This window comes from Bos javanicus, chromosome 1, assembly GCF_032452875.1.
Source record: "Bos javanicus breed banteng chromosome 1, ARS-OSU_banteng_1.0, whole genome shotgun sequence".
Lineage (NCBI taxonomy): Eukaryota > Metazoa > Chordata > Mammalia > Artiodactyla > Bovidae > Bos > Bos javanicus.
The window spans coordinates 54832015-55408730 of NC_083868.1; the positions used below are offsets into that span (position 1 = coordinate 54832015).

Here is a 576716-nt window from a genome sequence, read left to right on the forward strand (position 1 = left end):
AGATGAAGTCTTACACTGGACTGCCAGGAAAATCCCCTTGCCCATGTTTTCAAAATTTAAAAAAATCATGAAATTTATGTCTTCGAGCATCTGTATAAAAACTATTGCTAATATTTCAGGCTGACTTTTTGATGTTAACTTAATTTTTTTGGTCTATTTTTAAAATTTATAGCCTCTTTCAAGTAGGGTTCCAGGCTCTGTGACTTTTTTGTCTTAAGGAAAATTTGGGTGTAAAAAAACAGAAGTTTCATTTTCACCCAGATTTTTATTTTCTGACAGTCTAGTTCTGTGGTGAGATTATGCTAAGTGCTCTTGAGGGAGAGGAAAGTGAATGCCTCATGAAAGAGATGAAAGGGAAGTGAATAATTTTCCTCCTATTGAAATGAATATCCCATACCTTAGCATATAAGGCAGGGGGATTATTAGAAGGGTACCTCAAGGGTCACAGGAGAGATCCTCCTCACTGTCAGTGCTGTGGGTAGAGACACTAGACCTCAGAAAGGAATGCCATACAGATCCCAGGCTTGTAAAGATTCCTAATTCCTATTGTGGTACATAGAAGCAGCAGTCTAGAAGAAGGCTAGACCTAGAGGGACCATGTCGAATATGTCTAGGTAGTAACTACTGGGAGGATGCCAGTAACCAGGGAGGCCATTTCTTGCCATTGTGCTACCCAAGTCCCTCAAATGTCATCCCAATGTTGGGAGGACCCTCAGGAATGCTAAAATTTATACTGTCTTGGCAAAGCATGGGCAAGACATCAACATTAGGTACATTTATAAGAAATAAACAAATAGCACTGTTGTATTACTTTGCTAGGGCTGCCATAACAAAGTACCACAGACTGGGTGGCTTAAATAACAGAAAGGTATTTTATCACAGTTCTGAAGACTAAAAGTCTGAGATCAAGGAGACAGCAGGGCTGTTTTTTTCCTGAGGCCTCTCTCCTTAGCTTATAAATAACTGTCTTTTTCCAATGTCTTCACATGGTCTTCCCTCTATGTGTGTTTGTGTCCTAAGCGCCTCTTCTTGTAAGGACACTCGTCTTATTTGTTTAGGGCCCATCTGTATAACCTCATTTTACCTTAATTACCTCTTTAAATACCCCATCTCTAAATGCAGTCACAATGTGAGATACTAGGAATTAAGATTTCAATATAAAAATTTTGGCAGGGGGGTGAGGACACACAGTTCAACTCATAACAACTGAATGTGAAATGAGTATGAAATAAATTTCACACCCAAATGAGTGTGAAACTTTGTGAAATAAATTTCTCCATATGCTGATGTTACTAATAGTGATAATGTTACTGCTGTTGCTGCTAAGTCGCTTCAATCGTGTGTGACTCTGCAACCCCATGGACAGCAGCCCACCAGGCCCCTTAGTCCACAGGAGTCTCTAGGCAAGAATACTGGAGTGGGTTGGCAGTCCTTCTCCAGTCTGACTCTTTGGGACCCCATGAACTGTAGCCCACCAGACTCCTCTTGGCCATGCGATTTCCCAGGCAAGAATACTGGAGTGGGTTTCCATTTCCTTTCCCAATAATGTTACTAGTAATATAAATAATAATAGCAAACTTTCCCCATATAACTGCTTAAATGGGATTACACAATTTCTAAACACAGTACATGGTATATTTAACCCCTATAGTAGACTAATGTAAGGGATGTTTTTGATATTTCCATTTTATTAATGAGGAAGCTAAAGCATGAAACATTTTTATAACATAATCACTGTGCTATGCTGCTTCTCAATAACAAAAATAATATAATAATTATTAGGCACTGAAATCATAGCATAATTGATCCTCCAGTTGGGCCAGAGCAAGGATTTATGTTTATGATATCTTTCCCCATTTTATGGGCTTCCCTAGTGGCTCCGATGGTAAAGAATCTGTCTGCAATGCAGGAGACCTGGGTTTTATCCCTATGTTGAGAAAATCCCTTGGAGAAGGCAATGGCTACCCACTTCAGCATTTTTTCCTGAAGAATTCCATGGACAGAGGAGCCTGGGGAGCTACAGTCCATCGGGCCACAAATAGTTGGACACAACTGAGTGACCAGCACTTTCACTTTCCCCATTTTGTCCTTGGTTCATGACAAGGGCATGGATGTCTCTGTCTTGTCATTTAACACGAGTATCATTCAAATATGTCAAAACTGTCTGGCTAAGAACAATAGGTGTGGTGAAGCCCTTGGAATTATCTCCACTTTTATTTTATTTTTTTAATTTAATTTTATTTATTTTAATTAGAGACTAATTACTTTACAATATTGTATTGGCTTTGCCATACATCAACATGAATCCGCCAGGGGTGTACACGTGTTCCCAAGCCTGAAACCCCCTCCACTTTTATTTTAAAGTCTAGATATGTGGCTCTCTGTTGTCTGGTTCATAGTTTCAGTGAGTTCAGTTCAGTTCAGTCTTTCAGTCGTGTCTGATTCTTTGAGACCCCATGAATAGTAGCACACCAGGCCTCCCTGTCCATCACCAACTCCCAGAGTTTACTCAAACTCATATCCATCGAATCCGTGATGCCATCCAGCCATCTCATCCTCTGTCGTCCCCTTCTCCTCCTTCCCCAATCCCTCCCAGCATCAGAGTCTTTTCCAATGAGTCAACTCTTCGCATGAGGTGGCCAAAGTACTGGAGTTTCAGCTTTAGCATCAGTCCTTTCAATGAACACCCAGGACTGATCTCCTTCAGGATGGAATGGTTGGATCTTGTTGCAGTCCAAGGGACTCTCAAGAGTCTTCTCCAATACCACAGTTCAAAAGCATCAATTCTTCGGTGCTAAGCTTTCTTCACAGTCCAACTTTCACATCCATACATGACCACAGGAAAAACCATAGCCTTGACTAGACAGACATTTGTTGGCAAAGTAATGTCTCTGCTTTTTAATATGCCATGTAGGTTGGTCATAACTTCCCTTCCAAGGAGTAAGTGTCTTTTAATTTCATTGCTGCAGTCACCATCTGCAGTGATTTTTGAACCCCCCAAAATAAAGTCTGACACTGTTTCCACTGTTTCCCCATCCATTTCCCATGAAGTGATGGGAACAGATGCCATGATCTTCATTTTCTGAATGTTGAGCTTTAAGCCAACTTTTTCACTCTCCTCTTTCACTTTCATCAAGAGGCTTTTGAGTTCCTCTTCACTTTCTGCCGTAGGGTGGTGTCATCTGCATATCTGATGTTATTGATATTTCTCCCGGCAATCTTGATTCCAGCTTGTGCTTCTTCTAGCCCAGCATTTCTCATGATGTACTCTGCATATAAGTTAAATAAGCAGGGTTACAATATACAGCCTTGACATACTCCTTTTCCTATTTGGAACCAGTCTATTGTTCCATGTTCAGTTCTCTGTTGCTTCCTGACCTGCATATAGGTTTCTCAAGAGGCAGGTCAGGTGGTCTGGAATATGATGAAATACTATGATTCTCTAGTCTTAGTTTTCATTTAATGGGCCTATATTTGTGTAATAAAACATATCCCCTGTCCTTGCTCAATAATGATGTGACCTTATTCCTTTTGAAGTCTTTTAAAGTCTGATTCCTTGGCTTTTGGATACATTCTCCTTGCTCAGTTGGTTTGGATGTTTCTTATTCTCTTTAGGTTTGTGTTACTTTGTTGGCAATCCTGTGAAACAGAATCTACAAAAGATTTATTTCGAACTCATTTTTTCTCTAGTCAAAATAGGACAAAACTCCATCCTAGTCTTTGGCCTCTGAGGAGGAAGAGCTGGACTATGCCAGCTTATTTTAGAGCTTGGAACAAATCAAAGAACTGAGCATAATGGTGATGAACCTGAACAAGGCTGGTACTGAAAACTAAATTTGGCTACTCTCTGCTCAAAAAGGCCAATACTCAAGAGATATGGATTGGTGGAAAGGAAAACCTATTATTCAGGAGGCAGGCTATCTGGAAATATGGTGGACAACATCCTAAGATCATCTCCAGGTTGCTGGTTAGGAGACAAAGGTTTTAAAGGTTGAGAGGTAGGAGGCTGTAGGATGTATAAGCAGCTCATGCACAATTCTCAAACAAGTTGGCATCAAGGTCAAGTTGTGAGCATCACCATTTTCTGTTTTCAACCAGTTTGGAGTCACTGTGCTTGCTGTCAGTGGTTTTCATCTGATGAGGGTTTTCTTCCTGTAAAAACAACTTAGGAATGTTTGTTAGACCTTTGTCTTCATCTGTCAGAGAACTAGGAGTTTGCTTCATGACTGGCTAATAGTCTAAATTATTGCCAGTTTCCTGGCCCGTGTCCTTGAGGTTGGTATCTGGAATTAAGCAAGGTTAGTTCTTTCTTAGTCAATTAGTCATTGTCTAAAGTAGCTTTAAGGCATCCTCGGGTCAGCAGGAATGGAAAATACATGTTTCAAATTTTGTACTTCTCAAATTGGAGCAGGTTTTGCTCTTACTACAGTGAGTCATTTTGACCAAAGACCTAACCAAAGATGGTGTTGTCATCTTAACCGGAGATCTCATCATCTGAAAAGTGGAAAAAGCAATCAAAACATTCTTAATAGAGTTGGTTGTTATATGAAAACACTGTAAGGTATAAATAATAGGTAAATAGTATTTATTTCCATTATTATTATTATTTTTATTATTCTACTTCTTTGGTATAATCCAATGATTGCAGATAAGAGTCAGTGGATAGAAACTGGGACCAAAAAAGGTAATTATTTATTTGGAAAAATGACATTAAAAACATTTAACAAAAAAGCTTAGAGCAATTCCTCTCAATTCTGGCTGCATGGTAGAAGTGCTGGGAGGCTTCTAAGTAATAATGTCTAGCTCTAGTAATATCAATTAAATCAGCAGGCCTGGGAGTGAAGCCCAAGTATTAGTAGTTACTGAAAGTTTTTCAGTTGATTCTAACATAAATTTAGGTCTGGAAATGAATGAGCTTTAGGAAAAGATCAGGATTGGTCAACTACCACATGCATAGAAGTAAAACAGGATTAGTCAACTACTTGATGTAAAATTCCTGAATAGCAGTGGGGTGGCTCAGTTGGTAAAGAATCCGCCTGCAATGTGGGAAACCTGGGTTCAGTCCCTGGGTTAGGAAGATCCTCTGGAGAAGGGAATGGCAACCCACTCCAGTATTCTTGCCTGGAGAATCCCCATGAACACAGGAGGGCTGCAGTCCATGGGGTTGCAAAGAGTCAGACATGATTGAGCAACTAAGCACAAATAAGAAGTTAGTTTCTCTCAATTAAAAGAAGTCTGGAAGTAAGCAGTCCAGGGCTAGTGCGGTGGTTCTATGGTATTAATCAGGTACCTAGGATCATATATCCCTTTACTAGCATATGGGTTCATTCATAAGGCCACCTCATGTCAAGATTTATTAATTTATCTAGCCAGTATTTATTGGCATCTACCCTGTGACAGGAATTATTCTAGGATCTGGTTGCATTATACATAGTGTGGCTACAAGACATCTTGCCAAGTAGGTGACTTTTGAGTGTAAGACTAAAGAACAAACATCAAGGAGTAAGTCATGTAGATATCTGAAGCAAAAGTGTTCCAAGCAGAGGAAAGAAGCATCAAAGTCCCTACAGGAGGAATGAGCCTGATGTGTGTATTTGAGAAAAAGCAAAGAAGTGAATGTGGCTGAATGAGTGGAGGGTTAAGCAGAATGTGACAGAGATTGTGGATGGGATGACATATTGAATACATTTTATAAGCTTCTTTAAAGATTTTCAATGTAAGCTGAGGGCAGGAACAGGGACATTAAGTAGAAAAGTGACATGATACAATTTATGCTTTTGTTTCATCAAGATCACATCTTCTTGCTGTGTTAGAGAACAGATCCACTAATTAACCATGTGGAAGCAGGGAGATCCGTCAGAATTTTGTAACTGACAGGGTGAGAGATGATGGTGACTTTGACTAGGGTGGTAGTCATAAATTTGATAAGTAGATTGATTTCAGACTTAATGTGAAGATAGAGGCAGCATCATTTATTAACCTAAAGAGTGTGGCATGGGAGCAAAACACAGAAGTCAGTATGGCTACAAAGATTTCAGTCTGTTGAACTGGAATAATTAAGTTGCTCTTTACTAAGATGGAGAAGACTGAACAAGGAAAAGGTTTGGGTCAGAAATTTAGGAGTTTGGACATCTCAAGTTAAAATGCTGATTAGAAATTTGGTTCAGTTAGCTTCTCAGTTCCAATATATGTTCTTTGGTGTACAAGAAAAATTATCTAAGCATTTCTCCTTTAAAGTAAGATGACATGATCCTGTACATAGAAAACCCTAAAGACTCCACCAGAAAACTACTAGAGTTAATCAATGAATATAGTAAAGTTGCAGGATATAAAATCAACACACAGAAATCCCTTGCATTCCTATACACTAACAATGAGGAAACAGAAAGAGAAATTAAGGAAACAATTCCATTCACCATTGCAACGAAAAGAATAAAATACTTAGGAATATATCTATCTAAAGAAACAAAAGAACTATATATAGAAAACTATAAAACACTGGTGAAAGAAATCAAAGAGGACACTAATAGATGGAGAAATATACCATGTTCATGGATCGGAAGAATCAATATAGTGAAAATGAGTATACTACCAAAGCAATCTATAGATTCAATGCAATCCCTATCAAGCTACCAAAGGTATTTTTAACAGAACTAGAACAAATAATTTCACAATTTGTATGGAAATACAAAAAAACCTCAAATGGCCAAAACAATCTTGAGAAACAAGAATGGATCTGCAAGAATCAACCTGCCTGACTTCAGGCTCTACTAAAAAGCCACAGTCATCCAGACAGTATGGTACTGGCACAAAGACAAAAATATAAATCAATGGAACAAAATAGAAAGCCCAGAGATAAATCCACACACCTACGGACACCTTATCTTGACAAAGGAGGCAAGAATATACAATGGAGAAAAGACAATCTCTTTAACAACTTGTGCTGGGAAAGCTGGTCAACCACTTGTAAAAGAATGAAACTAGAACACTTTCTAACACCATACACAAAAATAAGCTCAAAAATGGATTAAAGATCTAAATGCAAGACCAGAAACTAAAAAATTCCTAGAGGAAAACATAGGCAAGACACTGTCCAACATAAATCACAGCAGGATCCTCTATGACCCACCTCCCAGAATATTGGAAATAAAAGCAAAAATACACAAATGGGACCTAATTAAAATTAAAAGCTTCTGCACAACAAAGGAAACTATAAGCAAGGTGAAAAGACAGCCTTCAGAATGGGAGAAAATAATAGCAAATGAAGCAACAGACAAACAACTAATCTCAAAAATATACAAGCAACTCCTACAGCTCAATTCCAGAAAAAGAAACCACCCAATCAAAAAGTAGACAAAGAACTAAATAGACATTTCTTTAAAGAAGACATACAGATGGCTAACAAACACATGAAAAGATGCTCAACATCACTCATTATCAGAGAAATGCAAATCAAAATCACAATGAGGTACCATTTCACACCAGTCAGAATGGCTGTGATCCAAAAGTCTACAAGCAATAAATGCTGGAAAGGGTGTGGAGAAAAGGGAACCCTCTTACACTGTTGGTGGGAATGCAAACTAGTACAGCCACTATGGAGAACAGTGTGGAAATTCCTTAAAAAACTGGAAGTAGAACTGCCATATGACCCAGCAAGCCCACTGCTGGGCATACACACTGAAGAAACCAGAATTGAAAGAGACACGTGTACTCCAATGTTCATCGCAGCACTGTTTATAATAGTCAGGATGTGGAAGCAACCTAGATGTCCATCAGCAGATGAATGGATAAGAAAGCAGTGGTACATATACACAATGGAGTATTACTCAGCCATTGAAAAGAATACATTTGAATCAGTTCTAGTGAGGTGGATGAAACTGGAGCCTATTATACAGAGTGAAGTAAATGAGAAAGAAAAACACCAATACAGTATATTAATGCATTTATATGAAATTTAGAAAGATGGTAATGATAGCCCTGTATGCAAGACAGCAAAAAAGACACAGATGTATAGAATAGTCTTTTGGACTCTGTAGGAGAGGGCAAGGGTGGGATGATTTGGGAGAATGGTATTGAAACATGTAAATTATCATATGTGAAACAAATCACCAGTCCAGGTTTGATGCATGATACAGGGTGCTCGGGGCTGGTGCACTGGGATGACCCAGAGGGATGAAATCAGGAGGGAGGTGGGAGGAGGATTCAGGATGGGGAACACATGTACACCCATGGCGGATTCATGTCAATGTATGGCAAAACCAATACAATATCATAAAGTAATTAGCCTCCAATTAATATAAATAAATTTATATTAAAGTTAAAATAAATTTATATTAAAAATTAAAAAAATTAAAAATAAATAAATAAAGCTAGTACATGTTAAACTTTCTTAGTAGAGGATGCTGGTGTGAACTTGCAGGAGAAAGAGGCTTTTCCTCTTGGCATTTCTGGTAGATACTGGACACATTTGGTGGAGACTGGATACAGGGTTGAGGACATCCAGTGTAACTGTTTCAGTCCTGGGGCCAAGATTTGGCCCTTATATGACATTCAGTTCAGTTCAGTTCAGTTCAGTCACTCAGTCATGTTCGACTCTTTGCGACCCCATGAACCACAGCACACCAGGCTTCTCTGACCATCACCAACTCCCAGAGTCCACCCAAATCCATGTCCATTGAGTTGGTGATGCTATCCAACCATCTCATCCTCTGTGGCCCCCTTCTCCTCCTGCCCTCAGTCTTTCCCAGCATCAGGGCCTTTTAAATGAGTCAGCTCTTCACATCAGGTGGCCAAAGTATTGCAGGTTCAGATTCAACATCAGTCCTACCAATGAACACCCAGGACTGATCTCCTTTAGGATGGACTGGTTGGATCTCCTTGCAGTCCAAGGGACTCTCAAGAGTCTTCTCCAACACCATGGTTCAAAACCATCAATTATTCGGCGCTCAGCTTTCTTCACAGTCCAACTCGAACATCCGTACATGCTGCTGCTGCTAAGTCGCTTCAGTCGTATCCGACTCTGTGCGACCCCATAGACGGCAGTCTACCAGGCTCCTCCGTCCCTGGGATTCTCCAGGCAAGAACACTGGAGTGGATTGCCATTTCCTCAAAAGTGAAAAGTGAAAGTGAAGTTGCTCAGTCGTGTCTGACTCTTAGCGACCCCATGGACTGCAGCCTACCAGGCTCCTCAGTCCATGGGATTTTCCAGGCAAGAGTACTGAAGTGAGTTGCCATTTTTGCCTTCTCTGATCCATACATGACCACTGGAAAAACCATAGCCTTGACTAGATGGACCTTTTTTGACAAAGTAATGTCTTGTTTTTTAATATACTGTCTAGGTTGGTCATAACTTTCCTTCCAAGGAGTAAGCGTCTTTTAATTTCATGGCTGCAATCACCATCTGATTGGATGCCCCCCAAAATAAAGTCTGCCACTGTTTCCACTGTTTCCCCATGTATTTGCAATGAAGTGATGGGACCAGATGCCGTGATCTTGGTTTTATGAATGTTGAGCTTGAAGCCAGTTTTTTCACTCTCCTTTTTCATTTTCTTTAGGCTCTTTAGTTCTTCTTCACTTTCTGCCATAAGGGTGGTGTCATCTGCATATCTGAGATTTTTGATATTTCTCCCAGAAATCTTGATTCCAGCCTGTGCTTCCTCTAGCCCAGCGTTTTTCATGATGTACTGTGCATATAATTTAAATAAGCAGGGTGACAATATAGAGCCTTGGTGTAGTCCTTTTCCTATTTGGAACCAGTCTGTTGTTCCATGTCCAGTTCTAACTGTTGCTTCTTGACCTGCATACAGGTTTCTCAAGAGGCAGATCAGGTGGTCTGGTATTCCCATCTCTTTCAGAATTTTCCACAGTTTATTGTGATCCACACAGTCAAAGGCTTTGGCATAGTCAATAAAATTACCTGTCTCCACTTCCAATAGTTGTTCTTCTGGGGTTTTATCTTGTTCCTCAATCTGTGACATATTCCTCTGCCATCTCATTTGGTCTAACTTTCTATGATTGTGTTTTCTGCAGGATTGTAGTTCTTTTTGCTTCTGTTGTCAGCCCTCTGGTGGATGAGGCTATCTAAGAGGCTTGTGCAAGCATTCTGGTGGGAGGGACTGGTTCATGCCCGCTTGTTGGTGGAGCTGGGCCTTGTCCCTCTGTTGAGAAGGGCCATGCTCAGGGAGACTTTAAGCAGCCTGTCTGCTGATGGGTGAGTCTCTGTTTCTGCTCTGTTGGTTTTTTGGCCTGAGGTGTCCCAGCACTGGAGCCTTCAGGCTGTTGAGTGGGGCTAGGTCTTGGTGAGGAAATGGCAGCCTGCAGGAGGGCTCATGCCAATGAGTGTCTTTGTGCCCAGAGCCATCCCCCTGCCTCTGCAGGAGACCCTCTAATACTAGCAGGCAGGCCTGGCCCAATCTTTTATAAGGTCACTGCTTTTTTTCCTGGGTGCTGGTGTGTGTGAGACCTTATGTATTCCCTCTAAGTGGAATTTCTGTTTCCCCCAGTCCTGTGATCAAACCTCCTCCTGTGGCCAGACCCTCAGGCTGGGAAGCCTGATGTGGGGCTTGAGACTTGAGCTCCTGTGGGAGAACTTCTGTGGTATAATTAATTTTCAGTTTGTGGGTCACCTACCGGGCAGGTATAGGATTTGATTTTATTGTGATTGTGCTCCTCCTACCATCTCATTGTGGCTTCTTTGTCTTTGTATGCAGGGAATCTTTTTTGGTAGGTTCCAGTTATTTTTTTGTTGTGATTGTTCAGCAGTTAGTTGTGATTTTGATGTCTTTTGTAAGAAGGGGTGAACTCATGTACTTCTATTCTGCCATCTTTCAACTTCCTCTCAATATCAAATAAACAAAGTAATGGAAGATAAGTTAGAAGACCTGAATAGCCATTTTTCCTAAGAGGACTACAGAGGTCCAACAGGCACATGAGAAGATGCTCAGTATTACTAATCATCAGGGAAATGCAAATCAGAACCACAAAAAGGTTGAATTTCACCCTTGTCAGAATGGCTGTCATCAAAAAGTCTACAAATAGCAAATGTTGGTGAGGATGTGGAGATAAGGGAATCCTTGTACACTGTTGGTGGGAATGTAAGTTGGTGCAGTTACTATGGAAAACAGCATGGAGGTTCCTCAACAAAACTAAAAATAGAACTACCATGTGATCCAAAAATTCCACTCCTGGGTATATAGCCAAAGAAATTGGAAACACTTCTTTGAAAAGATAACATACATCTCAGTGTTCGTAGGTGTATTACTTTTAATAGCCAAGATATGCAAGCAATATAAATGTCCTTTAGCAGATGAATGGATAAAGAAAATATGTTGTGTGCATCTGTGATGGGATATTCAGCCTTAAAAAAAAATGAAGTTTTGCCATTTGCAACAACGTGGGTAGACCTGGAGATATTATGCCTAGTGAAATAAGTTAGACAGAGAAAGACAAGCACTGTATCCCTTACGTGTGAAATCTTAAAAAAAAAAAAAAAAAAAACAAAGAAATGAGTATAACATAGCATTAAGACTCACAGATATAGGGAACAAACTAGTGGTTATCAGTGGGGAGAAGGAAGAGAAAAGGGACTAAACAGGGGTATGGGATTAAGAGATACACACTACTATATATAATATAAGATACAAAGACATATTGTACAGCACAGGGAATATAGCCTATGTTTTACAATAATTTTAGTTGGATTATAACCTATAAAAAGGATGGGGAGCATGGGTATACCTGTGGCGGATTCATTTTGATGTTTGGCAAAACTAATACAATATTGTAAAGTTTAAAAATAAAATAAAATTTAAAAAAATAAATAAAATATAGAATCAAAGAATTATTATGTAATATACCTGAAACTAATATAATATTGTAAATCAACTACACTTCAACTAAAAATATATAGGTAAATATCCTGTGACATTAAAAGCATGTCATAAAATTCAGAGACACGAAAATGCTAGTATTCCATTTTTTCAGATATCCAAAATATCAGAGGGATTAACATTTATTTGATAAATATTTCAATTTTATTTGATTTTTAACAGCAAATATCATGTACATAATAATTTTTTAGATAAATTAAAGCATGAAAAGTAACTAGAAAGAAATTCTGGAGCTGAAAATTACAATAAGTGAAATAAAAATTTCAGTAGATGGATTTATAAGCAGATTTGAACACCCAGATATATTGTAGAACTTGATGATAGGATGAACAATTGAAATAAGAAAATGAGGTATAAAGGGAAAAAAGATGGAAGAAAAATGAACAGAATCTGAAGGACCTTTGATACACCACCAAGCAGACCACAACATGTATGTTGTGGGAATCTCAGGAAGAAAAAGAGCATCAGGAAGAGAAAAATTGTCACCAAGTCACTAAATGAAAGGTATGAATATAAACATCCAGGGAATTCAGGAAATTTTTAGCAGGGTAGATTCAGAGACCTCTACTGAAACACATTATGATCAAACCAAAAATATAATCTTGAAAGCCACAGACTTGTTACATTCAAGTGGAAATCCCAATAAGATTATCAGTAGATTCTTACCAGAAACCTTGAAGATCAGATGGCAATGGACTGATATATTTAAATTGAAGAAGGATAAAAACTGTCAATCAAGGGTCTAGCAAAACTATCCCTTAAAAATGAGGGAAAAATTAAGACATTCCTAGATAAAGAAATGATCAGGGAATTATTACCACTAGACCTGCCCTACAAGAAATGCTAAAGGGAGAGCCTCAGTTTGAAATGAAAGGACTCTAGATGGTGGTAACTCAAAGTTGTATTAAAAAAAAAAAAATAAAAATCTTTGGTAAATGTATTCACATGGACAATTAAATATATAGTATCACTGTAATGTGATTTGAATACTTTTCATTTTCTATGTTATTTAAGAAACTAATGAATAAAAACTAATTATCTTACATGTTTGAGCACAGAGAGTGTGTAAAGATGTAGTTTGTGTCATCGGTAACAGAAAGCGGATAGGGAGAGAGGTGTATTGGAGCAGTGTTTTTGTCTATTATTGAATTTAAGCTGGTATAAACTCAAATTAGAATGCTATAACTTTAGGATGTTGAATATAACCCTCATGATAACTGTAAAGACAGAAAGTATGGTAATGGTTACCTCGGGCTGGGGCGAGTGGAAAAAGGAATTATTGTTTAATGGGTAGAGAGTTTCAATTTTGCAAGTTGAAACAAGTTCTGGAGTGGATGGGACTTATGATGGTTATACGACAGTGTGCTTGAGTGCTAAGTCGCTTCAGTCGTGTCTTACTCTCTGTGACCCAGTGGACTGTAGCCTGCCAGGCTCCCTCCTCTTTCCATAGGATTCTCCAGGCAAGAATACTGGAGTGGGTTGTCATTTCCTCTTCCAGGGGATCTTCCCAACCCAGGGATCAAACCCACATTTCTTATGTCTTCTGCATTGGCAGGCGGCTTCTTTACCACTAGCGCCATGTAGGAAGTCCCTTTTAAGTGTGAATTTACTTAATGCCATTGAACTGTACTTTCAAAAATGGTTAAAATGGTAAATTTTATGTTATGTATATTTTACCCACTTAAAAAAAAAACTAAAATAGAGTTGATAATCATGAATTTAAGATGAAAACATTCATTATAGTTTTGTGCCTTTTCTATACTCTGATTTATTTGTGTGGATGCAGGCACAAACTGAGTGAAGATTTGGATTTCTCAAGGTGGTAAGACAGTAAAATTATATGAGAAAGGGATCAAAGAGTTAAGAGTATACAACTTAAGAGTATACAACTTAGAGTTGTATACAAGAGTTAAGAGTATACAAGAGTAAATGACTGATTGTGGAGTATAAGCTGATCAGTAAAACTCTAGCCAAGCTGGTAACAGAAGGAAGTAGGCAACAACAAGGGGTCCTGACCCAAATGAGTCAACTTCCTTTAAACAATCTTCTTGGAAACCCCAAATACTTACATTTTAATGGCCAGATTTAGGCATGTGCTATACATAGCTGTAAGAGATTTTGGATTTTTTTTTTTTTTTTTTTTCATTCTGCAGAGGAGTGTGTCTGGCTAAGACCTTTACAGTTTACTAGGGAGGAAGGGAAGAGTGCGTGTAAAAAGCCACTAGACTCTTTTGTCACAGTATGAAATAGTGTCCTGCCTAATGAGTCTCTTTGGGAAAAAGGATTACAGAAGTTGATTTAGCTTGTGGGGAAAGGGATAGTCTCCTTTAATCAAAGCTAGGCACAAGGCCATTTAGGCAAAACATGTGAGTTATACAGCAGTATTTTTTTTTTGCTCATCCATTCATTCATTATCTTCTTCTCCTTCAGGCATATTTATCTTTCAAGTCATAAGCATCTTCATGTGCTTCTTATCTCTTTACTTACAGAAGTTTCTTTCAGGAAAAGATCTGATAAACTCAATTTCATTATAACTTAAATGACTGATAAAGTTTAGAGTCACTCATCTGAACAGTGTAAACATTTTTAAAGGGGATGGAACTTTAAGCTAAAAAGTATGACATCTTATTGGAGTGGGTCCCTAGCTTAGGAAGTAGGAATAGTTTAAGGGACACGAGGAGCTTCCTGTCGCCTCTGTAATGATGCCATTTTGGCCATTCTTTATCTGAATGCTCCTCTGAATATCACTGGCCTGAGATGCATGGTTCAGTCTTCAGACTGTCAGTCTGGCAACAGCTATTAAATTCAGTCTGAGACCAAATAAAAAGGAGCATTTTGCAATTGGATTGAATAAAGGTTAATGGCATAAAAGATTCAGAACTCACGATCAGATAGCCGTGGGACTCTCAGACTTCTCACAACTCAATCAGTGAATGCTGGGAAGTTGAGTTAACCTCATGGCACCCAGCAGAATTGACTTAGGATAAGTTTTTGCTTGTGACAGAAGCACATTTCCTTTTCTGCTCATTGAATAGCCAACTAGAATTGACTGTTAGTTTTCCACATGCCACCAAGAGATATTTTAGTTAGCACATCTGATAGACTACAGAATAGGAATGCTACTTAACATAAGTTTTATTGCAGCTCAGCACCTGCTCCAGCCAGCAGTTTTACTATCTAAGGGAGGCTGTGCTCAGATAATCATTATTCTTGTATCTTTGCATTTGTATTCTGCAGACCGCTGTGCAAGGTAAAATTGATAAATGGAGGCACTGATTGTGAGTGGCAGAAACCTGTAGCTGCAAGTTCTTTGCAAGCCTGGAACATTAGAGACTGGGAGGGGGAATTGTTTGTGTAATTGGAATTATTGTCTAGATACACCAACCTCTCCTTTCTGATTAAACCTCCTTCTTCCCCTTCTTCTCTCATCCATCTCTCTCTATATCTCTTCTCCATTAATTTTCAGCACGGTGTTTTACTTTAATAAGGGATAGGGGAAAATATGTAATAACCAGGGCAAAAACTGTTAGGCAGAAATCCAAATCCCTAATCAATAAGGTAAGTATTAGAATTGTAGAATTTCATGTATTAGGCACAGGAATAATATTTATTTAGTTAGACAGAACGGTTGTTAGAGTATTGAAATACCTCTTTACCAAATGGTATATGTATCTGCTGACCCAAGCCCTATGAACATATCCTTGTCACAAAGTCCCTTGGTGAATCCTAAGACTCTTAAGATTGCCTCTTTATCTATAAACTAGAGAGTTGGGCCTTGGCATGGTTGGGGGCCTGCAGGAAAGAGCTCCTGGTGTCTAGTTTGATTGTTCTAAACCCATGTCACATAAGTTGTTAACTGCCAGAATTTGTAACTGCTCTAATGCCCTCCAGAGACTCGAACAGGGAGGGCTGCTTTTGGGTAGGAAAAACAAAATGTATTGCTCCTATGTAATTCACTGGCTTTTTGTTCTTTGGTGCACAGCTAGGCATTTAGCTCTCTTGGGACTTTGGTGAGGAGACAAATCAGTATTCTCTCACTTCTCAAACTGTTTTTAGGTAGAGAACATTGACTATGAGTACATGAGATAAAGCAGAAGGACATGTTCAATTCATGAGTCAGGGATACCTGCAGATAATTTTGGGTGGCCTATTGTAACCCTTGCACCCTTTGCTTATTAATCTGTAAAGTGAACTTACTACAACATATCATTATTTGTAAGTGTCCTCTTGTTGAGAAGGTCCCAGGGGATTCTAGAAGGACTCAAAATTTACCTTTTGCACATTTTTTCCTCCAAAGTTCAGTATATTGTAAAAATGTATTCTCTCTATTTAGAGAGCTCCATGTCCTTTCAATCATAGTTAACAATGGTATTCTTGACAGAAACTGCATCCTCTGTCATGTTTATAATGTGCACTTCTTTGAAGCATTTGCATGTTTATGTAATTGGGTCTGTACAGATTAAAATAGCACTAGAGAGCCAATTTAAGCCCTGGGATAAGTGAGCCTGAACATTAGGGACATTCTGGCACACACACACACCCCTCGTAAATATGTTGTTAAGTTGCAAGTGGTTGTGATGGAATGTACCACTCAGGCACTTTACCCTCCTTAGTGCAGAAGTAAATTGTCAGGGCTCTCACACAGCTCCAACAGGATTCCAAGAGAGGGAATGGAAAAGACTTTCGGAAATCTGATAGTTGCCCCACTTGGTACCCTGAGATGCAAATAAACCAGTAAAAAATTCTAACATCTCTGCTGATTTTAGCCTTGTAGTCTAATTAAATACATACAGTTGTTTAGTTAAAGGAAATCAGAAAGACTTTGAGTATATTCAAAATAGGGTAGGATCAGAAACACAAGTCTGCTATAAACAGTTCATAGATAAGATACAATCAGTGATGGAAAATTGCTGAAGATTAGGCTCACAGTTGGAGAAGGCAATGGCAACCCACTCCAGTACTCTTGCCTGGAAAATCCCATGGACGGAGGAGCCTGGTAGGCTGCAGTCCTTGGGGTAGTGAAGAGTCGGACACGACTGAGTGACTTCACTTTCACTTTTCACTGTCATGCGTTGGAGAAGGAAATGGCAACCCACTCCAGTGTTCTTGCCTGGAGAATCCCAGGGACGGGGGAGCCTGGTGGGCTGCCGTCTATGGGGTCGCACAGAGTCAGACACGACTGAAGCAACTTAGCAGCAGCAGCAGCAGGCTCACAGTAATTAAATATCTATTTTTCTCAAAAATTCATATTGAGTAACAAGCATATTACCATGATATTATCATCTGTTCGAACAGTGGTTCTCAACTTTGTAGGGACAATCTTCTGGGGAGTCTTAAAATTTCTGACACCTTGGTCCTATCCAAAGAAATTCTGATTTATTTAGTCCAGAGTGGTCTGAGTATTAGTATGTTTACAATCTCCTTGGCAAACAAACGAACAGAAAAGGCTTTATTCGCCTTTATTGAGGTATAATTGACAAATAAAATTGGGATACAGTGTGTATAGTGTGATGATTTGACATATGTGAACACTGTGAAAGGATTCGCACAAAGTAATACATCCATCACCTCACATTGTTTTTGTTTGTTTCTTTATTTTTTGGTGAGAATGCTTAAGATTTTTCTCTTAGCAAATTTCAATTATACAATAACAGTATTATCAACTATAGTCACCATGCTATTTATCAGCTCCTCAGAACTTACTCATCTTAATAACTGACAACCTATAAACTATCAGTTTACCAACCTGTGCTTATTTCTCCCAGCCTCCATCCCCTGGCGATGACCATCCTACTGTCTTGTTTCTGTGAATTCATGTAAGTGATACCATGCAGTAATTTGTATTTCTCTGTCTGCTTTATTTCTCTTATTAAGAGCATAATAACCTTGAGGATCATTCATGCTGTGCAGTTTGGGTTGAGAACCACTGGGTGAGAACTACATTGAACCATTTAGTTCAGAATAAAAGGCTTTATCAACATGAAAGTTTTAAAAATATGTTATAAATATATGTATATTTTTATATTATATAACTGTATTATAAATATACATGTATTTTTCAAAGTATAAAGTGACTCAGAAGATAATCATTTAAAAATTTTAAGAAACATTTGAGTCCAGAGAATGAATTTTTGATGGAATATGTCTAGAAATATTTTCATAGCTTAGTTTAAAATTATAGTGCATAAAGTTTATAGAAATTCAGAACTGTGTATATTTTGGATTTCATAGTATCTTTAAGAAAGCAAAATTTCTGAGCGTGCACAGTTACTGATTTTAATGAGAAATGTTTTCCTGCAGGCACTTACTAAGAGGAAAGGTATTTCTGTGTACCTTTGCAACCAACTCCTTGAGTCCGTGAAATTCTCCAGTGGGTAGCCATTCCCTTCTCTGGGGATCTTCCCAACTCAGGGATCGAACCCAAGTCTCCCACATTGCAGGTGGATTCTTTATCATCTGAGCCACAAGGGAAGCCCAAAGATACTGTAGTCAGTAGCCTATCCCTTCTCCAGGGTTTCTTCCTGACCCAGGAATCGAACTGGGGTCTCCTGCATTGCAGGCAGATTCTTTACCAGCTGAGTTATCAGGGAAGCCCATATTTCTATGTAACAAAGTAATATTTGCTTCTCATTGAAGAGAGAGACAATAATGTAGATACATTGAAGATAATAGCAGATGAATGCTGATGAATGTTTGACTGATCTGATTATAGTTAATAAGAACAAGAGTTTTTCTGAGATTCAAGACGCTGCATATCAGAAGTGATGGTAATCATTTTGACACATCAAAAAGTCTGTAAGTTGAGTGAAGTTTATTGGAACTTTAAGGTCAAAGAAAGGCTTTGATGTAATTATTATTGCTTGGCTACTGGTATAAAAAAATAAAATCACTTCATTATGTAACTTAAAATGCTGTTGGTGGAGCCTATATAAAGTGTCCATTTAGAAAAGCATTATAAGACACTTTTTTTCCCCCAGAAATAAAAATAAAATAAAATAAATAAAATCAGCTTTATCACTGGTCTTTAACAATCTGAGAAGGAAAAATGTGAGTGTGTATGCATTTATTATCTTACTTTTTAAGTTTTAACAAAGTAATCATTTTTTACTGAAGTTAGTTGATGTATGATATATAAATTACAGATGTGAAATATAGTGATTGGTGATTTTAGAAGTTATACTTCATTTACAGTTATAAAATATTTTGTGTTCCCTGTGTTGTATAATACATCTTTGCTAGCTTATCTTAAACATAATAGCTTGAATGCTTATTAAATTTAAAAAAAATTTTATTTAAATATAGTTGACATATAGTAGGCTAGTTTCAGGTGTACTATGTAGTGTTACAATATTTATATTTATTATATGTATACATTTATATATCTTTTTGAGAAACCTCCATATTGTTTTATATAGTGACTAACCAGTTTACATCCCCTCCAATAGTGCACGAGAGTTTCCTTTTATCCACATGCCCATCGCCATCGTTATTTCTTGTCTTTTGATAACAGTCATTCTGACAGGTGTGAGGTATTTTCCTGATAATTAGTGATGATGTTCAATATTGAACATCTTTTTATGTCCCTATTGGCCATTTATGTCTTCTTTGGAAAAATATCTTAACAGAATCTTCTGTCCGTTTTTTAAATAAGGTTTTTTTGTTTTTTGATTTTGAGATGTACAATTTCTTTGTGCATTTTGGATGTTAACCTCTTATCAGATGCTTGCAAGTATCTTCTCTCATTAAGTACATCGCCTTTTCATTTTGTTGATGATCTCCTTCACTGTGCAGAAGCACATTCAGTTGAGGTAGTCCCACTTGTTTATATTTGGCTCTATGGTTGTAAATTAATTGACCATATAAGCACGGGTTTATTTCTGATTCTGTATTCTGTTTCATTGATCCGGGTATTTTTTTTTTTTTAGCCAGTACTTTACCATTTCAATTACTGTAGCTTCTTTGTAGTATAGCTGAAAATCTGGGCTCATGATTCCTCCAGTTTGGTTCCTCTTTCTTAAGATTTCTTTGACAATCCAGTGTCTTTTCTGTTTCTGTACAAATTTTAGAATTATTTGTTCTGGTTTTGTGAAAATGCCTCTGACATTCATTTTTTATTTTTAAAATTTATTTTTATTTGGAAGATAATTGCTTTACAATGTTGTTTGGTTTCTGCTATACAACAATGTGAATCAGCTCTAAGTATACATATATCCTCTCCCAATTGAGCCTCCATCTCCTGCCATCCCACTCCTCCAGGTTGTCACAAAGCATGGAGCTGAGTTCCCTGTGTTATACAATAGCCTCCCATTAGTGGTTTTACACATTTCAATTCTATTTACTCAATTCATCCCCCTTTTCCTTCTGTGTTCATCAGTAACATTTTTCTAGATTTCAAATATATGCATTAATATATGATATTTATTTTTCTGTTTGTGACTTACTTCACTCTGTGTAATAGGCTCTAGGCTCATCTGCCTCAGTTCAGCTAGCTCAAATTCATTCCTTTTAGTGGCTGAGTAATACTCCACTATATGTATATATATATATATATATATATATATATATATATATATATATATATATATATTACAACTTCTTTTTCCATTCATCTGTTAATGAAAATCTGGGTTGCTTCCATGTCCTGGGTATTGCAAATAGTGCTGCAATGAACATTGGGGTAAATGTGTCTTTTTGAATTACGGTTTTCTCAGGGTATATACCCAGGAGTGGGATTGTTGGATCATATGGTAGATCTCTTCCTCACTTTTAAAGGAATATCCATATTGTTCTCCGTAGTGGCTGTATTAATTTACATTCCCACCAACAGTGCAGGAGGACTCCTTTTTGTCCACATCCTCTTCAGCATTTATTGTTTTTAGATTTTTTTTTTTTTTTGATGATGGCTGTTCTGACTACTACAATGATACCTCATGGTAGTTTCCATTTACATTTCTCCACCCTTATGGCAGAAAGAGAAGAGGAACTAAAAAGCCTCTTGATGAAAGTGAAAGAGGAGAGTGAAAAAGTTGGCTTAAAGCTCAACATTCAGAAAACGAAGATCATGGCATCTGGTCCCATCACTTCATGGGAAATAGATGGGGAAACAGTGGAAACAGTGTCAGACTTTATTTTTGGGGGGCTCCAAAATCACTGCAGATGGTGACTGCAGCCATGAAATTAAAAGACGCTTACTTCTTGGAAGAAAAGTTATGACCAACCTAGATAGCATATTCAAAAGCAGAGACATTACTTTGCCAACAAAGGTCTGTCTAGTCAAGGCTATGGTTTCTCCAGTGGTCATGTATGGATGTGAAAGTTGGACTGTGAAGAAGGCTGAGTGCTGAAGAATTAATGCTTTTGAACTGTGGTGTTGGAGAAGACTCTTGAGAGTCCCTTGGACTGCAAGAAGATCCAACAAGTCCATCCTAAAGGAGATCAGCCCTGGGATTTCTTTGGAAGAATGATGCTAAAGCTGAAACTCCAGTACTTTGGCCACCTCATGGGAAGAGTTGACTCATTGGAAAATACTCTGATGCTGGGAGGGATTGGGGGCAAGGAGAGAAGGGGATGACAGAGGATGAGATGGCTGGATGGCATCACTAAATCGATAGATGTGAGTCTGAGTGAACTCCGGGAGTTGGTGATGGACAGGGAGGCCTGGTGTGCTGCACTTCATGGGGTCGCAAAGAGTTGGACATGACTGAGCAACTGAACTCAACTGAACTGAACTGAATAATGAGTGATGTTGAGCATCTTTTCATGTTTGTTGGCTATTTGTATGTCTTCTTTGGAGAAATGTCTGTTTAGGTCTTCTGTTCATTTTTTGAGTTTGTTTTTCTGATATCGAGCTGCATAAGCTGCATATGTGTTCTGGAAATTAATCCTTTGTCAGTTGCTTCATTTGCAGTTATTTTGAGTCCTTAGGTAGGTTTATTCCTAAATATTTTATTCTTCTTCCTGTGATGGCAAATGGTACTGTTTTGTTAATTTCCCTTTCTGATCTTTCATTGTCAGTTTATGGAAATGCAGCTGATTTCTGCCTATTAATTTTGTACCCTGATACATTACCTAATCCACTGATGACCTCTGGTAGTTTTCTGGCCCCATTTTATATTTTTTATGTCATATTTTATATCTCTTTATCATTTTAGTATTTGTAGATGATTTGACTACTCTTGTCTTTTAACCTTCCTTTACAGGTGATTTATTTGCTATATTTAGTATATATTTATCTTATAAGTGAGATTTCCTTCTTTCATGTTTTATTATTTCTAGTTATGGCCTTTTCTTTTTCATTTAAGGAAGTACCTCTAACATTTCCTGTAAAGCTACAGCTGCTGCTGCTAAGTTACGTCAGTCATGTCCGACTGTGCGACCCCATAGACGGCAGCCCACCAGGCTCCACCGTCTCTGGGATTCTCCAAGCAAGAATACTGGAGTGGGTTGCCATTTCCTTCTTCAACGCATGAAAGTGAAAAGTCAAAGTGAAGTCGCTCAGTCATGTCCGACACTCAGCGACCCCATGGACTGTGGCCTACCAGGCTCCTCTGTCCATGGGATTCTCCAGGCGAGAGTACTGGAGTGGGGTGCTATCGCCTTCTCCGGTCCTGTAAAGCTAGTGGTGATGAATTCCTTTGCTGCTGCTGCTGCTGCTAAGTCACTTCAGTCATGTCCCACTCTGTATGACCCCATAGACGGAAGCCCACCAGGCTCCCCGTCCCTGGGATTCTCCAGGCAAGAACACTGGAGTGGGTTGCCATTTCCTTCTCCAATGCATGAAAGTGAAAAGTGAAAGGGAAGTCGTTCAGTCGTGTCCGACTCTTAGCGAACCCGTGGACTACAGCCTACCAGGCTCCTCCATCTATGGGATTTTCCAGGCAAGAGTACTGGATTGGGGTGCCATTGCCTTCTCCGGATGAATTCCTTTAGCCTTTGCTTATCTAGGAAACTCTTTATCCCTCTTTCAATTCTGAATGATAGCCTTGTTGAGTAGAGTATTTTTGATTGTAAGTTTTTCCTTTCAGTACCTTGAATATATCATGTTAGTTCCTTCTGGTATGTAATGTTTCTGCTGCAAATCAGCTGATAATTTTAAGGGATTTCCTGTATACATAACTAGTTGTTTTTCTCCTGGTGCTTTTAAGAGTCTCACTTTTACTTTTGGGCTTTAAATTATAATGTGTTTTGGTATGGATCTCTTTGGATTCATTTTGTTTGGTACTAGGTGCTTGTATATCTGTTTTCTTTACCACGTTAAGGAAGTGTTCAGTTGTTATTTCTTCAAATATATTTTCCCTTTTTTCTCTCCTTCTCATTTTGGCACCCCAATAATGCAAATGTTTGTGCCTTTAGTGTTGTCTAAGATGTCTCTCAAATTCTCCTCATTTAAATGTTTTTCTTCTACTGTTTCAGTTGAGTAATTTTCAGCATCATGTCTTCTGCATTGTTGATCTGTTCTTCTGTATCCTCTAATTTGCTATTGATTCCCCACTTTCAGTGTATTTTTTATTTCAGTTATGTATTCTTCAGTTCTGAATTAAAAAAAAAAAAATTTTCTATCTCTTTGTCTAAATTCTCACTGACTTCACCCATTCTTTCCTCAGTTCAGTGGGTATCTTTGTGACTATTACTTTGAACCCTTTATCTGGTAAATTGTTCCCATGTTGTTTTTTGTTTTCCTGAAGTTCTGCCTTATTTTTTTTTTTTTAATTAGGAACATGTCCCTTTATCTCCTCATTTTGCTTGAATTTCAGTATGTTTTCTAGTGTATTAGGTAGATCAGCTCTGTCTCTCAGTCTTGAAAGAGTGATATAGCAGATATCCTGTGGGGCCCAGTGGTGTAATCCCCCTGTTTCCCAGAGCCTGGTGCTCCAGGGGTTTCCCTTGTGTGGACTACATGAGCCCTCCTATTGTGGCTGGGCTGTGATTGTTGTGGATGTGCTGGTGGGCAGGGTTGGCTCCTAGGTCAGCTGGCTGTGAGGCCCAGCAGCAACTGTTGTGGGTGCTTTAGTGTGTTGGGCTAACCCACTGGAAGGGCACCAGGGCTGGCCAGGGCTGCCTGCCTGGTGGGGTGGCCCGGGAGTCACTTTGAAGGAGTTCCAGTGTAGGTAAGTTGGGTGGGGCTGGTACTCAGGGGAACACAAGGGCAAGCTGCACCATCATGTTAGCTGTGTTGATGCAGAGTGACAGAAACAGCACCAGCCAGTGCCAGGTAAGTTAGGTAACAGAGTAAAAAATGGCACCTACCTTGTAACTTCACAACCTACCATTGAGTTTTGTTTTGAAATCCCAAGTAAATTGAATTTTGATAATTTCTTCATTTGGAGGAAATGACTGGTATGTGAGGAATTAGAAATTGTATAGTCTATTGTAGAAAATATATTTTTTTCTGAATGTAATTTCATATCAGTTGTGGAACATTCCACTCAATCTCTGCTTCTCCAGCACATGCTTTAAAATCAGTCAGTGAATCTTTTCATATGACCAACGTGCTTTTCAAGCTGCTGACTTTATGCTAGAACTCGGAGCAGGTGTGTTTGTATGTGACCCTTCAAGAGTAGGGTCTTGGTTTCCCACAGCCCTCCAGTTCTCCTGGTCATTGATTTCCAAAGCCAGACATCATGAGGGGTCATCTTCCCAATGAAGGTCCCATTGGCTGGGGAGCTAAACATACAGCTGGGACTCCAACATGCAGCTGGGACCCCTTGCTTCTCAATGAGATCCTTCATGGTTGTGATATATTTCATGCTTTGGGGCTGCTGCACCCTTGGTGTGAGTTCTGACTAGAGTGTGTCTCCTTCTTACTTATCCTGCTGTGGCCTTTTATTTGTATTCTTAGTCTTAGAAAATCAGTCTAGTCTTCAGATCATTCTCTGGGATAGTTGTTCTATGTGTTGTTGTAGTTTGGTGTGCCTGTGGGAGGAAGTAAGCTCAGGCTCTCCCTACTCTGCTATCTTGATCTGGTTTTCCAAAAATGTAAGCATTACATTTTTATTCTTCAATAAAGCAGTAAACTCCAAGGCTAAGAATTCCTGGATAGCCCTCATCTGCCAGGGATCTACTTCCATCATGGCATTGCTGAGGAAAAATTTTGTTAAGAGAAAACTCTGTACCAATTTGGGCTTCGCAGGTGGCTCAGTGGTAGAGTCTGCCACAATGCAGGAGGCGTGGGTTTGATCCCTGGGTCAGAAAGATCCCCAGTAGAAGGAAATGGCTACCCACTCCAGTATTCTTGCCTGGAGAATCTCATGAACAGAGGAGCTTGGCATGCAACAGTCCATGGGTTGCAAAGCGTGGGACACAACTTGGTGACTAACAATGACTGCATACGCCAGTTTACACTGCGCAGTAGCCTAATGTACTACCTTCATGTTGTCAACAGACATGTTTTAGAGCTAGAAATAGCATAATTTTTGAAAGTGCAATTCCTTAATACAAGAGGTTTTGATTTATGGGTAGTTTTGAAACAAAAATCTATTCATTTTACAAGTCTCAGTAAAGGGTGTTGCAAGGAATTTTTGTAAATCTGATGTTATTGTGTTTAAAGTGAATCTATAAAGACAAAGTGAATCTCTAAGGAATTCAGTTTTTTCTTCCTCAAAACAAATTCTACATTTTATTTCCTCAGCTTATGTGAGGGGTAATTTTATGTCAATGTGACTGGGCTAAGGGATGCCTAGATAGCTGGTAAACCGATATTTCTGGATGTGTCTGTGAGCATGTTTCTGGGAGAGATTAGGATTTGAATCCATAGACTGAATAAAGATTGTATCAATGCAGATGGGCATCATCTAATCCCCTGGGGTCCTGAATAGAGAAAAAGGAGGGAGGAGCAGTGAATTTGCTCACTTTGGTGCAGCTGAAACACCCATCTTCTTTTGCCCATAGACATCAGTACCCTGGCTCTTAGACCTTGGGACTTGGCCTGGGAATTCTAACATTGGTTCCTCTGGTTTCATAAGTCTTCAGACTCTGACTGAATTATAGCACTGTTTTCCTGGCTCTCCAGCTTGCAGATGGCAGATTGTGGGAATTCTTGGTCTCTGCAATCGAATTTTGATAGAAAATTTCCCTTTATATGTCTATGTATATCCTATTGGTTCTGTTTCTCTGGAGAACTCTAATATAACCAATACATGATAGGGAAATCAGGAACCTTGAATAGCATTTTGAATTTTCTCTTGGTTCTATGCTGACAGCATCTAAGACTTACTTACTGTAGGTGCTCAACAGAGATCTCTTTGAAGAAAGAGGAGGAGGAGGAGGGAGTAATGATTTATAGAAATAAAAAGGAAAAAGTTGTGATAATCAACAAGAGACCTTCAACAACCTATTACTATTCTTTTTTTTTTCTTTTACTGAGTTCCAGTCTTCACTATTCTTTACTGGATCATTGCTGAGACAAAGCAAGTGTTACTTTTCTGTTTCCTTCTACTTCTAAACACTACTTAACACTAATTTATTTTATTCCTTCCTGTAGTCTCCTGTGAGGATGTGTGTGTGTGTGTGTGGCTGCAGTGTGCACATTGCAATATCTTGGTTCCCTGACCAGGGATTGAATCCATGCCACCTGCAGTCCAAGTGCAGAGTCCTAACCATGGGACCATCAGGGGATTCCCTCATGTGAGGATTTTTAATCCTTCATTTCAGTTCAGTTCAGTTCAGTCGCTCAGTCCTGTCCGACTCTTTGCGACCCCATGAATCGCAGCACGCCAGGCCTCCCTGTCCATCACCAACTCCCAGAGTTCACTCAGACTCATGTCCATCAAGTCAGTGATGCCATCAGCCATCTCATCCTCTGTCGTCCTCTTCTCCTCCTGCCCCCAATCCATCCCAGCATCAGAGTCTTTTCCAGTCAGTCAACTCTTCGCATGAGGTGGCCAGAAAATACTGGAGTTTCAGCTTTAGCATCATTCCTTCCAAAGAAATCCCAGGGCTGATCTCCTTCAGAATGGACTGGTTTGATCTCCTTGCAGTCCAAGGGACTCTCAAGAGTCTTCTCCAACACCACAGTTCAAAAGCATCAATTCTTCAGCACTCAGCCTTCTTCACAGTCCAACTCTCACATCCATACATGACCACAGGAAAAACCATAGCCTTGACTAGACGGAACTTTGTTGGCAAAGTAATGTCTCTGCTTTTGAATATGCTATCTAGGTTGGTCATTACTTTCCTTTCAAGGAGTAAGTGTCTTTTAATTTCATGGCTGCAGTCACCATCTGCAGTGATTTTGGAACCCCAAAAAATAAAGTCTGACACCATTTCCAATTTTTCCCCATTTATTTCCCATGAAGTGATGGGACCGGATGCCATGATCTTCATTTTCTGAATGATGAACTTTAAGCCAACTTTTTCACTCTCCACTTTCACTTTCATCAAGAGGCTTTTTAGTTCCTCTTTACTTTCTGCCATAAGGGTGGTGTCATCTGCATATCTGAGGTTATTGATATTTCTCCTGGCAATCTTGATTCCAGCTTGTGTTTCTTCCAGTCCAGCGTTTCTCATGATGTACTCTGCATAGAAGTTAAATAAGCAGGGTGACAATATACAGCCTTGATGTACTCCTTTTCCTATTTGGAACCAGTCTGTTGTTCCACGTCCAGTTCTAACAGTTGCTTCCTGACCTGCATACAGATTTATCAAGAGGCAGATCAGGTGGGCTGGTATTCCCATCTCTTTCAGAATTTTCCACAGTTTATTGTGATCCACACAGTCAAAGGGTTTGGCATAGTCAATAAAGCAGAAATAGGTGTTTTTCTGGAACTCTCTTGCTTTTTCCGTGATCCAGCAGATGCTGGCAATTTGATCCCCAGTTCCTCTGCCTTTTCTAAAACCAGCTTGAACATCAGGAAGTTCACAGTTCACGTATTGCTGAAGCCTGTCTTGGAGAATTTTGAGCATTACTTTACTAGCGTGTGAGATGAGTGCAATTATGCAGTAGTTTGAGCGTTCTTTTGCATTGCCTTTCTTTGGGATACAATGTTAGAAGTTGGGCTTAGGAGAAAATCATGCGATAAGGATTTAAAGAATGTATCACAGAGTATGCAGGTGGCAAACACTCAGTAAATAGCTATTATTATTATTATCATATAGAATATCACCATAGTTTGATCCATATCTTATTTTATAGCCAAGGAAACTGAAGTCCTGTAAGGTTGCCCAAGGTAAAATCAAGAACTATTCTCAGAAGTAGAATCAAACATAGATTCTCTTGAAACTTTACCTATGCTTTCTAAAACATGTTCTAGCCTGTGACAGAGGTAATATTATGATTCTTATTAGATCCTATTTAGTACTCTTCTTTCTGGGCATACCCATTATATTTTTCAATATTCTTAGATTGGGAACATGGATTAACCTTTGGACAGTGGGATATGGTCAGAATTTATTTAAGTCAGTTTTCAGGACTTGTACTTAAAATACCCCATGTGATATCCCTGAGCTTCCTCTGCCATGACCTTAGACACCGTGTGTTTCAGATGGTTTAACTCTCTTATGGTAGGGGCCCAGATTCCTGAATAATAACTTAAAGGGGAGCCATTGAGAGGAACATCTTACATTTCACTGGTAACAAAAGAAAAATAGTTTGTTGTGTTAAACCACTAAGATTTCAGTATTTCATTGTTACTGTAGCATATCCTTTTCCAGCTAAGCCTGTGGTAAAATGTAGGCTTCAATGCAAAGTGTGTTTTTATCTACTCTACAAACCTCATTTGTCTTTTCTATTTTCAGTGGTAAAACAACCCATGACTAATTTTAATGATAAAGAACACTGATTAATTTGCTCCCTATCTCTTTATTTCTCTGTCTTTTTTTCATTTAAATTAGCTATAGATAAACTCTGATGTTGGGTAAATTTCTCATGGGCTGTCTGCCTCAGTTTCCTCAATATGAATTAGAAGTAATGATATTTCCCTACACAAGGCTGTCAGAAAGATGAATGTGTTGAAAATTATTAGAAAAGGAGTGTATAAGCGTAGAGCATTATGTTATTATTATGTTAGTCTTATAAGAATAGTGAAAGGTGGTCCTGTGCTATAAATCTGGAAAATGTTATAAAGGAGAGATTTATTATTTGTTCTGTATTTTTTTTTTTTTGTAGAATTGGAAAAATTGTTTTAGGTTACATAACTAATCTACTTATCTTAAAACTTGAAGGCATCTTAACATGTCTACATGAATATTTAAAATCCTTCAGGGCACAGATATTAAAATGTTATATGAGATAAAGTGATTGATATAAAGAAAAGCATGGTTGGCTTTTCATGCAGTTTCATATTGCTGTACAAATTTTCGGTTGTTTCCAGCCTCTGCATAAATGAAAAATAGTTACAATACCTAGGGGCTTAGTGAACCTTGTTAAAAAATAATGTGAATAATGGTTGATCTTACAAGGAGACCAGACTTTAAAAAATTTAATTCTTAATAGGCATATGTTACATTTTAAAGCAGTGTTAATATTTAACCATAATTAGTCTTTAAACTTAGATGATTATTATAAAGCATTCTTCATAGTCTTCTTGAGCCATAACTTAATTATGCAAGCTATATTTATTTTTAACTTTGAGATGCTCTTAAAGTGCCCTCAAGTATATTTAGTCCTCAAATATATTTCATCTATAATATATTTAATCACATTAGTCATGGTTAAAAATAGAGTAATAGAATCAACCACAAAATAATCATTCTCTTGCTTCTTACATCCACCTGATTTGTAGAGGAACTATCTTTCCTAAAATTCCACTTGAATGTTTGATAATCCTTACAGAGTGGCCAGTGTATGCTCCACAGACCCCTGTACTTCACAGTACCATGAAATTGGCCTTTGCTTCTCTTCACCACTGGCTCACTGGGTGACATGTCCTGTCTTTTGGTATACAAAGCAGGAACCTGGTACTGATAGCTGTGAGGTACCACCTGTTCTGGTACCGATGCCTGCCAACATGCTGTAAAGTTGTTAATGCATGATGCTTAAGCCAATGGTGTTTGAACCAGTGGTCTTTGTGATGTGAGCCTTGGCATGAAGAGGCTTCTACCAAATGCTGCTCAAAGTCTCATAATTGCACATGTTACACTACTGTGGGTGACAGCCAGGATCTCCACTTATGCTGATAATGCCTAATATTGAGGGTATCATTTTTACTACAGAGATTGTGGCACACAGCTCATTCACCACCTCCCCACTCCATTTTGCTCTAATTTCCATTACTGATAATTCAGGAATGAGTCATTAGGACAAGACCTGGGCAGAGAACAAACCTGATTGGTAATAACCATGCTCTTTTCAGAATCCCTTCTTCAGTCTAATTCTTACTCTTTTTTTAACCCCCATGGGACTGACCTAATTTTCCTCTTCCTTTTTGGAATTCATAGTTTAATATTCAACCCTCTTTATTTTTGGAGACCTTACAATGATGTGGATATGTAATGTGATTAGACAAATAGGAAATCAAATGTATTGATCTTGGTAAATATCTAAACCTCCTTCAGACCTTCTGCAAACTATATTGAAGAATGTTCATTAGCTTGAATCTCAAGTGGGGCTTCCCCCCTTTCACCCCATATATGTCTCTTGGGACATACACTTTCTTATAGAACTAGATGAGGGGTTGCTGGAGGAGTATATAAGTCAGGGAACATTTATTTTTTTGTGTGTTTTAAAAATGGGTTATGTGCTAACACAGGCTTCCCCAGTGGCTTAGCAGGTAAAGAACCCGCCTGCAATGTAGGAGACACAGGAGAAACCGTTTAGATCCCTGGAGTCAGAAAGATCCCCAGGAGAAGGAAACTGCAACCCACTCCAGTTTTCTTACCTGGAGAATCCCATGCACAGAAGGGCCTGGTGGGTTATAATCCAAAGGATCTCAAAGAGTCGGACATGACTGTGACTGAGCACACATGTGAAAACATATTTGAATGTTAATTACTCAGTAAATTAGGCAAGGCTGAAGGTATAGGAGAGAGACTAGGGAGCTGTTGGAATAAATTCCATGAAACCAGGGACTGCCTTCAGAAGAGCTCTGGACATAACCAGCCTTTGACAACAGAAGGGACTCTCGTGCCCACTGTCTTACATGAGGATAGTTGTACCGTCAGAGTGCTGCCTGTAATTTTTCTCTTCCATGTATGCTGAGCTCATTTCTACTCCTTCATCCAGATACTGTGCAGGAACACCCTTCCTTACACCTGCCCCTCTCCTATTTGATCCAGAAAAAGTGAAAGTTGCTAAGTCATGTCCGACTCTTTTGTGACCCCATGGACTGTAGCCCGGCAGGATCCTCTGTCCATGGAATTCTCCAGGCGAGAACACAGGAGTGGGTTGCCATTCCCTACTCCAGGAGATCTTCCCTACTCAGGGTTCAAAACCACATCTTTTGCATTGATAGGTGGATTCTTTACCACTAGTGCCACCCGGGAAGCCAGATTCACCTGATTTGTGTTCACCCAGCAGAGATGCTTTTACCATAGAGTTTCTCATAGTCTATTATAACTGCTGAAACTGTTTATTTCTAAGTTGCTCCTGTTAGTTTGTAAACTCCTTGAGAAGTGTCTCTAATTTATTTCTTTTTATTGTGCTGAAATATACGTAACATAAAATTTAGCCTTTTAACCATTTTTAACTGCTTAGTTATATGGCGTTAAGTGTATCACATTGTTGTGCTACTGTCGCCACCATCCATCTCCAGAACTTTTTAATCTTCTCCAGCTGAAACTCTGCACCCATTAAACACTAACCAGCAATTCTTCCCTCCCACATTCCCTGGCAGCCACCATCTAATTTATTTTTTTAGTGTCATGACAAATGCAGTACTTGTTTATTTAGTAAATGAATAAAGGTACTCATTAATTTTTGATAATCTTCCAGTGAAAATATGGACCAATGCCTTTAAATTTGGAATTGTTAGGTAGGTAGAATAGGGAAAAAGAGTCCAAAATGGTGGTGGCTAAAAGACAAGGAAGGTCCGAGGACCAGAGTGAAGACTTCAGGCAGAACAAACAGAACAAACAGCACTCCTGGCTAAGCCCAATTTGCATAGGGCAGGCCCAGGTGGAGGAAAAAACATAAAAGGAGGAGCCAAAGTGCTTTCTCTCGGACTCTCTCTCCCGCATGCATGCGTGTGTGCTCTCTCTCTCTTTCTCTCTCTCTCTCTTTCTCCCTCCCCACACACTCCTCCACTCTCTTCTCTTCGAGTCTTGGATTCTCCTGCTATCTTCTAAATAAAATGGAGCTGTAACACTGATTTGCCTAAGAGCTGTAACATGGTTTGTCCAAGACCTGAGAGCTGTGATGCACCGAGGGCTTTAATGTCCGTTGCTTCAAATCTTTGTTGTGATGAGACAAAGAACCGAGGAACATACACTCACGTGACAGAATGATTATCTTAACTCTACACTAGTCAAATGAAAAATATATCACAATTTATTCTAATCACATTGTGCCCTTATTTGATGAAAGAACATCATGGTTAAAAAAAAGGACTCTGAATATAAGTGAATGAAAGTCAAACTCCAAAGATGGATATGTGCAAAACATAGCATCTAGATTACAAAAAATATAAACACAAAGGGATTCAATTATCAGTAACCTTTACAAGTAAGTATAAGAACAAAAATAATCATTAGTTTCATAACAATGCCAAATAAATGACAATGTCAGCTATCATAATTATGGAATTAGGGCAAAGGAAAAGATTACACAAGTGAGCATTTTTGTTGTTACAGAAACATTGTTGTTCAATGACTGGGTTGCAGAAGATGCTTATAAGTAGCAGCTAAAAATAACAAGATTAAATCAAATTTTTGATTTTAATAAATAATTGGACTTTTGGGGGGAGATATAAGCAGTATTATTTCACAACTTTATAGTACTTTCTTCAAGCCTTATTTTGATAAACATATGAAGCTTGAAAGTTAGCTAAAGTATTTTCGAACTTGTTGCTTCTGATGGCATCTTATTGCAGTTAAAAAATAAAGCATGAGCTTCCTGAGTATCACAGGTGTATTTGCAATAATACATGAATGACAATAGGAAATCCTTCCAAAACAACAAACTCCTGTTGGCATTGTTAGAACTGGCTTCCTCTCTTATGCTATGCCTGAGGTAAAGATGTGCATATTGGCATTAAGGCTGCAGTAACAACTCAGCTTTTCTAGAATATAGGCTAATATCTTGAGTCACATAGAGACAAAAATAATCTAAAGCAAGGTGTCAGTTTTCAGTGATGAAACTCAGTCATGTGAAATTGGTGCATGTTCTCACTGATGAGACAAGAAAATCTGGTCAAAGAAGGTCAGAGTACTAGTGAGGAAAGAGAACATTCCTAACAAAATGATGCAAATATATAGTTTCAACCCGATTCCATTCAATTTCACTGAATTATTTTTTTTTCCAACTACAATTTTATTTTATTTTTAAACTTTACAGAATTGTATTTGTTTTGCCAAATATCAGAATGAATCCGCCACAGGTATACATGTGTTCCCCATCCTGAACCCTCCTCCCTCCTCCCTCCCCATACCATCCCTCTGGGTCATCCCAGTGCCCTAGCCCCAAGCATCCAGTATCGTGCATTGAACCTGGACTGGCAACTTGTTTCACACATGATATTTTACATGTTTCAATGCCATTCTCCCAAATCTTCCCACCCTCTCCCTCTCCCACAGAGTCCATAAGACTGTTCTATACATCAGTGTCTCTTTTGCTGTCTCGTACACAGGATTATTGTTACCATCTTTCTAAATTCCATATATATGCGTTAGTATACTGTATTGGTGTTTTTCTTTCTCATTTACTTCACTCTGTATAATAGGCTTCAGTTTCATCCACCTCATTAGAACTGCTTCAAATCTATTCTTTTTAATGGCTGAGTAATACTCCATTGTGTATATGTACCATAGCTTTCTTATCCATTCATCTGCTGATGGACATCTAGGTTGCTTCCATGTCCTAGCTATTATAAACAGTGCTGCGATGAACATTGGGGTACACGTATCTCTTTCCCTTCTGGTTTCCTCAGTGTGTATGCCCAGCAGTGGGATTGCTGGGTCATAAGGCAGTTCTATTTCCAGTTTTTTAAGAAATCTCCACACTGTTCTCCATAGTGGCTGTACTAGTTTGCATTCCCACCAACAGTGTAAGAGGGTTCCCTTTTCTCCACACCCTCTCCAGCATTTATTAGTTGTAGACTTTTGGATCACAGCCATTCTGACTGGTGTGAAATGGTACCTCCTAGTGGTTTTGATTTGCATTTCTCTGATAATGTCACTGAATTATTTTTATAATGCAAGATGATGCTTTAAAATATAGAAAGCCATGTAACTTTATACTATAAGACATTATTTAGATCATTTAATAGTTTTAAGTAATAGCCTAGAAGTAGCCGATAATGTTGAGAAGCTGGGTTTAAGATGTCAGGGGGGCATTTTAGTTCTGTTTACCAGCTGTGAGACTTAGGCTAAAATCTGTAACTTTTCTAAGTTTTAGTGCTCTTTTCTGTAAAATGAAGAGACTAAGCTAGATAATTGAAGAACCCTCTAAAGCTATAACATTTACAAACAGAACGGACATCAAACTGGTATTTCTTCCTTACATCAACTTCATCAGGGTTTGCAAGTACTGTCAGATGTACAATATTGAGCCTACTGAAATGCCTTGAAGTTGCCTGTTGTATATCTTCCAGATGATTTCTACTGTATGCATCTGGCCCATAAAATATTGAATTATCAGTTTTGATCAACAGGCTTAAGTTCATTAGATGGGCTCACATACTGAGACACATGGTAGAATTGGGATCTGTTTTTCTTGCTTCTAAGGAACAATTTATAATGAAAAGATTGAACATTTTTCTTCCAGAAGATAATGAAAATTGATTTCTTTACCCCAAATCAAGCTTTCACATTCCAAGAAAGGAACTCTGAAAAAAATTTGCTTTTAAAACTTGTAGTCTCTCTGATCCCTCAAGGGTAAAATGGTATAATGCCATTTAAGTGATGGAAAACAATGTACACTTCATTTTACTCTTTTGTGCAAGTAAATACTACTTCAGGGACCTTAAATTTTAAGCAAAAGTTTTATCTCCCAAGTTTTACCTTAGTAGCATTTACAATGATTGAATATAGGGTAGACTTTGTATTTGGGAAACCTTGCTGGGAGAAATATCAATAACCTCAGATATGCATATGCAGATGACCTTATGGCATATGCAGATGCCACCCTTATGGCAGAAAGTGAAGAAGAACTAAAGAGCCTCTTGATGAAAATAAAAGAGGAGGGTGAAAAAGTTGGCTTCAAGCTCAACATTCAGAAAACGAAGATCATGGCATCTGGTCCCATCACTTCATGGCAAATAGATGGGAAAATAGTGGAAACAGTGGACACTTTATGTTTTGGGGCTCCAAAATCACTGCAGATGGTGACTGCAGCCATGAAATTAAAAGATGCTTACTCCTTGAAAAGAAAGTTATGACCAACCTAGACAGCATATTAAAAAGCAAAGACATTACTTTGCCAACAAAGGTCTGTCTAGTCAAGGCTATGGTTTTTCCAGTGGTCATGTATGGATGTGAAAGTTGGACTATAAAGAAAGCTGAGCGCCGAAGAATAGATGCTTTTGAACTGTGGTGTTGGAGAAGACTCTTGAGAGTCCCTTGAGTTGCAAGGAAATCCAACCAGTCCATCCTAAAGGAGATCAGTCCTGAGTGTTCACTGGAAGGACTGATGTTGAAGCTGAAACCTCAGTACTTTGGCCACCTGATATGAAGAGCTGACTTATTTGAAAAGACTCTGATGCTGGGAAAGATTGAGGGTGGGAGGAGAAGGAGACGACAGAGGATGAGATGGCTGGATAGCATCACCAACTCAATGGGCATGAGTTTGGGTAAACTCTGGGAGTTGGTGATGGACAAGTAGGCCTGGCATGTTCTGGTCCATGGGGTTGCAAAGAGTCAGACACGACTGAGAGACTGAACTGAACTGAACTGAACATTTATAATGATTGAACATAGGGCAGACTTTGCATTTGGGAAACCTTGAGAAACTTACACAGGAGACCAAAGTTTTTAATTTTTAATTAAAATCCATCTTCTCTCTTTTTAAAATGATAGTTTTAAATTGTTTCCATTATGCCACTCATAATAAGTTTCTTATTTTGAAGATCTCTGTTTGAGTTAAATGGTAAAAAGTCTGGAGATGAATATGTATGCATTTTGTTTTTAGAAAGTCCTAACAGACTTCTCTTTTGCCTTCACTGTTGGAACATGTAAAACCAAATTTAGTGTCCATTTGAATTGCATTTATTGTCCCTTATCTCTATGATGTATAACTTAACTTTTCTAACCATATATGTAGTTTTTATCCTGTAAAAAATGGGATTTTCTTCCTTACTCTGTTTTGAAAACTTAAACTAGTCCTTGCTACATGACTTGCCAGATTGTCATTGTGATGAATGTTTCTGTCTTCCCCAAATTCATATGTTGAAACCCTACCATCCATCCCCAATGTGATGATTTCAGGAGGCAGGGACTTTAGGAGGTAATTAGAATTAGATGAGGTCATGCAGGCTCCATCCTATTAGTGAGGATAATATCTTTTTAAGAGTTAGAAAAGATCATCTTCTATGCCCTAGGTTCTGTGCGAAGTTCCAAGAATATCATATATAACAGATAAGAGACTTGGTCTTTAGGCTCTTGAAACTTAAGATCTAATAACGAGTCAGATATAAAATGTTCTTCAAAAATAAGACAGTGGAAACAAGTATTATGTTGTTGTTCAGTTGCTAAGTCATGTCCAACTCTTTTGTGACCCCATGGACTGTAGCCCACCTGGCTTCCCTAATGATGGGATTTTCCAGCCATGAATACTGGAGTGGGCTGCCATTTCCTTCTTAAGGACATCTTCCTGACCTAGGGATTGGACCCAGGTCTGCTGCATTGGCAGGAGAGTTCTTTACCACTGGACCACCAGGGAATCCCCAAGTATTATGAGGTTCAGTAATTAGTTTATAACTTTTTCTAGTTATTTTTCCCTTTTATCTACTAATCTATTTTTATTATACAAAAAGTAGAACTAATGTTAGGATTTGCCTAAATACAGCCCCTAAAAGCAAAATATCTGAGCAATGTGTAGTATTGCATTTATATTTAACCAAACATTTTACAAACAAGATAATATGGCTCCACTATGAACTAATCAGTGTAGAGTCTCTTGCTTGCTTTCTAAATTGAGTGATATTTACATGTAGAACAAATTAGCATATTAGCACACAAAACAGTTCTCCAAATGAAAGATTTGCTGCCTGGTTTAATCTGCTAAGTGGTTGTAAAACAAATGTTACCTTTAATGTTATAAATTAAAAAAAATTGCTTTTATTAACCTACCTTATGTTTATACAAACTAGAGATAATTGACTTCTATTTAAGAGATCATAAGGATTATAAAGATTATGCTGACACTCGTGTAAACTGTAATTATCACCTTTCATTAATGATAACATGAATTTATGTAAGTATATTTCTTTGCTAATTACCCATAATTGAGATAATAATCCATTGGATAGATGGATTTTTTTGTTCTTGTTGTTAAATCCCATACAGCCCCTCAATACATACTTTAAAATTTTATAGTATTAGCTCATTGGCTGATTTAGGTACTAACTACAGTAAGAACTGATTTTTCATTAAGCACTAGTCACTGCTTTCTGGAGTGAGGCAAATAGGAAGCAGAGCTGGGGATCCCAGTTCTTGGGGAAGACCATCTGTTCAGCTAAAAGGGTGAGATGGCCAGTAACTATTATGGAAAAGGCATGTGGATATGTGGATACATTCATAAGCTAGAGAACTAGCTAATCTAAGGGTGCGCAAGCTTATTAGAATTAACTTTTCTTTGAAACCCACAGTTGTATTATAAGCACTTCCTTTTCATTTGATACGTAAGTCACCTATAACTGCAATGTTGTCCATCTAAAGAAATCAGTTTTTAAAATATTTCTCCAGAAATTTCTCCAGTGTTATTTATTTATTTTTTTAATAAAAACATTCTTCCTCATAATAATCTAACCATGTACTGGCCAAGATAAAAATAAACAAATAAAGGTTTACAATGTGAAGGTGATAAGAATTAATAATGTAACCAATTTTCCCTTACCTCAGCTGGTGACTCATATAGATTTTCAATAGCAAAGGGAATATTGGAATGATCATAAGAGATTATACTAAACATTAAAGAGATAAATATAATCATGGATTTCTTAGAATTGATTGAGAGAATAAAATTGGCTAAATAAAGGCCAGTTATGATATTTTCAGATAATTTTGGAAAGCATGCCAGGTTTTGTGACTAGAAAATACAGAATGTCCTTAGGGTATTAATCTAGAGGGACTAAGTCAGGGCATGTAGATATGGCCCTGATGACAGATGATGGCAGAAAGTCTCCTGCCATCTCTACAGATTGCTGTCACTTTTTTAGTTTCTGTTGTTTGCTAGGTGGGTTATTGTTAATCCTCAGAACAATCTTTATGTTGAGAGGCTCCAGGAGATTAAGTTGCTCATGTAAATTCTCATATATAGGATATGGGGAACCTAAGATTTGGACTCCAACCAGTTTTCTCAATGCAAAGAACTAACTCATTGGAAAAGATCCTGATACTGGGAAAGATTGAAGGCGGGAGGTGAAGGAGATGACAGAGGATGAGATGGTTGGATGGCATCACTGAATTGATGGACATGAGTTTTAGCAAGCTTCAGGAGTTGGTGATGAACAGGGAAGCCTGGCGTACTGCAGTCCATGGGGTCGCAAAGAGTCAAACTCGACTGAGTGACTAAACTGAGCTGAACTGAATTTTCTCAAAATCCGAGCGTTCCTTTTACCATAATATGTAGTATGTTTTGATCTGTTCAACCAACTTCTGTCATTTCTTATGCGTATGTACTGGGCATTTGTAATTTTTTTGACTGAAGAGTAAATATTCAATCCCATACACCTAATATCCTGATCTCCTCTTGTGGTACACTTTTGTTTATAATCTTAGAGGGAAGCTCACTTCCTTCCATTCCTTGTCCTTGCAGGGATGAATAAAGAAGTCATACGTGACATAGGAACTTCCTAGTCTCTCTGTCCAAAGTGGGAGACAACAGCAAAATGGGGAAAAATTAATTCAAAAAGACTAAATCTTAAAAATTAGCGGACAATTTCTTTAAGCAAAAGTCACATTGAAATGCATCTAAAATTCCTTAGTACATTGTAAATGGCAGCAAGAAAACAACTGAATTCAGGGACTGTTCAGTATTAGGTTGACTAATTCCATTTCTAAGAGTCATAGCTAAAAGCAATGCGAAGGGAACTTTCTGAATGAACAGAATAAATGCATCAATATAATTTTTTAAAATAATTCAGGCTATTTTTCTAAAACTCAATTTGATATCTTATCTTCCTGCTTCCTGTCTTTCTGTTAGGCTCTTTACCATCCATTTAAATAGTATTATTACTCCTTTGGTAATGCATTTTTTCACAAATAAGTTATTTTCAGTAAATAAAAATCTAGACCTTTTTATATTATTGGCTGTATTTCCAGTATACATGTAATACTCCAAACAGTGGAGTCAAGGTGATGATTTTGGTTTGAATGAATGAATTTCAATGTGGGTTGCAGGGTGCTGACCAAGAAAAACTTGGAGAAACAGCTTCTTTCATGAAGAAGTAATGAACATCATATTACTTTGATGTCTGATTTTTATGTACAAAGAGATTTCAACATGACTTCATTTGATAACAGCTTCACAACTTGCAAAGGAAAGAGTTATTGAAAATCTTATCTCTGAGGAAAAAGATTTAAATGATTTCTCTCAGAATAAATCCTTTTGGGTATGAGTGGATGTCTGGAATTAAATCATTTAGTATTCTATTTATTTATTTATTTTTCTATACTTAACTCCAGAAAGCTGTCTCTGGAAGCTGTAAGTTTATGATAGCTCCCATAGTTTTCAAGGACAACTCTACACATGGAAATAACCTGTCAGCCAATACCAAAGTCTGATTGACTATATTCTTTGCAGCCGAAGATGGAGAAGCTCTATACAGTCAGCAAAAACAAGATGAGGAGACGACTCTGGCTCAGATCATGAATTCCTTATTGCCAAAATCACAATTAAATTGAAGAAAGTAGGGAAAACCACTGGGAAATTCAGTCAGTCAGTCAATTCAGTCGCTCAGTCATGTCCAACTCTTTGCAACCCCATGAACTGCAGCAGGCTTAGGCCTCCCTGTCCATCACCAACTCCCGGAGTTCACTCAAATTCACGTTCATCGAGCTGGTGATGCCATCAGCCATCTCATCCTCTGTCATCCCCTTTTCCTCCTGCCCCCAATCTCTCCCAGCATCAGAGTCTTTTCCAATGAGTCAACTCTTCGTGTGAGGTGGCCACAGTACTGGAGTTTCAGCTTTAGCATCATTCCTTCCAAAGAACACCCAGGGCTGATCTCCTTTAGAATGGACTGGGTGGATATCCTTGCAGTCCAAGGGAATTTCAGGGATGACCTAAATCAAATCCACTATGATTATACAGTGGAAGTGACAAAGAGATTCAAGGGATTAGATCTGATAGAGTGCCTGAAGAACTATGGACAGAGGTTCGTGACATTGTACAGGAGGCAATGATCAACACTATTCCCAACAAAAAGAAATGCAAAAAGGTAAAATGGTTGTCTGAAGAGGCCTTACAAAAAGCTGAGAAAAGAAGAGAAGCGAAAAAGGGAGAAAAGGAAAGATATACCCATCTGAATGTGGAGTTCCAAAGAATAGCAAGGAGAGATAAGAAAGTCTTCCTCAGTGATCAATGGAAAGAAATAGAATGGGAAAGACTACAAGTCTCTTTAAGAAAATTGGAGATGCCAAGGGACCATTTCATTCAAAGATGGGCACAATAAAGGACAGAACAGTATGGACCTAACAGAAGCAGAAGATATTAAGAAGAGGTGGCAAGAATACATGGAGTAACTATACAAAAAAGTTCTTGATAACTCAGATAACCATGATGGTGTGATCACTCACCTAGAGCCAGACATCTTGGAGTGCAAAGTCAAGTGGGCCTTACAAACAAAGCTAGTGGAGGTGATGGAATACCAGCTGAGTCATTTCAAATCCTAAAAGATGATGCTGTGAAAGTGCTGCACTCAATATGCCAGCAAATTTGGAAAACCCAGCAGTGGCCACAGGACTGGAAAAGGTCAGTTTTCATTCCAATCCCAAAGAAAGACAATGACAAAGAATGTTCAAACTGCTACACAGTTGCACTCATTTCACACACTAGTGAAGTAATGCTCAAAATTCTCCAAGCTAGGCTTCAACAGTACATGAACTGAGAACTTCCAGATGTACAATCTGGATTTAGAAAAAGGATAGGAGTCAGAGACCAAATTGCCAATATCTGTTGGATCATAGAAAAAGCAAGAGATCCAGGAAAAAATCTACTTCTGCTTCATTGACTATGCTAAAGGCTTTGATTGTGTGGATCACAACAAGCTGTGAAAAATTCTTAAAGAAGGAATACCAGATCACTGAACGGTCTCCTGAGAAACCTGTATGCAGATCAAGAAGCAACAGTTAGAATCATGGAACAACAAGACTGGTTCCAAATTGGGAAAGGAGAACTTCAAGGCTGTATATTTTCACCCTGCTTATTTAACCTATATGCACAGTATATCATGTGAAATGCTGGGCTGGGTGAAGCACAAGCTGGAATCAAGATTGCCGGGAGAAATATCAATAACCTCATATATGCAAATGGTTCCACTCTTATGGCAAAAAGGAAGAGGAACTAAAGAGCCTCTTGATGAAGGTGAAAGAGGAGAGTGAAAAAGATGACTTAAAACTCAGCATTCAAAAAATGAAGATCATGGCATCTGGTCCCATCAGTTCATGGCAAATGGATGGTGAAACAATGGAAAAAATGTCAGATGTTATTTTCTTGGGCTCCAAAATCACTGTAGATGGTGACTACAGCCACCAAATTAAAAGATGTTTGTTCCTTGGAAGAAAAGTTATGACAAACCTAGACAGTATTTTAAAAAGCACATATTACTTTTCTGACGAAGGTCCACATAGTCACAGCTATGGTTTTTTCCAGTTGTTGTGTATGGATGTGAGAATTCAACCATAAAGAAGGCTGAGCGCTGAAGAATTGATGCTTTTGAACTGTGGTGTTGGAGAAAACTCTTGAAAGTCCCTTGGCCTGCAAGAAGATCAAGCCAGTCAATCCTAAAGGAAATCAATCCTGGGTATTCATTGGAAGGACTGATGCTGAAGCTGAAGCTCCAATACTTTGGCCATATGATGCAAAGAACCTACTCATTAGAAAAGACGCTGATGCTGGGAAAGATTAAAGGCAGGAGGAGAAGGGGACAACAAAGGATGAAATGGTTGGATGGCGACACTGACTCAATGGACATGAGTTTGAGCAAGCTCCAGGAGATGGTGAAGGACAGGGAAGTCTAATATGCTGCAGTTCATGGGGTCACAAAATGTTGATCATGACTGAGAGACTGAACAACCACAACAAGGACTAGTTCTTTTTCTATATCTTATCTTTTTAGATCTAAAGATTTATAGTAAAGAAAAAGGGGGTTAGTATGAAATTCCTTAGAGTAAAATTGAGTGTGTTAAAAACTAGCTTTATTCAAGTTCCCATAGATTATAAACTAAGTACACTGGAACATATCCAGGGACATGAATGATGGTGCAAAAATTTCATGGTCTAAAGGTATTTATATCATACAGAGTCTGTTTTGAATAGAGTTTATATTCTACTGTTGTGTGGAAATTATATAAATCTTAATTATGTTGAATTGGTTCATGGTGTTTTTCAGGTCTACTGTGTCCTTCTACTGTTCTGTATATTCATTCTATTAATTTTTGAGTGTTTGATATTTAAACTCCAGCTAAGAATCTTAATTTATCTACTTGAAAAGTAATTGTAATATATAGTGGAGCTTACATAACTTTCTTCTATATTTTTGAGGTCTCCTATAAATGTGTTATCATACTTTCATAATTTTAAAAATAAAAGACAGGAAATTAACTAACTTTATTATGTAATAGCCATGTGTTCTTTTCCATGTTATTTATTTTTCTGTGTCTCAATTGTCTTACCTGCAAACTGGAGACAACACTACTTCTAATTCATAAGAAAATTCATTCACTAAATATTCATTGAGTGCATGTTTATTATGAGCTGTTAATACTGAATATGGAAGATAGAGAAGTGAAAAAAAAAGTTAAAAAATATCTGCTTCCATATAGCTCACATTCTACTGAATAACATCAGACACTTATTCAACACTTATGGAGTTTCAGACACTGTTCTAAATGTAATGTATGTATTTACCTAATGCTGCCAACTACACGATGGGACAGATACAATTGATATTTCTCTTACTTTACTCACAGATTCATTAAGTAGCTTGCTCTGATCGTACAGGATTAAAAGAATAAATGTAAAGTGTTCAGAGAAGTATCTGTCATAAGGAAACACTAGATAGATAAGTAAGTAAGCAGATTATTTAGATAGATAGATTAGATATTAGTTCCCATATACTGATCATCCATATATTTTTCTTCATCATAAATGTAATAATACTCAAATGCATAAATATTTAAAGTAAAAATAAGAGATTCATAAATATCTTCTCATACTGTTGAAGAGTTTGGCTTTTTAAAAAATTCATTAATTTTTTTTTTTTATTGAGGGATAATTTCTTTACAGATTTTTGTTGTTTTCTGTCAAACCTCAACATCAGTCAGAGATAGGTATACATATATTCCCTCCCTTTTGAACTTCCCTCCCATCTCCCTCCCCATCCCATCCCTATAGGTTGATTCAGAGCCCCTGTTTGAATTTCTTGAGCCATACAGCAAATTCCTGTTGGCTATCTATTTTACATATGGTAATGCAAGTTTCCATGTTGCTCTTTCCATATATCTCACCCTCTCCTCCCCTCTCCCCATGTCAACAAGCCTATTCTCCATGTCTGCTTCTCCATTGCTGCCCTGTAAATAGATTCTTCAGTACCATTTTTCTAGATTCTGTATATATGTGTTAGAATATGATATTTATCTTTCTGATTCACTTCACTTTGTATAATAGGTTCTAGGTTCATCCACCTCATTAGAACTGACTCAAAGGTGTTACTTTTTACAGATGAGTAGTATTCCCTTGTGTATATGTACCACACTTCTTTATCCATTCATCTGCCAATGGACATCTAGGTTGCTTCCATGTTCTAGCTACTGTAAATAGTGCTGCAATGAACAATGGGATATATGTGTCTCTTTCAATTTTGGTTTCCTCAGGGTATATGCCTAGGAGTGGGATTGCTGGATCATATGGTGGTTTTATTCCTAGTTTTTAAAGGAATCTCCATACCATCTTCCATAGTGGCTGTATCAATTTACCTTCCCACCAACAGTGCAAGAATGTTCCCTTTTCTCCACACCCTATCCAGAATTTATTGTTTGTAGACTTTTTGATGAAGGCCATTTTGACCAGTGTGAAGTGATATCTCATTGAGGTTTTGATTTACATTGCTCTAGATCTCTTCAAGAAAATTAGAGATACAAAGGGAACATTTCATGCAAAGATGGGATCAATAAAGGACAGAAATGGCATGGACCTAACAGAAGCAGAAGATATTAAGAAGAGGTGGCAAGAATACACAAAAAGAACTGTACAAAAAAGATCTTCATGACCCAGATAATCACGATGGTGTGATCACTGACCTAGAGCCAGACATAGTGGAATGTGAAGTCAAGTGGGCCTTGCATCACTATGAACAAAGCTAGTGGAGGTGATGGAATTCCAGTTGAGCTATTTCAAATCCTGAAAGATGATGCTGTGAAAGTGCTGCACTCAATATGCCAGCAATTTTGGAAAACTCAGCAGTGGCCACAGGACTGGAAAAAGTCAGTTTTCATTCCAATCCCAAAGAAAGGCAATGCCAAAGAATGCTCAAACTACCGCACAATTGCACTCATCTCACATGCTAGTAAAGTAATGCTGAAAATTCTCCAAGCCAGGCTTCAGCAATACGTGAACCGTGAAATTCCTGATGTTCAAGCTGGTTTTAGAAAAGGCAGAGGAACCAGAGATCAAATTGCCAACATCTGCTGGATCATGGAAAAAGCAACAGAGTTCCAGAAAAACATCTATTTCTGCTTTATTGACTATGCCAAAGCCTTTGACTGTGTGGATCACAATAAACTGTGGAAAATTCTGAAAGAGACGGGAATACCAGCCCACCTGATCTGCCTCTTGAGAAACCTGTATGCAGGTCAGAAGGCAACAGTTAGAACTGGACATGGAACAACAGACTGGTTCCAAATAGGAAAAGGAATATGTCAAGGCTATATATTGTCACCCTGCTTATTTGACTTACATGCAGTGTACATCATGAGAAATGCTGGACTGGAAGAAACACAAGCTGGAATCAAGATTGCCAGAAAAAATATCAATAACCTCAGATATGCAGATGACACCACCCTTATGGCAGAAAGTGAAGAGGAACTAAAAAGCCTCTTGATGAAAGTGAAAGTGGAGAGTGAAAAAGTTGGCTTAAAGCTCAACATTCAGAAAACGAAGATCATGGCATCCGGTTCCATCACTTCATGGGAAATAGATGGGGAAACAGTGGAAACAGTGTCAGACTTTATTTTTCTGGGCTCCAAAATCACTGCAGATGGTGACTGCAGCCATGAAATTAAAAGATGCTTACTCCTTGGAAGGAAAGTTATGACCAACCTAGATAGCATATTCAAAATCAGAGACATTACTTTGCCAACAAAGGTCCATCTAGTCAAGGCTATGGTTTTTCCTGTGGTCATGTATGGATGTGAGAGTTGGACTGTGAAGAAAGCTGAGCACTGAAGAATTGATGCTTCTGAACTGTGGTGTTGGAGAAGACTCTTGAAAGTCCCATGGACTGCAAGGAGATCCAACCAGTCCATTCTGAAGGAGATCAGCCCTGGGATTTCTTTGGAAGGAATGATGCTAAAGCTGAAACTCCAGTACTTTGGCCACCTCATGGGAAGAGTTGACTCATTGGAAAAGACTCTGATGCTGGGATGGATTGGGGGCAGGAGGAGAAGGGGACGACAGAAGATGAGATGGCTGGATGGCATCACTGACGCGATGGACGTGAGTCTGAGTAAACTCCGGGAGTTGGTGATGGACAGGGAGGCCTGGCGTGCTGTGGTTCATGGGGTCACACAGAGTCAGACATGACTGAGTGACTGAACGCATTTGAACTGAATAATGAGCAATGTTGAGTATCTTTTCACGTGTTTGTTAGCCATCTGTATGTGTTTTTTTGAGAAATGTCTGTTTAGGTCTTTTTCCCACCTTTTGATTGGGTTGTTTGTTTTTCTGGTACTGAGTTGTACGAACTGCTTGTATATTTTGGAAATTAATCCTTTGTCAGTTGTTTCATTTGTTATTATTTTCTCCCATTATGAGGGTTGTCTTTTCACCTTTCTTATAGTTTCCTTTGCTATGCAAAAGCTTTTAAGTTTAATCAGGTCCCAGGTGCTTCTGTTTTTATTTCCATTACTCTAGGAGGTGGGTCATAGAGGATCTTGCTTTGACTTATGTCATCGAGTGTTCTGCCTATGTTTTCCCATAAGAGTTTTATAGTTTCTGGTCTTACATTTAAGTCTTTAATCCATTTTGAGTTTATCTTTGTGTTTGGTGTTAGGAAGTGTTCTAAATTCATTCTTTTACATGTAGCTGTCCAGTTTTCCCAGGATCATTTATTGAAGAGGCTGTCTTTGTCTCATTGTATATTCGTGTCTCCTTTGTCAAAAATAAGGTACCCATAGGTGCATGGGTTTATTTCTAGGCTTTCTATTGTGTTCCATTGGTCTATATTTATGGTTTTGTGCCAGAACCATACTGTCTTGATGACTGTAGCTTTATAGTATAATCTGAAGTCAGGAAGGTTGCTTTATCCAGCTCCATTCTTCTTTCTCAAGACTGCTTTGGCTATTAAGAGTTTGGCTTATAATTTACTTGATGGACTTCTTTTCCTAAGACATATGTGAAATTAAGTCCCAAAATTTAATAAGCCAAAAAATTCTGATGGTAATCGGTGGTCATCTTGGAAACATCAAGTAATTTCCGAAATCAAAGAAAATCACTAGTAGGTAAGAAACGAATTGTAGAAGGCCCAATATAAAGAATTTCTAAGCAATTCCATAATTTGTATTTTTCATTCACCTTCTCATAAGGTCAATAACACAAAATATCTCTCTCTCTTTTTTTTGTAGTACAGAAAAAAAGATCTATTTTTGCCTAATTGGATTGACTGCCTACCAATTGCAAACTTTATATATAAGTAGTTATTTAGTGTCACAACATACTTCAGGCATACGCTCATTTTTATGCATGAGGAGTCACAATCATAACTTTCCTGGAACCAAAAGAAGAATTACTCTTTGCATCTTTTTACACATTTAAACTTAAATTGCTTGAAAACATAGCTTCAATCTTTATTTCCTTTCTTTCATTTTGTTTCAGCCCAACTGAAACATCATTTTATAGAAAGTATTTATCTGTTGTAATTATCAAGAAAATACTCCTGGTAATATGATTAACTAATAAAATTTCCTTCAGTCTTTCAAACACTAGTAGTATATCTCTATGTTTTAAGAAAGCTAAAGCTTATTGAAGGGCCATAAACAAAACTAAAGTGTGATCTTTCAAGGTGAGATAATACTTAATAGGTACCATATGGACCTATACAGAACTGTGTACAGATGTGAACTGTTATCTTCCAGATGTTTTCTAGTAAAGGAGAGAGAATAATCTTAGGCACCATGGGGTGTATATAATAAGGAATGTACAGAACAATCAGGGCAGAAGGAAAATTTAAGAACTTCTGTTAGTAGATTTTTTTTTTTAGTCTAAAATTGAGGACATAAAGGGCTTTGCTCACTTATATTAATAAAATTAAGAAATATTCTTATGGCAAAACTTGCATTGAAGATAAGCATAAGTAAAGATAAAATGGAGAAAAGGACATGTTTCCCATTTCAGTGTCCTCTTCATCAGTCACATTAAGAGGTAGAACAATAATTACCTAATCATATCTGTCATGAAGCTCTTTAAAAATGAAATTATGATAAAGACTATTTGAAGTGTGGATTCATATCACATCAGTACTGATGAACTTCACTCTCGTAGCATCTTGTGCTCTGAGGTGTTAACAGTATATATGATGTATCATATGTATCTAATAGTCACATAAACATGCGGGAAGAAGGCTTCTTCATATTTTTTTCCTGAACAATAAAAAATGTTTGGGGAACACATATCCTTTAGTATCCATGATGACAGTAACCATTTAACCTCTTTATTGAAGGGTGAATTTGTCAGAGGAAAGATACCATATACATTTGCAAACATATTTTCTTTGAGCCAGATCTAGTTCACAGATATGTTTCATGCAACTTGCTGCTGCTAAGTCACTTCAGTCGTGTCCGACTCTGTGCGACCCCATAGACGGCAGCCCACCAGGCTTCCCCATCCCTGGGATTCTCCAGGCAAGAACACTGGAGTGGGTTTCCATTTCCTTCTCCAATGCATGAAAGTGAAAAGTGAAAGTGAAGTCGCTCAGTCGTGTCTGACTCTTAGCGACCCCATGGACTGCAGCCTACTAGGCTCCTCCATCCATAGGATTTTCCAGGCAAGAGTACTGGAGTGGGGTGCCGTTGCCTTCTCCTCATGCAGCTTACATGATGTTATTTATTTAGTCAGTTTTTACCTAGTTTCTGACATTTAAAACCATGAGGTTTCACATTTTAAAAACACATTTTTTTTTTTTTTTCTCTCTTGTAAATCTCTGCCGATAATGTGCATGCTTTTCTACCTGGGACTCATCTTCCCTCTTTAGTCAAAGAATATTCTTTCAAATTTCCTACGGTTTCCTATACTCTCTGTGTATTCTCTCCAAACCAATTCAGTCATTCATGTTCCTGTTTGCGTTTGAGTCTGTGAACTATTTTATATGTGGTAGCTGTAGTGAAGAGAGGTCAAAAAGCTCTGTAGAGGTCAAAAAGCTCTTTACACTAAAGACTACAAAGTGAGGGGTGGAAAGCAGCTGTTGAACAGGAACTGTTCCTTCATTCCTCTCTCATCTTCCTGGGACACTGTGATTAGTTCTCTCAGTGGAATATGAATATAAGTAACATGTTCCAAAGAGTTCTTTTTTCAACTATTGAGGAGACCTTGGTACAGTGGTTACTTGGTACTATCTGGTACACCAGATAGTAAAATGGTGATCCCTGAAATACCATATGGAAAAACATCCTACCAACTGGCAACACACTTCTACTGTGGTAAGCTAGTAAAATTTGTGGGGCTATTCGTTGCAGCAGCAAGCTGTACAATGACTCAGTTCAGTTCAGTTCAGCTGCTCAGTCATGTCTGACTCTTTGCAACCTCGTGGACTGCAGCACAGCAGGCTTCTCTGTCTATCAACAAATCCCAGAGCTTACTCAAACTCATGTCCATCGAGTTGGTGATGCCATCCAACCACCTCATCCTCTGCCGTCCCATTCTCCTCCCACCTTCAATCTTTCCCAGCATCAGGGTCTTTTCAAATGAGTCAGTTCTTCGCATCAGGTGGCCAAAGTATTGGAGCTTCAGCTTCAGCATCAGTCCTTCCAATGAATATTCAGGACTGATTTCCTTTAGGATGGACTGGTTGAATCTCCTTGCAGTCCAAGGGACTCTCAAGAGTCTTCTCCAACATTACGGTTCAAAAGCATCAGTTCTTTGGTGCTCAGCTTTCTTTATAGTCCAACTCTCACATCCATACATGACTACTGGGAAAACCATAGCTTTGACTAGACGGACCTTTGTTGGCAAAGTAATGTCTCTGCTTTTTAATATGCTGTCTAGGTTTGTCATAGCTTTTCTTCCAAGGAGCAAATGTCTTTTAATTTCATGGCTGTGGTCACCATCTGCAGTGATTTGTACAATGACTAATACGCACTCATATTTATGAAATACTTATGTATCTCAACCAAATTAGAAAGCACTGTCACATTTACTGATAAATGTAATGGAGAAATAATGAAACTGAAATTAAGGCTGCAGATAACAATTTGTCCACATTTTTAAAAAAAGCTGAATTTGGGAGGAAAGTTTGCTCTTAAATCAGTTATATTTTTATTAAGATAAAACTAAATGATATTAGTACATATAAATAATAAACAGTGGCAGGTTAAATTGTGACCCTACTTCTCTCTCACATCAGAGTAAAAGATGAAAAAAATAGAAACTTAAGACCAAGTTTTAAATTTTGAAAGTAATAAAAAACTTCTATAACTGCAGTGTCAAAATCATTTCAACTTCTCCTACTCTTAGAGTTTACCCTCTTTTTGTTTTAAGCATCCATATTCACTGTACCCTATCAAATATAGAGGAGAAAGAATGTTTTGGTTTTTTTTTCCCCTAAGTTAAAAACATGTATTTTTCCGGGATAGGGCTTAAGAAAAATTCTAAGCAGGTCATTATTATTGAACATACATTATTCTAAAATAACATATGAGGTGAAGCTAAGACAAACAAACAAAAATCTCCTCTTGGATTGACCTGAAAGGGAAATAGATAGATTAGAATAGAACTCTTCCAACACATTCACTGTGTCTTGGCTGGGAGAGATAGCCTAGATCTTATGCAGGGGAGATTTGTGTATTGACTATTTTCAATATGGAATGTAATGTGTGTTCATTTCCGTGTATGTGTGTACATGTGTCTTGGGCTTGAACAGAGGGTTGGATATGAGGTCAGTCTGTGACTCCAGAGGCCAGAATAGAGTTGGTCAGTTTTGGAAAACAGACAGACCAAAGAGAAAAGTCAGACAAGGAGGAGAGAGAAACCTAGTGTGGGGCATTAAGGCAGGAATTGCTGCCAATCTTCTCATCTCATCATACATTTGCTTTTTAGGGGAGAGTCATTAGACTCTGAGGCAACTCTAGACCTGCAGGTGGGAGTTATGGAGTTCTGATCTCCCCAGTCAATGCATAAAAGGACACATAACTAAAGGAACACCACCATAAATCAATTCTGTGGCTCCTTTAACTTTCCTCATGGTGTCTCTGAGCCACTGATTTTTGTTTCTTTGAAGCATCAGTGATTTTCTACCTACAACAAGAACAGAGTAATTGTGTGGTCTAATATACTATACAGAACCCCAACAAGGAAAATTTCAGAGGAGCCCGGGATTAATAGAAAGTCATAGACTGAAACAAAATTTTTATTTAAGCCAGTAATTTATTACTTGTTCAAATTTTGTCTTTCTGAGCATAAAATTAGAATTTAAAAATTGCAAAATCCATAGCTCTTAGAGTAGTTGTACAAATTTGAAGTGGGTTTCCCTCTGGTTGAGCTGCACTTCAGCTAATCTCTGACATCCTTTGTACTCAGATAAGTCTGTATTTCTACATAGAACTCTATTTTGTTATAGAAGATGGATTAAATTATTTCAGTATTTTACTTGTAGCACACGAATTTGATGAGTTTAGAAGGGAATTTTTTTCAGATTTTAGTTTCCCAAACTTCACTACTTTTTTCTCCTCTTTTTTATTGCTAATTTGTTCACTAATTGAACAGATATTTGTTAACAGATATATATTATTCTAGGTATTGAAGATTCCAAAGATGAGTAAGATATAATAGCTAACCCCCAAGAACCTACAGGATTAAATCACCTGAGATTTATGAGTTAGGCTGTTTAGATGAAGCAAAACAGCAACAACAAAACAGTAGCAATTGACTTTATGAAGGTATTACTTGGATTTTAATGTGATTTTAATATTTCTTAAAATTGGGAAGGACTGTTAAAAATATCCCCAAAATAAGGCTTGAAAGTACCTTCCAACTGATGATTTCTTGTTAGCAAATGATGAGTCATTGATAAAAGTTAACATCTCAGGTTCCATTTGCGTGTCTGTGCTAAGTCGCTTCAGTTGTGGTATTCCCTAAATCATTAACTCTTCAGTCATATGATTTCAGAACATTTCTAGGAATGATGTAACCCTATTAATCCTGTTATATGGCAACATTGGAATTTCATGTGATTTATTCCACTTGTCTTCAACAGTACTCGAGGAAAGAGTCTACTGAAATGTTTTTGTTTGCTTGAAAATTTGAATATAATCTTAGAAGGAGTAATAAATGTAATCGTGACTACTAATTACTTTTTAAGAGTAAGGGCAAAGAGGAAGAGGTTGTATGTTCATAAAGGAAACATATTTAACATCCATCACAATAATAAGCCCAGGTACTTTGAAGGAGAATGTATTCATATACATCTTAATAAATGGATGACCATTAACAATAAAGAATAAACTATATTTGCATTAAAATTAGTTTTAAGAGAGTGATACTGGATGCTCAGGGCTGGTGCACTGGGATAACCCAGAGGGATGGTATAGGGAAGGAGGTGGGAGGGGGGGTTCAAGATGGGGAACACATGTACACCTGGGGAGGATTAATGTTAATGTATGGCAAAACCAATACAATATTGTAAAGTAAAAAAAAAAGAAAGAAAGAAAAAAGAAATATATGAACAAAATGAGAATATCAACAAAGAGAAATAAAGAGAAACTAGAAATTCTAAAAAAAAAAAAAAAGAGAGAGGGTGTAAAAGTGTATCACATAGTAATTTATATTAAAGGAAACAGTATATCATTAAAAATGTTAATCAAACCAAAATTTTATAGATTTTTTTTTACCCTCAGTTTGGATTTTATTTTTATAATATCACAAAATAAAGATCAGGAGCAATACATGATTGATTATACATATTTGTTCTAGTAATGCAGATTTTCCTTAGACACTTTGCAGAGTTGTAGTCACGAAGTGAGTAGAGAGAAACAAACTTAGACCAGCAGACATTGAAAATAGAATGTAGTGATTAAGGGATAGGCTCTGAAGTTACCCTGCCTGGATTCACATACCAGCTCTCCCACTTTCTAGCTGTGGAACTTTGGGCAAGAAGCATACCCTCTTTGTACTTCAGTTTCTTCATCTGTATTCCATCATACCTCATTGGTTTATTGTAAAATAAAGTGAGTTTGTTACTACTCCTACCATTACTACAACTACTACCACTACTACATTTGCCATAAGTATTCCTGTTACTGCTATAGAATAACCAATAAAGAGTTGAGTTTTGTATAAGTCGGCTAGGGCAGAAGTTGTTGAAGGGATGCTATATTTCTAAAGCAATAGAGTAAAGAGCCTTATGCAGTTAATGATTCAGGAATAGTGACGAGAAGATAAGAGTGATCAGCCATTCCAGAGGCTGTTATTTGGATGCTCTAGTTGATATTCTGCCAGGCTACTCAAAACCCAGTGGTGTTTTAGTTGTGGTTGGGGACTAAGTGTTTAACTATGGTTGTGAAAGAGTAGAAGTACTGAGATCACTGGCTGGTCTGCATCCAATTCTTTATCCAATGAGCTTGTTTACTGCAGAAACTTATTCTCTTCAGCTTTAAGATTAGGATGTTTTAAAGGATTCAAAAGCCTGTTTGAGTTTTAACGCTCAGAGTTCTTAAGACATACATGACTTGTCAAAGTCTATGTCATTTATTAGTGTTAGAACTCAAACCAAATGCAGAAAATATGTTGTAAATATATTCAAACAGTGTTAACCTTAATTCATTTTAATGTGATGATGTCTAAAACGACAAATAGGAATGTAAACAACAGACACCTGATAGTCATGAGATGATCTAGAGTTTAATAGCTTGGAGTTTTCCTTAGACTGTGTAGTGTTTCAAAGTTGGGGCACTGAATACAGAAGATTGCCTTGACTTGAAAGAAATGAAGCATCATTTCTTCTGGGTTCAGTAAACAGCTTTAAAAAGGAAAAACAAAATACCATTTTCATATCTATGTGCCTTACCCTCTAGGCTGTGAGAATCCAGAGAAAGTTTTTGCAGAACCTTACCATTAAGAAGATGTATGCCAAAAAATGAAGTATGCATTTGGATGGAAATCAGCATATTTCCAGGGAATTTAAGGCTGACAGAGATCAATTTGGAGTCAGGCTACCTAGTCAGGCTACAAGCTTCATAACAAGCATGCCAGTGTAGCTCAAACCTCAACAATTAAGAAATGATTAGGCGAAAATACCTTTTGAGTAGATTTTTGCATTGTTTTGAAACACTTAGTTGCTGCCTCTCCTTGTGAGAAGATTGTATTTTTCCCATTCTGTTGACAGGAGATTTGACCATGTGTCTTGCTTCCTTCAATAAGTGTGTGAGTAAAGTTATATCATTTTAGAGCAGAAGATTTGAAAGCCCTCACATGGTTCAAGTACAGCTTTTTTCTTTCCCTCTCCCAGGAGAATAACATGTCCTTGATAAAGATCCTTAGTAATGTGGGACCCAAATGGGGCAAAGCCAAACTGACCAGTAACCTAAATAAACATGATAAGGTGTAAATATTTTTGTTGCAAGTCACTGAGATTTCTGGATTGTCATTACTCCATAAGTTAGTATAGACTAGTTAATAATGTTCCTGCTTCCTTCAGCAAAAATAGTTTTACCTGGTTGCATTTGAATATATACTCTTGGTTACTTCATCTTATAGTGGGCAATGTCTGTGCCAATTTGAATTAGCTATTAAATTTTGCCTAAAATATCTCCATGTTCTCTAAATATAAACCTTTTATTGAATAGACAGAATAGGAAATAATACACTTTTTTCACCATAACCAAAAGTTATTAATAATAATATATAGTAGTAGTAATTTCTTTGGCATAATAATGGGTCTTAGAAATGGAAGAGCAATTTTACCTTTTTCTGAGAAAATTATCTTAAAAGTTAAAACTTGTTGGATGTTATGGAATTCATAATGATGCTTAGAATGAACTGACATGTAACTTGTGTTCTACCTGCAATGGCTCTTCCACCTCTTTTTGAGAAGAAAGATTGACATTCTGCATGACCTTTGAACACAAAGAGAAAACATTTCAGTTTATTGAGTGACAGCTGTAAATGGAATGGCTCAGCAAAAGTAAATTCAATTTCCTTTCTTTGGAAGTATAAATTATACAGATAGCCACAGTGTCTACAATTATGTTGGCTAATCTGTGATTCTGAGTTATTCTTTACACATTGCTTCCTCCTTGAGTCTGGGGTGTTATTTCAGAGGGACAGTTCCAGGGAGTAATGGATTATTTCTCAACAAGAAAGGCAACCAGAGACTTTGGAAGGAAAATGAGAGAAATTCAGTACTAGAAAACATGAGTGAACAAAGAGTTTGCTGTCACAGGTGCCTTTGAAGATAATTATATACCTTCCTGGCACCATCAATGGCACCCATTTATACTCTTTTTAGAGGAAGATAAAAAGAAGCAGTGAGCTATTATATCTATAGTTTCAACTTTACAATTTGACCTTTGGGGACTTTTTAGGTCTGTTTCATAGAGGAAGATGAAATGTACTGTTTATTGAAAAAAGAAGAAGAAAGCTGTGAGTATCCTGGATTACCACTGACACTGTTTCTAATCCCAAAACAATAGGGCATATTAGATTAGATTATGTTATGCTAGCGCTGAAATCTCATTTCTTATTCATACTACTACTATCACCTGCAGATCAGTAGAGGCTTCTATTCCACATAGTCACTCAGGTTCCCAAATTGTTGAGGGCTCTACTATCTACCTTCTAGCTATACTGTCTGGAAGACATGATGTATAAGTTTCTCAGTTAGCATAGCAGGAGGGGGAAAAAAAGCCGGCGAGTCTTTCACTAACAGTTAAAATGCTTTAGTTCAGAAGAGATGCCTAACACAAACTATTGGCCAGAACTAGTCACATGGCCTTGCCTAATTTCTGGGAGTTAGGGAAGTAGAATCATCCTCTCAGGTAAAGAATCTGCCTTCCATTGCAAGAGACACGGATTCAATCCTTGAGTTGGGAAGATCCCCTGAAACAGGAAATGGCAACCCACTCCTGTCCATGGGAAATTCCATGGACAGAGGAGCCTGGAGGGCTACAGTCCATGGGTTTGCAAAGAGTTGGACACAACTGAGCACACAACACAATTTGTCTAGCAGGACAAGAAAACTAGTTATGAATGAGCTTAAATACTGATGTGTTCAAGTATAAAAGTGAACAGACACCAATCTTAAAAAACCTACTGGGAACCTTACAATGAAAAGAAACAGCTATCAGATATATATATAAACAAGTATCATACCTCTGTAAGTAGAATATCAGAAAATCTGTGAGTCACAAGAGAATATTTCCTTTAGAAAATTGTCTTTACACCTGTTTCTTGAAAAATTGTCACCCATTCATTGTTTCATAACTGTATTGGTCAAAAAATATTTTAAATGTTGCTATTAAACCAGGGAACAGATTATGATCTTTTAGAAAATAGCATCCTATAACTGTAGTCAACCTTTTTAAACTGGAAGGAATTGTAATACTAACAATAAAAAGGATAGTTTCCCAATATATGGGTTTTGGCAGGTAAAGAATAAGGAGCAAGTTAGTGCCAGAGAAGTTTTTACTGAATAAAAGACAGTAACAGAGGTTGACAGAGACTAGTTGCATCAGACTAAGTAATTTGTTTTTCTCTTTCTGTCACGGTCACCAGACAAGAGCAGAGAGAGGACCTTCTTCAAAAATCTCAGCATCTTCTACCTGATCAAGGATGCTTGGTTGCATAGTCTACTAACAATGGGAAATAGTAGCCTAATGAGTTAGTTTAACTCATGCTTGCTGGTAAAAAAATTAGATCATGGATCTGGGCATCAGTAAATCTTAAAACCTCCCTCAAGTAGGTCTAAGTTAGAAGCTTGGCAGTGGAACCATTGCTGTAGGTGAAGCAGAGCTCATGTATTGTTTTATGTGCCATTCCATCTCCAGAGTCTAGTGTTATCCATAGCATACAGTAGTACCCAGTACATATTTGCTGACAAATGAATGTTGAATATATTTGAAAAAATATGTAAAATGTAAAACACTATATAGATAGTGCCAGCAAAGGCTTACAATGAGAAGTACAATTTTAAAAATGAACACGAATTAAAATAAATGTTAGTCAACCTCTCTTTCACATTGATTGGAAATACAGGTTTGTGGGGATAATAGCTATTAATTTCCAGTGATAAACACAATTAAGTAATTAAATGGAGGGTTGTTCTCCTTCTTTCTGAAAGGCCCTATGTGGCAGGTGTTAGCACTTAAGTAAGTGTGACCCACCATTAATTCAGATGTCTGAGTTTCCACAGAATGCAGTTACATCTGTCTTGAGAGAGCTATAATTAAACACCACATTATAAGAGGAATTAAATATAATGGCCACTGTGATAACATATTTGGTCCTCCTATGGCTTAACACTCATAATTTCTGGCCACTTGTCAATTTTGACTCTTTTTAAACATTTCTGACCAACACTTCTACTGTCTTAGTAAGAGAAACATAGAGAAAAAAAAATGTTGGGTGGATTCTTTCGTTGCAGGAGTCTTAAAAAATCATTTATCTCTGCTTTGAACCTATTCAAGATTTCTCTCTATGTTTCTCATAAAAGTCTTCCTTTTTCTTGTCTTCATTCTCTTTCCTACATTATATTTCCTACAAATAACAGTTCTGTTATTTCTTAAATCAGCCTCCGATCTGTCTCAGAGGCTTCATTATCTGTTTCATTTTAGGGTCTATGATTCCATAGATAGTGAGACAAATAATTTCTTAGCATAATAGAGAAGGCCTCTGAGGTTTTAACTTTAACCCATATTTTCAGACTTATGCTTCTTTTCATGTTAGGTCCATGAATCAAGACAAATTGGAAGTGGTCAAACAGGAGATGGCAAGAGTGAACATCGACATTTTAGGAATCAGTGAACTGAAATGGACTGGAATGGGTGAACTTAACTCAGATGACCATTATATCTATTACTGTGGGCAAGAATCCCTTAGAAGAAATGGAGTAGCCATCATAGTCAACAAAGAGTCTGAAATGCAGTACTTGGATGCAGTCTCAAAAATGACAGAATGATCTCTGTTCATTTCCAAGGCAAACAATTCATATCACAGTAATCCAAGTCTATGCTTGGACCAATAATGCTGAAGAAGCTGAAGTTGCATGGTTCTATGAAGACCTACAAGACCTTTTGACCTAACACCCCCAGAAGATGTTCTTTTCATTATATGGGACTGAAATGAAAAGTAGAAAGTCAAGAAATACCTGATTAATAGGCAAATTTGGCCTTGGAGTACAGAATGAAGCAGGACAAAGGCTAATAGAGTTTTGCCAAGAGAACACACTGGTCATAGCAAACACTCTCTTCCAACAACAAAAGAAAAGACCCTACACATGGACATCACCAGATAGTCAATACCAAAATCAGATTGACTATATTCTTTGCAGCCAAAGATGGAGAAGCTCTATACAATCAGCAAAAACAAGACTGGGAACTGACAGTGGCTCAGACCATTAACTCCTTATTGCCAAATTCAGAAAAAGTAAGGAAAACCACTAGACTATTCAGGTATGACCTAAATCAAATCCCTTATGATTATACAGTGGAAGTGACAAATACATTCAAGGGGTTATATTTGATAGACAGAGTACCTGAAGAACTATGGACAGAGGTTCATGACATTGTACAGGAGGCAGGGATCAAGACCATTTCTAAGAAAAGAAATTCAAAAAGGCAAAATGGTTGTCCAAGGAAGCCTTCCAAATAGCCGTGAAAAGAAGAGAAATTAAAAGCAATGTAGAGAAGGAAAGATATACCCATTTGAAAGTAGAGTTCCAAAGAATAGCAAGGAGAGAAGAGAAAGCCTTCCTCAATGATCAATGCAAAGAAATAGAGGAAAACAATAGAATGGGAAAGACTAGAGATCTCTTCAAGAAAATTAGAGATACCAGGGAATATTTCATGCATCAGATCAGATCAGTCGCTCAGTCATGTCCGACTCTTTGTGACCCCATGAATTGCAGGATGCCAGGCCTCCCTGTCCATCACCAACTCCCGGAGTTCACTGAGACTCACGTCCATCGAGGCAGTGATGCCATCCAGCCATCTCATCCTCTGTCGTCCCCTTCTCCTTCTGCCCCCAATCCCTCCCAGCATCAGAGTCTTTTCCAATGAGTCAACTCTTAGCATAGGTGGGCACAAAAAAGAACAGAAACAGCATGGACCTAACAGAAGCAGAAGATATTAAGAAGAGGTGGCAAGAATACACAGAAGAACTATACAAAAAAGGTCTTCATGACCCAGATAATCACGATGGTGTGATCACTCATCTTGAGCCAGACATCCTGGAATGTGAAGTCAAGTGGGCCTTAGGAAGTATCACTATGAACAAAGCTAGTGGAGGTGATAGAATTCCAGTTGAGTTATTTCAAATCCTACAAGATGATGCTATGGAACTGCTGCACTCAATATGCCAGAAAATTTGGAAGACTCAGCAGTGGCCACAGGATTGGAAAAGGTCAGTTACATTCCAATCCTAAAGAAAGGCAATGCCAAGGAATGCTCAAACTACTGCACAATTGCACTCATCTCACACGATGGCAAAGTAATGCTCAAAATTCTCCAAGCCAGGCTTCAACAGTACATGAAACGTTAACTTTTGGATGTTCAAACTGGATTTAGAAAAGGCAGAGGAACCACAGATCAAATTGCCAACATCTTCTGGATCATCAAAAAAGCAAGAGAGTTCCAGAGAAACATCTATTTCTGCTTTATTGACTATGCCAAAGCCTTTGACTATGTGGATCACAACAAACTGGAAAATTCTGAAAGAGATGGGAATACCAGACCACCTGACTTGCCTCTTGAGAAATCTGTATGTAAGTCAGGAAGCAACAGTTAGAACTGGACATGGAACAACAGACTGGTTCCAAATAGGAAAAGGAGTACGTCAAGGCTGTATATTGTCACCCTGCTTATTTAACTTCTATGCAGAGTACATCCTGAGAAATGCTGAGCTGGAGGAAGCACAAGCTGGAATCAGGATTGCCTGGAGAAATATCAATAACCTCATATATGCATATGACACCAACCTTATTGCAGAAAGCAAAGAACAACTAAAGAGCCTCTTGATGAAAGTTAAAGAGGAGAATGAAAAAGTTGGCCTTAAACTCAACATTCAGAAAACTAAGATCATGGCATCCAGTCCCAACACTTCATGGGAAATAGATGGGGAAACAGTGGAAACAGTGACAGACTTTATTTTCTTGGGTTCCAACATCACTGCAGAAGGTGACTGCAGCCATGAAATTAAAAGACACTTCCTCCTTTGAGGGAAAGTTATGACCAATATAGACAGCATATTAAAAAGCAGAGACATTACTTTGCCAACAAAGGTCTGTCTGGTCAAAGCTATGTTTTTCCTAGTAGTCATGTATGGATGTGAGAGTTGAACTATAAAGAAAGCTGAGAACCGAAGAATTGATGCTTTTGAACTGTGGTGTTGGAGAAGACTCTTGAGAGTCCCTTGGACAGCAAGGAGATCCAACCAGTCCCTCCTAAAGGAAATCAGTCCTGAATATTCATTAGAAGGACTGATGCTGAGGCTGAAACTCAAATACTTTGACCACCTGATGCTAAGCACTGACTCATTTGAAAAGACCCCGATGCTGAGAAAGATTGAAGGCTAGAGGAGAATGGAATGACAGAGGATGAGATGGTTGGGTGTCATCATTGACTCAATGGACATGAGTTTGAGTAAACTCCAGGAGTTGGTGATGGACAGGGATACCTGGCATGCAGTCCATGGGGTCAGAAAGAATTGGACATGACTGAGCAACTGAGCTGAAGTGAACTCTCGCTTCCAAACTTCTCTTTCCAAAATATGTCCTTAGTTACAAGTGGCATTTTGATTGTTTCCCAAATACATCATATATTTTTACACTCCACCAGTTAGGATATTTTCAGTAAATTTACTTAATTTTCTTAAAGAATATTTATTGTTTCACACAAAAAATCCCAAATAGAGAGAGAGAAATATTCCAGTATTACCTGGTTCAATGGTATGATCTAGTCATCGGAGATCTGGTTCTTTTCTTTTTCCTCTCTGTCATTTTCAGCTTGTTGTTTCCATTTTCTTCATGGTCACAAGTTGACTGAATCAGCTCCACAAGTTACATTTCCAAACAACCAAATCTTCAGGCCGTAAAAAGAAATTTTTCTTTTTTATGTAGCTTTTTTAGAGTGAGACTCAGAACTTTATTAGAAGTCTTCAGACATCTCTTCTTGTCCCATTGGCCAGAATTGTATCTCATGTCTTTCCCATCTATTGGTGAGAGAACAGTTGATTTAAATCAGTCATCATTCACCCACTGTGGTTGGGGAGAGACCTTATCTTCTTAGAAGGACTTGCTGGAGAAGACTGAACCAAACTGAGGTTTTCTTGATATAAGGTTGGAAAATAGCTGTTGAGTGTGGTACTGTGTCATTCATGAACACAACTTAACTTTTCTGCTTGTAGTGTTCTTTGCCTGTCCCCCCTCCTCTTCAGGTAAATTACAACTCAATCATCAATATGCTCTTCCAATGTCATATTCTCTGTGCAGCTTTATTCAGCTCCCTGTAGAAAATGTTATTTGCTTTTTTTTTTTTTTTTACTTCCAAAGCTGTTCTTACGTCTACTAAATCTTGTACCAAACTCTCTCTCTCTCTATATATAATATATATATGTATGTGTGTATATATGCATACATATATATGTATATACATATGTGTATATGTATACATATATGCATACATGTATGTATATGTATATACATATGTGTGTATGTACAGTATATATACATATGTATCAGTTCAGCTCAGTCACTTAGTCATATCCAACTATTTGTGATCCCATGGACTGCAGCATGCCTGGTTTCCCTGTCTATCACCAACTCCCAGAGCTTGCTCAAACTCATGTCCATCGAGTCAGTGAAGCCATTCAACCATCTCATCTTCTGTCATCCCCTTCTCCTCCCACCTTCAATCTTTCCCAGCATCAGGGTCTTTTCCAGTGAGTCAGTTCTTTGCATCAGATGGCCAAAGTATTGGAGCTTCAGCTTTAGCGTCTGTGCTTCCAATGAGTATTCAGGACTGATTTCCTTTAGGATTGACTGATTTGGTCTCCTTGCAGTCCAAGGGAATCTCAAGAGTTTGCTCCAACACCATGGTTCCAAAGCACCAATTCTTCGGTTCTCAGCTTTCTTTATAGTCCAACTCTCACATCCATACATGACTACTGGAAAAACCATAGCTTTGACTAGATGGACCTTCGGCAAAGTAATGTCTCTGCTTTTTATTACATTGTCTAGGTTTGTCATTACTTTTCTTCTGAGGAGCAAGTGTCTTAATTTCATGGCTTCAGTCACCATCTGCAGTGATTTTGGAGCCCAAGAAAATAAAGTCTGTCACTGTTTCTATTGTTTCCCTATCTATTTACCATTAAGTGACGGGACTAGATGCAATGATTTTTGCTTTTTTGAATGTTGAGTTTTAAGCCAGTTTTTACTCTCTTCTTTCACTTTCGTCAAGAGGCTCTTTAGTTCCACTTTGCTTTCTGCCATTAGAGTGGTGTCATTTGTGTAACTAAGGTTACTGATATTTCTCCCGGCACTCTTGATTCCCACTTGTGCTTCAACCAGCTCAGAATTTCATGATGTACTCTGTAAGTTAATTAAGCAGGGTGACAATATACACCCTTAACATACTCCTTTTCAAACTTGAAACCAGTCCGTTGTTCCATGTCTGGTTCTAGCTGTTGCTTTTTGACCTGCACACAGCTTTCTCAGAAGACAGATAAGGTGGTCTGGTATTCCCATCTCTTTCAGAATTTTCCAGTTTGTTGTGATCCACACAGTAAAAGGCTTTGGCATAGACAATAAAGCAGAAGTACATGTTTTTCTGGAGCTCTCTTTCTTTTTTGATGATCCAGCAGATGTTGGCATTTTGTCCTCTGGTTCCTCTGTCTTTTCTAAATCCAGCTTGTACATATGGAAGGTCTGAGTTCACATACTGTTGAAGCCTCACTTGGAGAATTTTGAGCATTACTTTGTTAGCATGTGAAATGAGTGCAATTGTGAGGTAATTTGAACATTTTTTGCCGTTGTCTTTCTTTGGGACTGGAATGAAAACTGACTTTTTCCAGTCCTTTGGTCACTGCTGAATTTTCCAAATTTGCTGGCATATTGAGTGGAGCACTTTTACAACATCATCTTTTAGGATTTGAAATAGCTCAGCTGGAATTCTATCACCTCAACTAACTTTGTTCATAGTGATGCTTCCTAAAGCCCACTTGATTTTGCATTCCAGGATGTCTGGCTCTAGGTGATTGATCACACTATCGTGATTATCTGGGTCATGAAGACCTTTTTTGTATAGTTCTTCTGTGTATTCTTGCCACCTCTTCTTAATATCTTCTACTTCTGTTAGGTCCATGCTGTTTCTGTTCTTTTTTGTGCCCACCTGTGCATGAGAAACCTATATGCAGGTCAGGAAGCAACACTTACAACTGGACATGGAACAATAGACTGGTTCCAAATAGGAAAAGGAGTATGTCAAGGCTGTATATTGTCACCCTGCTTATTTAACTTACATGCAGAGTACATCATGAGAAATGCTGGGCTGGAAGAAGCACAAGCTGGAATCAAGATTGCCGGGAGAAATATCAATAACCTCAGATATGCAGATGACACCACCCTTATGGCAGAAAGTGAAGAGGAACTAAAGAGCCTCTCGATGAAAGTGAAAGAGAAGAGTGAAAAGTTGGCTTAAAGCTCAACATTCAGAAAACGAAGATCATGGCATCTGGTCCCATCACTTCATGGCAAATAGATGGGGAAACAGTGTCAGACTTTATTTTTGTGGGCTCCAAAATCACTACAGATGGTGATTGCAGCCATGAAATTAAAAGACACTTACTCCTTGGAAGGAAAGTTATGACCAACCTAGATAGCATATTCAAAAGCAGAGACATTACTTTGCCAACAAAGGTTTGTCTATTCAAGGTTATGGTTTTTCCTGTGGTCATGTATGGATGTGAAAGTTGGACTGTGAAGAAAGCTGAGCGCCGAAGGATTGATGTTTTTGAACTGTGGTGTTGGAGAAGACTCTTGAGAGTCCCTTGGACTGCAAGGAGATCCAACCAGTCCATTCTGAAGGAGATCAGCCCTGGGATTTCTTTGGAAGGAATGATGCTAAAGCTGAAACTCCAGTACTTTGGCCACCTCATTCAAAGAGTTGACTGATTGGAAAAGACTCTGATGCTGGGAGGGATTGGGGGCAGGAGGAGAAGGGGACGACAGAGGATGAGATGGCTGGATGACATCACTGACTAGATGGACGTGAGTTTGTGTGAACTCCGGGAGTTGGTGATGGACAGGGAGGCCTGGCGTGCTGCAGTTCATGGGGTCACAAAGAGTAGGACATGACTGAGTGACTGAACTGAACTGAACTGATGCAATGAAATATTCCCTTGGTATCTCTAATTTTCTTGAAGAGATCTCTGGTCTTTCCCATTCTACTGTTTTTCTCTATTTTTTGCAGTGATCACTTCAGTGGGCTTTCTTATCTTTCCTTGCTATTCTATAGAGATCGGCATCAAATGGTATATCTTTCCTTTTATCCTTTGCCTTTCACTTCTCCTATTTTCTCAGGTATTTGCAAGGCCTCCTCAGACAATCATTTTGTCTTTTTGCATTTCTTTTTCTTGGGGATTTTCTTGGTCACTGCCTCGTGTACAATGTCACGGATCTCCCTTCATAGTTCTTCACATACTCTGTCTATCAAATCTAATTCCTTGAATCTATTTGTCACCTCCACCCTATAAGTGTAAGGGATTTGATTTAGGGGATATCTGAATGATCTAGTGGTTTTCCCTGCTTTCTTCAATTTAAGCCTCAATTTTGCAATAAGTAGTTCATCTGACAACTTTGTTAAATGGCAAGATCCTGGGAATTAAGGGTTTATTTACCACTGAATTCCTGGTACTCAAAACTGCCTGACATGGAGTAGATGCTGAGTAAACGTTTTCAAGATTGAATGATCAAAGTTAAACTATATCAGAATATCTCAAGAAATGCTTTTTTGCTAATGTGTGTGGTTTATAGAACTAATTCATAACAAGAACTATTTTTCTAAGGGTGGTTGCTCTCCTGATTTGTAGATGGACTGGAGATAATGGCTTTCCTTTCCAGGTGGCTCAGTGATAATCCACCTGCAAGCAGGAGATGCAAGTTCGATCCCTGGGTTAGGAAGACCCCCTGGAAAGGGAAATATCAACTAACTCCAATATTCTTGCCTGGGAAATCCCATGGACAGAGGAGCCTGGTGGGCTATAGTCCATGGAGTTGTAAAAGAGTCAGACATGACAGTGACTAAACAACAATAAAAAACAGTATTTTGTGAAAACCTTTTTGGTCACTTTAGGTCTTTAAAAACCAGACATACCTGGACATGCATATTCAAAGTGTACATTTTTAACACTGCCCTAGGCTCTTGGGACACAAAATAACACAGGTATAGACACTGTTCTCAGAGAGCCCAGGATCTCCTGGAGCATATAGGCTTTTATATAAGTAATTACAATTCAGTGCATATTTGGAGATGTACCTCTCAACCTAAAGTAGGAACTCTAAGGAAGGAAATAATGAGACAGATTATTCCCTAGGATTACCCGCTTGGATAGCCTCTTAGATTACCCCCTGTCCATAGTGGAGGTGATGCCTAACTTTGCTATGAGATGATATTAAGAATTTTTCCAGGTGAACCAGGGAAAGAAGGCATTCCAAAATGATACAGAAGAATATACAAAGATACAGAATCATGTAATTATATGCATAATTAAAAAGTGTAGGTAGTTCTGCAATCTTAGAAGGTATATTTTGAGAAGAACAACACCAGGAGAGGAAACTTTCAGAGAAATAAAAGGGTTGGATATGAATGGTGTTTTGTGTCATGAGAAAGATCTGGGGTTAACTCTGAAGGCTTTTACTGGGAGCTGGTTAGCTCATTATGCATTATTGCAAAGGGAATATGCCCTTTAACTAACAGATGCACTTTGAGCTCTCATTGGCTACATGGTGGTAAAGTCTTTTATTGGCAAATTAGAGAACCTCAGCAGACTAAATTGATATAAAATGATCTGCTTTCTGTTTTACTTTCAAAATAATAGGAAATTTGAAATGGATCTTCTCCCCGTGAGCATTTTTCATCCTCTTATTGTCACCTGGGGGATGTTAATGCTTTTGGACTGCTGCCTGCAGCTTTGGCCTTGCCCCCTAAGTGGATATTTGGTGATGGCAATGCACCCTCATAAAGATAGACTGCTGATTACATTTCCATTAAAAACCAGAATCATATCTGTCTGCTAATTTCCTTGCCAATAAGAGTTAGAGTTTTATTGTGGCAAGTTTGCTGTGGAGAACCACTTTTCTAGTTAAAGTGCAAAGAGATAGCATAAGAAATTTAAGACTATAGCCTTCATCAACAAATATCCTAAATAGAGTCTCTAAATATATATCTTTGTATGTGTGTGTGTCATGTGACATTCTTTGTGACAAGTTATATTATTGTCTGACCTTTCAGATTCTATTTTTTCACTGAAGGCACAACAGATGTATAGAGTGTAATTCCAGATGCCCATTCATCAAGCATCTATGAAACACTGATTATGTGCCATACATTGTGCTAGATGTCATGACTTGAATATGGCATAGCTGTTGCCCTCAAGAAGCTTTATAGTTCAATCCTACCTACCCTTGGGTATAAGGTGTTTTCATAGTAAATAAAAAAATTAAATTCTTATGAAAGAAAGAAAAGCTATTATAACACTGTGGTGTGCCAAAATAGATGGTAAATACAATTTTAGGATCCAGATTAGCATTTGTAGTAGATTAATTATAATAAAGTCTCTATACAATGATTTTTATATCATATTTTTTCTCTTTGATCACCATTTCTTATGGCCTAAATGTTTATTTCCTCATAAAATTTATATGTTGAAGCCCTAACTCCCAGTGTGATGTTATTTTGAATTTGGGACTTTGGGAGGTAATTAGGGTTTAATGAGGACATGAGATTGTGGCTTTCATAGTAGAATTAGCATGCTCAATGGAAGAGACACCAGAAAGCTGACTTTCCCACCTGCCTTCTATTTCTGTCATTGTCTCCAAGTGTATGTCCTGAAAAAGGTCTGTGAGCACATCTCAAGCAGGCAGCAGCCTACATGCCAGGGAGAGAGCTCTTACTAGAACAAATGCTGCTGGCAGCTGGTTTAGGATTTCTAGCCTCCAGAACTATGAAAAAGTACTTTTCCATTGTTTAAACCATTCAGTATAAGGTGGATGTTATGGCAGCCTTCCATATGTGACTTCCCTGGTGGCTCAGATGGTAAAGCATCTGCCTACAATGTGGGAGACCTGGGTTCGATCCCTGGATCAGGAAGATACCCTGGAAAAGGAAATGGCAACCCACTCCAGTATTCTTGTCTGGAAAATCCCATGGATGGAAGAGCCTTGTTGGCTACTGTCCATGGGGTTGCAAAGAGTCGGACACGACTAAGAGACTTCACTATCTATCTATCACTATGGCAGCCTAAGCTAATATCTACCATACTGTATTAGACACCATGCTTGGTACTTTCCTTTTATTTTTCCATAATGCTCACCATGACCCCGAGGCACTGATTATTGTCTTATTTTGTTGATATATAAACTGAGGCCAGGGGCTTAAATAATTTTCCTGGGATAACAAAACTAATAAGTGGCAAGTCAAGACTTGAGTTCATATCCATGTTATGTCCACTACCAAATGACATCACTTCATAGCACAGTTTCATTAATCTCTGTTCCTGTATAGTGAAAAGTACACTACTCAGATATTTGTATTCTAACCTCCTAAATCTCTACTTTTTTCCCACTCATAATTTAGAAATAATCACACAAACTCATTAGTTTTTGTTGCTAAAGATTCACAATGCTTGACACAGGCTTCCCTGGTGGTCCAGTGGTTAAGAATCTGCTTTGCAATGGAGGTGACATTGCTTCAATCCCTGGTCCAAGAAGATCCTATAAGCTACAGGGCAACTAAGTTTGTGAATCATAACTACTGAGCCCATGTGCCCAGAGCCTGTGCTCCTCAACAAGAGAAGCCACCACAATAAGAAACTCACGCACCACAACTAGAGAGAAGCCTGCCCGCAATAAGGGAGACTCAGAACAGCCATACATACATAAATACAAATTTTTTAAATACTTAACAATAGTGTATCATCTATGTACTGATTTCAGGAGACATAGAAGAAGAATTTTTTTTTCCCTCTGAGATCCAAGCATCATCTTCTTCAGTAACTATTTTATTTTGTAATGATGAAGAGAAGCAATATAACAGTTGTCTGACACAATATGATAGCACTTCATAATGTGATTTCTGAGATTCTTTAGTTCTGTTTTTATTTGTTTTGGAAATCATGTGTTGATGTGAATCAGTGGCAGGTAGGACTGTCAGATACATCATTTAGCAAATCATACAGGCATTCTTCTGCTTTGGATAGTTTATTTCCTTGTCAGCTCTAGCTTACCTTTGAAAATATGGAATACGTATAAATTTGGTAGTATTTTCTTTTCCAGTATGCTTTGAACTTGTGTATTTCTTTCACTGACTGAACTAATGTACAGTTATTCCTGAACCAGTGTCTTTTGAGGGAAGTCTGAATGTGTTCATGTTCCTATTTCATTGTTCTCTTTTTCCTTTGTAGGAAAACGTCTAAAAGAGTGGTTTATACTCACTGATTCTAAATTCTCTCCTCTCAAGCTTTTAAAACCTAACTTCCACCAAATTTGCTGCAAACTGCTCTTACCAAGATACCTTGTGACCTTTATATTGCTAAATCTAATGCTAATTCTCATTCATCTTGACCCATCAGCAGCATTTTACACAATTGATCATTCTTCTTTCTTGAAGCACTTCTTTTTTTCTTGGTTTCCAGGATTTTGCATTCATCTGGTTTTCTCTTTCTCTAGCCACTGCTTTGAGTGTATTTTGCTGATTTACCTTCATCTATGGGATTCCTATGTGTTGAAGTGTCTTTGGGATCGGTCTTTGGACCTCTTCCTTTTCCTGCATATTTTCCAACACTTAGTGATTTCACATAGTCTTGTGCCTATTTAAATCATCTATTTTATGTATCTCTTCCTGTATAACAAATCACCCCAACATTTAGTGGTTAAAAATAGTAATAATTGTTATCTCTCAGTCTCAGTTGAGTGGTTCTGGTTTGGGGTGTCTTATGAGATTACAGTCAGATGCCTTTTTGAAGGCTTTATTGGGGCTGGAGGTTTCACTTATCGGGTGGCTCATTTGCATGTCTGGTGAGTTGGCCCTACTATTGGACAGAGGCCTCAGTTGTTCTCCATTGATCTCTGTAGATAGAAAGTCATACACTTTGGTTTCCATTGCCTGTCATATTGAGCCAGTCCTGCTTCAAGATGGAAATAGATGCCATAAAGACGTAACTACCAGGAGATGAGGGTCATTAGGGGTCCTCTTTGAAGCTAAATACCATAGTCTACCTGTGCCCTGACTGATAGCCCTCTCATATACAAAATACATTCACTCTTCCCCAAATATACCGTCTACTTGCATCTTTTATGCCTCAAGTGCAGGCTGCCATCAAGTGTCGCCTCTGCTAAATCAAGTTCAGGTGTGAATGAGGTGACCCAGGTTAAGTTCATGGAGTGAAATTTCTCTTGATCCAAAGACCTGTGAGCTAAAGAGACAAGTTATCTGCACCCAACACACCCAATATACATTGATGGAAAAGACAGAAGATATGTGTCCCAAATGTTCCATTTCATAAAAGAAATAAATAGGAGGCTCACAGGAGCAACTTGTCTCAGGTAATTTGAAATCCTGCTCTTGTTAAAATGTGTTAAAGTGCATGTCTTTTGTCTGGAGAGTATTCATTTTTATGCTTAGCTCTGCTGTTTGAGATGTTGGTTCCATATTCGGAATCATTTTTTCTTTTCCATAATAAATGGTTTGTGTTTGAGTAGTTTTTCAGCCTGCTTCCAGCCCACAATATTTCAGAGTTCAAAATAATCTTTTTTATTGTATCCACTCCTGTTAGTCTGAGCTAGCCATGTTTTCACAAATGTAGGTCACTTAAAAAACTGTTTGGGTCTCCTGTGAATCATATTGAGGGTTCATTCAATTAGCAAACATCCACATTGATCAACCAATCTTGTTACAGTAGATCCTTCTTTACCTTGGCCTTCTTATAATGCTGTTATAGGAAAACACACCTTAGATTTCATAGAAGCCCCACTGTTTAATGAAGTGGGTCTGTGAGGCCTGCCTCTAAGATCCTTCAAGGCCTTACCTTTTTGTTGTTGTTGTTGTTTTAAGATACCACTTTGAATATTTCTGAGGTCTTGAAGGATTTTGTTGTCACACCCTTCATTTTCCACCAAAGTTTTCCTGACAGTGCTTTCTTTTCCTAGAAATTATATTCTAATTTATATCATTGTTTGCCACCAGAAGAAGCAGGATTTAGATACAGTTTTATTTTGAACTTTGGGCTTCCCTGGTGGCTCAGAGGTTAAAGCGTCTGCCTGGAATGCGGGAGACTGGGGTTTGATCCCTGGGTCAGGAAGATCCCCTGGAGAAGGAAAATGGCAACCCACTCCAGTACTCTTGCCTGGAAAATCCCTTGGAGGGAGGAGCCTGGTAGCCAACAGTCCATGGGGTTGCAAAGAGTCGGACACAACTGAACGACTTTTCTCTTTCTTTTTTCTCATTTTTTACTTTGAATGAGAAATAAAAGCCCTGGATAGTTTATATATTTAATCATTATTATTATTATTTTTTTTTGCTTAACTTCTTAATCTTCATTTTAACATAGGGAGAAAGAAGAAGCCAGGTGACACCACCAGTACTCTACCTAGAAATATCTTTATCTAAATAATGTTATTAAGTATATTTTGTATTTCCTATGTCATTAGAGGTGAACATGGCTAAATTTTCTGTCTATATAACAGCAGTCCCTCTTTTATCAAGCTTCCAATAATATTTCATCACTTTCCTTTGAGCCCTAGCTCACAATCTTTTTAGCGCTGTGGGGATTTACTGACATTTTTCTAGGCCACCTTGGAATCTCATTAATATTCCCCTGAGATTCTTCCAGCTTTTGTCTGTTTCTCAATCACAAACTGACCTTTTTAGGTTTTATTACCGTGGCATCCTAACTCTAGTACCAAAATTCATATTTCCACTTTGTAAAACAAATTACTCCAAAGCTAAATTGCTTGAATCTACAAAAATAATTGATCTTTTATATTTTGGGGGGAGGTGATTAATGAAGAGTGCTTCAGGTGCATAGTTCTAGCTCAGGATTTCTCATGAGGTTACTATCAGATACAGGCTGGAGCTGAAGGGTCTAATATCAAGGTGGCTTCTTCAAGCGGCTAGTGAGTTGATGCTGGCTATCTTCCAGAGGTCTTAGTTTCTCTCTCCATGAGCCTCTAACCAAGGCTGGTTGAATGTCTTCATGGAGGATGGCTTACCTTAGAGCAATTCAAGATGTCAGGATAGAAGCTGTAATGCCATTTTATGACATAACCAGAGGAATCGCATACTCTCATGTCTACTGCATTCTATTAGTCACACAGGGTTAACTCTGATTTAGTGTGGGAGTGTATACATAAGGGCTCATATACCAGAAAACATGCCATTGCAGGCCATCTTCATGGCTGGCTACACCACTGTCATCATACAGTGTCTTCCAAGTGTGTTTCTCCAGTTTGGACTTTTCACCTAAATCCAGCTGATTGATCAACATATCCACCTACATGTCTGACAGGCATCTCAACATACCACATAGAAAAGAGCATTTCATGTCTTCATTAATTGCCCTTCAATTCTGTGTCTCATCACCCAATTTCAGAAAATGATAACTGCATTCTTCTAGTTGCTCAGGCCAAGGTTACTGAAGTTTATATTAAGTATCAAGTTATCCTTGATTAATATTTTTTCTTTGTTCACACTCTGTATCAGAATTCTATATAGATAATCTGTGTACAGAAAACACTCTTTAACACATTTTATGGGCTTGCATTTCCTTAGAGAAAAGGACTTTTTAAGAATCCTAATGTACTTGTCCCAGAGCATACTGATTCTTAGCACAAGAGAGAGATGGTATAGCTCAAAGAAATTTGTAGAGACGGTGGTCTTCTAATGGAATGAATTGTAACTTGTTATAAAATATGCTCAAGTTTTAAAAAAAATTGTTACAACTTGGATTCAAAGAGACAGAGATCCTCAACATGGACAAAGGCAGAGAGCTGGTTCAGAATGAAAAGATATTCATTCATTGGTTATTTACTTTATTCTGGGAAAACTGAAGGGATTTTTTTATATATTCTCACTGGATTTCAGTCATGTGAAGTAGCTAATACTATTGTCTTGAATTTAGAAGTGAGAAAACAGAGGCTTAGAGAAATTAAATAATTCACCAATTTTTTTAATCATTGGCAAGTAGCAGAATTAAGAGTTAAACTCACATGTTCTGAAGCAAGTTTGACATTTTTTATGATGTGTCACTGAGTTCATATTTTGAGATCTATGAATAAAAACAAATGATACAAAAATATAGTTTGTCCTATTGAAACATAGTTACCATAAGGTCAAACCATATCCTCAAGCAGTGGACAATGGATCAAAAATTATATAAGGAAAATGGTGAGGAGGGCCTTGGAAAGTACAAGAGTGATGGGGGTGTGACATCAATAAAGAAAGACTAATTTGGTACAGTCAGGTCCAGGGCTGGTAGCTAGAGGAGACAAGAGTGCAATACAAACAGGAGTAAGACTAGAAGCAGAGTGACAAATACTCTTATAGGCTGTTGTTCTGGCTCAAGAGGTGGGATGCAGTAGAACTTTCAGATCTTGCTTGAAAGCTGAAAAAAGAACATTAGGAAAGGAAAGGGAGGGTTTTTTGACATTTGGTAAATTCTTTAGATTTTAGCATTTCTAAAAAAAAAATCTATGAATAAAGTATAAAATGCAAAAGACATCTCTTCCACATGTCACACTGAAAAGACTGTATTTTTTGTCCATGTTGGTAACAGTATGCAGTAGACAAAGATGTACACAGGATTGAAAAGTGATGCCTTCATTGTACAGGTCTGTTTTCTTTCAGTAGAGTGGCTTCCTTAATTGAGTGTACCTCAGTATCCCTTCCAAAAAGTAGTAGAGAAGATTGCATTTCAGCAACAGTCATAAGAAAAGCTCCTATCCTTCCTACCCAATATAAACAAGGAGAAAAAAAAAAGATAACAGCAAAAAGTTGAGGAGCCAAGTATAGTTAACTACAGATACTTTCATAGTCTGTACAAGCTAAGTACAGTGTTTGAGGAGGAGAGTTTCCTTGGGGAGCCAGGGAATTGATTTTGAGTGCTGGTACATTAATCCTACTTAGAAACACTTATCATTGTAAATAATTTAAAAAGTTTGATTTCAGGAGACAGTCTGTGCTAAAAGAAGTTCCAGGAAGAGAAACCAAACAAGATAATGGTCTCTATGGAATAATCTGAGGATGGAGAAGTAGAGAAATCATTCTGATACTATTGCTATTTTAAAAAAAAAAAGTGTCCCAGTCTCTCTAATTTAGAACTTCAGAAAAATGAATGAGGATATGCTCTTCAACAGACACTCATTGAACTGAACAGGGTGGAACTTCAATGGATACTTCAGTGGATACAGCAAGGAGGTAGAAGGGAGCATGAATGTAATTGCAGATGAGCCTCAAGGATAAGTGACCGATAAGCACAGAGGCTATAATAAAACAGAGAATAATAGAAAGTTAGGATGTATTTAATTGTGCACATCCTTTAGCACATCTACCACAAGTCCCTCAAGTAATAATTGGAAAAACCAGTTTATATAGCTAAGTGTAAACATGTACATTATTCTCACCATAAATGAAAAGGAAGTTAAAATTGATAAATAGCTCAGTTTTTTTAAATAAAGGAAATGCTGGATTATATTTTCCCCTGGAGTATAGTCTTTTACCTAGAGCCAGGTCGCTAGTGGAAAAGATTTGTGTACAGTTGGTGCATGTGGTCAAAAAAGGAATTGAGTTACAACAAAAGAATTATTAGAAGAGAAAATTAAGGAAAACTCAACATAGTTTTAAATAGCTCATCTTTTTATGTATTCATGGCATTTCTAAAGCCTGACCTTTTTATATACGAAACTACCTCCGTTAATTGTATGCTTGACAAAATGACCTCTTACTTGTAAGATCTTCAGCACCTGAAAAATCAACTGTGAAAGTTAATTCTCCTTAATCCTTTGTGTCATTATGGTGAAAGAGACAATCTGATGGAATCCCGGGTCCCAAGCTGTTAAAAGGAGGTAACAGTAAAACAGAAGTGAGGATATCTTGTTACCCAACTGCTAATTCTTCACCGATTTAGGGACTCTTAGATGACAATGTTAGGCCTTTTCTGACTTTTATATTCTCTAACATCTGATCTATGATGAATAATTGTTTATAAACCTCTAGTTTGGTGTGAATGAATCGTGAAAGTGAAGTCGCTCAGCCGTGTCCCGACTCTTCACGACCCCATGGACTGCAGCTTACCAGGCTCTTCCGTCCATGGGATTTTCCAGGCAAGAGTACTGGAGTGGGTTACCGTTTCCTTCTCCAGGAGATCTTCCCGACCCAGGGACTGAACCCGGGTCTCCCGTATTGTAGGCAGATGCTTTACCACCTGAGCCACCAGGGGAGTATCAGAATTTAACTTTTTTTTTTTTAACGTTTTCTCTAGAAAGGGATTGCTACTGTTTGTGATGCCTTGAATTGTATTTAGGCTTAGTAATAACAGTGAACATGTTCACATTAATTATTCTTTTCATTTGCTCATTTTAAACCGTAAAAAAGAATTATGTGAGATTCTAGATAGGAAGATATTTATTTTCAACTTGTAACACAACTTTGAGCAGTTGCAGTTGTTATCTGTATTTACAAACAAAAAAACAACAAAAAAAAAACCCAAACTGAATTGGGAGCAGTGTTATCTTGAACAGTTTTTTTAATCCAGATACTTCAGGTCAGAAAGTAAAGTAAGAATTCAAACTCATGGGTGTCTGACTTCAAATTGCTCTTTCTTTAAAAAATGCCACCTCCTGTGAGGACAGGAACATTCACATATTCAGTGGATGAAGATTTTTTTTAACAGTTGGGACTACTGTGAAATATACTCCCTGATGAGGCCTGTCATTCCCTCTGCATGACATTAAGTAGGTAGATGGGGAGGTGGAGAATATCTTGCATTATACTTAGTCTCTGTGGCTAAAGCTACAGTGCTCAGTGCTACAGTGACTCAGCAAGTGAAGAATCTGCCTGCAATGCAGGAGACACAGGAGACTCGGGTTCAATCCCTGGGTCGGGAAGATCCCCTGGAGAAGGAAATGGCAACCCTCTCTAGTATTTTTTCCTGGGAAATCCCACGTACACAGGAGCCTGGTGGGTTGTAGTCCATGGTATCACAAAGAGTTGGACACGACTGAACGGCTAACACTGTGGCTAAAGGGAGAGACCACTGACAGCACCTCAGAATAAGCTATTGAATGGGGAGCACTAGCCATATCTGGGCTTATTCAGCCTCTTTGTCCAGTCAAAGATTATAGTTTCTGGTTTTACTAAGTACCTATCTTCTGAATCTGGTCTGTACATGTGTGCTCAGTTGCTCAGTCATGTCTGATTCTTTGTGACCCTTTGGACTGTAGCCTGATAAGCTCCTCTGTCCATGAAATTTTCCAGGCAAAAATACTGGAGTGGGTTACTACTGTTTCTTCCTCCAAGGGATCTTTTTGACCCAGGCATCGAACCCGTGTCTCTTGTGTCTCCTGCACTGGCAGTACAGATCATAGTACAATGAAGAAAAGAAAGAAGACAACATCTAGACTTTTATAATGTTACTGATGTTTGACCCTTGGGTTTTACATGGTTTTATTTAATAGCTATCACTCAACACATTAGTGATCTTAAAGTGATTTCTGAGGCTATGGCTTTCTTAATACTTGAGTAAAATTATAACTTATTTTAAAATTATTCACAATATTCAGGGGTAATATTTATTTTAATATTTTTCTTATAAAACTTTTTTTCTTTTTTATTTATTTTAATTGGAGGCTAATTACTTTACAATATTGTGATGGTTTTTGCCATACATTCACATGAATCAGCCATGGGTGTACATGTGTTTGCCATCCTGACCCTCCCTCCACATCCCATCCCTCAGGGTCATCCAAGTGCACCGGCCCTGAGCACTCTGTCTCATGCATCAAACCTGGACTGGCAATCTATTTCACATATGATAATATACATGTTTCAATGCTATCCTCTCAAATCATCTCACCCTTGCCTTCTCCCACAGAGTCCAAAAGTCTGTTCTTTACATCTGTGTTTCTTTTGCTGTCTCTCATATAGGGTCATCGTCACAATCTTATATGCATTAATATACTGTATTGGTGTTTTTCTTTCTGAATTACTTTGCTCTGTATAATAGGCTCCAATTTCATCCACTTCATTAGCACTGATTCAAATGCATTCTTTTCAATAGCTGAGTAATATTCCGCTGTGTAAATGTACCACAGCTTTCTTATCCATTCGTCTGCCAATGGACATCTAGGTTGCTTCCATGTCCTGGCTATTGTAAACAGTGCTGTGATGAACATTGGGGTGCATGTATCTCTTTCAATTCTGGTTTCCTCAGTGTGTATGCCCAGCAGTGGGATTGCTGGGTCGTATAGCAGTTCTATTTCCAGTTTTGTTTTTTTTTTTTTTAAAGAATCTCCACACTGTTCTCCATAGTGCTGTACTAGTTTGCATTCCCACCAACAGTGTAAGAGGGTTCCTTTTTCTCCATGCCCTCTCCAGCATTTATTGTTTATAGACTTTTTGATAGCAACCATTCTGAACAGCATGAGATGGTACCTCATCGTAGTTTTGATTTGCATTTCTCTGATAATGAGTGATGTTGAGCATCTTTTCATGTGTTTGTTAGCCATCTGCATGTCTTCTTTGGAGAAATGTCTGTTTAGTTCTTTAGCCCATTTTTTGATTGAGTTATTTATTTTTCTGGAATTGAGCTGCAGGAGTTGCTTGCATATTTTTGAGATTAATTCTTTGTCAGTTGCTTCATTTGCTATTATTTTCTCCCATTCTGAAGGCTGTCTTTTCACCTTGCTCATAGTTTCCTTCGTTGTGCAAAAGATTTTAAGTTTAATTAGGTCCATTTTAGAGAAGACAATGGCACCCCATTCCAGTACTCTTGCCTGGAAAATCCCATGGACGGAGGAGCCTGGAAGGCTGCAGTCCATGGGGTCGCTGAGGTCGGACACGACTGAGCGAGTTCACTTTCACTTTTCACTTTCATGCATTGGAGAAGGAAATGGCAACCCACTCCAGTATTCTTGCCTGGAAAATCCCAGGGATGGAGGAGCCTGATGGGCTGCCGTCTATGGGGTTGCACAGAGTTGGACATGACTGAAGTGACTTAGTCGCAGCAGCAAGTCCGATTTGCTTATTTTTGCTTTTATTTCCATTACTCTGGAAGGTGGGTCATAGGGCATCCTGCTATGATTTACATCAGAGAGTGTTTTGCCTATGTTTTCCTCTAGGAGTTTTATAGTTGCTGGTCTTACATTTATATCTTTAATCCATTTTGAGTTTATTTTTGTGCATGGTGTTAGAAAGTGTTCTAATTTCATTCTTTTACAAGTGGTTGACCAGTTTTCCCAGCACCACTTGTTAAAGAGATTGCCTTTTCTCCATTGTATATTCTTGCCTCCTTTGTCAAAGATAAGGTGTCCATAGGTGCGTGGATTTATCTCTGGGCTTTCTATTTTGTTCCATTGATCTATATTTCTGTCTTTGTGCCAGTACCATACTGTCTTGATGACTGTTGCTTTGTAGTATAGCCTGAATTCAGGTAGGTTGATTTCTCCAATTCCATTCTCCTCTCTCAAGATTGCTTTGGCTATTTGAGGTTTTTTGTATTTCCATAAAAATTGTGAAAGCATTTGTTCTAATTCTCTGAAAAATACCATTGGTAGCTTGATAGGGATTGCATTGAACCTATAGATTGCTTTGGGTAATATATTCATTTCCACTATATTGATTCTTCCAATCCATAAGCATGGTATATTTCTCCATCTATTTGTGTCATCTTTGATTTCTTTCATCAGTGTTTTATAGTTTTCTATATATAGGTCTTTTTGTTTCTTTAGGTAGATTTATTTCTAAGTATTTTATTCTTTTCATTGCAATGGTGAATGGAATTGTTTCCTTAATTTCTCTTTCTGTTTTTTCATTGTTAGTGTATAGGAATGCAAGGGATTTCTGTGTGTTAATTTTTTATCCTGCAACTTTACTATATTCATTGATTAGCTCTAGTAATTTTTTGGTAGAGTCTTTAGAGTTTTCTATGTAGTAAAGTATCTGCCTACAATGCAGGAGACCCAGGTTCGATCCCTGGGTTGGGAAGATCCCCTGGAGAAGAAAATGGCAACCCACTCCAGTATTCTTGCCTGGAAAATCTCATGGATGGAGCAGCCTTGTTGGCTACCGTCCATGGGGTCGCAAAGAGTTGGACACGACTGAGCGACTTCACTATCTATCAATATAGTGGATCGTGTCATCTGCAAACAGTGAGAGTTTTACTTCTTCTTTTCCAATCTGGATTCCTTCTATTATTATTATTACTATTTTTTCTTCTTTGATTGCTGTAGCTAAAACTTCCAAAACTATGTTGAATAGTAGTGGTGAGAGTGGGCATTCTCATCTTGTTCCTGACTTTAGGGAAATGCTTTCAAATTTTCACCATTGAGGATAATGTTTGCTGGGGGTTTATCATATATGGCTTTTATTATGTTGAGGTATGTTCCTTTTATGCCTGCTTTCTGGAGGGTTTTTATCATAAATGGATGTTGAATTTTGTCAAAGGCTTTCTCTGCATCTATTGAGATAATCATATGGTTTTTATCTTTCAATTTGTTAATGTGGTGCATCACATTGATTCATTTACGGATATTGAAGAATCCTTACATCCCTGGGATAAAGCTCACTTGGTCATGATGTATGATCTTTTTAATAAGTCGTTGGATTCTGTTTGCTAGAATTTTGTCAAGGATTTTTGCATCTATGTTCATCTATGATACTGGCCTGTAGATTTCTTTTCTTTTCTTTTTTTTGGTGGCATCTTTGTCTGGTTTTGATATCAGGGTGATGGTGGCCTCATAGAATGAGTCTGGAAGTTTACCTTCCTATGCAATTTTCTGGAAGAGTTTGAGTAGGAGAGGTGTTAGCTCTTCTTTAAATTTTTTGTAGAATTCAGCTGTGAAGCCATCTGGTCCTGGGCTTTTGTTTGTTGGAAGGTTTCTGATTACAGTTTCAATTTCTGTGCTTGTGATGAGTTTGTTAAGATTTTCTATTTCTTCCTGGTTCAGTTTTAGAAAGTTATACTTTTCTAAGAATTTGTCCATTTCTTCCGGTTGTCCATTTTATTGGCATATAGTTGCTGATAGTAGTCTCTTATGATCCTTTGTATTTCTGTGTTGTCTGTTGTGATTTCTCCATTTTCATTTCTAATTTTGTTGATTTGATTCTTCTCCCTTTTTTTCTTGATGAGTCTGGCTAATGGTTTTTCTATTTTATTTATCTTCTCAAAGAACCAGTTTTTAGCTTTGTTGATTTTTGCTATGGTCTTCTTTGTTTCTTTTGCATTTATTTCTGCCTGCCCTAATTTTTATGACTTTTTTCCTTCTAATAACCCTGGGGTGCTTCATTTCTTCTTTTTCTAGTTGCTTTAGGTGTAGAGTTAGGTTATTTATTTGATTTCTCTCTTGTTTCTTGAGGTAGGCTTATATTTCTATGAACCTTCCCCTTAGCACTGCTTTTACTGAATCCCATAGGTTTTGGGTTGTCGTGTTTTCATTTTCATTAGTTTCTATGAATATTTTGATTTTTTAAAATTTCTTCTGTGATTTATTGGTTATTCAGAAGTGTGTTGTTTATCCTCCATATGTTTGTATTTTTAATAGGTTTTTTTTTTTTTTTTCTGTAGTTGACATCTAATCTTACTGCATTGTGATCAGAAAAGATGTTTGAGATGATTTCAATTTTTTGAATTTACCAAGGTGAGATTTATGGCCCAGGATGTGATCTATCCTGGAGAAAGTTGCATGTGCACTTGAGAAAAAGGTGAAATTCATTGTTTTCAGGTGAAATGTCCTATAGATATCAATTAGGTCTAACTGGTCCATTGTATCATTTAAAGTTTGTGTTTTCTTGCTAATTTTCTGTTTAGTTGATCTATCCTTAGGTGTGAGTGGGGTACAAAGTCTCCCATTATTATTGTGTTACTGTTAATTTCCCCTTTCATACTTGTTAGCATTTGCCTTACATATTGCAGTGCTCCTATGTTGAGAGCATATATATTTATAATTGTTATATCTTCTTCTTGGATGGATACTTTGATCATTATGTAATGTCCTACTTTGTCTCTTTTCAAGGCCTTTATTTCAAAGTCTATTTTATCTGATATGAGTACTGCTACTCCTGCTTTTTTTTGGTCTCCATTTGCATGAAATATCTTTTTCTAGCCCTTCACTTTCAGTCTGTATGTGTCCCTAGGTTTGAGGTGGGTCTCTTATAGACAGCATATATGGGGGTCTTGTGTTTGTATCCATTCAGCCAGTCTTTGTCTTTTCACTGGGGCATTCAACCCATTTACATTTAAGGTAATTATTGATAAGTATGATCTTGTTGCCATTTACTTTGATGTTTTGGGTTTGAGTTTGTACACCTTTTCTGTGTTTCCTGTCTAGAGAAGATCCTTTAGCATTTACTTAAGAGCTGGTTTGGTGGTGCTGAATTATCTCAGCTTTTGCTTATCTGTAAAGCTTTTGATTTCTCCTTCATATTTGAATGAGATCCCTGATGGGTACAGTAATCTGGGTTATAGATTTTCCTTTTTCATCACTTTAAGTATGTCCTGCCATTCCCTTCTGGCTTGAAGAGTTTCCATTGAAAGGTCTGCTGTTATCCTTATGAGGATCCCTTTGTGAGTTATTTGTTGTTTTTCCCTTGCTACTTTTAATATTTGTTCTTTGTGTTTGATCTTCATTAATTTGATTAATATGTGTCTTGGGGTGTTTCACCTTGAGTTTATCCTGTTTGGGACTCTCTGGGTTTCTTGGACTTGGGTGGCTATTTCCTTTCCCATTTTAGGGATGTTTTCATCTATTATCTCCTCAAGTATTTTCTCATGGCGTTTCTTTTTGTCTTCCTCTTTTGGGACTCCTATGATTCGAATGTTGGGGCATTTAACATTGTCCAAGAGGTCTCTGAGGTTGTTCTCATTTCTTTTAACTCCTTTTTCTTTTTCCCTCTCTGTCTCATTTGTTTCCACTATCCTGTCTTCCACCTCACTTATCCTATCTTCTGCCTCAGTTATTCTACTGTTGGTTCCCTCCAGAGTGCTTTTGATCTCAGTTATTGCATTATTCATTATTTTTTTAAATTTTATTTTATTTTTAAACTTTACATAATTGTATTAGTTTTGCCAAATATCAAAATGAATCTGCCACAGGTATACCTGTGTTCCCCATCCTGAACCCTCCTCCCTCATCCCTCCCCATACCATCCCTCTGGGTCATCCCAGTGCACTAGCCCCAAGCATCCAGTATCCTGCATCGAACCTGGACTGGCATCTCGTTTCATACATGATATTTTACATGTTTCAATGCCATTCTCCCAAATCTTCCCACCTTCTCCCTCTCCCACAGAGTCCATAAGACTGTTCTATACATCAGTGTCTCTTTTGCTGTCTCGTATACAGGGTTATTGTTACCATCTTTCTAAATTCCATATATATGCATTAGTATACTGTATTGGTGTTTTTCCTTCTGGCTTACCTCACTCTGTATAATAGGCTCCAGTTTCATCCACCTCATTAGAAATGATTCAAACGTATTCTTTTTAATGGCTGAGTAATACTCCATTGTGTATATGTACCACAGCTTTCTTATCCATTCATCTCCTGATGGACATCTAGGTTGCTTCCATGTCCTGGCTATTATAAACAGTGCTGCGATGAACATTGGGGTACACGTGTCTCTTTCAGTTCTGGTTTCCTCAGTGTGTATGCCCAGCAGTGGGATTGCTGGGTCATAAGGCAGTTCTATTTCCAGTTTTTTAAGGAATCTCCACACCGTTTTCCATAGTGGCTGTACTAGTTTGCATTCCCACCAACAGTATAAGAGGGTTCCCTTTTCTCCACACCCTCTCCAGCATTTATTATTTGTAGACTTTTGGATCGCAGCCTTTCTGACTGGTGCTAAATGGTACCTCATAGTGGTTTTGATTTGCATTTCTCTGATAATGAGTGATGTTGAGCATCTTTTCATGTGTTTGTTAGCCATCTGTATGTCTTCTTTGCAGAAATGTCTATTTAGTTCTTTGGCCCATTTTTTGATTGGGTCATTTATTTTTCTGGAGTTGAGCTGTAGGAGTTGCTTGTATATTTTTGAGATTTGTTGTTTGTCAGTTGCTTCATTTGCTATTATTTTCTCCCATTCTGAAGGCTGTCTTTTCACTTTGCTAATAGTTTCCTTTGATGTGCAGAAGCTTTTAAGGTTAATTAGGTCCCATTTGTTTATTTTTGCTTTTATTTCCAATATTCTGGGAGGTGGGTCGTAGAGGACCCTGCTGTGATGTATGTCAGAGAGTGTTTTGCCTATATTCTCCTCTAGGAGTTTTATAGTTTCTGGTCTTACGTTGAGATCTTTAGTCCATTTTGAGTTTATTTTTGTGTATGGTGTTAGAAACTGTTCTAGTTTCATTCTTTTACAAGTGGTTGACCAGTTTTCCCAGCACCACTTGTTAAAGAGATTGTCTTGAATCCATTGTATATTCTTGCCTCCTTTGTCAAAGATAAGGTGTCCATATGTGCGTGGATTTATCTCTGGGCTTTCTATTTTGTTCCATTGATCTATATTTCTGTCTTTGTGCCAGTACCATACTGTCTTGATAACTGTGGCTTTGTAGTAGAGCCTGAAGTCAGGCAGGTTGATTCCTCCAGTTCCATTCTTCTTTCTCAAGATCACTTTGGCTATTCGAGGTTTTTTGTATTTCCATACAAATTGTGAAATTATTTGTTCTAGCTCTGTGAAGAATACTGTTGGTAGCTTGATAGGGATTGCGTTGAATCTATAAATTGCTTTGGGTAGTATACTCATTTTCACTATATTGATTCTTCCGATCCATGAACATGGTATATTTCTCCATCTATTAGTGTCCTCTTTGATTTCTTTCACCAGTGTTTTATAGTTTTCTATATATAGGTCTTTAGTTTCTTTAGGTAGATATATTCCTAAGTATTTTTTTCTTTTCGTTGCAATGGTGAATGGAATTGTTTCCTTAATTTCTCTTTCTGTTTTCTCATTATTAGTGTATAGGAATGCAAGGGATTTCTCTGTGTTGATTTTATATCCTGCAACTTTACTATAGTCATTGATTAGCTCTAGTAATTTTCTGGTGGAGTCTTTAGGGTTTTCTATGTAGAGGATCATGTCATCTGCAAATAGTGAGAGTTTTACTTCTTCTTTTCCAATTTGGATTCCTTTTATTTCTTTTTCTGCTCTGATTGCTGTGGCCAAAACTTCCAAAACTATGTTGAATAGTAATGGTGAAAGTGGGCACCCTTGTCTTGTTCCTGACTTTAGAGGAAATGCTTTCAATTTTTCACCATTGAGGATAATGTTTGCTGCGGGTTTGTCATATATAGCTTTTATTATGTTGAGGTATGTTCCTTCTATTCCTGCTTTCTGGAGAGTTTTTATCATAAATGGGTGTTGAACTTTGTCAAAGGCTTTCTCTGCATCTATTGAGATAATCACATGGTTTTTATTTTTCAATTTGTTAATGTGGTGTATTACATTGATTGATCTGTGGATATTGAAGAATCCTTGCATCCCTGGGATAAAGCCCACTTGGTCATGGTGTATGATCTTTTTAATGTGTTGTTGGATTCTGATTGCTAGAATTTTGTTAAGGATTTTTGCATCTATGTTCATCAGTGATATTGGCCTCTAGTTTCCTTTTTTTGTGGGATCTTTGTCAGGTTTTGGTATTAGGGTGATGGTGGCCTCATAGAATGAGTTTGGAAGTTTACCTTCCTCTGCAATTTTCTGGAAGATGCATTATTCATTATTGATTGACTCTTTTTTATTTCTTCTATGTCCTTGTTAAACTTTTCTTGCCTCTTCTCATTCCTTGTCTCCAGACTATTTATCTATAACTCCAGTTTGTTTTCAAGATTTTGGATCTGTTTTACTATCACTATTCTGAATTCTTTTTCAGTTAGACTCCCTATCTTCTCCTCTTTGGTTTGGTGGGCTTTTATCATGTTCCTTTACCTGCTGAATATTTCTCTGCCTTTTCATCTTGTTTAGGTTGCTCTGTTTGGGGTGGCTTTTCTGTATACTGGAAGTTTGTGATTCCTCTTTATTGTGGAGGTTCTTCCCTGTGGGTGGTGTTGGATGAGTAGCTTGTCAAGATTTCCTGGTTAGGAAAGCTTGCATCAGTGTTCTGGTGGGTGGAGCTGGATCTCTTCTCTCTGGAGTGCAATGAAGTGTCTAGTAGTGAGTTTTGAGGTGTCTATGGGTTTGGTGTGACTTTTGACCTCCTGTATTTTTGTGCTCAGGATTATGTTCCTGCTTTATTGGAGAATTAGCTTGGTATGTCTTGCTCTGAAACTTGTTGGCTCTTTGGTGGAGCTTGGTTTCAGTATAGGTATGGAGGCTTTTGGATGAGGTCTTGTCGATTAATGTTCCCTGGAGCCAGGAGTTTTCTGGTGTTCTCAAGTTCTGGATTTAAGCCTCCTGCCTCTGGCTTTCAGTCTTATTCTTACAGTAACCTCAAGACTTCCCCATGCATACAGCACTGATGATAAAACATCTAGGTTAATGGTGAAAAGATTCTCTGCTGTGGGGATGCTCAGATAGGTTCACAGAATTACCTGGAGAAGAAAAGAGGGAGGTGGGAGATAGAGGTGACCAGGAGGAGAAGAGGGGGAATCAAAAGGGGAGAGAGCAATCTAGCCAGCAATAAATTCCCTATTTGCTCTCCACAGTCTGGAACACTCAGAGAGGTTCACGGAGTTCCATGGAGAAGAGGGAGGAAGGAGATAGAGGTGACCAGGAGGAGAGGAGGGGGAGTCAAAAGGAGAGAGACCAATCTAGCCTGTGATCAGTTCCCTAAGTGTTCTTCACAGCCCAGAACACCCAAAGAGATTCACAAAGTTAAGAAGAGAGGGGGAGGGAGGAGAAAGAGGTGACCTGGGGGAGAAAAAGGAGAGTCAAAAGGGAAGAGAGCAATCAAGCCAGTAATCACACTCCTAAGTAAAAATGGGTACTAAAGATTGGATTCTTAAAGGTACAGAATTGATAACAAATACCAAAAAGCAAAGATTAAAAATCTAGAATAGAGGTTAGACTTTCAAAAATAAAATATTAAAACAAAACAAACAAAATTACAAAGGTTATAAAAAATATGAAATTTGCTTTAAAAATAGGGTCTTTTTTTTTGCAAGGTAATAGTAGGTTTCAAAAATGAAAATTAAAGAAGTAATAAAGAACTTAAAAAAAATGGTAATAGTAAAATATATCTAGGAGTTTCTCTCGAGGTGTTGAGGGCAGTGTGGGGTCAGTTCAGCTTCAGATAGTTTCTTGTTCCAGCTTATATTTCTTCTCAAGGTCCATAGGCACCTTCCTGTAGTCAATGATGACTACAGGGTTTTAATCTGTTGCACCTGTCACTTCCAAAGCAGTTCCCTCATCTTTGTTTATTTTGGCTTCCTCTCTTTGCAAGTCTCTTCAGTATCTAACTTCCAGCCTGACACAAGGTGGGGAAAGTGGTCACTTATTTAGGCTCACTTGTTCAATTGTGCTGCAGGGAGGGAGGAACACTGCAAACAAATATCACTGGCATGTGTGGGGAGTGCTCGCAGTGTCTGGGCCACACTGGGTTTGCTCCCGCTCATGGCATGTGTTCTTTCCCGGTTGCTCAGGCTCCAGGTTGTTCTGCAGGGAAACTGTCTAAGGCAGGCCCTGGCTTGCGTGCACTTCCCAGGTCTATGCCGCTCAGGTTCAGGTTCTCAGGTACTCCATAAAGGTGTAGACTCAGTTGGACTTGTGTTTTGTGCCCTTCCCAGGTCCAAGCAGCTCAGGCCAGCAGATGCTGGCGAGTGCACTCTCCTCAGGTGCAGTGCATCTTATCACCTCCCTGGTCCTGGCCACTCAGTTTCCTAGGTGCACAATGGGAGTGTTGTCTCAGCTGTGCCGTGTGTCTCCTCTGGGGAGCTGATCTCTGGCTGTGACCCTCCTGGTGGATGTCAACCGTCCAGGATCCTAGGAAGACTTGGTTAGCAACTGGGAGCCTGCTCGCAGTTTGGTAGAGGATGCTGTCTCTGGGGCCGAGTTTGCCCCTTGCCTTCTGGCTCTGGCTGTCGCCCACCTGCCTCTGGTGGGAGGGGGAATGGGCTGGTCCGTTGCAAGCTAGCTCTCCTCTGGTATTCGCTCAGTCCTTTGTTCTGTGGGCAGGCAGGCAGTGCCTTAGTTTAGAGCTTTTCATGGGAAAGTTCTCTCTCTTGTTCATCTTTTTTTTTCCCCTCTCTCTGGTTATCCCACAGTTTTGGATAGCCCATCCTGGGCAGGGAGCTATCTCACGTTAGCTCCCTCAGATTGCCCTCAGGGCATTCAGGCCCAGTCCTTACCTTAAGCAATGCAGCCTGCACCTCCCTGTTCAGCCCCACTTGCTGGTGGCGGATGTGAGCCTCTGGGCTACATCTCCATTGGGAGTTGCAGTTAGGCGCATAATCTGTGGGTTTTATTTATTTATTTTTTTTTTCCTACCGGTTATGTTGCTCTCTGAGATTCCAAAACTCCTCACAGACCCACTGGTGAGAGGGTTTCCTGGTGTTTGGGAACTTCTCCTCTTTTACAACTCCCTCCCCAGGATGGGTCTCCATCCCTAACTCTTTTGTCTCTCTTTTTATCTTTTATATTTTGTCCTACCTCCTTTCAAGGACAATGGGCTGCCTTTCTGGGTGCCTGGTGTCCTCTGGCAGCACTCAGAAGTTGTTTTGTGGTATTTGCTCAGCATTCAGATGATCCTTAGATGAATTTGTGGGGGGAAAAGTGGTCTCTCCATCCTATTCATCCACCATCTTCAACCTTCCCCTCCCTTATAAAACTTTTGATTGGCTAAACAATCACACTATATATTGAATTAAATATCACAAAATCTAAAATCTAGTTGTCATATTCCTTCCCAGTATTCATCCCTAGCCAATTTCATTGTGTGAAGAAAACTACTCTTAACTTTTTTTATTTTAATTGCCCCTCAAATTTCAAATAAAAAATTCATTTGATATGATTTACTGACTTGTCAAATTAATATCATGTCTAATGCATCTCAGTTCATGGGGTTGCAAAAAGTCAGACATGACTGAATAACTGAGCTGAATACATCTCCACCATAGAAATAAGAACTTGTGCATACTCAACTTTCTTTCATATGTAATTCAACTTTCTTTCAATTCTTCATTTACCTTCAATTTTTGCTTGATATTATTACCATTTTTATGTTGCCAAACTTTATAGCATTTTATTCTGTTCTTTAACTATTAAGTCTTCATGCTGTGTTTAGTTTGATTCCAAATAATCAAAGGCTGAGGGGCAACATTTACATGTTTTTCTAAATATTTTATGCTGCAAAGTGAAGAATGTGAATTGACCCATAGAGAAGAAAATATGGTCCAAAGAAATTAAAATTAACATTTTAAAATGACCCTTCCAAATGTTAATGTCAAATAAATGTTTTAAAATTTTTCTGTCTGCAAGCCTTCTGGGTCAAATGTACATTGTAAATTTTCTGAGTTCTGGCATTATAAAACTAGAGTCTAAAACTGTATTGTCCTCACATTTTCTTGTTAGTTGGCAGGGTAGAGAGTGTGCTATTCCAACTATTTCTTAACAACAATTTGAAGACATTCTCTCAGAATGTTTCATTATAAGAAAATCTGTGTTAGTGGTATATGATTTTCACTTAAATGGTACAGAAGTATTTAGTGCACACCTCCACTTAGGTAGGTAAATTTTATTCCTCTGTTAGAAGTTTTCAAATGTTTTCTTTATCCTTCAAATTCACAGTTTTGTGTCTGGAAGTTGGACTTTTTTCCAACAAATTCTTCAGGTCTTTTCAATCTGAAACTTATTTAAAGTAGGGGGATATTCTATTGTATTCTGTTTGGACCCTGTCTCCATTGTTTGTGCTTTCTCCTTTGAAAATATTTTTGGAAGATTATCAGACTTTCTGGAGCCTTCATAATTTCATTCTCAATTTCTGTGTGTCTGTTTTACTTTATCATCTAACAATTGGTCTTTAAAATCGCTAACTTGATTTTCAACTATATTTCCTTTTCTGTCATTCACTGCAGATTTATGAACAGTCACAATGATTGCCTTGTTTTCTGATTGTTCTTTTGTTTGTCACCTGTTACAGTAATTTAAGATATTATTCAAAGTGATTAAACTTTGTCTACTGGGATCCTTTATTTTACATGTCCTATTTTACACTATTGATACTCTTTAAATATTTTGTGATGCAAATATATTATGATTCTTTATTATATGTGTATATATGTTTGAATAAATTTTTGAATTAAAAAGTATAATAGTTAGAATAAGTAGGTGTTTCCTCTGACTTTGGATAAGCATTTTCTAAACAGATCTTTCCCTTGAATAGACTTGGGGTATAGTTGCCTGTGTGAGTCAAGAGAGCATGTGGGCAAGATAACATCTGCATAAGATGTATGAAGGGAATTTATCTGAAGATAATTCAGGTGACTGTAATGTCAAAGGAGAAAAATGACCCAGGATAAATTATTTATTAGTGAGCCCATTGGGAACACATAGTATAGTGACCCTTGGATTTTCCCATATTCTTAAACAGAATATTTTCTAGTAATTTTACTTAACTTTTAAGTCCTTGTGTCTCTTCTCTGAACTTTTTTTCCATATTTATTTAAAATGAAACTCTGTTAATTAACATTTATCAAGATGGCTGTTCATTTTGCTGCTCCTTATTAATAGAGTGTTATTTTATATACTACATGAAGTTCTTATTGATATTTCAAACCTTCATTATGGGAAACAAGAAGGATAAAGCATAAAATAGAAATGATAGAGTATGACTGACAGTAATACATTCCCAGGAAAAGGAGTACCATCTCACAGTGACATGTTTCAGAGCTTGTTGGAAAGCATTTAAAAAAAGCTAAAGGAAGTTTAGAAACATATGAAATATAAATGAGGCAGAGTAATGCTTCCTGGATGGATAGACTGAAAAAAGTTCTTAATGGCAAATGAGAAAGCATGTTTAAAAGTTCTTGACACTTGTTTTTGTTCTTTCTAAATCTCTTGTAATGAATGAGTGCTATACAAATAAATGAGACAAGGTGATGTTTGTACTTCATAGGGAATGTCTGATGAAAAATCCTGATGAACTCTTTGGAAACATACTTCATATTTATCTAGGTGACTGATTTAAAAGCCAGTCTTCTGGTCAGTTCAGTGTCAGAATGTCAATGCATGCTTGAATAGAAGGGGATTTTTATTTATTTTCATTTTATTCTTTTTCCAAAAACAAATCACATATTTTCCCAGCTTATATTAATTTGTGATTAGGGTAAGTGATTTTCAGGTTAAAAAAGGAATAAAATCTGGATTTTAATATACGGGATGGGGTGAAAGTTATCTATTTTCTAAATTAGCTCAAATATTATTTTATTACTATTGTATTATTTTCCATTTTTATAGCCATGCTCTACTACAGAAGCAGCTATTTATCAAATAAAAAAATTATTTCACTATTAGAAAAACCAGCTGACACATCCTAAGAGCTCATGTTCTTAATAACAAATAGAAGTTACAACCTAAGGTAAGAATGTTAAACTATTGAACTGATATGAATTCACTTTGTATTCAAAGATCTAACATGTTGTTATGATGTTCTATAGCTCCTGATTCCCAAATGTGTAGATTTTCATTTTGCTTAAGGTCAATTATTTTTCATAGACTGGAGTTAGATAAAAATACAGAAAATTGCTGACCATTTATAATTAATATGTGTATGTGTGCGTGTATATATTTGTGTTTTTATGGGAAATATTTTGAGAGAGACCTGTCAGCCCTTGCTCAGTAGGTTCACTTTGTCCTTGGCATTTTACCTTGAAAGACACATGCTGGCATGCAAGGATGCAACATTTAGTCAATAGAGACTTGAATCTTTAACAGGCCTTATTACTGCTGTTCTGACTGAGTGAGTATATTGTAGAACTAAAACCGTGACTACAATATTTTTGCTATTATTGTTGGACTGTGATCTACCTATACCAGATTATAGATTATTCCAACTTTGGTCTAAGAGTCCAGTTATTTTATGATATTTATTCTAAGAAAAACAGGATGAAAAGTGTCATTAAAAATAAGAGAAATTTCATGCTCTTCCCTTGGCTGAAAGCTCTTCTCTGGTGGCTCAGATGGTAAAAGCCTCTGTCTACATTGTGGGAGACCTGGGTTTGATCCCTGGCTTGGGAAGATCTCCTGGAGAAGGAAATGGCAACTGACTCCAGTACTCTTGCCTGGAAAACCCCATGGACAGAGGAGCCTGATAGGCTACAGTCCATGAGGTCGCAAAGAGTCAACATGACTGAGGGACTTCACTCACTCACTCACTCCCTTGGCTGATGTCAACTGCAGTTAGATTGTGCCTGGAGAGGATGATATTTGCTTTGTGCACATCCTCAAAATTCAATATTAACAACTGAAATGAAATGACCCTAAGGAGCCAAACAATTCATATATTGTTGATCTTTTTGTTAACTTATCAGAGGAGTTTTGAATCAAAATTTTTGTGTGTGTGTGTGTAATAAAGTTTTATTAAAGTATAAAGGAGATAGAGAAAGCTTCTGACATAGGCATCAGAAGAGGGCAGAAAGAGTACCCACTTGCTAGTGTTAGCAATGAAGTTATATACTCTCCAATTAATCCAAAGAATGTCTGGAGGTTGTAAAGACCTCACCAGAGCTACTCCCATAATTTAACATTTTAAGATAACAGAATAAACCAGAAGGTTTAATCCAGAGACTGTCCTCAGGCAGGATACATCCTTGTAAAGACCAGGTCTACTCCCATAATTTACATTTTAAGATAACAGAATTAGCCAGAAGGTTTAACCCAGAGAGTGTCCTCAAGCAGGATACATTATTGTTATATAATCCTAAGGAATGTAGAGAAGGAAAAAAAGTTTGTCCTTTCTTCCTCCTTGAGAATTCCAGACCCCTCTCTCCTTGGGGACCCCTAGACTCCTTATCAACCTGCCTAGGATTTGACTCTTTCATTCCCCCCCTTTTCTTTTAGGAGAATTATGTTGCCTAGGGAAAAGGGGCGTCGTTCTTGTCCCATAACTGCTTCTGAGCTGATAAGGGGCGTTGTCCCTAAATTGGTGAGGCAACATATTCTCCTAATCCTCATATTGAGGATATCTGATCCTGGGGCCCCAAATAGTAGTTGGAGGAAACTACAGCAGTAGCAGGAGTTTGAGCAACAATTTGTAACTTAAAAGCTTTCATGTGGCTAGAAACAAATCCAGTTATACAGTTACAGAGGCAGGGAGCAAACAGCAAGAACAAAACAATCAGAATCAAAATTAAAAGTCACATTATGTCCATAGTTAAAATGCAAAGTGTTGCACCAGTCCATTTTAGGGTTGGTAGTTGTCATCAGATGAAGAAGAGGCATCACATGTGACTGTTGTCGAAGGTATTCACAGACTTGGAGAAAGTCTTTTCCTTGAACTGGAGATGTCCAAAATTCAGTAATCCCTATTATTCTTAATGGTCCTGTCTCCTGGAATATATCACATGCTATAGCAGTAGTTACCACGTGTGCAATACAGAAACTCAAGTTGGTTGTGGCTAACTGGCCTGTTTATACTAATAACCTCTGTGTGGACCTAGAGACTCTCTGTGGTGCCCAGTGAAGATTCCAAAGCTAACTTTTATTTAAAGATATAATAAATGAATTTGAAGTTGTTTTATTTGTCTTATGTAAACTGATTCCCTGTCTTTGAAATGTCCACATTTTATATTTGCACTGGCATACCCCAAATGTATGATTTAGGATAACTCCAAATACAAAATGCAATAGACCATTAGTTCCCGAAGAACTTGAGAAATATTGGTCATTCTCACATGGATTACTGCAAACTTCCATTAAAATATGGCACACAGACTTGGCTTGTGTCTGCTCTCCAACCTGTAAGTTTATCTGTACAATTCTAATCAGGACTCCAGGGCCTAGTCTTGGATTTTTAATGTTCTTGCTCAGTACCAGTGACTGTAATCATGATTGGGAAGTTAATGCATAATTATAAAAGTATTTTTTATTAAGTAATAGTCATTAGAAATGGCCGCTATGTGCAGTTTGAACCAAATATGTATGGAATGTAGGGGGCTTCCCAGGTGGCTCAGTGGTAAAGTATCTGTCTGCCAATGCAGGAGCTGTAAGAGATGTGAGTTCGATCCCTAGGTCGGGAAGATCTCCTGGAGGAGGAAATGGCAACCCACTCCAGTATTCTTGCTTGGGAAATCTCGTAGACAGAGGAGACTGGTGGGCTACAGTCCATGGGATTACAGAGTCAGATATGACTGAAGTGACTGCACACACATGCATGTATGGAAGATATTAATGGATGGTATGGATGTGTAACATTACAAAATTCACTTAGCTCATTTCAGTGTAGGAATATAGAGGACTTTATCTCTCCTAGTATCAGTAGGGACATAGATTCATGACACAACATCTTGAATCAAAGGTGTAGTTTTCAAGCCTGGGTAAAAGCCTTTTCATAAATTCTATTCATACTGTATTTACCAATGTCCTTAATTCAGGTGCACTTGAGTTTTAGTACCTTTAAGGAAGTTCATTCAGCTGCCCTGAAATTGAAAAAAGACGCCTACACATAAACATCATTAATATAGAAATTTAAATGAAATTTTTTGAAGAGAATGAGAGAGATTGCAGACTAGAAAGGCATACAGCCTTCTGCTAAGTATGTTATTTTACCTCCTTGATATGCATAGCTACTGAAGGTTACACAAAGGTTCATATAGAGAGACAAAAGAATATTCCTGTTGTGATATGCATGATATCAACAAGGTTAGCTATGAAAGCATATTGTATTTTTGAATACATATCACATATAGTGTGATACACTTACAAAATCAACAGAATAAACCAAATTGATACCATGTTTTTTTTTCAATAGAACACAGCATGTGTATATGCTGCTATATTTGAAAAATTATAAAAAAGAAAAGATTTGCCTGTTGCAAAGAAGGATAAATCATGACCACTACTTTGAATATCTCTATAGGAATAAAAAGTAATGAATTTCATAAAAATAATTTCATATTTTAAGTTTGAGAACTCTTATTCAAGAAAATACTAAAATTTGCATTCTCTTTACCTGGTACTGCATCAAAAGTCTATATAGCAGGGAAAAAATAAGATCTCACTAAAGGAATGAAGGAAAAGAAATCCAACGTGCTTTGCAACTGAAAGATAGGAGTTTTAACAAATGATATGACAAGAGATAAGAGATCCTTGAGGTATTATGGGTACAATTTCTAAAACATTATATAGAAAAGTTTTATTCTATGAGTCAAAGAAAAACACTGAAATAGAAGGAAATGTGGAAGCTGAAAAGGAGTGATAGAATTATTTAGTGTGTGTTTACAGAAAAAAGCAAAAACTAAAAATATTAGATTTTCTGTTTTGCCCAGAAAACATGACCAGATAAGTCAAAGGCTTAAGAAGAAAAAGAATGACTCAAAGGATGATTATTTTACATAATGTAGCAAAATAAAACACATTATGTAACTAAAGGCCATACATTTGTACCCTTGGCATATTTGCATAATGAAAAATATATTTAATGTTTGCATGACTGTTTAATTTGTTTTGGAGGAAGAGACAATCAGCTCCTAGTGGATGCATTCTAAGTTCCAGGAACTTTGGTGCTTCCAGTATTTAACATTTAAGCATCATGAAACTCCAAGAGGAAGCTATTTAATTTCCCTTTTTATGAAGGAGGCTTCCATGATTTGGAAACTTGCTCAGTTTTAGTCCCATCCTCCTCTACAGGGTCAGAATGTCATCAAAAACCCTGGTCACTCTGACTTGAAGATTGTTGTTCCTCCTATTCTACTATACTGACACCTTACATTTTCAAGCCTTATTTTTTTATGTTATCTCATTTGATTCTTATGAGAACTCTGTAAACTTGATTGAAAATAAACAGACATCCTCATTTTAGAAATGAAAGGCAGTGAAAGTCACAATAGAAAAACTGACAACCTACTTCTGTTTTGTGATGGAGGTGATTTTTTTTTTTTTTGATCTAAGTTTCAAATACTAGATGAATGTCTTTTCCCTTTTATGTTATGTTTCTAATGACACCAAGATGGATGATAAAATGCTTATAGAATAGTGATAAATGCCTCCTTTGGTGGAATGTCAGTGCTAGTACTTCTATATAAAGTTTCCTTCCCCAGCACCCAGACTATGCTGATTTGCTGTGTGCATGCCTATCTGTCTTTTTTGAAGGGCTGAGGAACTTTGAAGTGATGTACCCCATCATGTTTGATATTCTTTGTTCTGACAAGATACAAGACTGTGTGGACGTGAGATTAATGATTAGACCTCAAGACTTTGCCTTCTTGAAAGGCGTCTGTCACATGGATGTAGAAACAGAGGTTGTGTTCTCTATGTCTACCACAGCTCTTCAAGGCAAGATGTTCCAGGAACTGTCTATTGTCTGTTGTTCTAAGTAAGAAAATTGAGCCAGTAAACATTTTATCCTTTAAGTGTTCATTTGTAGTTTATCTCTTTTGTACATTTGGAATTTCCAACTTGGCAACTCACTTCTCTTTTCTTAATCTTAAAGTAATGATTGTTAAAAACAATGATTTGGCTTCTGTACTTGAAAAGAATGGTTTGGATGAAAAATAAAAATATTAAATTGCAGACTGTTTGGTCTTTACACTAAGGAGCATTAAATTAAAAGTACCTCTCTTTGGTACCCTCTCCCCTACCCCACCAAAAAAGAAAAAAAAAAAAAAAACTGTGCTGAAAACCATGCTTCTTTGGAATAGTTCCTTAGAGCTATCCTAGAGGCTGTCTCCTGGGCTATAATCTTCAGTTTGGCTTGAATACAACTCTCTTCTGTTCTTTATATAGATTGGTTATTGATTATTTCTGTCAGCATGTGTATTGCTTAATTTCATTCTTATAAAACCTTTATCAGGCATCATTATTATTTTTGCTTTTCAGGTGAAAAAAAGTGAGAACATAAAGAAGCTAAATAATTAGTCAAAAATCAAACAGCCATTAGATGGTAGTCCCCGGTTTAAACCCAGACAGTCTCCCTAGAGGCCACATGCTTAACCACTGTGTGTTACTCCCCTTCCAGGAAGGCCTTTTATCAGAGATTAATTTTTTATTAGTATATCAAAGGTCATTAGAAGAAAAATACCTGACTTTAAAAAATTAGCAAATATTGAAATATTAAAAGGTTATTTCCAATTTAAGCTCTAAAATATCCAAAGTGTGAATTTTCAAAAGGTATGGAAATGATGAACAATCTATTAGCAATTTTAAAGATTTTTTTGGTATTTCAAGTGAAATAAATAAAACAAAGTTATTCTGGGTGCCTAGGTCAAAACTAAGGTTTGGACTTGAAAGTGAAAGTGAAGATGCTCAGTCATGTCCAACTCTTCACAACCCCATGGACTGTAGCCTACCAGGCTCCTCCGTCTATGGGATTTTCCAGGCAAGAGTACTGGAGTGGGGTACCAGTGCCTTGTCCAGGAGATCTTCCCAACCCAGAGATTGAACCCAAGTCTCCTGCACTGTAGGCAGACGCTTTACCGTCTGAGCCACCAGGGAAGTAAAGGGCTTGTAAAGGGAAGTAAAGGTTTGGACTTAAATTAGCTTAATTGATTCTGTTTCAAAAGCTAGTATCTCTCACATGTTTCCCAAAGTCTAACTTTAATTCCAATCACCACTAAATTGTACATCCATTATTCTTTTACTCTGTCACTCATCAGTTATTAAATACCTACTAAGAGCCACCCTACTCCAGTACTCTTGCCTGGAAAATCCCATGGACGGAAGGCCTGGTGGGCTGTAGTCCATGAGGTCGCTAAGAGTCAGACACGACTGAGCGACTTCACTTTCACTTTCTAAGAGCCTTAAGTCTGTATTGATTCCCAGATGTGCAAAAGGTGAAAACCTACAGTCCCTGTGTTTAAGTAGTTAAATAACTTAATGAGAAAAATGAAAAATAGTTAAGTTCTGTGATAGAGGGGAGAGACCTCTGAGAGCAGTGGAAGCCAAGTTCAGGGCTGTTGAGAAGGTAGCACCAAAGCACCAGGGATGTTGGCTTTTTGTCAGATTAGGAAGGAATAGCATTCCAGGTGGTAGAAATAATGGTGATGAGGTTTGTCCTCAATTGTTTTCATAATGGGCTTTCATTTAGTTGAAACACGCTAAAAAACAAAAACCAAGAAACAAAAAACAGCAACAACAAAAAAAACTTGATCCTCACTGAAAGGTTTCTAGATAGCATAGAATCCTTTATTTTCAGACTTCCAAGTTTCCTTCTAGACCTGTTCCTTGACCAGGTTTCAAATACCGTGCTTTGTTATAATTTGCTTTTCTCCTTGATTTTAGGCTCTACCTTGCTAATTTAGACTTCCATTGTTTATTTAAGTTGCATTAAATTGTAAGTGATTTTTCCCTACCAGAACTGATGTTATTGACAAATGTATGGACACATGAGCTTAAGCTGCATGACTATTCCGTATAGTTATAATCTCAAAGTTGTTTATTTAGCTTGATCATTAACACAGAACGTCCAATCACACAAATGTTCTTCATTATATTATTCCTTTCACAGTGGTCAAAGTAACCTTGGTGAAGAATTTTCGTATCAAGCTGTAAACTGTTTCTATTATTCCTTTGCTACACACACATTTCTCTTTAATTTTACTGATATCTATCACAATAAACTGTGGGAAATTCTGAAAGAGATGGGAATACCAGACCACCTGACCTGCCTCTTGAGAAACCTATATGCAGGTCAAGAAGCAATAGTTAGAACTGGACATGGAACAACAGACTGTTCCAAATAGGAAAAGGAGTATGTCAAGGCTGTATATTGTCACCCTGCTTATTTAACTTATATGCAGAGTACATCATGAGAAATGCTGGGCTGGAAGAAGTACACTGCTACTGCTAAGTCGCTTCAGTCGTGTCCAACTCTGTGCGACCCCACAGATGGCAAACCTCCAGGCTCCCCCATCCCTGGGATTCTCCAGGCAAGAACATCAGAGTGGGTTGCCATTTTCTTCTCCAATGCATGAAAGTGAAAAGTCAAAGTGAAGTTGCTCAGTCGTGTCCAACTCTTAGCGACACCATGGACTATAGCCTACCAGGCTCCTCCGTCCATGGGATTTTCCAGGCAAGAGTACTGGAGTCGGGTGCCATTGCCTTCTCTGGGAAGAAGCACAAGCTGGAATCAAGATTGCCAGGAGGAATAACAATAACCTCAAATATGCAGATGACACCACCCTAATGGCAGAAAGTGAAGAACTAAAAAGCCTCTTGATGAAAGTGAAAGAGGAGAGTGAAAAAGTTGGCTTAAAGCTCAACATTCAGAAAACGAAGATCATGGCATCCAGTCCCATCACTTCATGTCAAATAGATGGGGAAACAGTGGAAACAGTGTCAGACTTTATTTTGGGGGGCTCTAAAATCACTGCAGATGGTGATTGCAGCCATGAAATTAAAAGACACTTACTCTTTGGGAGGAAAGTTATGACCAACCTGCTGCTAAGTTGCTTCAGTCATGTCCGACCCTGTGTGACCCCATAGATGGCAGCCCACCAGGCTCCTCCATCCCTGAGATTCTCCAGGCAAGAACACTGGAGTGGGTTGCCATTTCCTTCTCCAATGCATGAAAGTGGAAAGTGAAAGTGAAGCTGCTCAGTCGTGTCAGACTCTAAACGACCCCATGGACTGCAGCCTACCAGGCTCCTCCGTCCATGGGATTTTCCAGGCAAGAGTACTGGAGTACGGTGCCACTGCCTTCTCCAATGACCAACCTAGATAGCATATTAAAAAGCAGAAACATTACTTTGCCAACAAAGCTCCATCTAGTCAAGTCTATGGTTTTTCCAGTGGTCATGTATGGATATGAGAGTTGGACTGTGAAGAAAGCTGAGTGCCAAATAATTAATGCTTTTGAACTGTGGTGTTGGAGAAGACTCTTGAAAGTCCCTTGGACTGCAAGGAGATCCAACCAGTCCATTCTGAAGGAGATCAGTCCTGGGTGTTCATTGGAAGGACTGATGATGAGACTGAAACTCCAATACTTTGGCCACCTTATGTGAAGAGTTGACTCATTGGAAAAGACCCTGATGCTGGGAGGGATTGTGGGCAGGTGGAGAAGGGGACTACAGAGGATGAGACAGTTGGATGGCATCACCGACTGGATGGACATGAGTTGGGGTAAACTTCGGGAGTTGTTGATGGACAGGGAGGCCTGGCGTGCTGTGACTCATGGAGTCACAAAGAGTCGGACGCAACTGAATGACTGAATTGAACTGAGCTGAAGTTTCTTCTGATATTTGAAACTTAGCATATTGCTCAATTTCTCTTCATTGTATTAATTATCTGTTTTCCAAGCTGAATTACATTTTAAAGTCCTCTTTAGACTCTCTGTTAGAACCTTCTGGTCTTTTTTACTTTGTCTCATTTTCCCATTTTGTATCATTTCAAACCTTATTATATTTATTTAAAAACTGATCTAAAGAGAATTGAATTCCTGGAGTAAGGGGCAGTCTGATTCCCATACACCTCAAGAGATTCTGGCAAGGTGAAAATTTGAGAGTCATTAGCTCCGGTGTTGAGTTAAAGCCTAAGTGAAGAAGAAGAGAGAAGTTAAGAGTAAAGCAGTAGCCTCCGTGCATGCGTTCTCCACACCCCTCACACCCAGGCCAAACCTAAACAGGAAAGTAGAAAGGTGTCCTCTTCTGAGGTGGTTGTAGGACAGAAGCCCCTGTTTCCAGAGACTAGCTTTATCGAGCCTAATAATTTTGTAGTGAGTCTCTTAGAACTCCTTCCACTTACATCATAAGGAATGTTATCTTTAGTATTCTGTCAGACCATACAGTTCTATTGAACACTTCCTCAATTAGATTCTTCAAAACACTGTTCTGGGAAACGTCAATAGGGTATCATGAAAAGTTAACAAGTATTTAAGTAAATTTTTAAAATGCCAAATGCTGTATATCCCTTTGAATAGTCACTGTAACTTATTCCCATAGTGAAGAATGAGAAAAATTCCAGACCAGTGGTAGCTGTTTAACACTTTTAAGTTAAGATTTCCAAAATGTATATGATTAAGGAATCTTTCTGATATGGCACAACTTCCACCTTCTTGTGCGAAGGCATTCAGAAGTCTGGATCTAAGTGAATTACTAGTTTCCTCTTGGATCCAGCTCACTGAGTCTCATTATCTTTCACCTATTATTGGTATGGTGTTGAGTATGAAAAGTTTTATACTTAGAGACAGATGATCCTAAGGAGAAGCTGATTTTCCACACCCACCCAAAACTTGTCTTTTGGCACAACCCTGACATTGGCTGTGGCCCTGGTTGGCAGCTCATTTGTGTGCTGACCACATTGCATTCCAAGTTCCTGCCTGCCTTCTCCACATCCCTACTTCAGGACTGTTTGTGAAGTCTGGTAGGTCACTCACCCCAAACACAGGGCATTCTGAAAGTACTGAGGTAGAGAGCCTGGAAGGAGGCATTAAAATCTGAGCAGCAAATCTCAGCCAGTAACATGAAAGATGAACTCCTCAGACTCTCTCTTTTGGATAGATAATCCTGGGAGCAGACCACACCATTCTGCAGAGGTTCTTCATTGGGACTGAGTTCATTTGCATATGGTAGAACCAGCTCAGCAACTTACATTTTATTAGGTTACTTCCCATTCCTTTCTCACCTTCTGCTTCCTGAGATCATTTCCCCAATAAGCTGAATCCTCATCTCAGGGTCCTCTCTTTGGGGAAACCAAATTAAGACAAGCTTTTTTTTTCCTAAGTGGCAGAAATAGGAAACGGTTAGGTTGCCACCTGGAAGCATATGTGTTCCTGCTTCCCTGATTCTCATGAGTCCATGTCATATGCTTCGAGCTGATACTTTCCTGTGGGACAGCGTTATTTTAAGGTCATATAGTCAAGTGACCTCTTAGTTGTGTCATTTTGGCCTAAATCTTATCGTTCAGTTTTTGCTTTGTTCTTAATGGCATCTCCAATCTATAAAATAACAATAACAATATAAGTTATTATTTATAAAGCAATTGTGGCAAATAATGTACAGTATGCTTAAAAATCATTCCATCCTTACAACTTATGTAAATATTATTGTACTCATTTTACAGGTACAAAAAACCCTGATAACTAGAAAAGTTAAATAATTTGCATAAGATCATAGCACTGGAACCAGGATCAGAGCTCACATCTGTGTGCTTCTGTGGTTCAAGCTCGAAGCCACTTATGCTCCAAGCCACAGTGGAGTAGTGTGCTCCACTGCTTACATTCTGCATCTAGAAACTGTCTGCCAGACATTGTCACAAAGATAACTTCATCTATAAAATGAGGATAATGATGCTATGTTCCTCATAATGCCATCAGAAGTATCAAATAAAACAATACCTTACAGTAGCCATGAAAATGTTTATTATCATCATTGTTATTATGGCTATTAATACCAAAATCATATGGGGTCCACTCCTTTTCTTAGAGTCTTTGAGGCAGTCCTCTGCAGCCTCTGGTAGATGAGGAAAGAGAGCCTGCACATGGAAGAGTATGTAGAACCGTTTTCAGAGCTAAGACTAGAAGTGCTGTATATCAGCTGTGTCTTCATCCCATTGATGGGTATTCAGTCACATGACCCCACCTGACTGCAGGAAGAATTAGGAAGTGCAGTTTAGCTGTGTGCTTAGGATGAAAAATAAGTGAAGTATGATGATTGTATAGCAATATCTCATATGGCATCATCATCATTTTAATTTCATCCAAATTTAACATGTTCAGAAGTGAACTCCATCCCCAAGATATATCCAGAATCCAGTCATGTCTCACCATAGCTCCATCACCACCTTTCTAGTTCAAGCCATTATTTGTCTCCCTGATTTCTGCAGTAACTATCTAACTGGTTTCCCTCTTTCACTCTTGTCTTTCTAAAAATGCATTCCTCATTCAGAAAACAGATCAATCTCATCATGATCAATCAGTCTCCCCTTCTTCAAAACTCTCCAGTGGATTTCCATCATTCTTAGAATAAATGACAGATGCTCCATACTCTATCTTTGATGTCCTCTCCTGCCAGATTCCTTCCTGCCTGTCCAGGACTGTATACATCCTCTTCCCTCTTCTTGGAATTCTCTTCCCCTTCATCTTTGCATAGATCCATCCCTTGTTTCATTCAAATCTGCCCCTAGTCTCATCTCATCAAAGAGGCCTTTTTAATCGTTTCACTTAAAATCTGCCTCAGTTCTTCTTCAGTTCCTTAATGTATCTGTTTTTCTTCATAACACTTAAAATGCCTAAAATCTATATTATATATCTATTTATTTACCAGTTGCATTGGGCTTACTCCATTAGATTAAGTTCCTGGGAACAATGACTTTGTATAGTTCACTGTTGAATTCCTAACATTAGGATGGTCTCTGGCATGCAGGAAGTATTTAATACGTATTTGTTAAAAGGTTGAATGGCTGCTGTACTCCCTGTGATGACAGTTTTAACTTTCGCTGGTCCTCATAGGGCTCGTTTTTAATTCCCATTGATTACAGTGTTTTCTCTGTACCCCACACTTCTTTTCATTTCTTTAGTTCTTTTTAATTTCTGAAGCTCTATAAACTGATGACAATTTCCATGGCACTCATGGTCCAACTATCTGGATATCTGAATATGTTTGTTTTTCTCATACTAGATATAAAAAGAAATGCTAACTAGGGTTCCTGTTCTGATTTCTTTGTAATGATCCAATTCTGCCTGTTTGTAATACCAGTTCAAAGCATTGATGCAATTTTATAGGGCTGGTTCACACCCTCCCTCCCTTTTTTCTTCTTCCTTCCTTCTTCCCTTCCTTCCTCATGGAATAGCCATTCAATCAGAAAATACAGTTTGGAATGATCTGCATGAATAGCTAGTAAATGGACCATAATCATATTTGATTTTTTAAAATGTGTTTCCATTATTAGTTTCACATAAGAAAGAAGAACAGTGGGTGAAATTGTTCGTGTGGGCATTGCCATTACTATTGCTATAACCCACAGCAGCTGTTGTCTAAAAGAATTTGTCACTGTGTCCCTGGACTCCAGAGTACTATAAAGAATCAGCTCTTGACCTACAGTAGAAGAAATAGAAACAGGAATCAGAAACTAATTACAGTTCTATATTTGCATCAATTCATAATAGCCAACACTCCTTCCCAAATTCAGAAAAATTCCTCCATAAATTCCCCAAGTGTTTCCTGCAGTACCTCATAAGAAATTTATTGATTTTAGCTGTAGTATTTCAATAAACATCAACAGAGATTTTCTAAGCTTAAAAAAGATTTTGCCAATTTTAAAAATAAGATTTTGATAGCTTTTCAGAAGTAATACCAAATAAGGTTATTTGCTTTGTGCTCTCTCTCTTTTCTATTATTTAGTTTCTAAAGCAAATATCTGTAGGCTAAAAACAAAGGTAATGCTAAAGTTTCACTAAATACCATTATGAAGTGTTTCAATTTTATATCTTTAACCAAACCATTATTTGCAACATAGTCAATGACAGCTAAATGTTTACCAGGTCTGACCTAGATACATCTTTCTATTTTAGAGCTGGAACTTAAACCAGAGCTGATTTTTAACTCCTCAAAATAAGCAAAATAATTTTCATCTGCAAAGAAACTTTGATAGGAAAAAATGTATATAAATTATGAATAGGTATTTAAGACCAGTATTTTATTATTTTACTTTGTATTACATCCAACTGTTACAAGCCAGAAAGAGATTCAGTTCAGTTCAGTTCAGTTCAGTCGCTCAGTCGTGTCCAACTCTTTGCGACCCCATGAATTGCAGCACATCAGGCCTCCCTGTCCATCACCAACTCTCAGAGTTCACCCAAACTCATGTGTATCGAGTCAGTGATGCCATCCAGTCATCTCATCCTCTATCGTCCCCTTCTCCTCCTGCCCCCAATCCCTCCCAGCATCAGGGTCTTTTCCATGAGTCAACTCTTCCCATGAGGTGGCCAAAGTTTTGGAGTTTCAGCTTCAGCATCAGTCCTTTCAATGAACACCCAGAAATGATCTCCTTTAGGATGGACTGGTTGGATCTCCAGGCAGTCCAAGGGACTCTCAAGAGTCTTCTCCAACACCACAGTTCAAAAGCATCAATTCTTTGGTGCTCAGCTTTCTTCATAGTCCAACTCTCACATCTATACATGACTACTGGAAAAACCATAGACTTGACTAGATGGAGCTTTGTTGGCAAAGTAATGTCTCTGCTTTTGAATATGCTACCTAGGTTGGTCATAACTTTCCTTCCAAGGAGTAAGCGTCTTTTAATTTCATGGCTGCAGTCACCATCTGCAGTGATTTTGGAGCCCAGAAAAATAAAGTCTGACACTGTTTCCACTGTTTCCCCACCTATTACCCATGAAGTTATGGGACCAGATTCCATGATCTTTGTTTTCTGAATGTTGAGCTTTAAGCCAACTTTTTCACTCTCAACTTTCACCTTCATCAAGAGGCTTTTGAGTTCCTCTTCACTTTCTGCCATAAGGGTAGTGTCATCTGCATATCTGAGGTTATTGATATTTCTCCTGGCAATCTTGATTCCAGCTTGTGCTTCTTCTAGCCCAGGGTTTTTCATGATGTACTCTGCATATAAGTTAAATAAGCAGGGTGACAATATATAGCCTTGATGTAGTCCTTTTCCTATTTGGAACCAGTCTGTTGATCCATGTCTAGTTCTAACTGTTGCTTCCTGACCTGCATATAGGTTTCTCAAGAGGCAGATCAGGTGGTCTGATATTCCCATCTCTTTCAGAATTTCCCACAGTTTATTGTATATATTTTTAAAAAAAACACACTCTAGTAAGTTAAAAAATGTATTTTAAATGTGAAATAGCAATCAGACCTATGAAATATATATTAAAGATGGCATGAGGACTAATTTTCAATAGCATTGGGCACTCTTTATCATCACCTCTGCAAAAGCTCACCTAGTACTCCCTTCCTTAATGCTTCTATCAGCTCATGAGAGTTGATAGTCTGTCTACTCCCCTCTCTACTCTTTTTCATTTTATCATGAAATACCAGAACAAAAAAACAGCAATAGTATATTTACCTGCTCTACTAAAATATGACCTGTTGTTCATCATCTGCAAATTCTGAAGAATAACTATCACTTAAAAAATATTTATGACATCTTTAAGTAATAATACAAAGTCAGAATATGAAAATTGATAGGGTAAAGATGCTTGGATGAATAAGGATGTTGATGGACAAAGACAGTTAGACAGACAGATGGAAATTTTTTCCCAGAGATTAGGAGAAAATAAAACCAATATTCCCTTTTCTTGAATACAGTTGGTTTAGGTTATCAGTTGCTCAATTGCTCAATTGTGTCTGACTCTTTGTGACCCCATGGACTACAGATTGCCTGGCTTCTCTGTCCTTTAACATTTCCTGGAGGTTGCTCAAACTCATGTTCATTGAGTCAGTGATGCCACTCAACCATCTCATCCTCTGTTGTCCCCTTGTCCTTTTGCCTTCAATCTTTGCCAGCATCAGAGTCTTTTCTAATGAATTGGCTCTTTGCATCAGGTGGCCAAAGTACTGGAGCTTCAGCATCAGTTCTTCTAATGAATATTCAAGACTTATTTCCTTTAGGATTGGCTGGTTTGATCTCCTTGCAGCCCAAGGGATTCTCAAGGACCTTGTGTGTTAGCTGCTCAGTCCTGTCTAACTCTTTGTGACCTCATGGACTGAAGCCTGCTAGGCTCCTCTGTCCATGGAATTCTCCAGGCAAGAATACTGGAGTGGGTAGACATTCCCTTCTCCAGGGGATCTTCCCAAATCAGGGATTGAACCCAAGTTTCCTGCATTGCAGGCAGATTTGTTACCATCTGAGCCACCAAGAAAGCCACTTAATACATAGTTAAGAACTTAGACAACAGTGGAAAAACCATCTACAGACTTTACATAATGACTATAATGCCTGAGAAATATATTAAGTTCATTAGAGGGAAAGCTACAAAAAGAAAATCACAAAATTTATGCTATTAAAGAACTGCTACTGGATTCATCATGTAGAAATGCCATAGGAATCAGCACAAATAAACCATTACATCATTTAACTTTTATTTTCTAGAGTTCGTTATACTATGTTGGCCAAAAAGTTTGTTTAGATTTTTCCATAGCATCTTATCTTTTGCCTCTGTCATCCTAAGACAATATCAACAAACCTACTTCTTCTGAATTCTTTATTTCAGCTAATCACATAGACATTTAAATAGTGATTCAGCCTGAAATTCTGTAGCCATTCTTAGCTTCTCCTTCAAATTTCCTTCAACATTAAGTAGTCAGTTCTGTCAGTTCAGTCACTTAGTCGTGCCTGACTCTTTGCAACCCCATAGACTGCAGTACGCTAGGCCTCCCTGTCCAACATCAACTCCCAGAGTTTACTCAAACTCATGCCCATTGAGTTGGTGATGCCATCCAACCATCTCATCCTCTGTTATCCCCTTATCTTCCCATGTTCAATCTTTCCTAGCATCAGGGTCTTTTCAAATGAGTCAGTTCTTTGTATCAGGTGGCCAAAGTATTGGAGTTTCAGCTTCAACATCAGTCCTTCCAATGAATATTCAGGACTGATATCCTGTAGGATGGCCTGGTTGGATCTCCTTGCTGTCCATGGGACTCTAAAGAGTCTTCTCCAACACCACAGTTCAAAAGCATCAATTCCTTGGTGCTCAGCTTTCTTTATAGTCCAACTCTCACATCCATACATGACCACTGGAAAAGCCATAGTCTTGACTAGATGGACCTTTGTTGGCAAAGTAATGTCTCTGCTTTTTAATATACTATCTATATTGGTCATAACTTTTCTTCCAAGGAGTAAGCATCTTTTAATTTCATGGCTGCAGTCAGCATCTGCTGTAAGTTCATAGATTTTGTTCCTGAACACATTGCTGCCCTGTATCCCCATCACCATTGTCACAGCTTTCCTTTGGGCCTTAATATCTTCCTGTTTTCCTTGATCTTATCTTTACCCATCTAGTTCAGCCTGTATCATGGCTGAAGTTATATATCTGTTGATACAGCTTTCTCAGTGGGGCATAAAAACCCCTCAATGATTTAGTCCAGTATCTCACATATGCTTCCATTTCCTGACTCAAAGCTTTAGGAATAATGAATTGCTTGCAATCCTCCTTGTTTTATGCATCTACCCTCTCCTACACAAATATTAATACTTGGTGTTTTATACTTTTGTGTCTTTTTTACCTTGTTTCCTCTTCCTGGCAGCACTGCCTTCATCCATTCTGAAACTTAACTCCCCTTATTTGGGGCTCTTACTCCTCACTTAGAACTCAGTTTGCATTCACTTCCTCCAGGAAGCTTTCCTGACCTTCTGCTGTCCTTGCTCTTGTCCTTCTGGGGTTCCATAGCAATGGTGTGTTTTACATTTGTCATCCTCACCATACTGGAAACTCTTTGAAAACTAGAACCATTCAGTTTTTTCACCAGTGCTTTTCCAGTGCTCCACAGAATCTGGAAAATAACAGATCAGCAAATGTTTGAACAGTGAGTACCAAAAAGCAGGGGGGTCCCTAACCTCCAGGATTTAATGTCTGTTGATCTGTGGTGGACCTGATGTAATAATAATAGAAATAAAATGCACAATAAAGGTAATGTGCTCGAGTTATCCCAAAACCACACCTCCAACCCTGCTCCCTGGAAAAATTATCTTCCACTAAACTGGTTCCTGGTACCAGAGAGGTTTGGGACCACTGCCAATGAAGATAAATGGCAATGACCAAGAAAGGAATTGATGAAGCTAGTTAATTATAAAAGCCAACCCTTAAGTTGCTGCTATACTCTTTACATTTACCCCTGTGATGAGTGTGATGAGTGTAGTTTCTCACATCTCTGCTGGTGAGTCCCAGTTTTATAAATACAGCTTTACTCTTTTTCCGTAGTCTGCTTGGGTTCTGGACATCTTCCACTTGGATGGGGGTGTTTATCTTCCCTGCAGTAACATCACTATTCTTCTATATTGATCCTTTGCTTGAATTCCAATATACTTTTCTTATTTTTTTTTTAACTTTTCCAATAAATAAACTTTCTTTCCTTAGAAAAAATGGTAGTTCACTAACTGTCTTTCTCAAAATGTCTTTCACTAAATAATGGATACTGTATCACTCATTTCTTTCCCTCCCCCTTTTCCCATCCCCTTCTCCCTCTCTGTCAGGAACTCACATTTGAATTTTACACACAGTTGTAAAAGTAATATGAAGGTAAATAATCATTAATGAATGAATGGAAAAACTGATACTGCAGTCGTGGTTCTCTTGGGGTCAGTACCTCTGGATCTCTGATATACATTATGTTTATTCCTGTCCTTTTTCTTCTGCTTCTGTGAGCATACCTTTAGCACATCACAATAATTGATAATTAGCAAAAGGTTAATTTCAGCTTTATTACACTTAATTTAAGGAGTCAAGTGAATATGACAGGGATGCTTTTAAGGACTTCCTTTCACTTTTAAGAGCTTCCCTGGTGGCTCAGACAGTAAAGAATCCGCTTGCAATGCAGGAGACTTGGGTTTGATCCCTGGATTGGGAAGATCTCCTGGAGGAGGGCATGACAATCCACTCCATTATTTTTGCCTGGAGAATCCCATGGACAGAGGAGTCTGGTGGGCTGTGGTTCATAGGGTCACATAGAGTCAGACATGGCTGACTGACCAAGGACATACACTTTTAAGGAAGTTGAAAAATTTTTAGAAGTCTCATACATAATAGTGTCTTGAAAATTTACTGTTTGGAATAATACTGATGTTTTTCTGTATAATAACTTATAACTATCCCATCTGTACTCTTTTGTACACATTGATTCATAGTCAATACTGGGAAAAAGTTTGACCTTGCTTTAATAGACAGATTTATTGTAACTCTTTTGAAAATGACTTAAAGGTTAAAATAATACTGATTGGGATAGCTCCATAAGGGAGAGAAAATTCACCTTTCAAAGTATTAAAACTTTTCAAAGAGCTTTAGCTAAATTCAAGACTAAGCCAGAGATACAAAATAGAAGTTCTCTCAGCCCAGTTATTACCTTTTGCTGATGCTTTCTCGGTGGTCATGATGTGTATGCGAGAAGATTCTAAAGCTAAAAAGACTGAATGTTTTTTAATAGCTAGTTGGCCAGACCACCAATTGCTTTACGATGCTGTGTCACTGAATATAGTGCAGAGTATTAGATTAATGGCTTTTGCTTTGACCAGCTAGAACAGGAGAGTTAGGGAATAAAAAGCAGGACCCCTGTTTTTCCCATTGCAGGATTCTTTGTTCCCTGAACCACAGGGAGGCTTAGTTTGAATAGTGGTGTGTAAAATGAATTCAGTCTTATAGATCCTATCACTTTTATCACTCTGGTAAGGAAGGGATGAATTTAATAAGACATGGTATTAACTGTATTTGCTTTGTTTAGGACTTTTATATAGATTAGCAACCCTAGACTCTTTTATTGGTTTTCTTTATTTTTGGACTCATGATAGTGTGATTAGCACTAAAAGGAGGTGATGGCAGCAGGGGTGGATGGGATTTTGAAGGTGCAGTTTTGATAAATATCAGGTATTTGGGACTCACAGGAAGACACTGTGTCCCACATCCTTTGTTCGGGAATCTCCGTGATCAGAATCTGTTGGGGAAGTCTCAGTGGTTTTTAGTTTCTGCCTAATGGACAACAGGCAGAAAAGATCTCTTTCTGGTTGCAGTCTGCTGTTAAGTTGTCTATCAGTCAGTCTGCAGATTTAAACAGAAATTGAATGAACACAAAAGCAGTTTTCCTAGTTGGGATTCTGGCCCCCACCATCAGCTGCCTTTCCCCTCCATACTCACAATCTCAATCTCTGGTTAGTATTTAATTTCCTTTCAGCAAACATTTATTGGGTGCCAGACATTGCATTAGGTGTTGATGGGAGATAGGAGATGAATATAAAACCTGGCCTCTGCTTTTGTTTTCATCACCTTGAAAACACAATTGTATCTCTCAGAGTGATTTGTTTAGTCATCTAGATTAGAAATTAGCCACACAAAATACACCTGGAGGTATAACTAAATAAAGACACTAAAAATAGCAAGTCTTGGGATTCAGGGTCGCATTACAGCATAAGGTAGGTAGACAGGATCCTGAGCAACACCTGGATACCAGAGAACTGTAGTGAAGGTGCTATCGGGTGGATCTTCCCAGATGACTGGTTCTTTGTGCCACTCAGCATTAACACACATTCGAGCATGTGCACACACACACACTCTCCTGCTTCTCTCTGCAACCGGACGTACTGCATAAAATAATTTCACAATTTGTATGGAAATACAAAAAACCTCGAATAGCCAAAGCAATCTTGAGAAAGAAGAATGGAACTGGAGGAATCGACCTGCCTGACTTCAGGCTCTACTACAAAGCCACAGTCATCAAGACAGTATGGTACTGGCACAAAGACAGAAATATAGATTAATGGAACAAATAGAAAGCCCAGAGATAAACCCACACACCTATGGACACCTTATCTTTGACAAAGGAGGCAAGAATATACAATGGAGAAAAGACAATCTCTTTAACAAGTGGTGCTGGGAAAACTGGTCAACCACTTGTAAAAGAATGAAACTAGAACACTTTCTAACACCATACACAAAAATAAACTCAAAATGGACTAAAGATCTAAATGTAAGACCGAAACTATAAAACTCCTAGAGGAGAACATAGGCAAAACACTCTCTGACATACATCACAGCAGGATCTTCTATGACCCACCTCCCAGAATATTGGAAATAAAAGCAAAAATAAACAAATGGGACCTAATTAAAATTAAAAGCTTCTGCACAACAAAAGACTATAAGCAAGGTGAAAAGACAGCCTTCAGAATGGGAGAAAATAATAGCAAATGAAGCAACAGACAAACAACTAATCTCAAAAATATACAAGCAACTCCTGCAACTCAATTCCAGAAAAATAAACGACCCAATCAAAAAATGGGCCAAAGAACTAAATAGACATTTCTGCAAAGAAGACATACAGATGGCTTACAAACACATGAAAAGATGCTCAAAATCACTCATTATCAGAGAAATGCAAATCAAAATCACAATGAGGTACCATTTCACGCCAGTCAGAATGGCTGTGATCCAAAAGTCCACAAGCAATAAATGCTGGAAAGGGTGTGGAGAAAAGGGAACCCTCTTATACTGTTGGTGGGAATGCAAACTAGTACAGCCACTATGGAAAATGGTGTGGAGATTCCTTAAAAAACTGAGAATAGAACTGCCTTATGACCCAGCAATCCCACTGCTGGGCATACACACTGAGGAAACCAGAATTGAAAGAGACACGTGTACCCCAATGTTCATTGCAGCACTGTTTATAATAGCCAGGACATGGAAGCAACCTAGATGTCCATCAGCAGATGAATGGATAAGAAAGTTGTGGTACATATACACAATGGAGTATTACTCAGCCATTAAAAAGAATACATTTGAATCAGTTCTAATGAGGTGGATGAAACTGGAGCCGATTATACAGTGAAGTAAGCCAGAAATAAGATCACCAATACAGTATACTAATGCATATATATGGAATTTAGAAAGATGGTAATGATAACCCTGTATGCAAGATAGCAAAAGAGACACTGATGTATAGAACAGTCTTTTGGACTCTGTGGGAGAGGGAGAGGGTGGAATGATTTGGGAGAATGGCATTGAAACATGTATAATATCATATAAGAAATGAATCGCCAGTCCAGGTTTGATGCAGGATACAGGAAGCTTGGGGCTGGTGCACTGGGATGACCCAGAGGGATGGTATGAGGAGGGAGGTGGGAGGGGGCTTCAGGATGGGGAACACGTGTACACCTGTGGCAAATTCATGTTGATGTATGGCAAAACCAATACAATATTGTAAAGTAATTAGCCTCCAATTAAAATAAATAAATTTAAATTAAAAAAAAGATATCCAAATGACTTACAATTTCAGAAGTTCTTTTCTTGTTAATTTAAATTTACATAAGCTGTGAATATCAAAATTGGAATGAAATTTATTCTTTTGTCTAGTAATAATGGTGATGATGATTTACATAAATCATCCCTTGCTTTTAAAGAGATTTAGAGAATGTATTATCCAGATATTTTCTTCTCTACTCCTGTGTAAATTATAGAACACACAAATACTACTGTCTTTATTTTAGAGATAGAGAAACTGAAATTTAGAACAGTATAATGACTTCAAAAAGCCAGGAAACCAGGATTAGAATTCCTAATTTTAGGCCCAGTATCTACACTGGAGGTAGAATATCCTTTGTCCAAAAGATATATCTACTACATTTCTTTGATCTTAATCAGCTTATCTGCTTTCTAGCCATATTTTAACACCCTCAATAAACACTTGGTGGCTCAGTGGTAAACAATCCACCTGCTATGTAGGAGACACTGGTTTGATCCCTGGGTTGGGAAGATCCCTTGGATAAGGAAATGGCAACCCACTCCAATATTCTTGTCTGGGAAATACCACGGACAGAGGAGCCTGGCGGGTTGCAGTCCATGGGGTCGCAGAGTCAGACACGACTTAGCGACGAAACAACAATGAGAAATCGCAGGAGGACAGTGATTGTCCTAGGCCAGGGAGGAGGGGGAAATGCCTTCCCCTTTTGTTTTGTTTTGTTTTGTTTGACAGAGCTAGTTTGATTAAAAAAAAGGAGTAAGAGAAAATCTTTTTTAATACAAATTTTGCATGTTGCTTTCTTTTCTGTGGGTCAAACCAAAACCAAATTATTCTGAGAAAGAGAAGTTTACAAATGGCAGATTTCATGGCCATGATCTTTGCTTCCTTACCCAGTTCATTGCAATGGGAAGACAACATAAAGTAGTTCCCCATGGCTGCCAAATCCAGCTTTAGTCTTCTGATGACTTGGAGTCTGGTTATTTTAAATTTAACATTTCCTTGTACTTTAATGTTAAAAGACACACACACTTTTAAACAGCTATATTTCCAAGATGCTGAAATGGTTTTGTAAATTTCATGAATTGTTTACACTCTTCCTTTTCATACTTCCAAACAGTTTGCAAATAGCTCAGAAATTCACTGTGACAGTTTAAGCAGCTTGCTGTTGATGCAGTATCTAACATGTTTTGACAGACATGGGAGCTTTCCAACACATAAATTGCTATTGTGTCTCAGCACTACTCAAGTTTCAACCACCTGCATTAGAATGCAAGATATGTTCTGGCAACTACTACTGCTTTTGGCTTTTTTAAGAGGAACTTGGGCTTCCCTCGTGGCTCAGAAGGTAAAGAATCCATGTGCAATGTAGGAGACCCGAGTTCGATCCCTGGATCAGAAAGATCCCTTAGAGAAGAGAATGGCTACTCACTCCAATATTCTTGTCTGGACAATCCCATGGACAGAGGAGCCTGGCAGACTATAGTCCATAGGGTTCCAAAGAGTTGGACATGACTAAGTGACTAACACTTTCACTTTTTGCAGGTCTCACCAGTAGTTGAGGGAAAGAGTGGTTATGTCTAAATCACACACACACACACACACACACACACACACACACACGTAAATTCTTAGGTTTGAAAGGGATTTCAAATAATATTAAGTCATAACCCCCTCCCCCAGTTCTCAAACATAATTATACCTACTCCTGGGAGATATTTATTTACAAGTCATGGCAATAGCCATTTCACTCCCAGAGTCTCGTGTCTTGGATTATGTTTTGTTTGTAAAAAAATAGTCTTCTAAAATCTAAATAGCTGTGAGATAAGGTCAAGTTTAATGGAAAGAGAAAAGGATCTGGAATCAGAAAAAACTTTGTTTCATTCCTCAGCTCCATCTCTGATCCTGTGTACCATCTGTGTAATATATTTTTTTAATCATTATGAATCACACTTTCCTCATCTGGAAAATGGGGATAATAATAACTTTAAGTTATTGTAAGAATTAGTGATGTAACCTATGCAAAGTGTCTAGCCAGATATAGATGCTCTGTTTTATTTCATCCTTATATACACAGTATGAGAAAGATGTCTGTGTTTCATAAAAGAAGAATCTGAGGTTCAGAGTAGTGATATGATTTCTCTACATTCCTGTGTTAAGTAAAAAAAAAAAAAAAAAAGAGTAACCACGATGGCCAAATAGGCTTTTACTTATCAAAGCAAATATATTTCAGAATTTTCAAATCTTTTCCAACACTTCAAATCCATATCTCAGACACCTCTGGGGTAGATTTGGTGTCCATTTTTTCATAGTTCGTATGTCAGAAGTAAAGGAGAGAAATAAAAATTGAACTAAGATTGACACTTTGATAAATACCTCTTTATCATTATTAAACATGCGTTAGTGGAGAAGGCAATGGCACCCCACTCCAGTACTCTTGCCTGGAAAATCCCATAAATGGAAGAGCCTGGTAGGCTGCAGTCCATGGGGTCGCTGAGGGCCGGACACGACTGAGCGACTTCACTTTCACTTTTCACTTTCATGCATTGGAAAAGGAAATGGCAACCCACTCCAGTGTTCTTGCCTGGAGAATCCCAAGGATGGGGGAGCTTGGTGGGCTGCCGTCTATGGGGTTGCACAGAGTCGGACACGACTGAAGCAACTTGGTAGCAGCAGCAGTGGCAAGCGTGAATTGAGTTTTAAATTTTTTATTAATGTTTTTCATGAGTATGTAGTAAATGCCTGTCTTTCTCACTAGACTAAAAGTTTCAGGAAATCGGGGAACACATATGTATTCTGTAGCCTCAATGCCTGACACACAGTAGTTATTTATGAATATTTAAATGCATTTTTTTGTAACCGTGCATTTAAAAGCACATAATTTTCAATTTTTTTCAGCTTGTTTCTATATCTGAATTTTTCTTTACAATATACATTTTTTTTCTTTCATAAGTAAAATAAATCTCATTGTTAAGGAAGATTTAGAAAATATAAGCAAGATAAACAAACAAACAAAAAAATCATTCCACCATGTCTTAGATTTCTATTTGCTTTTTTAAAAAAGAGATGAAAATTAATTTTAGTTGGACTTCAAAAAGTGTAGATATTTCCCTTGGGATTTCTTGTTCTAACCACAGAGCTCTTGTAATTACAAGAACTAAAGCTTAATAAAACTTTCTTTTTTTAAGTTTCAGCCAGATATCCCAGGGAAGGGTGGGAAAATCCCGTCCATATTTTTTTCAGTTTTGCTATCGTTTTTGAAAAGATTGTTTAGGGAGCCACTACCTTCAGGAATCTTATAATTAATTTTCATACTGTCTATTGATTTTCCCACAGTGAAGCAAGAATATTGGTTTTTTTTTTTTTTTTTTTTAATACATAGCACCTCTATTCTGTTCAGCTTAATTTTGGATCATTTTTGGATCATCTGAAAACTACACAATTTCTTTTAAAAATGCTATAGAGGTAGCTAATATTTTAGTTCTGATAACTTTAAAGTTGACTGAAAATATACTTAGTTTGCTTTCATACATAACACAAGAATTTCTTTCAATATTATTGAATTATAGCCTTTATCTTTAAAGTTGTATAATATTATATATATCAGATCAGATCAGTCGCTCAGTCGTGTCCGACTCTTTGTGACCCCATGAATTGCAGCACGCCAGGCCTCCCTGTCCACACCAACTCCCGGGTTCACTCAGACTCATGTTCATCGAGTCAGTGATGCCATCCAGCCATCTCATCCTCTGTCGTCCCCTTCTCCTCTTGCCCCCAGTACCTCCCAGCATCAGAGTCTTTTCCAATGAGTCAACTCTTCGCATGAGGTGGCCAAAGTACTGGAGTTTCAGACTCAGCATCATCCCTTCCAAAGAAATCCCAGGGCTGATCTCCTTCAGAATGGACTGGTTGGATCTCCTTGCAGTCCAAGGGACTCTCAAGAGTCTTCTCCAACACCACAGTTCAAAAGCATCAATTCTTGGGCACTCAGCCTTCTTCACAGTCCAACTCTCACATCCATACATGACCACAGGAAAAACTATAGCCTTGACTAGACAAACCTTTGTTGGCAAAGTAATGTCTCTGCTTTTGAATATGCTATCTAGGTTGGTCATAACTTTCCTTCCAAGGAGTAAGCGTCTTTTAATTTCATGGCTGCAGTCACCATCTGCAGTGATTTTGGAGCCCAGAAAAATAAAGTCTGACACTGTTTCCACTGTTTCCCCATCTATTTCCCATGAAGTGATGGAACCGGATGCCATGATCTTCATTTTCTGAATGTTGAGCTTTAAGCCAACTTTTTCACTCTTGACTTTTACCTTCATCAAGAGGCTTTTGAGTTCCTCTTCACTTTCTGCCATAAGGGTAGTGTCATCTGCAGTAATCTGAGGTTACTGATATTTCTCCTGGCAATCTTGATTCCAGCTTGTGTTTCTTCCAGTCCAGCGTTTCTCATGATGTACTCTGCATAGAAGTTAAATAAGCAGGGTGACAATATACAGCCTTGACATACTCCTTTTCCTATTTGGAACCAGCCTGTTGTTCCATGTCCAGTTCTAACTGTTGCTTCCTGATCTGCATACAAATTTCTCAAGAGGCAGATCAGGTGGTCTGATATTCCCATCTCTTTCAGAGTTTTCCACAGTTTATTGTGATCCACACAGTCAAAGGCTTTGGCATAGTCAATAAAGCAGAAATATATGTTTTTCTGGAACTCTCTTGCTTTTTCCATGATCCAGCGGATGTTGGTAATTTAATCTCTGGTTCCTCTACCTTTTCTAAAACCAGCTTGAACATCAGGAAGTTCACGGTTCACGTATTGCTGAAGCCTGGCTTGGAGAATATTTTAGCTTGGAAACTTGAGGTTTTTAAAAACTTGTTAATTAAAATATTCAAGATTTTTAAAACTTGTTAATTAAAATACTATATTTAAGGATGAATTTATTTGAAATAATTTTGCCTTATTCCCTATACCTATTTTTTAATCATAGAACTTTTTCATTATGTTTTGATTATATCTTTTGATTCATTTCAGTTTTCCTCAGTTCTTTCTTTGAACATCTAAACATCTTTTTATAATTTTTTTTAAAGTGAAGTGATGCAAGTATACAATTAAAAACAGCCAAATCGATCTCAAAGGCTTACACTGAAAGTCAGCAGTTCCTTGCCTGCCACCCCTTTCCTTCCCCTTCTATATGCAGCTCTACTCTCATTTGACTCTACTAGCTATAGATTCTGTTTTACACTTCTGTATGTTAAAGTAATATTTTTATTCTGCTATCTCTTGATGCATCGATTTTAAATATGGCCTATTGACTAGTTGAGTTTTAGGCTATTACCACCGTCCTTCTTCTCCCTCTGTCTTCCAAAAATTATTTTGTCACAGCTTTCATTAGATAAATAGTCCATATTTACATTATTATGATTATGTAAGTATTATTACTGAGCTTAAGAATGCACTATTATTTCAATAGTATGCTACCTTTAGTTTGTCCTGGAGTTGGTAGTTGCTTTTGTTTTGCTTAGTTTTCTATGTGTCTGTCAATAATCCTTTACTAAATGTTCCAACATATCTGGGCAATGCCTTGTAATAATTTTCACCAAACACTCAATGCTATCAAATAATCTATAGTTCTGTTTATCATTCTTCTTGGAAACGGCCCTCTTCCAACCCTCTAAGGTAATGTTCTGACATGAATTGTTGCTCTTCAGGCCTGCTGCATAGCTGCTGCCCTGGGACTTCTTGGTAAATTCCCTACACTGAACCCCCAGTTTTCTACATACCATGTCTTCTTCTCTCTTTCATTTATTTTGCTGAAGTATGTTCTCCAGTAACCTGTCATGAAGAGGAAGGTGGGTAGTTACCTTTAGAATTACCAGGTGTCTGAAAATAACTTTATTTTTATCTTCCCACTTGACTGGTAGCTTAGGTAGGGTAAAAATCATTTTTCCTGACAAGTGTGTCAACCAAAAAAGGTAATGCAGGAGGCTGCAAATGTAAAAACTAATTGATTTGAGGGTTTAAGAATGGCAATTTAGGAGACACAGATTTGAGTAAGCCTGAAAGAGTGTTCAGAGGAAGCAACTTATACATACAAAAAGTCCCACGATTGCTAAAAGTTATCTGGAAAGAATTGTGACTGATGAGAGTCAGAAAATATTTGCCATTAAGATCTGTCGTTAAGATCTAAGGGTCTGAGAAGTAGACAGATCGTCATGAGTTATTTTGGAGTAAGGGTCCAACAAGTTTGAGTTTGAGTTTCTGGCAGGTGTTCTAGACGACTTAATCAGGTCAGTGGTCAGACTCTATCCAGGCTGAGATGTGTGCTTAAGTCATACTTTCTAAATGGCCTCCTGGCTCTGCTTCAGCAAGTTGTCTTAGCAATATTGAACCATTTTCATTTTTTTCTCACTGTTGGAAGGCATCATTCCTCAGTCTTCTGGCTTCCAGTGTGACTGATAAAAATTCCAAATGCTACTGTGATTCCTTTTCCTTTGATTGTGTTTGGGTACTTGTTTTTGCATTATATTCTGGAAGCTTTTAGAGTTTCCTCTTATACTTATTGTTCTGAAATTTTTATTTCAGTCATTAGCCTGGTGATTCTGAGAAATTTTCATATGCATAATTTATTTCTCTCTAATTTTTCAATTCTTTATTTTGGAGGTGGTGTAGGGGTGAAATTTCAAAAAAACGGTTGGATTTTGTACCTTCCAGATTGATTCTCAAGAATTATCATAGTTTACTTCACCTCTTTTATGTTCTTTTCTGAGAGGCTTACTTGGCTTTATGTAGTAGCACTTCTGATTTTTTATTATATTTCATATTTACTATTTATATTTAATTTAGAGATTTATTTATTATTGTCTTTTTTTGGCCTTGCATTTATTTATGTATTTTTTATTTATTATTTTTTTTTACTTTACAATATTGTATTGTTTTTGCCATACATCAACATGAATCTGCCACGGGTGTATTGTCTTTCTTAATAACAGTTAGGTTTCCATCTGTTCTTTGCACTTATTTAGTTCCTTCCTTCCTTCCTTCTTTGTGTTTTGCCTTGAATTTCTTTGACTTCTTTGTTTGACATTGAAAACACTTTTTACATAACAGCTGATCTTGATTTGTCCATTCATATTCCAGAGATATCAAACAGCTCATTGAAGCTGAGTGTCTTCATGGACGAGTAGATTCTTAATTGGAAGAGTAGTTAACCATATGTGAGCTGAAAGCAAGCCACCTTTTTGATCAAGGGACCTCAAAAATGCCACAATAAGGATTTTTCTTGAGTTGTAGAGTTATATCCAGGGTGCTCCCTTTTCCAGCTTCTTGTGGTAGAAAGTGGAGAGATAATCTTTATGTATAGTTTCTAGGCAAGAGAAGCAGAGGGTGTGTAGTATGTAAACTTCATTGTATTTCGTTTTCACTCCTATACACCCTCCTCTCCACTGTGCTCCTGTTACAAAATCTAGTCTTTCAGAAAATAGGCAACTGTTATCCTGTCAGTGCAGGGGGGCGGGGGAGAAAGGGGATGTGGGGAATAATTTTATTACTACAAGCATGGAGAAAGAGACCTGGGATGTTCCAGCTTCCCTCTATAAAGTTTTTCAGTTAGTGTCTATCTTTCAGTCCTCATCCACCCCACTTCTTTGGTGCCAGGTGTCTCCAGTAGTTAAGACTCTCAAAGCATTTGGGGCAAATTTCTTCCAATGTAGACTTTTAAAGAAAGGCAGAAGTAATCCTTTCATGAATGTCTAAATTGTCTTCTACCTAAAGAATAGGGGAAACATTCTAATCCATAAATTGGACAGATAGCTTATCTCTATCTGTAACCTTCATCTGTATTTAATATTGAACAGGGAAGTTTGGAGAAACCTGATATTCCTTAAGCAGTATACAGATATTTTACAAGTTAACCTTAAGTGGTTCTAATCAATAAAGAAGGGCTGGTTTAATTTTTGGTATTAATTAATTCAACAATATTTATTATGGAAGGATAATAAATATTTATATATTTATTTGTAAATATTCCATTTATTTTGGAAACTTACAATATTCCAAGAATTAGGCATATAAAGCTTGTTGCTGCCTAGTCAAATCAACATCATGTCCTTTGTTAGCTCCAGTGAGCAAGTAGGAACAAGTAGTCCATATAACACTGGCCAACAAACCTGATGAAAGGGAGGCACATTTATTAGATTCACACATCCAAATTTGTGAAAAGAAAAATTTCTCAGCATATTAATCTATAGGATTTAATTTTTGCAAAAACACACCCCCATTTTAAAAATATTTATTGTGCACTTTGAAAAGGAGAAAATTGAGCATTAGATATCTTAAATAACCTGCCCAATATTAACACTAAGGTGTTGTCTACTTTAGCTACAGTACCATAATACTGGTACTATTATCCCAACACCATCAGTGGGAACAACTGTCAGAGGTATTGTCTGCTAAATCTTTCCTATTAGGTATTTCTTCTTCTTCTTCTTCTTCTTCTTTTTTTTTTTTTAGGTATTTCTTCTGTACATCTTCATGAGGCATAATTTGCACTCTATTTTAATTTTCTTTTGGCCTATTATAGCAGTGACAACCTTAACTAGCTAAAAAGCATATTCAAGTAGGCCCCAGTAGAACTTAAAAATAAAACTTTAATGTGTTTTCTTTATACCTATTCCTCTTTTCCTTCTAACCACCTAATTTCACAGATTCTGTGTTTTCTTTTACAAAGATTTGAAACATATTTTGCTCTAGGAGTTTTGTATGACATTAAGACTTTGGAAGGAAAAATGTCAGAAAGTATTGCTTTATTCTTCTTAAAACATAGCAAGCAACGGCCATCCAATTATTAGGAATGATCTCCAAAATGTTAATTCACTCATATAGAACAAAACTTGTCATGCTTGGTTAATAAATGAAAATACTGTATATAACATTACTATTTTAAATTCAAATAAAACTATATGAAGTTACTATTTAAAATGGTGTCTTGTAAAGCACACACACAAAAATCTCCATTACTAAAAACATTTAGTAATACAGAAAGATGACCAGAATTTTAAATAATGCTGAAAATGAAGAAATCACTGTTGCCAACATTCATTGGAAATTCTCCTAACTCTAAAGTTTTTATATACGTTTAAATTTGATGTCTGCTAGGTGATATTCAAGGTATGGGCTCATTAAGGGGTTTAAAGAACTACAACACTTACACCCTATCTCTAAAAACATATAAGACGTTTGGAGGTATAAACTGTAGAACTCCAAAGCTTTCAGTTCATTGATAGAATAGAATACTCAGACTCTACAGATTGAAGAGATAGGGTTGGACAAAGAAGAATTTACAGAGAAATTGAGACTCTAAGATTTTATATAGAAACTAAGTTGGGCCTTGAAGGAAGGGTAGTATTGACTATGTTTTGGTTAAGGTGAATTGAGAAGAAGAGAGAGAACACAACTGAGGAGACCGGAATAGACCTTGTAGATTCAAAGTTATTGAAGTTACTGAAAATCTGTTTTAGGTTGAAGAGGAACATTGATTTCTTCTTATATGAAGTTTGTTAAGAGTGATCACATTTTAATTTGATGGTGCTTCTATGGAATGATGTGATTGTATGTGTGTATGCTCAGTCATGTCCGACTGTTTGTGACATCATGGACTGTAGCCTACCATGATGCTCTGTCTGTGGGAATTTCAGGGCAAGAATACTGAAGTGGGTTGCCATTGCCTTTTCCATAGGATATTCCCGAACCAGGAATCAAACCTGCATCTCTTGTCTCCTGTGTTGCAGGAGGATACTTTACCACTGAGCCACCTGAGAAGCCTGATATGACTATATTGCCACTAAAAAATGTTAGGAAGGAAAACCTTGGTAACACATGTGCAAGAGAAAAAACAAAATCCAGGATTTTTCTTTTTTCCTTCCAAGCTTTCCTTCTAATTTTTTGGATTATGCTATATTTACAACATTTTCCCCCCTTTTCCCTGTAGTCTTTTATTGGAAACCCACTTTATACAAGCAAAATAAAGCTAGAGGTGATTTTGATGAGGGCAGTTACAGTTGGGTTCTCTAGGAAGCAGATTCTGATGTGAAGGTAAGACTGGAAAAAATTTATTATGTAGTGGTCTTGAAATCAACACTATTGAAGAGAAAGAATGGATGAATGATTCAGCAGGGGGAGAAGTTTGGTCCTGATGCAGCCTTACTGAATGTCTCAGCCAGCCCCACAGGTTGCTCTGAAACAGAGATGACATTTCTTAGTCCATGATGTAGTGAGGGGCCAGGATGAAAGCTACTCCAGGAAGGAGGTGGGGCCTTAGTTGTGGCAGCATTCTCAAGCTGAGGGCAGATTTTTGCAAAGATTACGATCTGAGCACTATTAACCCTCTCCTAGTTTCTGGAGAAGTAAAATTTTCAGTACTGAAGGAAGAGCTGGCTGGTACAGCAAAGCATCTACTGCGGGAAGTCAAGCTATTTGTTAGTGATCTGGGTGCCAAAAGCATTGTTTTGCCTGAATGCAAATTCAGGTGAAGGTGTGGGTCATTCAGGCAGCATCACCAATGTCAGTCTCCAAGGGCCGCCACTACTCCACTGGGTAAAGAGGAGCCATGGGTGTGTATTAGTTTGCTTGGTCTGCCATAACAAAATATATCAAACCAAGTGGCTTAGAAAACACAATTTATTTTCCTACCTTTTTTTAAAGCTGAAAGTCCAAGATCAGGGCCTCAGTTTCTGGTGAATGCTCTCTTTTCAGGTAGCCACCTTCTTGCTGTGTCCTCACCTGTCCTTTCCTCAGTATTTGAGTGTGGGGAAAGATGTCCCTTCTTATAAGAACACTAATGCTATCAAACTAGGACCCCACCCTTATGACCTCATTTAAACTTAATTACTTCTGTAGAAGCTAAAGTTCTAATACTTTGGCCACCTGATGTGAAGAACTGCTCATTGGAAAAGACCCTGATGCTGGGAAAGATTGAGGACAGATGGAGAAGGGGGTGACAGAAGATGAGATGATTGGATGGCATCATTGACTCAATGGACAAACTCCAGGAGAAAGTGAAGGACCGGGAAGCCTGGCGTGCTGCCATTCTGAGCAACTGAACAACTTCCCTAGGAGGAACCCCAACTCCAGGTATAGCCACACTGGGGAATAGAGTTTCAACATATAAACCCAAGGAGGGGTTGGAGAAGTGGCACACAAACATATATAGCAGGATCAGTTAACTCAGAAATTTCACATAATTTTTTTTACAAAACTGGAGAAATATAGATTATGAATTATTTTTGTTTCCCTGTATTAGTGTTTTTTGTTTTTTGTTTTTTTTTTTAATCCCAGCCTGTTAGCACTGGCATTGGGACACCGCAGGCCAAGCATGTAGCCAAGTAGACATGTAACTGCACACACTGCAGGTCAGCTACCCTAGAATCCCCTGAGCCCCAGGTGCCCTGAAACCTGGTCATACCCACCAAGACCACTGGGGCCTTACAGTCTACAGTCTTAGGAACTGACTAATCCAATGGCAAGCTGGCTTAAGCCCAAAGAACTTCTGTGCTCTAGCCCTACTCATCAGGTTGTCAACACCAGTCTGAGATACTTTGACCACCTCAGCCAGTCATCCCAGGATATGATGCCACCCTCCAGTGGGCTAACAGCAGCTTTGGAAACCCCATGGATGACAAGCCAGCCATGTGAGGAATTGACTCTCCCACAAGTGGGCAGACTCCAACTCTGAGATCCCCATGGTCCTGCAGTCAGAGACTACAATGCCTACCAGTGAGTCAGCACTAGCTCTAGAACCCTCTGGGCCTAGATCCCACCAGTAGCAGGCTGAAACCTGCTCTAGGACACCTTGGGCCATTCAGCCAGCTGTCTGGAACCTGACCCCATTCACCAGTAGGCTGACACCAGCTTTGGGACACAATGGATCCCACAGCTAGCCACGTCAGGAACAAGTTCCACTCAGCAGTAGGCTCTCTTTAGTCTGGGATCAATGGCCCCACAATCATTTACCCTGGGACCTGACTCCACCCACCAGTGGGCCAGTATTAGCTCTGGTATCCCCTAAAGCTTCAGAGTCAGCTACTTCATAACCTGACCAGGCTTACTAACAGATGGCCGCCTCTAAACAAGGCAAGGCCTGGCAACCAAATGGGCCAGAGATCAGCCATGCCTATCAGACCAACCACAGTAGTCATTCTGCCACAACAGAAGGGCCCATGCAGCCCACCTAGAGCATATAGCCCTGGTGACCACAGGGCAGTATATTGCTGGGACATGTGGCAAGTCTCCTACCTAAGGCCACTTCTCCAAGATCAGAAAACATAACCAACTTACCAAATACATATAAATAAAAACAAGAAATTAAGTGAAATGAGGCAACAGAGGAATATGTTCTAAATGAAGGAATGAGATAAATCCCCAGAAGAACTAAGTGAAATGGAGATAAGCAAATTATCCCATGAAGAGTTCAAGGTAATGATCATAAAGATGCTCAGAGAACTTGGGAGAAGAATGAACAGACACAGTGAGAAGTTTAACAAAATGTTAGAAAATATAAGGGAGAATGAAACAGAGCTTAAGAATAAAGTAACTGAAATAAAATATGTTAAAAGGAATCAGTGGTGTATTAGATAATACAGAGGAATGGGTCAGTGAACTATAAATAGAGTAGTAGAAAAATCACCGAGGTGGACACAAAAAAGAAAAAAGAATTCAAAAAAGAGGAGTGTGTAAGAGATCTGTAGGCAACATTAAGCATACTAACATTCACATTATGGGGGTCCCTGATGGAGGAGAGAGAGAATACGGGGCAGAGAACATATTTAAAGGCATAATAGCTAAAACTTCCCTAACTTGGGAAAGGACAGAAACATCCAGGTCCAGGAATCAAAGAGAGTTTTAAACAGGATCAACCCAAAGATCTAACCAAGATATATTGTAATTAAAATAAAATTTAAAAAAACATAGAATATTAAAAGCAGCAAGGGGAAAGCACCACATTACATGCCAGGAAACTTCCATAAAATAATCAGTTGACTTAAGCAGATGCTTTGCTGCTCAGAAGATATATTTAAAGTGATGAAAGAAAAACAAACAAACAAAAAAGGAAATCTACAACCAAGAATACCAAGGGTATCACTTAAATATGAAGGGAAATGTAAAGTGTTACAGACCAGCAAAAGCTGAAAGACCTCAGCACCACAAATCAGCTTTATAAGATATGTTAAAGGGACTTCTGTAAATGAAAAAGAAAAGGCCACAACTAAATATCAAAATTATGAAAGGTAAAATCTCATTGGTAAAGACAAATGCAAAATAAAGGTAGTAGTCCCTTGGACTGCAAGGAGATCCAACCAGTCCATTCTGAAGGAGATCAGCCCTGGGAGTTCTTTGGAAGGAATGATGCTAAAGCTGAAACTCCAGTACTTTGGCCACCTCATGCGAAGAGTTGACTCATTGGAAAAGACTCTGATGCTGGGAAGGATTGGGGGCAAGAGGAGAAGGGGATGACAGAGAATGAGATGGCTGGATGGCATCACTGACTCGATGGATGTGAGACTGATTGAACCCCGGGAGTTGGTGATGGACAGGGAGGCCTGGCGTGCTGCGATTCATGGGGCCGCAAAGAGTTGGACACGACTGAGCGACTGAACTGAACTAAATTGAATCACTTATAAAGCTAGTAGGAAGGTTAAAAGACAAATATATACAAAACAAAAGGACATAAACATGGTGTCACAAACAGTAAACATCAGGATATATAATAAAAATATAGGGTTGTGAAAATGTGTTCATATGTAGATCATCAACTTATACTAATAATACACACACACACCCCTATATATAGCAAGGTATACCACAAACCAAACATCTATGACAGAAACACACAAAAAAGAAAAGAATCCAAGCATAACAATAAAGATAGTCTTAAATCACAAGGGAAGAGAGTAAAAGAAGAAAGGAAAAAGTAACTGCAGAACAACCAGAAAACAGTTAACAAAATGACAATAAGTACATACCTGTCAATAATTATGTTAAATGTAAATGGACTAAATGCTGCAGTCAAAATATATAGTGGCTGAAAGAATACTAAAAGAAGACCCGTATATGTATGTGCTGCCTATAAGAGACTCACTTCAGATCTAAATGCACAAGAGACTGAAGTGAGGACATGGAAGAAGTTATTCTTTGCAAGTAGAAACCAAAAAAGGTGGGTAACAATACTTAGACAAAATAAACTTTAAAACAAAGACTTTAACAAGAAACAAAGAAGGACATTTATTACATAATGATCAAGGGAATTGATCCAGGAAGAAGATATAATAATTGAAATATACATTCACTCATCATAGAAGCACCTAAAATATTAACAGACATAAAGAGAGAAATTGACAGTAACACAATAATAATCAGATCAGATCAGATCAGTCGCTCAGTCGTCTCCGACTCTTTGCGACCCCATGAATCGTAGCATGCCAGGCCTCCCTGTCCCTCACCAACTCCCGGAGTTCACCCAGACTCACGTCCATCAAGTCAGCAATGTCATCCAGCCATCTCATCCTCTGTCGTCCCCTTCTCCTCCTGCCCCCAATCCCTCCCAGCATCAGAGTCTTTTCCAATCAGTCAACTCTTTGCATGAGGTGGCCAAAGTAGTGGAGTTTCAGCTTTAGCATCATTCCTTCCAAAGAACTCCCAGGGCTGATCTCCTTCAGAATGGACTGGTTGGATCTCCTTGCAGTCCAAGGGACTCTCAAGAGTCTTCTCCAACACCACAGTTCAAAAGCTTCAATTCTTCGGCGCTCAGCCTTCTTCACAGTCCAACTCTCACATCCATACATGACCACAGGAAAAACCATAGCCTTGACTAAACGAACCTTTGTTGGCAAAGTAATGTCTCTGCTTTTGAATATGCTATCTAGGTTGGTCATAACTTTCCTTCCAAGGAGTAAGCGTCTTTTAATTTCCTGGCTGCAGTCACCATCTGCAGTGATTTTGGAGCCCAGAAAAATAAAGTCTGACACTGTTTCCACTGTTTCCCCATCTATTTCCCATGAAGTGATGGGACTGGATGCCATGATCTTCGTTTTCTGAATGTTGAGCTTTAAGCCAACTTTTTCACTCTCCACTTTTACTTTCATCAAGAGGCTTTTGAGTTCCTTTTCACTTTCTGCCATAAGGGTGGTGTCATCTGCATATCTGAGGTTATTGATATTTCTCCTGGCAATCTTGATTCCAGCTTATGTTTCTTCCAGTTCAGCGTTGCTCATGATGTACTCTGCATATACGTTAAATAAACAGGGTGACAATATACAGCCTTGACAATAATAATAGGGGACTTTAATACCCCATTTACAACAAAGGACAGATTATCCAGACAGAACATCAACAAAAAAACACTGGCCTTAAAGTTAAAATTAGATCATCTGGCTTAATAAATATAAATAGAACAATCCATCCAAAAGCAACAAAATATACATTCTTTCAAAGTGCACATAACATTCTATAGGAAAGATAATATACTTGTCCACAAAATAAGTCTCAATGAATTTAAGATGATTGAAATCATATTAAGCATGTTTTCTGACTACAATGCTATGAAACAAGAAAGCAACTACAAGGGGAAAAAACTGCAAAAAACAGAAATATGTGAAGACTAAACAATATGTTATAAAAGGACCAATGTGTCACTATAGAATTCAAAGAGGATATTTAAAAAATACCTGGAGATAAATGAAAATGAAAATACAACAATCCAAATCTATGGGGTATAGTGAAAGTAATTCTAAGAGGGTAGTGATACAAGCCTACCTTAGGAAACAAACAAACAAACAAAAATCTCAAGAAACCTAATCATGCATTTAAAGGAACTGGAAAGAGAAGAATAAAGAAACCCAAGGTTAGTAAAAGGAAAAAAGTCATAAAGACCAGTGGAGCAATAGAAAAAATGGAGACTAAAAACAATACAAAAGATGAATGAAAATAATGGCTGGTTCTTTGAAAACTTAAAAAAATGGATAAACCTTTAACCAGTCTCATCTAGAAAAAAATTGTGCCCAAGTAAATAAAATCAGACATGAAAAAGAAGTTATAACTGACATCAGAGAAATACCAATGATTATAAGTGATACTGTAAATAATTATACACCAATAAAATGGACAACCTAGAACAAACAGACAAATTCCCAGAAATGTACAGTCTCCCAAGACTAAATTAAGAATAAATAGAAAATACGAACAGATCAGTTACCAGTAGTGAAGTTGAATCAGTAATGGAAAAACTCCTAACAAGCTTTCAGCACCAGAGAGCTTCACAGCTGAATTCTACTGAACATTTAGAGAAGTTGATACCCAAACTTTGCAAACTATTCCAAAAAGTTACAGAGGAAGGAGTGCTTTTGCACTCATTTTACAAAGCCAGCATCAACCTGATACTAAAATCAGACAAAGATATTAAAATATAGGACAATTACAGGCCAATAACACTGATGAACATAGATATAAAAATCCTCAATAAAATATAAGAAACTAAAATCAATAATGCATTTAAAGGACCATACATCATAATCAAGTGAGATTTAATCCCTGGCATGCAAGTTATTGTTCAATATCCACGTATCAATCAGTGTCATATACCACATTAACCAACTAAAGAATAAAAACCATATGATCATCTCAATAAAAAACCTTTTGACAAAATTCAACATCCATTCATGATAAAAATTCTAAGCAATGTGGGCATAGAGGGAACATACCTCAACATAATAAAGACCATGTATGACAAGCCCACTGCTAACATACTAATGGATGAAAAGCTGAAAGTATCTTCTCTAAGATTAGCAGTAAGACAGGGATTCTCATTCTCACCATTTTTATTCAGTGTGATATTTGAAATCCTAAAGCAGCATTCAGATAAGAAAAAGAAATTAAAGCTGTCCGAATTGGTCTGGAAGAAATAAAACTGTCACTGTTTGCAGATAACCCAACCCAGGTCTCCTGCATTCCAGGAGGATTCTTTATCATCTGAGCCACAAGGGAAGACTGATACTATATCGCTTTAGTCGTGTCCAGCACTTTGTGATCCTATGCACTCAATATCGCCAGACTCCTCTGTCCTTTGGTTTCTTCAGGCAAGAATACTGGAGTGGGTTGCCATGATCTCCTCCAGGGGATGTTCTTGACCCAGGGATCAAACCCTAGTCTCTTATGTCTCCTGCACTGGCAGGCGGGTTCTTTACCACTAGCACCACCTGGGAAACCTGACATTATACATAGAGAATCTTAAATATACCACCAAAATAATAGTTGAACTCATCAATGATTTTGGTCAAGATGCATTAATTAAACAAGTTAATAAACAAATATGTTATATTTCTATACATTTTTAGTGAACTATTAGGAAGAGAAATTTAGAAAACAGTCCTGTTTACAATCACATAAAAAAGTAAAATACCTAGGAATAAATCTAATTAAGGAGATGAAAACTCTGCCCTCTAAAAATTGTAAAATGTTGATGTAAGAAATTAAAGATGACACAAACAGGTGGAAACATACCTTGCTCATTAATTAGAAGAATTAGTATTACTAAAGTGGCCATACTATTAATACCAAAGACAGTCTACAGATTCAGTGTAATCCTTATCAAATACCAAGGGCATTTTTCACAGAACTGAAACAAATAGTTCTAAAATGTATATGAAAACACAAAGACCCCCAAATAACCAAAAGAATCTTAAGAAAAAAGAACAAAACTGGAAGTATCATGCTCCCTGATTTCTGAATATAAGAAAGCTACAATAATCAAAATAATATTGTACTTGCACAAAAATAGACACATGGATCAATGGGACAGAATAGAAAGTGCAGAAATTAACCCAGACTTTTATGGGCAATTAATCTGCAATAAAGGAAACAAGAATACAAAATGGGTAAATGACAGTCTTTTCAATAAATGGTAGTAATAAAACTGGACAGCTACCTGCAAAAGAATTAAACTGTAATACTTTCTCATACCATATACCAAGATAAAGTAAAAGTGGAGTAAACACCTAAATGGAAGACCTGAAATTATAAAACATAAGCAGTGTGCTCTCTGACAGCAGTCTGAGAAATATATTTTGTGAATGTATTCTCAGACCAGAGGACACAAAAGCAAAAATAAACAAATGAGAATACATCACACCAAAAAACTTTTTCATACAAGAAAAATACTGACAAATTCTGCCTATCAAATGTGATAATTTTCAAATTATATATCTGATGAGGGCTTAATATGGTAACGATAACCCTGTATGTGAGACAGCAAAAGAGACACAGATGTATAGAACAGTCTTTTGGACTCTGTGGGAGAGGGCAAGGGTAGGATGATTTGGGAGAATGGCATTGAAACATGTATAATATCATATGTGAAATGAATCGCCAGTCCAGGTTCGAAGCATGATACAGGATGCTCGGGGCTGGTGAACTGGTATGACCCAGAGGGATGGGACAGGGATGGAGGTGGGAGGGGGGTTCAGAATGGGGAACACGTGTACACCCATGGCGGATTCATGTTGATCTATGGCAAAACCAATACAATATTGCAAAGTAATTAGCCTCCAATTAAAAAAAATAAATTTATATAAAAAACTCATACAATTAAACATCATATAAATAGACAACACAATTTAAAAATCGAAGATGATATTTTTAAGAAGATGTGCAAATGGCCAATGGACATGAAAAAAACTTCCCACTATCACTACACATCAGGGAAATGCAAGTTAGCACCATAATATTATTATCACACACCTATCAGAATGGCTGTTATCAGACAGAAAAAATACCAAGTATTGGCAAAGATCAGGTAAGAGGGGAATCCTTGTGCACTGTTGGTGTTAATATAAATTGATATAGCCACTATGCAAGACAGTTTCTCAAAAAATTAAAAAAAAAAAAACAGTACTATTGCATTATCCCACAATTTTATTCCTGATTATTTATCTGGAGAAAATGAAAACACTAATTTAAAAATATAACTGCACATCTATGTTCATTACAACGTTATTTACAATAACTGGGCTTCGCTGGTGGCTCAGATGGTAAAGAATCTGCCTGTGATGCAGAAGACCCGGGTTCAATCCCAGTCCAGAGGTCCCCTGGAGAGAAAATGACAACCCACTCAAGTATTCTTGCCTGGAGAATCCCATGGACAGAGGAGCCTGGTGGGCTACAGTCCATGGGGTCACAAAGAGTCAGACACAACTAAGCAAATGTTTTGATTTCAGTTTCAAGATATGGAAGCAGCCTAAGTGTCCATCAATAGATGAATTTATAAATAATGTGGTATACATATAAAATGGAATAATATTTAACCATAAAAAGAATAAAATCTTACCATTTGCATTAGCATGGATAAACCTAGAAGGTATTATGCTAAGTGAAATAATCAGAGAAAGAAAAATATTATATAATTTCACTTTTATGTGGAATCTAAAAAAAAAAAGTGAACATGCATAGCAAAACAGAAATAGAATCATAGATACAGAGAAGAAACAGATGTTGGCCAAAGGAGAAGAGGGTGCATGGTGGAAGACAGTAATAAATGAGAAAGATTTCACCACCCAGATAATCACGATGGTGTGATCACTCACCTAGAGCCAGACATCCTGGAATGTGAAGTCAAGTGGGCCTTAGAAGGCATCACTATAAACAAAGCTAGTGGAGGTGATGGAATTCCAGCTGAGCTATTTCAAATCCTAAAAGATGATACTGTGGAAGTGCTGCACTCAATATGCCAGCAAATTTAGAAAAATCAGCAGTGGCCACAGGACTGGAAAAGGTCAGCTTTCATTTCAATCTCAAAGGAAGGCAATGCCAAAGAATGCTCAAACTACCACACAATTGCAATCATCTCACACGCTAGTAAAGTAATGCTTAAAATTCTCCAAGCCAGGCTTCAGCAGTACGTGAACCATGAACTTCCAGATGTTCAAGCTGGTTTTAGAAAAGGCAGAGATCAAATTGCCAGCATCTGTTGGATCATGGAAAAGATAAGAGACTTCCAGAAAAACATCTATTTCTGCTTTATGGACTATGCCAAAGCTTTTGACTGTGTGGATCACAATAAACTGTGGAAAATTGTGAAAGAGATGGGAATACAATACCACCTGACCTGCCCCTTGAGAAATCTGTATGCATGTCAGGAAGCAACAGTTAGAACTGGACATGGAAAAACAGACTGGTTCCAAATAGGAAAAGGAGTATGTCAAGGCTGTATATTGTCACCCTACTTATTTAACTTATATGCAGAATACATCATGAGAAATGCTGGGCTGGAGGAAGCACAAGCTGGAATCAAATTGCCTGGAGAAATATCAATAACCTCAGATATGCAGATGACACCACCCTTATGGCAGAAAGTGGAGAAGAACTAAGAGCCTCTTGATGAAAGTGAAAGAGTGAAAAAGTTGCCTTCAAGCTGAACATATAGAAAACTAAGATCATGGCATCTGGTCCCCTCACTTCATGGCAGATAGATGGGGAAACAGTGGAAACAGTGGCTGACTTTATTTTTTCTGGTCTCCAAAATCATTGCAGATGGTGATTGCAGCCATGAAATTAAAAGACATTTACTCCTTGGAAGGAAAGTTATGACCAACCTAGACAGCATGTTAAAAAGCAGAGACACTACTTTGTCCACAAAGGTCCGTCTAGTTAAAGCTATAGTTTTTCCAGTGGTCAGGTGTGGATGTGAGAGTTGGACTATAAAGAAAGCTGAGTGCTGCAGAATTGATGCTTCTGAACTGTGGTGTTGGAGAAGACTCTTGAGAGTCCCTTGGACTGCAAGGAGATCCAGCCAGTCCATCCTAAAGGAGATCAGTCCTGGGTGTTTGTTGGAAGGACTGATGTTGAAGCTGAAACTCCAATACTCTGGCCACCTGATGCAAAGAGCTGACTCATTTGAAAAGACCCTGATGCTGGGAAAGATTGAGGGCAGGAGGAGAAGGGGACGAAAGAGCATGAGATGGTTGGATGGCATCACCGACTCAATGGACATGGGTTTGGGTGAACTCTGGGAATTGGTGATGGACAGGGAGGCCTGGCATGCTGAGGTTCATGGGGTCACAAAGAGTCGGACACAACTGAGTGACTGAACCTAACTGAACTGAAGGGGTAAAAACTTCCAGTTGAAAAACAAATGTCACCCGTATGAAATGTATAGTATAGGGAATGTAGTCAATGATTATGTAATACCTTTATATAGTGACAAATGGGAACTAAATTTAGAATGATGATTATTTTGAAATATATAGAATTATCAAATCACTATGTTGTGTATCAGGAACTAACATGGTTTTGTAGGTGACTTATGCTTCAGAAGTAAACAAACTCATAGAAAAAGACATTAGATTTGTTGTTACCAGAGGCAGTAGGTGAGGTGGTGGGGAATTGGACAAAGGAAGTCAGAAGGTACAAAATTCCATTTATAAGGTAAATAAGGGATGTAATGTGCAACAGATAAGGGTAATTAACACTGCTAGATGTTGCGTATGAAGTTGTTAAGAGTAAATCCTAAAGATTTACCATAATGGAAAATATATATCCTGTTGCTTTAATTTTGGATCTGTATTAGATGACGGATATTCTCTAAACTTACTGTGATAATCATTTCATGATATACGTAAGGCAAATCTTTATGCTGCACATCTTAAATTTACACAGTGCTGTATGTCAATTATATCGCAATTAATACTGGAATGGTAAAGAAGTGAGAGTTTTAGTTTGTTTTTTGCTTTTTCACCCTTGCATAGAAGTCAAACAAATAAGCAACTCAAAGTAATACTACTCCCCACTTCAACCAACCTCAGATAAATTTTTCTTTCATTGCCCTTTTGCAAGTTGGCTAGGATGGCCTGGGGTCAGCCACTGCTGATGATTAAGTGCCTACTTGAAGAATTGTCTTGCTTTGGGCTGAATTCTACTCAAGGCAGGGACATTTTCTTTCAGGAGAAAATTGAGGAACAAACAAGTTCATTTGGGATAACTTCAGCAGTGCCAGAGAATTTTAGTCCAATTTTCTTCCCATCAAAACTTATTGAAAATAGTAATTATACATTCATTCACTCAATACTTTAAGACACTACTATGTATCCCAGGCATTTCAGTTTATGTTTAATTTAACACCCATCCCCACTGACAATTACTGGCATACCTTCTAAAAATTAGAACAGTCTTAAATAGTTCTTACATTCAATTTCTAATTAAAAATGAACTCATTATTAATAAGTGCCAATATTAAAAAGTTTTTTTTATATTACATATAACTTGAAAATTCCTAGAGTTGCAATTGAAATAACAGTAATTTGCTCTGTTTTTCAGTGATGGTATGTATATAGGTTATATAATATTAAGTTGAGTTGATTGATGGTTGTGGAAAATGGATTTTTGTGATTACAAATGATTGGATTAAATGAAATCTTTTATAATCATATACATTACAGTATGCCTTCATAACATTTGACCTTTTTGACAACTCTCAAGCAAATGCTCTGCTCAGCTCTTAATGGACTGAGGGGAATTCACTACTTAAAAGAATGCGAAGCACTCTTTTTTCCTCTTGAGTGTTCATATGACAGTGCAATGTAGAAAGACAGCAATTCCTTTGATATTTTGATATAAGAGGAAAGGAGATTGAAAATCTTACCCTGTGAAGAGTGAATACATATTTTCAGGCTTTTTGGGAGGTAAGGGGAGTGTTCAGACAGTGGATGGGAAACTGAGATGAGGAACTGGAGTAAAAATTTTTACACTACAAAAGTCTCAGTGTGTTTTCAGGGTTTTATGTCCTATTTGACTTTGCTTCCTCTTTGTGTTATGCAATTTATAGATGATAATGATAGACAGGGTTTTCAGACTGTCTCCTAAGGCTGACCCTATTGCCAGGTTCTTCATAAAACCCACAGCATACTTTCTTTCCGGCATGGCATTGAGGATCAAATCACATTTTAATCTCCTATTTCTGGAGGATTTCAGCTGGAGGGTAGAGAACAATTCCATTGTTCTCCTCTGTGACAGCTTTGTATGTTCTTTAGAGGATGATGAGCAGTAGAATTTCTTTTCTTCTCTTTTCTTCATTTCTTTATATGCCAACTTTCAAAAATTCACAATTGAAATATGTAACTTGTGACACTGAGGTCCCAGTAATATCCTCCCATTGAACGTGGGGCATAGCTAATCGTACTTCTTAAGTGGATTCTGACCTAAAAGATAAAACAATCACTTTAAGTTCATCTTTTCCGAAGCTTATATGAACTAGTTGGAATTCAGTCATGCTGAAGGAGTTTCAGAGACATCAATTGTAAACACTCTTCTTTATTTGCAGTGTAAATGGATATTTAGAACATGCTATGCTGTGATATCTATTTATCAGTGTATCTGTGTATGTTCTTTCAGGTGATGTATCAGTGAGAGAGCAACACAGTATATAACCAAGAGCTAAAATTTGTGAAACAAAGTGATTATTTGGAGCCAGAATAATAAGGAAGACTCACAGAAGAGATAAAGGGTATATCTTTGAACTGTGGAATTGTTTATTCTGAGAATGAGGGCACAAACCAAGTGTGAGAGTAGGACTAATTAGATTGTATTTCAAAAGTCATGAGAAGATTGCCCTAACTAAATTTCCAAGAAGTAGTGCAGTGAAAACAGGGACTTTTTAAATTTAGTTATGATTTTACTTCCCACATCCAGAGTGGGGCCTTTGGTAAAATAGGCTCTCAAGAGTTATTTGTTGAATGAATGAATGGATGTAACTCAAGTAAGTGAAAAGCCAAAGATAAGACTGGGTGGGTCAAGATTATATTCTGAGGACATTTAGATAAATATTTGACTTTGTGAGGGAGGCTTATAAGTCATTTCATCAAGCTGCCCAGTTGCCATTTTCCACCTGACAGCCAGATACACTAGTGACTTGATGTCCAGTCCTCTTTCATCTGCAGTCTTACAGCCTCAAGTAGATAATGCTATTTTGCCATGATGAGAATCATGTACAAACTTGTGTTTTCTTCGATTAAACCTTTGAGTGTGAGAAGTTACCGATAACCAGAGCTTAGAGCAAAATCTCCAAAGAAGCTGAAAAGACACTGAAAAAAAAAAAGGACCTTTGTACAAGACGTTTTCTATTGGTCTGTTCTTCACACATCTTCTCACAGCAAAAACGTGCTTAGAAACCAAATTGTCACTTTTTCAGGAGAGTTTTGTTAGCCAGGAGAACACCAGGCCGGTCAATAGAAATGTGCTGTGAGCTGTCTGGTACTCTGACCCATGTCTGAATTTCATAGTCAAGGCAACTGTGGAAGCAGATTTGAGTTTTCTCTGATTTAGATGAAACAGACAATCTTACATCTGCCTTAATCTTTGTGGAAGTTTAACAGCCCACAAAAGGAAGTTTACTATAATCCCTAACTGTTCCTTGCATGTATTAGATTTGCTTCAGTTTTTTTCCCCCAGAATGTTGTCAACTGAGTGGTTAGAAAAGAGGGATGTCACCTCATTGGCCTCACTTGAAATCCTTCATCCTGTCCCCGGGGCCTTCAGTGTAATATCCAAAGTCATTAGAACGAGTACAAAACTCATGAGGTACCTCACATTCCCCTTCCCTGTTTCCCTTTTTGAGATTATGTAGAGTATCCACTATATGCCAGGAACTAGGCTCATTGCCAAGGATCCAAAGATGAAAAAGTAATACAGACTTACAGGGTCATTTCCCCCCACATCTTAGCCCTGATCTCAAAAATGTTTAAATGGAACTTTTCGCACAGTAATCTTTCTGCCTGCCACTTCGCCTTTCTACTTTTCACTTGATTTCCATCTGTTCTTAAAAATACACCCAGGTGCCAGCCCACCTGTCCCTCTCTAGGACCTGCAGGCCAGAGGCATCTGTATTTCCAGGGCATACCATGTTTTCCTCTCTTGCAGCCCTTGTGTGACATGCTTTTCTTTGAGAAGAAAGCCTGTATTTTTCATATTTCCCTCCAGCAATTTCTTTGGTGCCTATCATAAGCAGATACTTAATAAACCTCAGTTACTCTCTTCTATTATCTTAGAATTTTCTTGATGAAATTTTATTTTTTCAGATGATTATTTTGATAGTGTGATTTCATCCATTCTCTTGGCAAAAGTTCCGAAAATTTAGTTGGTGTCAGGCACAGTTAATTCTCAGTTTCTCTAGCCACAATGGTGTCAATGAAATGGAAGCTCAAGTATATATTGACAGTCTCACAGTTCCTATGTGGCAGACATGCTTTGCTCACTCAGATCTATGTAACTCCAAAACCCAAGCTCCTCTTTTATGCCAGGCTTTTTCCTTGGGGATAAAGCTCAACTTTTTGTACATTTTATATAGCAAATATAAATATACTACAATTTAAATTCTGTCATCATAAACTCCTTAAGATCTCCAAATTCACTTGTCAATTAATCATAATGAGCATATTAAAAATCCCTTTTTCAGTCAGGATTGAACATAAGAAAAGTCACTTAAGGTTTTTTGCTTTTCTCCTTTTGTATAAATTATCAAATGGAAAAACAAAATAATGTTTGCACTCAATGCAAGGAGAAGATTTCAATGCAAACTACACTCTTCATCATCTGTGCTTGTGGATCTGAGGAGCAATTTCAGATTTCTTTCTCCAGTCACTCCTGTAATGGGGGCTTAGGGGGAGAAATTTGTTTTCCTGTTATCTCCCTATTATAAATTTAATATAAATGCAGGAGTGCTCTTAGGTCTATATGTATTGTGAAAACAAGGATGGATGATTCAGGGTGGAAGCCAACAGAGAAAAGAATTAACCTAACAGAGAAAAGGAACCAGTTGATTGTTCCTAGTTATATAGCAGATTAAAGATGGCTGCAAATCCTTTAACATTCTTTCCTTAGAGAAGTGAGGTTTATTTCTCCTTCTCTTGAATTTGGGCAGACTCTCTGACTGCTTTCACTGATGCTGTACTGTAACTATGACACAACACGTCTTTCTGGGGCCAGGCTTAATACTTCAATAAGTGAATGTCACTTAGTCGTGTCTGACTCTTTTCAACCCCATGGACTATACAGTCCATGGAATTCTCCAGGCCAGAATACTGGAGTGGGTAGCCTTTACCTTCTCCAGGGTATCTTCCCAACCCAGGGATCAAACTCAGGTCTCCCACATTGCAGGTGGATTTTTTAACCAGCTGAGCCACAAGGAAGTCCAACAACAGGAGTGGGTAGCCTATCCCTTCTCCAGAGGATCTTCCAGACCCAGGGATCAAACCAGAGTCTCCTGCATTGCAGGTGGATTCTTTACCAACTGAGCTATCAGGGAAGCCCTAATACTTTGATAGCTGTTACTTTATTTCTCAGAATTCTCAGTCTAGATTCCTAATCTACCCTGTAAGAAGCCCAACATGGTGACCATGGAAAGAGCAGGGCTGTGTGAAGGGAGAAAGGGGCCAATTGAGCCAAGTCTTCAAGATTTACTTGAAAGGAGCCAGACTTGAACTTTCTGTTCCAGTGCAGCCACCAGTTGAATATTATTACTGAGTGACTGCCAATGATGCTGCATTCTTCTGGGAGCAAAATAGTCTTCCAAATGAGCTCTTCCTGAATTCTTAAACTATATTAATCCACTAAAGCTTGAGGTAGTTTATTGAGCATAATATGTAATTAGAACAGTTTGTATTTAGTCATAATTTAACAGTCACTTTAAATGGGTCCACATCCACTGTACTACTCACTGAGGATAACTCTATACACTGTGCCTTCCTTCTCTCTGGTGGCAGGGCCATCATAATACACATGCTAGCTAAAGGGGAAGATGTGGGTTGCTGCTGCTGCTGCTGCTAAGTCGATTCAGTTGTGTCCAACTCTGTGTGACCCCATAGATGGCAGCCCACCAGGCTCCCCCATCCCTGGGATTCTCCAGGCAAGAACACTGGAGTGGGTTGCCATTTCCTTCTCCAATGCATGAAAGACAAAAGTGAAAGTGAAGTTGCTCAGTCATGTCCGACTCTTAACGACCCCATGGACTCCAGCCCACCAGGCTCCTCTGTCCATGGGGTTTTCCAGGCAAGAGTACTGGAGTGGTGTGCCATTGCCTTCTCTGAAATGTGGATTACTGTGCATTAAAAACATCTATCTATCTATCTATCTATCTATATATATTCTCTAACTTATAGCAAACATTCATTTTTATTTACCACATGAAATTTTCTGGCTCATGCATCTGCTTTCTTTCAGTATTCTCATCATATGTTGAGTATGGTCATTTGCCAAGTCTTTATTATGCCATCATGCAGATGGTGAAGCTGAGACACAGAGCCCTGTTTACCTCTCTGCAGTGACGTGGCTGAGATTCTCAGAGCACACAGTATTTTCCCTTTATATGCATCTCAAATTTAATTATATTTAAGGTGATCATTTGCTAAATGTCTGTCACACCAACTAGACTTTAAATTTCTAAAGGTCAATGAGCTTCTCTGTTTTGTTTATCACTCCATACTTAGAACTTAACCCAGTGCCTGACAGGAAATACTCACTCAGTACTAGCTGAATGACTAAATTAATGAAGAATGGCAGAGCTCTCACTCAAATCTGGGTTTCCTGATTCAGAAGGGCAGTCTCTTTCTATCATAGCAATGAGTGATGAGAATTCCCAAATGAGCATGAGTCATTTAGGAATTTCAGTCAGAATGCACAGTCACCAGCCCACATTTTCCTTTTCCCCCACTTCCTTTTTCAACAGGGCATATCTGTGTGCAGGAAATACGAGTTTTGAAAATTTTTTTAGTAATTCTGGTATATCTACCATTGAAAACTAAGTCACAAGCAATCATTGGTCTCTTAATGGCATGTTGTTACATATGAGGAAATTCTCTTAGAAAATACAGTGGTTTTATACTTGAAAAGAAAATACTCAAAAGCTGAGGAATCTACCTTCATGATTAAAAGGATGGAGGATTGAGAACAACAGGAGGGTCTGGGTTAAACAGTCATCAGTGGTATGAGAAGACAGTTCACTTTTAGGCATCTCAGCGTGTCTTAGCTAATGTGGCTCCCATAAAGAAAACTATGCCAGTTGCTTCCACTGTTATTTATCCAAATGCTTCTGAGCTCCAAAATGCCCTTGAACTAAGTGCCAGGTTCTAAGAACTGGCCATGATCCTTAGGAGCTGCCTGCAGGCTGGCATACCTGGGGAACAAGGAGCTGACTCCCAAGCTTCCTGCCCTTTCCTTTTGTGCCTTTTAGGATTCACAGCCAAAGGAGCAATGAGAACAGGTGGCCAATATAGTTAGGGAAGAGGTGCTGTGAATCTTGTGTTGCTGGCCAGTCAAAACTTACAAATGGGCTTCTTAGATCTGAGTGTCTGGGATCCTGTGGTCTGTTGATACAGTTCTTAAATCAGGAATAGGCTAAAGGAATATGTATCTTAAGGTAAGTAGAATGTTTCTATAATTTCTTAGACTAGCAGCAGCTTCTCTTTATTGGAGTCAAAACTGATGACTTCAATAAGAAGGGAAAAAGAGAAAGGGAGGGAGGGAAGAAGTAGAAAGGGAGAAAGACAGGGGGAAGGAAAGGGAGAGATGTAAAAGCAGGGAGGGAAAGAGAGAAAAAATGCACACATGAGCCAGAGTGGGAACCTTAGCTCTAGGGAAAATATTTCCTGGTGCTATATATGTATGTATTCACACATCTCAGTGAAAGCACTATTGGATTAGGGTTATGTGCAAAATAAGGTATTTTAAGAACCTTGAGTGATTCCAGGAGACAACTGATATTTTTGTATATTGTATATATTTTTTTTGTTTTTGTTTAGTTGCTAAGTTCTGTCTGACTCTTCGCAACCCTGTGAACTGTGGCCTGGCAGGCTCCTTTGTCCGTGGGATTTTCCAGGCAAGAACACTGGAGTGGGTTGTCATTTCCTTCTCCAGGGGATCTTCCCTACCCAGGGATCAAACCCATGTTTCTTGCACCAGCAGGCAGATTCTCTACCCTTGGGACACCAGGGAAGTGGTACACTGTATAACAAGTGCCAAATTACAAGGTGATAGTAGAAATTGACATGTGGGTTATCTCAACTGTGAGGAAGAAGAAGATAGAGAAAACACGGTATCCTGAGAAGATGTCTGCAAATTGTATTCCACACACTTTAGTCATTCCAAGAGAAGAGCCACTTCTCCAGAGATGTATTGAGAATCATAAAGATGGCTCCTAGACACCAAAGGAAGCTTTACATATATTGTGTTTAATCTCCTTAAATTAGGGAACTGTTCAACTTTTAAAGGTCTTCATAGTCAAATTATTAGAAATATATGAGGAAAAGCAAAGATTAGGCTAAGAATACTCAAAAGCTCATCTTTCAATAACAAATTCTGTCAGCTTTTTGTGCTGTTACTATTTTTTTTTTTTTAATTTTGGAAAGCAATGTTATTAAAACAGTGTTCTGTAAAGGACAGAACATATCTGCTTTCTCCCACTCTGGGCAAAAACACTCTTGTTTGCATAGTCCCATGGAGTCCAGCAAGCCAGTAACTTTCTGTCGCATTTTAAAGGCTCCTTCAATGTGGGATTTTAAAACCACAGCAAAAGAATCTATTGCAAATTATTGAATACCAATCTGGAATGAGTCTATATATGTTTATTATGAAGATTACATTGGTACAAATATATTTTATAAACTATAATGGGTGTGTAAAATAGGAACAGGTAGAAGTACCTCATGAACTGTGGTTAAAAAGTACTCATTGTTTATTCATAACTCATTCTAGATTCCTAGTCCTCCAAATGTTGCTTATCTTTCTTGATATGGTTTATACCATCTGTGTACTATGCTGATTCACACTCTGAAGTAAATTTTTATTTGAAAAATATTTTAAGGCCATGTTACTTAGGCTTTGGGCTTCTCCAGTGGCTCAGAGGTAATGAATCTGCCTGCAACGCAGGAGTTGCAGAAGATGCAGGTTCGATCCCTCGGTTGGGAAAATCCCTTGGAGGAGAGCATGGCAACCCACTCCACTATTCTTGTCTGGAGAGTCCCGTGGACAGAGGAGCCTGGTGAGCTACAGTCCATAGGGTCACAAAGGGTCAGACATGGCTGAAGTGACTTAACACACACACACTTAGTCTTTAAACAATTTGTAGTCAAAGTACTCATAGAAATCTTCATTCAGTTAACTAGTCCGCTCCCTCGTCTGCATTTTGTAGCGCTTGGCACACCCTAGTGACATCTGCGTATCCAGTTAATGCTGTAGCTCTCTCTCGAATCTCATTGTTTTCTGATTGTTGGCATTTTAGTTTCTTCTCAATCAGCATTCATTCTGTGTATCAGGGAAAAGTGGGTGTTTTAGATATTTTGTGGCAGGAAGAGTAATTTCCTCTTTAGGATATGAGATACCCAGCAGATGGCCAATGCTCTTTCTTCAGTCTGGTGTCCCACTGCACCCTGTCCTGCCCCAGTCTGCAGCAGCTCAGTAAAGTGGTACCAATCAGACTTCATGTATAAGTTCATAAGGATTGTTCTTATTTTGAACATAATAGTAGTTATGGCCATATAACATATCTTTATTCTTTCTTTTCCACTAAATATTTTATTATACCTCAAAAATTTTTATACTTCCCATAAACAGAATGAATTGAAGGCATATTAACTGCTTTCTCCTTATAAAATTAATGTAAGTCTATTAAAGTAAAACAGAGGAAAGATAAAATCCCATCACTCTATTGTCTTTATGCAATATATATATGCAATTTAATACATCTTTGTATCTTGCCATCTACTTTGTGACAGAAATTATAAGTATAGGGTAAATATCAATAAATGTTTTTTATTATTTAAATGTTTTTAAAAAGTATTTTTTGCTTACAGCAAATGCAACAATGCATTATAGAGTTTAAACCACATGCCACCAGGGAAGTCCTATGTATCCGAAAGCAAGCATTAAAATAGCACAAGGAGTTATAGTTAATAATCCAGCTAAGGACAGAAAATTGAATTACTCAATATAATAAATCCAGAAAACAGAAAAAGAGGGATGAGAGAACTAAGAACAGATGAAACAAATAGAAATCAAGCTGATAGATTTAAACCTAACCATATCAGTAATCACATTAAATGTTAATGATCTAAACACTCCGATTTAAAAGGGAGAGTTGTTGCCAAAGACGTACTTCATCAAGGAATTTCTCAAGGTCTTAATGAAGGAAGTTTCCTCTGGTCCTCACAAGAAATAGAGTTAAGTAGTATTTCTCTATACTGGGTAAATGGCTTTGGCCATGGTTAATCCTTGAGTCTTTTGAACCATTTAAAATGCTTTGCAAAGGAAGTCTGGATTGTCACATTATTTATTAGCATCACCGTCATCTCCAAATTTTAACAAGTCCATTTCAGGAGGGTATCATGACAAGCTCCAAGTGTCTGGGCTAGGGTGCTGAGTCCTGAATCATAGGAGAGTGTTCCCATGTCAGTAAATTTTCCCCTATCCTGCCCACACCCCATCCTGGTCCTACGAGCATAGTCAATTCCACTTTCCCATGTGTTCTGCTAGTTCCTGCTGGTACATTTTAGCCAGTTCCTGTGATTCTTTTGGTAGATAAAGCAGAGACTAAATTTCCTCTCTCAAGAAATGCTGAACAGTGGCCAGTAATTGGTCTGGCAATAAAGAGGAAGGGTAGGGAAGGATCTTGGGGGAGGGATGAGCATCATGTTGTAAGACAGCTATCAGAGAAAAAGTCCTTCTTTAAGAAGATAAGACAAGTTTGTTGTTTAGTCTCTAAGTTGTGTCTGACTCTTTAGGACTCCGTGGACTGTTGCCTGCCAGGCTCCTCTGTCCGTGGGATTTTGGCAAGAATACTGGAGTGGGTTGCCATTTCCTTCTCCAGGGGATCTTCCCAAGCCAGGGATGGAACCCGCATTTCCTGCATGGCAGGTGGGTTCTTTACCACTGAGCCACCAGGGAAGCACAAAATGGAAAGGATGGATAATAAAAAAATACCCAACTATGGTGTACAGAAGAACTGTACAAAAAAGATCTTCACGACCCAGATAATCACGATAGTGTGATCACTGAGCTAGAGCCAGACATCCTGGAATGTGAAGTCAAGTGGGCCTTAGAAAGCATCACTACGAACAAAGCTAGTGGATGTTATGGAATTCCAGTTGAGCTATTTCAAATCCTGAAAGATAATGCTGTGAAAGTGCTGCACTCAATATGCCAGCAAATTTGGAAAACTCAGCAGTGGCCACAGGACTGGAAAAGGTCAGTTTTCATTCCAATCCCAAAGAAAGGCAATGCCAAAGAATGCTCAAACTACTACACAATTGCACTCATCTCACATGCTAGTAAAGTAATGCTCAAAATTCTCCAAGCCGGGCTTCAGCAATATGTGAACCATGAACTTCCTGATGTTCAAGCTGGTTTTAGAAAAGGCAGAGGAACCAGAGATCAAATTGCCAACATCTGCTGGATCATGGAAAAAAGCAAGAGAGTTCCAGAAAAACATCTATTTCTGCTTTATTGACTATGCCAAAGCCTTTGACTGTGTGGATCACAATAAACTGTGGAAAATTCTGAAAGAGATGGGAATATCAGACCACCTGATCTGCCTCTTGAGAAATTGTATGCAGATCAGGAAGCAACAGTTAGAACTGGACATGGAACAACAGACTTGTTACAAATAGGAAAAGGAGTACATCAAGGCTGTATATTGTCACCCTGCTTATTTAGCTTATATGCAGAGTACATCATGAGAAATGCTAGACTGGAAGAAACACAAGCTAGAATCAAGATTGCTGGGAGAAATATCAATGACCTCAGATATACAGATAACACCACCCTTATGGCAGAAAGTGAAGAGGAACTAAAAAGCCTCTTGATGAAAGTGAAAGTGGAGAGTGAAAAAGTTGGCTTAAAGCTCAACATTCAGAAAACGAAGATCATGGCATCCAGTCCCTTCACTTCATGGGAAATAGATGGGGAAACAGTGTCAGACTTTATTTTTTGGGGCTCCAAAATCATTGCAGATGGTGACTGCAGCCATGAATTTTTTTTGTTTTTTTTGTATTTCTCTTTCTTCTTCTTATTTTTTTTTTACTTTACAATATTGTATTGGTTTTGCCATACATCAACATGCTTCCTCCACCATGAAATTAAAAGACGCTTACTCCTTGGAAGGAAAGTTATGACCAACCTAGATAGCATATTCAAAAGCAGAGACATTACGCTGCCAACAAAGGTCCGTCTAGTCAAGACTATAGTTTTTCCTGTGGTCATGTATGGATGTGAGAGTTGGACTGTGAAGAAGGCTGAGCACTGAAGAATTGATGCTTTTGAACTGTGGTGTTTGAGAAGACTCTTGAGAGTCCCTTGGACTACAAGGAAATCCAACCAGTCCATTCTGAAGGAGATCAGCCCTGGGATTCCTTTGGAAGGAATGATGCTAAAGCTGAAACTCCAGTACTTTGGCCACCTCATGCAAAGAGTTGACTCATTGGAAAAGACTCTGATGCTGGGAGGGATTGGGGGCAGGAGGAGAAGGGGACGGCAGAGGATGAGATGGCTGGATGGCATCAGACTTGATGGACGTGAGTCTGAGTGAACTCCGGGAGTTGATGATGGACAGGGAGGCCTGGCGTGCTGCGATTCATGGGGTCGCAAAAGTCGGACATGACTGAGGGACTGAACTGAACTGAACTGACTGATGGTGCCTCAATCATAAAGAATCTGACTGCTAAAGCAGGAGATGTGGGTTTGATCCCTATATCGAGAAGATCCTCTGGAGAAGGAAGTGGCAACCCACTCCAGTATTCTTGCCTGAGAAACACTGTGGACAGAGGAGCCTGGTGACCTAAAGGAGACAGGCTGGATAATATTAATTAAAAAAAAAAATAGATGAAACTATTTGTTACTTGGAAAATAGAAGTAAAATCACTCACGACACCAGTACTCTGTAATTGACGTTCTAGTTTGTATTTTTTCCTTTCTTCTCTTTTTTTAGCTATATTTTCTTGGTTTCTATTTTGATGTGAGTATATAGCTTTCTTTTGTTTTTCTCATTCAAAGTATGTTGCTATTGGAAATAGGTTAAAACTTGATGGTTCACAATAGTCCATTCCCTGACAATTATGAATTAAGGACTGAGTGTCTAATATTAGCTAAGTAAAAACTTGTCAGAGTTGTCCTACCTGATTAGCAATTGGACACAAAATAAGAAGGGATCCCTGGTCCTAAGAAATTAAGAATCTCTTTTCTTAAAATGGTCTATTTTGGGGTAAATGGATCATTGTAGTATTCAACAGTAAGTGCTGATGACTCACTGTATTAGATCTCATATTCTTAAATATGTAACTATTAGAACTAACTGTAATCTTTCTTTGATGATCTTAGTTTTTTCTGAAATATGTTTATTGTATTTAGGATTATCTTACAGAATCATTTATTCCTGAACTATGAAAACACAAAATTGCCTAGTAATAAAGATTTCTGGTTCAGTTAATTACTGAGAGTGCATTCCTGATACACAAAGCAGTGGAAATTTCCCCTCTAGCCACTTGACTATGGGTGGCATATGTCCTAATTCTCCATCCCAAACATCCAAGTTGTTTAGTTGCTCAGTCATGTCCAACTCTTTGTGACCCCTTGGACTGAAACCCACCAGGCTCTTCTGTTCAGGGGATTCTCCAGGCAAGAATACTGAAGTGGGTTGTCATTTCCTGCTTCAGGAAACAGTCAAGGTCTTGTGAGTATTATTAGGTTGTGGTTATCTGGCACCTTTTTAGTCATTTTCTTCTAGTTTTTTACCCAAACTCATTTAAGGACAGAGATAAAGAACCTTGCACACAACAAAACAAAGTGGCAAGTCCAGTGAAACTCCAGAAGTCTTTATTCTATTCAGAGAAGAGGCATCAAACAATTTTCTCATTTATTCTTTTTTTATGTGTACTGCATTAGTTTGTATTAGCTTAGTTAGGGTATAGAAATCAGATATAAAAATCTGTTAATAGTGACCCATTGAAGTTTTTTAATATCAGTCATTTCCTGCCTTTCACTGCACTTTCTGCCACCCTGCCAAATCAAAACAAAACAAAGAAGGAAAACTAAATAATATTCCTTATTTGTTGATGATCTCATTTGTTTTTGTATTGTTTTCTTCTGTGTTCTCAGCAAAAATACTGTCTTTAAGAAGCTGCGGAGTTGCTTGTAAAAGTAATATATTTTAGCCACAAGAACAGAGTGCTTAATATATATATATATATAATAAGCTCATAGGTGTCAAATATTCTACTGGATATCAGTGGAGAAATAACTTCAGAAAGAATGAAGGGATGGAGCCAAAGCAAAAACAATGCCCAATTGTGGATGTGACTGGTGATGAAAGCAAGGTCCAATGCTTTAAGAGCAATATTGCAAAGGAACCTGGAATGTTAGGTCCATGAATCAAGGCAAATTGAAATTGGTCAAACAGGAGATGCAGAGAAGGCAATGGCACCCCACTCCAGTACTCTTGCCTGGAAAATCCTATGGACGGAGGAGCCTGGTAGGCTGCAGTCCATGGGGTCGCTGAGGGTCAGACATGACTAAGCGACTTCACTTTCACTTTCATGCATTGGAAAAGGAAATGGCAACCTACTCCAGTGTTCTTGCTTGGAGAATCCCAGGGACGGGGGAACCTGGTGGGCTGCCATCTATGGGGTCGCGCAGAGTCAGACACGACTGAAGTGCCTTAGCAGCAGCAAACAGGAGACGGCAACAGTGAATGTAGACATTTTAGGAATCAGCAAACTAAAATGGACTGGAATGGGTGAATTTAACTCAGATGACCATTATATCAACTACTGTGAACAAGAATTCCTTAGAATAAATGGAGTAGCCATCATAGCCAACAAAAGAGTCCAAAATGCAGTACTTGGATGCAATCTCAAAAATGACAGAATGATTTCTGTTTGTTTCCAAGGCAAATCATTCAGTATCATGGTAATCCAAGTCTATGCCCTGATGGGTAATGCTGAAGAAGCTGAAGTTAAACAGTTCTATGAAGACCTACAAGACTTTCTAGAGCTAACACCCCAAATATGTCCTTTTCATTATAGGGGACTGGAATGCAAAACTACAAAGTCAAGGAACATCTGGAGTAACAGGCAAATTTGGCCTTGAAGTACTTGAAGCAAAGGCTAATAGAGTTTTGCCATAGGAATACACTGGACATAGCAAACACTCACTTCCAACAACACAGGTGAAGACTCTACACAAGGACATCACCAGATGGTCAACACTGAAATAAGATTGATTATATTCTTTGCAGCCAAAGATGGAAAAGCTCTATACAGTCAGCGAAAACAAGGGGAAGGTCAAGTGGTCTGGGATTTCTATCTCTTGAAGACTTTTCCACAGTTTATAGTGATCTACACAGTCAAAGCCTTTGGCAAAGTCAATAAATCAGAAATAGATGTTTTTCTGGAACTCTCTTGCTTTTTTAATGATCCAGCAGATGTTGACAATCTGATCTCTGGTTCCTCTGTCTTTTCTAAAACCAGCTTGAACATTTGGAAGTTCATGGTTCATGTATTGTTGAGCCTGGCTTGGAGAATTTTGAGCATTACTTTACCAGCATGTGAGATGAGTGCAATTGTGCAGTAGTTTGAACATTCCTTGGCATTGCCTTGGGAGCTGACTGTGGCTCATATCATGAACTCCTTATTACCAAATTCAGACTTAAATCGAAGAAAGTAGGGAAAACCACTGGACCATTCAGGTATGACCTAAAGCAAATCCCTTACAATTATACAGTGGAAATGTAAATAGATAGAAGGGACTAGATCTGATAGACAGAGTGCCTGATGAACTACGGATGGAGGTTCATGACATTGTAGAGGAGACAGGGATCAAGACCATCCCCAAGAGAAAGAAATGCAAAAAAGCAAAATGGCTGAGTGAAGAGGCCTTACAAATAGGTATGAAAAGAAGAGACACAAAAAGCAAAGCAGAAAAGGAAAGACATACCCATTTGAATGCAGAGTTCCAAAGAATAGCAAGGAGAGTTAAGAAAGCCTTCCTCAGTGATCAGCGCAAAGAAATAGAAGAAGACAATAGAATAGGAAAGACTAGAGATCTTTTCAAGAAAATTAGAGATACCAAGGGAATATTTCATGCAAAGATGTGCTCAATAAAGGACAGAAATGGTATGGACCTAAGAGAAGCAGAAGATATTAAGAATACGTGGCAAGAATACACAGTAGAAGTGTACAAAAAAAAGTTTCACAACCCAGATAATCATGATGGTGTGTCACTGACCTAGAGCCAGACATCCTGGAATGTGAAGTCAAGTGGGCCTTAGGAAGCATCACTACAAACAAAGCTAGTGGAAGTTATGGAATTCCAGTTGAGTTATTTAAAATCCTATAAGATAATGTTGTGAAAGTGCTGCACTCAATATGTCAGCAAATTTGGAAACTCAGCGGTAGCCACAGGACTGGAAAAGGTCAGTTTTCATTCCAATCCCAAAGGAAGGCAATGCCAAGGAATGTTCAAACTACTGCACAATTGCACTCATCTCACATGCTAGTAAAGTAATACTCAAAATTCTCCAAGCCAGGCTTCAACAATACGTGAACTGTGAAATTCCAGATGTTCAAGATAGTTTTAGAAAAGGCCAAGGAACCAGAGATCAAATTGTCAACATCTGCTAGATCATCAAAAAAGCAAGAGAGTTCCAGAAAAACATCTATTTCTGCTTTATTGACTTTGCCAAAGCCTTTGACTGTGTGGATCACTATAAACTGTGGAAAATTCTTTACGAGATGGGAATCCCAGACCACCTGAACTTCCTCTTGAGAAATCTGTATGCAGGTCAGGAAGCAACAGTTAGAACTGGACATGGAACAACAGACTGGTTCCAAATAGGAAAAGGTGTACGTCAAGGCTGTATATTGTCACCCTGCTTATTTAACTTATATGCAGAGTACATCATGAGAGACACTGGGCTGGAAGAAGCACAAGCTGTAATCAATTGCCTGAAGAAATATCAATAACCTCAGATATGCAGATGACACCACCCTTATGGCAGAAAGTGAAGAACTAAAGAGCCTCTTGATGAAAGTGAAAGAGGAGAGTGAAAAAGTTGGCTTAAAGCTCAACATTCAGAAAACGAAGATCATGGCATCCAGTCCCATTACTTCATGGGAAACAGATGGGGAAACAGTGGAAACAGTGGCTGACTTTATTTTTGGGAGGACTCCAAAATCACTGAAGATGGTGACTGCAGCCATGAAATTAAAAGACACTTACTCCTTGGAAGGAAAGTTATGATTAACTTACTTCAGTTCACTTCAGTCTCTCAGTCGTGTCTGACTCTTTGCAACCCCATGAATTGCAGCACACCAGGCCTCTCTGTCCATCACCAACACCCCGATCTATCCAAACCCATGTCCATTGAGTCGGTGATGCCATCCAGCCATCTCATCCTCCGTGGTCCCCATCTCCTCCTGCCCCTAATCCTTCCCAGCTTTAGGGTCTTTTCCAATGAGTCAACTCTTCGCATCAGGTGATCAACCTAGACAGCATATTAAAAAGCAGAGACATAATTTTGCCAACAAAGGTCCATCTAGTCAAGGCTATGGTTTTCCAGTAGTCATGTATGCATGTGAGAGTTGGTCTATAAAGAAAGCTGAGCACCGAAAAACTGATGCTTTTGAACTGTGGTGTTGGAGAAGACTCTGGAGATTCCCTCGGACTGCAAGGAGATCCAACCAGTTCATCCTAGAGGAAATCAGTCCTGAATGTTCATTGGAAGGACTGATGTTGAAGCTGAAACTCGAATACTTTAGCCACCTGACGTGAAGAGCTGACTCATTTGAAAAGACCCTGATGCTGGATGAAGGCAGGAGGAAAAGGGGACGACAGAGGACGAGGTGGTTGGATGGCATTACCAACTTGATGGACGTGAGTTTGAGTAAACTCCAGGAATTTGTGATGGACAGGGAGGTCTGGTGTGCTGATGTCCATAGGGTGGCAAAGAGTCGGACACGACTGAGAGACTGAACTGAACTTAACTAAAGCTAATAAAATATCCATCTCTCTCAGTCTCTGTCTCTTTCTCTCTCCTCTTTCCTGTTCTACTTCTTATTGCCATTCTTTTATTCTTAAATTCTATCACAGGCAGGATATTCTAACTCCAATTGATAACTGAGATACTGGACTCTTTCTCCATTTTCTGTGTAGAAATATGTAAGTACTATTCATAAGAAAATGTAACAAGAAAGTGGGCTTCCCTGATGCCTTACCAGTGCAGAGGACGGGAATTTGAACCTTGTGTCAGGAAGATCCCCTGGAGAAGGAAATGGCGGAGTTTGAACCTTGTGTCAGGAAGATCCCCTGGAGAAGGAAATGGCGGAGTTTGAACCTTGTGTCAGGAAGATCCCCTGGAGAAGGAAATGGAAACCCACTCCAATATTCTTGCCTGGGTAATCCTGTGGACAAAAGGAGCCTGCTGGGCTACAGTCCATGGTGTCTAATAATAGTCAGGAACCACTTAGTGATTCAGCAACAACAGCAACATAAAAACAGGAAAGCATATAGTTTATATTAGAAAGACTAAGCTTGGAATACTATTTGTACACGGGAATTAACTCAGAAAACTCATTGATTAGGATCATCCTAGAGTTTCTGTTGTGATGGATAATGAAGGATGGCCATTTAGCTTCTGTTTTTACCATATATCTTTATACTGTTATTAATGGAGTGATTGAGACACTGTAATACCAGGAAATTTGCAATTGATTTTTATTTTTTGTTTTTTTTCAAGAATATTGTCTCAGATAAGTGGTAATTGCTGGAACAAAGAGACGCTTTATCACAAGAAACTAGATAATATTGTTGATAATGGGAAAATGGTCTCAATTAATGAACACTCTGAACTCTAAATACTGCATCTTTTCCAAATCTAAAACTCAGCTTCTCTCATGTTTTCTACATTGCTGTGCTGAAAATGTTAGTAATTTTACTGTACACAAATAAATGTATACATTATAAAATGTCTAAATACAAAAACAGGGCTCCTATGGAATGAGTCTAAATTCTGTTGAGAATATTCTGGATAATGCTGAATCAGGGAAGGAAAAGGAGAAGGAAGAAGTGGTAAGGAAGCTGTAGAGCATAGGTTTTAACATTCCCATATTAACACATATTTGCATATGAGTAAACATGAATCTGTAGGAGACAAAATATTTAAAATTATGACTATTATTGAAAATCTGAAATTAAAGTACATGGTTTTTCTTTTTTGCCTTTATAATTTTCTGTAGCAAATATGAAACCCTTAAATGTAAAAAAAAAAAAAAAAAGACAGAAGTCTCTTTTTGCTAAAATAACTATTTTAATAGTAAAAATATCTGTTCAACGAGCATCCTTTCGCTAATCAAAATGCTGCATATGCTGGCGAAAAGGTATTTGTATGCCAGCTGGCAGAGAGGAACAGTGCTCAATTCTATGTCTCGTTGTTTATTCAATAATTGCTAAATTTCAAATATGTTTTGGAATGAGGTGGGGCATACAAGTAATGTATAGCTCAGGCCATATATCAGGCCTGTGCTTCCCTGGTGGTTCAGTGGTAACGAATCCACTTGCAATGCAGGAGTGAAGTGAAGTGAAAGTTGCTCAGTCCTGTACGAATCTTTCTGACCCCATGGACTATACAGTCTGTCGAATTCTCCAGGCCAGAATACTGGAGTGGGTAACTTTTTCCTTCTCCAGGAGATCTTCCCAAACCAGGGATGGAACCCAGGTTTTCTGCATTGCAGGCGGATTCTTTACCAGCTGAGCCAGAGGGAAGCCCAAGAAAACTGGAGTGGGTAGCCTATTCCTTTTCCAGTGGATTTTCCCAGCCCAGGAATGTAACCGGAGTCTCCTGCATTGCAGGTGGATTCTTTACTAACTGAGCCATCAGGGAAGCAATGCAGGAGAAATGAGTTCAGTCCCAGGGTTGGGAAGACCCCTGGTGAAGGAAATGGCAACCCACTCAATTTTTCTTGCCTGGGAAATCCAATGGATAGAGGAACCTGGCGTGCTGCAGTCTATGAGGTCTCAAAGAAAAGGACACAACTTAGTGACTAAACAACAATATATCAGGCTACTGGTGACAATTAGACAGATTAATAGAAAGGGTCTTTGTCACAAGAAGTAGCAGTCCCTCAATGACTTAGAGTGAATTTTTTAGTGATAGGTAATTAAAGCCTTGTTTTTTATTTAAATTATCCCTATCCCTAGTTTGTTTTATTAAGATAAAGGCAAAATGTAGATGATCTTGACACTAAATAGTTCTATGGGATGGTACGAAAAAGGCATTTGTGTATCAGACAGATTCCTTGGTCTTGAATAGTGTAGAAAAATGTTTTCTTTAATAATTGGTCTGGTGTCCAGCAAACAGTGATCAATCAGTTAATGTCAAATAAGAGAGTGGTTGTGTGAACAGCTGGCAGAATGAGGAAACAGATTGATGTGAGTCATGGGGAGCAGTGCTTGACATTAGAGAGAAATGATACAATGCCTCTTTGATGGCTGTAAACCTATTTTGTATCTCAGTTTCTGAATAGTTGCAAAGAATTGTAAAGAAACTCAACCACGTTAATTTCTGCCTTTATCCACTTTTTATATAATAGCTGATATATTTAGAAAATGGGGCATGAAAATAAACACCTCTGAATCTGTCACTGGACCTAAAGAACTTCAGGGCCAGAACTTGATTTCTAATGTTGGAAGCTATTTTTTTCATTGTTAATGAATCCATTCTTGTGACAGTCCCATATGGGTAAGAATTATGTCTTTTCACCACATATTATAAGCCACATAATGATAATTTTATCACATGTTAATGTTTTCAAATGTTTGTTTTATTATAAGATTTTTGAACTTTGTAAAAATTCTGTCATACTACAAGTAATATTTTTGACTTAAACTGTTGCCTATAGTTAAGTATATTTACTTTTACCACTGTTTAACGTTAACACAGTGATCATCCTTTCTTCTTTGTATGTACGCTTGATTTGGTTATCGTTGGTTTCTTTTCTTTGTTTAATTTGTTTTTTTTGTATTACCATGTTGCTATAAATATGCTTCTAAAGTATAAACTGCGCCTGGCCTGGACAGTGATGTTTGTGTATTGATTTTTTTTTTTTTTTTAGCCCAGAAAGTTACCCGATGTAATGAACACTCAATAAATGTTTGTCACTGTTGAGAGGAAAAAAGAACAAAAAATATTGTATGTGATTCCTAAACGTACCTATGCAAAAGGTTTCCTCTTATATATATATTTGTATATTGTATATTATGGGGCTTCCCTGCTGGCTCAGATGGTAAAGAATCTGCCTACAGTGCAGGAGACCTGGATTTGATCCCTGGATCAAGAAGATCTATATACACATAAATATATATTTATATATAGTCAAAATTTTGTTCACATATCCTACAACAGAATTTTGAAAACTTGTGTGACTTCATACATTTTTAACTTGGCACCTAATTTTTAAAAAATCAACAGTTGAAGTGATGTAATTTCTGGTATATTTTTAATTTTACTTTTTAAAGTAACACTGTAATATTCTTTTAAAAAATAGATCCAATGGAATACAAATACCATTGTACTTTTTAAACTCATTATCATTTATATAAAAATGCAGATGGAAAGGTCTTCTTTAAAAGTCAAAAATTTAATGTTCTTTCCTCCTGGAGTCATTATTTCATTTCACCACTTCCACAGAATTTTATCCTAATGCAATATATATTTGCAGTTACATTCTTTTTATTAGTCACCCTGCTATACTTTAAAATAAAAGTTACATATATAAACGATTAAAAAAAATTTTTTTTTGCCTTGAAGACCATTAAGTGTTAATTATTATCTGGATTTAGCTATAACAATTGTTATTAGTACACAGTTGGTTAAAGCCATTTTAGAAAAAAATTATTGAACTTAAAGTAAAACTTTATTTGAATTAAATACTATTAATTTGTACTTGTTTCTGGTTCTAGGGTGACTGTCACTGACTACTGAAATGAGACAAATTCAGTGGAAATTCATGATAAGAGAAAATACTAGGCCACCAGTAAGTGTAGAGTTTATACAAAGTATTGGAGTAATCATTGCTAAGTATGCATGTGCATAGTAGAATTTTCTATTCCCATAGGAAGGAATCAGCAAGCAGAAAAGTGGTTGATAAGTGCCAGAAAGGATATTTATTACTGAGTCAAAAGAAAATATGTTTTTAAAGTGTCTGATAATATGTTTTCTTGGTAAAATGCTGGGAAATGTTTCTCCTATGAATAATAAATGTTCAAGAAGATACAAAACATTTTTAATCTCCAATATATGTTCCATTTTCTCAAAGATGTGATGCTGAGATGTCAGAAATAACATAAACATTTTCATTTAAAAATTTTGAAATCGTGTAAAATATCCAATCCAGAAACATTTTCAGACAAAGTCAGGGCATGAAATCTGAAGCACACTGTTTTAATTCTAGGGTGCATTTTCAAACGTTCTGTATATTCTAGTTATTTGATAAATAGAGTGATAAGACACGTAACCTTGTCTCTTGTTTGTTGTTGTCTTTGACATTTCTTACGCTCACCCTTTTTTGCTTTCCTTTCATGATCAAGGTATAGTATCATGATCAAAGGTATAATACCTTTCCCCACAGTTGTAGGGCATGGGAAGGTGAGGCTGTTGAGTGAAAGTAGTCATTAGACACCCTATTCTCACTCTGCACTATATATATATATATATATATATATATATATATATATTCACTGCCACCTAATATATAGTGTGTGTGTGTGTGTGTGTGGTGGGAGGTGGGTATTATTTCTAATATCCACTTTGTCCTTGATAGAAACACATTTATATACAAGACTGGGAAAAATGCAAACCCATGCGATCAAAAAAGTCATTGTGGATGCTCCCATCATTAAAAGAATATTCTCTGTCACCAGTAATTTTAATTGTTCCAATAATTTGCTTTCCTTGGAGTTTATACTGTTTAGGATAATGTATTATGAAATCAAAGATGAGTGAGAGCTACTTTTTTTTTTTTTTAAAGTGTAAGAAAGGATGATTTTGTGAAAAGAGGTGAAAAATAATTCTCATGAAATGTCTAACTGCTAATAAAGGCATGTTCTCAGATCACTTCAAAATATATACATTTCACAGGGAAGATGGGAATCTAACAATTTATTCCTTTAAATGTATCTGTGTCTGTAGGGAACTCATGTACCCAGGGTTACACATGGACAATTGGAAGACTTCTGGCCTATACTACTACCTGTGAATAGATTGCTCAGTCATGGGATATCCTTCTTTTTGTATTTACAAAATAACTGCTAAATTGTTTATCCAAATAATTGTTCACATTGACACTACAGCTAGAGGGTATGGGGATTTTCATTTTCTCCACATCTTTACTAGATTTACTTATTTCCAGATTTACTAACTTTAGGAAATCTGCTGCTGCTGCTGCTGCTGCCGCTGCTAAGTCGCTTCAGTCGTGTCCGACTCTATGCGACCCCATAGATGGCAGCCCACCATGCTCCCCCGTCCCTGGGATTCTCCAGGCAAGAACACTGGAGTGGGTTGCCATTTCCTTCTCCAATGCATGAAAGTGAAAAGTGAAAAGTGAAAGTGAAGTCGCTCAGTTGTGTCCAACTCCTAGCGACCCCATAGACTGCAGCCTACCAGGCTCCTCCATCCATGGGATTTTCCAGGCAAGAGTACTGGAGTGGGGTGCCATTGCCTTCTCCGTAGCAAATCTAGTAGATGTAAAATTACATTACACTTTGGTGTTAAATAGCACTTCAGTGATTACTAACTTACTAATGAAGCTGTACATTTATCTTTATGCTTGTGTGCTAAATCGCTTCAGTTGTGTCTGACTCTCTGCAACCCCATGGATTATAGCCCACGACTACTCTGTCTGTGGGATTCTCCAGGAAGAGCACTGGAATGGGTTGCCATGCCCTCCTCCAGGTGATCTTTGCCCTCCTCTGGGGAATCTTCCCCACCCGGGGATCAAACCTGTGCCTCTTACATCACCTACATTGACAGGTGGGTTCTTTACCACTAGATTCACCTCGGAAGCCCATCTGTCCTTCTGTTTACTGGCAACTCATGATTCCTCTTCTGTGCAGTGCTAATGCATACCTTTTTGCCCTTCTGGATTGTTTGCCTTTGTTACTATTTTGTAGAGACTTAAAATATATTCTAAATTTTAATGATTTATTTGTTGAACATGTTGCAAATATCTTCCAGTTTTTGGCTAATGTTTTCACATTCTTTATGGAATGTTTTGATGAACACAAGTTCTCAGTTAAATGCAGTCTAATTGATTATTTTCTTCTATGATTAGAGCTTTGTATTTGCCTTTTGAGAAATCTGTATGCAGGTCAAGAAGCAACAGTTAGAACTGGACATGGAACAACAGACTTTCCCAAATTGTGAAAGGAGTACATCAAGGCTGTATATGTCACCCTGCTTATTTAACTTATATAAAGAGCATATCATGCGAAATTCTGGGATGGATGAAGCACAAGCTGGAATCAAGATTACTGGGAGAAATATCAATAACTTCAGATACGCAAATGACACCACCCTTATGGTAGAAAGTGAAGAAGAACTAAAGAGCCTCTTGATGAAAGTGAAAGAGGAGAGTGAAAATGTTTGCTTAAAACTCAACATTCAGAAAACCAAGATGGCATCTGGTCCCATCACTTCATGGCAAATAGATGGGGAAACAATGGAAACAGTGAGAGACTTTATTTTGGGGGGCTCCAAAATTGCTGTAGATGGTGATTGCAGTCATAAAATTAAAAGAAGCTTACTCCTTGGAAGGAAAGTTATGACCAACCTAGACAGCATATTAGAAAACAGAGACATTACTTTGCCAACAAAGGTCCACTAGTCAAAGCTATGGTTTTTCCATTGGTCATGTATGGATGTGAGAGTTGGACCATAAAGAAGACTGAGCATCAAAGAATTGATGCTTTTGAACTGTGGTATTGGAGAAAAGACTCTTGAGAGTCTCTTGGCCAGCAAGGAGATCCAACCAGTCCATCCTAAAGGAGATCAGTCCTGAATATTCACTGGAAGGACTGATGCTGAGGCTGAAACTCCAATGCTTTGGCCACCTGATGCGAAGAACTGACTCCTTGGAAAAGACCCTGATGCTGGGAAAGATTGAAGGCACAAGGAGAAGGGGATGACAGAGGATGAGATGGTTGGATGTCATCACTGACTCAATGGACATGAGACTGAGTAAACTCTGGGAGTTTGTGATGGACAGGGAGGCCTGGTGTGCCACAGTCCATGCGTCACAAAGAGTTGGACACGACTGAGTGACTGAACTGAACTGAATGATTTAGGTGAAAAATTCTTTTTTACCCAAAGTTTATAAAAATACCTTCATCTTATACTTGTTCTAAAAATTTGAAAGTTTTTTGTTTCACCTTTAAGTCTTTAATCCAAGTGGAATTGATTTTTATGTGTGGTTTGAAGTAGAGATTCAGTTACAGTTTTTCACATCATTATCCAGAGCTGTTTATTGTTTAGTGCATCTCTTGTCTAATGATCCTCAGTGCCATCTACTTTATTTCAAATATCATGTCCATGCAAGTCTGTTTCTGGCCTTTTTCTTTTCCTTTACTCATTTTCTGTCCCTATGCCCTTACCACATTCTCTTTACTACTATTGTTTTAAAATGTCTGGATGTTTGTGGATGATTAAAAATGGCAGAAAAGTTTTGACACATTTCCCATCAGACAGTAGAATCTGTTCCCCTCCACTAGAAGTTGTGCTGCCCTGTGATTGCTTTGACCAGTGGAGTATGACTCCAGATCTCGACTTTTTAGATATCTAGTAGTTTCCAGTCAGGCTCTAGGAATCTCTGTGCCACCAAGTAAGATGCCTACTTGCCTGCTGGAGATGCCACATGGGGAGACCTTTATGACTGCATGGAGAGGGAGAGGGGCCAGCTTAATTCAGTCTACTGGCTATTCCTTCCAAGGTCGCAGGCATTCCAGTGAAGTTGTCTTGGGCACTCCAGACCAATGAGCATTGAGCTGAGTACCAATGAATGAACCCAACAGACTCCACATGGAATCAAGAAAGAAAACCTAGCTGTGATGCCATCCTGATATGTCAACTTTATGTTTTTGTTAGGTCAAGTACTATTCTAGGGGTTGCTATGGAAGGGTTTGGCAGATACAACAAAGGCCCCTATTCAGTTGACTTTAAATGAGGATAGGTATTTCCAGTTATTTCGCTGGACATAATTAAATTGGTTGTGTATGTTAGTCACTTAGTCATGTCTGACTCTTTGCAATGCCATGGACTAGAGCTCGGCTGGCTCCTCTGTATGGAATTCTCCAGGCAAGAATACTGCAGTGGGTTGCCATTCCTGTCCTCTGGGGATCTTCCCAACCAAGGACTGAACCCAGGTCTCCCACATTGCAAACAGATTCCTTACTATATGAGCCACCAGGGAAGCCTTTTGGATGGCCTTAAAAGCAGGCTTGAATGTTGTGTAAGGAAGAGAAGAAATTCCACCTTTGGACAGCAGTTCTGCCTATTTCTATGGAATTTAGGCCTCAATATAATCTTCTGTTCCTGATGTTCTGCCATTCAGACTTACTTAGATAGCCCCCACAATTATGTAGGCCAGTTCCTTGAAATAAATAAGTCTTTGGAATAAACCCTACTGGTTTTGCTTCTTTGATTGAACTTTTACTGATACACAAGCTAGGCCCTGTCCAAATTCATAATTCATGGAATCAAGAGATTAATATTAATAGATAAATGTTGTTTAAGCCACTGAAATTTGGGACAGTTTTCTACAAGGCAGTTAATAACCAAAACAAAAATTAATAGGGAAGTTTGATGCATCTTTAATTTTTTTGAAGAATTTTAGTATCTTAAATATTTCTAGTCTTTGTTTTCCCACACAAGTTTTAAAATAAAATTTTACAGATATGTTTCAAACTCTATTGGTATCTTGGTGGGAATCGAATTATCTCTGTGGGCCAATGTTAGGTGAATGACATGGTTATGATATTGAATATTCTTACCCATCTACTTTTTGTTTATTTAATTCTTAATGTTACTCAATAATGTTTTAAAATCTCCTCCAAAGGGTCTTATAAATTTTTTCCATATTTTTCCAGTGACTTTATTTATTTATTTTTTCCAGTGACTTTATATTATTATATATATATATGTAATTTATTGAAATGAAAATTTATCTTTGTTGCTTTGGGAATGATTTTTTTATATTGAGCTTATATTTCTGCAATAGTAGTTTCATTATGTATTCATTTATTGGCCATGTAACATGTGGAATCTTAGTTCCCCAGCCAGGGATTGCCTTCTAAGCATGGAGTCTTAACCATTGGACAGCCAGAGGTTTTCCTTTCTTCCTAGATTTAATACTTTGCCTGAGGAGTTTTTAGGTTTTCGTTTTCTGTCTCATGTTTGTTTCATCCCTTTTTCCTCAGAAACTTTAAGTGGAAGGTGGATAGAGACAAAAGCTGAGCTCAGGTTTACTTATGGCCAAATTTATAGATACTGGAGTTTATGACATATGTGCTATTAGGATACAAATATACGTTCTTCTATTGGGCCTTTTCAACTTAACCATGTGCATAAGAAAAATTAGAGTTAAAAAGAAAACATGGAAAGTGGAATAGTTACAGTATACTTAAAGGTCAAGATCCCAGCCTTTAATTAACAAGCTATATGAGCTTGGAGAAATCACTCAACCTTTTTAGGCTTGCTTTTCTCACCCATAAGATGGGGATTAAAATAAGCCTATGTCATAGAGTCTTAAGGACAAAATATAATGAGTGCATTCATGCAAAATTCTTATCACTTTGAAAGCTCAATAATCAATAAATGACAGTTATTATGATTGAAAGAAAGTAACTGTATTTAAATGAAAGTGTTTAATAAACATATGTAATTTTTCTAGGATTGAAATTGCACTTTATTTTGAGATGTTAACATTTAATGGTGTATTCTCAACTACATGCTTTTGGAGGGCTGGCCAAAAGTGAGTGAAGTTGGTCTTTGATTTACCTGTTCTTCTTTAGATGCCCTGTACTTCCTTTCAGTTGTTTTCCTTATATGTGTTTAATGTAGAGATTGCTTCGTAAAATTTGTACTAGGGAATTTGTGATTTATGTGATGTCCATGGAAGACTGTTTTTTCAAATAAGTGTGTGTGTATGTATCTCATCCAATATACTTTTCTCAAGGCTTCCTATGTGGTGATAGTGGTAAAGAACCTGCCTACCAATGCAGGATACCTAAGAGACATGGATTTGATCCCTGGGTCAGGAAGACACCCTAGAGAAGGGCATGGCAACCCACTCCAGTATTCTTGCCTGGAGAATCCCATGGACAGAGGAGCCTGGAGGCCTACAGTTCATGGGGTCTCAAAGAGTCAGGCACAACTGAAGTGATTTAGCACACACACATACTTTTCTCCAAATTCGAGACTGACATACCTTCATCAGGTGGTTCAGTTCAGGTCAGCTCAGTTGCTCAGTCATGTCTGATTCTTTGTGACCTCAAGAACTGCAGCACATTAGGCTTTCCTGGCCATCATCGAGTGGTGGAGGGTCTTTATTACCTACCTTTGAAACTGATGGGCTGTTGTAGATGTCTTTATTAGTAGAATATGGTGAAGTGATGCAACTGACTTCTTCAGCTAAATCATTATATGCATAAGATTTCTGCTCGGATCTTCCTTGGACACTTGACCTTGGAACCAGCCACCACGTTGTGAGGAAGCCCAGACCGCATATAAAATGTTTAACAGTTTCTTTGAGTCTTCATTTCATTATCAAGTTTCTTGTTATGTAAAACTTAAACAAATGTGTTTGCTTTTTCTTGCTTATCTGCCTTTTGTTACAGGGATCTCATTTGAGAATTTAAAAGTGTGGAGGAAAGAGCTATCTTTTCTTCCTCTATACCTGTTTATTTCTTGATGGTGTTTTGTTTTGTTTTGTTTTTGATTAGCAGAATCTTTCAAATTTGATGAATACCAATTTGTCATTCAATCTTATGCTGACAGTAAGCAATAGAAGGAAAAATTCACTAGGTGAATTTGTCAGCCTAATCTGTAAAAATGTCATCGCATGAAAAACAAAGACTAGAACTTCGTGATTGCCAGGAGAAATATCAATAACTTCTGATATGCAGATGACACAAGCCTTATAGCAGAAAGCGAAGAGAAGCTAAAGAGTTTCTTAATGAAAGTGAAAGAGGGGAGTGAAAAAGTTGTCTTAAAACTCAACATTCAAGAAACTAAGGTCATGGAATCTGGTCCCATCACTTCATGGAGATGGGGACACAATGGAAACACTGAGAGACTTTATTTAAGGGAGCTCTAAAATCACTGCAGATGGTGACTGCAGTCATGAAATTAAAAGACTTTTGCTCCTTGGAAGAAAAGCTATGGCAAACCTAGACAATATATTAAAAAGGAGAGACATTACTTTGCTGGCAAAGGTCCGTCTAGTCAAAGCTATGGTTTTTCCAGTAGTCATGCATGGATGTGAGAGTTGGACCATAAAGAAAGCTAAGCATCAAAGAATTGATGCTTTTGAACTGTGGTGTTGGAGAAGACTCTTGGGAGTCCTTTGGACTGCAAAGGATCAATCCAGTCAATCCTAAAGGAAATCAGTCCTGAATATTCATTGGAAAGACTGATGCTAAAGCTGAATCTCCAATTCTTTGGCCACCTGTTGTGAAGAACTGAGTAATTGGAGAAGACCCTGATACTGGGAAAGATTTAAGGCAGAAGGAGAAAGGGACAACAAAGTATGAGATGGTTGGATGACATCACTGACTGGATGGACATGAGTTTGAGCAAGCTGTAGGAGTTGGTGATGGGAAGTTGGGAAGCCTGGTCTGCTGCATTCCATGAGGTTGCAAAGAGTCAGACTCTACTGAGTGACTGAACTGAACTGAGACCTTCATGTTTGTTTTCTATTATATAATATTTCTAAGAATATATGTATGATATAATCTTTCTTCAAAAATATGTTTGGAATACCAACATGATTCAGTTCTACTGTTTAACTTTGATGAAAAGATTTTGTAAATATAACTAGTATTTATTTTCCAATGTGGATTTCTAAAACTATACCCTTAGTGACTTTTCAAAAATAGGAGTATGGCCAGCTAAGAGAAAAAAAGAAAACAAAAAACACTCCAAGGAAAACAACATATTGGAATTAAACTAAATATGTATGTATAAAGTAAAATTAAAGTGAAAAATCAAATATTTTAATAATTCTTCTCCAGGGAAGTGTGAGTGTGTATGTGTTTTCATGTGTGTGCATGTGTGTGTGTGTGTGTGTGTGTGTTTGCACTTGAACAAAATCATCCTAAGACTGTTTTTCCTTTCAAATTGTCCTGACTTTCAGGCAGCAGAGAACCAGTAAAATATGCTGGTGTGACTCTTTCTATAGGCAACTCTTAAAAGGAGACATTTGCCGGGAGCCGGCATATTGCATATTGAGTGCATATTGCATATTGCATATTGAGTGCAGCACTTTCCACAGCATCATCTTTCAGGACCTGGAATAGCTCAACTGGAATTCTATCACTGCCGGGAGCCAGCGTGAGGAGCTCCACCCATGACAAAGGTCATGAGGAAGGAGGCTCGGCATACGCCAAGGCGGGATCAAGCCTCAGGAGTCCCCCTGGAAATTCTCGAGCATTTACACCCAAAACCAGAGTCTGCCTACTTTCTGCTTTGTGCTTTCACCTACACCTCTGACTTTACAGGGGGCTGTCCCCCACTACCTCTCTGAAAAAGAGTTAGCTTACAGCTCCAGTTAATAATTCCTGGGTGTGACAGTGTTTCAACCTACAAACTCCTTTGGAAATCCTCTAGCCTGCCTGAATAGGTTTTTCTGGCCACATGTGATTGTTCAGAGCCTCCCAACTGTGAGAGGCAGGAGATGTTCTAAACTGTCTAAACACAGATTCCTTTGAGTAGTTAAAAGATTGATTAGAAATTGTATTGGTGAAGGGTTTTTCACTTATTGGGCCAATGTTTGCTGCTACGTCTCCATACTCCTTACCTACTGTGTCCTTGGCAGTGTATTGATTGATATAATGGGTGTATAGAAATGTAAGTAGTAGCCTCAATGTTTGTAACCTTGGACCCTTGAGTTAATTCTTTTCTTGATTGAGCCCACCTCACCTTTGCCCTATAGGAATGCAGCTTTGTCCAATGCTTTTTTGGAGGCTGGTGCCTGACTTTGGAATAATCACCTTTAAAGAAATATAAGTTTCTTAAAATGTTAACAGGCCTCCTGGCCAGAAGATGATGTAAATCACCTGAATTTTTGCATATGAAGTTTGAAAGCCTGGCTTCGATTAGGACCAGGAACTGCTGTCCTTGCATGACTCCACCCCTTCCCCCATTATTCTCTATGCACAACTTAAGGTATAAAAACTACTTTGGAAAATAAAGTGTGGGCCTTGTTCACCGAAACTTGGTCTCACCATGTCGTTCTTTGTCTTACCTTCTGGCTGAATTATTCAGCCTCTTTTCTCCACTGAATTTCCTCACTGAGCTATCCTTATTTCAGCCTCTTTTCTCCACTGAATTTCCTCACTGAGCTATCCTTATTCTATTACTCTTTATATCTTTGATAAATATTTAAATAAATAGGTGGCCTATGTCATCTATCCTTCGAATACCCTGGATCAGCTGGGGCTGGACCCCAGCAGACATTAAAGAAAAAAAAAATTAGCCTTAATTTGGATTTGTCTCTTTCCATGATTATACAGTTGTCTTAATCAGGCCGATGCCTCCCATGTTTTAATTTCATAATTAAGAATGTACAAGTTACCATATGTGGACTTTGTATTAAAGAAAGTCATCTTGGAGCAAAACTCTATTGGCCTGACTCTAATAATGTCAGTCAGGTTAGGCTTACAATTCAAAAATGATTATCTGAATGATGTTCTAGTTTTCCCTCTTGACTGCTTTGCAGTGTTGAAAGTCTGAAGCCAGTATTTCTGTTCTAATAATAAGGTTATGCCAAAGGTGAGGAAGACAACAAGACCCAAACAAGGAGGTAATAACAGATACCAGTGGTGTCTTTAGTGGGAATATTCAAATTTGGTCTTACTTACACAAGCATTAAATGGTTCATCTGCATTTTCTATTGAGTGTCAGAGCAGCATATAATTAAGAGAAATTGTTTGTAATTGCAGAGTACCCCATCATAGCTTAATAATCTTCATATGCTTTGTTTAATGTTATTTACAGTCTTTCATTCCGTGGAAAGGGTCATACTCCCTTTCAAAGAGGGCTAGCTGTGTCTAAGGACAGGTTTCAAAATTATAGGGATTGTTTTTATATAGATATTATAAATTAGTAAATAATCATTTGTTGGTTATCTAATAAAAGAGTAATTATAATAATTTATGCAGTTGTAAAAAGGGAAACCTGCAGAGAAAAAAGAAAACAAAATATTTTTTCTCATTTTTTATCTGTACCACTGTGTCTTTTGCTGTAAGTACTTTTCCATCTGTATTTGGACTGAAAAGTTAAAGCATCAAGCAGTCATAAAGGAGATTTAAACCGAAAGACAGGAAGATGTCTCCTAGGGACTGAATTGTGTTCCTTCAAAATCCATATGTTTAAGCTCTAATACCCAATGTAACCGTATTGGAGATAGAGCCTTTAAAGAGTTAACTGAGATCATAAAAGTGGGGCCTTAATCAAATAGGACCAGTGTCCTTATAAAGAGTAGAAGAGATACCACAAGTACACCTACAAAGAGGAAAGGTCATGTGATGACATAGTAAAAAGGCAACCTTCTACAACTCAAGAAGTATCACAGAAACCAACTTTGCTGGAACCTTGATCCTAGGCTATAAGTCTCTAGAGTTGGGAGAAAATAAATTTCTTCTGTTTAAACCACATAGTCTGTGGTATTCTGTTATGGCAGCCTCAGCCTACCGATTCAGGACTGAGTAGTATCTAGCCCCAGAAGTTTTAACGTCAACTCTGTAAATTAGTATAAATTAAATCCGTATCAGCTGAACAGACAAACTTGCTTTACCTTTACATTTATGTAAATAATTACTGTTACTCAAATATGTATCAGCATTTAAAACAAACCAATACATACATAAATATGTACATAAAAAAGACATACAGTACCATCTAACCTACTACCCTCATCCAAAATGTTAGAGCTTCAGGGATGTTGAATTAATTATAGTCTATTTAAAGATACTCCTGTTGCTTTAGCATGAACCCCTGCCCTGTGCCAGGTTGTTGAGTGAGCACTGGGTTTCCCAAGTGGGATGGATAGAGCATCTCATGATTGCTAACCTGGATCTCTTAATACTGTTGCTCTTCTGCTTTATAATACACTCGGCTTATTGATCAGTGGTGTCTGGCTAGCTACTGGATTGCTTGTCTGTTGTTATCAAGTATCAAATTTCAGGTATCTCAGTAACAAAATCTGTCTCTGTTTATAGCGATGTTTGAAATCTAATTACTCTTAGCTTTATGAAGACAGAGTTGTAAAATCTGAGATTTTAAATTCATTTGGGGAAGAATTCTAAATTATAAAGTGCAATTTGTACATTTGTTTTTTCTTTATCCTAGGATGGCCAAGGTGTTATCTAAGTGTTGTTACCTCTAAGTGTTTTCTTTCCAATATATTTATATGCAGTTACAGGCTACTAGCGTGACATATTCCGGGGAAGGAAATGGCACCCCACTCCAGTACTCTTGCCTGGAAAATCCCATGGATGGAGGAGCCTGGTAGGCTGCAGTCCATGGGGTCGATAAAAGTCAGACAAGACTGAGCAACTTCCCTTTCACTTTTCACTTTCATGCATTGGAGAAGGAAATGGCAACCCACTCCAGTGTTCTTGCCTGGAGAATCCCAGGGATGGGAGAGCCTAGTAGGCTGCCATCTATGGGGTCGCACAGAGTCGGACACGACTGAAGCGACTTAGCAGCAGCAGCAGCAGCAGCATGACATATAAACTTCCCAGTGGAGGAGGTGTTATCACAAAAGGATGCATACATTCTAACATTTATGCAGCTATTCTGGCTTGTCCTTAGAAAATGTATTTTAACCCACTGAAAGCAAGAGTAATTTGTAAGGACTTTAGAATTTTAGAAATGTTAGGAAATAATGACAGTCTATGACACTTGTTAACTTACATAATTAATCAAGTGCTGGACCTAAAGACTTGGAAAAGAGAGAGTTAAGCACTGCAGTTTACAAATGGTTACCCTGTTATTGCTGCTGCTTTCATCTTGTGCCTGGAAAGGGCTCTGGAATTCATGTCATTGAAATAAGTCTTTTAAAAGGACATTTAATAAGACAGAAAAACTTGGTTTTGAATTTCAGCTCTGCCTTTGACTATTTCTCTTGGACATTACATAAACCTCTTTAAACTCAATTTCCTCCTCTAATCCCAGTCACCATACAGTGTATTATTAAGGATGAAAGGGGACAATCCAGGTTTAGTACACAGCAAGTGTGAAAAGTGCTCCACAAGGGGTCATCGCCTTTGTATTTCTGTAGAAGCTGTAGGACAGCCTCTGGCTTCGCTTTGTTGTTGGTAGTCACAAAAGTAGTGGCAGGGCAGGATTTCATCCTTGCTGTAGGAAAGAAGGTCCTGAGCAGTGTCTTCAAGGCCAAAGTGGGGGCTGTGCTGGGAGAGCACCCCTTCTCCACCCCTCGCAGCAGCCATTTCTTCTTACTCTTCTCTAAGTAGCGTTCCAGCTGAGTTACGGTGAGCTGTTTCTCTGATTAGGCTTCTCCAACAAATATTTGTATTGGGGCTAGAAGGATGGATGACTGACATACTAGGTTCTAAAAGATCCTAGCTAACAAAGTACACATTTTTGTTATTTCCCTCATTTTCTGTCTCTTCTTTCCCCTAAGATTTCTGGTAAGGTAATGTGTGCATGTACATAAGGATATACACATGCACACATACACACTGTATGTCATTTTGTTTTAATTAAACATTTCTATAAGCTGATATGAACTGCACTAAATTACTGTGATTGTGTGCACCTTTTTGTCTCCAGCAGAAGCTAACTTATAACTAGCTTAGAGTTTTCTGTGTCCTTTAATTCTATTGCTGACAAGTCCTTGGGTACTTCCCTGGTAGCTCAGTGGTAAAGAATCTGCCTGCCAATGCAGGAGATGTATGTTTGATCCCTGGATTGAGAAGATCCCTTGGAGAAGGAAATGGCAGTATTCTTGCCTGGAGAATCCCATAGATGGAGGAGCCTGGAGGGCTACAGTCTATGGCATCGCAGAGTCAGACACATTTGAGCTACTGAGCACACAAGCACAATTCTACACTGCTATATTCCTGCTTCCTTTTTGGTTATTATTCCACAGTCCCTTGAAAAACTAAACTTTAGCCCTCCTTTTCTTTGACATCACTGTAAAACTTGCTGGATCTTTCTTCTCTTGGCTTCTGACTGTGGACATCCCAAAGTTTTAGCATAGTCTTATTCTCAAAAGGTCTACCTTTTAAATCTCTCATGACCTGCCCACTTATTTGTTTTGAGTCTTAAGTTAACCCATATTCCTAATTGCTTGTAGGGCATCTCAAATTCTTCAGATATAAATCCAAACCTATCTTATTGCAAAGGCCTATTCATTTCTAGTATCTATTTCCTATAACATACAAAAATGTTTCTGGCTTTTAAAATTTTTAATTTATCTTTTCTTCGCTTGTTTTTAAATGGCACTAGTCACTGATGCTTTTGATGTGGTGCTGGAGAAGACTCTTGAGAGTCCCTTGGACTGCAAGGAGATCCCCCACTAGTCCATTCTGAAGGAGATCAGCCCTGGGATTTCTTTGGAAGGAATGATGCTAAAGCTGAAACTCCAATACTTTGGCCACCTCATGCGAAGAGTTGACTCATTGGAAAAGACTCTGATGCTGGGAGGGATTGGGGGCAAGAGGAGAAGGGGACAACAGAGGATGAGATGGCTGGATGGCATCACTAACTCGATGGATGTGAGTCTGAGTGAACTCCAAGAGCTAGTGATGGACAGGGAGGCCTGGTGTGTGTGATTCATGGGGTCGAAAAGAGTCGGACACGACTGAGTGACTGAACTGAACTGAACTGAACTGAGTCATTATTTTAAACCTTGGAGATTTATGTTAGAGTGATTCCATCTGTCATATTCAGTTTTTGATTCTTATTTAAGTACCTTCCTAGGATTAAAAGTTCAACACTTCAGCTTTTAAGACTAAATTACTATATTTACCTCTTCATGGATTCTCTGTTCATTCAGATCTGTTTAGCAATTATCTGCACAACTTGTTCAGTTACTTATGCTATTCTGTCTATTCTTATATATTAGACAGCATACCATAATAACACTGTTTATACCTGTTATCCAAAACTGGATGCTGAACTCTTCAGTGACACTGTTTATGACCTAATGCACCAAAGTTACTCAAATCTAGTGATACCCTATCTTCAAAGCAGGGCATTTTTTGCTGCTTCTCTCACATAGAAGGTAACAATGCCACTTTTCTTTGTATTTTTGAGTTGGGCTAGTCTCAAAGTATAATTAATTAAATAATAAATCTCATCAATGCTATGTGATCTGGTGACTAAATTCAGTATGTTATTCAACAAATTAACAGCAAGATAATTTTCCCACTTTTAGATGAGTTTCTGGAGTTAAATTCAATCACAAAGAGAAATTATATTCACTTGAGACTGAATGAACCTTTCTCATACTTGTTAAGATGTACTTTCACTGTCATTAGCTTACAGAAAAACACCCATGAGCAGTTTTAGCATCCTTGATGCTCTCTGCTTAGCACTGGCCATTAGGTTCAAATATAAAACCTGTAAATGGTAGGCTTCATGTTGGCTTTTAAAGCTACAGTAGTCACTTTTTGTGGAGGAATTATCTTCTGTCTTGTGATGGTGTTCCTCAGTATTAATCCCAATGGTGAGAATTACACCAGGCTTAATCACAAGCCACTGGTTGTACTATCAACTGAATAGCAAATTACATCTTAATCAAGATGGCTGTTTACTTGTGATAATTCTATCTGCAGATTTCACTTTGCATGTATCCCAAGTACTTTATATATATCAGTCAGTTGAACTCTTATATATACATTTCAGTTCAGTTCAGTCGCTCATTCATATCCGACTCTTTGCGACCCCATGAATTGCAGCATGCCAGGCCTCCCTGTCCATCAGCAACTCCCGGAGTTCACCCAAACCCTTGTCCATCGAGTCGGTGATGCCATCCAGCCATCTCATCCTCTGTTGTCCCCTTCTCCTCTTGCCCCCAATCCCTCCCAGCATCAGAGTCTTTTCCAATGAGTAAACTCTTCGCATGAGGTGGCCAAAGAACTGGAGTTTCAGCTTTAGCATCAGTCCTTCCAAAGAAATCCCAGGGCTGATCTCCTTCAGAATGGACTGGTTGGATCTCCTTGCAGTCCAAGGGACTCTCAAGAGTCTTCTCCAACACCACAGTTCAAAAGCATCAATTCTTTGGTGCTCAGCTTTCTTCACAGTCCAACTCTCACATCCATACATGACCACAGGAAAAACCATAGCCTTGACTAGATGGACCTTTGTTGCCAAAGTAATGTCTCTGCTTTTGAATATGCAATCTAGTTATATGCAATCATAACCTTCCTTCCAAGGAGTAAGGGTCTATTAATTTCATGGCTGCTATCACCACCTGCAGTGATTTTGGAGCCCAGAAAAATAAAGTCTGACACTGTTTCCCCATCTATTTCCCATGAAGTGGTAAGACCAAATGCCATGATCTTCATTTTCTGAATGTTGAGTTTTAAGCCAACTTTTCCACTCTCCTCTTTCATTTTCATCAAGAGGCTTTTTAGTTCCTCTTCACTTTATGCCATAATGGTTATGTCATCTGCATATCTGAGGTTATTGATATTTCTCCTGGCAATCTTCATTCCAGCTTGTGCTTCTTCCAGCCCAGCGTTTCTCATAATGTACTCTGCATATAAGTTAAATAAGCCGGGTGGCAATATATAGCCTTGACATACTCTTTTTCCTATTTGGAACTAGTCTGTTGTTCCATGTCCAGTTCTAACTGTTGCTTCCTGACCTGCATATAGGTTTCTCAAGAGGCAGGTCAGGTGGTCTGGTATTCCCATCTCTTGAAGAATTTTCCACAGTTTATTGTGATCCACACAGTCAAAAGCTTTGGCATAGTCAATAAAGCAGAAATAGATGTTTTTCTGGAACTCTCTTGCTTTTTCCATGGTCCAGCGGATGTTGGCAATTTGATCTCTGGTCCTCTGCCTTTTCTAAAACCAGCTTGAACATCTGGAAGTTCACGGTTCATGTACTGCTGAAGCCCGGCTTGGAGAATTTTGAGCATTACTTTACTAGCATGTGAGATGAGTGCAATTGTGCGGTAGTTTGAGCATTCTTTGGCATTGCCTTTCTTTGGGATTGGAATGAAAACTGACCTTTTTCAGTCCTGTGGCCACTGCTAAGTTTTCTAAATTTGCTGGCATATTGAGTGCAGCACTTTCACAGCATTATCTTTCAGGATTTGAAATAGCTCAACTGGAATTCCATCCCTCCACTAGCTTTGTTCCTAGTGATGCTTTCTAAGGCCCACTTGACTTCACATTCCAGGATGTCTGGCTCTAGGTCAGTGATCACACCATTGTGATTATCTTGGTCATGAAGATCTTTTTTGGTACAGTTCTTCTGTGTATTCTTGCCACCTCTTCTTGATATCTTCTGCTTCTGTTAGGTCCATACCATTTCTGTCCTTTATCGAGCCCCTCTTTGCATGAAATGTTCCCTTGGTATCTCTAATTTTCTTGAAGAGATCTCTAGTCTTTCCCATTCTGTTGTTTTCCCCTATTTCTTTGCATTGATCACTGAGGAAGGCTTTCTTATCTCTCCTTGCTATTCTTTGGAACTCTGCATTCAGATGCTTATATCTTTCCTTTTCTCCTTTGCTTTTCACTTCTCTTCTTTTCACAGCTATTTGTAAGGCCTCCCCAGACAGCCATCTTACTTTCTTGCATTTCTTTTCCCTGGGGATGGTCTTGATCCCTCTCTCCTGTACCATGTCATGATCCTCTGTCCATAGTTCATCGGGCACTCTATCTATCAGATCTAGGCCCTTAAATCTATTTCTCACTTCCACTGTATAATCATAAGGGATTTGATTTAGGTCATACCTGAATGGTCTAGTGGTTTTCCCTACTGTCTTCAGTTTCAGTCTGAATTTGGCAATAAGGAGTTCATGATCTGAGCCAGAGTCAGCTCCCAGTCTTGTTTTTGCTGACTGTATAAAGCTTCTCCATCTTTGGCTACAAAGAATATAATATATCTGATTTCAGTGTTGACCATCTGGTGATGTCCATATACATTACTCCTTCCCATTTTTTGCTTCTGAGTATTAAATGACTACCTTTAAATATAAAACACAGGTGAGAAGAAATGAGATATAATTTTACACGTGTCTATAGAACTAGTTTAATTACCTTAACACAAGGAATCGATATATGAGGTAAACTTTTGGAAAATATGTCAAAATCTGTTTATGTTTAGGAAATTAATTTCAATTGATGTTATCTTCCAGTTGTTTGGGGACAATAACTTGCTCCAAATTTTATTTCCTCTTATTTCTAAGTTTTATTTGCCTCATCCCCTACTTTAGAGATTTGTGTCATTTTTATTTTCATTTTCATCTAATATATACTTATAATCTCTTCCCATAAGATATTTTTCCTTTTCAACTTTTTTTTTGGAGAGAGTATTTTTATTCATTAATCATCATGGATGAGCTTCCAAGTTTAAGATTTTCTAATACTTACTTATTCTATTTCATTCATTTTTAAGAAACTAAATTCTTCATCTTTATTGTCAGTTAAGTTACTGACAAACACCTAGTATTTGACCTGTAATTTGTATGTATTATCTCATTTATTTTTCTCATTTAGTCCTATGTATTATTATCTAATTTTATAAGTGAGTAAAAGCAGAACTCAGGAAAATTGTATAACTTGTTTTAAGTAAACCAGTCAGATTCTCTCCAGGTCTGATGCCAAAATTCCCTGCTTTTAAAATTATTTTATAGATGCCTTATAGGAATAGGCAAATTGTAGCATTTCATAGATGCCTATAGTTCTTAGATATTTGACAAGATTCTTTGCCAAGTTTAATAAATTTGACTCACTGCTGCCATGTGTTAATTTTGTAAAAGATGAAGATTTAAAAAAAAATATATTGATTTTCTTTAATAGTTTCAATCTTTTGATGTATTTTACCAAGTAGCTGAATTATGGTGGCCACTATTGCTGAATAGTTAGGCAGAGTTTAGGAAAAGAATGTAATCAACTACTGCAGTAACATTCATTAACCCAGTTGTTAGGAAATGGCACTTCTGTTATGTAAAATAATGCCAAAATTCATTAATTATTGTTACTTATAAATAACTTTGGCATAAGTTAGCCAATGAACAAGATACCTTGTTAGTGGGTTCCCATAAAGGATAACATTGATAGGATCTTTGCAAATATAATCTTAGAGAATTATAGATGTTCCATAGACTTACCACACTGAAATAGATCCACAAAGCCATCTCTGTGTTCTAAATGAACATACTTTTCCTCAGAGGTACAATGGAAATTTTATTTGTGCTTTAAAAGGTAATCAACACATTGCCTAGGAGGGGAACATTTTGGCAGATTAAGTAAGGAAATCCTTGGTATAATGTTCTAGTTAGGGGCACCCAAGTACCATTTAGTATTTTTGACCAAAAGCAGTATGAAAGTCAAATATAATTGTCATAGTACAAGAGAAGATTCTCATTATTTATCGTATGTTTTGGCCCCTCAGGATTCTTGAAAAATTTATTGCAAATGAGAAGGTATGTGAACTGATTCTGTGCTAAATTACTCAGTGAGTAAATTTGAAGCAATTTTTTAAAATCCAAAATGAGGTTGATTTGTATTATATGAATATATCATGAATGAATTAATATGTCATGAATCTTTATCCAAAAATAAAATGAGAATCCTACTAACCCTCACACTTTTGTCTAGGAGCTCCATTTGAACTCTTGAGATTCCTTTTCAGATTTAGTAAACTGGTAAGTTCTTGTGTTTCTATGAATGAAAATGACAAGACTGATGTTTTAAAGAAAAATTGTCGTAACATAAAGATATATGTGTGTCTGTCACATATGTGTGTGTGTGTGTAGATACAGATGTGTGTATGAGTGTGTATAATGTATTCTCTCTTCTTTAAAAATGGTCAGGAAATATTAGTTATTTTTGAGCACATGCCAAAAACAAAAATCCTAGCTAACAGAAATAGTTTTCTTTTTTCCAGACAGTTAAAAGAAGTGTCTAACAATAAGAACTGTAATAGAATTGCTTTCTCCAACAGAATTATAATTACTGATAGGCCATAATATATTTTATACTACTCTGTTAGAGTTTTCTACTATTTTTTTGTCCTTTAGAAGATTTTACTATGCTGAACTCAGAACAGAGGTCAAAGTCCACACATCTGACAAATAAGTAAAAAAGTAATAATCCAAAATAGAAAGTGCTTATAACGACATTCTGCAGTTAATGCACTACTACCTTTAACCCTCGCTTAAGTTGTGCTAATTCATCACCAAACCCATTCAACATTTAATAAAGTATTCAGTAATGTACTGTGCTAAGCTACCTTCCCCCATAAAACAGTGTTTATATGTAGTTACAAATTCATAGACTCTCTGGTTCTTTATATTTCTTAGTGTTTTCAGTGGAAGTAAAGTGAATAAATATACCTATTTGGTCTAAGTATTTGTTGCTAAATAATATTAAATATAATTAATTCAATGAAATATAATTAATTATATATCTCAAGCAAAGTTGCACTTTAAAGAGCCTTTTGCCTTGCACCAAAAAGTGAAAAATGCCATTATAAAGAATTGATTATGTCTTTATTTTATATCTCTAAGTAAATGCTTTCAGGAAAAATTAAAAATACTAATTAATAAAAAATTAAATATTTGTACTTAAGTATTTGATTTCTTTTATGAAGAATCATTTCTACATTCACCATCTTATATATCTGAATTGGAATGGTTTGGTTTGTACTATTTTTAGTAGGAATTTAAACATTAACTATGGGTAAAAGGCTATGTTTATTTAACTTATATGCAGAGTGCATCATGAGAAACGCTGGACTAGAAGAAACACAAGCTGGAATCAAGATTGCCAGGAGAAATATCAATAACCTCAGATATGCAGATGACACCACCCTTACGGCAGAAAGTGAAGAGGAACTCAAAAGCCTCTTGATGAAAGTGAAAGTGGAGAGTGAAAAAGTTGGCTTAAAGCTCAACATTCAGAAAACGAAGATCATGGCATCTGGTCCCATCACATCATGGGAAATAGATGGGGAAACAGTGGAAACAGTGTCAGACTTTATTTTGGGGGGCTCCAAAATCACTGCAGATGGTGACTGCAGCCATGAAATTAAAAAACGCTTACTCCTTGGAAGGAAAGTTATGACCAACCTAGATAGCATATTCAAAAGCAGAGACATTACTTTGCCAACAAAGGTTCGTCTAGTCAAGGCTATGGTTTTTCCTGTGGTCATGTATGAATGTGAGAGTTGGACTGTGAAGAAGGCTGAGCACCAAAGAATTGATGCTTTTGAACTGTGGTGTTGGAGAAGACTCTTGAGAGTCCCTCGGACTGCAAGGAGATCCAACCAGTCCATTCTGAAGGAGATCAGCCCTGGGATTTCTTTGGAAGGAATGATGCTAAAGCTGAAACTCCAGTACTTTGGCCACCTCATGTGAAGAGTTTACTCATTGGAAAAGACTCTGATGCTGGGAGGGATTGGGGGCAGGAGGAGAAGGGGATGACAGAGGATGAGATGGCTGGATGGCATCACTGACTCAATGGACGTGAGTCTGAGTGAACTCTGGGAGTTTGTGATGGACAGGAAGGCCTGGCGTGCTGCGATTCATGGGGTCGCAAAGAGTTGAACACGACTGAGCGACTGATCTGATCTGAAAAGGCTATGTGGATATTTTTTAAACTAGAAAATTTACAACACAAGCTTTTGGGAATCATTTAACTTTGGGCTTTTATTTTATGCTTTATAAGGTCTTAATCTCCTTTAACTTCTGGTTTCTGTATTGGGTGACATAAATTTCAATTTCCAAACAAGTCAATGGCAGAAGGTATGCTTATGCTCTAAAAGCTCTCTGTTCATTAACTATTTAATAATAGATATGTCACTCATCTATATTCTCATATTTAGTGTTAAACATATATTTCATAATTTGTTTGAGTAAGAAGGTGGTTGAAAATATTTTCAAGAATATGACAAAAATTCTACCTTTCTAACACAACTTGGTAACTATTACGCATACCTTTAAATTTGTTTGTTTAACTGTGCATTATATTATGCTAATTTTATGAAATATATGTAGAATGAATATATTTAGCTAACACATATATTCAGTTTATAAAGGATAATAAAACCAGGGGCACCACTGTTTATCTTCAAATGCCAGTGTAAACACTGCTGCTGCCCGCCTTTCATGCTAGAACTAGTTACTATGCTGATGTTTCTGGTTACCTTTCCCTCAGATTTCTTTACAATTGTATTTACATGGATGTATTAGGTATTTAACAAATTTAGAAAGGTCATTTCTTTAGTTAGTGACACTATTTCTAGTTGTGAATTTTTGTCTTGAAGCCCATCTGTAAAGTTTCTGTGTAGCTATACCAGCTCGGACTTCCCAGGTAGCACTACTGATAAAGAGCCTGCCTGCCAGTGCAAGAGAGTTAAAGAGATGTGGGTTTGATCCTTGGTTCGGGAAGATCCTCTGAAGGAGGTCATGGCAACCCACTCCAGAATTCTTGCCTGGAGAATCCCATGGACAGAGGAGCCTGGTGGGCTACAGTCCATAGGGTAACACAGAGTCGGACACAACTGAAGCAACTTAGCGCGTGCGTGTGTGCGCACACTCACACACACACACACACACCAACTAGAGCTTTCTCTTGGCATTTTCCATTGTGTCTGTATCTTTTTTCTTATCTCTTTTTGCCTTTTTACCACTATACTTCTTGGGTGTGGTGTGTAAGTGGATTTTGTTTTAATAAGGCTTTTCTGACATTAATTCATAAATTTTAATTTATTCACTGTAATTACAGATATAATTGTATTTTTTCTGACATTCTATTTTGTTCTTTCTTCATTTAGATTTTTCTATATTCATTTTTCCCTGTAATTCGTTTACCTTCTTTTGAGTTGACTTTTGAATTATATTTCAATTTCCTTTATTGTTTCTTTAGTGCTTTGGAAGTTAAGTATTTGATTGTTATTCTTTGAATGGTTACTTTAGAAATTTCCACATACTTATTTAACTTAGCATTAAAAATAGTTAATCTATATTTATAGACTATGTTCCCCAGATTGTGATTCTAGAATAAAAGATCTGAATGATTTTACGATTTTAAAAAATACTGCTAAATTGCCATCCAAAAAAAAAACTTGAATGTGTATTGCCACCAGCAATGCATAAATGTTTATTTTTCACATTCTTGCAAATGTTGAATATTGTGATTTTTTTATTTGTTTATTTTTATGCAAATTTAATTGTGGAAAGTTTTTCTTTAAAGTTTTTCTTTATTTTTCATATTATGCACATTGCCTAACTAATATTTTCATGTGTGAATTTTTTTCCAAGTTATCTGTTTAATTACGAAATTTTATGTGCTCATTATAAAATGAATCATTTATTTGAGACTGGCCAATTTCAGTGTCTATGTAGCAATCTTAAGTTTGTTGGTTAATTTATCTTGTAAATCTTCTACATCACCAGAATCACACTTTTGTTATAGAATATATGATTTAAAGAGATATTTATGTGTCTTTCTCTCCCCTAGACTGGAGCAATATTATATTCAAATCTCTACTTACATTACCTAACAAGATGTTCATGAGGGTAATCCTAAATGCCAGATACAGATATCATTTTTTTCTGAATTGCCAACACTATCTTAAAGTGTATAAAGCATGCCAGACTGCTATTATATTTCAAGGATAGCCTCCAAAGGGAACAGAAGGGAATGTTTTTCCCAGTCAATTTGTCATACTTAACTAAAAGTTGACTGCTTCATTTTAACTTCTTTGTGCTATTACATGTTGCTTTATTGAATGAATTTGAGGATGGAGGAAGATTGCATGTGTTCCTTCCATCCCCTGAATATTTCTACAATTTGATAGTTGCTACTTAATGTTCCTTAAATTCAATTATATATGTAAGAAGTTTATATCAAATAGCAGCTACTATAATAAGTATTAGGAAGTAAAATTTAATTAATATTCTATTCTATATCCCTTTGTATTTATTTGTAGTTTATTCTGGAAACATATTTCTATTTAGTCATTTCATTGATTTATTGAAATATGACAGCATAACAGTATTGGGGTGAACCTACTTTTGACATTTTTTAATGTACCTAAGTGTTTATGTATGTATATTTTTAAATTGCACTATTTCTGCATGCTTCCTATTTTTATTTTATTTTTAATTTCAGTTTTATTGATTAATTTGTTCATAAAATTATAAGATATTTAAAGTGTACATCATAGTGATTTGATGTATGGGCTTCCCAGGTCGTGCAGTGGTAAAGAATCCACCTGCCGATCCAGGAGACACAAGAGACACAGGTTCGAACTGTGGGTCGGGAAGGTGCCTGCAGTAGGAAATAGCAACCCACTTCAGTATTCTTGTCTGGAAAGTTCCATGGATAGCAGAGCCTTGTGCTCTACAGTCTGTGGGGTTGCAGAGTCAGATGTGACTAAGCACACACACATACATTGTGAAAGGATCTCCCTCATCTAGCTAATTAACATGTTCATCATTTATTTGTATGAGAACATTTAAATTTGACTCTCTTAGAAAATTTTCAGTTACACAGTACAGTATTATGAACTATAATTACTATGTTTTACATTATATCTTCAGATCTTATTCCTTATTACTGAAAGTTTGTACCCTTATGCCAGCCTTTCCCTCTTTCACCCACCCTGCAGCCCCTGAAAAAAACACTTTTCTATTCTATGAATTTGACTTTTAAACTTCTAAATTACACATATTACATTATGCAACATTTGACTTTCATGTCTGGTTTAGTATTTCACTTAGCATGATGTCCACAATGTCCTCCATGTTGTTGAAAATGTCAGGATTTTCTTCTTTCTCATGGCTGAATAATGCTCCACTATATACAAAAATATGTATATATTTATATTTATGTGTGTGTATGTGCCGGGAGCCTGTGAGGCATTCCACTTGTGACAAAGGTCATGAGGAAGGAGGCTCAGCATACGCAAAGGCGGGATTGAGCCTCAGGAGTCCCCCTGGATATTCTCAAGCATCTACCCCCAAAAAACCAGAGTCTGCCTACTTTATTGCTTTGTGCTCTCACCTCTGACTTTACTGTGGGCTGTCCCTCACCATATCTTGCTCTTTCTGTCAGAGTTAACTTACAGCTCCAATTAATAAAGTTCCTGGTCAATTAGGAGTGTTTAAATCCAAACCCCTAAGATAGCTCTCTAACTTGCCTGACAAGTTTACCCGGACTCCTACAGCTATGCATACGATTGTTTACAGTCTCCCAGCCTTGAAAGGCACAGGAAGCTTAAGATATTCAAATAGCTTAGAGCCTCTCAGAGAGTTTGAAATTGTCAGAATAAACTAGTAAAAGATTTCATTGATGAGCCAATGCTTGCTGCCAAGTTTCCACATCCCCTGTATTGTATCCTTGAATGTATATTAATTAATATAGTTGGTATGTAGAAAAAATAAGTAGTGGCCTTGGTGTTAGCAACTTTAGACCCTTAAGGTAACAAATTATTTCCTTTGTTGTAAACCCATTACGCCTCTGCCCTATAGGAATGCAATTTTATCTAACACCTTCGGAAGATGGCGCCAAACCTTAGAATAATTACTCTTAGAGAAAATAAGTCTTACAGTTGATAAACCTTTGTCAAGAGTCATAAAATGTTAATAGGCCTTCTGGCCAGAAGATGATGTAAATCACCTAAACCATTTGTATATGATAAATTTGCAGGAAAGAAACCCTGGTTTTTGATAAGAATCAAAGACTGCTGACTTTGCATCCCCTATTATCCTCTATGTGTAACTTAGGGTATAAAAGCCCCTGTTGAAAATAAAGCTACGGGCCTTGCTCACCAAAGCTTGGTCTCCCCATGTCATTCTTCTCCTCAATTTCCAGCTGAGTCTCCATCTGGAGCGCGGAGGTCCTCTGCGACCATTTATTTGCCTGGGCTTCTAAGACCCACTCGAGAAGGTGTCTAAGGTGGGGCACCTTCCACTGTTCGAGAGGGCGCCTGCGGCCTCCGTGGTCAGAGCTAACCTGGTGTCACAGGTTATATTGATTTTCCGCGTAAACCAAGCTACTCAGCCTCTTTTCTCCACTGAATTTTCCGACTGAGCTATCCTCATTCTATTACTCTTTATATCTTTGATGAATATGTAAATAGTCGCCGATGCCATCTCCCTTTCGAATACCCTGGATCAGCTGGGGCTGGTCCCCAGCAATGTTTATCATATCTTTTTTATCCATTCATCTGTTGATGGACATGAGTCATTTCCATATCTTGGTTATTCATGAATAACTCTACAATGAACACTGAAGTACATATATTTCTTCAAGTTCCTGTTTTCATTTTCTTAAAATATATATCTAGAAGTGGGATTGCAGGGTCAGATGGTAGTTCCTTTTTTAAGTTTTTAAAGAACTTCTGTCCTGTTTTTCATTCTGACTGCACCAATTTACATTTTCACTAAAGTGCATAATGATTCCTTTTTCTCCACATCCTCACCAATACTTACCTCTTACCTTCTTGATGATAGCCAATCTAAGAGCCATGCTGTAATATCTCACTGTGATTGTAACTTAATAGTTATTTTTAATAATGCCGTAAGCACCCATGGAATCACTAATTCAAATGAAAACTAAGATATTGACTATAATCAATTAGCCATCTGATTTTGTCCTTTTATTAACCCATCCTGTTTCACCCTTACTGATGGTAACCATCATCCTGAATCCTCTGTTCTTTATTACCTGTTTAAATTTTGTAGTTATATTTCATCTCTATATGTGACTAAGATATTTGTGTGTGTGTGTATAGTGTGCATTTGTGTGTTAAAAGAGCTTTGGGAAACATAAAGGAACAAATGTTTCAAATAAAACTCAGACAAATCTGAAATCGTATTAAGAGTAAAATTTACTAATAATATTAAAAAATACAAGCAAGTAAGTGGTTTAAGAGATACATGGGATTGGTTCAGTTCAGTTCAGTTGTTCAGTTGTGTCCAACTCTTTGTGTCCCCATGGATTGAAGCACGCCAGGCTTTCCTGTCCATAACCAGCCCCCGGAGCTTGCTCAAACTTGTGTCCATCAAATTGGTGGTGCCATCCAACCATCTCATCCTCTGTCATCCCCTTCTTCTCCTGCTCTCAGTCTTTCCCAGCATCAGGGTCTTTGCCAAGGAGTCAGTTCTTCGCATCAGGTGGCCAAAGTATTGGAGCTTCAGCTTCAACATCAGTCCTTCCAATGAATATTCAGGACTGATTTCCTTTAAGATTGGCTGATTTGATCTCCTTGCAGTCCAAGGGACCCTTAAGAGTCTTGTCCAACACCACAGTTCAAAAGCATCAATTCTTCAGCGCTCAGCTTTCATTATAGTCCAACTCTTGCATCCATACATGACTAATGGAAAAACCATAACTTTGACCAGATGGACCTCTGTCAGCAAAGTAATGTCTCTGCTTTTTAATATACTGTCTAGGTTGGTAATAGCTTTTCTTCCAAGGACCAAGCATCTTTTAGTTTCATGGCTGCAGTCACCATTTGCAGTGATATTGGAACCCAAGAAAATAAAGTCTGACACTGTTTCCACTGTTTCCCCATCTATTTGCCATTAAGTGATGGGACCAGATGCCATGATCTTCGTTTTCTGAATGTTGAGCATTAAGCCAACGTTTTCACTCTCCTCTTTCACTTTCATCAAGAAGCTCTTTAGTTCTTCTTCATTTTCTGCCATAAGGGTGGTGTCATCTGCATATCTGAAGTTATTGATATTTCTCCCAGCAATCTTGATTCCAGCCAGGCATTTTGCAGGATGTACTCTGCATGGAAGTTAAATAAGCAAGGTGACAATATACAGCATTGATGTACTCCTTTTCCTATTTGGAACCAATAGATTGTTCCATGTCCGGTTCTAACTATTGATTCTTGACCTGCATACAGATTTCTCAGGAGGCAAGTAAGGTGGTCTGGTATTCCTATCTCCAATTCCAATTCCCATCTTCCAACTGCGGAAGAATTTTCCGCAGTTTATTGTGATCCCACAATAAAGGCTTATTGTGATCCCACACAGTCAAAGGCTTTAGTGTAGTTAGTGAAGAAGAAGTAGATGGGTTTTCTGAAATTCTGTAGCTTTTTTTATGATACAACAAATGCTGGCAATTTGATCTCTGGTTCCTTTGCCTTTTTAAAATCCAGCTTGAACATCTCAAACTTCTCAGTTAATGTATTGTTGAAGCCTTGCTTGGCAAATTTTGAGCATTATTTTGCTAGCATGTAAGATGATTGCAATTGTGTGATAGTTTGAACATTTGGGGCATTGCCTTTCTTTGGAATTGGAATGAAAACTGACACTTTCCAGTCCCGTGACCACTGCTCAGTTTTCCAAGTTTGCTGGCATATTGAGTGCAACACTTTCACAATATCACCTTTAGAATTTGAAATTCTAATTTCAAATAGCTGGAATTCCATCACCTTAACTAGCTTTGTTCGTAGTGATGCTGCCTAAAGCCCACTTGACTTCACATTCCAAGATGTCTGGCTCTAGGTGAGTGATCACACCTTTCTGGTATCTGGGTCATTAGAATTTGTGTGTGTGTGTGTGTGTGTGTGTGTGTGTGGTTCTTCTGTGTATTCTTGCCACCTCTTAATATCTTCTGCTTCTGTTAGGTCCATACTGTTTCTGTCCTTTATTGTGCCTATCTTTTCATGAAATGTTCCCTTGGTATCTCTAATTTTCTTGAAGAGATCTCTAGTCTTTCCCATTCTATTTTTTCCCTCTATTTCTTTGCATCAATCACTAAGGAAGGCGTTCTTATATCTCCTTGCTATTCTTTGGAACTCTGCATTCAGATGGATGGATATATCTTTCCTTTTCTCCTTTACCTTTAGCTTCTCTTCTTTTATCAGCCATTTGTAAGGACTCCTCAGACAACCATTTTGCCTTTTGCATTTCTTCTTCAGGATGTTTTTGATCACTGCCTCTTTACAATGTTACAAACCTCCACCCATAGTTTTTCAAGCACCACTCTATCTATCGTATCTAATCTCTTGAATCCATTTGTCACTTCCACTGCATAATCGTAAGGGATTTGACTTATGTCATACCTGAATGGTCTACTGGTTTTCCCTACTTTCTTCAATTTAAGACAGAATTTACAATAAGGAGTTTATGATCTGAGCTACACTCAGATCCTGGAATTTTTTTTTGCTGACTGTATAGAGTTCTCTATCTTCAGCTGCAAAGAATATAGTCAATCTGATTTTGATATTGACTATCTGGTCATGTCCATGTGTAGAGTCATGTCTTGTGTTGTTGGAAGAGGGTATTTGCTATGACCAGTGAATTTTCTTGGCAAAACTCTGTTAGTCTTTGCCCTGTTTCATTTTGTACTCCAAGGCCAAATTTGCCTATTACTCCAGGTATTTCTTGACTTCCTTCTTTTGCATTCCAGTCCCCTATGATGAAAATGACATCTTTTTTGGGTGTTAGTTCTAGAAGGTCTTGTAGGTCTTCCTAGAACCATTCAACTTCAGCTTCTTCAGCGTTAGTGGTTGGGGCATAGACTTGGATTCCTGTGGTATTGAATACTTTGCCTTGGAAAGAAATAGAAATCATCCTGTCATTTTTGAGACTGTTCCCAAGTACTGCATTTCGGACTTGTTTGTTGATCGTTAGGGCTACTCCATTTCTTCTAAAGGATTCTTGCCCACAGTAGTAGATATAATGGTCATCTGAATTAAATTCGTTCATTCTGGTCTATTTTAGTTCACTGATTCCTAAAATGTCGATGTCCACTCTTCCACCTTCTTTTTGAACACTTTCAATTTACCTTGATTCATGGCCTTAACATTCAAGGTTCCTATGCAATATTGTTCTTTACTGGGCACCTACCAACCTTTCAGTGTCATATCTTTTTGCCTTTTCAAACTGTTCATGGGGTTCTCAAAGCAAGAATATTGAAGTGGTTTGCCATTCCCTTCGCCAGTGGACCATGTTTTGTCAGAACTCTCCACCGTGACCCGTCTGTCTGGGGTGGCCCTACACAGCATGGCTCATAGTTTCATTCAGTGAGACAAGACTGTGATCCATGTGATCAATTTTTTAGTTTTCTGTTGTGGTTTCTGTTCTGTCTCCCACCTGGACATACTGTATGTTCCTTCCTGTATACTATTGAATTCACTTTGCTAATATTTCGTGAGGATTTTTACATCCTTATCACAGTTATTGGCCTATAATAGTTCAATTACCTTTAAAACAGTTATTGATGACTGTGTACCAGTTGCCATTTTGTTAATGTTTTCTGGTTGTCTTTGTAGTTCTGTTTCTTATTCTTTTGCTGTCTTCCCTTGTGACTTTATGACTACTCTTTAATGTTATATTTGGATTTCTTTCTCTACTTTGTGCATATGTCTATTATAGGTTTTTGGTTTGTGGTTTCCATGAGATTCATATATACCCATATATCATAAATAGATGTATATATATGTAAGTATGCTTATTTATTAAATATATTATCTATAATAGTGATTATCTTAAATTGATACTCTCAAATTCAAACACATTTTAACAACTCTGCATTTTTACCCACTTCCCAAGTATAATATTTTTGACATCATATTTTACTTCCTTTGTGTATCCTTTACTATTGATACTTATTATGATTATAGATGATTTAACTACTTTTATCTTTTAATCTTTCTGCTAGTTGTACAAATGTTTGACCTAATACCTTTAATGTATGCTTGCCTTTATCAGTAAGGCCTTTCCTTTCATAATTTTTGTATTTCTAGCTGTAGTCTTTTGTTTTCTACTAGTGAAGTCATTTTAACATTTTTTGTAAAGTCAGTTTAGAGGTTCTGAACTCTGTTAGCTTTTGCTTGTCTGTAAAACTATCCCTCCTTAAAATCTGAATGGTAGCTTTGCTAGGGTGAGTATACTTGGTTTAGATTTTTCTCTTTTATCACTTTGAATATATCATTCCACTCCCTTCTGGCCTGCAAACTTCTGCTGAAAAGTCAGATTACTGTCTGATGGTAGTTTTCTTGTACATAACTCACTGAATTTTTCTTGATGCTCTTAAGATTCTCTTTACCTTTAGTATATATCATTTTAGTTATAGTGTCATGTTATGAATCTATTTGGGTTTATCTTGTATGGGATTCTATGTAGCTCCTCTTCCTGGATGTCTGTTTCCTTTCCCAGGTTAGGAAAGTTTACAGCTATTATGTCTTCAAATACATTCTCTGCCTCTTTATCTGTCTCTTCTTCTTTTGGGACTTATCTAATGCAAAAGGTACTATGCTTGATGTTGTCTCAGAGTTCTCTTCCATGGTCCTTATTAATTGTTTTTATTTATTTATTTATTTTGTTCAAATTGGGTGATCTCTACTACTGCCTTCCAGTTCACTGATCTGTCCCTCTATATCATCTACTCTACTGCTGATTCTTTCTAGTGTAACTTTTATTTAAGCTATTCCATTGTTAATCTCTGCTTGGTTTTTTATATTTTCTAACTCTCTGCTAAACTTCTCACTATGTTCATTCTTATCCTGATTGGTTGGGCATCTTTATGATTATTAATTGCTTTGATTTCTTTTTTTTTTTTTTATTCTTCCAATTTTATTTTATTTTTAAACTTTACATAATTGTATTAGTTTTGCCAAATATCAAAATGAATCCACCACAGGTATACATGTGTTCCCCATCCCGAACCCTCCTCCCTCCTCCCTCCCCATACCATCCCTCTGGGCCGTCCCAGTGCACCAGCCCCAAGCATCCAGCATCATGCATCGAACCTGGACTGGCAACTCGTTTCCTACATGATATTTTACATGTTTCATTGCCATTCTCTCACATCTTCCCACCCTCTCCCTCTCCCACAGAGTCCATAAGACTGTTCTATACATCAGTGTCTCTTTTGCTGTCTCGTACACCGGGTTATTGTTACCATCTTTCTAAATTCCATATATATGCATTAGTATACTGTATTTATGTTTTTCCTTCTGGCTTACTTCACTCTGTATAATAGGCTCCAGTTTCATCCACCTCATTAGAACTGATTCAAATGTATTCTTTTTAATGGCTGAGTAATACTCCATTGTGTAGCAACCTAGATGTCCATCAGCAGATGAATGGATAATTGCTTTGATTTCTTAATGGATACATTACATATCCTCACTTTAATTAGTTCATTTTTGAGGTTTTGTCATGTTCCTTCATTTGAAACATACTCCTCTGTCTTATGACATTGCAGAAATCTTTGTGTTTACCTTTATGTGTTAGGTCAGTTGGTTATGTTTTCTGATTTTACAGCCTAGGAGATGTCCTATGGGGCCCAGCAGCATATTCCTGTATGGTCATTAAATCTAAATGCTCTCAGAGTACTCTCTGTGTAGGCTGTGTGGTATCTTCTATTGTGGTGGGACTGACTGCTGTGAGTGTGGTGCTAGGTGGGGCTGACTGTCAGCCTGGTTAGCTGCCAGGTCTTGCCTCTTTCAGAGGCTTCAACTCCTGCTATGAGGGGCTGGGACATTATGCTGCTGGCTTCATACCTTGTGGATTCCTGGGTCTGGTGCTAGCCTGCTGGTGGGTAGGTAAGCCCCCAGCACTAATAAATTAGAAGGAAGACTTCAAAATGGCTCTTTCCAGCACTAGTTTTCTTGTGATAGAGTGAACTTTTTCAAAATGGCCTCTGCCAGCATTTATGTTCCCGGGTGGAGTCCCAGTTGCCTCTTACTTTCTTGAAAGTTTAAGATTAGCAAGTGTATCTGACTCAGGCTCTTTTTTAACATACTGCCTCTGCATGTAATCTCTGAGTATGTGAGATTTTGTGCAAGCCATTTAAGAGCAGAGTATCTATTTTCTGAAGCCCCCTAGTCTCAGCCATATGCAAGAGCCAACCACTGGTCTTCAGAGCCAGATGTTCTAGAGGTGTGTCTTTCTGAGGCATGACTCCTGGGCTGGTACACCTGATGTGGAATTTGAGTCATTCTTTCTTGGCAAGAGCCTCTGAAATTGTGATTATTCTCCCATTGGTGGGTTGCATATTCTTTGTGGTGGATCTTGGTTCTACCTTGTCTTTTTACCCTTCCTCCCATCTTGTGTGCTTTTTATTTTTAATATATTTAGTTGTGGAAAATCTATTTTTCCAGTATTCATGTGATTCTTATAGATAGTTGCTCTTTAAATAGTTATAATTTGGTGTACCTGGGGGAGAGGGTGATCCCAGGGTTCTCTTACAGCACTATCTTGGCCACACGTCCCCAGATATTTCCTCCAGTTCATGAAGTTAAGCTTGACTCAAGGAGACATTTCCACAGAGATTGCAAGAGAATCAGGGAACCATGCATTCAGTACTTTCTAAGTGTACACATTTTCCCAGTGGTAATTTAGGCCTTGTATTCCTAGTGGTCAGTGTGTTAATGTCCTGTTGAATAATTTGATCAAGTTTATGCTGTCCATTTACATTGGGACAGTCACTTTTGCAGAAGCTTAATTGTATTGGTTTAATGACCAAGCGTGTGTCAGATGAAAATGGTTATGTAAATATTACAGCTTGAAATAAATAATATTTTATTTTAAAAGATAATAATGTTTGTTGTTCCAGTGTAAATACAGAACATTAATTTTTATGTACTGGAATAAATAAATCTATAGGCATTAAGTGATAGGAGAGTGATCATAGGAAAACCTCATGAATAACTGAAAACTGAAATTTAAGAGGCTTATAATTTTTTGCTTTTACTAATCAGTGTATCTTATAATATGAAATGCTCTTAATTAGTGGCATATCCTTTTTAACTATAACAGATGAAACTATTGGGAAAACTTCAAGTTTTTCAAGAACACAGAAAATCAATCATTGGACATGAAAGGCAGAGAATAGACCAAAAAACACAAAAACATAATTCAAGATATACTTTTGAGATGAAAAAATTGTCACAAGTCAAATAACTGCTAAGAATATTGAAAAGTGAAATGCACCTTTAGTATTATGGTAAAAAATAAAACAATACTTTATCAGGTTACAATATTGGAAGTAACATAATATCAACATATGATATGAAATATAAAAGGATAATTGCTGTCATATATTTAACTTAAATTTGAATAAATCATTTGACTTACTGATAAAGAATTATCTCACGTTATCTGTGTTTACAGGAGAAAATTTCTTGACCACTTTTTATCTGTTTATCACAGAACGTCTATAACACAAAAAAGAGTTTTACTGTTAATTGATCCCCTTAATGATATTTTGTGGACTAGAACAAATGAAATGGCATCAAACTAATAGAGAATCAGCTATCTATATAGCAAGGATGGTGAGTAATGGGCATATTTTTGAAATATTATTCAAATGATAATTGATACCTAATTAGGTAATTAATTAACTAAATGATAATTCACATCATAATTCCTTTATTTATTCAGAAACCTGGCACTCATCAACAGATCTTGATTCAGAGTGGAAAGACATAATGAAAAATGTGAATAATTTTCCATTACAGCTGTATCAGTGTATGCATTTTCAGGTATGCCTTTTGACTCAACTCTGTATAAGAAGGTGATCAAGACTCAGTGACTCAAACTCATTGATTACAAGGCAATATCATTTGTTTAATATATAATTAAGTATATAGTCAAATATTTTCCTAAAACTGTTGGGGAAAATAAGTCCCCCTTCTCCTGCCCCCACCCACACCTTTATATCTCTCCTCTAATGGGAATTTTGATAGGATAAAATTTCAACCACTGTCAACTCTAAAGGAGTTTTGCTTGAGAATGAAGCCAAAAAAAGAATGAGACAGGCCTGATATAGGGAGAAGTGCCAAAGATATTTCTTGGAATGTATTTAATAGTGAAAGAAGTCAAAATTTCAGCATTTTTTTTGTCTTAAGCTATTTTGAATGTGACATTTTGTCATTTAAAAATGAAAGAATCCTAATAGAAAGATTATTGTTGCAACTTAGAGGCTAGATTCTTGAGTCAGGATCAGTTCAGTTCACTTCAGTTGCTCAGTCTTGTCCAACTCTTTGCGACACCATGGACTGCAGCACACCAGGTCTCCCTGTCCATCACCAACTCCTGGAATTTAATCAAACTCATGCCCTTTGAGTCGGTGATGCCATCCAACCATCTCATTCTCTGTTGTCCCCTTCTCCCAGCTTCAAACTTTCCCAGTATCAGGGTCTTTTCAAGTGAGTCAGCTCTTTGCACCAGGTGGCCAAATTATTGGTGTTTCAGCTTCAACATCAGTCCTTCCAATGAATATTCAGAATTGATTTCTATTAAGATGGACTGGTTGGATCTCTTTGCAGAGCAAGGGACTCTCAAGAGTCTTCTCCAACACAACAGTTCAGAAGCATCAATTCTTTGGCGCTCAGCTTTCTTCACAGTCCAACTCTCACATCCATACATGACTACTGGAAAAATCACAGCCTTGACTAGATGGACCTTTGTCAGCAAAGTAGTGTCTCTGCTTTCTAATATGCTATCTAGGTTGGTCATAATTTTTCTTCCAAGGAGTAAGCATCTTTTAATTTCATGACTGCTATCACCATCTTTGGTGATTTTGGATCCCCCCAAAATAAAGTCTGCCACTGTTTCCACTGTTTCTCCATCTATTTGCAATGAGTGATGAGACTAGATGCCATGATCTTCATTTTCTGAATGTTGAGCTTTAAGCCAATTTTTTCACTCTCCTCTTTCACTTTCAAGAGGCTCTTTAGTTCTTCTTCACTTTCTGCCATAAAGGTGGTGTCATCTGCATATCTGAGGTTATTGATATTTCTCCTAGCAATCTTGATTCCAGCTTGCGCTTCCTCTAGCCCAGCATTTCTCATGATGTACTCTGCATATAAGTTAAATAAGCAGGGTGACAATATACAGCCTTGACATACTCCTTTTCCTATTTGGAACCAGTCTGTTGTTCCATGTCAGTTCTAATTGGTGCTTCTTGACCTGCATACGGATTTCTCAAGACGCAGGTCAGGTGGTCTGGTATTCCTATCTTTTTCAGAATTTTCCAGTTTATTGTGATCCACACAGTCAAATGCTTTGGCATAGTCCATAAAGCAGAAATAGATGTTTTTCTGGAACTCTCTTGCTTTTTCGATGATCCAGAGGATGTTGGCAATTGGATCTCTGATTCCTCTGCCTTTTCTAAAACCAGCTTGAACATCTGGAAGTTCATGGTTCATGTATTGTTGAAGCCTGGGTTGGAGAAATTTGAGCATTACTTAACAAGTGTGTGAGATGAGTGCAATTGTGCAGTAGTTTGAGCATTCCTTGGCATTGCCTTTCTTTGGGATTGGAATTGAAAACTGACCTTTTCCAGTTCTGTGGCCACTGCTGAGCTTTCCAAATTTGCCAGCATATTGAGTGCAGCACTTTCACAGCATTATCTTTCAGGATTTGAAATAGCTCAACTGGAATTCTGTCACCTCCACTAGCTTTGTTCATAGTGATGCTTCCTAAGGCCCACTTGACTTCACATTCCAGGATGTCTGGCTCTAGGTCAGTGATCACACCATCATGATTATCTGGGTCATGAAGATCTTTTTTGTACAGTTTTTCTGTGTATTCTTGCCACCTCTTCTTAATATCCTCTGCTTCTGTTAGGTCCATACCATTTCTGTCCTTTATCGAGCCCATCTTTGCATGAAATGTTTCCTTGGTATATCTAATTTTCTTGAAGAGATCTCTAGTCTTTCCCATTCTGTGGTTTTCTTCTATTTCTTTGCATTGATTGTTGAGGAAGGCTTTCTTATATCTCCATGCTATTCTTTGGAACTCTGCATTCAAATGGGTAAATCTTTCCTTTTCTCCTTTGCTTTTTGCTTCTCTTTTTTACACAGCTATTTGTAAGCCTTCAGACAGCCATTTTGCTTTTTTGTGTTTCTTTTTCTTGAGGATGTTCTTGCTCCTTGTCTCCTGTACAATGTCATGAACCTCTGTCCATAGTTCAATCAGGCACTCTGTCTATACGATCTAGTCTCTTAAATCTATTTGTCACTTCCACTCTATAATTGTTACAAATTTGATTTAGGTCATACCTGAATGGTCTAGTGGTTTTCCTACTTTCTTCAATTTAAGTCTGAATTTGACAATAAGGAGTCAGGATAAGTAAGTTTAAATCCTAGCCCCATCATTTGTTCTTTGTGTGGCCCCATACAATTTTCTTAACTTCTTTGTGCATCAGTTATATAATCTGTAATTAATGAGGACAAGAATAGTACTTATCTCAAAGGTCGTTGTGATGGACAAAAGAGATAATATAAGTAAGTTATATATCTTTAAATTAAATGTATGTAAAAGAACTCAGAATATCTGCCATGTCTTAAGGGCTGAATGTTAATTTTAATTAATTTTATCTTTGTTATTTATATATGAATTGTCAGCTGTCAAAAACTTCATCCAAATCACTAAGAGAAATAACAAGCAGAAAAATAGTTCTTAAGGATGAATAAAACAAAAAATGGAATGGGTATCCATTCACTACAACCCCAAATTGAAACTTTTAAAAATTATTTCAGGTTTTAAATAGTTCAAAAATTTGCTTAGATTTCCTCTCCACTAGGTCTACACATTCTTTACCTTATGTCCATTTAGTGAGGACATATTGGGTTAGCAAGTGGGTCATTGCTTAAAGGAATAAATTATTTTCATGGTTTATAGTAGCTGTCTCTAATTTCTGTCTCAAACATACAAAAGAGGGCTGTGTATAGTCTTCTATGAGAAAACTCTTCACAATTTCTACATCTACTTTAAATTGAAATGCACAGACTTGGAGGCTGCCAATAGTTGCTGCCACCTTAATGAAAAATCTGAAATACGATATATTTTTTAACCTAGTAAAGAGAATGACTAAGATATGAAGCTGATGAGATATGGAATCTGACTAATGGTGAAAGCTGTGTGTCATCTAGTCAAATATAAATAGTTTGTTGAAATATGCTAATTGACATTTATCCTACAGGCAACACTAAAATAACCACTTGAAATAATTGAAACATTATGTTTTGTTTATTAAAAGTATGATTTTCTAAGAAAATTTCTATAGACGCCAAAAGGTAAATACTGATTTTAAGGGATTGAGGCTGTAGATCTGCAACTTTCTAATGGGATCTTTGGAGTCCCAGGAAATTTTGGAGATCTCATTTTTAAACATAAGCATTTGAGCTCCAGAAAATTATGTATATATCTATTATGTATTAATATTATAGAAAATTTAGAAAAACTGATTCTTTGGAATAACTATAGTGTAGATTTTTTACTCCTGTTTTACAGATGAGAAAACACCAAGAAGGAACAAATAAATATAATAATTTGCTAGGGATTAGAAAGCAGGCCCTGGAGGGGGGCCTGGAAACCCACTCCAGTATTCTTGCCTGGAGAATCCCCATGGACAGAAGAGCGTTGTGAACTTAAGCCCATGGGGTCACAAAGAGTAGGACACAACTGAGCAACTAAGCACAGCACAGAGCAGGCAAGTGGGAGAATCAGAATTTGAACACAGGGTATCTGGTCTGAATGCTTAATAAATCCAGTCCACTGCCTCTTGTAATTAGTAATCATTTGATGCAGAGGCCAATCTTGTCTCTAGGTGGATGAAATATACTCACTAAACTTTGATGTAATATTTTAATATAATTTAATAAATATTTTCATGTAATTCTTACTTTTTAATAAGTAATCTCCTCTAAACTTTTCTACATACAGTTTTGTCTTTCAAACATATACTCAAACAGACAACCCAGCCATGGACTTTTATTTTAAAAATTAATTTTGCAATAACCATCTCCAAAGTGAATTGTTTACCAATATGTGTGTGTACTTTATATTATTTTAAAGCACTTTAAAAATTGGATCTTAAATGTCTAAAGAAAAGAGATACAACTTTAGGTTACAAATTAGATGGGAAATAGTGCTTACTAGTTTATTCACATGCATTTTTTCAGAGCCCATATCAAAATTTGAACTTCTGCATGGTAAATCCTTTATATTTAATTCTTTTTTGCTAAGAATATCCATTCTCCACCCAATGACTACTTAAGAAGAAACTGTATTGGTGTAAGAAGTAGTTCATAATGGGAAGAGTATCCTAAAGGAGTAGGTTTACCTGTGTACATAGAAACTCTTTTTGAAATTTGTTTGCTGGCCCAGAGGACTGTGGGATTCCGATAGTAATTTGTTGTCCTCTGTGGATTGGGATATTTTTGTCTTAAGACTCCTGCAGGTAAAATATCCCAGGATAATTTAAGTCACAGATCATCAAAATGGGAGTTAGATAAAACTAGTACTAATATTATATGCCAATATATCTCATTATAAAAAGATAAAACGGGTTTGTTTATAGATAAAAATATAGAAATAGAAAGAATAAACTACATGCAAAAACAGAAAGGGCAAAAAAAGTTCTATACTAATGCTAAAAAAAGGAAGTGGAAAGTTCCCTGGAGATGGGTTAAAAGCCAGAACAGCTAATTAGTATTGGAACTAGGTCCATGAGATTTACTGGGGAAATGCTATTTAATACAACATTCAGAATTTGTAAAAATGAGGCCAGAAAAAAGTCTAACTTCTATGTCCCTATGGTTTTTGTTATCCAGGGTGAATCATTAGTGACGTTAATAACCATCACCATTTTAGTAACATTGTAAAAGTATTATTTTAGTCAATAGTGACTTTTTCATGTTAAAATAAAGATTATAGTTAAGAAATTATGTATAATATCTCAAAATAACTATATAGCTAAAATAAGATTCTAACCTTGAATATTTAACTCAGGAAAAAAGAAAAAGATCAAAGACACCAGAGAAAATCCTTGAGAAACATTTTTCATAAGTTACGTAACTTTAATATGCTTTGGTTTTATATTTTTTCAAATAGTATGTCATTTATACCCATTAGGATGGCTACTTTATATATGTATAAAAAAAGAAAAAGTGTTGGTTGAGAATGTGGAGAAATTATAACCACAGTGTACTATTGGTAGAAATGAAAATGGTTCAGTCAATATGGAAAACTATATATATAATATAAAAGAAAAAGTGTTGTTGATGTGGAGAAATTGTAACCCCTGTGTACTATTGGTGGCAATGCAAAATGGTGCTGTCACTATGGAAAACCACGTGGCAGTTTCTCAAAAAATTAAAAATAAAATTACAATGTGATCCAATTTTTCAACTTTAAAAGAGTTGAAAGCGAGATCACAAAGATATTTGTATACATGTGTTCATAGCAAGCATTAATCACAATAGTCAAAAGGTGGAAGAAACCCATGTGTCCCTCAATGGATACATGGATAAATAAAATGTGGTGTATATGTACAATAGCATGGGCTTTCCTGGTGACCCAGTGGTAGAGAATCCTCCTACCAGTGCAGGAGACATGAGTTCAATTTCTGGGTTGGGAAGCCCTGGAGAAGGGAGATGGCAACCTGCTCCAGTGCTGGAGAAATGCCATGGAGAGGGGAGCCTGGCAGGCTACAGTCCATGGAGTCACAGTCAGATGTGACTCAGCGACTGAGCACATACTCTGTACAATAGCCTAGTATTCAACTTTAAAAAGGAAGAAAATCCTGATACCTGCTGCATCATGAATGAAACTTGACAACATTCAGTTAGTCAGTTCAGTTATTCAGTCTTGTCCGACTCTTTGCAACCCCATGGACTGCAGCACACCAGGCTTCCCTATCCATCACCAATTCCTGGAGCCTGCTCAAACTCATGTCCATCGCATCAGTGATGCCATCCAACCATCTCATCCTCTGTCATCCCCTTCTCCTCCCATCTTCCATCTTTCCCAAAATCAGGGTCTTTTCCAGTGAATCAGTTCTTCTCGTCAGGTGGTTAAAGTACTGAAGCTTCAACTTCAGCATCAGTCCTTTCAATGAATATTCAGAATTGATTTCCTTTAGGATGGACTAGTTGGATCTCCTTTCAGTTCAAGGCTCAAAAGCATCAGTTCTTCGGCACTCAGCTTTCTTCACAGTCCAACTCTCACATCCATACACAACTACTGGAAAAACCACAGCCTTGACTAGATGGACCTTTGTCAGAAAAGTAATGTCTCTGCTTTTTAATATGCTGTCTAGGTTGGTCATAGTTTTTCTTCCAAGGGACAAGTGTCTTTTAATTTTATGGCTGCTGTCACCATCTGAAGTGATTTTGGAGCCCCCCAAAATAAAGTCTGTCATTATTTCCATTGTTTTCCCATCTATTTGCCAAGAAGTGATGGGACTGGATGCTATGATATTTGTTTTTTTGATTAAGTTTTAAGCCGGCTTTTTCACTCTCCTCTCTCACTTTCATCAAGAGGCTCTTTAGTTCCTCCTCACTTTCTGCCTTAAGGGTGGTGTCACCTGCATATTTGAGGTTATTGATATTTCTCCCTTCAATCTTGATTCCAGCTTGTACTTAACCAGCCCAGCATTTCACATGATGTACTCCGCATATAAGTTAAATATGCAAAGTGACAATATACAGCTTTGATGTACTCCTTTTGCAAATGGAACCAGTCTGTTGTTCCATGTCCAGTTCTAACTGTTGCTTTTTGACCTGCCAATTGCAAAAAGACAAATCCTATGTGATTCCACTTATATGAAATATATAGTGTAGTCAGATTCATAGAAACAGAAATTAGATTGCTAATGAGTAGAGAATTTGGTATTGTTTAAAGGATACAGAGTTCAACAAATTGAAAAGAGCTCTTCTGGAGATTGGTTGCACAATAGTGTGAATATATATGGAATGGTTCCTGGTAGCTCAGTCAGTAAAGAATCCACCTGTGAATATATATAATACTACTGAACTGCACAGTTAAAAATGGCTAAGGTAATAAATTTTGTATCTGTATTTTATCACAATTAAAGTAAATAAAAATCCACGGAAGAATAAAGTTATTTTGAATCACTGTATTGTCATAGCAAGAGTTTAGAATGACTGTTCCTATCTATACCAATGGTTCTCAATGTGTGATCCTTGGTTCTGCAGTATTATCATCACCTGGGAACTTAATAGGGAAAAGTAGATTTATATTGGGTCATCTCCCTAAAATAAAACTAATAATGTAGTGACTTTTGTAAAATGAATAAAATTAGTATAAGAATTCAAAGTGTTCAATACTAGTGTATGTTTACCTTTTAAGGTATTTATGAATAAGGTAAATAATTTCACTTTAGAGATTTTGTTTGAGACAATAGTAATATAAATAAAATTTAGAGGAAATGATCAGTACAGACAAATGTAAGAAACTGATTTGTGTGGATAAGTGGACATTCCCCAGGTGATGTTCAAAATACTTTTTCTTCCACTTTTATTGAGACATAATTGATAGATTACATTATATAAGTTTAAGGTGTATAACAAAATGATTTGGTATAAATATATATTGCAGAATGATTTCCATGGTAAGTTTAGTTAATATTCATCACCTCATACATATTTATTTTTTGCTTGTTATGAGAACTTTTAAGATCTGTTCCTTTAAAAGCTTTCAAATACACAATACAGTACTGTGACCTGTGACTCATGGGCAAGTCCTTGAAGACACTGGCCATGGTTCTGAAAATGAATTCTGGAGGCCCTCTGGTATTCCTATCCTGATGTCTTTAGTTTCAGGATAATGAGTTCAGAGGAGGGATCCTGACATGGCATCAGGTTTGGCAAAGATCACAGTGAAAAGACCACAGTGAACATTTCTGGTTCAGAAACACAGCTAAGTATCAAGTGCTGTGCTTTGTTACTTAGTTGTGTCCAACTCTTTGCAACCCCATTGACTATAGCCTGCCACACTCCTCTGTCCAAGGGGATTCTCTGGGCGAGAATACTGGAGTGGGTTTCCACGCCCTCATCCAAGGGGTCTTCCCAACCCAGGGACTGAACTCAGGTCTTCCACATTGCAGGCAGATTCCTTATCACTTGAGCCACCAGGGAAGCCCAAATATCAAGGAGAATGGAAATATCTCAATATTTTAGCAGCTGGCTTGATGTACTTATGTGTACTGATGACCCTGGCTATACTTTGTTTGTTTGTTTTGAAAAGTTCATGATCAGTGACTTTATAGTTTAACACATTACTCTGAAAATATGAAAATGTCTTAAAATGTAATGTCTGAATTTGAATTAGATCAAGGCTTTGGAAAGTTGGAGGTATTAATACAGTATTTGGAGCTGAAGTGTAGAATCTCAGAATAAAAATCAGAAAAATTAAGAGTGTAAAGTAAGCATGTCATCTTGAAAGATAATAATAGTTCAGTGGTTTGCACACTCAACTATTTAAGCTATATTAAATGGGCCAGGAAAAGGGGTGGAAAGTGATCTTCAGGCAAGAATGCTGGAGTGGGTAGCCATTTCCTTCTCCAAGGGATCTTCCTGACCCAGAGATTGAACCCAGGTCACTTGCATTGCAGGTGGATTCTTTACTGTTTGAGCCACCAGGGAAGCCCTAATTTTTTTGTGGTGGAGACTAAATTAAAAAACTGGCTAACCAAAATCTCTGAAAATGATAATCAACAATAATTGCTTTAAAATATGAGGGTTTTGAACATCCTGGTGAATATTGTTTAAATAATGATTTTTGTGTAATATATATATATATATATATATATATACAATATTATTTTTCCAATCATGTTTGGTAAGTGCTATTAGCTTTATACTGACACGCAGGACTTCCATATGCATTTTGTAAAGATAATGCTATTCTGTGTCTAGTAAAAATGGATATGTGGTTTTTATCAGGCTGGGGAAATATTAGTTTCTTCATTTTATGGCTCTAATGAACCCTCTAAGAAGTTAGTAAAATTTAAGCATAAATAGTACTGACAGATTTTCTTACTCCCTTTATTCTTGAATAATTTGAGAGTAAATTAGACTTCCCTGGTGGCTCAGATGGTAAAGCGTCTGTTTACAATGTGGGAGACCCGGGTTCAGTCCCGGGGTGGGGAAGATCTCCTGGAGAAGGAAATGGCAACCCACTCCAGTAGTCTTGCCTGGAAAATCCCATGGATGGAGGAGCCTGATAGGCTACAGTCCATGGGGTCGCAAAGAGCCAGACACGACTGAGTGACTTCACTTCACTTACTTTACTTAAAAGGTATGCCAGTATTTCAGAATACTAGAATATATTTTCTTGAATCAGGATATTCGCTTATATAACCAGATTACAACCATCAGAATTGGAAAATTAAGTCCATACATGCTATTATCTGATAATCAGATTCCACTCAAGTGTTGCCAGTTGTACCAATAATGTCCTTTATATCAAATAATCCAATCATTGATCATGTGCTTCATTTATTTATCATGTTTCTTTAGATTCCTCCAATGATTTTGTAAATATTCTTTAACTTACATTTATGTTTCTTTGGAATTAGATTTAGGGTGTGTACTTTTGCCAGGAATATCCTGAAATGAAGGTATCTTATCAGGTAGTATGCAGTTTGTGGACTTTCATCACTTAAAGTAGGGTTTGTCATGTTTCTTGACTGTAAATCACTTTCTTTTGTATGTATTCAATATGTATTTTATTTGGAGGTATTTGAAAATATGTAAATATCACATTTCCCAGCAAACATTTACTTACTCATTTAACATTTATTGATACTTCTTGGTTGAGTTAATTATTTTGAATAAGGTTTCTAAGTGGTGATTTTCCAGATTCCTTCTGTCTTTAGACATTGACATTCTACTGTGAGTTTCTCCACTTTTAATTAATTAACTAATTATTTAATGTCAGTGGAGTCTCTTGGATTCCTACATTATTTAATGAGCTAAAATTAGTAACTATTGTTATTTGTCTATTTTGCTTTAAAATCAACTTTTTTGAATATAATTTAGTTACAATAAAAGGAAATCATTTTAAGTATATTGCTCTGAGTTTTGACAAATGTATATGCATGTGTAACTAGCAAACCAATCAAGATATAAAACACTTATTTAACCTTAAGATGTCTCCTCATGTTCCTTTGAAGTCAGTCTCTCCACCCAAATCACATGGTCACAGGCAACTTACTATTATTATTTTTTAATCTCTAAAGTACAGTTCTGTCAGATCCCTCCACCACGACCTGCCCATCTTGGGTAGCCCCATGGGCATGGCTTAGTTTCATTGAGTTAGACAAGGCTATGGTCCTAGTGTGATTAGATTGACTAGTTTTCTGTGAGTATCATTTCATCACCAGATGGTCAATACCAAAATCAGATTGATTATATTTTTTGCAGCCAAAGATGGAGAAGCTCTATACAGTCAGCAAAAACAAGACCAAGAGCTGACTGTGGCTCAGACCATGAACACCTTATTGCCAAATTCAGACTTAAATTGAAGAAAGTAGGGAAAACCACCAGAACATTCAGGTATGACCTAAATCAAATCCCTATGATTATACAGTGGAAGTGAGAAATAGATTTAAGGGCCTAGATCTGATAGATAGAGTGCCTGATGAACTATGGAATGAGGTTCGTGACATTGTACAGGAGACAGGGATCAAGACCATCCCCAGGGAAAAGAAATGCAAAAAAGCAAAATGGCTGTCTGGGGAGGCCTTACAAATAGCTGTGAAACGAAGAGAAATGAAAAGCAAAGGAGAAAAGGAAAGATATAAACATCTGAATGCAGAGTTCCTAAGAATAGTAAGAAGACATAAGAAAGCCTTCTTCAGTGATCAATGCAAAGAAATAGAGGAAAACAACAGAATGGGAAAGACTAGAGATCTCTTCAAGAAAATCAGAGATACCAAAGGAACATTTCATGAAAAGATGGGCTCGATAAAGGACAGAAATGGTATGGACCTAAAAAAAAGCAGAAGATATTAAGAAGAGGTGGCAAGAATACACAGAGGAATTGTACAAAAAAGATCTTCATGACCCAGATAATCACGATGGTGTGATTTCTGACCTAGAGCCAGACATCCTGGAATGTGAAGTCAAGTGGGCCTTAGAAAGCATCACTACGAACAAAGCTAGTGGAGGTGATAGAATTACAGTTGAGCTATTCCAAATCCTGAAAGATGATGCTGTGAAAGTGCTGCACTCAATATGCCAGCAAATTTGGAAAACTCAGCAGTGGCCACAGGACTGGAAAAGATCAGTTTTCATTCCAATCCCAAAGAAAGGCAATGCCAAAGAATGCTCAAACTACCGCGCAATTGCAGTCATCTCACATGCTAGTAAAGTAATGCTCAAAATTCTCCAAGCCAGGCTTCAGCAATATGTGAACCATGAACTTCCTGATGTTCAAGCTGGTTTTAGAAAAGGCAGAGGAACCAGAGATCAAATTGCCAACATCTGCTGGATCATGGAAAATGCAAGAGAGTTCCAGAAAAACATCTATTTCTGCTTTATTGACTATGCCAAAGCCTTTGACTGTGTGGATCACAAGAAACTGTGGAAAATTCTGAAAGAGGTGGGAATACCAGACCACCTGATCTGCCTCTTGAGAAATTTGTATGCAGGTCAGGAAGCAACAGTTAGAACTAGACATGGAACAACAGACTGGTTCCAAATAGGAAAAGGAGTATGTCAAGGCTGTATATTGTCACCCTGCTTATTTAGCTTATATGCAGAGTACATCATGAGAAACGCTGGACTGGAAGAAACACAAGCTGGAATCAAGATTGCCAGGAGAAATATCAATAACCTCAGCTATGCAGATGACACCACCCTTATGGCAGAAAGTGAAGAGGAACTCAAAAGCCTCTTGATGAAAGTGAAAGTGGAGAGTGAAAAAGTTGGCTTAAAGCTCAACATTCAGCAAACGAAGATCATGGCATCTGGTCCCATCACTTCATGGGAAATAGATGGGGAAAGAGTGGACACAGTGTCAGACTTTATTTTTTTCGGCTACCAAATCACTGTAGATGGTGATTGCAGCCATGAAATTAAAAGTTGCTTACTCCTTGGAAGGAAAGTTATGACCAACCTAGACAGCATATTAAAAAGCAAACAGAGATGTTACTTGGTCAGCAAAGGTCCGTCTAGTCAAGGCTATGTTTTTTCCAGTGGTCATGTATGAATGTGAGAGGTGAACTGTGAAGAAAGCTGAGTGCTGAAGAATTGATGTTTTGAACTGTGGTGCTGGAGAAGACTCTTGACAGTCCCTTGGACTACAAGGAGATCCAACCAGTCCATTCTGAAGGAGATCGGTCCTGGGTGTTCATTGGTAGGACTGATGTAGAAGCTGCAACTCCCATAATTTGACCACTTGATTCAAAGAGCTGACTCATTCAAGAAGACCCTGATTGGGAAAGATTGAGGGCAGGAGGAGAAGGGGACAACAGAGGATGAGATGGTTGGATGGCATCACCGACTCAATGCACATGAGTTTGGGTGAACTCTGGGAGTTAGTGATGGACAGGGAGACCTGGCATGCTGTGGTTTTTGGGGTCGCAAATAGTCGAACATGATTGAGAGACTGAACTGAACTGAACTCTATTCTAAACCGCCCAAATGTTTTTCAGTATGACCATACAATTTAATTTTTCTTGCAGGAATATGTGAGCATATAGATGTATTGTATCCTCATCAATACTTGATATTATTAGACTTTTTACTTTTTGCCAGTTTAGTGGATGTGTAATGGTATATCATGTTTTTAACTTGCATTTCTTTGGTGATTGAAGCATTTTTAATGTATTTATTAGCTATGCATATATATCCCTTTGTGTTATATCCTTTCAAATAGTTTGTTCATTTTTTATTGTGTTGTTCATTTTCTTCTTATTGATCTATAAGAATTCATTTCATATTTGAAGTACAATTCCTTAATCGTGTATATGCAAGTATTTTCTCCCATTTTATGGTCTTTTAATTTTCCTTTAGGTGTCTTTGGGAGAACTGAACTTTTTGACTTTGATGAAGTCTAATTCAATTTTATATTGTGCATATTTGTTTTTTTTTGTGTGTGTGTGCCTTTACCAAAAAATCTTTGTATATTCAGCAAGAAAGTCAATGGGATTCCCCTGCAAAATTTGTTAGTGTTTTTTTTGGTGTTCTTTCCTGTGAAGTGCTCTGTCTTATAAATTCCAGCCACTTCTTCCTGAAATCCAATATCTGCATCTTCAAGATTTTTTTTTTTAATTCTTAAATCACTTGAGAATAAGATACTAATAGTATTGCCTCTACCACTTTGGAACACTCTTGTGTATTCACTGTGAAAATTTCATGTTTTCTGCTTAGATCTCTGTCCAGAAATTGTCTTCAGTTCAGAAAGTGTCTCCACATGGAAAATCTGGTTGAGTTTTGGGCTCATCTAACTGATTTCCCTTCTCTTAGTTGTCACAGCCATTTGCTGCTTGTTACCCAGTGTATCCAAACAGCAACTATATATTTTATCCAGTTTGTAGATGTCACAAAGTTGCCCAGTAAGAGGGCAAGTCCAGTGCCAGTTAGTCCATCAGAGTTCAGGTGGACACTCTCCAATAGACTAACAAATTCAAATTTGAAATAGATATCTAAAAAATAAAATGTAGGCTATACCATCATTCTTTCTTAGTGACTTCATTAAAAAATTAAATCCCTGATCTGCTAAGTCTTTAAAGGATACTCTCAAAAATCCTACCAAATAGTGCCCAGTTCTAGTTGGAGCTCTGTGTCTATTTTTTTTCTCAAGTCAAAGTGAAATTTTTCAGTAGAAGGTGTTCAGAGTAAGAGTAACTGAAATGAACACTTCTATATACCTTCAAACATCATGATGCTAAATACACATGTACATGTATACATTCATATATATAAAATGTGGAGAATCCTTGAAAACAAATAAAAGTACATACTCATCCTTAGAAAGACCTAGCAAATGATGTAATGCCTTCACCCATAATCCTTAGCAAAGTCTGTTCTAAAAATAAAAATTTGAAGATATACTGAAGTGTATAATAAGATGCAAAGAATAAGTTAGTCTTCAAAAGATAAACATTTGTTTTTAATGGAAACTTTTTGACTCATACTTATCTCATTTCTCTACACACTCTCACTGGCCATAATCCCTCTCAATAAAAACAGTTTTTTAAGGACTACAAGTTAAATTCCCTTTGAACCATAAAAACAATTCCTTGTATATTTTTTACTTTCTCTTTTTCTACTAGAAGCACCATATGTTGCTGAACTCCAGATGTGACTATAAAGGTTTTTTTATATGCTGCATAGTCATTATTGCAAAACATAATGTAGATGGGTAAGAGTTCTGAGTGAGGAATTCAACTGTCATACAAATTGATGTCACCATTTTCTATTATTGTTACTAGATTCTAGATTCTGTTACTAGATTCTCTCATAAGATTCTTGGTCTCATTGTTACTCTCTAGTTGTATATATTATGAATAGATGCACAAGAAAATGAAGAAGGCAATGGCACGGCATTCCAGTACTCTTGCCTGGAAAATCCCATGGGAGGAGGAGCCTGGTAGGCTGCAGTCCATGGGGTCGCCAAGAGTCGGACACGACTGGCGACTTCACTTTTCACTTTCATGCATTGGAGAAGGCAATGGCAACCCACGCCAGTACTCTTGCCTGGAGAATCCCAGGGACGGGGAAGCTTGGTGGGCTGCCCTCTATGGGGTCGCACAGAGTCGGACATGACTGAAGTGACTTAGCAGCAGCAGCAGCACAAGAAAATGTGTGAAGGAAGCTTAAGGTTACTTGACTTTCACTTTTTATAGCAGAAGAAATAAATTTAGATGAACTCAAGTTCACTACCTACTTTATCTCCATTCCTTTCCTTTCCTTGGCCAGTTTAATGGTGTTTATACTATGAAGTGAGGGGATAGGATATTTGGTTGCAAACAAGGCTTAAAGTCTGGCACATAAGATGTCATTTGCACATATTTTACTTCACTGAACTATTGACTATTGTTTGGCAATAATAAGCCTCTTAGATATTTATATGGTAAAAAATTATTAAAATCTAAAGATATATTTGTCTAGTGACTTCAGTAGAACATTTTGAAGGTTGTTAAGAAACATAAGTATGAAATCTAGTTAATAGTGATTTCATGATGACGGAAAATAGTTACTATCTAATTTCTCTACTTTATCACTAAGCTGTTGCTTCTCAAATTCTCATGTACATGAGAATCACATGGAAGGTAGTCTTCCCCCTTATTTTCTGATTCCACTGATTTTGGGTGGGGTCAGAATTTGCATTTCTAAGAAGTTGCCAGGTGGTACAGATGCTTCTTGAAGAAACACTGACTCAGGAAACCTCATTACCAGAAAAGAACTGCTTTCTTCAGGCAGAATATTTCACAAGTGGTAAATATAGACTTGGCTAGCTGCCTACTCTTGAAAATGAGCTATAAATAGTGTTGTTTTTCTATTATATTTAAGTATTTTAGTTCCTGTACTATAACAATGATATTTGTTGCAAAGATGCAGATACATTTTTTATATTATTTCCTTCCACAACTGAAGAGTTTCTTTATTCTGAAACAACCCAGGCTTTTATCTGTGAATACATTTTATGTTTATTTGTTTTCCTTGTCAGATCAGGTCTAATTTATGAATTTGCTCTGAATACAAGCTTACATTCTGATATGTAAATTACTTTAGACTGTAAGACAGTAATTCAGTTCAACTGTCCAGCACACTAATAACTTCTTTTTTCCCTTTACTATTCAGTGTAAGATTTTCACACTATGTGGTTTTCTTTCACAATGAGATCATGCTGTACTATCTCCACTGCTACATGGAAATAAATTCCAATTCAGATTAATTATAGCCTTTTCATCCAGTATACAGCTTACTATTTTAAAAGATCACTGCCTTTAATACATTCAATATAATTATATTTCAATTTAGATTACTTCAATTCCTTTGTTTCTTTTTCCATTGTTTTCTCTTTCCTGATAGACATAAATCTGTGTGTGAGCATGCACACACAACATACATACATGTATACACACACATACCATTGTTAAATCATCATAGTAATATCAGTATATTTATGGGACATTTATGTTTATAAATATATACTGTAATATACCCTAGCATTTATATAAATAAGCAGTATGAAGCATAGAATTCCCTATAAATCACAAGCAGGAAATCTGTGTGACAGTTTTATGGTAAATCTGCCATTTCTTTTGTTTCAGTTCTTAAGCATGAAGAATATCAATGGCACAATGACAGTTCTTCTCGCACCCTGTGAATATATAATAACATGCGTTCAACCCTCTCTTTTCCAAAGGCAAGTCTTACTGATGGTGACTATATGTCTTTGTACCTTTTCAGAATGACTTTTTAAATGTTACTTGTCAATAAAGTGATTTTTAGAGAGATTGAGGAACCATGTCAGAGTCAACTATTACACACTAAGTATCAATTTCAAAATGAATTTTTTTGTTTAGATTTCTAAGAACCTACATTCAAGAATTTGGGAAAGGGATTCAAGCTAATTATAAAATAATAAATGAAATGAAAAAGTTGTAGAATTAATCATGCAGTATACCATGAGGAAACTGAATTTCAGAATCTCTAAATGACATTTTTCACACATTCAATTTGGTAGAAACCCTGGATGGATTAAAGCTATGATATTGTGATTTCTAGAACCGTGTTCTTTCCACTACTCATCCCAAAAACATAAACTAAAAAAGAAAGGTGACTAATAAAAATGATGTTACTTTTCTGTTGGAAACAACATAGAAGATATTCTCTTTTATCTGTAGCCTCCATTCAGTAATCTTTTCATTTTTATGCTAAGATTATAAATAGTTGAAAGCCTAAAAGGATCTCTTAGCATTGTTGACTTCAGGTTGATAATAATATGTAGCAATGGTTATCAAGTTATCATAGTAAGTCCAACATGAATAATCACCAAACTGTAGTAATTAAAAAAGACACCTGTAGAATATAGATCCCATCTATGCAGGAAATCATGTATTACATCATCTACTTTGCCAAATATTTTTAATGGATTCATCACAATATACTAGATACTGAGCTCTCAAAAATACAATGTTCTTGCAGAGTAATGCATGTATAGAATTTCTGTGTCTTTTAAAAATCCAGCCCATGAAATAGCACCATGATACACTTTCCTAAGTGTTAAGCAACCAGACAATCAAATCAGACTAGATAAGTAGCGTGATTTCAAGAACGATTACAAACATTTAGTCAAATTGAAATTATGCCTGGAGTCTGACAAATACTTCCTTTGCAACACCAGCCCTACTCATAGGGAAAAATACATTTTTAAAGGACTTCACATCTGAGATTGTATACTCCCAGCTTCCATGATACTGTTTGTTTGTTTTTTTTAAGGAAAAAGTGATAGATTTTATTTATTTTTTTATTATTATCATTGTTTTTTTACTTTACAATATTGTATTGGTTTTGCCACACATCAACATGCATCTGCCATGGGTGTACACGTGCTCCCATCCTGAACCCCCCCTTCCACCTCCCTCCCCAACAGAGAAACACAAACTCTAAATGATACAATAACCAGTTAGACCTAATTAATACCAATACATGATACTGTTTTTTTCTGCATTGTTTAATCACTACTGAGATCTTTTTATTTTTCAATCAATCAATATAATTCTAAAATTGAAGTATAGTTGATTTACTATGTTGTATTAATTTCTGCTGTGGAGAAAAGTGATTTAGTTATCCATATATTTACATTCTCTTTTTAAATGTTATGGTTTATCACAGGATATTGAAAATAGTCACTTGTGTTACACAGTAAGACCTTGTTGTTTATTCAATCTTTATATAAAAGTTTACATCTGCTTGGCAGCTCTCCCCCTTGGCAACCACCAATCTGTTCTTTATGTCTGTGATTCTGTTTCTGTTTCATAGATAGGTTCACTTACATCATATTTTAGATTCCACATATAAGTGATATCATATGGAATTTGTCTTTCTCTTTTTGACTTCACTTGCAATCTTTAGTTGCACCTATGTTGCTGCAAATGGCGATATCTTGTTCTTTCTTGTGGCTGTATAATATTCTATTTCATGTATGTACACATCTCCTTTATCAATTCATCTGTCGATAGACTTTCAGATTGTTTGTATATCTTGGCTGCTGTGAATAGGGGTGCTATTAACATAGGGGTACATGTATCTTTTTGAATTATAGTTTTGTCTGGATATATGCCCAGAAGTGGGATTGCTGGATCAACACTAATTCTATTTTTAGTTTTCTGAGGAACTTCCATACTGTTTTCTATAATGGCTGCACCAACCTATATTCCCACCGAAGGGGCAGGAAGTTTGCCTTTTCTCTACACCCTCTTCAACACTTGTTATTTGTAGACTTTTTAATGATGGCCATTCTGACCAATATGAAGTGGCCACCTGCATTTTTGCTTTGGAAAAATGACTATTTAGGTCTTTTGCCCATTTTTTTAATTGGATTGTTTGTTTTTATTCTTGTTGAGTTGTATGAGCTGTTAGTATATTTTGAAAATTAAGCCCTTCTCAGTCACATATTTTGCAAATATTTTCTCCCATTCTATAGGTTGTTTCCTCATTTTGTTTATGGTTTCCTTTGCTGTGCATAAGGTTGTTAAGTTTGATCAGTCCCATTTGTTTATTACTGAGTTCTTTTTAAATTAATTTCTTCATAAGCATTTGGGATCTTAGACTTTTAGCACTGTAAGGAATCTTAGAGTCCTTATAGATCAATTGTCACTTTACAGATGAGGGAAACCAAGGCCCAGAGGAAAGCATGTCTTTGAAAAGGTTACACAGTGACTCATAGGACAGCTGGGAGTGGAACCTCTCCAGATAACTTCCAGACCATTATGTACCAATTTCTAGATCAAGACAAATGGAATTGCTGGTGTTCTGGGCTCCATGGTTACCTTTTCTTTTGTGTATTCCTCTGTGTCACTCTGACCCTCACTATTCACAGTAAGTTAAACACCTTGAGGCCAGAGCCCAAGGGGTTTAGCTTGTTCTATAACTTTCAATTCATTTGAAGCATTACCTTACTTATTAGAGCAGAGGCTCAAAAGGAAACTTCTTTTAATAGTAGAAAAAAATCATGAAACTGATTGTTCAGTTTGGTGTGTTAAAGAAAGTGAAAAAACTGGTATCTATAAAAAGCTGCCTCTTATTGGGTTACACAAAGAGTGAACTTTGAAGAAGTCTATAATTAAAATCTAAATTCTCACTTAGTTTTTATATTAGGGGGCCAGGATTCCTGCTTTTAAAAGATGACTTTTTTAAAACAATGGTTAACCTTATCTTGTTCAATCCAGCTTCTTTTTATCAATTCTTCTATAAATCCATGACATCACACTTTCAAGTCATTAACTCAAATTTGGGCCTTTGCCATGAAGCAAAGTCTGGGAAAGGAATTAGCAATGATCTAAATGTTAATACCTGAATTCAAATAAAAATGGACACAGCACATAGCTATGGAAATGTATTTCTTTAATTTAGACAACACCAATGGGCAAGGCCCTGCATTTTAGAATGGTAAAGATAAATTCATCTGCTATTCTTTATTATCAACATTGCAATATGAAGGAAGTTAGAAAGAAGAGAAGGAAGTCATAGACTTGGAGTGAGAAAGTTCAGTTCAGTTCGGTTGCTCTGTCATGTATAACTCTTTGTGACCCCAGGGACTGCAGCACGCCAGACCTCACTGTCCATCATCAACTCCCAGAGGTTGCTCAAACTCATGTGCACTGAGTTGGTGATGCTATCCAACCATCTCATCCTCTGTAATCCCCTTCTCTTCTCACCTTCAATCTTTCCCAGCATCAGGATTTTTTTCAAATAAGTCAGTTCTTTGCATCAGGTGACCAAAGTATTGGAGTTTCATCTTCAGGATCAATCCTTCCAATGAATATTCAGGACTGATTTCCTTTAGGATGGACTGGTTGGATCTCCTTGCAGTCCAAGGGACTCTCAAGAGTTTTCCCCAACACCACAGTGCAAAAGCATCAATAATTTGGCAATCAGCTTTCTTTATAGTCCAACATCCATACATGACTACTGGAAAAAACAAAGCTTTAACTGGATGGAAAAATTTAACAAATTTAACAAATAGGAAAAGGAGTACGTCAAGATTGTATATTGTCACCCTGCTTATTTAACTTATATGCAGAGTACATCATGAAAGACACTGGGCTGGAGGAAGCACAAGCTATAATCAAGATTGCCGGGAGAAATATCAATAACGCCAGATATGTGGGCTTCCCTGGTGGCTCAGGGTGCGTCTGCCTGCAATGCAGGAGACCTGGGTTTCATCCCTGAGTTGGAAAGATCCCCTGGAGAAAGAAGTGGCAACCCATTACGATATTCTTGCCTGGAGAATCCCATGGACAGAGGAGCCCGGTGGGCTACAGTCCATGGGTTCGCAGAGAGTTGGACACGACTGAATGACTTCACTCACTCACTCAGATATGCAGATGACACCACCCTTATGACAGAAGGAGAGGACGAACTAAAGAGCCTCTTGATGAAAGTGAAAGAGGAGAGTGAAAAATTTGGCTTAAAGCTCAACATTCAGAAAACTAAGATCATGGCATCCGGTCCCATCACTTCATGGCAAATAGATGGGGAAACAGTGGAAACAGTAGCTGACTTTGTTTTTCTGGTCTCCAAAATCACTGCAGATGGTGATTGCAGCCATGAAATTAAAAGATGCTTACTCCTTGGAAGGAAAGTTATGACCAACCTAGATAGCATATTACAAAGCAGAGACATTACTTTGTTGACAAAGGTCCGTCTAATCAAGGCTATGGTTTTTCCAGTGATCATATATGGATGTGAGAATTGGACTATAAAGAAAGCTGAGCATCAAAGAATTGATGCTTTTGAACTGTGGTGTTGGAGAATACTCTTGAGAGTCCCTTGGACTGCAAGGAGATCCAACCAGTCCATCCTAAAGGAGATCAGTCCTGGGTGTTCATTGGTAAGACTGATGTTGAAGGTGAAACTCCAATAATTTGGGCACCTGAGGAAAGCTTGAGGGCAGGAGTAGAAGGGGACGACAGAGGATAAGATGATTGGATGGCATCACCGACTCAATGGACATGGGTTTGGGTGGACTCCACGAGTTGATGATGGACAGGGAGGCCTGGCGTGCTGTGGTTCATGGGGTCACAAAGAGTCCGACACTACTGAGTGACTGAACTGAGCTGAACTAGGTGGAACTGATATTTCTCCCGGCAATCTTGATTCCAGCTTTTGCTTCATCCAGTCCAGTATTTCTCATGATGTACTCTGCATATAAGTTAAATAATCAAGGTGACAATATACAGCCCTGACATATTCCTTTCCCGATTTGGAACCAGTCTGTTGTTCCTTGTCCAGTTCTAACTGTTCCTTCTTGATCTGCATACAGATTTTTCAGGATGCAGGTCAGTGGTCATCTCTTTAAGAATTTTCCACAGTTAGTTGTGATCCACACAGTCAAAGGCTTTGGCATAGGTAGTAAAGAAGAAATGGATGTTTTCCTGGAACTCTCTTGCTTTTTCAATGATCTAGAGGATGTTGGCAATTTGATCTCTGGTTCCTGTGCCTTTTCCAAGTCCAGTTTGAACATCTGGTAGTTCACTGTTCATGTATTGTTGAAGCCTGGTTATGAGAATTTTGAGCATCGTTTTGCTAGCATGTGGGATGAGTGCAATTGTGTGGTAGTTTGAGCATTCTTTGGCATTGCCTTTCTTTGGGATTGGAATGAAAACTGACCTTTTCCAGTCCTGTGGCCACTGCTGAGTTTTCCAAATTTGCTGGCATATTGAGTGCAGCACTTTCACAGCATCATCTTTTAGGGTGGGAAATATCTCAACTGGAATTCCATCACCTCCACTAGCTTTGTTCGTAGTGATGCTTCCTAAGGCCCACTTGACTTCGCATTCCAGGATGTCTGGCTCTAGGTGAGTGATCACACCATCATGATTATCTGGGTCATGAAGATCTTTTTTTGTACAATTCTTCTGCGTACTCTTGCCACCTCTTCTTAATATCTTCTGCTTCTGTTAGGGCCATACCATTTCTGTCCTTTTTGTGCCCATCTTTGCATGAAATGTTCCCTTGGTATCTCTAGCTTTATTGAAGAGATCTCGAGTCTTTCTCATTCTATTGTTTCCCTCTATTTCTTTCGATTGATCATGGAGGAAATCTTTCTTATCTCTCCTTATTATTCTTTGGAACTCTACATTCAAATGGTTATATCTTTCAGATCAGATCAGATCAGATCAGTCTCTCAGTCGTGTCCGACTCTTTGCGACCCCATGAATCACAGCATGCCAGGCCTCCCTGTCCATCACCAACTCCCGGAGTTCACTCAGACTCACGTCCATCGAGTCAGTGATGCCATCCAGCCATCTCATCCTCTGTCATCCCCTTCTCCTCCTGCCCCCAATCCCTCCCAGTATCAGAGTCTTTTCCAATGAGTCAACTCTTCGCATGAGGTGGCCAAAGTACTGGAGTTTCAGCTTTAGCATCATTCCTTCCAAAGAAATCCCAGGGCTGATCTCCTTCAGAATGGACTGGTTGGATCTCCTTGAAGTCCAAGGGACTCTCAAGAGTCTTCTCCAACACCACAGTTCAAAAGCATCAATTCTTTGGCGCTCAGTCTTCTTCACAGTCCAACTCTCACATCCATACATGACCACAGGAAAAACCATAGCCTTGACTCGACAAACCTTTGTTGGCAACTTTTCTCCTTTGCCTTTAGCTTGTCTTATTTTATCAGCTATTTGTAAGGCCTCCACAGACAACCATTTTTGCCTTTTTGCATTTCTTTTTCTTGGGGATGGTATTGATTACTTCCTCCTGTACAACTTCCTAACCTCCACTCATAGTTCTTCAGGCACTCTGTCTATCAGATATAATCCCTTGAATCTATTTGTCACTTCCACTGTATATTCACAAGGGATTTGATTTAGGTCATGCCTGAATGGTCTAGTGGTTTTCCCTTCTTTCTTCAATTCAGTCTGAATTTGACAATGAGGAGTTCATGATCTGAGCCACAGTCAGCTCCTGGTCTTGTTTTTGCTGACTGTATAGAGCTTCTCCATCTTTGACTGCAAAGAATATAATCAATCTGATTTCAGTATTGACCATCTGGTGATGTCCATGTGTAGAGTCTTCTCTTGTGTTGTTGGAAGAGGGTGTTTTCTATGACCAGTGCATTCTCTTGGCAAAACTCTATTAGCCTTTGCCCTACTTCATTCTCTTCTCCAAGGCCAAATTTGCCTGTTACTCCAGGTATCTCTTGACTTCCTACTTTTGCATTCCAGTACCCTACAATGAAAAGGACATCTTTTTTGGGTGTTAGTTCTAGAAGGTCTTGTAAATCTTCCTAGAACTATTCAACTTCAGCTTCTTCAGCATTACAGATCGGGGCATAGACATGGATTACTCTGATATTGAATAGTTGCCTTGGAAACAGATCATTCTCTCATTTTTGAGATTGCATTAACATATGGCATTTTGGACTGCATTTTCCACTGGAGTGAGAAAATCTGGAATTAAATTGTTAATATGCCTCTTACCAACAGAGTAACTTTAGGTAAATGATGAAACCTTCCTGAACCTCTTTACTTATCTATATGTATTTTCCATGTGTACTCAAGCATACATACATCCAGAGTTAGTTTGATTATTAAAGGTGATAATAAATTTGAAAATGTTTAGAATATAACATGTCATGTAGTTGTTAAAACGTACCTGAAATTTAATGGGTAAATCTTATGAATGATGTAAACTCATATCCATATATTACAGACTAAGTATCCTGAATATATCTATCCTATCTGAATATCAGTATTTTAACTTACTCAGAGAGTAGCTTTGAGATTTTGGAAAAGACATAGAACATAGACTAAACTTTAGTGAGATGAATGAAGGAAGTCCTTTCAGCAGGTGATATAGGTACTTTGTGAAATAGACAAATCCTGAGAAGAAAAGGTAAAAGAAGAATACCTATTATCTGAATCATTTTCTCATTGGCTTTTGCCAATTTTTAAAATGGCTCTGGGATCTAATAAAAATCAGACAAAGGGAAAAGTACTGTGAAAGAAGCATGAAATTTTCTCCACTTTGCAGTGAGCTATGTCAGTTCCAGGACTGATGATGCTCCCTGTGAATGAGAGCAGAGGCACTGTGAATGGCTCTCACAGCATCCCTGGCAGAGCTGAATCACCTGAAGCCACGTGTGGGTAAGAATGTCATCATGGGACTAGAAATTCCTTTTTTGCGGGTCTGTTCACAGGCTTTTGAAATCATAGCAAATGAAAGTATGAAATGAGACAAGTTCATGCTGTTTATTCTAACACTTGATGGTTAAACAATGTTGAGAGACAACAGACGGGAAGTGAATGCTGTATGTTTCCAGAAGATTCTAGTCTGTCAGCAAAGGTATATATTTCAAAAAACCTTTACTGATTTTCTCAGTTTTCTCTTGTATTTATGGTGAATTTCCACAAGTATGTTTTTGGAGTCCTATTCCACAGTAAACATTGCATTTTATGACTCAGCTGTTAAAAGGAGTTGTCAAATATTCTTAAACTATTCAGATTCAGAATCATTCTTAGATAAATGCATTATCCAAACAAAACTGTTTTTTCCATCGATTCCCCTCAAACACATATGAGGTGTAATTGAAATGGATCAAAGAAAAGACCTTTGCAAAGTATGTGGTTACTTACTTCCATAGAATGCTGAGCTAACAGTAAGTGTCTTCAGGTTATTATATCATTTGAAAATGATACTAATGATAATCTAATGATATCATTAATATACAATGATTAATGATAATACTTGACTCTGAAGCCAAACTGCTGGTTTATGATTCCTACTGTGCAGTTACTCACTGTATGACCTTAGAAATGTTACTTAACTCCTTTATGCCTCACTTTCCTCTTCTGTAGAATTGGGGCAAAGTACCTACCTTTAAGTTTATTTTAAGCATTAAATGAGTTAATATTGCAAAGGGCTTCAAAGAATAGCAATACAAAATAGATACACTTATGTTAATGAAAAAAAAAAGAAAAGAAAAGATTAAGTAGGGAGGAATTGCCTTATATGTCACACTTCAATTATGGCAGAATGGTGGTGCTGTGAGGAGAAGATAAAATCAGCAACAGGAACAAAAGAGGGATCCATGAAAGACTCTGGATTAGACTGAACACTGATGGATGACAGAGAAAGAGAAAAAGTATTCAATAAATAGAGCAAGAGATGGGTCACTGAAAAAGAGAAGAGCTATTCAATAAATAGAGCTAGAGATGGATCATTAATAATGATGAAAACATTGGAAAACAATGGCTGGTTTTCTACCTCACACAGTATATAAAAATCAGCTTTATGTGGATTAAAAAATTTAAAGAGTGAAAGCTGAACTTTAAAACTTTCAGAAGAAAATATAGACACACATCTTTCTGACCTCGGTTGACAGAATATTCTATATGACTCATAAGCACAAAAATAGTTTTAAAAATGAACAAACAGATGATGTGTGAATTAAATATTTGTTTCTCACAAGGCACTTTAGACAGTGAATAGAGTTAAAAAGTTATTTCAAGTTCTAATAACCAGCAAAGAGTAAAATCAAGTATACATAAAAAGATCCTATAAATTAAAATATAAAAACAGTAACAATAAAATGGTCAAAATATTAAAAGACATGTCACCAAAGATGTATATAGCTAATAAAATATAACTAGTCACTAAATTTTACTGGTAATTAGTGGAATGTTGATAAACACAGTGAGTTGCCATTGTTCATCACTCATCAATAGAACTGAAGAAATTTGATGGATCTGTGGTTTGGAGAGGATATAGATCTTTTACACATTGCTGCCAGGAGTGTAACATGACAAAACTATCTTAGGAGTCAATTTAACATTGTTTTCTAGAGTTGAACATTCCCAGCCATATGGCTCTTGCTGAAAGACATAGCAAAAATGTTCACTGTGTCACTGTTGATAGTAGCAAGAAAATGCTGAAAACAACAAAAAATATCTATAAATAGTGGAATGGATAACTATGGAATTTTTATAAAATGAATTACCATCATACAATGTGACAATAAAAATTATCTATAATTAAAAATTATGAGAATCTTAGCATCACAATCTGAATTGGATAAAATAAATCTTAGAGGACTACATAAGTTATGGCACGCATTTTAAAAAGTTCAAAAAAAAATAAAAAGTTCAAAAACCGATAAAGTCAAGCAATATAATGTGCAGATATGCATATGTGTCATAAACTATAAAGTCAACTATCAACCAAAAAAATTTTATGTGATGTTTAGCATTCCTTTTTTTTTTTTTCATTTATCAAACAGGGCAAGTTGCACTAACGCCTCTTCAGACCTCCTATATGCTGTCCTTTCTTTAATAGTAATAGTTTCAATGATTACTTTTATGCAGATATTAGGAATATCTCAGACGTGTTTGAGTTTGTAGGTTGAAAAACACTTTTAATCTCTATTTTTAACAGTGAATAACAGGATGCTCAAAGAGTTTGTGACACTTAGGTGGTGCTAGTGGTAAAGAATTTGCCTGCCGATGCAGGAAATGTAAGAGACGCAGGTTCAATTCCTGCGTTGGGACTATCCCCCGAGGTAGGAAATGGCAACCCACTCCAGCATTCTTGCCGGGAAAATTCCATGGACAGGGCAGCCTAGTGGGCTATAGTCCATGGGGCCACAAGGACTCAGATGTGACTGAACACACAAAAAATCAAGGTCATACAAATGAGAAGATCCAGAATTTGATACCAAGTCCTATAACTCCAACTCTTATATACTTCATAATCTTTTTAAAGGTCTAAATCATAATTCAGAAGCCCAAATGTTCAAGCCATTACTTTTATCAGCATTTTCATAAAAGTATATATCACTTTCCTGCCCCTAAAAGCTGTGCATTATTCTGTCTTATTTCTTTGTCTAATAAACCACCATTACACATGTGAGTTTTAAATCACAAATTCACTTTTAATTTTTCTTTCTACATTATCAGCTACCAAGTCCTATAAATTATTACTAATCCCTTTTTAACTTTATCACCTATTCTTCAAAGGATGTGAACATACTATAGTCTGTACTTTTTTACTTTTCTGTCTTCCTTTTCTGTTCTCTAAAATCTCTTCCCTTCTTTCTTGTCGAAATACATTAAATTTTATCTTAAACACCTCCTTATTCAGGAAGTTTCTTACAGTTACAACAAGCTTCTGTTTTTCTCTTTGCTTCTATCTCTATATATTTAGATTATTCTTTATTTGGATTTCTCTTAAGGCATTTACCATCTTTGCATTTTGTGTATCTGTCTTGTTATTTCTCAGATCAGATCAGATCAGTCGCTCAGTCGTCTCCGACTCTTTGCGACCCCATGAATCACAGCACGCCAGGCCTCCCTGTCCATCACCAACTCCCAGAGTTCACTCAGACTCACATTCATCGAGTCAGTGATGCCATCCAGCCATCTCATCCTCTGTCCTCAACTTCTCCTCCTGCTCCCAATCCCTCCCAGCATCAGAGTCTTTTCCAATGAGTCAACTCTTCGCATGAGGTGGCCAAAGTACTGGAGTTTCAGCTTTAGCATCATTCCTTCCAAAGAAATCCCAGGGCTGATCTCCTTCAGAATGGACTGGTTGGATCTCCTTGCAGTCCAAGGGACTCTCAAGAGTCTTCTCAAACACCACAGTTCAAAAGCTTCAATTCTCCAGCACTGAGCCTTCTTCACAGTCCAACTCTCACATGCATACATGACCACAGGAAAAACCATAGCCTTGACTAGATGGACCTTTGTTGGCAAAGTAATGTCTCTGCTTTTGAATATGCTATCTAGGTTGGTCATAACTTTCCTTCCAAGGAGTAAGCGTCTTTTAATTTTAAGGCTGCAGTCACCATCTGCAGTGATTTTGGAGCCCCCCAAAATAGCCTGACACTGTTTCCACTGTTTCCCCATCTATTTCCCATGAAGTGATGGGACCGGATGCCATGATCTTCGTTTTCTGAATGTTGAGCTTTAAGCCAACTTTTTCACTCACCACTTTCACTTTCATCAAGAGGCTTTTGAGTTCCTCTTCACTTTCTGCCGTAAGGGTGGTGTCATCTGCATATCTGAGGTTATTGATATTTCTCCCAGCAATCTTGATTCCAGCTTGTGTTTCTTCCAGTCCAGTGTTTCTCATGATGTACTCTGCATATAAGTTAAATAAGCAGGGTGATAATATACAGCCTTGACAAGATTCCACATATAAATATCATATGTTACTTGTATTTCTGTGTCTGACTTACTTCATTCAGTATGACAATCTCGAAGACTATGTTACTGCAAATGACATTATTTCATTCTTTTTTATGGCTAAGTAATATCCCATTGCATCATTTTGTGTATATATATGTGGAGAATATGACAATCCACTCCAATATTCCTGCCTAGGAAATCCCATGGACAGGGAAGCCTGATGGGTTACAGTCCATGGGGTCACAAAGAGTTGGACACAGCTGAGCACATGTGTATCACATCTTCTTAAACCAACCATCTGTTGGTGGGCATTTGGGTTCTTTCCATGTTTTGGTTATTTTAAATAGTGCTTATATGAACACTGGAGTGCATGTATCCTTTTGAATACAAATTTTTGTCTTTTTCAGATATATGCCCAGGAATGGTGTTGCTGGATCATATGGTAGCCTTATTTTTAGTTTTTTTTTAGGTCCTTCCATACTGCTTTCCATAGTGGCAGCACCAATTTACATTCCAGCCAACAGTGTGGAGGTTGGTTCCCTTTTTTTTCCACAAACCCTCTAGAATTTATTATTTGTAGACTTTTTGATGATAACCATTCTGACTGGTGTGAGGTGTTACCTCACTAAGATTAGACACAGATGCATGGGGCACTTTGGATTTCTGTTTAGATTTACAAAATTGTTATTTAGGTATCATTCATATTAGGCAAGAATCTGTAATGCCTATAATTATATAATTATTTATAGGCTTATTCATATCCTTTGAAAATTTCTTACTACTCAATTCTTGTTAGGATTAACAATTCTTGCCTGCTGCTGCTGCTGCTGCTAAGTCACTTCAGTCATGTCCAACTCTGTGTGACCCCATAGATGGCAGCCCACCAGGCTCCACCATCCCTAGGATTCTCCAGGCAAGAACACTGGAGTGGGTTGCCATTTCCTTCTCCAATGCATGAAAGTGAAAAGTGAAAGTGAAGTCGCTAAGTCGTGTCCGACTCTTTGCGACCCCATGGACTGCAGCCATACCTGTATCTCTCTCCAAAAGATATTCGTTGAGATATAATTGTAAATAATATTCATTTCAAATATACTAAATTAAGTGATATAAGACCAAACTGACACTGGCCAAAGGTCCATTTAAAAATAGAAATGGTATACACAGTGATTATTTAGAAGAAGCCTATAAAGCTTAATTTAGGTGAACCAAGCTATCTTTCTTTTATGATATAGCTCCTAAAATATTTGGATATGTTTTCTAAGAGTCAGCAGAGAAATGGATAAAGAAGAAGTGGTACATATATATAATGGAATGTTAGCCATTTCCAGCAACATGGATGAACCTAGAGATTGTCAACTGTATGAAGTAAGTCAGAGAAAGACAAATATCATATGATATCACTTATATGTGGAATCTAAAAAATAAAGGATACAAATGAACTTACCTACAAAACAGAAATAGAATTACAGATGTAGAAAACAAATTTATGATTAGCAAGGATAAGGAAGGGGTAGAATAAATTTGAAGATTGGGATTGACATGTACATTACTATATATAATATAGACAACTAATGAAGATCTATTGTATAGAACTTAGAATTCTACTTAATACACTACAATGGCCTATATGGGTGAAGAATCTAAAAACAGAGTGGATATGTGCATGTGTGTAACTGATTCAATAACTTTCCTGTACACTTGAAACTAACACAACATTGTAAATCAATAATACCCCATAAAAATTTTGAGTTCATTAAAGTTGAGTTTCTTGAAAAATGTCATTTTTGTTTAAAAAAATCTCCTGTAGTGTGTTAAGCACAGGTGGAGTTAAATAATTAAGTAGTGTGTCTTCAACAGAAGGAAATAATAACATAAAATATGTTTTCCTTGTGTCATTTTCTCTTCCAATGGAGAATTATTTAACAGTATAAGCAAATAATAGCAAAGCAGAATAAATTAGTAGAAGATTAATAAAAAATTTTTTAAAATTCATCTTGTTTGCACAATGGAATAAATGAGACAATATCATTTCTATGGTGTTTTTGCACCTCTAAAAATTATGATCTGTGTGGGGTTATAATATCATATCAATGTTTTCTGGTTTTTAAAATTGTGTTATGGTTTTATGTGGTGCTAAAGAGTTGGACATGACTGAGCACACACACACAAAATGTTAGACAAAGCAGAATGAGAGTTATGCAGCACTATTTTTTTAAGTTTCTGTATTGTTTTTGCAAGTTTTCTCTCTAAATTTAACATGAGAAAAAAAGGCTTGTTAACTTTTCCTAGTTCCATAAGTTGATTAATAGAAAAATTTTTATTGGAACTAAGGTCCCTTCTTTTTTCTTTCCAAAGCACAGTATATTCCTATCAAAGTAGATGTTGTCTAGTTAACAAAACAAGTTAGGCTCCAGTATTTTTATTTTATATTATTGCTAAAGATTTGCACTTGTCTAAGTAAAGACTCTTGAGAGTCCCTTGGACTGCAAGTAGATCCAACCAGTCCATTCTAAAGGACATCAGCCCTGGGAGTTCTTTGGAAGGAATGATGCTAAAGCTGAAACTCCAGTACTTTGGCCACCTCATGTGAAGAGTTGACTCATTGGAAAAGACTGATGCTGAGAGGGATTGAGGGCAGGAGGAAAAGGGGACGACAGAGGATGAGATGGCTGGATGGCATCACCGACTCGATGGATATAAGTTTGAATGAACTCTGGGAGTTGGTGATGGACAGGGAAGCCTGGCCTGCTGCGATTCATGGGATCGCAAAGAGTCGGACACGACTGAGTGACTGAACTGAACTGAATCGAAGTAAATATTCTAATCTTAATATTTAGTAATATTAATGGGCCTTAAGCAGAAAAGATCCCCCAAAATGGCAGTGAATTAAATTGTCAATCACTTGAACTGTTCTTTAGAAAGTTTACATCAGCAACAGAGCTCATACAAATTTGCATTAGATATTTCTAATAAGCATGGACTTTTGACAGTACTCTATCAAGACAAGACAGTGTTTTGATATTTAAATAACATAAAAATGTAACAGTTATTCTATTATGATTTGGCAACCATAACTTGCAACAACCAGAAGAGAGAAGTTGTGGGAAAATGCGAAATTCCATTAAAGCTATATATAAATTCATGGGTTAAGATGAAAGTACCCATGGAAAGAGAGCCTTTCTGAAAGAAAAGTCTAAATGAGACATAGCCTGAAGCTTAGAAAACTAAGCCTCATTAGAATCTAATGGCACCCAGGAAATAAAATCTTTCCTAAGTAAGGGTGATATGAATTAACAACAACAATCAAAAGACTATCAAGGCATGAATTTGGGCTCCAGTCAGTTCCCCAAAATCTAGAAAATAAATATTTTTGAAACTGATTATGAGTCAAGCATTGTGTTTTGCTTCAAGTTGATACTGATTCACCTCTACAACTTTGGCCAGTTAATTACCTTAGTCTTCTCTGGTGGTTCAGCTGGTAAAGTCAGCCTGCAATGCAAGAGATCCCAGTTTGATTCTTGGGTCAGGAAGATCTGCTGGAGAAGGGATAGACTACCTACTTCTGCACACTTAGTCTTCCCTGGTGGCTCAGCTGGTAAAGAATCTGCCTGCAATGTGGGAGACCTGGGTTCTATCCCTGGACTGGGAAGATCCTCTGGTGAAGGGAACAGCCACCCACTCCATTCTGGCCTGGAGAATTCCATGGACTATACAGTCCATGGGGTCACAAAGAGTCTGACACAACAGAGTGAATTTCACTTTCACTTTTCTAATGCCTAAAAGTGGGATAGTGAGTGAGTGAAGTTGCTCAGTCATGTCCTACTCTTTGCAACCCCATGGACTGTAGCCTACCACTCTCCTCCATCCATGGGATTTTCCAGGCAAGAGTACTGGAGTGGGTTGCTATTTCCTTCTCCAGAGGATCTTCCTGACCCAGGGATCAAACCGGGGTCTCCCACATTGTAGGCAGATGCTTTACCATCTGAGCCACAAGGGAAGTGGGATAATCTCTTTTAAATTTTATTTTTTATTATTATTATGTTTTCATTATAGGAGTTTTTGATAATATTAATATGTGGAAACATTTTACTGTCTTGGTACAAAGGCACAGATATTTGCTTACTGTTTTAAATATGAATATACCATTTGGTTTGCTGGAAAAAGTGAAGAACTATGATATAAGGATTATCATTGAGCCTTGATAAATAAAGTCTTTATCAGTTAAGAGAAAAATCTAAAAATACTCTTCAGAAGAGCAAATTGGAAGGGTTTTTTCCTCTTATCAAATAATAAAATGATATAATAAATGAGAAGCTAGTGTATTTGTTCTCTACTCAGAATTCTTGCCTTTAGTCTGAAATCCTTTTAAAGTAAAATGGGTAGTTGAATATTTTGGTAAGTACTCTGAATACTTGTAAACCACAATAGTCCTTGTGAGTCCATAGGCAATACCTCTGTGTGCTTTTGTACCACAGTAATGTTATTAAAACAGTGAGCAAAAAATTGTAATGGCTCAGGAATGGCCCCCAAGGACATAGAAAGCATGGCCCTTAATGCAAGAGGATTTTTTACAAAGAAGTTGTTTCACTCAGGATCTCTTGGGATGCCATGTTTTTCTCTCTAAGGAGGAATCTGAATCATCTCAGAGTGAGGCAAAAACAGAATAGAAATCTCTTGTCAAATCATATTTTAAACCCCATTAACTTTCCACTGTGAGGCCAGTGCTCAAGTTACAGCATAAGTATACCTACGGCTTCTGAAGAAGAATGAATGGATTCCCTAATCCAAGCAATATACATGTTTATATATTAGTTTTGGACAGAGAATTTAACCCCATACCACATTATGAAAACAGAACACCCTAGTTCTTTTATGTTAAAATGCTAGCCCAGTGTTCTGGCAGTATATATATATATATTTTTTTTTTCTATTTTAGTAATGCATCCCTCCCTATATTGTCACAGAGATTTGTCATTAAACAGGGATCTTTTAACAGAACCCCTCTGGTGGGAAAGCTGAGTGACAGCATACACAAACTTGGGAAGAGAAGTGACTGCAGGCAGGTCACTGTTCTTCAGGAGAAGCAGGTATTCAGTGAGAACTATGATCAGTTTAGGTTGCTTTATACATTTGTGGGCTTTCTGCATCACTCATGCTAGCCTAAATTTCATCAGAGATGAAATCCAAGTAGATCCATAGGAAAATTACTCAGATAAGGCACTAGTGAATTGTCTAAAACATTTAGTTTCTGGATATAAACTAATCTACGACCACTTTTCTTGTGATGAAAAGGAGGCCTGTCCTGTAAGAGTGGATCCAGGTACTTTTTTATTGTTGTTTGCTTGTATTATGATCTTTCTTAACATATTTTCAACAGTTTTTAACAATTTCTTTATCCAGATGAGCAAAAAAGTTTCCACCTCTGAACTTTTTAGTTTCTAAATCAATAGTCAGTACCTGAATTCCAAGCCACTTTGTGGTCCTGTCACAGCAGCATGGACATAACCTTTGAGGCTGTAAGAAATTTAGAGTCTCTGGCCCCACTGAATATGCATTTTAATAAGATGCTGAGGTGATATATTGTATATTAAACATTGAGAAGCACTAGCTCATTCCATTAGACTAGAAACTGTCTGCTTTTCACTTCTGAATTGATAATTATAGTTGTCCTTTGAGTCTGACAAATCAGAAGCTGAGTTATTGCATATATGTATTCCTAAGATTTTATAAATTTGGAATCTACCAAAGAGACCTATGTAAAAATTAAGGGTTCAATTAGATGTATACAAATTTTACTATAAATCATCTGTACTATAAAATTATGTAAAAATTTATCAGGGGTTTACTTTTGTCAGGAACAAGCTTTGCTATTCATGGATTATATAGTCTGTTTCCTTTTGCCTTTCCTTTCCTTTTTGCAACATTGTTTCCTTTTGCCAGCCAAGGAAAAGGAGTACGTCAAGGCTGTATATTGTCACCCTGCTTATTTAACTTATATGCAGAGTACATCATGAGAAACGCTGGACTGGAAGAAGCACAAGCTGGAATCAAGATTGCCGGGAGAAATATCAATAACCTCAGGTATGCAGATGACACCACCCTTATGGCAGAAAGTGAAGAGGAACTCAAAAGCCTCTTGATGAAGGTGAAAGCGGAGAGTGAAAAAGTTGGCTTAAAGCTCAACATTCAGAAAACGAAGATCATGGCATCCGGTCCCATCACTTCATGGGAAATAGATGGGGAAACAGTGGAAACAGTGACAGACTTTATTTTTGGGGGGCTCCAAAATCACTGAGGATGGTGACTGCAGCCATGAAATTAAAAGACGCTTACTCCTGAGAAGGAAAGTTATGTCCAACCTAGATAGCATATTCAAAAGCAGAGACATTACTTTGCTAACAAAGGTCCATCTAGTCAAGGCTATGGTTTTTCCTGTGGTCATGTATGCATGTGAGAGTTGGACTGTGAAGAAGGCTGAGCACCAAATAATTGATGCTTTTGAACAGTGGTGTTGGAGAAGACTCTTGAGAGTCCCTTGGACTGCAAGGAGATCCAACCAGTCCATTCTGAAGGAGATCAGCCCTGGGATTTCTTTGGAAGGAATGGTGCTAAAGCTGAAACTCCAGTACTTTGGCCACCTCATGTGAAGAGCTGACCCATTGGAAAAGACTCTGATGCTGGGAGGGATTGGGGGCAGGAGGAGAAGGGGATGACAGAGGATGAGATGGCTGGATAGCATCACTGAGTCGGTGGACGTGAGTCTCAGTGAACTCCGGGAGTTGGTGATGGACAGGGAGGCCTGGCGTGCTGTGATTCATGGGGTTGCAAAGAGTCAGACACGACTGAGCAACTGAACTGAATTGAACTGATATTTAGTTGAAAACTGAGCAAAAAATGCAGATGGTAAACAAAGTTATACATTCCTTCCAGACAGGAACTATGCCTCATGATATCACCTAAATACTAGACATAAAATAAATAGTATACAAATTATTTAAAAATTTGTTGAGTAAATATTCTCAAGTGTAACTCTTGTGTAGATCACAAAGTGATGAAATGTCTTTTCCTCTAAGTCCCCCTCTAGTGAAATTGTTATGAATTTGTGGACTTTTCTTCCCCAGGAGGGTCTTGACTGTCCATGATTTTCATAATTGTCCCATGATTGCCATCATCTTTCACTTCTTCTGTCATATATAACACATTAAATTCATAAGGCTGCATTTCAATATGCAGTTGCCACTGACTTTGCTACTATCATTCAAAAATAAACACAACATAGCTACTGGGATCTAATGTGGTATTATCTCTCTGTATGTTGATCCAAGTATTGTGTTACTGAGGAGGCAGAGGGCTTTTCCCTCAAGAGATTTACTCATGTTTACTAGTCTCCCAAAAGAACATTTCAGCCCTTTCTTAAAGAACTTGAGAATTTAAAACATTTAGAAAAAAAATATTTAATCAATAAATATGTATACATTAGCCATAATACTTAAGTTTGTAGTTAGGTCACTTTGGGGAATAAGGATGTGAATAGGAATAAATATGATATGACAGATGGTGATAAAAATTAGAAGGAAATACATAAACAAATATATGTTATAGAAATAAAAATCGTGGGAGGCTATTCTAGGTCAGGGGAATGACTGACATTCCCTTGAGGAGGTGGAATATTTTAGGTGAGTAGAGGTAGAAACTAGAAAATTGAATGCAGGGAAAAGTAAGGGAGAGAAAAGAATCTAGAATGGCACCTAGTTTTTAGATTGGGAAAAGATGTGGTTTGCTTTGTGATCTACTGAGACAGTGAGTTCATGAGAAAAGTGAGTGAGTGAATATATAAATGAATGGTATTATTAATGAAGGAACCTGGAATGTTAGGCCCATGAGTCAAGGCAAATTGGAAGTGGTCAAACAGGAGATGGCAACAGTGAACATCGACAGTCTATGAATCATTGAACTAAGATGAGCTGGAATGGGTGAATTTAACTCAGATGACCATTATATCTACTACTGTGGGCAGGAATCCTTTAGAAGAAATGGAGGAGCCATCATAGTCAACAAAAGAGTCTGAAATACAGTAGTTGGATGCAATCTCAAAAACGACAGAACGATCTCTGTTCGTTTCCAAGGCAAACCATTCAATATCATGGTGATCCAAGTCTATGTCCTGACCAGTAACACTGAAGATGCTGAATCTGAACAGTTCTATGAAGACCTACAAAACCTTTTAGAACTAACACCCAAAAAAGATGTCCTTTTCATTATACGGGACTGGAATGCAAATGTAGGAAGTCAAGAAACACCTGGGATAACAGGAAAATTTAGCCTTGGAGTACAGAATGAAGCAGGGCAAAGGCTAATAGAGTTCTGCCAAGAGAATGCACTGGTCATGGCAAACACCCTCTTCCAACAACACAAGAGAAGACTCTTCACATGGACATCACCAGATAGTCAACACCGAAATCAGATTGATTATATTCTTTGCAGTCAAAGATGGAGAAGCTCTATACAGTCAGCAAAAGCAAGACCAGGAGCTGACTGTGGTTCAGACCATGACCTCCTTATTGCCAAATTCAGACTGAAATTGAAGAAAGTAGGGAAAACCACTAGACCATTCATGTATGGCCTAAATCAAATCCCTTATGACTATACAGTGGAAGTGAGAAATAGATTTAAGGGACTAGATCTGACAGACAGAGTGCCTGATGAACTATGGATGGAGGTTTGTGACACTGTACAGGAGACAGGAATTAAGACCATCCCCAAGAAAAAGAAATGCAAAAAGGCAAAATGGCTGTCTGAGGAGGCCTTACAAATATCTGTGAAAAGAAGGGAAGTGAAAAGCAAAGGAGAAAAGGAAAGATATATCCATTTGAATGCAGAGTTCCAAAGAATAGCAAGGAGAGATAAGAAAGCCTTCCTCAGTGATCAATTCAAAGAAACAGAGGAAAACAATAGAATGGGAAAGACTAGAGATCTCTTCAAGAAAATTGGAGGTACCAAGGGAACATTTTATGCAAAGATGGGCTCAATAAAGGATGGAAATGGGAGGGATTTAACAGAAACAGAAGATATGAAGAAGAGGTGGCAAGAATACACAGAAGAACTGTACAAAAAAAGATCTTCATGACCCAGATAATCACAATGGTGTGATCACTCACCTAGAGCCAGACATCCTGGAATGTGAAGTCAAGTGGGCCTTAGGAAGCATCACTATGAACAAAGCTTGTGATGGTGTTGGAATTCCAGTTGAGCTATTTCAAATCCTAAAAGATGGTGCTGTGAAAGCACTGCACTCAATATGCTAGCAAATTTGGAAAACTCAGCAGTGGCCATGGGACTGGAAAAAGTCAGTTTTCATTCCAATCCCAAAGAAAGGCAATGCCAAAGAATGCTCAAACTACTGCACAATTGCACTCATCTCACATGCTAGTAATGTAATGCCCAGAATTCTCCAAGCCAGGCTTCAGCAATAGGTGAACTGTAAACTTTCAGATACTCAAGCTGGTTTTAGAAAAGGCAGAGGAACCAGAGATTAAATTGCCCACATTCACTAGATCATCAAAAGAGCAAGAGATTCCAGAAAGCATCTATTTCTGCTTTATTGACTATGCCAAGGCCTTTGACTGTCTGGATCACAATAAACTGTGGAAAATTCTGAAAGAGATGGGAATACCAGACCACCTGACCTGCCTCTTGAGAAACCTGTATGCAGGTCAGGAAGCAATGGTTAGAACTGGACATGGAACAACAGACTGGTTCCAAATAGGAAAAGGAGTATGTCAAGCCTGTATATTGTCACCCTGCTTATTTAACTTCTATGCAGAGTACATCATGAACAATGCTGGGCTGGAGGAAGCACAAGCTGGAATCAAGATTGCCAGGAGAAATATCAATAATCTCAGGTATGCAGATGACACCACCCTTATGCCAGAAAGTGAAGAGGAACTAAAGAGCCTCTTGATGAAAATGAAAGAGGAGAGTGAAGAAGTTGGCTTAAAGCTCAACATTCAGAAAACTAAGATCATGGCATCCGGTCCATCACTTCATGGCAAATAGATGGGAAAACAGTGGAATCAGTTGCTGACTTTATTTTTCTGAGTTCCAAAATCACTGCAGATGGTGATTGCAGCCATGAAATTAAAAGATGCTTACTCCTTGGAAGGAAAGTTATGACCAATCTATACAGCATATGAAAAAGCTGAGACATTACTTTGTCAACAAAGGTCCATCTAGTCAAGGCCATGGTTTTCCCAGTGGTCATGTATGGATGTGAGAGTTGGACTCTGAAGAAAGCTGAGCGCCAAAGAATTGATGCTTCTGGACTGTGGTGTTGGAGAAGACTCTTGAGAGTCCCTTGGACTGCAAGGAGATCCAACCAGTCCATTCTAAAGGCAATCAGTCCTGGGTGTTCATTGGTAAGACTGATGTTGAAGCTGAAGCTCCAGTACCTTGGCCACCTGATGCGAAGCACTGACTCATTTGAAATGACCCTGATGCTGGGAAAGCTTGAGGGCAGGAGGAGTTAGGGATGACAGAGGATGAGATGGTTTGATGTTATCACTGATTCAGTGGACATGGGTTTGGGTGGACTCCGGAAGTTGGTAGTGGACAAGGAGGCCTGGCGTCTTGCATTTCATGGGGTCGCAAAAAGTCAGACACAACTGTGTGACTGAACTGAACTGAACTAATGAACTTATGAAGGTTTCCTTGTATTTGGATATGAAGCTATTTAAGTGATAGCCTGGTATCATCACCATGTCCCATTTAATATTATTCTTCATGAATTCTGCAAGGATGGAGCTAACACACCTTGACTCTTTCCTCCATCGATATCTATAGCCTCTCCTTCCTCATCCCTTGTAATCTGGGGCATTCTCTGAGAGGTTGCAAAGATCTCATCTTCTGTCTTCATTTATTATTTCCCATAACCTTGCACTCATTCCAGTAGGTACAGCTATTTCTGACAGTTCCAACCATAAGTTTGATGAAACATCCTTTAAGATACTTATCTCACAAGATAATACCTGAAAAGTGGTTTTAAAATGTGTGAAAAATGTCTCACAAATTTAATAATGTGGCAACACATTTTGATTCCTTTAGCACATATGGAGCTGCAGGGTTTGCATCTCCACCATCACTTATGTGTGTGTTCCATATGCACTGACATACATTAGCTTCAGATGAAAGAAGAATCTTTGTGCTCATATCCAATAGTTTGCACATACAATGCAAAGGCGTAGTGCTTTCTTGCAGAAAGTTGTAGGAAAAGTGTGAAAAAGTCATATGAAGGTATGTGAATTGTGGCTTTAGAAGACACCAATGTAATTCTTTGATCATGGTGCCTTTCTCCAAGTACAGTTGTATTTGACTGTCTTTGACCCCTGTGATTTCTTAGCCCTAGTCATTGTTCCATCAATTTTGTGTATCTGATATTTAGAATTTTTTTTGTCAATTATGCTGATAATTCTTGAGCCATGTGGACAACCATATGATATATCATTTCTTACAAGGATGGCTTAATTGTTCTTTGATTGTTACACAGGAAAATCAGCTGTGGAGTTGTCAGAGCTTGAAATCAATGACTTAATTAAAAAAAAATGCTACCAAATACTTATGTGTTATACATGTGGCATTACTCAGTTTCTTTTAAAATTTGGTTGATTGTTTTATCCTTCTGATTTCATAAAGTGGGTTTTATTCACCTTGAAAATAACAGAATAATAAGGTGCTTACTGATTTCCAGCTCTGAGAGAAGAGAGATTATTCATATATTTCTCACACAGAATGGGCCTAGATTGGTTTTGATCTGTGGATCTTAGATATATTTAAGTTCTGTAGTCTTTTCTGGATATACAAGAGATTTTTCATATCTAGGAACTATATCTCCCTACTTTATGATTTATAACTGTAGCTGTCACTTAATTTTATATGTGTTATTAATAGTTTTTAGTATAAATAATTTTTATGTGTCTTTTAGAAGAAAATACACCACAAGAGAGAAGTGAACAAATATGACTCCAGCAAAATCTTAGCTTCCAACATGGAAGCATGGTAATTCAGATTTGTTGCCAGGCCCAAATCTATATGGGCTTTTGTTTTAGTCTTATATACTAAAAGAAAAGTATAATATTATACTAACAATATTAGGGCATAGCAATACTCTTTGGATGTCCTGCCCAGCAGGAGCAATGTCTGGAAAAAGAGATGCTTGTGGTACTCAACAGGCAGGCAGACACTGTTGGGAACAGAAATACTCATGACAAGTGGTTTATGATTAAATCCTTCCCAGTAATAGTGGTAGGGAATGGCAAAGTGAGATGAACAAACTGACAGTACATGACCTGAGTTTGAATTCTCTTTTATCCACTTAATAAATATATAGCTTGGCTAAGTTATATTTTTGAGACTTTTTTTTTTAAGTTTTTATTATAGTTGTTTTACAGTGTTGTGTTAGTGTCTGCTGTACAGCAAAGTGTATCCATTATATGTATACATATACCCTCTCTTTTTTAGTTCCTCCTCATTTAGGTCACTATAGAATATCGAGTAGAGTTCCCTGTGCTATACAGTATGTTCTCATTAGTTATCTGTTTTATATAGAGTAGCATATATATGTCAATCCCAACCTCCCAGTTCATCCCCTGCTTGTTCTAACTTTGTTCTCTACATTTGAGTCTATTTCTGCTTTACAGATTAGTTCATCTATACCATTTTTCTAGATTCTACATATAAGTGATATTATTGCTATTTGTTTTTCTCTTTCTGACTTACTTCACTGTATGAAAATCTCTATGTCTATCCACATCTGTGCAAATGGCACAATTGCGTTACTTTTATGTCTGAGTAATATTCCATTGTATATAGGTACCACATCTTCTTATCCATTCCTCTGTTGATGAACATTTAGGTTCCTTTCATGTTCTGGCTGCAGTGAACATAGGGATTACTATATCTTTCTCAGTTGTGGTTTTCTCCATGAATATGCTCAGGAGTGGAATTGCTGGTTCATTTGGTAGTTCTATTTTTAGTTTTTTTGGCAAACCTCCATATTGTTCTCCATAGTAGCTGTACCAAATTACATTTCCACTAATAGTGTAGAAGGGTTCCCTTTTCTCCACATAATTTCCAGCATTTATTGTTCATAGACTTTTTGATGATGGCCATTCTAATGATATGAGGTGATACCTCATTGTAGCTTTGATTTGTATTTCTCTAATAAGTAGTGGTATTGAGCATCTCATGTGTTTGTTGGTCAGAAAATGAGTTTTTATTCTTTGTTTACATATTATATATGTATACTACATCTGTTTGCTATGAAAACTAAATTGCTCAATAGATATAAAGAACCTAACATCGTGCTCTACTGGTTGAATGAGTTCAGACTGTTGGTTTTCTTTCTCTTCTCCCTTTTTTCTCTTTATCAAATGAGATGCAAAGAGAATGAACATATGGCAAATGATAGTTATAGAGTTTAAAAGAAAAAAGGAATAAGAGAACATTAGCTCTGTGTAAAAAATGGGAAGAGATAGATGATCTGAAGTTAAGAATGAGTTTATTGAAAACATATTATGCCTTATATAAATTATGTTAAAGACATAAGAGTTAGCAAAGGAAATAATTGATAAATGGTAAAGAAAAATAATTGAGACAGGAAAAAGGCTAAATGTGGAAAAAAAATAAAGGAACTGTTACGAGAAGTTACAGTATATTGAAAAACATTTGCCTCTTAGTTTGCTAAGAACATTTAGAAACACTGCATAGGACTCTGTCAAAAGTTGTATAAAGTCATTGGGAAATATCATTTTTCTTCTCTGTTTCAAATAAGTCCTCCCGGAAACCTGGAGACCAACAAGTATAACACATCTACCAAAGTAAGAGACTGCATCAGAGCATCTGTGATAAACAAAACAAAAGCAATCTAGAGGGTTGTGCGAAAAAATAAAAGAATAAATGGACACTTGTGAAATAGCATATATCCAACTGGTGATTGCAGTTCTTCCAGTATTTTAAAAACAGGTATATAAACAGATATTGAAAATTGTAGGATATGTGTTACAAACATAATTTATAGAGAAGAAGTCTAATGTATATTTTAGCACTGATATAGAAGAAATATCACACCATACATAATAAATTAATCCTGATGTTTCCCAGGGTCATATATTGATGTGGCACATCAAAGTAGTGATGAATTTATCTAGATGACAGATTAGCATCTAAATGGAATTATTAAAATTCTTCAATTTATAGTTTGGTACATTCAGATAGTTTACTGCTCTTTGATCATGGCTTAGCCAAGAGTCTCAGAGTAAATATTTGAAACACAATTTTTGAAAGGTCACTAATAATTCATAGGTGTTTTATGTAAATGTAAAACTGTTTTTTCTCCTTTTGACTCAACTCAACTATGGTGTAAAATTTCTTTAAATCTTTTTTTGAACTTCAGTGTTTTTTTTTTTAATATTACTTATTTGAACTTTTAAAAAATACCAGTAATATAAAACTAAAGGTAAGTAATGGGCCAGTGTAAGTCAAGTTGTACCTTTTCTGACATTAAGAACTATAGATTGAATACTTAATTATATGTCATATGAGGTCATCCATATCTATGCAGTGGTTAAGCTAAAAAATTGGCCAAAAATGAATAAAGATGGAATTAGAGTATTTTCCATGCTCTTGCTATTAGGCCAGTTATTTAAGAATATGCAAATGTAAGGGAGTAATAGAAGGGAATTTAACAGATACATTTCATTTCTTTATAGTTGTCAAGGGTAAGGATGCATATCATTTCTCTCCTTACAGCAAATTATTCTAACATGGAGCATAATTGTGGGTTGTAGTAAGGCTTGTCTCAGGCCAAAGATAATAATACCCAAAAAAAAGCCTAAAGAAAACTTAAAAAAAAAATTGTATAGAAGATCATCTTTCAGCTTTATGCTTAGAAAAATGGCTATTTTGTACATACAGAAAGGATATTTATTTTTCTTAAATTGAGAGCAAAAATGTCCACCATAATTTCAAACTATCCTGTCACTTAGAAGCTTTACAGAAACGGGGAAGATTTATTTTCTGTAGATTATTTCATAGGAAATAGTCACTATACTTACCTCTGAAATTTATTTCAAATATATAAAATAATGAATTTTGTCTTTATCTTCACTTCTTGAGCAATGCTATCCAACCAGTCCATCCTAAAGATCAGTCCTGGGTGTTCACTGGAAGGACTGATGTTAAAGCTGAAACTCCAGTACTTTGGCCACCTGATGCGAAGAGCTGACTCATTTGAGAAGCCCCTGATGCTGGGAAAGATCGAGGGCAGGAGGAGAAGGGGACGACAGAGGATATGATGGTTAATGGCATCACCGACTCAATGGACATGGGTTTGTGTGGACTCCGGGAGTTAGTGATGTACAGGGAGGCCTGGTGTGCTGCAGTTCATGGGGTCTCAAAGAGTCAGACACAACTAAGCGACTGAACTGAATTGAAAATTTGATAATTTCCATTGGCAGTTGAAGTTACTTCTAAGGTCAGAAGAGTTAACCCTACACTGTTAATCACGTGAATAAATAAAATAGCACAGCATCTATCTTAGGTTATAATGCTATTTTGGTATTTCTGCCAACTTGACCAACACAGATGCAAAAAAGGGAAATTTTTGGAGAGGCACCTCCTGTTGAGCAGCAGTTCCTCTCCTAACTTTACTTTCCTGACTTCTTTGTTATGATCCAGTTAAGCAGCTATTGCCAGGCACCCTGTGTTCATCCTCTGTTGGAAGTTGCTACTGTTGAAAAGAATGTAGAGTCAGAGATTTAAGAGGGTTTCCAGGTGCTTATGGCTGAATTCCAGTATTGCTGTAGATTTCTCTGTTGCTCCAGTTCCCAATGATGAATTACTGCCAAAAGACCTAAAGCATTCCAATCCTTTAGAAAGATGTTAACAGGATTTCAAACTGAAGTGGATGAGGGAAAAAACCAACAGATATAGCAATACAGTCAGTAAACTCTATAAAAAGAAAATAAATAGATAAAAAGAAAATAAAAAATGTTGCCTTATGTGTTGAGGTCAAATAATTATTTTCCTTTCAGGGTGTCCTTGCTTTCTACCTTGCTGGAAAACTCAAGGCACTGAGTGCCCATGACCACATCTAGTCTCCTACCAACATCCAAGCCTACATACTCTCATTTCCCTCTTGTTATTATCAATTCTCTCTGTTACTCTTTAAGGCTAAATTCTCCACTATGAGATCCCATTCCTCTCTCTTACTCAAGGATCTTGCATGAGCAAACTTATCCCTCCTTTATTAGCAAAATTATCTCTTCCTGGATTGAGACCATTAACCATTGACCATCAATATTTATATCTTAAAAAATTTGTTTTGATCCCAAGCCCATTGTACTTAATATCCCATTTAATGATTTATTCTTATAGAAAAATGCCCAGAAAGTAATACTACTCACTACCAGCAATTCTTTTATTTCCAAACTCCCTTAAATTCACTACAATAAACATTCCATTCCCATCACTCCACTGAAACTAACGTACATAATTGAAGATGACCATGTTACTGAAGTCAGTTGTTCCTGCTCAGTATCATACTTACACTTTTAGTAAGTGATCCTTTTTTTCATGGTGCATATTCCCATCTTTCCAAGACCAACTAGTCCCTCCTTTACATTTTCTTTAGTGTTTCTTTTTCTTTTTCCTGATCTCTAAACTTCTTTAGAATAGCCCAAGATTCAGTCCTTTGACCTTTTCATTTCTCAGCCTACACTTACTTATCCAGTGCTATGACTTTAAATAATGTTCATGTGCTGATAATCCCTAAAATTTCCCCTCCAGCTTCACCTTCTCCTGAACACCAAATCTGTGTGTTCAGCCTTCTTTTCATCTCTATTGGATATGTAATAGACATCTCTAACTCAACCTGTCCAAAAAGAAGCTCTCATGGCTCACACTGAACCCACTGAAAAATTCTTTCAGCTCTACTTCTAAAGTATATCTTAAATTGTACCACTTGTAACTACCCTCACTGCCATATTCATGGATTACCTTCTTTATTTCTCAACAAAATCATTGCCATTGATTTCCTACTTTCTCCTCAATTTCTGTCTTGTAGCCTATGCTCAACAGAGAAGCCAGAGTGATAATGTTAAAAGTAAATGTGATTATGTCTCTTTCTTGTTCAAAACCCTCTGATGTCTCTTCATCTCATTTACAATAAAAATTAAAGCATTTTTCATGCTCTATACACTTTGTAATATCTGTCTCCTCATACCTTTCTGGCTCTATTTTTCCCGTCATTCCCCTGGCCATTCCTGCTCCTACCATGCTAGTCTCCCAGCACCTTGTACATGCCAGCCATCCTTCCCCATCAGTGCTTTTTAATGCTTCCTCTGCTTTATATACCCTTCCTCCCAGTACTTCTAAAGCTGACTCTATCATTTCCAACTTTTTGCTTAAATGCCACATTTTGTAAAGATATTACAGACTGTACTACTTAGAATACAATTCTTCATCACTCTTTCCTGATATTTTTCTTTTCTCTATAAAATTTAATATTTTCTAACATATCATAATATCTGTCTTTCTCCAGTATAATGTAACTGTACAAAGGCAGGGGCTTTTGTCTGTTTATCCACTACTCTATCTCAAGTACCTAGAATGGCGTTTCGCATGGGATCGACGTAAAAAGTATATTTGTTGAATAAATAAATATATTTTTATTGTACTGAGTGGAAGCTACTCAACTATTCTTTTTTCAATTTTAAGAAAGAAACACTTTAGGTTTCTTTAGATCTCTTCTTAAGTATACCATATAACTGAAAGGATCAAAACCTTTGTGTATGTGTGGGTGTGTGTAAGTCACTTCAGTCATGTCCAACTCTTTGTATCCCACTGGGGATACACCTATGTATCTCATGGGGACTGTACCCTACCAGGCTCCTGTGTCCATGGGATTCTCCAGGCAAGAATGCCAGAGAGGATTGCCATGCCGGCTTTGGTAAATCACTTCATTAACCAAATCCTCTCTTTTTTCAGGCTGTTTTAAAAATTGACTGTGATATTTTCAAGTTAGCAGAGTGGTGAGTTGGAGTTTTAGAGTCATATTTCAGGGCTTGATCTGAGCTCATGAACTTCCTAGATGTGGGATCTTAGATCATTCAGTGCGTCTATGTTTAATATTTTCTTCTGTTAAATGAGGAGATTAAATAATAAACCATTTACATTATAATATTTAAGTTACCAAATAATAATATGATAAAAGTTTGTATCCAGTACTTCAGTTCAGTTCAGTCGCTCACTTGGGTCTGACTCTGCAACCCCATGGACTGCAGCACGCCAGGCTTCCCTGTCCATCACCAACTCCCATATCTTGCTCAAACTCACGTACATTGAGTCAGTGATGCCATCCAACCATCTCAACCTCTGTCATCCCCTTCTCCTCCTGCCTTCACTCTTTCCCAACATCAGGGTCTTTTCCAATGAATCAGCTCTTTGCATCAGGTGGCCAAAGTATTGGAGCTTCAGCTTCAACATCAGTCCTTCCAATGAATATTCAGGGATGATTTCCTTATAGGATAGACTGGTTGGCTCTCCTTGCAGTCCAAGGGACTCTCAAGAGTTTTTTTCAACACCACAGTTCAAAAACATCAATTCTTTGACACTCAGCTTTCGTGATAGTCCAACTCGCACATCCATACATGACTACTGGAAAAACCATAGCCTTGACTAGATGGACCTTTGTCAGCAAAGTAATGTCTCTGCTTTTTAATATGCTGTCTAGTTTGGTCATAGCTTTTCTTCCAAGGAGCAAGTGTCTTTTAATTTTATGGCTGCAGTCACCATCTGCAGTGATTTGGGAGCCCAAGTAAATAAAACTCTGTCATTGTTTCCATTATTTCCCCATCTAGTTGGCATGAAGTGATGGGACTAGATACCATGATCTTTGTTTTTTGAATGTTGAGTTTTAAGTCAGCTTTTTCACTCTCCTCATTCACTTTCATTAAGAGGTTATTTAGTTCCTCTTTGCTTTCTGCCATAAGGGTGGTGCCATCTGTGTGTATCTGAAGTTACTGATATTTCTCCTGGCAATCTTCATTCCAGCTTGTGCTTCATCCAGTCCAGCATTTCACATGATTTACTCTGCATATAAGTTAAATAAGCAAGGTGACAATATACAGCCTTGATGTACTCCTTTTCCTATAAGGAACCAGTCCATTGTTCCATGTCCAGTTCTAACTGTTGCTTCCTGACCTGCATACAGATTTCTCAAGAGGGAGATCAGGTGGTCTAGTATTCCCATCTCTTGAAGAATTTTCCACAGTTTGTTGTGATCCCCACAGTCAAGGCTTTGGTGTACTCAATAAAGCAGAAATAGATATTTCTCTGAAACTCTCTTGCTTTTTTGATGATCCAACAGATACTGGCAATTTGATCTCTGATTCCTCTGTCTTTTCTAAATCCAGTTTGAACATCTGGAAGTTCTCAGTTCATGTACTGTTGAAGCCTCTCTTGGAGAGTCTTGTTCATTACTCTGCTAGTGTATGAGATGACTACAGTTGTGTGGTAGTCTGAACCTTCTTTGGCATTACCTTGCTTTGGGATTGAAATGAAAACTGACCTTTTCCAGTCCTGTGGCCACTGCCGAGTTTTCCAAATTTGCTGGCATATTGAGTGCAGCACTTCAGTAGCATCATCTTTTAGGATTTGAAATAGCTCAACTGGAATTCCATCACCTCCACTAGCTTTGTTCATAGTGATGCTTCCTTAAGGCCCACTTGACTTCACATTCCAGGATGTCTGGCTCTAGGTGAGTAATCACACCATTGTGTTTATTGGGTCATGAAGATCTTTTTTATATAGTTCTTCTGCGTATTCTTGCTACTTCTTAATATCTTCTGCTTCTGTTAGGTCCATACCGTTTCTGTCCTTTATTGTACCTATGTTTTCATGAAATATTCTCTTGATATCTCTACTTTTTTTGAAGAGAGCTCTAGTCTTTTCCATTTTATTGTTTTCCTCCATTTCTTTGCATTGATCACTGAGGAAGGCTTTCTTATCTTTCTTTGCTTTTCTTTGGAACTCTGCATTTAAATGGCTATATCTTTCCTTTTCTCTTTTGCCTTTATCATAGCACATAAGCTTAATTAAGGTATAAAATTTATATATTATTATCTTTGTCTTTGCACCATGTATTTCTTGCCCTTCTCCTGGCTCACTGTTGTCCTGAGTCCTACTTGCCAAAATTGTTTGGTAGATAGAAGAGAGGGAGTCTGGAGGTGGGAGGAACACTGGCCATGAAAAAGGGTCCAGGACTTATGTTAGGCTGTCAGAGTACAACGTAGAGCGCACTATTCTAAACTGTCAGTCATTCAGTAACATTAGGTAAACAAATAGTAAGCTGAAATTTAGACACAGAAGGAATTTGTTCCTAAGTGGACAAAGATTATGTAGTTATTTCTCTCTGTGACTCTTCTGCTGTTTAATTTATGACTTAAGACCTGTCTGACCTCCATCAAGTTGGAATTGGTTTTAAAGATATTTACACTTGATTTTTGGAGAAGGCCATGGCAACCCACTCGAGTACTCTTGCCTGGAAAATCCCATGGGTGGAGGAGCCTGGTAAGCTGCAGTCCATGGGGTCAGGAACAGTCAGACATGACTGAGCGACTTCACTTTCACTTTTATGCATTGGAGAAGGAAATGGCAACCCACTCCATTGTTCTTGCATGGAGAATCCCAGGGACAGGGGAGCCTGATGGGCTGCAGTCTATGGGGTCACACAGAGTCGGACATGACTGAGGTGACTTGGCAGCACAGCACACTTGATTTTTAATGTTGATTCCAAAGCAGTATGACAGACAGTAAAAATTAGAGAAGGCTATTTAGAAATGACAAAAGTTTGTATTATACCTTATACTTTAACAGTTAGATAACTATAGCATCATTACTTTAGTTGAATCTTGTTTATAGACTATGATGTTATTCTCTGGGTTCATTCACTCTTTGATGGTGAGGAAAATGGAGATTATTTTATTCTTATCTCAAAACAGAAATTCACTATTACATCATAAGGAATGGAATTGTGACCACATTCATGAGCTTACTGAAGTAGAACATGCATTTTATTTTAAAAGTGAAACTACTTAGAAACTATTAAATAGCCATCTTTGATATCAATTTGATTAATTAGGACCCAACCCTGAACTAACATCAATGAATGTGGTTAATTTTTTTTAAATTTTATTTTATTTTTAAACTTTACATAATTGTATTAGTTTTGCCAAATATCAAAATGAATCCACCACAGGTATACATGTGTTCCCCATCCTGAACCCTCCTCCCTCCTCCCTCCCCATACCATCCCTCTGGGTCATCCCAGTGCACTAGCCCCAAGCATCCAGTATCGTGCATCGAACCTGGGCTGGCAACTCGTTTCTTACATGATATTTTACATGTTTCAATGTCATTCTCCCAAATCTTCCCACCCTCTCCCTCTCCCAAAGAGTCCATAACTGTTCTATACATCAGTGTCTCTTTTGCTGTCTCATACACTGGGTTATTGTTACCATCTTTCTAAATTCCATATATATGTGTTAGTATACTGTATTTATGTTTTTCCTTCTGGCTTACTTCACTCTGTATAATAGGCTCCAGTTTCATCCACCTCATTAGAACTGATTCAAATGTATTCTTTTTAATGGCTGAGTAATACTCCATTGTGTATATGTACCACAGCTTTCTTATCCATTCATCTGCTGGTGGACATCTAGGTTGCTTCCATGTCCTGGCTATTATAAACAGTGCTGCGATGAACATTGGGGTACACGTGTCTCTTTCCCTTCTGGTTTCCTCAGTGTGTATGCCCCGCAGTGGGATTGCTGGATCATAAGGCAGTTCTATTTCCAGTTTTTTAGGAATCTCCACACTGTTCTCCATAGTGGCTGTACTAGTTTGCATTCCCACCAACAGTGTAAGAGGGTTCCCTTTTCTCCACACCCTCTCCAGCATTTATTATTTGTAGACTTTTGGATCGCCGCCATTCTGACTGGCGTGAAATGGTACCTCATAGTGGTTTTGATTTGCATTTCTCTGATAATGAGTGATGTTGAGCATCTTTTCATGTGTTTGTTAGCCATCTGTATGTCTTCTTTGCAGAAATGTCTATTTAATTCTTTGGCCCATTTTTTGATTGGGTCGTTTATTTTTCTGGAGTTGAGCTGTAGGAGTTGCTTGTATATTTTTGAGATTAGTTGTTTGTCAGTTGCTTCATTTGCTATTATTTTCTCCCATTCTGAAGGCTGTCTTTTCACCTTGCTAATAGTTTCCTTTGATGTGCAGAAGCTTTTAAGGTTAATTAGGTCCCATTTGTTTATTTTTTCTTTTATTTCCAATATTCTGGGAGGTGGGTCATAGAGGATCCTGCTGTGATGTATGTCAGAGAGTGTTTTGCCTATGTTCTCCTCTAGGAGTTTTATAGTTTCTGGTCTTATATTGAGATCTTTAATCCATTTTGAGTTTATTTTTGTGTACGGTGTTAGAAAGTGTTCTAGTTTCATTCTTTTACAAGTGGTTGACCAGTTTCCCCAGCACCACTTGTTAAAGAGATTGTCTTTAATCCATTGTATATTCTTGCCTCCTTTGTCAAAGATAAGGTGTCCATATGTGCGTGGATTTACCTTTGGGCTTTCTATTTTGTTCCATTGATAAATATTTCTGTCTTTGTGCCAGTACCATACTCTCTTGATAACTGTGGCTTTGTAGTAGAGCCTGAAGTCAGGTAGGTTGATTCCTCCAGTTCCATTCTTCTTTCTCAAGATTGCTTTGGCTATTTGAGGTTTTTTGTATTTCCATACAAATTGTGAAATTATTTGTTCTAGCTCTGTGAAGAATACTGTTGGTAGCTTGATAGGGATTGCGTTGAATCTATAAATTGCTTTGGGTAGTATACTCATTTTCACTATATTGATTCTTCCAATCCATGAACATGGTATATTTCTCCATCTATTAGTGTCCTCTTTGATTTCTTTCACCAGTGTTTTATAGTTTTCTATATATAGGTCTTTAGTTTCTTTAGGTAGATATATTCCTAAGTATTTTATTCTTTCCGTTGCAATGGTGAATGGAATTGTTTCCTTAAGTTCTCTTTCTGTCTTCTCATTATTAGTGTATAGGAATGCAAGGGATTTCTGTGTGTTGATTTTATATCCTGCAACTTTACTATAGTCGTTGATTAGTTCTAGTAATTTTCTGGTGGAATCTTTAGGGTTTTCTATGTAGAGGATCATGTCATCTGCAAATAGTGAGAGTTTTACTTCTTCTTCTCCAATTTTGATTCCTTTTATTTCTTTTTCTGCTCTGATTGCTGTGGCCAAAACTTCCAAAACTATGTTGAATAGTAATGGTGAAAGTGGGCACCCTTGTCTTGTTCCTGACTTTAGAGGAAATGCTTTCATTTTTCACCATTGAGGATAATGTTTGCTGTGGGTTTGCCACATATAGCTTTTATTACGTTGAGGTATGTTCCTTCTATTCCTGCTTTCTGGAGAGTTTTTATCATAAATGGGTGTTGAATTTTGTCAAAGGCTTTCTCTGCATCTATTGAGATAATCATATGGTTTTTATTTTTCAATTTGTTAATGTGGTGTATTACATTGATTGATTTGCGGATATTGAAGAATCCTTGCATCCCTGGGATAAAGCCCACTTGGTCATGGTGTATGATCTTTTTAATGTGTTGTTGGATTCTGATTGCTAGAATTTTGTTAAGGATTTTTGCATCTATGTTCATCAGTGATATTGGCCTGTAGTTTTCTTTTTTTGTGGGATCTTTGTCAGGTTTTGGTATTAGGGTGATGGTGGCCTCATAGAATGAGTTTGGAAGTTTACCTTCCTCTGCAATTTTTTGGAAGAGTTTGAGCAGGATAGGTGTTAGCTCTTCTCTAAATTTTTGGTAGAATTCAGCTGTGAAGCCGTCTGGACCGGGGCTTTTGTTTGCTGGAAGATTTTTGATTACAGTTTCAATTTCCGTGCTTGTGATGGGTCTGTTAAGATTTTCTATTTCTTTCTGGTAGAGTTTTGGAAAGTTGTACTTTTCTAAGAATTTGTCCATTTCTTCCAGAATGTGGTTAATTTTTGAATCCTGAAATATTCTTGCCAGTTGTATTCTTCAAACTCTAATCCTGCCTTCAGTTCCAAAGGCACAATATAGATCTCTTAACACTCTAGTGCTTAAAATCTGATGAACATGTATGATTTCCTCCAGTACTTTGTCAAGTATTCTCTCCACTATGTTGGAATCTCTGCTTCTGACACAAAAATTTTCAACTCACATATACAGCAAGGCTTTGTTTAGTGTGTGTGTATATAAAACTCTAAATCCCTAATTGCCAGTGTATACGTGGTGTCTGCTAACCTTCTTGCAACAGATCACTTTTTGCTCTGTAATTTTATTTTCTGTTTCTATATTCCCTGCTTCGTCATTTTAAAGCATATAAAAGATCTTGAACATTCATATTTAAGTCAACACGGCACATATAAATTATGTTTATAATTAGGTATTTCTTTTACCCTTCAAATGAGAAAGATATTCTGGGTGTTTCTAACCTTTCAAAGTCAAATGTGTTTATAATGTTTCTTTAGATAACTATCATTCCCAAGTCTGTGGTGTTATTGAAAGAGATTACTTTCCATTGCACAGCTGAGTTCAAATGCTTTTCACTTGAAAGTGAATTGCTCATTCATCTGAGTGATTTATTATGTCTGTGTCTTATTATTATTCTTTAATTAAATAATGGCATGATGTAATATACTAGTGAAGATATTAAGGAGACAGCATACAAATGATTTGTAGGATGACAGTATCTAAAGCAGAATCTAGAGCAGGGAGTACATAAAGAAATAAGATGTTACAGAAGAGTAAAACTTTACTTTTTTTCAATTCTTTTTCTAAGATTAATGAATATAAGCTAAGATCTGAGACAGTTAAATGAAGGTCTTTTCAGTCGAAAGTTGCCAGCTCTACCTGGGAAAACTCTTCAGAATATCAAAACAATGCATTTTTAGATTTTTCTTCTGTTGTTTTTGTTGAGTATCTGGGGCTGTTAATGTTTGAATTTTTTACTGTGTTTATATGGTGCGATTCACTGTAGCTAAAGGAGGATTTCTCTTTCACTAGATATTCAACTTCTTTATTTCAGCTCTCTCCTGCTGGTTGGCTTTTCAACATTAATTGATTAATTAAAAATAATAAATGGTTTTGTCATGAAGTATTCTTATCAGCTTTTCTATGTTTCAGAAGCATGCAGAATTCCTTCTTCTACATAGCCAGGGAGGAAGACAACAGTTCTCTTTTCAAACATGTTGTGTACAATGCCTACTAAGGACTGTTTATTAAAAGAAAAGACAGTACCTTCCATTTTCCCCCAGCAACACTACAGCTTTGGGCAGAGGTTTTGCTCTGAAACTCACAGGCATGTGATCCTCTCTCCATTAAGTTTATGGGACTTCACCACTGGTTTGCCATTGTCTAGCAGGGTCTGGGAACCCTGTTCCTCCACAAGATGCATCTATGAGCAGCTTTGGAACCAAACAAGTTCAGGATGTCTGAGGCTTTTAACACATCTAAGAGTAAGATTGGCCTATTTCTCTTTTTTAGTATAAAAAAAAATGAGAATTTACCCCTGTCCATTTAGTTATAGATTTTTCAGCTGAAGGTTTTCAGAAAAGTTGTTCTTTTGCTATGAAATTGTCAAACCCAAGATTTTCCTCTAGGTTTATTTGATTAAACCCCAGTACTGAGAGGGGCTTCCCCAGTGGCTCAGCAATAAGGAATCTGTCTGCAATGAAGGAGATGCAGGAGACATGGATTTGATCCCTGGGCCGGGAAGATCCCATGTAGGAGAGCATGGTAACCCACCCTAGTATTTTTGCCTGGAAAATCCTGTGGATAGAGGAGACTGGCAGGCTACAGTCCATAGGGTTCCAAAGAGGTGGACATGACTGAAGTGACTGAGCATGCACTGGGAGGGATAGACATTCACAAATGAGAAACCTGACATATATGCTTTTTGAATGTGAAGAAAGACACATTAGTATATGTTCAATAGGAAGAGATGTAACAGTAATATGAACTGCAGTTCACTGACCATATAATAAGCACCATTTTCTTACTATTTGCTTTAAGTATGTTATTTCTACATATAGCATGTATTTCATGATATTTCAGTGAGGTAATTATTATTATCTCTATTTGATAGTTAGTAAAACTTGGGTTCACTGGGTTTAGTTACCTGACCAAGATCACACAGTAACTTTCAAAATATGACTCTGAATCTAAGTTTCTCAGACTCTTTCCACAAAAATCGCATTGCCATTGTCTAGTGATCACTAATCCTATTATTAAAGCTTCACTCTTTTGTTGTTGTTGTTCAGTCACTCAGTCATGTCTGACTCTTTGCTACCCCATGGACTGTAGCACGCCAGGCTTCCCTGTCCATTACCATCTCCTGGAACTTGCTCAAATTCAAATGCATTGAGTTGATGATGCCATCCAACCATTTTGTCCGCTGTCATATCCTTCTCCTTCTGCCTTCAATCTTTCCCAACATCAAAGCTTTACTCTGACCCTGAAAAATGTATCCAAGTTGCTGCTGCTGCTAAGTCACTTTAGTCATGTCCAACTCTGTGCGACCCCAGAGATGGCAGCCCACCAGGCTCCCCTGTCCCTGGGATTCTCCAGGCAAGAACACTGGAGTGGGTTGCCATTTCCTTCTCCAGTGCATGAAAGTGAAAGTGAAGTCGCCTAGTTGTGTCTGACTCTTTGTGACCCCATGGACTGCAGCCCACCAGGCTCCTTTGTCCATGGGATTTTCCAGGCAAGAGTACTGGAGTGAAGTGCCATTGCCTTTTACATTATCCAAGCTACTTAATCTTTATATATCTTTGGTATATTTTCTATAAAAGGGAAATAATAAATCTTATCCACCTCAATGAACTCAAGTGAGGATGAAGTAATTTATAAAAACAGCTTTGAAATTATGTGTTCTGTGTGTTCTCATTCAGTCAAGTCTGACACTCTGCCACCATGCAAACTGTAGTCCACCAGGCTCCTCTGTCCATGGGATTCTCCAGGCAAGAATACTGGAGTGAGTTGCTATACCCTCCTCCATGGGATCTTTCCAACCCAGGGATCAAACCCACATCTTCTGCATCTCTTTTGCATTGGCAGGTGGATTCGATATCACTGCACTATCTGGAAGGCCCACGTACACTATGAAACACTATTAATACATGTCTGAATAGAATCACAACATTTAAAACCATTATTTCTCAAGTGATTGTGGTAGCAGAAGTAATGAAAGTCACAAATCAACTGAAATCGCATTCAATTCAAATCAGGTGAAAACATGGCACAAAGGTTTTCAGTGTAGATTTACTTCATTAAAATTAAACCTTGCATTTAAAAACACACAGAAATCATTTTTACAGACATAACCAAGAAAGGTAAAAATTAAAAGACATACAGTAGTTAAGGAACACTAAAGATAATATAAAAATCCCCTAGGAACAATGAATAAAATTATGCTTACTTTGTTAAACCATTTTCCCACACATAGGAAATTTTTTCACAATGAAATTATAATTTTTTAAAATTTAAATGGGCAAACCAGATTGAGTCGAGTTCTTTTTCTTGTTCCTTCTTCACCCAACTTCCAACATATGGAATTACAACCATAAGTTCCATGCTGCTCCCCTGGGTCATCCACACCCAGTATCCCAGTGGCTTTTACAGAAGAAAGTGACCATCATTCTTGGGGAATACAAACCTTAAAAACCTACACAGTTTATACATACATAGGAAAACAATAGAATGGTAAAGACTGGAGATCTACATAGGAAACAAAGGAATGGGGAAGACTAGAGATCTACATAGGAAGCCAATAGAATGGGAAAGAATAAAGATCTCTTTAAGAAAATTAGAGATACCAAGGGAACATTTCATGAAAGGATGGGCACAGTAAAGGACAGAAATAATATGGACCTAACAGAAGCAGAAGATATTAAGAAGCTGTGGCAAGAATACACAGAAGAACTATACAAAAAAATACCTTACTGACCCAGATAATTATGATGGTATGAACACTCACCTAGAGCCAGACATCCTGGAATGTGAAGTCAAGTGGGCCTTAGGAAGCATCACTATGAACAAAGCTGGTGGAGGTGATGGAATTCCAGTTGAGCTATTCCAAATCCTAAAAGATGATGCCATGAAAGTGCTGCACTCAATATGTCAGCAACTTTGGAAAACTCAACAGTGGCCACAGGACTGGAAAAGTTCAGTTTTCCTTCCAGTCCCTAATAAAGGTAATGCCAAAGCATGCTCAAACTACCACAGAATTGCACTTATTTCACAGGCTAGCAAAGTAATGTTCAAAATTCTCCAAGCCAGGCTTCAAAAGTATGTGAACTGTGAACTTTCAGATGTTTAAGCTGAATTTGAAAAAGGTAGAGGAACCAGAGATCAAATTCCCAACATCTCTTGGATCTTTGAAAAAGCAAGAGAGCTCCAGAAAAAATATCTACTTCTGCTTTATTGACTATGCCAAAGCCTTTGACTGTATGCTGAGTTGCTTCAATCATGTCTGACTAATCATGATGGACTATAGACCATCAGGCTTCTCTGTCCATGGGATTTTCCAGGCAGGAATACTGGAGTGGGTTGCCATTTAAATTCTTCAAGAGATGGGAATACCAGACCACCTGACCTGCCTCTTGAGACATCTCTATGCAAGTCAGGAAGCAATAGTTAAAACTGGACATGGGACAACAGACTGGTTCCAAATAGGGAAAAGAGTACATCAAGGCTGCATATTGTCACCCTGATTATTTAACTTATAATGCAGAGTACATCATGAGAAACGCTGGGCTGGAAGAAGCACAAGCTGGAATCAAGATTGCCACGAGAAATATCAATAACCTCAGATATGCAGATGACACCACCTTTATGGCAGAAAGTGAAGAAGAACTAAAAAGGCTCTTGATGAAAGTGAAAGAGGAGAGTGAAAAAGTTGGCTTAAAACTCAACATTAAGAGGGATGGTATGGGGAGGGAGGAGGGAGGAGGGTTCAGGATGGGGAACACATGTATACCTGTGGCGGATTCATTTTGATATTTGGCAAAAATAATACAATTATGTAAAGTTTTAAAATAAATAAAATTAAAAAAAAAAAAGAAAGAAACAGAAACTGAAAGTCAAAATAGGAGACGGAAGAGTATGTTCCAAACAAAAGACTCAAATAAAACCCTAGAAAAAAATGAAAAAAAAAAAAAACAAAAAACTCAACATTAAGAAACCTTAAGATCATGGCATCTGGTCCCATCACTTTATGGCAAATAATTGGGGAAACAATGGAAACAGTGACTGATTTTATTCTGGGGGCTCCAAAATCATTGCAGATGGTGACTGCAGCCATGAAATCAAAAGATGCTTGCTCCTTGGAAGAAAAGCTATGACCAACCTAGATAGCATATTAAAAAGCAGAGACATTACTTTGCCAACAAGGTCCATCTAGTCAAAGGTATGGTTTTTCCAGTAGTCATGTATGGATGTGAGAGTTGGACTATAAAGAAAGCTGATTGCCCAAGAACTGATGCTTTTGAATTGTGGTGTTGGAGAAGACTCTTGAGAGTCTCTTGGCCAGCAAGGAGATCCAACCAGCCCATCCTAAAGGAAATCAGTCCTGAATATTCATTGGAAGGACTGATGCTGAAGCTGAAGTTCTAATACTTTGGCCACCTGATGCGAAGAACTGACTCATTGGAAAAGACCCTGTTGCTGGGAAAGATTGAAGGCTAGAGCAGAAGGGGATAACGGAAGATGAGATGGATATGAGTTTGAATAAACTCCAGGCATTGATATGAAACAAGTAGGCCTGGCGTGCTTCAGTCCATGGGGTCACAAAGTGTTGGACACTACTGACCGACTGAACTGAAACAAACAGAAATCTATATAGTAACCACTGTAGGCTTCCCAGGTGGTAATAGTGGTAAGGAATCCACCTGGCAATTCAGGAGACAAAAGAGATCTTGGTTTGATCCCTGGGTTGGGAAGAACCTTTGGAGAAGGAAATGACAACCCACTCCAGTATTCTTTCCTGAGAAATCCCATATACAGGGGAGCCTGGCAGCTATAGTCCATGGGGTTGCAAAGTATCAGACAGTACTAAGCATTTGAATACAAAGAGAGGGAGAGAGAGAGAAAGAGAGAGAGAGAGAAACCAATGTAGAAGAGTACTTTGGCCTCATTTCAACATGGGAAGATTCTTCAGTTATCAAGTAGGATATACCTTTCCATAGATAGACGTGTTCCAAAAGGGCTTTATTGTTTTTCCTCCCTCCACCCCATAATTCACTCTCTACACATCATAGATGAATCTTTGAATATTATATGGGATTATTTTGCCTGTAATTTCTTAATAGTAGATATATATGTGTGTGTGTGTGCATCTTAATATTAAGTATCTTAATCTGTCTGTCTTCCTCTCTGTATGTCTTCTCTTTCTTTCTCTTCCATTATCCCTCTCAATAAATGTATGTGTACTTAGTCACTCAGTCATGTTTGACTCTTTGGGACACCATGGACACCATGGTAGCCCACCAGTCTCCTCAGTCTTCAGGGATTCTCCAGATAATACTGTAGTGGGTTGCTGTGCCCTCCTCCAGGGGATTTTTCCAACCAGGGATTGGACCTGGGATTAGACCCAGGTCTCTCACATTGCGGGTGGATTCTTTACTGTCAGAACCACCAGGGAAGCCCAAGAATACTGGAGTGGGTAGCCTATCACTTCTCCAATTGATGTTACCATTCCAGGAACTGAACTGGGATCTCCTTCATTGCAGGCGGGTTCCTTACCAGCTGAGCTACTAGGGAAGATTAGATAGATGCATAGATAGACAGCTGAGAGAGATTAGATAGATACATATACACACAGTCCCCCCCACCCAACACCAGCTATAATAACAGTATTTGCTTTGACTTCCAGTCCTAATTTTTCTGTTCTTTGAGCCTAATCTTAAAGTTATTTTGGGGGCTTCCCTGGTGGCTCAGCATTAAAGAATCCATCTGCAATGCAGGAGATATGGGTTTGATCCCTAAGTCGGGAAGATCACCTGGAGAAAGGAAAAGGCAATCCACTCCCAATATTCTCATTTGGGAAATTCCATGGACAGAGGAGCTTAGTGGGATACAGTCCATGGGGTCACAAAAGAGTCAGACACAACTGAGTATTTAAGTGACAACAATTTTGTGTTCAACTTGCTGTGTTTGGCGCTGGGCAGTCAAACATTGGCAGTGGGAGAACTTTGGGTAAGGGGAACATGAACAATCTATTCTCAAAGTCAGAGGAAGATATGAGTTTTTATGAGCATTAGAGAAATTATGAAGCAAGATTCTACCAATGGAACTTTCATTGAAATGCTTTTAAAATAAAATAGAGAGAACTTGATTGGAATTAAGAATTCTGAGTTAAGGAACGGGGCACACATCCGAATGCAACACAGTTTAGCAGCCTATGTTATTAAAGAAAAAGGGATAGAAATTCAAGAGATTCACAGGTTGCATTATATCTTAAGGGGATGCAATTTCTTCTTGTGCATTATAGGAAGATCTTATATAAAACTATAATAACATAAAAAAAACCCTATGGGTTATCCTTAATAAGTCACTATCATTCACTATTCAGAAAATAATTCCTCATTTTAAAAATATCTCAATTCAAAGTTATCTTTTTTTTTTTTTTTAGTTTCCTTATTCTTGTGTCTTTATTTTTATTTTTTATTTTTTATTTTTTTTTTTTAAATTTTATTTTATTTTTAAACTTTACATAATTGTATTAGTTTTGCCAAACATCAAAATGAATCCACCACAGGTATACATGTGTTCCCCACCCTGAACCCTCCTCCCTCCTCCCTCCCCATACCATCCCTCTGGGTAAATTCCAAAGTTATCTTTTTATATTTCTTCGTGAATGTACTTTTCAATTTAGAAAGAGATATGAAATAAATTTTATAATGTCTCTTTTTACTGTCTTAGCTTCTTTCAGTTCAGTTCAGTCACTTAGTCATGTCCAACTCTTTGTGACCCCATGGACAGCAGCACACCAGGCCTCCTTGTCCATCACTAACTCCTGGAGCTTTCTCAAACTCATGTCCATCAAGTCAATAATGCCATCAAACCATCTCATCCTCTGTCTTCCCCTTCTCCTTCTTCCTTCAATCTTTCCAGTGAGTCAGTTCTTTGTATCAGGTGGCCAAAGTATTGGAGCTTCAGCTTCAGCATCAGTCCTTCCAACGAATATTTAGGACTGATTTAATTTAGGATGGACTGGTTGGATCTCCTTGCAGTCCAAGGGACTCCCAAGAGTCTTCTCCAACACCACAGTTCAAAAGCATCAATTCTTTGGTGCTCATCTTTCTTTATGGTCCAACTCTCACATCCATACATGACTACTGGAAAAACCATAGCTTTGACTAGACAGACCTTTGTTGGCAAATTCAGGGGACTTTTAATAACTATAATCTATAAAAATTGCTGATTGATGATTGGATGCAAATTTATAAGGGGAGAAAGAAGCCTAAGTGAGTCATAGGTCAGGTAAATAATGACAAAATCCTTCCCCAAGATAGTACTAAAGGAAGAGGGAAAATTTTTCAGAGATGATAAATCTCTTTTAAGTGCCATATAATTGAAAGGCCTGTGGAATATCTTGTAGAGACATCCAATAAGGATAGAAAAGGTTAAGTGTGGTTGTAGAACTGAGGTCTGAGTTGGTCATCATTTACATGTAAGGGATATTTGAGATGATACCTGTAATACATTAATGAATGAATTCATAGAACAATAACTGGCACCTGAAAGAACTCAATAAATATCACCTACTCTTACAATGTCTCAGGAAGAGTTTGTCAAGTAAAAGATAGACTTTAGAAAAAGACTTGTTCTCCAAAGGTCATGTTATAAAATAAACACATAATGAATAAAGATTGAGGTATGAAAAGTCATTACAATGAGAAATGACTACCATAAGACTTGACCAGTGTTACTGATATAGCTATTACTATTATCTGGGAAAGTTGCAATTGCTAAGTCTTTATCATTTTCTTTTCATGTTAATAATTTATTTTTTGCATCACAACAAGTAAAATTAAATATTCAAAACAAGGAAGCTCCCAAATATTGCACCACTGCACTTCAACAGTATTTCCTTTTGACTGTCTGATAGGCAATATGTATAGATGACATGGAACAACCCTTCTGCATATTTTTATTCCACACAGAACTTATCAATGTTTTAAATGTAGTACAATTTGAATGAACATTAGGATGAATGGATGAATAAATGTATCCTTACCATGCTTATTGTTCTGCTTTTTTAATAACTATATTTATTTTTAATTAATGATTGCTTTGCAGTATTGGTTTGATTTCTGCCATACATCAACATGAATTAGCCATAGGTGTATACATGTCCCCTTCCTCCTGAACCTCCCTTCCACCTGCCACCCTTTCTTACCCCTCTAGGTTTTTACAGAGCCCCAGTTTGAGTTCCCTGAGTCATACAGCAAATTTCCATTGATATCTATTTTACATATATTAGTGTATATGCTTCCATGCTCCTCTCTCCACTCATCTCACTGTCTCCTTCCTCTCTCCAGCCCTTGTCCATAAGTCTGTTCTCTATGTCTGTGTCTCCACTGATGCCCTGTGATAGGTTCATTGGTATCATCTTTCTAGGTTCCATATATATGCATTAATGTATGATATATATATTTTTTTACTTTCTGACTTACTTCACTGTAAGTCAGCTGTAGGTTCATCCACCTCATTAGAACTGACTCAAATGTGTTCCTTTTTAGGGCTGAGTGGTATTCCATTGTATATATGTACCACAGATTATTTATCCCTTCATCTGTCGGTAAATATCTAGGTTGTTTCCTTGTCCTAGTTATTGTAAATAGTGCTGCAGTGAACACTGAAGTACATGTGTCTTTGTTTTGTTTTCCTTAGGGTATATGTCTAGAAGTGGTATTGCTGGGTCATATGGTGGTTTTTATTCCCAGTTTTTTAAGGAATCTCCATACTGTCTTCCATAGTGGTTGTATCAATTTACATTCCCACCAGCAGTGCAAGAGGGTTCCCTTTTCTCCACACCATCTCCAGAACTTTATTGTTCAGTTTTAAAACAATTGTTTTTCTTACCATTGACTGAATGTAAATCTTATTTGTTGACTAAGTGAGGAATCAGTGTAGAGAAAGCACAACTAAAGGAGAGAGAAGATACTTAGATATTTGAAATTGAAGGGAATCAAGTTTTCGGGATCCAGAGAAGCTCAGAGATCTGAAGACTAAGAGTAATATTCATAAAGGAGCCAATCTTAGTATTCCAGAGAGCAAGTTCTAATTAGACACAAGAAGACATGGAGCTGTTTTTAGGCTCTTTTATTTAATATTGTAACCAGACTTTCCTGGATCAAATGTTCATTTATTTCTGCTTTGGAGTATATACCACTGATAGCCACCTGAGAAAAAAATTGCCTATGATTAAAGCATCTGCATGGTCATAAAAAATATAGCTTTCCTACTAAGTATCTTTATGGCACCATGGAAACCAAGATTTGATAGTACAGTGGTGAAGAATCTTTTTTACAGAGAGGATAATTTTGGGGAAAAATGATATACACTGGGCACAGTTTTTCCCATTTGAAATGATAATAGTTTTGTAGAGGTCACTCACATATTCTTATTTACTGAATAATATCAGTGATAGCATATTATTACTTGTTGATTGCTAAAATGTCACTACTTGGGCATACATGAAAGGTGGTTATGAAGAAGCAGTTAGTTTTTTACACAGTGAATTAACTTTTAGTTCCACACTTAGTGGGATGTCAGCCTTTGTACAGGGGGACAGTGAATTTGCATACACACCCCCTCAGACATTGAGGATTGAACTGTGAACTGCATCAAGGCAAACACGGCACAGCTACTAGTAAGTGTGCTTGATAAACATGTACGTCAACAAGCAGTGAATAGGTATACCACAGTGGATGCAGTTCTTAGGCTGACAGCATGCCTAGGTGCTGGAGGAGCAGGACATAGGTCCAACAGTCACATTGTTGGAGGGATTCTGTGATTGCTCTGGGTCACCCTGTGCTGTGTTTGGTGGTTTCTGATGCCAGGGGTTTCCAGACATCTCTCAGGTGTTTTCTGTCTTGGTCATGACTCATTATAAGCAAATATAAAAAGGTTCCATTCTGCCCAGGGTCATTGCTCTGAAGGCACTCTTTCTATCCTCCAACTACTACATTCCCCGCCCCCACCCCTCCCCGCCCCTTAGTTCCCTGCTTAGGATAAGCTGAAGCCTTTTTCTGAATTTAGAACACAGACTAGGAGCAAAATTAAGAAGGCCACATGAGGGCTCTGGATGAACATATGTTTGCCAGCATTCCAGAATCTTGCTATGCAAAGCATCATCCTTGATCTGCAACAATCATTATGACCAGGGCAGAATTGAGTGCCCATCAGAGTCTTACTGGTAAGAATCTGCATCTTAACAGATGTCCAACTGATCCCAGTGTACATACAATAAAGTTTAAGAAATAGCATCTCAGGGCCCCTGGAAGATGTGATTTCTGATCACATTAGTCATTCCCTGGGGCTAGAAATAAAGAGCCAAATCGAATATACCAAACATGTCTCTACAATGTTAGAATAAGAGAAGTATCTCAGGAATCATGTGCTCTAATTCTAGATTTAAACTGAGGTCCATGGAAGCTCCAAGACAAACTGTTCTAACAAACTGAAAGACACATATTCTACTTTTTTAAAAATGAAATTTCTTACATTTAGAATAAACTAGACCAATGTGATTAGAGTAGAACTTGATTTTCCTTATTAATTTTAATCCCCAAAATTAGTTGGCTATTGGAGAGATATCAAATATTCAAGAGGTTCTGAGGAAGAGGTTTGGGGAAGTTTTCTGTGTCCCAAGTACTCTGCAGTGTGGACTAATTGCATGCCCAGGGCCTTCCATTACACTGCTCTATTGGTTTTGTGTGTTTTCAGCCTAATTATTTGCCACAAGCAACTGCATATTCTGCATTTTGGCTAGGTTTCTTAAGATAATACAAAACAGAAAAAGACAAAGTCCTCTTTCATGCCTCTGTGTCTTTGAAGCCACATAATTTAAACCATCAGAATATGTGCTATTTCCTTCCCTTAAAGAGGCATCTGGTGGTATCATTACACTTCTTGCAAAATCCCAAATAAGATGGTATATATGAAAGGATCTTGTAGATTCTGAAGACCTATTTCATTTTAAGGTGCTAGATTAAAAAAAAAATTATTGTGTTTGTTATTATTTTATATTAATTAATATTATATTAATAGCAGTTGTAATTACAAATAATATCATTGTTATTATTACTATTGAAGTCACTGCTGTAATTACAATTGTATTAATAATAACCAGAATGATATGATAATAGAGTAAATGCTTGAAGTAAGCTTCACAGCTTCCAGCTATCAAGAATTAAAGAAACTATTTAATCGTTCTACATTTTCCCCGTAGATCACTATAAAGACATTTGTAATGTTCTGCAAATATAGATTTTGGTCTTTGTTTGGGTTTATCCAGAAGTAAGAATTGACCAGTACAAGGAGTTAAAATGGGAGAAAAATGTAAGGAACACTAGAATGGAAAGCTGTGAATAAGGATTACAGTATTAAGTCAGCTATCACAGTGGGCAACCAGAACTTAATCCTGCAGGGGATTGCTTGTCAATGTGGTGATGGAAGCAGAAGTGGTGTAACCACAAACCAAAAAAAAAAAAAAAAAAAAGCAGACCACCTCTAGAAGGAAAAGACATGGCAGGAGTTTTCCTCAGGAGCTTCCAGAGGTGTGTGTCCCAGTTTGACACCTCAAGTATAGTTCAGCGAGACCTACTGTGAATTTTCCAAAAGAAAACGAAATGCAAAAAGTCAAAATGGTTGCATGAGGAGGCCTTAAAAGTAACTGAGAAAAGAAGAGAAGCTAAAGGCAAAGGAGAAAAGGGAAGACATACCCATTTGAATGCAAAGTTCCAGAGAAGAGCAAGAAGAGATAAGAAAGCCTTCCTCAATGATCAATGCAAAGTAATAGATGAAAGCAATAGAATGGGAAAGACAAGAGATCTCTTCAAGAAAATTACAGATACCAGGGGAACATTTCATGTAAAGATGGGTACAATAAAGGACAAAAACAATATGGACCTAACAGAAGCAGAAGATATTAAGAGGTGGCAAGAATACATAGAAGAACTATACAAAAAAGATCTTCATGACCCAAATAACCATGATGGTGTGATCACTCACCTAGAGACAGATATCCTGGAGTGTGAAGTCAAGTGGGCCTTAAGAAGCATCACTATGAACAAAGCTAGTGGAGATGATGGAATTCCAGTTGAGCTATTTCAAATCCTAAAAGATGATGCCATGAAAGTGCTGCACTCAATATGCCAGTAACTTTGGAAAACTCAGCAGTGGCCACAGGACTGGAAAAGGTCAGTTTTCATTCCAATCCCAAAGAAAGGCAATGCCAAAGAATGCTCAAACTACCACACAACTTCACTCATCTCACACGCTAGCAAAGTAATGAAAAAGCTCTCTAAGTGAGGCTTCAACAGTACGTAAACTGAGAAATTTCAGATGTTCAAGCTGAAATTAGAAAAGGCAGAGGAACCAGAGATCAAATTGCCAACATTGCTGGATCATCAAAAAAGCAAGAGAGTTCCAGAAAAACATTTACTTCTGCTTTGTTGAGTATGTCAAAGCCTTTGACTGTGTGGATCACAACAAACTGTGGAAAATTCTTCAAGATATGGGAATACCAGACCACCTTACCTGCCTCCTGAGAAATCTGTATGAGTGTCAAGAAGCAACAGTTAGAACTGTACATGGAACAATGGACTAATTTCAAATTGGGAAAAGAGTACATCTAAGGTGTATATTGTCACCCTTATATATAAGCTGTATATATTTCACCTGGGTGAAACACAAGCTGGAATCAAAATTGCCAGGAGAAATATCAATAACCTCAGATACACAGATGCCACCACCCATATTTCAGAAAGTTAAGAAGAACTTAAGAGTCTCTTGATGAAAGTGAAAGACGAGAGTGAAAAAGTTGGCTTAAAACTCAACATTAAGAAACCTAAGATAATGGCATCCGGTCCCATCACGTCATGGCAAATAATTGGGGAAACAATGGAAACAGTGGCTGACTTTGTTTTCCTGGGCTCCAAAATCACTGCAGGTGATGACTGCAGCCATGAAATTAAAAGACACTTGCTCCTTAAAAGAAAAGCTATGACCCATCTAGACAGCATATTAGAAAGCAGAGACATTACTTTGCCAACAAAGGTCTGTGTAGTCAAAGCGATGGTTTTTCCAGTCATGTATGGATGTGAGAGTTAGACTATCAAGAAAGCTGAGTGCCAAAGAACTGATGCTTTTGAACTGTGGTGTTGTAGAAGACTCTTGAGAGCTCCTTAGACAGCAAGGGGATCCAACCAGTCCATCATAAAGGGAATCAATCCTGAATATTTGTTGGAAGGACTGATGCTGAAGCTGAAACTCCAATAGTTTGGCCACCTGATGCAAAGAACTGACTCACTGGAAAAGACCCTGATGCTGGGAAATAGTGAAGGTGGGAGGAGAAGGCGACAACAGAGGATGAGATGGTTGGATGGCACAACTGAATCAATGGACATGAGTTTGGATAAACTCCAGGAGTTGGACAGGGAGGCCTGACATGCTGCAGTCCATGGGATCGTAAAGAGAAGGACATGACTGAGCAACTGAATTGAACTGAACTAAATTGTGGATTTTTGAACTCCAGAGGTCTAAGATAATAAGCCTGTGTTTCTTGATGCTCCAATACCTTTGATTCAATTTGTTACAGCAGGTTGAGGAATTGGTACACATTTTGTTAAAAAATATATATACCTCATGGTTATACCATCTAAAAGTACAGTGAACTGAGCTTTTTCCCACGTTTTCCTCAATTGAAAGACCTCCTTTCAATTGAGGTCTGCTCCTCTTAGTTTTCATTTCCTTCCAATGAGGAGAAAGAACTTTCCTTCCCAGTTGTGGCATAAAGGTCTCAGACATAGCAGTGCAAAAATTGACAGTTGGAAGTTAGCCAAGAAAGGACTAAAAGTAGATCCTGACAGTCTGATATAAGAATTAAGTGAGATTATATAAATATGAACTTGCCAGGTGGGGCTGGTGGTAAAGAATTTGCCTGCCAGTGCAAGAAATATGAAATGTGGATTAGGTCCCTGGGTTGGGAAAATCCCCAGGAGGAGGGCATGGCCATCCACTCCAGTATTCTTGCCTGGAGAATCCCATAAACAGAGAAGCAGGTTACAGCCTATAGGATAGCAAAGCAGTGGACACAACTGAGTGACTTAGCACAGCACATGTAGTAAGTATCCTGGTTGGAGTCCCATTAAATGAGTGCATGATAAACTTTTACCTTCCTTCCTCCTTCCTCTTGTGTCTATCAAACCTATCTTCTCCTTCAAATCCAGGTCCAATATCACCTCTTTTCTGAAATCTTCCTATCTGTGCAGAAACATTTTATTTTGGTGTATTAGGGTACATACTTCATGAAAAACAGTTTATTTTCATTATTTATTTATGTTTATCCTTGCCACTAAATTATGAATCCCTGAGGGCAAAGATACTGTTTCATTCTTTTGAAACTCCCAGGTATAATATAGTGTATAAAAGTTTATCCCACAAGAAATAATATTGAATGAAAGGACTTTTATTTGCAAAACTCAGTTATTTCTCAGATAGAGGTTCCATCTTACAGTTATTTCACACCTCTTGCAGAATCATCTAGGCTCTTATATCATATTTCTGAGGATTCTAGATCCTTGTCTTATTTTCACATCAGCAGTTTCATCAAGAAATCTCTCCCAAGACAGGGTGTTTTAAATGCCCATCATCACCCCCATTACATAGTGATTTTTCATTAGTCTCACTATAATTCCTGTCACTGAAAGGTTACCCTGGAAAACTGAAACTAAATATTCTAATTAGTGCTTGGGAAACATTTTTTTTTTTTTTTTTTTACATCCTGAACATCTGTAAAAATTAATGGTCTTTCCATGGAATGTATATTTATTTATTAGATAGAAAATAGTGAGCTGTACTTAGCAGTAAAGCCAGCAGAATGCAAGAAGGTATGTACTTTGTTCTCCTTTGTTGCCACAACATTTATAACCTCTACAAAGCAGAAAACAGCTGTTACCCTGGCAGTCTGCAGTATATTTTGGGCAAGTAGGGCAGCAGGGTGACTAATGTGCACTGTAATGGCATTATAAGTGAGTCACTAGAGTGCAATTATCAGTGCAGTTTCCACATGCTCGGTTTATGATTAGGTTAATCAGTTCCTTAACTGGTTTCACTCTGTATATTCTTCTGGAACACTTGAACACTTTACTCTCTTTTTTGGAGGACCTGGACATTGAATTTATTTTTGGTTGTTTCCTGGTTAGATCTCATAGGTCATCTTTGCTGCAAATTTCTGTTTTCCCTAGATCCTGTTTGACCCTGTAGACCAATCTGCAAACAGTACCGCTGTACAAGATTCAATCAATGCTCAGTTTCCCAAGGCATCATGCATCTTAGCAACTAGGAGTCTCAAGAGAGCTGGTTTTCTCTACTGCTTTTCTTAATCTTATTATTCATGGTCACGAGGATGCACACAGGGAGGAGATAGTATTCATTCTTCACATGGAGTGGGCTTCTCATAGGCAACTCATGGGCCTCTCAACTTGTAAATGACGAGAGGAGAGTGGTTTCTGGAGCACTTCATGAACTATGTTCTAACAGAAAGGCAATCGAGGAAACGCCTGCAAGTTCTATTTCCTTAATGTTCCCATATTTTGGAGGTAAAGCTGAGTTTTCTCCTTCTTTCAACACACCTTTGATTATTTCCCTCCCCTACTTAAAGTCTTTAATGAAATCTTAGTCATAGCAGATGGAATTTAAATTTTCTGCAACATAGCAATCATGGCGTATGAATGTCTGTGTGCTCAGTCTGACTCTTTTGCCACTCCACAGACTGTAGCCCGCCAGATTCCTCCATCCATGGGATTTTCCAGGCAAGAATACTGGAGTGGGTTACCATTTCCTCCTCCAAGGGATCTTTCTAACTCAGGGATTAAACCCATGTCTCCTGCATTGGCAAGCAGATTCTTTACCACTGAATTACCTGGGTATCACAGATAGGCTCTAGAGTGGCTTTATTTATGCCTTGTATTATCTTCTGTACTTGAACATGGGAAGAATCTGCAACTTGCTGCTAATCAATAGGATTACATGGCAGGAAACTGTTGCGGGCCTCTAGAAACTTTGCACAGCAGCAAGGAGGTGAGAGTTGCTTCTAACCAACAACTGGGAAAAGCAACTTATACGCAGTTTTACAGCTGCAAGAGACTAAATTACACCGTCTTTGCTCAGTTGAAAAGTCCAAATGAAACTGTACAGCAGTTACATTTTTAGCTGCTTTTTATGTTCATGTGTGTATTTCTGATAGCACTAAATTACACCAATTCAGGGGACCACTGGAAGACCCTCTTTGCAGCAAAGTGGTCTTCTCCAGTTGAGCCTCCAGAACTTAGTAAGCATGCATGAGATAGTCAGGAATGCAAATATTACTGACGTACAACTGTCTTTACTATTACTGATACTGACCCATGGGAGCAGTTACTAGCACATTGTAGGCACTCCAAGACAAGTATGGTACTGGCATCAAAATGACAGGTATACAGATGAGAACACAGCTATCGTGCCTACCTGACTTCAGGCTCTACTACAAAGCCACAGTTATCAAGACAGTATGGTACTGGCACAAAGACAGAAATATTGATCAATGGAATAAAATAGAAAGCCCAGAGATAAATCCACGCACACATGGACACCTTATCTTTGACAAAGGAGGCAAGAATATACAATGGATTAAAGACAATCTCTTTAACAAGTGGTGCTGGGAAATCTGGTCAACCACTTGTAAAAGAATGAAACTAGACCACTTTCTAACACCATACACAAAAATATTTAACTTCTATATGAAACATTTCTCCACAAGAATCTTAACCTTACTATATCTGTGCCTCTTCAGATTTAAAAATATAATAAAGGCTCTGATGAAGGTATAATGTGACTCGCAATTATGCTTCTACAGGAGAGATAGCATGTCTGTACCAAGAGTTGAGTGTCTGTTGTAATTATATTTAGACTCTGGGTCTTTCTGGGATATGGTTCTTCCTCCCTGATCTCATCTGTTATCAAGCCCCATCAGTAGGGTCCAGCACAGATTGGAAACAACAGATCCTGGAGATCTGAATGAAACTTCTGTCATATACTTACTCTGTTCCTTCCAGATGCATAACCTTCATTGTACTGGCCTTACTTTTCTTTACAAATACCTCTTTTTTTTTTTCACTTTATCACAACATTACACTAGAAATGGATGAGGAAATCTGATGTATTTATTCTTTAATTTTTTAAAAAACAAATATGAGGATAGGAATAATACTAATAAGCAGACGTTACCTGATGAGGGGAAAGGTGAAAGGTATTTTTTAATTATTCTTATATTCAATCACAGTATTCTCTCCTTACATAGTTAAAACTTTCATAACCTTTGTGATTATGCTTTTTCTGTATTGCTTTCCTTCATGTGATTTACTGTTTTATGAGTTTTTTAATCCATAAAATAGGCAGTTAAGCCTGGAAGGAAAATAAGATGAAAATAGCATTTGTGGAATCAAAATGTCCCATTGAATGAAAGAAGAAATACCTTAACTGTGATAAAATCTTTCTTTGTCCCCTGTAGTCTTTGCTTTTACAATTTGAGTGGGCTTTGGTATCAAAAATGATCATATTAAACATTTTTCTCCCCATGCCTTAAATGTATATAGCTGTTAGTTTTTCATTAGAGTCCTGTAATGCAGTAGTTATATTAAGAGAGATTAGCTTTGGAAAGAAAATAAATGTCTCACTTTTTAAAAAATTCACTAACATTTTAAGATCATATTTTATTTTCTTTAGGTAATTTCCTTTTTGTTACAATCTGTCGCATTTAGGCTGAGTGCAGCTTTTTCCATAAATTTCGCACATGCACATGCACTAAATTGAGTGACTGTCTAGCAGTGACAGGAGAGAAGATGTTCTGCTGAATGTTCAGTTGTTCCCAGGGGCTTTCCAGGCTGTTGCTGTGATTCCTCAGTCTGTAATCTGGTTGGTTATCTCTTTGCAAATGTACATATAACTCAATCACAATATTCTTTTATAAATGTTAGACTGATGTTTGGCTGCTGAAGCTGTGATTTGTCTGGTTACATTTGTATCATGAAATATGAACACACAAATATTAAATAAAAAGGAAATAAGATTCAGTCCTGTTCAAAAAAAGTAACATCAGATATAGTCTAGTTAAACTTATAATTGTGCTACTCTTCTGTTGTACAGCTAACTTGAAGTTGTGGGTTGAAATCTACCAATAAGAGAAATGTAGAAGACCCTCTTAGCTGTATTAGAAAAGGACAGTGCTCATTCAGTGGGAGGCATGATTTTATTCTGAGTTAATCTTTAGAACATTGGGAACATTTATTTACAATTAAATCCCATTAGAGGTGTTATCTTTCTTGTGCAAAACACATACATTGTTATTTAATAACCCCTTTGAGACTAGAGAAAATTTCTTCTAAAGAATTAAAAACTGTCAAAGATGCCCTTTTGAGTTTCAACTGAAGTAATTTGTATTTCTCTATAGGATCTACCTTTCTCCCACACTTTGTCCTGTATCTGCCATTATTTTCTGTCAGGTAATATTAACTAGAATGCCTCTAGTTAACTGGGGCATCTAGTGCCCCAATTTTTGTATACATAATCTCATTCACTATTAAAAAGAAATTTTGTTCACATCCCTAAGATCCCACATCCCTAAGTATCAGAAAAGCATTCATAGGACTGCTGTCTTATAAAAGCTAAATGTGTGACAGAAATCCACAATCCATAAGACCACATTGAGAACATTTTTTGAAAATGGAAAACTAGAAACATTTGCCTGCATTATCTCTTTTGAACCTTCTTCAGATTGTCTTCAAATATTTGAACATTTGAAGATAATATATGTATGTATCTCAAAAGAGATACAGTAGAATCAGTGGAGAAAAGGAGATGAATTTTACTGTATTAACCAGATTTCTCCTAGGGTGGTTATCTTAAGCATGACAAGCAGAGTCTTAGAAGAGATGTTACAGATAGAACTCAAGTACCAAATAAAATTAACAGAACAAAATATCTTTAACGTTTCTTAAAGATTCTATCATTAGAATATTTTAAGGACTAAGCCACCAAGTTTCTATGAATCTGATCTGGTCATTAAATGGTTTCACGTTGATCTTTCTTCCTCTGTGACATTTTTCACTGACAACCTTCATCATTCTTTATAATTTATCAGTAATATGATAGATTAGAAATTCTGTAAAAGGAAGCTGTGATGTCCAAAGGGATGATAAATTACTCTGCCTCATGATCCACCACCAATTCGATCATCTTCTTGAATAAAAGCCACTCACTATCAATATCCTAAGGAAATAGTGTATAGCACAACATGAAGTATGGGTGCTGTTTTATTTTAGTCTTACAATTATTCCTTTCCTCTCATGAATACTGATTTCCCTACCTATAAGGCTCATTTTTGCCATATGTCTTCTGAGTATGTAAAACAAGGGCACATTAAGGACTTTTTAGATTATATTTAATTGAGCTATATATTATAAATAGAGAAGAAAATTTTAACTATAGGTATATTAGTCAAGGTTCTCCAGAGAATGGAAGCTATGTGTATATGTATATCTATATATATATAGATATATATTTGCAGTCCAAGGGACTCTCAAGAGTCTTTTCCACAGTTTAGTTCATTTCAGTTCACTTCAGTCACTCAGTCGTATCCGACTCTTTGCGACCATTGAACCGCAGCATGCCAGGCCTCCTTATCCATCACCAACTCCTGAAGTTCACCCAAACTCATGTCCATTGAATCGATGATGCCATCTGACCATCTCATCCTCTGTCATCCCCTTCTCCTCCTGCTCTCAATCTTTCCCAGCATCAGGGTCATTTCAAATGAGTCAGTTCTTCGCATCAGGTGGCCAAAGTATTGGAGTTTCAGCTTCAACATCAGTTCTTCCAATGAACACCCAGGACTGATCTCCTTTAGGATGGACTGGTTGGATCTCCTTGCAGTCCAAGGGACTCTCAAGAGGCTTCTCCAACACCACAGTTAGAAAGCATAAATTTTTCATTTTTTTTATGGTTCAACTCTCACATCCATACATGACTACTGGAAAAACCGTAGTCTTGACCAGACGGACCTTTGTTGGCAAAGTGATGTCTCTGCATTTTAATACACTGCCTAGGTTCATCATAGCATTTCTTCCAAGGAGCAGGCATCTTTTAATTTCATGGCTTTAGTCACCAACAGCAGTGATTTTGGAGCCCAAAAAAACCCAACATCTGTCACTATTTCTACTTTGTACCCATCTATTTGCCTTGAAGTGATGGGACTGGATGCCATGATCTTAGTTTTTTGAATGTTGTGTTTTAAGCCAGCTTTTTCACTCTACTCTTTCTTCCTCACCAATATGCTCTTCAGTTCCCCTTCAATTTGTGCCATTAAAGTGGTATCATCTACATAGTGAGGTTGTTGATATTTCTCCCAGCAGTCTTGATTCCAGTTTGTGATCTGTCCATCTTAGCATTTTACCTGATGTACTCTGCATATAAGTTAAATAAGCAGGATGACTATATATATATATATATATATATATATATATAGAGAGAGAGAGAGAGAGAGAGAAGGCAATGGCACCCCACTCAAGTACTGTTGCCTGGAAAATCCCATGGATGGAGGAGCCTGTAGGCTGCAGTCCTTGGGGTCGCTAAGAGTCGGACATGACTGAGCGACTTCACTTTCACTTTCCACTTTCATGCATTGGAGAAGGAAATGGCAACCCACTCCAGTGTTCTTGCCTGGAGAATCCCATGGACGGAGAAGCCTGGTAGGCTACAGTCCATGGGGTCGCACAGAATCAGACATGACTGAAGCGACTTAGCAGCAGCAGCAGCAGCAGCGAGAGAGAGAGAGATTGATTTAATAAATTGTCCCATGTAATTATGGAGATGCAAAGTATGCAGAGTGGGATGGTAGTCTGGACACTCAAGCAAATGATGATGATGCAATTCCAAGTCCAAAGACCATATACTGGAGCATTTCTTCTTGCTAGGTTTGTGTTTGATTGTATTCGGACCTTCAGCTAATTGGAAACTGAGAACCAGTGCCTTAACTCTGGAGTTCTTGAGTATCTGCTTCTATATGTTGCACACATGAGGTAAATGAAAGTATCAGGGACAAAATCTTCCCATGCAATGATACTTTCTGGCAGAAACTCAGGATTATGAAGATTGTAAATGCTCCTGAGTCTCTCCTAGTACAGAAATGTGAAGGAGGTCATGCCCTTGTACACATATGTTGTCTCTTATAGCTCTATATTCCATTTCTACAGTTGTGTTTAGTATCAGTATGATTAGTACTCTCACATTTCCATTTCAGAGTCCTGTTAATGGTTGGCCTGAGTCTAATAGCTTTGGGGACAGGAAGTATCAAACCCTGTGTGGCAGCTTTTGGTGGAGACCAGTTTGAAGAAAAACATGTAAGAGTCCTATCATTTCTATGTTTTTAAAAAAAAAGTAGAGCAGGCATTAAATGACAGGTAGCCATTTGCCAAGAATGAAGTACTTCACTATCAGATCATATCTGAAGAGTTGTGTTCAGTGCTGGGTACTGGTCATTAATAGAATGAAAAAAAGGAAACATTTCAAAGGAAAGTGACCAACATGGCAAGTGGACTAAAAGGCGTATCTTATGAGGAAAGGTTGAGGGAAAAGGAGATATTTAGCCTGGATAAGATAAAATTAAAGAGAATATTACAACTGTCTATAGATATTGGAAGGATGTCAGTAATTAATCCAAAGATCAATAAGAGGAAGCTATAGAAAATCAGCTTTTTGCTTGATGGAAAGAAAAACTTCAAATAGCTACAAGTAGTGAGTTTGCTCTCACTTGAGATATTTTAGAAAATACATGGTCATCACTTTGGGAATGGGAGGTGGTGAGTAGTGTGGAGATGATTTAAGCATCTCTAGCTTCAGGATTCTATGAAAGGGGAAAATGACCATTTGGGATAAAACAGAATGAGTTTCTCTGGATGAACATGTCTGGATGATCATTTCTTCTTTTCCTAAATACTTTCCACTGTCAGTGGGGAAAAAGCAGTATGAATAAATGTAAAAATGGGTCTGTTAAGGAAGCAGTGACAACCAGGCGAGAAAGTAGTCTATTCTCGGATCAGACAATATTGCTAACTTCTTTTTACCCCTCAGTTTTCCTTTTTGATTCTCCTCATGTATTATTTCCTCTTCTATAGCTATTTATCATGTATCTGTTTTTCTGTTCTTTCTCTATGATTTGTCCTCCTTCTTTCCTCTAACCCATCAGAACATTTGAGTTATTTTATATTCTTCATCTGCCGGAGGGTCCATAGAATATAACTGCTTGCCAACCTTGGAGAAATAACCAGCCTCTGGCAAGTGGGATTCTATGCATAATGAACTATACACATGGATGAATAGAACAGGTTTAATTGGGGACCAGAAGAGGAAGCAAAATACACCATATATAGAAAATGGAGATTGTGCTGATGTGTCAGGAAAAGATATGGGAAGTCAGAATGAAGCACAGAAGTGCATAATAAATAAAGTGTCAACAATTTTATTTGTTGACACTTTATTTGAAAGTTACTTAATTTTGTAAGCACTCCACAAAGATATTCCAGAAATAGGACAAACCCACATTCAAGTTTCCACCAGTCACTTCCAAGCCCACAGACTTCCTTTTTTACTCTCTGGCAGACTTCCCATAAGCATTAGGGAAGCATTAGGAAAATTATCCTGTTTGATCAACAGTTTACTAGAACCATGTTCTAGTCCTATTCCTACCACACATTCCACAAAATCTATTTAATTTTTATCTCAGTTATTCATTCACTTAATTCCATTAAGAAGTGTCTACTGAGTCTGTAACTCTGGGAGTTGGTGTTGCACAGGGAAGCCTGATGTGCTGCAGTCCATGGGTCACAAAGAGTCAGACACAACTGAGTGACTGAACTGAACTGAACTGAGTCTGTAATATAAATCAGGTGCTATAGTATTAATCATAGTTGAGATTACAGAAAACAGTAAGATACAATTTCTGGCCTCTAAGAACTCTCAACCTACTGAAAGAAACAGATATTTAATGCAAGGAAACTAATATTAGAATAAATACATATATAACACAATGCATCCCTGGTGGCTCAGAGGTTAAACCATCTGCCTGCAATGCGGAAGACCTGGGTTCGATCCCAGGGTCAGGAAGATCCCCTGGAGAAGGAAATGGCAACCCACTCCAGCATTCTTGCCTGGAGAATCCCATGGATGGAGGAGCCTGGTGGACTACAGTCCACGGGGTCGCAGAGTCGGACACAACTGAGCGACTTTACTTACTTACTTAAACCCACATTATGGACAGCAATCTACTTTAGTCAAGGTCAACTGATTTTAATGTTATCTCATCCAAAAACATTCTCACAGAAACAAAATAATGTTTGACCAAATATCTGGACAATGTGGTGCAGCCAAATTGACATAAAGTTAACCATCACAACAAGAATGTATCCTTTGAGATCTTCCAATGTTTAAGCTTCTTTGTCTGGAAGATGGTCCTTCAGGATTTCTCTCCTTTCCTTTCTCTGGACTATGTTATTGGTAATATTATGCATCATAATTATATAAATGTGTATATATGTCTATGCTGCTGCTACTGCTCTAAGTTGCTTCAGTCATGTCTGACTCTGTGCGACCCCATAGACAGCAGCCCATCAGGCTCCCCCGTCCCTGGGATTCTCCAGGCAAGAATACTGGAGTGGGTTGCCATTTCCTTCTCCAATACATGAAAGTGAAAAGTGAAAGTGAAGTCACTCAGTCGTATCCAACTCTTAGCGACCCCATGAACTGCAGCCCACCAGGCTCCTTTGTCCATGGGATTTTCCAGGCAAGAGTACTGGAGTGGGGTGCCATTGCCTTCTCCAATATATGTCTATATATATCTATATATATAATTCAGTTTTGCTTTATGAAAGATTCACTGACTTGTCACTGCTATTATCAGTAGTGTTTATTTTTTTAATTAATTAATTTATTTTAATTGAAGGCTAATTACATTACAATATTGTGGTGGTTTTTGTCATATACCAACATGAGTCAGCCACGGGTGTACATGAGTCCCCACATTCTGAACACCTTCCCACCTCTCTCCCCACCCCATCCCTCTGGGTTGTCCCACACTGGCTTTCAATACTCCGATTCATGCATTGAACTTGCACTGGTCATCTATTTCATATATGGTAATATACATGTTTCAGTGGTATTCTCTCAAATCATCCCACCCTTTCCTTCTCCCATATGGTCCAAAAATCTGTTCTTTACATCTGTGTCTCTTTTGCTGTCTTGCATATAGGGTTGTCGTTACCATCTTTCTAAATTCCATATATATGCATTAATATATTGGTGTTTCTCTTTCTGACTTACTTCACTCTGTATAATGGGCTCCAGTTTCATCTACCTCATTAGAACTGGCTCAAATGTGTTCTTTTTTATAGCTGAGTGATATTCCATTGTATATGTGTACCGCAATGTCCTTATTTATCCATCTGCCGATGAACATCTAGGTTGCTTCCATGTCCTAGGTATTGTACAGTGCTGCAGTGAACATTGGGGGTACATGTGTCTCTTTCAATTCTAGTTTCCTTGGTGTGTATGCTTAGCAGTGGGATTGCTAGGTCATATGGCAGTTCTGTTTCCAATTTTTAAAGGAATCTCCACACTATTCTCAATGGTGGCTGTAGACTTGTCACTGTTTTCTTTAGGTCTTTTACACTTTGTAATTATTAAATAAAAACATGCCCAAGTCTATCACAAACAAACTTAAGTTTTAACTTTATCTAGGTAAATCACTGCAGATGGTGACTGCAGCCATGAAATTAAAAGACCCTTACTCCTTGGAAGGAAAGTTATGACCAACCTAGGTAGAATATTCAAAAGCAGAGACATTACTTTGCCAACAAAGGTCCATCTAGTCAAGGCTATGGTTTTTCCTGTGGTCATGTACAGATGTGAGAGTTGGACTGTGAAGAAAGCTGAGCGCCAAAGAACTGATGCTTTTGAACTGTGGTGTTGGAGAAGACTCTTGAGAGTCCCTTGGACTGCAAGGAGATCCAACCAGTCCATTCTAAAGGAAATAAGCCCTGGGTGTGCTTTGGAAGGAATGATGCTAAAGCTGAAACTCCAGTACTTTGGCCACCTCATGCGAAGAGTTGACTCATTGGAAAAGACTCTGATGCTGGCAGGGATTGAGGGCAGGAGGAAAAGGGGACAACAGAGGATGAGATGGCTGGATGGCACCACGGACTCGATGGACATGAGTCTGAGTGAACTCCAGGAGTTGGTGATGGACAGGGAGGCCTGGCGTGCTGCGATTCATGGGGTCGCAAAGAGTCGGATACGACTGAGCAACTGAACTGAACTGAGGTACTTTCAACTATCTTTTAAAACCTTTTCTATTCAAAGTGTGGTCTGTGGATCAGTTGCTGAGTGGCACTGGTTTAGTCCTCTTATGCTGCCACTTAAGGTAAAGATTTTAAGCCTTGACGTATAATCATTTCTACATTTTGGCTACATGAAATTTCTGAAATATAATTTCATACCAATAAATGTTTGTAAAAAACAATGATTATTTACAGACTGCATTATAATATCAGCATTTAATTATACTGAATTATACTGATTTGGAATCTTATAAAGATTATAAGAATTTTTTAATTACAAAAATTATCTTACAGTTATTGTAATTGCTTACCTGGTACATGGTCACTTTCATAGAAATTAGTGAGTGTTTCACTTATAATATTATTTGGCAGAAAATAATTTTCAAATGTGTATTTTAACATTATGAGAATAATTTTTTTAATTCTTCAGTACTTCTAGCAGACATTATTCACAAATTAAAAATTGGACACCATATGTAAAATAACAAATTAAAATGGTTTATTTCTTATTTCTTTGGGGATATTTATTCCAACACCTTCCTTTGTTCATGCGTCAGTCATGTCTGATTCTTTGAGACCCTGTGGACAATAGCCCACCAGGCTCCTCTGTCTGTGGAATCTTCCAAACAAGGATACTGAAGTGGGTTGCCATGCCCTCCTTCAGAGGACCTTCCCCACCTAGTGAAGTCTCTTGTGTCTCCTGCATTGGCAAGCAGATTCTTTACCACTGTGTCACCTAGGAAGCCCTTAGAGTAGCAAATAAATTTGTTAGTTCTGGATCTCCCTTGCATATCATTACAAATATATCTGAAGTGCTTGTTAGTTAATAATTAGTCTTAATTCAGTTGAGCAACCCACCTAGCCATGCACAGTGGTTCATCTATAGCCTATGTCAGATATAGTGAGAGAAATTATATAATATTTAAAACATGTTTATGTTATATTACAGACAACACATTATGATACTGTGGTGTTATTCACATACTTATCACAATATGACAATCTGGTTATTGCTTCTTTGTAAAGACTAAATATAAGGTTTAGGAAACTAGGTTCAACACTGCAAAGTATTAAAACTCACATTTTATAAGAGGTAAAACTTGGTGACACTTAGAGACTAGCTTTCAGTGACATATCTAGATGATTCCACTGCTTGCAACACTGCCATTACTCTAGATGCTTTAACCCAAAGGGCACTGAATGTGACCATGAAAAGGCTCAATGACACAAAAAAGAAGCCTTACTCTGGGTAATAGTCTTTGGCTTCTAAATCTTCTAAATCTTTGTTTTCCATTTTAATGGAAAACCTTGCATAATTCCATATGTAAGAACCATACCCAAGAAAACATAGTAGATTGTCTAAAAAGAAAAGAATCACATTGTGAAAGTCAACTGTATTCTGAAATTAAAAGTCCCTTGATAATTTTGCTGTATAAAGTAAGTTTTGGTTATATCACAATTTTTTCCATATTATATTTCCTAATTATATATTCCATTCATACTTATTCTACAAGAATTACATATATAAGGCCTTAGATTTTTATATATTATTTCTTATAGAGGAAAACAGTGGCATTTTACTATTTGAGTGGCTTAAAAGTCAAGTATAACTATGTTGCTCTATAAAATACAGGAAAACTTTAAGAAGAGAAAGTAGGAAATTTTGATAATAATAGTTCACTTTCTTAAGGCTATAAGTCACAGAAAATCCTATTTGGAAAATACATAAATAATAGCACTGTTGAGGATTGTCTCATGAGTGTTAACTGCCCTGGACTTCTAGATAAGGATTTTATCCACTTGAATAGCTAGAGAATGATGTGAGGCTGAAATTTAAAAAAAGAGAGATTATGTTACCCATTTGAGGTGCAGTGCTGGCTGTGTATTGTGCTGAAATTAGGTGGATAGTAGGAATGTGTGCTGACACAATTACCCATTTACTTTTATCACTAAAAATAGGACAATTACATTACTGAATCTACTGATTTCCAGAGATATTCTTCTATTCCTCAATTTTGTAACAGAAGCCTTCATATATTAATATTAATTAATATTATTCATATATATTATAAAATATATATTTATCATTACATATATGAAGATACATGTATATCTTCAGTATATACTGAAGACAGTTTTATTTTTGCTTCTCCACTTACATAAAAATAATGAACAAGTATGTTTTTCTACTTTATGAGAGGACTGTTCTCAGCTGTTGTCCTTTGAGTATGTATCCCTCTACCTACAAGTGAAGCTGAATGAAGCAGCAGTATAGTTTTATCCACACCATCATATAGAGATGACTCACTTGTGAACCAGACAAGAGTTTTATTCTCCATCTATTGTTTGAGGATACCTCCCTACCACTTTCACCATTGAAATTCCATGAAGCCATAGGTATATGCTGAAAGAGATGTTATATGCAATACCAGTGGAAAATTGATTTGTTTGGGCCAACTATATAGTTTTTTCTTGGCTTCTGGACGGCACAGACTCTATGTCAAATGTATTATTTTTAGCATACAGCAGATCGGTGCTGCCCTTGCTCAAAAATGTGAGTTGGAAGATCTAACAGTACCAGCCTACTGTGGACAGCTTTCATTTATGGTCATTTGGTGTCTCAGTCCTGTGCTTTTAGGACATTGAAGTCCTTGAAGATTATATGCCACAGAGAACAATAAAGTTATTATGTCCCTGGAACATGACAATGAACTGTAACCTCCTTGTAAAAACAAACTCCTTTACTCCTTTTTACAAATAAAGATAGGAAAGAATGCACTTGCCATAGTAGCTACACATAGGGTTCCTGAGCTATGTTGATCTGCTCTAGTAAAGATCTCACATCTTCATAGCAACTGTTATTGAGGCTTGTTGTTGTTGTTCAGTCACTAGGTCATGTCTGACTCTTTGGGACCCCATGGACTAAAGCATGCCAGGCTTCCCTGTCCTTCATCATCTCCTGGAGTTTGCTCAAAATCATGTCCACTGAGTCAGTGATGCCATCCTACCATCTCATCTTCTGATGCCCCCTTCTCCTTCTGCCTTCAATCTTTCCCAGTTATCAGGGTTTTTCCAGTGAGTTGACTCTTTGCATCAGGTGGCCAATGTATTGGAGTTTCAGCTCCAGCAACTGTCCTTCCAATGAATATTCAGGGTTATTGGGGCTACCATTTATTGATTTTTTTCTGCCATTATCTTCTATGATCTATCTGTTTTAGTTTTTTAATTTTTCACACAGAGAAACATGGCAGATGCTAGGAGGCTTAACCCTTGCATACTTCAATTATTTGAGGAGGTGCTAACCTGTGGAATTTACCTATGATGAAGTATTGACTGTAATTTACTGTTTGTTGCTGCTGCTACTGCTAAGTCGCTTCAGTCGTGTCTGACTCTGTGCGACCCCATAAACGGCAGCCCACCAGGCTCCCCGTCCCTGGGATTCTTCAGGCGAGAACACTGGAGTGGGTTGCTGTTGCTGTCTCCAAATTTACTGTTGAGATAGGGACAATGTTCTACACAGCCCTTCCTACATTAATGATTCTTATTACAAAAGTCAGAGAAGACTTTTTTTGAGGAAATGGATATATACTGAATCCCTGAACTTATTTGGCCTCCTATGAAAGAAACCTGGACCAAGATTCCATTTATAATGGTTTTCATAAACGCTGCTCTTACTGGGGGCCTTTGTGGTCTCTCACATCTTCCTTATTGTAGTCTATACCTACTCTGATAAATGGCTTCAGGTTTCATTGGGGGAAGTATTGGGAGAGTATTCATCATGTAAAGAAACCATGGCATTACAAGGTCCTATCCTATCTAAAGAAGACCTGGCATCTCCTGAACTGGTGAGTTCTGTGTGTGACCACCAGCTCAGATCAGGAAACACGATGAGAGATACAACTTTCCCATTGCAGTGTGTGAAAGCAAGTTCCTTCCTCAACCCCTGGCCCCAAAGAATTTGAAACAAGCATAAAAGCTGAATTTATCATTTACTCACCAAGGAATGGCTGGTTTTGTAAAGCATTGTCTCCAAACAATGGTTCTGTGTAGGATTTTGAGAAGCATAGAGTTCAGGAGTCAGCTGACATTCCATCAAGGAAACATTCAGGGAGTGGTCATTTTTCAGTCAAGGAAGCACAGCTCCTGGAACAGCCTTTGTTGATTGTCTGGCTTTAAGAACTGTAGGCTGCTACTGATTGACTGAATTCAGAGGCATAAGTACTGAGGCAAAGCTGTCACTGATTCATTGGAATGGGTTTTAACTGCCTATAATAATAATGTGTTCATAGATAGGGCTATAACTAAAGAAGAATCAATATCTTTTTTTTTTTTTTTTTTTTTAGTGAAGTTTCAGAAAGGAACTGCTTTTCACAAGCAGCTGAAAACAGTGTTTTGCTTTCCACACCTTGACTTTTTTTTTCTAGTTATGTAAGCTAAAGTATACGCAAGTTGCTGTCCATTTTTCTTGCCCTAATAGCATCATGGCCTATTTGCCCTTGTGTACTGACCCCTATGGCAAATACATCCTGGTTACCAAGTGCCTGGTATGGTAATGACATCCTCTTTGGTTCTGCTATTCTATAATCTTGTCATCCTTATAGACACTAGCATATTCAGTTCCATGGTGGCATTTGTTACAGTCAAACTTGACCTTTAGATGATTTTTATGAAATTTTCAGGGATGCCAGTGACCTACTTCACCAAGGAATTCCTCAAGGCCTTAATGAAAGGAGTTTTCTCTGATCCTCTCAAGAAACAGAATTAAGTAGTATTTCTCCATACTGTGTAATTTTATTTGACCATGCTTAATCCCTGAGTCTTTTGACCCCTTTAAAATACTTTGCAAAGCAGTCCAGAATTGTCACATTATTTATTAGGGTCATTATCATTTCCAAGTTTTAGCAAGTCCATATCAGGAGTGTATCATGACAAGTTCCAAGTGTCTGGGCTAGGGCTAAGTCCTGAGTCCTAAGAGAGTGTTTGCATGTCAGTAAATTCTCCCCTATCCTGCCCACACCCCATCCTGCCCACACCCCTATCCTGCCCACACCCCAGCATAGTCAACTACACTTTCCCATGTGTTCTGCTAGTATATTTTAGTCAGGTTGTATGGTACTTTCGGTAGGAAAGCAGAGACCAAGTTTTCCCTCTGAAGAAATGCTAAACAGTGGTCATAGTTACTGGGCTGCAGGTAAAGAGGAAAGGCAGGGGAGGATCTTGGGGGAAATGAGCATCACATTGTAAGGCAGCTACCTGACGTAAAGTCTGTCTTTCAGAAGGTTAAACAACTTAGCAAGGGAGAAAAAGATGCTTCTTTTTATCTACAAGGTTGTAGCTAATGTGAGGTTTAAGAATATGAGACACATTCACTCAGATACCTCTTTCCAAAGTCTCAGGGGCCATTTCTTCTTTGTGAAGTCCTTGACTTGAGGGAAGAAATTATTTGACTTTTATGGAGGCAAAGAATTTACAATATTTAAGAGGAGACCTGAGTTTGGTTCCTGGGTTAGGAAGATACCCTGGAGAAGGGAATGGCTACCCACTCCAGAATTTTTGCTGGGAGAATTCTGGGACTTCTGGCAAGCTGCAGTCTATGGGATCACAAAGAGTCAGGCACAGTTGAGTGACTAACACCATTTTAGAGTACAGTAGTATAAATCAGTGGGCTTCCCTGGTGACTGGGTGCTAAAGAACCTGCCAGCCAATGCAGGAGACGAAGGTTTGATCATTGGGCCAGAAAGATCCCCTGGAGGAAGAAATGGCAAGCCACTCCAGTATTCTTGCCTGGGAAATCCCTTGACCAGAATAATCCGGAGGGCTGCAGTCTATGGGGCCACAAAGAGTCATACGCGACTTAGTGACTGAGCAGGCACAGAGCATAAGTTACAGCCATGCAAGAGACTAGATGCGGGAGGAGAATATTATTGATGGTGGAAATTTGGGGAGAGTATAAAAATAAGTTTAAATCATAAGGTAAAAGATGTGTTTTCATTACACTGACAAACAGAACTTCTTTCAAGGAAGAAGAAAAGAAAACCAAAAAAGGAAAGAAACCTTTGTCAGTGATGAAGTCTAAACAAGGAAGATCAGAGTTTGACCCAGAAAACCTGGATTGTCTTAACAAGGATGGCAGTAAAAGCTATGGAGAGAATAGGCAGAATGAGGGACTCAAGGAGTATGCAGAAGTCTCAGAACAAAAGATCTAAATTATATTATAAGGAGACATTAAAGCATAGTCAAAAATCTAAGAGTTAGAAGACCATCATTAATAATTTATTGGTTCATTCATTGAAGGTATGCTTACATACTAACCACTGTGCTACACTCTGGGCTTATAATGGATAATCAAGCTAATGGATCTTTTGCTATTACAAGAAATATTTAAGGTACATAAACCTTTAGGTGCCATTTGTGCATTAAATCAACAAGTATTTACTGAGTCTGTCTCTTATGTGACAGTTAACTAATCATGATATTTTTATTGACTGTTATTTGACTGACTTTGCAATGTTTGGGGGATAAAAAGAAGCCTAAGAATCATATTCAATTTTTATATAATTCCTACTCTGGTGTGAGAGACATATGAATATGAACAAAGTAAAATACAATATGGCAATTGAAACTACACAGATTTAGAAATTATGTTTTAGGAATTTAGAACAAAAATTAACTGAGTCTGCTTTGTAGAAAGGAAACTTTATAAAAAAAAAAAAAGAGAGAGAGCAGTGGAATATGATCAAGAACGCTGAGAGGGTTGATTGTGAACAAGTTGTGAGAGACTTTATATTTTATTCTGCAATTCTTAAGAAACTAGCATTGGTTCTGAAGCATGGCAATAGCAATCCACAGTGTTTTTTACACACTTTGTGGTATGGTAGCTGTGTGGATAGGGGATGGGAGGAGCAAGCAGTGTAATGGTAGGAGAACCAGCTGGTAGAACATTGAAGATACCAAACAGAAAGAATGAGGGCCAAACTCAGGTATAATAACCTGGAGAGAGAAGCTGGATTTATGAGTTATTGTTAGGGCAACTGTAGCTAGAGTTTAAAACCTAAACTTTTAAATACAGCAAACTGAAATATGGATTTAAAAGTTAGAGGAAAGAGAAAAAAGTAGAAGATGAGGAGGAAAAGAAGAACTTTGTCATATTATAATATGTGACCTAGATCAGGCTGTTTATGAAGTTGAAAGAAATGGAAGAATATTATTCAATGAAAAGGCACAAGCAGTATGAGCATATTGGTTATTCATTTAATGATTGGTTTTATTATTTCCATAGATTTTGGAAAGCTGTTTATTAAAATTTGATATCTATTCTTAATTAAAGCTCACGATAATAGGAATCCAGTTTGCACACGCATGTGTAACTCACACACACACACATATACACCAAGTGTCATGCCTAATGGTGGGGCATGTGAATTCCCTAGAGGTCCATTGGTTAGGACTAGGTGCCATCACTGCTAGGGTGTGGGGTTCGACACCTGATTGGGAAACTGAGATCCCACATCCACATGGCACAGCCAAAAATAAAACTATCAACTATTTAAAAAATGATGGGACAGAAGTGAGTGAATAAATAGAAGCTTTCTCAACAAGGTAAAAATAAGGTGGGAATCACCTTTGTCACACTATTATTTACCATTGCTCAAATGAATCCAAATGACATGATTAGGTAGAAGAAAGAAATAAGAAGCATACAGTTGAAAATAAGACAAAATATGATTTGTCCATGATGTGTTTGTTGACCTAGAAAAACCCATGGAGTTAATTAGAGCCTAATTATAAATATTGAGAAATTAAAATGTGTTGGTATTATAAGATTATTATTAAAACACTATTCTTCATCTTTACAAACACAAGAGATGGTTTGAAAATATAATGGAAGAAAAGGTTTTAAGATAGCATTATATAATTAAAATACCTAGACATCAACATCGGAGAAGGCAATGGCACCCCACTCCAGTACTCTTGCCTGGAAAACCCCATGGAAGGAGGAGCCTGGTAGGCTGCAGTGTATGGGGTCGCTAAGTCGGATACGACTGAGCAACTTCACTTTCACTTTTCACTTTCATGCATTGGAGAAGGAAATGGCAACCCACTCCAGTGTTCTTGCCTGGAGAATCCCAGGGATTGGGGAGCCTGGTAGGCTGCAGTCCATGGGGTCACACAGAGTCGGACACGACTGAAGCGACTTAGCAGCAGCAGACATCAGCATGTGTGCTCAGTCTTGTCTGACTCTTTGTGATGCCATGGACTGTAGCCTGCCAGGCTCCTCTGTCCATGGGATTTTCCCAGGCAAGAATACCAGAGTGGGTTACCAGTCCCTTCTCCAGGGGGTCTTCTTGAACCAGGGGTCAAACCCACATGGCTTGAATCTCCTGCATTGACAGGTGGATTATTTACTATTATGCCACCTGGGAAGCCCTAAAATATCTAGGAATAAAATTAAAATAAATGTGCTGGATCTATATGACAAAACTAAACATTTTAAAACACAGAGTGTCATATGTTTGAAACCTTAAAAATAAGCAAAATATAGATTAATATCTGTACACTCATCATCCAATCACAGCAATATTATTTAGTTTGTATGCCAGCACATATAATATTTTGAACAATTCCACATTGGAAATTATTTCACCCAAAATTATTTTTGTATTTCTTAAAATCATCAATAATTTAACTGTCCTTTAATTATTAATGATATCTCAATATCATCAAATATTCAGTTCTTTATAATTTATAGATATAAAAGCATATATTTAAAACATATTATACATATTAAAGCATAGAAATAAAACACATATTTTCCATATTTGTTATATTTTAATAAAAGTGTAGCTTTTTAAAGAAAATAGAAACTGGGTCATTTGTGCTGTGTAGTTTCATACAATTTAGTTTAACTTATTGCTCTGACGTCTCTATTTCCTGTTAAATTGGATCCACAGCCTTGATCTGATTTGGGTTCAATTTTTTGACAAGAATATTTTATATGTAATGTAATGTTCTTCCATCTGGAGACACATAATGTCTGGTTGTCTCTATTTTTATAATGTTAACAGCTGTTCATGCTCAATGACTAGATTCATTCATTTAATAGGAATTGTAAAATGGTCATTGTCAAAGTCTAACATTAATTCTTACCTTACTAGCTGAGATAGTTCTATAAAGTGCAACTTTTCTCCTCTCCAGTGACAGAAGATGTATAGGAAAGCAGGATGAAATTAAATTTTTCTATTAGCGGTTTGCAAAATAATGTATTTTTTCCCTAGCATTTTTCAATGGGAACCAATTAGATATACAATATAATATTTTACTAACTCATGGATTTGATAATATATGATGTGTTGCAACTATTGTAGTTACTATTAATACTAACACCATTGAGAGCCTCTTTACCAAAAAATAGGATTCAGTTCAGTTCAGTCACTCAGTCATGTCTGACTCATTGCCACCAAATGAACCACAGTACGCCAGGTTTCCCTGTCCATCACCAACTCCCGGAGTTTACCCAAACTCATGTCCATTGAGTCAGTAATGCCATCCAACCACCTCATCCTCTACCATCTCCTTCTTCTCCTGCCCTCAGTCTTTCCCAGCATCAAGGTCTTTTCAAATGAGTCAGCTCTTTGCACCAGGACGCCAAAGTATTGGAGTCCAGGTTCAACATCAGTCCTTCCAATGAACACCCAGGTCTGATCTCCTTTAGGATGGACTGGCTGGATCTCCTGGAAGTCCAAGGAAATCTCAAGGGTCTTCTCCAACACCATAGAGCATCAATTCTTCTCCAACACCACAAAGCATCAATTTTACAGCACTCAGCTTTCTTTACAGTCCAACTCTCATATCCATACATGACTACTAGAAAACCATAGCCATGACTAGATGGAACTTTGTTGACAAAGTAATGTTTCTGCTTTTTAATATGCTGTATAGGTTGGTCATAATTTTCCTTCCAAGGAGTAAGCGTCTTTTAATTTCATGGCTGCAGTCACCATCTGCAGTGATTTTGGAGCCCCCAAAGATAAAGTCACAGTTTCCACTGTTTCCCTCTCTATTTGCTACGAAGTGATGGGACTGGGTGCCATGATCTTAGTCTTACGAATGCTGAGCTTTAAGCCAACTTTTTCACTCTCCTCTTTCATTTTCATCAAGAGGCTCTATAGTTCTTCTTCTCTTTCTGCCATGAGGGTGGTGTCATCTGCATACCTGAGGTTATTGATATTTCTCCTGGCAATCTTGATTCCAGTTTGTGCTTCTTCCAGCCTAGACTTTCTCATGATGTACTCTGCATATAAGTTAAATAAGCAGGGTGACAATATACAGCCTTGACATACTCCTTTTCCTATTTGGAACCAGTCTGTTGTTCCTTGTCCAGTTCTAACTGTTGCTTCCTGACCTGCATACAGGTTTCTCAAGAGGCAGATCAGGTGGTCTTGTATTCCCATCTCTTTCAGAATTTTCCACAGTTTATTGTGATCCACACAGTCAAAGGCTTTGGCATAGTCAATAAAGCAGAAATAGATGTTTTTCTGGAACTCTCTTGCTTTTTCGATGTTCCAGCAGATGTCGATGATTTGATTTCTGGTTCCTCTGCCTTTTCTAAAGCCAGCTTGATCAACTGGAATTTCATGGTTCACGTATTGCTGAAGCCTGGCTTGGAGAATTTTGAACATTACTAGCAAGTGAGATGAGTGCAATTGTGTGGTAGTTTGAGCATTCTTTGGCATTGCCTTTCTTTGGGATTGGAATGAAAACTGACCTTTTCCAGTCCTGTGGCCACTGCTGAGTTTTCCAAAGTTGCTAGCATATTGAGTGCAGCACTTTCACAGCATCATCTTTTAGGATTTGAATAGCTCAACTGGAATTCCATCACCTCCACTAGCTTTGTTTGTAGTGATGCTTTCTAAGGCCCACTTGACTTCACATTCCAGGATGTCTGGCTTTAGGTCAGTGATCACACCATGGTGATTATCTAGATCATGAAGATCTTTTGTATAGTTCTTCTGTGTATTCTTGCCACCTCTTCTTAATATCTTCTGCTTCTGTTAGGTCCATACCATTTCTGGCCTTTATTGAGCCCATCTTTGCATGAAATGTTCCATTGGTATCTCGAATTTTCTTGAAGAGATCTCTAGTCTTTCCCATTCTATTGTTTTCCTCTATTTCTTTGCAATGATCACTGAGGAAGGCTTTCTTATCTCTCCTTGCTATTCTTTGGAACTCTGCATTCAAATGAGTATATCTTTCCTTTTCTCGTTTGCTTTTCACTTATCTTCTTTTCACAGCTATTTGTAAGGCCTCCTCAGACAGCCATTTTGCTTTTTTGCATTTCTTTTTCTTGGGGATGTTCTTGCTCCCTGTCTTCTCTACAATGTTGCAAACCTCTGTCCATAGTTCATCAGGCACTCTGTTTATCAAATATAGTCCCTTAAATCTCTTTCTCACTTCTACTCTATTAATATAAGGAATTTGATTTAGGTCATACCTGAATGGTCTAGTGGTTTTCTCAACTTTTTTCAATTTCAGTCTGAATTTGGCAATAAGGAGTTGAAGATCTGACCCACAGTCAGCTCCCAGTCTTGTTTTTGCTGACTCTATAGAGCTTCTCCATCTTTGGCTGCAAAGAATATGATCAATCTGATTTCAGTGTTGACCATCTGTTGATATCCATGTGTAGAGTCTTCTCCTGCGTTGTTGGAAGAGGGTGTTTGCTATGACCAGTGCATTCTCTTGGCAAAACTCTATTAGCCTTTGCCCTACTTCATTCCATACACCAAGGCCAAATTTGCCTGTTACTCCAGGTGTTTCATGACTTCTTACTTTTGCATTCCAGTTCCCTATAATGAAAAGGACATCTTTTTTTGGTGTTAGTTCTAAAAGGTCTTCTAGGGCTTCATAGAACCGTTCAGCTTCAGACTCCTCAGCATTACTTGTCAGGGCATAGACTTGAATTACCGTGTTATTGAATGGTTTGCCTGGAAACAAACAGAGATCTTTCTTTCTTTTTTGAGATTGCATCCAAGTACTGCGTTTCGGACTCTATTGTTGACGATGATGGCTACTCCATTTCTTCTAAGGGATCCCTGCCCACGGTAGTAGATGTAATGGTCATCTGAGTTAAATTCACCCATTCCAGTCCATCTTAGTTCAATGATCCCTAGAATGTTGATGTTCACTGTTGCCACATCCTGTTTGACCACTTCCAATTTGCCTGGATTCATGGACCTAACATTTCAAGTTCCTGTGCAATATATTGTATAATTATTCATTCGTTTTATTCTCCATTACAGGCAAAAGCCTTAAATAATGATACCATTAATTACATCACTAGAAACAACATGATTACTAAGGTTTTTTTTTTCTTCTTTTAGTTTTTTCTGTCTTTATGCTGTAATCCAGACAAAGGCCTGTCTAGTCAAAACTATGTTTTTTTCCAGTAGCTTTGACCAACCTAGACAGCATATTAAAAAGCAGAGACATTACTTTACTGACAAAGGTCCACCTAGTCAATGCTATGATTTTTTCCCATAGTCATTTATGGATGTGAGAGTTGGGCCATAAAGAAAGCTGAACACCAAAGAATTGATGCTTTTGAGCTGTGGTGTTGGAGAAGACTCTTGGGAGTCCCTTGGACTGAAAGGAGATCCAACCAGTCAATTCTAAAGGAAATCAGTCATGAATATTCATTGGAAGGACTGATGCTGAGGTTGAAGATCGAGTACTTTGGCTACCTGATGTGAAGAACTGACTCACTGGAAAAGACCTTGATGCTGGGAAAGACTGAAGGCAGGAGGAGAAGGGGACGACAGAGGATGAGAAGGTTGTATGGCATCACTGAGTCGATGGACATGAGTTTGAACAAGCTGAGGGAGTTGGTGATGGACAGGGAAGCCTGAAGTGCTGCAGTCCATGGGGTCACAAAGAGTCAGACATGACTGAGTGACTTAACTGACTGATGCTGTAATCCACTGACAATGTGTGGTCAGATTACCATATTTTCTTAAATCACTTGGAATAGATCCTCTATACTGATATGTCACCAAATATATTTCATTTGTTTTATTTCACCTTTTGGAGATTTCTTTTTTAAATCTTTTAAATCACAGTTTCATTTTGTGATTATGTAAATACTTAGAATTTCCAAGGATCGAATCTCTAATGTACTGCATATTCCAAGAAATTTATTCCTGTATGTGCCTACTATGTTGAATCACCTCTCTCCTGAATATCAATCTTTAAAACTTTGTAGCTTATCCATCCATTGATTTTTAATATCATTAAAAAAGTAGATAAATAAATATCCATTTGTCTAATAAGTGACAGTATACCATACATTCCTTCCTTATATTTTGGGCTTCCCTGGTGGCTCAGAGGTTAAAGGTCTGCCTGCAATGCGGGAGACCCGGGTTCAATCTCTGGGTTGGGAAGATCCCCTGGAGAAGGAAATGGCAACCCACTCCAGTATTCTTACCTGGAGACTCCCATGGATGGAGGAGCCTAGTGGGCTACAGTCCAAGGGGTCGCAAAGAGTTGGACACGACTGAGCAACTTCACTTTCACTTTCATACCATACATTCTTTCCTTAATATTTCTTTTTCAACTTAGTAATGTCTCTTGGATCTTATATAGCATAGTTATAGAGATTTTTCTTATTATAACTGCATTGTATACTGCTGTGTGGATATTCCACTGTTTATCTAATATCTTAGAAATACAGGTCTTAAGCAGAACACCTTGTTGTTGTTTAGTCACTAAGTCATACCCAACTGTTTCCAACCCCAATGACTGGAGCACATCAGGCCTCCCAGCCCTTCATTACCTCTCAGAGTTTGCTCAAACTCATGTCCATTGAGGCAGTGTTGTCATCCAGCTATCTTATCCTCTGTCGCACGCTTCTCCTCTTGTTCTCAATATTTCCCAGCATAAGAATCTCTTCCAGTAAGTCAGCTCTTCTCATCAGGTGGCCAAATTATTGAAGCTTCACTTCACCATCAGTCCTTCTGATGAATATTCAGGGTTGACTTCCTTTAAGATTGAGTAGTTTGATCTTCTTGCTGTCCAGTTCATCCTCAAGAGTTTTCTCCAGCACCACAGTTTGAAAGTGTCAGTTCTTCTGTGCTCAGGATTCTTTATTGTCCAACTCTCACATCTGTACAATGTGAATACTGGAAAAACCATAACTTTAAGTATATGGACCTTTGTCAGCAAAGTGATGTCTCTGCTTTTTAATATGCTGTCTAGGTTTGCCATTGCTTTTCTTCCAAGGAGAAAATGTCTTTTAATTTCATTGGCTGCATTCACAGTCTGCAGTGATTTTGGAACTCAAGAAAATAAAATCTGTCATTTTCCCCACATTTTCCCTATATATTTACCATGAATTGTTGGGACCAAATGCCTTGATTTTAATTCTTTGAATGTTGAGTTTTAAGCCAATTTTTTTCATTCTCCTCTTTCACCCTTATCAAGAGACTCTTTAATACTTCTTAACTTTCTGCCATTAGAGTGGTATCATTTACAGATCTTCAGGCACTCTATCTATCAGATCCAATCCACTGAATCTATTTGTCACTTCCTCTATATAATCATAAACATAGCAGTGGCCACAGGACTGGAAAAGATCAGTTTTCATTCCAATCCCAAAGAAGGGCAATGTTAAAGAATGTTCAGACTACTGTATAATTCCACTCATCTCATGTGCTAGCAAAGTAATGCTCAAAAGTCTCTAAGCCTGGCTTCAACAGTATGTGAACTATGAACTTCCAGAGGTTCAAGCTGAATTTAGAAAAGGCAGAGGAACCACAGATCAAATTGGCAACCTCCCTTAGATCATTGAAAAGGCAAGAGAATTCCAGAAAAACATCTAATTCTACTTTATTGATTACACCAAAGCTGGAATCAAGATTGCCAGGAGAAATATCAATAACCTCAGATATGCAGATGACATCACCCTTATGGCAGAAAGTGAAGAGGAACTGAAAAGCTGCTTGATGAAAGTGAAAGAGGAGAGTGAAAAAGTTGGCTTGAAGCTCAACATTCAGAAAACGAAGATCATGGCATCTGGTCCCATCACTTCATGGCACCTAGATGGGGAAACAGTGGAAACAGTGTCAGACTTTATTTTGGGGTGCTCCAAAATCACTGCAGATGGTGACTGTAGCCATGAAATTAAAAGACCCTTACTCCTTGGAAGGAAAGTTATGACAAACCTAGATAGCATATTGAAAAGCAGAGACATTACTTTGCCACCAAAGGTCCATCTAGTCAAGGCTATGGTTTTTCCAGTGATCATGTATGGATGTGAAGAGTTGGACTGTGAAGAAGGCTGAGCACTGAAGAATTGATGCTTTTGAACTGTGGTGTTGGAGAAGACTCCTGAGAGTCCCTTGGACTGCTAGGAGATCCAGCCAGTCCATTCTGAAGAAGATCAGCCCTGGGTGTTCTTTGGAGGGAATGATGCTAAAGCTGAAACTGCAGTACTTTGGCCACCTCATGTGAAGAGTTGACTCATTGGAAAAGACTCTGATGCTGGGAGGGATTGGGGGCCGGAGGAAAAGGGGACGACAGAGGATGAGATGGCTGGATGGCATCACCGACTCAATGGATGTGAGTTTGAGTGAACTCCGGGAGATGGTGATGGACAGGGAGGCCTGGCGTGCTGCGATTCATGGGGTCGCAAAGAGTCGGACACAACTGAGCGACTGAACTAAACTGAACTGAAAGAATTTGACTATATAGATCACAACAAATTGTGAAAAATTCTTCAAGAGATGGGAATAACAGACCATCTTACCTCCCTCCTGACAAATCTGTATGCAAGTCAAGAAGCAACAGTTAGAACTGGACATGGAACTACAGGCTGGTTCCAAATTGCAAAAAGAGTATATCAAGTCTGTATGTTGTCACCCTGCTTATTTAACTTATATGCAGAGTATATCATGCAAAATGCCTGGCTGTATGATGCACAAGCTGGAATCAAGATTGCTGGGAGAAGTATCAATAACCTCAGGTATACAAATCATACCACCCTATGACTAAAAGTGAAGAGGAACTAAAAAGCCTCTTGATGAAAGTGAAAGAGGAGAATGAAAAGTCGGCTTAAAACTCAACATTCAAAAAATGAAGATCGTGGGGTCTGGTCCCATCACCTCATGGCATATAGATGGGGAAACAACGGAAACTGTGATAGACTTTATTTACTTGGGCTCCAAAATCACTGCATATGATTACTGCAGCCATGAATTAAAAGAGGCTTGCTCCTTGGAAGGAAAGCCATGACCAACTTAGACAACATATTGAAAAGCAGATACATTACTTTACTGACAAAGGTCTGTCTTGTCTAAGCTATGGTTTTTCCATTAGTCATTTATAGATGTGAGAGTTGGACCATAAAGAAAACTAAGCACCAAAGAATTGAAGCTTTTGAACTGTGGTGATGGAGAAGACTCTTGAGACTCCCTTGGAGTGCAAAGAGATCAACCCAGTTAATCCTAATGGAAATCAATCCTGAATATTCCTTGGAAGGAGTAATACTGAAGCTGAAGCTCCAATACTTTGGCCACATGATGCGAATAACTTACTCATTGGAAAAGATTCTGATGCTGAGAAAGATTGAAGGCAGGAGAAGAAGGGGACAACAGAGAATTAGATGGTTGGATTGCATCACTGACTCAATGTATGTGAGTTTGAACAAGCTGTGGGAGTTGGTGATGGACAGGGAAGCCTGGCGTGCTGCAGTCCATGGGGTGGCAAGGTTTCAGACACCACTGAGTGACTGAGCTGAACTGATCTACATATCTGAGATTATTGATATTTCTTCCTTCAGTCCTTCCTCCAGTGGACAACATTTTCTCAGAACTCTCCACAGTGACCCATCCATCTTGGGTGGCCCTGCAAGGCATGGCTCATAAGTTCATTGAGTTATGCAAGCCCGTTCACCATGGCAAGTTTGTAATCTATAGAGGGGCAACTGTGATATTACTATCTTTGAAATGAGAAAAACAGAGGCTTTAGAGATTGAGTAATACGACCAAAGTCATGCAGAGTATGAGTGATAGTGCCAAGATTCACAGTCAGACCTGCAAAAGTCACTTCCTCATTCTTAACTATTGTATTAATATATTATAGCCACAATGTTTTAAGTTAGCAGTTACAGTCACAGAATGATATTGGAAGCAAAAGGAAGGCAAAGTAAAAGGTGAAAATATGTGCCCTTTATGCAGGTTGCTACTGTTAATAACTCAATTACTCTTACATTTCTTTGTGTATTTTTATGTGGTATGTGTAACCTTTATATTTGATGTATACATACAGAAATATGTTCTATTTTTAAAAAGCTATTTCTAGCAACCCTGTATCATTATAATATCTATTAAAATTTTACCCTCCATGCCTGATATTCCATTAGCTTTATTAAACCTTTCACTTATTTTGGACTCATTAATTGTTTCTAACATATTTGCTATTATAAATAGCATTGAAAACCTCAATGATGTTTTAAACAATAAATATTGTGATAAACATACACACAGATGTGTATGTATACACACACATATAAATACCTATATATATCCAAATATCTATTTATTCAAGATACATTCCTAAAACAGTTATTTTATTAAGAAAGCAAATGATTTAAAAATTCTAAATACATGGTTTCAGTTCCTTTCTAGAAAGATATAATTATAAAAATTATTTGTTTATTTATTGGCTTCACTGGGTCTTCACCACTTTTTGGGCTCCTCTCCAGCTGCAGTGAGCAGATGCCACTCTCCAGTTGCAGTGTGTGTGCCCCTCACCGCAGCAGCCCCTCCTGTTGCAAAGCACAGGCTCCAGGGTGCAAGGGCTTCAGTAGTTGCAGCAGGTGGGTTCAGAAGTTGCAGTTCCCTGGCTCTAGAGCATAGACTCAATAGCCGGGGTGAATGGGCCCAGCTGCTCCGTGTCGTTTGGGATTGTCCCACACCAGGGACCAAAACTCTTGTCCTTTGCACTGGCAGGCAGACTCTCCACTACTGAGCCACCAAGGAAGCCCAAGACGTATAATCTTATAATCAGCAATATGTGAAGTGATTTTAATTGTTTCATTCCCACATTGAACTGTACCATTTATCTTTACTAACATAATAGAGATATCTTGATATTATAATTTTTATACCAATTTTTATATTTTCTCTAATAGTATGTTTATATTCTTTGTTTTTCTCCAGAATTTTCATCTAATAATAAATAACAGCAGCAATAGTTTACATGCTATGAAGCACTTGCTATATGCCAGACATCATTTAAAGGTTTTACATGAGTTACCTAATATGCTCCCAACAGCAGTCCAGTAAATAAACAGTCAGTATCTCCATTTAGGGCATCCCTCATAGCTCAGTGGGTAAAGAATCCACCTGCAATGCAGGAGATCCTGGTTCAATTCCTGGGTTGGGAAGATCCCCTGGAGAAGGGAAAGGCTACCCACTCCAGTATTCTGGCCTGGAGAATTCCATGGACTATACAGTCCATGGGGTTGCAAAGAGTCGGACACGACTGAGTGATTTTTATCATAATCATCATTATCTCCATTTAATGTGTTAACAAACTTAAGAGAGGTGAGGTGAGGAGATTTATCAAAGATATATAGCTAGTATATTCTGTTTGTATATTATCCTGATCAATAATTATTTTAGTAATGGATTTTTTTTTGCAGTTTGCCAAGTTTGTTATTTACAAGTTTGTTATTTACTTTTCCATTTTATTCATAAGAATATATGCACCCCCATGTTCATTGCAGCCTTATCTCCAATAGCCAAAATATGGAAAAAAACCTAAATGCCCATCAAGAAAAGAATGGATAAAGAAGATATGGTACACACACACACACAAAATGGAACACTACTCAGCCATAAAATAAGGTAAAATCTTGCCATTTGTGACATTCATGAAACTTTAGAATAGCATGTTAAGTGTATGGTGTAAAATAGTAATCTAGTTTTATTCTTTTTGCATGTGACTATCCAGTTTTCCCAGCACCATTTACTGAGGAGACTGTCCTTTCTCCATTGTAAGCTGTTTGATACTTCATCATAAATTAATTGTCCACATGTGCATGGATTTATTTCTGGGATCACAATTCTGTCTCATTGATCCTTGTATATATTTTTTGGTTAATACCATACTGTCTTGAGCACAATAGCTTTGTAATATAGTTTGAAATCAAGGAGTGTGATGCCTCAAGCTTTGTTATTTTTTTTCTCAGGATTGCTTTAGCTATTTGAAGTCTTTTCCAGTTCCATATAAATTTTTTAAATTTTTTTCTATATCTGTAAAAAATATAGCTCAGTGGGTAAAGAATCCACCTGCAATGCAGGAGATCCTGGTTCGATTCCTGGGTTGGGAAGATCCCTGGAGAAGGGAAAGGCTACCCACTTGGAATTTTGATGGTGATTGCATTGAATCTGTAGATTGCTTTAGATAATATGGGCACTTTGACAATATTAATTCTTCCAATCTGTGAGCATAGAATATATTTATATTTATTTGTAACTTCTCCAATCTCTTGCAACAGTATCTTATAGTTTTCAGTGTACAGTTCTTTCACCTCCTTGGTTAAATTTACTCCTAGGTTTAAGTACCTTTTGATGGCACCCCACTCCAGTACTCTTGCCTGGAAAACCCCATGGATGGAGGAGCCTGGTAGGCTGCAGTCTATGGGGTCATGAAGAGTCGGACACGACTGAGCAACTTCACTTTCACTTTTCACGTTCATGCATTGGAGAAGGAAATGGCAACCCACTCCAGTGTTCTTGCCTGGAGAATCTCAGGGACAGGGGAGCCTGGTGGGCTGCCATCTATGGGGTCGCACAGAGTCGGACATGACTGAAGCGACTTAGCAGTAGCAGCAGCAGAGTAATCTCTAGTATTTTGATCATTGTTCTGTCTAGTAGAATATTCCCCTGAAAGTAGAAAAAATAAGAAAATGAAGTTATAAGAAATAGCAATTTAGAGATAAGAAAAATGAAATCTATGAGATTGGGATTATCATTGCTTAAAATCTATGCTGTCTCACTGTGAACATACTCACATACATATAAGCACTATGGATAACACAAAACCTATACAAAGAAAAATATTTTTTAGCTATTCTCAGAAACAAGACTTTAATGGTACACAGAAAAGATATTTCGTTGCTCAGGAGCTGTGAAGTGTGAAAGCCATTTTGAGAAAAATGTTAAATGAAGGCATTCCAAATTTTAATATGCATAGCATAGTAGCATGGTCATGTCATACTCTTTGTGACCCCAATGGCTGTAGTCTGCCAGGCTTCTCTGTCCATGGGATTTCCCAGGCAAGAATACTGGAGTGGGTTGCCATTCCCTTCATAAACCACAATGTATTCTGAATATACTTTTGTTATTAAGCGGGCAAAATTTTGTGTGAGCTTATTTATACCAAGATGATACATATTTTGAATCACATTATAAAAAATTTTTTATTCTAATAGGGGTAAATCATTTTATCTTTAAAAATATGCCTTGAGAATATATTATGCTAAGTGTTAAGAATAAAAAATGAGTCATGGATGTTGCCTTCAAAAAGATCACAGTTTCAAAAGCCTAAAAAACATGTTAAGCATAATTGCAACACACTATGGTCAATTAAAAATAATAGATGAAAAGAACTGGGAGGAAATGTCCATTTAGGGGAAAGGTAAAATCTTCTTAAAGGCAATTATATTGACTTTACTGATTACAAATTCATAAATAATATCATATTGTATATGCATGCTCAATTACTCTGTCATGTCTGATTTTTTGTGACCCCCAAGGACTGTATCCTGCCATTCTCCTTTGTCCATGGAATTTTCCAGGCAAGAATTACTGAAGTGGGTTTCTATTTCCTTCTCCAGGGGATCTTCCCAATCCAGGGATCGAACCAACGTCTCTTGCGTCTCCTGCATTGTCAGGTAGATATTTTAACCACTGCACCATCTGGGACGCCCCTGATATCACTGTGTATTAATGTATATTATGCATCTGAAAATAGATTTCAGTACCGTAATATCTTCAGATTTGAATAACTTAGTTTTAGAGTTTCATTGGCCAATAAGCCATGCTTTTCAACAAAATGCCCGTCAGAAGCCATCACAATTGCCTTTCTTGACTTTCTGTCACTATAATCTTACATACTAAGATTATTTAGCATTTGAAATTTTTGCCATTTTTCAGTACTTTAATCTTAATGTTGACATGTTCACACTACAAAAATAATATACTACCTCTTGGTACCCCATTTGTTACAAAAGCCTTGGAGCCACACACCAGAAACTTTGTCAAATCTTGGAATATTATTCTCAGTCAATTCTTTTTTTCTTTGCATGCAGGAATAAAGAGACTGAAAAGGTACATAGGATAAATGTGTTTTAGAACTAAACAATTCAACTTAAATGCATACTATATGTCTAAAACAGTGTCCCAGGTAAAGATAAGAAAATTCCATAACCCATAAACTTAAAGAAGAAAAATTTATTTCTCTTCCAGTTTCTTAAATAGACCCCATGATAATGGTTTTTGTTGTTTAGGTACAAACCCATGTTTGATTCTTTTGTGACCCTGTGGACTGCAGCCTTCCAGGCTCCTCTGTCCATGGGATTTCCTAGTTAAGAATACTGGAGTGGGTTGCCATCTCTTTCTCCAGGGAATCTTCCTGACCGTGGGATTGAACCTGCACTGGCTGGCAGATTCTTTACCACTGAGCCACATGGAAGCTCATGATATTGGTTATGAAGTAATTAAATGCTAATGACCCTTGTGCTGCTACAGGCAAAGCAGATGTTGCTTCAGAAATGTTTCTTCCCAAAGGGAAATCCATATGCAATTGAAACCCTTTTCAGAAAATGACCATCTTGTTGAAAAAGGTTTTATCTCCAACATTGCTATCCTCTCAGTATCACAATGTACATAACCTAGACATAGAGCAAATGAAATCAGTGGAAAAATCATCCAAAGTTATTAGTTACCATAGCTGTTTTACAATTTTTTGGCATAAAACAGTTCTCCGTATAAGTCAAACAATAAAGTTAGTCTGAAAGTGAACTCATGGGAAGGTAGAAAATTTGAACAAAAGCCCCCAACTCAAATAATAGCTCATCCTAAGGCAGGGACCCCGGGTTGAGAAAGTGTGGAATATAGGGAAAAAATGATAAAAAATAGAACTGAGGCATATCTTTGGCAAGGAAGAACTAGAAAGCCATGTCAAACCACTTCACCATAGAGAATCCAGTGTTTGCTGCATACTTCCAGTAAAAATAAACAGAGTTTAAGTCATCTTAAAGGCAAGAAAATGTCCTGTTAAACAGCCCTAAGCCAAAGAATTGCAAGTAAACTGATTGGAAGGAACCTATTATTTAAAGCCAAGATATTGCTATTTTACTGTAGATAAATAAGGGAAGCAGCTTGTATAACCTCCAGTCGCCACCCCAATAAGCCTTCTGTACATTCATATGAGGATCGCCAGTTTTCCTGAGATCTTACTGAAATTATCTTGATCTGATATGTTGATGGTGTCAAGTTGACACCTATAGCATAGGTGAAGATACATTCAAGAAGGCACATTCCATCCTACATAATACATCTCCTCCTCTATTTCATGTGACATTGTTGTAAAAAAGTTCTTAGAAAATTTCAGTGACAATGGGTTTTAGCTTCCAGATGAACCATAATTTTGAGATCCTCTGTCAGTCATCTCAGTGCTTTCTTAAGGTAAAGGAGGACTGGGGAAGAAGTGTTCTGGTGAGCCAGAAGCAAACCCACCTCACTTCAAGCCTCACATTATTCATAATCAAATCCAACATCCGCAAAATCCCATATGAGACTATAACGATTTCCCCCAGCTATCCCAAAGTAGAGTATTCCTATGAAATAGTTCATAAACTAAAATGGCATAATGTGAGGAACACATCTGGTTAACGATGCACAGAACAAAGTGAGATAAAGCACACATGCTCACAGACACAGTTCAAAGCTGTGGCAGCCTTGACGTGAGCGTAGTTCATGGGAAAGGAGCTTGGCAGTGCCACTCTTGCTGTTCAGGGTGTGCACTGCTTCTGTAATTGCTCAGTTCAGTTCAGTTCAGTCACTCAGTTGTGTCTGACTCTTTGCAACTCCATGAATCACAGCATGCCAGGCCTCTCTGTCCATCACCATCTCCCAGAGTTCACTCAAACTCACGTCCATCTAGTCAGTGATGCCATCCAGCCATCTCATCCTCTGTTGCCCCCTTCTCCCCCTGCCCCCAATCCCTCCCAGCATCAGAGTCTTTTCCAATGAGTCAACTCTTCGCATGAGGTGGCCAAAGTACTAGAGTTTCAGCTTTAGCATCATTCCTTCCAAAGTACACCCAGGGCTGATCTCCTTTAGAATGGACTGGTTGGATCTCCTTGGAGTCCAGGGGACTCTGAAAAGTCTTCTTCAACACCACAGTTCAAAGCATCAATTCTTCAGTGCTTAGCTTTCTTCACAGTCCAACTCTCACATCCATACATGACCACTGGAAAAACCATAGCCTTGACTAGATGGACCTTTTTGGCAAAGTAATGTCTCTGCTTTTCAAAATGCTATCTAGGTTGGTCATAACTTTTCTTCTAGGGAGTAAGAGTCTTTTAATTTCATGGCTGCAATCACTATCTGCAGTGATTTTGGAGCCCCAAAAATAAAGTCTCTCACTGTTTCCACTGTTTCCCCATCTAAGATGCTATGATCTTTGTTTTCTGAATGTTGAGCTTTAAGCCAACTTTTTCACTCTCCTCTTTCACTTTCATCAAGAGGCTTTTGAGTTCCTCTTCACTTTCTGCCATAAGGGTGTTGTCATCTGCATATCTGAGGTTATTGATATTTCTCCCGGCATGGATTCCAGCTTGTGCTTCTTCCAGCCCAGGGTTTCTCATGATGTACTCTGCATAGAAGTTAAATAAGCAGGGTGACAATATACAGCCTTGATGTACTCCTTTTCCTATTTAGAACCAGTCTTTTGTTCCATGTCCAGTTCTAACTGTTGCTTCCTGACCTGCATATAGATTTCACTGCAGAACAAATGCTTAATGCTATTTTTGCTTATTGGCTTTTTTTAAAAAGCAAAAATCCTCTTCATATTTCTTTCAGTTAGCAAAAGCAGGTACTAGTGTAGGCCTTTTGTAAAAATGGAGTGGATGGAGTAGAGTGAAGGGAATTTCAGGGGCTAAAGAGGCAGGAATCAACAGAAGGAGAGTAGAGTATTCCAGCTGCCAAATATGCTTCTTGGCATGTGCTGTCGCTTCAGTTGTGTCTGACTCTTTGTGACCCCCATGGACTTTAGCCTACCAGGCTCCTATGTCCATGGGATTCTCCAAGCAAGAATACTGGAGTGGTTTGCCATGTTCTCCTATAGGGGATATGCCTGACCTGGAGATTGAATCCATGTCTCTTAGGTGTCCTGCATTGGCTTTGGGTTCCTTACCACTGGCATATGGATTGTTTCAAATTAAAGTTACTTAAGAAAGAGCCAGTGTAAAATGGACACTGAAAGCATGACATAAACCTCCCATGTGAAAAGTACCCTCTCTGTATCAAGTGGCAGGAGGTTTTCCTATCACCAGAGACAGGGAATTTAGAGCCTAGTAAACTGTATAAATAAACCGTGTTACTTTTTCACTAATTTAAATACCTCAAGCCCAGACCTCTTTACCCTGTCATTTCTTCACAGATTGTTTCCGTGTCTAAAAGGTGTAAAAGTTGCCTACTTTGGTCACTTCTTTGAATCTTGTATTTTTAATGCGGTTCCTGTACATAAGATGGGCTTCCTAGGTGGCGCTAATGGTAGAAAACCCACCTGCCAATGCAGGAGACTTAAGATCCTTGGGTCAGGAAGATCCCATGGAAAAAGGAGGGCATGGCAGCCCACTCCAGTATTGTTGCCTGGTGAATCCCATGGACAGAGGAGCCTGGCAGGCTACTGTCCATACGGTTGCAATGTTGGACACGACTGAAGTGACGTAGTAGAAGATATTAAATTTGGTTTTCTCCTGTTAACCTGTTTTATGGCAGTTTAGTTATTAGAGCCTAGAAGAGAAGAAGGGAAACATCATCCACCCCTACACAACCCAGTATACTTTCTTGTCCACATAGCTCCTCTCTCTTTTGCTGCTTTTTCTTCTATTTCCTTCTTTCTGTTTTCTCCTCCTTCCCCTTTTCTCTTTCCCCCTCATTTTTCAGATCATTTCTTTCTATTTTGGTGTGGGTGTATCGCCTCACATCCACCTCTCTGGGGATTCTCAAGTAAAACAATCAGCTGTGACTTGTTCAGTTGCTCTAAGTCATATATATTCCAAATGCAAGAAAGAATGTAACTGGACAAACCCAGACAGCATATTGGGCTTCCTGGGCTGGATGAAACACAAACTGGAATCAAGATTGCCAGGAGAAATATCAATAACATCAGATATGCAGATGACACCACCCTTATGGCAGAAAGTGAAGAGTAACTTCACTTTCTTGATGAAAAGCCTCTTGATGAAAGTGAAAGAGGAGAGTGAAGAAGCTACCTTAAAAATCAAAATTCAAAAAACTAATTTGACATCCGGTCCCATTACTCTATGGCAAATAGATGGAGAAACAATGGGAACAGTGATAGACTTTATTTTCTTGGTTTCCAAAATCACTGCCAATGGTTACTGCAGCCATGAAATTAAAAGATGCTTGCTCCTTGAAAAAAAGTTATGAGAAAACTAGACAGCATATTAAAAGACAGAGGCGTTACTTTGCCAAAAAAAGGTCTGTCTAGTCAAAGCTATGCTTTCTCCAGTAGTCATGTAAGGATGTGAGAGTTGTACCATAAAGAAAGCTGAGTGTCAAAGAATTGATGCTTTCGAATTGTGGTGTTGGAGATGACTCTTGAAAGTCTCTTGAACTGCAAGGAGATTGAATCAGTCCATCCTAAAGGAAATCAATCCTGAATATTCATTGGAAGGACTGATGCTGAAACTCCGAAACTTTGTCCACCTGATGCGAAGAACGGATTCATTGGGAAAGACTTTGATGTGGTAAAGATTGAAGTCAGGAGGAGAAGGAGATGAAAGAGGATGAGATGGTTGGATGGCATCACTGACTCAGTGGACATGAGTTTAAGCAAGCTGCAGCAATTGGTGATGGACAGGGAGGCCTGGCATGCTGCAGTCCATGGAGTCGCAAAGAGTTGGACATGACTGAGCAACTGAACTGAACTGAGACAGTATATTAAAAAGCAGAGACATTATTTTGCCAACAAAGGCCTGTACAGTCAAAGCTATGGTTTTTCCAGTAGTCATGTATGGATGTGAGTCAGTTCAGTTCAGTCGCTCAGTCACGTCCGACTCTTTGCAACCCCATGAATCGTAGCACGCCAGGCCACCCTGTCCATCACCAATTCCCAGAGTTCACTCAAACTCACGTCCATCGAGTCAGTGATGCAATCCAGCCATCTCATCCTCTGTCGTCCCCTTCTCCCCCTGCCCCCAATGCCTCCGAGCATCAGAGTCTTTTCCAATGAGTCAACTCTTCGCATGAGGTGGCCAAAGTACTGGAGTTTCAGCTTTAGCATCATTCCTTCCAAAGAAATCCCAGGGCTGATCTCCTTCAGAATGGACTGGTTAGATCTCCTTGCAGTCCAAGGGACTCTCAAGAGTCTTCTCCAACACCACAGTTCAAAAGCATCAATTCTTTGGCACTGAGGCTTCTTCACAGTCCAACTCTCAATATCCATACATGACCACAGGAAAAACCATAGCCTTGACTAGACAGACCTTTGTTGGCAAAGTAATGTCTCTGCTTTTGAATATGCTATCTAGGTTGGTCACAACTTTCCTTCCAAGGAATAAGCGTCTTTTAATTTCAAGGCTGCAGTCACCATCTGCAGTGATTTTGGAGCACCCCAAAATAAAGTCTGACACTGTTTCCACTGTTTCCCCATCTATTTGCCATGAAGTGATGGGACTGGATATCATGATCTTCGTTTTCTGAATGTTGAGCTTTAAGCCAACTTTTTCACTCTCCTCTTTCATTTTCATCAAGAGGCTCTTTAGTTCTTCTTCACTTTCTGCCATAAGGGTGGTGTCATCTGCATATCCAAGGTTATTGATATTTCTCCCGGCAATCTTGATTCCAGCTTGTGATTCTTCCAGCCCAGCATTTCTCATGATGTACTCTGCATCTAAGTTAAATATTCAGGGTGACAATATGCAGCCTTGACATGCTCCTTTTCCTATTTAGAACCAGTCTGTTGTTCCATGTCCAGTTCTAACTGTTGCTTCCTGACCTGCATACAGATTTCTCAAGAGGCAGGTCAGGTGGTCTGGTATTCCCATCTCTAGAAGAATTGTTCACATTTTCTTGTGATCCACATAGTCAAAGGCTTTGGCATAGTCAATAAAGCAGAAAGAGATGTTTTTCTGGAACTCTCTTGCTTTTTCAATGAGCCAGTGGATGTTGGCAATTTGATCTCTGGTTCCTCTGCCTTTTCTAAAACCAGCTTGAACATCAGGAAGTTTATGGTTCACATATTGCTGAAGCCTGGCTTGGAAAATTTTGAACATTAGTTTACTAGCGAGTGAGATGAGTGCAATTGTGCGGTAGTTTGAGCATTCTTTGGCATTTCCTTTCTTTGGGATTGGAATGAAAACTGACCTTTTCCAGTCCTGTGGCCACCGCTGAGTTTTCCAAAATTGCTGACATATTGAGTGCAGCACTTTCACAGCATCATCTTTCAGGATTTGAAATAACTCAACTGGAATTCCATCACCTCCACTAGCTTTGTTCATAGTGATGCTTTCTAAGGCCCACTTGACTTCACATTCCAGGATGTCTGGCTCTAGGTCAGTGATCACATCATCGTGATTATCTGGGTCGTGAAGATCTTTTTTGTACAGTTCTTCTGTGTATTCTTGCCATCTCTTCTTAATATATTCTGCTTCTGTTAGGTCCATACCATTTCTCTCCTTTATTGAGCCCATCTTTGCATGAAATGTTCCCTTAGTATCTCTAATTTTCTTGAAGAGATCTCTAGTCTTTCCCATTCTGTTGTTTTCCTCTATTTCTTTGCATTGATCACTGAGGAAGGCTTTCTTATCTCTTCTTGCTATTCTTTGGAACTCTGCATTCAAATGCTTATATCTTTCCTCTTCTCTTTTGCTTGTTTCTTCTCTTCTTTTCACAGCTATTTGTAAGGCCTCCCCAGACAGCCATTTTGCTTTTCTGCATTTCTTTTCCATGGGGATGGTCTTGATCCCTGCCTCCTGTACAATGTCACGAACCTCAGTCCATAGTTCATCAGGCACTCTATCTATCAGATCTAGGCCCTTAAATCTATTTCTCACTTCCACTGTATAATCATAAGGGATTTGATTTAGGTCATACCTGAATGGTCTAGTGGTTTTCCCTACTTTCTTCAATTTAAGTCTGAATTTGGTAATAAGGCGTTCATGATCTGAGCCACAGTCAGCTCCTGGTCTTGTTTTTGTTGACTGTATAGAGTTTCTCCATCTTTGGCTGCAAAGAACATAATCAATCTGATTTCAGTGTTGACCATCTGGTGATGTCCATGTACAGAGTCTTCTCTTGTGTTTTTGGAAGAGGGTGTTTGCTATGACCAGTGCATTTTTTTGGCAAAACTCTATTAGTCTTTGCCCTGCTTCATTCCGTATTCCAAGGCCAAATTTGCCTGTTACTCCAGGTGTTTCTTGACTTCCTACTTTTGCATTGCAGTCCCCTATAATGAAAAGAACATCTTTTTTGGGTGTTAGTTCTAAAAGATCTTGTAGGTCTTCATAGAACCATTCAACTTCAGCTTCTTCAGTGTTACTGGTTGGGGCATAGACTTGGATTACTGTGATATTGAATGGTTTGCCTTGGAAATGAACAGAGATCATTCTATCATTTTTGAGATTGCATCCAAGTACTGCATTACGGACTCTTTTGTTGACCATGATGGCTACTCCATTTCTTCTGAGGGATTCCTGCCCGCAGTAGTAGATATAATGGTCGTCTGAGTTAAATTCACCCATTCCATTCCATTTGAGTTTGCTGATTCTTAGAATGTCAACATTCACTCTTGTCATCTCTTGTTTGACCACTTCCAATTTGCCTTGATTCATGGACCTGACATTCCAGGTTCCTATGCAATATTGCTCTTTACAGCATCGGACCTTGCTTCTATCACCAGTCACATCCATAGCTGGGTATTCTTTTTGCTTTGGCTCCATCCCTTCATTCTTTCTGGAGTTATTTCTCCACTGATTTCCAGTAGCATATTGGGCACCTACTGACCTGGAGAGTTCCTCTTTCAGTATCCTATCACTTTGCCTTTTCATACTGTTCATGGGGTTCTCAAGGCAAGAATACTGAAGTGGTTTGCCATTCCCTTCTCCAGTGGACCACATTCTGTCAGATGTCTCCACCATGATCCGCCCATCTTGGGTTGCCCCATGGGCATGCCTTAGTTTCACTGAGTTAGACAAGGCTGTGGTCCCAGTGTGATTAGATTGACTAGTTTCCTGTGAGTATGGTTTCAGTGTGTATGCCCTCTGATGCCCTCTTGCAACACCTACCATCTTACTTGGGTTTCTCTCACCTTGAGCATGGGATATCTCTTCACGGCTGCTCCAACAAAGTGCCGCTGCTGCTCCTTACCCTGGATGAGGGATATCTCCTCACCGCTGCCCTTCCTGACCTTCAATGTGGGATAGCTCCTCTAGGCCCTCCTGCACCTGCACAGCCACCACTCCTTGGACATGCGGTTGGTTCTCCTGGCCGCCGCCCCTGATCTCAGGTGTGGGGGCGTGGGGTAGCTCCTCCAAGCCGCCACCCCTGGCCTGGGCATGGGGGTGTGCGGTAGGTCCTCCTGGCCGCTGCCCCTGGCTTTGGGCGTTGGATAGCTCCTCTCGGCCGCCACCCTTGACCTCGGAATTGGGTAGCTCTTCTCAGCCGTTCCTGCGCCGTCGCAGCCTGGCAATCTCAGTTGCAGCCCCTGACCTTGGACGTGGGGTAACTCCTTTTGGCCGCTGCCCTTCGGGCATGGGGTCCTCCCGGCTTCTGCCCCTGACCTCAGACGTGGGGTAGCTCTTCTCGGCTGCACCGAAGTGCACCGGTTGCAGCCGCCCGCGCAGAAGTGCGCCAGTGAGAGTTGGACCATAAAGAAGTCTGTATGCCAAAGATTTGATGCTTTTGAGTTGTGATGTTGACTTGTGAGAGTCCCTTGGACTGTAAGGAGATCAAGCCAGTCAATCCTAAAGGAAATCAATTCTGAATATTCATTAGAAGGACTGATGTGAATAGCTGACTCATTAGAAAAGACCCTGATGCTGGGGAAGATTGAAAGCAGGAGAAGGGGATAACAGAAGATGAGATGGTTGGATAACATCACTGATTCAGTGGACATGAGTTTGAACAAACTCCGGAGATGGTGAAGGACAGGGAAGCCTGGCATGCTGTAGTCCATGGGGTTGCAAAGAGTTGGATATAACTGAGTGACTGAACAACAACGACATGTAATTGGGCCAGCTTGGGTGGAGTATCCCTTTCAGATTCAGCCACCCCAAAATGGTATGCGAGGTTCACATGTTTTTCTTTGTAAAGCAGAAACAAAAGGATTGACAGGTGAAACAGTTGGCTGATTTGTGTACTGTCATTATAGACAGTGTCAATACAGTAAAACGTATTCAGTAGTCATGTTTTAAAACCAGGAAACTAGACTAAGGATTTATAATCCTGTTTCCTAGAGTAGAGGGAAAGCCATAAAATACACAGTAATAAAATGTTAATAATAATAATAATAGAAAAGAATTAATAAATTGTTCATTAATAAAATATTTAGTAAAATAACTAATTACATAATGAATCACTAAGTTATTTCCATATAATAGACACTTTATGTCCTTTACTGCTTGCAAATAAATATATTTTATATCACATGTTACAGTGCTATTTTGTATTAAGTATGTTATACATACTACTATATATCATACTAAATATATTATTTAATATCTAAAGCTCTTCTATGAGTTGGTATAAAATTATCAATAAGCAAGAGGTTAAGTGATATTAGAAAGTCTATCTTGCTTAAGCCTACTGCTATAGAATGAATATTCAGTTCAGTCACTCAGTTGTGTCTGACTCTTTGCGACCCCATGAACCACAGCATGCCAGGCCTCCTGGTCCATCACCAACTCCCAGAGTCCACCCATGTCCATTGTGTCGGTGATGCCATCCAACCATCTCATCTCTTGTTGTCCTCTTCTCATCCTGCCCTCAATCTTTCCCAGCATCAGGGTCTTTTCAAATGAGTCAGCTCTTCACATCAGGTGGTCAAAGTACTGGACTTTCAGCTTCAACATCAGTCCTTCCAATGAACACCCAGGACTGATCTCCATTAGGATGGACTGGTTGGATCTCCTTGCAGGCCCAGTGACTCTCAATTGTCTTCTCCAACACCACAGTTCAAAATCATTAATTCTTCGGCCCTCAGATTTCTTTATAATCCAACTCTCACATCCATACATGACCTCTGGAAAAACCATAGCCTTGACTAGATGGAACTTTGTTGACAAAGTAATGTCTCTGCTTTTTAGTATGCTGTCTAGGTTGGTCATAACCTTCCTTCCAAGGAGTAAACGTCTTTTAATTTCATGGCTGCAGTCACCATCTGCAGTGATTTTCGAGACCAGAAAAATGAAGTCAACCACTGTTTCCACTGTTTCTCCATCTATTTGCCATGAAATGATGGGACCGGATGCCACGATCTTAGTTTTCTGAATGTTGAGCTTTAAACCAACTTTTTCACTCTCCTCTTTCACTTTCATCAAGAGGCTCTTTAGCCCTTCTTCACTTTCTGCCATAAGGGTGTTGTCATCTGCATATCTGAGGTTATTGATATTTCTCCTAGCAATCTTGATTCCAACTTGTGCTTCTTTCAGCCCAACGTTTCTCATGATGTATTCTGCATAGAAGTTAAATAAGCAGGGTGACAATATACAGCCTTGACGTACTCCTTCTCCTATTTGGAACTAGTCTGTTGTTCCATGTCCAGTTCTAACTGTTGCTTCCTGACCTACATACAGGTTTCTCAAGAGGCAGATGAGGTATTCCCATCTCTTTCAGAATTTTCCAGTTTATTGTGATCCATACAGTCAAAGGCTTTGTCATAGTCAATAAAACAGAAACAGATGTTTCTCTGGAACTCTCTTGCTTTTTTCATGATCCAGCAGATGTTGGCAATTTGATCTCTTGTTCCTCTGCTTTTTCTAAAACTAGCTTGAACATCTGAAAGTTCATGGTTCACGTATTGCTGAAGCCTGGCTTGGAAAATTTTAGGTTACAGCAAATATTTATGTTCCCTCAAAATTCATATGTTGAAACCTAATCCCCACTCTGATGGTATTTGGAGGTGAGGTCTTTGAGAGGTGACTTATTACCTCATGAATTCATGAATGAGATTAGTGCCCTTATAGAGGAGACCCCAGAGAGCTTCCTTACTCCTTACACTATGTATGGTTACAGTTGGAAGATGGCCATTGGTGAATCAATAAAGGGATGCTCACCAGACACTGAATCTTCTAGCACTTTGATCTTGGTCTTCCCAGTCTCCAGAGTGTGAGGAAAAAAAAATTTTGTTGCTTTTCATTCACCCAGTTTAAGGTATTTTAAAAAATTATAGGAATGTATTTGAAGTACAATATTATGTTAGTTTCAGATGTAATATACAATGATTTGACATGCACATATATCATAAGACTGAGCAAATAAGGCTTCCCTGGTGGCTCAGGCATGATAGAATCTGCCTGAAATATGGGAGACCTGGGTTCGATCTCTGAGTAGGGAAGATCCCCTGGAGAAAGGAATGGCAACCCACTCCATTATTCTTGCCCAGAGAATTCCATGGATAAAGGAGCATTGCAGGCTACAGTCCATGGGGTCGCAAATTGTCAGACATGACTGAGCAACTAACACATACTTATATTATAAAATTATCACTTTCAAAAGTCTAGTAACCATCTGTCCCAATACAAAGTTATCATATTATTCTTGGCCATATTCCTTATGCCATATATTAGATTCTCATGGCTTTGGTCTTGTTTTGTCACTAAGTTGTGTCTGACTCTCTTGCCCCCTGCCCACCCCCTCATGGACTGTATGTATCCCACCAAACTCCTCTGTCCATGGGATTTCCCAGGCACAAAGACTGGAGTGGGTTGACATTTCATTCTCCAGGGGATCTTCCTAATCTAGGGGTGAACCGGTATCTTCTGCATTGGCAGGTGGATTCTTTACCACATGAGCCACCAGGGAAGCACCTTCCCCCTCATCATGGCTTACTCATTTTGTAACTAGAGGCTTGTATCTATTAATTCACTTCATCCACCTTTGTACCCACTTCCCTCTGGCAACCACTGATTTGTTCTCTGTATCTGTAAGACTATTTTCATTTTGTTTTGTTTGTTTGCTTGTTTCATTTTTATGATTCCATATATTTGTCTTTTTCTATCTAGCTTTTTTTTTTTTTTTTTTTTGAGGTTTGATCTCTCAGAGCTTTTCATAATCAAGTTTTTTTTTAAATTTTATTTTAGTTTTAAACTTTACATAATTGTATTAGTTTTGCCAAATATCAAAATGAATCCGCCACAGGTATACATGTGTTCCCCATCCTGAACCCTCCTCCCTCCTCCCTCCCCATACCATCCCTCTGGGTCGTCCCAGTGCACTAGCCCCGAGCATCCAGTATCGTGCATCGAACCTGGACTGGCATCTCGTTTCATACATGCTATTTTACATATTTCAATGCCATTTTACCAAATCTTCCCACCCTCTCCCTCTCCCACAGAGTCCATAAGACTGTTGTATACATCAGTGTCTCTTTTGCTGTCTCGTACACAGGGTTATTGTTACAATCTTTCTAAATTCCATATATATGCGTTAGTATACTGTATTGGTGTTTTTCCTTCTGGCTTACTTCACTCTGTATAATAGGCTCCAGTATCATCCGCCTCATTAGAACTGATTCAAATGTATTCTTTTTAATGACTGAGTAATACTCCATTGTGTATATGTACCACTGCTTTCTTATCCATTCATCTGCTGATGGACATCTGGGTTGCTTCCATGTCCTGGCTATTATAAACAGTGCTGCGATGAACATTGGGGTACACGTGTCTCTTTCCCTTCTGGATTCCTCAGTGTGTATGCCCAGCAGTGGGATTGCTGGATCATAAGGCAGTTCTATTTCCAGTTTTTTAAGGAATCTCCACACCGTTCTCCATAGTGGCTGTACTAGTTTGCATTCCCACCAACAGTGTAAGAGGGTTCCCTTTTCTCCACACCCTCTCCAGCATTTATTATTTGTAGACTTTTGGATCGCAGCCATTCTGATTGGTATGAAATGGTACCTCATAGTGGTCTTGATTTACATTTCTCTGATAATGAGTGATGTTGAGCATCTTTTCATGTGTTTGTTAGCCATCTGTATGTCTTCTTTGCAGAAATGTCTATTTAGTTCTTTGGCCCATTTTTTGATTGAGTCATTTATTTTTCTGGAGTTGAGCTGTAGGAGTTGCTTGTATATTTTTGTGATTAGTTGTTTGTCAGTTGCTTCATTTGCTATTATTTTCTTCCATTCTGAAGGCTATCTTTTCACCTTGCTAATAGTTTCCTTTGATGTGCAGAAGCTTTTAAGGTTAATTAGGTCCCATTTGTTTATTTTTGCTTTTATTTCCAATATTCTGGGATGTGGGTCATAGAGGATCCTGCTGTGATGTATGTCAGAGAGTGTTTTGCCTATGTTCTCCTCTAGGAGTTTTATAGTTTCTGGTCTTACGTTGAGATCTTCAATCCATTTTGAGTTTTTGTGTATGGTGTTAGAAAGTGTTCTAGTTTCATTCTTTTACAAGTGGTTGACCAGTTTTCCCAGCACCACTTGTTAAAGAGATTGTCTTTAATCCATCGTGTATTCTTGCCTCCTTTGTCAAAGATAAGGTGTCCATATGTGTGTGTATTTATCTCTGGGCTTTCTATTTTGTTCCATTGATCTGTATTTCTGTCTTTGTGCCAGTACCATACTGTCTTGATAACTGTGGCTTTGTAGTAGAGCCTGAAGTCAGGTAGGTTGATTCCTCCAGTTCCATTCTTCTTTCTCAGGATCACTTTAGCTATTCGAGGTTTTTTATATTTCCATACAAATTGTGAAATTATTTGTTCTAGCTCTGTGAAGAATACTGTTGGTAGCTTGATAGGGATTGCGTTGAATCTATAAATTGCTTTGGGTAGTATACTCATTTTCACTATATTGATTCTTCCAATCCATGAACATGGTATATTTCTCCATCTATTAGTGTCCTCTTTGATTTCTTTCACCAGTGTTTTATAGTTTTCTATATATAGGTCTTTAGTTTCTTTAGGTAGATATATTCCTAAGTATTTTATTCTTTCCGTTGCAATGGTGAATGGAATTGTTTCCTTAATTTCTCTTTCTGTTTTCTCATTATTAGTGTATAGGAATGCAAGGGATTTCTGTGTGTTGATTTTATATCCTGCAACTTTACTATAGTCATTGATTAGTTCTAGTAATTTTCTGGTGGAGTCTTTAGGTTTTTCTATGTGGAGGATCATGTCATCTGCAAATAGTGAGAGTTTTACTTCTTCTTTTCCAATTTGGATTCCTTTTATTTCTTTTTCTGCTCTGATTGCTGTGGCCAAAGCTTCCAAAACTATGTTGAATAGTAATGGTGAAAGTGGGCACCCTTGTCTTGTTCCTGACTTTAGAGGAAATGCTTTCAATTTTTCACCATTGAGGATAATGTTTGCTGTGGGTTTGTCACATATAGCTTTTATTATGTTGAGGTATGTTCCTTCTATTCCTGCTTTCTGGAGAGTTTTTATCATAAATGGGTGTTGAATTTTGTCAAAGGCTTTCTCTGCATCTATTGAGATAATCATATGGTTTCTGTTTTTCAGTTTGTTAATGTGGTGTATTACATTGATTGTTTTGCAGATATTGAAGAATCCTTGCATCACTGGGATAAAGCCCACTTGGTCATGGTGTATGATCTTTTTAATATGTTGTTGGATTCTGATTGCTAGAATTTTGTTAAGGATTTTTGCATCTATGTTCATCAGTGATATTGGCCTGTAGCTTTTTTTGTGTGTGTGGGATCTTTGTCAGGTTTTGGTATTAGGGTGATGGTGGCCTCATAGAATGAGTTTGGAAGTTTACCTTCCTCTGCAATTTTCTGGAAGAGTTTGAGCAGGATAGGTGTTAGCTCTTCTCTAAATTTTTGGTAGAATTCAGCTGTGAAGCCGTCTGGACCGGGGCTTTTTTTTGCTGGAAGATTTTTGATTACAGTTTCAATTTCCGTGCTTGTGATGGGTCTGCTAAGATTTTCTATTTCTTCCTGGTAGAGTTTTGGAAAGTTGTACTTTTCTAAGAATTTGTCCATTTCTTCCACGTTGTCCATTTTATTGGCATATAATTGTTGATAGTAGTCTCTTAGGATCCTTTGTATTTCTGTGTTATCTGTTGTGATCTCTCCATTTTCATTTCTAATTTTATTGATTTGATTTTTCTTCCTTTGTTTCTTGATGAGTCTGGCTAATGGTTTGTCAATTTTATTTATCCTTTCAAAGAACCAGCTTTTGGTTTTGTTGATTTTTGCTATGGTCTCTTTTGTTTCTTTTGCATTTATTTCTGCTCTAATTTTTAAGATTTCTTTCCTTCTACTAACCCTGGGGTTCTTCATTTCTTCCTTTTCTAGTTGCTTTAGGTGTAGAGTTAGGTTATTTATTTGACTTTTTTCTTGTTTCTTGAGGTGTGCCTGTATTGCTATGAACTTTCCCCTTAGGACTGCTTTTACAGTGTCCCACAGGTTTTGGGTTGTTGTGTTTTCATTTTCATTCGTTTCTATGCAAATTTTGATTTCTTTTTTGATTTCTTCTGTGATTTGTTGGTTATTCAGCAGCGTGTTGTTCAGCCTCCATATGTTGGAATTTTTAATAGTTTTTCTCCTCAAATTGAGATCTAATCTTACTGCATTGTGGTCAGAAAAAATGCTTGGAATGATTTCTACTTTTTTGAATTTACCAAGGCTAGATTTATGGCCCAGGATGTGATCTATCCTGGAGAAGGTTTCATGTGCTTTTGAGAAAAAGGTGAAATTCACTGTTTTGGGATGAAATGTCCTATAGATATCAGTTAGGTCTAACTGGTCTATTGTATCATTTAAAGTTTGTGTTTCCTTGTTAATTTTCTGTTTAGTTGATCTATCCATAGGTGTGAGTGGGGTATTAAAGTCTCCCACTATTATTGTGTCATTGTTAATTTCTCCTTTCATACTTGTTAGCATTTGTCTTACATACTGCAGTTCTCCCGTGTTGGGTGCATATATATTTATAATTGTTATATCTTCTTCTTGGATTGATCCTTTGATCATTATGTAGTGACCTTCTTTGTCTCTTTTCACAGCCTTTGTTTTAAAGTCTATTTTATCTGATATGAGTATTGCTACTCCTGCTTTCTTTTGGTCCCTCTTTGCATGGAAAATCTTTTTCCAGCCCTTCACTTTCAGTCTGTATGTGTCCCCTGTTTTGAGGTGGGTCTCTTGTAGACAACATATGTAGGGGTCTTGTTTTCGTATCCATTCAGCCAGTCTTTGTCTTTTGGTTGGGGCATTCAACCCATTTACATTTAAGGTAATTACTGATAAGTATGATCCCGTGGCCATTTACTTTATTGTTTGGGGTTCGAGTTTATACACCGTTTTTGTGTTTCCTGTCTAGAGAATATCCTTTAGTATTTGTTGGAGAGCTGGTTTGGTGGTGCTGAATTCTCTCAGCTTTTGCTTGTCTGAAAAGCTTTAACTTTCCTAAAATGGGGAAGGAAATAATCACCCAAGTCCAAGAAACCCAGAGAGTCCCCAACAGGATAAACCCAAGGCAAAACACCCCAAGACACATATTAATCAATTAACAAAGATCAAACACAAAGAATAAATATTAAAAGCAGCAAGGAAAAACAATAAATAACACACAAGGGAATTCCCATAAGGATAACAGCTGATCTTTCAGTAGAAACTCTTCAAGCCAGGAGGGAATGGCAAGACATACTTAAAATGATGAAAGAAAATAACCTGCAGCCCAGATTATTTTACCCAGCAAGGATTTCATTCAAGTATGAAGGAGAAATCTGTCTAGCTTTTTATTAATCTGGCATACCATTTATCAATTTCATGGATCTCTAGATCCATCAATGTTGTTGTAAATGGTTAAGTAAGATGTCATTGTACGTTAATATACATGTACATATATACATTATATATATATATATACACACACACACACATATATATATGGTATATACAATATACATACCAGGTGGTGCAATGGTAAAGAATCTGCCTGTCTATGCAGTAGATACAGAAGATTGAACCTGGGGCAGGTTCAGTCCCTGGGTTGGGGAGATCTCCTGGGGCAGAAGATGGCAACCTACTCTACTACTCTTGCCTGGAAAATTCATAGCAGGCTTAGTGAGTGACTTAGTGAGTGAGCACACACACACACACGTGTGTGTATATGCATATATTTCTATGTTTCTTTATTTGTATATATACTCATGTATGGGTGTATGTAGGTTACTTTCTCAGTCATGTCCAACTCTTTGCAACCCCATGGGCTGTAGCCCACCAGGCTCCTTTGTCCATGAGATTCTCCAGACCAGAAAACTGGAGTGGGTAGCCATTCTCTTTTCCATGAGATCTCCCCAATCCAGACATCAAACCTGGGTCTTCTGCATTGCAGGCAGATTTTTTACCAACTGAGCTACCGAAGAAGCTCACATATGTGAGCATTCACAGCATTCTTATACATTCAGCTATCTGTAGACTCTTAGGTTGCTTCCATATCTTGCCTATTGCAAATAATGTTGCAGTGAATATATATCTTTTCAAATTAATCTTTCCATTTTCTTTGGATAATTATATGAGAGATCTGTTTTGACATTTCAGAGGAAACTCCATACTGTCTCCATAGTGGCTACACCAATTTAAAATCCAGCAAGTGGAAGAGAGCTTCCCTTTCTCAAATTCTTGCCAATGCTTGTTATTTATTGTCTTTTTCATCATAGCCATTCTGATATATGTGAAGTGATGTCTCATTGTAGTTTTGATTTTCAATTCCTGAGTATCTTTTCATGTCCTTGTTGGCCACCTGTATGTCTTCTTTGGAGCAAGGTACATTAAGATTTTCAGCCCAATTTTTAATCAGACTGTTACTTATTTTTGATGGTATTGGGTCTTAGTTGCAGTATACAGGATCCTTTGTTGCAGTGCAAGAGCTTCTCTCTACTGGTGGCACACAGGCTCCAGAGTGTACAGTCGGAGTAGCTGTGGCTTGTGTGTGCCCTGTGACATGTGAGGTCTTAGTTTCCTGACCAGGAATTGAACCCATGTTCCCTGCATTTGAGGTGGATTCTTAACCACTGGATCACCAAGGAAGTCCCAGGCTGTTTGCTTTCTGATGTTGAGTTGTGTGAGTTCTTTTTACTTTTTGGATATTAACCCTTTATCAGATATATCGTTTGTAAGTATCTCCTCCCATTCTGTAGGTGGCCTTTATGTTTTGTTAATAGCTTTCTTTTCTGCACAAAAAAGTTTTTAGTTTAATGTAGCTCAATTTGTTTATTTTTGTTTTTGTTTCTCCTGAGGAGACAGATCCAAAAAAGTATTGCTTTAACTGCCTATATCTTCTTCTAATTTTATGCTCTCAGGTCTTACATTTTGGTTTTTAATTCATTTTGAGTTTATTTTTTATATGGTTTAATAAAATTGTCCAGTTTTATTCTTTGTCATGTAGCTATCCAGTTTTCCCAACATCATTTACTGAAATGACTGTCCTTTCCCTGTTGTATGTTTTGGCCTCCTTTTCACCTAGTTAAGTTTGTGTACGTATATTTGGGTGCTCTTTATTCTGTTTCATCAATCTCTGTGATTGTTTTTGTTCCAGTATCATGCAGTTTTCATTACTGTATCATTGTAGTAAACTTTTTGTAATAGTTTGAAAAGGATATACATTTACTTTTTAAATGTTTAATATAATTCACCTGTGAAGTCATCTGGTCCTGGACTTTTGTTTGCTCAGAGTTTTATTGATGATTCAATTTTATCATTGGTAATTGTTCTGTTCATATTTTCTATTTCTTCCTGGCTCAGTCTTGGGAGATTGCATGTTTCTAGGAATTTATCCATTTCTTTAGATTGTTTTTTTTCTTATTAGCATATAATTGTAGTACTCTCTTACAAGCCTCTGCATTTCTATAGTGCTGATTGTAACTTCTTCTTTTACATACCTGAGTTTTTAAAATATGAGTCCTGCTTTTTTCTTGATAAGTCTTATTAAAAGTTTTGTCAATTTTATTTATTTTTTCAAAGAACCAGTTCTTTGTTTAATTCATTATTATTATAACTTTGTATTTTGTTTGTTCTTTTTCCCCTAGTTCCTGTAGGTATAAAGTTAGATTGTTCATGAGATTTTTTTCTTGTTCATAAGGTAGGCTTGATCTGCACGAAACTTATCTTATAACTGCTTTGATGCATCCTATATATTTTGGATTATTGTTTATTCATTTTAATTTGTCTCCAGATATTTTATAATTTCCTTTTTTTATTTTTTATGGCAGAAAGTGAATAAGAACTAAAGAATCTCTAGATGAAAGTGAAAAAGGAGAGTGAAAAAGTTGACTTAAAGCTCAACATTCAGAAAACTAAGATCATGGCATCTGGTCCCATCACTTCATGGCAAATAGATGGAGAAACAGTGGAAACAGTGGCTGACTTCATTTTTCTGGGCTCCAAAATCACTGCAGATGGTGATTGCAGCCATGAAATTAAAATGTGCTTACTCTTTCAAAGGAAAGTTATAACCAACATAGATAGCATATTAAAAAGCAGAAACATTACTTTGTCAACAAAGTTCCATCTAGTCAAGGTCATGGTTTTTCCAGTCATCATGTATGGATGTGAGAGTTGGATTATAAAGAAAGCTGAGGGTGAAAGAATTGATGCCTTTGAACTGTGGTGTTGCAGAAGACTCTTGAGAGTCCCTGGGCCTGCAAGGAGATCCAACCAGTTTATCCTAAAGGAGATCAGTCCCAGGTGTTCATTGGAAAGACTGATGTTGAAACTGAAACTCCAATACTTTGGCCACCTAATGTGAAGAGCTGACTCATTTGAAAAGACCCTGATGCTGGGAAAGATTGAGGGCAGCAGGAGAAGGGAGGACAGAGGATGAGATTGTTGGATGACATCACCGACTCAATGGACATGGATTTGGGTGGACTCCAGGAGTTGGAGATGAACAGGGAGGCCTGGCATGCTGCGATTCATGGGGTCACAAAGAGTCGGACACAACTGAGCGACTGAACTGAACTAAGTGACCTATTGATTGTTTAGTATGTTGTTTAGATCTCATGTGTTTTTGGTAATTGTTTCTTGTAGTTAATTTATAATCTCATAGCATTGTAGTCAAAAAAGATGCTTGATGCGGTTTCAATCTTCCTAAATTTACTGATATTTTCTTTGTGGCTCACCTAATGTTCTTGCCTGGAGAATTTTCTGTGTGCACTTGAAGAAAGATGTGAATTCTGTTTTATTTGTATTGAGTGCATTTGATTAACATATTATTTAAGGCTAGTTTTCCTTATTGATTTTCTGTCCAGAAAATATGCCCATTGTTGTAAGTGTGGTGTTAAAGTCCCCTACTATTATCCTATTACTGTCAGTTTTTCTCTTTTATTTTGTTAACATTCACTTTATGAATTTCATACTCTTAGGTGTTGGGTGCACAATTGTTATATGTTCATGGTGGATTGATCCCATTGACCTTATATAACGTTTTTCTTTGTTGCTTGTTTTTGTTTTAAAGTTCACTTTATCCAATATAAATATTGCTACTCATGGTATTTTTTGGCTTTGTTCCTGTGAAATATCTTTTCCTGTTCCCTCATTTTTAGTCTACATGTGTCTTTAGATTTGAAGTGTTTCTCTTGCAAGCAGTATATTTTTTATATTTGAATGGAACATTTAGTTCCTTTACATTTAAAGCAGTTATTGCTAGGTATGCACTTATTGTTGTTCTGTTGAGTGTTTTTGAGTCTCATTGTTTTTGTAGTTCTTTTTGTTCCTCTCTTCTTTTGCTTTTTTCCTTTGTCACATATTGATTATTTTTCGTGTTACATTTGGATTTCTTTCACTTTCTTTCTTTGTGTATCTATTACAGATTTTTGGTTTATGGTTGCCAAGACTGTTATATATAAGAAACTAGAGAGATAGGTATATCAATAGATAAAGCTGGTAATCTCTTGAGTTCAAACATATTCTAACAACCCTGTATTTTTACTCTCCCTATCCATGTTTAATGTTTTTGACATTGTATATTACATCTTTTTATTTTGTATATCTCGTTACTACTTACTGTGGATATAGATGATTTTACTACTTTTGTATCTTTTAACCTTTCTACTAGCTTAATAAGTGGTTGATCTACGTTTTCTGTATATTTTCCTTTACCAGTGAAAATTTTTCCTCAAAATTTTCATATTTCTATTTGTGGCCTTTTCTTTTCTGCTGAGAAGATTCCCTTTAACATTTCTTGTAGAGCTGATTTAGTGGTGCTGAACTCTTTTATCTTTAACTTGTCTGTAAAGCTTTGTATTTATCCTTCAAGTCTGAATTATAGCCTTACCTGATAGCATTACCAATTCAATGGACATGAATTTGAGCAAACTCCAGGAAATGGTGAAGGACAGGGAAGGCTGGCATGCTACAGTCCATGGGGTCATAAAGAGTCGGACGCAACTCAGTCACTGAACAACAACCAACTGGCAGAATATTCTTTTCTTAAAATAATTTTTATATATTTATCTATTCACTTATTTTTTGCTGTGCTGGATCTTTGTTGCTGTGCAAGCTTTTCTCTAGCTGTGATGAGTGGAGGCTTGTGGCTTGTGTGGTGACTGCAGGGCTGCTGGATCATGGGGCTAGGTGATTGTGAACCTGATTGCATAGATGAGGGGTGCCAAAGAGCCACAGGCCTGGAGTCCACCTCTTGAATGGTGGGACCACGTCCTTGTGGCTGGCTTTGTGGGCCAGAGCCCGTAGGATAATGCCAGTCTGCTGGTGGGTGGTTAAGCCCCCAGAAATAATAGGCTAGAGTTTGGATTCCAAATGATGCTTGTTAATACTAGTGTCCACATGGTTGAACAGGCTCTTAAAAACAGCTGCTGCCAATGTCCTTGTCCCTAGGCAGAATAACCAGTTGCCTCCTAACTCTCTGTGAGTCTTTCCAAGATCAACAAGTGGATCTGACCCAGGATTCTTTCCAACTAACTGCTTCTACACTGAGACTTGAAATGTGTGAGATTTTGCATATGGAGCAGAGTCTCTGTTTTCTGTAGTCTGGCTGGCTCTCTCAAACATCAGCCCTACTAGTTTCCAAGCCAGATGAATTCCAGTGACTCATCTCCCTGGTGTAACACCCCCAGGATGGGGAGCCTGATGTTGCACTCAGACCCCTTGCTTCTTTTGGGAGAACCTCTGTGATTAGGATTATCCTCCCATTTGTGGGTTGCTGGCCCAAGGGTGTGAATCCTTACTATACTATGCCTCTGCCCCTCTTAAACATCTTGTGGTTCCTTCTTTTTATCTTTAGTCATGAAAAAAAATCTTTCCTGCTAGTCTTTAAGTTTTACTCAGAGGTCGTTTTTTTCTGTGTGAGTAGTTGTGATTTTGGTGCGCCTGCGGGAGAAGTTGAATTCAGGGTATTCCTACTCCACCCCTTAGTCAGTCTATGTTTTTGTTTGTTTGTATATTTGTTTTATTTTATTTTATTTTTTTGTTTTAGCAGCCTGAATGATCTAAGACAGAAACTAAGACAAAAAGTGGGGATATTATTGTAACAAATACCATGGAAGAGGCTCTGGAATTGGGTATTGAGGAAAGGCTGGAAGAGCTTTGAGGTATATACTAGGGAAAAAAAAAAATATTGCTGAGAATCAATCATTAATGGCAATTTTGATGAGAGCTCAGAAAGAAAAGAGTACAGTTGGAAAGAAAACCTCAATTTTCTTAGAGAACTTTTAGTAATCCAAAACATAATTTGGTAGAAATATGATGGTCAAAGGTCATTTTGGTGATATCTTTGTTAAAAAATGAGGACCATGTTATTGGGAACTGAAAGAAAGTCTATCCTTGTTACAAAGTAGAAAAGAACTTGACTGAATTCTGTTCTTTCCTAGGGTTTTTTTAGAAGGTAGACCTTGCAATTGATTAAATTGGATATTTAGCTCCAGTACTCTTGCCTGGAAAATCCCATGGATGGAGGAGCCTGGAACGCTGCAGTCCATGGGGTCACTGAGGATCGGACATGACTGAGCAACTTCACTTTCAATTTTCACTTTCATGCATTGGAGAAGGAAATGGCAACCCACTCCAGTGTTCTTGCCTGGAGAATCCCAGGGACGGGGGAGCCTGGTGGGCTGCCGTCTATGGGGACACGACTGAAGTGACTTAGCAGCAGCAGCAGCAGCAGACCTTGCAATTGATGAAATTGGATATTTAGCTAAAGCTATTTCTAAGCAAATTTTTGAAGGTGTGCCTTGACTCTGCTGCTGCTGCTAAGTCGCTTCAGTCGTGTCCACTCTGTGAGACCCCAGAGACTGCAGCCCACCAGGCTCCCCACTCCCTGGGATTCTCCAGGCAAGAACACTGAAGTGGGTTGCCATTTCCTTCTCCAATGCATGAAAGTGAAAAGTGAAAATGAAGTTGCTCAGTCGTGTCCGATCTTCAGTGACCCCATGGACTGCAGCCTACCAGGCTCCTCCATCCATGAGATTTTCCAGGCAAGAGTGCTGGAGTGGGGTGCCATTGCCTTCTCCAGCCTTGACTCTAGCTGGCTGCATACAGTAAAACATGCTCAAACTTATAGATAGAAAAAACTTACAGATAAAACTTATAAATAGAATTGTTAAGCAAAAAAGGAAACAGAACTTGAAGATTTAGAAACTTTCAGTTAATCCATATTATAAAACATTAGAATGCTAATAAGTGTGGCCAGGTAACCATTTGATAAGATTGGTGTGGATCAGCTACCTCAACAGAAGCCAGGATCTGTTCTCCAAGACTGTGAAAGAATGCCACTAAAGGTGACTTGGAGGTCATCAGAGCTGCCACTTGTGTCACAGGCCTAGAGTTCAAGGGCACAGAGGACAGAGTGATTTCATAGGAGGGCTCTGGGAGCCTGTGGGACCTAGGCTTGCACTGCTTGAATACCCCTAAGTTTCCCATTCCTCTCCCTGCCCTTCAGTGCTGCACTCCTCAGCCGCCCCAGGTTTGGCTCTGGTGAGCCCTGGTACAGAGCACAGCCCCTAACCAGGTTGCAACTTTGTCAGTATCTGTATGGGGCAATCTCTGCCAATGACAGGGTGCACGGGCTCAGGGGCATGGCTGCCTCCACCTCGCTCTCAAAGAATGGAGGTGCCTGGAGCCAAGGAGGGTGCAGGATCCCTACCCCCAAAGAGCCACAGGCACAGCACTTACAGAGAACCACCCTAGGGCAGAGCCCAAGCAGAGTTGCTGTGAGGATGTTCTGCTGAACCTCAGGCATAATGTTGTTACTACAGAGGGCCTGGTAGGGCCTAAGGGAATTTGCCTCATTAAGTTTTGGACTTACCAGGGCCTGTTATTTATAAAAGAGAACCCAGACCCTTGTCTTGGCCACCATATGTGGACACAGGGAGAAGATAGCCATTTATGAAGTGGCACTCTCAATTGGCTCTGCATTTGCAAGTGCCTTGAACTTGGACTTCTTAGCCTCCAGAATTATGAGAAATGTTTGCCCTTTAAATGATGCAGTCTGTGATATTTTTGTTATAGTAACCTGAGCAGACTAAGACAACTCCCAAATAAGTTTGGGAGTCTAGTCTCTAAAACTTAAGATAGTTAAGTTTGAAAATAAGTTTGACTATAAAGTATACCTTACAGTTTATTTTTAAATAATTATCAAATTTGTTTCAAATTTTTTAAATTTTATTTTATTTTTAAATTTACATAATTGTATTAGTTTTGCCAAATATCAAAATGAATCCGCCACAGGTATACCTGTGTTCCCCATCCTGAACCCTCCTCCCTCCTCCCTCCCCATACCATCCCTCTGGGTCGTCCCAGTGCACTAGCCCCGAGCATCCAGTATCGTGCATCGAACCTGGACTGGCATCTCATTTCATACATGATATTTTACATGTTTCAATGCCATTCTCCCAAATCTTCCCACCCTCTCCCTCTCCCATAGAGTCCATAAGACTGTTCTACATCAGTCTCTTTTGCTGTCTCATACACAGGGTTATTGTTACCATCTTTCTAAATTCCATATATATGCGTTAATATACTGTATTGGTGTTTTTCCTTCTGGCTTACTTCACTCTGTATAATAGGCTCCAGTTTCATCCACCTCATTAGAACTGATTCAAATGCTTTCTTTTTAATGGCTGAGTAATACTCCATTGTGTATATGTACCACTGCTTTCTTATCCATTCATCTGCTGATGGACATCTAGGTTGCTTCCATGTCCCGGCTATTATAAACAGTGCTGTGATGAACATTGGGGTACACGTGTCTCTTTCCCTTCTGGTTTCCTCAGTGTGTATGCCCAGCAGTGGGATTGCTGGATCATAAGGCAGTTCTATTTCCAGTTTTTTAAGGAATCTCCACACTGTTCTCCATAGTGGCTGTACTAGTTTGCATTCCCACCAACAGTGTAAGAGGGTTCCCTTTTCTCCACACCCTCTCCAGCATTTTTTAAATAAGTTTTTTTGACACTTTTTAAAATGTAATGGTCAGTAAAGTGAATTTCATAGTTATGAGCCCAACTTTACTTTTTGTTCAGAATTTATATGTGTACATATAATGTATACATATGCACACATATTGATATATGTGTGATATATACACACATGTATTCTTGTGAATATATATATATATGTATGTTTATAAGTATATATATATATATATATATATATATATACATTCAATGTATATACACACTACATACACTCACATGCATATGTATATATAAAAGTTTTAAAATGTACCTTCTGTCATTTAAAAGATTTTATCCTGGGCCCTACTATAATTTGTAAGTTTATAAAGTAGATTTCTTTTTCTTATAAAGATACTTGTCTAAAGACCTCATTCAAAACTCTCAAAATGAAGAGGGAAACTGTCTTTTTTTTTTTTTTCTAAATTAAAATGTGCTTATGTTTTCCAATTACCAATTCTGTAAGATAATGGCATGATTGCTAGCTATGAACCAGTAGCTTCCTTGAGTGATGATTGTCTCTGACAATTCCTTTGATATTCCCTGAAATAATATGGTATACTGTAATTTTATGTGTGTAAGTTTTGTCTTTCAAGCAGATTCTAAGTTTCTTGATAATGTATCCTCTCATCACCCCCCACCAGAGACTTTTATGGAACTAGCTCACTGTCTCCATTGGGTAATGTTTGAGCATAAGGACAAAAGTTCAGAAAAGTTGGTAAAGTAGCTGGTATAATAAGAACAAGAAGCAAGAACAGGAAATACAGACAGTTCTCATGACAAAAGCAGCTTAAACTGTAGAGTCAGTGTAAATGATATAGAATGAGACATTTTCTAATGTTCTGAGATTGCAACTAAATCTAATTGTAAATTAAGCTTAAAACAGACTACAGCTTTTCAGTACAGCACTGAGTGGTTCATCGGATCATGTCTGGTGGCTCTGCGGATTATAACAGAGAACATGGCGGCCTGAGGGAATGGACCCCGATGGTGTCATCAAGAGCAACTGGAATGAGATTGTTGATAACTTTGATGATATAAACTTAAAGGAGTCTCTTCTTCGGGACATCTATGCTTATGGTTTTGAGAAGCCATCAGCTATTCAGCAGAGAGCTATTATTCCATGTATTAAAGGGTATGATGTGATTGCTCAAGCTGAGTTAGGTACTGGCAAGACAGCCGCATTTGCTATTTCCATCCTGCAACAGTTGGAGATTGAGTTCAAGGAGACCCAAGCACTAGTACTGGCCCCCACCAGAGAACTGGCTCAACAGATCCAAAAGGTAATTCTGGCACTTGGAGATTATATGGGAGCAACTTGTCATGCCTGCATTGGTAGAACAAATGTTCGAAATGAAATGCAAAAACTGCAGGCTGAAGCACCACATATTGTTGTTGGAACACCAGGGAGAGTGTTTGATATGTTAAACAGAAGATATCTCTCTCCAAAATGGATCAAAATGTTCATTTTGGATGAAGCAGATGAAATGCTGAGCCGAGGGTTTAAGGATCAAATCTATGAGATTTTCCAAAAATTAAATACTAGTATTCAGGTGGTGTTGCTTTCTGCCATAATGCCAACGGATGTGTTGGAAGTGACCAAAAAATTCATGAGAGATCCAATTCGAATTTTGGTGAAAAAGGAAGAATTGACCCTTGAAGGAATCAAACAGTTTTATATTAATGTTGAAAGAGAGGAATGGAAGTTGGATACACTTTGTGACTTGTATGAGACACTGACAATTACACAGGCTGTTATTTTTCTCAATACAAGGCGCAAGGTGGACTGGCTCACAGAGAAAATGCATGCCAGGGACTTCACAGTTTCTGCCCTGCATGATGACATGGACCAGAAAGAAAGAGATGTTATCATGAGGGAATTTTGATCAGGGTCAAGCTGTGTTCTGATCACTACTGACTTGTTGGCTCGTGGAATTGATGTGCAACAAGGGTCATTGGTTATAAACTATGATCTACCTACCAATAGTGAAAATTATATTCACACAATTGGCAGAGGGGGTCAATTTGGGAGGAAAGGTGTGGCTATAAACTTTGTTACTGAAGAAGACAAGAGGATTCTTCTTGACATTGAGACTTTCTATAATACTACAGTGGAGAAAATGCCAATGAATGTGGCCGACCTTATTTAATTCCTGGGATGAGACAGTTTTGCAGTGCTCGCTATTGCTGAATAGGCAATCACAACATGCATTGTACTTCTTTCGTTGGGAATACTTGAATCTTGTCTCAATGCTCATAATGGATCAGAAATACAGATTTTGATAGCAAAGTGACATTAGTCATGAGCTCTTGTGAGGAAAGTCATTGGCTTTATCCTCTTTAGAGTTAGACTGTTGGGGTGGGTATAAAAGATAGGGTCTGTAAAATCTTTCTTTCTTAGAAATTCATTTCCTAGTTCTGTAGAAATGGTTGTATTAGATGTTCTCTATCATTTAATAATATACTTGTGGACTAAAAGATATAAGTGCTGTATAAAATCAGCCAATTATGTTAAACTAGCATATCTGCTTTTATTGTGTTTGTCATTAGCCTGAATAGAAAGGCCTTTAAAATTGATTTTTTTTTTAGCATTTGAATGCATTTTGTCTGGTATTATATTTATTCAATAAAGTATTTAATTAGTGCTAAGTGTGAACTGGACCCTGTTGCTAAGCCCCAGCAAGCAATCATCCTAGGTAGGGTTAAACCCCCAGTAAAATTGCCATATTGCACATGTCTTAATGAAGTTTGAATGTTAAATAAATTGTATATTCACTTAAAAAAAATAAAACAGACTACAGTGGTTTATATTCTAAAGAGAATTACATGACCGACCCATAATGGTGGCCACATGTCTTTCCAGAAAGCTTATCAATGATTATTCCACCACTCTCACCCTGGAGGGTAAAGAGAGACTTGAGGGGAGATAGAAGAGTCCTATTGTATTGGTAACACATGCAGGCATTTGTTGTTTAGTCACTAAGTCCTGTCTGACACTTTGCGACCCCATGCAGTGGCTCATGCATCACGCCAGGCTTTCCAATACTTCACTATCTCCTGGCATTTGCTCAAATTCATGTTTTGAGGCAGTGATGCCATCCAACCATCTCATCCTTTTTTGCCCACTTCTCCTCCTGCCCTCAATCTTTTTCAGCAAGGGTCTTTTCCAGTGAGTTGGCTCTTCGCATTAGGTGGCCAAAGTATTGGAGTTTCAACTTCAACAGCAGTCCTTCCAATGAATATTCAGGGTTGATTTCCTTTAGGATTGACTGGTTTGATCTCCTTGCTATCCAAGGGACTCTCAAGAGTCTTCTCCATCACTACAATTTGAATGCATCAATTCTTTGGCTCAGCCTTCTTTCTGGTCCAACTCTCACATCCATACATGACTACTGGAAAAACCATAGCTTTAACTGTATGGACCTTTGTCAGCAAAATGGTGTCTCTGCTTTTTAATACACTGTCTAGGTTAGTCATAGCTTTCCTTCCAAGGAGAAAACATCTTTTGATTTCGTGACTGATCATTGTCCATGGTGATTTTGCAGCCCAAGAAAATAAAATCTGTCACTGTTTCCACTTTTCCCTCTTCTGTTTGACATGAAGTGATGGGACAGGATGCCATAATCTAGTTTTTAAATGTTGGTTTCTAAACCAGAGTGGGCCTATGTGGGCAGAGTGCCACTGAAAATGCTAAGAGGCTCCTAAGTATCCCTCTTGGATCTCCCTCTTCTTCTCAAATACAGAATAGAGAAAGTAAGAGCTATTTACTGATAAATAGCCAAGTATGAGAGATGGTTGAAGAGAATCTCTAGAAGAGATTGAGAATACATCCAAGAAATAGAATTGGGCATCTCATTCCATGAAGTGTTGTTGGTCAAATTGCAGAACAACTGGAAGACCAGTTGTCATCATGAGAAAAGAGAATAATGAGGAAACTCTTGAAGACCTTAACTTGTATCCTTTAAATTTGGTGTGTTGTGTATTTATTGTGCACAGCTTTTGGCAGGCTGGGGATCATCTGGAGAATCCCATGCTATTACGACTTGGGGAAAGCATGATGAAGCAGATTTGGAAGAAGAGTCAGGCTCTATCTCATCCTTGTTGTCTTTTATCCTCAGTTCATAAGAAAGAAAATCTCAGCAGTTACTGGATGTTTCAGTGAAGGAGAAAGAGAATTAATGAAGTGTCAGAAGACAGAGAGCTGACCAGACAGCTTCCAAGCAAAACAGTGACATGTCCAACATTTTAAGAAAGGACAAGTCACAGGACTTCAAGCAGGATCACATAGGGACAAAGCTGCCTCTGTCCTAGAGGATGATCCACACAGTACAGGGGTCTAGGATCAAGGTGATGCTCATTCTTAAAAATCACATTTATCTCCTCTGGAACATCTGAAATTACCAGGGTCCAGCCCCGGTTGGATCCAGAGATTCCCTTGGGAGGACAGCGTTGGCAACTGAGAGAAATAGAGAAAGAGATAAAGAAAGAATTTTGCAGTTAAGAAAATAGAGGAGAGAAAAGAGGCTGATATTCCTTGGTTTACGCAGAAAGCCAATAAAGCCCCAGCACAGGACTTGCTCTGTTCACGTAGGCCACAGATGCCCTCTCGAATAGCTGAAGGTGCCCCACCTTAGGCACCTTCTCAAGTGGGTCTTAGAAGCCCAGGCAGGAAAGTGAACGCAGAGGGCCCCTGCACTCCAGGGAATCAGCCTGAAAAGGAAAAGGAAAGAAAAAGAAAGACATGGGGAGACCAAGCTTCGGTGAGCACGGACCACACTTTATTTTCCAAAGTAGTTTTTATACCTTAAGTTGTGCATAGAGGATAATGGGGGGGGGGGGGGTTGGGTAGAGTCATGCAAGGTCAGCAGTCCTTGATCCTTATCGAAGCCAGGCTTTCTTTCTGCAAACTTATCATATGCAAAAGCTTTAGGTGATTTACATCATCTTCTGGCCAGGAGGCCTGTTAACATTTTATAACCCTTTCTTCAGAAAACTTATTTTTCTCTAAAGGTGATTATTCTAAGGTCAGGCACCACCCTCTGAAAGCACTAAAGTTGCTTTCCTATAGGGCAAAAGTGTGGTGGGCTATAACAAGAAAAGAATTAACTCAAGGGTCCAAGGTTACAAACATTAAAGCTACTACTTACATTTCTATATACCAACTATAGTAATCAATACACTCCCAGGGACACAGTAGGTAAGGGATATGGTAACTTGGCAGCAAGCATTAGCTCAACAAAGAAATTCTCTACTAGTTCTATTCTAATAATTTTAACTCTCTGGGAAGCTCTGCATTGTTAGAATATCTTAAGCTTCCCGTGCCTCTCGTGGTTGGGAGGCTGTGAACAATCACATGCGTAGCTGCAGGAATCTGAACAAACCTGTCAGGCAAGCTAGAAAGTCATCAGACGGGTTTGAATTGAAACACTCCTATTATGCCCAGGAGACTTATTAACTAGAGCTCTGAATTGATTTTCTTCAGAGAAAGGTGGTAGGGGATAGCCCCCCGTTAATGTCAGAGAAGTTGGTAAAAGTCATAAAATAGTAAAACAGACAGATTCTGGTTTTGGGGTAGATGCTCAGGCAGGTCCAGGGGGCCTCTTGAGCCCTGACTTGTCTTGCCCATCAGGGCTCTCCCGCATGACCTTGTCATGGGTGGAAGCTCCCGTGCTGGCTCCCAGCATGGAATCAGATAGAATCAGACTAAACTAAAAGGTTCAGGGATATTTATCACCAAAGATAACCTTGCTGAACTTAAATATGGGCACCTTTTCTCATGTTTTTCCACCCACAAGCTGTTGAAAGAGCAAGTAACTAGGAGGAGTGAGTGGGAGTGGGGCAGTGTGGGGAGTAAATTATTTGAATCAGATGTGTGACTGGAATATTACACTATACTGAATTAAATTTTAGTGATGGACTGTGACCAAGGCATCTTTCTAAGGCAAGGGAAAGGGATCTAATAGGGCACATTTTTAAAGGAATAATTACAAAATAAAACCAACCAATGTTAATAAAATCTAATATTTTTAAAGTCAACCTCTCCTTCTCGCATGGGTTGTTTATCTTTTACCTCTTTCGATCAGAGGTATGATGCAGACTCATTTTCTTTTCTTCTTTACCTTTATCTTCTTGCTACATGAGTTTGTTGTCCCTGAATATAATTTGACATGGCCTGAAGGTTATATGATCCTAGTGCAAGTCACCATCTGACTGTGTCTTCTAATATGCATTTTCAAGAGAAGATATTTAATTTGCTTAACTCATCTAGTAAACTGATTCTCATTATGTATGTTATTGGCCCCATTAGTTTTGGATATGATGTGAACATATGGTCCAAAAAAAGAAAAAAGATAGATTGTAAATTTTCTCGGGAAGGGACATAGCAAGTAAATAGTCATTATTAGAATGAATGTTCACTTAATGTTTTGTGGATTGTGATACTTTTTGGATGAGTCAGTGTCTTGAACATGTATTTGTAACTTTCTCAAATCACAGAGTATTATGTCAAAGTGAATCATAGTAAACCTATGTATGTACCTACTGGGGCTCCCTGGATAGCTCTTGTGGTAAAGAATCTACTTGCCAATGAAGGAGACACAAGAAATGTGAGTTTGATCCCAGGGTAGGGAAGATCCCCTGGAGAAGGAAATGGCAACCCACTCCAGTATTCTTTCCTGGAAAAGTCCATGGACAGAGGAGCCTAGAGGGCTACAGTCCATGGAGCCACAAAGAATCAGATACAACTGAGTGACTGAGCACACACATACACCTACTTATTGCTCATGAACAAAGAGGAAGTTTTGTTAAGTAGGTCAGATATGACATCTATTTTTGATCAGGAAGAAAAAATGAAACAAGCAAGATAATCTTCCTTCAAATTATTTGCTCACGGTTAAGCAAAGAGCTTCAAGAAAATGAAAAGTGCAATTGCATTAGTAATGTACTTGTTCCTCAAAGTGGACCATATACTAATAGCTGACTGTATTCAGCTATTCAGATAGCTGAATATCTCTGTTCATCAGGTCAGATGGGCTTGGACCTCCTGTGGCAGTGCTCTGAATGATATCTCACCCACAGCATGTCCTTGAGAGCAGCAGAAGGCTTTGCATTTGATATGCAACTGAGGAGACACACATATGTGCTGGACACTGTATCTTCTTGTTACTTGGCAACAGTTTCTTTTTCCTCTTAGCAACAGTACAGAGAAGAGCTTTTTGAAAACTTAAAAAAAAAAAAATGAGAGAACAGAAAAAGTCAAAGCCTTTCACATTTCCTCTGTCTGGAGGGCATATTAGAAAGAACTGAATTCAGCCATGAATAAAATGAACTATATTTGTTATCTAGCTGTGATTATGTTCCTATTGAAATATAACCAGAAGTTTTAATATCTTAGTCATGTATTTATTTCACTCCTATACCACAGTTAGTTAAGTATTATAAAAATCATAGCCCTCTCAATCAATTTATATTCGTGTCAATTTTCCCAGTATGTGTGACTCACAGTGAAAAGAAACATATCAGGAAAGGTAACCATTTTCAGGTAACCTCTTATTATTGGTTAACCAGGCACTGCCTGGATTTCTCATTTAGTTAAGTTCTTAGAAAGATTGTAGTTATGGGTAGAGAAGAAAAAGAAACAAACTTATTTTGGCAGAATCTTTGACTTATAAAGAAATTACTTGTTGACCTCTCTTTGGATGGAAATGATTATTGTATTTAAGGCAAGAAATATATATTTATTAAGTCATTGAACTTCCTCAGTTTATTATAGCAGCTTGTACCCAGTACAGTAGGTTACCAAACACACACACACATACACACAAATTTATTAAAATAAATTTCAGATCTCAGATGGTCTTGTTTGGGAGGAAATAGTCATTGTCTTTGCTAATGAGAGTGACTACCAGGACTGTACTATATTTCAACAGTCTTACCAGAGACTGAGGCTCTGGCTGCTGAAGTGAAGCCCTTGATCTTTCTTGTTGTTTATGTTTGCTTCTCATAGGGAATGCATAGATCTAAAGTGTATGTTGTATAAGATTTTGTCAAAATGCTCCCTGTGTAACCATTATTTCAATTAACATCTCAAACATTTCTAACACCCCATAAAAAGATCCCTCATGCCTCCATCTAATCAATCCACACTGCCACCCAACAATCAAAGTCATGATATTTATGGTTTTATTTCTATTTACTTTTAAAATTAGGTTTTATTTCTTTCTTCTTACTTACATCAGATCAGATCAGTCGCTCAGTCCTGTCCGACTCTTTGAGACCCCATGAATTGCAGCAGGCCAGGCCTCCCTGTCCATCACCAACTCCCGGAGTTCACTCAGACTCGCGTCCATCGAGTCAGTGGTGCCATCCAGCCATCTCATCCTCTGTCATCCCCTTTTCCTCCTGCCCCCAATCCCTCCCAGCATCAGAGTCTTTTCCAATGAGTCAGCTCTTCGCATGAGGTGGCCAAAGAACTAGAGTTTCAGCTTCAGCATCATTCCCTCCAAAGTAATCCCAGGGCTGATCTCCTTCAGAATGGACTGGTTGGATCTCCTTGCAGTCCGAGGGACTCTCAAGAGTCTTCTCCAACACCACAGTTACATCAATTCTTCGGCACGCAGCCTTCTTCACAGTCCAACTCTCACATCCATACATGACCACTGGAAAAACCATAGCCTTGACTAGACGGACCTTTGTTGGCAAAGTAATGCCTCTGCTTTTGAATATGCTATCTAGGTTGGTCATAACTTTCCTTCCAAGGAGTAAGCGTCTTCTATTTTCATGGCTGCAGTCACCATCTGCAGTGATTTTGGAGCCCAGAAAAATAAAGTCTGACACTGTTTCCACTGTTTCCCCGTCTATTTCCCATGAAGTGATGGGACCGGATGCCATGATCTTCGTAAGTAAAAATGAAACCATATCACATGACTCTTTGTCTGAATTTCTTAACTCAGCACAAGACTTTTTTAATATTGTTTTTTTCCATTCATCCATTCTGTATATGAACCAGTTGTTTCCTGTGGCGTTTTTTGTTTGTTTGTTTTGTTTAATTGTTGAATAGTGTTTTATAACATGATTCATTTATTGAGCATTCTGTTAATATACATTCAGGTCCTTTCCAGTTTGGGGTTATTAGGAATAATATTTATGTATTAGTCTTTTTTTATGGATGTAAGTCTCAAGATTTCTTGAGCAAATACTTAAAAGTGGAATTGTGTGTTATGTAACAAGTATATGCTCACATTAAAAAGAAGCTACGAAAAGCTTTTCAAAGTGATAGCATCATCCTACATTTTCACCTATGTGTGAGACCTCAGTTTACTCCATACCATTACCAGTACTTGATATTGTCAGCCTGAAAACGATATCAATGATTCTAGTGTGTGTGTAATGGTATTATGTTGTGATTTGTTTTCATTTTGCTGATGACTGTGATCTTAAGGATCACATGTCTTTTTTTGTGAAGAGACTTCTCAATACTTTTGTCCATTTTTTATTGTGTTGTTTGCCATTTTGATATTGACATGTAGGAGTCTACTTTTTATGTTCTGCATACATGTGCTTTTTAAGACACACCCACCAACGCCCCTGCTCCTCAAACACATTTTTCTCCTACTCTGTTTCTTGCTTTAAAAAAAAATTTTAAACAATGACTACTGATAAATAAAAAGGTTTTAATTTTAATGAAGTCTTTAATATCTTACTTTTATTTTGGTTTTTTTTGGTCCTCTCTGAGAAATCTTTATCAATTCATATTTTCTTCTAGAAGATTTATCATTTTTCTTATATATTTATGTCCATGACCAACTTGAAATTATTTTTGTGAGTGTAGTATGAGGAAACTTTTGAGATATCTTCCCCGGCCCCCCCAACCCCCCCCCATACTTTATCAAGTTGTTCTAGCAAAAATTTGGCAAAATTTCCCCACTGAGTTGCCTTGGAACTTTTGTAGAAAATTGGTTACACATAATATTGTGGACCTATTTCTGGATTCGCTTTTATTCCTTGTTTCTATTTATGTATTACAAAGTGACTTTTTTTTAAAATTTTATTTTATTTTTAAACTTTACAATATTGTATTAGTTTTGCCAAATATTGAAATGAATCTGCCACAGGTACACCTGTGTTCCCCATCCTGAACCCTCCTCCCTCCTCCCTCCCGATACCTTCCCCCTGGGTCATCCCAGTGCACCAGCCCCAAGCATCCAGTATCGTGCATCGAACCTGGACTGGCATCTCGTTTCATACATTATACATGTTTCACTGCTATTCTCCCAAGTCTCCCCACCCTCTCCCTCTCCCACAGAGTCCATAAGACTGATCTATACATCAGTGTCTCTTTTGCTGTCTCGTACACAGGGTTATTGTTACCATCTTTCTAAACTCCATATATATGCGTTAGTATACTGTATTGGTGTTTTTCTTTCTGGCTTACTTCACTCTGTATAATAGGCTCCAGTTTCATCCACCTCATTAGAACTGATTCAAATGTTTTCTTTTTAATGGCTGAGTAATACTCCATTGTGTATATGTACCACTGCTTTCTTATCCATTCATCTGCTGATGGGCATCTAGGTTGCTTCCATGTCCTGGCTATTATAAACAGTGCTGTGATGAACATTGGGGTACACGTGTCTCTTTCCCTTCAGGTTTCCTCAGTGTGCATGCCCAGCAGTGGGATTGCTGGATCATAAGGCAGTTCTATTTCCAGTTTTTTAGGAATCTCCACACTGTTCTCCATAGTGGCTGTACTAGTTTGCATTCCCACCAACAGTGTAAGAGGGTTCCCTTTTCTCCACACCCTCTCCAGCATTTATTGCTTGTAGACTTATGGATCGCAGCCATTTTGAGTGGTGTGAAATGGTACCTCATTGTGGTTTTGATTTGCATTTCTCTGATAATGAGTGATGTTGAGCGTCTTTTCATGTGTTTGTTAGCCATCTGTATGTCTTATTTGGAGAAATGTCTATTTAGTTCTTTGGCCCATTTTTTGATTGGGTCATTTACTTTTCTGGAGTTGAGCTGTAGGAGTTGCTTGTATATTTTTGAGATTAGTTGTTTGTCCGTTGCTTCATTTGCTATTATTTTCTCCCATTCTGAAGGCTGCCTTTTCACCTTGCTAATAGTTTCCTTTGTTGTGCAGAAGCTTTTAAGTTTAATTAGGTCCCATTTGTTTTTTTTTTTTTTTTGCTTTTATTTCCAATATTCTGGGAGGTGGGTCATAGAGGATCCTGCTGTGATGTATGTCAGAGAGTGTTTTGCCTATGTTCTCCTCTAGGAGTTTTATAGTTTCTGGTCTTACATTGAGATCTTTAATCTATTTTGAGTTTATTTTTGTGTATGGTGTTAGAAAGTGTTCTAGTTTCATTCTTTTACAAGTGGTTGACCAGTTTTCCCAGCACCACTTGTTAAAGAGATTGTCTTTAATCCGTTGTATATTCTTGCCTCCTTTGTCAAAGATAAGGTGTCCATATGTGCGTGGATTTATCTCTGGGCTTTCTATTTTATTCCATTGATCTATATTTTTGTCTTTGTGCCAGTACCATACTGTCTTGATAACTGTGGCTTTGTATTAGAGCCTGAAGTCAGGTAGGTTGATTCCTCCAGTTCCATTCTTCTTTCTCAAGATAGCTTTGGTTATTCTAGGTTTTTTGTATTTCCATACAAATTGTGAAATTATTTGTTCTAGCTCTGTGAAGAATACCGTTGGTAGCTTGATAGGGATTGCATTGAATCTATAAATTGCTTTGGGTAGTATACTCATTTTCACTATATTGATTCTTCCAATCCATGAACATGGTATATTTTTCCATCTATTAGTGTCCTCTTTGATTTCTTTCACAGGGTTTTATAGTTTTCTATATATAAGTGTTTAGTTTCTTTAGGTAGATATATTCCTAAGTACTTTATTCTTTCCGTTGCAATGGTGAATGGAATTGTTTCCTTAATTTCTCTTTCTGTTTTCTCATTATTAGTGTATAGGAATGCAAGGGATTTCTGTGTGTTGATTTTATATCCTGCAACTTTACTATAGTCATTGATTAGTTCTAGTAATTTTCTGATGGAGTCTTTAGGGTTTTCTATGTAGAGGATCATGTCATCTGCAAGCAGTGAGAGTTTTACTTCTTCTTTTCCAATTTGGATTCCTTTTATTTCTTTTTCTGCTCTGATTGCTGTGGCCAAAACTTCCAAAATTATGTTGAATAGTAATGGTGAAAGTGGGCACCCTTGTCTTGTTCCTGACTTTAGAGGAAATGCTTTCAGTTTTTCACCATTGAGGATAATGTTTGCTGTGGGTTTGTCATATATAGCTTTTATTATGTTGAGGTATGTTCCTTCTATTCCTGCTTTCTGGAGAGTTTTTTTTTTTTTTATCATAAATGGATGTTGAATTTTGTCAAAGGCTTTCTCTGCATCTATTGAGATAATCATATGGTTTTTATTTTTCAATTTGTTAATGTGGTGTATTACATTGATTAATCTGAGGATACTGAAGAATCCTTGCATCCCTGGGATAAAGCCCACTTGGTCATGGTGTATGATCTTTTTAATGTGTTGTTGGATTCTGATTGCTAGAATTTTGTTAAGGATTTTTGCATCTATGTTCATCAGTGATATTGGCCTGTAGCTTTCTTTTTTTGTGGGATCTTTGTCAGGTTTTGGTACTAGGGTGATGGTGGCCTCATAGAATGAGTTTGGAAGTTTACCTTCCTCTGCAATTTTCTGGAAGAGTTTGAGTAGGATAGGTGTTAGCTCTTCTCTAAATTTTTGGTAGAATTCAGCTGTGAAGCCGTCTGGACCTGGGCTTTTTTTTGCTGGAAGATTCTTGATTACAGTTTCAATTTCCGTGCTTGTGATGGGTCTGTTAAGATTTTCTATTTCTTCCTGGTCCAGTTTTGGAAAGTTGTACTTTTCTAAGAATTTGTCCATTTCTTCCACGTTGTCCATTTTATTGGCATATAATTGTTGATAGTAGTCTCTTAGGATCTTTTGTATTTCTGTGTTATCTGTTGTGATCTCTCCATTTTCATTTCTAATTTTATTGATTTGATTTTTCTCCCTTTGTTTCTTGATGAGTCTGGCTAATGGTTTGTCAATTTTATTTATCCTTTCAAAGAACCAGCTTTTGGCTTTGGTGATTTTTGCTATGGTCTCTTTTGTTTCTTTGCATTTATTTCTGCTCTAATTTTTAAGATTTCTTTCCTTCTATTAACCCTGGGGTTCTTCATTTCTTCCTTTTCTAGTTGTTTTAGGTGTAGAGTTAGGTTATTTATTTGTCTTTTTTCTTGTTTCTTGAGGTGTGCCTGTATTGCTATGAACTTTCCCCTAGGACTGCTTTTACTGTGTCCCCCAGGTTTTGAGTTGTTGTGTTTTCATTTTCATTAGTTTCTATGCAAATTTTGATTTTCTTTTTGATTTCTTCTGTGATTTGTTGGTTATTCAGCAGCGTGTTATTCAGCCTCCATATGTTGGAATTTTTAATAGTTTTTCTCCTCAAATTGAGATCTATCCTTACTGCATTGTGGTCAGAAAAGATGCTTGGAATGATTTCTATTTTTTTGAATTTACCAAAGCTAGATTTATGGCCCAGGATGTGATCTATCCTGGAGAAGGTTCCATGTGCACTTGAGAAAAAGGTGAAATTCATTGTTTTGGGATGAAATGTCCTATAGATATCAATTAGGTCTAACTGGTCTATTGTATTGTTTAAAGTTTGTGTTTCCTTGTTAATTTTCTGTTTAGTTGATCTATCCACAGGTGTGAGTGAGGTATTAAAGTCTCCCACTATTATTGTGTTATTTTTAATTTCTCCTTTCATACCTGTTAGCATTTGTCTTTCATATTGCGGCGCTCCCGTGTTGGGTGCATATATATTTATAATTGTTATATCTTCTTCTTGGATTGATCCTTTATCATTATGTAGTGAGCATCTTTGTCTCTTTTCACAGCCTTTGTTTTAAAGTCTATTTTATCTGATATAAGTATTGCTGCTCCTGCTTTGTTTTGGTCCCTATTTGCATGGAAAATCTTTTTCCAGCCTTTCACTTTCAGTCTGTATGTGTCCCCTGTTTTGAGGTGGGTCTCTTGTAGACAACATATGTAGGGGTCTTGTTTTTGTATCCATTCAGACAGTCTTTGTCTTTTGGTTGGGGCATTCAACCCATTTACATTTAAGGTAATTACTGATAAGTATAATCCCGTGGCCATTTACTTTATTGTTTGGGGTTCGAGTTTAGACACCGTTTTTGTGTTTCCTGTCTAAAGAATATCCTTTAGTATTTGTTGGAGAGCTGGTTTGGTGGTGCTGAATTCTCTCAGCTTTTGCTTGTCTGAGAAGCTTTTGATTTCTCCTTCATATTTGAATGAGATCCTTGCTGGGTACAATAATCTGGGCTGTAGGTTATTTTCTTTCATCACTTTAAGTATGTCTTGCCATTCCCTCCTGGCTTGAAGAGTTTCTATTGAAAGATCAGCTGTTATCCTAATGGGAATTCCCTTGTGTGTTATTTGTTGTTTTTCCCTTGCTGCTTTTAATATTTGTTCTTTGTGTTTGATCTTTGTTAATTTGATTAATATGTGTCTTGGGGTGTTTCACCTTGGGTTTATCCTGTTGGGGACTCTCTGGGTTTCTTGGACTTGGGTGATTATTTCCTTCCCCATTTTAGGGAAGTTTTCAACTATTATCTCTTCAGGTATTTTCTCATGGTCTTTCTTTTTGTCTTCTTCTTCTAGGACCCCTATGATTCTAATGTTGTAGCGTTTAATATTGTCCTGGAGGTCTCTGAGATTGTCCTCATTTCTTTTAATTCATTTTTCTTTTATACTCTCTGATTCATTTATTTCTACCATGCTATCTTATAATTCAGCAATCCTATCTTCTGCCTCTGTTATTCTACTATTTGTTGCCTCCAGAGTGTTTTTAATTTCATTTATCGCATTATTCATTTTATATTGACTCTCTCTTTTATTTCTTCTAGGTCCTTGTTAAACCTTTCTTGCATCTTCTCAATCTTTGTCTCCAAGCTATTTATCTGTGATTCCATTTTGATTTCAAGATTTTGGATCAATTTCACTATCATTATTCGGAATTCTTTATCAGGTAGATTCCCTATCTCTTCCTCTTTTGTTTGGTTTGGTGGGTATTTATCCTGTTCCTTTATCTGCTTTGTATTCCTCTGTCTCTTCATCTTGTTTAAATTGCTGAGTTTGGGGTGTCCTTTCTGTATTCTGGCAGTTTGTGGAGTTCTCTTTATTGTGGCATTTCCTCGCTCTGTGTGGCTTTGTACAGGTGGCTTGTCAAGGTTTCTTGGTTAGGGAAGCTTGTGTCGGTGTTCTGATGGGTGGAGCTGTATTTCTTCTCTCTGGAGTGCAATGAAATGTCCAGTAATGAGTTATGGGATGTCTATGGTTTTGGGGTGACTTTGGGCTGCCTGTATCTTGGAGCTCAGGGCTGTGTTCCTTGCTCCTGGAGAATTTGCTTGGTATGTCTTGCCCTGAAACTTGTTTCACCCAGAGAGGTTTACAGCGTTATATGGAGAAGAGAAGAGTGAGGAGGGAGTTAGAGGTGACCCGAATGAGATGAGGTGGAATCAACAGAGGAGAGAGTGGGCTATTCAGTAATCTCTTCCTTATGTGCACTCCACAGCTGGATCGCTCAGAGTTGTTCACAGAGTTATACAGAGAAGAGAAGGAGGAAGGTGGCAGAGGTGGCCAGGAGGATAAATTGGGGGGAATGAAAAGGAGGGAGACAGATCTAGCCAGTAATCAGTTCCCTAAGTGTTCTCCACTGTCTGGAACACACCAAAATTCACAGAGTTGTGTAGAGTAGAGAGGGGTTAGGGAGGAGACACAGGCAACCTAGTGGAGAAAAAGGAGAGTCCAAAGGGAGAGAGAGCAGTTAAGCCAGTAATCTTGCTACCTAGTGAAAAATGGGTACTGAAGATTGGGTTCTTAAAGGTACAAAATTGGTAACAAATACATAAAAGCAAAAATTAAAAATCTAGAGTAGAGTTTGGAATTTCAAAAATACGATGTTAAAGAAAAGAAGAAGGAAAAGAAAGAGAAAAAAATGAACAAACAAAAACAAACAAGGTCGCAAAAATTATAAAGAAAATGTAGGTACAAAATTGATAACTAATACCAAAAAGCAAAAGTTAAAAATCTAGAGTAGAGTTTGGAATTTCAAAAACACAATGTTAAAAAAGGAAGAAGAAAAAGAAAGAGAGAGAGAAAAAAAACAAACAAGAACAAACAAAGTCGCATAAATTATAAAAAAAAAAATACAGGTACAAAATTGATAACAAATACCAAAAAGCATAAATTAAAAATCTAGATTAGAGTTTGGAATTTCAGATATACAATGTTATTAAAAAGAAGAAGAGAAAGAAACAGAGAAAAAGAAAAAGAAAAAAGGGTCACAGAAATTATATAAAAACAAACAAACAAAAAAAACTGTAGGTACAAAATTGATAATAAATACTAAAAAGCTAAAATTAAAAATCTATAGTAGAGGTTGGAATTTCAAAAATACAATGTTAAAGAAGGGAAAAAACGGTCAAAAATTATATTAAAAATATATATATATATATGAAGTTTGCTTTAAAAAAATAGGGTTTTCTTTTTTTTTCTTTTCTTTTTTTTTTTGCAAAGTAATCGGTTATAAAAGTAGAAATTAAAGGAATAATAGAGGACTTAAAAATTTTTTTTAATTAAAAAATAATAATTAAAAAAAAAAGAAAGAAAGAATGATCGTACAAATAGTAAAAATATATCTAGGACTTTTTCCGGTTTTGTTGTGAGTATTGTGGGTTCAGTTCATTTTTGGCTTGTTCCTTGGTCCGACTTATATTTCTCAAGATCTATAGGCCCCTTCCTATGTAGATGGTAGTAACCACAGGGTCTTAATCTATTGCCTGTAGCTTCCAAGGCGGTTTCCTCTGTTAAAGTTTCTTCTGTTTGCTGGTGTCTTCAGTGTCTGGTTTCCACCCTGACACAAAGGGGATGGTGGAGGACACTTTTTTTTTTTTTTTTTTAGGCTCACTTTTTCAGTCGCGCTGAGGGGAGGTAGGGAGGGATGCTGCAAACAAATAACACTGGCGTGTGCTCGCTGTGTCTCAGCCACACTGGGTCTGCCCCCCGTTCATGGCGCGTGTAGCCTCTCTGCCCACGCTGCTCAGGCTCTAGGTTGCTCCGCTGGGAACCATCCGCGGCCGGCCCTGGGCTGCCTGTACTTCCCAGGTCCAAGCCGCTCAGGTTAAGGCACTTGGGTAGTCCTCAGAGGCGCAGACTTGGTTGGGCCTGCGTTTTGTGCCCTTTCCAGATCCGAGCAGCTCAGGTGATGAGGTGTTTTGCGCGCGCGATTGCTGCGACTTATCATCTCCCTGCCGCTCGGTTATCTAGTTGTGCACCGGCACACTTTCTCAGGCAGATGTTGACCGTCCAGACCCCCAAGAAGTTTTAGTTAGCAAAGAAGCCTGCTTACAGTTTTATAGATAATGTCTCTCTGGGGCTGCGATTGTCCCCTTCCAGCTCTGGCTGCCTATCACTGGAGGGGGATGGTCTGCCGCCGGCTATCTCTGTTCAGTCCTTTGTTCCGTGCACGGGCCTCCTTTCGAAGACTTGGGTTGATTTTCTGGGTGCCTGATGTCCTCTGCCAGCATTCAGAAGTTGTTTTGTGGAATTTACTCAGCGTTTAAATGTTCTTTTGATGAATTTGTGGGGGAGAAAGTGTTCTAGCCATCCTACTCCTCCGCCATCTTAGCTCCTCCTCCAAAGTGACTTTTTAATTACATAATTTGAGTTACATAATATTTATACATATAAATGTATGTATATATGTACACACATAAGTACATGTGCCTTGACAATGCTCATTTTTTTCAGCTTTTCAAATTCCTCCTTCTCCTTTTATGCCATTGCATGTTCTGTGAAAACCACTATCACCTCTTCTTAAAAGGCACTATAGTATTAGGGAAGACCATGGACTCTAAGAGCAGACAGCTGACTTTAAACTCATTTTGCTCCTTACTGGTGATGTGCCTCAGTTTCTTCACTTGTCAAATGGAGATGACGATAGCACTTTTAGTGTTAATACAAAGACTAAATGAGTTAAAGTATGGAAAGCACTTAGAACAAGTTGTACCATATTATGAGCACATATATGTTAACTACATACACTATATTATGTTTCCATGTTCTGCTCCAGTAATCCTTTCTCTAGGAAACTTTGCTGGTGTTTCCTGTTTGGGTGTTAGTCACCTCCAAAGTATGCACATGGGACTTTCCTTCTATCCCCAGTGTGCTAGAATGCATCAACTACTGCTCCTCACATTAAACAAATAGAAAAATATAAAATCCTGAGACTCATCTCAGCAGCATTAGTCAAAGAGATGTAAAATTCAATATTTGAAGCTCAGAAGTAGGTATAGCTTTTGCTTAATCACTGCCCTCACCCTCCACAAACTGGCATTGCCTTTTATTAGTGTGTACATGAAAAAGATTTATTCTTCCTCTTTCTCCTGTTTTTTTATTTTTTTATACCCAAGCACACAGAAGGAGCAATTAATAAGATACAGTTTCAGACATACAAAAAATTGATTAGGTCACTTTCTCTAACAGGCAAGCTCAGTTCAGTTCAGTTCAGTTCAGTCACTCACTCATGTCCGACTCTTTGTGACCCAATGGACTGCAGCACACAGGCTTCCCTGTCCGTCAGCAACTCCTGGAGCTTACTCAAACTCATGTTCAAGGAGTCAGTGATGCTATCAAACTATCTCATCCTCTGTCGTCCCCCTCTCCTTCTGCATTCAATCTTTCTCAGCATCAGGGCCTTTTCAAATGTGTCAGCTCTTTGAATCAGGTGGCTGAAGTATTGGGGTTTCAGCTTCAACATCAGTCTTTCCAATGAGCACCCAGGACTGATCTCCTTTAGGATGGACTGATTAGATCTCCTTGCAGTCCAAGGTACTCTGAAGAGTCTTCTCCAACACCGCAGTTCAAAAGCATAAATTCTTTGGCAATCAGCTTTCTTTATAGTCCAACTCTCACATCCATACATGACTACTGGAAAAACCATAGCCTTGACTAGACAGAACTTTGTTGGCAAAGTAATGTCTTTTTTAATATGCTGTCTAGGTTGGTCATAACTTTTCTTGCAAGGAGCAAGCATTTTTTAATTTTGTAGCTGCAGTCATCATCTGCAGTGATTTTGGAGCCCCCCAAAATAAAGTCTGTCATTGTTTCCATTGTTTCCCCATCTATTTCCCATAAAGTCATGGGACTGGATGCCACGATCTCAGCTTTTTGAATGTAGAGGTTAAGTGAGCTTTTTCACTCTCCTCTTTCACTTTCATCAAGAGGTTCTTTAGTTCTTTGCTTTCTGCCATAAGGGTAGTGTCATCTGCATATCTGAGGTTATTGACATTTCTCCTGGCAATCTTGATTCCAGCTTGTGCTTCATCCAGCCCAGCATTTCTCTTGATGTACTCTGCATGTAAGTTAAATAAGCAGAGTGACAATATGCAGCCTTGACATACTCTTTTCCCAATTTGGAACCAGTCTGTTGTTCTATGTCCAGTTCTAACTATTGCTTCCTGATCTGAGTACACATTTCTCAGGAACAGGCCAGGTGGCCTGGTATTCCCATCTCTTGAAGAATTTTCTAGTTTGTTGTGATCCACACAGTCAAAGGATTTGGCATAGCCAATAAAGCAGATGGTGTAATCACTCACCTAGAGCCAGACATCCTGGAATGTGAAGACAAGTGGGCCTTAGAAAGCATCACTATGAACAAAGCTAGTGGAGGTGATAGAATTCCAGTTGTGCTATTTCAAATCCTGAAAGATGATGCTGTGAAAGTGATGCACTCAATATGCCAGCAATTTGGAAAACTCAGCAGCGGCAGCAGGACTGGCAAAGGTCAGTTTTCATTCCAATCCCAAAGAAAGGCAATGCTAAAGAATGCTCAAACTACTGCACAATTGCATTCATCTCACACGCTAGTAAAGTAATGCTCAAAATTCTCCAAGCCAGGCTTCAGCAATACATGAACCGTGAACTTCCAGATTTTCAAGCTGGTTTTAGAAAAGGCAGAGGAACCAGAGATCAAATTGCCAACATCCGCTGGATCATTGAAAAAGCAAGAGAGTTCCAGAAAAACATCTATTTCTGCTTTCTTGACTATGCCAAAGCCTTTGACTATGTGGATCACAATAAACCGTGTAAAATTCTGAAAGAGATGGGAATACCAGATCACCTGACCTGCCTCTTGAGAAATCTGTATGCAGGTCAGGAAGCAACAGTTAGAAGTGGACATGGAACAGCAGACTGGTTCCAAATAGGAGAAGGAGTACGTCAAGGCTGTATATTGTCACCCTTCTTATTTAACTTATATGCAGAGTACATCATGAGAAACGCTGGGCTGGAAGAAGCACAAGCTGTAATCAAGATTGCTAGGAGAAATATCAGTAACCTTAGATATGCAGGTGACACCACCCTTATGGCATAAAATGAAGAGGAACTAAAAAGCCTCTTGATGAAAGTAAAAGATGAGAGTGAAGAAATTGGCTTAAAGCTCAACATTCAGAAAACTAAGATCATGGCATCTTGTCCCATCTCTTCATAGGAAATAGATGGGAAAACAGTGGAAGCAGTTTTAGACTTTATTTTCTGGGGCTCCAAAATCACTGCAGATGGTGATTACAGCCATGAAATTAAAAGATGCTCATTCCTAGGAAGGAAAGTTATGACCAACCTAGACAGCACATTAAAAAGCAGAGATATTACTTTGCCAGCAAAGATCAATCTAGTCAAGGTTATGGTTTTTCCAGGGGTCATGTATGGATGTGAGAGTTGGACTGTGAAGTAGCTGAGTGCTGAAGAATTGATGCTTTTGTACTGTGGTGTTGGAGAAGACTCTTGAGGGTCCCTTGAGCTGCAAGGAGATCCAACCAGTCCATCCTAAAGGAAATCAGTTCTTGGTGTTCATTGGAAGGACTGATTCTAAAGCTGAAACTCCAATACTTCGGCTACCTCATACGAAGAGTTGACTCATTGGAAAATACCCTGATGCTGGGAGGGATTGAGGACAGGAGGAGAAGGGGCTAACAGAGGATAAGATGGCTGGATGGCATCACCAACTCGATGGACATGAGTTTGAGTGAACTCCGGGAGTTGGTGATGGACAGGGAGGCCTGGCGTGCTGTGATTCATGGGGTCACAAAGAGTCAGACATGACCTAGCGACTAAACTGAACTGAATAAAACAAAAGTAGATGTTTTTCTGGAACTCTCTTGCTGTTTTTGATGATTTAACAGATGTTTGCAGTTTGATTTCTGGTTCCTCTGCCTTTTCTAAATCCAGCTTGAACATCTGGAATTTCATGGTTCACTTATTGTTGAATCCTGGCTTGGTGAATTTTGAGTATTACTTTGCTAGAGTGTGCTGCTGCAGTTTGAACATTCTTTGGAATTTCCTTTCTTTGGGATTTGAATGAAAACTCAGCTTTTCCAGTCCTGTGACCACTGCTGAGTCTTCCAGATTTGCTGGCATATTGAGTGCAACACTTTAACAGAATCATTTAGGAAACGGGCAAGCTCACTTTGTGTAAAAACTCACTCTGTGTATACCCACTCTTCTATGTCAGACAGTGGTGAATTGATTCAGAATCCTCTTAGAACTCATCCATCTTGCTCTCTAGTCTTTCTTTCACCTGGTTTGAAGAACAGTCATGAATACTTTTCCCCCTTCTACCTGCAGTTCAGCCCAAAATTGGTAAAATGCCAGAATTTTAGTTTTGTATGTTTAGTTTTGTACATCTCTTGGGGCTTTGTGCTTGGCCATTTTTTTCTAACTGAGCTTTTCCATACCTCTGCTTCCAACATCTCAAACATGAGACTAATTAATATCAAATTGACATTTTCTTCCATTTATACATATCCCTTGTATGCAGAATGAGTCTCATGGTAAATTTATAAGAAAGGGTCACTTATCAAGACAGGATTAGCATTAGGATACTTAGATGAGCATTGATTATAATTACTTCTCTAGAATCTGCTTTGTTTCTAGCTTTCCTCTTAGGTTAAGTTTTATCCTGAATTCATCGTGATACAGAAATTACTATTTTGTAAAACAGGGGTAAATACAATTAGCATTCACATATCAAATTTGTGGAATCATATAACTCTCTGCCAGAGACCTGGACTTCAAATTCACCTCTACAAACAAGAACCTAGTATAGTACTGTGTGGCATTGCTGCTTCTGCTGCTGCTGCTAAGTCGCTTCAGTTGTGTCCGACTCTGTGGGACCCCAGAGATGGCAGACCACCAGGCTCCCCCGTCCCTGGGATTCTCCAGGCAAGAACACTGGAGTGGGTTGCCATTTCCTTCTCCAATGCATGAAAGTGAAAAGGGAAAGTGAAGTCTCTCAGTCGTGTCCAACTCCTAGCGACCCCATGGACTGCAGCCTTCCAGGCTCCTCCATCCATGGGATTTTCCAGGCAAGAGTACTGTAGTAGGGTGCCATTGCCTTCTCTGATGTGGCATTAGGCAAGTCATTTAGCCTGTGACCTATCTCTCTCAAAGAGAGATATAAAATACATTCTACTCACTTTAGTATATTATGTATGAGTGTATGCTTAGTTGCTCAGTGGTGTCCAATTCTCTGTAACCCTATGGGCTGTAGCCCACCAGGCACCTCTGTCCATGGGATTTCCCAGGCAAGAATACTGGAACAGGCTGCCATTTCCTACTCCATGGGACCTTCCCAACTCGGATCAAAACTATCTATCTTGCATCTCCTGCATTGGCAGGCAGATTCTTTTACCACTAGTGCCACCTGGGAATGTGGTTGTGTATATACATGTATACGTACATACATACATACACAACACACACACACATACACACGCACAAATAGGAAGTCTATATATGGCTTACCAGATGGCGCTAGTGGTAAAGAACCCACCTGCCAATGCAGGAGACATAAGAGATGCAGGTTTGATCCCTGGGTTGGGAAGATCCCGTGGAGGAAATCATGGCAACCCACTCCAGTATTCTTGCCTGGAGAATCCCATGGACAGAGGAACAGAGAATCCCATGGCAGGCTACAGCCCATAAGGTCACAGAGAATTGGGCACAGCTGAAGCAATTTAGCATGCATGCACACACACATATATATGGGCTTCCTTGGTGGCTCAGACTGTAAAGAGTCTGTCTTCAATTCAGGAGACATGGGTTTTATCCCTGGATTGGGAAGATTCCCCTGAGGAAGAGAATGGCTACCTACTCTAGTATTCTTATCTATAGAATTCCATGGTTAGAGAATCCTGGTGGACTATAGTCCATGAAGTCCCAAAGAGTTAGACATGGCTGAGTGACTAACACTTTCAAATATGTGTGCATCCGTTCAGTTCAGTTCAGTTCATTTCAGTCACTCAGTCGTGTCTGACTCTTTGTGACCCCATGAATAGCAGCACGCCAGGCCTCCTTGTCCATCACAAATTCCTGGAGTTCACTCAGACTCGCGTCCATCGAGTCAGTGATGCCATCCAGCCATCTCATCCTCTGTCGTCCCCTTCTCCTCCTGCCCCCAATCCCTCCCAGCATCAGAGTCTTATCCAATGAGTCAACTTTTCGCATGAGGTGGTCAAAGTACTGGAGTTTCAGCTTCGGCACAATTCCTTCCAAAGAAATCCCAGGGCTGATCTCCTTCAGAATGGACTGGTTGGATCTCCTTGCAGTCCAAGGGACTCTCAAGACTCTTCTCCAACACCACAGTTCAAAAGCATCAATTATTCAGCGCTCAGCTTTCTTCACAGTCCAACTCTCACATCCATACATGACCACAGGAAAAACCATAGCCTTGACTAGACGGACCTTTGTTGGCAAAGTAATGTCTCTGCTTTTGAATATGCTATCTAGGTTTGTCATAACTTTCCTTCCAAGGAGTAAGCGTCTTTTAATTTCATGGTTGCAGTCACCATCTGCAGTGATTTTGGAGCCCCCCAAAATAAAGTCTGACACTGTTTCCACTGTTTCCCCGTCTATTTCCCATGAAGTGTTGGGACCGGATGCCATGATCTTCGTGAGCTTTAAGCCAACTTTTTCCACTCTCCACTTTCACTTTCATCAAGAGGCTTTTGAGTTCCTCTTCACTTTCTGCCATAAGGGTGATGTCATCTGCATATCTGAGGTTATTGATATTTCTTCTGGAAATCTTGATTCCAGCTTGTGTTTCTTCCAATCCAGCATTTCTCATCATGTACTCTGCATATAAGTTAAATAAACAGGCTGACAATATACAGCCTTGATGTACTCCTTTTCCTATTTGGAACCAGCCTGTTGTTCCATGTCCAGTTCTAACTGTTGCTTCCTGACCTGCATACAGATTTTTCAAGAGGCAGGTCAGGTGTTCTGGTATTCCCATCTCTTTCAGAATTTTCCAGTTTATTGTGATCCACAGTCAAAGGTTTTGCATAGTCAATAAAGCAGAAATAGATGTTTTTCTGGAACTCTCTTGCTTTTTCCTTAATCCAGCAGATGTTGGCAATTTGATCTCTGGTTCGTCTGCCTTTTCTAAAACCAGCTTGAACATCAGGAAGTTCACGGTTCACGTACTGCTGAAGCCTGGCTTGGAGAATTTTGAGGACTAGTTTACTAGCGAGTGAGATGAGTGCAATTGTGAGGTAGTTTGAGCATTCTTTGGCATTGCCTTTCTTTGGGATTGGAATGAAAACTGACCTTTTCCAATCCTGTGGCCACTGCTGAGTTTTCTAAGTTGCTGATATATTGAGTGCATCATTTCCACAGCATCATCTTTCAGGATTTGAAATAGCTCCACTGGAATTCCATCACCTCCACTAGCTTTGTTCGTAGTGATGCTTTCTAAGGCCCACTTGACTTCACATTCCAGAATGTCTGGCTTTAGGTCAGTGATCACACCATCATGATTATCTGGGTCGTGAAGATCTTTTTTTGTACAGTTCTTCTGTGTATTCTTGCCACCTCTTCTTAATATTTTCTGCTTCTGTTAGGTCCATACCATTTCTGTCCTTTATCGAGCCCATCTTTGCATGAAATGTTCCTTTGGTATCTCTGATTTTCTTGAAGAGATCTCTAGTCTTTCCCATTCTGTTGTTTTTCTCTATTTCTTTGCATTGATCACTGAGGAAGGCTTTCTTATCTCTTCTTGCTATTCTTTGGAACTCTGCATTCAGATGCTTATATCTTTCCTTTTCTCCTTTTCTTTTCACTTCTCTTCTTTTCACAGCTATTTGTAAGACTTCCCCAGACAGCCATTTTGCTTTTTTGCATTTCTTTTCCATGGGGATGGTCTTGATCCCTGTCTCCTGTACAATGTCATGAACCTCCGTCCATAGTTCATCAGGCACTCTATCTATCAGATCTAGGCCCTTAAATCTATTTCTCACTTCTACTGTATAATCATAAGGGATTTGATTTAGGTCATACCTGAACGGTCTAGTGGTTTTCCCTACTTTCTTCAATTTAAGTCTGAATTTGGCAATAAGGAGTTCATGACCTGAGCCACAGTCAGCTCCTGGTCTTGTTTTTGTTGACTGTATAGAGCTTCTCCATCTTTGGCTGCAAAGAATATAATCAATCTGATTTCCGTGTTGACCATCTGGAGATGTCCATATGTAGAGTCTTTCTTGTAGTCTTGGAAGAGGGTGTTTGCTATGACTGCCTTTTCTTGGCAAAACTCTATTAGTCTTTGCTCTGCTTCATTCCATATTCCAAGGCCAAATTTGCCTGTTACTCCAGGTGTTTGTTGACTCCCTACTTTTGCATTCTTTTGTGTGTGTATATATATATATATATATATATATATATATATATATATATATGTTTATAACATTATTTTATAGATGGAGAAACTGGGAAGTTAACTAAATTGTTTAAAGACACAGTTTTCCAGTTCAGTTCAGTTCTGTTCAGTCACTCAGTCATGTCCGACTCTTTGCAACCCCACGGACTGCAGCACGCCAGGCCTCCCTGTCCATCACCAGATCCCGGAGTTTACTCAAACTCTTGTCCTTTGAGTCAGTGATGCCATCCAGCTATCTCAATCTCTTTTTGTCCCCTTCTCCTCCTGCCTTCAATCTTTCCCAGCATCAGGGTCTTTTCAAATGAATCAGATCTTTGCATCAGGTAGCCAAAGTATTGTAGTTTTAGCTTCAACATCAGTCCTTCCAATGAATATTCAGGACTGACTTCCTTTAGGATTGACTTGTTGGTTCTCCTTGCAGTGCAAGGGACTCTCAAGAGTCTTCTCCAACACCAGATTTCAAAAGCATCAATTTTTCAGCACTCAGCTTTCTTTATAGTCCAACTCTTATATCCATACATGACTACTGGAAAAGGCACAGCTTTGACTAGATGGACCTTTGTTGTCAAAGTAATGTCTCTGCTTTTTAATATGCTATGTTGGTCATGACTTTTCTTCCAAGGAGTAAGCATCTTCTAATATCATGGCTGCAGTCACCATCTGCAGTGATTTTGGAGCCCAAGAAAATAAAGTCTGTCACTGTTTCCACTGTTTCCCTATCTATTTGCCTTGAAGTAATGGGACCAGATGCTAATTTTCAGGCCATTACCACTTGCATCCATTTTGTATCATTCTTCAAAATGAAGAAAATTTCATAATGTGAGGTAATTCAGGGCAGCCTGGAATTCTGTCTTGTAATTCTTTAGCATCTTAGATGTAGGAACCATAGTGTATAAATGTTTTACAAATGATTGAAAGTTTTACTCCCAGAATTAGATAAATATGCAGGCAGCAGCACTGATGAGTCTGAGCCCCAGTTGTATCATCTAGTCACCTACAATGACATATCTGGCTACTATGTTACAGATTGCCCTAATATCTCAATCACATGACCTCCTTCTCATGTCCTACGCTAGAACCACTGTCTCCTCTTCACCTGTCTCTGTACTGCCATGACTGTCCTCTGGACTCTGAGGTGAGTGAGTTCTGAGATGGAACAGACCCCAATGATTAATGTGGCCTCTGGACTCCGGGCCCTTTGTCTATTCATTTGCCTGTTAATCTTATTATATACAGATCAGATCTCTCACCACTCCCTGAGAGTCAGTGGAATAGCAACCTCAAAGCCAGAGCCACACAGTCTATTTAGACAGAAAAGGACTCCTTCCAGGGAGAATAGAGTCTCCTGATCCAACAGATTCCCCAAATTCCTCAAAAGTGAAATCCACCCAGGCTATAACTGTCTTGTCTCTTTTCAGCAAGGGAAAAAAGGCTTTTTTGTGTGTTTGTGGTTTTTTTTTTTTTTTGGCCTTTTTTTTTTTTTTTGGTATCATTGATTGTTTAGTTGCTGAATCTCTTGTGACCTCATGGACTATAGCCTGCAGGGCTCCTCTATCCATCGAATTTCCCAGGCAAAAATACCGGAGTGGCTATTTTGACACTCTGGCTCTTTTGACCTCACTATCCTGGCTAATCCATCAATCTTTACCCTCATCCCACTTGTGTCTTTTCTGTGGAAAACTCACTCACCACTTCTTTTGACTTTTTTTCCAAATTTATGTCCCCCAGATTCCATGTTTTACATCATTAAAAAAAAAAAAAATCTTTAACCCTCATTGTGACTGATGTTTACAAACTACTTGGTATCACATCATTATTCTTTACTTTTATTATCATCCTGATAATTTTCATATTTGTGTGAAACACTTGTGTAAAACCCTATCCTCTCAATGTCTCAGCCTTCTTTTCCCCTGGATCATTACCTTCACTTCATTTGTATTAGTGCTCCCACAGCTCCTCTTTGCATCTCTTGATCAAATTTGGAAGCATTTAGCTTTCAGAGCTGAGATGGAACACTTGTCAATGATGAAAGTTCCTACATTTCCAATTATTTAACTCAGCTATGCTCATTTTATATTTTTAAGATAAGTCATAAGGAAGTGAGAAAAAGGTTGGACACCAGGGATTAGAGGCTTTAATGAAGTCAGTTTTCATGATTTAGCATCTCAAAGACTATATCATAAGCTTAAATAAATATATGTTCAATATATTTTGCCTGTTTCATGCTGCTTTTGGAAAGCTATTTTTTGAATGCTCACTCTCTTCATCTCTCTATGCATGTAAATATACAAAATACAATAATATAAAAGCACATAATATTAGTTTTAATTTATTAAATATATTAATTATCTAAATTACTTTTAAATATTTGGAAAATGGACAAGATAAAGTTTATAAAGAAGTACAACTTTTAAAATTTTCTTGACACCACAATAAATCAACTCCTACTTTGGAAACAGTGCTCTACTTTTTAGTCCCATTTCCTTATGTAAAACTTATCTAGAAAGTTCTGATTCTGAATGCCATCACTAGACCATTGAGCTCTTGCTGAGTAAGAACGACAAATGCAGATCTTGCTCTTTGTTATAGACATGCTCTCCATTTTAATTGAGTACTCAATAGCACCAAATGGAGAAGGCAATGGCACCCCACTCCACTATTTTTGCCTGGGAAATTCGATGGACAGAGGAGCCCTGCAGTCTATGTAGTCCATGTGGTTGCAAGAGTTGGACATGATTCAGCAACTAAACAATCAATGATACCACCAGTTAATCGGTTCTTGTTCTAGTTAGCTTTCTCTGATTTCATACAGCTGGCAATTCAATGCTTTCTACTCTCTGAACTCTAACCTAGCTACTCACCTTTATATTCACCAAGGGACTTGCTCTCAGTCTCACTAGATGACTATATTTCACAGAGTGTATAGAAACCATCAAGTAAATTATCTCAACTTTCTGCCCCCTTATTCACAACATGTCTTTGCACCCGTGTATTTTTGTTTTTGTTTGTTTGTTTTCTTTCTATTTATTAGAAACATCACAGTTTGCCCAGAACAATCTCTTATGCAGGTCATCCCAGGATAACTATTAATAGTGCCTCCTTACATTATTGGAATGTTACCCTAATCATACTGTAAGCTACCCCATCCTTACTTCTGTCCTAATAACAGGATATTATTACTTTTTGCCTGTCTGTTGATTATGCCATCCTTTTCTTGTATCTTATACATTTGATTATCCTCTGGCTTCCATCAGTATTAATTTTTTCCTACAATAAAAATTAATTTATTCAGTGAATTCTTTAGCTACTTCTCTCAGCTCACACCTCTTGAAAAAGTCCTCAGATTAAATAAAAACTACTTATAGTTTACAGTATATAAACTACTTGAAAAAGTTTCCTTGATACTATAGTTAGAGAAATTTGGGCATCCTCCCTATCTACTGTTTTTATAATACTTTTTTCCAGGGAAACAGAGACAATAGGAGATATAAATATGTAAAAAATAAGGCACTGGCTCATGCAGTTGTGGAGGCTGAGCAGTTCCAAGATCTGTAGAGGACAACTTGGAGGCTCAGGAAAGATGACGATACAGCCTAGTCTGAGTCTGAAAGCCTGAGAATCAGGAGAACCAACAGTGTAAATTCCAATCCAAGTTCAAGTCTGAGGGCAGAAGAAGACTCATATCCCAGCTTGAAGGCAGTCATGCAGAGAGAATGAATTCTCCCTTAGCATATTTGCACCATTCAGCCTTCCATAAATTGGATGAGGCATACTCACACTGGGGAGGGCAACCTGCTTTCTTTAGTCTACTAATTCAAATGCTACTCTCATCTAGAAACACCTTCACAGAAATACTCAGAATAATGTTTAAGCAAATATCTGGGGAACCCATGGCCTAGTTAATTTGACATTTAAAATTAACCATCAGAAGTCTGTCATGTCAGCTTGGCACCTATATGCATCTCCTTTAACTATACTTAATTTCCAAGTAAAGAAAATAAGACCAAAATGCTACCCAATATGATACAGCTATGTTATGTACTGTCAAACTACACTAATCTCTTCCCTGTAATAGTGATGTTTACTTTTCTCCTTGATATCTTATAACTTAAATACTATGATATAATGTTAACAATACTTAACTAATTAGTCAGTTCAGTTCGGTCACTCAGTGGTGTCCAACTTTTTGTGACCCCATGAACCGCAGCACGCCAGGCCTCCCTGTCCATTACCAATTCCCGGAGTTCACTCAGACTCACGACCATAGAGTCAGTGATGCCATCCAGCCATCTCATCCTCTGTCGTCCCCTTCTCCTCCTGCCCCCAATCCCTCCCAGCATCAGAATCTTTTCCAATGAGTCAACTCTTCGCATGAGGTGGCCAAAGAACTGGAGTTTCAGCTTTAGCATCATTGCTTCCAAGGAAATCCCAGGACTGATCTCCTTCAGAATGGACTGGTTGGATCTCCTTGCAGTCCAAGGGACTCTCAAGAGTCTTCTCCAACACCACAGTTCAAAAGGATCAATTCTTCAGCGCTCAGCTTTCTTCACAGTCCAACTCTCACATCCATACATGACCACAGGAAAAACCATAGCCTTGACTAGACGGACCTTTGTTGGCAAAGTAATGTCTCTGCTTTTCAATATGCTATCTAGTTTGGTCATAACTTTTCTTCCAAGGACTAAGCATCTTTTAATTAGTATTAGTTAGTAATTCTGTCTGGATTGGATTATTATAGTTTTACCTTGACCTTAACCACAGGACATTTGGGATCACCTATATTGCAGACATACTCTTCCTTTCCTCCTTTGTGAAGTAGCAGTTCAGTTTCCCCTTTGTAGTCACAATCAGTCACTCCAGTTAGCACAGTAATAAACTTTGTTGATTCAGAAACTCAGGAGTCCAACATGTCTGGGTAGCCTTAACTTTCACTTCAGTCAAACCATTGTGGTGGCTCTAGATAGAAGCATTCCTCCCTTTGGAACCAACACCTTTAAGTCAACAGAGCATAAGATTGCAGTAACAGCCAGCAAAACTTTTACTGGAGGGTCATTTAGGGTAGTAGGGAGTGCTGCCATTCCAGTTGTACACCTTTATCCCTGGACATGTGAATTCTGGATTTGGTAGAAAGAACATCATATATTGGATACTGATTCAGATAAGAAGCTTGTCCCAATCCTGTAAGACATTGTCACCCAGCTGACACTTAATCTTCGAAATGCTGTTTTACCAGTCCATCAAACTAGCTACTTTAGGATGGTGAGGAATATTGAATAACCATGGGCATATACCCATTGTACTCACTTCATTTATTGTGAAGCGAGTTCCTTGATCAGAAACTATGCTCTATGTAATGACATGATGGTGGATAAGGCATTCTCTAAGTCCACAGATAATATTTTGGCAGAAGCATTATATGCAGGGATTAAATACATAGCCAGAGTAAATGTCTACTTCAATAACAATACCATGCTGCCTCTTCCATGATGGAAGTTGTTCAGTATATTCAACCTGCAATTAAGTAGTTGGTCAATCAACCCATGGGATAGTACCATATTGGTGACTCAGTATTGATGTCTGGTTGCAAACTTGGAAGCAGTCATAGCAAGATAGGTTGTGGTGAGTGAAAGTCTGTATTGCTGAGCTCATGTGTAGCCTCCATCTCTGTCCCTATGGTCATTTTATTAACGAGCTCATTGGGTAATGACAGGGATGGATTGGGATGAAGGCTGATAGGTATTCACAGAACAGATTGATAATTAAATCACTTGATAATTAAAATAATCTTCTGCTAAGATTACCTTTGGTGAGTATTTACATTGACGACAAATATCTTCATGTTTTTTACCCACTTATGATACTTCTTCCCCAAATTTTCTCGTCATCAATTTTCTAATCATGTTCTATTTAGTTCCTTGATCATCTAGCCAAGCCATGAATTCAGTATATAATTGCACATCTGGTCATTTATCCTTCCAAGCAAATTGAAAAACCAGGTGCACTGCTTCAAATTCTGCCTTCTGGGTGCTATAGTGATTCACATTCTGGTGCTGCATGCTTATTGTGTAGAACCATCTGAGCCTCTTGATGAAAGTGAAAGAGGAGAGTGAAAAAGTTGGCTTAAAACTCAGAAAACTAAGGTCATGGCATCTGGTCTCATCACTTCATGGCAAATAGATGGGGAAACAGTGAAAACAGTGACAGACTATTTTGGGGGGCTCCAAAATCACTGCAGATGGTGATTACAGTTATGAAATTAAAAGATGCTTGCTCCTTGGAAGAAAAGCTATAACCAACCTAGACAACTTATTAAGAAGCAGAGATATTACTTTGCTGACAACTGGAAGGACTGATGCTGAAGCTGATACTTTAGCCATCTGATGTGAAGAACTGACTCATTTGAAAAGACCCTGATGCTGGGAAAGATTGAAGAAGGGAGGAGAAGGGGATGACAGAGGATGAGATGGTTGGATGGCATCATCGGCTCAAAGGACATGAGTTTGAGTAAACCTGGGAACTGGTGATGGACAGGGGAGTCTGGCATGCTGCAGTCCATAGGCTCACAAAGAGTCGGACATGAATGAGTGACTGAACTTAACTGAACTGATCTGTAACCAGACTGGAGTCTTCTCTTCCTTGGTCTAATGATCATAGGCAGCTGTCTATGAGGCAATACTTGCAGGCTGGGAGAGAGACTCTAGTGTGGCAGTGTAGCAGGAATGTGGATAATGGACATTTAGGCCACTTTTCCATATAACTTGCATGAGCCTTCATGACATGTTCAGGCCCAAACCCTTATATCCCACTTCCATGTGATGATGACTTGCTGCTATGCAATCCACCTTTATAGCTTGATGGGTCATGTAATATCTAGTTCATGATGCATAGCTCAAGTCACATAGTAACTAAGGGGCCTGCAGTTAATCATTCCATTTTTTACTAGGGCCCAACAGGAGGATAGAAACTATTTCTTAAAAGAAGATTAGCTCATTGTGATTTTAATTTGCATTTCCCTGGTGTTTAGTGATACTGAGCACATTTTCATAAATCTGTTGGCCATTTGTATATCTTCTTTGGTGGAATGGTTAAGTCCTTTGTCTATTATGGGTTATTTGGTTTTTGCCATTGAATTATAGGAGTTCCTTATATATTTAAGATATTAGCCCTTTATCAGTTATATGGGTTGCACATATTTTCACCTGTTCTTTAAGTTTTCTTTTCATTTTGATTGATTTTTTTCTTTATCATGCAGAATCATTTTAGTTGGATGTAGTCATACTTGTCTATTTTTGCTTTTTGGCCTATGCTTTTGGTGTTATAGCCAAGAAATCATTACCAAGGCCAATGTCAAGAAGGTTTTTCCTATTTTCTTTTGGAAGTGTTGTTTTCAGGTGTTAACATTTAAGTCTTTAATCTATTTTGAGTCGTTTTGTGTAGGATATAAAATGAGTCCAATTTTATTATTTTGCACATGGATATTCAGTTTTTCCAACACCATTTATTGAAGGGAATATCCTTCCCCATTGTCTGTTCTTAGCATCCCTGTTGAAGATCAGTTTATCATATCTGTTTGGTTTATTTCTGGGCTCTCTATTCTGTTCCATGGTTTATATGTTTGTTTTTATGCCAGTTCCATACTGTTTTGACTACTGTAGTTTTGTAATATATTTATATCTTATATTATTTTCCTGATTTTTTTAGTTGTTTATGTTCTTTTGTAGTTCACTGAGCATCTTTAAGATGACTACTTGAATTCTTTGTCAGGAAGTTTGTAGGTCTCTATTTCTTTAGGTTCACTTTAGGAACCTTATTTTGTTCCCATTTCCTTCTCCAGGGGATTGAACCTGGGTCTCCTGCATTGCCAGTAGATTCTTTACCATATGAGCCACCAGAGAAGCCTGCTGGTCATGTCATATTTCCCTAATTCTTTGCAATTCTTGTGGCCATGCATTGGTCTCTGCGCATTTGAAGACACAAATCCACCTCTTCTTTGTAGACTGGCTTCATCAAGGAAAGCCCCTCATCAGTCAACCTGGCCAAAGAGTAGTGTATGAGTGAGCTGGCTGCCAGGATCTACATGTGTGCAGGCCCAATAACAGGTTCCCAGAATGGATAAGCCTGTTTCCTGCAGAAGTCGGGGAGCGATGGGCCAGGTGTTGAGATCCTTACTCTAGCCATTGAGAGTTTCTGCCCCTTTCTTTTGTTCTTAGCTAACCCCAAGTGATCCAGCCATGCTGGTTCCCTCAGTGTCTTGCATGAGGCTTTGAGAGAAGTGATCTCTGAAAGTCTGGGAAAGTCAGATGCTCATTTTACTCTCTCTTTCCCCCATGGGGCTGTGATGTGCTGTTTTAGGGGAGGGGAAAAGCAATACTGCTTATCTTAGCATTTTCAATATATTTTTTCTTATTTCTATACTGCTCCAGGACACTGAGGCTTCATCTGGATCCTGGAGATTTCATGAAGTCATTTTTATCCATGGATGATTGTTAAACAGGTTGTTTCAGTGAGAAAGGCTGGAACTCCCCATTCTTTTATCATGCTGACATCACTCTGTTAAATTTAATATATATTAATCAGTGATGACTTTGTGATCAACTGAATCACTCATAATTATTAGTTTAATTATATTCAAGAGTTTAGTGTAACAAGTAAAACTATCATGAATATTTTGTTAAATTAGTAGTCATTTAAGCATAAGTAAAATCTTAATTGTCTGATACATGGGAATTTTGAAGAGTAGACAATTATTAAAATGATCTTAGACCTGAATTTTGAGTAGTTGTACCATTTCCAAGGGCTTTTCAGTGGTAAAGAACCTGCTTGCCAATGCAGGAGACATAAAAGAGGCAGGTTTGATCCCTGGGTAGGAAGGATCCCCTGGAGAAGGGCATGGCAACCCACTCCAGTATTCTTGCCTGGAGAATCCCCATGGACAGAAGAGTCTGGCGGACTATAGTCCATAAAGTCACAAAAAGTTGAATACAACTGAAGCGACTTAGCACACACACACCATTTCCAAGTATTTGTTGTTTCATGAAGGAAGCTGCACTGTTTTGCTATCTACTCATATTCTTCTTTGAAAATAAACAACTAAAATCTTGGAACTTACCCATGGGATAAAGTGTTAATTAACAATATAGATTTAAGTTTATCTTTGATTGCATAAAATTCTTATTATAATTGGCTTTCATCACGGATAAAGTGTTTATGTTCATTTATGTGAGTTGTTGACCTTTTCTTTTGATTAACTGTAACCAATTAAAATTAGAGACATATTTCATGCCCACCTAACATGGTATATATCTAGACTAAATGTGGAAATGAGTGTCTTATGCAGGTAGCGCAAAACTAAGCACACAAAGCAGAGGTTTTTAACAAACCATTCTTCATTGTGAGAGCAATTATTTTAGCATTCTAATTCACTACAAAATGAAACTGTGAGAATTCTGAGAAACAAACAAAAATTAACAATGATCAAGTGTTCCAGGCATACCTAACCAAAGGCCTAAGATATCTAATTGTTGAATATGCTTGGAACCAAATTGTGAAAATCTAGAATTGTCAGAGTTTAGGGAGATGATCTTTCCAATTTATTTAATACTATAAAGGCCAAAATGTAAGCACTGTGTTTACTTCTGAACATCACCCTTGAGAGGAGATATTCGTATGCTGGAACTTGTCTAATACATGGATTGTTGGGACCTCGGACCACATAATTAGTAACTGGGGTACTGGCCTGAAAGAAAGGCCAATCACAAAACAAAAATAAATAAATAAATAAACTTAATAGTGGTCTTCAAATATTTTAGGGACTTTTATATTATGCACCAATTAGAATTGTTTTTTTTTAGGCTTTCAGGGAGTGGGAAGTAGATGAAAAACTAAGACTATAAATTTCACCTTAACTTAAAAAAAATCTCCTTCTAATATTCAGAGTCACTTAAAAATGCTATAACGGTTTGCTTTAACAAGAAGAGTGTTATTATTGGAAATAGTCAAGGATATTAAACTGTCATTGAGTTGTGAGGATATAGAGTAGATTCAAAGATCTAATAGACACTTGGCTTAGCTATGTAATTAGATTAACTCTATCAATGCCCTTTCTAGATGTGATTATTTCTGAATATACAATATAAAATGATTGTAGAAGCTAATTTATAAAGGAATGACATACTAAGAAATATGAAATAGAGACATTTATCAAAATAGGTACCAGTCATACACACTGGAAACTACAAAATAATACCGAGAAAAACCAGAGTCCTAAATATATGGTAAGATATTGCCAAATTGATTGAAAATCCAAACAACCTAAAATAGTTAAAGCAATTTTGCAAAATAACAACAAAGTTAGAGAAATAGCACTATGATTCAAAACTTTACACAGACATTTATGTAATCTATATAGTCTATATTATGTAGAGAGAGATATCCAGATACATAGATAGACAGTTGTCACAGAATGAAAAATAAATCAGTGCAGTGGGAAATGGGCAAAATCAAGACACTGAAACAAACATTTCATAAAGTAAGATATATGAATGTGAAGTAAGTATTGAAAAGATGCTTAGCATCTTTAGTAATTAGGAAAATTTAGTTAAGAACACAATTAGATACAATTCCTCACCTATTAGAATGGCTGACATTGAAATAACAAGTGTTAGCAAGGATGCAGAGCCACTTTAACACTTATACATTGCAGGTAAGAATGCAAAATGATAGAGCCACTTTGGAAAACTATTTGACAGTATCTTTAAATGTGTACCTATTATCAGATCAGATCAGTCTCACAGTCCTATCCGACTCTTTGCGACCTCGTGAATAGCAGCACGCCAGGCCTCCCTGTCCATCACCAACTCCCGGAGTTCACTCAGACTCACGTCCATCGAGTCAGTGATGCCATCCAGCCATCTCATCCTCTGTTGTCCCCTTCTCCTCCTGCCCCCAATCCCTCCCAGCATCAGAGTCTTTTCCAATGAGTCAACTCTTCCCATGAGGTGGCCAAAGTACTGGAGTTTCAGCTTTAGCATCATTCCTTTCAAAGAAATCCCAGGGCTGATCTCCTTCAGAATGGACTGGTTGGATCTCCTTGCAGCCCAAGGGACCCTCAAGAGTCTTCTCCAACACCATAGTTCAAAAGGATCAATTCTTTGGTGCTCAGCCTTCTTCACAGTCCAACTCTCAAATCCATACATGACCACAGGAAAAACCATAGCCTTGACTAGACGAACCTTTGTTGGCAAAGTAATGTTTCTGCTTTTGAATATGCTATCTAGGTTGGCCATAACTTTCCTTCCAAGGAGTAAGCGTCTTTTAATTTCATGGCTGCAGTCACCATCTGCAGTGATTTAGGAGCCCAGAAAAATAAAGTCTGACACTGTTTCCACTGTTTCCCCATCTATTTCCCATGAAGTGATGGGACCAGATGCCATGATCTTCATTTTCTGAATGTTGAGCTTTAAGCCAACTTTTTCACTCTCCACTTTCACTTTCATCAAGAGGCTTTTGAGTTCCTCTTCATTTTCTGCCATAAGGCTGGTGCCATTTGCATATCTGAGGTTATTGATATTTCTCCCGGCAATCTTGATTCCAGCTTGTGTTTCTTCCAGTCCAGCGTTTCTCATGATGTATTCTGTATATAAGTTAAATAAACAGGGTGACAATCTACAGCCTTGACGAACTCCTTTTCCTATTTGGAACCAGTCTGTTGTTCCATGTCCAGTTCTAACTGTTGCTTCCTGACCTGCATACAAATTTCTCAAGAGGCAGATCAGGTGGTCTGGTATTCCCATCTCTTTCAGAATTTTCCACAGTTTATTGTGATCCACACGGTCAAAGGCTTTGGCATAGTCAATAAAGCAGAAAGAGATGCCTTTCTGGAACTCTCTTGCTTTTTCCATGATCCAGAGGATGTTGGCAATTTGATCTCTGGTTCTTCTGCCTTTTCTAAAACCAGCTTAAGCATCAGGAAGTTCATGGTTCACATATTGCTGAAGCCTGGCTTGGAGAATTTTGAGCATTACTTTACTAGCGAGTGAGATGAGTGCAATTGTGTAGTAGTTTTAGCATTCTTTGGCATTGCCTTTCTTTGGGATTGGAATGAAAACTGATCTTTTCCTGTCCTGTGGCCACTGCTGAGTTTTCCAAATTTGCTGGCATATTGAGTGCAGCACTTTCACAGCATCATCTTTCAGGATTTGGAATAGCTCAACTGGAATTCCATCACCTCCACTAGCTTTGTTTGTAGTGATTCTTTCTAAGGCCCACTTAACTTCACATTCCAGGATATCTGGCTCTAGGTCAGTGACCACACCATCGTGATTATCTGGGTCGTGAAGATCTTTTTTGTACAGTTCTTCTGTGTATTCTTGCCATCTCTTCTTTCACTGTTATCAAAGAGATGTGAAAACATTCATTCATTAAAAAAACTTGTACAATAATATTCATAGAAGCTTTATTGATAAGGGTCAAGAACTGAAAGCAACCTAAATATTTATTAACAAGAAATTTAACAAACATATTTTCATAAATTCACACAATGGAATACTTCTAAATAACAGAAAGAAACAAGTTGCTGATATCGAAAATAATTTGGATGAATATAAAAAATAGTATGCTGTAGGAAATAAGCCAGATGAATACAAGTTCATAGTGTATGAATCTATTTATATGAAATTTTAGAAAGTCAAAACAATCTTTAGTAGCAGAAAGTAAGTCTGAATTTCATAGATACATTGCACTGGCTGCAAAGAGGCACTCCAGAAAATTTGGGGTTGGTAGAAATGCTTTATATTTTAATTTTGATAGGGGTTAAACAGGAGTATACATTACCCAAGTTCATTAATTGTATAATTAAAAACAGCATGCTTAATTTCTGTATTCATATCTCAAAGTTTATTTTTTTAAAAGATGGTGAAAAATGTGAAAAGATATACATGTTGAATGTAATCAGAATGTAAGGAGCTAAACAGTATGTAAACATCTTGAGTGATTATTTTAAGAAAAAACACAGTAAAAAATGTTGTCCCAAAACAACTGAATGATCAGGTCACTAAAGGAAAAGATACTTACAGAATGGATAAAAAAGGAGGTGGAAAAGGAAGGATAGACTGTTTGTATTAATTGCTACTTTTCTGTGTAAACAATGACTAAATATGTCAATGTAGACATAACATCTGATTATAAAGGAAAATGGTAATATTCTCCTAGTGTTTTCAGGAAATGATGTTTTTTTAAGTAATATAATTTAAAGCAGGCTAGAAATAATTTTCTGCTGCTACATCATCCCAAACTGTCTTTTCAATAAAAAAGACATATGGCATTAATTATGGGATGGCAATATGAAAAGCACATGTTAATTTTCATGTGAAATAAACTGCATAAAATATTTTTATGACTGTCATCATCATTACTATAACACTTCCTAGATACTTGCCCAGCCTTGAAAAAAATTTTTCAAATTTTATGTCAATTGCACCAGGCTGAAAAACAAAGATGTTGCTCTTATCACATTAAGAGTAGTAATCCTTTTTCTTTAATATCTGAGTAAAAAATATCAGGGAGATGAAATGCATTTGCTGATACTTTTGAATTTTTTAGGTTACACACATACACCTTAGTGTAAAACTTCAGATATGTATGGGAATATAAGTATGTATATATATACAGTGTGTGTGTGTGTGCATGCTCACTCATGTCTGACTTTTTGCCACTCCACAAACTGTAGCCCACCAGACAACTTTGTCCATGGAATTTTCCAGGCAAGAGACACTGGAGTGAGTTGTCTGCCCTCCTCCAGGGGATCTTCCTGACCCAGGGATCCAACATACATCTCTTATGTTGCCTGCATTGGTAGGTGGTTTCTTTACTACTAGCACCACCTGGGAAGCCCAGAACGAAAGTGTTAGTTGATCAGTTGTAGCCTGAGACCCCATGGGCTGTAGCCTGCCAGGCTCCTCTGTCCATGGCATTCTCCAGGAAATACTGGAGTAGGAAGCCATTGCTTTCTTCAGAGGATCTTCCTGACCCAGGGATCAAACCCAGGTCTCCTGCATTGCAAGCAAATTCTTTACCATCTGAGCCACCAGGAAAGCCATAGTAATCATAATTATTTATAGATTTCATATATAAGAATTCATCTTCTTGCTAAAATTTATTTGTAAACTCCAAAATTGATATTGATGGCACTTTTGCAGTCATTTGCAGGCATGCTCAGAGATCAAAAGTCTTAGTCGAGTTTTTGTACTTTTCCATCTAAGGTCAAAGCACATTCTCAAATGACTTGGAACAAAGTGATTCTCTGCTTTCTTGTTTCAACTATCATACAGTGAGCAAATGTCCCTTCCATGATCTGTTTAGTGCAATATTTCTCAATTTTCATGTTTTGTGGATAGTGACTTCATTGTTTAAAAGCATAGTGCAAATGTATTCTAGTGTCTGTAAATACAAAAAAATCTGTGACATTCCTTACTGAGAAAATATCAGTAAACATGGTAGATAAGCTTTATTCAAGTATGAGTTACAGTGCTGCTGGCCATGAGTTCAATGTTAATGATTCAGCAATATCTATTTAATGAAGTGCCTGTAAATAGAACACATATAAAACAAGACTATATATCATTCTGTGGATGAACATGTTGTGACCAAAGACTCATAGGAACCTAACCCTATATTTCTCCTGGGAGCAGTGGTTCAATATGCTCTAATGCAGTGTTCATAGTGACTCTATAGAGCATGCATGCTCAGTCGCTTCAGTTGTGTCCAACTCTTTGAAACCATATGAACTGTAACCCAGCAGGTTCCTCTGTCTGTGGGGTTTTCTAAGCAAGAATACTGGAGTGGGTTGCCATATCCTCCTCCATGGAATCTTCCTGACCCAGAATCAAACCCATGTCTCCTGAGTCTCCTGCATTGAAAGGTGGTTTCTTTAACAGTGAACCACCTGTGAAGCCCTCTATAGAGCATAATAACTATGAATAATGAGAATGAATTATACCAGTTAAGAAAGTAGACACTGACTTCAGTAGTTTCTAATTCATATTACTTAAAGCAGTGACCATAAAATTGTTAGGCAAGAATCATTTGGGGAACTTCCTGGTGATTTCATTATTTTTGTCCCAGTCTCTAACTGGCTATAATACTTCCCATCTCAATTAGCACTTGAGGATCCAATGAATAGACAGAAGCTTCAAACAAATTCAGACTGGCTTATCAGTATTCTTTTCTCTCATATCCATATTTTGTGACTATCTACTTTTTGGTTCTAGGCTCTGCTTGTTTTAGTGAATTTTTAGTACCTACTAGTTCTCTGCATTTCCCTAGTGGCTCAGATGGTGAAGAATCCACTTTCAGTGCAGGAAACCCAGTTTGATCCATAGGTCTGGAATGGCTAACCACTCCAGTATTCTTGCCTGGAGAATTCCGTGGACAGAGGAGCCTAACAGGCTACAGTCCATGGGGTTGCAAAGAATCGAACATGACTGAATGACTAAGCACATACACACTAGTTCTCTACTACTTTAGCTATTTTCTCTTAACTTCAACTCTGGCTTTACAGTTAAAGTATCACCATAGCTGAGTAGTTCCTAAGTCTCCTCCTGCTCTGGATTTTTCCTGGGTGACTTATACCATGGCTAGAGAAGATACCAAGGCAAGATGCTTTTATACAACTATCTGAGAAAAAGACTGACCTATTTGTTGTAACACAGTTATATGTGTGTGAATGCTCAGTCATGTCCAACTTCTTGTGACCTCATGGCCTATAGCTTGCCAGGCTCCTCTGTCCATGAATTATTTATGCACATGGCAACACAGAAGTAAAAGCAACACAAAGTCTATTAATACAGTAAAAAGCTAGCCACCTCCAGCTCCAGCTTAAGCCTTTAAGCCCTCAGTCCCTTCCCCTAGAAGAAATCATTTTTAATATCTACTTTTTATTCCTATTGATGATTATTCCTTGAAAAATAAATCATAGGAATAAAACATTATTTTTATCTAGGAATTATTTATTTACCCTGTGAAAAGAAAGATTTTTCATTCACATACTTATCTACCATTTTCACCCCTCCACTCTTTATACTTAATGTAGTTATTTTAAATTTACCCTTTCATATCCTTGATTAACTTCCAATAACTAATAGTTATTTTAATGTTTGACTTTGTACCATATATTCTTTCCTTCTTAAACTTTACAACTCTGTCTGTTGTGTTTTATTAGTCACAACTTTTCCTCCACACCTCTCTTTCTTTTTCAAACCTCAACTTTTGTCAACTGTTTTACTAAATTTTAAGAATATATAATATTGATTTTATTTTTAAACCTTATTTATTATTTTAACATTTTACCTGCCTCATTTTTACTGAAATGTAATAGATACATAGCACTGTGCACCTTGAAGATGTATATAATACATCTTCAAATGATTTTGAAGCATAATGATTTGCCTTATATACATCATGAAATTATTCTCACAATAAAGTTTAGTGAATATCCATCATCTCATCAGTTCAATTGCTCAGTCGGGTCCAATTCTTTATGACTCCATGGACAGCAGCAAGCCAGGCCTCCTTGCCCATCACCAACTCCTGGAGTTTACTCAAACTCATATCCATTGAGTCGGTGATGCCATCCAACCATCTCATCTTCTGTCATCCCCTTCTCCTGCCTTCAATCTTTCCCAGCATCAGGGGCTTTTCCAATGAGTCAGTTCTTCGCATCAGGTGGCCAAAGTACTGGAGTTTCAGCTTCACATCAGTCCTTCTAATGAATATTCAGGACTGATCTCCTTTAGGATGGACTGGTTGGATCTCCTTGCAGTCCTAGGGACTCTCAAGAGTCTTCTCCAACACCACAGTTCAAAAGTATCAATTCTTCAGTCCTCAGCTTTCTTTATAGTCCAACTCTCTCATCCATATATGACTACTGGAAAAACAATAGCCTTGACTAGATGGAACTTTGTTGGCAAAGTAATGCCTCTGCTTTTTAGTATGCTGTCTAGGTGGGTCATAACTTTTCTTCCAAGGAGTGTCCTTTAATTTGTTGTTGTTGTTCAGTCACCCAGTTGTGTCCAACTATTTGTGACTCCATGGACTATAGCATGCCATGTTGCCCTGTCCTTCACCATCTCCTGGAACTTGCTCAAACTCATGTCCATTGAGTCTGTAATGCCATCCAACCATCTTATCCTCTGTCATCCCCTTCTCCTCCTGCCTTCAATCTTTCCCAGCATCAGGGTCTTTGCCAGTGAGTCAGCTGTTCACATCAGGTGGCCAAATACTGGGCTTCAGCCTCAGCATCAGTTCTTCCAATGAATATTCAGGATTGATTTCATTTCAGATTGACTGGTTTGACCTCCTTGCAGTCCAAAGGACTCTCAAGAGTCTCCTTCAACACCACAACTCAAAAGCATCAATTCTTTGGAACTCAGCCTTCTCTGTGCTCCAAGTCTCACATCCATACATGACTACTGGAAAAACTGTAGCTTTGATTATACAGATCTTTGTGAGCAAAGTAATGTCCCTGCTTTTTAATATGCTGTCTAGGTTGGTCATAGCTTTTCTTCCAAGGAGCAAGCGTCTTTTAATTTCATCAGTGCAGTCACCATCTGTAGTGATTTTGGAGCCCAGGAAAATAAAGTCTGTCTCTCTTCCACTGTTTCACCATCTGTTTGCCATGAAGTGATGGGACCAAATGCCATGATCTTCATTTCTTGAATGTTGAGTTTTAAACCAGTTTTCTCACTCTCCTCTTTTACCTTCATCAATTGTTTCTTAAGTTCCTCTTCACTTTCTGCCATAAGTGTGTTGTCATTTGCATATCTGAGGTTATTGATATTTCTCCCAGCAAAGAATTATAGAGTTAAGAAATAGGAAAAATTTCTTTTTCCTTGTGGTGAGAACTGTTAGTTTTGACTCTCTTAACAACTGTCATATATTACTGATGACAGTGTTAATTATATTCATGTTATACATTTTATCCTTAGAACTTGTTTTGTAACTGGATGTTTGTACCCTGTGACTGCCTTCATCCATTTCCTCCTCTCCTCACCCTCCTGCCCCTGGTAACCACAAATATGATATTTTTTCCTATGAGTTTGTTTGTTAAACTCTGTTTAAACACTCTTGTTTGATCTCAAGGTCAACTTTGAATGTTAAAAAACAAATAAGAGGATTTACTTTACAATGAAACATTCTCTCTCTCTCTCTTTAGTTGCTAAGTCGTATCAGACTCTTGCGACCCCATGGGCTGTAGCCTGCCAGGATCCTCTGTCCATGGGATTCTCCAGGCAAGAATACTGGAGGGGGTTGCCATTTCCTTCTCCAGGGAATCTTCCTGACCCATGAATCAATCCCGAGTCTCTTGCATGGCAGGCAGATTCTTTACCAACTGAGCCCTGTGGGAAGCCCTTACTATGCAGTATAATAGCAAGCAGAGTGATAAGTTATTGTTTCTTTCTCATAGATTCATTATAACCTTGTGGCATCAAAAACACATAAAAGTAAAAAAGTTGAAAGTGTTGGTCACTCAATCATGTTCAACCCTTTGGGATTCCATGGACCGTAGACCACCGGGCTCCTCTGATCATGGTATTCTCTAGGCAAGAATACTGGAGTGGGTAGCTTTTCCCTTCTTCAGGGGATCTCCACAATGGAAGGACTCAACCTGGGTCATCTACATTGCAGAAATATTCTTTACTCTCTGAGCCACCAGGGAAGCCCTGAAAACACATGGTCCTAGTGTATCAGTGATTTAAGATTTGGCAGGTCAGTTTACTTAATATTTGGGTTGCAACTTTGTTGTAGTTTTTCTCTCCACTTATTATACTATACAGAATAATATATACTATATATACTTATTATATATATTTCTAAGTGAGAAACCAAAAGCAATTTAAAATCTCAGTAATATACTATGTAATATCTGTAGTATTATATATTATATAATTTAAAATCTCAATAATATATATGATATATATTATTTATACAATTATATATTATAATTTATATATGATAAAATGTTATTAAATTATTAACATATATTATTAATATTATAATAGTACTAATATATAATATATTATGTACATTATTGAGATTTTAAATTATATAATATATAATATTTTAGATATTATATTATTGAGATTTTAAATTGTTTTTGGTTTCTTAGAATTATATACAAATATCTTCTTAAACTTGTGGCTGATATGTTTTAGGTTTTTCTTCTGTTACTTGAATTTGGAAGCTTTTGATTTCCTATTTTATTTTGGATGGTTACTACTCAGATCTATCATAAACTGTTATGTCATTCTGAACTTCATTTGTATTAAAGTTTTGAAGTAATCCCATTTTTTCCTTCTTTTAGTCTTCACACTTATTTGACTAAAGTACATTCTTCAAGTAACTTCCTTATATAAAGTATATTGAATGCAAACTTTCTGAATCTTTGTCTCTCTAAAATTACTAATTCAGTCAAGTATAGAATTTCATACAATGAAATGTGGCGGATTCATGTTGACATATGGCAAAACCAATACAATATTGTAAAGTTAAAAAATAAAATAAAAAAAAAATTATGTCATTGATCCCTATACCACTGCTGCTGCTGAAAAATAACCTGGCTCTTAGTTTCTCAGATTATTCTAGTCTTTCCCTCCTTGCTTCCTTTCTTTCTCTCTTACTCCCCTCTCCCATCCTTCCTTTGGTGAAATGTATCTATATCTATGCCTATATATATATGTCTCTCTCTCTCTCTCTCTCTCTATATATATATATATATATCTCTGTATATATATATATCAGGACCTAGAAATGTGGAACTTTGATATCTGAGAACAGGAGTAGAATGACGTCCTAGCTCAAGAAAAGAAAGGGAATTAGCTCTACTTTCTGTTCTATTGGGTACCTCAGGAGTTTGGGTAATGCCTACCACACTGGTGAGGGTGGATCTTTACTCAGTTTACTGATTCAAATAATTATCTCTTCTAAAAACATCCTGTCAGACACACCCCAAAATAGTGTTTTACCAGCTATCTGGGCATCACTTAGCCTAGGCAAGTTGACATATAAAATTTACCATCACATCTGTGTTTTCTTGGCTTGTATTTTCAGACCATCCAAGATTTTACTCTGTTGACAATATCTTCAACTCACATTTTCTGGTGTTTTTCCATGGTAACTCCAGGTGGGAAAAAAATCCACCCTGGATGATTTAAACTGGCCATTTTTTAGTTTTCTGTTCCCTGATAGTTAAATTGAGCTGAACAAAAATCAACAAATCACCCAGACTAGTGCTAATACAAAAGTATGATGCACAAACTGAAACAAGATTTAAATTGTTATGTTGCTTATACACTTCCCTGCTCTATTATTTTTCTTTTCTTCACAGCTACTGTTTAAAATTTAATTATCTTATATTTCACATCCTCACATCTCCCCTTGACTTTCTTCAGGCAAATGACTTCCTAACTTATTTACAGAGACATTAGAAGTCACAAACAAGGGCTTGTCTCAACTCCTATATTATTGACTATACACTTAGCTGCATTTTAATCCATCTGTGGTTTCTTTCCTTCTATACACTAGAAAAGAGTTCTCTGTAAATACCTCTTATAAGGCTTGCTTGGTTTTCTGTGTTGAGACTACACAGCACCAGAAAAGAGATTCTAGCATAGAAACACACTAGGAAATAGTGTATAATCTAGGTGAAAAATTACGGTAGCTTGGTCTGGGGGTATAGCAGTGGAAATTATGAGAAATGGTCAAATCCTGATGTAGCTTTAAAGCCAGCAATATTTGCTTAAGGACTAGATGCAATCTGTGAGAGAAAGAGAAGTCAAGGACATCTCCAAGGTTTTTAACAATTGAAGATTAGACTACCAGTTGCTGAGCTAGGTAAGACCTAAAAAAGTAGAAGGATTTGGGGGGGGAGGGAATCAATTTTGCCATCTTAGGTTTAAGATAATATATCCAAGTGGATATGTTAAGTAGTCGATTGTATTTATAATTCTGAAATTCAGGGAAAACTCCAAGTTGGGTATTTATATTTGCATTCCATAAACATGCAGATATACTGAAAGGATAAGCCCAAATAAAGCCACCAAGGAAATACACTTAAGAAGAAAAGAAAGTCCACCTAAGAACTAAATTCTGGGGCATTTTAGTTAGCAAGATTTGTTTTGGTTACGAAAATGAGGAACAGCTACAAAGTGAAAGAGAATAAGATGGATGAATTACCAATCTGAGAGTCAATGTAGGAATTGTTTCCGGCAGAAAAGAGTGATAAAGGCAGTGTCAAATTACAGAGTTGAATAAAATGAGAATTTAGAATTATCTGTTGGATTTAACATTGTAGATGAAGATGATTTGTGACCTTGTTGAGAGCAGTTTCAGTGGAACAAAGGTGAGAAATGGAGTTACAGAAAGCACTTATATCACCAGGTGTTTTGAAAGGATATAAAATATTATATAGAAGCATTAGCATGTGTATATTGTGGTAAAAGTAATATTGAACAGAGAGAAAAATTGTTACTGTACTTCTAAGGAGACAGTTTCTGGGTCAAATATCCTTGAGTAAGTGTTTTGCCTCTGTTAGAAGCAAAGAAAATTCTGTCTGTCTGTCTATCTATGTATCCATCTATCTGTTGGTAATAGAAGAGAAGCCAGAATATATGGACAGGTAGGTGGTAGACATTTTGGAAACTTGTAAAATGATGTTTTAATTACATCTATTTTCTCAGATAATGTGAAGCAAGGTTATCAGTCAAGAGTGAAGATGGTGGAGGACGTTTTTGATATTTGAGAAGACATTAGAGTAATCATCTAGGAAAATGGGAGAACAGTTGACTCTAGAAGAAAATAATCAGTTATACAATGTTAAGTTTATATGTTTTGTCATTTTCCATAGATCTATTTTTAAAATCATATTTTATTACCACAACTATACATGCAAATAAATTAAGTATTCAAAGCTCTTTTCTAGTCCTCTAGAAGGAAGCTGGTGACATTTCTACTAAAATGTCATTATTTTAGGCCCTCTCAGGGTACAGTGCTAGGAGAACACACTTATACACACATATACAAACACGCTCAAAAATCCTTCCTTCAGTGATATATTATGATATATCATTGCAGGTATATGATGCAAAGATAGGGAAAACCACTAGACCATTCAGGTATGACCTAAATCAAATCCCTTATGATTATACAGTGGAAGTGAGAAATAGATTTAAGGACCTATATCTGATAGAGAGAGTGCCTGATGAACTATGGAATGAGGTTCGTGACATTGTACAGGAGACAGGGATCAAGACCATTCCCATAGAAAAGAAATGCAAAAAGCAAAATGGCTGTCTGGGGAGGCCTTACAAATAGCTGTGAAAAGAAGATAAGTGAAAAGCAAAGGAGAAAAGGAAAGATATAAACATCTGAATGCAGAGTTCCAAAGAATAGCAAGAAGAGATAAGAAAGCCTTCTTCAGCAATCAATGCAAAGAAATAGAGGAAAACAACAGAATGGGAAAGACAAGGGATCTCTTCAAGAAAATCAGAGATACCAAAGGAACATTTCATGCAAAGATGAGCTCGATAAAGGACAGAAATGGTATGGACCTAACAGAAGCAGAAGATATTAAGAAGAGATGGCAAGAATACACAGAAGAACTGTACAAAAAAGATCTTCACGACCCAGATAATCATGATGGTGTGATCACTGACCTAGAGCCAGACGTCCTGGAATGTGAAGTCAAGTGGGCCTTAGAAAGCATCACTACGAACAAAGCTAGTGGAGGTGATGGAATTCCAGTTGAGCTCTTTCAAATCCTGAAAGATGATGCTGTGGAAGTGCTGCACTCAATATGTGAGCAAATTTGGAAAACTCAGCAGTGGCCACAGGACTGGAAAAGGTCAGTTTTCATTCCAATCCCAAAGAAACACAATGCCAAAGAATGCTCAAACTACTGCACAATTGCACTCATCTCACTCGCTAGTAAAGTAATGCTCTAAATTCTCCAAGCTAGGCTTCAGCAATATGTGAACCGTGAACTTCCTGATGTTCAAGCTGTTTTAGAAAAGGCAGAGGAACCAGAGATCAAATTGCCAACATCTGCTGGATCATAGAAAAAGCAAGAGAGTTCCAGAAAAACATTTATTTCTGCTTTATTGACTATGCCAGAGCCTTTGACTGTGTGGATCACAATAAACTGTGGAAAATTCTGAAAGAAATTGGAATACCCGGACACCTAACCTGCCTCTTGAGAAATTTGTATGCAGGTCAGGAAGCAACAGTTAAAACTGGACATGGAACAACAGACTGGTTCCAAATAGGAAAAAAAGTTCGTCAAGGCTGTATATTGTCACCCTGTTTATTTAACTTATATGCAGAGTACATCATGAGAAACGCTGGACTGGAAGAAACACAAGCTGGAATCAAGATTGCCGGGAGAAATATCAATAGCCTCAGATATGCAGATGACACCACCCTTATGGCAGAAAGTGAAGAGGACCTCAAAAGCCTCTTGATGAAAGTGAAAGTGGAGAGTGAAAAAGTTGGCTTAAAGCTCAACATTCAGAAAACGAAGATCATGGCATCCGGTCCCATCACTTCATGGGAAATAGATGGGGAACAGTGGAAACAGTGTCAGACTTTATTTTGGGGGGCTCCTAAATCACTGCAGATGGTGACTGCAGCCATGAAATTAAAAGACGCTTATTCCTTGGAAGGAAAGTTATGGCCAACCTAGATAGCATATTCAAAAGCAGAGACATTACTTTGCCAACAAAGTTTCGTCTAGTCAAGGCTATGGTTTTTCCTCTGGTCATGTATGGATGTGAGAGTTGGACTGTGAAGAAGGCTGAGTGCTGAAGCATTGATCCTTTTGAAGTGTGGTGTTGGAGAATGCCGGGGACCAGCCCCGGCTGATCCAGGGAATTCGAAGCGGGGACGGCGTCGGCGAAGATCAGGAAACAATTGCTTAATTAAACGTTAATTAAGGATATAAAGAGTAATAGAATGAGGATAGCTCAGTAGGAAAATTCAGTGGAGAAAAGAGGCTGAAATAAGGATAGCTCAGTGAGGAAATTCAGTGTAGAAAAGAGGCTGAATAATTCAGCCAGAAGGTAAGAGAAAGAACAACATGGTGAGACCAAGTTTCGGTGAACAAGGCCCGCACTTATTTTCCAAAGTAGTTTTTATACCTTAAGTTATGCATAGAGGATAATGGGGGAAGGGGTAGAGTCATGCAGTAAGCCAGGCTTTCTTCCTGCAAACTTATCATATGCAAAAGTTTAGGTGATTTGCATCATCTTCTGGCCCGGAGGCCTTTTTCTCTAAAGGTGATTATTCTCAAGTCAGGCGCCAGCCTCCAAAAAGCATTAGATAAATTTGCATTCCTACAGAGCAAAGGTGTGGTGGGCTATAACAAGAAAAAGAATTAACTCAAGGATCCCAGGTTACAAACATTAAAGCTACTACTTACACCAACTATATTAATCAATACACTGCAAGGGACACAGCAGGTAAGGGATATGGAGACTTAGCAGCAAACATTGGCCCAACAAGTGAGAATCCCTTCACCAATACAATTTCTAATCAATCTTTTAACTGCTCAAAGGAATCTGTATTTAGACAGTTTAGAACATCTCATGCCTCTCACAGTTTGGAGGCTCTGAGCAATCACATGTGGCTGGAAAAACCTATTCAGGCAGGCTAGAGGACTTCCAAGGGAGTTTGTAGGTTGAAACACTGTCACACCCAGGAATTATTAACTGGAGCTGTAAGCTAACTCTTTTTTCAGAGAGGTAGTGGGGGACAGCCCCCCGTAAAGTCAGAGGTGTAGGTGAAAGCACAAAGCAGAAAGTAGGCAGATTCTGGTTTTGGGGGTAGATGGCTCGAGAATTTCCAGGGAGACTCCTGAGGCTTGATCCCGCCTTTGCGTATGTCAAGCCTCCTTCCTCATGACCTTTGCCACGGGCGGAGCTAGCTCCCCACAGGAGAAGACTCTTGAGAGTCCCTTGGACTGCAAGGAGATCCAACCAGTCCATTCTGAAGGAGATCAGCCTTGGGAGTTCTTTGGAAGGAGTGATGCTAAAGCTGAAACTGCAGTACTTTGGCCACCTCATGCGAAGAGTTGACTCATTGGAAAAGACTCTGATGCTGGGAGGGATTGAGGGCAGGAGGAGAAGGGGACGACAGAGGATGAGATGGCTGTATGGCATTGATGTCTCGATGGACGTGAGTCTGAGTGAACTCTGGGAGTTTGTGATGGACAGGGAAGCCTGGCGTGCTGCGATTCATGGGGTCGCAAAGAGTCGGACACGACTGAGAGACTGTTCTGATCTGATCTGATAATAGTATATTATATCTATATTACTCCATATGATATATTATGAGGTACTATTGTATATCTTTGCAGGAAGAATTTGTGTGTGTGTGTGTGTGTGTGTGTAAGTGTAAGTAAGAATGAACATACCAACAAACTGATCTTGGTTTCTAAAGACCATGTTTGAATATAGCTCTTTGGAGAAGTAGTTGATTCCAGAGCAGAAGCAGGGAAAATACAAGATGAGCCTATAGAGTGTCTTGTAATGTCAGAAAGTAAATACTCAGAAAAAGGAAAGAGATACATTAAAAGGGCACAGGAGCCAACCTTAAAGATGTCTTAATTGCAAAGTTAGAGCAAAGTGAGTAACAAAATAATAATAGTATTCAATTATAACCTCTAGAATAAAATAATATTCATGATATAAATAAATAATGGATAAACACATGGAGAAGAGATAATGTTTTCTTACCAAATAATAATGAATGTAGAAGAAGCAAGGGATAAAAGAAAAAAACTACCATTAGTAAAATACAGTAATAGTTGTTGCGTGGTGAATGTTAGAAGTTGTGGGTGAAAGTTTGAGAAAATACAGGACATTTATAGTCCCAAAGTGTGCCTCCCAAGATACTTTTTAATGACAAAGGGAGGATAGTGATTTTCCAATAGAAAACCTGTGTGATACCACCTTGACCAAGTAGTTAAGAATAGAATCATCAATAAAAAGATATATTGTAATCGTGTACTTCTCAGATCAGATCAGATCAGTCGCTCAGTCGTGTCTGACTCTTTGCGACCCCATGAATCGCAGCACGCCAGGCCTCCCTGTCCATCACCAACTCCTGGAGTTCACTCAGACTCATGTCCATCGAGTCAGTGATGCCATCCAGCCATCTCATCCTCTGTTGTCCCCTTCTCCTCCTGCCCCCAATCCCTCACAGCATCAGAGTCTTTTCCAATGAGTCAACTCTTTGCATGAGGTGGCCAAAGTACTGGAGTTTCAGCTTTAGCATCATTCCTTCCAAAGAACTCCCAGGGCTGATCTCCTTCAGAATGGACTGGTTGGATCTCCTTGCAGTCCAAGGGACTCTCAAGAGTCTTCTCCAACACTACAGTTCAAAACCATCAATTCTTTGGTGCTCAGCCTTCTTCACAGTCCAACTCACACCCGTACATGACCAGAGGAAAAACCATAGCCTTGACTAGACGAACCTTTGTTGGCAAAGTAATATCTCTGCTTTTGAATATGCTATCTAGGTTGATCATAACTTTCCACGACTTTTATGATACTCATCAGGAACATCAGAGAAATCCAAAGTGAGGGGCATTAGAAAATAGTTTCTCAGTACTCTTTGAAAGTGTCAAGGTTATGAAAGAAGAAGTGAGATAGAATTCTTGAAAACTGGAGGAGGCTAAAGAAGGAGGAGACACAAGAACTAAATGTATTATTGGATTCTAGATTGGATCAGGTAACAAAAGGACTTCAACGAAAAACTAAGAATAATGTCTGTGTTTTAGTTTAAAAAATAATAAATAAAAAAATTAAATATCTATTTTTAGGCAGAACACACAGTGTTTGAGCTGTTTCCTCTGCTCCCCTCTAAGCCCCAGATGGTCAAAGCCTATGCACACTGTAGTAGATCATGAAGTATTTGTTGAATGACTACATTACAATTGAATTTTACCTATGACACTTTTATAATGATATATTATGAAATTTAAGTTCCCTTTCTACTGTGAGTTTCTTAAAGCCAATGATCTTATATATAAAAACTGGATCTGGGACACAAAGATAAATATTTGTTAAAAGTTTAAGTGAAAATTGCTGAGTATCTATTTTTAAATAGGACCTTCTATCCCTATACAGTTGTAAGGAGAATTGTAGGCTGTTAAAAATTCTTTGAATTGTGATATATTGTTCTGAGTGCAAATATATTGTGTTCATATGATTTAAATGTGTGTGTGTGTGTGTGTATTGTTTTTCATCATTCTGGCACAGAAAATGGAGATTAAAGAGATGCCCTTTGTAAGTATAAATGCTATATAATTCTTATTAAATAACACAAATAGAGTTTTTATTTTTTTATAGTATTGTGTTCTCCCTCAATATGACCAGCATCAACAATAATTCTTAAAATTGTAAAGATTCTTTGAAATAGGAAAAACTTTATTCTTTTGTTATTCTGACATTCTATAATTATGGGCTGGAAATTAACACAAAAGGTAATGACAATTAATAGTGAAACCAATTTAGAATTGGCTTTCATGCTTACATGCTTACTGATGATTGTTACAAAAAGCAAAGTAAAAGAACAAAATAAAATTTTAATACTGTTTTCATAAAATACGTTGAAATACATTAATTAAGATAAAGCTATTTGTCAAAATTTACATTCTGTAAAATAAATCTTTTTGATTATTAATTTCCATTTAACTAGATTAAAATAATCATAAGAACAAATCAAGGTTTAACTCACTTTGCAAGAATTAAAATCATAAGAGGAAAATAATTAATATTTATATGTAAAAATACTAAAGATGGCATTTTCCACCTAGCATCATTTTAACGGAAAATTCCCATATTACTTCAATTTTAAGGAGAGGTAACATCTTAACAATTTCTTATAAACCTATTTTAAAAACAGAGTAAGAGCATTAAATGATAGGAGTGGTAACTCAAAGGTTGGGACCTGAGCACCAACCAGTAGCTTACTTATCCAAGAGTCTCAACCCAGCTCCCTGAGGCTGGCCTCCCTGCCTTTGAAATCTTGCTGCTATTGCAATCCTGATAAAAGATGCTTTAAAACTCTCTTTTGGGGACAAACTAACTATTTTACCAGCCTAAATCGGAGAGGCCATTTATGGATTTCTGATCAAAGAATCCTCAGATACCAGGTAGTGCTGATGGAAAATCCAGGCCTCATTGTATCCCCTTGTGAGGTTCTTAACCCAGCCACCCTCCTGCCATTCCCGAGGGCTCTCTCCACTTTCACTCTTGCCTAGAAACCTTGGACCACTGGACAAAACCCGAGAGGGATTGTTAGAAGATCCTCTGACCAATCCTGAGGAAATCTGGTACTCTGATGGAAGCAGCCTTGTCTTGGATGGAAAAAGAAGAGCCAGATATTCAGTAGTCTCCAACTTAGAGACCATAGAGGCTAAGCCTTTGCCACCAGATGCTTCAGCCAGATTAGTTGAGCTCATAGCCCTGACTTGAGCTTTAGAGTTGGGAAAAGGAAAAAGAGTAGCCATTTACACTGACTCCAAGTATGCCTTCCTGGTGCTACATGCACATGCTGCTATTTGGAAAGAAAGGGGCCACTTGACCACCTGAGGGTCCCCAATCAAATATGGTGATCAAATCCTTAGACTCTTGGAGGCAATCCATCTGCCCACTGAGGTTTCAGTCCCCCACTGTAAAGGACACCAAAAAGGGAGCACGGACGTGGCACAAGGGAACCAAGCAGCTGATAAGACAGCTAAAAGGGCAGCATTACAGAGCAATGACCTAACAAGAGTTGCCACCTTAGTTCCACAGACTAATTTACCAGAAACTCCTTCATATACTGAACGTGAGACTCTTAAAGCCAAGAGTAAGGGCTTTCAAGATCATATGGGATGGTTCCAAAAGGAGAGACTCCTTTTTCTGCCTGGGAACCTCCAGTGAAAGTTGGTTAACTCCTTACATCCTACCACTCATTTAGGGGAAAAGGCCCTCCAAAGATTATTAGACAGGTCCTTCATAGGAACAGGCTTCCAAACAACCATAAGGCTAGTGGTCTTCTCTTGCCCCACTTGCCAATTGAACAACCCCCAAAGAGCTTGAAGACTCCAGCTGGCCCAGCCTGCCCAACAACTTGGGACCTACCCAAGAGAGGACTGGCAGATGGACTTCACCCAGAAGCCAGTTTCTCAAGGGTATAAATACCTATTAGTCATGACAGATACATTCACAGGATGGATTGAAGGGTTTCCCACCCAGACTGAGAAGTCTGAGGAGGTGGTAAAAACACTGCTCCATGAAATCATTCCTAGATTTGGTCTGCCCAGGTCATTACAAAGTGACAATGGGACATCATTTACTTCTAAGGTCACCCAAAGGATCTTAAAACATTGGGAATTACTTATTATCTCCATTGTGCCTGGAGGGCTCAGTCTTCAGGAAAAGTAGAAAGAGACAACCAAGCCTTAAAATCAGCAATTAAAAAAAAAAAAAAAACCAGGAGACCTCCCTGGGATGGAAGGAGGCTTTACAAATAACTCTCCTCCACACCCGCATTGCCCCTTAGGAACAGGTCAGTCTTAGTCCTAATGAGATGCTATATGGAGGCCTTTTGTTTAAGTCAATGACCTCTTCCTAGATGCAGAGGCTCAGACCCTCCAGTCTTATACCATGGCCACTGGGCAATTCTAACAGGATATATGCTTGTGGGGAGTCAACCAGAACCCAAATGATTCTAAAGAGTCACCACTATATGCTCCAGGGACTTAAGTCCTAATTAACGTCTGGAAAGATGGGTCCCCAAAGGCTCAACTCCAGCCCACATGGAAGAGCCTCTACCCTGTAATACTTTCTACCCACAGCAGTCAAAGTACCAGGACATGTTTCCTGGATTCACTACCCACGAGTCAAGCTGTGAAAGAAAACAGAAAAGGACACTCAATACACCTGTGAGCCCCTGGGAGATCTCAGATACATATTCAGAACTACAAATGAGTGCTATTCTAATGAATACCCCAAAAATTAAGTTTCTTGGGATAAGATTTCTCAGGACAGCTCTAATGAGCCAACACAGCTTGGCAGGTGTTGTACTCCAAAACGGATAGGAGATAGATCTTCTGATCCCTGAACAAAGAGGGACTTGAGCCATGATGAATGAGATGTGTTGTTTATGGTTAAATACCTCCAGCTAAGTTAAAGAAAGTCTCACAGTCCTCAAGAAAAATATTCAGACCCCACAGGATCTCAAAGAACAAGCTGGAGAGTTCTCTGGGTGGCTACAATCTCTCTTTGGGGGATCCTTCTGGCGATGGGAAAGTTGGAGTTGGCTAATGGGATTGGGAGCAGGAGGAGAAGGGGTTGACAGAGGTCGACATGGCTGGATGGCATCACTGACTCAATGGACATGAGTTTGAGTGAACTCTAGGAGTTGGTGATGAACAGGGAGCCCTGGCGTGCTGTGATTCATGGGGTCGCAAAGAGTCGGACACGACTAAGTGACTGAACTGAACTGAACTGAATGCCACTACTAGTCTCTGTCATATTGATGCTGCTTGTGATTGCTCCACATATTATCAACTGTTTAACCCATTTTGTCTCTGCCCAGGTCAACAAGCTTCAATATGTAGTGCCAGTTCAACAAGGATATATAAAACTACAGCTTACCATGAAATACCACTCACCTTTAGATGGACACTGCTATAAGGACTCTGAGGCTTGAGACTAGCAAGAGGGGGAAGCCCAATGCCCCTTGCCATGCCAGTTCAGCAAGAAGTAGCTGAACTACTGAGAGATCTTGACACCCCTATTCCCAAAGAATTGGGCTTCACATCTCTTTAGGGTGGAAATGTTAGGCAGTTAGAATAGGAGAAATGAGTCCAAAATGGCAGTGGCTAAAAGACAAGGAAGGGAAAAGCCCGTGAAAATAGAACAAATGAAGGTCCGAGGACCAGAATGAGGACCTCAGGTAAAACAAACACCAATTTGCATAGGACAGGCCCAGGGGGAGGAGAAAAAACATATAAAAAAGAAGCCAAAATTGGTCTGGGGGCCTCTCTTCTCTTCGTGTCTTTTGGGTTGGCATGCCCTCACACCTCGAGGATCTATTTTCCTTTACTTTCTAATTAAAACTGTGCTGTAACATTGAGCTGTAACACTGGTTCATCTGAGGGCTGTAACACTGGTCCATCCCTTCACATTTTTTTTTCTTTTTTTTTTTTTTTAATATTTTGTTTCTCATGTGTTCCCCATCCTGAACCCTCCTCCCTCCTCCCTCCCCATACCATCCCTCTGGGTCGTCCCAGTGCACCAGCCCCAAGCATCCAGCATCGTGCATTGAACCTGGACTGGCATCTCGTTTCATACATGACATTTCACATGTTTCAATGCCATTCTCCCAAATCTTCCCACACTCTCCCTCTCCCTCTCCCACAGAGTCCATAAGACTGTTCTATACGTCAGTGTCTCTTTTGCTGTCTCGTATACAGGGTTATTGTTACCATCTTTCTAAATTCCATATATATGCATTAGTATACTGTATTGGTGTTTTTCCTTCTGGCTTACTTCACTCTGTATAATAGGCTCTAGTTTCATCCACCTCATTAGAACTGATTCAAATGTATTCTTTTTAATGGCTGAGTAATACTCCATTGTGTATATGTACCACAGCTTTCTTATCCATTCATCTTCTGATGGACATCTAGGTTGCTTCCACGTCCTGGCTATTATAAACAGTGCTGCGATGAACATTGGGGTACACGTGTCTCTTTCAATTCTGGTTTCCTCAGTGTGTATGCCCAGCAGTGGGATTGCTGGATCATAAGGCAGTTCTATTTCCAGTTTTTTAAGGAATCTCCACACTGTTCTCCATAGTGGCTGTACTAGTTTGCATTCCCACCAACAGTGTAAGAGGGTTCCCTTTTCTCCACACCCTCTCCAGCATTTATTATTTGTAGACTTTTGGATCGCAGCCATTCTGACTGGTGTGAAATGGTATCTCATAGTGGTTTTGATTTGCATTTCTCTGATAATGAGTGATGTTGAGCATCTTTTCATGTGTTTGTTAGCCATCTGTATGTCTTCTTTGGAGAAATGTCTATTTAGATCTTTGGCCCATTTTTTGATTGGGTCATTTATTTTTCTGGAGTTGAGCTGTAGGAGTTGCTTGTATATTTTTGAGATTAGTTGTTTGTCGGTTGCTTCATTTGCTATTATTTTCTCCCATTCTGAAGGCTGTCTTTTCACCTTGCTAATAGTTTCCTTTGATGTGCAGAAGCTTTTAAGTTTAATTAGGCCCATTTGTTTATTTTTGCTTTTATTTCCAATATTCTGGGAGGTGGGTCATAGAGGATCCTGCTGTGATGTATGTCAGAGAGTGTTTTGCCTATGTTCTCCTCTAGGAGTTTTATAGTTTCTGGTCTTACGTTGAGATCTTTAATCCATTTTGAGTTTATTTTTGTATATGGTGTTAGAAAGTGTTCTAGTGTCATTCTTTTACAAGTGGTTGACCAGATTTCCCAGCACCACTTGTTAAAGAGATTGTCTTTAATCCATTGTATATTCTTGCCTCCTTTGTCAAAGATAAGGTGTCCATATGTGCGTGGATTTATCTCTGGGCTTTCTATTTTGTTCCATTGATCTATATTTCTGTCTTGGTGCCAGTACCATACTGTCTTGATAACTGTGGCTTTGTAGTAGAGCCTGAAGTCAGGTAGGTTGATTCCTCCAGTTCCATTTTTCTTTCTCAAGATCGCTTTGGCTATTCGAGGTTTTTTGTATTTCCATACAAATTGTGAAATTATTTGTTCTAGCTCTGTGAACAATACTGTTGGTAGCTTGATAGGAATTGCATTGAATCTATAAATTGCTTTGGGTAGTATACTCATTTTCACTATATTGATTCTTCCAATCCATGAACATGGTATATTTCTCCATCTATTAGTGTCCTCTTTGATTTCTTTCACCAGTGTTTTATAGTTTTCTCTATATAGGTCTTTAGTTTCTTTAGGTAGATATATTCCTAAGTATTTTATTCTTTTCGTTGCAATGGTGAATGGAATTGTTTCCTTAATTTCTCTTTCTGTTTTCTCATTATTAGTGTATAGGAATGCAAGGGATTTCTGTGTGTTGATTTTATATCCTGCAACTTTACTATAATCATTGATTAGTTCTAGTAATTTTCTGGTGGAGTCTTTAGGGTTTTCTATGTAGAGGATCATGTCATCTGCAAATAGTGAGAGTTTTACTTCTTCTTTTCCAATTTGGATTCCTTTTATTTCTTTTTCTGCTCTGATTGCTGTGGCCAAAACTTCCAAAACTATGTTGAATAGTAATGGTGAAAGTGGGCATCCTTGTCTTGTTCCTGACTTTAGAGGAAATGCTTTCAATTTTTCACCATTGAGGATAATGTTTGCTGTGGGTTTGTCATATATAGCTTTTATTATGTTGAGGTATGTTCCTTCTATTCCTGCTTTCTGGAGAGTTTTTATCATAAATGGGTGTTGAATTTTGTCAAAGGCTTTCTCTGCATCTATTGAGATAATCATAAGGTTTTTTGTTTTTCAATTTGTTAATGTGGTGTATTACATTGATTGATTTGCGGATATTGAAGAATCCTTGCATCCCTGGGATAAAGCCCACTTGGTCATGGTGTATGATCTTTTTAATGTGTTGTTGGATTCTGATTGCTAGAATTTTGTTAAGGATTTTTGCATCTATATTCATCAGTGATATTGGCCTCTAGTTTCCTTTTTTTGTGGGATCTTTGTCAGGTTTTGGTATTAGGGTGATGGTGGCCTCATAGAATGAGTTTGGAAGTTTACCTTCCTCTGCAATTTTCTGGAAGAGTTTGAGCAGGATAGGTGTTAGCTCTTCTCTAAATTTTTGGTAGAATTCAGCTGTGAAGCCGTCTGGACCTGGGCTTTTGTTTGCTGGAAGATTTTTGATTATAGTTTCAATTTCTGTGCTTGTGATGGGTCTGTTAAGATTTTCTATTTCCTCCTGGTAGAGTTTTGGAAAGTTGTACTTTTCTAAGAATTTGTCCATTTCTTCCTCGTTGTCCATTTTATTGGCATATAATTGTTGATAATAGTCTCTTATGATCCTTTGTATTTCTGTGTTGTCTGTTGTGATCTCTCCATTTTCGTTTCTAATTTTATTGATTTGATTTTTCTCCCTTTGTTTCTTGATGAGTCTGGCTAATGGTTTATCAATTTTATTTATCCTTTCAAAGAACCAGCTTTTGGTTTTGTTGATTTTTGCTATGGTCTCTTTTGTTTCTTTTGCATTTATTTCTGCTCTAATTTTTAAGATTTCTTTCCTTCTACTAACCCTGGGGTTCTTCATTTCTTCCTTTTCTAGTTGTTTTAGGTGTAGAGTTAGGTTATTTATTTGACTTTTTTCTTGTTTCTTGAGGTGTGCCTGTATTGCTATGAACTTTCCCCTTAGGACTGCTTTTACTGTGTCCCACAGGTTTTGGGTTGTTGTGTTTTCATTTTCATTCGTTTCTATGCAAATTTTGATTTCTTTTTTGATTTCTTCTGTGATTTGTTGGTTATTCAGCAGCGTGTTGTTCAGCCTCCATATGTTGGAATTTTTAATAGTTTTTCTCCTGTAATTGAGATCTAATCTTACTGCATTGTGGTCAGAAAAGATGCTTGGAATGATTTCTATTTTTTTGAATTTACCAAGGCTAGCTTTATGGCCCAGGATGTGATCTATCCTGGAGAAGGTTCCATGTGCGCTTGAGAAAAAGGTGAAATTCATTGTTTTGGGATGAAATGTCCTATAGATATCAATTAGGTCTAACTGGTCTATTGTATCATTTAAAGTTTGTGTTTCCTTGTTAATTTTCTGTTTAGTTGATCTATCCATAGGTGTGAGTGGGGTGTTAAAGTCTCCCACTATTATTGTGTTATTGTTAATTTCTCCTTTCATACTTGTTAGCATTTGTCTTACATACTGCGGTGCTCCCGTGTTGGGTGCATATATATTTATAATTGTTATATCTTCTTCTTGGATTGATCCTTTGATCATTATGTAGTGACCTTCTTTGTCTCTTTTCACAGCCTTTGTTTTAAAGTCTATTTTATCTGATATGAGTATTGCTACTCCTGCTTTCTTTTGGTCCCTATTTGCATGGAAAATCTTTTTCCAGCCCTTCACTTTCAGTCTGTATGTGTCCCCTGTTTTGAGGTGGGTCTCCTGTAGACAACATATGTAGGGGTCTTTTTTTTGTATCCATTCAGCCAGTCTTTGTCTTTTGGTTGGGGCATTCAACCCATTTACGTTTAAGGTAATTACTGATAAGTATGATCCCGTTGCCATTTACTTTATTGTTTGGGGTTCGAATTTATACACCGTTTTTGTGTTTCCTGTCTAGAGAATATCCTTTAGTATTTGTTGGAGAGCTGGTTTGGTGGTGCAGAATTCTCTCAGCTTTTGCTTGTCTGAGAAGCTTTTGATTTCTCCTTCATACTTGAATGAAATCCTTGCTGGGTACAATAATCTGGGCTGTAGGTTATTTTCTTTCATCATTTTAAGTATGTCTTGCCATTCCCTCCTGGCGTGAAGAGTTTCTATTGAAAGATCAGCTGTTATCCTTATGGGAATTCCCTTGTGTGTTATTTGTTGTTTTTCCCTTGCTGCTTTTAATATTTGTTCTTTGTGTTTGATCTTTGTTAATTTGATTAATATGTGTCTTGGGGTGTTTCTCCTTGGGTTTATCCTGTTTGGGATTCTCTGGGTTTCTTGGACTTGGGTGATTATTTCCTTCCCCAGTTTAGGGAAGTTTTCAACTATTATCTCCTCAAGTATTTTCTCATGGTCTTTCTTTTTGTCTTCTTCTTCTGGAACCCCTATGATTCGAATGTTGTAGCGTTTAATATTGTCCTGGAGGTCTCTGAGATTGTCCTCATTTCTTTTAATTCGTTTTTCTTTTATTCTCTCTGATTCATTTATTTCTACCATTCTATCTTCTAATTCACTAATCCTATCTTCTGCCTCTGTTATTCTACTATTTGTTGCCTCCAGAGTGTTTTTAATTTATTGCATTATTCATTATATATTGACTCTTTTTTATTTCTTCTAGGTCCTTGTTAAACCTTTCTTGCATCTTCTCAATCCTTGTCTCCAAGCTATTTATCTGTGATTCCATTTTAATTTCAAGATTTTGGATCAATTTCACTATCATTATTCGGAATTCTTTATCAGGTAGATTCCCTATCTCTTCCTCTTTTGTTTGGTTTGGTGGGCATTTATCCTGTTCCTTTATCTGCTGGCTATTCCTCTGTCTCTTCATCTTGTTTAAATTGCTGAGTTTGGGGTGTCCTTTCTGTATTCTGGCAGTTTGTGGAGTTCTCTTTATTGTGGCTTTTCCTCGCTGTGTGTGGATTTGTACAGGTGGCTTGTCAAGGTTTCCTAGTTAGGGAAGCTTGTGTCGGTGTTCTGATGGGTGGAGCTGTATTTCTTCTCTTTGTTCAGTCGCGCTGTGGGGAGGGAGGGAGGGATGCTGCAAACAAATAACACTGGCGTGCGCTCGCAGTGCCTCAGCCACACTGGGTCTGCCCCCGCTCACGGCGCATGTAGCCTCCCTGCCCACACTGCTCGGGCTCTAGGTTGTTCCGCCGGGAACAATCCGAGGCTGGCCCTGGGTTGCATGTGCCTCCCAGGTCCAAGCCGCTCAGGTTCAGGCACTCGGGTAGTTCTCAGAAGCGCAGACTCAGTTGGGCCTGAGTTTTGTGCTCTTCCCAGGTCCGAGCAGCTCAAGTGATGAGGTGTTTGGCGAGCGCCAATGCTGCGACTTATCGCCTCCCCACCACTCGGTTATCTGGGTGTAAAACCGGCGCACCTTCTCAGGCAGATGTTAACCGTCCAGACCCCCCAAAAGTTTTAGTTAGCAAAGAAGCCTGCTTACAGTTTTATAGATAATGTCTCTCTGGGGCTGCGATTGCCCCCTTCCAGCTCTGGCTGCCTGTCACCAGAGGGGGAAGGTCTGCAGCCGGCTACCTCTGTTCAATTCTTTGTTCCGTGCGCGGGCCTGGCGGTCTTAGGTTAGGGCTGGCTTTTCACGTGGTAGATATCCCACAGTCTGGTTTGCTAGCCCAAATTATTTCGCTCAGATAGTGCTCAGGGTATTCAGGCCAGATTCTTACTCTAAGCGATGCAGCCCGCGCTGCGCCTCCCTGCCCAGCCCCTGCTTGCTAATGGCGCGTGCAGGCGTCTGCCCTGCTTCTCCGCTGGGGGAGTTACCGTAGGACTCGCAATCTTCGAGTTTTAATTGTTTATTTATTTTTTCTTCCTGTTATGTTGCCCTCTGTGCTTCCAAAGCTCGGCACAGATTCGGCAGTGAGAAGGTTTCCTGGTGTTTGGAAACTTCTCTCTTTTTAAGACTCCCTTCCTGGGACGGAACTCCGTCCCTCCCTCTTTGTCTCTTTTTTTGTCTTTTATATTTTTTCCTACCTCCTTTCGAAGAGTTGGATTGCTTTTCTGGGTGCCTGATGTCCTCTGCCGGCATTCAGAAGTTGTTTTGTGGAATTTACTCGACGTTTAAATGCTCTTTTGATGAATTTGTGGGGGAGAAAGTGTTCTCCCAGTCCTACTCCTCCGCCATCTTGGCTCCTACCCCCATCCCTTCACATTTTTGTTGTGACGAGACAGAACCAAGGAAATTACAAACTCCCCGGACAACCCTGGAGAAGGGAAAGGCTACCAACTCCAGTATTCTGGCATGGAGAATTCCAAGAACTGTATAGTCTGTGGGGTTGCAAAGAATCAGACACAAATGGGCAACTTTCACTTCACTTCACTATATATTTAAACATTTATTAGTTTCTATAAAGACTCTAAATATGGACGTCACCAGATGGTCAACACCGAAATCAGATTGATTATATTCTTTGCAGCCAAAGATGAAGAAGCTCTATACAGTCAACAAAAACAAGACCAGGAGCTGACTGTGGCTCACATCATGAACTCCTTATTGCCAAATTCAGACTTAAATTGAAGAAAGTAGGGAAAACCACTAGACCATTCAGGTATGACCTAAATCAAATCCCTTATGATTATACAGTGGAATGAACTATGGACTGAGGTTTGTGACATTGTACAGGAGACAGGGATCAAGACCATCCCCATGGAAAAGAAACACAAAAAAGCAAAATGGCTGTCTGGGGAAGCCTTACAAATAGCTGTGAAAAGAAGAGAAGTGAAAAGCAAAGGAGAAAAGGAAAGATATAAGCATCTGAATGCAGAGTTCCAAAGAACAGCAAGAAGAGATAAGAAAGCCTTTCTCAGTGATCAACACAAAGAAATAGAGGAAAACAATAGAATGGGAAAGACTAGAGATCTCTTCAGGAAAATTAGAGATACCAAGGGAACATTTCATGCAAAGATAGGCTCGATAAAGGACAGAAATGGTATGGACCTAACAGAAGCAGAAGATATTAAGAAGATATGGCAAGAATACACAGAAGAATTGTACAAAAAAGATCTTCACGACCCAGATAATCATGATGGTGTGATCACTGACCTAGAGCCAGACATTCTGGAATGTGAAGTCAAGTGGGCCTTAGAAAGTATCACTAAGAACAAAGTTAGTGGAGGTGATGGAATTCCAGCTGAGCTATTTCAAATCCTGAAAGATGATGCTGTGAAAGTGCTGCACTCAATATGCCAGCAAATTTAGAAAACTCAGCAGTGGCCACAGGACTGGAAAAGGTCAGTTTTCATTCCAATCCCAAAGAAAGGCAATGCCAAAGAATGCTCAAACTACCACACAATTGCACTCATCTCACACGCTAGTAAAGTAATACTCAAAATTCTCCAAGCCAGGCTTCAGCAATACGTGAACTATGAACTTCCAGTTGTTCAAGCTGGTTTTAGAAAGGCAGAGGAACCAGAGACCAAATTGCCAACATCTGCTGGATCATGGAAAAAGCAAGAGAGTTCCAGAAAAACATCTCTTTCTGCTTTATTGACTATGCCAAAGCCTTTGACTGCATGGATCACAATAAACTGTGGAAAATTCTGAAAGAGATGGGTCTGAAAGACCACCTGATCTGCCTCTTGAGAAATTTGTATGCAGGTCAGGCAGCAACAGTTAGAACTGGACATGGAACAACAGACTGGTTCCAAATAGGAAAAGGAGTATGTCAAGGCTGTATATTGTCACCCTGCTTATTTAATTTCTATGCAGAGTACATCATGAGAAATGCTGGGCTGTAAGAAGCACAAGGTGGAATTAAAATTGCTGGGAGTAATATAAATAACCTCAGATATGCATATGACACCAGCCTTATGGCAGAAAGTGAAGAGGAACTAAAAAGCCTCTTGATGAAGGTGAAAGAGGAGAGTGAAAAAGTTGGCTTAAAACTCAACATTCCAAAATGAAGATCATGGCATCTGATCCCATCACTTCATGGGAAATAGATGGGGAAACAGTGGAATGTGTCAGACTTTATTTTTCTGGGCTCCAAAATCACTGCAGATGGTGACTGCAGCCATGAAATTAAAAGACCCTTACTCCTTGGAAGAAAAGTTATGACCAACCTAGATAGCATATTCAAAAGCAGAGACATTACTTTGCCAACAAAGGTTCGTCTAGTCAAGGCTATGGTTTTTCCTGTGGTCATGTATGGATATGAGAGTTGGACTGTGAAGAAAGGTGAGTGCCGAAGAATTGATGCTTTTGAAGTGTGGTGTTGGAGAAGACTCTTGAGAGTCCCTTGGACTGAATGAGATACAACCAGTCCATTCTAAATGAGATCAGTCCTGAGTGTTCATTGTAAAAGACCCTGATGCTGAGAGGGATTGGGGGCAGGAGGAGAAGGGGATGACAGAGGATGAGATGGTTGCATGGCATCGATGACTCGATGGACGTGAGTCTGAGTGAACTCCGGGGGTTGGTGATGGACAGGGAGGCCTGGCGTGCTACGATTCATGGGGTTGCAGAGTCGGACACGACTGAATGACTGAACTAAACTGAACTGATAGAGAATCTTGGGCTACCCTGGTGGATCAGATGGTAAAGAATCTGCCTGCAATGTGGGAGGCCCAGGTTCAATCCCTGGGTCTGGAAGATCCTCTGTAGGAGGGCATGGCAACTCACTCCAGTATTCTTGCCTGGATAATTCCATGGACAGAGAAGCCTGGTGGGCTATAGTCTATGGGATTACAGAGTAGGACATGACTAAGAAACTAACACTTATTCTTTGTTTAGCAACCAAGGAGATTGAATTATCTATTATCCTAAAGCACTATTATTATTATTTAATACAGTGGAGTTTATTGAGAAGAGCCCCCTCTAGGACCAGTACCAGGAGTCTAGTCCTCAGCACAACTTCTCTGTTTCCTAAGTAGATATTTAATTTTGGGTAAACTAATGCCAGTTTTCTTATTTGTAAAATGGGAAAATAAAATTATGCAAACAACTCACAGTTTTTAGAAAGGACCATATATGTAATGGTCTGAGGTGCTCTGTTGTTTAGTTGCTGAGTCATGTCCAACTCTTTGAGACACCCATGGACTGTAACCTGCCAGGCTCCATGGGATTTCTCAGGCAACATTATTGGAGTGGGTTTCCATTCTCTTCTCCAGGGGATCTTTCCAACCCAGGGATGGAACCCACATCTCCTACATTGGCAGGCAGATTCTTTACCACTGAGCCACATGGGAAGTTCAAGGGTCTCTGTAAAAACTAGTAAATGTTTATGTGTGCATGTGTGGTATTTCTGTTGAATTTATAAATAAACATATTTTATTATTTCTACATTTTTTTACAATTTTATTGTACAATATTATTCTATTCTATGCAATATAATTCCATAATTTCTACAGTTCTACATTGGCAATATTTTCTACACAATGCATGCATCCTTTATTGAAAACATTTTATGAGTAGTGTCTGAAGTAGTCTGTGTCTTTTCTCTATATATCCCTAGCACCTAGGATGGTGTGGAGTATATATCATTTTTTAAAGTTGTTTTTTGAATAAATGTTATAATATGTAATGTAGTATATTAGTTTTTCCCTGGAATTGGAAGCAGGAAGACTAGGTTTAAACCCTAGTTTTTTTTTGATTCTGGCTCAGTGACTTTGAGAAGAATCTTAAACTCTGATTCTTCATTGCCCTCAATTTATATTTTTAAAACACTGGTGCATGTTTAACAAAAGCTATTTTTTTTTAATTGAAAGAAAATGTAATGTGTTTATTTCTTTTAAAAATTTATTTATTTTTTAATTGAGGGATAATTGATTTACTGAAATTTGTTGTTTTATGTCAAATCTCAACATGAAACAAAAACTATTGATTCTTTTCCCTTAAGATACACTCACAACTGCATGAAATTTAAATAGGTTAATTGATTCAGAGAGTCCCATTCATTAACTTATTTTGCATAAGTATCTCTATTAAATATATATTAAGCACCTACCCTGTGACCAGAAATCTGATAGGTAATGGATTCCAGCCAGGAAGAATAAAGACAAATTTTATGCTTTTGTGATGTTTAGAACCTGTGGAGAGTGAATAACCAGTAATGACTAATTAATAGGAATTGTCATGAAGGAAAGGAACCTAGGACTCTGGGAGTACTGAAAAATGAGAGAACATAATAACTGAGCTGAAATTTTAGGAATGAGTTATAGTTAATAGGCAACTGTGAACATGGGAAAAACGTAACGTAGGAGGAAGGCATAAGATGTGCAAAAGACTAATGGCAAGAGAGAGCATGACTTACAGGAGGAAATGTGAAAAGGCTGATTTCCTGAAGAGCAGGAAGGAAAGAGAAGACTGAGAGGATGGGGAGGCAAGAATGTCCTTGTGTGATGCACTAAGTTTAGTCTCTATCCTAAGAGAATTTGAAAAAAACGTCTCTTAAAGTTTCTCCTTATGCCAAATTTGTATATTAAATGAGATGAAAAAATTAGTGAAGCTCTCCTTGACCTTCAAAAAATTTGTGTTGTTTTCTTACAAAATATTTCCTATATTACTTTCAACATATTTCATGATAGTTGTACTTAAAACCAAGTTTATCTGAATGAATGTTGTTTTTCTGAGCTATCTGCAAGCTCCAAAATAAAAAGAAAACATTTTTATTTTCTAAAATAGTCATTTTCAAATCATTAACTACAAGAAAATAGAAATTGAAAAGAAAAAAATTAAAACTAAAGCTTTGGTCCAGAAACTATCTATTTTATGTAACTGTGATTTTCTTTTCCAGAAATCCACTAGAGGAGTGCGTACAAATGTAGTCCTAAAAATATTCACTAATTAAGCCACCACTTACTTCATTAGTCCCCACTCAGACATCCCTCTTAGTTTAACATAATATTTGTCTTAACCCATTACACTAGTTAATTTGTCAACATCTGAACAAATTTCTTCATAATGTGCATATGTGGCAAGAAGAGGGACCCCTTCCAAGGCCCAAAACTGGGCTCTTGTCTAACACTCAGAAATGAATTGTCCGAGAGAGATACATGTGCTGACAAAGCAAGAGATTTTATTGGGAAAGGGTGCCTGGGTGGAGAGCAGTATATTTGGAAACCTAGGAGAACTGCTCTGCCACGTGGCTTTATGGTGTTTTATGATGAAGGGATTAGTTTCTGGGTTGTCTCTAGCCAATCATTCTGACTCAAAGTCCTTCATTGTTCAGCTGAGTTGGATGCCAGCAAGAATTCTGGGAGGGGATCGAACATGTGGTGTCTCCTTTTGACCTTTCTCGAACTCTTCTGGTTGGTGGTGGCTTATTAGTTCCCTGTTCCTTACCAGGACCTCTTGTCATAAAACATCTCATGCAAATGGTTACTATGGTGCCTGGCCAGCATGGGTGGTTTCAGTCAGTGTGCTTCCCCTAACACATATATACATATCTATCATTATCATCTATCTATCCTGAAAAATCAAAATTTATTAAAAATGCAACTCAGTTGCAAATTTAAGCTGTAAAACTTGCAACTGATGCATGGTTTCAAGGCATTGAAAAAAATGTTATTAGGGATATTCTGACATCTGAGACAAAACATTATCAAATAAAGATTATGATAGTAGTTTACACCTATTGAACAATTGCTATGGGTTAGGCACTGTTCCAAGATATTTACTTATTTTGTCTTGTCAACAAACTTATGAAGGAGGTTATTTAATTATCTTCACTTTGGAGTGAAGAAAATAACTCATACAGAGTAGCTTGTGTCTGCAACTTAGTTCTAAAGCAATGAGCTAGCTTGGGTGCAAATGCAAGCAGTCTGCATCAGAGCACAGAGCACTCTACTGTTTCTTGGAATGGCAAAATTAAACCAGTTAAAAGTAAAGTAAAAGAGTAATAATGATTGGCATTTCAAAGAGACTGACTTGATTATCAAAGGATTATAGGAAGCTATTGGGAAAATTGGTGAGGTCCTTGAATAATTTGCAGATGTGACTATTTTTATTACTGTGTTTTAAAAAAGTTAAATTTTAAAAATCACAGCATTGGGCTAATATGAAATTTGGCTGAATCATCAAAAATAAACAATGCATGATTTCTAAAGATTAATGTACAAGCTACTTTCTGTCAAATACATGACATATATATTATGCTCTTTTAAAAATAGAATGTAGTAAAAAATTTAAAGTCCTGATTAAAACATGTTTCCTGTATTTACCAAGAAATTTTGGTCTGCCTTTGCCGTGAATGCTTTTGTTTGGTTTGCTTTCAAATGCTTTTAGTATTTAGTATATTTATTTTGCTTTTTACTGCGTGAAATATTTGTGGAATGCAGTACACCATCATCCTATAAAATAAAGAAAAACATTTCATTTTTCTTTCACTGGCAGCCCAGACACATATTCAGGCTCAGCTAATCATTCACTACTTCCTAGGACTTCAAACCTTTGAGGGAGTCATGTGAAATACAAGGACAAGTGAGAAAATATTTATTATAATGGGGCTGGTTGCAGGAGAAACAGTAGCAGGAGTCTGGCAGCAGTACTGGTGACTGTTTTTGATGATGATAAGGGGCAAAGCAGTGACGGTATTGGACCTGGCTCTTCCTCTGGACTGCGCTTGGTGGTGGTTTTGTGGTTCAGTTCCTCTCCCTTGGTTTGTGTCCATTTAAAAAAAAAAAAACCCTTGGTAGCCTACAAGAAGTACACACCAGATGGATTAAGATGTGATAAAGATTTCATATGTAGAAATGTGTGAAGAGGATGAAGAAGGCGGAGGAAGCAGCAATAAACTAGAGTAGGCTTCAGACTGCAGTGTGGGTCTGACACCCATGAACAGAGAGGGATAAGAAGGGTAGGATTGGGTATTTCTGAGAGTTTTGATGAGGTCACTGAGATGTCCCTAAGAAAAAGTTGCACATTAGTGAAATCCTGCGTTAGGCAGAAATAGCCCAGGTTATCTGTAGTACTTTGCTGTGGTCAGTCATTGGCTGGGAGTGGCTTGGAAGAAGTATCATCTGATGGGAATATTGGGGTGTCCTAAAATGTACATGTTCATGGCCATACCAATGAACCTCCAGAATTTACATCAATTCTGTAAACTTTTGATATGATTTCAAATATATACTTTTTTGTAAGTTATTCAAGGTGTTTTTTTTTTTTTTCCCTTGCTGCTAGGAGTATCAGCTTGTACCATATTATGAAGTCTTTGTTTTTCTATGTATTTTTAAAACTTTTTAATGGAAGAATAGTTGCTTTACAGCATTTTTAAATTTTCTGCCAAATATAAACATTTATCAGCCATAGGTATACATATGTCCCCTCTCTCATTTAATTGGATTTTTATTGAGATACATGATTACTGAAGTTTGGTAATTGTTATCATTTACAGACTTAGTAGCTTAGGTTTGGGCTTCCCAGGGGGCTCAATGGTAAAGAATCTACCTGCCAATGTAGGAGACTCAGGTTAGATCCCTGGGTTGAGAAGATACTCTGGAGAAGGAAATGGCAACCCACTCCAGAATTCTCTCTTGGAAATCCCATGAACAGAGGAGCCTGGCAGGCTACAGTCCAAGGGATTGCAAAGAGTCAGAGATGACGCAGCAACTGAGCAAAAGCACAAGCTTAGGTATGTTTGTTGTATTTGCCTATAGTTCATTGTAGAAACTATAGCTGAAGAAAAATATACAAATATGTGCTTCTTGCTATTGTTTACATGCAAACAATCTTGAAGTGTTGATATTTCAAAAAAAAACAAAAAACATTTTCTTATAGGGTTTCCTTGGAATTGCCTTTTTAAAGAGAGTTCTCATTTTTCTTAGGGTAAAGATAATACAAAATACAAAACATAAGTCCAGAGAAGGTCCAGTGGTTTAGGTCTGCTTGCATCTATGGTCTAATCTGACACCATGCTTCACCTCACTCTGTTTTCCCACTACACTGCTGTTTCAGGTTCTCTCACGTGTTATGTTGGCTCATGTCCTCCAGGAGGCAGTTGCCAGGACAGGAGTAAATGTATAAGTTATACTTAATTTGCAAGGATAAAGGGCAGGGGGGCAGACAAGAAAAAGAACCTTTATACTGTAGTGCAGATCTGATATTTGTGAAGGAAAGGCAGAGAAAGGAAGAATCAACAACTGCAGAGCAATTCCAGGGTTTCAGCCAGAGTGATAATGAATTCTTGAACCAGTTTCCTATTAGAAGAGTTCTATGTCTTGCAAGAATGGGCCTGTGTTAGTACTCCCAATTGTGCTTAAAACTTGGCCAGGATCAAGAAGGGAAAATTAGTAGGCTTAAAATGCTCATTTTTATGGCTACTGTGTCCCTCTTGCTCCAAATAGTCCTATTTCTTCATGCAGATTTGGAGAAGAGCTTCTTTATAGTTCTTCTGAGCTTTTATTTCTGAGGGACAATGTAAAAGAAGGAGGTTAGTGGGAAGAACTGTAGCCCATGTTTCCTAGATGGTCTCAGGGATTCAGTTGATACTTAGCCTCTCTGTGGTGCTCTCCATTCTGCATTCCTCTCATCTTCAACTATCACTTGGGCATAATATAAAGACTTACCTGGTGGTGTGATATAGACTTTCATTCTTCAGCAGTCTGACCCCTTAGCACTCATGCTACTTTCAGGCCAGAGTTGATACACATGTCCATTCTCAGTCAGCAATGGGAAGAACCCTCCCAGAAGATGCCCAAGTGGGTGACCTGGATCTATACATATTCTTCCATGACTTAACAGTATAAAGGCATTCCTCCCTTCTCTGACTGATGGTGTTTAATTACTCCTGTCAGGATGGAGACTACTCTTGCTACTTTGTTGGTCCATGTACACAAGAAGCCTCAAAACTTGGTGGCAAACTTAGCTGGTTCTTGTCCCTCTCTTCTATAGCCATTATATTGTAGAATTCCAGACATAGATTCTTTCTTTATCCTAAACTTCCACAACTTGATACCAAAACAGTTAACTCAGTTTTTTTCCTAGTTACTAATTGTTTTGGCAGGATGACTAATCCCTGCAGCTTCATGTTTTCATCTTCTGTGATACTTTATATGTTTAATCTTGATGAATTAACCATGTGTTTTTCAAAAGACTTTTATATGATTTGTGAATGCAGCATTCTACAAATGTTAGTTAGATCATGGGAGACTAGGACATCCAACTTGCCATTGCCTATTCAGTCAACTGCTACATTTTGGGAACCAGGACACCCATTCGTGCAGATCCCAGAAGTGTGCGGATGAGATGTCCAGAATCTCCCAGTGGGTCACTGGGAGTGATAGCCAGTGGAGGCACTCTTCCTATTCATAGTTTCCCAAGGATGTGATGACAAAGTACCACAAACTGAGTACCTTAATAGGAGACATGTATTATCTCACAGTTCTGGATGCTAGAAATCTGAAATCAAGGTGTCAACAGGATCCATTCCTTCTGGAGGCTCTGAGGAAGAAACCATCCCATGCCTTTCTTCTTATTTCTGGTGGTGGCCAGTAGTCCTTACTATATTTTTGGTCTGTGGAGACATTGATCCAGTCCCTGCCTCTGTCTTCCAATGACCTTCTGCTTCTATATCTTCATGTCATCTTCCTTCTCTGTGTATCTTTGTGTTGGATTTCTCTCTTTTTTTTAAATATAACTTTATTTATTTTAATTGGAGGCTAATTACTTTACAATATTGTATTGGTTTTGCCATACATCAACATGAATCCACCACGGGTGTACACGTGTTCCCTATCCTGAACCCCCATTCCACCTCCCTCCCCTTACCATTCCTCTGGGTCATCCCACTGCACCAGCCCCAAGCATCCTGTATCGTGCATCTAACCTGGACTGGCGATTCATTTCATATATGATATTTTACATGTTTCAATGCCATTCTCCCAAATCATCCCACCCTCGCCCTCTTCCACAGAGTGCCAAAGACTGTTCTATACATCTGTGTCTCTTTTGCTGTCTCGCATATAGGTTTATCGTTACCATATTTCTAAATTCCATATATATGCGTTAGTATACTGTATTGGTGTTTTTCTTTCTGGCTTACTTCACTCTGTATAATCAGCTCCAGTTTCATCCACCTCATTAGAACTGATTCAAATGTATTCTTTTTAATGGCTGAGTAATATTCCATTGTGTACATGTACCACAGCTTTCTTATCCATTCATCTGCTGGTGGACATCTAGGTTGCTTCCGTGTCCTGGCTATTATAAACAGTGCTGTGATGAACATTGGGGTACACGTGTCTCTTTCAATTCTGGTTTCCTCAGTGTGTATGCCCAGCAGTGGGATTGCTGGATCATAAGGCAGTTCTATTTCCAGTTTTTTAAGGAGTCTCTACACTGTTCTCCATAGTGGCTATACTAGTTTGCTTTCCCACCAACAGTGTAAGAGGGTTCTCTTTTCTCCACACCCTTTCCAGCATTTGTTGCTTGTAGACTTTTGGATCGCAGCCATTCTGACTGGTGTGAAATGGTACCTCACTGTGGTTTGGATTTACATTTCTCTGATAATGAGTGCTGTTGAGCATCTTTTCATGTGTTTGTTAGCCATCTGTCTGTCTTATTTGGACAAATGTCTTTTAGTTCTTTGGCCCATTTTTTGATTGGGTCATTTATTTTTCTGGAATTGAGCTGCAGGAGTTGTTTGTGTGTTTTTGAGATTAGTTCTTTGTCAGTTGGTTCATTTGCTATTATTTTCTCTCATTCTGAAGACTGCCTTTTCATCTTGCTTATAGTTTCCTTAGTTGTGCAGAAGCTTTTAATTTTAATTAGGTCCCATTTGTTTATTTTTGCTTTTATTTCCAATATTCTGGAAGGTGAGTCATAGAGGATCCTGATGTGATGTATGTTGGAGAGTGTTTTGCCTATGTTCTCCTCTAGGAGTTTTATAGTTTCTGGTATTATGTTTAGATCTTTAATCCATTTTGAGTTTATTTTTGTGTATGGTGTTAGAAAGTGTTCTAGTTTCATTCTTTTACAAGTGGTTGACCAGTTTTCCCAGCACCACTTGTTAAAGAGATTGTCTTTTCTCCACTGTATAGTCTTGCCTCCTTTGTCAAAGATAAGGTGTCCATAGGTGCGTAGATTTATCTCTGGGCTTTCTATTTCATTCCATTGATCTATATTTCTGTCTTTGTGCCAGTACCATACTGTCTTGATGACTGTGGCTTTGAATTTCTCTCTTCTTATAAGGACACCAGTCATCAAATCCAGACTCATCCTAATACAGTATGGTCTTATTGTAAGTTGATTACATTTTTAAGACCCTATTTCAACTTAGGTCACATTCTTAGGTTCTAGGCAGACATGAATTTTGGTGGGATGTTATTCAACTCAGTATATACGCCATTCTCTGTTCTGTCCTAGCTAACTCCCAGTCTTTCTTCAGATTCAGGCTGATTGTCACTTCCATGACTGGGTCCATTTTTCCTATTTATACAGATTCATAACATGGTATACTGTTTGTAGTGCTTATCTCAGGATAATATTATATTTATGTATGTGATTCTTTTCTTGATGTCCATCTTCCCAAACTCAACTAGCTGTAGGCCTAAAAGGCACAAATCATTTCTCTTATTTTTTACTCACTGCAGTATCCCTAGAATCTAGCACAGTTCCTAAAACATATAGTACATACAAAAAATAAAATGTGAATAAGTAAACAAATAACTCAGATTCTGAAATAAAGAACAAAAGAGGGATGGTGGAAGACAATGATAATGACACTGTGGAAACAGGTCTGTCCTCAGCTGGAATAAAAAGGAGCCCCATCCACAATTCTACCACTAAAGAGTCTGCTGTACATTGACCTTCAACTTTGGTGAGGGAAGTTGGAAAACTGATGATTGGAGATATGACGACTCCTAAGGCAGAAAGGGAGAAAAGCAGAGAAAGAAGAAAAATTGTTGGGAGAAGCAATTCACTGGCTGAGGTGAATTGGACTGTCCTTTAAAGTGAAAACAACAATAAATTAAGGATAAGTAACACAGGCCCTGACTGCATGACAGTAAGGATGTGTTAATGCCTATCTACAATCAAAATTAGATTACAAGTTTCTTTTTCCAAGCAACAGAAAGCTGCACATTATTAACCCCACAGAGATTTCCAACTGTAGCAAAGTATACTTCATTTGGAAGTCTCTATTTTGTCAGTGTGAAATAAAAAAATAAAAAAAAAAGGAGAAAAAAGAGAGGTTGGTAAATGAAACCAGAATAGAAGAGGAACAAAGGGAATTTTCAGTGTCAGCGTTAGCAGACAGAAGGCACTATCCACAGGTGGCTTCTCTAATTAGAGACTTAAAAATATGATCCAACCAAGAAACAAGTGCAAAGAAACAACATCTGAAGAAAACGGAGGAAATAGATAACCAAATGGAACCGAGATGAAGGAAACTGATGATGCACCAAAAAAAAAAGTTTTCTAAATCCACCCACTAGCCAAGCTGTGTCTGTTTCAAACCCATGGAATTTTTGCAAATGTTCAAACTTCTATGCTTTTATAGCTTTAAGTGTGATGTCATTCTTCCTAGTAGAAATAGAAGAGCATGGGAGGTCACCTAAGTCCTTTCTTGGCGGAACTTAGTAGGGAGGGGCAGCAGTGGATACTGGTTCAAATCTGAGTTCTGAGTCCGTCAGAATTCAGAAGTCTTTGCAAACCAGGTAGGACTTGAAAATGCTAAATAAATTCACTTTAAGATTCTATTCTCTTGTAAATTTTAAACTTCAAAAAAAAAAAGTCAGTTGGAATCCTCCCAGTCTATGGTTGTTTGCATGTTCTCAGTGAAGAAACACTGATAAAGAGTGTTTCTTTATCACAAAAAGACAACCTTTTGACAGTTGTCTTTATGACCACTGATAATTACTGTCCTATTATTGGCAAATTTGGGGGATATTTGATACTGCAGGAAGTGTTAAAATAGCACAGTTCTTGTCCTTAGGAGTTGTGATTGTAAATTAATGTTACACACCTGTGCCCAAATCTCTACTCTGAAATGATTTGGGGAGTTGGTTTAAGCTTTAAGAAGGCTCAGAAATAGTTGAATAAAATATTCCTAACACTAATGAAGAGGGACAGCAGTTATTTTTGCCACTCAGATTGTGGAAATGCTTCGATTTACATTATGTATTGACATGCAATTTTTAATTTATTTTATACCAGCTCAATGGTTCTCATATTTAGCACCACTCAATTAGAAAGCATTTTTCTGAATCAGAACACCTAGAACCATGTTTTAAAATCTTTAGTACTATAGGTAGCTTGCTGTTCAAATATTCAATGTTGCATTTATGTGGATTAATGGTTCATTAACTTGTTCTTTACTAAGCTCACATGATTTAGAACAATTAGTTAGCAGTCAGTGCTGTGTATTGGAAAGGCATGGTTTTGGGCATCAGAGAGAAGTGACTACAAACACAAAGTCTGCATTTTTACTAGTTGTATAAACCTCAGTTGCCTTTTTCTGAAAGATGCTTTAGCATCATTCAAACATTATTGAGAATACACTATTATGAAATAGATGAATATAAAATAATCAATAAATTTATTGCCCTCTGTCCTATGTCTAAGTGGTCAACCTATAGTTCTTCAAACACTACTCAATAATTATTTGTTGATGATATCACAGGATTACAGATAAGCATCATACTGGCAGTTGGATTCCTACTTAAGTCTGTTTCCACTTGTCATTTATCAATTGTCCTGATATTAACTGTCATTGTTTTTCTCATTGGCACATATTTATTGGCTTTTGCATGAGGGAAATATTCTAAACAACTATTCTCTGATTTTTATTGACAATTTCATATCTTGCTTTTGAAGCATTGTGCCTTTCTGGCCCTAAGTGTCAGGAGTTAGAGTTTAAGATAAAAGATAAAATCTAGAAGAAATACTATAGCCACCAAAAATTGCTGAATGAAAAACTAGTCTGGTTTAATTGTTATTTGCTTGCAACTTTATTTAAATAGAAGGAGTGAAACTAAAATAGAAAAAGAGAATATCCAAACACAGGTTCAAGCAGAGAAATTGATCAGTTTAATCTACAGAGATAATGATACATTAGCTTCTTAGAAAAGGAAAAAGAGGCATCTTACTATGCTTGTTATGAAGAACGGAAGTCATTGAAGAGCTAAAGAGCAGCAGTGATGTACATGAGAAAAGGCTAACCTACTAGATCACTAATAAGCCTTAATAAAAAAGAATCTGATAGAAGGGTTAAGAAAACAGGATAACATTTAAATATTAGGAATAGTTCTAATAATTAACCTTAACAAAGGAAAAGACAATATATTACCAAAGTATACACACAGCAAATTAAATGGGGGGAAAATGGAAAGAGAAAGAAGGAAAATGTCTAAAGTAAACCACAAATGTCATAGAAAATTGATCTTATAGTCAATTTCAGTAGTTCATCAGCAAATGAAAAAGTGAACTGTTAGTCATTCAGTCCAGTCCACTCTTTGCGACCTCATGGACTGTAGTCCACCAGGCTCTTCTGTCCATGGAATTCTCCAGGAAAAAATACTGGAATGAGTAATCTTTCCCTTCTCCAGGGGACCTTCCCAACCTAGGGATCGAACACAGGTCTCCCTCATTACAGGCGGATTCTTTACCAGCTGAGCCAAAAGGGAAGCCTTAAAATATATGGAATGCTTCACAAATTTTCATGTCATGTTCCTGACCTTCATAGAAAAAATGTATTTTGTGGGTTTCAAGAATGGAAATTGACTAAAATATTGTAACCAATCTACCCTCTAAGGGAGCTATCAATTTTAAAAACCAAGAACCTTGAGGCATAGAATAAGTATGGCTTCAGGACTATAATGGATTCCCTAGTGGCTCAGTGGTAAAGAATCTCATGCACACTGAGGAAACCAGAATTGAAAGAGACACGTGTACCCCAGTGTTCATCGCAGCACTGTTTATAATAGCAACCTAGATGCCCATCAGCAGATGAATGGATAAGAAAGCTGCGGTACATATATACAATGGAGTATTACTCAGCCATTAAAAAGAAAACATTTGAATCGGTTCTAATGAGGTGGATGAAACTGGAGCCTATTATACAGAGTGAAGTAAGCCAGAAAGAAAAACACCAATACAGTATACTAACGCATATATATGGAATTTAGAAAGATGGTAACAATAACCCTGTATGCTAGACAGCAAAAGACACACTGATGTATAGAACAGTCTTTTGGACTCTGTGGGAGAGGGAGAGGGTGGGATGATTTGGGAGAATGGCATTGAAACATGTATAATATAATATATGGAACGAGTCGCCAGTCCAGGTTTGATGCATGGTACTGGATGCTTGGGGCTGGTGCACTGGGACGACCCAGAGTAATGGTATGGGGAGGGAGGAGGGAGGAGAGTTCAGGATGGGGAAACACATGTATACCTGTGGCGGATTAATTTTGATATATAGCAAAACCAATACAATATTGTAAAGTTAAAAAATAAAATAAAATTAAAAAAAAATAAAGAATCCGCCTGGAATGCAAGAGACTTAGTTTTGATCCCTGGGTTGGGAAGACCCCTGAAGAAGGAAATGGCAACCCATTCCAGTTTTTTTTGCTGGAAAATCCCATGGACAGAGGAACCTGGGGGGCTACAGTCCACAGGGCTGCAAAAAAGTCAGACACAACTTAGCCACTCAACAACACCATGATCATAGTGGAAAGTACATAAAAATCCTTTTTCTTGAGGTGCCACACTGACCTGTCTTTGGTATCTTTTGAAGAAATAGAATTGTTTAATATGCCAGTCTCATAGCAGTTTAACACTCTTCCTGAAGCTCTAGAAAAATTAAAATAATAGTAAAAGAGAAGAAGCACACTCAATAAAAGTCAACATGAATGGATTTGAGAAGCAGTCTTACCAGACTTTTCAAAGAATATTTTCTAATAACTAGGTTCTTCATTCTTTGAAACTTAGTAAGATAGTGGACTAATAATATCACAATTATAGAATTTCACCACCTTTGATCAGTTCTAGGTGGAAGTTCTAGGGGGGCACCTCTTCCCTCTTGACCATAAACCATTGTAAACAAATCCATGAATTTGTCTCCAGGATTATGGATCTCAGTAGAGAAATATTATTCAATCATTTCCTATTTAAGAATGATGTCTCAAAAATCACTTCTTTGTGTACATAATTATGATTATTTATCTTTTGACTTTGAGCATATTTGTGTGGCTGGTCTTTCCAATATTGTTGTTTTTGAATTTCTACTTCCTTGAATTTCTGTGTTACAAATTATATGCAGCATCACCTGTCCAGCCTGTGGTTTATTTGTGATTTATTCATAAGGTGCCCATGAGTTCTTAGGAATTAATGGCTTATTATTTCTCTTGTCTCCTGAGGTATCCACAATTCTTCACTGATCCCTATATGTTTGCCAAACATTTGCTTATTGCCACTTCTGCAACACACAGATATTCATTACTTAACCTGTGAAAATGTTTGCATTACTTCACTAGTTATATTCCCCTATACTATTTTATCTTAAGCAATTAAAATAAATAAATTTAAATTTTAAAAAAATTTAAAAAAAAGAAATGGTGAAGACAAAAATATGAGAAATAATTTAATACATCAAAACAATCACTCATCATCTAAAATGAGGTCCAGGACATTTTAGTTTTAAATGTCTTTTTTCTTAATCCATTGGAAATTAGAAACAGGTGTAATCTGAATGAAGCCAATTTAGTTAATTAACTCAGTATCCTCTGACACAAATGCTAGCTATAAACAAATCTTACAATGCAAGTCATGTGTTATGATCTCTACAGAAAGAAGAACCATTTATGAAATTGACTGACTACATGAAGAATATCACAATAGCTTCATAGAGATATTTGAAATGTCATTTATTTATTTATAGATTTCAATATTTTAAAAAGTAAAATTCATCACCAATTATAATCACGGATTCATAGATAATTTCTAGAATTTTGAACAATAGCTAAGTGCTTCCTATGTGCTATGAACTCTTGTAGGATCCAAGGATTCAGCAATAGAGAAGATGCACATAGTTATTACTTTCAAGAGCTTACATTCTAGAAAGGAAACAAATAATATATAAGTAAATAACTGGGCAAGGAAATTTCAGAGACTGGTAAATATCAATTAATTAATTCAATGAAGATTTGCTGACCTTCAAATATGGTGCTAGATACTAGGACCATAGCTGTGAGGGAAAAAATGTCCAGCTCTATCCTCAAATTTTTATTTAGCAAGAGAGGCAGATAATAAATATCATGATTTTATGTCTATATTACATATTATGTGTATATTAGGTAGGAATGAGTATTTTTAAAATAAAAATGAAATAGGAGGTTCTGATTTAGAGACTTGAGAAAAGTAAGAGAGAGTTCTTTATACATATGGTAGCAAAGAAAGAGTGAAATTTGATGTGAGACCTGCTGAAATTGAGACAGAGTGCCCTGAGAGTGGGAGTGAAGAGTTCCTGTCAAGTACAAAGAAATCTATATTTTCTATGATCTGTTGTTCAACATTAGGAAATCAAATAGTCAACCCGCGTAGGTTATTTTTTTACCACCCATTTATTGGGAAATCGGAGAAGGCAATGGCACCCCACTCCAGTACTCTTGCCTGGAAAATCCCATGGATGGAGGAGCCTGGTGGGCTGCAGTCGGGTTGCGAAGAGTCGGGCACGACTGAGCGTCTTCACTTTCACTTTTCACTTTTATGCATTGGAGAAGGAAATGGCAACCCACTCCAGTGTTCTTGCCTGGAGAATCCCAGGGTCGGGGGAGCCTGGTAGGCTGCTGTCAGTGGGATCTCACAGAGTCAGACACGACTGAAGTGACTTGGCAGTATTGGGAAATTAATTTTGTTGGGAATCTATGTAACGGAATGTAAAAATGGGCATCTTCCTTAACTTCCATTCTGAATATTTCAAGGGTGTCTGGTACATCGATAGCAAGTTGAGTGTGAACCCAAACTCTATATCATAATTTACTTGAAACAAAAGAGTTAGCTCTATGTCCCTTCACTCACTTTGAGAATGTACAAGGTTCTCAAGAGAGAAGAGCATGTGAGACATCTTCCTGAGATAGGAAGAGCCTTTTTTATTCCAAGGAATTTCTTCAGTTACCTGGGGAATTTTTGTTTGTTTAAAACTTTAATTTACAATTTTTTAACATATACAAACATTATTGATTTTATTATATTAACCTTATATCCTAGGCCCGTTGTAGACTTCTTGGGATTTTTAATGTAGATGATTGTATTGTCTATAAATAAAGAGATTTTAACCCACTACTTAGCAGTTTTTAAAGGTTTTTCATGCTTTTTTCTTGCCTTATTACCTGGATTAGGACCATCAGTATCACGTGGAATAGCTGTTTGCTTTAAGAACATTTTGTCTCTAAGTTCATAAGAGATATTAGCCTGTAGTTCTCCCTATTCTTTTGATAAATGTGTTTGCTTTTTGTTTCAGGGTAATTTGAATTTAAAAAATAAGTTGAAAGATATTTTCTCTTTTCTGGTAATATTAGTGTAGAAATTGTATTGTTTCTTCCTTGAATATTTTGTAGAATTCACAAGTTATGCAATCTGGGTCTGGTTTTTTTAAATTTGTGTAATGGCTTTAAACTTTTTGTAAAGTTATTAACTAAAAGAGATCTCACTCTGAAATGGCTGAGATGGGGCTCTTTTGACATTCCCACTTTTTTTTTTTTTTTTCATATACCACTAGAGAATGCAGGAAGTAAAATCAGAGAGATTGAGTGAAAACTTATTTTGACTGGTATTTAGGTGCTTCTGAAAAAGGAAATAGTAACTTCTTTACAGGAAATCAATTTTTTAAATTGCTTGAAACCATATCAAAGTTTAAAATTGCAACTGATGCTGGCTCAGGCTTTCCCTTTGCTCCTCCCTGTTTTTCTCAAAGGGCTTCCCAGGTGTCAGTAGTTGTAAAGAACCCATCTGCCAATGCAGGAGACATAAGATACTTGGGTTCGATCCCTGGGTCAGGAAGTTCCCGGGGGGGGGAGGGCGTGGCAATCCACTCCAGTATTCTTACCTAGAGAATCCCATGGACAGAGGACCCTGGTAGTCTACAGTCCATAGGATTGCAAAGAGTCTGTTCATGACTGAAGTGACTTAACATGCACACATGCACATTTTTCTAAATGCCCACCACAGTGATCTTCTTGCTGTCTCTCTCTCTCTGAACTTCCTCATATAACACCAAAATTGATTTTCTGGAGAAGGCAACAATAATTCTAAAAACCAATAAAAATATGCTTGATTATTCTGGCCATTTTGAAAAAAACAATTTTTTTTTTTTTAATTCTGCTCTTAAGGGAACCAAAGCTTTTCAGGAGAAACGTTCATTACCTTTTTGTGCATTAGCTATAAATGTTCTGCCTGATCTTAGGTGTCTTGTCCTATGTCTTGAAAGTTTGGTGTATTGACCAGTTAGAAAAATTCTCTGTGGTCTCTGCCATCTGAAAGGTATACATATTAATGTATTTGATGTTCAGTCTATTACCTCTTTATCCATCCAAGCTAGCCTCAGAGAAATTTGTTATAACAGATCCAAGTCCATTAGGGGCCTTTATCATCTCAACTGCCTTTGTGTCTGTCTATACAATATAAGCTTTATTTTCTGGACTTTTTTTTTGGGGGGGGGAGTACACTTCCTAGATCTTATGAATCTACATCCTTTGTACTCTCACATGGAGATGTCTCTTGCATCTTTGAGTTTGAGTAGCTATTAAGATCCTACTTATCAATGGTCAGATGATGGATTCTTTAAAGAGGGAAGTGTTCTAAATTTATAATTTTTAGAAAGCTCTCATCATAAACAGCTATGGTCTTTCCAGTAGTCAGGTATGGATGTGAGAATTGGGCCATAAAGAAGGCAGAGCACTAAAGAATTGATGATTTTGAACCGCGGTGCTGGAGAAAATTCTTGAGAGTCCCTTGGACAGTAAGGAGTTCAAACAAGTCAATATTAAAGGAAATCAAACCTGAATATTCTTTAGGAGGACTGATGGTGAAGCTGAATCTCCAGTACTTTGGCCACCTGATGCAAAGAGCTGACTCATTGGAAAAGACCCTGATGCCAGGAAATATTAAAGGCAGAAGGAGAAGAGGATGACAGAGGATGAGATGGTTGAATGGCATCACTGGTTCAATGGACATGGACTTGGGCAAACTCTGGGAGATGGTGAGGGACAGGGAAGTCTGGTGTGCTACAGTCCATGGGATCACAAAGAATGGGACATGACATGGCAACTGAACAACAACAGCAATGCAAAGACTGAGTTGGGAGCAAGAACTGGGAACAGGGACCATGGTAATTTGGTTTCTACTGCTGCTTGAATTGGAGAAGGAAATGGCAACCCACTCCAGTGTTCTTGCCTGGAGAATCCCAGGGATGGGGGAGCCTGGTGGGCTTCCGTCTATGGGGTTGCACAGAGTCGGACATGACTGAAGCGACTTAGCAGCAGCAGCAGCTGCTGCTTGAATAAGCACTGAGAATGACCACCGCTACCCCATCTGGACCACCTAGGCCTTGGGTCTATCTCTGCTTAGTTATGACAGTATCTTTTTTCAGGTTCTGGCTGGCTCAGATCCTGTGCCAAGCTGTGGTGTTGAGTGAGCAGGGCCTGGGTGTTTACCCGACTCAGATTGGGGAATGCAACAAGATGGTAGCTGCTAGCGCAGAGCTTTCTCCACCCTGATTGTTGTCAACCTAACACATGTACACTCTTCTTGAGTAGAGTCTAGGCTTTTCCAGCCTTTATATCTGTCCCAGCCGTTTTTCCATCAGGCAAGGGGACTTGTCTCCTTAGCATAGGACCCCAGAAGTGGGACACTCAGTCTGTGCCTGAATCTCATCACTCTCCAGGGTGAGAGTCCACCCATGTGGACCTTCTCTTCCTTTTAGATCTCTCCTATGGGCTCAGGTCCTGATTTGATGCCTTTTCTTTTTTCTTTTTTTTCCATTCTACTCAGGTCTGTGGACATCTTCCTTGAAGTTTTGGTTGTATAGGAGCTATTCTTCCAGTTAGTTTTCTGTGAGTATTGTTCCACATATAAGCATATTTTTGATGTATTTGTGGGGGGAGGTGAGCTCCAAGTCCTCTTTCCTGGCCATCTTGATCTGATCTCCTACAGCTTTTAATCTTTGTTTTCCAGATACAAGGAAGCCTTTCCCCTTATGCTAATTGTGACTTATAAAACACAATAAGCAGTAAAGTGTGTCTTTGTACATGAAGATGAAACTTTTATCTTTTGTTCTCTACCTGGTTCCTGCAGAATTTGGCTTCTTCATCTGGTTCACCTCCAGACCTGGTGTCTTATGGCAATCTAGATTGAAACTAGTTGCACTAATAATTGTCCTAATTAGTCCCCTCTTTGTTATTTTTAAACTATTTATAATTTATGTCTGTTGCTGCTGTAATATGACCTTATTAATGTTAGTACTGGTATTACTGTTATTCCTTGTATTACCCAATATATAACCAGATCTCTGACAAAATTAATGATGGCTAAATGTCTTGAGGCAATTGATCACATATATAGTTCTATATAAAATTAATTTTAATAAAATAACTATAACTATAGATATTGGATGAAGCAATCAGGGAAAAATACTTCCTGGTTTGTAATAGACCAGTAAGACAGATAATCCAGAGAATTTCTAACACATGAATGTCCCATCAAGAAAATCCTTATCTGACCTAGGAATGTACTTCCTAGGTGAATGTGGAACAAATTCATCATAAAATACCTCCTAAATCTTGATTGAATTTATGACCAAAACAGGGGAGATTGTGAACAAAAAAGAACAAAGAGTGTTGCTTTTTTTTTGTACAAAGGTTGAAGTTGCAACCCACTGCAATTGCCTACCAACAGTATACTCTTTGAGGATACAAGATGAAAAACAGAATGAGGCACTCTCTGCATTGGATAAACACACCTCTAGATAGTTAAGTACATATCTCAGGAAGAGTTTCATTGACCCTGGATTCTGGTATCTTCCTGTACATAGAAAAGCACTGAAATCATTACCTTGAGAATCTATGATTAGCAGTAATCTTTACCAAGATACCTGCTTGACAGCATGTATTTCCTAGGCCCTCAAAATTCACACACACACACACTTACACGCATACACAGGCTTCTCCCCTACCTCTGTGGAGCTGTTTACACAGAGCTACTGATTGACTATGCAGAGCTATCTCCCAGGCTATAGTCCTCAGTAAGACTCTGAGTAAAACCTAAATACACAACATTCAAGTTGTACATTTTTCTTTAAGTTGACAAGGTATAAGAGTAAAAATGCTGAAATACAAAGACAAGGAGAAAGCTTTTTTGTTTGTTTGTTTTTAGTTTTGTTTTAATGTGCAAAGTCCAAGGAGAGCAAGATAGAAAATAGATTAGTGGTTGTTTAGGGTTGGGAAAACATAAATAGAGATAAGGAGGTGATAGCTAATGGGAACAGGGTTTCATTCTTGAGGTGATGAAAATGTTCTAGATTACAGTAATGATTGCACATATTTGTGATTAAACTAAATAATATTGTATACCTTAATGGCTACATTGTACATTTTATGGATTATGTCTTAGTAAATGGTTTAAAAGTAATTATATTTATAGAAGACATATATATATATATATATATATATATATGAATATGTACATTTTGTTATTTATAATCTTAAACTACTCTGAAGGAGCAAGTCCAGATGTTATTGAATAAGATTAGTTTACACTGTACCTGCAGGACTCCCTCATATCAGAAGTAAAATGTCAAATATTCAGGACTGTGCCAGGAGTTCCAGGTACATTATAAGACTAAAAAAAACCTGGTCATATAAGAAACTTTGCTGATTTATGCCAAATTGAGGAAGGCTGTTCCTGCTTGTGAAAGGTCATACTTCAGTGAAGTGCATTGTTAATTGAGAGGCCACCGGTACCAATCAGTGCATTATCACTGAGATTAGATATACTTGTGGATGGAAACATCTTAATCTTATAAGTACTCACTGAAATTTTCTAAGACATTTTTAGCCTCCTGTGAACAGGCACAGTTTCTCTTGACATTGAAGAGCAAAGCATACACAGTTAATAACAGAAGAAAAGCAAAGAACACTTAAAAACCAGTGATCTGCACTCAAGACGCCATATTTCTGTCCCCCTTTCAACTTAATTCTCTTGGAATTATAGAGCTCTTCAAAATATCAAAAGGGCCACTCAGTGTCTTTGAGGAGAAATGTGCTCTGTTGGAGCATTCTTCAAAAAATCAAAGGCTTCTTGTGCTTCAGCTTTCCCATCAAGAAAATAAAAACGGTGATGAAAATGGTTGTCTTCTGGGGTCTTATTAGTAAAGTGTAAAATTTTTTGACGCTTCTCGAAAAAAAAATATGCACATCATTATATGAGTGAAAGGGGGACAAATTAGTCATTTACGCAGCTCATCCAGAGCGTATCCAACTTCAGTAGCTAGAGTTAAATAAACACTCTTGGGATGTTATCACTGGAGCAGATGTGCTGTGGCTTAGAAAGCATCTGTGCCCCTCAGCATTGAAAGGATACAATTTGATTCTGAAGGACTGAAGAGGTCAGGAAATGGAGTTAACAGATACCACCTTAATGAGCTATTTTTCACTTCTACTTTTCAAATCTTCTTGAACAACAAAAAATTCCCACCACACATTTAGTTGTATCTTCCTGATGCTCAGACCAAGGGTATAAATGTTACTGCAAATTCTTCTTTAATCTACTGTCCCCGAGGTAGAAACACAAAAAAGACAAGATTCTAAAAGTTGGCACAGATCTAATAGTCAGAAATGCTGTCTTGTGTTTCATGCCAAAAGTTGGCATTGTGGCTGCTACTATAAGAAAGGGGAAAACAAGTGGCAAAGTGCTTTGTTTGGAAATGAATACAACACTGGCCCCAGGGTGAATGTGAAATCACCGCCATCAATAGACAGTATTATACAAAGAGAGCATATTCAATGAGCCCACTGTTGTAATAGGAAGTAAGAACTCATGTGGAAAAAGGCTTTTTAACTGTGGATTATAGCTACATCTGAAATCAAGAACTCAAAGTGTGTGAGAATGGTATTTGGGGGAAAGAGTTCCCGTTGCTTACTGGAATGCACAGCCAGGATGTTGTGGGGAAAGTCATCTTCCCAGCAAAAATAATTAAATAAATAAATCAGAGTGTAATAGTGGGAAAAATTTATTTTGTATTTTAGTTTATATATATTATTACAACAAATGATATCCATCTTCTTTTAGAATTTTTAAGCTAGAATGGAAAGAGTTTACTGGTTATGGCCACTAGAAACTAGAGAAATAAAGGAGCAAGCAGTAAAGCAGGATGAAGTCCTATATCTTTTCTTTCTAAAGTTTTCTTTCTGTGTGTCTATAGCGTGGCTGTGTTACAAACAAGATGCACATGTCTATTTGGGGTTTTTGCCGGAGCCTAACAGTGACAGGCACATTTATAACAGACTACTGAGTAAAATTCAGATCTAAATTTAGAGAATCTAAAGTGTACATTGAATGCAGTGTCATTCTTATTGATCTTCATCAACTTTTACTCTATTGCCCTGTATATATTTTATATCTCTCATTTCTGTTTTTTTCCCCATCTCATTTTGTTTTACTCCTTTTATCTGACCCAAACTGAACCTCTATATTATTTGCTATGTTGGTTTGCCTTCAATGTCTAAAATGACAGCAACTTTATCAAATAAGAGTTTACTTGTGAGGTCTGAGGATAAACTGTGGTGGACCTGTGAAATGGTCCCCATTATGTCAAAAATGTCCCAACTAGCTGCAATTTTTGTTCCATCCCAACCTTAGCACAAAGTTTTCAGTCTCATGATTCTGAGATACTTCTGTACCTATAGGTCACCTCTATACATGCCAGAGGAGAAAAAGAATTAAGAAGATCCCCTGGAGGAGGAAATGGCAACCCTTTCCACTATTCTTACATGGAAACCCGCATGGACAGAGGGGAGCCTGGCTGGCTACAATCCAAAGGGTTGCAAAGTGTCAAACACAACTGAACGACTAAATAACAAGGAGAAAACAGTGAAAAACAGAAAAACCAACCAAACTAAAAGCATGTCAGCTGAATCTTTATACTTTAAAAATAGTTACATCTGTTTGTATCACATTGGCCAGAGCTGGTTAGTATGACCACCCTCTATAATGGACTGAAAAAAAACCTGGGATTCTTTTTAGTAAAGAATGAATTTGAAGTAGTGTTTACTGCAGTGGCCCTACTGAGGTTAATACTGATTTCTGACTCCTGTTTTAACAATAATTGTACAGGAAGATTGTTATTACTTTTAATTAATTAAGTGAATTGACTCATTTTAAAGCTCCTTTCTGATACTAGCTCATTAAAATGGTGATTTTCATCATTTATTGTATATTGGCAGCACCTAGAGGATTTGTTAAAACACAGATTGCTAGACCTCATCTTCAGAGTTTCTGATCCAAGAAGTCTGGATGGGGTCTAGGAATTGGGATAGCTAAAAGTTCCCTGGTAATACTTATGCACTTCATTCAAGGGTCACACTTTAAAGGAAGAAGTTTGGCAATTTTGCAGAGAGAATTTTTCAAAGTTCATATCAATTCTCAAAGTCAATCTTTTATGGATCATGCTTTATGCATCTTCACAGGTTCAGTTAGTTAGTCAGTCCGATCACTCAATCCTGTCTGACCATTTGCGACCCCATGGACTGCAGCATGCCAGGCTTCCCTGTCCATCACCAACTCCTGGAGTTTACTCAAACTCATGTCCATTGAGTCAGTCGGTGATGCATCCAACCATCTCATCCTCCGTTGTCCCATTCTTCTCCTGCCTTCAATCATTCCAAGAACTGGGGTCTTTTCCAACAACTCAGTTCTTCGTATCAGGTGGCCAAAGTATTGGAGTTTCAGCTTCAGCATCAGTTCTTCCAGTGAATATTCAGGACTGGTTTCCTTTAGGATGGACTGGTTGGATATCCCTGCTGTCCAAGGGACTCTCAATAGTCTTCTCCAACACCACAGTTCAAAAGCATCAATTCTTTAGCACTCATCTTTCTTTATAGTCCAACTCTTACATCCATATATGATTCCTGGAAAAACCATAGCTTTGATGAGATGAAATTTTGTCTGCAAAATAATGTCTCTGCTTTTTAATATGATGTGTAGGTTGGTCATAACTTTTCTTCCAAGGAGCAAGTGTCTTTTAGTTTCATGACTGTAGTCACTATCTGCAGTGATTTTGGAGCCCCCCAAAATAAAAGTCTCTCACTGTTTCCATTGCTTCCCCATCTATTTGCTATGAAGTGATGGGACCAGATGCCATGATCTTAGTTTTCTGAATGTTGAGCTTCAAGCCAACTTTTTCACTCTCCTCTTTCACTTTCATCAAGAGGCTCTTTAGTTCTTCTTTACTTTCTGCCATAAGGGTGGTGCCATCTGTATATCTGAGGTTAATGATATTTCTCCTGGCAATCTGGATTGCAGCTTGTGCTCCATCCATCCCAGTGTTTCTCATAATGTACTCTGCATATAAGTTAAATAAGCAGGGTGACAATATACAGTCTTGACATACTCCTTTCCCTATTTGGAATCAGTCTGTTGTTCCATGTCCAGTTCTAACTGTTGTTTCTTGACATGAATACATATTTATCAGGAGACAGGTCAGTTGATCTGGTATTTCCATCTCCTGAAAAATTTTCCACAGTTGGTTGTGATTCACACAGTCAAAGGCTTCGGCATAGTCAATAAAGCAGAAGTAGTTGTTTTTCTTGAACTCTCTTGCTTTTTCGATGATCCAACAGATGTTGGCAATTTGATTTCTGATTCTTCTGCCTTTTCTAAAACCAGCTTGAACAGTTGGACGTTCACGGTTCACATACTGTTGAAGCCTGGCTTGGAAAATTTTGAGCATTACTTTACTAGCATGTGCTGCTGCTGCTGCTAAGTTGCTTCAGTTGTGACCGACTCTGCGACCCCATAGACGGCAGCCCACCAGGCTCCCCGTCCCTGGGATTCTCCAGGCAAGAACGCTGGAGTGGGTTGCCATTTCCTTCTCCAATGCACGAAAGTGAAAAGTGAAAGTGAAGTCGCTCAGTCCTATCCGACTCTTTGCGACCCCATGGACTGCAGCCTACCAGGCTCCTCCGTCCATGGGATTTTCCAGGCAAGAGTACTAGAGTGGGGTGCCATTTAGTGCAATTGTGTGGTAGCTGAACCTTCTTTGGCATTGCCTTTCTTTGGGATTGGAATGAAAACTGACCTTTTTCCAGTTCTGTGGCCACTGCTGCCTTTTCCAAATTTTCTGGCATATTGAGTGCAGCACTTTCAGAGCATCATCTTTTAGGATTTGAAATAGCTCAACTGGACTTCCATCACCTCCACTAGCTTGGTTTGTAGTGATGCTTCCCAAGTCCCACTTGATTTTGCATTCCAGGATGTCTGGCTCTAGGTGAGTGATCACACCATCATCTGGGTCATGAAGATCTTTTTTTGTACAGTTCTTCTGTGTATTCTTGCCACCTCTTTTTAATATCTTCTGCTTCTTTTAGGTCCGTACCATTTCTTTTACAGGTTACATCTTCTTTGTCTTCTGAATGAAGCTATAGTGGGGGCACCAAAATGTTACTTTATTCTGTGTATTATGTTTAATAACATAAAAAAATGAATGAAGTGAAGTGAAAGTAGCTCAGTTTTGTCTGACTCTTTGTGACCCCATGGATTGTAGTCTGCCAGGTTCCTCTGTCCATGGAATTCTCCAAGCAAGTGGGTAGCCGTGTGTAGCCATTCCCTTCTCTTGGGGACCTTCCCACCCAGGGATTGAACCCAGACTTCCCATGTTGCAGATGGATTCTTTATCTCTGAGCCAGCAGAGTATAAATACTTATACTCTTAATGCAAAAATTTTCAATAGCACAGTGGTCTGCTGACCACTGACCCTGGCCCAGTCCCTCAGTCTCTTCCATAGAGATGACTCCTTTTATAGTAATTTGATGTGTTTTTCCCCACCTTTTAAATTATAGTTGAATGCCTATATATTTACTTAAGATTTATTATATAGAGTTTTAAATATATATGTTACTGTATTATAACAATATACTTTAAATATAAATGCTATTGCATTTTTCATCAACTGCTATTGTCTCTTCATGATATCTGAAATGTTTTCTACAATTTAAGTTTTAAAAATTAAAAATGCAAGCCTTGCAAAATGCAGTATTCAGCCACCTTTTGAAGGTGAGCCACATTACTCTAGAAGTACAGATAACATAAAGTGTAATATAAAAACTAAAAATACCATTCTCTGTTCATATAGAAAATCTCAGAGCTATCCACTATAAAGTTATTCTTTTTTTCTCCTTTCCCATAGAAGAATATCCTGCAAATATTTGACCAATACTTCTCAAAATCGTCAAGGTCATTAACACAATAAAATCTCAAAAAGTGTCATAACTGAAAGGAATTGAAGCAGACATGACAATTGAATGTAACATGGATGAAAGTTAATATGCACAGTCCATGCTTAAGGATATCATGATCCACCTTCTTGAGGGTAAATTGTTTATATATTATCTATGTAAATTATCCAAATGCCTATTATCAATAAAACAGTGAATGTTTCTTATAATAACAATACTTTTCAAACTATGTACAGTGACAATTCCTTGCTTTTTGAAAATGAATTTGATCTCTTGTCAGTTAGAAGATTTATGAGCCATCATGACCTTTACAGAATGAAAAGCACACAATATGAGGCTGAGAGAAAGGGGAAAAAAAGATAAATGAAGACATATACATCACTTAGATTTATAGGCTTGTATAGGGGCATGTCTTTATGCTTACTTAGCAATATTTGAAGATAAATTATCCTATACACTGGAATGATAAGACTAAATGACAGCACAATAAAAGTTACTAAAATTCCAGATAGTGTGCTAAAGATCACTTAGGAATGGATCTTTTGCCTAAATTTTGTTTTATTTAATAAAAAATAAAATAATATACTGATTTTATTTGTGATGCTCATGCCATCAAAACAATGACATTAAGGGCAAAGTTTTGAATATTTTTCTGAATATTAACATGTAGAATAATACTTCATAAATAGATTAATTTTTTGTGCAAAATGAATATACCCATGTTACTGGCATGTAGGTCAAGAAATATTACATTCCCAATACCACTCAGGCCTCCAATGCCCCTCTTCAGTCACTACTGTTAAAAACAAGCCATAACCTGACTTCTAACACCATAGATTATTTTTTTCTTTTTTAAACTTCACAACAATTAAAAAAAAATAGACATACTATATACTTTTAAAAATATCTAAACTCTTTTATTCAATGTTACATCCATGAATTTTCAAATATTTTCTTTTGTACATTTATAGTTTCTGTATTACAGGTGACACATAATATTCTCTTTGGGAATATATTATAATCAATTTACTCATTCTGTTTTGGATATTTGGGTGATTCCAGTATTGGGAAAGTATGAATAGTGTTGGTATGAACATCATTGTGGTATCTTCTGATAATATATATACATATTTTGTAGCACATATATGAAATTTTCAAATATTTTCTTTTGTACATTTATAGTTTCTGTATTACAGGTGATGCATAATATTCTCTTTGGGAATATATTATAATCAATTTACTCATTCTGTTTTGGATATTTGGGTGATTCCAGTATTGGGAAAATATGAATAGTGTTGGTATGAACATCATTGTGGTATCTTCTGATAATATATATACATATTTTGTAGCACATATATGAAAGAGTTGAATTGTAGGATCATAAAATAAACCTAAGCTCACCTTTAGAAGATATTGCCAAACAATTTTCTGAAACAGTTCTATTAATTTATTCTATCATCAGCAGTGTATGAGAGTGAGTTCTGATTGCTTCACATTCTAACCAGCAGTTTTTGTGGGTTTTTTTTGCAATTCTTATTTATACAGAGGGGTATATTATTGGTTTAATCTGTAATTCCTCACTAAATAACAGAATTGATTAATATTTTTTCATAAATTCATTGAACAATAGGATATCCTCTTTCATGAAAAACTTTTGTCCTTTTCTCAGTTTTCTGAAAAGTTGCCTTTTTCCTACTGATTTGTGGAAGTTTTAAAAATATTTTTGGGATGAATGTTCATTGTTGGACATAAATGTTTTGCAAACTTCTTTCAATGAGTAGCTACATCCACAATTTTAATGGTGTTTTCATGAACTGAACTTTAATGAAGAGACGTTTTAAATCTTAATATAGATGTGTATGCGTGTGCACACACATACACACATGCACATTTGCTTTATTGTTGGTGTTTCTTTATGCCTTCTTAAGAAATCGTTGCCTCCACATATGTCAAGGAAATAATTTTCTACGTTTTCTTCTAAATCCTTATAGTTTAAATTCTGCATTTATATCTACAATTTACCTAGAATTGATTCTTGTGTTAGATGTGAAGAGAAGCCAAAATCCTTTTTTTCCCTTATGACACCTAGGCAACCCAGCATTGATTTTTAAAAATGACCATCCTTTCACAGCTGCACTGATATTGCATATTTTAACTTGATTTATCTATAGTATTGCCAATTCAACGTTGTAATAAGTAATATAGATTTATTTTAACTAAGGCAATATGGTACTGATATTTAGTACTTTAGGTCTTCCAGCATCATGTGTCCTTAAGGTTGCTCTGCCTATTCTTGGGCTTTTGTCTTTTTATGAATCATTGGCTTATCAATGTGCATACATTCACAAACACCTACACACAGAAAAGTTCTGAGATATTGATTATGATTGCAGTGAATTATAAATGAACATGAATTTGGAAAGAATAACTGTATGTGCAATATTAAATTTTACAACTCAATACCATGATATATTCCTCTATTTATTTAGTAATATGACATATTGCTCATTTATTCAAAGATTTAAAATCTTTCTCTAATTCTTTCTTCCTTTCTTATGCAAATATATGCAATTTATATAAAAACATATAAAATGATTTTTTATTCTATCAGTTCAGTTCAGTCATTCAGTCATATCCAACTCTTTGGGACCCCATGGACTGCAGTACGCCAGGCCTCCTTGGCCATCACCAACTCCCGGAGTTTACTCAAACTCATGTCCATTGAGTCGTTAATACCATGCAACAATCTCATCCTCTGTTGTCCCCTTCTCCTGCCTTCAATCTTGCCCAGAATCAGGGTCTTTTCAAATGAGTCAGTTCTTTTCATCAGGTGGCCAAAGTATTGGAGTTCAGCTTCAGCATCAGTCCTTCCTAAGAATATTCAGGACTGATTTCCTTTAGGATGGCCTGCTTGGATCTCCTTGCAGTCCAAGGGACTCTCAAGAGTCTTCTCCAACACCACACTTCAAAAGCATCAGTTCTTCAGCACTCAGCTTTTTTTATAGTCCAACTCTCACATCCATAGATGACTACTGGAAAAACCATAGTTTTGACTAGACAGACTTTTTTGGCAAAGTAATGCCTCTGTTTTTTAATATGCTGTCTAGGTGGGTCATAACTTTTCTTCCAAGGAGCAAGTGTCTTTTAATTTCATGGCTGTAGTCACCATCTGCAGTGGTTTTGGAGCCCCCAAAATAAAGTCTCTCACTATTTCCATTTCTTCCCCATCTATTTGCCCTGACGTGATGGGACTGGATGCCATGATCTTAGTTTTCTGAATGTTGAGTTCTAAGCCAACTTTTTCACTCTCTTCTTTCACTTTCATGAAGAGGCTCTTTAGTTCTTCACTTTCTGCCATAATGGTGGCGTCATCTGAATATCTGAGGTTATTTCTCTTGGCAATCTGGATTCCAGCTTGTGCTTCATTCAGCCCAGCATTTCTCATGATGTATTCTTCATATAAGTTAAATAGCAGGGTGAGAAAATACAGCCTTGATTGTATTCCTTTCCCAATTGAAACCAATCTGTTGTTCCATGTCCAGTTCTAACTATTGCTTCCTGACCTGCAGACAGATAAACATAAATAAAATATATGTATCTGTATGTTGGGCTTCCTTCGTAGCTCAGACGGTAAAAAATCTGCCTGCAGTCCAGTAGACCCAGGTTTGATCCATGGGTCAGTAAGATCCCCTGGAGTAGGAAATGAAATGACAACCCACTCCAGTATTCTTGGCTGGAGAATTCCAGAGACATAGAGTTTTTACAAAAATTTTATTTAAAATATTTATTAGATTAATTCTAATAAGTATATTAAATTTATTGCTTATTATTAGATTTATTCCTGGGCATTTGATGTTTTCTGATATAATTATAAATAGTATCTTTCAATAAACTATATTTTTATACATTAATAATGATATATAGAAATAAACTGATATATTAAGTATTTAAAATAGTCAACATTAATTTTTTTGACCTATGAAATTATTGATTTTGTATTATTGAACATAATACATTTACCTTGAATCCATTGACTTGGTTATATTTACATGCTATTAATAATTTTAATGGTGTGTTGGTTTTTATATTTTCTTTATAATCATTTTCTCTACAATTCAATTTTCCAATTTTTATTCTCTTTTATTTCTCTTGCCTTATTGCATTGGCTAGGATCTTAATGCTACTTTTAAGAGTTGCTGTGTTTAGGTACTGCCAAAGAGCTGTGAGTCTATTATACAATTCAGTGTTAGAATTTTTACTATATGCACAAAAAGATATAGTCAGCTAAGGATCTTTTTCTGGAGCCATTTAGAGTTTATGATTTCTTATATAGTAAATAATGTGTACAATTCGAAAGGACAACCTTGGGAAATGACTATATCATTACCACAAGAGCTTTGAATATCTTATATATCTTTGTATAATATACATGCATATTTAATTGTATTCTCTTTTTTATCTGAACCTGAGCAAAAATTGGTGCTTGTTTAAGCAACTCAATTAGACTTCCTATCTGTGAGTAGGAAATGTTTTATTTTTTCATTCCCTTCAGTTCCAATTGGGCAAAACCAAATCAGACCCTTGTATATATATTAACTGAGTAACTGTGCTCTGCTAATTTAAATACTAGAGTGTTCTATTGCCTTTAGTTGGAGGAAACAATGTTGAATGCAAGTACTGTTAGAACTTCTAGCGTCACATTCCGTATCTGGAGAGCACTTAAAATTATTCACAAAACAATTTCAATATGTTATCTTACTTTAACCTTACATTTTTGAGGTAAAATTTTCAAAACCTTTGGTAAATAAACACACTATATAATTTCATGCAATTATGTATAAATAATTTAACTTTGCTATCATCTACTAGGATAGAGTACTTGACACAGTATTAAAGAAACTATATTGAGGACCTACTGTGTACCAGGCATTATGTAAACTACTATGCATTAAAGAAATTTGAAAAGATCACAAACTGATCATTCAAAGGATTTTTGTGAGTGACTTGAAAAGAGAAACCAAATTCCCACTTGGCAGCAGAGAGAGCATCACATGGGTTAAAATTTCCTTTACAGAGTTATCCAGATGATTTCAACCTTCCTTCATGCCTGAGTGCACTCGAAAGAAAAAATCACAACATATGGCATAATCTGTATGAATTACTAAAAAGAGCTGACTCATTGGAAGAGACCCTCATGCTGGGAAAGATTGAGGGCAGCAGAAGAAGAGGGCAATAGAGGATGAGAAGGATGGATGGCATTATGGACTCAATGGACATAAGTTTGAGGAAACTCTGGGAGTTTCCTTTAGTACTTTATCCTTCAGTAGAAGGATAGGTGCACTGCAGTCCCTGGGGTCACAAAGAGTTGAACATGACTTAGTGACTAAACAACAACACAACCATACTGACCAAATACTTTCATGATGCACACCCTCAATTACTCCACAACGTATCACTAAATATGGACATACTCATGACAAATATGAAAATCTTGTTTAACACTCCCCAATTTCACAATTGAAATAACCTTTTAAATCCTTTCCAGTCTATTCTAGTGATTCCTTAGTTATTCTTCATTATGGATCTTACTAAGATTTTGACTAATGGTATTCCCTCCATCAAAACTCATCTGTGCACACTGGTCAATAATAAACCCTGAAACAAACCTAATTAACTTTCAAGACCCAAATGCCCAACTCAAATTTCACCTTCTTTTCCTATTATTAATGTTTTGACCTAAAACCACTTTATCTTTTTCTGTTACTCCAAATATTCAGAGCCTTCTGCTCATAGGCATATTTAATCTCATCTTATTCATCATTATTCTTTTGAAATTATCACTAGAGAAATTATAGAGAAGGGTCATTCAGATTAATTTTAAGCAACATTTGGTGAATTGCTTTGTCATAGATCACAAACAGGTATACACATGTGAGATTCAGAGAAAGGCAGCAATTTATATGAGTTCTAATAAAATCGGTTATATACAATATTTTTAGTCCCCAAAGGAAAGAAAAGAAAAAGAAGTCTCACCAAGTCCAAATGCTTTGGATTATTTGTCCACTGTGAATAGATCATTGTTGTTGTTCAGTCGCTCAGTTGTGTCTGAGTCTTTGCAACACACTAGGCCTCCCTGTCCTTCACTATCTCCCAGAGCTTACTCAAACTTGTGTTCATTGAGTCATTGATGCCATTCAACCATCTTGTCCTCTGTCGTCCCCTTCTTCTCCTACCTTCAATCCTTCCCAGCATCAGGGTCTTTTCTAATGAGTCAGGTCTTTGCATCAGGTAGCCAGAGTATTGGAGCTTCAGCTTCATCATCAGTCCTTCCAATGAACATTCAGGATTGATTTCTCTAAGATTAACAGATTTGACTCCTTGCAGTCCAAGGACTCTCAAGAGTCTTCTTCAACACCACGGTTCAAAAGCATCTATTCTTCAGCACTCAGCCTTCTCTATGGTCCAACTCTCAGATCCATACATGACTCCTGGAAAAACCATAACTTTTACTAGATGGACCTTTGCTGGCAAAGTAATGTCTCTGCTTTTTATACACTGTCTAGGTTTGTCATAGCTTTCTTCCAAGGAGCAAGCATCTTTTAATTTCATGGCTACAGTCACCATCAGCAGTGATTTTGGAGCCCAAGTAAATACAGTCTTGTCACTGTTTCCATTGTTTCCCCATCTATTTGCCATGAATTGATGGGACTGGATGCCATGATCTTTATTTTTTGAAAGTTGAGTTTTAAGCCAGCTTTTTCACTCTCCTCTTTCACTTTCATCAAGAAGCTTTTTAGTTCCTCTTTGCTTTCTGCCATTAGAGTGGTGTCATCTGCATGTCGGTTATTGATATTTTTCCCAGCAATCTGAATTCCAGCTTGTGCTTCGTCCAGCCTGGCCTTTCATTTGATATACTCTGAATATAAGCTAAATAAGCAGGGTGACAATATACAGCCTTGACATTCTCCTTTCCCAATTTGGAACCAGTCCAGTCCAGTTCCATGTCCAGTTCTAACTGTTGTTTCTTGATCTAAATACAGGTTTCTCAGAAGGCAGGTCAGGTGGTCTGGTATTCCTATCTCTTCATGAATTTTCCAGTTTCTTGTGATCCACACAGTCAAAGGCTTTAGTGTAGTCAATGAAGCAAAAGTAGATTTATCTGGAATTCTCTTACTTTTTCTGTGATTCAATGAATGTTGGCAATGTGATCTCTGGTTCCTCTGCCTTTTCTAAATCACAATAGATCATTGTGATATCTGTTTAATATCTCTTAAATTTTGTCTCCTTGTAGGTGAGGCTTGGCTTATTTTCATACAGGGGAACTTTCTCCTTATTAGATTTCTTTGGCTTCATCAGCATCTGTTTTAGAACTGATATTCAAACTAAACCCCAGTGTATTGTTGAAAAGTTTAGATATTTTTTGCATTAATGTTCTACTCTTAAATTTTACTGGTTTACTTAAATTGAATTTAGGGCTTGTAGGTATGGTTAGAACATTTATCCATTTAACAATCAGGAAACTCAGTCTTCAAACTCTGGCTGGTATTGGATAGTCTAATGTGCAAACTTGATCTCAGAGCCTCCATTATTCCTTTATATGAATCCATGGCTCCATGAACACTTCTCAGTCTTTCTTTTTTCAAATTTATTATTTTAACTGAAGGATAATTGCTTTACATAATTTTGTTGTTTTATATCAAACCTCAATATGAATCAGCCATAGGTGTATATATATATATATATATATATATATATATATCCCTTCTCTCTTGAACCTCCCTCCGATCTCCCTCCCTATACCACCCCTCTAGGTTGATACAAGAGCCTCTGTTTGAGTTTCCTGAGACATACAACAAATTCCCCTTGGCTATCCATTTTACATATGGCAATGTAAGTTTCCATATTACTCTCACCATACATCTCACCCTCTTCTCCCCCTCCCCATGTCCATAACATTTCTGAGTCTTTACTTTGTGTTTTCTCCTACCAGCACCTTTGTTCATGTTTATTTTACCTAAAACTCCCTTTATTCTACTTAGTATGTAAAACCTTATTCAAATCTCAGGTGATCCAAGGAGATGCCTCTGATCATACTTATTCAGTGAACTTTTATTTCTATTAATTCACATAGTCCTTATTCTTCACATAGCATAATTATAAACTGTATACAGATTTTCCTCAATTTATGATACATTCCAGTAAACCCATCATAAGTTGAAAATACTGCTCTTTGAAAATGCACTTAATACACTTATCTTACTGAACATCATAGCTTAACCTGGCCTACCTTGCCTGTGTTAGCCTTGCATGTTAGCACTTCTGTTAGCCTTGCATGCATGCATGATAAGTCGCTTAAGTCGTGTCCAATTCTTTGTAACCCTATGGATCATAGCCTGCCAACCTTCTCTGTCCATGGGATTCTTCAGGCAAGAGTATTGAGTGGGTCACCATGCCTTCCTCCAGGGGATCTTCCTGAACCAGGGATCAAATCCGAGTCTCTTATGTCTCTTGCATTGGCACGTGGGTTCTTTACCACTAGTGCCACCTGGGAAGCCTCTTATTAATTTTAAGTTAGGCAAAATCATCTAACACAAAGACTCTTTTATAGTAGCAGTGTTGAGTATTTCATGTAATTTATTGGATATTGTAGTGAAAGTAAAAAACTGAAAGGTTGTGTGGGTGCAGTGTGGTTGTGAATGTATTGGTTGTTCATCCTCATGGTCAAGTGGCTGACTGGGAACTGCCCAACACTGAAAGAAAGTACTGTACCATATATTTCTAGGAAAAAAATAAAAAAATTAAAAACTGCAAGTATGGTTTCTTCTGAATGCATGCAACTTTCATAGCACTGTAAAGTAAAAAAGTTGTATATCAAATGAGCATAAGTTGGGGTTGTCTGTACTCTGATAATAAAGTTATTTTTACCTTTTTTGCTCACACTGCTTTGCTTTTTCCATTTTTACTCTTTGAGCACAAGGTTTATAGGTAATATTTCTTTGGATTCTCCTTAATATCAGGCATAGTGTCATCCCCATGAAGGTTAATTAACGTGTGTTGGATGATTCACATTTGATGGTAAATGACATCAATCTCAGTTTGCAACTTCTGGATTAAAACTGGCAAATATTTACATGGCTTCATGCTCAAGAAACTTTTCCGCAATTCTAAATGAAAGCAGATCCTGTTTTCCAATCTCTTCTTTTCTGTGAAAACCCTGAATGGTTCATTACCCATCAGCTATGGTATAATAATAATATGTTTTATAGCAAAAGTAGTATGTAGTTATGGAAATTAAAATTGGCAAAAACTGTGGTTCTACAAATACATGTTCATAAAACTCATTAAAATTTCAACAGAATTTTCTAACTGGCTAAAAGTTATTTACATTCCCATTTCCAAAAATAACCTTGAAATGGTTTAATGTTGGAATTATCTAATATCAAGAAATTGATTTGTGTTAATGAATTAAGTTGTATCAAATTGTTATGATCCAAGCATCAATCGGTCATTTTCCAGATTTTGTGAATTTGGCACCATCAGAATTTGGCTGAAGACATCCAAATTATAAACATAAAGCAACAAACTGCCAGAGTTGTAGTTTAAACTTAACTACCATGCCACTTATTTCCTTTAGAAAAAGTTAGCCTGTTAGGTCCATAGTTGCTGTCACATAGATAAATAAACTTTGATATTTTAAGAGATCACAGTTATGAGGTAAAGGTTCATTGTAGACAATATATCTTGTTTATCACTGAATAGGCTTGGAGACAAGATGGTAGAGGAAGACAGTCTTAGAGTCAAATTAAATCATGAATTAGTTCTCTGTTTTACTAATGTACTTAAACCCTGACAATGTTTATGATTTTGAGTTTAAAAGCATTCTAACATCACTAGATTATATTACCTAAAGCTGGAAGAGTTTTCTTTTCAGTGGTGATAAAAGTCAGGTTGAAACTGTAGGAAACACTGAGAATGATGACTCTGAAAAATGGACTTGTTTTCATCAACTCCAAAGTCATTACCTTTATGTATCTTTAGTGTATGTGTGCTCAGTCACTTCAGTCGTGTCTGACTCTTTGTGACCTTACTGTAGCCTGTCAGGCTCCTCTGTCTATGGGATTCTCCAAGCAAGAACACTTAACTGGGTTGCCATGCCCTCTCCTCCAAGCAGTCTTCACAACCCTGGGATCAAATCCATGTCTCCTGCATCTCCTGCACTGCAGGTGGATTCTTTATGTATGGAGCCACCTAGGAAGCCCCATATATCGTTGGCACTTTCTATTAAAGTACATTCTGGACAACTATGTTCAGCATGGAACAGTTTCTTTGGATTCATGTATAGACAGTGTTTTCTTAAGTATTTCATGCCAACAACAGGGTGAAGCATTTTAGAACTAATCATAGTGGGAGTGGCAAAACCTCCAGTATTGAAATATGCATATATAGAGCACATGTCAGAGACTGTGAATGAAACCCTTATGTAATTTACTTTATCAAATTCCACATATCAAATTTAATGGGTGCATTTTAAGATTTAGAATGAAAGGCTTTTTCAATATTATAATTACTGGTGAAAATTAAAGACATGATCATTATATTGAAAAACTACACTTAACTGGTTAAAATGCTTGCAAAGATGGAAAACATTCTACAAAGTATAAGTCTAGAACTGACACTCTGAAACCAGTTTACACAGTAATCGGTACATTGTTATGTTTCTAGCATTCATTGTCCTTTATGGTTAACTGTCTATATTTTTATTAGGATATTTAAAGAAATATAACAAAATTAAACTTGAATTTAGAGGTGCCAAATAACAAATATTTCAAGACTATACATTTGTAAAACAGACCAATGTTACATGTTGTAATAATGTCACTTTAAGTTAAAATAATAATTTGGAAACATAAATGATGTACAATGAGTTCTTTTTATTTTTGGTCTGTATATTTTGGTGGTGATTCATAGAAAGTTTAAGTGGTTTTCCTCAAGACTTACAAAATATTCAAACTAATACTAATAGCAGTCAGAAGTCCATGGGGTCGCAAAGAGTCGGACATGACTGAGTGACTGAACTGACTGAACTGAATACAATATCATTTTGAGCAAAGAATATTCTTATAAAGGGAACCTGTAGTGCTTGGTTCAAACTTCTTCATAATGAGGACTTGCCATGTCCAAAGACATATTTATTTGGAATGATAAGCTTAAATTGAACCATCATATACTTTTCAATAGCATTCCACTTGGAATGGATCCAGTAGCCACACAGAAAGATGTCATACATACCTAGATTGGCATATATCTCACTACAGTGCATCAGACTCTAACAGGATGAGAATATCACAGTACTGCTTCAGTAGGTCATCAGTGAGGCATAAAATGGAAAAGCAATGAGAAAATATACAACTACAAAAGAAGACTAATAAAATAATTTAGACCAAGTTAGTCTCTAAAAAATGTTGAGAAATGGGCTTCACATCTTTTGAGTATACATATTTTCAGGCTTTTCAGTTTAGTAACACCACCTCCTTGGAGAAGGCAATGACACCCCACTCCAGTACTCTTGCCTGGAAAATGCTATGGATGGAGGAGCCTGGTGGGCTGCAGTCCATGGGGTCACGAAGAGTCAGACACGACTGAGTGACTTCACTTTCACATTTCACTTTCATGCACTGGAGAAGGAAATGGAAACCCACTCCAGTGTTCTTGCCTGGAGAATCCCAGGGACGGGGAAGCCTGATGGGCTGCCATCTATGGGGTCACACAAAGTCGGACACGACTGGAGCGACTTAGCAGCAGCAGCAGCAGCAGCAGCAGCACAACCTCCTATGTTAAAGTGGTGCTTTCAAAAAAAAATCATAGGGTATGATGGTTAATATATCACAGGGTTCTTTCCAATCCAAAAGAAGGGCAGTGCCAAAGACTGTTCAAACTACCACACATTTGCACTCATTTCACATGCTAACAAGTTAATGATCAAAATCCTTCAAGCTAAGCTTCAATAGTACATGAACCAAGAACTTCCAGATGTACAAGCTGGGTTTAGAAAAAGCAAAGGAACCAGATAATCAATTGCCAACATCCATTGGATTATAAAAAAAAGTATGGTAATTCCAGAAAAACACCTGCTTCATTGACCATGATAAAACCTTTGACTGTGTGGATCACAACAAACTTTGGGAAATTCTTAATGAGATGGGAATACCAGACCACCTTACCTGCCTCCTGAGAAACTTGTATGCAGGTCAAGAAGCAATAGTTAGAAGCAGACATGGAACAACAAACTGGTTCCAAATTGGGAAAGAAGTATGTCAAGGATGTATATTGTCACCCTGCTTATTTAACTTACATGCAGAGTGCATCATGTGAAATGCTGGGCTGGACAAATAACAAGCTGGAATCCAGATTGTCGGGAGAAGTATCGATAACCTCAGATATGCAAATGACACTGCTCTGATGGCAGACAGTGAAGAGGAACTAAGGAGCCTCTTGATGAAAGTTAAAGAGGAGAGTGAAAAAGCTGGCTTAAAGCTCAACATTCAGAAAATGAAGATCATGGCATCCAGTCCCACCACTTCATGGCAAATAGATGGGGAAACAATGCAAGCAGTGGCAGACTTTATTTGACTGCAAAATCACTGTGAATGGTGACTGCAGTCATGAAATTAAAAGATGTCTGCTCCTTGGAAAAAAGCTATGATAAACCTAGACATTATATTAAAAAGCAGACATCACTTTGCCAACAAAAGTCTGGATAGTCAAAGCTAAGGTTTTTCCAGTAGTCATGTATGGATGTGAGAGTTGGACCTTGAAGACTGAGCACTGAAGAATAGCTGTTTTCAAACTGTGTTGCTAGAGAAGACTCTTGAGAGTTCCTTGGACAGAAAGGAGATAAAACCAGTAAGTCCTAAAGGAAATCAACCCTGAATATTCATTGGAAGGACTGATGCTAAAGCTGAGTCTCCAGTACTTTGCCCATCTGATCTGAAGATCAGACTCATTGGTAAAGACCCTGATTCTGGGAAAGATTGAAGGCAGGAGGAGAAGTGGATGATAGAGGATGAGATGTTTGGATGACATCACTGACTCAATGAACACAAGTTTGAGCAAACTCCAAGAGACAGTGAAGGACAGGGAAGCCTGGCATGCTGCAGTTCATGAGGTCTGAAAAAGTCAGACATGTCCGAGCAACTGAACAACAACAATAATGGTTAAGAACTCAGGCTCTGCTGTGAGACAAACTTCCTTTTGATTCTTAGTGGTGACTTAAAATCTCCCTGGATTTGGGCAAGATACTAAAACTTGATAAGTCTTCATTCCTTTGATAAACTGAGTAATGATATCAATCTCACAGAGAAGTTCTAAGGCTTAAAAGAAGTAAGTAATGTACAGTGCTTTATACTGTGTCTGTTCAATAAGTGCTAAAGTAAAATGGGTCATGAAGAAAGTTCACAATTGGCATAGGGATAGAACCAATATACAGAGAAGGCAACGGCACCCCACTCCAGTACTCTTGCCTGGAAACTCCCATGGATGGAGGAGCCTGGTGGGCTGCAGTCCATGGGGTCGCTAAGAGTCGGACACGACTGAGCGACTTCACTTTCACTTTTCACTTGCATACATTGGAGAAGGAAATGGCAACCCACTCCAGTGTTCTTGCCTTGAGAATCCCAGGGACAAGGGAGCCTGTTGGGCTGCCATCTATGGGGTCACACAGAGTTGGACACGACTGAAGGTGACTTAGCAGAACCAACATAATACTAACTCACTAAACTCAGTCTTCTTGATTCATAATGTTATATATGTCTCTGCCTATTACAATAGAAACAAGTTAATTATAAATTATCTTTAATCATTATCCATGCACATAGGTATTTTCCATAGCCCACAAAGTAAAGTGTGTGGTGGTTTAAGCATAAATACTTCCAAGAAGACCATATTAACTTCATTTTAAAAGCTGCCCCAAAATTTCTGTTATGGATCATTTGTACCAATGTAATTTAACTGTCTTGATTTGGTTTCTCACATAAGGAAAAAAAGATTCATGTTTATTTCAGCATGCAAATATAATGCCTAAAATTATATCAAATACTGCTTTGGAGAAAAGATTTAGGTTATTAATATTTTAAATGTTTTAAAATATTCATTGCTCCAAACCAGATTTCTCTTTTTAAATTTCTATGGAACTATACATAGTAAAAAATGCACTCTAAGTAGTGTCATATGTTAATGGAGAAAATTAATTAGCAGAAACTGAGGAATCAAGTTTGATTAAAGTTGTATCACAAGTTACAGTGTATTTAGTGGCTGTATTAAAAATTGTGGTTTGGAGACTTTAAATCTTAAGTAATTTTTTAGAAATGTTTATTTTATCAAGGTTTGTATAGTAATATGATTTTTTATAATGTTTCATAATGAGAGTCTAGCTGCAACTTTTATTTCTAGGTAGGTATTTTTGGTAGAAAATTATAAGGATGACTGTAATTTCCTCTGCAAATAGTTGCTTCAGTCATGTCCAACTCTTTGTGACTCTGTGAATTGTGGCCCGCCAGACTACTCTGTCCACGGAATTATCCCAGGAAGAATACTGGAGTGGGTTGCCATTTCTTTCTCCAGTAGTTCTTCCTGACCCAGGGATTGAACCCACATCTCTTGTCTCCTGCATTAGCAGGCTTGTTCTTTACCACTAGCACCACCAAGGGTGATAGCTAGACGTTATAGCCTTGTTCTCAGATGATTCATTTTAATGAAAATTATTTAAGTGCATAAAATATATAATCTGAATGAACCGGTTTAGAATGTTGGAGACCTAATACACTGAAGGTGGAACTGACGCTGGAGAAAAGTGTGCACAAGAACATCCAAGGAGGTTGTGTGTGAGGCATGTCAGAGACATATCCAAGCTCTCACTGGAGGTGAGTGAGTGAATCTGGGTTTGGGAGCTGTGCTGGGAGAGTAGAGCCTACACCATAGGTTGCTGGGGTAGGAAAGTTTATAGAAAATGTATCCTGTTATGATTTACTTGTCTAACTGTCTCATAGTCATGTTTTTCTCCAATGCCTTTTTATTTTGTAAAGCAATAATCAATCGAGTATACGACCTAATTTTTTATAGTATGCTTAGATGTACATGCTCAAGGTGAGCATGTGCTCCACCTCTTCCCTCATTTTTGGCTGATTTGGGGGCATAGGTGCATGTCATTTAATGGAATCTAAATAATCAAGATAAAATTTATACCTATTTTTTTCCCTCGTGTATCTGGAATGGAATTATAAATAATTAGTAATTTTTGATTCAAAGCATATATTCATCACTGGTACACACATGGACTATTTCTGCTTGTTTACTTAGTTATTTAGTAATTAATTTTATGAACTCCAGGAGTTGGTGATGGATAGGGAGGCCTGGCGTGCTGCGATTCATGGGGTCGCAAAGAGTCGGACACGACTGAGCGACTGATCTGATCTGAATGCCTATCTACAAGTTCTTTATCCAAAGAAAGAACTACAACTGTGAAAATAATTTATATGGAGTCTTTTATTTCCCTGTCTCCTCTCCCTCTCTCTTCCTCCCCAAGTAACTGTAGTTTGAATTTTGTGTTCATAATACCTTTAATTTTGTCTTCAAATGAACTATTTATTTTTACCCTGAACATTAGCAAATATGACTATCTTAAATGTCAGAACATTAGTATTTCCTTTTTTTTTTGAAGACTTAAGAAAAACAGTTTTAGGATCATAGAAAAATGGAGAGGGAGTCACAGAAATAGACCATGTAACCCCTACCCCACTATATGAATAACCTTCCTCACTATCAACAACCTCTACTATATGGTACTTTTGTTATAATTAATAAAGCTCTATCATAACTGCCCAAACTCTATAGTTTACATTAGGATTCACTCGACATTGTACAGTCTATGGATTTAGGTAATGACATGTATCCATCATTAATTACCACACAGTATTTTCACTGCCCTGAAAATCAACTGTGTTCAGTTGGTTCATCCCTTCCCATCATCCCACCCCTTGGTAATCATAGATCTTTATACTATCTTCATAGTTTTGCCCTTTCCAGAATATCCTATAGTTCGAATCATATGGTATTTAGCCTTTTCAGATTGGCTTCTTTGACTTAGTAATATGCATTTATACTTCCTCTGTGTCTATTTGTGGCTCCATAGCTAATTTTTTAGCTTTGCTGAGGTATAACTGACAATTAAATTGTTATATACATAATGTGTATAATGTGATAAATTGATGTACATGTAAATTGTGAACAGATTCCCTGTCTAGCTCATTAACATAGCCATCACCTCACATATCTATTTTTGTTTTTTTTTTTTTTATTTTACATAGAGAACACTTAAATTCTATAATTTTGCATTTTATAATTTTGTGTTTTACCCTAGGTATGATTCATTTTAAGTTAATTTCATGAAGGGTACAAGGTCTGTGTCTACATTCATTTTTTTCCACGTGAATGTCCCATTTTTCCAGCGCCATTTGTTGAAGAGAATATCTTTGTTCCATTACAGTTTTTTTTATTCTTTTGTAAAAAATCAGTTGACTATTTTTATGTAGGTTATTTCTGGGCTTTTTATTCTGTCCCACTAATCTGTTTGTCTATTATTTTCCACTACTATGTTGTCTTAATTACTTTAGCTTTCTTCTAAGTCTTGAAGCTATGTAGGGCAGTGCAGTCCTTCAACTGTATTCTTTTCCTCCAATATTGTCTTGGCTACTGACTCTTGTTTCCTTGTATAAAATTTAGAATCAGTTTGTTAATATCCACAAAATAACTTGTTGGGATTTTGATTAGGAATACATTGAATCTTTAGATCAATTTAGGAAGGAAACTGTCATCCTGAAAATATTTAGTTTCCTATCCATGAATTTGGTTGGAATATATATGCATTTATTAGTTGTTTTATTTTTTTTTATCACAGTTCTATAGTTTTCCTCATATAGATTTTGTATATGTTTTGTTATGTTTATGCATAAGTATTTCTTTTTTGATGTTAATGCAATAAATGGTATTATTCTTTTAATTTTAAATTCTACTTGTTTATTGATTGTATATAGGAATATGATTGACTTTTGTGTATTAACCTTATATTCCATAACCTTAATTAAATCACTTTTAGTTCCAGAAATTTTTTGTCTATTCTTTTGAATTTTCTACATACACCATCATGGCACCTGCAAATAAGATCAGATTAAATTCTTCCTTCTCAATATATACACCTTTTATAGTTTTTTGCTTGTCATGTTGCATTAGCTTTTTTTTTTTCCATAGGTTAGTTGAATTGCTTTATTTATTGAGATTTATATTAGAAAGTTTGTGGTGAAATATATTTTTATTTTAAGTGAAATTTTCTTAGATAAACATTCTTTTTTTTTTTTTTAATTTCCTGTACAGTGTTGAAAGTTGAAAGGGGTCTTTCTTGACTTTTTCTTAATCTTGGTAGGAAAGCTTCTAGCTTCTCACTGTTAAGTATGATGTGGATTTTTTGGATATTCATTATCAAGTTGAGGAGGTTCCCCTCTATTCCTAGTTTACAGAAAATTCAAATGATCTTTTAAACTCCACACCATCACATCTGTTTATGTCTATGGATATATTACTGGCATATACTGAGTAAAATGATTAAGCTAATTGAACTATTCATGCTATCATTTAAATCTCATGGATTGGTACATAATGGATAATGAGAAGAAAATGTTTGAATGACTGACAATTCATCTTACAAAAAATAATGTTAAAATACAGAAAAAAAAGTGCTTCAATCCACTAATAGTTAGAATGGAAAATGGGAAAACTCTATCCAAACGACAAAGCTAAATTCACTTATAATTCAAATTATGTGTGAATGATATCAAATTATTCAATGGAACAACTTTACTCAGCCTAATAATGTTGTAATAAATTTTGATCTTCATAATTAAAATAATTTCTTATCAAATGATTTTTTCTGAAATATTTGCTTATTTGAAAGCACTAATTAATTTTATAATGTAAAATATCTAACTTTTAAAATGTTACTAAATTATCAAATTGTATTTAACTACTGAAAATTGAAAACTATTTAAATGATAACTGTTTATCATTTAAACTGTTACAGAATGTTTTAGAATTTATCTTTATCTTTAGAAAGAAAATTTATCTGTAGAAAGAAAAAATATATAGGCTCCAAGTCAGATGTTGTGATTAGACAGTCTTTTAACTAATACTCATTATTTGTAAGATATTTAATCTAGTTATTTAGCATTGCAAATTTAGTGTTAAATATTGTGTAGTATTTCTTATTATGGGAAGTTAAGAGATTTTTCCAGGGAAGTACTACCCAATAAACCTGCCTATAATGATGGAAACGTGCTATATTTCACTGCCCACCACGGTAATGCCTACTCATATGTTAGTTAAGCACTTGAAATTTGTCTAAGGTGACTGAAAAAGTAAAACTTTAAATTGTATTTCATTTTTATTAATTTAATTGACAGGAAAAACTGACTCTGTTAAGGTCTTACAATGAAAACAAAAATCCAGCAATTTGATATTTGACAATTCTTCATTACTTTAAACAACTTTTTATCAAATTTGCTGTATTTTGTGTTACTGTAGATGCAATGGGAATTCATAGAAGGGAAAACTTGTGTCATTTGTGAAAAATTGTGTCTCACTCATGGACAAGTGAGAGATTCCTGGAGTTTTGAAGAATAAGAAGAATGAATTTTGGATCATTTAGGAAAGATCTATTAAAGTAACATACAGAGTTTTTGGGTTTAGAGTGGTTACTTTAGAGATGAGCTTCATTTTTTTTTTTTTCTTATTGTCATCATCATCATTATTTTTATTTTATTTTTTTTAAATTTTTTTTTCCCATCCTGAACCCTCCTCCCTCCTCCCTCCCCATACCATCCCTCTGGGTCGTCCCAGTGCACCAGCCCCAAGCATCCAGTATCGTGCATTGAACCTGGACTGGCATCTGGTTTCATACATGATATTTTACATGTTTCAATGCCATTCTCCCAAATCTTCCCACCCTCTCCCTTTCCCACAGAGTCCATAAGACTGTTCTATACATCAGTGTCTCTTTTGCTGTCTCGTATACAGGGTTATCGTTACCATCTTTCTAAATTCCATATATATATGCATTTTTAAAAAGTGATAGCATTCTGACAAACCAAGAACTGAATAAGCCTATTTCTTATATTAGCCAAAATGTTAATGATTTAAATCAGCATTTATTTATTACTTTACAGTTTCTGTAGGTCAGAAATCTGTGCCTGACTTAGCTGAGTTCCCTGCTTCAGGGTCTCTCACAAGGCTGCAGTGACAGTGTTGGAGGGAAGGAGTCTCAGCTGAAGGCTCAATCAGGGGTGTATCCAAAGCTCAGTTGCTAAATACAGTCATGTGATTATTTCCAGGATTCAGTTTCTCAAGAACTGTTGGAAGAGTGGTTTCATTCCTTGCAGACTTAGACTGTTGGCTAAGTGTAACCCTTAGTGTCTTCTCGTGTGGGTCCTTCTCTCAGGAAGCTCACAAAATGGCATCCTCCTTCATTAGATAAAAAGCTCAAAATGCACAAGAGATAGCAATTGTAAGCAAAATGGGAATTATATTTTTAGTGACATAATTTCAGAAGTGGCATTCTTTAACTGTTATTTTACAAGCAAGTCACTAGGTTCAGTGCACACAGAAACAAGGAGTATTACAAATGGGCATAAATATCAGTATCAGGAGATGTGGATGATTGATTGCCATTTCATAAGCTTCCCATCACATTAACTAGCCAAAATGTCAAAGACTTTTTAAGAAGCATGTGATACTTCCCAATACCCTTTATTATAAGTCCTACAAATAAACCTCTGCCTTAAATATTAAAAATAAATGAAAGACTATGAAGCCACAAATATGATTTTTTTACAGTGTTTTCACACTAACAGCCTAAGTTTTGCAAATATAAATTCTTAATACTGTCAACTGTGTTTTATATAGTGTCAGTTGCTGAGTAAAAGTGAAAGCTGGAAAAGTTCCACTAGGCAAACTCTTAGCTATTTAGTCCTGAGCACCATTTGTATTTAGCATTGTTATGTAGCTCCATTCTTTGCAACCTTTTCTTATTGCTAAGGTGAGAACATGTAGTCTTTGCCACATGTTGCATACAATCCTAGAAAGACTACTTGTCTCCAGAGATTAGCTTCTAAATTAAGAATAGGAAAGGTAATCTAGTATGAAGAAAGTAATTTATCATAATCCAATAGCCTAGTAGACTGGTCATACATATAAAGTGGTCATTAATTACAAAAAGAACCCATGCATTCTATTCCTGTGAATTGCAGTTAGGGATTTTCTAGTGTTAAAGATTATGCATCCCCCAAATGGCAACATTTAGCTCTGACTACATGTTATTAACTGTGTTCTATTATTCTAAAAAGATGACAGAGAGATTTAAGTAGCAAATACGTGTCATATAAGATGCAAATCTTGTATCAATTTCTGTAGGATAGAATTGTAAAATAACATCGAATACATGAAGAGACACAATTCTAATATCACTCATGCCCTCTTTTCTTTTTTTTTTGGAACCAGTCATTACCCTTAAATCTTTCAGTTTGCTTAACCCCTATGCAGCATTTCAGCCTAGTTTACATTTCCCTGTTTTATTTTTCCTTCTGTTTGCAGTAAACTTCCATCAACAGTTGCAAAAGCTTGTCATCTTTTTCCTCATTAGACACTCTTAACCTTCCATATTCTATATAACCATGCTATGCCAAAGGTTATCAATAATATACAAATAAAATTATATTCCCTGACCATTTACCTTTTCCAGCATTGAATTCTCCTTATTTTTTACCCTTTCTTGGAGCTCTTCCACTTGTTCTGTGCCTCAGGTTCATTTTCCCATGACTTGCTGATATTCCTTGATCTTGATTCTTTCTCTGGCTTCTTAAATATAGGAGTGCCTTAAGATTAAGACTTCAGGTTTTTACTCTTCTTTGTCTAGACTCTGTTTAGTCACTGACTCTTGAAGAAATTCTCTACTTAAGCAATCATGTCTGAGTTAGTGACTCATATCTACATCTATAGCATTTTTCTTGAGTATAAATTCTGCTTGTGCAACTGTGTGCTGAGCATTTGCGCTTGGACAAATTTGTGTTCCTTCAACTAAAATATGATTGGCATTGAATTATATTACATCCTAGGATAAACAAACTTTCCTTTAGCCTTTTATCTTCTCTGTCTAATTTGGTGTTTTTCTCTGAGCCAAGTTTAAAATAAAAGTTATCTTTGATTCTTGGCTTGAAACATTGAGATTATTTCACCTGTCAAATTTCAACCTTTCTCACCTGAAAATGAATATGATAATAAGTCCTACCTCAGAGTGTCATTCTAAAGATTAAGTTTCATAAAACATTCAAAGTATTAATACTTAGCACAGTGCCTGACATGCAAAAATCCCCTTTTGTTGTTACTATATCATATTCTAGAATGCAATGCTTTAATTTTTAAATATATACTTCTTAAAATTATATGGTATTATTAAAATTATAAACTATCTATGAAATATTTTTCAGAGATTGACAAAGTATTTCTAAACAGGGAAGATTAGCCTATAAAATTCTGTAATACTGTAATGATAAGTATATGCCATTGTAGCTGTTTTTAATAGTCTAGTTTTATGTAAGATAAACACTTATTTGTATAAAATAAAACAACTTATAAATAAAGTAATGAATTGAGGAAATCATAAAAGTACATACTACTTAGACTACAAGAAAATTTAAAATTTTGTCCATAAAATATCAAGAACAAATTAAAAAGGCAAATAATTTCTTAAAAAGGAAAAAAGGTTCACTTATATTTTACATACTATACAAAACTATATATAAAATACTGGTGAAATATTTTCCAATAGTATTTTAAATGCTGTATCAACAACATATGATTGTGCCTCTTTTAGAACAATACCACCAATATTGATTATGGCCATTAATAAAAATAAGGAAAAGATAAATTACATAATTTGATGAGTAAAATTTAGGATCTCACTGAGATTTAAATTTCAGTTTCCATTACAAGAAATTTGAATGTTTTTCCTTTCTGTTTACTGCCTTTATTTTTTTGTAAAAGCCACTTTTAAAAACCATTGACAAAATGCAGTGGTGATGGAGGAGGGTACGTTGAGCACATGTACCACCTGCTTAAACACTTGGAGCAGATGGTGCATTTAAAAGGTATATTGTTGATAAATAAATTGACAAAATATTGCTCCATGTCCAATTAAGTTCTCATCTGCAGAGATGTCTAAAGAACATTGAACAACTTAGAGATGAACATGCTCTCTACTTTTCTGGAGCACAGTAGGACCATGATGAGAGGGCTGGGTTTTCTAATGTGGTTCAGAATTTAACCACATTTTGTCAGAAAATATGCACAATAGTATTACTCAGAGTTTTGTTGTTGTTGTTCAGTTGCTAAGTCATGTCCAACTCTTCTCAACCCCAAGGACTGTAGCAAGCCAGGCTTCCCTGTCCTTCACTACCTCCTGGAGTTTGCTCAAATTCATGTCCATTGAATCAGTGATGTTATCTGACCATCTCATCCTCTGCCGCTCCCCTCTCCTTTTGCCTTCAGTCTTTCCCAGCATCAGGGAAAGATGAGTCAGCTTTTTCAATGAGGCAGCTCTTTGCATCAAGTGGCCAAAGTATTGGAGTTTCAGCTTTAGCATCAGTTCTTCCAATGAATATTTAGAGTTGATTTCCTTTAGGACTGACTGGTTCGATCTCTTTGCTGTCCAAGGGACTCTCAAGAGTCTTCTCTAACACCACAGTTTGAAGGCATCAATTCTTTGGTGTTCAACCTTCTTTATGGTCCAACTCTCACATCTGTACATGACTACTGGAAAAACCACAGCATTGACTATACTGACCTTTGTCAGGACAGTGATGTACTCTGAACAAGCTCTATTAACTCAGAGAAGCACAAAGTCTCAGTAGAGAAAGACTACCTCTGAACAGATTTTTTCTTTATAGGAAGAGAACCCAAGGGGGATCAGAGAGGACATAAGGGAAATAGACATGAAATAAAATATGAGTGGCATATATATATTGTTCAGAAATAACTAATATTTTCAAATGTATGCACAATTTGGTCTTTCTAAGAAAAAATTACTGGCAACCAGGATTAAAGATGTTTGTCTGGTTAACATGCCTTGGATATTGGAGACCTCCAAAGATCTTTATAGCCCTGTCTCCCCTGGAGCCTTATATTTCATTCCAAAGGGTTGCAAACATTTAGGGACCTTCCTGTCTTCTCTAAGAGAGGATTTGTTTATGTTAGAAATGTAATGTCTTCTCTTTCTGGAGAGAAAGAGGGACTGCTGTGTAGTAGTTTCTATATAAGCTCCAAAATTCATATCTCTGGGTTCCTCTTCTGTCATAGAGACTTTCCTGATAACTCATCAATTCAAAGAAGGGAAAGGACTGTGGAGAATTTTTTATTGCTTCAAATAATAATGATAATTGACCCAGAAATCTTGAATTTTCTTATCTTGAATTGAAAGCATACCATCTGTTTGTCATTTGTGGATATTAAAAGCTGCACAGATCTAAAAAGGAAGTTTGGCTTTTCTTGTTAATAACTATGTTCTAACTTATTATTGCATTCTTGTAGATACAGAGTGTGTACATAGTACTAGCTATTTGCATAGTAATGTGGGCACTTCGGGCAGCATAACTTTAGGAACCATGGAGCTTTAAGGAAGGGGAATTGCTTGTAAACGTGCAGGCAGATGAGACCAAAATAGAAAACAAAAACAGTAACAATACTTCTGGGGCTTTGAGCCATGATACTTACCAACATTTAATGAGCAGGATTTTCAAAGTTCACAGAGGAGTGGTTCCTAAATAGAGTTTAAAAACCATTTGGAGGTGCAAAGAGAGAGATAAAAGGGCAAATGCATTGTAGTGAGTTTTTTTTTTTTTTTTCCATAATGAGAAATTCACTCACTCTAAAGGACTGGCCTTTTTTTCTGAGATTTGTTTTCTTTCTTTTGAAGTTAAACCATTATTTGAAACATAGTGATGATAATGGCAAATTATATTTTATCTGTTGGTTCATTGCATATTGGCAAAATATCTCAGTTACTGTTTTGAAATTGTATTAAAAATGAAAGTGTAGTCTTGAAACCATTGCTTTAAATTATTTGTGTCTCTTACTGATTATGAAATCTAAAGTTCCAGCAACAGCTTTGGATGGAAATTAGTTGCCTTGAGTTAGGATGTGCTGCAATGAACCCCAGGTTGGGATAATTCAAAGACACAAACACTAAATCATTGTTAAATTTTAAAGTAGAAAATATGTTGCTTTATTATCTACATACATATCAAATATACTTGATATATATGTGTATATACCTTTCTCTAAGATATGAGAGTTTTAGGAACATTTTTATATAAATGCTACATCGAGACAAACCAAATTTCTTCCTCTGTTAAGTTTCTTCGTAAGAGGTATTACTCATTTCCTCCTGAAATTTTAAACCCACTTAAGCAGATGGTATTATTGCTGAACATAGCTTTATGAAAATTCCTAGGCTTCCCTGGTGGCTCAGATGGTAAGGAATACCTGCAATTTAGGAACCCTGCTTCAAGCCCTGGGAAAAATCCCCTGGAGAAGGGAATGGCAACCCACTCCAGTATTCTTGCCTGGAGAATTCCATGGATAAAGGAGTCTGGCAGGCTACACAATCCATAGGTTCGCAGAGAGCCGGACATGATTGAGTGACTAACACATTGACTTTAACTTAGTTATATTCTGAGTTTTCCAGGATTGACAAGCATCAGTATCGGATTGAGATGCTTGGGAGCACAGGGCTTTGAAAGATTTAACTAATAACCAAGTCTCATCTATTGAATTTACTATCTTTGTGACTCTTCACTGAGTTAGAGGGAAATTTAATTTTGGCACTGGATTCTACTTTTATTATTTTACTCATTAATTTTTTACTCATTAATTAATCTCTATTCTAGGGGGTGGGTACTTTCTTATTAACATTGCATCTGCTCTGCTCAGCGTATGATCTCAATAAAGATCTTAGGCAATTTGGGGAATGATCAAATTGGGAGAACAAATTTGGTCTTTGTCCAGCCTGGTAATGGTGCTACCTGTGTCAAACGATATGGCTCTGGATTTGAGACCACAATTTTAGACACAGTTCTGGTCCATGCGGATACTGCCTTCTTGGAATTCACCCAAGTCAGAAAATAAAAAAAAAGCATGAGGCAATAGTAAAATAATTCCAAAGCTCATTTTCAAAAAGTTAAGACAGGGATCACAATCCAAGTATATAATCCTGAATGTTTTCATCTTTTAAAATTTTTATCAGTTTTAATTCTATTCCCAACAGCTTCTCTTAATATCGGCCCCTGTCATATAAGAGGCCCCCTGTTGCTCTCAAAAGGATAGTTCATTAATATAAAGGAACAAACATGTGCTATCCTAATAATAATGGCAAATAAACTTTTGTAGAAGTGTGTAGAGCTTTGAAAGATGCCTGACTGATTACTATAGGTATAAAAGTGTATACATGGTGATTTAATTTCATAAAAATTGTTTAAATATATACATCTATGTACATGAAAATGTCTATCAAACTGATACAGTAAACATTAAACAGAATGATATTCTAGATTATTTTAATTTTCTTTAAACATTATTAAATAATTTGATCTTATAATGGATACAAATAAATCTTAAACAATTTTGTAACTACTTTGTCTTGAATATATCTGGAATTAGTCCAATATCATGAACTTGACAAAATGGATTGTAAGAGGGAACAGAACAATAGAGAGAAATTATGCACACACTTGATAATAAGAAGGATGATCAAGTTACAGGGGAAACTGGGGAAATATTAGTACTGTGTGTGTGAGAAAGTATATGTAGTGAAATGATGTTCTAAAAGCTATCTTCAGATATCAGAAGAGCTATCATATTAAAGATGTGCATATTTGTATCTATGTTTATTTACATGTATCCTGGGTTACTTCAGAGGAAAAGGTCTAAGATCAATGGGGGACGAGAGAAGAAAGTAAATTTCTGTATAATTCAACTGACAAACTAAAAATTTTAACTGTTTAAAATTTGAATAAGTGATCTTATGATCACTTTTACTACTAGCAAAATTCTTTCCTTTCTACTTTCTCCAAAAATTTGAAGCAGAAGTCAGAATGTTTGAGTAATTGTACATTCCAAATCTGAGATTCTAAAATAGTAAGAATTAAGCACAATTATTTTCCTGGTTATGTATCTATCATAAATTCTAATACAGTATTCTAATATTTTGTTTATCATTAAGTTAGAACCCTGATTTTAATAGTTACAAAAAGTTAAATTCAGTTCAGTTCAGTCGCTCAATCCTGTCTGACTCTGTGATCCCATGGACTGCAGCACGCAAGGCCTCCCTGTCCATCACCAACTCCAAGACTTTACTCAGGCTCATGTCCATCAAGTCAGTGATGCCATCCAACCATCTCATCCTTAGTTGTCCCCTTCTCTTAAAGCCTTCAATCGTTCCCAGAATCAAGGTCTTTTCAAATGAATCAGTTCTTCGCATCAGGTGGCCAAAGTACAGGAGTTTCAGCTTCAGCATCAGTCCTTCCAATGAACATTCAGGACTGATTTCCTTTAGGATGGACTGGTTGGATCTCCTTGCAGTCGAAGGGACTCTCAAGAGTCTTCTCTAACATCACAGTTCAAAAGCATCAATTCTTCAGCACTCAGCTTTCTTTAAAGTCCAACTCTCACATCCACACATGATTCCTGGAAAAACCATAGCTCTGACTAGATGGACCTTTGTTGACAAAGTAATGTCTCTGCTTTTTAATATGCTGTCTACGTTGGTCATAACTTTCCTTTCAAGGAGTAAGTGTCTTTTAATTTCATGGCTCCAGTCACCATTTGCAGTGATTTTGGAGCCCCCCAAAATAAAGTCTGTCATTGTTTCCATTGTTTCCCCATCTATTTGCCATGAAGTGATGGGACAGGATGCCATGATCTTAGTTTTCTGAATGTTGAGCTTTAAGCCAACTTTTTCACTCTCCTCTTTCACTTCAATGAAGAGGCTCTTTAGTTCCTCTTCACTTTCTGCCATAAGGGTCATGTCATCTGCATATCTGCAGTTATTGATATTTCTCCCAGCAATCTTGATTCCAGCTTGTGCTTCATCCAGCCTGACATTTCTCATGATGTACTCTGCATATAAGTTAAATAAGCAGGGTGACAGAATACAGCCTTGATGTACTCCTTTCCCGATTTGGAACCAGTCTGTTGTTCCATGTCCAGTTCTAACTGTTGCCTTTTGGCCTGCATACACATTTCTCAAGAGCCAGGTCAGTTGATCTGGTATTCCCATCTCTTTAAGAATTTTTCACCATTTCACAGAATGGTTCTATGAAGACCTATAAGACCTCCTAGAACTAATACCCAACAAAGATATCCTTTTCATTATAGGGGACTGGAATTCAAAAGTAGGAAGTCAAGAAATACCTGGAGTAATAGGCAAATCTGGCCTTGGAGTACAGAATGAAGCAGGGCAAAGGCTAATAGAGTTTTGCCAAGAGAACGCACTGATCATAGCAAACACCCTCTTCCAATAACACAAGGGAACACTCTACACATGGACATCAACAGATGGTCAATACTGAAATCAGATTGATTATATTCTTTGCAGCCAAAGATTGAGAAGCTCTACACAGTCAGCAAAAATAAGACCAGGAGCTGACTATGGCTCAGATAATGAACTCCTTATTGCCAAATTCAGACTAAAATTTAAAAAAGTAGGGAAAACCACTAGACCATTCAGGTGTGACATAAATCAAATCCCTTATGATTATCTAACAAGTTGGATTATTTAAAAAACTGTTTAAATTAGGGTATTCAAATAAAAAACTCAAAAAAAAAATCCCACCTCGGTTTCTTCACAAATATATTAATTAGTCTAGACTTTGCAGGAATTATCTCTGTTCCTAATATAACGAAACCTAAATCTTTGTTTTATCATTCCTCAACCTCCACAAAAAATTGAATGACATTTCATTTCTTCTTATAACTAACTTATGATTCTTTCCAAGTTTTTTCATATAGAAAGATAGTAGAATATGAAAATGTATTTAAAAACAGAGGCTATCATCTGGCTTGGCAACTTACTAGTTTTGTAACTGTGAATAAACTCTTAATCTTGCTGGAATATTAATGCTTTCCCCATTCACTGACTTACTATGAGTATTAAATAGTATAATATATAATATATAATGTGGATGGTGGAGCCAGGCCCAGAATATTACCTAGTAATATTTTCAACATTCAAAGCAATTGATGTCCCTGAGATCAAGTATGCTATATATTCTCTAAGTATTGCATAACTTTTGTGAATTCAAGCCTTGAATATTTTCTAAGTTTTCAGTGTATATTAGAATACACATTTTCATTTTAGGTTAATTAGGTCAATTAGGTTTTCATTAGAATATTTACCCATTATACAAACATTCACTCAATATATATAACGTGCCATTCTGTTATGTATATTTTAAATAAATACAAAAATATGATAAAAATAAGCATAGTGTATTTTATTTATTTTAAATAAATGAAAGAAGAACTTAGCTTTTATAATGCTTATAGGTAAATAAAGACAGATAAACAATTATGATAAATATTAGTTGTGCTTTGATAAGGAGGGTGATCATATAGTTTTTTGTCCCACTAGGATAATAAAAAGACAGTCTATATATAGTGTATATAGTATATTTAACCATATACATATTACCATTATATATATAGGTAAATATTTTGTGGAAGTAGCTTTCAAATTATTTGTAAACATTATTGAACTTAAAGGAGCATTTCACTTTAGGTACTTTCTTATTCCATAAATATAATAAATACAATCACTATAATATCAGGAGGCAGAGAGGTCCATGTAATTTCTTAACTTTAAGAAATTGATTTCAAGGATCTACACTATAAAACTTCAATGTTGATTAGATAGTTCCCTACAATATTTAAAACATATGTCAAAAACATCAATTTCCATTATTCATATAACTGTGTGAATAATGATATTTAGGAATACCATATAATGGTGATTTAAAGATGAATGTTATTCCAGCTTTCTTTTCATATTTTGAAATTCGGTAAAATCAGAAATAAAACAGAGAGGGGAACCCTTCCCAGAACCTCATTAGTCTCTGTATAATTCTTAATATCGACCTGTCTTCTCTCCATTATAATTGATTCACTCTGGTCAAACTCAATTAGCTAATAATTTTTTATATGTCTGTATCATGATTTAGGTTTGATTTAGGATCCTTAATATTTAGGAGAAAAACAGTTTAGTTTATGCCGAAATCCAGTGCATTAGTATTCTTTCCTCCTCTTCCAGTTTTTCTACTTTTATTTTTTGTACTGGCTTTGCTGATCTTATGCTTGAAGTTGCATTTATAGCATTTTCTAGGGAAATTTTTTACAGCTATGTTCTGAAGTAGGCAGTACATGAAGAAAATAGTTGCTCAGATATGTGTGAAAAGAAATAGAAGATATGCCAAGATACTTTTGGGGGGAAATGTGAGAAAGCTGAATCTCTTTAGATGGAATGTAAGTTAGGTCATCTATATTTAGAGTTTCACCTGATTGTACCTCTTTCATTCCATTACATTGAAATCAAAGTCTTACTTCTCCAAAAGAAGTTTGGATGAATTAGATTAACTCTTTACAGCCACTAAGGTGGTATTTATTCCTCAAAGTAAAGGCAGTGTGGACTTGTTGTATAAGAACACTGTGTCTAGCATTTAATTTCTACTCACAGTTTAGATAAATGAAAAGAAGAATATAACCATCCCTATTAGTTGTATATCAGAGACTCAAACACATATATAATTCTATTGTAAAGTAAGAATTCATAAGGAAAAAAGGAGCTAAACCTGAGAAGTAGATTTGCTTGGATTTCAGTCTGTTTAGTCACTCCCTGGTTAGTGAGATATTGTACTGAGCCTCTGAATTCCTGTTTGCTTTATCAAAATAGCTAGGAGTCTTCTGGTTTCAAATAATTAAAACCCAATAAAAATTGTTTTTGGCAATTAAGATAATGTTTTGGCTGATATAATCAAATTGAATCAAGGGCAGTGATGAAGCTCAGGGCTGCCCAAAGCCAGAGAGTCCAACAGTGTCAAGACTTCTCGCTTCATTTCCCTTTATTTCCTTCCCCTTGGATCAGCTTTCTCTTCATGAATTTTTTTTTTTTATTTTTATTTTATTTGTAAACTTTACAATATTGTATTGGTTTTGCCAAATATCGAAATGAATCTGCCACAGGTATACATGTGTTCCCCATCCTGAACCCTCCTCCCTCCTCCCTCCCCATACCATCCCTCTGGGTCGTCCTAGTGCACCAGCCCCAAGCATCCAGTATCGTGCATCGAACCTGGACTGGCGACTCGTTCCATGTATGATATTATAAGTATTTCAATGCCATTCTCCCAAATCATCCCACCCTCTCCCTCTCCCACAGAGTCCAAAAGACTGTTCTATACATCAGTGTCTCTTTTGCTGTCTAGCATACAGGGTTATTGTTACCATCTTTCTAAATTCCATATATATGCGTTAGTATACTGTATTGGTGTTTTTCTTTCTGGCTTACTTCACTCTGTATAATAGGCTCCAGTTTCATCTACCTCATTAGAACTGATTCAAATGTATTCTTTTTAATGGCTGAGTAATACTCCATTGTGTATATGTACCACAGCTTTCTTATCCATTCATCTGCTGATGGACATCTAGGTTGCTTCCATGTCCTGGCTATTATAAACAGTGCTGTGATGAACATTGGGGTACACGTGTCTCTTTCAATTCTGGTTTCCTCAGTGTGTATGCCCAGCAGTGGGATTGCTAGATCATAAGGCAGTTCTGTTTCCAGTTTTTTAAGGAATCTCCACACTGTTCTCCATAGTGGCTGTACTAGTTTGCATTCCCACCAACAGTGTAAGAGGGTTCCCTTTTCTCCACACCCTCTCCAGCATTTATTGCTTGTAGACTTTTGGATCGCAGCCATTCTGACTGGTGTGAAATGGTACCTCATAGTGATTTTGATTTGCATTTCTCTGATAATGAGTGATGTTGAGCATCTTTTCATGTGTTTGTTAGCCATCTGTATGTCTTCTTTGGAGAAATGTCTATTTAGTTCTTTGGCCCATTTTTTGATTGGGTCACTTATTTTTCTGGAATTGAGCTGTGAGTTGCTTGTATATTTTTTATCACAGCCCCAGAAAGACATTATCTATAAAACTATAAGCAGGCTTTTTTGCTAACTAAAACTTCTTGGGTGTCTGGACAGTCAACATCCACCTGAGAAGGTATGCCGGTTGTACACCCAAATAACCGAGTGGCAGGGTGGCGATAAGTCACAGCAATCCACTCGCCAAACACCTCATCACCTGAGCTGCTCGGACCTGGCAAGGGCACAAAATGTAGGCCCAACTGAGTCTGCGCCTCTGAGGACTACCCGCGTGCCTGAAGCTGAGCGGCTTGGATCCGGGAGGTGCAAGCAGCCCAGGGCTGGCCATGGATGGTTCCCCGCGGAGCAACCTAGAGCCCGAGCAGTGTGGGCAGGGAGGCTACACACGCCGTGAGTGGTGGCAGACCCAGTGTGGCTGAGGCACTGTGAGCACACACCAGTGTTATTTGTTTGCAGCGTCCCTCCCTCCCCACAGTGCGACTGAACAAGTGAGCCTAAAAAAAAAAAAAAAAGTGTCCACCACTGTCCCCTTTGTGTCAGGGCAGAAACCAGACACTGAAGAGACCAGCAAACAGAAGAAGCTATAACAGAGGGAACCTCCTTGGAAGCTACAGGCAATAGATGAAACCCTGTGGTTAGTACCGACTACATAGGAAGGAGCCTATAGATCTTGAGAAATATAAGTTGGACCAAGGAACTAGCCGAAAATGAACTGACCCCACAATACTCACAACAAAACCAGAGAAAGTCCTAGATATATTTTTACTATTTTTACGATCATTCTCTTCATGAATTTTTGACTAAAGACACAGACCTGTGTCTCTTGGATCTAATAGGAAACATCCCACAGAAGAGCTTCGATTAAATTGGCCTATACCAATTATCTACATATAAATCCAGGGAGATGGAATAGAATAATTGACAGCAGCCACTGGAGTGTCATGCCTGAAGGAAGAAAAGGATCAGGTCCCTAAGTAGTGACTACTAATCAAGTAAGGGAGAAGTGATGAGCATAGGAAAAAGTAGAAGTGAACTATGGTAACAAGGTTGTTGGAAGACTTACAAATATATGTATATAAAGCCAAGCCTGGCTCATGTTAATTACTTAATATGTATAGATTTTCTTTTCCTTTCATTCCACCCTTAGAGATGGCAGAATGGCTGAAATGACTCCAACATCTTAGTTCTACTGGATCTCTGGTTTCTGTAATCAAACTGAATTTATTTTATCTTTTCAGGAATTCCTTTGAAATCTAAGTGTGTTAAATGAAAAATAAAATTGGTTTCCAAGGAAAAATATAGCCTGATGTTGTGGTATATAAGCACACATTTTTAATCATACAAACTTGGGTTCTAATCTCACTTTTACCCCATGCTAGCTCTGTGCTCTTGGACAATTAATTTTTCTCTAGCCCAGTTTCCTCATCTATAAAATATGGATGAGATCATCTAAGAATACAATAATATTTATTAATTGCTTAGCAGTGTATTTGGGAACCAATAAGTAAATGATGGTTACTATTAGGATACTTCTGGGGCTCCTTTATTTTCCAAGGAATCCTTGCATATCAACTTGCCCCACCCAAGAGGACCCCATGCCCTGAAGATGACCAACAGATAGTCATTGAGCATCAGTAGTGTTTTTGATCTTTAAATATTTTTGTATACAGAAATATAGACTTTCATTTTTAAATAAAGGCAGCAGCAGTGTAAATTTGTAAAGAGAAAATGAAAACTTCATCTGCTGTGAATCCTAATTTCAGTTTTCCCAGCCATGTATTTTGTGATTTTTGAAGAGGTCCTTAGCTTCTTTCTTCAACTCTCTCTGGCCCAAACTTTTGTATGCAAATCTTAAATGAAACATTGTATCTCAATATCATGGCTTGTTTGCAAAGCAGTATATGATAAAAGATACTATGAAAAGTCAGAGTTTAACAGTGAGCTACAATCAACCTATGGAATCAGGTTTTTTAAAGGAACATATGGTGTACTGAATGTTTTCATTACTCATATTAACTAAAGTGAAAGTGAAGTCACTCAGTTGTGTCCGACTCTTTGCGACCCTGTGGACTGTAACCCAGTAGGCTCCTCAGTCCATGGGATTCTCCAGGCAAGAATACTGGACTGGGTTGCCATTTAGTAGACCTTAAATATTTCTGTGAACCTGAAAATTCTGCTTCATACTAAATTCTAAAGGTAAAGAAACTATTTTAATTGTGAGGAAATTATCCACTGCTACACCAAGGCATCTCATAAATTTAACCTTGTAGGAAGTGCAGAACCTTTTGCCTTTGATAATACTATATCCCCTACTTTAGGTTATGATTTGCAGGGTATGCATATGCAGGAAAGAACAGAGGTGTATAAGTTACTTGATTTTGCAATCTTTACCTTCTGTTGAGAAGAAGACACTGAGAGAGAACAGAAAGAGACAGTGGCTGAGGCAGTCATGAGAATGTATTGTTCACATATTCTTTGATGAGAGAACTTTCTAAAAGGAGTAGAGTTAGCTAACTGGCAGCCTGTACTACAGTGTACATGCTAAGGCTACTCAGTCCTCAAGATCCTTTCAGGTGATAACTGTGCATAGTGGGGGTTCTCCAGCCATTCTATTGCCCAGTGAGCATCTTATCTAATGGAAAAGCTTGCTCTGGAACTCCCCATCAGCCAGAGAAAACCATCAAATCATTTTCAAAACTGTACTACAAAGTGAGGCTCTTCTTATCCAACCTTCCTTTCTTATTTAGCAGAAGTCAAAACTTCACTGAGGTCTGAAGGCTCCTCCCACTCACCAGCTCCTTCCCCCTTTATTTTTCACAGTGTTCCTTCCAATAAATCTCTTGAATAATGGATTTCATTCTGACATCTGCTTCTCTGAGGAAATGTACTGGCACAGTATGCAAATGAGCATTGCAGTCAATGATTTTAATAGTCCTGGTTGTGCAGGGATATTACAGTCATAATGGGGTTGTTTAACTCTTTTCAAAAACTGTAATGTAAATATATATTTAAGCTGACTTCAGTTCAGTTCAGTTCAGTCGCTCAGTTGTATCTGACTCTTTGCAACCCCATGAATCCCAGCACACCAGGCTTCTCTGTCCATCACCAACTCCCAGAGTTCATTCAGACTCAGGTCCATCAAGTCAGTGATGCCATCCAGCCATCTCATCCTCTGTCGTCCCCTTCTCCTCCTGCCCCCAATCCCTCCCAGCATCAGAGTCTTTTCCAATGAGTCAACTCTTCGCATGAGGTGGCCAAAGTACTGGAGTTTCAGCTTTAGCATCATTCCTTCCAAAGAACTCCCAGGGCTGATCTCCTTCAGAATGGACTGGTTGGATCTCCTTGCAGTCCAAGGGACTCTCAAGAGTCTTCTCCAACACCACAGTTCAAAAGCATCAATTCTTCAGCGCTCAGCCTTCTTCACAGTCCAACTCTCACATCCATACATGACCACAGGAAAAACCATAGCCTTGACTAGACAGACCTTTGTTGGCAAAGTAATGTCTCTGCTTTTGAATATGCTATCTAGGTTGGTCATAACTTTCCTTCCAAGGAGTAAGCATCTTTTAATTTCATGGCTGCAGTCACCATCTGCAGTGATTTTGGAGCCCAGAAAAATAAAGTCTGACACTGTTTCCACTGTTTTCCCATCTATTTCCCATGAAGTGATGGGACCGAATGCCATGATCTTCATTTTCTGAATGTTGAGCTTTAAGCCAACTTTTTCACTCTCCACTTTCACTTTCATCAAGAGGCTTTTTAGTTCCTCTTCACTTTCTGCCATAAGGGTGGTGTCATCTGCATATCTGAGGTTATTGATATTTCTCCCGGCAATCTAGATTCCAGCTTGTGCTTCCTCCAGCCCAGAATTTCTCATGATGTACTCTGCATATAAATTAAATAAGTAGGGTGACAATATATAGCCTTGATGTACTCCTTTTCCTATTTGGAACCAGTCTGTTGTTCCATGTCCAGTTCTAACTGTTGCTTCCCAACCTGCATACAGATTTCTCAAAAGGCAGGTCAGGTGGTCTGGTATTCCCATCTCTTTCAGAATTTTCCACAGTTTATTGTGATCCACATAGTCAAAGGCTTTGGCATAGTCAATAAAGCAGAAATAGATGTTTTTCTGAAACTCTATCTGTCTAAATTATTTACTAGTTACAATTAGTTTGCTAGAAAAAATGCAGTAGTCAGTGTTTTGTTCCGCCTTCCTGTTCACAATCTTGTTTTTGAAATGGATTTTTACCCTCAACTCCAAAGCCCCTTATCTCAGTCATAGATGATTGACCAAGGGTCCACTTTTCCCTGGAAAGATGGTCCTTGCTCATGACTGAGATAATAAAAATTTCTTTTAGGAAGAATATATACAGTTAACATAAAGATTGTAGTCCCTGTCCAGTATATCCTAGAGCTGGAAGAATATATAGACAGGTTGGTTTGTTGGGTAGTTGGCTGGAGTTCTAAGAAAAAAAGACAATAATCATGAGAGGAAAAGATAAAAGCAGAGAAAAGATAATAAAGACACCAAATTAAGTTCAGTTCAGTGGCTCAGTTGTGTCTGACACTTTGTGACCCCATTAATCGCAGCATGCCAGATCTTCCTGTCCATCACCAACTCCCAGACTTTACTCAGGCTCATGTCTGTCAAGTCAGTGATGCCATCCAACCATTCCATCCTCTGTCGTCCCCTTTTCCCATCTTCAAACTTTCCCAGTATCAGGGTTTTTCCAGTGGGTCAGTTCTTTGCATCAGGAGGCCAAAGTATTTGAGTTTCAGATTCAGCATCAGTCCTTCCAATGAATATTCAGGACTGATCTCCTTTAGGATCCAAGGGTTGGACCTCCTTGCAGTCCAAGTGACTCTCAAGAGTCTTCTCTAACACCACAGTTGAAAAGCATCAATTCTTTGGCACTCAGCTTTCTTTATAGTCCTACTCTCATGCCTATACATGACTGCTGGAAAAACCATAGCCTTGACTAGATGGACCTTTGTTGGCAAAGTAATGTCTCTGCTTTTTAATATGCTGTCTAGGTTGCTTTTAACTTTTCTTCCAAGTAGCAAACATCTTTTAATTTTATGGCTGCAATCACCATCTGCAGTGATTTTGGAGCCCAAAAAAATAAAATCTCTCACTGTTTCCCCATATATATTTACCATGAAGTGATGGGGCCAGATGCCATGATCTTAGTTTTCTGAATGTTGAGCTTTAAGCCAGCTTTTTCACTCTTCTCTTTCACTTTCATCAAGAGGCTCTTTAGTCCTCACTTTCTGTCATAAGGGTGGTGTCATCTGCATATATCGGAGAAGGCAAAGGCAATCCACTCCAGTACTCTTGCCTGGAAAATCCCATGGACAGAGGAGCCTGGAGGGCTGCAGTCCATGGGGTCGCTAAGGGTCGGACACAACTGAGCGACTTCACTTTCACTTTTCACTTTCATGCATTGGAGAAGGAAATGGCAACCCACTCCAGTGTTCTTGCCTGGAGAATCCCAGGGATGGGGGAGCCTGGTGGGCTGCCGTCTATGGGGTCACACAGAGTCGGACACGACTGAAGTGACTTAGCAGCATCTGCATATCTGGGGTTATTGATATTTCTCCTGGCAATCTTGATTCCAGCTTGTGCTTCTTCCAGCCCAACGTTTCTTATGATGTACTCTGCATATAAGTTAAATAAGCAGGATGACAATATACAGCCTTGATGTACTCCTTTTCCTATTTGGAATCAGTCTATTGTTCCATGTCCAGTTCTAAATGTTGCTTCCTGACCTGCATGCAGGTTTCTCAAGAGGCACGTCAGATGGTCTGGTATTCCTATCTCTTTAACAATTTTCCACAGTTTATTATGATCCACACATTCAAAGGACAGAAATGGTAGGGACCTAACAGAAGCAGAACATATTAAGAAGAGTTGCAAGAATACCCAGAAGAACTGTACAAAAAAGATCTTCGCAACTCAGATAATCACGATTGTGTGATCACTCACCAAGAGCCAGACATCCTGGAGTGTGAAGTCAAGTGAGCCTTAGGAAGCATCACTATGAACAAAGCTAGTGGCAATGATGGAATTCCAGTTGAGCTATTTCAAATCAAATCCTGAATGATGATGTGAAAGTGCTGTGAAAGTGCTGGACTCAATATGTCAGCAAATTTGGAAAACTCAGCAGTGGCCACAGGACTGGAAAAGGTCAGTTTTCATTCCAATCCCAAAGAAAAGCAATGCCAAGGAATGCTCAAACTATGGCATAATTGCACCCATCTCACACAGTAGTTAAGTAATGCTTAAAATTCTCCAAGCCAGGCTTCAGCAACATGTGAACCATGAGCTTCCAGATGTTCAAGCTGGTTTTAGAAAAGGCAGATGAACCAGAGATCAAATTGGCAACATCTGCTGGATCATCGAAAAAGCAAGAAAGTTCCAGAAAAACATCTATTTTTGCTTTATTGACTATGCCAAAGCCTTTGACTGTGTGAATCACAAAAAACTGTGGAAAATTCTGAAAGAGATGGGAATATGAGACCACATGACCTGCCTCTTGAGAAACCTGTATGCAGGTCAGGAAGCAACAGTTAGAACTGGACATGGAACAACAGACTGGTTCCAAATAGGAAAAGGATTACATCAAGGCTATATATTGTATATAGGAAACACAAGCTGGAATCCAGATTTCCAGGAGAAGTATCAATAACCTCAGATATGCAGATGATATCACCCTTATGGCAAAAGTGAAGAGGAACTAAAGAGCCTCTTGATGAAAATGAAAGAGGAGAGTGAAAAAGTTGGCTTAAGGCTCAACATTCAGAAAACTAAGATCATGGCATCTGGTCCCATCACTTCATGGCAAATAGATGGGGAAACGGTGGCTGACTTTATTTTTTTGGGCTCCAAAATCACTGCAGATGGTGACTGCAGCCACAAAATTAAAAGATGCTTACTCCTTGGAACGAAAGTTATGACCAACCTAGACAGCACATTAAACAGAAGAGACATTACTTTGCCAACAAAGGTCTGTCTAGTCAAGACTATGGTTTTCCCAGTAGTCATGTATGGATGTGAGAGTTAGACTACAAAAAAAGCTGAGCCGAGAAGAATTGATGCTTTTGAACTGTGGTGTTGGAGAAGACTCTTGAGAGTCCCTTGGACTGCAAGGAGATCCAACCAATCCATCCTTAAGGAGATCAGTCCTGGGTGCTCATTGGAAGGACTGTCATTGAAGCTGAAATTCCAAAACTTTGGCCACCTCATTCAAAGAGCTGACTCATTGGAAAAGACCCTGATGCTCGGAAAGATTGAGGGCAGGAGGAAAAGGGGATGACAGAAGATGACATGGTTGGATGGCATCACTGACTTGATGGACATGGGTTTGGGTGGACTCCTGGAATTGGTGATGGACAGGGAGGCCTGGTGTGCTGCAATCATGGGGTTGCAAAGTGTTGGACACGACTGAGCGACTGAACTGAACTGAACTGAACACTATCAAAGGCTTTGGCATATTCAATAAAGCAGAAATAGATATTTTTCTGGAACTCTTTTGCTTTTTTGATGACCCAGCAGATGTTGCCAATCTGATCTCTGGTTCCTCAGCCTTTTCTAAAACCAGCTTGAACATCTGGGTGTTCACAGTTCACGTATTTAGTGGTAGTGGAAAGTAAACTTGAGCTAATTAAGTGGAACAAGTTACTGAGAGTCAGTGAATCTGAGAATGAGATGAAAAAATGTAAAATTTATTCTTAAGACAACATGGAGTCCATGAGATCCAGAAATTCTTTCAGGAAGTAGATGGAAGTTAAATTGTAGTCTTATAAGTCAAAGAATGACATCATTCACTTTTGTTCAACAGATGCTCTAAGCATTGTTGAGGAGCTTATGCCCTAGGCTTTTAGTAGTTTATTATATATGATGTAAATGCAAATGCATAACAATAATGTTAACAGAAAACTGCATGTCAGCTGAATCAAGAGATATGGTACAAACAGGTTTTAGAGACGGAGTTTAAGGATGGAAGAAATGTCATCACTTGGATGTCTATCAAGGTTAAAGATGCTGACATTTGAGATGGACATTTAGTAATAAATACTAATTTTATAGACATTTTGGTGGAAGAAACAGCATCAACAAAGTAGTAAGAAATACATGTGTTAAAGTCAAGTAAAAAGTAATTCATTTTGTTGAAAGAAACATTCTTTATGGTATATGTAGGGCATTTATAATCTATTGTATGGAATATTGATTTCACTGCTAGAGATACTCTGCAATAAGACTTAGCAAAACTGGGTGACTGATTATAAATGTTGCACAAAGATGAGGGACGATTCAAAAAAAAATGTCTAGTTAGGAATGATAAAAAAGTGGTAGTCCTAAAGACTGAAAGTAGCAAATCAGGTGGAATAATAATTTTAGAGCCAGATTCAATACAGATGGTGAAATAATAAAGCTTTAGGGCAAGAATGGTAAGTTTGAGAAAGTTATACAGGTTTCTGAAAAATTTGGAGTTAGATTTAATTTTCAATATCTAATCTTCATTTTCAAAGATTCTTTCTCACCCTTTATTGCAGCCTCTGCCACTCAAGAGTCCCTATGCTTCCTGCCTTTTACTTTAATACAAGCCCTTTCACTACAATTTGAATATATTTATATAAATATCTAATTCCCTCAAGATTATTTCTACTTCAACCTTATCATTACTCTCTGTGAGGAAGGTGAAATATCAGTCATCAAGCTAAGAGCAGCATGCTTTAACATTTGAGGAAAGAGCTTTCCCATCACCACTAAAATGAAACTAAAAGATATCCTGCCAACTGCTTGTACACAGGGTTATCCAGGGCCTGCATGCAATGCAAAAATATGGATCAAGAGATAAATTTGGATGATTTTCAGGTGTAGATTGAGGATGTAGATTCAGAAATCATCTATAAAGAAAAAAAATGAAACTAAATCATTTATTCTACTAATATTTGTTAAATATTTGCTATGAGCCAGGCGCTCTTCCAAGTGATGGAGATACAGTATGAAAAAAAACACAGAAGTAAATTCCCTGTGAATCTTGCATTCAAGGAGGGAGCTAGACAACAAAAATATGTATTAATAAGCAGTTAACGCATACTTTTGTAAATATGTAAATAATTTTATTTGAAATGGGTAAGTACAATGGCTTCCCAGGTGGTGCTAGTGGTAAAGAACCTGCCTGCTAATGCAGGAGATGCAAGAGACATGGATTTGACCCCTGTATCAGGAAGATCCCCTAGAGTAGGAAATGGCAACCAACACCAGTATTCTTGCTGGAAAATCCCATGGACTTTTCCTCCTCTGGCAGGAAAATCCCTGCCAGAGGAGCCTGACAGGCTACCTAAGCCACAAAGAGTCAGGCACGGCTGAGTGACTGAACAGACATAGTTCAGAGCACAAGTAGTGTACAGTGGGGGAAAGGGCTGGGAAGACTGCAGAACAGGAAAAAAACTGATTTTAGATCATGAGAAAGGCACCATTAAGGAGGTAACATGAGAATATTTGGATGGAATGTAGGAATGGGCCATGTGACCATCTAGAAAAACTGCATTCTAGCAGAGAAAATGCCAGTGTTGCCACCAGTGTGACAGCTGAACAGAGAGAGGTGAAATGAAACAGGATAATCTCTATTGCTATAGCTGGTCCTAAGACTATAATAGGTTTTCATAATCTCCCTTCTCCACCACACATTCTATATATCCTTGAACTTAGACCAGTGCCATAGCTAGCCTGGGTTGCTTTCTTGTCTTCTGGTGTGACCTAGACTATCACCAAGAATTTAAATCCTTAGTTATGGTTCCTTCTTGGGCCATGCTTGCTATGTGCTGAATTTCTCAGTCATGTCTGACTCTTTGTGACCCTATAGACTGTAGCCTGCCAGGCACCTCTGTCCATGGGGATTCTCCAGGCAAGAATATTGGATTGAGTTGCCGTGCCCTCCTCCAGGGGATCTTCCCAACCCAAGGATCAACCCAGGTCTTCCACATTTCAGGCAGATTCTTTACTGTCTGAGCCAGCAGGGAAGCCCATGCTTGTAGCAACTTCTCATTTATAGTTATCACTGGCATAGATGCACCAAGAAATTCTGCAGTAAAGCCTTTGTACTATAGGCATAGTCTTCCCTACTCCCATTGCATAGGGATTCCCTCACTCTTGAGGATGACTAGAAGCAATAACCTGCTCCTACTGATCATGCAGCTGGTATCAGTGACATGAAGAGGCCAGAGGCAAGGGGCTAGTTAGTGTCAAGTTCACTGGGACCCTTGCTATGTCTTCCAGCTGAATTATTCCTCCTGGAAATCAGTACTTATAACCAACCAGAGTGTAAGGTCATAGGAATGGGAATGGAAAGACAAATTCTGTAATCAGTTCACTGGAAGTGAAGGTAAAAGAATCAATTTACTTGTCCCTCTTGGTACCCAGATTTATGTATTCAATCTATAGATGGCAAAGTACCATATGTCAGCTGGTAGTCCAGAGTATTTACTATATCCTGGACGACAGGACTCCTGTCTGGAGAGTGTTTGGCCTAATTTGGTACATTACCTGAGCCTCTAACAGACCATTCCACTGTGTAGTTTAGTCAACTACTTTTGAGCAGTGGTTATAGAAGATTGGTGTATCCCATCCTGTGCACCCACTATTGCCCTTAGTGCTTTAAAACATATGCAGTGCTCTGCAGAAATATTATATGGAATGACATGTTAGTAGATTGTTTTACAAGCCCTCAGTTAGTGGTGCTATCAGTGGCATTGTGGACAGAAAAGCAAATGCATAGCCACGGTATCAGTCAATTTAGTTAGGAACAATTCCCTCTAAGGAATTATCTAGTATCATTTACTTTCCACCAAAAAAAAAATAGCTATGTATTTAAGGAATGTTGCTGTATCAATTACTCAGCATCAGTTTTTTGAGTGGCAGGTGGGTCAGTCTACAGCGGCATCAGTTAAACAGGATTTGAAATAACAGGAGCTAATGATGTTGGGTCCATACATATTCTTCATGTCTGTCTTCATGGTTACTTTCTCCTTTGGACCAGCACCTGGAAACTTAGAAGAAATAAGCTGATAGCCATTGGATGAGTTATTCTTTTCATTGAAAATATTTTTCAAGAGTTTCTTCTGTGTACATACTCTTTGGTAGCCATATGCTCTGTAGCTTTTCTCATAGATATATCTATACCCCTTTTCTCCAGAGCTTTTTGTTTCTCATTTTCAAATCTTGGTCTCTCCAGAGCCTTAATTAATCAGCAAAACTGCTCTCCCACAGTTGAGGAATCCTTGTATATCCATACTTCAAGCAACTTTTCTCCTTGTAATAATTGCTTACCTACTGGAACACTATTCACTCATGACAGTCATTAAAGTAACCCCTTGAGTAGCTTTATAATGACAGTTATAGCAGCTAGAATAACAGTGCACCAATATATTAACCATCTCTCTTGTTTTTGCTTTCCTTGTCAGTTGATAATATGAACTTTTTCATAAGGTTAGTTTGCCATGAAAAAGAATCACAGGTATATTAGAAGCAGGTAACATGAGAGTTTGAGTCACCTTCATGTATAATTTACCCATGCTTTTTGGAGCTTTGGGGGCCTAATACAGAATATACCGTTTGCATGGAATGGTGTATAGCAACAGCTACTGTGCCTATCTGACTGCAAGATTCAGCATATCTGATAATATCAAGCTTATGGTGGATAATTTCAGTTCCATAATCATTTGATAGTCCTGGTAAGGCATTGCAATGCTGAACTCCATCCAAGCACTTTGCTCCAAGAAAACATCAATAGTTAGGAAATCTTAGCCCTCTTTGTGTTCCAGGATATACTAATGACCATGGATTGTCCTGTTCTTGCAAAGTCTATAACTTATCTTCACCTTTCCTGAATGTCTTGGGTAAGACCCACTTTAAACTTTGTCGTGACATCTTAAGACTGACACATGACTCATTTGTCTTCCTGTATTAATCTAATCTCACATTCCTTCCATTTCTTCAAGACACTTCTGACTAATGAATATTTCTTCACTGCAATCACCTGAGTAAAACTATCTCCTTAATTGTCTATTGTATTTTGTCTTCTAGGGCATTCTGTCTTTTTCTGCCCACCATGATATTCCAGCAGCTGTTTTACTGATGGTGAGTATTTTCTGTTATACTCTGAAAAGGTTGTATTAATTTTACTTTAAATTACTTTTGATTTTTAAGTTATCAGTTGGTTTAGATATTAAGAATGATGTCAATCTGCATTTGAAAAGCCTTTTCTACATCTATCAAGATACTGGTTTTCTACTGCTAATATAATATATAGTAGATGAAAACAATTTCTAATATTAAATCAACAAAATATAAGGTTATATTTTACTTGATTGTGTAGTTTAACCTTTCATGATATTAATTTTTTAATTTTTATTGAAGTATAGTTGATTTATAATGTTGTACTAGTTTCTGTTATACAGCAAAGTTAATCAGTCTTATATCTCTATATATCTCTATAAATCTATCTATCTATCTATATATATCTCCCCTCTTTTTTCAGTCTTTTCCCATATAGGTCATTAGAGATTATTGAGTAGAATTCTCTGTGCTATACAGTAGTTCCTTATTAATTATCTATTTTATGCATAATATTATGTATATATCAATCCCAATCTCCCAATTTACCTCTCTCCATCCTTATCCCTTATAACCATAAGTCCATCCAACCAGTCCATCTGAAAGGAGATCAGTCCTGGCTGTTCATTGGAAGGACTGATGCTGAAGCTGAAACTCCAATACTTTGGCCACCTGATGCAAAGAGCTGACTCATTGGAAAAGACCCTGATGCTGGGAAAGATTGAAGGTGGGAGGAGAAGGGGACGACAGAGGATGAGATGGCTAGATGGCATCACTGACTCAATGGACATGAGTTTGAATAAACTCCAGGAATTGGTGATGGACAGGGAAGCCTGGTGTGCTGCAGTCCACGGGGTTGCAAAGAGTTGGACATAACTGAATGACTGAACTGAACTGACTCTACTTTTGTTTTGTAAATAAATTCATTTGTAGCTTTATTTTAAGATTCTACATGTAAGTGACATCATGATATTTGTCTTTCTGTATTTGATTTACTTCACTCAGCATAGCATATTATTTAATTTGAATGCTATTCTTATTAATGCCTGCATTCATGCACTTATCAGTAGTCTTTTAGTAAACTCAGAATTTTTTTATCAGATAAATGCATTAGATTCATTTTACTAGATTCCTAAAGTGAATTGTGAAGAGTACCACATATTTTATGCTCTAAAATATTTTTATAGTTTGGAAATTATTTTCTTAAATTTTGAAAGAATTACTCTATAAAAGTGAATCCTTTTTATTTGGTAAATATATCTTTAATATCAGTAGCACATTTTAATTACATTGACTTGTCTGGTTATTAAATATTGAGTCAATTTTGATCTTTATTTTACATATGCATCGAACTTGGACTGGTGATTCAGAAAATAAATACTTTAGTAAAATTAAAAAAAAATTGTTGGTAATCATTTGCATTGTATCATTTCAGAGAAATTTTTAAAAATTGTAATCATTTTCTATTTTATTATAATAATAACTATATGTATTTTAATTTTCTTCTCCATCTTAAGAAATTATTAATATGTTTACAAAACACAGTGCAAAAATTAGGTATCTTAAAAAGTAATGATCATAATATAACTAATACTTTGAGCAGTTCAGAGAGATAAAATGGTAAGCTATTTTTTAAAAATATTTCATAGTGCAGTTGACATATATATACTAGTATATATAAAATAGATGATTATTGAGAATCTACTATATAGCACAGGGAACTGTACCCAATGACCTGTAATGACCTACATGGGAAGGAAATCAAAAAAAGAGGGGATATATGTATAAGTATAGCTGATTCACTTTGTTGTACAGCAGAAACTAATACAACATTGTAAAACAACTATATTCCAATAAAAGCTTTTTAAAGAGAAATATTTCATAGATTTTATAGATTTGGTATAGATATGTTAAGTAATTTAAAATACAAAATCAAATGCATAGTACTTTACATAAATTATATTATTAGAGTTTGAAAGCAGAAATATCTGATATTTATCAAAGTTTTTCAAAGAGAAAAGAAAATTTTATATACTCTGATCTAAATCCTATCCTCTGAGTCCTCTGACTGCCCCACTCCACCCATTGGGGGAAAGAGAAGCTTATTAGAATTATCTCAGGATGATTGACAGTGGAACAGTCCATTTCACTGAAAGGTAAAGCCTAATCTTTCACAGAATTGCATCCTGATCTTTTGGCTTCAACCCCAGTCATGCAAGAGTGTGGCAGCAGTGTATCTTCCATGAGTGCGGCAAGACTGCAGTCTCAATGGGTCAGACAAACTCAGTTCTTCTTTTTCATACTCCCAATGAGATTCAGATAACATGGGTGTTGAATCTCATTCTAAGTTCATTTTGTTATAGAAAAATAGTAACCACTGTGTTAATAGTGGTTTTATCTTAATTTGGGGTTTCCAGATTGTTTTATTAACTTTTGTTTTCTTTTTTTTTTAATTTTATTTTATTTTTAAACTTTACAATATTGTATTAGTTTTGCCCAACATCGAAATGAATCTGCCACAGGTATACCCGTGCTCCCCATCCTGAACCCTCCTCCCTCCTCCCTCCCTATACCCTCCCTCTGGGTCGTCCCAGTGCACCAGCCCCAAGCATCCAGTATCGTGCATCGAACCTGGACTGGTGACTCGTTTCATACATGATATTATACATGTTTCAATGCCATGTTTTCATTATTTATATCTTCTACTTTTCTATAATGATTGTATATTATCTGTGTATTAAAACAATAAGAAGAGATCTAGAATTAGCAAAATACTGCTGGAAATATACAGGCTAAAATATTTATGGAAATTTAACCTAATAAATTGAAGTATTGATGATTTTTTCCTTTCTTCTAAAAAATAGTAGTTAAGAAAATAGTTTTTATAAAAAGAACTTTAAAAAAAATGGCTGCCAAAGGTTGAATGAATGTGATAAATTTATTATGGTGAACAGAAAGAGAAAAATATTCCATTCTACTCTTGACAGTTACCTGCAATGTTCCCATGCTGAAAATATCTAAGCTTTCTCTATTGTGGATTTTTGCTCATGATTTCAAGTATTAATGCCCCCTTTTTATTTTGGCTTTGAATGTTATTTTTTGTTTTTCCTGTTGGAGAAGACTCTTGAGAGTCCCATGGACTGCAAGGATATCCAACCAGTTCATTAGAAAGGAGATCAGTCCTGTGTGTTCTTTGGAAGGAATGATGCTAAAGCTGAAACTCCAGTACTTTGGCCACCTCATGCGAAGAGTTGACTCATTGGAAAAGACTCTGATGCTGGGAGGGATTGGGGGCAGGAGGAGAAGGGGACGACAGAGGATGAGATGGCTGGATGGCATCACTGACTCAATGGACCTGAGTCTGAATGAACTCTGGGAGTTGGTGATGGACAGGGAGGCCTGGTGTGTTGCAATTCATGGTTTTGCAAAGAGTCGGACATGACTGAGCGACTGAACTAAACTGAACTGAAGCCCCTATTTCTTTTTATTTGTATTCAACTTTCAGAATATACAGCTTCCAAACTGTCTTATAACCACTGCTCACTTGATGGATGTTCCCCTTTCCCAATTTATTCATCACTGTCATTTTATAGTCACTTAAGAGTGAGTCTTTCACACTTTCAAAGTAGAGTATCTCTGGGGATTATTGCAACTAATCAATTGAGCAATCTCATTATAAGTAATCTAAAATGCATTATAAAATGTGAGCTGATTGAAATAAATTGTAAAGTTTAAACCAATATTTACTATAATGCTTTGGAGTAAATAAGTGGTGAAATCACCGATACAGGACCAGGAAGCACACACAAGCTTCTTTCAGTTTGTATCTAAGAAGTGGTTAACTAGGCAGTTTTCATGAATTGATAAAATGTAGGTCATTTAAAAAGGAATGGACTGTTTTCTAAAATCAATAAATTATGGAATGATGAGAAAATATTTTGAGATGTCCTCTGTGGGCACATTAATGCTTTTCTAGAGACTGCATAATTGCTTTGCTCAATTATTTGAAGAAAAGATTGGAATGCCTCCTTTGGAAGGAAACCAAATTAGAACTGTGTCAGACTTCACAGCAGCAGTCTCCAGGGGCTCTTGTGCAGCAGTCACTCCTTAGATTCTTAGGATGTTCCTTCTGTAGCAAATTGATTCCATTGCATCTTTCAGAAATCAAAGATGAATGTTCATGTATTTCTGTAGTTTTGACTGCTGGATTGCCTGGATACAGGTATGGATTAGATGCTGTCATGAGATTAAAATCTGTCTATATTTTATTCATTTTCCTTTTTGTGGATTGGGCTGCAAATAAATACAAGTGAGTGTGTGTGTGTGTATTTATACATATATATGTATATACAAATTATTTATGTATGTGTATGAGTGTGTAATCTGTAGGCCTAATAAGGATACCAGACAAACACAGGTTCTTTTATGAAATGGAGCCACTCTAATATTTGTTTATTCTACTCTGACCACTAGAACTATGAATGTAAGAGAGCAATAAGGCACCTTGTACTGTAACAAGACCAGCCATGTTTTTGATTCCTTGTTTTCATTTTATTTTTTTTTGGCTGTGGTGGGTCTTCATTGTTGCACATGGTCATTCTCTAGTTGCAGTGAACAGGGCTACTCTTCGTTGTGGTGCGTGGACTTTTCATTGAGTTGCTTTCTCTTGTTGTGGAGCTAGGTGTGAGGGTTTCAGTAGTTGCAGCATGAGGGCTTAGTAGTGATGCACAGGCTTAGTTGTTCTGTGGTATGTGGTATCTTCTTAAACGAGGGACTGAACTGTTGTGCCTTGTATTTCAAGACAGATTAGATTCTTAACCACTGGACCATGAGCAAAGCCTCTGGTTGTATGTTTTTACCCAGGACTCACTGAAAATAATGAAGACTTTTGGTAGGAATAGGTGAAGCCCATCCTATGCTGTTGTGCAGTTACCTTTACATAACTATGAGCTGCTAAGTGTAAACAGGGGGCTGGCTATTTTCTGCTCTCTATTTCATCTCATGGTATGTTTGATGAGTATCAAGGAAGAGGAGCTGATAGATATGAGACACCTGAATGCTTTGTAACACTTTTTCAGGGATGGAATTTCTCACAGATTCATGCCCACTAGAATCACCTGATCGGAGAAGGCAATAGCAAAACACTCCAGTACTCTTGCCTGGAAAATCCCATGGATGGAGGAGCCTGGTAGGCTGCAGTCCACAGGGTTGCAAAGAGTCAGACATGACTGAGAGACTTCACTTTGACTTTTCACTTTCATGCATTGGAGAAAGAAATGGCAACCCACTCCATTGTTCTTGCCTGGAGAATCCCAGGGACGGGGAAGCCTGGTGGGCTGCCGTCTCTGGGGTTGCACAGAGTCAGGCATGGCTGAAGCGACTTAGCAGCAACAGCAGCAGCAGAATCACCTGATAGAGAAAGTTTTTACACCTGGGAGGAGTAAAAGACCACCAGTGCTAACTAGGGCCACATTAACCAAGATCGTACTTATTTATGGTGATATCTTGTGCATGATATGTTTGAAACCCACCTTATAATTGACAATCATTGTATTGGAGTTCAGACTTACAAAAGTTCCTCCTGCATTTGGAAAATCAATTTGACCCCGTTTCCCTGGCACCCATGAAACACCTGTGTGGTGACTTGAACTCATTGTTTTCTTCCTATAACTGACCGTGCATATAGTTTGTGTGTTTGTATGTGTTTGGCATATTTAGAAGTTCTGCAGTGAAACTGAAAAAATGACATCACAATCAATTTTTAATGTATGTTTTAGGACACTCAGTATACTTCATTTCATTTTTAACTGGTCCTACTGATTTTGCCATCCCCACTTTCCTTTTCCCCTGAAAAAAGGAAACATTTTATTTTAATACAGCAAATTGAATTTTTGACTTTCTTTCATGTTGTCTTTTTCTAAAAAAAGTTATTTATTTATTTTTAATTGGAGGATAATTGCTTTACAATACAGTGTTGGTTTCTGCCATATATCAACATGAATTAGCCATGGTTTAGTTGCTAAGTTATGTACAACTCTTGCAACCCCATGGACTATAGCCCATCAGGCTCCTTTGTCCATGGAGATTCTCCAGACAAGAATACTGGAGTGGGTTGTCATTTCCTTTTCCAGGGAATCTTCCCAACCCAGAAATTCTTCCTAGGCTTCTTCGACCCAGGAATCAAACCCAGGTCTCCTGCATTGCGGGCAGATTCTCTAACTGAGCTACGAGAGAAGCCCATATATCAACATGAATCAGCCATAGGTATATATGCATGTTCCCTCCCGCTTAAGCCTCCCTTCCACCTCCTACCCTATCCCACCCCTCTAGGTTATCATAGAGCACTGGATTTGAGCTCCCTGCATTATACAGTAAATTCTCACTGGCTATCTAATTTTACATACAGTAATGTATTTGTTTCAGTGCTACTCTCTCAATTTATCCCAACTTCTCCTTTCCTTCCTGGGTCCACAAATCTGTATTCTATGTCTGCATCTCCATTGCTGCCCTAAAATTATTTTGCTTTAATATCTTAATTCCAAATGGTTATACTGGCAGCTTGTATCTGTTGATAAATGTGATGATGCCCTCAGTCCCCTTACTCTAGTTGCACCAATAGTTGTAAAGTTTTACTTCTAAATAATTATATTAGGTAACTCCAGATGGCCCAAAATTTATCTCAGAGCCCCAAAGTGGGGTTGAATAAAAAAATCTACCATTATTAGCACCTAGAATCTTCAGCTGTAATTGTGAGTCAGTAATACTGATGGTTAAGGAGGTAAGCTCTTATGTTGGGTATGTGTGACCCACACTTAGCTCTGTCACATACTTTTGTTTGCCTCTGGATGTTTTTATTCTTTCTGTGCATCTCATTCCTCACCTCTAAAATTCATGTAATTGTAATCATCTCATTCATAGAATTGATCCTATGCACACGACACAGAGTGATTGTTCAGTGAGTTACCTGTTATTTGATTAATATTTTTGATGTGGGCTTCTTTCACATCCAGATTAGATTTATGTGAAATACCCTAATTGCCTAACTGAAAGTCCATCCCAGTACCTTTCCTGTATCCCAAAGTCAAATATGATTTATAACATAAATATTGGTATATCTATTTACTTTATAACCTATTATTCACCTTCAATGTGCTGAGTCTCTAATATCATCAGAAACCTCCACCTATTTTACTTAAAGTACCTTAATATGAAAAAAAATCAGAGACCTAAATAATAACTGTAACTTTGTGTGTTACTTTCTCAGTCGTGTCCAACTCTTTGCAACCCCAATGGACTGTAGCCTGCCAGGCTCCTCTGCCCATGGGATTCTCCAGGCAAGAATAGTAGAGTGGGTTGCCATTTCCTTCTCCAGGGGATCTTCCCTACTCAGGGACTGAACCAGGTCTCCTGCATTACAGGCAGATTCTTTACTATCTAAGCCACCAGGGAAGCCCAATTGCAGTAGCTTTAACTCTCCCAATTGAAATGCCTCCACTGAAATATATTGAAATTATTTAAACAGATTTATATCAAGAACACATTTTCCTTTGGAAAGATTTATATCAATGTGTTAAAAATGCTTATCTCTGGGTGAATATTATGGGCATTTTTCTTCTTTTGTCTTCTGTTCATTTTCTGATTATTCTAAATATTTATTTTTAAATAAAGATTATTTTTAAATAGTAACATCACTTTCACCTTGATACTGTAACCTCACTTATCATACCGCTAAATCTTCTTTATATAGTGATTTAAACCACGTAATTTTGAAACATATAAAGTACTAAAGTCAATTTTAGTCTAGTAGAACAAATTATAGAAATCCAAGCAAGGTAACTAGGTAAAACATGATTGAAAATATTACATATACTGTCTGTCTAGAAGATAGCCTTATGATTTACTGTAAAATATATAAAGCACCTCCACATCCAAATCTCTGTCTTTGTCTCCTAAAAAAAATGAATTGAAAATAAGCTTATATAATTTATTTTCTTTTCTTTGGGCACTGGAATATATTTTCTGAAATTCTGTTGAGAAAAGTCAAAACTACTGTTTTAGCACTTACATTATAGATCTTCATGTTAATTTGATATATATTAAATGAATATATTTTGAGTAAATTTAATGTTCAAAGTTTGAAAGGAAAATTTTTCTTGAGTCTGAAAACTTTAAGTACTCAACAAAAGACTTAAAAACAGTTTTATTCCTGGAGGTAAAATTATAACACCTATAAGCTGTCACTAGGTTCTTTTTTTATGGCTTTATTTAATCACATGAGTTGGACATTTGTTCCAAATTAATACTTTCTTTTCAGTTTTTAAACAATGCATGTTTATTTTGTCTCTCTTGCTTTGAGGGTTTTAAAATGAAAGAATGTAATAGACTGCTTTGGACAAGATTCAAACTTTTTGGCAGACTCCTGAGTAACAAGAGCTAGTACTCAATCAAATAGTGTGTTTTTAGTCTTAACATTTTTTCAAGCTTTGAACCAATGCTCTTTAACTTAACTGCCCATCCATCTCATATGTAAACTTTTACTGCTTTTTAAGTGATAATATTTTTTAAAGAGAATAGAACCCTATAAGTAGTCTAAATGCCCTTTCCTTAAAGTGTTTCTGCTTCCAACATTGATTTCTGTTCATGTCAATATTTTATCTTGTGTCGTAGAAAGCAAAATAAGAAATAAGGATAGATTTCTTTTTTATTTTGAATTCTTATCACCACTATTGACACTTTCCTAGATTAATCTTTGAGAAGCTTATTAATATAAACATTTTCTTATATACAAATATTTTGTCTAAGTAAAAACTTGAGGTTAGGAAGGAGCTTGGTATATATGAATATATGTATTGATTGTATATGTATATGTATTCAAGAAAGTAGAAAGTGTAGAAAGTGTTAGTTGCTCAGTTATGTCTGACTCTTTGCGACCCCATGGATTGTAGCTCATCAGGCTCCTCTGTCCATGGGATTTTCCAGGCAAGAATACTGGAGTGGATTGCCATTTCTGTCTATTCTCCGCATCATTGAAGCTGATTTTTAAAATGACAATCTTATTTTCCTGTTCTAGATAAAACTACAGTGTAGTAATACAGATAGGAGTAAGATGAAGCAGAAAAACCTCACAGGTGCTTGTCAGGACTCAAACTCTTTCATTTAAAAAAATATCAATTTTGGTACTGCAACCTCAAGGACATAAAATCCATTGTGATTAGTCACATGGCTGTGTCCTGTTGTACCCTGCTGGGATACTGCTGCCATAGCCCTGAAAGGCAAATCTAGCAACTAGCAACAGTCTTCAGATGCTATCTGTAAAATAGCAAATGATATACCTATTAGATTATCTAATAAAAATAATTAAAGTGTGCTGCTGCTGCTGCTAAGTTGCTTCAGTTGTGTCCGACTCTGTGCAACCCCATAAACGGCAGCCCACCAGGCTCCCCCATCCCTGGGATTCTCCAGGCAAAAACACTGGAGTGGGTTGCCATTTCCTTCTAAAATGCAGGAAAGTGAAAAGTGAAAGTGAAGTCACTCAGTCATGTCTGACTCTTAGTGACCCCATGGACTGCAGCCCACCAAGCTCCTCTGTCCATGGGATTTTCCAGGCAAGAGTACTGGAGTGAGGTGCCATTGCCTTCTCCAATTAAAGTGTATCCCCCCATAAAAACTCTATGTCCACTTCATACTGATTACCAAGAAGTACTAATTATTTAAAACAACAAAGGAGGATTATTTCAACATCCTGACACTTTGTTTTGTTTATTACATTTGTGTTACCTATTAAAAAACTAATAATGAATTAAATTGGGATGGATGAGTTCAGTTTAGAAAGAAAAGTTAGAACCCATGGATGTAAGTGTATGTCTAAGACAACCTGTTGAATCCATACATTTTTCCTGAGATTAAAAGTGTAAGTTATTTAAGATATCATGAGCATCAAATATTTTATTTCTACTGAGGTCCTATGTATGTTTATAACTCCTATTAAACACTCAGATTGATAATGTTGCTTATTTATTGTAAACTGTGTTTGTAGAATGCATGTGTGAAAAGATAACACATGTTTTCTAAAAATGTATTCTCAATATTACTGCACTATATAAATCAAATCTGACTTAGAGTCGCCAAAGGATGCATCAGAGCCAATATAAAACTACTTTATATATTCTGACTGGAAAATGATGCACCAAATCATGTATCCACAAAGATTTAAAAATTCTGCTTGCCTAGTAAATTGTTTGTTTCTAGGTTAGCTAAACTAATTACCTTTAAGTCATTTCTAACAAGAAGCACACACTCTGACTCTATGAGAAATTAAAGTTGAAAATATAATCTTTCATTTGTAATGCACCAAATCAGCCACAACTGAACTAAACATACAAGACATAAATAACCTCAAAATTTAAATGCAGAGACCTGGTTTCGATCCCTGAGTTGGGAAGATCCCCTGAAGAAGGGAATGGCAACCCACTCCAGTATTCTCGCCTGGAGAATTCCATGGACAGAGGAGCCTGGTGGGCTACAGTCCATGAGGTTGCAAAGAGTCAGACAAGACTGGGCAACTAATTCTTTCTCTAATATACTAAATACAGTTAGTCTTCCCTGGTAGCTCAGGGGTAGAAAATCCGCCTGCCAAGCAGGAGATGCAGGTTTTATCCCTGGGTCAGGAAGATCCTCTGGAAGAGGAAATGGCAACCCATTCCAGTATTCTTGCCTGGAAAATTTGATGGATGGAGGAGCTTGGCCGGCTACAGTCCATGATGTTGCTAAGAATCAGATATGACTCAGCAACTAAACAGAAAATAGCAATATACTAAAACTGCTTATGAACACAAAGCACTTAAAGTTAATATATGCGGAGGGAGGTGGGAGTGGGGTTCAGGATTGGGAACACGTGTACACCTGTGGCAGATTCATGTTGATGCATGGCAAAACCAATACAATATTGTAAAGTAATTAGCCTCCAATTAAAATGAATTTAAAAATAAATTAATTAATTAAAAAATAATAATAAAAATAAAAATTAGGATTCATCTTCTATAAAAAATTGCTGCTGCAGCTGCTAAGTCACTTCAGTCGTGTTTGACTCTGTGCGACCCCATAGACGGCAGCCCACCAGGCTCCCCCGTCCCTAGGATTCTCCAGGCAAGAACACTGGAGTGGGTTGCCATTTCCTTCTCCAATGCATGAAAGTGAAAAGTCAAAGTGAAGTCACTCAGTCGTGTCCGATTCTTAGTGACCCCATGGACTGCAGCCTACCAGGCTCCTCCGTCCATGGGATTTTCCAGGCAAGGGTACTGGAGTGGGGTGCCATTTTCTAAATTACATGAAGATGATACTTTTCCTGGCCATTCTATTGCTGAAGAACCATTTGGATGCTCTTATGTATTTATAACCTGATTTTTTTTTTAATCTCTATATTTTAAGGAAAAGAACAAATCACTTACTCTTTTTTTAAAAAATTTTATCATTTAAAACGAATATAAAAAAAATTTAACTGTTTATAAATTCCTTCTCCTGGGTTATTACCAAATTATTAAATATGAAAACTTTTTAAGTGATATTTGATAGCTATTATTGTGCATTATGTCAGGTAATAGGCTCTGGGTGCTTTCTGTACTCTAATCCTTGTAAAGAACAAGTAATAAATATTTTAATTTGAAAAACTGATATCATTTCCTTCCTTGTAAGTTTGATAGACTATTCCAGTAAAAACATAAAGACCTGTGCTCTACCATTTTGGAATATTATTAATTCACTTCATCTTAATAGATATTCAGAAAAGTAAGACTGTGGCATCTGGTCCCATCACTTCATGGCAAATAGATGGGGAAACAGTGGAAACAGTGTCAGACTTTATTTTTTGGGGGGCTCCAAAATCACTGCAGATGGTGACTGGAGCCATGAAATTAAAAGACACTTACTCCTTGGAAGTAAAGTTATGACCAACCTAGATAGCATATTAAAAAGCAGATATATTACTTTGCCAACAAAGGTCCATCTAGTCAAGGCTATGGTTTTTCCAGTGGTCACGTATGGATGTGAGAGTTGGACTGTGAAGAAAGCTGAGTGCCGAAGAATTGATGCTTTTGAACTGTGGTGCTGAATAAGACTTTTGAGAGTCCCTTGGACTGTAAGGAAATCCAACCAGTCCATCCTAAAGGAGATCAGTCCTGGGTGTTCATTGGAAGGAGTGATGCTGAGGCTGAAACTCCAATACTTTGGCCACCTCATGGGAAGAGCTGACTCATTGGAAAAGACCCTGATGCTGGGAGGGATTGGGGGCAGGAGGAGAAGGGGACGACAGAGGATGAGATGACTAGATGGCATCACCGACTCGATGGACGTGAGTTTGGGTGAACTCTGGGAGTTGGTAATGGACAGAGAGGCCTGGCGTGCTGCAATTCGTCGGGTCACAAAGAGTTGGACACGACTGAGCGACTGAACTGAACTGAACTGTACTTCATCCACCCCAGCATTTCTCATGAAGTACTCTGCATATAAGTTAAATAAGCAGGGTGACAATATACACCCTTGTGGTACTCTTTTCCCTATTTGGAACCAGTCTGTTGTTTCATGTCCAGTTCTAACTGTTGCTTCCTGACCTAAAAATTTCATTTCAAAGAACTAACTTATCAATTCTTTTCAGAGAACGAGGTCAAGTTTCATTGGTTTTTCTCTATTGATTTTCTGTTTTCAACTTCATTGTTTTCTGCTCTGACTTTTTTTATTTCTTCTGCTTGCTTAGACCTAAATTATTCTTTCTCTAGTTTTATTTCTCAAAGCTGAGTTTATTTATTTTAGAGTTTATATATGCATTTAATATTACAAATTTCCCTTTAAGAATTGCATTATGCTTTTTTCAGACATTTTGATAGACTGTATGTAAATTTTTTCGTACAAAATTAGTTAACTTTATTTTGAGACTTTTTTGACCCAGCGTTATATAAAAGTATGTATTTTATCTCCAAATAATTGAGACTTTTCCAACTATCTTTCTGTTACTAGTGTCTAGTATTTGATTTTCCTTAAATCTGTTGTAGTCTGGGAGTACATTATGTATGGTTTCTATTCTTTCAGATTGCTAAAGTGTGTTTTATGACCTGCAATGTGATTTATTAAATTTCCACTGAGCCTTTGAAAAATGTGTTGCTGTTGCTTGATGGGTTGTGTTGGAGATTTCTGACAAAATGTGGTCCACTGGAGAAGGGAATGGCAAATCACTTCAGTATTCCTGCCTTGAGAACCCCCTGAACAGTATGAAAAGGCAAAAAGATAGGACACTGAAAGATGAACTCTCCAGGTTGGTAGATGTCCAATATGCTACTGGAGATCAGTGGAGAAATAACTGCAAAAAGAATGAAGAGATGGAGCCAAAGCAAAAATAACACCCAGTTGTGGATGTGACTGTTGATGGAAGCAAGGTCCAATGCTGTAAAGAACAGTATTGCATAGGAACCTGGAATATTAGGTCCATGAATCAAGGCAAATTGGAATTGATCAAACTGGAGGTGGTAAGAGTGAATGTCAACATTTTAGGAATAAGCGAACTAAAATGGACTGGAATGGGTGAATTTGACTCAGATGACCACTATATCTACTACTGCAGGAAGGAATCCCCTCAGAAGAAATGGAGTAGCCATCATAGTCAACAAAAAAGGCTGAAATGCAGTACTTGGATGCAGTCTCAAAAACGACAGAATGATCTCTGTTCGTTTCCAAGGCAAACCATTCAATAACATGGTGATCCAAGTCTATGCCCCAACCAATAATGCTGAAGAATGAATTTAAATGGTTCTATGAAGACCTACAAGACCTTCTAGAACTAACACCCAAAAAAGATGTGCTTTTAATTATAAGGGACTGGAAGACAAAAGTAAGAAGTCAAGAAACACCTGGAGTAACAGGCAAATTTGGCTTTGGAGTAAAGAATGAAGCAGGGCTAAGGCTAATAGAGTTCTGCTAAGAGAATGCACTGGTCATAGCAAACACCCTCTTCCAACAACAGATGAGAAGACTCTACACATGGATATCACCAGATGGCCAACACCAAAATCAGACTGATTATATTCTTTGCAGCCAAAGATGGCGAAGCTCTATACAATCAGCAAAAGCATGACTGGGAGCTGACTATGGCTCAGATCATGAACTCCTTATTGCAAAATTCTGACTTATATTGAAGAAAGTGGGGAAAACCACTAGACCATTCAGGTATGACCTAAATCAAATCCCTAATGATTATACAGTGGAAGTGAGAAATAGATTTAAGGGACTAAATAGAGTAGACAGAATGCCTAATGAACTATGGACAGAGGTTCATGACATTCTACAGGAGACAGAGAGCAAGACCATCCCCAAGAGAAAGAAATGCAAAAAAGCAATATGGCTATCTGAGGAGGCCTTACAAATAGCTGTGTAAAGACGAGAATAAAAAAAGCAAAGGAGAAAAGGAAACATATACCCATTTAAATGCAGAGTTCCAAAGAATAGCAAGGAGAGATAAGAAAGCCTTCCTCAGTGATCAGTCCAAAGAAATAGAGGAAAACAATAGAATGGGAAAGACTAAAGATCTCTTCAAGAAAATTAGAGAAACCAAGGGAACATTTCATGCAAAGATAGGCTTCATAAAGAACAGAAATGATATAGACTTAATAGTAGTAGAAAATATTAAGAAGATTGGCAAGAATACACAGAAGAACTGTACAAAAAAAGATCTTCATGACCAGATAATCACGATGGTGTGATAACTCACCGAGAGCCAGACATCCTGGAGTGTGAGGTCAGGTGGGCCTTAGGAAGAATCACCATGAACAAAGCTAGTGAAACTGATGGAATTCCAGTTGAGCTATTTCAAATCCTAAAAGATGATGCTGTGAAAGTGCTGCACTCAATATGCCAGCAAATTTGGAAAACTCAGCAGTGGCCACAGGACTGGAAAAAGGTGTTTTCATTCCAATCCCAAAGAAAGGCAATGCCAAAGAATGCTCAAACTACTGCACAATTGCACTCATCTCACGTGTTAGTAAAGTAATACTCAAAATTCTCCAAGCCAGGCTTCAACAATTCATGAACTGTAAACTTCCAGATATTCAAGCTGGTTTTGGAAAAGGAGAGGAACCAGAGATCAAATTGCCAACATCTGCTGGATTATTGAAAAAGCAAGAGCATTCCAGAAACATATCTATTTCTGCTTTATTGACTATGACAAAGCCTTTGACTGTGTCAATCACAACAAACTGGAAAATTCTGAAAGAGATGGGTATATCAGACCACCTGACCTTCCTCTTGAGAAATATGTATGCAGGTCAGGAAGCAATAGTTAGAACTGGCCGTGGAACAACAGACTGGTTCGAAATAGGAATAGGAGTACCTCAAGGCTATGTATTGTCATCTTACTTATTTAACTTACATGCAGAGTACATCATGAGAATGCTGGGCTGGATGAAGCACAAGCTGGAATCAAGATTGCTGGGAGAAATATCAGTAACCTTAGATATGCAAATGACACCATCCTTATGGCAGAAAGTGAAGAGGAACTAAAAAATCTGTAGATGAAAGTGAAAGAGGAGAATGAAAAATTTGGGTTAAAACTCAACACCAGAAAACTAAGATCATGACATCTGCTCTCATCACTTCACAGCAAATAGATGGAGAAACAGTGGAAACAGTGACAGACTTTATTTTGGGGGGCTCCAAAATCATTGCAGATGATGATTACAGCCATGAAATTAAAAGATGCTTGCTCCTTGGAAGAAAAGTTATGACCAACCTATACAGCATATTAAATAGCAGAGGCATTATTTTGCCAACAAAGGTCCATCTAGTCAAGGTTATGATTTTTCCACTAGTCATGTTTGGATTTGAGAGTTGGACCATAAAGAAAGCTGAACTCAGAAGAATTGATGCTCTTGAACTGTGGTGTTAGAGAAGACTCTTGAGAGTCCCTTCGACTGCAAGCATATCCAACCAGTCCATCCTAAAGGAAATCAGTCCTGAATGTTCTTTGGAAGGACTAATGCTGAAGCTGAAACTCCAATACTTTGGCCAGCTGATGCAAAGAGCTGAGTCATTGGAAAAGACCGTGATGCTAGAGAAGATCGAAGGCAGGAGGAGAAGGGGATGACAGAGGATGAGATGGTTGGATGGCATCACAGACTCAGTGGGCATGAGTTTGAGTAAATTCCAGGAGTTGGTGATGGACAGGGAGGCCTGGCATGTTGCAGTCCATAGGGTCTCAAAGAGTCAGACACAACTGAGTGACTGAACTGAACTGAACTGAACTGTTGCTTGATGAAATATATTGTATCACTTAGATTAAGTTGATTGAATGTGGTCCTTAGGATAGCTTTATTCTTACTGATTATCTACCTGCTTGTTATGTGTGTGTGCTTATTCGCTTAGTTGTGTCTGTTTCTTTGTGACCCCAGGGACTGTAGCTCATCAGGCTTCTCTGTCTATGGGATTATCCAGGCAAGAATACTAGAATAGGTAGCCATTCCTTTCTCCAGGGGATCTTCCCAACCCAGGGATCGAACCTCTGTCTACTGCATTTCAGGTGGTATTCTTTACAGCCTGAGCCACCAGGGAAGTTGGCCTGTTTGGTCTATCAATTATTGAAGATTACCCTTGATGTCATCAACTATAGTTGTATATTTGTTGACTGACTTTTTTTAACTCTAGCAATTTTCATAGCCAAGCATTCTAATTTCCTGTTGTTAGGTATATACATGTTATGGATCAGGGTTTTGCTGAAAATTGACACCATTATCATTATGTAATGCTTATGTATCCCTGATAATTTTCCTTATTCTTAGGTTGGCTTTATGTTAAATTAATATAGCTACTCTATCTTATTTTTTGACTAGTATTATCATGGCATATATTCCCCAGCCCCTTTACTTTTAACCAATTAGAATCCATTTATATTAAAATAGATTTCTTGTAGATAGTTGCATATAGCTGGTGTTTTTAATTTATCCATTCTGATAAGTTCTGTATACTTATACTGTTGACATTTAAAGTGGTCAGTGATACAGTTAAATTCACTTCTGCCAAGTTTGTGCTTTCTATTTGTTGCCCTGTCTTTTTTCTCCTGCCTTTTTTGGTTTTAGTAGAGCATTTTTATGACTCTATTTTATTTATTTTCTTAAGACATAAATTATACTTCTATTTCATTTTTTAATGATTGTTCTAGAATTTGAAATATATATTTGAAACCAATCTAAGTGAGTCTCCTAATAACTCTATCCCTTCATGTATAGTGAAGACACTTCATAACAGTACTATCAATTCCTTCCCTTATACCCCTATGACATGTCATACATTTCCTTTACCCTTATATCAAATACTTCAAAAATATCTTTTAGATAAGTTAACAATAAGAAAAAGTAGATTTTATTTTACCTTTATTTATTTATCCTATGCTCTTATATCTTTATGCATGTCTGAATTCTTGTCCTCTATCATTTTCCTTCTCCCTTAAGAATTCTTTATCATATTTGGAAGGACAGATGCGCTGATAATTAAGTTCCTTACTTTCCTGAGAAAATATTTTGCCTTTATTTTTGAAAGATAATCTCACTGGATATAGAATTCAAAGTTTTTTTTTTTCCAATACTTTAAATATTATATTCCACTCTCTTCTTGTTTACATGGTTTCTGACAAGAAGTCCACTGTATTTCTTATACTTGTTCTTCTTTTGTTTGACCTTTTTCAGATATTTTTCTCAGTGTTTTAATTTGCTGCCAATTGCATATGCTATATCTAGGTGTGCTTTTTTTATACTGCTTAGTATTCTCTGAGCTTCCTGGGTCTGTGGTTTTGTATATGTCATTAATTTTGGAAAATTATTGGTCATTATTTATTCAATTATTTCTTCTAATCCACTCAATATAATTTTTCTCTTTCTGATATTCCAAATACATATATCATACACCTCTTGAAATTGTCCCATAGTTCACAGATGAGCTAGTCCATCTTTTTCAATTCTTTTTCTTTTCTTTTTACTTTTATTTGGGAAATTTCAACTGACATATCTTTAAGGAAACTGATTCTTTCCTTGTCTATGTCCAATCTTGATGATTCTGTCAAAGGTACACTTCCTTTCTGTTTTATGGTGTTTTCAATTTCTAGCATTTCCTTTTGATACTTTCTTAGAATCTGAATCTTTTTTTCTTACATTGCTAATTCTTTTCTTCCATGTTGTCTACTAATTTCCATTAAAGCTCTTTAACATTTTAACCCTAGTCATTTTATATTATCTAATAATTCCAAAATATATGTCATATCATAGATTCTAATTTCTGTTTTGTCTTTTTAGGCTGTGTTTTTTGTTGTTTGTTTGTTTTTTCCTTTTATCATGACTTGTAATTTTTAGTTAAAGACAAACATGATGTATTAGAAATAGGAACTGACTTACTGGGTCCTTAATATGAGGTTTATATTAATCTGAATAGGAATTGTGCTGTATTTAGTGCTTGCTTTGGTGCCAATTTTATTCTAGCTTCAATTTATCCCTCCTGCAAATTGCTCTGGTATCCTTTTATTCTTCCCCTGTTGTCTTTGGATACACCAAAACTCCTCCTTAAAAGAGTCAGTGTCTTGCAGTTCTTTCAGCTGTAGGCCACTGTTGTTATATTTAATATGATGGTAAGATGTAGAAAGAGGAAGTGTTCTGTAATCTTATGATTAAATCTGTCTTTCAGTGCCTCTGTCTCTGGGTTGTGTTCTTCACAATACTCTGCTGCGTTAGCTTACCAAGCACCCACTTGAGAAAGACAGGAAGGCTGCAAAGCTCTTGAGCTGCATAAGTCCCCTTTCGTCTTTGTGGAATAAGGCTCTGGTAGAGTCTCTTCCCCTGGTGAGTCTTTTCCCCTGGTAAGTAGACATTTGTTATTTCTATTTAATAATAGAAGAACACTCAATAAAAAGAACACTTATTTTAAAATTGCAGGCAAGAATACTGAAGTGGGTTGCCATCTCTTTTTCCAGCAGATCTTCCAGACCCAGGGATTCGAACTGGGTCTCCTGCACTGCAGGCAGTTTCTTTACCGACTGAACTACCAGGGAAGGCCCTTAGATTCCTCATGTAAGTGCTATCATGTAGTGTTATCCTTCTCTGTCTGCCTTATTTCACTTAATGTTTATGTCCTCCAGGTTTAACAGTACTGTCACAGATGGCAAGATCATTGTGTATGAACACATATCCCATATTTTTTTTTTAATCCATTCATCCATCAGTGGATGTATGGGTTGCTTCAATGTTTTGGGCAATTAAAAATAATGCTGCAATGGTATTGTAGATATCTCTTCAATAAGCTGATTTAAATTCCTTTAAATACACATCTTATGTGGGATTGCTGAGTCATAAAGTAGTTACATTTAAATTTTTTTAGAGAACTTCTATACTGATTAATAGTGGTTGCATCCATTTACATTTCTACCAACAGTGAAACAACACCCAGTTGTGGATGTGACTGGTGATAGAAGTAGAGTCCAATGCTGTAAAGAGCAATATTGCATAAGAACCTGGAATGATAAGTCCATGAATCAAAGCAAATTGGAAGTGGTCAAACAGGAGATGGCAAGAGTGAACATCGACATTTTAGGAATCAGTGAACTAAAATGGACTGAAATGGGTGAATTTAACTCAGATGACCATTAAAAAAAATGCAATAAAGCAAAATGGCTGTCTGAGGAGGCCTTACAAATAGCTGTGAAAAGAAGAGAAGCGAAAGGCAAAGAGAAAAGGAAAGATATACCCATTTGAATTCAGAATTCCAAAGAATAGAAAGGAGAGATAAGAAAACCTAAGGGGAAGAGGACATGGGAGGTAATAAAGGAGGGTGCAGATTTTTAGTCATATAAGATAAATAAAGCCTAAGGCTTTACTATACAACATAGAGCCTGTGTAACAATACTGCATTGTATACTTTTAAATTTTCAATCCCAAAGAAAGGCAATGCCAAAGAATGCTCAAACTATTGAACAATTGCACTCATCTCACACGCTAGTAAAGTAATGCTCAAAATTCTCCAAGCCAGGCTTCAGCAGTACGTGAACTGTGAACTTCCAGATGTTCAAGCTGGTTTTAGAAAAGGCAGAGGAACCAAAGATCAAATTGCCAACATCTGCTGGATCATAGAAAAAGGATGAGAGTTCCAGAAAAGAACATCTATTTCTGCTTTATTGACTATGCCAAAGTCTTTGACTGTGTGGATCACAATAAACTGTGGAAAATTCTGAAAGAGATGGGAATATCAGACCATGTGACCTGCCTCTTGAGAGACCTGTATGCAGGTCAGGAAGCAACAGTTAGAACTGGACATGGAACAACAGACTGGTTCCAAATAGAAAAAGGAGTACATCAAGGTTGTATATTGTCACCCTGCTTATTTAACTTATATGCAGAGAAACACATATAAGAAACTTATACGCATGAGAAACGCTGGGCTGGAAGAAGCACAAGCTGGAATCAAGATTGGTGGGAGAAATATCAATAACCTCAGATATGCAGATGACACCACCCTTATGGCAGAAAGTGAAGAGGAACTAAAAAGCCTCTTGTTGAAAGTGGAAGAGGAGAGTGAAAAAGTTGGTGTAAAGCTCAATATTCAGAAAACTAAGATCATGGCATCTGGTCCCATCACTTCATGGCAAATAGATGGGGAAACAGTGGAAACAGTGTCAGACTATTTTTCTGGGCTCCAAAGTCACTGCAGATGGTGACTGCAGCCATGAAATTAAAAGATGCTTACTCCTTGGAAGGAAAGTTATGACCAATCTAGATAGCATATTCAAAAGCAGAGACATTACTTTGCCAACAAAGGTCCGTCTAGTCAAGGCTATGTTTTTCCCTGTGGTCATGTATGGATGTGAGAGTTGGAATGTCAAGAAAGCTAAGCTCTGAAGAATCGTTTCTTATGAACTGTGGTGTTGGAGAAGACTCTTGAGAGTCCCTTGGACTGCAAGGAGATCCAACCAGTCCATCCTAAAGGAGATCAGTCCTGGGTGTTCATTGGAAGGAGTGATGCTGAGGCTGAAACTCCAATACTTTGGCCACCTCATGGGAAGAGTTGACTCCTTGGAAAAGACTCTGATGCTGGGAGGGATTGGGGGCAGGAGGAGAAGGGGATGACAGAGGATGAGATGGCTGGATGGCATCACCGACTTGATGGACATGAGTCTGAGTGAACTCCGAGAGTTGGTGATGGACAGGGAGGCCTGGTGTGCTGCAATTCATGGGGTCGCAAAGAGTCAGACACGACTGAGTGACTGAACTGAACTGAAGAGGGTAGACCTTGTGTTATTGTTCCATTGATAATGATAGTAGTAAGTGTTGTTGTAGTAACAATAATAATAGCAATGAATAAAGAGGGCAGGAGGAAACTTTTGAAAGTGTTAGATGTGTTTTGGTATAGAATGTGGTGATGGTTTTATGGATATACACTTATCTTTAAACTCATCAAGTGTTATACATTAAATATGTACAATTTTTAAAGACATCTATCATACCTCAAGTGGGGTTGAAAAAAGAAAAGAAAATTGATTATGAAAAGTAACCTCTCCCTGCCAAAGTTGTATGGGGATTTTTCTTAGTTCTGTAGCTTGAGAATCTGCTGAGCTTCCTGGGGTGAAACCTGCAAGAGTGTCAGGTCGCCCTAAGGCTGTGGCCCCCAGGAGTTTCTCAACTTCAAGCTTTTCCACACTTAGTCTCTAGCAATTTGTCTATGTTATTATTTAAGTGTTCCTGTCATTGTGGCTTTAGCAGCATTTGCTCCAAGAAGATCTCAGCTGTGTTTCTCCTGGTTAATGAACCATTTATTATTATGTGGTATTGCTATTTTTCTCCTAGTAATTTTCTTTGTTCATAAATCCACTATGTCTGAAAATAATATAGCCATCCAAGCATTCTCTTGATTATTTTCTATGTGGTGTATTTTTTCATTACTTTTATTTTTTAATATAAATTTATTTATTTTAATTGGAGGTTAATTACTTTACAATATTGTATTGGTTTTGCCATATATCAACGTGAATCTGCCACAGGTATACACGTGTTCCCCATCCTGAACCCTCCTCCCTCCTCCCTCCCCGTACCATCCCTCTGGGTCATCCCAGTGCACCAGCCCCAAGAAACCAATATCATGCATCGAGCTTGGACTGGCGATTCATTTCATATATGATATTATACATGTTTCAATGCCATTCTCCCAAATCATCCCACCCTGTCCCTCTCCCACAGAGTCCAAAAGACTGTTCTATACATCTGTGTCTCTTTTGCTGTCTAGCATACAGGGTTATCATTACCATCTTTCTAAATTCCATATATATGCATTAGTATACTGTACTGGTGTTTTTCTTTCTGGCTTACTTCACTCTGTATAATCGGCTCTAGTTTCATTCACCTCATTAGAACTGATTCAAATGTATTCTTTTTAATGGCTGAATAATACTCCATTGTGTATATGTACCACAGCTTTCTTATCCATTCATCTGCTGATGGACATCTAGGTTGCTTCCATGTCCTGGCTATTATAAACAGTGCTGTGATGAACATTGGGGTACACGTGTCTCTTTCCCTTCTGGTTTCCTCAGTGTGTATGCCTAGCAGTGGGATTGCTGGGTCATAAGGCAGTTCTATTTCCAGTTTTTTAAGGAATCTCCACACTGTTCTCCATAGTGGCTGTACTAGTTTGCATTCCCACCAACAGTGTAAGAGGGTTCCCTTTTCTCCACACCCTCTCCAGCATTTATTGCTCGTAGACTTTGGATCGCAGCCATTCTGACTGGCGTGAAGTGATACCTCATTGTGGTTTTGATTTGCATTTCTCTGATAATGAGTGTGTTGAGCATCTTTTCCTGTGTTTGTTAGCCATCTGTATGTCTTCTTTGGAGAAATGTCTATTTAGTTCTTTGGCCCATTTTTTGATTGGGTAATTTATTTTTCTGGAATTGAGCTGCAGGAGTTGCTTGTATATTTTTTCAATTAGTTGTTGTCAGTTGCTTCATTGCTATTATTTTCTCCCATTCTGAAGGCTGTCTTTTCACCTCGCTTATAGTTTCCTTTGTGGTGCAGAAGCTTTTAAGTTTAATTAGGTCCCATTTATTTTTGCTTTTATTTCCAATATTCTGGGAGCTGGGTCATAGAGGATCCTGCTGTGACGTATGTCAGAGAGTGTTTTGCCTATGTTCTCCTCTAGGAGTTTTATAGTTTCTGGTTTTACGTTGAGATCTTTAATCCATTTTGAGTTTATTTTTGTGTATGGTGTTAGAAAGTGTTCTAGTTTCATTCTTTTACAAATGGTTGACCAGTTTTCCCAGCACCACTTGTTAAAGAGATTGTCTTTAATCCATTGTATATTTTTGCCTCCTTTGTCAAAGATAAGGTGTCCATAGGTGCATTGATTTATCTCTGGGCTTTCTATTTTATTCCATTGATCTATATTTCTGTCTTTGTGGCAGTACCATACTGTCTTGATGACTGTGGCTTTGTAGTAGAGTCTGAAGTCAGGCAAGTTGATTCCTCCAGTTCCATTCTTCTTTCTTAAGATTGCTTTGGCTATTTGAGGTTTTTTGTATTTCCATACAAATTGTGAGATTATTTGTTCTAGCTCTGTGAAAAATACTATTGGTAGCTTGATAGGGATTGCATTGAATCTATATATTGCTTTGGGTAGTATACTCATTTTCACTATATTGATTCTTCCGATCCATGAACATGGTATATTTCTCCATCATTACTTTTAACCAACTAAATATGGTAAGTAAATTTTTTTGTAGATTTCAAATAATGAGGGAATTTTTTCAAATATGCTTTTCCCTTCTTTGCTTTAAAACTGATATATTTAAACCATTTATATATTTAAGGTAATTTTTGATATTTTTAGGGTTTAAATATGCCACTCAATTACTTGTTTTATGTTTATTCCTTCTGTATTTTCTTTGTTTCCCATTCAGTCTTTTATTTTTCTCTTTCCTGTGGATTACTTTTATTTTGAATTGAAACAGTGTCAGACCTTATTTTTTGGGGCTCCAAAATCACTGCAGATGGTGACTGCAGCCATGAAATTAAAAGATGCTTACTCCTTGGAAGGAAAGTTATGACCAACCTAGATTGCATATTCAAAAGCAGAGACATTACTTTGCCAACAAAGGTCCGTCTAGTCAAGGCTATGGTTTTTCCTGTGGTCATGTATGGATGTGAGAGTTGGACTGTGAAGAAAGCTGAGTGCTGAAGAATTGATGCTTTTGAACTGTGGTGTTGGAGAAGACTCTTGAGAGTGTTTTGGACTGCAAGGAGATCCAACCAGTCCATTCTGAAGGAGACCAGCTCTGGGTTTTCTTTGGAAGGAATGATGCTAAAGCTGAAACTCCAGTACTTTGGCCACCTCATGGGAAGAGTTGACTCATTGGAAAAGACTCTGATGCTGGGAGGGATTGGGGGCAGGAGGAAAAGGGGACGACAGAGGATGAGATGGCTGGATGGCATCACTGACTCGATGGACGTGAGTTTGAGTGAACTCCGGGAGTTGATGATGGACAGGGAGGCCTGGCGTGCTGTGATATATGGGTTTGGAGCGACTGAACTGAACTGAACAGTATTTGAGGATTTTTTTCTTACAGTTTTTTTAAAATTTATTGGTTTCCCTAGAAAGTATGAGACATACATATAGCTTACCACATTTTACTATCAACATTTTATTAGTACAAGAAATATAGAAGTCATTTTTACTTTCTACATTTTATGACATAGTTGTCTTTAATACTACCTACAGATACATTTAGAACCAAATCATATAATGTTATAATACCTCTCTCATTAAAAAATTCTCAAGGGGATAATTATAGTCTATTATGTCTGACTCATACTCATACTAATTAATACTAATACTTACTCTTTCCATTATGTTATTTTACTGTGATACTCCAAGTTTCCTTCTATTGTTATTTTCTTTCTTTCTATAGAACTTACTTTAGCATTTTGTTTATAGCAAATCTGCTTGCTGTTGTCAGTTTTTTATGGTCAGTATTTTTATGGAGATTGTTAACTATTTCTCCTGTGTTTATGAAGGATATTTTATCTAGATAAGGAATTTGAGGTTGTTAGTTTTTCTTTTCAGCACTTCAAAAAATGGTAACTTTCTTCTGTCCTCCATGATTTCTAATGAAATACTATGCTGCCCTTCAAACTGTTATTTCCATAGAAGGAGCACATTATATCTTTCTAAATACTTTCAAGACTTTTCTCTGTCTTTTATGTAGATACAAAATATTTTATTTTGATATGCCAGTGTATATTTTCTTTTAGATTTAGCTCTTTTTTTTTTGTTTCAGTAGTTTTGTTTTATTTTTAAGCATGAAAAGGTAAATTAACACACACAACAACAACAAAACAAACACAAAATTCTAAAAATCAGGTAGGCCAAAGACTATTTAAATTTAGTATAAATATTGAATGATTTCTTTCTCTTTTTTGGCCAGATTTGGAAAGATTTAAGTCTTTATTTCTTCAAGTATTTTTTCAGCCATCTACTCTTTTTCTGAGATTCCAATGATACAAATATTATATCTTTTTTTAACTGTTCAGAAATTCTTGAGTCTTGGTTCACTTATTTAAAAAGAATGTTTGTTCTCTTTGATGTTCAAATTATATCATTTCTATTCTTCTGTTGTCAAGCTCAGTGACAATTTCCATTAATTTTCATTTTTAAAAAATTAAACCCATCTAGTGAGTTTTTTAATTTTTTTTTAAGATGTTTTATTTTTCAACTGTTCCAAAAGGGTCTATAATTTCTTGTTGGAACATTTTTATCATAGATGCTTTAACAATCTTCCCAGATAACTTCATCATCTGTATCATTGCAATGCTGACACCTGTTGATTACTTTTCTCATTGAAGTTGAGGTGTTCCTGAATCTTAGTATGACAGATAATTTGAATTGTGCTCTGAGCCTTTTGTGAGCTATTTATACTTTACTTTTTAGCAGACAGTACACCTGTTTAGGTTTATAATTCATGTCCTGGACTAATTTTACATCCCATGATTCAAATAGCAAACTGATTTCAAAGCTTTTTTAGTGCTATTTTTGGGTATACCACGCATGGACTTCCCTGCAGTTTAAAATCTGGGCAATGTTACACCATGTGGTCCAGTTGTTGTGTTGATTCTATTTGCTTCATGAATGTTCCAGACTTTGCACATAAATGCATCTGGCCTATCTGTGTGATGCCTCCCTGGATACATCTTAATTGTTTAGTTAGCAAGAATCCCAGTTCTCAACCTTATACACATTGCCTCACACTGCATTTAGAGCCATAAAAGCTCATATCCTGTTATTACCCTGTAAAATAACTCAGTCCAACTTATCTTTACCCAGGGAAATGAGATCAATAAAATATGTCAGTATAAGTTTTAAGGAGAAAGTAGAATTATTATTATTTAGGTATGGGAAGGAGTGATGTTTAAGGACCCTAGGAGGATTCTGAAAATGTGGATGTAGCAGATCTACAGAATGATGTTTTGAAACATTCAGAGTGAAAGAAAGTGAGAGAGATGTTATATAATTTAATCTTTACATCTCTGTGAGATATTATAACTATGATTATATTTATAATTATAATCTTCTCATTTTAGAGATGACAAAAATATTGCTCAAAACAGTAAGTAATGGCTAGGTTTTGACAATGCAAATGTATACCTATAATTCCAAATCTCATGCTTTCCTAGGGTTTGTTGGATTTGGGAGGTTGACCAAGCATTCAGGAATTGTAACCTTAGCTTTTATTTATAATAATAGAAAAAAATAAGTCTGAAACAGAGACAGGGCCAGATTCTCTAACATTGTAGAATTCCAGAATAAGATGTGAGGACTTGGATCCACTGAAACATCTTAAATATGAGAGTGACTCAAAGAATCTGCTTAGCAAGACTGATTTGAAAACAGAGGGTAAGATAGATGTGAGCACTGACACAGACAAGAGTGCAGTTAGTGAAATATTGCAGACATCACTGGAATATAGCTTTTATATGCTATCAGTATGTGGAATCCATTGGGATAGAACAGTTTTAGAAAAGGATTACAGATTTTATATAAAACACACTATCTGTAATTATATAAATAGAGATTAAAATGATATGGATCACAAGTTCCCATTCCTCTAGGACATAAAATCATGTCTCAATGGTATCAGAAATGCTCCCACAAGATAATCCAGAGACTAATTAACAGCTTTATGGAGGATTTACTTTCCCTTTTATCCTTAGAAATACCTGGTATTGGTCAAGGTTAGAGAGAAGTCACACGGATAAATATTGATTTGCTCTAATAAGTACAACTGGATATTTCTGATCCTAACATATGTTTCATTACTAATTTCTTAATTCATTAATAATTGGGCTTAAATAACTTTTAAAGATGATTAGCAAATAGGCTGTAATTATTTTGTTATCACCTATCATATAAGGATATGATCTGATGCAATGATAGCCTCTAAGCACATTAACAAACTACACCAGAGATCATAGGACATAAGTTAATTACAGACAAAGTCATAGTTTATTAAATATATTTAAAACTCAAAGCAAGAGTTAACAGAGAGATAGATGAGATAGGATAATACAGTTAGAATAAGTTAGGATGTCATGGAAGAAATGACCTGCTAATAGGTCCTAGGTTTTATAATGTTCAGGTGTTCTTTCTCTCTTTCTCTTGGCCACCAGGTCCTTCCCTGCTGATTATTTGATTTGTAGAACCAAATTTGAAGTATGTGCAAAGGGCTTATAAACAAAAGGTGCCAGGACTAATGACACACAATACTCTGTCAGAAAAATGCACAGGCAGAAAGCTTGCCAGTTAGGCTGCTTAATAACTGGGAGTGTTATCTGCCTTTTTTGGATAGAACACACCCGGATCCATAATGGAACTATATTAAGTTTCACCAATAAGTTGTGAATATAGGAATGAGATCTCTCTAAGCCCATAAGATACATTTTTAATATATGATATTTTATCCCTTTTTACTTTATGTGACACTTTTGTTTATTTCAGCATATAATTTATTTTTCCATCTTTAGTATGTCCTATAGATTATTATTTACTATTTATATTTAGTTCAGATTAAGGATTCTGCCTATATCTCACATGCTACTTGTTTACTCATTATACATTTGTGACACATTGTGAGTTTTAGCTATGTCTTATAGTAGATCTGCTTATTTATCTTGGCTTATCACTTTTTATGAGTTATGTTCATGCTGTTTGTTTTCTTATACTCTATGACAGAATTGAATATTTTTAAAATTATAAATAAAATTCATATTACAAAATCTTATGCTACTGCTAATATGACACCAATTTTAAGGAGTTTTTTCAAATCATGTATCTGCCCACTAAAATATATTAGATTGGTAGAAATGTAATTGTGCTTGCATGCAATGATTTTTAAATCATTGTAACTAGGTTCAAACACCTAATATCTTTATTAATCAAAATAGTAACCATTACAACCAATACATTTTTGCCAATGAGAAATAAGTTTATTCCTATAACATAGAAATCCATGCTTCAGGATTTGACAAACTCTTGTAAAGCATTTTCTACGTCCCACTGGTTGTGGAAGCATTTTCCCTGCAAAAACTTGTTGAGATGCTTGAAGAAGTGGTAATCGGTTGGTGAGCAGTCAGGTGAATATGGCAGATGAGGCAAAATTTTGAAGTCCAATTCGTTTAACTTTTGGAGCATTGGTTGTGCAACATGTGGTTCAGTGTTGTTGTGGAGAAGAACTGGGCCCTTTCTATTGACCAAAGCTGGCTGCAAGTGTTTCAGTTTTCAGTGCATCTCATCAATTTGCTGGCTATACTTTACAGATAAAATGGTTTCACTATAATTCAGGAAACTGTAGTGGATCAGATGGGTAGGAGATCACCAAACAGGGAGTGTGACCTTTTTTTGGTGCAACTTTGGCTTTGGAAACTGCTTTGGAGCTTCTTCTCAGTCCAACCACTGCTCTGGTCATCTCTGGTTGTCATGTAAAATCTACTATTTGTTGCACATCACAATTCAATCAAGAAATAGTTCATTGTTGTTGCAACAGAATAAGAGAAGACAACCCTTCAAAATGATGATTTTTTGATTTTTGGTCGGCTCATGAGGCAACTACTATCTTTCCAATTTGCTTCAAATGCTGAATGACCATAGACTGGTCAATGTTGAGTTCTTCAACAACTTCTCATGTAATTGTAAGAGGATCAGCTTCTATGATGGCTCTCAATTGGTCATTGTCAACTTCTTATGGCTGGTGACTGCACTCCTCATCTTCAAGACTCTCATATCCTTTGCAAAACTTCTGAACTACCACTACATTGTATGTTCTTTAGCAGTTCCTGGTCCAAATGCATTGTTGATGTTGCGAGTTGTCTCTGTTGCTTAACGACCCATTTTGAACTCGAATAAGAAAATCACTATTTTATTGCCTAACATCATTTCCCTAGTCTAAAATAAACAGCAAGTAATATCATTAGCAAAAAATATTAAGAAGAAATGTACATTAAAATTATGTATACCATAACCACATTTACTTAAGAATGTATTCCAATATCAAAAAGTGAATTTCAACAATGTAAAACCTCAATTATTTTTCCACCAATATAAGCATCCAAACCATTTATTTACAGGAAATCCTGTTTTGATGCGAAGTTCTATCCATGTTAAGCATCATTTCAGATAAAAAGTGTATGTCATATTTTTTATTAGTGAAACATAGCAGTTATTGGTTTCACATGTCATCAACTCTTTAAAAATATAATGAATATCCTATGTCACCAATAGCACTTTATTTTTGGATTCTAAAATTGTATAGTCAGTCATTATACATGGTCCATTGGCTAATGAAAAACAAAAGTAAAAAGTTGGAAGCCTAAGCTTCAAGAGATTGTAATATAAAACAAATGGCATGGCTGCAAAATGTTGAACTTACTCTGACATGTGTAACTATATTTTACATATTGAGTCTGTCTCTCTCATTTTTGTATTATCCCTTTATAATGCCTCATTCTCTTGGCATCCTCAACACAGTGAAATAATGACTGACAAAATGTATTTGTATACCCCGTGTAACCATCTGTCAGGACCAGTGGCAAAATGCAGACTTTTTAAAATGAGAAAAACTGGGAGATATTACTCCCCACAGATAAGAACAACTAAAATATGGAATTATAGAAAAATAAAAATGATACCAGCAGGTATGAGAAGGTATGGTAAACTAAAAATTGTATTATCTAAACAATTAGACTGATAGAAAAGTGTGGGGTTGAAAATGTAAGCCTCCAAATATGAGACAACCATACCACATAGGTAGGATGCCTTGAAAGTATTTGGAACAAATACACAATATTGAAAATATAATATTAAATGTGTTGAATCCATCCACAGATGTGCATAAATTGAAATTCTAGTTCTATTTATTTCATTTTTTATTGAAGTATAGTTGATCTACAGTGTCGTGCCTATCTCTGCTATAAAGCAAAGTGACTCAGAAATTATGGTTTTAAGTGCTGATATTAGGAAAGAAGAAATTCCTAAAATCTATGACATAAGGAAGCATCTTGAGAAGCTAGGAAAAGGAGAGCAAAGAAAATCAAGTATAAGTTAAAAAAAAATAATGTCTCCTTTAGGAGAAATGGAAGACAGACAAACAATACAGCAGATTAAATTATCCATATAGATCCTATAGATATATTATGAACAAATTTTTCCAAAGGATTCTGACAACTCAAATGAAATAAACTTCTTTTAAAAACACAACTAATCCTGTATCAAACCTGGACTGGCGATTTGTTTCTTATATGATATTATACATGTTTCAATAGGAGGGAGGTAGGAGGAGGGTTTAGGATGGGGAACACGTGTACGCCTGTGGGGGATTCATGTTGATGTGTGACAGAACCAATACAATATTGTAAAGTAATTAGCCTCCAATTAAAATAAATAAATTTAAATTAAAAAAAAAACACACACACACACAACTAATCAAAAGCTAATGCAATATAAACCAGAAACTCTGAGCACTACTCTTTACATTAAAACAAAACTTCTCTCTGTCTCTGTCTCTCTTTCTTTTTCTCTCTCTCTCTCTGTCTCTGTCTCTCTCTCTCACACTTAAACACCAGACATGATGGGTGTCCTAGTGAATTTTACCAAACATTTAACAAAGAAATATCACCAATCTTTCACCAATTCTTTCAGAATATAAAGGATCAAGAGTCCAGAATAGCTCTAACATCAAAGCATATGAATGCCATTATAACATTACAAAGACACAGTGAGGTTTTAGTGATTCTGAAGTTTTTAAAAATTTTTTGGATAATAAACTGGTCAACTTAAGATGTGAGTAAGTAAATAATAAAGTTAAAAGTTTAAGTTTAACCTTTATTATAATGTAAATATAAAATGAAAATAGTACCCAAGCTAGTAAAGAAGGAAAAATAGAGTGAGAAAACAATTTTTAAAAAAATTCCAAACAATTTCAGAAGAATTTAATAGATAGAATATGTAGGTAGGTAGATAGATAGATAGGCATAATGTAAAAAAAATAAGTAAAATAAAAGCATAAATTATCATTGTAAAAACAAATCCAAATACATCAATAATCACAATCAATAAAAAGAACAACTCATCAATTAAAAGCCTATTGTCAGATAAATTAAAATACTTAGTAATATGAAGTTTATATGAAATATACCTAAACTTAAGGTAGAAAACGTTTAAAAACAAAAGAACAGAAAAATAAATGAGAAAATGCTAAACAAAACAAGGCCAGTAAACAAAAGAAAAATTAGACAAAACATAATTTAGAACAGTATTTAAGACAAAAAGCATCAATAGAAAAATAGAATTTTATTATTTATGGATAAAATGGTTTCATTTACCAGGAAGAAATTCTAAAGTCACACACTGATAACAAATCTCTAAAATAAGTAAAGAAAAATTGAAATCAGCAAAATATCCTAAACCTGTCTGAGATTGCAAAATACCTCTCTCAGCAGTTGATAGATAAAGCACACAAAAAGACAGTGGCATCTACTATTTTAACAACATAACTAAAAAGAATTATCTAATCTATATGTGTAAAATACCATAATAAACACATACATACTCTTTTCAAAACAAAGTCAAAGCAGATCTTGAGGATATTTAAATAATTTATATCATAGTGTATTCTCTGACTACATATGTAGTTAATCTATAAATGAATAATAGAATAGCAAACCCCAGCAAGTTAGAAAAAATAGAAAGTCAGAAAAATGCATCGAACCTGGACTGGCATCTCATTTCATACATGATATTTTACATGTTTCAATGCCATTCTCCCAAATCTTCCCACCCTCTCCCTCTCCCACAGAGTCCATAAGACTGTTCTATACATCAGTGTCTCTTTTGCTTGGGGCTGGTGCACTGGGACGACCCAGAGGGATGGTATGGGGAGGGAGGAGGGAGGAGGGTTCAGGATGGGGAACACATGTATACCTGTGGCAGATTCATTTTGATATTTGGCAAAACTAATACAATTATGTAAAGTTTAAAAATAAAATAAAATTAATTAAAAAAAAAGAAAAATGCAAGTAGAAAGTTTAATAAAAACACCTTAATAGCTCATATGTGAAAAAAGAAATCATAAGGGAAATTTTAATGCTTATATTTAGTGATAGCAAAAATATTAAAGCTAAATTTTTATAAAGCAAATGTGTCCTATTTAAAGGCAATTAACATTAAACATTGGCTTAAAACTCAACATTCAGAAAATGAAGATCATGGCATCTGGTCCCATCACTTCATGGGAAATAGATGGGGAAACAGTGGAAACAGTGTCAGACTTTATTTTTGGGCTCCAAAATCACTGCAGATGGTGACTGCAGCCATGAAATTAAAAGACGCTTACTCCTTGGAAGGAAAGTTATGACCAACCTAGATAGCATATTCAAAAGCAGAGACATTACTTTGCCAACAAAGGTCCATCTAGTCAAGGCTATGGTTTTTCCAGTGGTCATGTATGGATGTGAGAGTTGGACTGTGAAGAAAGCTGAGTGCTGAAGAATTGATGCTTTTGAACTGTGGTGTTGGAGAAGACTCTTGAGAGTCCCTTGGACTGCAAGGAGATTCAACCAGTCCATTCTGAAGGAGATCAGCCCTGGGATTTCTTTGGAAGGAATGATGCTAAAGCTGAAACTCCAGTACTTTGGCCACCTCATGCAAAGAGTTGACTCACTGGAAAAGACTCTGCTGCTGGGAGGGATTGGGGGCAGGAGGAGAAGGGGACGACAGAGGATGAGATGGCTGGATGGCATCACTGACTCAATGGACGTGAGTCTCAGTGAGCTCTGGGAGTTGGTGATGGACAGGGAGGCCTGGCGTGCTGCGATTCATGGGGTCGCAAAGAGTGGACACGACTGAACGAATGAACTGAACTGAAATGAAAATTAAACATTAGCATTAAACATTTTATGTTAAAAAAGAAGAAAGGCTAAAAAATGAGTGTGTGACATCTAAAGTCAGCAAAATAAAAAAAAATAATAAATTATAGTTAGGTGAAATAATAAGGATTAGTTAATTTTATTGAAACAAGAAAAATAAGTTGCTTGCAAAAGATCAATAAAGATTTTATTTTACAAAAACTGATAAAATTAGCCAAGCCACTGGCAAAGTGTATCAGGAAAAAACAAACAAAAACAGAGAGAGAAGGGGAATGAGAGAGAGAGAGAAGATATGAATGAGTAACAGTATGAGTGAACAATGGAAATAACACTATAGTAGCATACATGATTAATAAAAATAAAAGAAAATTGATAGCAGTATGCCAATCAATTTGAAAATGTGGGGAACATTAATTTTCTATAAAATATAGCATTCTAAAGCTGTGGAAAATTCTGAAAGAGATGGAAATACCAGACCACCTGACCTGCCTCTTGAGAAACCTATGTCCATGTCAGGAAGCAACAGTTAAAACACGACATGGAACAATAGACTGGTTCCAAATAGGAAAAGGAGTATGTCAAGGCTGTATATTGTCACCCTGCTTATTTAACTTATATGCAGAGTACATCATGAGAAATGCTGGGCTGGAAGAAGTACAAGCTGGAATCAAGATTGCTGGGAGAAATATCAATAACCTCAGATATGCAGATGACACTACCCTTATGTCAGAAAGTGAAGAGGAACTAAAAAGCTTCTTGATGAGAAAGAGGAGAGTGAAAAAGTTGGCTTAAAGCTCAACATTCAGAAAACTAAGATCATGGCATCTGGTCCCATTACTTCATGGGAAATAGATGGGAAAACAGTGGAAACAGTGTCAGACTATATTTTTGGGGGCTCCAAAATCACTGCAGATGGTGTTTGCAGCCATGAAATTAAAAGATGCTTACTCCTTGGAAGGAAAGTTATGACCAACCTAGACAGCATATTAAAAAGCAGAGACATTACTTTGCCAACAAAGGTCCGTCTAGTCAAGGCTATTATTTTTCCAGTGGTCACATATGGATGTGAGAGTTGGACTGTGAAGAAAGCTGAGCGCCCAAGAATTGACTTTGAACTGTGGTATTGGCGAAGACTCTTAAGTCCCTTGAACTGCAAGGAGATCCAACCAGTTAATCCTAAAGGAGATTAGTCCTGGGTGTTCATTGGAAGGACTGATGCTGAAGCTGAAATTCCAATACTTTGGCCACCTCATGCGAAGAGTGGACTCATTGGAAAAGACCCTGATGCTGGGAGGGACTGGGGGCAGGAGGAGAAGGGAGACGGAAGATGAGATGGATTGCATCACCGAATTGATGGACATGAGTTTGTGTGAACTCCAGGAGTTGGTGATGGACAGAGAGGCCTGGTTGCTGCGATTAATGGGGTTGCAAAGAGTCAGACACGACTGAGTGAGTGAACTGAACTGAACTGAACTGAAACCTGAATCAAGAGAGAAATGTCTTTGTCTTTATTTACATAGTCAATCAGTAGTTGAACACCTTCTCCCAATAAAAAGTCGAAGCCTAAGTGAATTTATAAGAAGTTCTATTAAACATTTATACATATATCTTCGGAAAAGAGAAATAGTACCCTGATTTGCAGCAGTGTATAAGACTGTAATGCATCATGGACACTGTTGGTTTATTCTAGGAAACCAATGCTTATCATATTAAAGATATGTTAAAGTAATTAATCTCACAAATACAGGACAAAAACTATGTCATCTAAGTAGTTACAGAAAATACCATATTTTATAGTAGATGTTATCTTTTCATGAAAAAAAATTCACCTTTTTGGTAAGGAGCCATTAAGATGGAGGAAAACAGGCCTATAGAGTTTTAGGTTGGAGGAAGCCCAGCGACATGTGCTAATGGTTCTGGCCATAGTGACTCATAACACTTACCTCTTTGCTGGCAAGGGTAGAAGACACACCACTGAAACACAGCTGTATACCTGAAAAGAGTGTGGGTCTGAAAAGTGAAATTCCTAGAGACCTAAAACAGGAAAGATGTGAAGGGAGGACAAGTTATTTTTATTAAAAAAAAAAAAATTAAACAACCTGATCATGAGGAAGTCAGAATGTAGGAAGTTATGAAAGTCCTGGGGTTGAAGAATGTAACAAATTTGGGGAGGGAGAGAAGTTATAATGAATAAAGGCAGTGAATGGCTTAACCTGTACATGCTAGAGGTGGCAGTGTTGATAGTACATCATAGTGAAAATATTGGAATGGTAGAGATGATGACTTCTCAAGGTATGGTCCACAAAACATCTACATCAGATTTACCTGGGCAGCATTCAACACATATATACCACTGTCCTCCTTTCCCCTCCCTCTGTTATGATACAGTCATAACCCTGGCCAAGAAGGATCCCAGGGAATGTCCTTTTTTAACAGACATCCTGGGTGATGCTGAGATCCATAAAATTTGTATGAGCCTTGGACTAGTTATTCCCAATGAAAGCATATCTCTTCTTTATGTCCATTCACATTTGAGTGAAAATACGGCTAATAATAGCAGAAACTTGAGAAAGGACAAATGGATGCTATCCAGTTTCCTATATTATCCATTGACTTAAAGTTAAAAATTTTATTTTCTGTTCATTAAATCTGTTGACTTGTCTCTACAGCTTAAAAGTTATATATGGTCTGATATCACACTTCAGTTTTTTGTTTTTTTTTAACAATTAGTCACAGGGACAGGACATACAAATGTGGAATATTTATATAATTCATATTTTATAACACCTAGCCAGATTTTTTAAATAGGGGGAAGGTTAAATATAAAAAGTTTTAGTATACTAAATTTACAGATTATACTGTATACTATATTTATAGATTATTTTTTATAAATTATTTAATAATCAAGAAAGCCTGAAGTTAAATGTTATTATTCATATAAGCAATCGGGCCGGATGTCATGATCTCTTTTCTGAATGTTGAGCTTTAAGGCCCTGTCACATGCCTGTTATTCTTAGCTTTTCCATGATTCAATTTAAAAGATTCCCCTTCTCATTTTATACCTATTTCCTTTTGATAGAAATAGCCAGCCTTTCCTTTTGATAGAAACAGCTTAAACAAATTTTTTGTTTGATGTTGTTGAGTGGCTCAATCATGTCTGACTCTTTGTGACTCCATGGACTGTAGCCCACCAGGCTCCTCTGTCTATGGGATTTCCCAGGCAAGAATACTGAAGTGGGTTACCATTTTCTTCTCCAGGGGATCTTCTTGTCCCAGGGGTTGAACTCATGTCTCCTCCATTGCAGGTGGACTCTTTACAGTTGAGCCACCAGGGAAGTGCTTAACCAAATCCAACCTGCCAAAAATTCCACTTAGTATAAATATTGGGTTATCAAAATCCTTTATCTATACAGTTACTACTACTTTAACATCTTAAGCTTTGGCGTAGAGAGAGGGCAATATTTCATCTGATGGATAATTTTCTTACAAAGGAACAATTCTTATACAGAGGTAGCATGGTTATGGTACTATAATCAGTGATTTATTAATTTTAAAATATAGTATGGTTTTATGGAAAGAAAATAGACTCCAATTCAGACGGAACTTGGTTTAATTCTAGCTTTTCCACTTACTAGCTATATTGTTTCTGGATTTCTGTAAGTCTCAATTGCTTCACCCATAAATTACATAATCACTTTTTCAGATAAAGGAAAACTGATTGAGATAATGTATCTGAACCTTTGACTGCAGTTTGTAAGTCACTTGATATTTTAACTATCACAAAAATTCTATCACCATTAGCTAAAGCTGGGACAATTTGATATGAAAAGTTACATAAAACATCATCATGTGTGTTTAAAATAGTTATTAATTCTGACATGAAAGGTTGAAATGTCTGAGAGATGGGTAGAGAATGAAAAATCTTGAGAAAGTTCTCATTTTAACACTTTTATAAGGGTATTCGGACTTCAGTAACTTGGTGCGTTGAATAAAGACTGTTAGAAAATCACTGATATTAGACTTATGGGTTTTCTTAAAAGAAAAAAAAATATGTGAAATGATGTGGAATACTTTGAGAGATCATCTTGAGTGGTGCTAGAATTAAATAGGTATAAAGGGAAGAAACAATCTAATCAACAATGAAGATGCCACACAATGTAGAATAAGGAGGGAAAAAAAGTAGGAAGCAGAAGGAATGAGTTTTGGTTTAACTAAGAGTAACATTCTTGAGAAAAATATTACTTGCAATGAAAAATATATTAACTTTCTCACTTTGACTGAATTAAACATTTTGATTCATCTTTGACCAAAGAATTATTTGTTGTAGCTAATTAGCCAATTCAATATCTATAAATGAGATGTTTATTTAAATCTTATTTTTGAGTAACTTTGGAATTCCAGAGTGTTTGTAAGAATTGCTTTGAAATTAAGTTTGACTTTATGGGTACTACTTTGAGGAAGAGTAGACATTTTGGAAGAACAGAGGTGGAATCATAACTCACATTTATTCTCACCCTTATTATAATCACCTGTGAATAGCAGAATCACACACACAGAGTGCCTCCCACACATGCATACGGTCTTGCTTATAATTAATAAGTACCAGAGTGAAGCACACTATTGGAAAATGAAGTACTAGCAAAATTATACCATCTGAGTATAAGACTCAGCTCAAGGGATGAGTAATATTAGAATTGTGAAATACAGAGTAAAGCATACATTGAACATCTATAAAAGATTGTGATAGAAATAAAAATGTAAATTTTTGAGGAGAAATATAAGAAACTTTGTCAAAGCACATCTCCATATTAAAATAAAACTTTATATTAAAGTTTTGTACCTTCAGGTGTTTCCTGATAGAAACTGAAACTAGATTTCATAAAGTGGAATCAACAGCAGAAATTCATACTATATCCTTGGCCTACACAATGGCTGCAGTGCTACAATAGAGTCAAACAATTGTTAAAGTTTTTATGAATTATATGAGCTGGTGAACATCACTTCAGTAGCTTGAAATGAGCCCTGAAGGGAATATTTACATCACAGACCTTGGTAAAACACTATAAATCAAAACTTTTCTTCCAGTTGTCAAATCGTTACCAGCATATAACTGGTTATGGAAATCACACTCTCTGTACTTTCAGATTAACATTTGCAGAGTTTCCACTTGGGAAAATGATTCAGCATGCATGTTAATATTTAGATACTGTTTTATGAGTGATTGATTACTATTATTAATGTTTTAATTCAAACATTAGAAGAGACTGCCTTTTAAGAAAAGTCAGAGAAAGTTTGTCCAATTTTCTTTCTCAAAATTATCAAATGGGGAAATTAATATCTGAGAAACTTCCAGCAGAAGAATTGGCACTAAATTTTATTTTCTAAAAAGTTCAAATTAAGAAAAATAATCCTTTCTAAAAAAAAAATGATTTTAAACTCCGTTTAATCTAGGGAGTTGTTTTCATTAGGAAAACAGTGTAAGGTAAAATTGTTTTGGTTGACATACATTTATATGTGTTAAAAATTTAAGAAGGAAACAAACAGTTTCATATAAATTTTATTGATATTCTGATACTTAAAAAGTAATTTTAACTTTAAATAAATGATATTTACTGCATCTATATAAGGACAAAAAAAAAAAAATGTTTCCCAGAAGAAAATAATGACCCAAGATCCTGTGTGTTCATGAGAAACATTTCCTGATAGCCTCAGTTCCACTTTTCTATTTGCCAACTTAGCACTTAAAAATTTTAAAGCAATTTTCATCTGACCTTGGATTTGGGAATTAACACCTGATTTAACTGATAGGTAGATTGATTGACATTCTGATTAAATATAAAAATTCAGAGAATGCATGTGAAAAGAGCAAAATTAGTTGTGTAGGAATGAGACTTTGGAACTCTGCATTTACAGGATGAAAACAGTTACTTTTTGTTTTTAAAAGAAAGTGAAGTTTACCAATTTCTTCCACACTCTACTATACCCACTTCCTCAATAATGTCACAATATCATACATTCTACCGAGATAGCAAACTTTCTGTTAGGTCCTGCAACACCCTAAGTTGATGGCAGCCAACGACGGACTCATGCCCTCGGCTCCTTTCTTCTCTCTTCCTTCTTCCCCTTTCCTGTAATTCAAGGTGCATGCACGTTATCTTAGGAACACATTGTTTTCTTAATTATACTTAACCAAAACCATTAATTATAATTCCACTTATAGCAGTGCTGTTGGTGGCAATATTATGCTCAATATTTATTTGATAGTTTAAGATTTTTCTATAAGACTGTGGGTTATTTATATAAGCCTACAAAGCCAAAGTTAACAGCTCTTATAAATCATAGAAGAATTTATGGTCAAAATTCCCAACTTAGAAAACAATATTGGTTCTGTTGTAAAAAGTAATCTTTAATATTTATTGCATATTGTCCTAAGTGTTTTATATGTTTAAAATGATCAGAAACTCATAACATCTCTAGAGAAATTTTCAGTGGCATTCCTATTCTGACAAACTTGAAGCACAGAAACTATAAATACTCACTTTAGTTATGAAACAGATGTGTGAGAATGCAAAAGTAAAAATCTGGCTCTATAACTCATGCTCTTAACCACTATGTTAAACGGTTTATCTCTTAAGACCAGATTATCTTGATGAATTTTAGAGAAAGAACACTTGATAAGCACAAACTATGCAATCTAAACTGACATAGTTTGATTAAAATATACTTCCTGTGGCGTATATTCAAGCCAAATCTGTGCTTTTGTTGCTCTTCTGGGAAGGCCAACCTGTTTTATTTTAATATGAGCTATACTTAGCTCAATATGCTGTTCTTACTTGAAACCTGGACAAGTTATAGTCATAAGAAAAATCCTTAGTATGTCTAGAGAAATGGGTGCAAATTAAAAGGAAACAACAAAAACCCAAAACAGTACTAGATTCTCTGGAAAATGACTGCTGATTAATTTTCCTTTTAAGCTTCATATACTGAGAGACTATAATAATCATTGTACATTCTGTTGCTACTTAATGGGGAATTGGATGTTTAGGTAAGAGCCTGACAAGGCTAATTAGAAATCTATTCCTAAATTTTAATTTAAAGGTGGAAAACTAAAGAAGGTTCTTCCTTTTCCTCCAATAAATTTATCTCCCCCCACTTTCTCTGTCACACACACGCACATCATACATGAAGAATAAGAATAAGAAACTTCTGCTGCCACTGCTGCTGCTGCTGCTAAGTCACTTCAGTCGTGTCCAACTCTGTGCGACCCCATAGATGGCAGCCCACCAGGCTTCCCATCCCTGGGATTCTCCAGGCAAGAACACTGGAGTGGGTTGCCATTTCCTTCTCCAATGCATGAAAGTGAAAAGTGAAAGGGAAGTCGCTCAGTCGTGTCCGACTCTAGCGACCCCATGGACTGCAGCCTACCAGGCTCCTCCGTCCATGGGCTTTTCTAGGCAAAAGTACTGGAGTGGGGTGCCATTGCCTTCTCCGAAGAAACTTCTAAATCCTGCTTTAATAAAAGTTTAGGGTTCTCTTACCATAAAGAACAATATACAAAAAGGGAAGGCAGAAAGAATGGTTTCTGATTTAGCAAAAAAAATTTTAAAATGTAGATGTATATCGAAGGAAATAGCAAAAAGATATTAATCATTTGCCATGACATGGAAAGCTTGGTAATTAGAGACTTTTGTATCAGAGAAGGAAGTGCACTAAAATTAGATATAGTTGTTATAGATCTGCATTAGAAACAATTATATGCCCCCAGTTCCTCAATTCCACCTTGTGACTGTTTAACTGGGAATTCACAAAAGATAGCAACTAAAGTGCAATGTTTCCAGACTTGGAGACAGCAAAAAAGGGATGACTAGCCGGCTACACTTGACCTTAAGCAGGGATTTTTGCAGAAACTTTGCATTGATTAAAGTGAGCTTATCACATTATCCAAAAAGCCAGGAAAAGAGTTTATAGCCATGCAGGTAGGAGGGCAGTGCGTCTTTACTTCTGGAGAAATGAAAATATCCCAGAGTAGAAGAAAATAAAATTTGAAACATCCCAAGTACAAAACAAATCTCATTGTCTGATTGATTACAGTGAATTCCAGCAATGGATGAACTGTACCTATTCAAAAAGACCTGCAAATCATCTTTTCAGTGCCTTACTACTAGGTACAGACATATAGCTAAGAATAAACAGACATTGTGGTTATCGATAACTTCAGATATGCAGATGACAACACCCTTATGGTAGAAAGCAAAGAGGAACTAAAAAGCCTCTTGATGAAAGTGAAAGAGGAGAGCGAAAAAGCTGGCTTAAAACTCAACATTCAAAAAATGAAGAGCATGGCATCTGGTCCCATCAATTCATGGCAAATAGATGGGGAAACAGTGGAAACAGTGACAAAGTTTATTTTCTTAGGCTCCAAAATCACTGCAGATGCTGACTTCTCTATGAAATTAAATGATGCTTGCTCCCTTGGAAGAAAAGCAATGACCAACCTAGACAGCATATTAAAAAGGAGACATTACTTTGCCGACAAATATCTGTATAGTCAAGGCTATGGTTTTTCCATTAGTCATTTTATGGATGTGAGAGTTGAACCATAAAGAAGGCTGAACACTGAAGAACTGATAATTTTGAACTGCGATTTTGGAGAAGACTCTTGAGAGTCCATTGGATTGCAAGGAGATTAAACCAGTCAATCCTAAAGGAAATCAAATCAGTCCTGAATATTCATTGGAAGGACTGATGCTGAAGCTGAAACTCCAATACTTTGGCTACCTGATGTGAGGAACCAACTCATTAGAGAAGACCCTGATGCTGGGAAGTATTAAAGATAGGAGAAGGGGATGACAGAGGACGAGATGGTTGGATGGCATCACTGACTCAATGGACATGAGTTTAAGCAAACTCTGGGAGATGTTGATGGACAGGGAAGCTTGGCGTGTAGCAGTCCATGGGATTGCAAAGAGTCCGACACAACTGAGCGACTGAACAACAATAGGTTTGGGAGATATGATTAAAGAAATTTTGTAGGAATTAAGGAGATGAACAAACAGAAAAGATAAGAAAACTGTGGATCAGTTCAGTGGGTCCAAAATTTGACAAGCAGGCATTTCAGGAAGAGAGATGGGAAAACAGGAGAAAAGTGATCAAAGGCATTATGAGAAATTCCGAAATCCAAGATGTATATTTCCACTTGAAATGTATTAATGAGAAAACAATGAATAAACACAGTATATCTGGGGTAAATTTTCAGGATACACAGGATAAAGCAAAGATGCTAAAATCATTAAGGGAGAAAAAGAAGCACATAGTATGAAATAGGAATCATCATGGAGTCAGACTTCTCAATGATGTCAGTAGCAATTTGAGATTCTGGTGGGCAGTGGAACAATACCTTGACAGTTTTCTAAATAGAATTTGATAACTGGCCAACCCACATATGGACATGAAGAATATACATTTTAGGGGAGAAAAGGACTGAAAATGTTTCTGTGACTTGCATACCTCCTCAGAAAGCTCTTACTGGGTTCTGCAGAGCAAATATGTAAACCAAGAAAGAGGGGGGAAACAGGATCCATGGTAAATGTATTAAACACAATATAAAAGAGGAGACAATGTCTAACATGACAGCTAATTAGAGAATAAAGATCTGAATTGATTCGTGAAGTGAATATTCTTTGAGAGGGAGTTCTCTATAAAACAAATAGAATGAGCACATTCAACATACTTTATTCATGTGGAAAATTATATGACCATAGAATGACCTGATATAGCAAACAAAAATTTAAGCAATTATTGTGTGTGTGCTAAGTAGCTTCAGTCATGTCCAACTCTTTGCAAACCCATGGGCCGTACCCCATTAGGCTCTTCTGTCCATGGGATTCTCCAGGCAAGAATACTGGAGTTGGTTGCCATTTCCTCTTCCAGGAGATCTTCCTGACCCAGGGATCAAACCCACATCTCTTACATCTCCTGCATTGGCAGGTGGATTCTTTACCACTAGTACTGATTAATTTAGGAAAATAGAAAGGCACACAAGAAATATAGTCATAGATGTTACTTGGTTACAAGTTGTAATTATATATACACTGATTATATTTTTAAACTACTATTTAAAGGAGAAGAGGTGTACAAGAGAATTAAAGGTGCGTATTCCATAATAGGATGTCAAAAGAAAAAAAAAAAAAACAACTAATACATCAAGGGAGATCTTTGTTTCCAGTAGCTTTTTTTTACTGATCAGAAGTGATAGGCCCATTTGGATCTTGGCAATAACATATTCACTGTTTGTGCTCCAATGTGGAACAAATGTATTGCTTTGTTTCCTTTCTTTAATGTTGATACCAGGGCCCTGAGCTGAACTTCCCTGCTCCTTTTCTTTCAACAGACCTAAGTAAAAGGCTCATTTTAGGACCAATGATGGGGCTGTTCTGTCAAATAGTACCTGCTTTTGATGATGGTGTATGCATCAAATCCCATACAAATTTCTCTGCCTTACAATATGAAAGATCTAGTCAAGGAGCTATAATAAATAGTATGTAATAAACTTCAGTTGTTTATTATGATTGGTGGCAGAAACCAGTAATAAAAGTAGGTTCAGTGGAGGGAAAGTAATTTCCAAATAGAATGAGTGCTACTTGAGGATGAAAGACAAATCTGAAGTGGTATATCTTGTGTCACACTCAAGAACCACACTAGTTCTCAGTAGTAGAGGAAGGAAAATAAATTGTGTATGCCACAGAGACAAGGAGGATAATAAATTGAGGACAAATATAGGAGGGAGGGATATGTGTTTTGAAATGTCCTTAGTTAAAAGGATCTAGGGAGCATCTTTCAGGATTAAATACTTTTAAATATTTTTAAATGTTTTTCCCTAGAACAGTCATCATTACAAGTACTACTATTGTTATTAGGCAAGATTGAAAGAGAAATGTTAATATCATGTGTTGAGAATTTTTAGAGTGGGATCTGGGAAGCTAAGTTTGGCTTGATCACCCACCAACAAAAACATTTTAGCTGATAAACTTGCTTCACTGAGCTTTACTTTTCACTCTTCAAATAATTGAAAACACTATATAGAAGAAACTGTTTGGAACTGACATTTAAATCATAGATTCATAAGTATCTAAAGTTTATCAGTGATGAATGAGTATATAACTATATTGAAAACTATTCCTCCGTAAAAATCTTCCTGTGTAAAATAATTATGACAGAAAAGAAATAATTTTTGATTCTCATATACGTTGCTCTCACTTAAATCAATTCTTATTTATATTGAAAGGTTTTCATTTCAAAATAGATTACCAGAAGATTTATTCATCAAAACTCAGTCTATTTTGTTCTGTTACACTAAAGGATTCCTGCCTCAAATCCATTTTGTTGTAATAAAGGAAGATAGAAATAAAATATTTCAGGATTCTGAAAATATCTTAAAATAATGATGACTAAAACAAGAAAAACTTTTAGATGATTATTATTGATGGTTTACCAAATATTTACAATACTAAAATATTTAAAATCTGTGTTTCATAAAAAATAAATCACAAAAAAGTCAGTGGAGCTGAAGACTATTACAAAACTATCTCTCAGCATGACGTTTCTAATGTTGCTTTGTCTCATATTCCTCCTGTGGAGATTAGCAATCCTTAAAGCTTTAATGGTTCTGCTTTTGTTCTTAATTATTTGACAATCATAACATCTTTAACTTTTTGGCAAAAGTAGCCCTTTTACGATTTTTTCCCCAGTTCAATTAAGTTTACTGAAATTCAATGAATATGTACATATATAAATACATTTAAGTACACATATACATATATATTTGGAGAAGGCAATGGCACCCCACTCCAGTACTCTTGCCTGGAAAATCCCATGAATGGAGGAGCCTGGTGGGCTGCAGTCCATGGGGTCGCTAAGAGTCGGACACGACTGAGCGACTTCACTTTCACTTTTCACTGTCATGCATTGGAGAAGGAAATGGCAACCCACTCCAGTGTTCTTGCCTGGAGAATCCCAGGGACGGGGGAGCCTGGTGGGCTGCCGTCTATGGGGTCGCGCAGAGTCAGACACGACTGAAGTGACTTAGCAGTAGCAGCAGCAGCATACATATATATTATAAATTTATATATATATATAAGTTTGTTTTGAGATTAAGCAAACATGTATGTCTGGAAGACAGCATTCATTCTGCAATAAAGGAGGAAATGTGGTTCAAGTTATATTTATTCATTGATAATAATAGCTCATTGTTTAGTCAGTTAATGTGTTAGAGGCACTCTACCAAGAGCTTTACTTATGTTATCCATTTTAATCTTTATAACAAGACTATGGGCCATGTATTTTTTTAAAATATTTAATCACAGAGACATTACTTTGTCAACAAAGGTCTGTCTAGTCAAGGCTATGGTTTTTCCTGTGGTCATGTATGGATGTGAGAATTGGACTGTGAAGAAAGCTGAGCACTAAAGAATTGATGCTTTTGAACTGTGGTGTTGGAGAAGACTCTTGAGAGTCCCTTGGACTGCAAGGAGGTCCAACCAGTCCATCCTAAAGGAGATCAGTCCTGGGATTTCATTGGAAGGACTGATGCTAAAGCTGAAACTCCAATACTTTGGCCACCTCATGTGAAGAGCTGACTCATTGGAAAAGACCCTAATGCTGGGAGGGATTGTGGGCAGGAGGAGAAGGGGACGACAGAGGATGAGATGGCTGGATGGCATCACCGAATCGATGGATGTGAGTTTGAGTGAACTCTGGGAGTTGGTGATAGACAGGGAGGCCTGGCATGCTGCAGCCCATGGGATCACAAAGAGTTGGACACAACTGACCAACTGAACTGAACTGAATCACAGAGTGAGAATAAACTTACTCATCATCTCATTTAACATTACATGTTCTAGGGGTTTTGAAGCTAGAGTATCTGATCAAAAACTGACTTCTTAAGCACTTTGATAAATCACTTTATTCAAGATGAGCAGCAATAAAACAAGTGAATATGAAGTCTTTAAAAAAGCAAATTTATGTATATGAAATAGGAAAATGGTAAAGGAAGTATCCTTTATCTATTAAACATTGTTATTATTAGAGTTGGACTACCTTTCGAAAAACATCTGGATCTTTTCTCACAAGAGATGAATTTGTTATGAGGAGTTAAAGTATAGTAGTACTGCAGTGACTTCCTTTGAATATAATAAATCAAAGAGCTTTGTACTGATATTATACAACCAAATTAAGCGTGAAAAATAAGGAAACAGGTCAATCCAGTGCTACTGTCAATTATCTATGGCAGCCATGGCAGTGCTGTTTTAGAATATAAGATGGAGTTCTTTGCTATATGATGGAAATTCTTTGCTGTCTTTTGTGCATCTGCTTCAAATGACATTGCCAATTTTGCTTTGACAACTTTGTATTTGTTTTTTTTTATTGAGATATAGTTTATTTACAATGTTATGTTAATTTCTGCTATACAATAAAGTAAATCAGCTACATATACATATGTCCCCTCCTCTTTGGACCTCCTTCCAACACCCCCACCCCATCTATCTTATTGTTTATCACTATCCTGATAAAGATTGTAAAATATGTCAAAATCTTTATCCATACAGGTTCCTAGGTGAACTTTGGAACCTTTCCATTTGCCACTCATTCTATAGCCTTAAAATTTAGACTTCACTCATGACAAGAAAATGTATCATTTTTCTACAATTTCACAGCCTGAATAAAACCAACAGATCGAGTCCTCAGGTGCCATTCTGGTCATCTTCCTTTCACTGTGATCATCAAACAGAATCCTCCTATAACTCTCAAAATAACATAGGTATTTAGAAATCAAAAACTGGTAAAAGAATTATCAAGTAAAATGGAAACTAATAATAATTGGGACAGATCCTCCCAATTCTATTTCTACTCTTCTCTTTAAGAGAAGGTTGAGAAATTGCTGTTTCTATGACTAATTAATAGTTTTGGATTAAATCTGAGACTTCCATTTATGAGCATTATTGATAAGCTGTTAGCAGTTGAATTATTCTGTTAAGAACAATTAGAAAAGTTGAATAAAACGCAAAATATGTTTGAAGTTATTAAAGACATACCTGAACAGATAGGACTTGAAGAACCAGAGTTTTGAGTATAGCATTATGGTTTGAATGTGTCCTCCCTCCAATTCATATATTGAAATCTGAGCCCTCAGTACTTCAGAATATGATGTTATTTGGAAATAGGGTCATTGCAATTGTAATTAAGTTAGAAAGGGAAACTTGGAGACAGATGCTCACAAAGAGAATGACTTGTGAAAATGAAAGCAGAGATTAAGGTGATACATTTATAAGCCAAGGAACATAAATTTAAGAAACATATGGAGTGACTCCTTTCCTCACAGTCTTCAGAAGGAACCAACACTCCCAATGCCTTGATTTTGGACTATTAGTCTCCAAAATTATAAGACAATAAGCTTCTGCTTTTTTAGGCCACTCAGTTTTTGGCACTTTGTTACAGGTATTCTAGCAAACTCATACAAGTTGGGAAATACATTGAGATGCCATGTTTTACCTCAAAAGCTTTTCCTGATAAATAAATGGTATAAGGCTTAAAAGATTTAAAAAAATCTGAGCAGAAAATAAGAGACTGGAAATATGAGCCAAGTTTTTGATAGAGTCATGTGACTAGGGAGACAAAATTTGATGTGCAGATCTTCCAAATGAGCCAAGTTTGAGGGGCCAGAATTCAGGAAAGAAAGGAAAACATTGACTTTACCTAATGCTTTTCCTTCAAAGATAATTTGAGATTTGTAAATGGGGCAGGAGAAGAGAAGAGGCAGCACAATTGCTAGAAGCCAAGCAAAGCTATGGGCAGTATACAATGCTGGCAAGATCTAAAAAACTGGAATTTAATATCCTCAGTGAGATGTACTGTGGAAAATGCAAGAATAATAGCACAGAAGTAAGGTGAACAGGAAATAGAAACATCCTCAGGTTTCAGATTAACTCAATTCTAAATGAAAATTACTGTGATTTTCCCTTACTTTAATTATCTGTCAAAAATAAGTGTATATCTTCTTTGGAAGAATATAACATTGAACAGAATCTCTATAATTTAGTATACAGCACACCCAGCATTCAGTTACAATTTAACAGGAAAGCCAAAGGCAGGAAAACATAACCAAAAACCAAAACATTAAACAACAGTAGAAACAGACCCAGAACTGACCTAGATATTGGAATTATGAAGCATAGACTTCTATGAAACCTTGATTAATAATTTTTGAATGATAAGATAAATATAAAAAAATCACAAGAGAATTTTATACATGGAAAACAATGTAAACAATTATTTTAAAAAGTGTAATAATTAAAACTGTGAAGTCAATATATAGCTTACCAGTTTATTAGATATAGCAGAGGAGGGTGTTAGTAAAGTAGAAAAATAACTACATAAAATATTCAAAATAAAGCATAGAGAGGAAGAAAATGAAATATTAATGAAAGGACATAGGAAACAAATCGGAAAATGAGAAAGTTAACACATAGTCGCAAGGTAAAAAGATAAAAATCAAGCCAAAACCATATCTGCAGAGATAGTGATGAAAACTTATCTAAATGAGAAGTGAAAGACTTCAGTCCATGGATTCAAGAAGGTTTATGGACCAAAAGCAAAATAAATACAAAGAAAGCCAAAAGTACATAATAGGGTATCTGATAGAAATCAATGAGAGAGAAAAAATTATAAAATCAGTGGAGGTAGGAGACGCAAGGTGGCTTAATAGATAAAAATCACATTGCCATTGAAGGGAACCCAATGAAAATTACAACTCGGCCTCAATCAAAGCTATGAAAGTGAGAAGACAGTGGTTTGACATCATCAATTAGCTGAAGACATCATCAATTCTATGTCTTATATAGAAAAAGACATATTGAGAAATTATAATTGATGAAAATCTTAAACACAATATCATTGAAAAGATCCTAACACTACAGTTAAGAAAATAATATACTATGATCTACTAAGGTTTAAGCCAGGATGCAAGGATGTTTAATTATTAGAAAAATCTGTTAATAGGATGCAAAATATTAATAGGTCTAAGGAAAAATTAAGATGTTTAGCTCCATTTAGATCATTGGTATTAGAGGTTTACATGTATGACTTTACTTTTGTTTTATATTTGATATACCTATTCTTTTCATTTTTTTAATTTGTTTTTGCTTTATTTCAGGGTAAGCAAGAGATTTTATCATTCTAATTGCCTCTCCTATTAATTTGTTAGTTACATATTATTTTATTCATCTATTGTTTGAACCGGGCTTTCCTGATAACTCCGTTGGTAAAGAATCCACCCTCAATGCTGGAGACCCCAGTTCGATTCCTGGGTTGGGAAGATCCCCTGGAGAAGGGATAAGCTACCCATTTCAGTATTCTTTGGCTTCCGTCATAGCTCAGCTGGTAAAGAGTCTGCCTGCAATGCAGGAGACCTGGGTTCGAACCCTCCGTGGGACGACACCCTGGAAAAGGGAAAGGCTACCCATTCCAGTATTCTGCCTTGAGAATTCCATGGACTATACAGGGCATGGGGTCACAAAAAGTCGGACACAACTGAGTGACTTTCACTTTCACACTATTGTTGGAACCAACAATTATAATATTCACTCTTGATATAATAGATGCTCTATGAATTATTACCTTTACCACCTCATATCAAAGTTAAAAAAAAAAAACTTAGAAAACTTTTACCTTTATTCCCTTCCACTTTTTGTGTTATTACTCTCATGTGTTTTAATTCTACATTTACTTAGAAATAATCTGGACTACATAGCTTTGTTTGATACAGCTAACAGTTATTTGTAATTACCTAGACATTTACACTTTCTCTTCTGCATTCTTTCCTGCATTTCTGTATTTTCATCTGAGAAGTTTCTTCTGTGTTTTCTCTTTAATTTTTTTCCCTTTTAAAAGAATTCCTTTAGTATAGTTTTAGTTTATGTTTCCTGGAAATTAATATTTGTTTTTTAATTTTTATTAAAATAGATATTAAAATATCTATTTTAATTTTTATTTGTGAATAATTTCAAAATTATAGGAAAGTTGTAAAAAATATTTTTCTTTACCCAAATTATTATTTATTCTTTCCCTCTCTATTAGCTTTTCATTTGTCTCTTTTGCTTACACACACACTCTTTTTTTTTCCTGAATCATTTGCGGTTAAATTACACACATGATGATTCAGTTCAGTTCAGTAGCTCAGTCCTGTCAGACTCCCCACGACCCCATGAACTTCAGGACACAAGGCCTCCCTGTCCATCACCAACTCCTGGAGTTTACCCAAACTCATGTCCATTGAGTCGATGATGCCATCCAACCATCTCATCCTCTGTCGTCCCCTTCTCCTCCTGCCCTCAATCTCTCCCAACATCAGGGTCTTTTCAAATGAGTCAGCTCGTCCCATCAGGTGGCCAAAATATTGGAGTTTCAGCTTCAACATCAGTCCTTCCAATGAACACCCAGGATTGATCTCCTATAGGATGGACTGGTTGGATCTCCTTGCAGTTCAAGGGACTCTCAAGAGTCTTCTCCAACACCATAGTTCAAAAGCATCAATTCTTACTTGCTCATAAACATTTCAGTAGGGCTTCACCGGTAGCTCAGTGGTAAAGAATCTGCCTGCAATGTGGGAGACCTAGGTTTGTTCCCTGGATCAGGAAGATCCCCTGGAGAAGGGTTTGATAACCCACTTCTATATTCTTGCCTGGAAAATCCCATGGACAGAGGCATCTGGGAGGCTACAATGCATGGGGTCTTAGAAGAATCCGACTGAACTGGAGCAAAAGAGCACTGAGCATTCATGTTGCAAACATTTCAATGTGTATTTCTTAAGAATAGTTGCATTCTTTTTTTTTTTTTTAAAGAGCCACTGTATGGTCATCAGCTCTAATATATTCAATAATGATGATTACTTTAATCTAGAATTTTTTAGTTTTGTCATTTGAACCAATGATATAATTTTATATACTTTTCCCTCTAGTACAAGATCCGGTATAGCAAGTACTGCACTTAGATGGACTTCCCAGGTGGTTCAGTGGTAAAGAATCTGCCTGCCAATGCAAGAGATGCAGGAGACCTGGGTTGGATCCCTGGGTAGGGAAGACATCCTGGAGGAGGACATGGCAACCCACTCCAGTATTCTTGCCTGTAAAATCGCATGGACAGAGGAGCCTGGTGGACTACAGTTAACAGGGTTGCAAAGAGTCTGACCTGACTTAGCTACTGAGCATACACACTGCACTTAGATGTCCTGACTCTTTAGTCTCCTTTTATCCGGCACATTTCCACAGCCCTTTTTTGTCTTTTACGATTCTGGTATTTGATGACTACAGTCAGAATCCATCCTGATTTTAAATTTTACTCACCTCCAGTTGGATTTAATCATCTTTTCCTGTGAGGAAATGTGTATGAATCCTGGAGTTGCTGGTGCTGATGGGGTAGGTAAAGATGGAATCCATTTTTATTTCACCTACCCTCTTGTTGATATTATATATTAACTCAAAGTCCTCACAGCTATTCTAAGAAATAGATATATTATACCTCTAATTATCTCAAGCAACAAAACCATATACATATTTTTGGTATGTATGTATAGTGCTATTGCTGAGATCAGACTTCCTGGAGTAAAAAGCCTGTTTACTCAGAAAACAGGAACAATCTAAGTGCTTTCATTTCATTTATATGCTGCTACAGTCAACTGCCAAACTGTACTTTACAAGCAGAATAAGTTCAATTTCTTCCAGCTGGAATTATAAATACTATTTTTTTATATACCAAAGTAACATCTTTCCATAGTTTTATGAGAAGAAATTTACAAATTTTTTTCCTCAAAAATCAAGATCTCTTCAGAAAATTAAAGCAACCATGATATTAATGTATAACAAATTAGATATCAAGGAAGTATATATAATTTTCTTCTTACTCTGAAAGGGATATATACATATATATACACACATATATATACATATGTATATATATTTATATGCATACATATATGTATATGTATATATATATATATATAGTTCTAAATACCTTTGTAATATTATAAATTGGAATTGGTTTTAATAGTAACTTTATTGAAATATAATCCACATTTTAATCTTCTCCTTTTGCTGCTGATTATTTGAATTTTACTTCCTACTCCTTTTATTTCAAATTTCCCCAAGAGGAAAATATAAAGCAAATAATATTCTTTGATGAAGAAAAAAGAAAGATAAAATGATCTGTCTAAATTCTTCCACGGAGAAGGCAATGGCATCCCACTCCAGTACTCTTGCCTGGAAACTCCCATGGATGGAGGAACCTGGTGGGCTGCAGTCCATGGGGTCATGAAGAGTTGGACACGACTGAGTGACTTCACTTTCACTTTTCACTTTCATGCATTGGACAAGGAAATGGCAACCCAGGTTTATTTGGGAAACATGAAACAGATTTATCAAATGCTAAATAAAGATTACAATTTCAACTTTATAACAAATTTCTCAGAGACAACTCACTTATGTGTTTTGTCATGTGAAAAATATAGGACCATATATTTATTTTATAAAGAATAGAGTAAGGTGCATTTGTTTAAATTATACTTATTTTTTAAAGTATTTCTTTAGCTATATCTTTATTGAGATAAATCAGAAATACTTAATACATGAATTTCCCAGGTCGTACTAGTGGTAAAGAACCCATATGCCATTGCAGGAAGCATAAGAGATGAGACACGGGTTCAATCCCTGGCTCGGGAATATTCCTCTGCAGGAGGGCATGGCAACCCACTCCAGTATTATTGCCTGGAGAATCCCATGGGCAGAGGAGTTTGATGGGCTACAGTCCATAGTGTTGCAAGGAGTCAGACACGAGTGAAGTGATTTAGTACACAAGCACACACTTAATACATACATGCCAAGAAATGAATGGATGAATGACATTACATTGTAATATTTGTCATTGTTCAGATTAGTTGATGGTATTGGAAAACATCTTTCAAAGGGGAAAGAGGAGAAAATCTCAAAATAAAGTAAGAAGAAAATGGTGGGCTTTTAAGAAAATGCATTTTAATTCCATGTTAGGCCTAACTTAAAATTGACTAGAGCTGCCTGCAGTCTTGAAAAGTCACTTGTAGATTATAGCAACCAGAATTTATTTGTTAATCTGGTCATTCTGAACTAGACTATTGGTTAACATTCTATACTCTATGCTTTGTTCTCCCTGTTTACTCTTGTGTCCATTTCTCTCTGAGAGTACCATTCCTGTCAGCAGCTTCATGAAACCTGTAACTCTACACTTAACAGAGAAGGCAATGGCACCTCACTCCAGTACTCTTGCCTGGAAAATCCCATGGATGGAGGAGCCTGGTAGGCTGCAGTCCATGGGGTCGCTAAAAGTCAGACACAACTGAGCGACTTCCCTTTCACTTTTCACTTTGCTGCATTGGAGAAGGAAATGGCAACCCACTCCAGTGTTCTTGCCTGGAGAATCCCAGGGACGGGGGAGCCTGCTGGGCTGCCATCTATGGGGTCACACAGAGTCGGACATGACTGACGTGACTTAGCAGCAGCACACTTAAACCACCCATTCATCAATGCACGGTTCATCAACCCATTCAAACCAAAATGCAGGTCTATCAGGAAACCCTTGCTGATCTTCCCAACTTGAACTGACCTCTCCTTCATCTGAATCTTCCTGGCACTTGGTTCCTCTATTGAGCTGCTGAGTCCACTGACATTTCCTCTACTTCCTTTTCTAGTTCAGCCTTGTAAAGGACTGCTACTTCAGAAGAAATGTACCTCTTTGGTATCTAATTTATTATACATCAGAGTTGGAGAGGAAAAGTGTTGCTGGTGAAGAATATTTTAATATTCTTAATTTAATTCTAAAGCTGTCGTTAGAGCAGTGCATATAAAGCTAGAAATAAAGAGTAGCAAAAGGGGTATGCATTTGCCTTTCAAAGGAAAGTGAATCAGTTTGTTAATTTAGTGCAAGATCCTCAAGAGTTCATAAGTGTGAACAAGATAAAATTTATATAAAGAAGAGATATACAAAGGATAAGAGAAATTTGAAAGGTGCTGGTAATGGTGGTAAAGGCAGTGATATAATAAGTCACTCAACAAAGAGAGAAATTTCATGGAATGGTATGTGTGTGGTTAATAAGAGAAGGCGGCACATTTATAATATATCCAAGTTGATATTGGATTGTTGTCTAGCCCTTTAATTTCCACAGTCAGTACATTGATGACTTCTAAAGGCAGAGGCAACTATGAAAAGCAGGTGTTAGAATAGAAAGGCAAAACAGAATAATATATACAAATCTAAAGAGAAAAAATAAAAAGAGAAATATTACTATTTCATGAGAAGTCTTCACAAACTTTAATCTATTTAGTTTTAGTTCTTTGTTCTGTCGAAGTTATTTTTATGGATCAGGATGAGGCTGAGTAAAGAAGCATGCAAACAAGATCAGAACTTCTCTTTATAAAGTCAGGAAACAGGCAACTGATTTTGACCCAAATCCTAGCAGAGGCCACACAATTAGCAGGACTTTATCCCTCAGTGAGCAAAGGTCTTGCTCTGAGTCTGAAGGCCTAAAAAATGTAGCCTACATGGACAATTAATATTGATTCATCCTTCTCCCAGAAATTAAGGACACACCTGGGCTATTTTGAATATAAATTAGATTAATCAGAGGTTCATTTAGTCTAAGTAAACTATTTTGAGACCCTGTGATGGAGCAACTACCTAGAGATCTGAAGATCTTCAGCTCAAATCTCAGCAGAGGGAAATCTGTTTCCTTTTAGACATAGTGAAAAGTGTTCCTTTCTAGGGAAAAATAAAGCAATATAGTGAATTTCCATCATAACAAGGTATGGACTGGCATTCAAATATTTTCAATTTTTTACCACTCTCAAGAATAATTTTATTAAATGTTTGTGGAATTAACTACTATAAAGAATTATAAAGAACAGCATAAATACATAGCTAAAAATGACATTCAAAACAAAACAAAAACATAAAGAGAGACAAAATTTGATAGAAATTAAAAATATACAATGCATGGGATTTGTTTCCACCTCCTGCTTTTACTCCCTACCTCTACTCCCATACAATATGGTAATATTTAAGTTGTTTTGTATTAAGATCCTTGTGTGGGAAGAATTGGAGAAGGAAATGGGCAACGTTACTCCAGTATTCTTGCCTGGAGAATTCCATAGACAGAGGAGCCTGGCGGGCTACAGTCCATGGGGTCGCGAATGTTTCTAATAGGTAAGCACCTTGGCCCTTTCATACATTCCTTCCAGCTCCATAATCTTCAGTCTACCATTTAAGTCCATTTCTGCCTGACTTCTCAATCAGGAAACCTCAAGAGACATGTTGACACAGTCAGTGAGAACCTAGCTCTTGAACATGGTGTTTACAGATCATATACTCCTATGTAAACATCTCTGCTTCAATGCCCATCGTTCCTCTGAGGGATCTTAAAACCTGTCCCTTTGTTTCTGCTGCCCTAGGCCCTGGACCCAAAGAAGGCAATGGCACCCCACTCCAGTACTCTTGCCTGGAAAATCCCATGGATGGAGGAGCCTGGTAGGCTGCAGTCCATGGGGTCGCTAAGAGTCGGACGCGACTGAGTGACTTCCCTTTCACTTTTCACTTTCAAACATTGGAGAAGGAAATGGCAATCCACTCCAGTGTTCTTGCCTGGAGAATCCCAGGGACGGGGGGGCCTGGTGGGCTGCCGTCTATGGGGTTACACAGAGTCGGACGACTGAAGTGACTTAGCAGCAGCAGGCTCTGGACCATCCATCACCTGGTACCATGAAATGTAACATCAGTAATCACTTGCTTCCTTCAGGCTTCCTGCCAATTGTGTTTTGGAGACGTGGGTTCATCTGTCTTTGATTCATTAAGAATGTTAAAGGAATGTGTATCTGCCCCTGCAAATCATGTTCCAGTGCTGATAGAAAATCAGGAGGACCAAAGCCAGAAGTTAGTTTTTGAAGTGCACGGAATTGTTATTGGAACAAAGTCACTCATTCCACCAATAAAACTGGTAATCATAGCACTTTTAAAGGGTGTTTTCATGGCTTTGAGAGTACAGAGCACATTGTCAGAGGAAAGCAAAAGAAATCACAAAATTGAAGCCCTGTGTGTGCTATTATTAGATTGCCACATCCTAGGTATCACTTTAAACTTACAGATAAATTCTTGTCAGGACATGTTTAAAAGAGTATTTAGAACATCTTTCCGTGTGCCTCTTGCTGCTTTCAGGGGAAACAGCTATTTCCAACTGGACACATAAAACAGCTGTCAAAGCTCGATTTTCTGTAGAAGATTGTCAAACATTAGAGCACAAGAGTAGAAACAAATATTTTCCCAACATATCTATATGTGAACTATTTGGAATTACTCTTTTCTCTGGCTGGAATAATTCTTGTTCAACATTAAATATGTTTCCTATTGGAAAAGAAGAAGAATTCCCTTGTGGCTCAGACAGTAAAGAATCTGCCTGCAATGAGGGAGACCCAAGTTCGATCCCTGGGTCAGGATGATCCATCCCCTGGAGAAGGAAATGGCATTCACTTCAGTATTCTTGCTTAGAGAATTCCATGTACAGAGGAGCCTGGAAGGCTACAGTCAGTGGGGATCCCAAAGAGTCGGACATGACTAAATGATTACACTTTCACTTTTTCGTTGGAAAATAGCATGCAATGAAGTAGGCTGATTTTACATTTTTAGTGAGAAGTGCACAAGGTGATAAGGCTCTATGGTTAACTGTCATTTGCGAGGGAAAAAAGTACCCTTAGTCTTTTCTTCAACCATGGTTGGAAATTCTGTTGGGTACAGGGACCTTTTCTTTGGTGCAAGAGAAAAAAGCAACAAGTATAAACAAACTTACCAAAAAAGCAAGGACATGAAATAGCAATAGACTTATAAAGTTGCTTGTCACTACTGTTAAGCACAGAGGTCAGAGGTGGCTCATAGCTCATGATGATATTCATGACCAAAGATTTCAGCTATGTGTCTCCATTTCTTGAGCTGTGTTGTTCCTTTTCCTCTCTCCACCTGTGCCATCCATGGGCATGCACCTCTCAGATCTCCCATGAAGAGAGATCTTGAGGTTTTCTCTGGCTGTCACCCCTTTGGGAATCAGCCTGACACTCAGTCTTCCTGGGTTGCTCTCAGCTGATGCCTGATTGCAACTGTCCTGATTTGTTCTAAATCTCCCCTTTCAGCCTAACTGGGACTCTCTTAGAGCTTCACCACAATTTTCAGCTCTTCCTACTCAGTCCTTCGTTGTATCCTCTCTTCTTTCACAGGCATCTTCTCTGAATCGATTTCTAAAGCTTCTTTCTACTTACTCTTATTACCTTTCCCTCAATCCTTCACAAGCACTTTGCCCATTAAATGTTCCCCACATTTAATTTCCTCTTGATGTTACTTATCAGAGTAGCACACAATCTGAACTAGCAGACACTCTAAAACTGATATTACTTATGACAAGTCAAGGCCAAGTTCAAATGCCACTAACTTCATGAACTTTCTTCAGATTCTTCTAACTGGTTATAGTTTCTCATTTGTTGAAACCCTTCCCACAAGACCATTTTTAAAAGACTATTGTAAAATTATTTTATCAATTGCTTTATTTCTCTAATTTTGAAGACAGACAATATTGCACTACTTGAAAATTATTTATTCTTTCACACTGTTTATTATACTACCTGACCTAGAGGAGGTCTTTATCAACTTAAATTCAATTTAATCAAATGGATTTTGTTTTACTTAACACGTGCTTCCAGCCACCAGAAAACAACCTGGATGGCTCACTGGTTTTCTTCAATGCACATCATTTTCAGTAGGCATACTTTCTCCTTTTATGATATATGTGTTATCTTCTAAATGTCCCACTTAATTGTTTTTCAGTAAGGGTTAGAAGATTCAGAGTTCTCTGTTTGCAATATGTTTACTCATGTTTCTATTTTATTGAACATATCCTGTGTGCTTCGTCCTGTGCTTGAAGATAAAAACACTAAGATGAAAAAAAGACATGGCCCTTATCTTCAAATAGCTTAAAGTATAGTTAGTTAGGGGGCTTCCCTGGTGGCTCAGACGGTAAAGCGTCTGCCTGCAACACGTTAGTTCAGTCACTTAGTCATGTCTGACTCTTTGAGATCCACAGATTGCAGTATACCAAGTCTCCCTGTCCATCACCAACTCCCAGAGTTTACTCAAACTCATGTCCATTGAGGTGGTGAGGCCATCGAACCATCTCAGCCTATGTTGTCCCCTTCTCCTCCTGCCTTCAATCTTTCCCAGAATCAGGGTTTTTGCCAATGAGTCAGTTCTTCCCATCAGGTGGCCAAAGTATTGGAGTTTCAGCTTCAGCATCAGTCCTTCTAATGAATATTTAGGACTGATATCCTTTAGGATGGACTAGTTGGATCTCGTTGCTATCAAAGGGAATCTCAAGAGTCTTCTCCAACACCACAGTTCAAAAGCATCAATTCTTCAGTGCTCAGCTTTCTTTATAGTCCAACTCTCACATCCATACATGACTACTGGAAAAACCAAAGCTTTGACTAGATGGACCTTTGTTGACGAAGTAATGTCTCTGCTTTTTACTACGCTGTCTAGGTTGGTCATAACTTTTCTTCCAAGGAACAAGTGTCTTTTAATTTCATGGCTGCAGTCACCATCTCCAGTGATTTTGGAGCCCCCCAAAACAAAGTGTGTCACTGTTTCCATCGTTTCCTCATCTATTTCCCATGAAGTAATGGGACCAGACGTCATGATCTTCGCTTACTGAATATTGAGTTTTAAGCCAACATTTTCACTCTCCTCTTTTACTTTCATCAAGAGGCTCTTTAGGTCTTCTTCTCTTTCTGTCATAAGGATAGTGTCGTCTGCATATCTGAGGTTATTGATATTTCTCCTGGCAATCTTGATTCCAGCTTGTGCTTCATCCAGCCCAGCATTTCACATGATGTACTCTGAATATAAGTTAAATAAGCAGGGTGATAATGTACAGCCTTGACATACTCCTTTCCTGATTTGGAACTAGTCTGTTGTTCCATGTCCATTTCTAAGTGCTGCTTCTTGACCTGCATACAGATTTCTCAGGAGGCAGGTCAGGTGGCCTGGTATTCCCATCTGTTTAAGAATTTTCCACAGTTTGTTGTGATCCACATAGTCAAAGGCTTTGTCATAGTCAATAAAGCAGAAGTAGATATTTTTATGTAACTCTCTCACTTTTTCAATGATCCAATGGATGTTGGCAATGTGATCTCTAGTTCCTCTGCCTTTTCTAAATCCATCTTGAATATCTGGAAGTTCACAGTTCACATACTGTTGAAGCCTGGCTTGGAGAATTTTGAGAATTAATTTGCTAGCATTGTGAGATGAATGCAATTGTGTGGTAGTTGAGCAAAATATGGTAGGAAAGACTAATATGTAGGAAAGACTGTGATAAAATTTTTGAAGATTCATGACATATCATATCTGTACAAAGCTCAGTAGTTACATAAAAAGGAGGATGATCAATCCTACCTGAGAAATCAGGAAAGTCCACACAAACATGACAGTATTTTACATAAGTCTTAGAAAATCTGTGGGAATTCAACTTGCAGAAAAGAGGAGCAGTATGTGGTGAATGCTGTGAACCACCTCTCTCCTCATACCCCCTTGAATAAGGTAGGACTTACTCCCCACACTGCTGAGAGTTGTACAAGAATGACTTCCAATTAAAAACATAAACTGAAAGAAAGTGAAGTCACTTAGTCATGTCCAATTCTCTGCAACCCCATGGAATGTAGCCTGCCAGGCTCCTCTGTCCATGGGATTTTCCAAGCAAGAGTACTGGAGTGAGTTGCCATTTCTTCTCCAGGGGATCTTCCTGATCCAGGATTCAAACCTGGGTCTCCTGCATTGTAAGCAGACGCTTTTACCATCTGAGCCACCAGGGAAGTCAACTTGTAGAAAACAGGAGCAGTATGTGATGAATGCTGTGAACCACCCTCTCTCCTCATACCCCCTTGGATAAGGTACTAAGGAATTAAAAATATAAACCAAAACCAAAAAACTGCCTTGTTGAAGGTTGTGTTTTCTGCAGGCATAACCTAGAGCTGAAAACTGTTCAGTGTGTGTGTGTGTGTGTGTGTGTGTAGTTTGCTGTTTTTAACTTTTTTCTGAAATAATAAACACATATTCAAAAAAAATTTATAAACATTAAAAGTTTTTTCCTTTTCAAATGTATTTTTTCTACTATTATGTGTCAAGGAAAATCCTATGAAAGTCCTGTGAATCATCTAATATTTTGTATTGTCCATACTACTTTCTTGTTCTGTGAATGGAACATTTGAGTAAGTAGAGAATGATGTGGCAAAACTTCTTTCTTTGATTTTATTAATATTCCAATATATAATTATTCCATCAGTTTTTATTCTCTGAATGATTCATAAAAAAGAATCCCTGCAATGCAAACACTTATTTGAATTCAAGTTGCCCAGTTAGAAACACACTAGGAGATCAGTTCAGCCCTGCAACCTCATGAAACGTAACCTCAGAGAATTCCACTAATTGGGAAACTACTACAGTATGTTCATCTCTATTTTGTACCTCGTCACTAATTTTAGTAAAAATACAACCTTAGGAAGACAACACATCAAAAGTTGCAACAGTCCAACCTGTATGCATGCTCAGTTGCTCAGTCGTGTCCATCTCCTTTCCAACCCCACAGACTATTTCCCTGCCAGGCTTCTCTGTCCATGGGATTTCCTGGGCAAAAATACTGGAGTGGGTTGCCATTTCCTTTTCCAGGGGATCTTCCCAACCCAAGGATTGAACTCAAGTCTTCTGCATTGGCAGGTGGATTTTTTTACCACTGAGCCACCAGGAAAGCCCATAACATAACACACCATTTTTTTATCCCTCCACTTGTTATATGTCTTATGCTAATTAACATCATTAGTTGAAGTCACACCTATTGAAATAGGGTGAGCAATGCTTTTTAAAGGAAGGTGAAAATTGAGGAACTGATTGTACTAAAAAGTTTATGTGAGGATAATTTTGGCTGAGACAGGAGAAATAGGAGAATCGGTCACTTTATTGGACTCTGGGGGTCACAAAGATATCCTCAAATAACCATATATTAATTTCAGGTTACCTCTTTGTTCCCATTTTCTTTTTTTCTCTTTCAGTTACATATTTATAGATCAACAACTTCCTTGAATTGTGTTCATTTCCTACAGTTGGGATTTGATTCTTGAAAATCAAACTGATTGCAAGCTCAGCCCTGGAGATGCATTCTGGCATCATCACTTTACATAATGTGAAAGAAATGTGGAAAAGAAAAATGCATTTTGGGGGTGGTATGTACACAACATGCAAATGAAGGAGAAGTAGGCAAAGCAAAACAGGGTGATTCTAATTTAGTGCTCCAATTAGTTTTGCAGATAGCTAGACACTTGTCTCTCATTTTCAATCACTCCTCTGTTTGTAGAGCACTTTGATGGGCTGTCTTGATAGCAAAATTATAGGCAATTAAATTCAGAGGGCTAATTTTTCCAATGATTTCAAATTCAGAAAAATAGAATGAGAGATAACTTAAATATATCTTATAAAATGAAACAGTATTGTTTCAGTGGATCAAAAGTTTTGTCTCCTAGAGAATCAAAGGGTCTAGACTTTGGCATCAATCACTTTTTTTATAAGAAACAAAACTTTTCAGCTCTTGGGCCTTCATGGCAGAAAAATGATTCAACTGTTCTGCTATAAGGCTTGCTTGAAGATGTGAGGATAGAGAGGTATTTGGCAGCAGCTGTTAACCCACCTGCAGAGAAAACTTGTCTCATTTCATCTGTTGAATTGTTCACATGATCCAGACTAGTGTTTGCTTGTTCACAATTAAAGATATCGCCTGGTCTTCAGAGACAGTTCCAAAAAGACAGTCCGGGAGCCTGCAGAGTCTGAAAGTTAAGCTGTTCTTTCTGATTAAATACTATCTCCCCATATACATGATGCTTTTCCAAGAACATTCAATTGGCTCACTGAGGCAAAGTTAAAAACTCGAGTTTAGGAAAACTTCCCTTACCTGCCTCTGTAGTGACAGCCCTAAACGCTGGATTTATTTACATTTCATTGTCTATACATTTTTATGGAAAACCAACACTGTGGCATTAAGATGTGCATCTAAATCCGTACTTTCATGGGTTTCATCTGTCCTAAGGAATGTGGATCATAATACCTGCTTATGCTAAAATGTGTTGGAAAGAGGATCTTTTATCCTAGAAATCAATTGCATCTCCTTAGAGTGCATGGCTGCCAATAATGTATTCTGGCTTTTATACCAGAAAGTAGTGCAATTGAAATGACTGAAAGTAAAGCCTATTAGAGAACAGCACATTTTTGAAAACTGAAGTACAGCAATAGCAGCACAAATCAGTGTCTGGGTAGCCTTAGTGGCCAGTACTATGACTTACAATTATTTAAATTGTAAGGGAAAGGAAATATGCTTTTAATCACAAAGAGATTCATTTAAATAAGCTTTTAAAGGGAGTACTTAAGTGAAGATATCTTAGAAAGTCCAAGTTAAGTTTTCTGACAGATATGCTGGCTAGAATCATCAGTAATTTTACTCTGAGACATATGAAAATCTTAATATAAGGTTTCTTAGTTATTTTAGTTGAAATTGAATTTTTAAGGGGTTTGAAATGTGTTTTTTTGACATTTAGTACCTATTATGGTTCTCTACAAAAGAATATAATTCTCTTGTATCAGGATGATAAAGATTTCATTGTTTCCTTGAGAGGCAGCTGTTTAGCTTCTTACATAAATTCAGTGTAAGAAAAACTTTGGATTTGTACACATCCAATTATGTTTGTAACTATTCAATTCAGCCTAGGAAAAGTATATTTTCATGATTTTATGTTTAAAGCATGCATAAAAGGGACCATATATTGATAAAATAAAAACATGCAGTACTAGAATTTGACTTAATAAAAAAGGTAACAGAAATACAACCAGCAATATCCTTAAATTTAATCACTTAATAAACTTTCACATTCCAGCAACATAGACTGAGTTAATAAAAATCACAGTGAACTAAAATAAGGGTAAAAATTAGAATTGAAACCTAACCACAGCACTAGTTCTCCATGATTTTAAACTACAAAATGAACATTGTCATTGGATTCATCATCATTAAAATGTGACAGACATGGGGAAAAGGGCTATTTTGCCAGCTAGACAATATTTAAACATCTTTTTTTAATATACTAAAGGTGCATGATCTTAACTTATTGATTCCTTTGTTAAATATAATACAATTTGAAATTGTGTCAGTCTTGGCAAATGATAAAGGAAAGTGAAAAAGCTGGCTTAAAGCTCAACCTTCAAAAAACGAAGATCATCCATCCAGTCTCATAACTTCATGGCAAATAGATGGGGAAACAATGGAAACAGTGACAGACTTTGTTTTCTTGGGCTCCAAAATCTCTGCAGATGGTGACTGCAGCCATGAAATTAAAAGACATTTGCTCCTTGGAAGAAAAGCCATGACCAGTCTAGACAGCATATTAAAAAGCAGAGACATTATTTTGCCGACAAAGGTTGGTCTATTCAAAGGTATGGTTTTTCCAGTAGTCATGTATGGATGTGAGAGTTGGACTATAAAGAAAGCTGAGCACTGAAGAATCGAGGCTTTTGAACTATGGTGTCAGAGAAGAATCTTGAGAGTCCCTTGGACAGCAAGGAGATCCAACCAGTCCATCCTAAAGGAGAACAGTCCTGAGTGTTCATTGGAAGGACTGATGTTGAACCTGAAACTCCAATACTCTGGCTACCTGATGTGAAGAGCCGACTCATTGGAAAAGACCCTGATTCTGGGAAAGATTGAAGGCAGGAGGAGAAGGGGATGGTAGAGGATGAAATGGTTGGATGGCATTACCGACTCAATAGTGATGAGTCTGAGTAAACTCTGGGAGTTGGTGATGGACAGGGAGGCCTGGCATCCTGAAGTCCATGGGATTGCAACAAGTCAGACATGACTGAGTGACGGGACTGACTGACTAATGCTGAAGCTGAAGCTCCAGTACTTTGGCCACCTGATCTGAAAAACTGACTCATTGGAAAGGACCCTGATGCTGGGAAAAATTGAAGACAGGAAGAGAAGGGGATGACTGAGGATAAGATGGTTGGATGGCATCACCAACTCAATGGACATGAGTTTGAGCAAGCTCCAGAAGTTGGTGATGGACAGGGAAGCCTGGCATGCTGCAGTCCATGGGGTCACAAAGAGTCGGACACAACTGCGTGACTGAACTGAACTGAACTGACAAATGATTAATGCGTGAAAACTACTAAAACTAATAGAATGAATGTATGTGGAGAAAATTATTTCTGTCTATTAGTTGTATGAACATGGACATGCCATCTTACAGCTTTCTACCTTGGTTTTCTCATCTGCATTAAGTAATAGTTGGATTTAGCTGATTGTCAGGGCTCTTTGCAACTCTAAAAAGTTATCACTCAGTAAGTTCATGTTGGTTTTTCAGGGAGTTCGCAAATATGTCATTCTGATGAAGTAATAATTTACAAAATAATATATATATGCTGAAATATTATATTTTTTGCCGAATGAAAGGTATTGCCTATGTGATCCAACTAGCATCAATAGTGAAATGGTTATGGATGTGGCAGTGTACAAGCTCTGTCAAATGCTTAAACATAGCTTTGAGAAGAACTGGGCTTCCCTGGTGGCTTATATGGTAAAGAATCCACATCCAGTGCAAGAGACCTGGGTTTGATCCCTGGGTCAGGAAGATTCCCTGGAGAATGAAATGCTACCCAATCCAGTATTCTTGCCTGGAAAATCACATGGACAGAGGAGCCTGGCGGGCTAGAGTCCATCAGGTCACACAGAGTCAGACACGACTGAAGCGACTTAGCATGAATGCATGAATTGGAAATAAATGTGTTAGATTTTTAGGTATTGAGTCCTTTCAATTAAAAACATTATACAAATTCCTGTTTATGACTAGTTCCAAAAAATCAAACAGACATCATTTTAGCCTTATCTGATTTCTAAGATTTTTTCATTTCACCCATATTAAGCAGTATGTTCAGGCTGAAACATTTGCAAGTCAGAAACCTAGAGTCACATTTAATCTTCCACGTTTTTCCCCTTAGTTGCAAGCCAACACCATCAAATCCACCAGAAAGTCCTATTGTGTGTCTCATCCACTTCTCTTCATTCCATTTGCCTCTGTTGTCCTCCAAGCTTCCATTTCCTTTCCTTTGGCTACTGTATTGTTTTCATAAATGGTTTCTTTAGTGCCATACTTGCCCATATATAAAGAATCTATCCTCCTCAGAGCAACAAGACTGATTAAAAAAAGAAAATTGAGTGACTCATTCCCTGGTGTAAACTTAATAAATTGAATAAACATGTCTTGTGCTTTGTCTGTGGGATGCCAAGAGGAAAGTGTAAATGAGTAAAGTCAAATGGAATTAAAATAATATGGCATGGTAGGTACTGTAGCAAAGTGGAATGTGGCAAACTTACCTAAATGGCATGACACGGGTTTAATCCCTGTATTGGGAAGATCCCCTCAAGTATGAAATTGCAGCTTATTCCTGTATTCTTGCCTGGAAAAGTCCATTGACAGAGGAGCCTGGCTACAGTCCATGGGGTCTCAAAGAGTTGGATGCAACTGAGCACATGCACACACACACACGTGGGGTCTTTGTTGCCAAATGATCTGATTTTTGAGGAAGAAATTTAGATCCACATATTTTGTAAAATAGCCTAATTTTTGAATATGGATAAGCATTCCAATTTATTTTCCAAAATGCTGTGCATGTTAAATGAAACATAAACATGGACCAATTCTAATCCCTAAGCCAAGGCTTAGCACCTCTGCCCTAAAAGTGGCTGGGGTCACATTAGGTCAAAAGTAGTTTACCCAAGGTGATGTTTATGTGTTTATGTTTATGTGCCACCTGACCGTGGTGGCAGGAAGACAATCCAGTACCCCCACGCTCCATCCTCGCCCTATCAGGTGCAGGCAGCAGGGGCGATATTGTCTGTAGGTAACTTAATAATGGTGGTGGTGGTTTAGTCACTAAGTCATGTCCAACTCTTACGACCCCATGGACTGTAGTCCTCCAGGCTCCTCTGTCCATGGGGTTCTCTAGGCAAGAATATTGGAATGGGTTGCCATTTCCTTCTCCAGGGGATCCTCCCAATCCAGGAATCAAACCCGGGTCTCCTGCATTGCAGGCAGATTCTTTACCAACTGAGCTACATAGTAGCCAGGAACTCAATATGAAACCAACTAAATGTCCATCTGCTTTTTGGTATCATCGTGCACCAGCAATGCTAAGCCATGTCCCTCCCTCTAGGACAGACCAACCCAAATCTTTCTACCTTAGTATTCCACTGTTCCTCCCCTCATACCTTTCCATTGTTCACTCATCATACACTCCAATCTCATGGTCTTTTTTCTGTTCCTCAAAGAAATCAAATGTCTTCTTTCACAAGGACTTTTTAACTGTGGTAATTTATCTGTTAGAATATTCTTCTTTTGTCTCTCCAAATTATTGACTTGTCCTCATTTTTCAGATTGCAGTTTAAATTCATTTTCTTCAGTGTGACTTTTCTGAACTTCACAGTAACCACTGCCCTCCGCCTCAACACACCAGTCATTCTCTTTACATCACCTTGTTCTATCTTGTCACTTTGATATTGCTTGAAATTATTTTGTTTATTTATTTTGTATTGTCTCCCTCACCATCTCTCTTACCCCTCATTCATGCTGAATATAAATTCAATGAGAGCACTGACGATAGGAATCTTGTTTTTTTAAATATTCACTGATTGATCCCCAGTGACTAACCCATTGCCTGGTACACATTGCCCAGTAAAAGTTTCTTAAATAAATGCAAATGTAAGCATTCCCAAAGATCAACCTAAACTATATGTAAAAACACTTGTATTAGAAAAAGCAGCTTTGGTACAGTTTACCATATGTCTTGACTGAGTCTCTCTGGAAGTAACTACATTTTACTTTGATGAATGTCTCCCATGCTGGTTTCATATAACATATGAAAAAAGTTACACAATATATTGTAAATAACACTATGAAGTAGTAAAAGTACAAACATACATTTGGTCTCAGAGCATACAAATTTATAGGATTTGAGTGATATGGAAACAGCTGTATCATTATCCATGAGCGTTAATAGGGCTAAGTTTGCCAAAAGAGTGATAATGACATTTTTCAGATTTTTTTTAAAATTCAAGTAATTAAATTTTTGACTTTGACTATTTTTTTTATTTCTATAAAATATAGATGTGAATAATATAGCAAATTTAATAATTTCTACAATAGTAGTATTTAACCCTGGAATTTAAATTTCCTATTTTTGTTTCATACCTGTTTTTATTGGAAATCAATAATAAATGTCAAAAATAATCAAAACTTTAGATATGCTAGCTAGGCATCAAAGACAATTCCATTATGCCTTAACATATTTAGAAGTGCTGTATTTTGCAAAAATAGTTTCTGGAGGTTAATGATAATAATAAATATATTCACAGGCAAAGTGTCAATACTAGGTACAACTTTGAGAATTCCAGTGTAGTTTAATTAATACACTACAGTATTAATTTTGATTACAGTAATGATGAGTCCATAGTGAAACTTTCTTATATACTACAGAGAAACCTACAGTGACACATAGGCAGGAGCCATGTTCGAGATTCAGTGCCTCTCTCAGTTCAGTTCAGTTCAGTTGCTCAGTCATATCCGACTCTTTGCGACCCCATGAATCACAGCAGGCCAGGCCTCCCTGTCCATCACCAACTCCCGGAGTTCACTCAAACTCACGTCCATTGAGTCGGTGATGCCATCCAGCCATCTCATCCTCTGTCGTCCCCTTTTCTTCCTGCCCCCAATCCCTCCCAGCATCAGAGTCTTTTCCAATGAAACTCTCTGGTCTAGCCCAAATTCTCAGAAATAGCCTGTAGATGAGATTTCACAAGAAAATGTCAAAGAATATGAAAGCTGCAGGAGGGCAGAGTTCATGTCTTTAATTGGCATCAGAATCCCTTATTCTCTTCTCTCTTTTATGGACCCAAGCCAATTTGTAGTAGTCCTTCTGTGTTTCAGAGCTTTATTTGTATTCCATGGATTACTGTTTTCAGGGCCTTCCTGTCCCTCCTTTAACATGAGTGCTATTTTTTTTTAATTGTATTTAATAAAAGCTTTGCTTTAGATGTGTTTTAAATACAATAAATAGACTCATCTAAAGTATTCAATGCATCAAAACTATTACATTTCATTCATATATATAATATTTGGTTAAATATATATATTTTCTAAATTGCACAAAATCTAGCTCTGAGACCTCACTAACCAGTGTCATCAAGAAATGTAGCCAGATCTTCCCCACTCAGTCCAAGAATGTGGAGACAAGGCCTGTGGTCAACAGTCTGTCATATCCTTAGCTGAAATGCCTATTTTCCAGGTGTAGTTTCAAATTTCCTACCACTGTGCACAGTAGCTTTTGCTGGCTGTTGTCACAAAGTCCATGCCGAGCTCAGTAGCAGGGACCATTGCTGTTGGCTCCTGCAGTGTAGCTCAACACAAGTCTGTGTCTCTGCATGCTATGTTGTTTTCCCTATAGCATGCTCTCACCAGCTCCTGACCCCATAATCAGGGAATTTGAAAAACAAAACAGCATAAAAATGAATATCAGTGTCTAAATAGCATTTCTGAAGTGTGTTCCCTGGAGGGAACTACTTCTCCACCTTACAGGTGTTATCTTTAAAAATGTTTTGTTTACTGAATAAGTGCAAGAAATATTGAGCAAATGTAAAGAGATGTCTTTATGGTAGGGTTTCTTATATCATTTGTATGCTAACGTGCATTTGAAGCCCCTGAGAAAAGAAAAATAACATTTCCCAAAATTTTTTGACAACCAAAACCTTTTTTAAAAGCCCATTTAGCTTTTAGAAAACTCTTTAGGACACTGTAAAATAGGATGATTGCATAACTCTGAAATATAAGAATAAGGCACATTTTAAAACTGGTTAGCCTTTTTTTAATTAAAATATTATTAATTTAAAATTATATTGCTTTCAGATATACAGCAGTGATTCATTTATATATGTGCATATCTATTTTTTAAGATTCTTTTCTCCTGAAATTATTATAAAATATCAAATATTGTTCCATGTGCCACACAGTAGGTCCTTGTTGTTTATGTGTTTCATATATAGTAATGTGCATGTGTTAATCCTAAACTTGAATGTTTATTTTTAATGAATGCATGTGATCTGTTACCTTGCTACTCAAAGTCTGGTCTGAGGACAAGAACTGAACAAGTTCCAAAGTGATTCCTATGGCTGCTAAGCCAGAGGCACTCTTCTATCACCCTAAGGTATTTGCCAGTGTGACTTTAATCTATGGTAAGTAGAAGTCTTTCCTTAGGGTACATCACTCATATCTGTTTATAGAACATGTCTCACTCTGAGGAAAGAAAGAAAATTTGTATACACTACCTCTTGATTGCTCATCTTCAGTAGAACTCAATGCTGTCACCCACCCCCAACACACACACATGTACTCAGAGTCCAAACACTCCTTTATTGGGGGCTGAAGAAAAGTAAATAATAGATCCAAACTGAGACTTATTGCCTCTGGTGATGGGAGAAAAAATGGGCCACAATAGCATCAACAGGAGGGCAGAGCTTGGGAACCAGTTCATCAACTTATTAAGTAAGTGACATCATTTCTAGAAGGCAGGCTAGTAGATTGATACTATATATTTTAATAGACTATACAATCAGCAATTATTCTTTTTCCTTTTTAAGGCACAGGTGATTGACAGATGTATTTGATGTAATTTAATATCCAGGGTTCTGACAATATCCAAGATTCTAGCTGTGCATTGACCAAAAAGCCAAAGTGAATTCATATAGAAGAATCCAAGAATTATCATTTATGCATTTATTTATTTATGAAGTATAGTACATCAGTTGGGCTTCCCAAGAGGCTCTGTGGGTAAAGAATTCACAGGAGACACAGAAGACATGGGTTCTATCCCCGGGCTGGGGTGATCCCCTGGAGGAGGGCATAGCAGCCCACTCCAGTATTCTTGCCTGGAGAATCCCAAGGACAGAGGAGCCTGGAGGGCTACAGTCCATAGGGTTGCAAAGAGTAGGGCATGACTAAAGTGAATGAACACACACAGACACACACAGAAATGTCAGTCAGTAGACTTTAACAGCTGCTCATATCAGCATTGGGAAAATGACCAGTTGGAGAGTCATTTGCTACATTGAAAAGACAAACCTTCAGTATGTGTATTTTAAAATGATACCTAGTGAACTATATATAGATACATATTTGCAGTATGATTTGACTGCAAGATATACAAACATACGCATATTTTAATTTAAGTTCAGTTCTGTTCAGTTCAGTCCCTCAGTCTTCTCTGACTCTTTGGGACCCCATGAATTGCAGTACGCCAGACCTCGCTGTCCATCACCAGCTCCTGGAGTTTACCCAAACTCGTGTCCATCGAGTCGGTGATGCCATCCAGCTACCTCATCCTCTGTCGTCCCCTTCTCCTCCTGCCCCCAATCCCTCCCAGCATCAGAGTCTTTTCCAATGAGTCAGCTCTTTGCATGAGGTGGCCAAAGTACTGGAGTTTCAGCTTCAGCATCAGTCCTTCCAATGAACACTCAGGACTAATCTCCTTTAGAATGGACTAGTTGGATCTCCTTGCTGTCCAAGGAACTCTCAAGAGTCTTCTCTAACACCACAGTTCAAAAGCATCAATTCTTCAGCAGTCAGCTTTCTTCACAGTCCAACTCTCACATCCATACATGACCACTGGAAAAACCATAGCCTTGACTAAACAGACCTTTGTTGGCAAAGTAATGTCTCTGCTTTTCAATATGCTGTCTAGGTTGGACATAACTTTTCTTCCAAGGAGTAAGTGCCTTTTAATTTCATGGCTGCAATCACCATCTGCCATGATTTTGGAGCCCAGAAGAATAAAGTCAGCCACTGTTTCCACTGTTTCCCCATCTATTTCCCATGAAGGGATGGGACCATATGCCATGATTTTCGTTTTCTGAATGTTGAGCTTTAAGCCAACTTTTTCACTCTCCTCTTTCACTTTCATCAAGAGGCTTTTTAGCTCCTCTTCACTTTCTGCCATAAGCGTGGTGTCATCTGCATATCTAAGGTTATTGATATTTCTCCCAGCAATCTGGATTCCAGTTTGTGCTTCTTCCAGCCCAGCATTTCTCATGATGTACTCTGCATAGAAGTTAAATAAGCAGGGTGACAATATACAGCCTTGATGTACTCCTTTTCCTATTTGGAGCCAGTCTGTTGTTCCATGTTCAGTTCTAACTGTTGCTTCCTGATGTGCCATAAAAACTATGTTTTAAAAGAGATCTTTTTTTAGAAAATGCTAAAAATCCCAGGTATATATTTTCCAAGTTGAACAGTTCTGCAATGTAGTATATTACACGCCCTAATTTTCCTCTCTCTGTTGAGCTGACACTGTGTAAGTGATTTATGGTGACAAATACTAAATGTATAATTCCTGCATATGATATTTTACTAGTTGGTATTAAAATAAAATCTACTGGAGGAGAGCAGGAACCTTTTAAATTGAAATGTAGTTAATTTACAATATTATATTAAAGGTATATAGCACAGTGATTCAGTATTTTTGCAGACTGTACTCCATTATAGGTTATTACAAGTTGATGGATGTAAGTCTCTGTGTTATACAGTATATCCTTGTTGCTTATCCATTTTATACGTAGTAATTTTTATCTGTTAATCCCTTAATGCTAACCTGTCCTTCCACCTTTTCTCCCTGCTTTTGGTAAGCACAAGTTTGCTTTCTCTGTCTGTGAGTCTGCTTCTGTTTTACATATACAGTCAATTGTATTATTTTTTATATTCTGCATATAAGTGATATCGTAGGGTAATTGTCTTTGTCTGACATTTCACTGAACATAATATTCTCTGAATCCATGTTGCTGCAAATGGCAGTATTTCATTCTTTTAAAAATATTTGATTCACCAAAAGTCAAAACCTGAAGACATTGATTACTAGACTGAGTCTAGCCAGAGTGTTTTAAATATCTTCAGACATTTGTGTAACTGAACTCTTCTGCCAGCTAACTCTTCTCCACAGAATGGAAATAAAAATTATGATAGGAAGCCAAAGGCTGTAAGGATTTCTGTTCAGCATAAGGCATGACTGAGGGTGATATGTCTTTGTCAACTTCTCTACACTCCTCCTTCTGCTTTAGGATGTGAGCACCAAATGCTGTGAACCATCTTACTTAGCTGTCCTCTGAATGGGGAATTGATGTTGTCACTCAATCACCAGAGAAGCATGAACAGAAAGAACTGTTACCAGCTTTGGCATTTGATATATTCTTTAACTGGAGGTTTGCCTCTAAGGATGTCAAATAAGTCTATTTCTTACTGGTTGGTTTTGAATGAGCCACTGACTTCTCCTTTATCTAAGTGTATTAGTCAAAACTGATCCAGAGAAATAAAAGGGGCTTTTGAAATGTGAAATCTAAATCATGCTGTTCTTAAGATGATGACTATGGAAAGCTTTGTGTATTTGCATTTAAGGAATAGGTTGAGTCAGTAACAAGGGGTAGAAACCAGAATATAATCTCATAGACACTCAAAAAATACATGAGTTTCCCTGGTGGCTCAGATGGTAAAGAATCTGCTTGCAATGCAGGAGACCTGGGTTTGATCCCTGGGTCAGAAAGATCCCCTGGAGAAGGAGGAACCCACTCCTGTATTCTTGCCTGAAGAATCCCATGGACAGAGGAGCCTGGTGGGCTACTGTCCATGGGGTCGCAAAGAGTCAGACATGATTGAGCGAGTAACACACTCAGTGTCACTTTACTTGTTATTCCTCACCTTCTTGATTCCCCATAAGAAAAATGAAATTATGCCATTCACACCAGTCCTGATACTGCTGTCAAGACAAACATGGATTTGCCGAGACCTTTGAAATATAACACATGAGCTGACAGCTTTCTCTGGAGAAAAATTCCTTCTTAGATGTTGAAAATTCAATAAGTGATGCATTTTTACTTTTTTAAAACTGTGAGCAATTCAAAGCAAGACTTTCTACCCACTTTTCCAACCACATTGGACTGCTTCCCGGTATATTTCCCCTGTTAGAAGTGCAGCAGAGGCCAGTTGTACCTACGTGCTTTTCAGATGCCAGAAGACTCCCCCTAACCTGGAGACAACTGTTCTTGCATTTGCGGGAATGGCATTTTCTGGGTCATCCAGTGTGCCCTTTCAAATTTGCTGAAATGTCAGCTCTTTGTTGGGGATTCTCCAATGCTCCTCTGCTTCCCTAGCCACCTTATTGGGAAACAGCTGGGCAATGTTGGTTTTATCCAAGTGAGTCAAATGGAATATTGAATCAATAAGGTCTGTAAATGTTTATTATCAAATTCCAGCAGATCTCACAGGATTTGATTCTGTATCCAGGGTAAGGATTCTTCACCCTATTTCTTAGATTGAGCATGTAGGCTTTTCTGTCACTGCATAACATAAACCAGAAGACTGCTATGCATACCAGATCAAGTTGTGGCCCTATGATATACAGGGTTTATTTTTTTCCCCTGAATACTCATTTCTGGCATTGTTACATTTTTTTCTCCCTTCCAAGGCATGTGAGAATGTTCAGGAGCATCATAAAATTCCTGCATAGCAGAAACAAAGCATCTTTCTGGTTCATGATTGAACTGACAGTGTGGTTGCTTACTCTTCTCTGAGAATATCTTTAGTGTGGCAAAACTTCCTAGATCACATCAAAACTTTGAAGGGAGTTAGTAAAAAGATCTTTGACAAAACAAATTGCAGTAAATGTACATAAAGTCAGATCATTAATTGTACTGTGGTTCTCCATGACAAATAGTTGGCAGATAGAGTTTTTGTTAAAAAGTTTCATGAGGATTCAGTGCTCATTGTATTGTTACTTTTTTTTTTTCCTTTAAATCAGTTCCTGCAATTTCTACTGAACAATGCTGATAAATTAGAGAAGATAAGTCAGTGAATGAAGATATTCTCTCTCTCTCTCTCTCTCTTAAGAAAGGCTTATGTGAGATCTTTTCAAGAATAACCAAAACAGAAGGTCATCTTGCTTTACACAAAAGTGTATTTCTGTTTTTCATCTGCTTTATCAAGGAAGCAAAGAGCTTTGGATGTGATCTGCATTATGCTTTTGGTGAATAATAAAATCTTTCTCTTTTCTCTCTTTTTCTCTGTCATGATGACAAACATTTTGACATCAGCCTGCAAATTATGGAAAATAATCAGAAAGGGAAAACAGAGATGCTGTATAACACTGTCAAAAATCCCTAGGCATTTCAAATTTTAGCTCTGCATGAAGGAGTGTGTATTTATCTAATTTCACACTTGGATAGTCAATCATTAATCCAGAATGAAAATGGACATTTTGCTTTTCAGGATTCCTCCTCCTTTTTAAAGTAGCCAATCAAACAGTTCAATGTTTCATCACTTAAACAAAGAAGAATATTCAGAAATTATTTCTTGTACATCTCATTTATCCACAAGCTCTCTAATTAGCCTGCATGAAATAGGAAGCCATTTACATCCCTGCCTAATAGAACTGTTCTTATTATCCTATTTGACCTTGCTTCTGTTGATATTTATTGCTTATTACCCCTGGCTTTTTTTTTTCCTTGTAGATGTCATTACTATGTTGTTTTCAGGTCTTCTAGATTTCTTAATTATTTGAAATAAAGTAAGCAAGTTTGGAGTCATTTCCCTTATTTAATGAGAAGAGTATGTATAACCAGATGATGGCATGATGCATGCTAACACCTATCCTTTTGTAAGTTCTTATTTTGTTTCTTACATTAGCACATTTATCCTTATAATTAATCCTTGAATAACATAATAACCATTTTCCAAGTGAATAAAATGGTGTTTGCATGACTTCCCCAAGATCAAAGAGCTAAAATATATTGTGTAAGAATTCAAACTCAGTGTTAGCCACACATATTGTTTTGAAGTCAGATAGATTTCATTTAGGGGCTTCCCAGGTGGCAGTAGTGCTAAAGAACACACCTACCAATGCAGGAGATATAAGAGATGCAGGTTTGATCCCTGAGTCAAGAAGATCCCCTGAGGAGGGCATGGCAACCCACTCCAATATTCTTGCCTGGAGAATTCCATGGATAGAGGAACCTGGCAGGCTACAGTCCATGGGGTTGCAAAAAATCAGACATGACTGAAGCGACTTAGCACTTATACATGCAGATTTCATTCAATGATGATTTGTGAGCCCAGAGTGGTTCTTTCACCTAAGCCCTGAAGAACAGCCAGCCCGATAGTTCCTATCATGCTTCCCTGGTTTGTTGCTTTTAGTTAGGCTCCCTCTTCCTCATTACCTTTTTCCCATCTCCTCTATTTTCAGATGTTTCTCAGTCTTAAAACCTGCAGGAAGAATTTCTTTAGATTTTCATTGTTCACTTCTCCTGGAATTAATCTCTGTAACCAGAAACAGCTGTAGAATTTTACTTTGTGATGTCATTGTGATGGCCTAAGTCTGTCCTTTCTTCTGTGGTTCTTATCCTTCATATGTATTGTAGTTGCTGTGATATTTAAGAGACTTTGTCTACCATACGTTAAACTATTTGAGATCAGAGATTTAACTGAACATGAATATTCAGTTAATATTTACTTGAGACTAAATGGCAACCCACTCCAGTATTCTTGCCTGGAAAATCCCTTGGACAGAGGAGGCTGGCGGGCTACAGTCCATGGGGTTGCAAGAGTTGGATACGACTTAGCAACTAAACCACCACCACCACCAAAGGCTGGTAAAAGAAATCAGCAGTTGATTACAGCATCAACCTATGGCTTAATCTACTGGCCTGACCAGCTGCTTTCACTCACTTTCTAACATAGTATCTGTAGTGTGGGTGGGTGAAATAGTGAGAGGAGTCAGAACGTGCAAATTTCCAGTTATAAAGTAGATAAGTCATGGGAATGTAATGTACAGCATGGTGATAGTTAATAATACTGTATTTGAAAGTGGCCAAGTGAGCAGATCTTAAAAGTACTCCTGGGGATGGTATAGGGAGGAAGGTTCAGGATGGCAAACACGTGTATACCTGTGGCAGATTCATGTTGATATATGGCAAAACTAATACAATATTGTAAAGATTGTAAAGTTAAAAAATAAAAAAAAAGAAACAAAAAAAAGTACTCATGGAAGGAAAGAAAAGTTTTGTCACTATATATTTTACCATGTAATATAAATTTAACTATATATATTACCAAGGGTGTTAACTAAACTTATTGTGGTGATCATTTTGCAAAGTATACAAATAACACATAATTACATTTATACCTGAAACTAAAATGTCAATTATACTCAATTTTTTTTTAAAGAGTAAGAATGGTACCTTTAACCAACACCACTTTGCCCCTGAATCTCATTCACTCATGAGTCATTTTGACCCTCTTCTAGGTCCAGGTGTCAATCTTCTAGATTTTGGTTTCTGGGTCAGACATGTCTGACAGACTCAAAATAAAATTACTTTCATCAGTGTGTATTGTTCAAGTGATATCCTTTTACAACAAGCATTTTCTCCAGGTTGTGTTATTGACATGAGCCACCATAGGATCCTTGTTCAGTCATCACCCCTGGTTATCAGTGACCCAGCCTCTCTTAGACACTTATGGAAGGATACTCAGGGAAAAATTATCATCCTTTTTCCCCACTTTAAAATAAGGATTGTACTAATCCCCAGAAAAGGTAATAACTTTAGTTTTCACATTATAACATAATAAGATCTAGACCCAAACATCTCTGATTTGAGTCCTAACTACCATTGTGGGAATATATCCACACTTCTTTTCTATTTTCCTTTTTCTTTCTTTTTTATGTCTTTTAGACATAAAAAGGGGACAAAGCCAAAAACTAGGGCTATTTCCATGGCCAAATACCCAGACCTTCCTTCATTTTGCATCCCACTCACCCTCCTTATTGCTGCTACTGCTGCTAAGTTGCTTCAGTCGTGTCCGACTCTGTGCGACCCCATAGATGGCAGCCCACCAGGCTCCCCCGTCCCTGGGATTCTCCAGGCAAGAGCACTGGAGTGGGTTGCCATTTCCTTCTCCAGTGCATGAAAGTGAAAGTGAAAGTGAAGTCGCTCAGTTGTGCCCGACCCTCAGCGAGCCCATGGACTGCAGCCTTCTAGGCTCCTCCGTCCATGGAATTTTCCAGGCAAGAGTACTGGAGTGGGGTGCCATTGCCTTCTCCGCATCCTCCTTATACATCCCCCTCATTAATCAAGTCAGAGAGAAAGAGGCTGCTCCTTCGCTTCCTGTTTTCACCAGCATATTTAAGTTCAGACCCAGGAAAATATCTTCCAACACACACACACACACACACACACCTTAATTTAAACCTATGACCAGAGATGTATTGAATAATCCATTAGTTTTATAGGCATAAATGGGGGGGTGGGGTGGAATCTGCTACATCTTTTGAAGGGAAAAATGAATCTATCACCCTCTTTAAAGAGATGAAAGAATATGTCGGCAGCCAAATTCACATCACCCATTCCTCCATAAGCACTTGCTGTGAACTGTATTTAATTTCTATTTAGTATGCTGGCAGCTGTTGCATTCCTTTTTGCAAATGATAAGTTATTTCCCCTTCCTACTTCCAGTTCTCAATCCATAACCTTTATATTCACTCAGAGGAAGCAAGAGCAACCTCATACCCTTACACTTCATGTCTGACATAAGTACCTTTAGATCAAATGTCTCTGCCACCTGAAATGCCATGGAAGCCTTTGGGCACCTTTGAAATTTCAGGGCCTCCCTCCCTGAGGATAATAGCACTGTAGTCCAGCCATCCTGGTGACAGGTATAACCAAGGTTAAGGTCCCTTTTGTTTCCTGAACAAACTGCCCAGATAGTCAGCCTTTTAAGCTTTTATGAAAAATAAATTCAAAGGTCACCTTCAAGCATACATGGTTAAGAGGACCTCCACCAAAATCACTCACAAATTACAGCTGATAAACTTATGAGACACCAACTGAGGTGATCAAATGAGCCAGAGCATGTTCACACTGCAGCATCTGTGTGCCTTGCTTTTAGGCACAATTCTTTGCTGGTAACTCATGAAAAAGAGCTTTCCTCTAATAAGGGTGAAATGAAAGAAGTCCCTTTTGGGCTTAAGATTGGAACCACATACACTATTATATGCTAATTAAAAGAAGTCAGCTAATTCATTTCAATAATCATTTATTGAAAGCCTAACATCAGTATTCTTGCCTTGAGAACCCCATGAACAGTATGAAAAAGCAAAATAACAGGATATCGAAAGAGGAACTCCCCAGGTCAGTAAGTGTCCAATATGCTACTGGAGATCAAAGGAGAAATAACTCCAGAAAGAATGAAGGGATAGAGCCAAAGCAAAAACAATACTCAGTTGTGGACGTGACTGGTGATAGAAGCAAGGTCTGATGCTGTAAGAGCAATATTGCATAGGAACCTGGAATGTTAGGTCCATGAATCAAGGCAAATTCAGTTCAGTTCAGTTCACTTCAGTTGCTCAGTCATGTCTGACTCTTTGCTACCCCATGAATCACAGCACGCCAGGCCTCCCTGTCCATCACCAACTCTGAGACTTCACTCAGATTCATGTCCATTGAGTCAGTGATGCCATCCAGCCATCTCATCCTCTGCCATCCCCTTCTCCTCCTGCCCTCAATCCCTCCCAGCATCAGAGTCTTTTCCAATGAGTCAACTCTTCTCATGAGGTGGCCAAAGTACTGGAGTTTCAGCTTTAGCATCATTCCTTCCAAAGAAATCCCAGGGCTGATCTCCTTCAGAATGGACTGGTTGGATCTCCTTGCAGTCCAAGGGACTCTCAAGAGTCTTCTCCAACACCACAGTTTAAAAGCATCAATTCTTCGGTGCTCAGCCTTCTTCACAGTCCAACTCTCACATCCATACATGACCACAGGAAAAACCATAGCCTTGACTAGATGAACCTTTGTTGGCAAAGTAATGTCTCTGCTTTTAAATATGCTATCTAGGTTGGTCATAACTTTTCTTCCAAGGAGTAAGCGTCTTTTAATTTCATGGCTGCAGTCACCATCTGCCGTGATTTTGGAGCCCAGAAAAATAAAGTCAGCCACTGTTTCCACTATTTCCCCATCTATTTCCCATGAAGTGATGGGACCAGATGCCATGATCTTTATTTTCTGAATGTTGAGCTTTAAGCCAACTTTTTCACACTCCTCTTCCACTTTCATCAAGAGGCTTTTTAGTTCCTCTTCACTTTCTGCCATAAGGGTGGTGTCATCTGCATATCTGAGGTTATTGATATTTCTCCTGGCAATCTTGATTCCAGCTTGTGTTTCTTCCAGTCCAGTGTTTCTCATGATATACTCTGCCAATTGGAAGTAGTCAAACAGCAGATGGCAAGAGTGAACGTCAACATTCTAGGAATCAGCGAACTAAAATGGACTGGAATGGGTGAATTTAACTCAGATGACCATTAAATCTACTACTGTGGGCAGGAATTCCTTAGAAGAAATGGAGTAGCCATCACGGTCAACAAAAGAGTCCAAAATGCAGGACTTGGATGCAATCTCAAAAATGACGAAATGATATATGTTAACTTCCAAGGTAAACCATTCAATATCACGGTAATCCAAACCTATGCCCCAACCAACAACGCTGAAGAAGCTGAAGTTGAACGGTTCTATGAAGACCTACAAGACCTTTTACAATTAACACCCCAAAAATATGTACTTTTCATTATAGAGGATTGGAATGCAAAAGTAGGAAGTCAAGAAACACCTGGAGTAACAGGCAAATTTGGCCTTGGAGTACGGAATGAAGCAGGGCAAAGGCTAATAGAGTTTTGCCAAGAAAATGCACTGGTCATAGCAAACACGCTCTTCCAACAACACAAGAGAAGACTCTACACAAGGACATCACCAGATGGTCAACACTGAAATCAGATTGATTATAGTCTTTGCAACCAAAGATGGAGACGTTCTATACCATCATTGAAAATAAGACAGCTGACTGTGGCTCAGATCATGAGCTCCTTATTGCCAAATTCAGATTGAAATTGAAGAAAGTAGGGAAAACCACTAGACCATTGAGGTATGACCTAAATCAAATCCCTTATGACTATACAGTGGAAGTGAGAAATAGATTTAAGGGACTAGATCTGATAGGTAGAGTGCCTGATGAACTATGGAAGGAGGTTCATGGCATTGTACAGAAGACAGGGATCAAGACCATTCCATGGAAAAGAAATGTGAAAAAGCAACATGGCTGTCTGAGCAGGCCTTACAAATAGCTGTGGAAAGAAGAGAAGCAAAAAGCAAAGGAGAAAAGGAAAGATATAAGCATCTGAATGCAGAGTTCCAAAGAATAGCAAGAAGAGATAAGAAAGCCTTCCTCAGCGATCAATGCAAAGAAATAGAGGAAAACAACAGAATGGGAAAGACTAGAGACCTCTTCAAGAAAATTAGAGATGCCAAGGGAGCATTTCATGCAAAGACAGGCTCGATAAAGGACAGAAATGGTATGGACCTAACAGAAGCAGAAGATATTAAGAAGAGGTGGCAAGAATACACAGAAGAACTGTACAAAAAAGCTCTTCACAACCCAGATAATCACCATGGTGTGATCACTCACCTGGAGCCAGAAATCCTGGAATGTGAAGTCAAGTGGACCTTAGGAAGCATCACTACGAACAAAGCTAGTGGAGGTGATGGAATTACAGTGGAGCTATTTCAAATCCTGAAATATGATGCTGTGAAAGAGCTGTACTCGATATGCCAGCAAATTTGGAAAACTCAGCAGTGGCCACAGGACTGGAAAAGGTCAGTTTTCATTCCAATCCCAAAGAAAGGCAATGCCAAAGAATGCTCAAACTACCGCACAATTGCACTCATCTCACATGCTAGTAAAGTAATACTCAAAATTCTCCAAGCCAGGCTTCAGCAATATGTGAACCATGAACTTTCAGATGTTCAAGCTGGTTTTAGGAAAGGTAGTGGGAGGAGAAATCAAATTGGCAATATCCACTGGATCATCGAAAAAGCAAGACAGTTCCAGAAAAACATCTGTTTCTGCTTTATTGACTATGCCAAACCCTTTGACTGTGTGGATCACAACAAACTGTGGACAATTCTTCAAGAGATGGGAATACCAGAGCACCTGACCTGCCTCTTGAGAAACCTGTATGCAGGTCAGGAAGCAACAGTTAGAACTGGACATGGAACAACAGACTGGTTCCAAATAGGAAAAGGAGTATGTCAAGGCTGTATATTGTCACCCTGCTTATTTAACTTATATGCAGAGTACATCATGAGAAATGCTGGGCTGGAAGGAACACAAACTGGAATCAAGATTGCCGGGAGAAATATCAATAACCTCAGATATGCAGAGGACACCATGCTTATGGCAGAAAGTGAAGAGGAACTAAAGAGCCTCTTGATGAAAGTGGAAGAGGAGAGTAAAAAAGTTGGCTTCAATCTCACCATTCAGAAAACTAAGATCATGGCATCTGGTCCCATCACTTCATGGGAAATAGATGGGGAAAGAGTGTAAACAGTCAAACTTTATTTTTCTGGGCTCCAAAATCACTGCAGATGGTGACTGCAAGTCATGAAATTAAAAGAGGCTTACTCCTTGGAAGGAAAGTTATGACCGCCTTCGCATATTCAAAAGCAGAGACATTACTTTGCCAACAAAGGTCCGTCTAGTCAGGGCTATGGTTTTTCCAGTAGTCATGTATGCATGTGAGACTTGGACTGTGAAGATAGCTGAGTGCCGAAGAATTGATGCTTTTAAACTGTGGTGTTGGAGAAGACTCTTGAGAGTCCCTTGGACTGCAAGGAGATCCATCCAGTCCATCCTAAAGAAGATCAGGCCTGAATATTCATTGGAAGGACTGATGCTGAAGCTGAAACTCCAGTACTTTGGCCACCTCATGCAAAGGGTTTACTCATTGGAAAAGACCCTGATGTTGAGAGGGATTGGGGGCAGGAGGAGAAGGGGATGACAGAGGATGAGATGGCTGGATGGCATCACTGCCTCGATGGACATGAGTTTGGGTAAACTCCAGGAGCTGGTGATGGACAGGAAGGCCTGGTGTGCTGCAATTCATGGAGTCGCAAAGAGTTGGACACGACTGAGCGACTGAACTGAAGTGAACATAACTTGTACATTATCCTGGGATCTGGGGTCATGAAGATGATTGAGATTCAGTTCCCTGACTTTAAGAAGTTCATTGTTTAATTGGGAAGGTCATGACCTCAACATTGAGGCTCTGGAACCAGACAGCTGAAATTTTCTCACTCTGTTTATATGCCACTGGCATTTCTTCTGTCCTGTATATTGTACTGATCCCCTGGAATGCTCCTGATCAGCCTCATCCTCTAGACATGTTAAAACTCTGGAATTGTTAATCCACTCAATATACATTTATTACCTCCAGTAACTAAACACAGGGGATATGGAGATGAACAGAACAAACACGGCTTCTCTCTTTTAGCACTTTTATTTTAACGGGCCAAGTCACATAATGAACAAGCAAGTAAATGAATAATATAATTTCAAGTAGTACTGTGTAAAAAATAAAGTAAAGGTATGCTATAATAGAGTAACTAAAGTGGGCTAAATGAGACAAAATAAGCAATGAAGATTCCAAGGCATTTGGGTCAAAACCTAGATGTTGAGAAGGAGCTGGCCATATGGAGATTTGTGGTTAGAACTTTCTTGGCAGAAAAATTATGAGTACAAAGGCCTTGAGTCAGGCACCAAGTTGAGGGACAGAAAGATGGCCCATCAAACTGAGAAATTACAAGCCCATTAATTAAAACGGTAGGAGATCAATTCTGAAAGATAAGCAGGAGCAGCTCATGTAGGAACTTCTGAGCCATTGTGGGGATTCTGGATTACACATCTGCATATCATTAGATGCTTTATAAGTAGTGAAACAGTGTGAAATGATGCATGGTTTAAAAGTATCACACTGGCTGTTTTATGATCAGTAACTCCTGTCATCAGGGCTTCCCTGGTGGGTCAGAGGTTAAAGCATCTGCCTGCAGTGTGGGAGACCTGGGTTCAATCCCTGGGTCGGGAAGATCCCCTGGAGAAGGAAATGGCAACCCACTCCAGTATTCTTGCCTGGAGAATCCCATGGACGGAGGAGCCTGGTGGGCTATACAGTCCACATGGTCGCAAAGAGTCAGACATGACAGAGCTACTTCACATTCACTTTTACTTTTCAACTCCTGTCAGTGATTCTTACTGCATGATCTCTAGAACTGTGGGTCTCAACTGAAGCCTCAGTGTGTAGCCTTTAGCTTGAACCCTATATATCACACATGTGTAAGAAGATACTATTCATAATATATAACTTGCAATCTTTAATAACTACCATCTTCACTAATGATGAAATGCTTTATTATAAAAATCAGTTTACCCTCAGTTTTTATTCAGTGATTTCACACTTTTTAAAAAAAAAAAACAAAGGAAAAATTACTTTTAGTATTTTATGGCACTTGTTCGACATTTATTTAGGGGTTCTCTGGTGGCTCAGCAGGTAAAGAATCTGCCTGCAAACAAGAGATGCAGGTTCAATTCCTGGGTCAGGAAGAGCCCCTGGAGGAAGTCATGGTTACCCCCTCTAGTATTCTTGCTTGGAGAATCCCATGGACAGAGGAGACTGGCAGGTTACAGACCATAGGGTCACAAAGAGTTGTACACAACTGAAGCAACTGAGCACACAGACATATATTTGTTCAGCAAATGTTCAGCAAAGGTCCTATTCTGAGTACTTGGGTTACAACAGTGACCATAGTTACACAGTTTATGCCTTCACAGAGATTTCACTGGAGTAGGGTAAGGAGAGTTGAGTGGGGAAAAGTAATAAAATCAGGTAGGGATGCTGCTATGAGGAACAAGCAGACAAGAATGACTAGGTCCTAGGAAGGATGGAGATCTGCTCATAAGGAAAGTACCTTTTCCAGTCTAGGTGATATGACTAATTGCAAGAAATTTTTCTCAGAGTTGGCATTAACGTGCTTAGCCATGCTGCTTGCTCTGCTCTATTCTTACCCAGGTTAATTAGTTGGGAGAGATTCTCTTTTTTTTAAATTTATTTATTTTTAATTAAAGGATAATTGCTTTACAGTATTTAAACATCCACATGACTCAGTCATAGGTTTACCCATGTCCCATCCCACTTGAACATCCCTCCCACCTCCCTCTCCCTCCCCACTCCACCCCTCAGGTTGTTACCCAGCCTCAGTTTGAGCTCCCTGAGTCATACAGAAAATTTCCATTGGCTATCTATTTACATATGTAATGTATGTTTCCTTGTGGGAGAGATTCTTGACAGACATTTGACTGTGAATGTTTGTATTCATTTATTACTCTTATTTTCAAGAGGAAAGAGTATTACATTCCTCAGATAAAGAGTTGAGTAAACTAAATTTTCATCTCTTCAGATGGATATTTCTGTCTTGGTCTAGGTTCAATAGAAATTTGGAAAGCATTTTCATGGACAATAGAGAAAGGAGGTTTAGATCTGCCCTAGGAACCCAGGTTTCTCAGTTGAGAAGTCTAAAAAGTTCCTTTTATTTGAGACAAAATGCGTAATTTCATGAAGGTCACTGTAATTCTCATCTACCTCCTGGAGAAAATTCTTGACATCTGCTTGAAGGTGCTTTTATAAGAGACTCACTATAGAAACATTCATTTCTTTTCAGTGTGTTTAATTCCCTACTCTGACATTGGCTGGTTAAGTGACCTTGGGCAAATTGCTTTCTCTCACAAAACTTTTGATTCTCCCTGACAAATTCCCTTTTCTTCATCACTCAAACAGGTCTTGAAATCTCATCTCCCACAGGAAGCAGTTCTAATAAATTAGAAAAGAAATGATTAATTCCAATATGTCACTTTCATTGTTCTCTTTGTCTATTCTGTGTCCCTACTATATGCACTTATTCCCCCCACTTTGCAGCTAATAAAAAGACACTTTGGTTTTAATTTCATTATTTATTGAAAACTGATTACTTATGTTGTCATCCCATCTGCATATTTACCTATTTTGTAGATTATATTCTAAAATAATTAAGTTATCCTTGCATGTTTCAGCTTCACTAAAAATGGTTTTTACCCTCTACCTTTAATTCTGCTTAACAAAAGAGAGGATTTTTTTATTTCAGGAGTACAACTTCTTCCAGACACATCTGAAAATATCAAATGGCCCTGGGTGCTAGTATTATGGACTAACATAGAGATTTCTGTGAACACAGGAACTCAATATAACTTTTCTGTCTATATTTCTAATTCCACCTGAGTATCCCTCAAGCTGTGTGCCCTCAGTTGCTCAGTCGTGTCTGAGTCTTTGTGACTCCATGGACTGTAGACCACCAGGCTCCTCTGTCCATGGGATTTCTCAGGTAAGAATACTGGAGTGGGTTGCCATTTTCTACTCCAGGGTATCATCCCATCCAGGAATCGAACCTGCCTCTCCTGCATCGGCAGGTGGATTCTTTACCATTGTGCCAGCTAAGTACTCAGTATTATGTAGTCAAATGTTGGTAGCAAAACAAATCTTAGCACTGCCTAAGAATATGAGGGTATTGCTCCTAGGATCTAAGGTTTCCACAGCATTTAGTCATGGTCTCTGGAGGCCTGGGGGCAGGGGGTTAAGGGACAGGGAATTCTGGAAGTCCAGCTTGTCACCATCTCTGACACTAATTAGTGGGATGATCTTAGGCAATTCATCTGCTCTCCTTAGCACTCATATATGTACAAGAAATTGAATGAGATTATCTCTAGAGTAACTTAGATGTAATGTTACAGAACTCCATCATTCTCCTCATAATATCTCAAATAAACCAAACCCCTTCCTAGAAACTATAACTAAAAGTAGATTATGCTATACTCAGAAATAATGCCTGGGTGATTGTGATCCTCCCCATAAGGAGGGTGGTATAATGGTTATACTCGCAAATATATAAAGGAAGTAATTGTTTTCTAAGCATTGGAGTGTGCAGTGCAGCAAGAAACTAATACAGAATTTCAACAAACTGTGAGGTTGAGATGAGAGCAGTTTGATGCTACCAGTAAAAGATGCTCAATTATTAGAGAAATGCCAATCAAAACTACAATAAGGTATCACCTCAGATCAGTCAGAATAGCCATCTTCAAAAAGCCTGCAAATAATAAATACTGGAGAAGGTATGGAGAAAAGGGAACTGTTGGGAATATAAATTGGTATAGCTAATACGGTAAACAGTTTGGAGTTTCCTTAAAAACTAAAACTAGAACTACCATATGATCCAGAAGTATCAATTCTGGTCTTCCAGAGAAAACTAATTCAGAAAGATACCTGCACCTCAATGTTAATAGCAACACTATTTACAATGGCCAAGACATGGAAGCAACCTAAGTATCCTTCAGCAGATGAATGGGTAAAGAAGATGTAGTATAAAAAAAAAAGAAGAAGAAGACGAAGATGTAGTATATACACGGGCTTCCCTGGTACCTCAGCTGGTAAAGAATCTGCCTGCAATGAAGGAGATAAGAGTTCAATTCCTGGGTCAGGAAGGTCCCCTGAGAAGGGATAGGCAATCTACTCCAGTATTCTTGGGCTTCCCTGGTGCCTCAGCTGGTAAAGAATCTGTCTGCAATGCAGGAGACCTGGGTTTGATCCCTAAGTTGGGAAGATCCCCTAGAAGAAGGCATGACAACCCACTCCAGTATTCTTGCCTTGTCCCCATGGACAGAGGAGCCTGGCAAGCTACAGCCCATGGGGTCGCAAAGAGTCACAATTGAGCGACTAAGCACAGGATAGCACAGTATATACATACAATGGAATATTACTTAGCTATAAAAAGAATGAAATAATGCCATTTGCAGCAACATGGATGAACCTAGAAATTATTATACTAAGTGAAGTAAGTCAGAGAGAAACAAATATATGGCATGTCTAGTATATGGAATTTAAAAGAAGGATTCAAATGAACTTATCTACAAAACAGAAATAGACTGACATAGAAAACAAATTCATGGTTACCAAAAGGAGGGGAATAAATTTGGAATTTAGGATTAATGTATACACACTACTATATATACAATAGATAAACAATAAGGATCTACTGTATAGCACAGGGAACTATATTCAATATCTTGTAATAACCTGTAATGGAAAAGAATCTGAAAAAGAGTACATATATATATATAACTGAATCACCTTGCTGTACACCTGAAAAATTGTAAATCAACTATACGCTAATAAAAACTTAACAAAGAACTTTGACATTTAGCAGGTATCTGGATCTTTTATTTCACAAAGAAGTCTCCACACATAGAAGGATGCTGGGAAATGCTACTTCTTCTAGTACAGCTGCTGCCACCATGAATATAATCTGCTTCACACTCAAGAGCACTGTAAGAATTAATGAGTGCACAGTGCTTTTGTGAAGGAGTGAAACTTCCTGAGCCTATGCAGGTGAAATGGGCTGACACTAAATAACCCAAAGGGTCCCCTAAGCAGGGTGCCATGACTACTAACATATGTATTATGATGCATCAACAGTAAGGGCAATTAAATTAACTCTGACCTAAACTAACAATGGCTAAATCATCCTTACTAGGCAGAGCAGAAAATTGCACACAGCATTTTGGTACAGGGCAATGAATAAGATCACAGCACCTCAGCGGCAGCGAAGCAGAGACAGCACTAAATGAAAGCTGTGGGATTCACAAGATACCCTGGCTCATTTCCAGGGAACACTTCCCTGTAATTAAACATCAAGAGGGCATTTATGTACCCCACACTAACTCAGTGTTGTGTCATTTATGCCTTTGAAGACACATATAGGAAAAGAGAACACTATTATCATACATAGACATATGAGCAACATCTCAGCTGAATAATAAAATTTTTTTTCCAAGTCTCCAGCTTTGAGTATCTCCCTGCCTACCATGTAAGACAGTGCAGAGATGACATGAGACTGGTGATGTCTCAAGCATCATTCGTGAGGATTACAACATGACTTTACTGAGTAGCAGCACAAGTGGTTATACTGGGCATTTATTAGAGGAAAGAAAACTTCTATAAGAACTGAGAGAGCACATTGTAGTCTTGAGAGCTCCTTCATGTTCAATGGCCTGTACTAATCATTACTAAGGGAAAGTAATTGTTTTATTATTTTGCTTGAATAATAAGAACTCCCAAGCCACTCTCAGGGTGTCAAAAGCTCACTATGAAGTCTTTGTCCCCCTTCGCCACTGAGTCGAGCCCAAGGATGCCTGTGGTTGTGAAGTCACCTTCGCCTTCTTGTAGTGGAGCTTTTCTCTTCCCTGACTCTCTTCTGTTTAACAGGCGCTTTGTGTGAGCAAGTTGCTATTGACGTTGCTGCTGCTTCAGTGAAAAGTGTTATGAATAAAGCCACCGTTTCCTAAAGGCTTCGAAAACAAAACAACTGGTTGGTTTAACAGCCATCCTTTCCAAGGGCTTTCTGCACGATTAGGAATAGAAGTATACTGCTTAGAATCTGGGAACTCCCCTCTTTCCTTTAGAAAATAGAACAAAATAGAACATGTTTTTTGCTGCTTCCTGAAAAACCCAGCTATTTGATAAGAAATAAGCACAAATTGTAAGACTCTTTCTCAAAGTCTGGCTATGGTTGAGGTTCTGAGCCCATAGTCATGAAATGGAACATTTCACTGTTCCATGTGTTGTAGTGGGAATCTGGCCTACAGGACATAATTACACAAGCGTATTAATCAGAGTTCTCTGTTCCAAAGTTGCTTTCATGCTGGTCAAGGACAGATTCTTAAAGGCAGAGAAGTGAGACAACTAAATCATTAACATGAAGACAGTTAATGCTCAAAATTGCCATCTGCTTATGAGACTTTATAAATGCTGCCATTTTACAATGTGAATTTTAGAATATAGAGTCACATTTTTATAATGTGACTTTTTCTTTTTCTGTTTTAGTTTTGGTTTCATTTAGTTTTGATTTTTAGCAATAATTTCCTGGGGATTCTGTCTAGCGAAGAGACGATCTTTGAGGAAAACAATGTATGAAACTCTTCTATTTCAAAACAAGTCATAAATAAGATTTCCTTGTGCTGAAAAAATCAGAATTATTTTACAAGCATTCATTTTTCTTGCACATTTTCTTCTTTCTCTATTCACATTCCAGCAACCAAGGCCTGGCCTTATATAACCAATGTGACCATGTTAAAATGCTTAAATATAGGACTCCCCTGGTGGCTCAGTGGTTAAGACTCTACACTTCCAAGGTAGAGGGTGTGGGTTTGATTCTCGGTTGAGGAACTAAGATCCCACATGCTATGTAGTCAAAAGAGAAGATCATATCTCTAAAATGCTTTAATGTTTAAAAATGATTAAAGATGATAATTAAGGTAATAAAAACAAACATTAAATTTCAGGAAGCAGTCAGTCTCCATTCTGAAGGGCCCATAGAATTGCAAAGTGGAGCAGAAGGCAGGAAGCTTCCATAGGATAAAGAGTAAGAAAAAAAGAAGAGAGAGAAAAAAAGAAGAGGAACACAGAAATAAGTGTAAAGCCCATATACAATGGCTTATTCTTTTCCTGTTCCTAAAATTGTTGCAGGAAGTGTGACCCCTTCCAGGGCCTGAAACCAGGCTCTTGTCTAACACTCAGAAATGAATTGACTGGGGAGACACATGTGCTGACAAAGCAAGGGATTTTATTGGGAAAGAGCACCTGGGCAGAGAGCAGTAGGGTAAGGGACCCAGGAGCCATGCTCTGCCACATGGCTCACAGTCCCACCAGGTTTATGTTGATGGGATTAGTTTCCAGGTTGTCTTTAGCCAACCATCCTGACTCAGAGTCCTTCCTGGTGGTGCACACCTTGTTCAGCCAAGATGGATGCCAGTGAGAAGGATTCTGGGAGGTGGTCGGACATGTGGTGTCTCCTTTTGACCTTTCCCGAACTTTTCCAGTTGGTGGTGGCTTATTAGTTCCCTGTTCCTTACCAGGATCTCTTCTCCTAAAACAACTCATGCAAGTGGTTACTATGGTGCCTGGACAGGCTGGGCAGTTTTAGTTAGTGTGCTTCCCCTAATAACATGACTCTGTACCATTTATTTCCTATCTCAATTAAAGACTTCAACATTCCAGTTGCTCAAAGAGACACATAAGATCTGCATCCTCTTCCCTTCCCTCCTGTATCATGAATATTGCTGTACCTTCTAGATTTCTCTTTTCACCGTTTGTGATTGATTTCAGAATAAAATACAGTCTCCTTAATATGGCATGGAAGACTCCTGGTCTGGCCCCTAACTATTCTCCAGGCTCACTCTCTGTTGTCCTTACTGTTTCCCACCCTCAAATCACTTTTCAACTACTTGCAAGTCCTTAAATGAACTGTTCTCTTTCTCATTTTCATAATTTCCCATATTCTATTCTTCTTCCATAACACAAACATGCTATATTTGCCTTCCTAGAAACATTTATCCGGAGAAGGCAATGGCAACCCACTCCAGTGCTCTTGCCTGGAAAATCCCATGAACGGAGGAGCCTGGTAGGCTACAGTCCATGGGGTCGTGAAGACTCAGACACGACTGGGCAACTTCACTTTCATTTTCACTTTCATGCATTGGAGAAGGAAATGGCAACCCACTCCAGTGTTCTTGCCTGGAGAATCCCAGGGATGGGGGAGCCTGGTGAGCTGCCATCTATGGGGTCACACAGAGTCGGACACGACTGAAGCGACTTAGTAGTAGTAGTAGAAACATTTATCACAAGGCATTGCTGTTGTTTATTTATGTGGCTTTTCCAATAGACAGTGAACTTCTGGAAGGCAGATACCATGATTCAGCTTTGTGTATCCTCTATAACTAGCAAAGAATTTAGCATATGCTCTGTATTAAACATAATACATGAATATTAGCACGTGTCCCATATTTTAAAAGATTCAATGACCTTGCTTCATTTTCAGTATAAAGTACACACTCTTCAGCTCCTCTCCCATACCATCTCTTCCCACTTTCTATTTTATATTTCAACAGTAAGGAAATACTACTATTCATTGTTTCATACTGATTTACATCTCTTTGCTTTTGTAAATGATGTTGCTCATGCCCAGAACAAATCCCAACCCCCCATTTTCTGTGCAGTAAACTTCCATTCATTCTCAAATATTTGTTTTAAGCGTCAGCTTTCTTGGAAAGTTGCTGTGCACTCTCTCCTTTCCCTTTCCTGCAACTTTAGGCTCCTTCTCCTTTAGCATTTTAGAAAACTTTTCCTCCATTACAGTATGCTTCATATTATTTTCTACTTGTAGCTTTTATTGTCTTTCTCTTCAGAGAAAGGAATTAGATTCTTTTTACATCCTCAATACACAACAAGACACACGGTGGGGACTCAATAATATTGAAAAAGGGTGAACATAATAAATCTAGAACTATGTCCTTGATCTCTGTCCTGCTTGTCTGAAAAATTTCCATTGCATCATGACACTTTCCATGAAAAGATTTCTCTCCAAGATAATCGCACAGTATTTCAGTGATGCCTTCATTGCACAGCACATTCTAAATTCTGCATTAGATAGAAAACAGATTAAGATGCTGTAAGAAAGACACCAAAGATATAAAATAGGATTAAAGTTCTTGCTCTCTCTTATAACATTCTAGGGATGATTGTCTTAGGCTGCTGTTAGTTTTTTTCTTGCCTACACCAGCCAGTTCTCCAATTATCTGACACCAACCTGGTCCCTACAATTCAGTTCTTGTACTGACTAACCGGAGTTGGTAGCAGACTCCACAGACTAAGGACTTAATCCCACAAGACTGCCCTCACTTCAGATGCCAATCTAAACTAACAGGTCCCCACATTTATATTTCTTAGCACAGCAGCAAATGGTCTGTTACGTGAAGTTGCTCAGTCACCCAAATTATTTCTCTCTTGTTTCTCCAGTTGATCTTGGCTAGGTAGTTGGAGCTAAGTTGCCACTATGAAAACTCAACAGTCTATGGGAGGACAAGAGAGGATGCAGGAGATAAGATTTCTCTTAATCTTGTGAAATGGGAGTTACATATATCATTTCAGCTTACATGATGTTTGGAAGACATCTAGCTATAAAGAAAACTAGAAAATGTATTCTCAAGCTGGGTGGCCCATGCCCGTCTAGTAAAGTTCTTATGGAGGAGGAGAGATCAGTTCTTAGAAAATAAATAGCAGTAAGACAAATTCCTACTTTGAAATTATTTTTCTGGCCCAAAGCACATTATTTTGACAGTCAGTTGGCGTTTCAGGAGCGAACACAATGCACTGTCTATGAGTGTAGGCTCTGGAGCCAGTTCAAACCGAGCTCTAATCACCGCTGGGGTGGAGGGGGGAGGGGCTTTTGACAAATTTGCTAATCTTTCTGATCACTCTCAATTGGATGTAACAAAAGTATCCACTCTTTACATTGAGAATTAAATAAATTAATATAGAAGGGAAGCTTAATATGTTTCAGACACAATGCAAATTCAATATAAATCTTCGCTTTTATTCTATCTATTCCCCCAGGTGTTCACACTTAATTTTCTCCTTGTGGATGTAAAGAAATATTTATTGAGTGAAAGAACAACCTAACTAAATGATGTGTGCTCTATATATTAAACAACTACAGAAATGAATATCTTTGTAACTTGTGTTCAACTTCTGTTCATTTCTACCTTTGTCTTCACTTTGAGATTCTCAGTAATTACTTTTTTATACTATCAGTGTATCTTCCTCTAGACACCATCTCTTTCTAATTTACTGATCGTAGTATCTTTAAATTTTTTCTACCAGGTAATTGAATTGATTAAGGCTGTGTGAAATAGAATTAAATAAGCTACGGGAGATAATCCAAGCACAATTTTTATGACATAACATAAGCATACATTTTAGTGCATTGTCCTTGTGAATCTTTTACTATCCAAGTATATTTTTGCTTATTTCATATGTCTATGGATAGCATTACCGAAGAAGTATCTCTGAGGAATACATTATGAAGTTTAATATACACCTAGAAAACATCATCAAAAACTGAATAAAATTTTTTAATGTGGATATGAGGAATTAAAAAATGTGATTAAGTACCCCGAAATGTTGAATGAAATTTTATTTTACTCTCTGTAAAAAAAGAAAAAAACACAAAGAAAATAGAAACCTAATTAGAGTTTATCGGTAAAAATATCCATGATGCAGTTTTTCTTTGATCTATAGATCACAAGAAATTAGAGGCTCTCCAAGTAAATGTATGGCATACACTCAGACACATTTTTGAAGGCACTTCCTCTGATGCTGCCTGAGTATGAAACTCTCTCTGTGTCTTTTTTAAAATCCCCTGGTCTGCATTCTGGCCAGGAAAAATCTATTTTTTTCCTTATTCTGTTATATTGCAATCAGGAAGCAAAACAGTGATAGTGACACTATTAGGGAAGACAGGAAGTTTTGGAAGCAGCTAAAGTTGAAGAACATGCAGATATGCAGATGACACCACCCTCATGGCAAAAAGTGAAGAAAAACTAAAGAGCCTCTTGATGAAAGTGAAAGAGGAGAGTGAAGAAGTTGGCTTCAAACTCAACATTCAGAAAACTAAGATCATAGCATCTGGTCCCATCACTTCATGGCAAATAGATGGGAAAACAGTAGAAACTGTGACAGACTTTATTTTCTTGGGCTCCAAAATCACTGGAGATGGTGACTACAGCCATGAAATTAAAAGATGCTTGCTCTTGGGAAGAAAAGTTATGACCAATCTAGACAGCATATTACAGAGACATTACTTTGTCAACAAAGTCAAGTCAAAGCTATGGTTTTTCCAGTAGTCATGTATGGACATGAGAGTTGGACTCTAAAGAAAGCTGAGCACCAAAGAATTGGTGCTTTTGAACTGTGGTGTTGGAGAAGACTCTTGAGAGTCCCTTGGACTGCAAGGAGATCCAACCAGTCCATCTTAATGGAAATCATTCCTGAATATTCATTGGAAGGACTGATGTTGAAGCTGAAACTTCAATATTTTGGCCACCTGATGCAAAGAACTGACTCATTTGAAAAGACCCTGATGCTGGGAAAGATTGAAGGCGGGAGGAGAAGGGGATGACAGAGGATGAGATGGTTGGATGGCATTACCGACTCAATGGACATGAGTTTAAATAAACTCCAGGAGTTGGTGATGGACAAGGAAGCCTAGTGTGCTGCAGGCATGGGGTCACAAAGAGTGGGACGTGACTGAGCAACTGAACTGAACTGAACTGAAGATTGAAGTGCAATAGGGTATGTATGCATGTGTGTGTGTGTAGTTTGATGCTGCAGTTATAGTTGTCTGCCCAGCCCCCAGCAACTCCTAGACTTCCAAGAAGCCAGAGATCTTAGTTATTGAACCTGAATGACAAATGATATGACAAATGGGTAATGAAAGTATCAGTTGTCTTAAATTGCTGCTCAATAGCCATATACTGTGTGCTCAGTTGTGTCTAATTCTTTACAACCCTATGGGCCATAGCCTACCAGGCCCTTCTGTCCATGGGATTCTCCAAACAAAAATATTGGAGTGGGCTGCCATGCCCTCCTCCAGGGGATCTCCCCTACTCAGGGATGCAATCAGAGTCTCTTGCGTCTCCTGCATTGGCAGGCAGATTCTTTACCACTGAACCACCTGGGGATCTTGCCCAGTAACCATAGTCATCTTTTATATCTGCCAGGAGCACACAGAGTTTTGTCCCTTCATCCCCTTCAAAGATTTTTTGTTTGCTTTTACTCAATGCAAAGTCCCTTTTATTCTCTCACTAGCAAGGAAGAAAACAACATGTGAATTTTAAGGAACAAAATTCAATCCATAGCAGTGCCCTTTTTAGGAAAGTCCCCTTCATTCTCCAACAATGTGTGCATATGCAACTGTAATGGTATATTCTTTTGTAACTGGACTGCCAAGAGTACAGTGCTGTGCTTAGTCTCTCAGTCATGTCCAGCTCTTTGTGACCCCATGGACTGTAGTCCACCAGTCTCCTTTGTCCATGGGGATTCTCCAGGCAGGAATACTGGAGTGGATTGCCATTCCATCTTCCAGGGGATCTTCCCAACCTAGGGGTCGAACCCAGGTCTCCCACATTGCAGGCAGATTCTTTACCAACCGAGCCACCAGGGAAGCCCATTAAGAGTACCATAAGCAGAAACAAATCCAAACAGGCCATCCTTTCTACACATTGTTGGCAATATTCAGTTGAGTCTTTTTTTACATTTCATCAGTATTAAACGGCCTTTCTCTTTCCATCTTCCAACTCTTAAAGTCCTTTGTGATTATATTAGAACACTCAGATAATCGAGGAAAATCTCCCAATTTAAAGTTATTGGATAAGAAACCTTAATTTCATCTACAACCTTAACTTCTCTATTCATGTAACATAGCATTGTCACAGGTTTCAGGGATTAGAATGTAAACATCCTTGGGGGACTCTTCTTTTTTCCCCTGCCTACCATAAAAGTCATGTAATTATATTAGTATTAGAACACATAATTTCTTGTACCTGTAATCTAACAAGGCAAAGGATAAGGAAATCAGATCATTATGGTTTAGAACTGGGATTTGACCTAAATACTACTATTCTTCTGAGCACTTTAATATCTCGCTTCCTCAAAATGGCCCTTTTAAAACTTGGATAATACTCAAATCAGATTCTGGATGTAAATTAAAGCACATTTAATGAAAAGCACACAATTCAATTGTCCCCCAAGTCTCTTTAGCATTCAGTCAGCTGACACTTGCAGGTTTTCAAACCGTTTCATAAAGAGAAACACATAAACTCTGCTGTAGGGAATACACTGAATTTGAAATTAAGATTTAGTGTATTCCAACTTCAAACTATAGAAAATTTTAGAAAGATGAGCAAAAAGATGCTTACATTTAGAGTGGATTTGGAAATATAAAATTTTTTCTGTTACTGTCAATGTGCAATATCAGTTTTACAAATAATTAGTATTTCAATGATGTTTTATATGAAGAGAGTATTAGAAAAAATATCATAATGTTAATTTAATGATCTTATTTTAGTAAATGCTCATATATGTTACTTGAAACAATAATATACTCATTCCAAGTAATATGCAAGCATATATTTTTAACTTAACTAACATATCTACTATGTGCTTATTTTATGCAACATTTGGAAGAATACAACATTTTATAAGTATGCAGACTCCTAGAATTTACATATCTAGTAGATGAGAGAATAAAGAGAAACTCATATAAAACATTCCCTTTATATCACCTCGTGTTTTGCTTTAATACAACTAATATAAAATATAATTTCTCTCTCTTTTTTGTGTGTGGTTAACCAGTGCAATTTGGTTAATTGAACTAGAGTCTTCTTGAGAAAACAGGACAGGTAGAGAAAAACTCTATTTTTGTTTCAATCATTTTAGGTGAATGAACGTATCTGATTTGTCCCTTTAGGCTCTGTACACACACTCACAATGATCAAAAAAGTAAAAAATTAAAGCACTGAAAGGGTCAGTAGATGCTTGTTACACACACACACAACTCTTTTTTATGGATCATGTTAAAAGAATGAAAATAATAAAGCCATATTGTACATGTATTTCATATTTGTCCTGCAATATACAGACACTAAGTAAATATTCACCAAATGAATGAGGTTTCCTCAGTGAGTCTGGAGGGCTTTCCAGGTGACTCAGACAGTTAAGTGTCTGCTTACAATGCAGGAGGCTGAGTTCGAACCCTGGGTCAGGAAGATCCCTTGGAGAAGGAAATGGCAACCCACTCCAGTACTCTTGCCTGGAAAATTCCATGGATGGAGGAGCCTGGTGGGCTACAGTCCATGGGATCACAAAGAGTCGGACACGACTGAGCAACTTCATTTTCACTTTCACTTTCAATGAGTCTATTCAACACATTAAGGTCTTTAAGGTTGCAAAGAAGAGACAGGCTCAGATAGCATTTAAAATAGAAATTTATTGAAAAAGTACATGGGAATCTAGGAAAGAAAATTTCATTTTTTAACCACATGGCCACTCTGAGTCCTAGGTTTTCTAACCCTACATGTAGCCAAGCTTCCATGGAGTACTAGAGCATTATCTCAGAACCTTGTAACATATATACCAAGTTTTCTTAATTAAAGTTTTTTTATTTCTTTAATATTTATCATGGAAAAAATTTTTAATTTATTTTAATAGGAGAATAATTAAAATAATATTTTAATTGGAGGATAATTGCTTTACTATATTGTGATGGCTTTTGCTATACATCAGTATGAATTGGTCATGGGTATACATGTATCCCCTCCATTCTGAACCTCCTCCAACTTCCCTTCCTACCCTATCCCTCCAGGTAGTCACAGAAATATGGAAACTTTTGATACGTGGAACTAGCTTAATGACCCCATAACTTCATCACACAGCTGCAATAGCCATCAATCAAGTCATTGCCACTCTTGTTTCATTTCTGTTTGCCCTACTGGCCTTTGCCTCTTTGGATTATTTTGAAGAAAGTCCTAGACACGGTATTATTTCATCTATACATATTTATAGGTGTGTCATGTTAAAGTTGCAAGTTGGATGTGAAATTTTGAAAGTGCCTGGTTAAATCAATATTTTGTCATTTTTTTTCTATTGGATTGTCTTCTATTATTGAATTATAGGAATACATTTTATGTTGTATGTATGAGTCCTTGACTTTTATGGATCTGTGTTTATATTCATTGGAGAAGGAAATGGCAACCCACTCCAGTGTTCTTGCCTGGAGAATCCCAGGGATGGTGGAGCCTGGTGGGCTGCCATCTACGGGGTCGCACAGAGTCGCACACAACTGAAGTGACGTATTTAAGCAATATCTTCTCTCACTGTATAATATGTCTTTTGAATCTGTTTATAGTTGAACAACTGATGCTTTTGAAGAATTGATGCTTTTGAACTGTGGTGTTGGAGAAGACTCTTCAGAGTTCCTTGGACAACAAGGAGATCCAACCAGTCCATTCTGAAGGAGATCAGCCCTGGGATTCCTTTGGAGGGAATGATGCTGAAGCTGAAACTCCAGTACTTTGGCCATCTCATGCGAAGAATTGACTCATTGGAAAAGACTCTGATGCTGGGTGGGTGGGGGCAGGAGGAGATGGGGACCACAGAGGAGGAGATGGCTGGATGGCATCACTGCCTCAATGGACGTGAGTCTGAGTGAACTCCGGGAGTGGTGATGGACAGGGAGGCCTGGCGTGCTGCGATTCATGGGGTTGCAAAGAGTCGGACACGACTGACTGACTGAAATGAACTGAACTGAATAGTTGAACAAGACTGAAGCAACTTAGCATGCGTGCACATGGCGTATTTGACAAATAGAATTTCTTATTTTTACTGCAATCTATCTTATTGATTTTTGACCTTTATATATTTAGTAATTTTTCTATCCAGTGGAAGGAAGTTTCACCTACACCAACGTCATGGATATGTTACTGTATGTTGCTATGGCCCGAGTGTTTGTATCCCCCCAAATTAATAGGTTAAATTCCTAATGCTCTATATGATGGTATTAATAGGTGGCATCACTGGGAATTTCTTAGGATAGGAGCATGGAGCTCTGATGAGTGGGGTTAGCGTTTGTGGAAAAGAGACCCTGCTCCCCTTCCCTTTCCACCATGTGAAGATACAGTGGGAAGTCAGTTCAGTTCAGTCACTCAGTTGTTTCCTACTCTTTGCGACCCCATGAATTGCAGCACACCAGGCTTCCCTGTCCATCACCAACTCCTGGATTTCACTCAGACTCACGTCCATCAATTCAGTGATGCCATCCAGCCATCTCATCCTCTGTCATCCCCTTCTCCTCTTGCCCCCAATCCCTCCCAGCATCAGAGTCTTTTCCAATGAGTCAACTCTTCGCATGAGGTGGCCAAAGTACTGGAGTTTCAGCTTTAGCATCATTCCTTCCAAAGAAATCCCAGGGCTGATCTCCTTCAGAATGGACTGGTTGGATCTCCTTGCTGTCCAAGGGACTCTCAAGACTCTTCCCCAACACCACAGTTCAAAAGCATCAATTCTTCAGCACTCAGCCTTCTTCACAGTCCAACTCTCACATCCATATGTGACCACTGGAAAAACCATAGCCTTGACTAGACGGACCTTTGTTGGCAAAGTAATGTCTCTGCTTTTTAATATGCTATCTAGGTTGGTCATAACTTTCCTTCCAAGGAGTAAGCCTCTTAATTTCATGGCTGCAGTCACCATCTGCTGTGATTTTGGAGCCCAGAAAAATAGTCTTACACTGTTCCCACTGTTTCCCCATCTATTTCCCATGAAGTGATGGGACTGGATGCCATTATCTTCGTTTTCTGAATGTTGAGCTTTAAGTAAACTTTTTCACTCTCCACTTTCACTTTCATCAAAAGGCTTTTGGTTTCCTCTTCACTTTCTGCCATAAGGGTGGTGTCATCTGTATATCTGAGGTTATTGACATTTCTCCTGGCAATCTTGATTCCAGCTTGTGTTTCTTCCAGTCCAGAGTTTCTCATGATGTACTCTACATATAAGTTAAATAAGCAGGGTGACAATATACAGCCTTGACGTACTCCTTTTCCTATTTGGAACCAGTTAGTTGTTCCGTGTCCAGTTCTAACTGTTGCCTCCAGCCCTGCATACAGATTTCTCAAGAGGAAGGCCAGGTGGTCTGGTATTCCCATCTCTTGAAGAATTGTCCACAGTTTATTGTGATCCACACAGTCAAAGGGTTTTGCATAGTCAATAAAGCAGAAATAGATGTTTATCTGGAACTCTCTTGCTTTTTCCGTGATCCAGCAGATGTTGGCAATTTGATTTCTGGTTCCTCTGCCTTTTCTAAAACCAGCTTGAACATCAGGAAGTTCACAGTTCACATATTGCTGAAGCCTGGCTTGGAGAATTTTGAGCATTACTTTACTAGCATGTGAGATGAGTGCAATTGTGTGGTAGTTTGAGCATTCTTTGGCATTGCCTTTCTTTGGGATTGGAATGAAAACGGACCTTTTCCAGTCCTGTGGCCACTGCTGAGTTTTCCAAATTTGCTGGCATATTGAGTGTAACACTTTCACAGCATCATATTTCAGGATTTGAAATAGCTCCACTGGAATTCCATCACCTCCACTAGCTTTGCTCATAGTGATGCTTTCTAAGGCCCACCTGACTTCACATTCCAGGATTTCTGGCTCCAGGTGAGTGATCACACCATGGTGATTATCTGGGTTGTGAAGATCTTTTTTGAACAGTTCTTCTGTGTATTCTTGCTACCTCTTTTTAATATCTTCTGCTTCTGTTAGGTCCATACCATTTCTGACCTTTATCGAGCACATCTTTGCATGAAATGTTCCCTTGGTATCTCTAATTTTCTTGAAGAAATCTCTAGTCTTTCCCATTCTGTTATTTTCCTCTATTTCTTTGCATTGATCGCTGAGGAAGGCTTTCTTATCTCTTCTTGTTATTCTTTGGAACTCTGCATTCCGATGCTTATATCTTTCCTTTTCTCCTTTGCTTTTTGCTTCTCTTCTTTCACAGCTATTTGTAAGGCCTCCCCAGACAGCCATTTTGCTTTTTTGCATTTCTTTTCCATGGGGATGGTCTTGACCCCTGTCTCCTGTACAATGTCACGAACCTCCGACCATAGTTCATCAGGCACTCTATCTATCAGATCTAGTCCCTTAAATCTATTTCTCACATCCACTGTATAGTCATAAGGGATTTGATTTAGGTCATACCTGAATGGTCTAGTGGTTTTCCTTACTTTCTTTAAGTCTGAATTTGGCAATAAGGAGTTCATGATCTGAGCCACAGTCAGCTCCCGGTCTTGTTTTTGTTGACTGTATAGAGCTTCTCCATCTTTGGCTGCAAAGAATATAATCAATCTGATTTTGGTGTTGACCATCTGGTGATGTCCATGTGTAGAGGCTTCTCTTGTGTTGTTGGAAGAGGGTGTTTGCTATGACCAGTGCATTTTCTTGGCAAAACTCTGTCTTTGCCCTGCTTTATTCCATATTCCAAGGCCAAATTTGCCTGTTACTCCAGGTATTTCTTGACTTCCTACTTTTGCATTCCAGTCCCCTATAATGAAAAGGACACCTTTTTTGGGTGTTAGTTCTAAAAGGTCTTGTAGGTCTTCATAGAACAGTTCAACTTCAGCTTCTTTGGCATTACTGGTTGGGGCATAAACTTGGATTACTGTGACATTGAGTGGTTTGCCTTGGAAACAAACAGAGATCATTCTGTCGTTTTTGAGATTGCATCCAAGTACTGCATTTCGCACTCTTTTGTTGACCATGATGGCTACTCCATTTCTTCTGAGGGATTCCTGCCCATAGTAGTAGATATAATGGTCATCTGAGTCAGTAGTCTGCAACTCGGGAGGAGGGCCATTGCCATAACCTGAACATTCTGTCATACCTGTGTAGCCCTTTTAACCTCCAGAACTGTGGAAAATAAACCTCTGTTACTTATTAGTTACCCAGTCTGAGATATTTTGTTTAGCAGCCCAAGCAGATTAAGATATATGTTATTTTCTAAAAACTATTTTTTTAATTTTCACATTTATTTTCAATCTAACTAGAATTTATATTTGTATAATATGAAAAGCAGGGGCCAAGATTCACTTTTTTATGTGGTCATTTAATTGTCTCAGCAGTATCTATTGAATGCAACACCCTTTATCACAATCTATGGTATCTCTATCTTTTATTAGATGGGAATATGTGTATGGGTCTCCATCAATATTACAGTATTTTGATAACTTCAGCTTTATATATTAAAGTATAAGTCCTCTAGAATTTTCTTAGTTTGTTTTGGCTTGGTCCTTTGCTTTTCCATACCATTTTAAATATACTTGGCAAATTCCACCAGAAATTAAAAAGCAAAAGGCTGCTGGTATTTTGATTAGAATCAAAACTATGTATCAATTTAAAAAAAAGGTATCTTTACAAATAGTGAGTATTCTAATCCAGGAACATGGTATATCTCTCCATTTATTTAATCACTGTCAATAATGATTTGTTCTATTTTAAAAGAAATTTAACATTTTTCATTAGTTTACTCCTACTACTTTTTTATGTCTTTGTAAATGGTATTTTTAAATTTCATTTCCTATTTGCCTATTGTACTAGAAATGCATTTGGGTATTAACTGGTATGTATTATTTGGGTATTAACTTTTTGCCTTATGTCCTTGCTAAAGTTGTTTATTAATTCTAATATTTATCTGTGGATACTTTTAAATTTTATATTTTACAAACAATAGTTTCTTTTTTTTTTTTCTCTCCAAAGCCTTATACCTTTTATTTTCCTTGCTTCACTGTATTGGTTAAAACATCCTGTATGTGATTGAATAAAAGTAATACATCTTTTTAAAAAATTTTATTTATTTATTTTGACTGTTCTGGATCTTCATTGCTGTGTGGGCTTTTCTCTAGTTACCGTGAGTAGGCTTCTCATTGGGGGGAAAGAGAAAGTCGTTCAGTTCAGTCCTGTCTGACTCTTTGCAACCCCATGGACTATACAGGCCATGGAACTCTCCAGGCCAGAATACTCAAATGGTTAGCCTTTCCTTCCCTTCTCCAGTGGATCTTCCCAACCCAGGGATCGAACCCAGGTCCCCCACATTACAGTGGATGCATTACCAGCTGAGCCACCAGGAAAGCCCAAGAATACTGGAGTGGGTAGCCTATCCTTTCTCCAGTGGATCTTCCAGACCAAGTAATCGAACCAGGGTTTCCTGCATTGCAGGTGGATTTTTTTTACCAACTGAGCTATCAGGGAAGCCCATTGCAGTGGCTTCTCTTACTGTGGAGCACAGGCTCTAGGGCATGTGGGATTCAGTAGTTATGGCCCAGAGACACAGTAGTTGCAGTTACCAGACTTTAGAGCACAAACTCTGTTGTGGCACACGGGCTTAGTTTCTCCACGGCATATGGGATCTTTTTGAACCAGGGATTGACCCTCTGACTCCTGCATTGGCAGGCAGAGTCTTTACCACTGAGCAACCAGGGAAGCCAAATACTAACATATTAATCTTTTGAATCTCAGTAACAAAACTTTCAGTATCACTATTAAGTTTGATGATGTTTTAAAGGTTTTGTAGATGTTCTTTATCAGGTTAAAAATTATTCTACCTCTGATTTTTTTTATGAATGGATTATTGTCATGACCTTATTTTTGTTAATGTGAATTGCATTGCTTTTCCAATGTCAAATCAACCTAGTATTCCCGAAATAAGCCTGATGTGGCCAGGGTAGAACTAGTTTTTATAATAAAGGTTGTGGATTTCTAATAGTCTATTTGGAATCTTTGCCTCTATGTTATAAAGCAGATTTTCCAGTAGTGACTTTTTCCTTACATTTTAGTGACCTTTTCAACTTTTGATATCAAGTTTATACTGGTCTCATAAAATGAATCAATATTTATTTCTTCTTTATTTTTTGGGTCATTTTATATATTACTGGGAATTTTTTTCAGTATGTCTTTAGAAGAATATTAGGAAAATTATCTAAGCCTAACATTTTCTTTGTGGAAAGATCTAGAATTAAAGGACAAATTATTTTGATATAAGATTATTCATATTTTCTATTTCTGTTGGATTCAATTTTGCTAAATTGTATTTTCTCATTTCATATCCATTTTCAAATTTACTGGCATAAATTTTATGTATCATTCTATTTACTAATATTTTATTAAATTTAGGATCTCTCACTTGATGTTACTTTTTGTTGCTGATATTAGAAATGTATTCCCTCTTTTTTATTACTGATCAATCTTAATAGAAATGTTTAATTTTTATTAGTGTTGTCAAAAGAGTGAGATGTGGGTTGTCTCTGCAGATATTAGAAGATATTGTAAAAACTCTGTAAATAAGATAGAGCTCATGAATAGAAAGATAAATTAATAGAGCAGGGAAAAATGTTCATTTGAATATGGACTTTTAATATTTGATACAAGTAAAACCTCAAATTAGGAGGGAAAAGATGGAGGCTTTAATAATCGGTATTGTTCGAACTAAATAGCTTTATGGAAAACAATAAAATTGAACCTTAAACCTTAAACAACTTCTATTTGTGTGTGTGTGTGTGTGTGCGTGTGTGTGTCTGTGTATCGTGGTTAGATCTGTTGGTCATCATCCAACATTTTCTACTAGATGAACTCTCCCTGACATGGCCAGCCTATTCTTTGTTCATTTTTATCAAGCTTGTCTATTAATAGTTCTGGTGCTGATCCCTACCTTAATCTGCTATAGAAGATGTATACATTTACATCTAGTAATCAATTTATATTCCACTGTAAAATATGTACAAAAATATAAAGCTACAACAGTTTCAAGATTCTTCTTATAGCCAGTTAAATACAATGTAATGAAATTATATGATTATTAATGCATGCTTTATGTAATGCAGATATTCAAAAGGAGTAATATGATTGATTATTCAAAAAACTAATAGTTCATTATTTCAGACTTTCTATTTCTCAGCTAGCTGATCTCCTCTCAAGTCTTGTGCAACTGACTTTCCTTTGCATAGTTCATTTAGCTTGGAATCTGATGAAAGTATTCTGACTTCTTGGTAAGCTCTTGGAATAAGCCTCTGTTGCTATGGGAAGGTATCCAAAATTTATGGATCAGTAATCTAATTCAGACTGGCAACTCCTATGGAATGAACTAAATTTCCCTTTTACTGTGTTCACCCTCTCAGGTGGAGCACCTGGTCACAAACTCAGTTCATCACCCCAGCCCAGTTCTCAAAATCACCTTCACAAGCCATGTTTCTGCCTTTTATGTAGCATCCAGTTTTCCGTGCCTGTGCTGATAAGTTGGATGACATGAATGCAGATGTAAATGCCATATCTGACATTTTTTATAGCTCAGTGTCTTCCTTCTGTAGCACAGATTTCAGGCTTTCTGAGTAGATAAGATTAAGTATAGAGTGTTATTTTATTCCACAGGAAATGATAGGTACCAACCTAATATGATCGTGTATATGAAAAAGAGTCTTGATTGGGAACAAACAGTGTAATAAATTCCAAAAGAGGCATAACTTTGGGAAGAATAGCACACATGTTCCTGCTGAGAAAAAGGTAGAGGGTGTGATAGTACCAGCTAAAAACTTTGAACTTTTGAGATCATCAGGAATATTTTCAGGGTAATAGAGTCACAATGGTACTTAGATTCTAGTCTCAGCTCTTTCAGTTTTCTGACTTTGAACAATACTTTAAGATGCCTGTCTGTATCATTGAAGGACTGGTGCAAGTAACCATTAATAGCCTTTTCAAGTTTCACTTTGGTGAATCGAAACCTTGGTACCTTGACAGCTATACTTTGAGACATAGATAGGACTGGATTTTCAACTGACTAAATCGAACTACTTTGGTAGTTCTCTTGAGGTATATGGAGACTCCCTTTCAAAAAGGCATCTACCTAACCTGTGCTCTGGCTCTTAAAATAAACTTAGGGCACTTCTTTTTTTTTAGGGCACCTCTTTTTGATCATGAAAGAGTTTTAGTTATCAGGAGAAATGGTTTCTAAGGGATTACCAATCTATGATTCTAGACTTCTTAGAATAAACGTTCTCTGAATAGAGTGCAAGAAAGGAACACAAATGAAAGAGGAAAATATTTTAAAAAGAGGGACAAGAAACCTCATCTTACCCTGAAACCAACTTTCAGTCAATGTTTTTAATAAATAGCAGTCAACCTCCAGGTGACTTTTCAATAGGCTTTCCGCTTTGGTTCCCACAGGTATGCTAAACAGAGGCCCAGAGAGCAAAATATCCACTTGACTAAAAGCTGTCTGTGAGAGGAGATATGGCAGAAACATCATCTTTTTTAGATTTCTTATATTCACTGATAATAGTGTTACATAAAGTTCGTAAGATGTCCAGAATAATACCAAACATCGACAGAAGATATATATGCTATGATGAAGGAATATATGTGTTAACATGTACAGATACATTTTATAGAAACATAAAACAGATCAAAGAGTAATGAACTGCCTATTGTGATATAATTATGTGCGTATCCATCTATCCTGGCATTCCTACATATGTATTAACAAAATTATGCAAAAAAGCTATAGAATATTGAATGTGTTTCCATGCATGTGATGAAGTCGAACTCAAAAGAGGCATAATTTTAAGAAAATAGTAGATGTTATCCTCCAATAATTCTAGAATATTTACCAATAAAGAGTCAGAGTTTGGAATTATATAGCATACAACCTTTAAAATTTGGGGGTCCAAGAAATATTCCCAGGGTAGTAGAGAATGTTTGCAAAAATTCATCCCACAAGAGGCAGGTAGCATTTGACCTCTTGAAATTAGCACCAGTCTCACAACAGATGTGAGCTGAAAGTGGGGGGAAATAAATAAATAAATAAAGGCCCCCGTCAACTCCGACTGCAGGGGGATCATTTTTACAGGCAGAAAGTAATTATCCAGCTGGAAGTTAGCCAGAACACCAGAGAGAGTGAACATCCTTATCCCATCTCACAATTCTGTGGATTTTTAATGAACACAAGTGGTCATGACCTTGAGTTTTATGTTCTATACACAAAAAGAACTTAACAGCAATGCTGGGGTGTTGCTTCCATTGACCTAAACTGCAGGGCACTGATTCAGAACCAGCGATTAAATCTGTGAACACTAGGAGGATAATGAGGACCCCTGCAAAAATTACTCAGTTCAATTCAATGACTAATTTTACAGAATAGTAAGAGTAATATTTGGCTGCTAATAGCAAACTGCAAAACTGCTTAACAATTTCCTATAAAGGATTTGGTATTTCAATGACAAGATGAAGATTGTCTATGAGGGTTTAATGCTGCTTCTGCTGCCACATGGAACAGCTCTCCCATCTTCCCCAACATCATTTTTACTGTACTTTTGTTCATTAGTCATGGTTTCCTTGTCTTGGACTAATTTTGCACACATGTATTTGATCTGCAATGAATGGATGACAGATTAGCCAGATTGCAAATCATAATTGAGCAGAGATCCATGTAATGTAAATCACATAGCCCAGCATCCACTTCTGTTTGCCAAGACAGCATTCCTGGAAGTTGCCAAATAAAATGACAGTCCTCAGGTTGAATACCAAGCATTAGTGATGAGATGGTAGACTTTTTGAGAGCTTCTTAACACACACCAAGCTCTGACTTTGTGGCTACAGACCACGAATAACCAAAAAGAGAAAGCCTCTCAGAGGATATAATGGGATCACAAGACAGAAATGGGAAAGTGTCACTTTTGATCACTTAGTATGTGCCAGACTTTTTACTGGGAACTTTACATGTAGTACTTCATTAAATTTTCTCAATAACTGAATGGGCACTATTAATGGCATTTACAAATGAGGCAGAGGGGTATTATTTCTGTGTAGGAACGCAAGCAACTAATACCTCTGTCTTCACCTCCCTGAACTTCTTTGCAACTAAAAATTCAAAAAACACATAGACCTAGCCTACAAGTTCATGTTATTTACATAAATCTGAGAAGAGAAACATTATGGCGTGAATAGTCCATTTAATCATATCTTTTGTAAAACCTTGACAATTAAATTGTAGTTTATACGGCTAACTGTAGACAATGATGTTTTATTGTGCCAGGCATTTATTTTCCCATTTCCTCTTAAACACATCCCCTCAACACTTCATTTGTTGCACTCAATTGAGGGAGCCAGTCTCTCAAATTATTTCTTGAATTCACTTGCTTCTGTAAAAATTCAGCTAATAGGGAGAAACTAGCATGACACTGAAGGACAGGATACATAAAAAACCAGGGTACGTGTTCTCTCTGCCTCAAGCAGTAACCAGTGAATTTCTTTCCTGGCTTAAGCTCCTGCCAACCTAGTCCTTCCGGGCTGCTCCTAGATGCTGTTATCAGTTACATTATTTTCTTAATTTCATTTTCAAGTTATTTACTGTTCAGTCCAGTCCAGTTCAGTCACTCAGTTGTGTCTGACTCTTTGCGACCCCATGAATTGCAGCATGCCAGGCCTCCCTGTCCATCACCAACTCCCGGAGTTCACTCAGACTCACATCCATCGAGTCAGTGATGCCATCCAGCCATCTCATCCTCTGTCGTCCCCTTCTCCTCCTCTCCCCAATCCCTCCCAGCATGAGTCTTTTCCAATGAGTCAACTCTTCACATGAGGTGGCCAAAGTACTGGAGTTTCAGCTTTAGCATCATTCCTTCCAAAGAAATCCCAGGGCTGATCTCCTTCAGAATGGACTGGTTGGATCTCCTTGCAGTCCAAGGGACTCTCAAGACTCTTCTCCAACACCACAGTTCAAAAGCATCAATTCTTTGGTGCTCAGCCTTCTTCACAGTCCAACTCTCACATCCATACATGACCACTGGAAAAACCATAGCCTTGACTAGATGGACCTTTGCTGGCAAAGTAATGTCTCTGCTTTTGAATATACTGTCTAGATTGGTCATAACTCTCCTTCCAAGAAGTAAGCGTCTTTTAATTTCATGGATGCAGTCACCATCTGTAGTGATTTTGGAGCCCAAAAAAATAAAGTCTGGCACTGTTTCCACTGTTTCCCCATCTATTTCCCATGAAGTGATGAGACTAGATGCCATGATCTTCGTTTTCTCAATGTTGAGCTTTAAGCCAACGTTTTCACTGTTACTTCATAGAAATAAAATTGATCTTTGTATTGATCTGGTGTTCTGTGATACTGATGAAGTCTTTTGCTGCTTATAGTAATTGTTATTTGTGGCTTAAGATTTTTATGTACACGATCGTATCTTGTGCAAATAGAAGTGGTTTATTCCTTCCTTTCCAATCTGGTTGCCTTTTGTTTCTTTTCCTTGTCTCATTGCCCTGGCTAGAATCTGAAGTACAATGTTGAATAGAAGTGGTAAGAGCAAATATCATTGTTCTGTCACTGACTTTAAGGTGCAAACATTCAGTCTTCTGTCATTAAGTATGATGTTAGCTTGTGCGTTTTTTGTAGGTACACTTTATCAGGTTGAGGTGACTTTTTTCTATTTCTCATCTGTTTATTTTTGTCATAAAAAGGTGTTGGATATGTTCAGTTACTTTTTATGTGCTTTTTGAGATAATGATGTGTTTTTAGTCTTTTAATCTGTTAATATGATGTATAAAATTAAATTAATTTTGGATTTTAAACAAATGTTGCTTTCCTGGGCTAAATTCCACTTGGCCAGCGTCTATAATCCTTTCCATATTTTGTAAATTCAGTTTGCTAGTATTTTGTTAAGAATGTTTGCACCTGTATTCATAAGGGGTATTAGTATGCAGTTTGCTTTCTTGTTTTAACTTTGTCTGGTTTTGTTATCAGGATATTATTAGCCTCATTGAATGAAGAGTTTTTCTTTTTCTGTGTTTTGTAAGATTTTGTGAAAGATGTGTTCTAAATATTGGTAGAATCCAACAATGATATCATATTACGTGGAATTTCTTTTTTTTTTTTTCCGTTTCATACATGATATTATACATGTTTCAATGCCATTCTCCCAAATCTCCCCACCCTCTCCCTCTCCCACAGAGTCCATAAGACTGATCTATACATCAGTGTCTCTTTTGCTGTCTCGTACACAGGGTTATTGTTACCATCTTTCTAAATTCCATATATATGCGTTAGTATACTGTATTGGTGTTTTTCTTTCTGGCTTACTTCACTCCGTATAATAGGTGATGGATGAAACTGGAACCTATTATACAGCGTGGAATTTCTTTGTTTAAAATTTTAACTACTAACTTAATCTTTTTGTTTTTAGATGTTCAGATGTTTTTTATTACTTCTTGGATCAATATCAGTAATTTATATATTTCTTGGATTTATTCATTTCATCTAGGTTTTCTAATTTTTGACATTCAATTACTAATAATTTCTTATAATAATTTTTATTTCCATAAATTCAGTAGTAATATTTTCTATTTCATTCCTAATTTTATTTACTGTGTATTTTCTCTTTTTTTCTTGATCATTCTAACTAAAGTTTGTCAGTTTGATTGATCTTTTCAAAGAACTAATTTTTATGTCATTGATTTTTCTCTGTTGCTTTTAAATTATATCACCTATTTTTACTCTAATTTTGTTATTCATTCTTTTGTTAGAATTAGCTGTGCTTTGTTTTTTCTAGTTTCTTATGGTGAAATGTTAGGTTATTTCAAGTATTTCTACTTTAAAAGCTTTTATCACTAAAAAAATTCCCTCTAAGGTATGAACGGAGGAGCCTGGTGGGCTGCAGTCCAGGGGGTCAATAGGAGTCAGACACGACTGAGCAACTTCACTTTCACTTTTCACTTTCATGCATTGGAGAAGGAAATGGCAACCTACTCCAGTGTTCTTGCCTGGAGAATCCCAGGAATGGGGAAACCTGGTGGGCTGCTGTCTAGGGGATCGCACGGAGTCGGACATGACTGAAGTGGCTTAGCAGCAGCAGCATAAAGGTATGTTTTACCTCATTCTACAAGTTTTAGTATGTTAGAGTTATTTTTTTCTTCATCTTAAAGCATTGTCTAATTTTCCTTGTGATTTTTCTTTGACCCACTGGTTGTTCAAAGTAGTGTTTGGGTTTTTTTTTTTTTCCTCATATTTGTGAATTCCTAAATTTTATTCTTTGTTTCTAATATTATTCTAAATTTTGGTCAAAAACATACTTTATATGAAGTTAATCTTTTTAATTTATTGAGAACTTGTTTCACATCCTAACGTATAGTAGATCTTGGATAATGTCCTATGCACTCTTGGAAAGAATGCATATTCTATTGTTATCAGGTGAAGGATTCTATAAACATAGAGTTGATAGAATTATAGTTATAGAGTATATATACTGGTTAATGATGATGACATATATAGTTGGTTAATGAAGTAACTCTTGTTTTGATTGGTTGCTCTATGCATTATTGAAAGCTGGGTAATGAAATCTACTATGATTGTGAATTATATATTTCTCCTTTCAATACTGTCAGATTTTGCTTCATCTTTCTGATATTATATTTTTAGATATACATTTGTAATTGTTACAACTTGCTTGTAGAATGATCCCTTATCATTATACATTGTCCTCCTTTGTAGCTATTAATTTTTTTGCTTTTAAATCTATTTTGCCTGACATTAATCATGTCAATTCACATCTCTTTTGGTCATTGTTTGCATAGTATGTCTCTTTTTTCATCCTTTTCTTTCAGCATGTTTGTTTGTGTTAATTTAAAGTATGTTTTTTGTAGCTAGCATATGGTTTCATCATTTTTTAAACTACTCTGCCAATTGCTGCCTTTTGATTTGCAGATTAATATGTTCAATTCATTTATATTTAATACAATTACAGGTAAGGCAGGATTTACATCTGTTATTTTCTGTATATCTTATGTCTTTGTTTCTTTCTCCCTCCATTTCTGGAGTGGGTTCCTGACCCACGGGTTGAACTTGCGTCTCCAGCCTTGGCAGGTAGATTCTTTACCACTAGTGCCAACTAGATCTTTTCTGCTGCTGCTGCTGCTGCTAAGTCGCTTCAGTCATGTCCAACTCTGTGTGACCCCATAGAGAGCAGCCCACCAGGCTCCTGTGCCCATGGGATTTTCCAGGCAAGAGTACTGGAGTGGGTTGCCATTGCCTTCTCTGAGATCTTTTCTAGCATATCATTAATCATGTCATGGATTTTTTTTTTTTTTTTGCTATATTTTTTAGTTATTTTCTTAATGATTATCCTAGAGATAAAAATTATTATCTTAACTTAAAACAGTCTATTTTGGATTTGGATTAGAGCTGACTTTGTTTTAATAGTGTATAGGAACTTTGTTCCATAATACATCCATTCTATCCACCCTCTTTTGTCTGTGTATGTATACAGTAATTACATGTAATGCATTTTCACTATTGCTATGCTTTATTAATAGTTGGAAACAAACCTAATAAACTGGAGGTGATGACACCCTAGAAACCCAAGAAATGAGAGAAATAGCTTTGCATTTGTTCCCTTTAAAAAAAATTAAATGCATATTGGGAAAAGTAGGTTAAAAGAAGAAAACGGGAAAGCCCCATGTATCAGTAGAGAGAGGGAAGAGACCCAGGGAAGAAACAGCCCTTTGCACCACAGGCTTCCTTGAATAAATTTTCCTCAAATTTTTGCAATTTACAGAATTCCAAGAAAGTGTTTGCTAATTTACAAAATCCCAAAAAAGCTGATTTTGACAAGTTTTGCTAGTGTTTTTATTGCTTTTTCAATTGAGAAGCTTTATGAAGGACCTCATTTCCCCTTTCAGAAGTTCTATTCCTAGAAACATTTTAGGGAATATTTTAATATAACCTCTTTTTGCACATGTATAAAGGCAATTGTTAAGAACGATTTCATGTCCAATATAATATGAGTCACAAACAGAAGTCACATATGTTATTTTAAATATTTACTGGTTATATTAACCTAAGTAAAAAGAAGTGAACTTAATTTTAATAAGCTATTTAACTTTATATATTCATATGATTAGTTTAACATGTAGTCATTAGAAAACATTGAAATACTTCATATTCTTTTTTGCATACCAAATATTTGAAATTTTGTGTGTAGTTTAACTTATATCATAATTCAATTCAGACTAGCCATATTTAAAGTATACAAGAGCCATATATAGCTAGTGACTAACATGTTTAGGGTATAGGTACAGAACATACTACTCGAGTTAATCACTGTTCTGCCCCTTACAAACTGAATTACCTTTGCTGTTATTTATTTCTCCTTTAAATTTTCCCAACTTGTAAAATATGAACTTAAAATGAATTTTACTTTACAGTTTGCCTGTGAAAATTCTGAAAGAGATGGGAATACCAGACCACCTGACCTGCCTCTTGAGACACCTGTATGCAGGTCAGGAAGCAACAGTTAGAACTGGACATGGAACAACAGACTGGTTCCAAATAGGAAAAGGAGTACATCAAGGCTGTCTATTGTCACCCTGCTTATTTAATTTATATGCAGAGTACATCATGAGAAATGCTGTTCTGGAAGAAGCACAAGCTGGAATCAAGATTGCAAGGAGAAATATCAATATCCTCACATATGCAGATGACACCACCCTTATGGCAGAAAGTGAAGAAGAACTAAAGAGCCCCTTGGTGAACAAGGAGAGTGAAAAAGTTGGTGTAAAGCTCAACTTCAGAAAACTATGATCATGACATCTGGTCCCATCACTTCACGGCAAATAGATGGGGAAACAGTGGCTGACTTTATATTTTTGGGCTCCAAAATCACTGCAGATGGTGATTTTAGCCATGAAATTAAAAGACACTTATTCATTGGAAGGAAAGTTATGACCAACCTAGACAGCATATTAAAAAGCAGAGACATTACTTTTCCAACAAAGGTCCATCTAGTCAAGGCTATGGTTTTTCCAGTAGTCATGCATGGATGTGAGAGTTGGACTATACAGAAAGCTGAGTGCCGAAGAATTGATGCTCTTGAACTATGGTGTTGTAGAAGACTCTTGAGAGTCCCTTGAACTGCAAGGAGATCCAACCAGTCCATCCTAAAGGAGATCAGTCCTGGGTGTTCATTGGAAGACTGATGTTTAAGCTGAAACTCCAATACTTTGGCCACCTGATGTGAAGAGCTGACTCATTTGAAAAGACCCTGTTGCTGGGCAAGATTGAGGGCAGTAGGAAAAGGGGATGACAGAGGATGAGACGGTTGGTTGGATGGCATCATCGACTCAATGGACATGGGTTTGGGTGGACTCTGGGAGTTGGTGATGGACAGGGAGGCCTGGCCTGCTGCGATTCATGGGGTCGCAAACAGTAGGACACAACTGAGCGACCTGTTGTCCAAGTTTAATTCACTGCATGTTTTTGTAAATATAGTCTTATTGGAGATCAGCCATACTCATTCATTTATATATTTCCTATGGCTTCATTTGAACTAAAAATGACAGAATTCATTAATTGAGACAGAGATTATATGGCTTGAAAAGCCTAAAATACTTATTATTCAGCTCCTTAGATAAACAGCATGTTGGGTCTTGCTTTAGATAATTATAAGGATTAAATTATTTAACACATGTATAATACTTTTAATAGAGGTTAACATCATGTGAGTTTGAGTGAACTCCGGGAGTTGGTGATGGACAGGGAGGCCTGGTGTGCTGCGATTCATGGGGTCACAAACAGTCAGACACGACTGAGCGACTACACTGGACTGAACTGAACATATAAGTGTTTCTCATATATTAGCTAAAATTATTAATAGTCATAGAGAAGAAATGTATCTGGAATACTTTGCACCTGAAAATACTTCAAACAGCAGAAAAGAACAGCTTTTCCCCAATCAGCATAATTAGCCAAAGTATGTTGTTGTTAACTTTTGATGAATTTTAAGATAAAACAGATACAATAGTTTTTATTTGGAGGCACAATAATCCTCATCATGTAAAGCATATTTAGAAACTCTATTATGCCAATGCATTTCAAATTACGGTGCTTTACCTGTAACATTTTCTTGGCATTTACTCCAAATGTGATTTTTTTTACAATTTTAAAATGAAAGGTTAGCTTTAGGAACATTACATCAAAATTTTCTGCCCAAGTCTTTGACCCAGGAGATACTACATAAGGAGTATATACCAATGGGATGTTTTTGAACTATCTCAAATATTGGCAAATATGCCACCAGGTTAGGGAGAAAAAGAGTCCAAAGGATACTTGTCATGAGGGAATTTCCAGTCTTGATCCCATGCAGTAATTATAGTCATTAACTCCAAGTAGTTGTCAGTCACAGAAGGTAACTTGTTTAAAACAAATATCATATGAAATAATGTTAGGGCACCATTGGCATGTAGCTACTGTCTTCCCCGTTCTCATTAGGACAATTTATTTTAAAATAAGTTTCAAACAGATAGAAAAGTCCACTGGTTGTTTGTATTCTCTCCATTTGTGCCACATACATCCAGGCTTTAACCAGCATTATAGAGTATGTACTCTACCTGTTGCTGTGGGCACTTAAAATTAACAGTTGGAATTTTGTTCTCTTGTAGTTAAAATTAAATAATGAAGTATAATACAAAGCCAAATGTATTTACTACCAAGTCATTTTGTGCTGTGGGACAACAGAAGGAAAAGAGGGCAGTCTGATTGACATGGCCTGGAAATGCTATGTGGAAATGCCCTTTGATAAGGGCATGGATAACTTGGCATTTCCTGGCTTTGAAACAGTCCCAGGTGATTAAAACTTTAAGATAACTATATCAATATATATGAGGGCTTCCCTGGTGGCTCAATGGTAAAGAATCTACCAGCCAACAGAGACACAGGTCCAATCCCTGGGTCAGGAAGATCCACTGGAGAAGGAAATGGCAACTCACTTCAGTACTCTTGCCTGGGAAATCCCATAGACAAATGAGCCTGTTGTGTTCCAGTCCATGTGGTCACAAAGATTCCAAAACGATTTAGCAACTGAACAAGAAGAATAACCTTCTACATAGCACAGGGACCTCTACTCAGTAGTCTGTAATAATCTATATGGGAATAGAATCTAAAAAAGAGTATATACATGTATATGTATAACTGACTTACTTTTCTGTACAACAGAAAGTAACACAACTTTGTAAATCAGCAATACTCAGAAAAATTAAAAATTAAAGAAAAATTAAAGAAAATTAAAGATTGTGGAGTATTTTTGCATACTGTATTAACCATACACTATAGGAAAACATGAATCAAGAGCAAGTTTTCAGGTAAGAATAAAATATATTTAAATTCTCAAAGTTCTCCCCAGTGGATAATAAAAGACAAAAAAAAAAAAAAATGATACACATTGACCCTTGGGAGAGGTAAATTTCCCTTTATTCCATCTATCGGTCTTAGTAACAGAAATAGATATTTATATATTTTTAGGAAAGAGGAAAAAAAAATTCTGAGTCTTTGTAAGAGTAAACTCTCTCCCTGTATTGTCCTATTTAATATTTTCTTTTATGATTCTCCCTTTGGATTAAGCCTTTGTCCCATGAAGCTGGTACAATAAGATAGACTTAGGTGACTAGTAGAGGAAGCTTAGATCTCTTGCTCTGGAGCATAGGGATAAAGCAGACCCTTGTTTCCTTGTCCTATTTGTTCTTGGACTTATTGGAGGAGCTAGTAATTCAATGTGAGCTTAGAAAAGAGTTTGGCAAATTCGTCATTATTGATATTTTGGCCAGATAATTCTTTGCTGGCAGGGGGAGGGGGCTGTCCTATGCATTATAGGATATTTAGTAACTTCTATGACCTCTACCCACTAGATGCCAAAGCACTCCCTTGTGTGATAACTAAAATATTGACAGACATTGCCAAACATCCCCTGGAGACAGAAAATTGTTCCCAGCTGACAACTACTGGCCTAGAGACAAAGCAGGACAAGAAGGCTTTCAGTATGTTGGATTATAAATATGGGGTTTGTCTTTTACAAACAGGAGAATGTTAATGGTGCTTCATAATCCACTTAAGTACACAGAGCATTTTTGTTGTTGTTTAGTCACTAAGTCGTGTCCAGCTCTTTGCAAACCCATGGATTGTAGCATGCCAGGCCCCTCTGTCCTCCACTGTCTCCCAGAGTTTGCTCAAATTCATGTCCATTTAGTCAGTGACACCATCCAACCATTTCATCCTTTGCAATCCCCTTCTCCTATTGCCTTCAATCTTTCCCAGCATCAGGGTCTTATTCAATGAGTTGGCTCTTTGCATCTTGTGACCAAAGTTTTGGTGCTTCAACATCAGTCAGTTGTTCCAGAGAATATTCAGGGTTGACTTCCCTTAGGACTGACTGGTTTGATCTTTTTGCTGTCCAAGGGACTCTCAAGAGTCTTCTGGAGCACCAGCACTCAGTCTTGTTTGTGGTCCAGCTCTCACAACCAGACATGACTACTGGAAAAACTATAGCTTTGATTATAAGGATCTTTGTTGGCAAAGTGATGTCTCTGCTTTTTAATATGCTCTCTAGTTTTGTCATAGCTTTTCTTCCAAGGAGCAAGGGTCTTTTAATTTCATGGCTGCAGTGACTTTGGAGCCCAAGGAATGTTGAATGTTGAGTATAAAGCCAGTGTTTTCACTCTCCTCTTTCACCCTCATCAAGAGGCTCTTTAGTACCTGTTCATTTTCTGTCATTAGACTGGTATCATCTGCATATCTAAAGTTGTTGATATTTCTCCTGGCAATCTTGGTTCCAGCTTGTGATTTATCCAGCCTGGCATTTCATATGATGTACACTGTATAAAAGTTAAATAAGAAGAGTTAACAGTATACACAAAGCATATATGTTAATAAATGTGGTTTTAAAACTTACAATGAAGAACTATAATTTTGTCCTAGAACGTCCTCTCTTCTAGTTCCCATTAGAAGCCTTATACTAAGCAGCCCTTCAGGGATTCAGATGTTGAGAATGCTAAGGTCATAGGTTACTACTAAATATAATTATTTCAACCCAATAATTTTAACTTTTTTTTTTTTGATAACACACTAGATATACAGTTTAAAATAGTCTCTGGCTCCCAGTCATCAAAATAAATAAATAAACAAAATGGGAAAGGATTTTCACTTACCAATAATTCAGGTTGGATTGAGAGAAAATGTAGCTTAACTTATGGCATAGTGATGACTGTTGCTTCTGAACAAGAAGACAAAAAGAAACTTTAAAAACCTGGGGTATATGGCCTCTCAAGAAATTGCTCTTTGAGTGGAAAAAGTAGTATTTTCATCCTCCTGACCAATCTAAAGCAATTTTCTTTCTTTTACCAAGAAAAAGCATGCGAGAGAGTAAGAACAAGAATGTGTGAGAGAGAGAACTGTAGAAAATAAGATAACTGAGTAGAATAAGGCTAATTCAGGGTAAAAATAATGCTCTTTGGGGATGAAGAAGAGTAGTGTGTAAATAAGAGCCCTAGTAATTTTGGCATGCTGCTGCTAAGTTGCTTCAGTCGTGTCTGATTCTGTGCGACCCCACAGATGGCAGCCCACCAGGCTCTGCCATCCCTGGGATTCTCCAGGCAAGAACACTGGAGTGGGTTGCCATTTCCTTCTCCAATGCATGAAAGTGAAAGTGAAGTCGCTCAGTAAGTGTCCGACTCTTCGTGACCCCATGGACTACAGCCTACCAGGTTCCCCCGTCCATGGGATTTTCCAGGCAAGAGTACTGGAGTGGGTTGCCATTGCCTTCTCCAATTTTTTTTTTTTTTTTGGCATAGTGAAGTTATATTATTTAAAGTACAAATGTAAGCTTAAGTGTATATTTTCATATTTTACCATATGAGACAGGATATAGAGAAGATGCCATTTCATTATAGTAGAAACACTCTAGTTTCTGGGAATTGAATGGGGCACTGTGCACAACACAAGTCTCCACTGATAGATTTTAAAGGGAGATTTGGCCGTGACACACCTGAATAGAAAGCTGGCCTAGGATCAAGCTGTACATCCTGTATGGTACAAATGCTGAACTAATGAAATCTCACTTCATCCAAGGCCAACTAAGGGTTGTAAAAAATTGAACAGAACAAAGGAAAGAAGAGAGCATCCAGGAAAATTGAATGCAGAATATTCTTCTGAAAATGACCTAATGCACAATTCATAACGTCATTTGACTACCTCAACAGAATTCAGTAAAGTGAGGCCACTAAAAATTAATGCAGGAATCCATGTGGAGAAAAAGACTAAGCTGAAAAGACAACTAAGTAAGAAGAAAAGTGTCTGTATTAGAAAGGGTGGTAGCCTAGATAATAAAGACTATCACTGGGGGATTGCAGCTTCTGTTTAAGATGTAGAAATCTGGAAAAAGCATCAATCCCACCCTGCGTGTGTGTTCAGCATGAAAAATCTGGGTACTATACAAAATTACGTTTTTTAATTATTGTCATAAAGTCATAAAGTCTATGTAAGATGGTGTCTTTGATGAGAGACAGAACACAAGCACTGGCTCAACTGGAGAAAAGCATGGGAAGAGAGAAAGCCACAGAAAAGTGAGTAAGAACTTAAATAAAAATTTTATAGTATTTTTGAAAAAAAAAAAAAAACTGAGATTGGGCTACCATGAGTGATTGAAACCCCTAGAAGCCAAAAACATTAGGAGAGTTTGCACCTGTTCTCGGACTCTGCTGCACAGCCTTCACTTAGTAGTCAAAAGAGAGTAAAGTTGTCATGGAGGACTGGAGAAAGCTCTACTCAGTGGCACAGGGCTGGTGGAGGGGCATGTCTGCTGCTACAGAAAAGGCAGAAAGCACTACAGAAAGCATTGTTGCTAAAGAACAGTAAGCCCTGACATTCCAGAGGACACAGGAGAAAAACCCTTGTGGCTGGGGAAGGAAAATGAAAAACACCCTTCTCTCAAGGGAAGTGTCAGGACTATGAAATTTACATAGAAAGATAAAGAAACTAGAATAGTCAGAATAACTATGAAAGAAGGACAAATATAGAGCTTTCAATCTACTTGATATCAAAGTTTACCATAAAGCACCATTCTCAAGGCAGTTTGGTGTTGGCAAAGGGTTGGAATAGATTATAATAGAACATTGGGATAGAATAGAAAGTTCAGAAATAGACCCATACAGATAAGGTTAATTTTCAACAAAGGTTCAAAATAAACTCAATGGAGACAGCATAATCTTTAAAACATTACTGCTGCTACCTCTGCAGTATTATTGCCTAATATTTACTAATTGTTGATTTGCACTATTATAAACCATTTACCTGAGTTATTTCACTTAATAATAGCTTTGTGATGATGTTACTATTGTTCTCTTCATTTAATGGAGAAGAAAAATAAAGCTTAGAAGGGTCCTATTATATGATAAAATCATAAAAATAGTGAATGTCCAGTAGCCTCTGGTGAAGGTCTGTGTTGACAGTGGCCTGCCAAGGGGTCAGGAGCACCAAATACAACAGTCCTGGGAGCCATGGCATGCTGGCATAGGTCCTTTTGAAGGAGGTCACCATTACCCCCACCATAGTTTGACCTCAGGCCAAATTATAGGGAGAAAACACAGGCCCAGCCATCATCAGAAAATTCGATTTAAGATTTACTGAGCATAGCCCTGCCCATCAGAGCAAGACTCAGTTTGCCCCACAGCCAGTACATCCCATCAGGAAGCTTCCACAGCCTCTTATACTTATCCATCAGAGGCCAGACAGATTGAAAACCACAGCCACAGAAAGTTAACCAAACTGATGATATGGATCACAGCCTTGTCTAACTGAAAGAAACTATGAGCAATGCTGTGTAGGGCCACCCAAGATGGAAGGGTCATGGTGGAGAGTTCTGACAAAATGTGGTCCACTGGAGAAGGGAATGGGAAACCACTTCAGCATTCTTGCCTTGAGAACCCCATCAACAGTATGAAAAGGCAAAAAGGTATTACACTGAAAGATGAACTCCCCGTGTTAGTAGGTACCCAATATGTTACTGGAGAAGAGCAGAGAATTAAGGCCAGAAAGAATGAAGAAGATGAGCCAAAGCAGAAACAAAGCCCAGTTGTGTACGTGACTGATAGTGGAAGTAAAGTCTGATGCTATAAAGAACAATATTGCATAGGAATATGGAATGTTAGGTCCATGAATCAAGGCAAATTGGAAGTGGTCAAACAGGAGATGCCAAAACTAAACATTGACACTTTAGGAAAAAGTGAACTAAAATGAACTGGAATGGGCAAATTTAATTAAGATGATCATTATATCTACTACTGTGGACAAGAATCCCTTAGAAGAAACGGAGTAGCCTTCAAAGTCAACCAAAGAGTTGAAAATGCAGTACTTGGGTAATCTCAAAAATGACAGAATGATCTCTGTTGGTTTCCAAGGCAAACCATTCAATACCACATTAATCCAAGTCTATGCCCCAACCACTAATGCTGAAGAGGCTGAAGCTGAATGGTTCTGTGAAGACCTACAAGACCTTATAAAACTAACACCAAAAAAAAAAAAAAATGTCCTTTTCATCATAGGGGATTGGACTGCAAAGGTAGGAAGTCAAGATACCTGGAGTAACAGGAAAGTTTGGTCTTGGAACAAAAAGAAGCAGGGCAGAGTTAACAGAGTTTTGCCAAGAAAACACACTGGTCATAGCAGACATCCTCTTTCAACAACACAAGAGATGACTCTACATGTGGACATCACCAGATGGTCAACACTGAAATCAGATTGATTATATTCTTTGCAGCCAAAGATGGAGAAGCTTTATACAGTCAGCAAAAACAAGACCGGGAGCTGATTGTGGCTCAGATCATGAACTCCTTATTGCCAAATTCAGACTTAAATTGAATAAAGTAGGGAAAAACACTCAGCCATTCAGGTATGATCTAAATCAAATCCTTTACGATTATACAGTGGAAGTGACAAATAGATTCAAGGGATTATAGATCTGATGGAGTGATTGAAGAACTGTGGACAGAAGTTTGTAACATGGTATACAGGAGGCAGTGATCAAGACCATCCCCATGGAAAAGAAATGCAAAAAGGCAAAATAATTGTCTGAGGAGGCCTTAAAAATATCTGAGAAAAGAAGAGAAGCTAAAGACAAAGGATAAAAGGAAAGATATACCCATCTGAATGCCGAGTTCCAAAGAATAGCAAGGAGAGACAAGAAAGCCTTCCTAAGTGATCAGTGCAAAGAAATAGAGGAAAACAATAGAAATAAAAGACTAGAGCTCTCTTCAAAAAAATTAAAGATACCAAGGGAGCATTTCATGTAAAGATGGACACAATAAAGGACAGAAACGGTATGGACCTAACAGATTCAGAAGATATTAAGAAAAGTTGTCAAGAATACACAGAAGAACTATATAAGCTATGGTACATATACACAATGGAGTATTAGTCATTAAAAAGAATACATTTGAATCAGTTCTAATGAGGTGGATGAAACTGGAGCCTATTATACAGAGTGAAGTAAGCCAGAAAGAAAAACACCAATACAGTATACTAACGCATATATATGGAATTTAGAAAGATGGTAACAATAACCCTGTGTACGAGACAGCAAAAGAGACACTGATGTATAGAACAGTCTTATGGACTCTGTTGGAGAGGGAGAGGGTGGGAAGATTTGGGAGAATAGCATTGAAACATGTATAATATCATGTATGAAACGAGTTGCCAGTCCAGGTTTGATGCCGATACTGGATGCTTGGGGCTGGTGCACTGGGACAACCCAGAGGGATGGTATAGGGACGGAGGAGGGAGGAGGGTTCAGGATGGGGAACACATGTATACCTGTGGTGGATTCATTTCGATATTTGGCAAAACTAATACAATATTGTAAAGTTTAAAAATAAAATAAAATTTAAAAAAAAAAGAATACACAGAAGAACTATACAAAAAAAGATCTCTGTGACCCAGATAACCTCAATAGTGTGATCACTCACCTAGAGCCAGACATCCTAGAGTGTGAAGTCAAGTGGGCCTTAGGAAGCATCACAGTGAACAAAGCTAGTGGAGGTTATGGAATTCCAGCTGAGCTATTTCAAATCCTAAAAGATGATGCTGTGAAAGTGTTGCACTCAATATCCCAGAAAATTAGGAAAACTCAGCAGTGGCCACAGAACTGGAAAAGGTCAGTTTTCATTCCAATCCCAAAGAAAGGCAATGCCAAAGAATGTTCAAACTACTGCACAATTGTACTCATTTACATACTAGCAAAGTAACGCTCAAAATTCTCCAAGCTAGGCTTCAACAGTCCATGAACTGAAAACTTCCAGATATTTCAACCTGGATTTAGAAAATGCAGAGGAACCAGAGATCAAATTGAGAACACCTGTTGGATCATAGAAAAAGCAAGAGAATTGCAGAGAAACTTCTGCTCCATTGACTACACAAAATCTTTGAGAGTGTAAATCACAACAAACTGGAAAATTCTTAGCTTAGCTGCCTTAGCTGCCTTAGCTGCCTCCTGAGAAATCTGTGTGCAGGTCCAGTTCTAACTGTTGTTAGACACAGTTAGAATTAACAACAGTTAGAACTCGACATGAAACAATGGACTGGTTCCAAATTGGGAAAAGAGCACATCAAGGCTGTATATTGTCACCCTGCTTATTTAACTTGCACTCAGAGTACATCATGTGAAATGCCAGGCTGGATGAAGCACAAACTGGAATCAAGATTTCTGGGAGAAACACAAATAACCTCAGATATGCAGATGACACCACACTTATGGCAGAAGTGAAGAGGAACTAAAGAGCCTCTCAATGAAAGTGAAAGAGGAGAGTGAAAAAGCTGGCTTAAACTCAACATTGAAAAAATGAAGAGCATGTCATCTGGTCCTATCACTTCATGGCAACTAGAATGGGAAACAATGGAAACAGTGACAGATTTTATTTTCTTGGTTTCCAAAATCCCTGCAGATGGTGATTCCAGCCATGAAATTAAAAGATGCTTGCTGCTTGGAAGAAAAGTTATGACCAACCTAGACAGTATATTAAAAAGCAGAGATGTTACTTTACTAACAAAGATCTATCTAGTCAAAGCTATGGTTTTTCCAGTAGTCATGTATGGATGTGAGAGTTGGACCATAAAGAAAGCTGAGCACTGAAGAATTGATGCTTTTAAACCATGGTGTTGGAAAAGACTCTGGGAGAGTCCCTTGGACTGCACAGAGATCTAACCAGTGAATCCTGAAGGAAATCAGTCCCGAATATTCATTGGAAGGACTGATGCTGAAGCTGAAGCTGAAGCTCCAATACTTTGGCCACATGATGCAAAGAGCTGACTCATTAGAAAAGACAGTGATGCTGAGAAAAATTGAATGCAGGAGAAGGGGACAGCAGAGGATGAGATGGTTGGATGGCATCACCGACTCAATGGACATGAGTTTTAGCAAGCTCTGGGAGATAGTGAAGGATGTAGAAGCCTGGCATGCTGCAGTCCATGGGATCACAAAGAGTTGGACATGACTGAGCAACAGAACACCAACAATAAGAAAATACATGGACATATATTCTTACCAAGTAAGAACTTCTAATAAGAATTGAAAGAAAAAAAATAGCTGTAAGAAACATGGTCTTTGTGCAAATAGATGGGAAATTAGTTCTAATCAGTAATACTATAACAAATTTCCTACCCAAATTCATTTTAAATTTAAAAATTAATTTTATAATGGAAAGTATCTAATTTAAAATATGTTAATAATAAATGTAAATAGACTACATGTTCAAATTAAAGGAAAATGACAATAAAAATAAATATCCACTCAAATTAAAACCCCACCTTCTTAAATTTTAGATTATGACTTTGTAATATGTATTTAATATCTATTTCTAATAAATTTAATTTCCTTTTTAATTTCTTCCCATTTAACCTTTTTCTTAGCTACAAACCCATGTATTTTTCAGTTTACCATTTCAAAAATTTATCAATTTCCAAAACAATAGAACTTTGAGATTTTTATTAAAGTATATTTAATTTATCATTAAGTTTGAAAAGAAGTAGCTTTTTGGGGGAGGAGCCAAGATGGCGGAGGAGTAGGACGGGGAGAACACTTTCTCCCCCACAAATTCATCAAAAGAGCATTTAAACGTCGAGTAAATTCCACAAAACAACTTCTGAATGCCGGCAGAGGACATCAGGCACCCAGAAAAGCAACCCAACTCTTCGAAAGGAGGTAGGAAAAAATATTAAAAACAAAAAAAAGAGACAAAAGAGGGAGGGACGGAGTTCCGTCCCGGGAAGGGAATCTTAAAAAGAGAGAAGTTTCCAAACATCAGGAAACCTTCTCACTGCCGAATCTGTGCCGAGCTTTGGAAGCACAGAGGGCAACATAACAGGGAGAAAAAATAAATAAACAATTTAAAACTCGCAGATTGCGAGCCCTACGGTAAACCCTGAGCGCTATCTGAGCGAAATAATTTGGGCTAGCAAACCAGACTGTGGGATACCAACCACGCGAAAAGCCAGCCCTAACCTAAGACCGCCAGGCCCGCGCACGGAACAAAGGACTGAACAGAGATAGCCGGCTGCAGATCTTCCCCCTCCGGTGACAGGCAGCCAGAGCCGGAAGGGGGCAATCGCAGCCCCAGAGAGACATTATCTATAAAATTGTAAGCAGGCTTCTTTGCTAACTAAAACTTCTTGGGGGTCTGGACGGTCAACATCTGCCTGAGAAGGTGCGCCGGTTTTACATCCAGATAACCGAGTGGCGGGGAGGCGATAAGTCGCAGCATTGGCGCTCGCCTGGGAAGAGCAAATTGGCGCTCGGACCTGGGAAGAGTACAAAACGCAGGCCCAACTGAGTCTGCGCCTCTGAGGACTACCCGAGTGCCTGAACCTGAGCGGCTTGGACCTGGGAGGTGCATGCAGCCCAGGGCCAGCCTCGGATTGTTCCCGGCGGAACAACCTAGAGTCCGAGCAGTGTGGACAGGGAGGCTACACGCGCCGTGAGCGGGGGCAGACCCAGGGTGGCCGAGGCACTGCGAGCCCACGCCAGTATTATTTGTTTGCACCCTCCCTTCCTCCCTCCCCACAGCGCGACTGAACAAGTAAGCCTAAAAAAAAAAAAAAAAAAAAAGTGTCCTCCACCGTGCCCTTTGAGTCAGGGCGGAAACCAGATACTGAAGAGACTAGCAAACAGAAGAAGATATAACAGAGGGAAACGCCTTGGAAGCTACAGGCAATAGATCAAAACCCTGTGGTTACTACGGACTACATAGGAAGGGGCCTATAGATCTTGAGAAATATAAATCTGACCAAGGAACTAGCCAAAAATGAACTGAACCCACAACACCCACAAAAAAAGAAACAAAAAAGTCCTAGATATATTTTTATTATTTTTACGATCATTCTTTCTTTTTTTTTTTTAATTAAAAAAAAAAAATTTTAAGTCCTCTATTGTTCCTTTAATTTTCACTTTTATAACCTATTACTCTGCAAAAAAAAAAAAAAAGACCCTATTTTTTTTCTTCTTCAGCAAACTTCATATATATATATTCTATAATTTTTTGACCTTGTTGTTTTTTTTTGTTGTTGTTGGTTTTTGTTTTTTTCTTCTTTTCTTTAACATTGTATTTTTGAAATTCCAAACTCTACTCTAGATTTTTAATTTTCGCTTTTTGGTATATGTTATCAATTTTGTACCTATAGTTTTTTTTTATATAATTTCTGTGATTTTTTTTTTTCTTCTTCTTCTTCTCTGTTTCTTTCTCTTCTTCTTTTATATAA

General features: G+C 37.7%; 1 pseudogene; it reads left to right on the plus strand.

Moving 5' to 3' along the window:
• Positions 1 to 315730: 315730 nt before the first annotated feature.
• LOC133230887 (eukaryotic initiation factor 4A-II-like) lies at positions 315731 to 317447 on the plus strand (annotated as a pseudogene).
• Positions 317448 to 576716: the final 259269 nt, after the last annotated feature.